This window comes from Bubalus kerabau, chromosome 2 (genome assembly GCF_029407905.1).
Source record: "Bubalus kerabau isolate K-KA32 ecotype Philippines breed swamp buffalo chromosome 2, PCC_UOA_SB_1v2, whole genome shotgun sequence".
Taxonomy (NCBI): Eukaryota; Metazoa; Chordata; class Mammalia; order Artiodactyla; family Bovidae; genus Bubalus; species Bubalus kerabau.
The window spans coordinates 156,260,878-156,794,241 of NC_073625.1; the positions used below are offsets into that span (position 1 = coordinate 156,260,878).

Here is a 533,364-nt window from a genome sequence, read left to right on the forward strand (position 1 = left end):
GTCTTCTCCAACACCACAGTTCAAAAGCATCAATTCTTTGATGTTCAGGTTTCTTTATTGGAGAAGGAAATGGCAACCCACTCTAGTATTCTTGCCTGGAGAACCCTGTGAATGGAGGAACCTGGGTGGGCTGCTGTCCATGGGGTTGCACAGAGTCGGACACAATTGAAATGACTTAGCATGCATGTATGCATTGGAGAAGGAAATAGCAACCCACCCAAGTATTCTTGCCTGGAGAATCCCAGGGACAGAGGAGCCTGGTGGGCTGCCGTCTATAGGGTCGCACAGAGTTGGACACTACTGAGGCGATTTAGCAGCAGCAGCAGGTTTCTTTATAGTCCAACTCTCACATCCATACATGACTACTAGAAAAACCATAGCTTTGACTAGATGGACTTTTGTTGGTAAAGTAATGTCTGTACTTTTTAATATGCTGCCTAGGTTGTTCATAGTTTTTCTTCCAAGGAGCAAGCATCTTTTAATTTCATGGCTGCAGTCACTATCTGCAGTGATTTTGGAGCCCAAGAAAATAAAGTCAGTCACTGTTTCCATTGTTTCCCCATCTATTTGCCATGAAGTGATGGGACCAGATGCCATGATCTTAGTTTTCTGAATGTTGAGTTTTAAGCCAACTTTTTCACTCTCTTCTTTCATTATCATCAAGAGGCTCTTTAGTTCTTCACTTTCTGCCGTAAGGGTCGTGTCATCTGTGTATCTGAGGTTATTGATATTTTTCCCAGCAATCTTGATTCCAGCTTGTGCTTCATTCAGCCCACAAGCATAAGGATTAAAATTCTTTGGTATCAAGTTTAACCTTGCTCTTAAAGCTGTTTCAAAGTTTGAAAAGTTGAATGTAATCAGTGATTTTTCAACCCTAGCTCTATGTCACAGTCATCTTCAGAATTTTTTATAAATAACCACACCCCAGACTTATCCCAGACCTACAGAATCAGAACCATTCCTGCTGGGGTCTGGTACTTCACAGCCTTTCTGGGTAATCACTTATTAAATAGTCACAAGGCCCTCGAATGGCTAATGTGGATGGAAACCTGAGAAACCTGTTTTACTGCAGCAGACTACAAGTACTTTCAAAAGTCATGGGCATGGTAATTACTGCCTTTATTCACAAACAGTAACCACCAATGGTTTGCTAGGCTCTCCAGGGGTTACTATATACAGGTAAATAGGCTTTTAAGACTCATAAACAATATAAAATGCTGTTTCAGCTTCAACACTTCAATGTGAGAAGCATCACATAAACCCAAAGATGAACTCAAGTCTATGCATTGGGCAGTATGTGAGCGGTATTGCCAGCCATGCCTAGGAACTGGTCATGCTCACACAGCTGACAGTCAGGGGGCTTCAGTGGGTACCAAGCAGCCTGCTCTGACAATTCCATATTAGATAATGTCTCCAAGATGCTATTGGACCATGGCATTGCTCCAAAGCCTTCAGAGGTTCCCTACTGCCCACGGATGACCCTAAAGACCCTGAAGCTCTGACCCACCTTTCCTAGCCTATTCTACTATTGCCCTACAGTAACCCTCCTCAGTCAAACTGTTTTCTAACTAAATCTAAAATACCTAGCCACCTCTAAGCCTTGCTTTTCCATTTGCCTGGAAGTTCCTTCCTCTAAACTTGATCTACTGCCAACTTACTCACTCTTTCAAGTCCACATCATTTATTCCCTTCTCAATAGACCTTTCTGTATTCCTTTGCTAGGGCTACCATACAAAGTTCCACAGACTGGGCAGCTCAAATAATGGATATTTATTTTCTCAGAACTCTGGAGTTTAGAAATCTGAGAACAAGGTGTCAACAGAGTTGGCTCCTTTTGGAGGCTGTGAGGGAAGCATCCACACCAGGCTTTGCTCCTTGGCTTGTAGATGCCATTTTCTCCCCATCTTCACATTGTCCTCTCTCTGTCCATGTCTGTGTCCAAATTTCCTCTTCTTAAAAAGAGGCCAGTCATACTGGATTAGAGCCCACTCATTTTAATTTAATTACCTATCTCCAAATACAGTTGCAGTCTGAGGCACTAGGGGTTAGGACTTCAATATATGAACTTTGGGGGGACACAATTCATCCCAAAACAACTGCCTTCTGGTTGCTCATTTCAGCCAGAAGTGATCTTTATTCCTCTGCTGACTGTCTCCACTGCACGTAACGCTTAGAAACAACAGGACTTCTACCTTCTTTTCCCAACTGGGGACTGTCACTCTGCACGATAAAGATGTATTACTTAACGACCCCACCTGCAAATTCTGCAGGTGAGCGGTCATTCTCGTCCTCCGCAAGTCTCTCTGCTCCCTGCCACCAGCACCAAAGGCCAACAGGGAGCAGGCCTCCTTCTGTTCTGACTGGCTGAGTTTTAAGTTCACCAAGAATCAGTTTTGGTTTTTTTTATGGTGGTGTAGCTGATTTACAATATTGTGTTAGTTTCATATATACAGCATAGTGATTCAGAATTTTGTATTCCATTATAGATTATTACAAGATAATGAGTATAATTCCCTGTATATCCCTTGGCTTATCTATTTTATATATAGTAGTTTGTATCTCTTAATCCCATAATCCTGATTTATCCCTCCCTCTTACCTCTCCCATTTGAATAACTATAAGTTTGTCTTCTATGTCTTTATTTCTGTTTTGCATACACATTCATTTGTATCATTTTTTAGATTCCACATATAAGTGATATCTTACAGTATTTGTCTTTCCCTATCTGACTTATTTCATTAGGTGTAATATTCTCTAGGTCCACCCACACTGCTGCAAATGGTGTTATTTCATTATCTTTTATGGTTGAGTAGTACTCCATCGTGTATCTATAGCCATATGTCTTTCTCTATATATATAGCTATATATACCACATCTTTTTAATCCAATCATCTATTAATGGGCAATTGTGTTCCTTCTGTTAGGTAGTTAGAATAGGGAAAAGGAGTCCAGAATGGCGGTGGCTAAAAGATAAGGAAGGGAAAAGCCCGCGAAAGTAGAACAAAGGAAGGTCCGAGGACCAGAGTGAGGACCTCAGGTAGAACAAACAACACTCCTGGGTAGCCCAATTTACATAGGGCAGGCCCGGAGGGAGAAAAAAAAAACATATAAAAAGAGGACCCAAAGGGCCGGGGCTCTCTCTCTCTCCAACCCCCCACCCTTCCCCCTCCCTGCACTGGGCCTCGAGGATGGATTTTCCTGCTATTTTCTAAATAAAATAGAGCTGTCACATGGAGCTGTAACACTGATTTGTCTAAGAGCTATAACACAGTCTGTTTGAGACCTGAGAGCTATAACACGGTCTGTCCAAGAACCGAGAGCTGTGACATGCGGAGGGCTTTAATGTCCGTCACTCCAAATCTTTGTTGTGACGAGACAGAACCGAGGCGTATACACTCGGCTGACATTTCCATATCTAGTCTATTATAAATAGTGCTGCTATGAATATTGGAGTGCATGGGTCTTTTAAGAATCAGTTGTTTTTGATTCAACACCTGTGTATGCATTGTTGGACTTAATATATTAACACAGTTTAGCTAACTATTGTGAATCCATGAAAGGTGAGGGCAAAAGGAAGGGATGTTTTTATGAAAAAAAAGATGACTGCTTTGGAAAAGCTTATCGAAAGGGAGCTTCTAAAATATTGTTATATTGGGACTTCCCTGGTGGCACAGTGGATAAGAATCCACCTGCCAATGCAGGGGACATGGGTTTGGTCCCTGGTCTGGGAAGATTCCATATGCTGTGGAGCAACTAAGCCCATGCACCATTGCTAAGGAGCCTGTGATCGAGAGCCTGTGAGCCACAAGTACTGAGCCTGTGTGCTGCAGCTACTGAAGCCCAAAAGCCTAGATTCCATGCTCCAAAAGAGAAGCCACTGCAGTGAGAAACCCTGCATAACACAACTAAGAGTAGCCCCTGCTCACTGCAACTAGAGAAATCCCACACACAAAAAAGAAAAAAATTAAGACCCAGTATAGCCAAAAAAATTTTTTTAATTGTTATATTATGCATTAGTGGGACAATTATAAGACTTAAAGGAAAAAATGACAGTTACAGCCTGGAGGCCTCTGCTCTCAGAGTATTCTACGAGCGTCTTTAAGTTCTTACACTAATGTAGCTGTAAGTTTCAAGGAACCCCAACCTGGGAATTGTATAAATATGGTTTGTGAAAGACAACTCCAATCTCAAACCCAGATATTAAGAAGACTTTTCTTCTCCTGCATCAAATGCTTCCTGAATAAATACACAGCTTTAATTTCAAAGAAAATGTTTATAGTAGGTATATAAGTATTATTTTTTTAATGACTTCATTTTTTTTTTAAATGACTCTTCATTTTCTTTACCATTTCCAGTCAATGATCCAGTCCCCCAACCCTCTTGCAGAAACTAAGAGGGACCTCCCTGAATGAACTCCCATTCAGTACAGTGAAGGATTGTACCGAGATGTGTTTTTCATAAACAAAGAAGATACCAGAGCTGCCTGCAGGATTTGCTAAGCTCTGAGCAGCAGCTGACAGACCTAAGGTTTGAGGAATAATAAAGTTTCTTTCCAAACAAAGAACTCCAGGCAATTGCTGCTGCCAATATTTCTGAGCAGAGACCCACTGGAGAGTGGCTGCCTTTGTTATCACAACCTATCACCTCTCTGGCCAGAAGAGGAAGGCCTCTACTGGGGTCCCTCCCAAGCATACCCACACCCACAAGTCAGTCTACTTCTCAATGTTTGAGCCAGTATTTATGGAATGCCTGCTCATACCAGCCAATTCTACCCTGAGAACCATTGGAGTCTTTTCCAGAACCAGTTCCCTCTACAGTTGTATCAATATGTTACCACAGCCCCTTCTCTCAGGAAACAAAACATTTTACAGTTACCTACAACAGAAAGGATGCCTAATCTTCACTTAACTCCTGTCTGCTTTAAGAGAACAAGGAGCACACAGAACCCATCGGTATTTTTTGTTATTCTGAACATAAGAAAATAAGAATTACTGCTGACCACTGAAAAAAATTAAAACTAGAGACAGTAATTCCTGCAGATTTTTAGATCAACTAAAATGTAGCCAGCTGCAGAAAACCTTGATGGGAAACCCACTCTTTATTTTGTGATTTATGGACCTCATTGGGGCAGAAGGTTCTAGAATGAACACACAACAGGGAGGAAGAGGCATGGAAGCATCCCAGCACCCAAAGATCATCAACAAAATGAAGTTCCTCAACCCAGCATGGAGGAGGCTGCAGTTTGCCCTTGGGGATTCCTCATTAAACAGTAAGGGCTCTGCTTCAGCACCACTCAGCTGGGCCACTTTCATCTGTGCCTGCAGTACAGAATGAACTGCTCTGTCACCTGGTATGTTTTTCTTAAGGAAAAAGTTAAACAGATTATTAACTCTGTCACTACATACAGAATTACACTGCAAATCACCAGCTATTTCCCCCTCATATTAAATCCGAGATACAGGAAATTAATCTGCCTCCCACAGTTCTCTCACTCCATTATTTATCTATCAGCCTATTTCCTTTCATTCTTCTCCAAGTTCATTCTCACTCTCCTTTCCCTTCCCTGATCTTTACCTTCCGTGTCCCCTCCCCAGCTTTATTGCTAGCCTTTATGTCCTATACCCAAATGAATGAAAACAAACAAATAGAATTCTGGGGTTGAACATAGAGAATAGCCCAAGAATCCCAAAGCTGGAAAGACTGTTAAAGATGTAATTCAGTTCCATCCACTATTGACAAGCAAATTAAAGTGCTAGGAGGTAGAAGTTTGTTATGACAGAATTTTTTGGCTCTAGCAGTTACCGTTTGCAGCTATCCAGGTGGTACAACTACAGAGACTGACTAAAACAAAGACCATGTTGCACTCTTGTGATTCACTGAGGACCTTTCCTCTGAGAAGAGCAAATGTGAGATGGCTCTGTCACCTGGAAAATGTTTTATAACCATCAGTTGACTGCAATGACATTCGTGTCTCCTCAATTCTGTAATCACATGTAAGCATAGTGAGAATTTATGTGAAAGCTGCATCTAATAAGATGTATGTTGTATATCCATGTTAAGAGTTAAATAAACACCTCCATGGGATGCACACTTTTTACATTCTCACATTTAAAACAGCCCCAGAACTCTCAGTTCAGTTCAGTTCAGTCACTCAGTTGTGTCCGACTCTTTGGGACCCCATGAATTGCAGCACGCCAGGCCTCCCTGTCCATCACCAACTCCCGGAGTTCACTCAGACTCATGTCCATCGAGTCAGTGATGCCATCCAGCCATCTCATCCTCTGTCGTCCCCTTCTCCTCCTGCCCCCAATCCCTCCCAGTATCAGAGTCTTTTCCAATGAGTCAACTCTTCGCATGAGGTGGCCAAAGTACTGGAGTTTCAGCTTTAGCATCAGTCCTTCTAAAGAAATCCCAGGGCTGATCTCCTTCAGAATGGACTGGTTGGATCTCCTTGCTGTCCAAGGGACTCTCCAGAGTCTTCTCCAACACCACAGTTCAAAAGCATCAATTCTTCGGCACTCAGCCTTCTTCACAGTCCAACTCTCACATCCATACATGGCCACTGGAAAAACCATAGCCTTGATTAGATGGACACTTGTTGGCAAAGTAATGTCTCTGCTTTTGAATATGCTATCTAGGTTGGTCATAACTTTCCTTCCAAGGAGTAAGCATCTTTTAATTTCATGGCTACAGTCACCATCTTCAGTGATTTTGGAGCCCCAAAAAATAAAGTCTGACACTGTTTCCCCATCTATTTCCCATGAAGTGATGGGACCAGATGCCATGATCTTCATTTTCTGAATGTTGAACTTTAAGCCAACTTTTTCACTCTCAGGAGAGTACTAATTAAAGATTAAGAGTACCACACGCTAAGACTATGTGTTATTCTTGTCAGCACCCTGAGTCATGAGCAAATGCATTCTCTTTGGGGAATGGACATTTTTCTCAGTTTAAACAAGAATAAAATTCATCTTTTGAATACTCTGGTATTCCCATCTCTTTCAGAATTTTCCACAGTTTATTGTGATCCACACAGTCAAAGGCTTTGGCATAGTCAATCAAGCAGAAATAGATGCTTTTCTGGAACTCTCTTGCTTTTTCTATGATCCAGCGGATGTTGGCAATTTGATCTCTGGTTCCTCTGCCTTTTCTAAAACCAGCTTGAACATCTGGAAGTTCATGGTTCACATATTGCTGAAGCCTGGCTTGGAGAATTTTGAGCATTACTTTACTAGCGTGTGAGATGAGTGCAATTGTGCGGTAGTTTGAGCATTCTTTGGCATTGCCTTTCTTTGAGATTGGAATGAAAACTGACCTTTTCCAGTCCTGGGGCCACTGCTGAGTTTTCCAAATTTGCTGTAATATTGAGTGCAGCACTTTCACAGCATCATCTTTCAGGATTTGGAATAGCTCACCTGGAATTCCATCACCTCCACTAGCTTTGTTTGTAGTGATGCTTTCTGAGCATCACTTTTTATTTTTCACAATAAACTGTGGAAAATTCTGAAAGAGATGGGAATAACAGACCACCTGATCTGCCTCTTGAGAAATTTGTATGCAGGTCAGGAAGAACAGTTAGAACTGGGCATGGAACAACAGACTGGTTCCAAATAGGAAAAGGAGTTCGTCAAGGCTGTATATTGTCACCCTGTTTATTTAACTTCTATACAGAGTACATCATGAGAAACGCTGGGCTGGAAGAAACACAAGCTGGAATCAAGATTGCCAGGAGAAATATCAATAACCTCAGATATGCAGATGACACCACCCTTATGGCAGAAAGTGAAGAGGAACTCAAAAGCCTCTTGATGAAAGTGAAAGTGGAGAGTGAAAAAGTTGGCTTAAAGCTCAACATTCAGAAAACTAAGATTATGGCATCCGGTCCCACCACTTCATGGGAAATAGATGGGGAAACAGTGTCAGACTTTATTTTTCTGGGCTCCAAAATCACTGCAGATGGTGACTGCAGCCATGAAATTAAAAGACGCTTACTCCTTGGAAGGAAAGTTATGACCAACCTAGATAGCATATTCAAAAGCAAAGACATTACTTTGCCAACAAAGGTCCATCTAATCAAGGCTATGGTTTTTCCAGTGGCCATGTATGGATGTGAGAGTTGGACTGTGAAGAAGGCTGAGTGCCGAAGAATTGATGCTTTTGAACTGTGGTGTTGGAGAAGACTCTGGAGAGTCCCTTGGACAGCAAGGAGATCCAACCAGTCCATTCTGAAGGAGATCAGCCCTGGAATTTCTTTGGAAAGAATGATGTTAAAGCTGAAACTCTAGTACTTTGGCCACCTCATGCGAAGAGTTGACTCATTGGAAAAGACTCTGATGCTGGGAGGAATTGGGGGGCAAGAGGAGAAGGGGACGACAGAGGATGAGATTGCTGAATGGCATCACTGACTCGATGGACATGAGTCTGAGTGAACTCCGGGAGTTGGTGATGGACAGGGAGGCCTGGCGTGCTGCGATTCATGGGGTCACAAAGAGTTGGACAGGACTCAGTGACTGATCTGATCTGATCTTTGAAGACTCTGAAAATTCCCCCTCCTCTATGTATCTTATTTATTTGTTCATTTGTTTGTTTGTTTTTGCTACATATTTAGACATAGCCCTTCTTACCTTTGTCCTTGAACTTCTTATCTACGAGATACTCTACCTTTGGCCCAGGAATTTTTAGAATTAAGTCATAGAGAAAAGTGTTTTCCAAATACAAATTTCTATATTATGGTACAAGTAATGAAAATTACTAGAGAGAGCTCCTCATTCTTTTTCATCTGGTAGTCATCCCCAGGAGATAACATATTCATTGATTTTATTTCTTTTGAAAAAGGGGTAAGTTTTTCAATTAAGAAGTGAAATGAGATTGTACTAACTTCTATCTCTCTCTCATCTAGGGTCAAATAGACATGGAGGTGTTCTGCCACTGGCATCCAACATTAGTTCAGGTCAAGATGACTCATCGAGAGGAAGAAGTGAGAGGAGAGACAAGGCTAGTCACTGTTTCAAGCCAGCTGAGCTCAACTTGGCACCTCCAGGGCCTGAACTCACCCTGCCATTCCTCAGCAGAGGGACAACATCCAGGTATGACATGGATGTAACATGGGCTGAGATTCCATCCAACACTAGGGTTTGCTGCCAACAGAAGGCTAGGGAGGCACTAAATGCAGAGATATGACCTAAGATGAGGGAGGAATAGAGCAAACACCCTTAATCTCAGTCACAGAATCAGAAATCAAAGCAGAAAGCTGGGGGGTGAGGGGGGAGATGAATCCAGATCTCATTCCCTCTCAATGTAAAAGAATTTTAAAAGAGTTTTCTAAGAGCAGAAACTGCCACCAAGGGTGTAGGAGTCAGGCTAACTATGGTCTGTGACTGGTCTGACAAAGGCTAACTCTTACCCAGATGTCCAATAAAAACACTTAGCAAGTATCATTTCCATAAGGCTTTGTCTACTCGAAACACAAGCCAATTGTTTGGGTCCAATTTATGAAGCAAGGTCTTACGAAGGTTATGGGGTGAGGAGGCCTGATGACAACTAAATTGCCTTAAATGGAGCTCAAAATACCACCTTAAACATTCTCCTCTCCCAAGAACGCTTAATCATAAATCAAGTGACTCAAAATGTATTAAAAATGACAAATAGAGCAAGCACTTACATCTCATTTTTTTCTTTTAATTCACCAATGCATCAAAGATTTTTGAAGGATATTATTCCACACACAAAAAGATGAAGTGTACCAGGAATGCAAGATTCCAGGGATAAAAGAAGAGATTAAAAATCAAATGGTGGACCAGGCTTCATGCTGAAAATTATTCTGAAAATAGACATACTCATTTTAAGACAAGGAGATGAGGATTGTCTGCTCTGAACTTGTAAGGAGTGGTGAATCTCACAGTAATTGGACACATGTTTTTCATCTTAGAAGAACTTATGAATCCATTTTAATGCATTAAAGTTCATGGGTACTATTTGTCCACAAGTAAGCTTTCTCCCCTTTTCCCCACTATGCATACTTTAATGGGGTTTTGATTCACCGGGGGGAAAAACCTTCCAAAACTCACTAATGTTTCCTGAATTGCCATTAGGCTAGCTTTAGAAGGAATTTTAAAGTATGTGCTAAATGAAACTTTCTGTCTAAGAATTTTTAATATTCTAGTACTTTTGAGTAACAAGTTATTTTTATGTGTCCCTACTTTTATTGGTAGAAATTCATTCTCAGCAATAAGAATTATGAAGTGTCTAACTCACAATGCAAATTTTTCTTGACCTGGAATAGATTAGAAAGTGGATCAGGCAGGAAAGCTCAGCCTGGCAAATCATAACACACCTCTTCAAAAGGTACTGATGCCGAGCCTTTGGAGGGCTCATTGTGGAAGGAAAGGAGAGTGAACTCTGTGGAAGCAACTCATTTCTCCTCCCTTCATATTGATTACAAATACCTAGAATAGTCAACTGATTCTAAAGGCAGTGAACCTGATTTTTTTTCTTTTTCACAGCCTTTTTCAGTCTGCTTGGAAACATCTGTTTTTAATTGCATTTGGATTTGAAAACTAATTTCGGGTGAGATTGGGTTCAGGCTCCAATCAAGTTGGAACTGAGAGATTATTGCTTATCCACGCATCCTTAAACTCACGCAGGGTTGAGGCCAAGGATACCACACTTTCCGAATGTGTGCATGAGGCACATGCGTTTAGAAATGAAAAAGGAATGGCCTAATTCTCTCAGGGAAACTTCTTTAAGGCCAATGATTTTGGGTTTTAGGTTACAGCTTTTAGACTTGGGATTCGATTTTGGAAAAGGTCAGCTGGAGGACAACACCCTCCCATGCATTCCAATACATGGAGCAGGAGATGAAGCAGTCATATGATCAAATCAAAATAAAAATAGTATTTTGGGTTGTTCGTTGACAATATCATAAATCCAGCCTATGCTCCAAATTTGAAAGAAATGGAAACAAATACGCTGTCTCCTAACACAATGGCATGGAGTTCTCCGCCCTTCATCTTACTAGAAGGTGAAGAAAGGAGAATGACTCAAGAATTCCCCTTTGTGCAGGTTCCGGGATTGCCTTTCTCACTCCAGGACCTGCTGAGGACACAGGTTCTGGAGTCAGTCCCAAGCTTGTTGCTCACTCACAATATATTTCTAGTATCCACTCTCTGCCTCAAGGCATCCAATTTTAAATGAGGCTTTTATTTTTCTGCTTCACAAGAAAATATTTTGGGAGTATTTGTTCGTGATCTATAGCAAAGTACTAAAAATCATAAAGGGTGGCTAAAGTGCAAAGAGCTATTTTGATTTTCTTTAATGGCCAAGTCCAAAAAATAACTGTGAAACTCATGCCAAGAATTCTTAAGTGATTATTTGATATTTTAACAGCCCAGAATATGAGCCCTAGGTCTTTAACTTTGCAATTCTGAGCTACAACCAGTGCCAATTTTATCAGACTGATCAACTTCCCTGGTGGCTCAGTAGGTAAATAATCCACCTGCAATGCAGGAGACCTGGGTTTGATCCCTGGGTTGGGAAGATCCCCTGGAGGGGTGCATGACAACCCACTCCAGCATTCTTGTATGGAGAATCCCATGGACAGAGGAGCCTGGTGGGCTGCAGTCCATGGGGTAGCAAAGAGTCAGACATGACTGAGAACCTAAGTATGCACATGCATGTTTTGTGAAACCCAAACAACAACGAGTAAAAGAACATAAATATGATATGCCAGTTTGATTACATAGCTATTATACATTTTAATAAACCAAGATATTGAAAATGAAGAATACCCTCATATTTGTTCCCTACCTTCAAAGGATGTAGGTTTAAACACTATGGTTAATTTTAATTAAATTCACTACCCAATTAATCCAAAAGTTTTACTACCATAAACTATTCATTCCTAAGAATCACTTTCATTGACACAAGGAAGAGCACTGGTTGCCACTTACGAATTCTAAATGTTCTCTGGAGGGGTTTTCAGAGCTGAAAAGACTCTTTTTCTTGATACCTGCCATTAAATTCTAACAAAAAATTTGTATCTAAAATATATCACTTTCAATGCTTAATCATGGCTCAACTTCTTTATCTGATGAACTGAAGAAAACCAAGGAACTTGCATTTGAATTTGATCCCCTACTAAAATGCTAATAACCTAGAACATGTTGGGGGAAAAGAGAGTTGTCTTTATAAATGAATATCCCAAATATAATAACGAAATGCCTATGCCATTAGCTATTTACATTTCTTAAAAGAGACCATATAAAGTACATGTTTATGCCCAAATGGCACTCTGATGGCAAAGGGTCCAAGAGAGGCAGGAAATGAGACTCTGAATCTCCCAAAAAGCCAAGGACACTAATGCACAATGCAGATGCTCCTGTGACCCTGGGCAGTGGGTGCCTTTCAACCCACATTAAGTCCCTATGTGCAGTTCCCAATCACAGCCCATGCAAACAGCAAAATGAGTCCCTTCAACAGACCTTCTTTGGGATTAATAGGAGTGAAGATGTTATTGGTTGTTTTTTCTTTTCACTTCACAATCCATCATGTAACAAAAGTTTTAAATTGTATTTCTTTAGAATTTATGGCATCTTTAAAAACTTAAATTTATTTATTATTGAAGCATAGTTGATTTACAATGTTGTGTTAATTCTGGTGTACAGCAAAGTGATTCAGTTATACACACACAATACACACATATATATGTATATATGTATTCTTTTTCATTATGGTTTATTACAGGATATTGAATATAGTTCCTTGTGCTATACTGTAGGTCCTTGTTGTTTACTTATTTTATGTATAATAGTTTGTACCTGCTAGTCCCAAACTCCTAATTTATCCCTCTCCTCCCTTTTCCCTTTGGTAACCATAAGTTTGTCTTCTATGTCTGTGATTCTGTTCCTGGTTTGTAAAGTTAATTTGGATCATATTTTAGATTCCACATATAAGTGATATCATATGGTATTTGTCTTTTTCTGATTTACTTCACTTAGTATGAAAATCTCTAGGCCCATCCATGTTGCTGCAGATGGTATTATTTCATTCTTTTTTATGGCTGAGTACTATTTCATTATGTATACATAGGTATACACAATGGAACACACACACACACATTCACACACTCACATATACCACGTCTTCTTTATCCATTCATGTCAGTGGACATTTAGGTTGCTTCCAAGTCTTGGCTGTTGTAAATAGTGCTGCTATGAACACTGAGATACATGCACCTTTTCAACTTAGAGTTTTTATCTTTTCTGGATATATGCCTAGAAGTGGGATTGCTGGATCATATGTAACCCTATTTTTACTTTTTAAAGAAATCTCCATACAAACTGCTCTTGATATAAATTGCTAAAATGTCTTCCAGAAAGGCTATAACAGTTTATAAATTTACTCAGCAGAGTATGAGTGTGCCAACAAGTCCTGCCCTTATCAACTTTGATCCCTAAAGTTTCTTTATATTTGCTAATTTGATAGATTAAAAAGGTGTATTACTTTGACATTTTGCATGTATTCAATTCCTAGAGAGATTAAAGTGTTTTTCACGCATGTTCTAATTATTTCTATTTCTTCTTATTTAATTATATCTGTTTTAAAATCCTTTGTAAATTTTATTTGACTTTTTTTCTTCTCAACTATGGAAATTCTTATTAACATTCTGTTATTCACCATGTGTATTTCCTAATGTGTCCTTTATGTTTTGGTTTTATATCTATATTTGATGTTCAGACATGTCAAATATTTATAGTTAACTCTATAAATCTTTTCTTTTCTCATCCATTTCCTTCAAGATTAGAAAGTACTAAGTTTTAATATTTAAAATGTCTTCTATGTGTGATATTGGTGTCAGTTAATGCCCTTTTAAGTGTCATTTAGCACCTATCTCATTGCTCCAATACTGGATCAGGAGTTAGCAAATGCTTACCTACTGTGAAACTGCTTCTTGGGCTCCTTTTCAAGACAATTTTGAGGTAGAGACTATAGTAATCTCTTCTTTTTTTTCATTTTAGTTTTTAACTTTACAATATTGTATTGGTTTTGCCATATATCAACATGAATCCGCCACAGGCATACATGTGTTCCCCATCCTGAACCCTCCTCCCTTCTCCCTCCCCGTACCATCCCTCTGGGTCGTCCCAGTACACCAGCCCCAAGCATTCAGTATCGTGCATCGAACCTGGACTGGCGACTCATTTCATATATGATATTATACATGTTTCAATACCATTCTCCCAAATCACCCCACCCTCTCCCTCTCCCACAGAGTCCAAAAGACTATTCTATACATTGGAGAGGTTATAGTAATCTCTTCTGAAGAAAGTGTTGTTTCACAAAGCTTCTTTATTCAGAGTCTGCACTGTGCTTCCCTGTTGCTAATTATTGGGTTATTTATTCCTCTTGATAGATAGATATCATATATATTGCCTTTGCAATACTTCATTTCAAAATATTGACAAATATATAGGAATATTTGGACTGTGTGGAAATTCAAATATATTACTTAGAGGAAAAATATTTTATTTCCACCAAGCATTCAAAAATTTAAAGTGCTCAATTTCTAGGACCTGACCGAATGACAGAATATATTTAAATGGAAATTCAAATAATCCTTGAATGGCTAAAAAATCAGGAAGATAAAGTGTGTATCCCCAAATTGAGTCCTTTCTAGGTTGCCACAATGAAGTATATTAGCTGCAAAACCGGAGAAGGCAATGGCAACCCATTCCAGGACTCTTGCCTGGAAAATCCCATGGGTGGAGGAGCCTAGTAGGCTGCAGTCCATGGGGTCGCAAAGAGTCGGACACGACTGAGCAACTTCACTTTCACTTTTTACTTTCATGCATTGGAGAAGGAAATGGCAACCCACTTCAGTGTTCTTGCCTGGAGAATCCCAGGGACGGGGGAGCCTGGTGGGCTGCAGTCCATGGGGTCGCAAAGAGTCGGACACGACTGAGCAACTTCACTTTCACTTTTCACTTTCATGCATTGGAGAAGGAAATGGCAACCCACTCCAGTGTTCTTGCCTGGAGAATCCCAGGGACGGGGGAGCCTGGTGGGCTGCCGTCTATGGGGTCGCACAGAGTCGGACACAACTGAAGTGACTTAGCAGCAGCAGCAGCAGCTGCAAAACACAAGGGAATAGTGAGTTTTTCACAAGTTGAAACAACCACCATATCCATTCCAAATGCTTTGTATAATTTATTGTGACTTCATTATATTGGTGTTAATATGCAAGCCCAGCAAAACAGATTTAGACTAAAATTCTGGCTGATCTCTGTTCTCTGCTGCCTAAGCCAGAAGGAACTTAACAAGCAAAACAATCTGAGCAAGAATCAATTCAACACTGTGACTTCCATATTGTTGGTCACAAATGCACACCTCAGAATTCCAAGTCATCTTCCAAATGTAGAGAAAGAGATAAGAAGCACTTTTGATTAGCAAATAATGTACTTACTTTTCTATACTGTTAGGAAAATTGAGATCATAAGTAGAAAGTATAAGATACATAGCCACAAATAAAGCCTGCCGTTTCTATTATGCCAAGCGTATCCTAATGCACAAAGAATGATAACATTAAGGGGCAGTCAAAACATACATTAGGATCTATGTATTTTAAAGGAAATTGGGAGCTATTAAACAGAACTGGTATGAATTTTTTTTTTCTGTGTCTTTGTTATTTTGGAGACCAATAAATATTAAATATGTTTTTCTAGAGTAGGTAGTATTCCCTAGACAGGTAGCAAAATCACTTACCTATCCACTTGGATATACTGAGTGGTTTTGAATAATGGCAACAAAATTTTTTTTCTTAAATAACTTCAATATAGGTTTATTTACCTGGTTTCCATGTGAATTCCTGGGTCAGCCCCATGGAACCTCTTCTTTGACCACTATAAAATCATCTGCCTGGAAGAGGGTCTATGTGGGCAGGTTTACAGGCAGGATGCATGGGTCTTCTCACTTTGGGTCAGGCCTTTTTGCCCACCAGGCTATGTTCCATGAAGAGAGAAGGTGCCCTCTGTGTTTTCCTTTATTGAGATTTCACCAAGCCCTGATCAATTCTGGCATACCAAAGTTCACTAGTTGCGAAATCCCGAAGGCCTGAAGTTTCTTAGCTGTAATACAAAAAGTTAATAAAAATTCTTTCATGAAATTTTATTGGGAGAACATGGAGGGGATGGGTATTGAGTCCCAGCACACTCTCATTTCTTCTTTGAAATAAAATATTTCCGAGACTAACTTTAGCACATCCACAATATCTTTGCAGAATTTATAAGATTAACAAGGAAAACTCTTCAGGGACCTTCCCTGGTGGTCCAGGGGTTAAGACTCTGCACTCCCAATGCACAGGGCCCACGCTTGTTCCCTGGTCAGGGAATTACATTTCACATGCCACAACTAAGTGTTCGCATGGCACAACTAAAGATCTGGCACGCCGCAACTGAGACCCAGCACAGACAAATAAATAAATAATTTTTTTAATAAAAAGAAAAACTCGGAGCTTCCCTATTGGCTCAGTGATAAAGAATCCATCTGCCAATGCAGAAGACATGGGTTCGATCCCTGGTCTGAGAAGAGCCCACATGCCACGGAGCAACTAAACCAGTGAGCCACAGCTACTGGGTCCACGCTCTACAGCTCAGGAACTGGAACTACTGAGCCAACATGCCTAGAGCCCATACTCAGCAGTGAGAAGCCTCCGCAGTGAGAAACCTGAACAGCACAATTAGAGAGTAGCCCCCCATTACCACAACTAGAGAAAAGCCCACGCAGCAACAAAGACCCAGAGCAACCAAAAATAAATAAATAAAATTAAGTTTTAAAAATGAAAAACTCTGCAGAAATATTTCCAAAGTGACTCAAAACCTGGGTCTAAAAGAAAGAGCTTATGGTTCTCAGATGAAGACTCCCTTTTTCACTCCTATTGAAGTCCCATGTCAATTCTTCATCAATAACACCGAGTATTGCCACTGACAGCACAATGAGCGCCAGCGCCCTGATCACACTTAATTCTGTGGGCGTCTACTCCCTGGTGCTTAGAAACAAATAAACAAGTCAATGGTGAACACACACCACAAGCTGATATGCAGTAGTACCCAAAAGGAATTACTGCTCCTGAATAGCACTTATTCGGTATTTAATCTCCCGAATACTTGCATTTTTGGAATGGCTCCACAATAAAGGGTATCCAGGGGAAAAAAGAAAAGTATGTCCTTTTCTTAGAACTCAGTGTCACCAAGTACATCTGAGACGACAGAAGCCACAGGTAGCACCTGACGAACTGTGGTAATTGGCTGGATCAATTATAGGAAAGGAAAGTGCTGTTTAATTGCCCAGCTGCGCATTTAGAAGTTCAGTGCCCCCATACTCGTGCTGGCAGACCTTGTAAGGGGACAGCAGACAGGAAGGAGAATGCTGCAGAGACGGAGTGGGAAGACTGCAGGATAGGAGAGAGGAGATGAAAGTGGTGTGAGTGGCAGCAACAGTCAATGGAAACTACAAGCAGTAACAGAGAGTGTGATCCAGGCCACTGAGAAAGAGAGAGGTAGCCAAAAGTCTTGCCCTTGAGATGGAGAAAAAGCAGTGGCCAAGAGAGACCCAGGCACCACTGGAACATGCCAAGCAAGGGTCCTGTGATGGAGAAAGAGGGGTCATTTAATCCATGAATTCTTAATAAACACCTGCATTTCTAGGGACCTGGAATACAAAACTGAATGCTTCATGCTGGTGCTCCAAAATGCTATAAAACAAGCCACTGCCTCCTGAAGACCACATGTCTTATGTGTATGTGTGTGCTAAGTCACTTCAGTCATGTCTGACTCACTATGACCCTGTGGACTGTAACCTGTCAGGCTCCTCTGTCCATGGGATTTTCCAGGTAAGAATTCTAGAGTGGGTTGCCATTGCCTCTTCCAGAGGATCTTCCTGACCCAGGGATCAAACCCACTTCTTTTATGTCTCCTGCCTTGGCAGGCAGGTTCTTTACCACTAGCTCCACCTGGGAAACCCAGCCACCTATATATCTGCATCTAGATCATTCAACTTTGCTGACAAAGGTGTGTCTAGTCAAAGCTATGGTTTTTCCAGTAGTCATGAAAGGATGTGAGAGTTGGACCATAAAGAAAGGTGAGCGCTGAAGAATTGATGCTTTTGAACTGTGGTGTCGGAGAAGACTCTTGAGTGTCCCTTGGACTACAAGGAGATCAAACCATTTAATCCTAAAGGAAATCAATTCTGAATATTCATTGGAAGGACTGATGCTGAAGCTCCAAACTTTGGCCACCTGATGCGAAGAGCTGACTCATTTGAAAGGACCCTGATGCTGGGAAAGATTGGAGGCAGGAGGAGAAGGGGATGACAGAGGATGAGATGGCTGGATGGCATCACCGACTCAATGAACATGAGTTTGAGCAAGCTCCAGGAGCTGGTGAAGAACAGGGAAGCCTGGCATGCTGCAGTCCAAGGGGTCTCAAAGAGTTGGACACAACTGAGCGACAGAACTGAACTGAGATCATTCAACATCCAAACAGCAGTGCCAGCCAAGGTATGGTTTGGGAATCTCTCCAAGAAAAAACAAAAAGTCCATAAACCATATGGAACAGAACAGCTCCTTCCCTTTTGGTGCTGGCTGGCTCTGGTCTTTCTCCACCAGGTAATAATAAAAGCATGATAATTTCCAGGAACGAGAATCAAATGGGATATTATTCTTTAGGAAACTAGGAAATACTGTAATGTAGAGCCTTAGTAAATGTGAAAGGCAAAACCAAAAATAAAAACAAGCATACAAAAATCTTTGTTGAAGTAGAAAAGCCTGGTGCCTTACAAATTAGACTGTCCACCAGGGTTAGGGGCAGAGTTAAGTCCTTACGGTATTACCTTTTGGATGTGATTTTTAATTTTGTAGTTATGTTACATCTGTATTAGGGTTGTTAATGTCATGAGACACCAGATACACAGATGTCTGATTGCCAGATTCTGTGTAAACCATTCCCAATTTTACATCAAGCTGATGAAGCATTTATTTAAAAACATTTGTGGAGCTATAACTGCAAAGGTAGAACTCACAGCTTTTTTTTTTTTTTACATATTACAACCACATGTTAAGACAAGAGACTTCAATAAAAAATTACCTTCAAACGCATTTTGTATTGGGGGGATTTGCTTTATCCCTTAACACTCCAGGTTAGAGGAGCAATCGAGCCCATGTTCCTTTGCAAAACTTCATTTTCTTTTGAACCCTGCACTGACCCTAAATTTAACATCATTCAAAATTCAGTCTATTTTGCTCACACAAGATATTGCAGCCAAGCAAAACTCTGTCCTGGAAGCCTCATAAATTGTATGAGCTGCTCAATTTAGGCCTGAGGGAGTAAATTGAAGAGAGCTTAGTCTGTCATACTGTTTTAGAATGTTTGCTGCAGAAATTCAGGATTAGTTCTAGATTGATTGAACTAGTTATGGTTCACCAAACTAGTTATGGTGGTGACTATGTGTGTGTGTATGTCCATACATATGGGCATACACACACACACACACACACACACACACACACACATATTTATATATAATTGTTGTTGTTTAGTCCCTAAGTAGCATCCAACTCTTGGGATCCCATGGACTGGAGCCCATCAGGCTCCTCTGTCTGTGGGACTTTCCAGACAAGACTGCTGGAGTGGGTTGACTTTTCCTTATCCAGGGGATCTTACTAACCCAGGGATCAAACCTGAGTCTCCTGCATTGGCAGGTAGATTCTTTACCACTGAGCCATCAGGGAATATATATGTATGTGTGCATGCATGCTAAGTTGCTTCAGTTGTGTCTGTCTCTTTGTGACCCTATGGACTGTAGGTAACCTGCCAGGCTCCTCTGTCCATGGGATTCTCCAGGCAAGAATACTGGAGTGAGTTCCCATGCCCTCCTCCAGGGGATCTTCCCAACCCAGGAATGGAACCCATGTCTCTTAGGTCTCTTGCCTTGGCAGGCAGGTTCCTTACCACTAGCACCACCTATACACACACCTATATCCCATTATTTTAGTTTTTTTTTTTTTTTTTTTAACCAAGAAGTCCTTTATTTTAGCTATTGATGTTCTGCTTATTTAATATACTTAAAGTGGGCTTGGTACTGGGGGAAGGGGGACCAGTGAGGAACCCGAGTGAGCACCCTCTGAATACTGACTTTACTGGAAACATCCACGTATTTTATAATTCATTTCATTCCACCACTATTCACCAAATGCCTGCTATATACTATGTCCCAGGAACTCAATACTGAACAGAGGTAGACCTTCTTCTTATGAAGGTATGATTCATGTAACACCATTTAAACTGTGAATCAGTCAGATAAATTCCTAATGTCACTTTATTTTGAAATCCAATGCCTCTACTCACCAGCTGTGTGACCTTCATCCAGTTTACTCATGCCTCAGTTTCCTCATGTCTATAACAGAGGTTGCTGTGAAGAGTAAGTGAGAGCAGAGAGTAGAGCCTGGTTCACCCCTGGATGATGTCCTTTGCCTTTCTCACAATATTACCCAGTGGACTTTGAAACTGATTTTGTAGATATCAGTTATGAGTAACTGCTCATAGTTATGGGTAACTGCTCCTGCCTTGTAATAGTTGCAGCCACCAGGGGGCAGTAGAAGATGGGTCCCCAAGCACTAAGGAGAGAATAGTGCTATTTTGATTGATAGATAGCTAAAAACTAATTTCATGTTTGTGCTGGCTCATAAATGAACAAATGAAAAAAGAAATACATTAAACAGTCATTAAAAGAAACAGTGATCAAAGCAAAAGTAAATGATGATACTCAGTTGTTTGAGGGTCTATTCTGTGCCAGTCTCTGAAGATAAAAATGGCACCTGTTCTACCAAGGGGTGGGAAGGTTACCTGAATTACAGCAGTACAGACAAGCAGTAAGCACTTAGGAGACTTTTGCAGTTATGATTTTGGGGAGGATATGTTTTCAGAGTAGTCAAGAGAGAAAATGTACTGCTTACCACCTACAGAAATCTTTCTAACAGTGTTTGACTTTTCCTACCAATCTCTCTCCTACCTAGAGGAACCATTTCAATCACACCAACCAATTGATATAAAAGATAAAATAGCATGGAATCTAAATGTGTCATATCCCCAAATTCTCAAAGAGAATTATCACTGGGATAATTAAGAGGAATGTTCAGTTCAGTTCAGTTCAGTCGCTCAGTCGTGTCCGACTCTTTGTGACTCCATGAATTGCAGCACTCCAGGCCTCCCTGTCCATCACCAACTCCCGGAGTTCACTCAGACTCACGTCCATTGAGTCGGTGATGCCATCCAGCCATCTCATCCTCTGTCGTCCCTTTTCCTCCTGCCCCCAATCCCTCCCAGCATCAGAGTCTTAGGTCATATCAAATTCTGCCTCATCGCATTGAAAATAACTCTAAAATGTTCTATTGATTTTTAAATGAGAAAAATGTCAATTACAAATAGAAATATTAGAATGAATTGTTACTGATCTTATATTTTTCCTTTATTCTTTACATATGCAATATGTGTAAATTTATATATGCAAATTTTGCTTGCTGCTACTGCTGCTAAGTCACTTCAGTCATGTCCGACTCTGTGCGACCCCATAGACGGCAACCCACCAGGCTCCCCCGTCCCTGGGATTCTCCAGGCAAGAACACTGGAGTGGGTTGCCATTTCCTTCTCCAATGCATGAAAGTGAAAAGTGAAAGTGAAGTCGCTCAGTCATGTCCGACCCTCAGCGACCCCATGGATTGCAGCCTACCAGGCTCCTCCATCCATGGGATTTTCCAGGCAAGAGTACTGGAGTGGGTTGTCATTGCCTTCTCTGGCAAATTGTGCTTATAATATGCAAATTGTGAAGGCATGATTATATCCATGTTCATGTAGTAGAGAGCTATAAAAATCTAGAGTGGTAAATAAGGGGGGAAAAGAAAGAAGAAAGTATTAGTTGTTCATTCATGTCTGACTCAGTGATTCCATAGACTATAAGCCGCCAGGCTCCTCTGTCCATGGAATTCTCCAGGTAAGAATACTGGGGTAGGTAGCCATTCTCTTCTCCAGGGGATCTTCCTGACCCAGGGATTGAACCCAGGTCTCCTGCATTGCAGACAGAATGTCAAATCCAAAGCCATCATTGTCCAACATTTATAATATGGTGTATGAAGGTGACAAAGTTACTTACATGATTAAATACATTGACAAGACATTTTAAAAACTCACAAATCTTTCACTTTATTTTTTTATGTTTGAATACTACCACAGTGGGGTTCCCAGGCGGCTCAGTGGTAAAGAATCCACCTGCTAATGCAGGAGATGATGCAGGCAACATGGATTTGATCCTTGGGTTGGGAAGATCCCCTGGAGGAGGGACTGGCAACCCACTCCAGTGTTCTTGCTGGGAAAATCCCATGGACAGAGGAGCCTGGAGGGCTACAGTCCGTGGGGTTGCAAAGAGTCAGACATGGCTGAGCACTGTTACAAAGATGTTTGTCTGTCGTCTCGAACTATTTTTAATGATTACTCTTATTGTGGACCATCTGTCAGCATCTGTGGATCATTCTTAGACTTAGTATAGAAAAGAATAAGATATCCCTTAATGGCAGCATATCACATTCAGCTACTTTGAGGCAAGAAAATATTAAAACTGGATGAAGACAAGAAATTAAAACTGTATATAGATTTTAGAAAAAAGAATGTCTGAAAACAGACTGACCTCTATTTTAGCCTAAACAAGTGCAACATTAGGAATATTGTGAGGTAAAATACATGATTTTTATATAATATTTAAGGCATGCTTGAAAGAAGGTTAATCATTGTTTTTCTGAGAGTCACATGTAACTGTATCCTGTATTTTTATTTGCTAAAGCTGGTAAGCCTACTCACGAAGACGTCTTTGCATATATAACACAAAACTTTCACTCTCTGAAGGTTAACCCTGAGAAAGGTTTACCTGAACAGGCTGGTGGTTAGTCAGGTAGCAGCCTATGAAAATTTGTCAGATCACCACATTTTCAGCATAGCAGAAGGCTCAGAGAGCTTCACCCACTTTTCCATTTCTGTAGACTATGCAGAGCTGGCTGCAAGGTAATAATTGGCAAATAAATACTCTTACTCAGAGCATAGAGCTTAATGAGACAACTCAGTTCCAAGTACAAACAAAACTGATGAAGTACAGCATAAAACATCCTATTCACTCCCAGTCAAGGTATTCTTATCAAGAAATCAATTGGTTGTAAATGTATGGCTTTGCTTATGGATTTTCAGTCCTATTTCATTAGTCTATATATCTATCCTTATGCCAGTACCAAACTGTTTCAATTACTGTAGCTTTGTCATAAGTTTTAAAATCAGAAAGTGAATCCTTCAGCTTTGTTCTTCTTTTTTTGACATTGTCTTGGTTATCCAGAGTCTCTTGCAAGTCCGTATGAATTTGAGGATCATCTTTTCCACTTATGAAAAAAGGCTGTTGGAATTTTCATAGAGACTCCATGCACTCCATAGAGCACTTTGGGTCATATTATCATCTTAACACTATTAGGTCTTCCAATCCATGAACAGCTATGTATTATCATTTATTTAAGTCTAATTTCTCTTACAAATATTTTATAATGTTTAGTGTACAAGTCTTTTATCTCCTTGGTTAAATTTACTAACTAGGTATATTATTCTTTGGATGTTGTTATAAATGTAATTATTTTAAAATTTTTCTTTTTGATAGTACAGTGCTAGAGATGAGAAACACTATATTGATTTTTGTTACTCTTGTACCATTCAACTTTGATGAATTCATTTATTAGCTCAAGTACTTTGTGTTATGTGTGTATGTGTATTTTTTGGAATTTTATACATATAGGACCATGTAACCTATAAATAGAGATAGTTTTTCTTCTTCCTTTCCATTTGGATGTCTTCTATTTCTTTTTCTTGCCTAACTGAGCTGGCTACAACTTCCAGCACAATGTTGAACTAACTGCACTGCTGGACGTAGGCACCATTACATTGTTCCTCATCTTGGGGAGAGTGCTTAGTCTTTCAACATTGAGTACAGTGTTAGCTATGAGTTTTTCATGAATGCCCTTTACCACGTTGAGGAAGTTTCCTTCAGTTTATACTTTGCTATGTTTTTTTAATCAGGCAAGGGTGCTGGATTTTATCAAACATGTTTTCTGTGTCAGGAGAGAGGATCGTGTGGTTTTTTCTTCTCTTCACTCAATTAATGTGGTGCATTACAATGATTGTTTTACAGTTTTAGTTTAAATCCCACTTTGCTGTGTATAATCCTTTTGAATCTGCTAGTTAGATTCAGTTTGCTAATTTCGTTGGTGATTTTTGCATCTATATTCATAACAACTATTATCTATAAATTTTTTCCTGGTAAAATGTCTATCTGACCTTGATTTTAAAGTGACATTGGCCTCATAGAATGAATTTGAAAGTGTTCTGTCCTATTCAATTTTTTGGAAGAGTTTAAGTAGGATTGATATTAATTCTTTTTTAAATATTTGAAAGAATTTACCAGTGAAGCTGTTGTCCTTAGACTTTTCTTTGTTGGAAGCTTTGATTACTGGTTCAGTCTCTTATTCTCGATCTATTCAAATTTTTATTTCTTCTGCATCAGTTTTGGTTATTTGTGTCTTTCTAGGGACTTATCTATTTCATCTGGATGATTTAATTTGTTGGCCTACAATTAATTGTTCATGGTGTTATTTTAATCCACTTTGTTTTCTGAAAGGTGGGTAGTAATGACCTACTTTCATTTTTTATTTTAGTTGTGTCTTCTCTTTTTTCTTGGTTAGTCTAACTAAAGTCTTGTCAGTCTCATTGATCTTTTTAAGGACATAACTTTTGGTTTATTAAATCCCTCTTTTTTTTCTGTCCTCTAAAAGATTTTTTAATAGCATGAAGGACACAGAGAACAGAGAAATCAATTCTAATTAAGGACTCTTGGGAGTGTTTCTTTGAAGGATTAGAATATAACCTAATTTAGGGTCATTAAATTCCTAAAAAGCAAAGTTTTATTTCACAACTCCTTCCCAAATTAAGAAAAACGTCTAAAACAACTTGCCACTTTTGAAGAACTGCTGGTTTAGGAAAATTAATGCATTTTGAGCATCCTGGGTATTTGTTTTACTTCTTAGTGGCTTTTTGACAATAGTAAACTTCTAAAATGCAATACTGGAAAACAAAGTCATACAAGTAAATCAGCTTACTTTTCTTTTCACCGCTTTCAACTTCCTGATTTTTGACAACATGGAACATAATTGTTGGTTTGGAATCTGAAATGATACAATAGCCTATCAGGTCCTAAAGAATGTGTTTTGAAAATGTGCGATCAAAAGTGTGTGCTTGCTGTCTATTCAGTCACGTCTGACTCTTTGCAACCCTATGGACTGTAGCCCACTAGGCTCCTCTATCCATGTAATCCTCTAGGCAAGAATACTGGAGAGGGTTGCCATTTCCTCCTCAAGAGGATCTTCCCAGGGATTGAACCCCTTCTGTTATGTCTCCTGCATTGGCAGGTGAGTTCTTTACCACTAGCACCACCTGGGATGGCCAAAGAAATGTATTCAAAACAGAGCTTACTCATAGAGCCTCCCCACATTTCAGACTAAGGGAGGAAAAACAATTCATTCAAAAGAGTCTTAGAAGTTTGTCTTAGAATTTGAATATTGAAACTTCTTCTTTTTGACCATTACTTTAACTTCTTTTAACACATATGTTAAAGAATAGAGTAGAGCAAGGAGGAAAAAAGTTTTAGGTCACATTTCATCATTGTATTCTTCACAAAATTCACTCTCACACACACAAAGTGCAGCAGTAAGTTATTAATCACACTAAAAGATGGTATCAATTTTATTAGTAAGAAAATTCTGATCCTATCCATAAAACCACATAGGATTTTGTTTAAAACTAATAAACAAGATTTATACTTTTTTTTTTGAAATCGCATTTAGCTTTGAAATACATACAAATACATACACGTAGCACACATATGTCACTCTCAATTTTCAAATTCTCAGTAATCTTTTATTGCAAAACCAAAACTATTTGAAAATGGAGTCATCACTGATCTCTTGTAAACTCTTATGATTGTTCTCTAAATAGGGTAAAATGAGAAAGCTCACACATATCACACAACCCGCAATCAATGTCCGTCCATCACAGCCAGTGAATGCCAGTCAAGTAGGACAAATAGCATCCAGTATGTCATTAGTAAAACATTAGAAGTAAATGTTTACTTCTAAAAAATAAGAAGTAAAACAAATACTCTTACAAATATTTCAAATGTGTGGACCTAACACCAGTCTGTTGTGCTTAGAAATAAATCCAAGATATAAAATATGCGTCAAACATTATACTTGTCTTTGACTCAGTTCAGCTCTCTGACTAACCAGCACCCACCTACAAACTACACAGCTGCCAGGTGAGGTGGCCCAACAGGTCTTTACTGTTGTTGATACTTCATATAATCTTTAAGAAAATGGCTGGCAGTTAAAGTATAAACATATTTCTGTAGAGATCCCCACAGCACTTCTTCCACAGTGATGTGAAGCCATGACAGCAGGATTTTTCCAGAGATTCTAAGCACAACTTATTCTCAACAGATTACAATCATACACATGATCAAGCTATTTTGTTGTTCAATCATTATGTCTGACTCTTTGTGACCCTGTGGACTGCAGCACGCCAGGCTCCTCTGTCTTCCACTACCTCCAAGAGTTTGCTCAATTTCATATCCGTTGAGTCCATTGGCCATCCAACCATGTCATCCTCTGTCATCCCCTTCTCCTGCCCTCAATCTTTCCAAGCATCAGGATCTTTTCCAGTGAGTCGGCTCTTTGCATTATGTGGTCAAGTATTGGAGCTTCAATTTCAGCAACAGTCCTTCCAATGAATATTCAGGGTTGATTTCCCTTAGGATTAACTGGTTTGATCTGGCAATCCAAGAGACTCTCAAGAGTCTTCTCCAGTACCACAATTCTAAAGCATCAATTCTTTGGCACTCAGCCTTCTTTATGGTCCAACTCTCACATCCGTACACGACTACTGGAAAAATTATAGCTTTGACTATACAGACCTTTGTTGGCAGTGATGTCTCGGCTTTTTAACATGCTGCCTAGGTTTGTCATAGCTTTCCTTCCAAGGAGCAAGCATCTTTTAATTTTGTGGCTGCAGTCACATCAAAAAGGGAAATATTACTCACTGGAAATCCTGTACTGATCTCACTTGCTTGAAGAACACACTTTTGCAGCTTCCTCAGACCACATAAAAAGAGTGAACTACAGTCGACTGAATGCAAGACATCAATTAAGACAAACTTAGAAGTACCTATCAGGAAAAGAATTTCCATAGCAAAAAATATTTCATACCTTGTTCTTCATCTGAGCTGTGCTGGTCAAATACTTTGCAGCCCACTATGTCCCCTTTTCTCTCAGAGAGCCTGAAATTCATAATAGGGTACAAGTTTGAGACCTGGTGTCTCAAGTGTCTGGTCACCACATACAAATTGCTAAATGCAGTTCTCAATACCAAACAATGTAGGACAGGCATAGTAAACATTTCTACCTCAGCAGTCAGTGATGCCAGGTCTTGGGTCACAGTCTAGTATAAGGGACTCATCCAGGCAGATTTCTGCTTTTCCTTATTTCAAGGCACTGCTTTATCAGACTCATCACCACTACACAAGGTTTTGGGCTAAAGATTCCAATTCTTAAAAGAGATGTAAAGATACAACATGTGCCTGGGAGGGTTGTCAGGTAGCTTTATCTACAGGGCTTTATCTAAAGTCATACAAGTGGGTTGGCTTCCCCAGGACTCATCTTGGGGATAAGAGGTACTCAGGGACCAGGATCTGGGGCAGAATGCCCTTGGCATCCCAGAAATAGGCACTGATGGGACCAGGAATCCCAGGCCACATCACCAAGCCAGGACTTCAGCTCATACCCTCCTCCTTGAACCTCTGCTGCTCCCAGCTTCAGTGTTTTATCCTGCTTTCCTAAGGTCTGTTTTGAAGGCATAGTACCAGAGTGCTGTGGTCAAATGTAGCCTGTAGCTGGATGATGTTGTGATCTCTAGTTGTAAAAATCTTAAATTTGTTGCCAACATTTAAAACCAAAAATATTTCATATAAAAGTAGAGAATTTGAGCTTCTCTTAGAAATGGGAAAATCTGGCATCTGGAGCAGCTTTTTGCTTGACAGTGGGCTGGAACTGAGGAACAGCTTCACCTTCCAAGACAGGACAAGCACCCTCTGGACCTGTTGGCATTAGAGCTAGCAGCTCTGGCTCAATAGTTAACCACAGCTTTTAAAACACAATCACAGATTCTAGACTGGGAATAAGATCAGATGTTAAAAATGTATTACTTTCTGAATGGGAGGCATGGTTTTGTGTGAGTCTTGGTAGAACTGGTCCATTATGAATCTCTGGTCTCCTGTTCATCTTGTTTGCTCACTAAAAAAAAAAAAAGAAGCAAAACTTTGCTACTTCTGGAGAAGCCTTAAAACAAAACAAAACAAAAAAAAAACAAAACCTTTTTGCTCCTCAGTTCATTAAAGTCATTTGTTAAAAGGCTGAAGACGCCTTTCTTGCACTGCTAATTTCTCTCTTCCCTAGAAGCTTTAGAAATCTCACTTTCCTCGAACACTAATCCCCACCAATGGGCAGGTTGTCCTGAGGACTCATACAAGCATTCATGCTTTCAACCCCGATTAGTGTATCTCCTGCCTTGTTCCAGGCACCGTGCCAGGGGCTGGGTTAAATGAGACACCTGTATGCAGGCACAAAGCATAAGAAAAACTTTTAGAACCAGGCTGCAATCATCACTGGAGTCTAGACACTGAACTTCACTTTAGCGGGAATTGACACCAGCACTTTATGGAAAGAGAATCTAAAAGGAACAGTAAAGCAAAAAGTTGAAAGGGGCTTCTTTCCCCCTTCCTGGAAAACAGCAATGTTCGATGTGTGTAGCTTTCTGTTAATGTAGTTTGGAAACAGGTACTCCTTCTGCACCTTTTCCCTCATTTGCCAGCTAGATGTCAGTGTCCAGAACATCCTAGGAAGTCATACACTGGAAATGACAGAGCAACAATGTGGAAAGAGCCTGGACTCTCTGGATCTCCATTTGGAGAACTGCCTGCCAATCAGGCAGTTGTCCAGGAATATTAATCCTGGACTTGGATGAATAAGGAAGCTTCTATGGTGTTTAAGCCACTATACATTTTGGAGTTTGTTTAAGCAGGTAGCATTGCTTTACCTAACACAGATACTTCCTTCTCATGATAGATTAAATAATGTAGAGTGCTAAGGAAAGCCTCTGGTATGTAGTAAACATTCAATAAATGCTAGAAATAGTTATCATAATAATTGTTATCATCTCTCTATATTATTTAGTGGGGCCAAATGCACTAAAGTCTTTTGTTTGGGGGAAATTAGGTGTGTAGGATGCTTTTAGGTGCAACAGATAAATCAATCCAAGAATGGCTTAAATGATAACAGTCACAATATCTCACTTGGTAAGTTCAGGGCCAGTGTTTTCAGGATTGGCTAGACCATGCTGTCACAGACCCTAGGGCTATCCATCTTTTTGCCCCATTATTCTGGTGTGTGATGATGTCTCTCCTCATGGGTGTATGACGGCTGCCATAGCTTCAGAGACCACTTGCAAACAGGACAATGCCCAGTGATAGGCTTTCTCTCTAATAGGTAAAGAAGCCCTCTTTTTCCAGAAGACCCCAAACTCCTTCTGCAGGACTGGTTTACATGCCCATGACAAAACTAGTCAGTCATTGGTAAGGAGAATGAAGCTATCCTTGTTGGCCACCTTTCCTGAGTATAGGGGAGGGTAAGCAACAAGATAAATAGATGCTCTGTAACAGGTACTATGGATGCTGTTATTTCCCTGAAGGAATGCTTTATACTTCCAGTGCAAGGCTGTTCTACTAATCTTACAAGCATCCTTTATTCACATCTGCCTCTGTATTTTTTACTTTATTCGTGTCCCCTGGAGTGCCATCTGTTCTTCTCTTGCAACCAGTATTCAAATGACTTCTCAAGTTCTATATTTTCTATGAAGGATTCTCAGTGTGTCCTGTGTCCTTCTTCTTCTTGGCTTTTATTATCAGTATTATATTTTGGTAGATATTATAACATATTATTTTATGTATTGTTAGTTTATGGTATATTACTCATTGCTTATTTGTTTGATATATATAGATTTATTCTTCAAAAATTGTTTTGGAGCAACCACTATATTCCGGCATTGGGGGAACAAAAGGTAAATAAGGCATGGCCCTTGTCCTCAAGTTCTTTATAGCAGAAGAAAACGCCATACCTAAAATGCCCCCTGTTTTCCATGTTGACCAACCCAGAGCCAAGCATAAGGTTAACACTTCTTTACCTACAATAATATACTCAGGAAGAGCTATATTTGGAAAACAAAGGGTCATCACCATACAAACCCAATTTGTAAAGTGATCACCCATTATTGTACCTCAATCCTCACTTTTAATCACCAGAACCACCCAGGTGGAAACCTCATCACCACAGTTACACCATGAACTTAAAAGCGGCAGCTTCCCAGCAGGTCCAGAACTCCCAGACATTGTGGATATCATGTGTAATTATGTTTCCTTCCCCAGAAGACCGTGTCCCCGTTTGTCTCTTCTCTGCAAAGAGATTCAGGGCAGTAAATCACAAGGAGAGAAAAGACAGGAAGAAGAGTGGATTTAGGAAATCATTTACTAGTTGCCTTAGGACTGGCGCATAGAATATACAAGATGAAAGAAAGTGAAGACACAATCGCTTTTAATAGTTCTTTGGAAAACCTCCATCCCCAAATGTCCTTCATTCTTGTTGCTATTTGTTGAAGGTTTGCAAAGCTGACTAAGAGTGTTTTATGCTAATTGGCTTTATCTGACATCCCTTTATCATTTGAAATTAATAGACAGCCTCGTAGATACAAGGTTAATGGAATATCTTCTCCTCCTCAGATTTGCAACTTGGCGTTTTCCCCAAAACACCACTTTCATCTTTATATAAGTGATCGTGTCTATAAAGTCTTCTAAAAAAGGCATGCTGTCTAATCCCATCAACCCATTTGTGAAACGTTCCAGAGGGAAATTGTAACACTGTCATTGTAGAAGCTGCTCTGCTCTTGGCATGCTCCTAAATGCCCTGCAGATTTGACATCCTCTTAGCATGGTAGGGAGATAGCAGCCTGATTTGCTAAGCACTAAGCAACAGCTGGCCCCATAGCAAAGCCCCTTCTTTGGCTCTTTGGGATGATGCCATGTGAGAAAAGGAACACTTCATGTGCAATAGGACCAAACTCCATCCCAAAGTTCAGAGATGATAGAGGCCCTCCCTCCTTTCTTCCTGCTTCTCCCTTTCTAGGAATGCAGGCTTAGGTGCCACTTGGAAAGAAAGTATGAAAATGTTTCAATATTGGAAAGACTTTTGGCTGAGGGAAGGTTTCTCTGTGTATCTGTGAGGGACAGTGGAGAGGGGAGGAGAGGAAGTAGAGAGGGTAACTCAGTGGGGCTCTGGAGGAAAAGTTAAGGGAATCAGCAAGCTTATTTCTATCTGTCCAACTCAGGTCACTAAAGGGAAAGGAGAATTGAGGGAGGCAGACTGCATGCAGAGCTCATAAGGATATTTATATGCTTTATACTCCCAGAGCTCCAAGGGTTCCAGAGTCTTAAATAGCATTATGCCAGCATTTAAGACATGCAGAAAGGTATAAAAAATAAAATGAAAACCAGTACGTATTGTGTATACATGTCCCATCTCCTCCCCCTGCATCCTACCCCAAAAGTAATCACTATCCTAAATTTATTGTTTACCATTGCATGCTTTCCAGGGTTTTGCTACATACTAATCACTTTGCATCTTCTGAAACCTTATTTACATCTGTAGAAATAAACAGAAGTAACAGAAAAACAAAATGAAAGCAGCTTAAACAGGATACATATTTATTCTTCTATCACATACAAGAAAGTTGGAAGTAAGCCAGCACCATTGATATATTAGTACCTAGGAATCTGTTTCCGGAGAAGGAAATAGCAACCCACTGCAGTATTCTTGCGTAGAGAATCCCCTGGACAGAGGAGCTTGGTGGGCTGCTGTCCATGGGGTCAAGCGACTTAGCATGCATGCATGCATTAGAGAAGGAAATGGCAACCCACTCCAGTATTCTTGCCTGGAGAATCCCAGGGACAGAGGAGCCTGGTAGGCTGCCCTCTAGGGGGTCGCACAGAGTCAGACATGATTGAAGCTACTTAACAGCAGTAGCAACAGCAGCAGCAGGAATCCATTTCATCTAGCTCATGGCTTCCATTTTCTGCATCATCTTATAGTCTAAAGTTAGCTGCTAGAGTGTTTCAGCCATTATGGTCACCTTGCTGGCTAGAAGAAGGGGAAAAGGAAGAAGGACCAAAAAAAAAAAAAAGACGGAGTGGGTGATTAGCAGCTGAGCATAACTCCTTTAAGAGGTCCTGGAAATTCTAGTCATCATTTACACTTACAGCTCATTGGTCAGAACTAAATCACATGACCTTATCAAGTTGCAAGGTCCCCTTTATTCTGGGAAGCAGTTTGCCAAGTAATGTTGGTGTTCTATTACTAAGAGGGAAGCAAGAGTGGCTTAAGCAATTGTATTCTCTGCAAAGATTCATGATCTATGCTAGTTTTTATTTAATTGCATTTGTGAGATTCATCTTGTTATAGCTCCAGTTCATTAATTTTCACTGTAATATACTATTTCATTTGTGAATATTCTCCAACTTATTTACCCAGTCTCCTGTTTATGTTTTTTTTTTTTAATTCCCTTTTGAGATTGGTGAAAACAAAGGTTTACAGAAATGATGCTATGAGCATCCTCATATGTCTTCTGGTTCATACACATGAATGTTTCTTTAGGGCTCCTAATGGGGAGTGGAATTGCAAGGTCATAGGTGTGTACTTCTCCAACTCTCCAAGATATTACTGAATTTTCTCAAAGGTGATAGCACCATTTTATTGACCCCAGTCAACAGTGTCCCTCAAACTCTACTTTCTCAACAACTCTTGGTATTCCAAGACCTTTTAGATCTTTGCCTTTGATGTATGTAAAATAGCTTCCCACTGTGGCTGCCTTTTGCATTTCCTTGGATATTAATGTAAATGAATATCATTCATGGGTTTTGTTTGGTTTTTTTTGACCACCCACATTTCATCTTTTGTAAACTGTCCATCTTTTTTGTTAATTTTTCAAACATCAGGTTGTTTGCTTTCTTCTTTTTGGATCTTTATGTCTCCTGGTTACCAATCCTTTGCCAATTATGTGTGTTGAAGATATTTTTCTCCCAGCTGGGATTTGCCCTCTAACTTATTCTATAGTAACTTTTGATTAATAGAAGTTTTAAATTGTAGTGTAGATGAATTCACCCTATTTATAGTTTTTATCTTAAATATTTTCTACCCCAAATTCAAAATGTTTTTCTTTCACATTTTAATCTTCAGTTTGCTTATACATAAAATTTATTTTCTGAGATAAAGCTCCAATTTCCCTTTTTACTATTTAACTAATTAATTATTAATCCTAATACCACTTATTAAGTTGTCCTTATTTTCCTCATATAGTCTGCAATGCCAGGAATGAAATATATTCTTTTCAGATATTGATAGATGGACTTATTTTTGGCCTTTCATATTTTTCACTAGTTCACTTGTCCATCATTCTGTCAATAAGGCACTGTCCTGAAGCTAGTGTGCGATTAAAAGCATGAAGGACAAGTAAACTCATGAAACAATGAAAGAGCCAGTGTTTTCTTGTGTTCTGTGTCCTTTTATGTGATGGTCAGTCAGGTGCAGTCACAAAGGAGACACAGAAGACCCAGGAAAACAAAGTCTATTATGCTCACAGGTTCTACAGAGGAGGTCACAAGAGCTCTCTCCTCTCTGGTATTTAAGGTGCACAGTCTAGCCACCTTGGTCCCTCTGGACTATAACTAACTCTGTCTTCTGAAGTCAGAGAGTCTACCTAACTCTCCTTGGGTGTGCATCTCTGTAACCTGGTGTGGAAACTCTCTCAAGGAATAGTCTGGGGCAAGCACAGGGCTCATCTCATTTGTTTCTCATAATTCAGGAATCACTGTCCTTCATTGCCTGATGTCCAATGTCACATAAAAAAACCATTTTTTTCATATATATTGTCCTTTTTCTTTGTTTTTTCAGGCATAGGATAAATCTGGTCCTTGTTACTCCAAACTGCCTGAAAAAAATAATCTAGTCAATTCCCTTTTATTTTTCAATATCCATACAAACTCCAGTAAAGACAATGATTGAAATAACAACTAATTCATACAAATGGGAATATTATGATATCAGGTCTTCCTATTAGTGACATGCATGTGTGGTGTGCATGTTTTTGTGTTTAGTTGTGTCTGACTCTTTGTGAAGCCGTGGACTCCAGCCTGCCAGACTCCTCTGTCCATGGGATTTTCCTTGCAAAAATACTGGAGTGGGTTAACATTTTCTTCTCACGGGAATCTACCTGACTTAGGGATTGAACCTGTATCTCCTGTGGCTCCTGCATTGACAGGCAGATTCTTTACCACTGAGCCACCAGTGAAGCCCATTAGTGATATGAAACACATGCAAATAACTTCAATACAAACATGGTATATCTCTCAATTTTTAAAGATTTATAAACAAAGTTTTATAATTTTATCCATTAAAAGTGAAGTTGCTCAGTTGTGTCCAGCTCTTTGCGACCCCATGGGCTGTAGCCTAGCAGCCTCCTCCATCCATGGAATTTTCCAGGCAAGCATACTGGAGAGGGTTGCCATTTCCTTCTCCAGGAGCTCTTCCCTACCCAGGGATTGAACCCAGGTCTCCCACATTGTAGGCAGAAGCTTTACCCTCTGAGCCACCAGGGAAGATCTAAAGGGAAGATCACCAGGGAAGATATTTTATCCATTAAAGTATTGTATATTTTTGTTAGATTTATTCTTAATACTGTTATCTATCCCTACAGTTATAAAAGCTATCTTTTAAAAATTAATTTAAAAAATATATTTCTATATTTTTTAGTTAGTGTTTTGGAATGTAGTTGACATATATGTCGATTTTAAATCTAGGAACCTTCCTAAACTCTCTTATGAATTAGAATATCTTAATTCTTTTGGATTTTGTATATAGACAATTGTCAGATCTGTGTACAATATACTTTTTTCCTTCTTTCTAATATTCATACTTTTTCTTTCCTTTTCTCTTCTCTCTTCTTTCCTTTCTTCTTTGTTTCTCCCTCTCTTTCTTTCCATATCATTGCACCAACCTGAATCTCCAGCTCAGTGATCAATACTGAATACAAGTGGTGGTAACAGGACTTCCTGTCTCATTCCTAATTTCAAAGAGAATTTTCTGACATTTTGAGGTTTGCTATAGGTTTTCATAAGGTCCTATGTTGGTCCTTATTTCCCTCTCAGCTTAAATATTCATTGAACATTTGCAACATGAAAGGAACTGTGCTAGGTCAATGAAGTAGACAAGGATACACAAGACATGATTCCTACCTCAAGAAACTGACAGGATCATCAGTGATATAAAATATATACAAATGTAACTTTAATACAGAGCAGACTGGAAAGTAAAAAGTGAAAGATAAAAACCAAGAGTTTAGATGTTTCAACAATTCCTTGCAAGATTCAACTGAATAAATAAATTTTGAATATCTACTCTGTGCAAGGATTAAGGAAGGCTCTATAAAGAGGCTACTTAAATCTTAAATATTTCTAAAAACTAAATGACTCAACTCTTCGGTTAGTAGTAAGGTTAATTTTATGTTCAGTGTTTTAATTATTTAAATATTTAGATCTCAAAACCCCAAGATTTTAAGAAAAGGAAAAGGCCAACTTTATCAGCAGGATAGTGCTAAAGTCTGAAGTGTACTGTAGCCAAAAAAGAGATATATATTTTATGTGATTGTTACGGGAAGTATTTTTTTAGGAATGAAAGATCAGCTAAAAAGATACATTTTAGACATAAATTTTTAAAATAGAGATGTGAAAGTGCAAAGCTATCTTCAGAGAAATAAGGACAAAAATTACTGCCCATGGATAATTGCTTTTAGTGCCTTTAGAATTTGAGTCTTTGTAATTTTGTACTTAAATTCAATCCAGTAATTTGCAAGGGGAAAAAAGTCATCTTCAAGGGCTTTGGATAAAGCCACTTGGTATGTTATTTTCATTGTTATGAAATTAGATATAAAACATGATTGTACCCACTTCTTACTATTATAAAAAGAAGTGAATATTCATATTCCTAAATCATTTATCCTTGGTAATATTACATATGGAGAAGGAAATGGCAACTCACTCCAGTACTCTTGCCTGGAAAATTCCATGGATGGAGGACCCTGGTGGGCTATAGTCCATGGGGCTGCAAAGAGTCGGACACGAGTGAGGGACTTCACTTTCTTTCTTTCAATGTTACATATATCCTACGACAAAATAAATAAATAAAAGACTTCTTCCAACATTTTCCTGTGTAAAACATGCATTTACCTTATTATTGTTAGTATTTTATAGCAAAAATCTTGCCTGGCTTAGTTACATGAAAAGTCAGAAAAAGTGGAACTTAAATCTCTGGGGTTCAAGTGTAAGAATGCTAGAGAAAAATTAAAGAAAGATGAAAATGATCAAGAATTTTCCATACCAGTGAGATGAAGAATTATGCCTGAGAAGTACCAATCCAATTGAGTCAGTAGGAAGTCACTGGTGACCTTATGGAGACCATTTCTGATGAAATGACAGGAAAGCCCTTAGGTGTGAAAGATGAAGAGAAAATGAGGGAGAGGAGACAGGAATATAGGCAATTCTTCCCAGACATGAGTCAATTGCTGTGTCTCAAATTCCCTCGGGAGAGTTGACCCCATACAGATGCATAACAAAATTTTCACTGGTTCAAATCAAAGTGAAAAGGTACAGATTATGTAGGAAGTTGTTTATAAAACTACATTAATTCATATATGACTATTAAAAAGCAGAGACGTCTAGTCAAAGCTATCATTTTTCCAGTAGTCATGTATGGATGTGAGAGTTTGACTATTAAGAAAGCCGAGCACAGAAGAATTGACGCTGTAGAACTGTGGTGTTGGAGAAGACTTTTGAGAGTCCCTTGGACTACAAGGATACCAGTCAATTCTAAAGGAAATCAGTCCTGAATATTCATTGGAAGGACTGATGCTGAACTGAAGCTCCAGTACTTTGGCCAACTGATGTGAAGAACTGACTCATTGGAAAAGACCCTGATGCTGGGAAAGATTGAAGGCAGGAGGAGAAGGGGACAACAGAGGACCAGATGGTTTGATGGCATCACCAACTGGATGGACATGAGTCTGAGCAAGCTCCAGGAGTTGGTGATGTAGAGGGAAGCCTGGCATGCTACAGTCCATGGGGTCGCAAAGAGTTGTACACAACTGAGTGACTGAACTCAACTGAACTGAATATTCATTTAGTTTAAAAAATCACCTCTTGCTCTGAGATATTGACCTTCCAAAGTATCTGTCTTCTCTTGGTGGAGGTGGGGAGAGTGAGGAAAAACATTCTTTCTACTCGGAAATCAGTTCAGTTCAGTTCAGTTCAGTCGCTGTCGTGTCCAACTCTTTGTGACCCCATGAATCAGCGCGCCAGGCCTCCCTATCCATCACCAACTCCCGGAGTTCACCCAAACTCATGTCCATCGAGTCAGTGATGCCATTCAGCAGTCTCATCCTCTGTCATCCCCTTCTCCTGCCCCCAATCCCTCCCAGCATCAGGGTCTTTTCCAATGAGTCAACTCTTTGCATGAGGTGGCCAAGTACTGGTGTTTCAGCCTTAGCATCAGTCCTTCCAATGAACACCCAGGACTGATCTCCTTTAGGATGGACTGGTTGGATCTCCTTGCAGTCCAAGGGACTCTCAAGAGTCTTCTCCAACACCACAGTTCAAAACCATCAATTCTTCGGCACTCAGCTTTCTTCACAGTCCAACTCTCACATCCATACATGACCACTGGAAAAACCATAGCCTTGACTAGATGGACCTTTGTTGGCAAAGTAATGTCTCTGCTTTTGAATATGCTATCTAGGTTGGTCATAACTTTCCTTCCAAGGAGTAAATATCTTTTAATTTCATGGCTGAAGTCACCATCTGCAGTGATTTTGGAGCCCAGAAAAATAAAGTCTGACACTGTTTCCACTGTTTCCCCATCTATTTCCCATGAAGCGATGGGACCAGATGCCATGATCTTTGTTTTCTCAATGTTGAGCTTTAAGCCAACTTTTTCACTCTCCTCTTTCACTTTCATCAAGAGGCTTTTTTGTTCCTCTTCACTTTCTACCATAAAGGTGGTGTCATCTGCATATCTGAGGTTATTGATATTTCTCCCAGCAATCTTGATTCCAGGTTGTGCTTCTTCCAGCCCAGCGTTTCTCATGATGTACTCTGCATATAATTTAAATAAGCAGTGTGACAGTATACAGCCTTGATATACTTCTTTTCCTCTTTGGAACCATTCTGTTGTTCCATGTCCAGTTCTAACTGTTGCTTCCTGACCTGCATACAGGTTTCTCAAGAGGCAGGTCAGGTGGTCTGGTATTCCCATCTCTTTCAGAGTTTTTCACAGTTTATTGTGATCCACACAGTCAAAGGTTTTGGCATAGTCAGTAAAGCAGAAATAGATGTTTTTCTGGAACTTTCTTGCTTTTTCCATGATCCAGCGAATGTTGGCAATTTGATCTCTGGTTCCTCTGCCTTTTCTAAAACCAGTTTGAACATCTGGAAGTTCACAGCTCAAGTATTGCTGAAGCCTGGCTTGGAGAATTTTGAGCATTACTTTACTAGCATGTGAGATGAGTGCAATTGTGCGGTAGTTTGAGCATTCTTTGGCATTGCCTTTCTTTGGGATTGGAATGAAAACTGACCTTTTCCAGTCCTGTGACCACTGCTGAGTTTTCCAAATTTGCTGACATATTGAGGGCAGCATTTTCACAGCATCATCTTTCAGGATTTGAAATAGCTCCACTGGAATTCCATCACCTCCACTAGTTTTGTTTGTAGTGATGCTTTCTAAGGCCCATTTGACTTCACATTCCAGGATGTCTGGCTCTAGGTGAGAGATCACACCATTGTGATTATCTGGGTTGTGAAGATCTTTTTGTACAGTTAGTAGTTATAAATGTTTTATTTATGACTTTTAAAAAAAATGGACTTAATACAATTTTTTAAGTTGATAGCTGTACATTTTTCTTTCATTTTTGTTTTTGCTTTGTTTGGAGGTGGGGCAAGGGGGAGGCGCCCAGGATTCCAAGTCTTGGAATCAGATTTCTTTATGTGGAAGAGAAACTCCCCTAGATAGATAATCTATTGCCACAGCCAATCTACCTTGGATACTCAGGCTTCCTCTCAGGTGCCTGTCTTCTTTCTCCTGGAATATGATTCCTCAGCTGCCCTGCCCTATGGAACATACAGGGTCCCACATGGAGGCCCACTTCATTTTCTTCTCAGCCCAACAGCGGGCAGAAATGAGACAAAAGAGAGCATAAATGAACCTCTTTAGTTGTAGGATAGCTGACCATCAGCTTTGGGCAGCTCAGAGCCCTGCACACTCTTGATTAGAGCATCTGTCCATTTGGCTATGCCAGGTGTGGTAGTTCTCTTACAGTTCTATGTTATGGCAGTGAGCTCATATAGAGTTCATGCTACCATCAGTTTGCAAGAGCTTATAGATTCTTTTACTCTTGCTGTCCTGACAGAAAAAGATGATGATATGGTTGGAGTTTCATTGACAGAAAGTCCTTTTAACCCTATAAATCAGCCCTATTAAATTACTCCTCATTTACCAAAACATGATTTGTTCACAAATGACAAATAGCAAGAATAATGTGAACGTGTCCCAGGATATGTCTGTTTGGAAGTTGTGACAGAATGTATTTTCCAAGGGGGCCACACAAGATCTACTTTTTTACGTGATTTTCTTATGATGTGATGTTGATACTTTTCCAATTAAGAGGGGATGTCTATGTTATTATCCCTTGAATCTTGGTGTCCTGGGACTGTGGCTGAATGATATTATGTGACTTCCAAGGCTAGATCATAAAAGATACAGCTTCCGTTTGCTTCTCTTGAGATGCTTTCTCCTAGAATCCAGCCATTGTACCATGAGGAAGTGAAAGGGCTGCATGTGGGAGATCTGGCCCATAGCTTCAGCTGAGACCCCAGCAGACTACCAGTTTTGACTGCCTGACATTTGGGTGAACAAGCATTCAGATAATTGTAGCCCCCAGCTGTTATCACAGTCTTCCCAGGTGAAGCTTCAGGCATTATGGGGCAGAAACAAGCTGTGACCAGTGTGCCTTGTCTGTGTTCCTGACACACAAAATCTCTGAGCATAGTATAACTTTTGTTGTTTTAAGCCACCAAGATCAGATGGCTTCTTATGCAGTGATAGATAAATGACAAAGATGCTTGTTTCTTGGTTATGAGATAATAATAAAACCTAATGTTTATTGGTTCTGGCAACAGATGAGAAACTTACAGTACTTTCTCATTTAACCCTTAAAATGAGCCCTTAAAGTAGGTATTACTTATGAATCTCATTTTGTTGATGAACAAACCAATGAATAAATGCATGGGGACAACTTCATGGAATACAGATATGTTTTATATTTTCATAATTAGTGCCATGTTATCTCTCTTAAATATTTCTCTCCTCTTTTTTTCTATACACCAATGATATGGGATGATTCAATGCAGAATAACTTTATTTAGTTTGAACTACTTTTGGAAAATTCAGAGTAAATGAAGTAAACCTATGAATGCAAACTCATAGTTTGCATTTCTTATTAGAGACATTACAAAACAAGTTAATGGGCAAATCCTGGCAAATACTTGGCTCATGGAGAAGAGTATAATAAAATGATTTCTATAAAGAATATAAACCACAACATTCTATTCTAAATGATGCATAGCTGACCTCCACCATTGTATTAGTATCAGGTTCCTAGTACAGTGATTCCGTGTTTCTTTACATTACAAAATGATCACCACAAGTCTAGTTACCGTGTTTCACCACACAGAGATTTACCGATATTATAGACTATATCCCTGTGCTGGACATTTCATTCCTGTGACTCACTTATTCTGTAACTGGAGGTTTCTATCTCTTAATCTCCTTCACTTATTCTCTTATCTCCCCACCTCCTCTCCTCTGGCAACATTTGTTTTCTGTAACTCTGAGTCTATTTCTGTTTTGATTGTTCACTTTTTCTTTTTCAGACCTCACACGTGCGTGAAATCATACGGTGTCTGTCTTTCTCTATCTGACTTATTTTACTTAGTGTAACACTCTCTGAATCTATCCATGTTGTTGAAAATGGCAAAATTTCATTCTTTTTTATGCCTGAGTAATATCTCACAGTCTAAATATGTCATATCTTCTTTATCCATTCCTCTACTGATACACATTTGAGTTTCTTATAACTTAACTATTGTAAATAATGTTGCAATGAATATCAGTTCAGTTCAGTTCCGATCAGTGGCTCAGTCATGTCCTAATTTTTGCAACCCCATGGACTGCAGCATGCCCAGCCTCCCTGTCCGTCACCAACTCCTGCAGTTACTCAAACTCATGTCCATTGAGTCGGTGATGCCATACAACCATCTCATCCTCTGTCATCCCCTTCTCCCGCCTTCAATCTTTCCCAATATCAGGGTCTTTTCAGTGAATATAGGGGTGCATATATCTTTTCAATTTAGTATTTTTGTATTTTTTGGAAAAATACCCAGAAGCAGAATTGATATATCATGGTAGTTCTATTTGTAATATTTTCAGAAACCTCCATGGTGCCTTCTGTAATGGGCATACCCAAAAAAGATGTCCTTTTCATCATAGGGGACTAGAATGCAAAAACAGGAGTCAAAAGATACCTGGAGTAACAGGCAAATTTGGCCTTGGAGTACAAAATGAAGCAGGGCAAAGGCTAACAGAGTTTTCCTGAGACAATGCACTGGTCATAGGAAACATCCTCTTCCAACACACAAGAGAAGATTCTACACACGGACATCACCAGATGGTCAACACCGAAATCAGACTGATTATATTCTGTGCAGCCAAAGATGGAGAAGCTCTACACAATCAGCAAAAACAAGACTGGGAGCTGACTGTGGCTCAGATCATGAACTCTTTATTGCAAAATTCAAACTTAAATTGAATAAAGTAGGGAAAATCATCAGACCATTCAGGTATGACATAAATTAAATCCCTTATGATTCTACCATGGAAATGACAAATAGATTCAAAAGATTAGATCAGATAGACAGAGTGTCTGAAGAACTATAAATGGAGGTTCATGACATTGTACAGGAGGCAGGGATCAAGACCATCTCCAAGAAAAAAATGCAAAAAGGCAAAATGGTTGTCTGAGGAGGCCTTACAAACAGCTGAGAAAAGAAGAGAAGCTAAAGGCAATGGGGCAAAGGAAAGATATACCCTTTTGAATGCAAAGTTCCAAAGATTAGCAAGGAGAGATAAAAAAGCCTTCCTCAGTGATCAGTGCAAAGAAATAGAGGAAAACAATAGAATGGGAAAGACTAGAGATCTCAAGAAAATTAGAGATACCAAGGGAACATTTCAGGCAAAGATGGGCACAATAAAGGACAGAAATGGTATAGACCTAACAGAAGCAGAAGATATTAAGAAGAGGTGGCAAGAATCCACAGAGGAACTATACAAAAAAGACCTTCATGACCCAGATAACCAGGATGGTGTGATCACTCACCTAGAGCCAGACATCCTGGAATGTGAAGTCAAGTGGGCCTTAGAAAGCATCACTACAAACAAAGCTAGTGGAGGTGATGGAATTCCAGGTGAGCTATTTCAAATCCTGAAAGATGATGCTGTGAAAGTGCTTCCCTCGATATGCCAGCAGTTTGAAAACTCAGCAGTGGTCACAGGACTGGAAAAGGTCAGTTTTCATTCCAATCCCAAAGAAAGGCAATGCCAAAGAATGCTCAGACTACCACACAATTGCACTCATCTCACACACTAGTAAAGTAATGCTCAAAATTCTCCAAGCCAGGCTTCAACAGTACATGAACTGTGAACTTCCAGATGTTCAAGCTGGATTTAGAAAGGCAGAGGAACCAGAGACCAAAAGGCAGAGGAACCAGCCAACATCTGCTGGATCATTGAAAAAGCAAGAGAGTTCCAGAAAAACATCTATTTCTGCTTTATTGACTATGCCAAAGCTTTGACTGTGTGGATTATGACAAACTGTGGAAAATTCTTCAAGAGATGGGGATATCAGACCACCTGACCTGCTTCCTGAGAAATCTGTATGCAGGTCAAGAAGCAATAGTTAGAACTGGACATGGAACAACAGACTGGTTCCAAATTGGGAAAGCAGTATGTCAAGGCTGTATATTGTCACCCTGCTTATTTAACTTGTATGCAGAGTACACCATGTGAAATGCTGGGCTGGATGAACCACAAGCTGGAGTTAAGATTGCCAAGAGAAATATCAATAACCATCAATAATCGTCAGATATGCAGATGATACCACATACCACCCTATGATAGAAAGTCGAGAAGAGCTAAAGAACCTCTTGATGAAAGTGAAAGAAGAGAGTGTAAAAGTTGGCTTAAAACTCAACATTCAGAAAACTAAGATCATGGCATCTGGTCCCATCACCTCATGGCAAATAGATGGGGAAACATTGGAAACAGTGACTGACTTTATTTTTTGAGGTTCCAAAATCACTGCAGATGGTGACTGTAGCCATAAAATTAAAAGATGCTTGCTCCTTGGAAGAAAAGCTATGACCGACCTAGATAGCATATTAAAAAGCAGAGACATTACTGTGCCGACAAAGGTCCATCTAGTCTAAGCTATGGTTTTTCCAGTAGTCGTGTATGGATGTGAGAGCTGAACTATAAAGAAAGCTGAACACTGAAAAATTGATGCTTTTGAAATGTGGTGTTGGAGCAGACTCTTGAGAGTCCTTTGTACTGCAAGGAGATCAAATTAATCAATCCTGAAGGAAATCAGTCCTGAATACTCATTAGAAGGACTGATGCTGAAGCTGAAACTCCAGTACTTTGACCACTTGATATGAGGAATTTACTCATTGGAAGAGACCCTGATGCTGGGAAAGATTGAAGGCAGGAGGAGAAGGGGACGACAGAGGATGAAATGGTTGGATGACATCACCCACTGGATGGACATGAGTTTGAGCAAGCTCTGGGAGTTGGTGATGGACAGGGAAGCCTGGCATGCTGCAGTCCATGGGGTCGCAAATAGTTGGACGTGACTGAACAACTGAACTGATACCAATTTACATTCCTATCAACTGTGTAGGAGGGTTCCCTTTTCTTTACATCCTCACCAACACTTCTTATTTGTTGTCTTTTTATAATAGGCATTTTGACAGGGAAGGAGGTGATATTTCATTGTGATTTAGATTTACCTTGCTTTGACAATGAGTGATATTTGGCCTCTTTCCATATGTCTATTGGCCATATGCATGACTTGATTTTGAAAAAATGACATCTATTCAGGTCCTCTGCCCACATTTAATCAGATTGTTGTTAAGTTCTTTGTATAGTTTGGATGTTAATCTCTTATCAGGTATATCATTTTCAAATATCTTCTCCCATTCAGTAAGCTTCCTGTTGGTTTTGTTGATAGTTTTCTTAGCTGTACAAAAGTTATTTTAGTTTAATGTAGTCCTATTTTGTTGTTTGCTTTTTTGTCTAAGATGACATATAAAAAAATATTGCTAAGACATGTCAAAGTGCATACCACTTGTGTTTTTTTACTAGGAGTTTTATGGTCAGGCCTTACATTTGTCTTTTATTCACATTGAGTCTATTTTTGTGTATGGTGTGAGAAAGTACTCCAATCTGATTCTTGTGCATGTAGCTGTTCAGTTTTTCCAACACCATCTATTGATGAAGCTGTCTTTTCCACATAGTATATTCTTGCCTCCTTTGCCGTAGATGAATTAACCATATAACCATGCATTTACTGGGCTCTTTTCTCTGCCCCATTGATCTATGTGTCTGTTTTTGTGCCAGTACCATGTTGTTTTGATTACTGTAGCTTTGTAGTATGGTTTGAAATCAGGGAGCATGATCCTCCAAGCTTGTCCTACTTTTTTCACAATTGTTTTCTTTGTTTAGGGTCTTTTGTGTTTCCATACAAATTTTAAAATTATTTGTTCTAGTTCTATTAAAAATGTCACTGGTATTTTGATAGGGATTTAATTGAATCTGTAAATTGCCTCAAGTAGTATGGACATCTTTCCAATATTAATTCTTCTAATCCATGAGCATTGGTGTATCTCTCCATTTCTTTGCATTGTCTTCAGTTTCTTTCATATTCAGTGTCTTATTGTTTTCCCAGTACAGGTCTTTTACCTCCTTGGTTAGATTTATTCTTAGATATTTTATTCTTTTTGATGCAGTTATAAATGGGATTTTTTTTCTAAATTTTATCTTTCTGTTAGTTATTGTTACTGTATAGAAACAACAGATTTCTGTATATTAATTCCATATTCTTCAAATTTACTGTATTCATTTATTAATTCTAATAGTTTTTGGTGACATCTTTCAGATTTTCTACATATGTCATCTGGAAAAAAGTGACAATTTTACTTCTTCCTTTCTACTTTGGGTTCCTTTTTTTTTCCTTATACATTTTCTGTGGCTAGGACTTGCCATACTATGTTGTATAAAAGTAGAGTAGGCATCCTTGTCTTGTTCCTGATCATAGAGGAAATGCTTTCAGCTTTTCACCATTGAGTGTGATGCTAGGTGTGGTGGGCTTATTATATATGAACTTTATTATGTTGAGGTATACTCCAATATTCTTGCCTGGAGAATCCCAGGGACAGAGGGGCCTAGTGGGCTGCCGTCTATGGGGTCACACAGAGTCAGACACGACTGAAGCTACTTAGCAGCAGCAGCAGCATATTCCCTTTATACCCACTTTGTTGAGTTTTTATCATGGATATTGAATTCCTCTGTATCAACTACTCTTGATCCCTTATAGTGTATTCTTCATTTCAATTATTGCATTATTCAGCTTTGTTTGGTTCTTCTTTATATTTTCTAACTTTTGTTAACCTTCTCACTGCATTCATCCATTCTTTTCACAGGTTCATTACTTTTTAATCATTACTTTTATCTCTTTTTTGGGGTAGATCACTTATGTCCACTTTAATTCCTCTTCTGAAGTTTTAGCTTGTTCCTTCTTTCAGAATTTATTCCTTTGTTGCCTCATTTTGCCTAATTCTCTGTTTTTATTTCTATGTATTAGATAGGTTAGTTACATTTCCCAATCTTGGAGAAGAGGTCTTATATAGGTCCAGTGTGGCCCAGCAACACACTCTCCTCTGGTCCCCAGACCTATATGCTCTAGGGGACCCCCTATCGGCCCTTCTGTTGTAGCAAAGCCAACTACAGTGGGCATGCTGGTAGTCAGGGCTGGCCCCTCGCCTGGTTGGATGGGGTGAGGAGCACTGGCCCACTGGTGGGCAGGGCTGTGTCTCAGTTCTGCTGGCTGCAGTGCCTGGCATCACACTCTTCTGTTTTGTTATAACGAGTTCACAGAGCTCTTCTAAGTAACTATCATCACTTGTTAACCATAATTCTGTCTCTATTTTGAAGGTTTAGAGTGGTGTATTTGAGTTGTATAGAATCAGACACTCAACAGGAGGGTAAGGAATAGTACTACTTGTACTTCCTAATCCGTGTTCTGGCCTCTCTATTTATCTAACTGCAGTTATTTAACTCATTTATTATTAATTTTCTAAGCTAAAAATACCTATTATACACCAACACTGTGTCAGGCACAAATCCCAAAATGATGAAGAAGTATTTTTGAAGGATTAGTTTATTTATTTTTAAATTTTGCTGTCTCTTTTTTTTAGCTCTTTCTTCCAGTTCAGGTAGTTAAGTTTTTCTAGATTCATAGATGAATGGAAATTGTATGAAACACAAAATAGAGAAAATAGTGTCCATTTGCTTTTGAGTTTCAGAAGATTAGGCCCTCAGGGGAAGAGAGAGAGAAACTCAAAAATAAGAGTGAGGCTTCTATTTATCTCTTCTCCTACTCCTTCTAAGAAAAGGTTCTCTGAACTGAGAGAAGAGTTGGAGGAAGGTAACAGGAGTGCAGACGCCTGTGGGTCCTGCCTGGAACAGGGCCCAGTGCCTGTCCCCAGGGACACTCATGTAATGGCCCTACAACTTGGATGCAACCCCAGGGAAGTGCATCAGGGACTGCCTTGAATTAGATTCTGTTTGCCTGCCTTGGGAGAGTGGGAATTTGTGAACAAAAATGAATTTTTAAAATAGCCATATTTTGCACACTAGTGTTAAGGACAGTAATTTTTCTTAACCAAACTAGGTTTGGAGATTACATCTTTGGAGAGAAACATAATAAATAAGCAAGCAAGTAAATAAATAAAATAACTATAGGCTGTGAAAAGCATTAGGAAGGAAGTGAATATGATGATACAGAATAATCAGGAGCTCTACCTATCTAGGATGATCAGGAAAAGCCCGAAAGAACAGCCAGCACAAGGCCCTGAGATGTAAAAAAAGTTTGGCTTGTTCTGTACTCCAAAGAAATCCAGCTGTGTGGAGTGAGGATTGGGATAAAATTGGACAGGTGGGCAAGGATCAGAATAGAGGGCCTTGTGGGCCATGATATGGAGTTGGGGTTCAATTTTATGTGCAATAAGATGCCGTTGAAGGGTTTTAAGCAGGAAAAATCAGAGTCAAATCTATAATTGAGATTTAGGAATATGAATCAGGCTGTTGTGTGGGGACTGGACTGTTGGGGAGAGGGACAAGAATGGGAATGCGGCACCAATGAGAGGCTCCTACAGTGGTCCAGATCAGAGATGATGAAATCTTGAACTAAAGGGGAACATGAAATGGAAGGAAAACAGTAAGAAAAATATAATATACATTTTAGATATGGGATCAGGAGATCTGGCTGGGGCATCTGACTTTGGGAAGAAGCATGAGTGGGTATCAGGATGACATCTAGGTATCTGGCTTTAATAACCAGGGATATGTTAGGGGCATTTCCTAAAATGGGGAGTAGGTGATGCTGGAGGATGGGGATACCTTTTCTGGGTTATGGTGCAAAATCCGTTGTTCCATTTAAATTTGTTCACTTAATAGAACAGGAAATCACCCACATGGAGTTGTCAGGAAGGTATTTAGGTATGCGATTCAGAGGAGAGGTCTGAGGAGATGAAATTTTGAGAATCATCACTGTATAGAAAGTGAAATTGTTAGTCACTCAGTCGTGTCTGACTCTCTGCGATCCCATAGACTGTAGCCCACCAGGCTCCATCCATGGAATTCTCCAGGCAAGAATACTGAAGTAGTAGCTGTTTCCTTCTCCAGGGGTCTTCCTGACCCAGGCATCAAATGCGGGTCTCCCGCATTTCAGGCAGATTCTTTCCTGTTTGAGCCAGCAGGGAAGCCCTCATCCACTCTGTAAATGCTCTTCAAAATCATTGACATGTAGAGATTGATTAGGGATTAAGTGTGATAGAGAAGAAAAGAGGGCGTAGAACTGAGCTGAATTCCCACATTTAGAGGTCTGGCAGGTAAGGAGGAGGAAGTAAGCTGGCCTTTAAACTAAAACATGTATTCACAGTTCTTTACTCTTCGCGATAGCTCTGCTTGATGAATAGCGCAGCTGACAGGGAACCAGCGCAAAGCAGCCTGTTCCTCACATATGACTCCCTCCTCCTAAGGCTCTGACAAGTCTCCTCCACTATTAGTTTCCTCAGCTGCACAAAAAGACCCCTGTGGTAGCAGCCACCACCTTCCTTACAAGGTTTGGCGAGAAGTGTCAAGATGGAATTAAGCTCAGGCACAAAGATTTACATCCAAATGCCAGCCATTTTCTCAGCCCTTATGAATAGCCCAGACTTTGTATTTTAGGCCTCTAGAAATACTAATAATGCACACGAAATCAAAATCATCATTCATATTATTAACAAGCATTTTTGAGTAATGTTTTGAGTAAGTGCCTAATAAAGTTTAAAGAAATAAAAGTAACTCATGTTTATTAAAGAGGAATTACTAGGTCTCCATTCATAAGCTTCAATATCCTGCTTAATGGATTCCATACAACATAACATAGAAACTCAGTGAATGAATTATGGAGAAACAGTCCACAAAAATTATACGGTTTCCTTTTTTTTTTTTTTACTGTTGTCCCCCCTCCATGAAATAACAATGAGGAGTGTAGCTTGAATAAAGCCATTTCTTACAACAGAATGAAAGCATTAAGGTGACTCTGGTTGTATTTTATAGCCGCTTGGCAAAAACTTCAAAAGCTTTATGGTCAGAATGTGCCCCCTAGTGGAAGATGTAAGTAATAAAAAGCGGAGAGGAAACAGAACTGCGCTCAAGATCTTGTGAGACTTGAGGGTAAGAAGAGGCCTGAGGTCCCAGTGAATAAAATGCTTGTTGACCACCATTGGTAAAGAGTTGTGTAAGGAAGAAGGCACTTCATCAAATACAGAAATGAATGTAGCCGAGTGGAAAGGAGAGCCTGGGGCAATTAAGCCTGCAGCCTTAGGTTCTAGAACATTTGAATCATTTATGATGAATTATAAACGAAGAAGCCACTAAATGAGGCCCTGAAAAGTGGTGGAGAAGTGTGTTGTCCCAGAGCTCAGCCTGCCCCAGTGCAGATCTTGGCTCTGTGCATAGCCTTGTGACTCTAGGGAGTCACTTGCTGTCCTCTAAGCTTCAATTAGCACATCTTTAAAGCAGAGTAATCACTGTGCCATCTTAGGTGATGGCTGTTGTGTAGGTGAGGGTTGCTTTAAGGGGCAAATGAGACGATGTTTAGAAAGTGCTTTAGTGTAGGGACTGCTGAACTGCAATAGCTGTGGCTGTTACCTACCAGGGGTGCATTTAAAATCAGGGACAGACATTTGCATTTCTATTTTTAAAAATGCCTTCCAGATACAGACATTCATCAACTACAGAGGGAAGCTCTGGGGCTCTGTGAAAGCTGTCAGACCTGAGACCTTTGAATCATTCTGTAAGATACCTGGATTCAGTAAACCAGGTTGCACTTGCTCCTCTGCCATGTGTCTCAGAACATTATCCAGACACATTTGGATTTGTATGAGCAATTTGATTTTACAGTTCTACAGTTGAGGTGCAGTCAGTCAGGGCTGGATAGTTGATTGAGCAGGGCTGCTGGGATGGGTGAGGTGGGACAGAGGTCAGCTGGCAGGGAGTGACAGCTGAAGGGGGAAATGGAACACCAGCCAGGGCCATGGGAAGGGCACAGGTTTACCCAAACCCAGCTGTACTCCAGGGGAACACACGAGAACATTCTCAGGGCAGTAACCATTTCCATTCAAGTGGTGACATGGGGCCAGCGGGCAAATAAAAGAATAGCAGGTTATTACAGGAAGTTTTCTGGGTTTTTGGAAACTTGCTTTAAACAAACATAAAAAGTGTTTGTTTTTTAATTCCCTCAAATGTGCTGCCAAAAATCCAGGTATTTGAAAAGGTCAAGAAACACTGGTGCAACTAAGAATCCCTCCCTTCGAAGCAGGCTTCAAGGAGCCATGCTCATGGACGGATATGCCCACCTTGCTTATCCAGTTAGGGGGTCCACAAGCTGGGTTTTAAATACGAATTGGTTCAGTAGTCATCAGATGGGAAAGTCCATTTGAATTAACTAACATTCGGAAATTACCAGCCCTTTTCCTCACTTTAAATCAGTATAAAGGGTAAGTTTCTCTTGTTTTCTCAAATTACAAAATGACGACTCAATAAGCTTTGGAAATTAATTCACTCTAGTGAATGTTATGAAATGAAACAAAACCATCTTAATGTTTCTAATCATTGATATTGGACTTCCGAGACTTTCCCTGCATCTGTGCCATCCTTTGACTTCACTTGGCTGGCCCTCTTCTTGGCTGGCTTCACTCACAGGCCTCTCTGTTGCACCTATAATCCCTGTCCTCATTGGCTATCTTCAGTGCCCACCTAACCAATTCATTCCTCTGGGTTGCTCACACTTTTTATCCTGTCTTTTTTTTTATTTTTTTAAAAAATTGAACTATAGTTGATTTACAATACTTCAGGTGTACAGCAAAGTGATTTGGTTATATGTATTATATACATATATTCTTTTTCAGACTCTTTTCTATTATAGGTTATTACAAGATATTGATAGTCCTGGAGAAGGAAATGGCAGCCCACTCCAGTATCTTGCCTGGAGAATTCCATGGACAGAGGAGCCTGGTGGGCTACAGTCTATAGGGTCGCAAAGAGTCAGACACGACTGAACGACTAACACACACACACACACACACACACGATATTGACTATAGTTCCCTGTCCTGTATAGTAGGTCCTTGTTTTTTACCTACTTTATATATAGTAGTGTATATATATTAATCCCCAATCCCTAATCTATCCCTCCCCCTTTCCCCTTTGATAACCATAAATTTGTTCTCGATGCCTGTGAGTCTATTTCTGTTTTATAAATTAGTTCTTTTGTATTTTTTTCAGATTCTGCATATAAATGATATCATATGATATTTGTCTCTGTCTATCTTACTTCACTTAGTATGATAATCTCCAGGTCCATCCATGTTGCTGCAAATAGCATTATTTCATTTTTTATGGCTCATATCCCATTGTATACAGGCACCACATCTTCTTTATCCATTCTTCTGTTGATGGATATTTAGTTTGCTTCTGTGTCTTGGCTATTGTAAATACTGCTCCTATGAACATTGGGAGCATGTATCTTTTTGAATTAGAGTTTTCATCTTTTCCAGATATATTCCAAAGAGTAGGATTGCTGGATCATATGGGAACTGCTTGTTTTTAAAGGAACCTCTATGTGTGTGTTAGTCACTTAGTCATGTCCGACTCTTTGTGACCCCATGGAGTGTAGCCCACCAGGCCCCTCTGTCCATGGGATTCTCCAGGCAGGAATACTGGAGTGGATTGCCATTTCCTTATCCAGGGGATCTTCCCGACCCAGAGATGGAACCCAGATCTCTCCTGCATTGCAGGCAGATTCTTTACCATATGAGCTATGGGGAAGTCCACAAAGGAACCTCCATGCTCTTGCCTATTCTTCATCTGGGCTGACAAGCATTATTGGGAGGGGTGGAGGGAACTCACCAATTGTACTATTTGAGTCCATCATGTATTTATGCTCTCAGAATCTGATCTGGGACCTCAAGGCTTCTTTCAAGTATTTCATTAATCTCTCATTGTTTCCTCATGTTCCCCGTGATGTCTGAGTCAGACCTGCTCCTCAGCCCTCGGATCCCCAGCCCCAATGCCCCTGCTTCTCACTTGTAGTAAATCATATTCCATATTTTACTTTTGAAGAAGATCTAGGGTAATTTTTCTTGGTTCATCTTTGACTAAAACTAATTTTTACTGTCATGGTAGACATTTTCTGTGTGTCTCAGTGGGGTGTGGCCCTACCCTTCTGCCAAGGCTGGTCTTGAGCTCGGCTCCCGGTTCTGCCCCCAGAGACATCTATGGTGCTCTGTTCTATCACTTCCCCCCTTTGCTGTTCCTTCATCAACTGCTTCCTTTATGCTCTTTCCTCCTCTATTTACAACTATACTTCCACTCACTTTCTACTCTCTTTCAAACTTCTTGAAATAGGTCTCTATGCCCATTCCTGGTGACTGTGGTCCTTACTATCTAGGCTAACCCTTATCACTATCCTGGTGCTCTCTCGAGGGCCATTGATGATCTATTTTCAGAACTTGTCTTTCTTAACCTCTCTAGAAAGTACCAAATGGCTGACCATCCTCTTTTTTGTTATTCTCTCCTACCTCTGTTCACATGATTCTGCCTTCTCTGAGTGTTTTATTTCAGTATTTCTCAGTGCTAATTTTACATCTCCAATCCATTTTCTATAAGCTGCCTGAGTACTCTATCCCAAGTACAGATGTGATCATGTCATCCTTCTGTTTAAACCACTCAAGTCTCCAGTTTTAGGATAAACTCCAAATCTTAAACTGGCTCCTGAGGCTCTGTGTACCTCTTTAGCCTCACTCCTCACCACTTCCCATCCACTCCCTATTCCACTTGTCCAAAACTCAGGCTGCTGCTCATGATGGAGTACTCAAACTCTGCCTTTCCCACTTTGCCTGCCCACATCTCGTATTACCCTCTTTGACTGTCTTTGCTGATTTTTCATATTTAAGTTTACTGTCACTTCCTCCTAGAAGGCTTGTCTGATGTCCCATGTCTTGGTTGGCTTTCTCTATTATGTTCTCCTGAGCTTGCCTTTCTATAAAGTTATCATGATACATAAGCATCTCTGACCCCTATTATCTGGGAGCTCCATAACAAAAAGCCCTGGTTGGTTAGGTCACTAATGAATTTCCAGACCTAGCACAGGAAGTGACAAATACTAGAGGCTTAATAAATATTAATTGAATGATCAAGATAATGAATTAAATGAGTTATGCAATCCAAATAATAACTAATAGTAACAAAAGTAGCTAACATTTTCATAGTGCTTACTATGTGTGAGCCATAGTTCCAAGTATTTGAGTACCAAGTACTATTTCAGTCACTTAATTGTTCTAACATTTTCATAATTAGGTAATAACATGTTTTGTTTTCATTTTACAAAAGAATAAGCCAAAATGTGACGAAATAGTGATTTAAACCAGTGGTTAACAATCTACTGCCTTTGAGCGAAATCTGGCCAACTGCCTGGTTTTGTAAATAAAGTTTTATTGGTACACAGCCATGCCTATTTGTTTATGCATCGTCTATGGCTGCTTTTCCTCTGCGATCAAAGAGTTATGTAATTATGACCAAAACTTGGAGACTACATGGCCTGAAAAGATAAAACTACTTACTATCTGGTCTTGCATGGGTTCATATAAACCATCTACCCATCTATGCCATGTGAGGTATGCTGAAAATTATGTTTATTTATGGTATCTTATTGTTTATGTACTGAGAACACAACCTCGCTATTCCCAAACATCGTTTTAATTTTTTATTATAGTTATATTTTGGAAGTATTTTACAGCAAAATCTGTCATTAACATAAAATACTTTCCTTTGGTGCAGATGCTTTTCAAAACCTGTAACCTGTCTCTTTCTACTTCATAGAATTTAGAAGTTAAAGGTGCCCATGGCTTCTCTCATCTCTAAAAAATGGATTGACAAATGATATCTAGAGACCCTGATTTATTTCTGAAGAGTCACCTGAGCATTCAAGTATACCATCTAGGCTAAAACTCAGATCCCCGACCTCTGACAAATGCCCTAGTGGTCCTGATCTCAGCCTCCCCATTGGCAGGGCACCTTGAGCAACTACTCTGCCTAAAGGAATCGTTTGGAGTCAGTGATGTACAGTCGGAGATAGCAAGGTCACATTATTTATTTTCCAAATGTATAGAGCCAATTCTAAGCCTTCAACATCAATAGGATCCAGAGTGGTAGCTAGGACTACTGTTATCTTTCTGCCTGAGCTTGTCTAGAATTACTCCCTGGTTTCTGACTACTTTGTTTATCTCATTTATGTGTGTGTGTGTGCGTGTGTGTGTGTGTGTAGTCCCCAGTTTTCATGACCAAACCTTAAGCAAACGAGGAAAGTACCTTAAGGTCTTAACTAGGACAAATGATACTGTACTAAATATTGGTTTTGATAATATCTGTGCCCTGGGGTCTGTAATATGAAAATTCCAAGTGGTTATTATTCAGATCAATCAGTAGAGAGCACACCAGTGCCTCAGTGGAGCTGCACAGTTCAATTAGCACACAGGGCATCTACTCCATGCAGCTCACATCACCCAGAACCCTGTGCAGGCAGCACTGTGGGTAAGAATATGTCACAGCAAATCAACAAAATATGCAGTTTGATCAGCACATTCTGAGACATCATTAAAATATGAAACCAGATCCCCCAAGTGCATGAAATATTAACTAACAAGTTTTGTATCTTGATCAGTTTAATGAGTGAGAAGTCACTGAACAACAGTGTCAAGTTGTACAGTCTGGCAAGGGGGCAGATGACTGTCTGAGAGGATCTGGGAGGGCCAGAGCCAATACTGTTGATTTTCAAAATACCAATCCTTAGAATTCAATGTCAGAGATAGCTGATTTGTAGGAAAATGTTATCCACCTTGTGTCCAGCAGGATGCGATGACAGTGAGAGCCTTCTGATGTAAATGAAGCATTGATTCTCCCTTTCAGGCTTCACTAAGTTTTAATGGACTCAGCCATGTGCCGGGAAGATCCTGCCCATGACATCATATACACATGTGTACAACTAACAGGCAACCCCAGCCTCTTGAAATATATAAACTACTTGACCTTGAAGAGCAACTAAATAGAAGGGGATAAAAAAAACTCTGTAATCAAACTGTATCAGAGATACCCTATGCCATCAAGAAAGAAGCAGGGCTTAATAAACTAGGAATGCCCTGGCTAGAAAGTTAGTGGAGAATCTGAGTAAATTAACCCAAGTGGTTGATGATCACTGAGGAGACATGTGAATTGGATTGTCAATGAAGACTATGAGGTTGGCTGTCACGCTGATATTGGTAGGATGCTAATGAGGAGGTTCACAATCCATTTTCAACACAGCCACACATGCCTCCAGTGACTTGGCCCATGTATAAACAGGGACTTGGGCACCAGTCTATTAATTCTGCTCTGCTACTTTACCTCGGCTAACCGGCTGGCATTGCATCTGCAAGAGTGTTGGTTTCCCAGGGCATGAATTTACCTTCTTCTAAAGAAATGGGAATACCAGACAACCTGACCTGCCTCTTGAGAAACCTATATACAGGTGAGGAAGTAATAGTTAGAACTGGACATGGAACAACAGACTGGTTCCAAATAGGAAAAGAAGTACATCAAGGCTGTATATTGTCACCCTGCTAATTTAACTTCTATGCAGAGTACATTATGAGAAACGCTGGGCTGGAAGAAGTACAAGCTGGAATCAAGATTACCAGGAGAAATATCAATAACCTCAGATATGCAGATGACACCACCCTTATGGCAGAAAGTGAAGAGGAACTCAAAAGCCTCTTGATGAAGGTAAAAGAGGAGAGTGAAAAGTTGGCTTAAAGCTCAACATTCAGAAAACGAAGATCATGACATCTGGTCCCATCACTTCATGGGAAATAGATGGGGAAACAGTGGAAACGGTGTCAGACTTTATTTTTCTGGGCTCCAAAATCACTGAAGATGGTGACTGCAACCATGAAATTAAAAGACACTTACTCCTTGGAAGGAAAGTTATGACCAACCTAGATAGCATATTCAAAAGCAGAGACATTACTTTGCCAACAAAGGTCAGTCTAGTCAAGGCTATGGTTTTTCCAGTGGTCATGTGTGGATGCAAGAGTTGGACTGTGAAGAAAGCTGAGTGCTAAAGAATTGATGCTTTAGAAGTGTGGTGTTGGAGAAGACTCTTGAGAGTCCCTTGGACTGCAAGGAGATCCAAACAGTCCATTCTAAAGGAGATCAGCCCTGGGTGTTCTGTGGAAGGAATGTTGCTAAGGCTGAAACTCCAGTACTTTGGCCACCTCATGCGAAGAGTTGACTCATTGGAAAAGACTCTGATGCTGGGAGTGATTGGGGGCAGGAGGAAAAGGGGATGATGGAGGATGAGATGGCTGGATGGCATCACTGACTTGATGGACGTGAGTTTGAGTGAACTCCGGGAGTTGGTGATGGACAGGGAGGTCTGGCGTGCTGCAATTCATGGGGTCGCAAAGAGTCGGACACAACTGAGCGACTGAACTGAACTGAACTGAACTGATAATGAGTTAGGCAACAGGGAGGTGACAATCCCAAATAAAAGACATAAAGCACACCCAAATGGGGAACATTCTGCAGACAAAGGAGAAAATTGGCAGTTTGGCAAATGCTGACTTTACGGCTGACTGCTGGTTGGGACAGAGGAGGTCGGAGAGATACATTTTTTTTTTTTTTGTCTTCCTAAATTTGATTAGATTTTCTCAAAGAACAGCATGTGGACATACCCAGAATGATTTGAGGTCAAATGTAGTATATGGACAAACAATTTAAAATGGCAATAGTTATGATTTTATCTTCATGAATATTAGATAAAATAGATATAGCGTATCAAACTCATGATTTGCCTAGTATTATTTCTTACAGTGAGGTAAAGATACCAAAAGTGAGTCAAATTAAAGCAAATTTTAAGTATCCTACATATACAACAAGACGTGAAAATACCACATATACAACAAGACGTGATAAATGGATATGTCAAAAATCATAAAGGGCTTTTCAAATGGTTGAAATTTAGGAAAATTGGGCCTAGCATTTTTTTTTTTTGGTAAGACAGTTTCATGTAATTCAGCTTAAAAAACAGTTCTATGTATTTTTTGAAAAGATGTATATTTCTGTTTAAAATGGTTTTAAGTAGAAAAGGATGACCAGAGGGCAGGAATAAACAAATCACAGAAATTAAAAAAGGATTTCAAAATGTGTCACTTATCCCATTTTCATTTTTTCATTTGTTAAATGGGCCAATGGAAGTTCTCCAGCCATAAGCCAGGAAAAGAAAAAGATTAAGGGTTAACAGGTATTTTTTCTACAATGTGTTTCAGTGGCGCACAGTATACATGGCTCAGTGCTGACATAGGAGCCAGACCCAGGTCTGCACAAGGGCCCTGGGAACCTCTATGAATCTCTCTTAGATCAATCAGAAAATGTAACTTTAAAAAATTTATAATACACAAATGAAAGTGAAGTCACTCAGTCGTGTCCGATTCTTTGCGACCCCATGGACTGTAGCCTACCAGGCTCCTTTGTCTGTGGGATTTTCCAGGCAAGAATACTGGAGTGGGTTGCCATTTACTTCTCCAGGAGATCTTCCTGACACAGGGATTAAACCTGGGCTTCCCTCATTGTAGGCAGATGCTTTACCATCTGAGGCACCAGGGAAGTTCAACACAATCCATGGAGTCACAAAGAGGCAGACATGACTAAGCAGCTGACATTTCACTTTCATAGCATGTATCAAAAGTATGTTTCTTATGTATACATGTATGACAAGGATACACATGCAAACATATGTATATTTTTAAAATAATGGTACACCTGTACCCTCCAGCCAATTTCAGTTCAGTTCACTTTAGTCGCTCAGTCGTGTGCAACTCTTTGTGACCCCATGAACCGCAGCACTCCAGGCCTCCCTGTCCATCACCAGCTCCCGGAGTTTACCCAAACTCATGTCCATCGAGTCGGTGATGCCATCTAACCATCTAATCCTCTGTCGCCCCCTTCTCCTCCTGTCCTCAATCTTTCCCAGCATCAGGTCTTTACCAATGAGTCAGCTCTTCGCATCAGGTAGCCAAAGTATTGGAGTTTCAGCTTCAACATCAGTCCTTCCGATGAACACCCAGGACTGATTTCCTTTAGGATGGACTGGTTGGATCTCCTTGCAGTCCAAGGGACTCTCAAGAGTCTTCTCCAACACCCCAGTTAAAAAACATCAATTCTTCAGTGCTCAGCTCTCTTTATAGTCCAACTTTCACATCCATATATGACTACTGGAAAAACCATAGCCTTGACTAGATGGACCTTTGTTGACAAAGTAATGTCTCTGCTTTTTAATATGCTGTCTAGGTTGATCATAATTTTCCTTCCAAGGAGTAAGTGTCTTTTAATTTTGTGGCTGCAATCACCATCTGCAGTGATTTTGGAGCCTAAAAAAATAAAGTCTGACACTGTTTCCACTGTTTCCCCATCTATTTGCCATGAAGTGACAGGACCGGATGCCATGATCTTAGTTTTCTGAATGTTGAGCTTTAAGCCAACTTTTTCACTCTCCTCTTTCACTTTCATTAAGAGGCTCTTTAGTTCTTCTTCACTTTCTGCCATAAGGGTGGTGTCATCTGAGGTTATTGATATTTCTCCCAGCAATCTTGATTCCAGCTTGTGCTTCTTCCAGCCCAGGGTTTCTCATCGTGTACTCTGCATAGAAGTTAAATAAGCAGGGTGACAATATATAACCAGTTTAAGAAGTAGAAAATGACTAGTATTTCAGTGTTTCCAGTGTGCCCTGCCAACAGCAACCCCTTCTCCTCCTATCCCCAGGTACCAACTTGACTGTTTCACATTGATCATTCCCTTGCCTTTCTTTATAATCTTACTATGTAAGCATGTACCCCAAGCCGTATTTTATCTAACATTTCCTGTCCTTCATTTTATGTTAAAGAAATCACACTGTATGGATTACTCACAACTTGCTTTTCTTATTCAATATTATGATTCTAATATTGACACGTGTTAATATGCATTCAATCCAGTTCAGTCCTCAGTTGTGTCTGACTCTTGCAACCCCATGGACTGCAGCACACCAGGCTTTCCTATCCATCACCAACTCCTGGAGCTTTCTCAAACTCATGTCCATAGATTTGGTTTATTCACTTTCACTTCTGTGTACTTTTCCAGTGAATATACCACAATAATCTATTCATAATACTGTACATGGATATTTCAATTGATTTCATTTTTTGTTATTATGAACAATGCAGTTTTTACAGGTCCCCTGGTATTCATGGTCAAGAACTTCCCTTGGATGTACCTTTAGGACTGAAATTGCTAGATCCTGAATATATGTTTTCTTACTTCATAAGACAGTCTCACATTGTTTTCCCAAAAATAGTTTTGATCCTTGTTGGTTGCACCATTTGCAAAAAATTTCTCCCACTCTATGGGTTTTCTTTTCATTTCGTTTATGGTTTCCTTTGTTGTGTAAAAGCTTTTGAGTTTAATTAGGCTCCATTTGTTTGTTTTTGTTTTTATTTTCACTATTCTAGAAGACATTGAAAAAGATATTGCTGCAATTTACGTTAAAGAGTGTTCTGCCTATGTTTTCCTCTAAGAGTTTTATAGTATCCAGTCTTATATTTAGGTCTTTAATCCACTTTGAGTTCATTTTTGTGTATGGTGTTAAGGTGTCTTCTAATTTCATTATTTTACATATGGCTGTCCAGTTTTCTTAGGACAATTTGTTGTAGATTAATTGACCAGGTGCAAGGGTTTATTTATGGTATTTCTATACTGTCCCATTGATCTATATCTCTGTTTTTGTACAAATACGATACTATTTTGATGACTATTTCTTTACAGTATAGCCTGAGATCAGGGAGCCTGATTCCTCCAGTGTCTATTTTTCTTTCTCAGGATTGCTTTGGTTATTCAGGGTCTTTTCTGTCTCTAAACAAGATTTTTTTTTGTTCTAGTTCTGTGAAAAATGCCATTGTAATTTGAAAGGGATTGCAGCATATACGTACTATCTTGGGTAGTAGAATAGTCATTTTACATTATTGATTCTTCCAATCCAAGGACATGGTATATCTTTCCATCTGTTTGTGTCATCTTTGGTTTCTCTCATCAAGTAAATGTTTTTCTGGAACTCTCTGCTTTTTCAATTTTATCTCTGGTTCCTCTGCCTTTTCCAAATCCAGCTTGAATTTCTGGAAGTTCATGGTTCACATACTGTTGAAGCCTGGCTTGGAGAATTTTGAGCATTACTTTCCTAGTGTGTGAGATGAGTGCAATTGTGCCATAGTGCAAGATGTAAGATGAGTGCAATTGTGTGAATGCCATTGACAGGAGAATGTTGGATCCCACCAAGAAAAAGAATACCTATAGATGGCCAAAAAGCAAATGACAAGATGCTCAACATTGCTTATTATTAGAGAAATGCAAATCAAAACTATGAGATAGCACCTTACTCCAGTCAGAATGGCCATCATTAAAAAGTCTACAAGCAACAAATGCTGGAGAGGGTGTGGAGAAAAGGGAACCCCCTACATTGTTGCTGGAAATATAAATTCGTACAGTCACTATGGAGAACAGTATGGAGGTTCCTTAAGAAACTAAAAATAGAGCTACCATATGATCCGGTAATCCCACTTCTGGGCATATATCTGGAGAAAAAGATAGTTCAAAAGGGTCCTTGCACCCCGTTGTTCACTGCAGCACTGTTTATAATAGCCAAGACATGGAAACAACCCAAACGCCCATTGACAGATGAATAGATAAAGAACATGTGGTGCATATATACAATGGAATATTCCTCCACCATTAAAAATGAAATAATGCCATTTGCTGTAACATGGATGACCCTAGAGATTATCATACTAAGTAAGTCAGACAGAGGAAAGACAAATATATGATATTATATGTGCCTCTAAAAAAATGATACAAATGAATTTATTCATAAAAGCAGACTCACTGACTTAGAGAACAAACTTATGGCTACCAGGGGAAGGAAGGAGAGGGAGGGATAGATTTGGAGTTTGGGATTGACATGTACATACATCTATATTTAAAATAGATAGTCAACAAGAACCTACGGTATAGCACAGGGAATTCTGCTCAATACTCTGTAATAACCTAAATGGGAAAAAATATTGAAAAAGAATAGATACATATATACATATATGTATAAGTGAATCACTTTGCTATATACCTAAAATTAATACAACATTGTTAATCAACTATACTCCAATATAAAATAATTTTTTTAAAAAAACAGTTTTATCCACTTAAACTTCCACTATTTACAGTAGCAACAAAAATAAAATGACTGGATCTTTATATTATACTGTATACAAAAACCAACTCAAAATAGATTAAAGAATGAAATGTAAGACCTGAAACTATAAAACTTCTAGAAGAAAACACAGGGGAGACTCTTCCTGACATTTGTCTCGGCAATGACTTCTTGGGTATAATACCAAAAGCACAGGCAATAAAAGCAAAAATTAATAAATGAGACTATATCAAACTAAAACATTTTGCACAGCAAAGGAGACAATCAGTGGAAATAAGAGGCAACATATGAAATGAGAGAAATATTTGCAAACCATATATTTGATAAGGAGTTAGTATCCAAAATACACAAGTAATTCCAACAACTCAGTAGCAAACCCCACCCCCAAAGGAAAAAGCAGGGAACTTGAATAGACATTTCTTCAAAAAAGAAATACAAAGGGCCACCAGGAATATGTAAAGATGCTCAGCATCACTAACCTTCAGGAAAATGCAAATCAAAACTACCATGAAAATTTTCGCTACCTGTAAGGATTGCTACTTGATTACCTGTGGGGATCTAAATTGGTGCAGCCACTATGGAAAACAACATGGAGTTTCCTCCAGAAATTAAAAATAGAACATATGACCCAACAATTCCATTGAAATCAGAATCACAAAGAGATATCTGCACTTCCATTCTCACTGCAGCATTATTCACAATAGCCAAGATATGGAAACAATCTAAATGTCATTGAAAAATAAAGAAAATGCAGTGTATACATAGAATGAAATAACATTTAGCCTTAAAAAAAATAAGAAAATTCTGCCATACATGACACCATAAATGACCTGAAGGACACTATACTAAGTGAAATAAGCCAGTCACAGAAGGACCAATATTACATAATTCCTTTTTTGTGCAGTATCTATAATAGTCAAACTCATAGAAGCAGAGAATAGAATGGTGGTTACCAGGGCCAGGAGCAGGGGGAGTGGGGTTGTTGTTCAATGGATGGAAAATCTATTCAAGAGATGTGCTGTACAATATGGTTCCTATAGTTAACAATACTGTGTTGTGCACTTAAAATTTTTTATTAAGAGAGGAAATCTCATGATAAGTATTCTTACCCAAAACAGCAAAACCAAAGTGAAACAAGGAACCTTTGGAGGGTGATGGATGTGTCTATTACCTTGACCTTGACTATGCTGATAGTTTCAAAACTTAGGTGGAATTTTACATGTAAGTTACCATCTAATTCTGAAGTTTACATGGAAATTCAAAGGACTGAGAATAGCTAAAATAATTTTGCAAAAGAAGAAGATGGGGCAACTTACTCTACCAAATGTGGTAATTAAGACAATGTGTTATTAGTGCAAACATAGGCTATATATTAAAAGAAGAAAACACAGAATTCAGAAACAGGGCATTCCCTAGAAGGATATGGTACAGGTGGAGATGGCAGTGCTGGTCACTGAAGAGGGGATAAACCCCTAAGTAAATGGCACCAGGTTATTGGTTGACTATATGAGGAAAAATAAAACAGATCCCTACATACCACCACACACAACTATCAATTCCTTGTGGATTAAAAACTTAAATGTGAAATTGAAATTTTAAAACCTTTCAGGAAACAGTAAAAGAGAATGTATTTAGATCTCAGTGTACAAAAGAATTTCTTTAATAAGATACAAAAAGCATAATGCATAAAGAAAAAGATTTGTAACTTTTTCTTTAATTTATTTTGGCTGCACCGGATCTTCTTTGCTTCCCGAGAGCTTTCTCTAGTTGTGGTGAGTGGGAATTACTCTCTGTTGTGGTGCATGGGCTTCTCGATACCGTGACTTCTCCTGTTGTGGAGCATGGGCTCTAGGCACGTGGGCTTTAGTAGTTGTGGCTCATGAGCTTAGTTGCTCCATAGCATATGGTATCTTTTCTGATCAGGGATCAAACCCATGTCCCCTGCGTTGGCAGGTAGATTCTTAATCACTGCACTGCCACAGAAGTCCAAGATTTATAATTTTGACCACATGAAAATCAAGATATCAAAACCCATTTTAAAATGCCATGAAAGAGTGATTCAAACCACCAACTGGGAGGACATATTTGTACTACATATATCAGGAAAAGAACTCATCAATAAAGCATAAAAAAATTTCCTATGAATCATTAAGAGAAAAAGAACCAAACAGAAAAAAAGACATGAACAGCATTTCACAAAAGAAAACTATAAATGGCAAATAAATATTAAGAGATGCTCAAACTCGTTGGTGACCAAGGAATTGTAATTTCAAGCTTGAGTGAGGCATAATTTCACACTCACCTGATTGGCAACAATTAAAAAGTCAAGCAATATTATCTGTTGGTGATGATGTGGTGCTAAGAACTTGCATCCACTGCAGATGAGAATGTAAATCAAGACAACTATTTGTAAAAATAAGTAAGCATTTTTCTCAAGAGGCAGGTCAGGTGGTCTGGTATTCTCATCTCTTTCAAAATTTTCCACAGTTTATTGTGATCCACACAGTCAAAGGCTTTGGCATAGTCAATAAAGCAGAAATAGATGTTTTTCTGGAACTCTCTTGCTTTTTCAATGATCCAGCAGATGTTGGCAACTTGATCTCTGGTTCCTCTGCCTTTTCTAAAACCAGCTTGAACATCTGGAAGTTCATGGTTCATGTATTACTGAAGCCTGGCTTGGAGAATTTTGAGCATTACTTTACTAGCGTGTGAGATGAGTGCAATTGTGCAGTAGTTTGAGCATTCTTTGGCATTGCCTTTTTGGGGGGCTGGAATGAAAACTGACTTTTTCCAGTCCTGTGGCCACTGCTGAGTTTTCCAAATGCGCTGGCATATTGAGGGCAGCATTTTCACAGCATTATCTTTCAGGATCTGAAATAGCTCAACTGGAATTCCATCACCTCGACTAGCTTTGTTCGTAGTGATGCTTTCTAAGGTTCACTTGACTTCACATTCCAGGATGTCTGGCTCTAGGTCAGTGATCACACCATCGTGATTATCTGGGTCATGAAGATCTTTTTTGTACAGTTCTTCTGTGTATTCCTGCCACCTCTTCTTAATATCTTCTGCTTCTGTTAGGTCCATACCATTTCTGACCTTTATCAAGCCCATCTTTGCATGAAATGTCCCCTTGGTATCTCTAATTTTCTTGAAGAGATCTCTAGTCTTTCCCATTCTGTTGTTTTCTTCTATTTCTTTGCATTGATTGCTGAGGAAGTCTTTCTTATCTCTTCTTGCTATTCTTTGGAACTCTGCATTCAGATGCTCTTGAGAAACCTATATGCAGGTCAGGAAGAAACAGTTAGAACTGGAAATGGAACAACAGACTGGTTCCAAATAGGAAAAGGAGTACGTCAAGGCTGTATATTGTCACCTTGCTTATTTAACTTACATGCAGAATACATCATGAGAAACGCTGGGCTGGAAGAAACACAAGCTGGAATCAAGATTGCCAGGAGAAATATCAATAACCTCAGATATGCAGATGCCACCACCTTTATGGAAGAAAGTGAAGAGGAACTAAAAAGCCTATTGATGAAAGTGAAAGAGGAGAGTGAAAAAGTTGGCTTAAAGCTCAACATTCAGAAAACAAAGATCATGACATCCGGTCCCATCACTTGATGGGAATTAGATGGGGAAACAGTGGAAACAGTGTCAGACTTTATTTTTTTAGGCTCCCAAATCACTGCAGATGGCGATTACAGCCATGAAATTAAAAGACGCTTACTCCTTGGAAGGAAAGTTATGACCAACCTAGATAGCATATTCAAAAGCAGAGACATTACTTTGCCAACAAAGGTCAGTCTAGTCAAGGCTATGGTTTTTCCAGTGGTCATGTATGGATGTGAGAGTTGGACTGTGAAGAAAGCCAGGTGCCGAAGAATTGATGCTTTTGAACTTTGTTGTTGGAGAAGACTCTTGAGAGTCCCTTGGACTGCAAGGAGATCCAACCAGTCCATTCTGAAGGAGATCAGCCCTGGGATTTCTTTGGAAGAAATAACACTAAAGCTGAAACTCCAGTACTTTGGCCACCTCATGCGAAGAGTTGACTCATTGGAAAAGACTCTGATGCTGGGAGGGGTTGGGGGCAGGAGGAGAAGGGGACGACAGAGGATGAGATTGCTGAATGGCATCACTGACTCGATGGACGTGAGTCTGAGTGAACTCTTGGAGTTGGTGATGGACAGGGAGGTCTGGCGTGCTGCTATTCATAGGGTAGCAAAGAGTCAGACACAACTGAGCGACTGAACGGAACTGAAGCATTTTTCAGTACAGTGGGAAGTTCACATGGTCCTACAACCTAAAAATTCCAAGCTAAGTGTACACCCAAGAGAAATGCTTGCGCTTTTGTACCAAGAGATATCTATAAGAATGTCCAGAGCAGACTCTCCATAACAGCAATAATGAAACATGCCAGAAGCCCATGGGAAAATTAAAAATAAAGTGAGACAAAGGCATAGAGTTTTGGAATAACATGCAACTGCTAATAGTAAATCAGCCATGTTTCCATGGAAGAATCACAAGAACAGAATGTTAAGTGAAAAACATTGTCATACCAAAATATAAACTTCATTATTCAATTATTATTCAAAAATGTGAAATATTTAGATAAAACATGAGTTTTAAAACTATTTCTAAAAAGCAAGAGGATGATGATATTCAATTCAAATAGTGCATTATTTCTGGATGGAGAAAAGGAGGGAAAATTGAGGAGGGGGCACTCATTCTAATTGCAGTTTATTTTTTAAACTGGGTGGTGAGTACATGAATGTTTAGTTTATTATCATTCCTTACATTGTATATATAAACATAATACATTTATTTGCATATATTACAGAGTTTATAAAAGGAATTACATAACATAACAAAAGACAAAAGGAATTACATAACTAACAAATATGGGAAAAATTGTGAAAGTATCACTGGATTATCAAAGTAGGTGTCAGTCTGTGCCAGAGAGAAAAAGAAGGTGTGACTTCAGTATGTGCACTGCCAAAGGTCCTGTTAATTCCTTGGGGACACCAGTGTATACATGAATATTTGGCACCTTGCACATGATACTTTATACTGTTGGTGAAAGAAAGGAAAGAAAGGAAGGAAGAAAAGGAGGAAAAAAAGTAAAGAAAGGAGTGGGGAAGGAAGGAGGCGGGCTGGTCTGGGCTTGTGAATAATTGATTCTACATAATAAAGAGATTCCCTGTTGTCTGGAAAGAATTCACTCTTGTCTTGATGAGGGAAAGCTCTATTCTCTAGCAGAATTTAGCCCATTGTGTCTTCCTGTTACTAACGGCTATACTGACAGCTAAAGTACACCACAGAGACTTGCTGTCAAATGTTAACTGTTACGCTATGTTATTATAGATTTTTTTTCCTGATAGAGTAATCATTACTACTTATGCAGAATGACAGAAGCTGCCTGATAGTATTTAATCTAATCCTAAAATATAAGAAATAACCCAGCTATGTAAGACTTAGAATGAACCCAAAGGGATTTTTCTTGAAAAGTTAGGACAGGAAGGGAAGCATTAAGCACATAACTAAACTCTGACAAACCGTACCTTTTGCTTTAGTTTTGTGAAAACTGGAGTAGTAGGCAAATAACCCAGTATGTTGATTGCATGCTTAAATCTTTATTTTTTACATTAATTTTTAAAAGTTGAATACATGCAAAATAATATTCACAAGATATTTGAAGTATAAAAATAATAATAAAAACTTGTATACACATACCATGCAGCTTAAAAAAACACTAAAAAAAAATACTTAGAAGCTTTTCCTGTATCTAATCCCCTCAACTTTCCATCACCCCATGCTTAGTAATGACTATCCTGAATTTTTATACCATTCCATGATTTTTGTTTACAGTCTTACATATTTGTATATATTCCTAAACACTAAATTCTTTGTTTGTACACATTCAAACTTTATATAAATACAATACCACTCCATTTTTTCTGTCTTTTTTCCCATTCAGCACCCTGCTTTTGAGATTCACACGTTAACAATATATGTGCCTAGAATTCATTCATTTCCAATTGCTCATTGTATGAAAAGCACAACTGAACATATCCATTTTGTCTACTGATCAATACTTTAGCTGTTTCCAGTTTTTTGTTATTATGACACTGTGATCGCTCTTGTTCACATCTCCTGGTTCACATGTGCAAGTTTCTCTGAGACTACACACAGGAGTGGAATTGTTGGGTTAAGGACATGAACATGCAACTTTGCTAGAGAACAATTGTTTTCTACAGCAGTTTACAAGCTTGCACACTCACCAGCATTGACTGAAAGTTCCCATTGTCTCATATCTTCACCATTTTTGCCACTCTTCAGAGTTAGTATTCATCAAATTCTCTGATGTGCCCACTTATATCATACTATTAAGTAACCACAGATGTGATTCAGTCAGTATCCTAACCATACACTTAGATCTGTGCCCACAATTTGAAGTTAGTGCCCCATGTTGAAATGAGACACAGCCTCATTTAGGCATTTATCAAAAAATCAGGGCTTAAAATGGAGAATAACTCTGTTGTTTTCTCAATAAAGTGCCGATTAACAAATATGAGGAAAAAATCATGATGCTAGCAGTAGAAATGAAATATTATATTTGGCACTGTTAGGAAATCACCCAAGTTTTGTGGGTTCCTGACTCCACACTACAAGATATTTGGATCAAAGTATACTTACTTTAGGTGACATATGAATTCATAATCCAAGGGAAAGGCCTCATAAAAATAACTTAACATTAAATATATCTTGCAAAAGAACCATTTAGCTTGGCAAAATATTAATGAAATAAAACACATGGGTTAGATTTCCCTTATAATACACATAGGAATAAAATGTGCTCAACAAAATATGCTTTGGCTTTTTCCAAACTAGAAACATCTGAAAATAACCTAAGAGATTTCCCTAAACCATAGCATGATTCTGGCTTCATCCACCACTTAATTAAGTGTTGTTTTAATGAAGCACATTACAATGGGGGTTGTATCCAGCCTACAAACCATTCTTTATGAGGTAGTAAAGATAAAGACAGTGGTACCAACATAAAAAATACTTAATTTCATGGTCTTACCTTCTTAGCATATGTTTCATATCAGCTGTACTAGTTCTTTTCTGAAATCCCCTTTAGTTAAGAAAGTTAACCATTGTTTTGTCCTTGAAATTTTAGGTAGATATTTATTATGAAGGTTAGCTTCCCTGGTGGCTCAGATGGTAAAAAATCTGTATGCAATGCAGGAGACCTGAGTTTGATCCCTGGGTTGGGAAGATCTCCTGGTGGAGGACATCGCTACCCACTCCAGTATCCTTGCCTGGAGAATCCCCATGGACAGAGGACCCTGGCAGGCTACTGTCCATGGGGTTGCAAAGAGTTGGACACGATTGAGCAACTAAGCACACAAAGAACAGATAAAGGAGCTAGGTAATATGTTTCCCTTGCAATTGTAATTCCATTGTTTATAAAGAACCAAGTTATCTATGTTGATAAAGCATAACTGGAGTTCAGACATTTTTCAAAGCAAGTTACTGCTTTATTCAGCATCCACACAATGTAATTTCTAAAACCATTAAAACTAAGGTTGTGAAAATAATAAAAGTACCCATAAGTGCAATTTTAGAATAATCTCAGTGAATGTGTAGGATATATGAAAATATAACACATTTTAGTGATAAAAACTTAACTATTTTAGACTTCCACTTTCAATACAGACTAGACAAATTTGACCAATTCATCTGATGAGAGCAATAAAATCTGGGCAGAATAATTTTTTTAGGTTTTTGGAAACAAATATGTTTCAAGGCACTGAAAAGACAAAAAAATAATGAAGCATCAGTGAGCCAAGATGTGGAGGAGGATTGATGATCAGGGAAGTGAGCCTGGCTTTGGGGGCCGCTTTTCCCTGGAGGGCTTTGCTGACTCACAAAAGGAACCTGGAAGTCTAAGAGGCAGAGAAACTGAGCATTATTTTTCACAGTTTTGAAGAAAAAGAAGAATAAACATTAAAGTCTAGGATCTAACAAGAAGGGAAGAAGATTTGTAGAAACTCCTGTAGAAATTCCAAAGGGCTGGACCTTGGGGCCAAGGTAAACCAGAAATAGATGAAATAAAATTTCTACTTATCTCAATATGTAAAATTGAATTGAAGCAATACCAGTGCTAATTCATGAGCAAATGTGAATCCTCTTCTCATGCAAAAGACATCTTTAGTTTTAAATTACCTTTGCAATCAATTTTGCAAATACATGTCCATTCATTCACACACACACATACACGTAAATATTGAAGTATACAGTGAGACTGCATATATGAATAAAAAACAAGAGGGAAAAAAGAGGCAGCAGAAATGAATGCACTGGGTCTCTAGATATTGGATTTATTAGGCACAGATTTTCAGATAATTTTGCTTACTATATTCAAGGAGGCAAAAACAGCATAACTAAAAAATCATCAGGGAATTGGAATCTATGTGTGAAAACAGGCAAATTAAAATGCTAGAAACAAAAAAAATGATTAAAATGAAAGATTCAGTAGATGGGATAGTATATTAGATACTGGTGGAGAGAGAATTAATAAGCTGAAAGATCAGAAAAAAATATCCAGAATGTAGAGCAGCAAATCAAAAGATGGAAATAAGTGAAATTAAGAAAAAATGTACTATGAAGAGTCTATCATATATGTAATTAAAGACCCAGAAGAAAAAGGAGAAAAAAATGAGACAGAGACAATGGCTGAAAAATTCCAAAATGATCTCTAACTACAAATTCAAGAAACCCTATGAATCCCAAATGCAGGATAAATTTAAAGAAATCCACACCTAAGCACATCGTAATGTCATTACTAAAATTATAAAGTCATGTGGAGATACATACATTATATAGACACATATTACATACTGTACACCTGTACATATCATATTCTCTAAAAAAGTACTAAAAAATAGTAAATGAGTATGTAATTTCAAAGCTTATTGAGAAGTAAAAAGGAATAAACAATGCTCAATCAAAACAAAAGTAAGAAAGAAGAGAAAAAGAATCACTAAAAAAATAGATCAAATAGAAAACAAATACTACAATGATAAACTTAAACCCGAATATATAAGTATTAGGTTACATGAAAACAATTTAAATATTCTAATTAAAACATAAAAGTAATCAGATTGAGGGGGGAACATATGATGTAAAAAAAAAAAAGATATATCTAAAGCATAAGAGGTTTAAATTAGAATCTAGAGCATGCAAATATTAACCAAAAGGTATACTGCTTAACTATATTATTGTCAAACAATGCTGACTTTAGAAGAAAAATCACTATCATTTGTAAGGAACACTTCATAATAATGAAAGTTTTCATTCACCAGAGATGATAATAATTCTAATTTTCTATCTAAGTATAAAAGAGTCTCATGCATGCGTGCCAAGTCCTTTCAGTCTTGTCTGACTCTTTGTGACCCTATTGACTGTAGCACACCAGGCTCCTCCATCCATGGGATTTTCCAGGCAAGAATACTGGAGTGGTTTGCTATGCCCTCCTCCAGGGAATCTTCCCAAACCAGGGATCAAACTCATGTCTCTTACGTCTACCTGCATTGACAGGCAGATTCTTTACCACAAGCACCACTTGGGAAGCCTAATGGAGCCTCACAATAGTATAATTACAAAATAGAACTTCAAAAGAGGCAAAATGAGAAATGGAAAATTCCAAAATATACCAGAAAGCTGTAGCACATCTAACATAATAACATTTGGAAAACTAATTTGTAAATTTGATCTAATGTACATAAATAGAAAACTGAATCCAACATGCAGGCATTTTTTTAAAGGACTATATGCTTAGACATAAAGCAAGATTCAAAACATTTTAAAGGGTTGAATAGAGTGGATTATCTGCTTAAAGTGAGGAAATAAAAAGGCACCTATGAAAAATCAGAAAGAGAAATTCCCATTCACCATTGCAACAAAAAGAATTAAATATCTAGGAATAAGCTTACCTAAGGAGACAAAAGAACTGTACACAGAAAATTATAAGACACGTATGAAAGAAATCAAAGATGACATAAACAGATGGAGAGATATTCCATGTTCCTGGGTAGGAAGAATCAATATTGTGAAAATGACTACTACCAAATGCAATCTGCAAATTCAGTGTGATCCCTATCAAATTACCAATGGCATTTTTCACAGAACTAGAACAAAAAAATTCACAATTCATATGGAAACACAAAAGACCCTGAATAACCAAAGCAGTCTTGAGAAAGAATAGAGGTGGAGGATTCAAGCTTCCTGACTTTAGATTATGCTACAAAGCTACCGTCATCAAGACAGTATGGTACTGGCACAAAAACAGAAATATAGACCAATAGAGCAAGATAGAAAACCCAGAAATAAACCCATGCACATATGGGTACCTTATTTTTGACAAAGGAGGCAAAAATATACAATGGGGCAAAGACAGCCTCTTCAATTAATGGTGCTGGGAAAACTGGACAGCTACATGTAAAAGAATGAAATTAGAACACTTCCTAACACCATACACAAAGATAAACTCAAAATGGATTAAAGACCTAAATGTAAGACCAGAAACTATAAAACTCTTAGAGGAAAACATAGGCAGAATACTTGATGACATAAATCAAAGCAAGATCCTCTATGACCCACCTTCTAGAGTAACAGAAATAAGTGGAAATAATAAAAGTAAACAAGTGGGACCAGATTAAACTTAAAAGTTTTTGCACAGCAAAGGAAACTATAAGCAAGGTGAAAAGACAACCCTCTAATGGTAGAAAATAATAGCAAATGAAACACTTGACAAAGGATTAATTTCCAAAATATACAAACAGCTCATACAACTCAATACCAGAAAAACAAACAACCCAATCAAAAAGTGGGAAAAAGACCTAAACAGACCTTTCTCCAAAGACATACAGATGGCTAACAAACACATGAAAAGATGCTCAACATTGCTCATTATTAGAGAAATGCAAATCAAAACTACAATGAGATATCACCTCACACCATCAGAATGGTCATCATCAAAAAGTCTACAAACAACAAATGCTGGAGAGAGGGTGGAGAAAAGGGAACAGTCTTGCACTTTTTTTGGGAATAAATTGAAACAGCCACTACAGAAGACAGTATGGAGATTTCTTAAAAAACTAGGAATAAAACCATATGAACCAGCAATCCCACTCCTAGGCATATACCCTGAGGAAACCAAAATTGAAAGAGACACATGTATCCCATTGTTCTTTGCAGCATTATTTACAATAGCTAGACATGGAAGCAACCTAGATGTCCACCGACAGATGAATGGATAAAGAAGTTGTAGTACATATACATAGTAAAGGAATATTACTCAGTCCTAAAATGGCACACATTTGAGTCAGTTCTAATGAGGTAGATGAACCTAGAACCTATTATACAGAGTGAAGTAAGGCAGAAAGAAAGAGAAAGGTAAATACCGTATTCTAACGCATAAATACAGAATCTAGAAAAATGGTACTGAAGAATTCATTTACAGGGCAACAGTGGAGAAACAGACATAGAGAATAGACTTATGGACATGGGGAGAAGGGAGGAGAGGGTGAGATGTATGGAAAGGGTAACATGTAAACTTACATTACCATATGTAAAGTAGACAACCAATGGGAATTTGCTGTATGGCCCAGGAAACTCAAACAGGGGCTCTATATCAACCTAGAGGGGTCCTTTTCCTATTTAGAACCAGTCTGTTGTTCCATGTCCAGTTCTAACTGTTGCTTTCTGACCTGCATACAGGTTTCTCAAGAGGCAGGTCAGGTGGTCTGGTATTCCCATCTCTTTCAGAATTTCCCACAGTTTATAGTGACCCACACAGTCAAAGGCTTTGGCATGAAAAAATATTAACTGAGTCTAAAATTTATGTGGTCAAAGAATTTTAAAGGTCAAAAAATTGCTAAGACAATTTCAAAAAAAGAACAAAGAAGGGGTATTCTCTCTGTACAATATTAAAGACATATGCAAGACATATTAAAGGCATATGGAAGACATACTGAAAAGCTAAGATCATCAAAACCGTGTAGTATTGGTACAGAGGAAAACAAATAGGCCAATGGAACATAATAGGTACTCCTGAAATAGACCCAAACATATACGTAAATATGGACTATAACAGAGCTGGTATCATGAATCAATGGGTGAAAAGCAGACTATTTACAAAAATGCGTGCTAGAAGATTATATATCTGTGTGTGTGTGTGTGTGTGTGTGTATACATATACATACTAATAAAACCAGGTTCCTACCTCACATAAACAAAAAATTTTGCACTAGATCCTATATATAGATAATCTCTACATATTTTAGAAAAGATATATAGAAAAACTATATTTCTTTATGAACTCAGGTAGGGGAGGATTTCTTAAATAAGACATAGAAAGTATGAACCATAAAAGGAAAAATGAATTTTTAAAAAGCTAAATACTTCTATTCTAATTTACTACCTTATTTTTAGAAATAAAGATTGAAATTACCTACATTCCTATTTTAAATAAATTATGGCATATACATACAGTAGAATGCAGCTTTGAAAAGAATGAATAAGTTCTCTACATGCTGCTATGAAAATAGCACCAAGATTTATCCTGTTAAGTGATTGAAGTAATAGCAGAATTAAGTGTATATAGCAAACCACTATTTATGTAAAATTGGGGAAATAAAATATAAATTTATATTTATATTTGAATTAAATTTTGGAAGGATGTATGTTTCTGGTAGCAGAAAGTTGAGCAAGAACTAAAAAGGTGGAGGACAGGAGTGTGAAGGTATCTCTTCAATATGTACCTTTTAATACATATTTAAATTTTTTGAACTATGAGAATGTATTGCATTTTTGAATTTTAAAATAAAACAAAAATTTTTTGTAGCAGACTCCCCCCTCAAAACAAAGGTAAATCAAAAAATTAAATATAATTGCAACATATATAGCAAAGCCTTAGTATCTACAAAATGTAAAATATTTATCCAAGTCAATAAGAAAAAGACACTCCATACAAATCCGTGAAAAACATACATACCTGAACAAGCATTTAAGGAAGAGGAATTATAAATACATTCAGAATTTAAAGTTTGTTTAGTATTACTGATCAAGAGAAAGCAGATTAATACCAAAAAAAATACCATTTTCATCCAACACATCAAATTGAAAAGTCTTTGTGGAGAATGTGATAAAAACTATATAACAAAGAGCCTCCATGTTTATGGAAGTATCGGTTGGTACCTGCCATTTCAGAAGTGTAATTTGGAAATATTTAGTAAAGTTAAAAATATGCATTCCCAACAACCTAGAAATTTCACTCCTGTGTGTAGACTAGTCAAATTTCTGCACCAGGACACACTTACAAGGATATTTCTTTCAAACACCTGTGCATGTGTGCTAAGTCGCTTTTGTCAGGTTTGACCCTTTGCCACCCTATGGACCATAGCCCGCCAGGCTCCTCTGTCCAGGCAAGAATACTGGAGTGAGTTGCCATGCCCTTCTCCAGGGGATCTTCCTGACCCAGGGATTGCACCCTTGTCTCTTGCGTCTACTTTCATTGGCAGGTGGGTTCTTTACCACCAGCACCCGGGAAACACTTTAAGCAGTCATGTAGCACTTACTACATTCCATATATGGTTCAAAGAACTTTAACCTCAGGTAGTCCACATAACAACTCTAGCAGATAGGTACATTAATATTCTTGCCTCCTGTTCTGTGCTGTGCTATGTTGCTTCAATCGTGTTTGACTCTGTGCAACCCTATGGACTGTAGCCTGCCAAGCTCCTTTGTCCATGGAATTCTCCAGGCAAGAGTACTGTGGTGGGATGCCATCCCCTCCTCCAGGAGATCTTCCCAATCCAGGGATTTAACCCATGTCTCCTAAGTCTCCGGCATTGGCAGATGGGTTCTTTACCACTAGCGCCACCTGGGAAGCCCTCCTTGCCTCAAATAAGTTCAGTTCGGTTCAGTCGCTCAGTTGTGTCCGACTCTTTGCGACCCCATGAATAGCAGCACACCAGGCCTCCCTGTCCATCACCAACTCCCAGAGTTCAATGAGGCCTGACATTCAAAAAAAAAAAAAGGTTAAGATTGTTGTCCAGAGTAGTGAGGCTAGTAAATGAGACCTCTGGCAGCCTGGCCCAACTTTATTCTTTCAATCCCAACTCCACATTGTCTTTCAGAAAAATCCTGCCCACCACTTACAACCTCACCAATAGAGGAATGGGTAAATAGAATGTGCTATGTTTGTAGAATGGGATAGTATCAGCCACTAAAAAGTATAGTTATATATTTACATATTTATGAAAGTGACAGTGTTAGTTTCCTAGTTGTGTCAGACTCTGTAACCCCATGGACTGTAGCCCGCCAGGCTCCTCTGTCCATGGAATTCTCCAGGCAAGAATACCGGAGAGTGTAGCCATTCCCTTTTCCAGGGGAGCTTCCTGACCCCTCTTCAGCACTGCAGACAGATTCTTTACCCTCTGAGCCACCATTTATAGTTTATATGTGAATAGCTCTCAAGGCATCTTATTGTGAAAGAATCTGTATATAGTTGATATTATTTATTTCTTAAGTTGTATTGTAGAATGTACTGAGGATATTATCACTGTCTCAAGTTTTCCTCACATAAATGCTTTTAACTATAACTCCAGTTTTTAAACAAATAAATATAGGGCTTTATGGTTATCATTATCTTTTTTTTTTTGAATGAGCTTTGACAGTTTTGTTCTTCAAGGCATTTGTCCTTTTCATCTAAGTTGGCAAATTTGTTGACATAAAACTTCCCTATATCCTTATTTCCCTTTTAATAGGATTTATAGTGATGTCAACTCTTTTATTCCTGATACTGGTAAATTTGTATCTTCTCTCTGTTTTTCCAGTAGGCCTGGTCAGAATTTTTTCAGTAAAAGTATGTGCCTCTTTACCAGTATTCGGAAAATTAAAACAATTTTTTTCAACCATTTTAACAAGAAAATTATATCTTAGCCAAATGGATATAGTGGACTTCCCTAGTAACTCAGTTGGTAAAGAATCTGCCTGCAGTGCAGAAGACCCCAGTTCAATTCCTGGATCAGGAAGGCACACTGGAGAAGGGATAGGCTACCCACTCCACTATTCTTGGGCCTCTCTTGTGGCTTAGCTGGTAAAGAATCTGCCTACAGTGTGGGAGGCCTGGGTTTGATCCCTGGGTTGGAAAGATCCCCTGGAGAAGGTAAAGGTTACCCACTCCAGTATTCTGGCCAGGAGAATTCCATGGACTATCAGGTCGCAAAGAGTTGGACACGACTGAGCAACTTTAAGAAGAAACAGATATATTTGCTATCTACCTTTTTGTTTCTGCATCAGAATTCTTTTCAGTTATAGAATTATTGTTTTATTGATGCCTTTTATAAAGGAAGAAATTGTTCTTGAAATTTTTATTGAATTCCTCCTCTGTGCTAGATACTAGGCTAGAGCTAGAGTTCCTCAGATGAATTAAAACATGGTGAGGGTTTGTTGGCTAGTGGGAGATAATAAGAATAATATCGTAGCCTCTGTATAAGTGCCCTGTGGAAACAAAAGAAGATGAGGTCAGCTCTACTTGGCACAGGTATCTTTACAAAGAGGAAGAGGTAAGAATCGTGCTGAAAGAATGAGCTTTATAAGCAGACCAGGCGTTCCAGGTAGAGGGGCTACCAGGTGCAAGGCACAGAAGCAAAAGGAAGAATGATGGCTGTATCATGGTTCGTTTTTTCAGCTGCAAGCAACAGAAGCAGTAGTGGGTTGATTAAATGGAAATGAATTTTTTATTAAAAAATCCATTTCAGGAGTTCCCAGAATGCTGGGAGGAGTAAAGGGTCAAAACTACATTGGGGAACAGGTGAGGAAGCCCCTGGAGTCCTGCACTGGGAGCTGTGGGAACCACCACCATCCTGGCCCCACAGTGCCTGTGTTGAGCAAGGACCATGACCTTACCACTACTCCTGCCCCTGAAGATGGATGTTTCTGCTCCCTAACTCAGTGACAGAGTAGGTTCTATACAATTATCCTTCGTCAGGTTATTCACTTCTAAATTACCCTTTTGCATGGAGAATCTGATTGAGTTTAAATTGCCTTCCTTTATTTTTTCAATGTTTATTCAACAACTCAAGCCCATACTATATGCCAGATACTGTGCTGAACTCAACAAACTGAATCAACTGAACAAACCAATTCCTACCTTCTTGAGGTTTATAGTTTGGGAGGGGTACTGAGGAAGATGGTTAATTTTTTTTAGGTATATGTTGGAGACAAACATGTATAACATGTCAAGTGACAGTAAGTGCTATGGAAAAAATTTTAAAATGAAGCAGGGACTGAGACATGCAGGGGAGGCTGGGAGTGTTACTGTTTTATAGAAGGTGGTCAGGGAAAGCATGCTAAGGTGAGGTGTGGGTAGACATGAAGGAAGTGAGGAGCCAGCCATATGGACTTCTGGAATAAGGACCTTCCAGGCAGAGGAAACACAAATCCACATGCCCTCTGGTGGAAATATATCTACTGTGTCTAAGGGACAGCAAGAAAATTATGTGTAGCCCCAGTGTAGCTGGAGTGATTGGAGATGAAGTTGAAGACAAGGAGGAAGAAGGGGGAAGCTATTTCATATGAGGCTTTGCTGATCATTGGAAGGACTTTGGTTCTAATTCAGGGTTAGAAGGAGAGCTATTCCATTTCAGAGTATTGAACAGAAGGGAGACAGTGTTGACTTGCATTTTCATAGTATCATCTAGGTGTTCTGTTACGACTATATTTTAACAAGGCAAGAACAGGAGCCCAGGAGTTATTGCAATAATCCAAGTGAGAAACAGAATAATGGTGTTTTAATCAGAGTAGCAGTGGTAGTAAAGATAGTGAAAGGCGATAGGCATCTGGATATATTCTGAAGGTACTGACCTCACTACACAGGCTTGTATGTGCATGAGTGGTAGTAACAAGCCTGAGAGGTGGTGGGGCCAGATTACAAAGTCCTTTTTATGGCAAGTAAAGGAGTTTGAATTTCATCCTCAGGCTATGAGTTGTCACTTATTCAGTTTAACTAGAAGAGTCACATATCACATTTTCTTTGAGAAAGCTGATCTGGTGGCAGGGTTGAGAATGGAATTGAAGGGGCCGTGTTGGAGGCAGTGAAATCTAGTAGGAGACTCCTATCACCATCCAGATAAGAGAGGATGAAGAATTTAGCAGAAACAAAGTTATCTAGCTATCGCAGTGGAGAGTGGGGAATAGTCATATAATAGTTTTCTATCTCTGTATAACAAATTATCATGAACCTAATTGTTTAAAATTATACATGTCTGTTGTTTCTCATTTTCTATGGGTGAAGAATCCAAGCATGGTTTAGGTACGTTCTCTGCTCAGGGCTTCAGAAGGCTGCAATCCAGGTGATGACTGGGCTGTGTTCTATGGAAATTTGACTGGCGAAATCTTCCTCCAAGTCCACTCAGGTTGTTGGAAGGATTCATTTCTTTGTGTCTGTAGGATTGAAGGCCCTGGCTTCTTATTGGCCCTTGGCTGGAGATTGCTCTCAGCCCCTAGAGGCCTCCCACAGTTCTCATCATGGAAGACTGATTACTTCTTCAAGCCAGCATGGAGAATCTGAGTGTGAGTCTGTCAGCAAGAAGGAGTCCTATATGACATCAGGTAATCATGGGAGTAACATTCCACCATCTTTGCCATATTCTATCTCTTAGAAGCAAGTCACACTCAAGGAGAAAAAATTACACAGGGCATGAACATCAGAAAATGGATCATTGAAGGTCACCTTTTGATCTATCTCTCCACCATATATTACAAAGAATGTTAAGAACACAGAATGGATACGACCTAAGATGCAGCAGCATCACTGTATATGAGCTGGAAAAGGACAGATAGAAATATAGAATGATACCCAGCTTTACAGTTTATGTGCTTTGTGGGTGATGAGGGTCCTTCATTAAGATAAGAAGCAGAGGAAGAACAGCTAGTTTGGGAGCATACTGAGTCTTCTTTAATTTGGAAGTAAGAGATATTACAAAAGTATTATATTTACAAAATTACAAAAATATTACTACCATATTTTACAAATAACAGTGTTTTTTATAATGAAACAGACAATAGTTCTTCTGAACAACCTAGTTCTTATTTCTTATTTCTATAAGAAACCCAAGTTCTTATTCTCCTATTCCTAAAACAAGCAAACAAAACCCAACTCTTGCAGTTCAAGCCATGTGTTATTTTGCTGAACTAAAAGGAAGTTTCCAGATCTGTGTGAATTTCTGTGTCTCTAATGGACTCTTGCAAGCAGGGAGGCTGAACACAGAAATGGCCTACCTAAAGCAGTGTCAGTGGTTTCAGGTAAGAAAAATTATTTCTAGAAAGTTAATCATCCAGGAATTCTCAGTGTTTATATGTAACTTACACATTTAAAGTTATTTTAGAAATTATCTATCATCTATAAAGGAAGCATCTTAGTTTGACTTTGTGGTTAGAGAGAATATTCTTTATTTCAAGTTTGCTAAGGGGAAATAGTGGCAACAGTGTCAGACTTTATTTTTGGGGGGCTCCAAAATCACTGCAGATGGTGATTGCAGCCATGAAATTAAAAGACGCTTACTCCTTGGAAGGAAAGTTATGACCAACCTAGATAGCATTAGAGACATTCCTTTGCCAACAAAGGTCCGTCTAGTCAAGGCTATGGTTTTTCCAGTAGTCATGTACAGATGTGAGAGTTGGACTGCGAAGAAAGCTGAGCAACAGAGAATTGATGCTTTTGAACTGTGGTGTTGGAGAAGACTCTTGAGAGCCCCTTGGACTGCAAGGAGATCCAACCAGTCCATCCTAAAGAAGATCAGTCCTGGGTGTTCATTGGAAAGATTGATGCTGAAGCTGAAACTCCAATGCTTTGGCCAACTCATGCGAAGGGTTGACTCACTGGAAAAGACCCTGATACTGGGAGGGATTGGGGACAAGAGCAGAAGGGAACGACAGAAGATGAGATGGCTGGATGGCATCACTGACTCAATGGACATGAGTTTGAGTAAACTCCAGGAGTTGGTGACGGACAGAGAAGCCTGGCGTGCTGTGATTCATGGGGTCGAAAAGAGTCAGAGATGACTGAGCGACTGAACTGAATTGAACTGAAGGAGGGAGGGGATGGAAGTTGTGCAAGAATAGAAAGAGGAGCGAAATACAGAGCAACACTCTGTGAAACTAATTATCCAAAGGAATTTATGAAAACTGCATGGATGGATGGATTCCATGATTAGGTTTATTGAGGTCAAACAGTACTGACTAGGAACCACCAAACAAGCCTAGGTAGTTAAAGTGGAAATATTTAGGGGAGTGAACATATAACTGCTTTAAAAGAATTAATGTGGAATGTTGCAGTTTCAAGTACACTGAATGACTACATTCCTTGTAGGCCTTTCCCATCTCTGCCTGTTGTCCTGTGGTTGTCATTAAAGGGGTGGTTTGTTAGAGGTGGTTCCTGATGGGTCTTCTAGACTACTTCCTTTGCACGGAGCTGCTCTGTGAGAGGGCTTCCTAGGTGGTACTAGTGTTGAAGAACCTGCCTGCCAGTGAAGGAGACATAAGAGATACAGGTTTGATCCCTGGGTCTGGAAGATCCTTTGGAGGAGGACAGGGCAACCCCCTCCAGTATTCTTGCCTGGAGAATCCCATGGACAGAGCAGCCTGGCGGGCTACAGTCCATGGGGTCTCAAAGAGTCAGACACAACTGAAGCGGCTTCACACACACACCCTGTGAGAGCCCAGAAGAGTCATCCACAAATCTGGTTTCAGGTGATTCTGTCCTGTAAAACTTTTTCAGAGGCAAGGGCAGAAAACCCAACCTAAAATCACTTGCACTGTAAAGGAATTGGCTTACAGTAAAGGATGGGTCTTGCCAATATCAGAAGCAGCTGGTTTAAGTGGCTTGAACAAAGTCACTAAGATTCAGTTTCCCAGTGACAAGATGGCAGGACCAACCAGACCTTGTATCTCATCATCAAGTACAGCAGTAAAGACTCTGTCCCCCAGAGCCAAACATTCATCCTTATCCTGACTCTCACTGGGCTGGAAGGGATCCATACCTCTGCTAAATTAATCACTATGGTCATGGGAATGCAATTTTTCTGATTGGCTAAGATACAACCTATTTATGTAAGCCAACTCTATCCAAAGGACATCATTTCCAGGGGAAATATGCATACAATTTTTACCAGAAATAGGATAAGTGGATGTTGGGCAATCAACACAAGAGAAAGTCCTCTTCACCCTATGAGAATGACTTTTAACTGAGCCGGCAATTTATTTACATGATACTGTGATTGCCAGTGACATGAAAATATTGATATTTCCAATTGTACACCTTACATCTCATTCTTCCCACCACACTACTCCACCACACTTACATACTTCACTTAACTGAAAGCTCTAGTTAGAAGAGACTCAGAAATATTCTATTGCTTTGTGTGTAGGCAAAACCTCAGATCAATAAAGGTGGAAAGCCCATGTTATGCACACAAGGGGAGAGAAGTGCCTCTAGATATGACAATCCACTGGGTACCATCAATTAATTTCTGCAGTGTTGGCTTGGAAAAACCCCTAGTGCTGCTGGATCCTTCATTCAGTTGTTCAGGATTTCACTAGCAATATTAATAGCACAGCCAGATTGTGTGTTCACTCAGGCTAGTTATTTTCCTTCTCTTATGGTATTTTTCTTTTATCATATTTGGCTTAAATACTATCTTATTCTGCTACATTCCTTCCTCCATCCCTCCCCAAACCTTTTCACTGATGCCTGCCTGATAAAAGGCTCCACATCTGATATTGACCTAAAACTTCCTTGATTCCTTAAAGTGAGTTATTCATTAACTGAACCTAAATTACTGGTTGTTGGGCAAATCTTCTAGTTCTTTCAAACTATGAATCTGCTCAGAGAGGCTTCTGTAAATCTACTGTAGAAATAAGTGAAACTTTGTGCCAGTTGTTAGCAGTAAGCAGAAGTCTGAGAGAGGGAGGAGAAGTTACTCATTTGCTCAATTCAGCATGGTGAGTCCAGGGGAGGGAATCAAGTGTACCTTGGGCTTGACAAGCAGAGCAGGCAAGCGCCGCTGCTACCGACATACAGAGCCGGGCAGGGGCGACTGGCTGCTTCTGAGCATGACTGTGGGTTCCCCGAGAATTGCTCTTGGGATCAAGCATTTTGCCCTCTATTTCCTATGATGGCCAGAATTTCCTGTGCTAAGAGGTATGGCTGTCTTTTTTCCTGTCCTTTTGTTCAGCAAAAACAAAAGCTAATTAAAGTAAATGTCAGAAGCTGCAGTGAGGCAAAGGGTGGGCTGCGGGATTGGGGCAGAGAAACTTCCAGGGGCTGGCTGATTATGCAGATAAAGCGCATTTGGGAGTTGTGTGTCTAGCCATGTATGCATACTTTTTAGTTCTTATGGGGGGAAAAAAAGCCACCTCTCTGTGGATTATTAAAACGTGTCTCTAGGCCTCTAGAGCAGAAAACTGTGCTTCTAGACTCACAGAAGGTGCATTTTGTTTTACTCCATAAGAGTTTGGGCTTATTTCTATTTCATATTTTTATTTACCTCAAGAAACATTTTGCAACCAGCAAAGAAACAGATCCTGCCTATGCTTTGCAAAGAAAAGTCGGTAGTATCATTACAGTCACTGGTTTGGACAGTCACCATTATTGTTTGCTGTTGCTGTAATTTTTTTCCCTTGATAATTCAGGCACCTTACAAATCATAACTAAATCTGGCCACTTTTTTCTTTTTCAAATACATACTTAAATTGCTGTAATACTCAACAGCTGAATTCCATGATATTTATGTATGTTTTCAATTTAAAAACTAGAAAAAAACATACTTAGGGCATTATTTGAATTGGTCATGCAGTTGTTTAATGTATGACATTTAAATGTAAATAGAGATACATTTAACATTGAATTTTCCTTGTAATTTGCAACTCTGGGTATGTTTTCTTGTAAAACAAACCCAGAAAATTGGAATTACAATTTTTTGGTGAGATTTGTATCAATTCCAGAGCACATATGTCTTACGAAGTCAGAATTTATAAATGAAAATTGATACCCCATGAAACCATTATGACAGATTACAAATTCTTGGTCTAGAAAGTTCATTAGATCTTTCCCTCACTCCTGATGAAGAGAAATCTTTCCTATCTATTAATATGTGTGTTCTCATAAGTTGCAATACATGTTCAAAATTAAGTAAATTTTTTTGAGCTCTTGCCTAAACAGGCCATCAAACTTATTTGTTGTGTATGCGTATGATAACAAGCCTGCTACACACTTAGACTGTATGAGTTCTAGCAAAAACACCAAGGGCTGAGTCTTTTAGTATCATGTAGAATAACCCAGCCGCAGAGGCTTTCAGTAGAAGTGAAGTATAGCAACATGTCGCAGCATTGGGAGCCCAGAGACGTCCAGGGAACAATAGACATCTTGTGGGAAGGGCTGAAATGTATGCGGCCCATTCCCATGGGAACGCCTGCAGCGCTTTCACACTGTGTGAAAAAGATGCTCCTTGAAAAGAATCTCTAATCCTTTCTTTCAAGGGCAAATCTGAGAACTTTATTGAAAGTTTCTAGAACCCAAATGGGTCTAGGTTAGTCAGTGGGCATTTTAAACACAAGTAAATAAAATGATAATTTTTTGATCCCCGAAGCATAATGTAAATAAATATTGCTATTATAGAATTTTCTGAGGTGACAAAACTGGAGAACATCCTAACCTGGAGTTGGAAGCTAGAAACTAATTTCTTCAGAATAAACGGGCTTCCTGAGATAGTTATGTTTATTGAAATCCTCCCAAAGTGGTATTCCAATAGTCAGGCCATTGTCTTCTGGTTCAGGTGTGTCATTAGTAGATTCTGCTAAATGAAATCACACTTGAACCAGAAGACTTAATAGCCCAACTATTGGGATACCACTCCATGGAGTCAGAAAGAGTGTCTACAACTGAGCAACTGAGTGTGCCTGCATGCACACGTGTGCATGCACACACACACATGCATAATAGAGTAAACCAGCAATGTCTTATTAATGCCCATTCGGTGTAGGTCACCTTGAAAAGTCATAAAGAACTTTTCCCTATAGTGCCCTGGAGGGAATAATACACTCCCTCCTCCCTAATAAACATGGGAGTGAGCACTGTGCTTAAGTAGAAAGTGCAGGTATTTGGATTACCTGGCCAAAGAAATGTCTGAGAGACATTGTATTTCAGTCCCTTTTCACCCTGTGAAAAAATTTACTCTCACTGTTTGGCCGTGGTGGGGGTAGGGTCACAGTAAGGCTGTTTCTCCAGAGAGAAATTGTTTCTGAAGAAATCAACAAGGACATTTGTAAGACAGTGCATGAACTACCCCGATTTAATACTATGAGAGACTACAACTAGGATATAAATAAAACACAAATGGAAAAGACCTAGGCATCTCTAATGCTGTGAATTTAATCTTAGGTAGCAGCAGAGTCATTGTTAGTATTCAAAAGGTATGACATGGGGATGCATTAACAGGAGAATGACCTACAAGAATAATTATATTATTAAAGATATGATTGCTGTCACTATTTGTATGGTTGCTATATGCCAGGTCTGTGTTAAATGCTTTATATAATCTCTTTAAACTCTCAACAACCCACGTCACCATCCTCAGGTGTAAATAAGGAACCTGAGGCTCAGGGAGAGTGAGTAGTGTGACCAGGTTTATACTGCAGGTAACGGCATAGCTGAACCCAGGTGTGTCCAGGTTCCCCCAACACTCCTCTCTGCTCTTCTTACTGGATTCTCACACTGTGTCCAACTCTGTACCCTAAGCTCATTTAAAACTAAAAGAAAATTGAATAAAAACTAGTGATAAGTACCATGAATAATGAATAGAGGATAAAGAAGAGGATAAAGAAATATAATCTATTCCATTAAAAGAGAATAGAATAGAGATACTTCATCAGTATCTATAAGCCAGAAAGCCATCAATGAGAAAATACATCTATTCATGGATGTTTGGGTTCTCTATTTTTATAAACTCTTCAAGGGGACAGTCCTCCATGTATGGATGGTATAAAAATATGATTGATCACCAAGTGTTTAGGAAGATTTTTGAGGCCACCCTCCTGAAGCATAGGATCTGGTTCAGTGGCAGGTGTGTGGCCACCCTGAGTGCACACCTTTGTGGGGTAGTTCTCCTGGGGAGATACCCACAGTGTCCACATCTTGGTGATCATGCAGGTCACAACTTTTTGTGTACTTTGCCAGCAGATAGATGACTTGATGGGATGAACAAACCTACTATAGGAAGCTAGGGGAAGAGAATAATATAGCTTGAAACATGTTTTTTAAGTAAATCATTAACTTTTGAAAAAGTAAGAAAGGGTTTCAGTACCTTTTTCTCTTCTGGAGTATCAATAGATGAAGCAGGATAAGCATGTTCTGAGAGTTGGACTATAAAGAAAGCACCAAAGAATTGATGCTTTTGAATTGTGTTGTTGGAGAAGACTCTTGAGAGTCCCTTGGATGCAAGATCAAACCAGTCAATCCAAAGGAAATCAATCCTGAATATTCGTTGGAAGGACTGATGCTGAAGCTGAAGCTCCAATAATTTGGCCACCTGATTGGAAGAACTGACTCATTGGAAAAGACCCGGATGCTGGGAAAGATAGAAGGCAGGAGAAGGGGACGACAGAGGATGAGATGGTTGGATGGCATCACTGACTGGATGGACATGAGTTTCAGCAAGCTGCGGGAGTCAGTGATGGACAGGGAAGCCTGGCGTGCTGCAGTCCATGGGGTCGCAAAGTCTGACACTACTGAGTGACTGAACTGAACTGAACTGGAGTATTGCCGTAGTGTTTAAAGCATTAACACCAGTCTAATATGTCTGGTCCAAGAACCGTCCAGCAAATAAAATGGGAGAAAAGGGAGTGAGGGTATAGTATACATCTTTGTTGAGTAAGTCTGTTCTGTTTATTAGCAACTTCCTGCATTCTGAAAGTTTCAACAAAGTTAATCTAGAGCCAGAACAAGAGATGACTTCTTTACGAGCTGTGGCTTATCCTGGACAAACACTCAGCTTTTCAAACTCTGTATGGGACATCTCAAGGGGAAGGGAAGTGTTAATTAAACTGCCAATTCTTCCCCCTTCCGGAGGTTGAGAAAGGGCCCCCCAGTGGGCACACCATTCACCTGAGTTCCTACTGAAGCCATGTTCTCTGCATAGCTTTTCTTTCCCTCCATTCTTCTCAGGCAAAGTATAGATTTCCATGAACACAGGCAGTTTTGTTTTCGCTGTTAAAAACAACTCCGCTTTACTGGAGCGGGCTGTTTCACCCCAGGAAACAGAGCCTTTCACTCAGAGGTAACTCTCTACTGGGTGAGGCGCAGCCTGTCACCTGACCACTCCGGAGCTGCCGGTGGCATATCGGGCTGCATTCCTAGAATTCTTCCGCCCGGGCGCCACAATGAACAACTTCAGGTTCACCGAGCTGAGTGGATTCCACTCGCGGTGCCCTCGGACTCCGATGCCCACCCAGCCTCAAAATAGATCGCTGAGTACCCGCAAGCGCCCCTTTGAGGAGTAGCACGCAGGTAAAGCGCGTGGCGGGGGACAGCTGGGATTCCCGGAAATGTGTCCCCCATGGTGCAGAAACATTTCTCTTTGGGGAGTTCTATTTCTCCATACAGAAACCCGATTTGTCAACCAACACCTGCTTAAGAAATGTAGACCGAATAATGAGAACTCGGGTTTCAGATTAGGGTCTCTTATTAAAGATTAGGGAAAGAATTTAGGAGAGCCAAAGCCGGGGATAAAAAGGAATTTTGTAAGCCAGTTTTTGTAATACAGAAAGTACCAGATTTGGAGCCTGACCTACTTGGATGTGAATCTTGGCTCTGTCACCTGGGGCATGATATTTAACCTCACCAGTCCTGTTTCCTCTTTGGTAATAATATCTACCTGCAGGGTTGATAGGAGATCTGAGAAGAAAGTGTCCAGCAAAGAACTTGGTACAGAGGAAGTGTCCTAGTGTGTGTATATACACATGCTTCTGTGTGTGTACGGCAGGTGCATACATCCACATACAGAGAGGTCACAGGACTATGACATTCATAAGAGTAGGAAGTTTCCCAAAAGATGAGGTAAATTTTGATTTGGCTCTAACCCTCTGGGGTGTTGCAAAGAGAGCAGTTAGAAAAGCTACACACCTGAGCAAAACATTGACCAGAGCTGCTGAAAGATAAATAACATGCCTTGTTGATTCTTGTCCAGAAAAGGGCAGACTAGATGCAGGCCACTCTTTAGATGAGGATGGATGGGAAGGGAGGCAGCTCAGTAATTATCATATACAGTCATGTATGCACCTGTACTCAGTCCTGAGAGGGCTTTGTCCTGGGAGATCAACTGCTTTCAATCCTGGCTCTGCAACTTACTCAGCAGATCCCCCTGGACTGCTTGTTTTCATCTCTGAACATCAGTTTCTCGTCACATGGAATTGTCCTGAGAATTCAGTGACTCATTATTTGGGAAGCTCTTAGAGTAGTGCCTGACTCATGGTAAACACCCGCTGAACACCAGCTGGTGGTGTCATTATTTTACAAGGTGCTTTTTTGTGTGTTGTCTGTTTTGATCTTTAAAAAGATAAGATAGATTCGGTGTGCCTTGGACCCATTTTGCAAATGAGAAAACTGAGGCTTGGGAAAGGAAGAGCATGAAGCCAAGGCCCAACAACTACTGAGTAGCTGAGCTAGAACTTCAGTCTGGGTCCCCAGACAAGTAGGTGACCCAGTGTGCACTGGGCACACATGCATTGAAGGAAGCCTCTCCTAAAAGTTTTGGCTGAACACCACTTCCTGCACATAGCCATTTCCTTATTATTTTCCCCTAGGAGATATCGTTCTCCCTCATACTTACCCAAACTTCCTTTGTAGTCTTAGGGGACTTTTTTCTCGGTCATCCTTATAATGTAGAATGTTTGGTACAAGTCTCCTCTCTTACTCCCTCACCCCTGGATGTGTGAATGTCTTCATGTACAGCTGTGTGTTGAACAATGATGTTGGACATGGCAGACACACAATTGGAAGCATGAGTGTGGGGCTCCACACCAGGTGTCACTGCAGGTGTGAAAAAAAAAGAAGGAACCCAGATGAACCCTGTGGTTCTCCAGCACGTATTTCTGCTGCTTCTCAGAGCTTCAGCTCTGCTATGTCTGGGGCAGCTGAATCTGCTGCTGGAAGTGCCTGATATTGACCAATGAGCTGACTGGTCAAGATGAAGTAATTTCCATCCAGTGTCTTACTTTCCTGAATATTATTTCACGGAGACACTGTCATTGCACATGTCTGAGGCTGGGGGATAGGGAGAGCAGGGGCAAATCCAGGAAAACATCACCTTAATTTTTCTTGTAGATACTGTAATTCACCCTTTCACATTTACCAGGGTGCAAAGTACTTTGTGGGCTTCCCAGGTGGTGTTAGAGGTAAAGAACCCACCCACCAACGTAGGTGATGTGAGAGACACTGGTTTGATCCCTGGGTCGGGAAAAGCCCCTGGAGGAGAGCATGGCAACCCACTCCAGTACCGTTGCCTGGAGAATCCTGTGAACAGAAGAGCATGGTGGGCTATGGGCCATAGAATCGCAAAGAGTGAGACATGACCAAAGCGACTTAGCACAGCCCAGCACAAAATACTTTGTAGGAGCCTCATTCTCTGCTCACCCCAGCCCCTGAAATCTTCCCACTGCTCTTGTTCTTTTCTCATCCTCGAAGCCCCTCTTCCTTGTCACATTTCTGCTCTTTGATTGCCCTAAATCCCAGGGTATATATGGACAAGGATGCAGGGTCAGTGTAGGAGGGAAGAGGAATTCATTTTCTTGCTTTATGACTCTACCCATATCTTTATCCTTAAATGTTAACAATGCTCTCTATTCCTAAGAGTTGCCTCACATGGAGCCTTATGTGTCATCATCAGTTCAGGGTGGTTATAAACTGGAAGCCTAGCTCTGGAGTCTGGGTCCAAATCCCAACTCTCCAGTCTCCTAGCTCTGTATCTTGGACAAGTTATTTAATGCCTTGGGTTCCTCATCTATGGGCTTCCCTTGTGGCTCAGCTGGTAAAGAATCTGCCTACAATGCTGGAGACCTGGGTTTGATCCCTGGATTGGGAAGATTCCTTAGAGAAGGGAAAGGCTACCCACTCCAGTATTCTGGTCTGGAGAATTCAGACCATGGGGTCACAAAGAGTCAGACACGACTGAGCGACTTTCATATACATTCATACATACCTCATCTATAAAATAGGAATGACATATCCTCGTAGCATTGTTATGAGGATTAAATGAGTTAGTGTTTACAAAGTATCCAGGGCCTGGCATATAGACAAACATATCTAAATATTGGGCCTCATTTTAGAAAAGTGACACTCTATACTTTCTATGGAGAAGGGAAGAGCAACCCACTCCAGTATTCTTGCCTGGTAAATCCCATGGACAGCGAAGCCTGGTGGCTTACAGTCCATGGGGTTGCAAAAGAGTCAGACACAACTTAGCAGCTAAACAACAACAATACTTTCTAAATTTTTCTGAAGCTGGTAGATAGTGCACAATTTGCATGTACACAATAGTATCCTTGAAATCTCTTCAGTGGCCTATGAATTGCACCATTTGGAATACTACTGATAGTTTCTTTGTTAAGTGCCCAAAGGATTTGGCTTGCATTTAGAGATATGGAAATTATGTATCTTTAAACTTGAAAACTGCATTCAGCACCAAGAAATGCTGTCTCAGTGATAGCTCAGGGGAAGGTCTGAGACACCCAAGGGAGCAGCAGACTCTCCTTTTCACGCTTGTTCTGGGGACCACATTCAGCCTGAAATGCTGGGCAGAACTGCCTGCAGCATATGTTACATAAGTCACTCTCAGCTCTCACTCTCTGAACACGTGGTGGCATTTTTAAGTTACCTGTATGTATGAGGTGGCTCCATTCTCATCTAAACTGCAGGAGAGCCCACTGACCTGAGATCAGAACAGGACTGCCACAGCTACCAGGGGTCTTGAAGAAGTCTTAAACCTCCCCGGCTCTGAAATGATTGCTCAGGTCTCTGCTAGTGCAAATGATCTGAGGTTTTATGAAGCCCAGAAGGAAGCTGATGAGAATAATCAGTTTTTTAATTGGTACCATTACCTTAACCTCTGTGGGCTGTTAACTGAGTAGAGACTACAGTGGGACTTTATTATTTCAACTGTGGGGACAGAGGGAGGGTTGGCAGAGCCTCAGACCCTTCCTTTTCAGCCTTCATTGCAATATTCTCATCTTCAAGCTCTGTGTTCAAGTTCATGCTCATGTTCTGTAGGGATTTATCTCGTGTCACACTCCCAGGCAGAATTCTTTATTTCACTGCCATTCGTTTAGAGAGTACATAAGAACTGAGGATTGAGATCACCTTCTGGGTTGAAGTTCAGGAAGTTTCTGTTGTCAGTATAGCACAGAAGCCCAGCCAATAAAGGTAAGTTAGGCATCAGTTTCCACATCCAGGAAACAGGTATTGGGTCTAAAAGGTGTTTCCTGTGTTCTCTTTTCCTTTCATTGCCCTTTTCTGTTTGGTTTCCATCAGAATCTATTTGAGGAAATCTGGCAAGTATTGGGCATATTTGTTGCTGGTCCACCTGTTTCCTTGTGGCAGGAAGAGAAGGAAAAGGATATAGAAAGGAGAAAAGTGGGTTCTTAAAAAGCTGCTTTTAAAGGATCAAATTAAATTCTGGAAAAATAGAATCATCTTTGACACAGCTTTTTGAGACAAAATAAGAAGAGTTCTTTTGAAGGTCATCAAGCCAAAATCTGTTGTTCCGTGCACATTTCCAAATGTTTTTTTCTTTTCCTCTCTCTCTTCTGGGCACCAAGCTCACATTCTGAGCTCATGACATTCAACTAATGGCTGTCTTGTGTCATTTGTTTCTCTTGCAGAGAGTGTCAGAAAAAACCCTCAAGTCTGGAGAAGAATGACCTTTCGAGGTATATGAAGTCTATGGCCTGCCACATGTTTTGGTCTCACTAACCTCTGCTGACTGAGATGCATGGCCCTGGGCCTGCAGGCAGTCCACTGATCATCAAACCTCTCAGGATGCATCAACTCTTCAGACTGGTCTTGGGACAAAAAGACCTTTCGCGAGCCGGAGACCTCTTCTCCTTAGAGGACTCTGAGATTGAAGACAGCCTGACAGAAGCTTTGGAGCAAATCAAAATCATTAGCTCATCTTTAGTAAGTAAACTAGCTTGTAGACTAGATCCCTGAAACAATCTATTCTGGAGCTAAATGATTGTACATATTCTTGGGGAAAAGATCTTTGCAGAGGAAAGAGGAAGGACCACTCAGGTTGGTCTCTCTTAACTCTGCCCTGTGGTTTAGTTGGCATATAAGAAATAACACGAAGGAAGTCTTTGACTTGAGTGAGGCGGGGGTGGGCAGTCAGACTACCTTTTTTCCATCCATGGAGACCAGAACTCTGGAAATTGCAGGCCAGAGTGGAATTTTCAAAAGAAAAAAAAAAGGATTGTCTAAAGCTTGTTTCTGTATCCTTGAGATGACACGGAGATGAGAGAGAGCAAATCTGAGGAAAAGCAGACCCACAAAGCTGCACAAGAGCATCAGTAAACAAAGCAGGGTGTTGGGTGGGAGCTGAATAATGAAAGAAGGCAAGATGACACCTCCTGCCATGCAGGCAACACGAGACAAGGATAACCATCACTCTACTACCAGAAGTGACAGTTGCCCAGGGCTTAATAATGCTGATTCTGTTTGCTTTCATATAATCTCCACTTTTTTAAACCTTCTCCTTTCTCTTTTTTCTCTACTCCCCCCATTTAATTCAACCATTATTAGACCCCAGTTGTGATCAGACAAATTTAAAATCTCCATCAACCCTCCCATTCTTTCACTTCTCCTCAATTTCAGGATTATGTATCCTGAAAGCATGTTTCAAAGAGACTGGATGCAGAGTGCCCAAGGTGGCTTGATGTTGACCTTCTTGGTTGTGCTTAGAGATTGGTCCCATTTCAAAGGCCAGACCACCTAGTGTCCCCTCCCATCCTCTCAGCTTAACAGCTTTTCCCAACACTTGGCACAAACATGTGCCAGGCAAAGGAAAGAGACTGGACTTGAGCCATAAAATACTGAATAGCAAATATGTACATATTTCAGAGATAACAGCTTTCTTCCATGTCATAATGAAAAGATGTTTAAAAAGGCATAACAGCAACCAGTGCAGCTTCCTCCTCAAATCTGTCAGCGTGTTCTCTTTAACATGCCAAGTCCCCCCAGGGACCAGTGAAGTCATTGCCTAAACAGTCTTCTTTTCTCAGGTAACGTCTTTGACAGCAATTATGTGTCCAGAAAATAATCAACTTGGTCTGACTCAAAAAATAACAAAGCATTTCTCTGGTACATTTCCACTTTCTGAGTAGGATGTGCATGCTATTTCCAGCAACCCCTTCCCTCACATTCCTCTGGAAATAAATTGGCTGAATATACTACCGATCTCATCTAATAGAAAATATGTATATGCATGTGTATACACATACCTATCTGTATCTGTATTTCCCTGAAGCCTATTTCCACTAGAGGTCACTAGTGTCAGCGATTTCTTTTGTTTCTTCATGAGTTGCTTTGTCTCACAGATGACAAATTCAGAATTTTAGGACTGGTGAGTTCTATTATGTGTCCCCACTTTTAACCATTAAGGCTGGTACCTCCTTTGTCTTCAAGAGCATTGTTCATCCTTTAAGCCCTCCATTCAGCATCCCAACCAGACTAGTAGGTCTGGAGAGCTAGCAGTTCTCCTGCGATCCTCATTTACTAACTTCTGTCACACCCTGTTTCTTCCTTTCTCTGTCTGTACCAGGTGGCACTGTTGGTAAAGAATCCACCTGCCAATGCAGGAGACACAGGTTTGATCCTGAATTGGATCTCCTAGAGTAGGAAATGGCAACCCAGTCCAGTATTATTGCCTGAAAAATCCCATGGACAGAGAAGTCTCGTGGGCTATAGTCCGTGTAGTTGCAAAGAGTCAGACACAAACTGAGCACACACAGACACACACACACAATAGTAGCAAAGAGTAGATAAGTGGCAGGAAGAAAAGAATCAATTTTTTTAAGAGAGTTTTGATCATTCAGATCAATCCAGTTTTTAAATGCAGGGATCATGTTGATCAATTCAGTTTTTAAGTTGCTCATCGATTCTACTTATAAATATGTCACTGTTAGCATTCCTTCCCTCCTCCCTTCCTTTAAAAGCCAGTTCAAGTTTCATTGTTCCTGAAACAATTTCTAGTGTGTCTAGTTCTTAGTGATTGCTTCTTTCCAAAAAGACTTAATTACCCTTTTGCATTATAGTCTGTTCTTATAGAAAGTCATCCATTCATACATCCTGAAGTGCGATCTCTACATGGGGGAATCCCAGATCTATGTTTTCAGCCTTCAGATCTCTTGCTAAACTTCAAGCTCATACTAATTGATATCCATCATGTCAAATTCAATATATCTAAATTAGAAGTTATCACCTTTCTTGCATTTATACTACCTTTTTACTAGATCTCCAGGTTTGAAACGTGGAGTCATTCTTGACTTCTTTCTCTCACTCTCTCCTTTCCCTGCCTTTGGCCTTGCCTTTCTCTAGTTCAATCTACTAACAATTACCAGTTTAAATTTCCCAAGCCAGATTTTGTTACATGTCTTTCCATTGTTCATGCCCTTTCCATGATGTCTCAGTGACTGTGACGTTCAATGACTAATACCAGCAACTAGAGCCTTGAACCACAGTGCTTACTCTGTGGTTTCTTCCCTGTAGCTGCATCGCATCCTTCCCTTATAACCAAGATCCACTAAATATTCCTTCTTAGACCTTTCCTAATGACCTTGCATCTCAGTAATTAATTCCATCTCTCAGTTCAGTTGCTCTGCTGTGTCTGACTCTTTGTGACCACATGGACTGCAGCACGCCAAGCCTCCCTGTCCATCATCAACTCCCAGAGTTTACTCAAACTCATGTCCATTGAATCAGTGATGCCATCCAACCATCTCATCCTCTGTCGTCCCCTTCTCCTCCCACCTTCACTCTTTCCCAGCAATAGGGTCTTTTCAAATGAATCAATTCTTCGTATCAGTTCCTCTTTATAAACATGAAACTGAAAGGGACCTTCTAAACTGTCTTTTCCAACTTCCTTCCAGCACAGAAATCCCTTCTTTAGGATTCTTGACAACCAGGTGGCCTCTCCTTCTATTTTTGCAACGATGAGAACATGCTAGGTTTCTGACTTTTTTTTCCTGCTCCTCCATTTTCCTTCAGTAAATTGTCCCTTTCCATTGCATGAACCCTTCCTTGATGGGGTCTTGAATCAAGGTTCTCTACCTTGCCCTTTGCCAGGGAAGGGGGAAAGCAGGAGTGAGGGACACCTGACCCAAGATATGCCAATCAGATTTTCTTTCCCAGTGATTCTAGGAAAGAAATTAGCAAAGGGTGACTTATCATGATGATGGTATTCCAAAGAGACAGTCCTCACTTTCTACCCTTCTGTGACTATAGCTGCCTCAGTCATTGCCTTTATAAGGCTAAGTACTACAAATTCCCTTGAAATCTGTCAGCCACTTCTTATCTTTTAATTATTTTATTTATTTTGCTTCAATTATCCAGATTTTTTCTGCTGTTTATGATCAAAGAATCCTAACAAAGAGATAGCTTGTTCTACTGTTGGAAGGTGAAATTGTTAGTGTGTTCTTCCTTTTAGTCTAATAAAATCTCTCTCTTTATAAATATTTTCTGTCCATTATCCTTTAGTCTGGTCTCTGCCCTTAACAATCAAGAGAATTAAACCTCTGTTGCTACAAGAAGAACTTTAAACATATGCAGGTAGGTATCAAGTCTCACCTTTGGCTTCTATATTCCCAGTTGACTATCCTTACTGTCCTTATATTTTCCCCTGACAAAGGAAGGCTCTGTAGCAGAGAAAAGTTATACCAGTCTCTGGTCTGAAAACACAATTTTGTCAGTACATGAGAAATGTTATTTAAATTATGCTGTCAGAAATATAAAATAGAATGCTGACTTAGTGATTTATAATGAAAAGTATAACTCACGTCCATCAGAATTCTTGTGTGTTCCATGCTGTTCTCGCTAAGCCTGTTTACTCAGTCTGTCTCTGTTACTGACTAGGCTTCTTCCTCCTGTATTTTAACCCATATATTAGCCCTACATCCCTGAGATTGTATTTAACTCAACTGTAAAGTCACCCATGTACAGGTTGTGCCTTGGGTTAGTCTTCAGGGTTGTTTGTCTAATCCTCACAGGGCAACCTCTTTTCCAAATTCTTGGAGACTGCCTCATTGTAGCTCACAAAGATTATCTACATTCTCAGCATTCTGAGTACCCTCCCCTGGAATCTTTTATATTTATTATTGTAATTTATCATTGCCTACTACTTGAACCAATTGTTTGAAATAGTTGCTCATACCAGTCAGATACTTCGTTTCTAAAGCTTCTTTTCAATAGTAACATGGTGCAGTTGGCCATATTTATCCTGCAATATGCCAAGAACCTCAGGTTGAATCAAGACTTGAAATTAGATAACTTGAAAAAATGTTAAGTATATTATGTCACATTTTAAACCATTGAAATAATATTCTTATCTCATTTTAGAATAGCTATACCTTTGAAAAAAACTATGATTCTGGGAGTTTCCTGGTTGTCCAGTGGTTAGGACTCTACTTTCACTGTCAAGGGTCTAGGTTTGATCCCTACTCAGGGAACTAGGATCCAACATGGAGAGTAATGTGGCCAAATTAAAGAAAAAAAAACAAACATGATTCTGTCCAGTACATTAGTTATCATCCCCAGCTTTGTATAATCTAGACATTTAGCAAGCAAGCAAGCCTTTAGTCCTTCCCCCAAAGTCATTCACAAAAGAATCGAAATCACTAGATTCTGATCTGCAGTCCTTGCATCAGTTACTCCAAAACAGAGCTGGAAAATATTTTATCTTTAGGCTTGCTTTGAGAAAATGACTTATTCAGAATTCTAAGTTCCAAAATATGCCTTTAAGTTTTATCTTTTCATTTCAAGTCCTTTCTGGAATCAGTTCAGTTCAGTCGCTCAGTCGTGTCCGACTCTTTGCCACCCCATGAATCGCAGCACGAAAGGCCTCCCTGGCCATCACCAACTCCCAGAGTTCACTCAGACTCACGTCCATCGAGTCAGCGATGCCATCCAGCCATCTCATCCTCTGTCGTCCCCTTGTGCTCCTGCCCCCAATCCCTCCCAGCATCAGAGTCTTTTCCAGTCAGTCAGCTCTTTGCATGAGGTGGCCAAAGTACTGGAGTTTCAGCTTTAGCATCAGTCCTTCCAATGAACACCCAGGACTGGTCTCCTTTAGAATGGACTGGTTGGATCTCCTTGCAGTACAAGGGACTCTCAAGAGTCTTCTCCAACACCACAGTTCAAAAGCATCAATTCTTCAGCACTCAGCTTTCTTCACAGTCCAACTCTCACATCCATACATGACCACTGGAAAAACCATAGCCTTGACTAGATGGACCTTTGTTGGCAAAGTAATATCTCTGCTTTTGAATATACTATCTAGGTTGGTCATAACTTTCCTTCCAAGGAGTAAGTGTCTTTTAATTTCATGGCTGCAGTCACCATCTGCAGTGATTTGGGAGCCCAAGAAAATAAAGCCTGACACTGTTTCCACTATTTCACCATCTATTTCCCATGAAGTGATGGGACCAGATGCCATGATCTTCGTTTTCTGAATGTTGAGCTTTAAGCCAACTTTTTCACTCTCCTCTTTCACTTTTATCAAGAGGCTTTTGAGTTCCTCTTCACTTTCTGCCATAAGGGTGGTGTCATCTGCATATCTGAGGTTATTGAGATTTCTCCCGGCAATCTTGATTTCAGCTTGTGCTTCTTCCAGTCCAGCATTTCTCATGATGTACTCTGCATATAAGTTAAATAATCAGGGTGACAATATACAGCCTTGACGTACTCCTTTTCCTATTTGGAATCAGTCTGTTTTTCCATGTTCAGTTCTAACTGTTTCTTCCTGACTTTCATATAGGTTTCTCAAGAAGCTCGTCAGGTGGTCTGGTATTCCCATCTCTTTCATAATTTTCCACAGTTTACTGTGATCTACACAGTCAAAGGCTTTGGCATAGTCAATAAAGCAGAAATAGATGTTTTTCTGGAACTCTCTTGCTTTTTCTATGATGCAGCGGATGTTGGCAATTTGAGCTCTGGTTCCTCTGCCTTTCCTAAAACCAGCTTGAACATCTGGAAGTTCACGGTTCACATATTGCTGAAGCCTGGCTTGGAGAATTTTGAGCATTACTTTACTAGCATGTGAGATGAGTGCAATTGTGTGGTAGTTTGAGCATTCTCTGGCATTGCCTTTCTTTGGGATTGGAATGAAAACTGACTTTTTCCAGTCCTGTGGCCACTGCTGAGTTTTCCAAATGTGCTGGCATATTGAGTGCAGCACTTTCACAGCATCATCTCTTCAAGATTTGAAATAGCTCAACTGGAATTTCATCACCTCCACTAGCTTTGTTCATAGTGATGCTTTCTAAGGCCCACTTGACTTCACATTCCAGGATGTCTGGCTCTATGTGAGTGATCACACCATCATGATTATCTGGGTCATGAAGATCTTTTTTGTACAGTTCTTCCGTGTATTCTTGCCACCTCTTCTTAATATCTCCTGCTTCTGTTAGATCCACACCATTTCTGTCCCTTATCGAGCCCATCTTTGCATGAAATGTTCCCTTGGTATCTCTAATTTTCTTGAAGAGATCCCTAGTCTTTCCCATTCTGTTGTTTTCCTCAGTTTCTTTGCATTGATCGCTGAGGAAGGCTTTCTTATGTCTCCTTGCTATTCTTTGGAACTCTGCATTCAAATGGGAATATATTTCCTTTTCTCCTTTGCTTTTCATGTCTCTTCTTTTGTGTCAAGGCCTCCCCAGACAGCCATTTTGCTTTTTTGCATTTCTTTTTCATGGGGATGGTCTTGATCGCTGTCTCCTGTACAATGTCACAAACCTCTGTCCATAGTTCATCAGGCACTCTGTCTATCAGGTCTAGTCCCTTAAATCTATTTCTCACTTCCACTGTATAATCATAAGGGATTTGATTTAGGTCCTACCTGAATGGTCTAGTGGTTTTCCCTACTTTCTTCAAGTTAAGTCTGAATTTGGCAATAAGGAGTGCATGATCTGAGCCACAGTTAGCTCCCGGTCTTGTTTTTGCTAACGTATAGAGCTTCTCCATCTTTGGCTGCAAAGAATACAATCAATCTGATTTCAGTGTTGACCATCTGGTGATGTTCATGTGTAGAGTCTTGTCTTGTGTTGTTGGAAGAGGGTGTTTGCTATGACCAGTGTGTTTTCTTGGCAAAACTCTATTAGCCTTTGCCCTGCTTCATTCCATACTCCAAGGCCAAATTTGCCTGTTACTCCAGGTGTTTCTTGACTTCCTACTTTTGCATTCCAGTCCCCTATAATGAAAAGGACATCTTTTTTGGGTGTTAGTTCTAAAAGATCTTGTAGGTCTTCATAGAACTATTCAACATCGTCTTCTTCAGTGTTACTGGTTGGGGCATAAGCTTGGATCACGGTAATATTGAATGGTTTGCCTTGGAAACAAACAGAGATCATTCTGTCGTTTTTGAGATTGCATCCAAGTACTGCATTTCAGATTCTTTTGTTGACCATGATGGCTACTCCATTTCTTCTAAGGGATTCCTGCCCACAGTAGTAGATATAATGGTCATCTGAGTTAAATTCACCCATTCCGGTCCATTTTAGTTCGCTGATTCCTAGAATGTCGACATTCACTCTTGCCATCTCCTGTTTGACCACTTCCAATTTCCCTTGATTCATGGACCTAACATTCCAGGTTCCTATGCAATATTGCTCTTTGCAGCATCAGACCTTGCTTCTATCACCAGTCACATCCACAGATGTGTATTGTTTTTGCTTTGGCTCCATCCCTTCATTCTTTCTGGAGTGATTTTCTCCACTGATCTCCTGTAGCATATTGGGCACCTACTGACCTGGGGAGTTCCTCTTTCAGTATCCTATCATTTTGCCTTTTCATACTGTTCATGGGATTCTCAAGGCAAGAATACTGAAGTGGTTTGCCATTCCCTTCTCCAGTGGACCACATTCTTTCAGACCTCTCCACCATGACCCGTCTGTCTTGAGTGGCCCCACACAGCATGGCTTAGTTTCATTGAGTTAGACAAGGCTGTGGTCCATGTGATCAGACTGGCTAATTTTCTGTGATTATGGTTTCAGTGTGTCTGCCCTCTGATGCCCTCTCGCAACACCTACCATCCTACTTGGGTTTCTCTTATCTTGGACCTGGGGTATCTCTTCACAGCTGCTCCAGCAAAGCGCAGCCGCTGCTCTTTACCTTGGACGAGGTCGCCCCTCCTGACCTTGAATGTGGAGTAGCTCCTCCCAGCCCTCCTGCACCTGCACAGCCTCTGCTTCTGGAATACCCTTACCTAATAATTCATTTCTTCTACTACTAGGCTCTTCTTCTACTACTAGACTCCTCAGGTCAGACTGTCTCCCTGTCCACTTAGCCTCTTCTCACACTCTCAACACCACCTTTCCTTTGATGCTCACTCATACCTAATCGATCTACCTACCTTCCAATTCTCTTCCATTTTTTTAACCATAAAAACTGTTAAGTACACAAAAATCACCCAATTTAAGAAATTAAACAAAACTGTTGTCACCTGCATGTTTCTCTCTTCCCCTTCAATACTCCTCCCTTTCCTCTCTTAAGGTAACAAATATCCTGTTGTGGTATTTATCCATATGTGTTTTTATTTCTTTGTTACATATGCATGGCTCAAAAATGACTTATAGCATTGTAGTTCATGTTTTTAAACTTTATATAAATGATGTAATAAGGCTCAATATTATGTCCTTGGGGTTTATCTATGTCAGTATGTGTAGTCCCAATTCATTTGTTTTCAGTGCAATAGAGTGTTCCATCACATGACCATGCCACAGTTTACTTACCCAGGCTTCTTTTGATGGATATTCACTATTCTAACAGTGTCACAGTGAACATTCTTATAATTAACACTTTTGGCAGCTGTGCTTAATAACTATTGTACACAATCAGTAGTGAAACAACTAAATTTAGGGTTTCATATACTTTCAATTTTCTGATAAACCACCAAATTGCTCTCCAATATGGTTTCACCAATTTACACTCTCATCAGTCATATTAAGAGTCTCAGTGGCTTTATTTCCTGATCAATACTTGCTTTTATCAGATTTTAAAAATTTCTGTCCATTTAAGTGTAGCAGTGTCTGATTTATATTTAAACCTGCAGTACTTTCATTATTGATGAGTCTGACCACTTTTTCATGTATTTATTTGCTATTTGCATTTAAATTTCCTTTTCAGTAAAGTACTTCCTTAAGGTTTGGGCTTTTTTTTTTTCTTTTTTTTTTTTTCATTTTTCTCTTGAGGTTTAAGAAGAATCTGTTCTTATTAATTTAAAGGGGGTTTTCTGTATATCTTTCTATGAATCTTTGTCACTTTGTGCATGTCGCACACCTCTTACTCAAGTATAGCTTGCCTTTTACTGTAACCTCTTGATATCCAATAGGACAAGTACCCTCAAACTCTTTCTTTAAAACTTCTTTGATTCATTTCTGTTCTTTAATAATTTTGCATAAGCTTCTCAAGTTTTGTGAATAATTCTATCAGTATCTTGATTGGAATTTCATTATATCTATAGATTAATTTGAAGTAAATTAACAACTTTATGGTACTATCTTTTTTATCTGTAGATACTGTGTATCTGTCCATTTATTTAGATCTTCTACAATATCTTTTAATAAGGTTTTATGATTTTTTACTCAAGGATCTTGAGTCTTATATATCTTTTAAAAAATTTATAAACATTTTATATTTTTAGCTGAAGTTATAAATGATACCCTTTTAATAATTATATTTTCCAACTATTTTTGAGAAGATTATAGCATAAATGACACTGTATAGTAATATTATGTCCAATAAACTCCCTCAACTCTCTTTTTTTTTTGGCTCATATTTTCTAAAATAATTTGAGTAACTATTTACACTGTTGCATATTTTTTATTGAAATTAGAATGTTTTCATCACAAGTTTAATGACTGACTTCTGAATGTTGTAATTCCCAGCATACTGTGAGTACAGATATTTTAAAATAAATTGTTTCATCCATCTTTTAAATGTATTAAGTTGCATTTAACTGCTGTGGAAAGTTGATGCCCATTATATATTCATTATTTTTCTTTTTTTTATTTTTTAAATGTATTTTATTTTATTTTTAACTTTACAATATTGTAGTGGTTTTGCCATATATCAACATGAATCCACCACAGGTATACACGTGTTCCCCATCTAGAACCCTCCTCCCTCCTCCCTCCCCATACCATCCCTCTGGGTTGTCCCAGTGCACCAGCCCCAGGCATCCAGTATCGTGCATCAAACCTAGACTGGCAACTCATTTCATATATGATATTATACATGTTTCAATGCCATTCTCCCAAATCATCCCCCCCACTCCCGCAGAGTCCAAAAGACTGCTGTATACATCAGTGTCTCTTTTGCTGTCTCGTACACAGGGTTATTGTTACCATCTTTCTAAATTCCATATATATGCATTAGTGTACTGTATTGGTGTTTTTCTTTCTGGCTTACTTCACTCTGTATAATAGGCTCCAGTTTCATCCATCTCATTAGAACTGATTCAAATGTATTCTTTTTAATGGCTGAGTAATACTCCATTGTGTATATGTACCACAGCTTCCTTATTCATTCGTCTGCTGATGGACATCTAGGTTGCTCCCATGTCCTGGCTATTATAAACAGTGCTGAGATGAACATTGGGGTACACGTGTCTCTTTCCCTTCTGGTTTCCTCAGTGTGTATGCCCAGCAGTGGGATTGCTGGATCATAAAGCAGTTCTATTTCCAGTTTTTTAAGGAATCTCCACACTGTTCTCCATAGTGGCTGTACTAGTTTGCATTCCCACCAACAGTGTAAGAGGATTCCCTTTTCTCCACACCCTCTCCAGCATTTATTGCTTGTAGGCTTTTGGATCGCAGCCACTCTGACTGGCGTGAAATGGTACCTCATAGTGGTTTTGATTTGCATTTCTCTGATAATGAGTGATGTTGAGCATCTTTTCATGTGTTTGTTAGCCATCTGTATGTCTTCTTTGGAGAAATGTCTATTTAGTTCTTTGGCCCATTTTTTGATTGGGTCATTTATTTTTCTGGAATTGAGCTGTAGGAGTTGCTTGTATATTTTTGAGATTAGTTGTTTGTCAGTTGCTTCATTTGCTATTATTTTCTTCCATTATGAAGGCTGTCTTTTCACCTTGCTAATAGTTTCCTTTGTTGTGCAGAAGCTTTTAAGTTTAATTAGGTCCCATTTGTTTATTTTTGCTTTCATTTCCAATATTCTGGGAGGTGGGTCATAGAGGATCCTGCTGTGATGTATGTCGGAGAGTGTTTTGCCTATGTTCTCCTCTAGGAGTTTTATAGTTTCTGGTCTTACGTTTAGATCTTTAATCCATTTTGAGTTTATTTTTGTATATGGTGTTAGAAAGTGTTCTAGTTTCATTCTTTTACAAGTGGTTGACCAGTTTTCCCAGCACCACTTGTTAAAGAGATTGTCTTTAATCCATTGTATATTCTTGCCTTCTTTGTGAAAGATAAGGTGTCCATATGTGCGTGGATTTATCTCTGGGCTTTCTATTTTGTTCCATTGATCTATATTTCTGTTTTTGTGCCAGTACCATACGGTCTTGATGACTGTGGCTTTGTAGTAGAGCCTGAAGTCAGGCAGGTTGATTCCTCCAGTTCAGTTTTTCTTTCTCAAGATTGCTTTGGCTATTCGAGGTTTTTTTTGTACTTCCATACAAATTGTGAAATTATTTGTTCTAGCTGTGAAGAATACCGTTGGTAGCTTGATAGGGATTGCATTGAATCTATGAATTGCTTTGGGTAGTATACTCATTTTCACTATATTGATTCTTCCAATCCATGAACATGGTATATTTCTCCATGTATTAGTGTCCTCTTTGATTTCTTTCACCAGTGTTTTATAGTTTTCTATATATAGGTTTTTAGTTTCTTTAGGTAGATATATTTCTAAGTATTTTATTCTTTCTGTTGCAATGGTGAATGCAATTGTTTCCTTAATTTCTCTATTTTCTCATTATTAGTGTATAGGAATGCAAGGGATTTCTGGGTGTTGATTTTATATCCTGCAACTTTACTATAGTCATTGATTAGTTCTAGTAATTTTCTGGTGGAGTCTTTAGGGTTTTCTATGTAGAGGATCATGTCATCTGCAAACAGTGAGAGCTTTACTTCTTCTTTTCCAATTTGGATTCCTTTTATTTCTTTTTCTGCTCTGATTGCTGTGGCCAAAACTTCCAAAACTATGTTGAATAGTAGTGGTGAGAGTGGGCACCCTTGTCTTGTTCCTGACTTTAGAGGAAATGCTTTCAATGTTTCATCATTGAGGATAATGTTTGCTGTGGGTTTGTCATATATAGCTTTTATTATGTTGAGGTATGTTCCTTCTATTCCTGCTTTCTGGAGAGTTTTGATCATAAATGGATGTTGAATTTTGTCAAAGGCTTTCTCTGCATCTATTGAGATAATCATATGGTTTTTATTTTTCAATTTGTTAATGTGGTGTATTACATTGATTGATTTGCGGATATTGAAGAATCCTTGCATCCCTGGGATAAAGCCCACTTGGTCATGGTGTATGATCTTTTTAATGTGTTGTTGGATTCTGATTGCTAGAATTTTGTTAAGGATTTTTGCATCTATGTTCATCAGTGATATTGGCCTGTAGTTTTCCTTTTTTGTGGGATCTTTGTCAGGTTTTGGTATTAGGGTGATGGTGGCCTCATAGAATGAGTTTGGAAGTTTACCTTCCTCTGCAATTTTCTGGAAGAGTTTGAGTAGGATAGGTGTTAGCTCTTCTCTAAATTTTTGGTAGAATTCAGCTGTGAAGCCGTCTGGACCTGGGCTTTTGTTTGCTGGAAGATTTCTGATTATAGTTTCAATTTCCGTGCTTGTGATGGGTCTGTTAAGATTTTCTATTTCTTCCTGGTCCAGTTTTGGAAAGTTGTACTTTTCTAAGAATTTGTCCATTCCTTCCACATTGTCCAATTTGTTGGCATATGATTGCTGATAGTAGTCTCTTATGATCCTTTGTATTTCTGTGTTGTCTGTTGTGATCTCTCCATTTTCATTTCTAATTTTATTGATTTGATTTTTCTCCCATTGTTTCTTGATGAGTCTGGCTAATGGCTTGTCAATTTTGTTTATCCTTTCAAAGAACCAGCTTTTGGCTTTGTTGATTTTTGCTATGGTCTCTTTTGTTTCTTTTGCATTTATATCTGCCCTAATTTTTAAGATTTCTTTCCTTCTACTAACCCTGGGGTTCTTCATTTGTTCCTTTTTTAGTTGCTTTAGGTGTAGAGTTAGGTTATTTATTTGACTTTTTTCTTGTTTCTTGAGGTGTGCCTGTATTGCTATGAACTTTCCCCTTAGGACTGCTTTTACCATGTCCCACAGGTTTTGGGTTGTTGTGTTTTCATTTTCATTCATTTCTATGCAAATTTTGATTTCTTTTTTGATTTCTTCTGTGATTTGTTGGTTATTCAACAGCGTGTTGTTCAGCCTCCATATGTTGGAATTTTTAATAGTTTTTCTCTTGTAATTGAGATCTAATCTTACTGCATTGTGGTCAGAAAAGATGCTTGGAATGATTTCAATTTTTTGAATTTACCAAGGCTAGATTTATGGCCCAGGATGTGATCTATCCTGGAGAAGGTTCCGTGGGTGCTTGAGCAAAAGGTGAAATTCATTGTTTTGGGAGGAAATGTCCTATAGATATCAGTTAGTTCTAACTGGTCTATTGCATCATTTAAAGTTTGTGTTTCCTTGTTAATTTTCTGTTTAGTTGATCTATCCATAGGTGTGAGTGGGGCATTAAAGTCTCCCACTATTATTGTGTTATTGTTAATTTCTCCTTTCATACTTGTTAGCATTTGTCTTACATATTGTGGTGGTCCTATGTTGGGTGCATATATATTTATAATTGTTATATCTTCTTCTTGGATTGATCCTTTGATCATTATGTAGTGTCCTTCTTTGTCTCTTTTCACAGCCTTTGTTTTAAAGTCTATTTTATCTGCTATGAGTATTGCTACTCCTGCTTTCTTTTGGTCTCTATTTGCATGGAAAATCTTTTTCCAGCCCTTCACTTTCAGTCTGTATGTGTCCTCTGTTTTGAGATGGGTCTCTTGTAGACAACATATGTAGGGGTCTTGTTTTTGTATCCATTCAGCCAGTCTTTGTCTTTTGGTTGGGGCATTTAACCCATTTATGTTTAAGATAATTATTGATAAGTATGATCCCATTGCCATTTACTTTATTGTTTTGGGTTTGAATTTATACACCCTTTTTGTGTTTCCTGTCTAGAGAATATCCTTTAGCACTTGTTGGAGAGCTGGTTTGGTGGTGCTGAATTCTCTCAGCTTTTGCTTGTCTGTAAAGCTTTTGATTTCTCCTTCATATTTGAATGAGATCCTTGCTGGGTACAGTAATCTGGGCTGTAGGTTATTTTCTTTCATCACTTTAAGTATGTCCTGGCTTGAAGAGTTTCTATTGAAAGATCAGCTGTTATCCTTATGGGAATTCCCTCGTGTGATATTTGTTGTTTTTCCCTTGCTGCTTTTAATATTTGTTCTTTGTGTTTGATCTTTGTTAAGTTGATTAATATGTGTCTTGCGGTGTTTTGCCTTGGGTTTATCCTGTTTGGGACTCTCTGGGTTTCTTGGACTTGGGTGATTATTTCCTTCCCCATTTTAGGGAAGTTTTCAACTATTATCTCCTCAAGTATTTTCTCATGGTCTTTCTTTTTGTGTTCTTCATCTGGGACCCCTATGATTCGAATGTTGTAGCGTTTAATATTGTCCTGGAGGTCTCTGAGATTGTCCTCATTTCTTTTAATTCGTTTTTCTTTTATCCTCTCTGATTCATTTATTTCTACCATTCTATCTTCTATTTCACTAATCCTATCTTCTGCCCCTGTTATTCTACTATTTGTTGCCTCCAGAGTGTTTTTGATCTCATTTATTACATTATTCATTATATATTGACTCTTTTTTATTTTTTCTAGGTCCTTGTTAAACCTTTCTTGCATCTTCTCAATCCTTGTCTCCAGGCTATTTATCTGTGATTCCATTTTGATTTCAAGATTTTGGATCAATTTCACTATCATTATTTGGAATTCTTTATCAGGTAGATTCCCTATCTCTTCCTCTTTTGTTTGGTTTGGTGGGCATTTATCCTGTTCCTTTACTTGCTGGGTATTCCTCTGTCTCTTCATCTTGTTTATATTGCTGAGTTTGGGGTGTCCTTTCTGTATTCTGGCAGTTTGTGGAGTTCTCTTTATTGTGGAGTTTCCTTGCTGTGTGTGGGTTTGCACAGGTGGCTTGTCAAGTTTTCTTGGTTAGGGAAGCTTGTGTCGGTGTTCTGGTGAGTGGAGCTGGATTTCTTCTCTCTGGAGTGCAATGAAGTGTCCAGTAATGAGTTATGAGATGTCTGTGGTTTTGTAGTAACTTTGGGCAGCCTGTATATTGGAGCTCAGGGTTGTGTTCCTGTGTTACTAGAGAATTTTCTTGGTATGCCTTGCCCTTGACCTTGTTGGCCCTTGTGTGGTGCTTGGTTTCAGTGTAGGTATGGAGGTGTTTGATGAGCTCCTGTCAATTAATGTTCCCTGGAGTCAGGAGTTCCCTGGAGTCAGGGTTTGGACTTAAGCCTTCTGCTTCCAGTTTTCGGTCTTATTTTTACAGTAGTCTCAAAACTTCTCCTTCTATACAGCACCATTGATAAAACATCTAGGTTAAAGATGAAAAGTTTCTCCACTGTTAGGGACACCCAGAGAGGTTCACAGAGTTACATGGAGAAGAGAAGAGGGAGGAGGGAGTTAGAGGTGACCCGAATGAGATGAGGTGGAATCAGTAGAGGAGAGAGCGGGCTAGCCAGTAATCACTTCCTTATGTGCACTCCACAACTGGACAGCTCAGAGATGTTCACGGAGTTATACAGAGAAGAGAAGAGGGAGGAAGGAGACAGAGGTGGCCAGGAGGATAAAAGGGGGGAATGAAAAGGAGTGAGACAGATCCAGCCAGTAATCAGTTCTCTAAGTGTTCTCCACCATCTGGAATATACAGAAATTCACAGAGTTGGGTAGAGTAGAGAGGGGTTAGGGAGGAGACACAGGCGACCTGGTGGAGAAAAAGGAGAGTCCAAGGGGGTAGAGAGCAGTCAAGCCAGTAATCTCGCTTCCAAGTAAAAAATGGGTACTGAAGATTGAGTTCTTAAAGGTACAAAATTGATACCAAATACCAAAAAGCAAAAATTAAAAACCTAGAGTAGAGTTTGGAATTTCAAAAATACAATGTTAAAGAAAAGAAGAAGAAAAAGAGAAAAAAAAACAAAGTCACAAAAATTATAAAGAAAATATAGATACAAAATTGATACCAAATACCAAAAAGCAAAAATTAAAAACCTACAGTAGAGTTTGGCATTTCAGAAATACAATGTTAAAGAAAAGAAGAGAAAGAAAGAGAGGGGGAAAAAATCACAAAAATTATTAAAAAAAAAATAGGTACAAAATTGATAACAAACACCAAAAAGCTAAAATTAAAAATCTAGAGTTTGGAATTTCAAAAATACAATGTTAAAGAAAAGAAGAAAAAAAGAAAGAGAAAAATAAAGAAAGAAAAAAAAAAAGGTCACAAAAATTATAAAATATATATGAATTTTGCTTTAAAAAAATAGGGTCTTTTTTTTGTGAAGTAATAGTAAGTTATAAAAGTGAAAATTAAAGGAGTAATAGAGGACTTAAAATTTTTTTAATTAAAAAAAAAGAAATAATGATCATAAAAATAGTAAAAATATATCTAGGACTTTCTGTTGTGTTGTTGTGGGTATTGTGGGGTCAGTTCATTTTTGGCTAGTTCCTTGGTCCGGCTTATATTTCTCAAGATCTATAGGCCCCTTCCTATGTAGTTGGTACTAATGACAGGGTTTTAATCTATTGCCTATCGCTTCCAAGTCAGTTCCCTCTGTTATAGCTTCTTCTGTTTGCTGGTCTCTTCAGTGTCTGATTTCCGCCCTGACACAAAGGGGGCGGTGGTGGACACTTTTTTTTTTTTTTAGGCTCACTTGTTCAGTCGTGCTGTGGGGAGGGAGGGAGGCTGCAAACAGATAACACTGGCGTGTGCTCGCAGTGCTTCAGCCACACTGGGCCTGCCCCCGCTCACAGCACGTGTACCCTCCCTGCCCACACTGCTCAGGCTCTAGGTTGCTCCAATGGGAACCATCCGAGGCTGGCCCTGGGCTGCATGCACCTCCCAGGTCTAAGCCGCTCAGGTTCAGGCACTCGGGTAGTCCTCAGAGGCGCAGTTTTGTGCCCTGTGTTTTGTGCCCTTCCCAGGTCCGAGCAGCTCAGGTGATGAGGTGTTTGGCGAGTGCGGTTGCTGCGACTTATTGCCTCCCTGCCACTCGGTTTTCTGGGTATACAACCGGCGCACCTTCTCAGGCGGATGTTGACCATCCAGAACCCCAAGAAGTCTTAGTTAGCAAAGAAGCCTGCTTACAGTTTTATAGATAGTGTCTCTCTGGGGCTGCGATTGCCCCCTTCCGGCTCTGGCTGCCTGTCACCGGAGGGGGATGGTCTGCAGCCGGCTATCTCTGTTCAGTCCTTTGTTTTGTGTGTGGGCATGGCGGTGTCTTAGGGCTGGCTTTTCGCGTGGTAGTTATCCCACAGTCTGGCTTGCTAGCCCAAATTAGTTTGCTCAGATAGCATTCGGGGCATTCAGGCCAGATCCTTACTCTAAGCGATGCAGCCCGCGCCTCCCTGCCCGGCCCCCGCTTGCTAGTGGCAGGTGCAGGCGTCTGCGCTGCTTCTCCGCTGGGGGAGTTACCGTTGGGCTGGTAATCTGTGGGTTTTAATTGTTTATTTATTTTTCCTCCCTGTTATGTTGCCCTCTGTGCTTCCAAGGCTTGGCACAGACTGGGCAGTGAGAGTGTTTCCTGGTGTTTGGAAACTTCTCTCTTTTTAAGACTCCCTTCCCGGGACGGAGCTCTGTCCCTCCCTCTTTTGTCTCTTTTTTTGTCTTTTATATTTTTTCCTACCTCTTTTCAAAGACAATGGGCTGCTTTTCTGGGTGCCTGATGTCCTCTGCCAGCATTCAGAAGTTGTTTTGTGGAATTTACTCGGCTTTTAAATGTTCTTTTGATGAATTTGTGGGGGAGAAAGTGGTCTCCCTGTCCTATTCCTCCACCATCTTAACTCCTCCCTCCCTCAACTGTCATTGCCTGTAATTTTTTCCATTTATTCAACAAGTATTTATTAGGCACCTACTATGTACTAGAGACTTCTATGCTGGGGACATAGGAGTAAACAAAACAGACAAAAATAAACCTGCCATCATAATATATTTAATTGGGTGAGACAGAAATAAAATAAATAAGGAAAATATAGAGTATATAAGAAGAGGATAAGAAAATTATGCAGAAAAATAAAACAAAGAATGGGAACATAAGATTAGAGTTTTGCAAATTATTAAGTTCAGCAGACAAGACAGGCCATACTAAGAAGCTAACATTTAAGCAAAACTTGAAGGAGATGAAGGAGCATTACCTGTGGATACCTTCAGGAAATCATTTTGGGTAAAGAAACCATCAGGTCAAAGGTCCTTAAGTTGAGGGCAGCCTAGAGTTTTTGAGGAACAGAAAAGAGGTCAGTGTGCTATTAGCAGAGGGAGCGAAGTGGGAAAATCATAGATGAGGTCAGAAGGGAAAGGCAGCTAATCATTTAGAAACTTGGGCAGAGAGCTGGAGAATTCTGACACCAGAGAAGTAATACAACCTACCTTCACTTTTCCTGTTTTGAGAAGAGTCTGCAAAAAAGGCAAAAGTGGATCAGGGAGGCCAATTAACATGCTTCACAATAATCTGGATGTAAGAAACAATAGAGACTCTTGGAGTCATAGAGGTGATAAGAAGTGTTCTGATTCTGGATATGTTTTGAAAGTAGAGCAAACAAGATTCACTGATATGGGTATGACATGTAAAAAGAGAGAGAAAGAGACAGGTGGGGAGGGTTCCAAGATTTGGGGCCTGAAAAACTACAATGACACAATTGTTGTTAAGCAAAATAGAGAGGACTGGGAGGAGCAGATTTGGGGGAGGGGTAGAAAGGATCAAGGGTTCTTCAGACACATAAAGTCTGAGCTGTCAGACATCCAAGTGGTAGTAAAGTGTAGACAGTTGGATGTATGCATCTGGAGGTGAGGAGAGAAGTCTGGGCTGGACATTTTAATTTTGGAATTCATCAGCCTTGAGACTAGATAGGATCACCAAGGGAGTCAGTGTAAACAGAAAAGAAGCAAGTCCAAAGACTTGAAAAGAAGTCCTGGTGCTCAAACATCAAGAAGATGATGAAGCAGGACAAATAAAGTTGACTGGGAGAAAGGCTCAGAGAAGGAGGAAGAAAGTCAGGAGAGCTTGATGTCCTGAGAGCCAAATGGAGACACTTTCAAGGACAGAGTGATGCCAAACCCTGCCAATAGGTCTCATGAGGTGGGGACTGAAAACTGACCATTAATGCAGCACATGAAGGTCACTGCGATTTGATAAACGCATTATCATTGGATAGAGAGGAGTGAAAGCTGGGTTGGAGTTAAAGACAGAATGGGAGGGGATTTGAAGAAAACGAACTGTGGACACTGCATTTTCCTCCTGAAAGGAGTAGGGAAATGGAGTGGTAATTAAAAAGAATAGGGAGTACAATAAAGGATTTTTTAAAGAAGAGAGAAACACATTCTTTGGAACTTTTTATATATACAATCATTATCTTAAAATGATGACGGCTTTATTTCTTCCTTTTCAATTCTTATGTCTTTTATTTGACTTCTCTGTCTCAACCTGACTAGCTCTCGAGAACAATGCTGAATAGAATGAGGATAGTGGATATGCTTTTTTCCTTCTTTAAAAGGAGCTTTCTAAATTTTCAGTGTAAGTATAATGTTTGCTCCAGGCTTTTGGTTAATGCCTTTTGTCAGATTAAAAAGGTTTCCTTTTATTCCTATTTTTCTAAGAATTGTTAAAGTTTATCTTCTGCTCTTTTAAGATAATCCTATTTTCCCTTTTAATTTCTTAATGTGGTGAACTGCAGTAATAGATTTTTAAATATAAAACCATTGTTGCACTCCTAGGATAAACTCCTAGGAGTTTTGTCCCTGGTGGCTCAGATGGTTAAGAATCTGCCTGCATTGCAGGAGACCTGGGTTCGATTCCTAGGTTGGGAAGATTCCCTGGAGAAAAGAATGGCAACCCACTCCAGTATTCTTGCCTGGGAAATCCCATGGACAGAGGAGCCTGCAGATTCCTACAGTCCATGGGTTCACAAAGTTAGACATGACTGAGGGACTAAAACTTTTTTGGAACAGTAAGGTTGGCCTATAATTACCCTCTCTTCTACTAATTTTACTTGGCTTTGATATCAAGGTATAAATACTAGTCTCATCAAATGAGTTGGGAAATGTCTCACATTTCTATGATTTACAACAATTTTATCAGATGGTAATGATCTATTTCTTGATCCCATCAGTTTAGTTCAGTCACTCAGTCATGTCCAACACTTTCCAACCCCATGGACTGCAGCATGCCAGGCTTCCCTGTCCATCACCAATTCCTGGAGCTTGCTCAAACTCATGTCCATCAAGTTGGTGATGCCATTCAACCATCTCATCCTCCGTCATCCCCTTCTCCTGCCTTCAATCTTTTCCAGGATCAGGGTCTTTTCCAATGTCAGTTCTTCGGATCAGGTGGCCAAAGTATTGAAGTTTCAGCTTCAGTATCAGTCCTTCCAATGAGTATTCAGGACTGATTTCCTTTAGAAAGCGATAAAATCCTCTGGGCACCATGAAGCTTTTTGTTTGGTTGGTTGGTTTTTATTTTTTTGGTAGATTTTTAAGGTACTTATTCAATTTCTTTGAAGAAAATTAAAGAATTTGTGCTTCAGTCACTTTTGGTAAAATATAATTTCTAGAAAATAGTACATCTTCTCTGAGTTTTCAGATTTATTGGCATAAAAATTTTGTGTTATTCTTATTTTTTGTATTTGCATCTGTATTTGCTCTTTTTCATTATTGTCTTTCATCAAAATTTTCAGTTTTTTTTAATAGATTTTAGTTTATTAATCATCTGTTGGATCTTTTTTCTGACTAAATTCTTTTTTAGTGCTTATGATTTTCCTTTTTGTTCTTTCTCGGATTGTATTCTGCTTTTTTCTCCCAACCCCTTCAGGATTTTTTTTTTTACTGTCTTATTTTTTTAATATAAGCATTTAAGACCACAAATTTCTTGTTAAGTACTACTTAGCTTCATCCTACAAGTTTTTGAGACATAATATTTTCATTATGAATTCTAAATTTTTATTTTGATTGTGATTTCCTCTTTGTCACATAAATTAGAAGTTTGTGCTTTAATTCCTCAGAGAATATTCATAATCTTCTATTGTTGAGTTAAAATTTAACTGCACTGTAGTCAAAGAATGTGAACTGCATGATACCAACTGTTTGGAAATGGTTGACTTGCTTTGTAGCATAGTTTATGGCTTATTTGTGTACATAATAATAGTTAATGCTTAAGTAGCACTTGCTTTGTTCCAGGAACCCTTCTAATAGCTTGTTGTTTTAGTCGCTGCTCAGTCATGTCTGACTCTGTAGCCCGCCAGGCTCCTCTGTCCATGGGATTTCCCAGGCAAGAATACTGCAATGGGTCGTCATTTCCTCCTCCAGGGCATCTTCCTGAGCCAGTCTCCTGTGTCTCCTGCATCGCAGGTGGATTCTTTACCCACTGAGCCATGGGGGAAGCCCAAAAGTGTGAAAATGCTAGTCTGAAAGAAACTGCAAAGAAATGAATTCATGTCATGCATAAGATTTTCTTTAAGGCATGATATAATTCAAAACTAAATGGCAAATTTTTCTCTTTCTTCATAATGGTAGGTCTTATAATTGACACTTTTTTTACATTTGATAAATTACAATGAATTTCTCTAAAGTTATGCAATAGCTCTATTTTCCTATTATCACAAGGAACTTGGAACACTTTCATGTCCATCTGACATATTCTTAAGCAGCACTTTTATGCTACCTTGTTTAATGCCCTCAAAACTATTCTTTAAAATTACTGATTTTTTAAAAATTCAGCCAAAGCTTATTTTGAGTACCTAATGTTCTTTGGAAGGAATGATGCTAAAGCTGAAACTCCAGTACTTTGGCCACCTCATGCGAAGAGTTGACTCATTGGAAACGACTCTGATGCTGGGAGGGAATTGGGGGCAGGAGGAGAAGGGGATGACAGAGGATGAGATGGCTGGATGGCATCAGTGACTCGATGGACGTGAGTCTGAGTGAACTCTGGGAGTTGGTGATGGCCAGGGAGGCCTTTTGTGCTGCGATTCATGGGGTCGCAAAGAGTCGGACACGACTGAGTGACTGAACTGAACTGATTCCAGAAAGGACTTGAAATGAAAAGACTATGATGCTGGGAGGGATTGGGGGCAGGAGGAGAAGGGGACGACAGAGGATGAGATGACTGGATGGCATCACCGACTCGATGGATGTGAGTCTGAGTGAACTCTGGGAGTTGGTGATGGCCAGGGAGGCCTTTTGTGCTGCGATTCATGGGGTCGCAAAGAGTCAGATACGACTGAGTGATTGAACTGAACTGAACTGAATGTTTCCTTGTTTCTTTTCTTACCATTCTTTTTTAAAAAATTATTTTCTTCTTTTTGACTTCTGAATCCAAATTCCTACTTTCTGAAGTATACATTTTGAAGTCCCCTCAGTGAAGGTCTGTTAGTAACAAATTTTCTCAATGTTTTTCTGTTTTCTAGACTTTTTGTCTTCATTTTGCCTTTAATTTTGAATAATTTTCTGTATATACATTTCTAGATGGGCAGCCTTTTATTCCTTGGTAATCCCTACTATTGCTGTTGGGAAATCTGCTGTCAATTTAATTGTCATTCCTTTATGCATAGTCTACTTTTTTCTATTTTAATATTTTCCTTGTGTTTTTGATGTTATAGGTTTTTACTATTATGAGTCTAAATGTGGTTTTATTTGTATATTTCTACTTAATCATTTCGTGACTTTGAGTTTTATGCCTTTTATCAAATTTTGAAAGTTATTAAATATTATATCAACTATTACCTTTTCCATTTAATCTCTCCTTCTGGAAATCCCATTTAATTACCTATTTATGCATCCCACAAATATATTTTGAGTACCTATTATCTTCCAGCAATATTTTAGATGTTGGGAATCTAATGGCAAATAAAGCAGACAACAAGCATTGCCCTCATAGCCTTTATACACTATTCTATCCTCCATCTCTCTCTTGCTTTTTAATTGTGGTATAGTTGACACGTGGTGGTGGTAGTAGTTTAGTCGCTAAGTCGTGTTCGACTCTTGTGATCCCATGGACTGTAGTCTGCCGGGCTCCTCTGTCCATGGGATTCTCCAGGCAAGAATGCTGGAGTGGGTTGCCATGAACATTATGTTATTTTCAGGTGTAGAACATGATGATTTGATATTTGTATATACTTCAAAATGGTCACCACAATAGGTCAACATCCATCACCATCAAAGTTACAAATTTTTTCCCTTATGATGATAGTTAATAATACTATGTTGCATATTTGAAAGTTGCCAAGAGAGTGGGTCTTAAAGGTTCTCATCACAGGAAAAAAAATTTTTATTTTGTAATTCTATGTCTCTTGATCTTTTGTATTTTCCATTTCTACAGAATATACATTGTTTGTTTGTTTGGTTTGTTTCCTTGGTACTAAATTCCAATCCATTCAGTCTCTTTGAGTTGGAATTTAGCTTACATCCAAGTTTCATTTGGTTTCAAGTCTAAGTTTTGTTTGGTTCTTTTTTGCCATCTTTCAGGCCTTTTTTAAAGTGACTTGGTCTTCTTCCATAAAAATAATTTTTCTTTATACATTGAATCATTCTGAACATATAATTGCATAACGAGATCAATAATTTTATTACCTGAAATTTTTGAATTTTTGCTCTGAATTTCATCTGTTGATATGCTTATAATGGCTTATTTCCTTGAGTGTTTTATTATTTGGGGTTTTTCACTTGTGTTTAAATAAAGATTTTACTTGTGTGAATACTCAGTGGCTTGAGGGTTGAGTGTTTCATCCCTCAAAGTAATTTTATGTTTGCTTCTGCTGGGAGCCCCAGTGGTATTATATCTGGGGCAGCATTTGGTTTTGTTATTGTTGTTATTGTTAGTGTATTGACTTTGGAGATTCTTGGAATGATAAAACAAATAAGGTTGTGTATAGGTGTGGTTTTTTAAAGTGGAAGGAGTGATGCAAATATAAAGGATTATTAGTATGGATGCCTATGTAGATTGTGACTATGACAGGGGAGTAACTATGTGGTCTTTTTTTGTTTGTTTGTTTGCTATTATTTAGTGGTTGTAGAAACATGTATAAATATTGTAACCATAGAAGGAAACATTTATAACTCTCTGTAAGTTATAAACCCAAGACTGTCTGTTATATATATAAACCCAAAGTTCTGGTATCCTTAAGAGAAGTAATAAAAATAGTAATAGCTAACCTTTATCTACTCTTAGTATGTGCCAGGTATTATTGTAAATCCTTTTCTTGTATGTTACCTAATTTAATCCCCACAATAGTCATAGGAGGTAAATATTAATAATATTCCAATTTTAAGGATTAGGCAACTGAGTTACACAGAGATAAGTGATTGCCCAAGACTGAGCATGCACATATGCAGAGCTGATAAAAGCAGAACATAGCTTTGAACTGGGCAGTCTGACCCAAGAGCCCATGCTCTTACCCACTATTTATACTTCTCTAAAGGAGGGCCCATCTTCTGCCATAAGATGATTTCCTTCTTCTCACTCAAACCTCTCCTTCCACGCCAAATCCACTCTTCCCATCACTGACCATTTTATTTCCAAGGTTCCACCTTCCCTTTTGCCAGTGGGCCATTCCTTGAAGACTGCTTACAGCACAGAGAAGGGTGACTAGAAGGTTAACGCATGCTGATGCGGGGGTGTAGTGTCTGTGCCGAATTGGAGTGATCCATTCTGATAAGCAAACCTGGAGCAGCGCACTGCGTGGCTTTTTCATTGTCTTTCTCCTCCATTTGACATACCTACCACTTTAGGATAAATTACTTTAAAATTGACAATGACCAGGTCACTGGGAGAATGAATCTCTAAACTCAGCTTGATGAGTTTGTTATTAAATAGATATGGCCCTTGAAAGATATTCATTTTAATATGCATGGGTACTCACTGAATGTTGAACTCAAACATAAACACATACATATGTACACATATATATTTCGTAGGAAAAGGGTGTTTCCTGGAATGTGAATCAGGAAAACCTAATTTCAAAGCCAATTCATCACCAAAAAATTTAAACTATTCAGTTACATCATTAAAAGAATTAAAAAGGGTTTCTCTTAAAAAATTTTTTTTTGTCTTTTTTAGTATCTGCTGAAGGAAGCAGTTAACCACTAATTCAGGGGGAATAAATTTTTCTTCATGTCAGACATAGGAATTTGAATATATAAAGTTTCCAGCTGAAAAATCTCTTTACTTTTTTAGTTAAGGGTATGGAATAAGAAATTATTAGTTTTAAGATGTTCACAACAATAAGAAGTTTCCTAACTGGTTCACCTATGCATAATATATTAACATATTAGCTGAATTTACAACCACTGTGAAGCAATTTATCCTTATAATGGCTGCTTAACTTTGCTTGTTAGAAATGTTAGAATATATGCCTTCGGCTCAACAATCTCACTGACAGTATTCTGCACATCCCAGCCTCATTCCAAGGCACCTTTTTCAGAATTCCTTAATAATCCAGCACTCTCTTAGCATGGAAATGATTAGATCTTTGTGTTCATGAACCCAGACACATACATATGCCATATACTTTCAGTAAATTGCACCTTTAACTTTTACTGAGGCTTGTTTCTTCCAAGTGAAATTCTCTTTGCTATTTATTGTTAAGTGATTGTTTCGGCATGGTTTGCTGTGTTTCTCAATGTCATCTATATAAATTCTGTTGTAACTGAGTCCCAGGGACCTGATTTAAAATGACTATTCCAAGGGAGAAACAAAATCTTGGGTGAGCCCATTTCCTTTGTCCAAGGACAGTTTTGGCAAACAGACTTGGCTATGAGCCAGCAGCTGGGAAAATGAGCGTCTTTGTCCTAGCAGGAGATTTGGATAATGTAGCATAATCTTCAGTACAGTCTACCCTGGCACCATCTGAATTCATTTGCTTTATGTAATAGTTTCATCCCATGTGGATACTGCTTTTCGGAGATGCTGACTGATCTCTACCACTCCAGTGTGTATCAAGGCTGCAGTTGGTACTCATCATCTCAGTACTGGCTGAATAATGGTTTTTCTGGGCTTTCCAGATGGTGCCTATGGTAAAGAATCCACCTGCCAATGCAGAAGACTCGGGTTCGATCCCTGAGTCAGGAAGATCTCCTAGAGGAGGAAATGGCAACCCACTCCAGTATTCTTGCCTGGAGAATTTCACTGGACAGAGGAGTCCGGCAGGCTACAGTCCAAGGGGCCATAAAGAAACAGACATGACTGAGCACAGCAGAGCACAAAGATGTCCATGTTCTAAACCCCAGAACCTGTGAATTTTATCTTATATGGCAAAAGGGATTTTTCAGATGTAATACATTTTAGGGAAGATACATTCTGGGATGTAACACATTCTAGGATGTAATACATATAGGGAAGCAAGAAAGAGACAGAAGAAGGAAATAGAATCATGCAAGCAGAGTTTGGAGTGACGTTCTTTGAAGACAGAGGCTCATGAAGGCCATGAGTCAAGGAATTCAGATAACCTGTAGAAGAAAGAAAAGGGGATTTTCTCCTCAGAGCCTCCAAGGGAACTATCACTGCTTTAGCCCAGTGAGACTCATTTGCAACTTTTTTACCTCCAGAACTGTAAGAAAATTAATTTGTCAACACAAATTCTTGAGCTTCTAAGTATGTGATAATTTATTACAGCAGCAACGGGAAAATTAATATGGTCTTCCTCCTCTATCGCCTAGTCTAGATTTTCCTCATCTTCAGCTAGCACCTCTGCTGATTTAAGCTGCTTCTTAGTTGGGTGGCTCAGATGCTTTTTCCTGAGGGATCTGAGACCCTGGTGTCCATGCCCTTCTCAGGTTGTGACTGCTCCATTGTCCATTTACATCAAAATTGGTCAAGGCAGTGCCTATAGATGCCCTCATCGTGTAGCAGCCACCCAACTTCCTCCTAATGCAGTAGTCAGTTACCTTTGCCAGGATGGTGACTCCTTTTGTTTTCTGCTGGTCTCTTGTCATGGAAGCCTGGAGTGACTGGGTTCCCAGGCTTGTGTATTCTGCACGTGTGTGTGCATGCTATGTCACTCTAGTTGTGTCCAACTCTGCGACCCCAGGGGCTGGGGCTGGTGAGGCGCCTCTGTCCATGGGGTTCTCTAGCCAAGAATACTTGAGTGGGTTGCCATCTTCTCCTCCAGGGGATCTTCTCAACCAAGGAATTGGATCCACACCTCTTATGTATCCTACATTGGCAGATGGGTTCTTTACCACTAGTGCCACCTGGGAAGCCCTGTGTCTTCTGCCTATAGTGAATTCATCACCATGCCACACAGTCATCATTTTAGTATGTATATATATATATATTACTTGTTGGGGAATTGTGGCCCATCCTTATAGAGTATTTGGCCGAGTTGCTCCTTCAAAAGCTTGTTCTATAGATCTATCAATCCAGCAGTTTCAGAGTAGAGGAGGAGAGGTTATGATATGCAAAAGAACAAGTGAATTCCATGATCATGTGCCTACAGCTGGAGCTCCTTGCTGTAAAGTGATTCTTTGGTCAGACATAATGTTCATGGGCTCCTGTGTCAGCAGATCACATACTCTGTGATCCCTTAAACAGTGACTGAAGCTTAAGATCTGTGGGCAGGAAAGACGAACTCAAACCCTGATTACATGTAAATTCTACATGATACAAATTGACATCTTCTAAAATTTATTTTTAGTTGGAGGATAATTGCTTTATTGTGTTGGCTTCTACTATACATCAGCATGAATCAGTCATAGGTATATGTATGTCTGATCCCCCTTGAACCTCCCTCTTCCCTCCCACTGCATCCTACCCCAAATTGATGTCTTTTTCAGAGTGGAAAGATCTGAGGTAAAAAAAAAATTGCCACCAAATCACTGATTGGCTTCCTCGAGGGATAGTGCCATTTTGGGCACTAAGCATTGACCTATGTTGCTAGCAGATTGCACACTTAGGCAATGACAATAATAACAAGACCAACCTTAGGGAAGACCAACCTTGGGGAATAGGATCTTATGCTTTTGGGTGGTGGTAGCTTATATCCCTCACAGCAAAGCAACTCCATTCATGCAGCCATTGAAGCACACTGTGCTGCTGCTAAGTCTCTTCAGTCATGTCCAACTCTGTGCGACCCCCGAGACGGCAGCCCACCAGGCTCCCCCGTCCCTGGGATTCTCCAGGCAAGAACACTGGAGTGGGTTGCCATTTCCTTCTCCAATGCGTGAAAGTGAAGTAGCTCAGTCGTGTCCGACTCCTAGCGACCTCATGGACTGCAGCCTACCAAGCTCCTCCGTCCATGGGATTTGCCAGGCAAGAGTACTAGAGTGGGTTGCCATTGCCTTCTCCGGGAGCACACTGTAGTGGCTATGATAAAACTGATATCGTCTGGTTAAACCATTCTATATGCTTGTTTTTAGTGCCTCTTTGGTGGTTAATGCTCTCATGGGCATTAACATGGGATAAAAAAGATATCTATACTTTGTGCCAAAGCCTATGTATCAAACTACATGTTTCTAACTCAGTGTTCCTTATCTCTGATCTCCCAATCTTCCTTCTTCCAGGTCCTCGGCCATTCAGCCAAGACATCTCCCACCACTTATGATTCTTAGCTCTTACATATACATTCCTTTTCCCATATAAAGTTAATGACCAAGTATACAGCCTGAAACTGTGTCCATTGGGAGAATTTTCTCTTACTGTTTTCTTTCAAGAGCCACCTCTAAGTAGGTCTATACTCTTAACAGCAGTCAAATTTTGACTTGTATCCACATACTGAGCCAATCCATCAGTAATCCAAGTTCAGATATTTTCCTACTCTTCTGGCAAATCATAAGGGAACCTCCCATAGGACTGTTGGTGTGTCCTGGGGTTAAGGTCATTTCTATAGTATTAGATGACATACGAGTCTGGGCCACCTGTTCACACAGCTTATTTGTGCCTTCTGGCCTTGTTTGTAGCTAATCCAAGATGTGCCAGTTTCTGGCAAAATAACTGAACTCCAAAAGTTAAGAAAAAACAAAATCATACTATAAAATAATATATGACATATTCAAACCAAATATATCTATCCTACCATTTCATCTAAATGGTCAAACTTGTCTGTTATAAGAAAAAGATTTTTAGATGGGATCACATGGCAAAATCTAGCAAATGAGAAACATATATGTAATAAAATGATAGAAAATATGAAACTAAAAAGTTGATAAACAATAACTTACTTGGTTAAGTAAAATATATGTTAGTAATTCAAATTAAAGCAAATCCTTTTGATGTTTACAGCAAAACCATACCACATATTCAAATCTAATGTGAGGTTATTATTATCTTTTTGTACCATGACAAATTACCAAATAAAGCACATAAAATGGCATTTTCAGATTTTCTATCAACACCTAGTCAAAATTAATCCTCTTTGCTGAAAATTCTGAGAAGCAGTTTGTCCACATATTTGCTAAAGCAAGGCCCTCTCTTCTCAAATGAGTATATCTGAACTCTACATGTATCCCCCCCATGGTTAAATTGTTGTTTATGATAGAATGATTTGGAATCATATGATGATCAAGTACTACCTTCTTATTTTTGTATAACCTATATGCCAGGCATATATTCAGCTATTAAGAAGCACTGAATAATGACTACTAAATTGTTTTACACAAAGTTAACAGCTGTTCAGTTGATATAAATCAATGTGAAAGTCTGTAAAAAAATTTTTTAAATAAAATAAGCACATGATGCTAAGCAAATGCAAATCAAAAGAAACAGAAAGCATGATATTTATATCAGCCAAGGAAACATGTATTCCAAAAACATTAAATGAGATAAGAAAGGCAATTTTACTACAAAGGATTTGATTCACAAGTTATAAAGATTAAGAATATCTACATATCTAATTATGTAGCAACAATATTTATAAAACAAAAACTTTAGGAGACACCAGCAAAAAAAACAGATAAGATACATTAGTTGTAGGGAATTTTAATTCATTTCTCTTGGGCCATAATACATGAAAGTAAAAGCAAATTAAGCAAGGTTATAAATAAGCAAAATCTTTTTACAAAATTGTCATAAAGTTGTTATGAAACTTCACAAAGATAAAGACCAATCCCTCAAATATTGATGTGAAATTTTTCATAAAACATTAATAAATCAAACCCAGTAGCACATTAAAAAATTAATTTCTCAGAATCCAATGGGATATATTCCAGGAATGTGAAGATAACTGACATTAAGATATTTGTTTCTATAATCTGTCATATTAACAGATCTAAGGGCAAAAATAATTTGATATATCTATAAATTCTAAAAAGGTACTTAATGACATTCATAATTCATTCTGATTAAAAGATAAATTCAATAAAATAGGAATAGATTGATAATTTCTTAACATTATAAAATGTACCTATCTTACCCCCCAAAAAAATATCCAATAAAATGCTTACTAGAGAAATTCTAGGAGCATTTTCATTAAAGTCAGGAATTATACAAGACATTCTAGTGTAATATAATTATTTTAAATTTTTATAGAGATTATAGACAAAGCAATTAATAAAAAGGTAAAATTAGCAACAAAGTTTAAAAAGAAGGAAGTAAGATTACCATATTGTGCAAATAACACAATAACATACCTGGAAATCCAAGAGAATCAACTAAAACACTCTTAACAATTAAAAGAATTCAGTGTATTGGTAGGGTATCAAATTCGTGTTCAGAAATTGGTAGATTTTATATAATAATAATCAGTGGAAATACTGGTCAAGAGAAACCAATTTAGAGTGCCAAAAAATAGATAAAGTATCTACATATATAAACAATCTGCATTAAGAAATTTGCATGCCCTTGACTAAGAAATCTTTAAAATCTTATTGAGGAACACAAAAATGGACTTGAAAAGTAGAGAGGCATGCTTTGTTCTTTTTTCTTTAACTTTTTATTTTGTATTGGGGTATAGTCAATTACCAATGTTGTGATAGTTTCAGGTGAGAGGCATGCTATGTTGTTACATAGGAAACTCAGTATCATAAATATGTGTTATCCTTTAGTCAAAATATTTTAATAAAAACACCATCAGAAGTTTTCTTTCAGAACTATACAAACTGATTATATATCTCCTGTGTAGTAGTAGCAGCAGCAACAGCAGCAGAAGTAATAGTAATGGTAATGATATAGCAACCAGAGGAAAAAATAAAACAGAAGTGTAATGAAAAGACACAAATCTACTTCCACTTAAAGGAATTTGTCCTATACAATTGCTCCTGTAAGTGGGAAGTAACTTGCATATGAGGTTAGTCAATGCAACATTTTTCATAATTCCAAAGACTGGAAACTGCCTAAATGGTCATCAATAGGAGACAAATTAAATACACTATGGTACAACCTTGGGCTTCCCTGATGGCTCAGTAATAAAGAATCTGCCTGCCAATGCAGAAGACTCAGATGTGGGTTCGATCCCTGGGACGGGAAGATCCCTTAGAGAAAGAAATGGCAACCTACTCCAGTATTCTTGCCTGGGAAGTTCCATGGACAGAAGAGCCTGGCAGGCTACAGTCCATGGGGTCTCAAAGAGTTGGACATGACTTAGCAACTGAACAATAAAAACAAATGGTACAACCTTACATTGGAATACTGTCTTACCATAAAACTGAATGGGGAAACTATATGACAGTTTGAAAAGATTTCCAAGATTCAGTATGAGGTGAAAGAGCAAGAGGCAGATGTGTATGTCCATTATGCTGCCATTTGTCTATAAAATAAGGAGTGGGGGAGTGTATATGTGTATGAATATATGTGTATCATGTATTTCTACACATACATACCTACATTTACTCAAATATATGCATATAAAATCTTTGGAAGGATATACAAGAAAGTAATAACTCAGCACTTTGTTGAAGAATAATGAGCAGGGGAAATGGGAGACTTTTTTCTTATTTCCTATTTTTTTAAATTAAATTTTAAATTAAGATCCAAAAATTTGTTCAAACAATTAAATTTTGAAAATTAGTGCCAACAAAATCTTCTTTCCTATTCAATTAAAACCAATGAGAATATTATGCTTAGTGAAACAAGTCACACAGAGAAATACAAATAATACGTGTGCTTAGTTGCCCAGTCATGTCCAACTCTTTTGTGACCCCAGAAGCATGCCAGCCTTCTCTGTCCATGGGGATTCTCCAGGCAAGAATACTGGAGTGGGTTGCCATGCCCTTCTCCAGGGGATCTTAGGGACTGAACCCGTGTTTCTTATATATCCTGCAGACGGATTCTTTACCCAGGTCTCCCACATTTAGAACAGATTCTTTACCATCTGAGCCACCAGGGAAGCCCTACAAATGCTATATAATATCACTTATATGTGGAATATAAAAAAAAAATACAAATGAACATATATATAAGACAGAGGGCTTCCCTGATAGCAATAAAGAATTCACCTGCAATGAAGGAGACGCAGGAGATACATGTTTGATCCCTAGGTCGAGAAGATCCCCTGGAGGAGGAAATGAGAACCCACTCCAGTATTCTTACCTGAAAAATCCCATGGACAGAGGAGCCTGGAGGGTACAGTCCAAAGAGTTGCAAAGAGTTGGACATAACTGAGAGACTGAACACACACACAAGACAGAAACAAACTCACAGACATAGAAAATAAACTTGGGGTTACCAAAGTGGAGAGGGAAGAGGGGAGGAACAAATCAAGGGTATGGGATTAATAGATATAAATTACTGGCCTCAGCAGTGCCTTCTCAGACCTCCTGGAGCCCCTGGGTGCCAGGAAGATGAAGCGGGCTGCAGCCGAGCAGGGGCCACACCAGCACCCATTCCCTCTGGAACTCACCCTCTTGGCCTGTACGCCACCATCTGCCAGAGCCTACATCCAGTACAAGCTGCCAGCTGTGCAGTGCCCTGCTCTGGAAGCAGTGAGCTAAGGCTGCACTTGACCTCCGGGACAAGGCCCAGCACCAGCTGCAGGCCTGCAAGCAGCGGGAGCCACAGGCCTGCGAGCGGCGGGAGCCGCAGACCCAGCTGCAGCAAGAGCGGCGCTGGAGAAATGGACACAGGAAGACACCTGCTGGACTCTGAAGGACAGTGTGCAAGACTTCGCCGTGCACTGAGCAGCAGCATGGCCTGAGTGAGGGGCCACCTGTCAGGGGTCCAGCATCTTCCAACCTCAAAATCCAGCTGGAGAGGACTTGACCTGAGCTGTGTCCGCCAGACCTTCCAGATGCCATAAGGAAGTGGATTCTGGAAGGAAACCCTGCTCTCTGGCTCAGCCCCACACCAGGCCTGTCACTTCTGAAAAACAGACAAGAATGATGGTTACTGATCTGAGCCGGATGCTTGGCAGGCAGGTAGTGAGGGTTCCACAGTGACCTTTCTGGGTCCTGGTGGTCTGGGATGAGATGGTGGGGAACAGAGGGGCAGGCAGTGGACAGCAGTGCTGGCCTGAACCTGTGTACCCGTTTTCCTTCAGTTCAACTGGGATGTGGAAGGCCTCCCAGCATCTGTGGTCTTCAGGTAAGTGTGCAAGACAACTTACTGCTCACGGGACTTCCCCTTACCTAAACTCGGCCACCGTGGTCCCAGGATCAGAGCCTCATTCTTTCTAGTTCTGGAAATAGCCACGCGGTGTTGTAATATTTGCTTTTGAGGATCCTTGGAGTGTAACTTCATTTATTCAAATTATGCCTGAGAGAGCAGATATTCATTACAGGAGGTGAACACAGAGCAGTGTCTTCAGGTGGTTCTGGAGCCCGCGGGCCAAGGCACATCTTGCACAGTTTCCTAGCTTGCTGGTGGCTACACGTGAACTCACTCTCCTCAGGGTGTCCACCTGTATGTGGCACCCGGCCTCTTCAGCAAGACCTGAGGTGTGGCAGGTGCTACATTTACATGGGCCACTGCCAGAGGCAGGAAATGAGCTTTTAGGCCCAGAAGAGAGACCATTTTCCCCCAAAATGGCTTCCTGGCAGCTGGAGCAGGATTCTTATTCCGAGAAGGGAGGCAGAATGGTGCCTTCTGCATTAGGGTGGACTCACAGTGCCTTCTGTCGGGACAGAGGAGGACTTGGTGGCCTGCCTCAGTTTCCCAGCTCAGACAGGAGCCTACAGTGTAGCCCAGCAGCAGGGCAGCCACAGAAGAGCCAGGACAGCGTGGAGAGAGGCCAGAGCCTGACCTGCTTTCCTCCTTCCAGTCCTTCCCCTTCCCTTCCCCACTGGCGCAATCCAAGTCGGGTGGGGAGCTGCTGGCAGGATTAGAGAACCAGGCCAGACTGACGGATCCTGAGCCATCCAGCAGCATGGCCAGGCCTCAGCTCCCCAAGGACCCAGGGCTGGAGCCCCTCAGTGGGGGCTGTACAGCAAGGTTTGTGTGTAGGTAACACTGCTGTGGCTTTAATGGAGGCAAGCCTATGAACAATAAGTACTTAGTGAGGAGCAAAAGCAACAAAAAATAAATACAAAAATGATGTAGGCTGACATAATGAGCAATAATTCATTAAAAGTTCTAATGAGGAAAACAAAGATTTTGTTTACAGCAACAATAGAGACATAAAATATACTAGGAAGCACCTTTTAAAAATATGTGGAACTTACATGAAGAAAATAACAAAATTAGTATTGTAGAATTGAAAAATTGAACAAACAGAAAAGACAGCCCTGAAATAGAACCTGATATGTACATAAGACAGTTACTAGGAAATGAATTATTCAGTAAATAATGATGGAAAAATTAGATTAGCTACTTTGTAGAAAATGTACATCTTACTTCCATTAATGCCAGATAGACTCAAGGGCTAAGTGAATGGTTAAAAGATTAATTTCTGAAATATTAAACATTAAGTGTTTTGTTAAGTTTTCTTTTAGTGTAGAAAAAGTTCAGGTAAATTTTTATTAAATATATGAATAAAGAAAATGTGAAATTTAAAAAGCTATTAAAGGAATCACAAAGAAAGAAAGGAGTGAGTGTAGATGGATATTTATTATGAACTTGGACTTTTCTTGTCAAATATGAGAAATGGTGAGCATGGTTTCCCCAGGAAAGGGAACTGAGATGGAGACAGAGTTTTCACTGAAAATCTTTTCTTTGTATCTCTTTTATTTTTGTATCATGTTCATGTATTATCTTTTAAAAACATAATTTAACGAACTTAAATTTCCAGTTAAAAAATAAAAAAAAGTCCCAAAGATTGACAGATTTGGCTATTTAAAACCTTAGCATGTCAATAAATAGCAGAAAAAAAGCCTAAAAATAATGTAACATGGAAACATAGTCACAACCAGTATGTCAAAAGCTGACTTAATATCCTTGATAGAAAAAATATTATTTCACCAAAGAAAAGCCAAAAAAAAAAATGAATTCATCTAAGGAAAAATAGACATGGGGTACAGTGGGCAATTCCCAAAGAAGGAAATACAAATGTCAAATAAAGATGTTGAAAACATTCGACCTTACTTCTGATCAAGAAATTCCAAGGAAAATAGCAATGAGATACTGTTTTTCAGGTATAAAATTACCAAAAATTAAAAATACTCTGTTCTTGCAAAGGTACAATGGGCAAAGCTTGCTTTCACCCAGCTGATGGAAGTATAAATTAGTAAGACCTTTCTGGAAAATAGTTTGGCAGTGTGTATCACAAGCCTTAAAATGTTCCTGAGTTTTGTCTCAGAAATTTCCGCTTCTGAAGAATCTAGCCTATACATAATCTACATCATGGAGACGGTTTCATGCCTAAGATGTTTACTGCAACATTAGTTGTAATAGAAAAAAGATCAAGCTGGAACTTACAGTTGGACAGAAGAGCCCCATCAGTGTCTGGCTCTAATGGTACATGACAGTGTAAGAGTTAATCCACCACACAGAGTTCACAGTCAGGCCAATTTTCCAAATTAAAGTGATGGGACAACCCAGAGGGATGGTATGGGGAGGGAGGAGGGAGGAGGGTTCAGGATGGGGAACACATGTATACCTGTGGCGGATTCATTTCGATATATGGCAAAACCAATACAATATTGTAAAGTTAAAAAATAAAATAAAATATTTTCATTCCAAAAAAATAAATAAATAAAGTGATGGGCCTCGTTTTCATATTTAGGTGTTTTATAAGATCATATTTTTGCTCAGTAAAGATGATTAGGTATTTAATGAAGAATTAAAACAGGGGAACAGAGGGAAATTTGGTTGGGGAATACTTTAAAGGATTTGGTGGTTATTTTAATTGAAAAGGGAGAGCTGAAAAGATTTCTGTTGTGTACAGAAAGAGAAAGCTTGTGAGGAGAAATTGTAGGGTAATTGAAACATTTCACAAAAGTTGCTGAAGTATCAGAGCCAAAAGTAAACCCTCACCTCTAATGAACTTTAAAATAGCATGAAATTTGAACCTGCTTGCAAGTGAATAATTAAGCTCCCTGTCTGTGTATCTGTGATAGTACAAACCTGCTCCATTTTAGCAGGTTTGCAAATCTACCTCGTCCACAAGGTTCTTATCTCCAAGGAAGAAGGTCTTTTATTGGGTTTTACAACCTTATGCCTTAGCCACAATGTGGCAAACCCATTTGCTATATGATTGAACTCATATTTTGTAGGTTCTTTGAAGGGTAATTTTCCAGAGTGGTATTTAACATGAAGCTGTTCTTTCAAACAGGATTACCAAACCAATAACAATGACCAAGCAGTGGTTGAAATCTGTATCACACGAATTACAACAGCCATCAGAGAGACAGAGTCGATTGAAAAGCATGCAAAGGCCCTTGTGGGGCTCTGGGACTCCTGCTTGGAACACAACCTGAGGCCCTCTGGGAAAGATGAAGACACTCCCCATGCAAAAATCGCATCTGATATCATGAGTTGCATTTTACAGGTATGTCTGTGTTCAGCATCATGCTATTTGATACTGGCTTGGCAGCTTAGTTGAACACGTGGTGTCTCTGAACCAAGAGCCAGTGTTTCTGTAGTGTTCAGATACTGTAAAAAGACACCACAAACCATCAATAGCTAAGCCGAGCAGACTGGTAATTAATAATCTAAGAAGGTTCTACTGAGCCCCCACTCAGCAAGACACGCTGTGGGGAATTCGAAGTAAGCAAGCTCTAGTCTATTTGGAGAGACAAGACATGTACGTATAAAAAGCTAACAATAAAGCACTGTGTGTCCAGATCTGAATGAGGAATATTGGAAAATTAAGAAAAGGAGAGCTCTTTTTCATCCAAGGAGACCCAAAGAGGGGGTAACCTCTGAATTGAGGGATAATGAGCTTGGAATATGTGGGGAGAAGTGGCTAAGTCATTGTAAAGTGCATTTCTATATATACTGTGAATTTTCCATGATGATATCTGCCTCTTCCAACTGTATTCAAATTCTTCCTACTGGCATAAACATGACTTTGGAATTTTGGCTCAATCACAAACTAATTATGTAAAATTGAAATGTTGGTCAAGTCACATGATTTCTAAGCCACAGTTTCCTCCTTATAAAATTTTACAAATTTTACCAACCAGTAATATTGATGGGCATTTCTTTTTTTTTTTCTGGCCACATTTCAGTTTACTTTCCATGATTAATGTTTTAAAGTGAGCTTCTCTGGTAGCTCAGCTGGTAAAGAATCCACCTGCAATGCAGAAGAGCCTGGTTCAATTCCTGAGTCGGGAAGATCCTCTGGAGATGGTATAGGCTACCCATTCCAGTATTCTTGTGCTTCCCTGGTGGCTCAGATGGTAAAGAATCTGCCTGCAATGCTGGAGACCTGGGTTTGACCCTGGGTTGGGAAGATTCCTGGAGGAGGACTTGGCAACCACTCCAGTATTCTTGCCTGGAGAATCCTCATGGACAGAGGAGCCTGGAGAGCTACAGTCCATGAGGTTGCAAAGAGTTGGACACAACTGAGTGACTGAACACAATGTTTTAAAGTAGAGATTATCCCTTCTTTTTACGCAGAATTAATTAGCATGCTGGAGTAGTGGTTCCACTGATTCTATTTTACTGAAAGGCTATATTAATAATAAACAATTAATTAGCACTGTCTACTAGGTTCAACAAAGACATGGTCTTAGAATGTAATGGTTTATTTAAAATTTGTTTATTTTTGGTTGAAGGATAATTGCTTTACACTGTTGGTTTCATTTCTGCCATACATCAACATGAATCAGATATACATATGTCCCCTCCATCTTGAACCTCCCTCCCACTTCCCAGCCTTTCCCACCCTTCTAGGTTATTACAGAGCCCTGGTTTGAGTTCCCTGAGTCATATAGCAAATTTGGGTATCTATTTTACATATGGTAGTATTTATGCTTCAATGCTACTCTCTCCATTCATCTCACCCTCTCCTTCCTCCCAGCAATCCCACCTGGGTTCATAAGTCTGTTCTTTATGTCTGCATCTCCATTGCTGCCTTGCAAATAGGTTCATCAGTACCATCTTTCTAGATTCCATGTATGTGTGTTAATATATATTTGTTTTTCTCTTTCTGACTTACTTCACTCTGTATAAGAGTCTCTAGGTTCATCCACCTCATTAGAACTAACTCAGATGTGTTCCTTTTTTATGGCAGAATAGTATTCCATAGTATATATATACCACAGCTTGTTTACCCATTTGTCTGTCGATGGACCTCTAGTTTGCCTCCATGTCCTCGCTACTGTAAATAGTTCTGCAGTGAACGTTGGGGTGCATGTGTCTTTTTCAGTTTTGGTTTCCTCAGGGTCTATGCCTAGAAGTGGTATTTCTGGGTCATATGGTAGTTTTGGGCTTCGCTGGTGGCTCAGATGGTAGAGAATCTGCCTGCAATGCAGAAGATCTGGGTTTGATCCCTGGGTCAAGAAGATTCCCTAAAAAAGAGAATGGCTTCCCACTCCAGTATTCTTGCCTGGAGACTTCCATGGGCAGAAGAGCCTGGTGAGCTACAGTCCAAAGGGTTACAAAGAGTCAGACATGACTGAGTGATTAACACACACATGGTAGTTTTATTCCTAGTTTTTTAAGGAATCTCCATACTGTCTTCATAGTGGCTTTATCAATTTATGTTCCCACCTGCTGTGCCAGAGGGTTCCCTTTTCTCCACACCTTTTCCAGCCTTGTGGTTTGTGGTTTTTTGATGATGGCCAGTGTGAGGTGATATCCCTTTTAGTTTTGATTTGCATTTCTCTAATAATAAACAATGTTGAACATCTTTTCATGTGTTTATTAAGTATATGTGTGTATTCTTTGGAGAAATGTCTGTTTATGTCTTTTGCCTGCTTTTTGATTAGGTTGTTTGTTTTTCTGGTATTGAGTTATATGAGCTACTTATATATTTTGGAAATTAATCCTTTGTCAGTTGTTTCATTTGCTATTATTTTCTCTCATTCTGAGGGCTTTCTTTTCACTTTATAGTTTCCTTTGCTGTGAAAAAGCTTTTAAATGTAATTAGATCCCACTTGTTTATTTTTGTTTTTATTTCGATTATTCTAGGAGGTGGGTCTAGAGGAGCTTGCTATGATTTATGTCATAGAGGGTTCTGTCTATATTTTCTTCTAAGAGTTTTTATAGTTTCTGGTCTTATATTTAGGTCTTTAATCCGTTTTGAGTTTATTTTTGTGTATGGTGTTAGGAAGTGTTCTAATTTCATTCTTTTACATGTAGTTGGATATGTGTAAAGGTTCACGTATCCAGTTCTCCAACACCACTTTTTGAAGAGACTATCATTGCCCCACTGTATATTCTTGTCTCCATTGTCAAAGATAAGGTGTCCATAGGTGCATGGTTTATCTCTGGGCTTTCTATCTTGTTCCATTGATCTATGTTTCTGTTTTTATTGGCATGTAATGGTTTTAAAACCCAAATAGTCTTCTCTGATTTGGTGTGGCATTGTGGATTGCAAAGAGACTTTCACCTTCCACTTTCACTGAGGCTTATGTTGCTGGAGGAGTCAGGCTAGCAGCCTAACATCCATCTCAGTGCACTTTCCCAGTACATCTTGGTATACTATTATCTATGGTCCTCCTGGCCACAGAGAGAAGGTTGTTTCATATAGGAACATTACTTTTATTTATTTATTATTGGGATATAGTTGCTTTACAATGCTGTGTCCGTTTTGGTTGTACAGCAAAGTGAATCAGCCATATATTCCCTCTTTTTTGGATTTCCTTCCCATTTAGGTCACCATAGAGCACTGAGTTCCCTGAGCTATATAGTAGGTTCTCATTCATTGTCTGTTTTATACATAGTAATATATATATATGTTAATCACAATCTCCAAATTCATCCCATTCACCATTTCCCCCACTTAGTGTCCATACATTTGTTCCCTACGTCTGTGTCTCTATTTCTCTTTTGCAAATAAGATCGTTTATGCCATTTTCCAGATTTCACATACATGCATTAATATACAATATGTGTTTTTCTGACTTCACTCTGTATGACAGTCTCTTGGTCCAGCCACATCTTCAAATTATATAATTTTGTTCATTTTTATGGCTGAGTAATTGTCCATTGTGTATATGTACCACATCTTCTTTATCCATTCTCTAGTAATGGGCATTTAGGTTGATTCTATGTTCTGGCTATTATATATAAGCCAGAATTATATATATAAGTGCTGCAATGAACACTGAGGTGCATATATCCTTTTGAATCATGATTTTCTTTGCTCAGTGGTGGGATTGCTGGGTCATATGGAAGTTCTATTTTTAGTTTCTTAAGGTACCTCCATACTGTTTCCATAGTGACTGTAGCAATTTACATTCCCACCTTCAGTGCAAGAGGGTTCCTTTTTCTCCACATCCTCTCCAGCATTTATTGTTTATAGATTCTTTGATAAAAGCCATTCTGACTTGTGTGAGGTGATACTTCATTGTAGTTTTTATTTGCATTTCTCTAATAAGTAGTGATGTTGAACATCTTTTCATGTGTTTGTTGGCCATCTATTTGTTTTCTTTGGAGAAAATTGGGATTTTTTTTTTTTTTTGAGCTAAATGAGCTGTTCATATATTTTGGAGCTTAATTCCTTGTCAGTTGCTTCATTTGCAAACATTTTTTCCCATTCTGAGAGTTGTTTTTTGGCCTTGTTCCTGGTTTCTTTTGCTATGCAAAAGCTTTTAAGTTTAATTAGGTGCCATTTATTTACTTTCATTTTTATTTTCATTACTGTAGGAGGTAGGTCAAAAGAGATCTTGCTGTGATGTATGTTAAAGAATGTTCTGCCTATGTTTTCATTCTAAGAGTTTTATAGTGTCTGCCCTTACATTTAGGTCTTTAATCCATTTTGAGTTTATTTTTGTGTATTGTATTATAGAGTATTCTAATTTCATTCTTTTACATATAGCTGAACAATTTTCCCAGCACCACTTATTGAAGAGACTGTTTTTTTTTCCATTGTATATTCCAGCCTCCTTTGTCGTAGATTAGATGACCTTAGGAGTATGTTTTTTTTCCTCTGGACTTTCTATCCTATTCCATTGATCTATATTTCTGTTTTTGTGCCAATACCATACTGTCTTAATCAATGTAGCTTTGTAGTACTGTCTGAAGTAAAGAGCCTTATTCCTCTAGCTCCATTTTTCTTTCTCAAGATTGCTTTGGCTATACATGGTCTTCTGTGTTTCCATACAAATTATAAAATTTTTTGTTTTAATTCTGTGAAAAATGCCATTGGAAATTTGATAGGGATTACATTGAACCTATAGATTGCTTTGGGTAGTACAGACACTTTCACAATATTGATTGTTCCAGTCCAAGAACATGGTTTCTCTCTCTATCTGTTTGTGTTGTCTTTGATTTCTTTTATCAGTATCTTACAGATTTCTGAGTACAGGTCTTTTGCCTCCTTAGGTAAATTTATTCCTAGGTATTTTATTCTTTTTGTTGTAATGATAAAAGATGTTGTTTACTTAATTTCTATTTCTTATCTTTCATTGTAAGTATATAGGAATGCAAGAGATTTCTGTGCATTAATTTTGTATCCTACAATTTTACTAAATTCATTGATTAAATCTTGTAGTTTTCTGATGGTGTCTTTAGGGTTTTTCTATGCATAATATCATGTAATCTGCAAACAGTGACAGTTCTACTTCTTCTTTTCCAATTTGGATTTGTTTATTTCTTTATTTCTCTGATTGCCCTAGCTAGGACTTTCAAAACTGTGTTGAATAATAGTGGCAGGAGTGGACAACCTTGAAGTGTTCCTGATCTTAAAGGAAATGCTTTCAGTTTTTCACCATTGAGAATGTTAGCTGTGCATTTGTCATATAAGGCCTTTATTATGTTAGTTTTTTTTTTTTAATCACAATGGGTGTTGAATTTTGTCAAAAGCTTTTTATGCATCTATTGAGATGATCAAATGGTTTTTATTCTTCAGTTTATTAGTGTGTTCTAGCCTACTGATTGATTCACATATATTAAAGAACTCATACATGCCTGGGATAAATTCCACTTGATCATAGTGTATGATTCTTTTAGTATGTTGTTGGATTTGGATTCCTAGTATTTTGTTGAGGATTTTTACATCTATGGTCATCATATATATTGGCCTGTTATTTTCTTTTCTTTGTGAAATCTCTTGTCAAAGAGATAAAGACATCAGGGTGATGGTGACCTCATAGAATGTGCTTGGAAGTATTCCTCCCTTTGCAGTTTTTAAAAAGAGTTTGAGAAGGATAGGTGTTAGCTCTTCTCTAAATGTTTGCTAGAATTTGCCTGTGAAACCACCTGGTCCTGGACTTTTATTTGTTGGAAGATTTTGAATCACAGTTTCAATTTCATTACTTGTAAACAGTCTTTTCATATTTTCTGTTTCTTCCTGGTTTAGTCCTCAAAGGCTGTGTTTTTCTAAGAATTTGTCCATTTCTTCCAGGTTGTCCATTTTGTTGGCATATAGTTGCTTGTAGTAGTCCCTTATGATCCTTTGTATTTCTTCAGTGTCAGTTGTGACTTCTTTTTCATTTCTAATTTTGACTTGAGTCCTCTCCTTACTTTTTGATGAGTCTGGCCAAAGGTTTATTGATTTTGTTTATCTTCTCAAAGAACCAGCATTTAGTTTCATTGATTTTTGCTCTTGCTTTCTTCATTTTTATTTCATTTATTTCTGCTCTGATCTTTATGATTTCTTTCCTTCTACTAACTTTGGGTTTTGTATGTTCTTTTTCTAGTTGGTTTAGGTGTAAGGTTAGTTTATGTGAGATTTTCTTTGTTTCTTGAAGTAGGATTGTATTGCTATATACGTCCCTCTTAGAACTTCTTTTGCTACATCCCATGGTTGTGGGGTCATCATATGTTCATTGTCTTTTGTTTCTAGGATTTTTTTTATTTCCTCTTTGATTTCTTCAGTGATCTCTTGGTTGTTTAGTAACATATCATTTAGCCTACATGTGTTTGTGTTTTTTACAGTTTTTTTCACTGCAATTGATTTCTGATCTCAGAGCAGTCAGAAAAGATGCTTGAGGGAGAGGGTGGGAAGATTTGGGAGAATGGCATTGAAACATGTAAAATATCATGTATGAAATGAGTTGCCAGTCCAGGTTCGATGCACGATACTGGATGCTTGGGGCTGGTGCACTGGGACGACCCAGAGGGATGGAATGGGGAGGGAGGAGGGAAGAGGGTTCAGGATGGGGAACACATGTATACCTGTGGTGGATTCATTTTGATATTTGGCAAATCTAATACAGTTATGTAAAGTTTAAAAATAAAATAAAATTAAAAAAAAAAAAAAGATGCTTGACATGATTTCCGTTTTCTTAAACTTACCAAGGCTGATTTGTGACCCAAGGTATGATCTATCCTGGAGAGTGTTCTGTGTGCACTTGAGAAGAAAGTGTATTTTGCTGCTTTCAAATGGAATGTCCTATAAATATCAGCTAACTCTATCTGGTCTAATGTGTCATTTAAGGCTTATGTTTCCTCATTAATTTTTTGGTTTGAATGATCTATCCATTGGTGTAAGCGGAGTGTTAAAATCGCCTACTATTATTTTATTGCTGTCAATGTCCACTTTTATGGCTGTTAGCATTTGCCTTGTATTAAGGTGCTCCTTTGTTGAGTGCATAAATATATACGTTTGTTATGTCTTCTTTGATTGATCCCTTGATCATTATGTAGTGTCCTTTCATATCTCGTATAATAGTCTTTATTTTAAAGTCTATTTTGTCTGATATGAGTATTACTTCTACAGCTTTCTTTTGATTTTCATTTGCGTGGAATTTCTTATTCTACCCACCTCACTTTCAGTCTGCTTATGTCTCTGGATCTGAAGTGGGTCTTTTGTAGATAGTGTATATGCTGTGCTGTGCTTAGTTGCTCATGCATGAAGTCGCTCAGTCATGTCCAACTCTTTGCAACCCCATGGACTGTAGCCTACCAGGCTCCTCCATCCATAGAATTTTCCAGGCAAGAGAATTGGAGTGGGTTGCCATTTCCTTCTCCAGGGGATCTTCCCAACCCAGGTATCGAACTCAAGTCTCCCATATTGCAGGCAGACGCTTTACCATCTGAGCCACCAGGGAAGCTTAGTTGCTCAGTCCTGTCCAAATCTTTGTGACCCCATGGACTGTACCCACCAGGCTCCTCTGTCCATGCAATTCTCCAGGCAAGGATACTGGAGTGGTTGCCATGCCCTCTTCCAGGGTATCTTCCCAACCCAGGGATTGAACCCAGGTCTCCTGCATTGCAAGCAGATTCTTTACATTTGAGCCACCAGGGAAGCCCAAGAATACTGGAGTGGGTAGCCTATCCCTTCTCTAGGGTATCTTCCCAACTCAAGAATTGAACTACAGACTTCGGCATTGCAGGCAGATTCTTTACCAGCTGAGCTACCAGGGAAGCCCCAGACAGCATATATACAGGTCTTATTTTTGTGTCTATTCAGTCTGTGTCTTTTGGCTAGAGCATTTAATCCATTTACATTAATTATCTATACGTCTGTTCCTATTACCATTTTCTTAACTGTTTTGGGTTTTTCTTGTAGGTCTTTTTCTTCTGTTTTGTTTCCTGCCTAGAGAAGTTTCTTTTGCATTTGTTGTAAAGCTGGTTTGGTGATGCTGAATTCTCTTAGCTTGCTTGTCTGTAAAGCTTTCGATTTCTGTATTCAATCTGAATGAGACCTTTGCTGGGTAGACCTTTGTTAGGTTTTTCCCTTCCATCACTTTAAATATATCCTGCTACTCCCTTGTGGCCTGCAAAAATCTGAATAAAAATCAGCTGATAACCTTACGGGGATTCCCTTGTGTGTTATTTGTTGCTTTTCCCTTGAAGATTTTTAATATTTTTCTTTGTATTTAATTTTTGTTAGTTTAATTAATACATGTTTTCATGTGTTGGGTTTATCATGTGTGGGACTCTTTGTGCTTCCTTGATGTGGGTAGCTATTTCCTTTCCCATGGTAGGGAAGTTTTCAACTATAATCCTTCAAATATCTTCCCAGACTCTTTCTCTTTCTCTTCTTTTTCTGGGCCCCTATAATTCAAATATTGTCCCAGAGGTCTCAGAGACTGTCCTCATTTCTTTTCAATGTTTTTTCTTTATTCTGCTCTGAGCATATTACATTTTGTTTGCTCAGTCCAGGGGCTAGTCAACTGAAAAAATAAGACTCTACACATACTGTCCTCAGGTGACTCTTAATGATAAAGAACCCACCTGCAAATGCAGGAGACATATGTGGGTTCAATTGCTGGGTTGGGAAGATCCCCTGGAGAAGGGCCTGGCAACCCACTCCAGTATTCTTGCCAGAAGAATCCCAGGGACAGAAGAACCTGGGGGGCTGCAGTCCGTAGGGTCACACAGAGTCAGACACGACTGAGGTGACTTAGCACATGTGCATACACACTGTCACACTGTTTTCCTTTGTCCCCAGGGTTAGAGATGAAAAGGGAAGAAATGGATATTTCAGCAAAATTAATGGAAGATTAATGCTGTTGTATGTAACAACAAAGACCTAATACATTCATTCTTCATTGATTATTCTTTTATTTTTATCTTGCTTATTTATTACTTTTTTATTTTATTTTTCATACAGTTTTAAAGGTTGGACTCAATTTATATTACTACAAAATATTGGCTATATTCCGCATGTTGCACAGTACATCATTGAGCCTATCTTACACCTGATAGTTTTTACGTCCCACTCCCCTATATTGCCCCTCCACCCCTCTACTGGTGACTGCTAGTAACCACTTGTTTGTTGATTATTCTTGACTAGGTTATTGACACATCAGAAACCTAAATTACTTCACTCCAAATTACCATTCACAAATTTTCAGACAGAAACTCAAAGATTAGCGGCATTCTCCAGCTCCTCCTGTGATTTCAAAACCAGTGGTCTAGACTCTGGCAGCACTATCCAATAGAAATAAAATGTAAGCTGCAAACATGAGCCATATACGGGACTTAACATTTTTTAATAGCCACATCAAAAAGAAGTGAAAAGAAACAAATGAAATTAATTCAATACTATGTTTTCCTTCATCCAGTATATCCAAAATGTAAACATGTAATTGGTGTGAAAATCAATGAACCATTTTACTTGTTTTTTGTATACTAAGTCACATAAATCTACTGTGTGCGTTAGCACAGATTACCTTGCACTAGTCACTTTCCAGAGGCTCAGGGTCTTCACATGACTGTGTGTTAACACAGTTCTAGAGTCTGGAAGGCTTTCTGGATGGAGATCAAATTTGAAAGAGTTATGAGCAACTACTGGTAGTTTTGCCAGGTAGGAAAAGTTCAGTGAGAAAGCATTCCAGGCAGAAAAAACAGATTGTCTCATAGTCCAGATTTGTGAAATGAGACCAAGATCAGAGAACTGAGCAGGCTGTCATTCCAAAATACCCCACATTCTAACATAAAGAGATGTTCCATTCTGGGAAGGCATTATGTCTCCTACTTAAAAAGGAGGTGGTGGGGAACAAATAAAAACATGAAACTCTTCCGAGCTGCCATTTCATTTAGTTTATGTTTTCCAATTTCTCCATCTTCTCTAGCAAGCCTTTATCAAACATTGTAGAAAAGCTCTTGTATACATATATATAAATAATATGTATAATATATATATTTTAGAAACCTTACAAATTTTTGCCTAACTAAAAATAATTACATTTTGATTCTACTTGTTTGACTTAGTATGAACAGAATGCTAGATTTCTAATTTTATACAATAGATATGCAGCAAGCAACAAAGGTTTACTGTATAGCACAGGGTTTACTGTATAGCACTATTCAATATCTTGTAATAACCTATAATAGAAAATAATTTCAAAAATAGTGTATGTATAACTAATCACAAAGAATTCTACTTTTTGAAATTAAAAAAAGTCACAACAAAACAAATTAATAATTAGATTTAATTTACTTGCTGCCTTTATAAGAACAATGTATGGGAATCATCAGTTAATTCAATAGAGACTCCAGAATGGGCTAAGGACTATAAAAAGAAAAAAACCCAAACATGAAACTCACTGCTGATCAATGATTCAGTGTCAGAGAGTTTGTAAGATTGTTGAGAGCAGGCCCCTGAGGACAAGCACTGCTATTTTGGAAAGGGACAGAGAACAGGGCTAAAAGTTAGCTATATTGGTTCAGAGAGACAAGTGAGTCACAGAGTGGATGATTCCAGCCTGTAGGGCCAGTGTGGGCACAGGGTGTCTATTGTGCACGCTCTAAGCAGCAGAAGGTGTAATAATGCAAGGCGGAAAGCCCTGAAGCAAACTCGCTTTTCTCAGAGCATAGTGCAGCAATTTGTCGAGGCTACCCCTGGGGATGTGATCCCAGAAAGTCAGCTACCCCCCACCCCCTGCCATGAACCAAAGGCAAGGCTGTGGTCTTAGCCTTGGCATTTGGCTTTCATCAGACTTCAAGGAGAACTTTTTGTTGTGCAATAAACATTGAAAAGAAGATTTTGTCCTACTTGTAAAATAGGTTCTTGTGGGAAACATGGGCAAATCCAGATGACTCATTCTCTTGTGTGTGTGTGTGTGTGTTAGTAAAATAAAACAGTAGATCAACTTTAAAGTCAACCACTTAGCATTTTTAGCTATACAAGCACAGATTCCCTCCACCCAACTCCCAAGATAAGCAATCCCAATATCATGCTATCTAAATCAAGCAAGGGCCCACCAATTCTTCTCCCTATGTCCTTTGCCATTTTTTCCCCTGGGCATTTCACTGTCACTTCAAGCTAAATATGTTCCCTCACACACACAAACTTTCTGCCTTTTTTTCCCCCTAAATTTTCTTTTTCAACCTACGTTCAAACCTACATCAAGTGTCCATTTCTATTCTACTCTTAGTAGAATTATTTTAAATTGTTTCTTTTCTTGGTCCTTAACTATATGAACTTACCTCATTTCAGTTCAGTTCAATCACTCAGTCATGTCCGACTCTTTGTAACCCCATGAATCGCAGCACGCCAGGCCTCCCTGTCCATCACCAACTCCTGGAGTTCACTCAAACTCACGTCCATCAAGTCGGTGATGCCATCTAGCCATGTCATCCTCTGTTGTCCCCTTCTCCTCCTGCCCCCAATCCCTCCCAGCATCAGAGTTTTTTCCAGTGAGTCAACTCATCGCATGAGGTGGCCAAAGTACTGAAGTTTCAGCTTCAGCATCATTCCTTCCAAAGAACACCCACAGCTGATCTCCTCTAGAATGGACTGGTTGGATCTCCTTGCACTCCAAGGGACTCTCAAGAGTCTTCTCCCACACCACAGTTCAAAAGCATCAATTCTTCGGTGCTCAGCCTTCTTCACAGTCCAACTCTCATTTACCTTAAAATAATTTTTAAAATTCTAGAATTCAACTACTATACCTTCCTTAATACAGAATCCATACATGTGTGAAGCATCTTTTCTGAGTTCTGGTTTCTTTTGTCTTGGGTGATACTCTCTTGGCAATCCACTCCATGCCTTTAGACATCTGTAAGGTGATCTCAGATCATCTCCTAGTGTGAAATTCTGACTTCCTTAGGAGATGCCGAGAGCTAAGAACAAAGAGTTTGGAACTTGAAGGCCTTAGGGTCAGGTGTTCTTTATGTCATATCAATGAGTGATTGACAAGCTATTTTAATCTCTCTAAGCCTCTGTTTTGCCATCTATAAAATGGGCTTAACAATACAAGCAACCTCCATTTGTAGTCCTGCCTCTATTGGGAAGTACCTATTTCAAACCACAGCTTCCTCTGACCAGGGTTCTATATGGAGTTGGCCAATGCTTATTTCTTTGTCTCTGGAAAAATCATGAAAGAGAATATACTCCCTACACACACCCAACAAGGCACATTATATTCTAGGATAAATGCACATATGAAGATGATTGAAGAAAATAAAAATGCACCTAGTTCAGTTCAGTTCAGCCGCTCATTCGTGTCTGACTCTTTGAGACCTGATCAATCACAGCACACCAGGCCACTCTGTACATCATCAACTCCTGGAGTTTACTCAAACTCATGTCCATCAAGATGGTGATGCCATCCAGCCATCTCATGCTCTGTCATCCCCTTCTCCTCCTGCCCCCAGTCCCTCCCAGCATCAGAGTCTTTTTGAATGAGTCTACTCTTCACATGAGGTGGCCAAAGTACTGGAGTTTCAGCTTTAGCATCAGTCCTTCCAATGAACGCCCAGGTCTGATCTCCTTTAGAACCGACTGGTTGGATCTCCTTGCAGTCCAAGGGAGTCTCAAGAGTCTTCTCCAGCACCACAGTTCAAAAGCATCAATTCTTCGGTGCTCAGCTTTCTTCACAGGCCAACTCTCACATCCATGCATGACCACTGGAAAAACCATAGCCTTGACTAGATGGACCTTTGTTGGCAAAGTAATGTCTCTGCTTTTGAATATGCTATCTAGGTTGGTCATAACTTTCCTTCCAAGGAGTAAGCATCTTTTAATTTCATGGCTGCAATCACCATCTGCAGTGATTTTGGAGGCCCAAAAAATAAAGCCTGACACTGTTTCCACTGTTTCCGCATCTATTTCCCATGAAGTGATGGGACCAGATGCCATGATCTTCGTTTTCTGAATGTTGAGCTTTAAGCCAACTTTTTCACTCTCCTCTTTCACTTTCATCAAGAGGCTTTTTAGTTCCTCTTCACTTTCTGCCATAAGGGTGGTGTCATCTGCATATCTGAGGTTATTGAGATTTCTCCTGGCAATCTTGATTCCAGCTTGTGCTTCTTCCAGCCCAGCGTTTCTCATGATGTACTCTGCATAGAAGTTAAATAAGCAGGGTGACAATATAAAGCCTTGACGTACTCCTTTTCCTATTTGGAACCAGTCTGTTGTTCCATGTCCAGTTCCAACTGTTGCTTCCTGACCTGCATATAGGTTTCTCAAGAGGCAGGTCAGGTGGTCTGGTATTCCCATCTCTTTCAGAATTTTCCACAGTTTATTGTGATCCACACAGTCAAAGGCTTTGGCATAGTCAATAAAGCAGAAATAGATGTTTTTCTGGAACTCTCTTGCTTTCTTCATGATCCAGCAGATGTTGGCAATTTGATCTCTGGTTCCTCTACCTTTTCTAAAACCAGCTTGAACATCAGGAAGTTCACGGTTCATGTATTGCTGAAGCCTGGCTTGGAGAACTTTGAGCATTACTAGTGTGTGAGATGAGGGCAACTGTGCGGTAGTTTGCGCATTCTTTGGCATTGCCTTTCTTCGGGTTTGGAATGAAAACTGACCTTTTCCAGTCCTGTGGCCACTGCTGGGTTTTCTAAATTTGCTGGCATATTGAGTGCAGCACTTTTATAGCATCATCTTTCAGGATTTGAAGTAGCTCAACTGGAATTCCATCACCTCCACTAGCTTTGTTCGTAGTGGTGCTTTCTAAGGCCCACTTGACTTCACATTCCAGGATGTCTGGCTCTAGGTGAGTGATCACACCATCGTGATTATCTGGGTTGTGAAGATCTTTTTTGTACAGTTCTTCTGTGTAAACTTGCCACCTCTTCTTAATATCTTCTGCTTCTGTTAGGTCCATACCATTTCTGTCCTTTATCGAGCCCATCTTTGCATGAAATATTGCCTTGGTATCCCTAATTTTCTTGAAGAGATCTCTAGTCTTTCCCATTCTGTTGTTTTCCTCTATTTTTTTGCATTGATCTCTGAGGAAGGCTCTCGTATCTCTTCTTGCTATTCTTTGTAACTCTGCATTCAGATGCTTATCTCTTTCCTTTTCTCCTTTGTTTTTCACTTTTCTTCTTTTCACAGCTATTTGTAAGGCCTCTGCAGACAGCCATTTTGCTTTTTTGCATTTCTTTTCCATGGGGATGGTCTTGATCCCTGTCTCCTGTACAATGTCACAAACCTCTGTCCATAGTTGATCAGGCACTCTGTCTATCAGATCTAGTCCCTTAAATCTATATCTCACTTCCACTGTATAATCATAAGGGATTTGATTTAGGTCATACCTGAATGGTCTAGTGGTTTTCCCTACTTTTTTCAATTTCAGTCTGAATTTGGCAATAAGGAGTTCATGATCTGAGCCACAGTCAGCTCCCGGTCTTGTTTTTGCTGACTGTATAGAGCTTCTCCATCTTTGGCTGCAAAGAATATAATCAGTCTGATTTTGGTGTTGACCATCTGGTGATGTCCATGTGTAGAGTCTTCTCTTGTGTTGTTGGAAGAGAGTGTTTGCTATGACCAGTGCGTTCTCTTGGCAAAACTCTATTAGCCTTTGCCCTGCTTCATTCCATATTCCAAGGCCAAATTTGCCTGTTACTCCAGGTGTTTCTTGACTTCCTACTTTTGCATTCCAGTCCTCTGTAATGAAAAGGACTTCTTTTTTGGGTGTTAGTTCTAAAAGGTCTTGTAGGTCTTCATAGAACTGTTCAACTTCAGCTTCTTCAGTGTTACTGGTTGGGGCATAGACTTGGATTACTGGTGATATTGAATGGTTTGCCTTGGAAACGAACAGAGATCATTCTGTCGTTTTTGAGACTGCATCCAAGTACTGCATTTCGGACTCTTTTGTTGACCATGATGGCCACTCCATTTCTTCTAAGGGATTCCTGCCCACAGTAGTAGATATAATGGTCATCTGAGTTAAATTCACCCATTCCAGTCCATTTCAGTTCACTGATTCCTAGAATGTCGACATTCACTCTTGCCATCTCCTGTTTGACCACTTCCAATTTCTCTTGATTCATGGACCTAACATTCCAGGTTCCTATGCAATATTTCTCTTTACAGCATCGGACCTTGCTTCTATCACCAGTCACATCCACAGCTGGGTATTCTTTTTGCTTTGGCTCCATCCCTTCATTCTTTCTGGAGTTATTTCTCCACTGATCTCCTGTAGCATATTGGGCACCTACCGGCCTGGGGAGTTCCTCTTTCAGTATCCTATCATTTTGCCTTTTCATACTGTTCATGGGGTTCTCAAGGCAAGAATACTGAAGTGGTTTGCCATTCCCTTCTCCAGTGGACCACATTCTGTCAGACCTCTCCATCATGACCTGTCCGTCTTGGGTGGCCCTACAGGGCATGGGTTAGGTTCATTGAGTTAGACAAGGCTGTGGTCCGTGTGATTAGATTGACTAGTTTTCTGTGATTATGGTTTCAGTGTGTCTGCCCTCTGATGCCCTCTTGTAACACCTACCATCTTAGTTGGGTTTCTGTTACCTTAGACGTGGGGTATCCCTTCCTGTCTTACTTGGGTTTCTGTTACCTTGGACGTGGGATATCTCTTTACAGCTGCTCCAGCAAAGCACAACCACTGCTCCTTACCTTGGATGAGGGGTATCTCCTCACCACCGCCACTCCTGATCTTGAACATGGAGTAGCTCCTCTCAGCCCTCCTCAGCCCTCTCAGCCCTCCCGCACAGCCACCGCTCACGGGACGTGGGGTTGCTCCTCTCGGCGGCTGCCCCTGACCTCGGGCGTGGGGTAGCTACTCTTGGCCTATTTTTCCTTCTTTATAGAAGGACCTCCACTGTCCATTTACTTTGATTCCATACCTCAATTTTCGTATTTCCTCCTGTCCAGTTAACACTGCATGAATATTCAAAATCTATCCCTGGCTGACATTCCATGCAAAATGCCTTGGGTAGTTTTGAGAGCATTTCATTTTCATCTCTTAGAGGCAGGACTGCTCATGTTCATCTAGGAATATATTCAATAGGCAATCCCAACTCTACCATTTACTGGCAGTTTGATCTTGGGCATTTCATCTTTTGGGGCCCTAATTTCCTCAGGTATAAAATACAGATGATATGAGTAGCTGCCTCATGAGTTTGTTGTGAGGATTAGATGGATAGACATAAAAAATTTAAGACACAGGAAGTGCTCCATGAGTATTAGCTTTGGCTGGTATTGTCATCATTATCATTAGCTGCATGCTAATGTTGATGCTAAAACAGCATTGACTCTGTCATTTAATTATTTCTTTTACCATTGTTTATTGCCTGTCTCCCCCTGCCCAAAATAGAAACTTAGTTGTATTCACTGATGTGGGCCCAGCACCTGGAACTTGGAATGGCACATAGTAGGTGCTCAAAATACTTACTGAATGAATGAATAGACAGATGAACACATAAGTAGCTCAGGAGACTTGACTGCCCTCTTGCTTTTGCACCAGCTGTGCTTCTCCTCGGAGTGGCCCTAGTACCAGGTCATCATTTAATGCCACACACGACAGCAGCATGAAATGAGAGGAGACTGGGACCCCTGGCCTCAGGTTCCTGAGACCCACTTCCTTATTGCTTGTCAGAAAATACACTAGGAAAACTTAGGTGGATGCAATTTAGATTTTATATATAGCCATACTGCTCAGAACCAAGCATATTATATGTAAATCCAAATTTTGATTATCTAATCCACAATGGGGGATGAAAAACCATAAAATAGCCATTTTAACATATGGTATATAATATTTCTTGAGATTAATATTTTATGGTTCTTAGTTGAATTCAAAGCCTAAGAGCCAAAGAGACTTTTAGTGGCTATCACCTCAGAGAGAGAGAGAGAGATACATATATATATATATATATATATATCTTTTACTTAGCTTTATTCTTTTCAATTTTAAAACACTGGGAAACCTTCCCAAAGTGCATTTTCCAAAGGAAAATCTCCACCAAGAGCTCAAATTGGTGCTGATCTAGTTAAGAAATACAACTCTTGGCAATTGTAGAATGAAGTCCTCTTGTTTAGCTTCTATTGCTGGATATAACTGTTCCCATGAGTAAGTCTTTATTTCTACCCTGTACTTAACTGAATTGTTCCCTGAGTACTGAGTACTGAACTGTCTGTAAGATGATACAGATGCCATTTGTGCTTACATCTGCATAGAAAGGCAAGATCTAGCATAAGCTCTGCCATTAACAGTTGGTGTTAAAGTAGTTTGATTGTATGAGCAATCATGGGGGCTTTCTTTGAATGCATACCGTTAGCATTCCTGGAATCCAGATAATCCTGGAGATAAAGTTATTTCAGGGACCTGAGATCTACTGCGTTAGCAAATCCTTTTGCTTAACTTGAGAGCAAAGCTCAAGCATTGGAAGGAGGGTGTGTGTACTTGCCCAGCCTCATCTTGGCCTCCTAGCCCTTTACTCATACCCTGTTGCTGTCAGTAGTGCCCATGACCTCTTGAAACACTAGGAACTATCTAGATGCTGTTCAGAGATTGAGAGCCATTGGTGGCAATTCTTTGGTGTATATACGAACTACTTGTTCTTTGCTTAATGTTTCACTTCTCTTGTCATTTGAGAGATTTCCAGATGACATATGGGGGAGGAAAACAGAAAAATTGAGTGTGTTAGAGTTTTATTTTTTTAATAATGACATTATACATTTTAAAATTTTTTAACAATTTTCACTTGGAACCACACTTCAAAGACTTTAATAGCTGCCCACTATTTTTCTCTAGGACATCTAGAATTGTTGTAAAAAAAAAAAAATATGATCAAAATGGTTAAGACAGACTTTTCTTTCATTGTTGCTGGAAAGTGTTAGCTCATTCCCAAGGTTTAAAAGCATTAGTTATTAGTTATGAATATAATTTTACAGTGATCTTTTAGTATGCTTATCTCTGTTCACAATTAGTAGGAAACACTTGAGTTCTACTTCCAATACCTCCATCATGGATTCTCAGAAAGTTACAGGTAAATATGCTTGGAGATATTTTCCTCTCATGGAAGGCATACACTTCTCTAGCTGCAAGTTGTTCTTGGCTAAAGACTCAGAGAAGATAAAATAACCTTGAGCAAGATATTCTTTGTTGGAAAACTTTGCGAATTGTGTGATTGTGTTCCACTCTCAAAACTGGGGCTTTGGTAGCCTTGACAGGGACAAAGATATGTCAGAGGTCAATTTTCAAAAACCTACACACCATGGAGAGATTGGGGCAACCCAAGAAATTGATAGGTGAAACAGAGAGGTTTGGGACATACTCAAGGTTCCAACTTATTGAATAAATGTAACCTCTGGGGAGCAGGTCAGTGGTAAAGAATCCACCGCCAATGCAGGAGACACAGGTTTGATCCTTGAGTTGGGAAGGTCCCCTGGAGGAGAAAATAGCAACCCACTCCATTATTCTTGCTTGGAGAATTCCGTGGGCAAAGGAGCCGGAGCCTGGCGGGCGACAGTCCATAGGGTTGCAAAGAGTCAAACATGACTGAACATACTTGCACACAAGGGAGCAGGCATAGAATATGATTATAATGGAGGAAATAGACAAATTAATTGACTCTCCTAACACCACATGTCTGAAGAGTGTGTCAACAAAAAGAGGACGCTCAGTATAGGGTTGTTATTTTGGCACATTTACCTAGCACTGTCAAAGGGGTGGCGCTAGTAGAAACTGAATCTGATAGACAAGAAAGTTCCAGTCACCAGAGATGGGGATTTGGCTATAGAGTAGGACCTGGCCTAGATGAAATGGCCCGTAAGGTATTCCTTTGTTCTGATCGGCTCTTCTGCCCATGAGTGAACATTCTGGTTAGTAATCTGGCTCCTGAGGTCTTGGTGATGTGAAAGGGCCTGACCTGGAAAGATTCACTGTAAGAGAGTAAATTGGCATACCTGATCACGCACCAGCCTTTTGGAAATCCCTCAGTGTGAGTCTCCCTCAGTGGATGCAAACAGTTCTGTAAGACCTAGCCAAGCACACATGCAGACTTGTAATGCTGAAGGGCATGGAGCAGCCAGCCTCCCAGGGATCCCTCACAGCTCATCACACCAGGAATGGCCCAGTCTAATCAGGCCTAATCAAATTACCAGGAGGGGAGACACTCTTGATAAAGCCTGGTCCGAGAGAAGTCTGACTGCAGTCCCTGGTTCTGATAGTTAGATGATGTTAGGAACCCTCAGAAGAATAGGACAGAGACCTATGGAGTGGATATGCTATATAAACACGTGATTTGTCACCAAGGAATTGGGTCAGAGATTCCATCATGGCTCACTTCACAGTGGGACATCAGCTTAGGTTGTTGAATACCTGTTTTTTCTGCTCAAGAGTCAGACTGATTCTTGAATCTAAAAAATGGGTAGAACTACAAGAATGGATTAAGGATTTATCAAGTCTATTATATTTTTGTTTCCAGGAACTGGGAAGAAAAAAAAACTTATGCACAAGAGACTTATTAGCTCATTTAGAAACATTTAGGGCTAGAACTGGCCTCAGGCACAGACTGACACTTGGGCTTAAATGGTGTCACCAGATTTCTCTTGTCTCAGATCTGTGTTGCCTCATATCTCATACAGATTCTCTCCTACTGAGGTCAATCTCTTTCACAGGCCCTTGAATAGCTCCTCCATTATAGTTGGGTAACTTGTCCATCCCTGAACTTACCACTTGGAAATATGATTCTCTGGTTGGTCAGTGCCTGAGTCATTTGACCACCCATAGAACTAAGGGTGTAATTGCCTTCATTAGAGAAGTACCTGGGAGGTGTCTGAGGAAGTCCTGTCTGCTAAGGAGTATGTAACAGCTCACCTGCCCAATCAGCTAGCCCTGAAGATGGACGTCACTGGGAGGCCATCGCTGGCCTTGGTGACCCAAGCGAGAGGATGGGGGCCAGCAGGCCCTTTCCCACCCCTTCACCTTCCTTCCTCCCACCACATTGCGTTCCCCATCACAACGATCACTATAGTTTTGCATTTTCTTCATTAGTTATTCAACTTCACAAATGTTGATTGAACACCTATCACAAACCTAGAATTGTAGGAGGTATTAGAAGGGGATAATCGATGGGTAGAAAGGTAGAAGCACTTTCCACATCAACAGTTAGAGAAAAACTACATTTTTATTTCTAATATAATAATGTAAAGTCAAACACATTGTGCACTTGTGCAACTTTTGCTTTAGACTTAGCCTAAGGAGTGGGGTTGATTGTCAGAATAATTAATGGTAAGGAAGGCATACCACTCATTCGCAAGAAAACAATTTGTATTTTCCAAATATTATTCCCTGATTAGGTAATTGAGTGCTGATAGCACTATTTTATATGTAAAGATATCAATATTCTGTTACAAAGTACATAAAAAAGAGAATTATTTCAGGATCCAGAATACCTTTAGTTTTTAGTCTTATGTTCAGTTTAGTCTTATGTTCATTCATCTTTTTTCTTTTTAATTTCATTAGCTGAAACTTTAGATTTTAAGATGCAGTCAGGTAGCAACTTATTCAACATTCCTTGGACTTTTCTCAAGTATAAATCTGAGTTATTCCTCTCATCAGTGATTTCTGATTATCCTAAGGATCAGTTCCAAACTCCTTAGCATGGTGCCAGACCTTTCATAATCATACCCCCGTTTACCTTTCCAGTCCCCTCTTTCATCTTCTATCCCAGTTTTCTCAGCTGTACCCCATATCATCCATTCTGAACTATTTACAGTTCCCCAGATGCACAGGAGAAGGCAATGGCACCCCACTCCAGTACTCTTGCTTGGCAAATCCCATGGACAGAAGAGCTTGGAAGGCTGCAGTCCATGGGGTTGCTGAGGGTCGGACATGACTGAGCGACTTTACTTTCACTTTTCATTTTCATGCATTGGAGAAGGAAATGGCAACCCACTCCAGTGTTCTTGCCTGGAGAATCCCAGGGACGGGGGTGCCTGGTGGGCTGCCGTCTATGGGGTCGCACAGAGTCGGACACGACTGAAGCAACTTAGCAGCAGCAGCAGATGCACAAGTTCTCCCATCTCTCTGCCTTCTCACACGCTTTTCCTATTGTCTACTCTTTTCTTTTGTCTACTTTTTTCTACTCTTTTGTCTTGCTATTCCCCAAGCATCTGTTACTCATCCAGCAGGTCTCAGTGAAGATATCACCTCCTCCAGGAAGTCTTCCTTGACAATCTCTTGAGACTGGGCTAAGCTCCTTTTTTGCTTCCTTATCTCCCTCCACTTTCCTTATCATGACCTTCATCAGCCTATGCTATTAAGTACCTATTTGCCTCTAAGTCTCTCTAACTAGAGCAAGAACAATTATGTAAAGTTTAAAAATAAAATAAAATTAAAAAAAAAAATAAATAAAATACCCACAAAAAAAAAAAAAGAACAAGAGTTGCATGAATTCCCAAATACAAGGAAGATAAAGTGGGCCCTGTATTTTCACAGCTGTTCTCTGGGAGCTTAGTTCAATAAATATTTTTTGAATGAATGAATAAATGAATGAAGAATGAGCCACTTATTATTTGTTGATTTCTTATATTTCCTCAGAATTACAACCGACCCCCTGTGATGGCATTAGCCATCCCCATTGCAGTGAAATTCCTCCACAGAGGCAACAAGGAACTGTGCCGGAATATGTCCAACTACCTGTCCCTGGCTGCAATTACCAAGGCGGACCTCCTGGCTGATCACACAGAGGTTATAGTAAAGAGCATACTCCAAGGTATGGTGTAAAGGCTGAGCCTGGGAATGTGTTTTAGGAGTCGTTTTAAAGTATTTTCATAAAGCAGCTATGGTTTGTGGGAAGAGAGACTTAAGTATTGAGAGGTACATTGCATTCTCTGCTTTGCCGCTAGGTGTCTGGAGGTAAGGTTACTTGAATTGGGTGAGTCTGGGTCTCTTCACCAGGCAGGTGAATTCTTTATTCTTTAAACTCCTTAGATGAGTTATATGCCATTCCATTCTCCAGGGGATCTTCCTGACACAGGGATTGAACCTGGGTCTCCTGCATTGCAGGCAGATTCTTTACCAGCTGAGCAACCAGGGAGGCCCTTCTTTGTGCTTCTTTCCAACTCTATGGGTCTCATTTGGAGATTGTGTTTTCTGTGCCTCTGGTCATCTTGTCCAACTACCAACTGTGCAGAACCTGTCTGTACTGAGTGGACTGTGTTCCACTGCTCTCAGTGGAAGATGGAAAAGCTCATCATCTGAAGTTTTCCAAAAGTATGAAATGCCAAATGAAATATACCAGAGAATGTGTCAAGACTTCTTAAATGTGAACATGATTTGGAACTGATTTGTAATTGTATTAAATACTATCATGGAGCATCAGATCAGGACATCTCTGTTAATGCTTTCATATTTGAATGAAAGAGATCAAGTTAGTCCAGTCAGAATATTCTCTTCTCTTGTGGTTTTTCCTTTGGTTTTAGATCTCTCAGAAACTTCTTTCTTTTGTGTGGTTTGGGATCAAAGAACAATATTTGGTATTATTTGATATGGACTCAAATATCCCCAGCCTCAAATGTCTGAAGTCCTTGAGTATCTTGGCCCAGCTTTGATTGCCACATGCCCCACATGCTCAAGTGGAGCATCAACTTTTTGGAAAGTGCTCTCACAGCAAGTATTTCTGAAAGTCCCCAATATTCTCTTCTTGGTACAGCAGAGTGTGGTGATGCCCATGTGTACCACCCTGAGCCCACCAAACTCTGTGGCTATTACCATGAAGATCCCAGGAATGGACATGACCCCATTCTGCACTGCCTGGGATGGAAACCTCTGTCTCTTTGTGCTGCTACTACCCCTGAAATTTCAGAAGCCACTAGTCCTCAGTCCACTGTAGTAGCATGGGCCAGGATACAGGATGGGAAGAACACCTGTCTTTCTCCTTGGTGTTACATTTTGGTAGAGAGCCAGAGACAGGTTGCTTGGCTCCCAGCGTCAAAGTATGATACTGAGTTTTCAGTAAAATATGTTGTTCCATTTTATCTAAAATTCTTTCTCTCTCCCCTAAGCTCAACTATTCGCCCAAGAGTCAGGCTCAGTTCAGTTCAGTCGCTCAGTCGTGTCCGACTCTTTGCGACCCCATGAATCGCAGCACACCATGCCTCTCTATCTATCACCAACTCTCGGACTTTACCCAACTCATGTCCATTGAGTTGGTGAAGCCATCCAGCCATCATATCCTCTCTCATCCCCTTCTCCTCCTGCCCCCAATGCCTCCAGGCATCAGAGTCTTTTTCAGTGAGTCAACTCTTCACATGAGGTGGCCAAAGTATTGAAGTTTCAGCCTCAGCATCAGTCCTTCCAATGAACACCCAGAACTGGTCTCCTTTAGAATAGACTGGTTGGATCTCCTTGCAGACCAAGGGATTCTCAAGAGTCTTCTCTAACACCACAGTTCAAAAGCATCAATTCTTCGGTGCTTAGCTTTCTTCACAGTCCAACTCTCATATCCATATATGACCACTGGAAAAACCATAGCCTTGACTAGTCGGACCTTTGTTGGCAAAGTAATGTCTCTGCTTTTCAATAGGCTATCTAGGTTGGTCATAACTTTCCTTCCAAGGAGTAAGCGTCTTTTAATTTCATGGCTGCAGTCACCATCTGCAGTGATTTTGGAGCTCCCAAAAATAAAGTCTGATACTGTTTCCCCATCTATTTCCCATGAAGTGATGGGACCAGATGCCATGATCTTCGTTTTCTGAATGTTGAGCTTTAAGCCAACTCTTTCACTCTCCTCTTTCACTTTCATCAAGAGGCTTTTTAGTTCCTCTTCACTTTCTGCCATAAGGGTGGTGTCATCTGCATATCTGAGGTTATTGAGATTTCTCCCGGCAATCTTGATTCCAGCTTGTGCTTCTTCCAGCCCAGCGTTTCTCATGATGTACTCTGCATAGAAGTTAAATAAGCAGGGTGACAATATACAGCCTTGACGAACTCCTTTTCCTATTTGGAACCAGTCTGTTGTTCCATGTCCAGTTCTAACTGTTGCTTCCTGACCTGCATATAGGTTTCTCAAGAGGCAGGTCAGGTGGTCTGGTATTCCCATCTCTTTCAGAATTTTCCACAGTTTACTGTGATCCACACAGTCAAAGGCTTTGGCATAGTCAATAAAGCAGAAATAGATGTTTTTCTGGAACTCTCTTGCTTTTTCCATGATCCAGCAGATGTTAGCAATTTGATCTCTGGTTCCTCTACCTTTTCTAAAACCAGCTTGAACATCTGGAAGTTCACGGTTCACATATTGCTGAAGCCTGGCTTGGAGAATTTTGAGCATTACTTTACTAGCGTGTGAGATGAGTGCAATCGTGTGGTAGTTTGAGCATTCTCTGGCATTGCCTTTCTTTGGGATTGGAATGAAAACGGACCTTTTCCAGTCCTGTGGCCACTGCTGAGTTTTAAAATTTGCTGGCATATTGAGTGCAGCACTTTCACAGCATCATCTTTCAAGATTTGAAATAGCTCAACTGGAATTCCATCACCTCCACTAGCTTTGTTCGTAGTGATGCTTTCTAAGGCCCACTTGACTTCACATTCCAGGATGTCTGGCTCTAGGTGATTGATCACACCATTGTGCTTATCTGGGTCACAAAGATCTTTTTTGTACAGTCAGGCTAGTAACACATTAATCCTCCAGTTCTCAAAATACCTATGGCCCACCATGGACTAATGTACCAGACATTCCCAAGAAGAATTCTTAGTATCCACCCCTAGCCCCAGACATCTGACCAGCCAGCCTAGTGGTCTGCCAGATGCGTCTGTCTAAACCCCAGCCATGACAGTGGAAATTTATCACTCTACCTGTACTCCCTTCTGAAGACTTATTGATATCACTAGTACATATTATTCACTGCTCATTTTCTTCAGCTACAAGAATGAATTGCTAATTTCTCTTTATACATGATCTTAAATTTGCTAGAAGTCCAGGAAGGCAATTATGCTTTTTTTATCACCTTGGCTACATATTTGGTACAGATTTTATAGGAATTACAAACACTTACACATGCCACACATTTTAAAATCATGGTAGTTAGACTTGCAAGTAACTGATTTATGAGGGAAAAACATTAAATTGTCTCTCTGTAGCAGCCAAGAACTTAGCTCATGTATTTGTTTTTTTTTAACTTTTTTGAAATGCACTTTCAATGACAAAGAAATCTTTTGAAACACAAAATACACTTTCTGAGTTCACTGCAAGTATTTGAAATAAATGATTTAGTTGATTTGATCTGGCACTATGCAAACCATCATAAAATAAATGATAATTTAACCTATGAAAGGTTGGGACTGAATATTTCAGGGTTAGTTTTTTAGGACTGATGTGTCTGTAAGATACTGCAGTCACTCACACAAGCCTATCAGACTTTGAGTTGCGAAACAGAAGGGATCTTGGTGTCTCTGAATAGTAAGTTTCCTGCTTTGCAAATCTGTGTATGTATACCCTGCTAAACATTGGCATTTCTTAGTTTTCTCCCCTTTAGATCTTCCTCCTTGATTTATATTATCCTAATCCTTATTCTCCCATTTTTATACTTATGCAGAAAATGCTAAAGTGTTAGTTGTTTGATTTGATCTGAGTTTTCATAAGACTGGAATTATAAAATTCAGTTACCCGGGAAGTGCCTGAATTCCTACCAATTGTCATCCATTCAGTGATAACAATAATAATTGTAATAGCAGTAATAACTACAGTGGCTAGAATTTATTTCATGCTCCCTTTATGCCAAATGCTGAACTAAGCATTTTATACCAATTAAATCATTTAATTCCCACAAGAATTCTTTAACCAAAGTCCTATTATTATCCCACTTACCAATTAGTTATATTTTAAGTAACAGAAGCCCAAGTATAAATAGTTTGATGATGAAAAAGAGGAAGAGAAGGAGGAGGAGGAATCCCTTTTTGGCATGCATGACTAAAAAAATGCATCAGTATATCAGACTTCCCATATGGCTTGATTCAGGACTCAAATGTGATTCCCAAAGTCATTACTCAGTTCTGCTTCCTGTGGATTGGTTTCACTTTCATGTTTCATGTAATGGACCTCTCTATCTTCCACTCACATTATCATGAATACCAGTTAAGAAAAAAAATTCCATATCTCTGTTTGACCTGACATGGGCCACATGCCCGTTTCTGAACCAATCCATCTTTGTTGCAGGGGCATATCATACTTCAACTGGCCGGACTTGGGTCATGAGCCACCCTCAGAGCAGGAGTTCATAATAAACTGCAGCAGAACCACATGGATGGGGAGTAGATAACCCCCAAGTCCATACCTGTTGCTAACAGTGTTGTAAATTAATGCTGGGCAAGCGACTGAACTAAACTTAACTGAAGCCTTATATTCCTGGATTGGGAGGATCCCTGGAGAGGGGCATGGCAACCCACTCCAATATTCTTGCCTAGAGAATCCCATGACAGAGGAGCCTGGTGGGCTACAGTCCATAGTATCACAAAGCATCAGACACAACTGAAGTGACTTAGCAGCAGCAAGCCTTATATAAATGTTTATTTTTATTCCTTTATACATCTTAAGAGATTCAGTTCATTGCTTTGGCATGCCAAGATCTAACTGATAATGATCCTTCCATTTCAATATATCTGCAATTCTTCCAAAGTTCTTGCTGTCTGTAAATTTTATGAACAGAACGATTCTACCTTCTTTTTAAAACACTATTGAAAAGGTACATCCAATGCAGCCAGTATTCTTGCCTGGAGAATTCCATGGACAGAAGAGCCTGGAGGTCCATGAGGTCTCAAAGAGTTGGACATGACTGTTAGTTGCCTAGTTGTGTCAAACTCTTTGTGACCCCATGGACTGTAGCCCACCAGGCTCCTCTGTCCATGGAATTCTCCAGGCAAGAATACTGGAGTGGGTAGGCATTCCCTTCTCCAGGGCATCTTTCCAACCCAGGGATCGAACCAGGGTCTCCTGCTTTGCAGGCAATTCTTTACCATCTGAGCCACAAGGGAAGCCCAAATCAATCATAAGAGACTGTCAGATGGGCTTAAATATTTATCCCTGAAGGCTAGTTCCAAGCTAGTTTTTTGCTATTTCCCATTATTAATGATTGTATATAAGTTATACTGTTTACTTTTACATTAAATATAACTACAAATTCCTTTATTTAGATTTCTTAGATCTGTTTGTCTGTTTTGCGTTCTTTGAATTCTCCCAGTGAAAAAGAAATTGTAAAAGTCCTTCTTGGAGAGAGGATTAAAAGCATGACCAGAATGTTGTCTTTATTTGTGCTTGAGAGCTAAGGAGATAGAAAACCTGAATGTCCCTGTATCAAATAATTCTATCAGCATTTTTAAGTCAGCCCATCAAAAAAAAAAAAAAAAAAGAAGAAGAAGGCTACTACATTTAGTACTATATGCAAATTAGAACAAATTTGAAAGGAGTGATTACAGTCTTATCTAAATTTTTTCATATAATTGAAAAAGAAGTACATGCTCCAACTAATTTTATAAGGCAGGCATGAAAGTGAAAGTCGCTCAGTTGGGTTCGACTTTTTTCGACCCAATGGACTGTACAGTCTATGGAATTCTCCAGGCCAGGATACTGGAGTGGGTAGCCTTTCCCTTCTTCAGGGGATTTTCCCAACCCAGAGATCATACCCAGGTCTCCCGTATTGCAAGTAGATTATTTACAAGCCACAAGGAAATAAGGCAGGTTTAGCAGTGATATAAATACCAAAAGACAATATAGGAAAGAAAAATATAGACTCATCTTAATTATGAACATAGATGCACATATCATAAATAAAAATTTTAGGAAAATAGTTCCAGCAATGCATAAAGAATTCTTAACATTCGTTGAGTTCTTGCTCTGTACCTGGTTCGGTTCAGTTCAGTCACTCAGTCGTGTCCGACTCTGCAACCCCGTGGACTGCAGCACATCAGCCCTCCCTGTCCACCACCAACTCCCGGAGTTTACTCAAACTCATGTCCATTGAGTCGGTGATGCCATCCAACTGTCTCATCTTCTTTCGCCCCCTTCTCCTCCTGCCTTCAATCTTTCCCAGCATCAGGGTCTTTCAAATGAGTCAGTTCTTTGCATCAGGTGGCCAAAGAATTGGAGCTTCAGCTTCAGCATCAGTCCTTCCAATGAATATTCAGGACTTATTTCCTTATTTCCTCTCACATCCATACATGACTACTGGAAAAACCATAGCCTTGACTAGATGGACCTTTGTTGGCAAAGTAATGTCTCTGGTTTTTAATATGCTGTCTAGATTGGTCATAGCATTACTTCCAAGGAGTAAGCATCTTTTAATTTCGTGGCTGCAGTCACCATCTGCAGTGATTTTTAAATAAAAAAAAAATAAAGTCTGTCATTGTTTCCACTGTTTCCCTACTTATTTGCCATGGAGTGATAGGACCGGATGCCGTGATCTTAGTTCTCTGAATGTTGAGTTTTAAGCCATCTTTTTCACTCTCTTCTTTTTCTTTCATCAAGAGGCTCTTCAGTTCTTCTTTGCTTTCTGCCATAAGAGTGATGTCATCTGTGTATCTGAGGTTATTGATATTTTTCCCAGCAATCTTGGTTGCAGCTTGTGCTTCATCTAGTCCAGCATTTCTCATGATGTACTCTGCATATAAGTTAAATAAGCAGGGTGACAATATACAGCCTTGATGTACTCCTTTCCCGATTTGAAACCAGTCTGTTGTCCATTGTTCCATGTCCAGTTCTAACTGTTGCTTCTTGACCTGCATACAGATTTCTCAGGAGGCAGATCAGGTGGTCTGGTATTCCCATCTCTTGAATTTTCCACAGTTTGTTGTGATCCATACAGGCAAAGGCTGTAGAATAGTCAATAAAGCAGAAGTAGATGTTTTTCTGGAACTCTCTTGCTTTTTCATGATCCAACGGATGTTGGCAATTTGGTCTCTGGTTTCTCTGCCTTTTCTAAATCCAGCTTGAACATATGGAATTTCATGGTTTACATATTGTTGAAGCCTGGCTTGGAGAATTTTGAACATTACTTTGCTAGTGTGTGAGATGAGTGCAATTATGCGGTAGTTTGAGCATTCTTTGGTATTGCCTTTCTTTGGGATTGGAATGAAAACTGACCTTTTCCAGTCCTGTGACCACTGCTGAGTTTTCCAAATTTGCTGGCATGTTGAGTGCAGCACTTTCACAGCATCATCTTTTAGAATTTGAAATAGCTCAACTGGAATTCCATCACCTCCACTAGCTTTGTTCGTAGTGGTGCTTTCTAAGGCCCACTTGACTTCACATTCCAGGATGTCTGGCTCTAGGTGAGTGATCACACCATCGTGATTATCTGGGTCATGAAGATCTTTTTTGTACAGTTCTTCTGTGTATTCCTGCCACCTCTTCTTAATATCTTCTGCTTCTGTTAGGTCCATGCCATTTCTCTCCTTATTGTGCCCATCTTTGCATGAAGTGTTCCCTTGGTAGCTCTAATTCTCTTGAAGAGGTCTCTATCCTTTCCCATTCAATTGTTTTCCTCTATTTCTTTGCATTGATCACTGAGGAAGGCTTTCTTATCTCTCCTTGCTATTCTTTGGAACTCTGCATTCAAATGGGTATATCTTTCCTTTTCTCCTTTGCTTTTTGCTTCTCTTCTTTTCACAGCTATTTGTAAGGCCTCCTCAGACAACTGTTTTGCCTTTTTGCACTTCTTTTTCTTGGGAATGGTCTTGATCCCTGCCTCCTGTACAATGTCACGAACCTCCATCTATAGTTCTGTACATGGTATTAGTCTTTTAACATAATTCTCCTAACAGCTTATGAGGGAGGAACTATTGTGATCTTCACTTTATAAAAGTTAAGTTATCCCAGGAAGAATGCAACCTAAGCATTTTGGAGAGCTTTCTGACACTGATTAAGAGGATATAATATGGATATAATTATTATTATATATAATTAAGGTTATAGTTAAGAAATATATATATATATATAGGCTTCCCAGGTGGTGCTAAGGTGAAGAACCCACCTGCCAATGCAGGAGACATAAGGGACTCGGGTTCCATTCCTGGATTGGAAAGATCCCCTGGAGGAGAGCATGACAACCCACTCCAATATTCTTGACTGGAGAATCCCATGGTCAGAGGAACCTGATGGGCTATAGTCCATAGGGTCACAAAGAGTCAGAGATGACTGAAGTGACTTAACACACACACATATACACACACTCTCCTTTTGTAAAATTCCAAGTCTGTTTATGATTAAAAAAAAAAATACCTTTCAGCAAACTAGCAATAGAAGGAAATATCCTTAATCTAATAAAGGATATCTACAAAAACCTACAACCGAAATCATACTTAATGGGGAAATGTTGAATGCTTCCCCCATTGAATTAATAATAAGATAAGGATATCCCTTGGGTGATTATTAAAAACATGTTTTCTGCTTAAATCGTATAAGGTAATTTAATATTTTATAACATTAGAACCTTTTCAGAGTGGAAGATTTGTTTTTCAGAAGTCATGAATAATTCTTAAAACTTGTTCTTTGCCATGTGAAGATGCTTTGTTAAACCTGTCCAGTATTGGAATATAAAAGCACAATGAATGCTTAGTGCAGCATGAATTAGCATATCTTTCACCTAGGAAGCTGACAATATAATTGGTGATCCCTGAAATAAGGGTATCTCAACTGTAACAGATTATTTGAGAGCCTAGAGGGAAACCCTTCCCAAATTTTGATTTGGAACTCTGTAAGGCAATGCGTACCACTACTATCAAAACTAAAAGTGGGCAGTGGCATCCTTACCTCTGCATTTCTGAATCAGAGGTTAGAATAAGGAAATATGGCTCTCTGTCCATATGTGTTTTACATAGTCCTCTGGCACTAATCACAAGATGACCTCAAATGATTTGAAACTTAAGTCGAAAGTCTTTGGAAAGAAATATACTCTTGTCTCAGCAAGAGTCCAAATTCCTTTCCAACTTCTTGGCAATAGCTTGGAAAAGACTGTCCAGTTAATTATGATAAATTCACCTTATTTCTTTCTCAATGTGAGACCAGATTCAAACCACTGATTGGTAAGCTGTCTCAGAAAAATGGAGATAGAAAATTGACCTCCCATTTACTGTAGCAGTAATAATATGTACCAGATAGGGTGGGTATGAGCCTTACATAGATAGAGCCATTATGCTTTGCCCAGTGCCTGGCACACAGTTCATCAGTGGTTACCAAGATTCTTCTTTTTATTCCCATCATCATAATCATCATCATTGTTATTGTCATCACTGTCTGTCATATACCAGGCCCATATTAAAAAATTAAAGGCAAATCCATAATCATTTGTGGAGTTCTGTAATCTCTGGGGAGACACTTAGCCATTAAAAATTCATGATAGTTATTTTTCAAGGAAAAGGTTTTAAGTTCACTGCATTACAGCTTGTTGAGGAAAAAACTGTATTAATCAAATATTGTAGAAAACAGGCTACTAAAGTAATTCTCATTAAGAATATTCAACCTGAACATTAATACATATAAAGAAATACTAATTTTATGCTATAAACATCAGTACAAATGAAGATCAAGAAGTAGAGAAACATCTTGAATCAGAAAAGAATGTTTTCTGAATTGTTAACCAGGTCTTGGACCTGATGCTTGTCAGAGTTTGCACCTTCCTGACTTCACCAGCAGATGTTGCTGTAAAGTAGAATAAAGCCTACACAGTTATGAACATCCATGGGCCAAGCTCTGAGAGTAACTTACCCACAGTGGAAAGGAATCTTTGTATTTGTTTGCTTGTATTTTTGTTCACTTATTTTCTGTTAAATCCACTGGGAACAACTCGGAAAAACATTTTTATGGTAACTATTTCATTCCAAAAATTATTTCAGGGTTTATAAAACATTTTTAGATACATTATCTCTCATTATTTTATTTTTATTATACCCCTTCAGCAAGTTAGGCAAGTGCTGTTATCCCCAATTTCTTGGCTGACTTGAGACTCATAAAGATCAATTGGCAGGCCTAAGTCATCTAGTTAGTGAATAATAATGCTAGGATCTGAATGCTGTGTTCTTGACCCCAAGCCCAGGAAGCTTTCTTCTGTACTCTGGATTTATAAAACAGAATACAAGGATCATCAATCTGAGTTTTCAAGTTCACTGAATCAAGGAATATATAAGTGAACACACACAATTACTTTGACCAAGATTTTTAACTTTTTGAGTGCTATTTCTTATGGCTACAATACAGCTCTAGAAACATTTGGCCTTAGTTAGCTTCTCAAAGAGCTCTCTAATATAAAATTTAACAAGAGATGAAATAAAAATCAATTATAATTTCTTCTTTGTTTGATAATCTGTTTATTTAGGTGAAGTTAATTGAGTATAATAAATACCTAGCTCTAAGATTCTGTAATGTATACTTAATAGTCAACTGTTCTGGATATATTTTAAGGAATTAATACTTGATTAAAAGCCAACTCATGCATATCAAAGGAAACTGTAAACAAGGTAAAAAGACAACCCTCAGAATGGAAGAAAATAATTTCAAATGAAGCAACTGACAAAGGAGTAATCTCCAAAATATACAAGCAGCTCATGCAACTCAATATCAGAAAACAAGCCAGTCAAAAAATGGGCAGAGGACCTGAACAGACATTGCTTCAGAGAAGACATACAGATGGCCAACAAACACATGAAAAGATGCTCACCATCACTACTTATTAAAGAAATGCAAATCAAAACCACAATGAGGTATCACCACACACCGGTCAGAATGGCCAACATCAAAAAATCTACAAACGATAAATGCTAAAGAGGATATGGAGAAAAGGGAACCCTCTTGTACTGTTGGTGGGAATATAAACTGATACAGTCACTATGGAGAACAGTATGAAGATTCCTTTAAAAACTACGAATAAAACTATCATATGACCAGGCAGTTCCACTACTGGGCATCTACCTGAGAAAACCGTAATTCAAAAAGACACATGTACCCTAATGCTCATTGCAGCACAATTTACAATAACCAGGACTTGGAAGCAACCTAGATGTCCACTGAGAGATGAATGGATAAAGAAGTTGTGGTACAAATTGTCCACAATACACAATATATGCAGTATATGTTGTATAAAATGTTACCAAGCCATAAAAAGGAATGAATTTGAGTCAGTTCAAATGAGGTGGATGAACCTAGGGCATGTTATACAAAGTGAAGTAAGTCAGAGAAAAACAAAAATAGTATATTAATGCATATACTACTACTACTAAGTCACTTCAGTTGTGTCCAGACTCTGTGCGACCCCATAGATGGCAGCCCACCAGGGTCCCCCGTCCCTGGAACTCTCCAGGCAAGAACACTGGAGTGGGTTGCCATTTCCTTCTCCAATGCATGAAAGTGAAAAGTGAAAGTGAAGTCACTCAGTCGTGTCCAACCCTCAACAACCCCATGGACTGCAGCCTTCCAGGCTCCTCCATCCATGGGATTTTCCAGGCAATAGTACTGGAGTGGGGTGCCTTCTCCTATTAATGTATGTGTGTGTGTGTATATATATATATATATATATATATGAAATCTAAAAGAATGGCATGGATCATCTTATTTGCAGAGCAGGAATAGAGATGCAGATGTGGAGGACCGTCTTGTGGTCACAGAGGGGAAGGAGAGGGTGGGACAAACCTAGAGAGTAGCACTGATGTTCATACACTACTGTGTGTAAAATAAACAGCTAATGGGAGGCTGCTGGACAACACAGGGAGCCCAGTCTGCTGCTCTGTGATGACCTAGAGGGACAGGATGGGGGCTGGGATGGGAGGGAAGAGGTATATATACACTTATACCTGATTCTTATTGTTGTACAGCAGAAACCAATGCAACATTGTAAAGCAATTATCCTCCAGTTAAAAAAAATGTTTAAGCCGACTCATATTGCAACAGACAAGGAAAATATATCAACTCTATCTTGTAAGTTACCATCTTTGCAAAAATGTTGCTCTACTGCTGTACATATATATGTACTAGAGTGGCAGAATAGCAAACTGTGACAGTTTGCCTGGAACTGAAAGATTTCCTGGGACTCTCAGTACTAAAACTGGGTTGCTCCTAGGCAAACCAGGACAGTTGGTCACTCTAGCATACATACACAATGTTTTATATTTTGTAAGTGTAATGTTCAGTTCAGTTCAGTAGCTCAGTCATGTCCGGCTCTTTTAATATATTATGTATTAATTATACACATATTTTTCTTTGAATGACGTGCATGATTCTTTTACTGTGCTATAATAAGATGCCCTCAGTAACCATCCTGGTGAGTGACTCTTTGCCAATGTGCTAGACTAAGCCAGCATGCTGATATTTCTTTTTAGATATTTTATCTCAGTTTCATGCATTTCTTACTTCCTCCTTTTCTTGACACTGTGTATTCTAAAATTCATTAAATACTATTAGTGTAAAGAAAAAGTTAGCCAGCTTCCTGAAATTTGTAAAATGTATTTTGTACAGGTAGTCTATCAGTATTTTGAAGGAATAAAGTGCTTGGTCTTCTTTATTAAAAAGAAAAATTGCTCCACTGGATCAGGATTAGATTAAGTGGTCAACCAATAGTGGACTGAAGAAGATAAAAGTATATGTGTATTTTTTTTTTTTTTGTAAAAGAAGTACAGGGACAGGCAGCCTAGGGCTGTCAAGACAGGATCATAATATTAAAGACCTAAGCTTATTCTATATTGTTGTGCTAAATCTAAGATGTTTACTGAAATTCTAGCCATTTCTACCATATTCCAATCAATCAATTCCCTTTGATAGAGGAAGAGATAGGGAATCACATTCAGTATTTCACCATCAGCCAGAATTTAGTCATTTGACCACATCTAGTTTTGCACTTGATACTGGAAAATAGAAACTTTACTCCAAGTGGCCATACATACCATTAAAAAATCAGAATTCTGTTTCTTAGGTAAAAGAGGGAAAATAGATAGAGGGAACAATTGGAAGTCTTTAAAATACTTATTCAGATTGAGTGTAGATGAAATTTCTACTTTTGTAACCCAGTGGTTGCTTTTTTTCCAGTTTGTTTCTTCTCTGCCTTCAACATGTTATTCCTGTTAAAAATTTAAAAGTTCCCTTACTTTTAACTTTATCAGCATATGAGTTTGCATACCTCTTGGCCGGCATAATTTAGGGTCTCTTTCCAATATGGAAAGGAATTGAAAGCATGCTTAACTCTCTGCTGAAGGCTTGGTCAAGTATTTCCTCCTCTAGCATTTGGAATCATATAGACAGTGGCTAATCAGGGACTTCCATATGACATTGAGCCTGAAATCTTGAAATATGTAATCTCCAAGGGTCTAAGACTGACTTGTGACCACAAACTTGGGAATGATTTTCTTTGAAACATTTCAGCCTGGTTTTGAGAGTCTCACAAGAAGGGTGAAGCTATGCAAATACCTTGAATATCTTCAAAGATTCCTAGATTTATAGAATTTCACTGCTGAAAGATACTACATGTTCAACCCCCTCCTTTTACTGAGAAACTCCAGAGTTAAGTAACCTAAGGTCTAGGCTGTTGTTTACTTTCTAAGTCATGTCCAACTCTTTTGCGACCCCATAGACTATATAGCCCACCACACTGTTCTGTCCATGGGATTTCCCAGGCATGAATACTGGAGTGGGTTGCCATTCTGCAGGGGATCGTCTTCTGCATTGACAGGCAGATTCCTTACCACTGAGCCCCCAGAGAAGCCCAAGGACCAGGCTAGTTCATTACAAAATGTGGTTTGCTAATTACTATTGGTTCTCTTATCCAAACCTCATGAACAGGAGATGACTTGTGGCTGTTCAGGCCCTATCTTTAGGCAGACACATCATCACCATGGTTCTACTACGTTTCCTACTGATATTCAGAAGTGGCTTTGAGATGTTGCACTATCAGCCCTTGCATGGCCTCCACAGGAGGAGAACATTAGTGTGGTAGGGAGTTACATCCCCAGCTACAGGATGACGGCCTTGACTGTCCCCTCCTTTATGCATAAGTAAGAGAATGGGATATGTGTTAAGGGCAGAAGTCATTGTTTCTTTTCCACATTTTTAGATCTCCCTTATAATAGTCCTGTGCATCCCAGGTGGCTCAGTGGTAAAGAATCCACCTGCCAATGCAGGAAACTCTGGTTCAGTCCCTGAGTGGGGAAGATCCCTTGGAGAAGGAAGTAGCAGTCTACTCCAGTATTCTTGCCTGGGAAATCTCATGGACAGAGGAGCCTGGTGGGCTACAGTCACTGGGGTCACAAAAGAGTCAGTCAAGCTTAGTGACTAAATAACAACCACAATAAGAATCCTCAGTCATCTCTTGCAGGCATCATGTGAATCTGAGAACTTTGATAATTCATACTTTCTTTCCATGTATACATGGGACAGAAAGTTGTGTATGTTCACAGCATTATCAAGTTGGAAGGGATCATTTCTTCAATTCCTTGATTTCTCAGTTGAGAAAACTAAAACCCAGAGAGATGAATTGACTTAGCTAAGATCATCTGTTTTGCTTATGACTTATAGAAAGCCAATGCTTAAAACAATTCTATAGTTTGTTTCTAACAATATTGTTGTTGTTTAGTCACTAAGTTGTGTCCAACTCTTTTGTGACCCCATGAACTGTAGCCCGCCAGGCTCCTCAGTCTATGGGATTTCCCAGGCAAGAGTATTGGAGTGGGCTGCCATTTCCTTCCCCAGGGGATCTTCCAACCCAGGAATCAAACCCAAGTCTCCTGCACTGCAAGCATATTCTTTACCACTGAGCCGGGGAAGCACCCCTAACAATACTAACCATTACTATTTACATAGTAGGTTAGCATCTGAAAACTAGTGTTTGCTTTAGATAAAAAAATGAGAAGTGTGGATTTGCTTCCAGACATTTTAAATATATACTTAGATGACATGGACTAGTTTTATAAAATATTTTATTTACAGTAGAGCTTTACAAAAATAGTCTTAATAAAATTAATACAAAACCATTTTACAATATAACTTATATAACTATCTCCTCAAAAAAATGACATTTGATTATAACACATAAACTACATTTGTATTTGTTAAGTCACATTGTAGTATAAATATGTTTTATCATCATTTTTTCATAATAAGGCCTATACCAATGAACAATGGACAACAAATTTTATTATTCTTCCAATGTAAAATTCATCTCTGGCCAAAATGAAATTAACCAAAGAAAAGTAAAACAATTGTCCTTCTGTTCATTCATACAGTCCTTTTTAATTATTGGAGAGTTTATCTGACAAAGACATAGCATTAATCTGAAAGCACCATGGCATAAAATCTAGTAACAATATCCCCAAAAGCCTTCTCCAGTCTCCCTTTCAACTATTTACTCAGTATTTTGCCAAGATAAATAAAGATTGATCTCAACTCTCTCCTTCATTAATCTCAAGTGTTCTTAATATGCATTCAGGTTTTTAGACCTTCCCAACTGGCGTATGTTTAAGATGCAAGTTTATTTCTTTGGCTTCAAGTAGAGTTTCACAGCCCTTAAGAAACATACTGTGCTCCTCCGTGGGGCTGAATCTCTGTGACTCCCCACCCAACCACATTGCCCCGGATGTGACAGGACTCTGCTCCTCCGGCCTCTCTTATCTCTTCCTTACTGAGAACACCATCCCAGATATTGAAGCCTGTGAGTCTGCCAGAGAAGGCTAATGTTTCATCAAAGCCACCACCCACGCAGCAGCCGTTCTTTTCTTGCCCAATCTGCAGGATTCCCCCCTCAGGAACAACGTGACCTGTGGCCATATCAACAGCAGAGCCCACCAAGTCACCATTTACCCACAAGGCCATGTGCCCTTTCTTTGAATTCCAGGTGCTGCACAGATGGGTCCACGTTCCTAGGGAAATCACAGCATCAGCGACCAGTCTGTTTTCCTCTCCACCCACCACAAGCATTATGGACCGATAGCTGAGGTACAGCTGGATCTCATATGGATTCCTCTTTGTGCCATAAGAAAACAGGACTGTTTTGTTTAATACTTCTGTGGCTTTGACCCAAATGCAGGCGCTGAAAGTCTCGAGTTTCATTGGTGTCGCCGGATGCACGCTTGCAAAAATCTTCTTGGAACGCATGGGGAATAAAATGGCTGTTTCACAACCTAGAGTGGCAAGAAAGTAAGAATATGAGAGAAAATACAAATTCATTTTGAAATGATTCTGGCAGTTAGGTATTTTAGGATGGGCCTTTTAATGACTACAACTGAAAACTACATGCAGCAATATGTTATGACTCGAGGGGCCCAAGTGTAATCTCCATAGTGCAAAGAAAACAGGAATAAGGAAATCCAACTGTCTCATTAAGGGAAGCATTTAAATGGAAAAGAAGGCACACAGAGAAATAGTGAAACTGGGTTCGAACTTGGGTACTTGGCCACCTGATGTTAAGCCCTGACTCACTGGAAAAGACCCTGATGCTGGGAAAGGTTGAGGACAGAGGGTGAAGGGAGTGACAGTGGATGAGATGGTTGGATGGCATCATTGACTCAATGGACATGAGTTTGAGCAACCTCTGGGAGATAATGAAGGACAGGGAAGTCCAGTGTGCTGCAGTCCATGGGGTCGCAAAGAGATGGACATGACTTAGCAGCTGAACAACAACAACAATTCTGGCTGCAGGAGCCATAACCCTAACCAGCACACTGCACTGCCTCTTAGTGGTAGAAGAACCTCTGGATTTGGCTAAAAGAACTGGAATTCAGTTTGTTTTACTACCAGCAAGCTATATAGCTTTTGATGAGCCCCACAATCTCTCCAGGCTTAACAGTTATCTGTCAAAGGCTCTTCCCTTCTCCTTCTAAATTCTGCAAGTCTGTAAGCAGCAAGTATGTAACATTTGAGAAGAACTTTGAAGACCAAGAGTGAGAGAGTGAAGTTGGTCAGTCACGTCCACTCTCTGTGATCCCATGGACTGTAGCCTACCAGGCTCCTCCATCCATGGAATTTTCCAGGCAAGAGTAGTGGAGTGGGTTGTCATTTCCTTCTCCAGGAGATCTTCCCGACCCAGGGATCGAACCCAGGTCTCCCACATTGCAAGCAAACACTTTACCCTCTGAGCCACCAGGGAATACTTTGTAGACCAAAGATATGCTTAAAAATTCTCTTTGTCCAAATGCTTACAAGTACTATGTAAGCCCTAACAGAAAATCTTTAAGGAAGAGTGAATTCTTCCAAGGGGCCGGATGGAGGATGTATTTCCACTAATACACACTTAGAAGGAGACTTTCAAACTTGAGGGGTGGGAGCTCCCACCTCTGTCCATCTCCAGGTCACATGGCCAGTAAGGGAGCTGAAGATGCTGAAGTGAAGACCTTTCAAGTGTCTCTGGGAAATAATATGCTAAAAGCTTTAATAAGTGAGCTCTGCCTTGTGCTGAACTCAAATATATACATATAAAAGACCAATTAAAGATTTTTTTAAAAATCTAAGTTAGGGCTTGGAGAAGGAAATGGCAACCCAGTCCAGTATATTCTTGCCCGGAAAATCTCATGGACAGAGAAGCCTGGTGGTCTACATCCATGGGGTCACAAAAGAGTTGGACATGACTTAGCGACTAAACAACAACAAAAATTAGGGCTAAGTATTCACTTTATAACAACCTTTTAAGGAAGATTTACCATAAGATAGCTTTAAAAAGCAAATTCCCAGAGCATTTGAAGACTAAGGGGTAAATAAGACTTGCAGGAACCAAATGTCCATTTGAAGTGTGGTAAACTAAGTTAACTGTCTAAAGTGGCTGAAGAAAGGTGGGCTCCAACCCATAAAAATTAAGCAGATGGACCTTATCCTTTTGAAATAGTCAAAGAAGATATTGAGGTTCAGAAAATCCTATAAAAGTAATCATCACACTAAAGCACAAAATTGGTCCTGCCATACTTTGGTATTAGCTTTTTCCCTGAATAATTTGAATTTCTAAAGATTTTTTAAAATCAATTTTTAATGAGGCATTGATTCTTTTTGAAAATGAGATTGGTAGATGCATACTTTTCTAGCTGTTATTTAAATCCAGCAAAGATCATGGAACAAAAGATCACCATATGCTTGGGCATTTTAGATATTGTCTAATGTTTCAGTAAAACAGTGTTCAGAGAGAGCGCCTACTGCAATCTAATTAACTGATTTCCTGTTTAAATAAGACCAGTCAGTCAGGATTGCATTCCAAAGCCTTCCTTGATTGCCTCTCAGAGACCCAGCTTCCCCTCTAGGCTGCACTGGTTATGTAAGTTCAATGAGTAGAACTGCATGTTGGCAAGTTTTTTCTGTGGCTTCTTTTGGGGGTCGGTGATTGAGACCCTTGATATGTCTTTAAAATGTCAGAAACTCTCTCACGAAATGGCTTTTAACTAATAGGTTTTTTCTGATTATATTATCAAAGACCAAACAAAATTAAAACCAGGTTCTTAAGAGGCTGACAACTGAATGATTAGGAATCCCTTAGGAGCCAAGCTGGCAGGAAACCAAGAGAGGAAAAAATCAAAGCATGTGGGTAGATGTATGAATGGATGTAATAAGAATTAACACTTTTGAATTCAGAAATGCATCCTTCTTCTGCTCTAACTGGTATGCAGAGGTGGAGGTGAAAGTTAGCATAACTCTTCAGTTTTCCCAGTACATGATATGTACAGTGATTTTACATGGTTTGCAAAAGACAAGAAATTTCATCCATTAAAACTGCCAGAGAATTATAGTTTGTCCTGTCACTTATACTAAGGATCTATTGTATTTTATATTTTATGATTTTTTTATTTTTATGATTTCCCTATTATTTTATGATTTCCCCCCCTCTAAAGCCCTACTTTAAAAAACATGCTCTGTACTGATAAACAGTCCTCAATTATTTAGGAAAGACTGGTATTTTGGTATAATATCTGCAATTTTAAATGAAAAATGCTCTCACATATGCTTGATTCTGCCTCCTACCCCATATAGTAAGAGTTGCTTTATTGGACATAAAAGGTGTAATTGTTTTCTGTTCATAAGTTGCTTATGAACAGGGAAAAGTGTATATTTTCTTACCTAGAACATGGGTTTTCTAATATAACCCACAAATGATTGTTATAGCACCATTTCTTAGAAATTCTGACTTTTTATAAAGGAGTGTTATTCGCTCCAAATCTTCTCTATATTTCCTTGAGGCATCTTTAAAATGTATTATTTCGGGCCCACATATGTTTGGAAGTTCACTAGTATCACATGGGACTTTGGTAGGTTGCATTTGGTTTGAACTGCCTCTCTTCTGTTTCACCCTGATCCTCCACATCCCCGGAGGTACTGCCTGGATGCCAACTAGCTCCTACATCTGACTGTTCCACTGTGGATCCCTCAGCTGCTGGTTTATTCCAAACTTCACACCCTTGGAGCTCACTCTGGAGCTCATTTCACAGACCCTGGGGGCTCGGGGCAGGCGACCTTGGGAGACCAGATTCAACCTCGAGTCTCTTGTTTGGAACTGGTAGGGAGAAGGGGCCAACCCAGGGACTGGAAAAAGTTCCTTAAAATTAGGCTGGGTCCTGAAATAGCGCAGGGAACCAGAGCTCCCTTAAAGACAGAGGCAGGCTAAAATTAGAAGAAGTGGAAATCCCTAACGGAGGGAAGCTGGACATTGAGAGCAGTCACTCATAACTGGCCAATAGAGTTTCTCTAACGCCTGCTCCGATCAAGTGTCAATCTGGAGGCCCTTGAGGTCTATTTCAAGACTGTGATGGTTACCTACACAGCTATCTTCTGGGTTCCTCAGAACTGAAGACTGACTACTTTTGAAAGCAATATTCCCGCCTTTTATGATGTATCTGAGCTATGTGACCCGCGCACGCTGAAACAGAAGGGTGTGAGCCTGTGTGTTCCTCACACTAAAGCCTCCCCTTAGAGGCTTGGTTGGCTTACTCGGTTTCCCGCAACTCGCGCTTTGAGAACGAAGCAGCGCAGGGATCCCCACCAGTCCCCGCGTCCTTACCTGCCGGCAGCCAGCGGCTGGCTGCCCAGCCCTGCACAGCTCGGAGATCGGTCCGCGTCCGCCGCAGCTCCTCCAGCATCGCGCCCAGGGCCCGCCCCGCCTCCTCCTGAGGTCGCAGCGCCGCAGCCTCTTCCAGGCGCGCCAACCGGCGGCCAGCATTGCGGCTCGCCTGCAGCAGCTCGTCCAGCGCCTGGGTCAGCCTGGCCTCGGCGGGGGCCTCCGGCGCGCACAGCTTCTGCAGGCTTCCCGCCAGCCGGCCCAGCTCGGCCCGCAGCTTCTGCAGCTCGTCCCGGAGCATGGCGTCGGTGGCCTGCAGCATCATGCCCTCCCGCATCTGCGAGTTCTCCAGCATGATGAAGAGCTTGTCCCACTCGGAGTTCTCACGACTGCAGTCGCACGGCGTGGCTAGAGCGGGGAACATACACGCATTACAGACCTGAACCTCCCTCGGGTGTTCTTTGTAAAATGCCGACCTCCCTCGATGGTCGCCAAGTGACAGCCCGTCCCCAGTACCCCCTTCCCTTTAAGGAAACCTGCAAAAATCTTGCAAGTTTATAAGCTGAACTCGATGAAATTGCCGTTCATGGAGCTCAAAACAGGCGAATACCGGTGATTTCATAGAATTCGACCCATTACGTATCTGAGAGAAGTAACTTTATGAAACCTCCTTTCCTGACATGCTTTTCTCTTTTGCAAAACTCTTTTTTAGTTGTTGTTGTTTATTGCATTGGCAACAAAATATATGTATAATACTTAGACCTAAGGAGGTAGATATGTAGTTAAGGATTAGCAGAGAAACAGTTAAAATGAACTTACGGTCCTCAGTGGGATGGAGTCCATTGTCTATTTCGTTGTCCAAATTCACATACATGAGCTCATAATCATCCGAGTTCTCCGCCGACACTGCAGACCAGAGCGCACAAAACAGAATCACAGAGATATGCATTGCTGGAGAGACGAGGTTCTTCCCACCGCTGTCGGGAGGGAACGAGGCAAGAGGCTCTCAGAGTGCAGAAGGAGCGGAGGAGAGTGCGAGTGAGAGGCAGGAGCTGAGAGCCCTTAATAAATGCTGGGGAAAGTCTGAATGGGGATGAATGAGTAATGCCAGTGGCACTGCCTTAACGGGAGTTCCCCAGATTTGGGGGGGAGGGCTGGGGGAAAGGAGGGTGACGGAGATGTGGGGGACGTTGCACAATAGTAAACCACAAAGGTTTACAGTACAGTCAGATTAACTGGAGGAGGGTCAGAGGGGAAAGAAGGGGGAAGACAGGGCTAGGACTGTCTCCCCCTGGGGATTAGCTGTTGTAACTTGAATTGGTAGTACTGAAGGATGAGAGGGAGAGGAGAGGGATTAGGGGAATAGAGATTTAGGGGAATAGATTCAGCAGACATAGAGGTGTGAAAGCAAGAGCATCATCCCAGCATTTTGTGTGCGCTCTCATTATTTCACAACCCTTTACGCATAGAAAACATTTTTTCACTTTTTCTTTGTGCAGTTTTACAGGTCTAAGATGTGAAAGTTACTTTCTGATTTCAAGATAAACCAACACAGTAAGAATTTGTATGCTTCTAGAAGCCACATCCATTCCAAGTCATTCCATCTTTAATCCTTCTGGAGTTACAACTATACTTTTATAAACATACTTTTTAATGAGAAGCACAACAAAACTAGTAAACCTAAAATAAGGAGGAGTTGGGGGAAAGGAATAAACTGATTTTTTACGTGTGTTTCTTTTCATAATCTATTATGTGGGTATCTTATTTCACTAGGCTCAGAGTCAAAGATCATGTTTTTAAAGTAAATTTAGGGATTCCTGCTTCTGCCAGTATATGGAGATCTATATAAGCTGAAAACTCTGCTGAAAAAAAAACCTAGAAATGTGTTTACATTCGAATAATAATTAAAAACTTTAAATGTACAAATAAGTTCCCCATAAAGTCAGGACAATATCCAGAGGCCAAGTGTTCTAAGTTGCTTCAGTCATGTCCAACTCTTTGTGACCTTATGGACTGCAGCCCCGCTAGTCTCCTCTGTCCATGGAATTTCCCAGGCAAGAATACTGGAGTAAGTTGCCATGCCCTTCTCCAGGAGATCTTCCTGACCCAGGGATTGAACCTACATCTCTTATGTCTCTTTCATTGGCAGGCGGGTTCTTTACCACCAATGCCACCTACCCAAAGAGAGGGAACCAAAAACTGAGCAGTGAGCCCATGAGCTGAATCTAGAGCCCCCCTACACACACACACACACATCAGGGGAGGTGAACGGGGAAGAGATGCTTCAGTTCTTTATTAACCAAGTGTTAAGGGCCACAAGGCTTAGGTCAGGGTGGGGAGTTAACTGACTAGATTTCAATAGATATAGCTCCAGTCCTTACCCTAGCACAGAAGTGAGAAGTAAGCCTGTCTCTCTTTGACTGAACTCTACAAGGTCCCTAAGAGTTTGTGGCTTTGGGCCTGCTCTTATACATGTTCAACAAGTAAATGTGTACTATTTGCCACAGTAAAAATAAAGTCATAATAAAAAATATTTAAACATAGGAGGAAACAATCTACCATAAATGAGAACCAGCAGAAACCAAAAGGGATTGGACACCCCTCCCTCAAGAATTTCATTTATTTAAAATATCAGTGAGAAACTGGAAAATAAGTGTGTTTAAAATGATTTAAGATCTGCAAGAAATAACTGGAAACCTGAAAAATGAAAAAGACACTGTCAGAAGAAGAAGAATAGGCCTATTATTTAAAGAAATATAACCTTGAGTTAAAAAATTAATTGAAATTTTTAAGAAATTAAAGGAATGGCAAAGCTGAAGAGAATATTAAGGAACTGCAAGAAAGATCTAAGAAAAAAAATTCTAAAGTCCTTTCATTGTTCAGGATAGCAAAATTAATTTTTTTTTGTTGGTTCAAGTATGTTTATCTTTCAAATGACAGCCACCAAAACCAAGAGGAAATAAAATGACCAAATAGAAGGAATAGAGTGAATTAAAAAAAAAAAAAACTTTAGCTGTTCAATAGGAAGTAGTAAAGAAGGGAAGAAAAGCATAGACAAAGCAAGATAAATAAAAAGCACATACGGCAGTGGTTTAGTTGCTAAGTCACGTCAGACTCTTGCAACCCCACAGACGAGCGCACCAGGCTTCTCTGCCCATGGGATTCTCCAGGCAGGAATACTGGAGTAGGTTGCTATTTCTTTCTCCAAAAAGCACCTGTAATGTAAAAATAAATCCAAATATACCTAATACTATAAATACTAATCACTAAATATTAATGAAACAAACATTCCAGTTAAGAGACAAAAGTTGTCAGGAATATTTTTTAAGTCCAATTCTACGTCACTTATAAGATCACACATAAAACACAAGAATCTAGAAACCTTGAAAGCAAAAAATTTAAAGGTGGTGAGAGAATATACCAAACAAGGGCTATTCAGAAAAGCTAGCATCGCTGTATTAATATTAGTCAAAAATAGACTTTAAGGCAAAGAGAGTAATGGAATTATGATGAAATAAATAATTTGCCAGGAAGATACCTCAGAACTATCTAGTAACATCGTTCCCACCTGTGGTGGATTCATTTTGATATTTGGCAAAACTAATACAATTATGTAAAGTTTCAAAATAAAATAAAATTTAAAAAAAAAAAACAAAAAAATATGCCAATATTGACAGACTTATAAGGAAAAATTGGTAAATCCATAGTCACAGAGGCAGATTTTCACATACTTCTTGTAACTGATAAGTCCATTTCTGTCAAAACTGATGATTAAAATGCTAAAAACTTCAAAAGGATATAGAAATGTATATAATTTAAAATTTGATATAATAAAATGTATAGAACATTGCCCAGAAAGTTCGATAAGCAAGTTCTACCATGCAAGGAACACATAATTCCCATTTTATATTAACTGCCTCTGAGAATGTAGTGTGCAGGAGTGCACTAAATTCTTTTTATATGTCTAGGAAGGCTGATACTAAAAAAAAAGACAAGGTCAATACAAGAAAGGAAAACTGCAAGTCAGTCTCATTTAAGAATATAGATGCAGAAGCTCTAAATGAAGTATTAGCCAAAGAAATCCAGTAATACTTGCTTTCAGTACATCATACCAAGTTGAGTGTATTCCAAGAGTGCAAGATTGATTAAACATTAGAATACTCATTCATTTACTACAGTAACAATTTAAAAGAGAAATCATATGGTCATATGGACAGATGTAGAAAAGTCAATTAATAAAATTTAACATTCATTCATGTTCAAACTAGGAAAAAGACAGGAACTTAAACTGATAAAATATAAATACCAAGAATATGTAGAAACATATACAAACATTATGATGAATCCTTAGAAGCATACTCTTTAAAAACAGGAATTAGAAAGTGATGTCAGGACCTGGTTCTACTCATCAAAGTGTTGGAGGTCCCAGCTGGTAAAGTAGGGCAATAAAAGAAACTTAAGGAATAATACAAAGTTGTTACTTATTATCATTTGATTATTTTTCTACAGAAAATCTTGAGACTCCATTAATAAAAAAAAGAACTAAACAAGTTTTGCTGGATGAAAGATCAGTGTACAAAAATTTATTGATTTCTTAATATAGCAGATAAATAGAAAACATCTTTAAAAAACCAAAAACTTCCATTTCAATAGCAACAACAACTATGGAATACCTAGGAATCAATTTAATAAAAGATAGACAAGGCACAGCTAATATCACAAAACTTTAGAGATATAAAAAAAGTTACATAGAAGAATATATCATGTTCTTGAATGAGAAGACTTAGTTTCACAGAGATGTCAGTTATCCCAAATTAGTCTATATATTCAATGTGAAAAATAATCCTAACCTAGCTTTACAAGGAAGTTGACAAAGTAATGGTAAAATTTATATAAAGTAGCCAAGAGGAATTTGAAGCAGAAAATGAAGAATTAAGAGGAATCGGAAGCAGAAGATGAAGAAACTTGCCTTGTGAGGTAAAATGACTTATTATAAATTGCAATTAAGAAAATGTATAAAGGGCTTCCTAGGTGACTCTAGTGGTAAAGAATCTACCTGCCAATGCAGGAGACATAAGAGACGTGGGTTTGATCCCTGGGTCAGGAAGATTCCCTAGAGGAGGAAATGGCAATCCATTCTGGTATTCTTGCCTGGAGAATCCCATGGACCAGAGGAGCCTGGCGGGCTGCAGTCTATACGGTCAAAATGAGTCAGACACGACTGAAGTGACTTAGCAGACATAATTGGTGAAGGTATGATAAATAACCAGACCCATATACACGGGAAACTTTATATATGAAAGAAGTATCGCAAATCAGAAGGGAAACAGTTGGTCACTGAATAAATTGATCTGAGATGATTGTTTATATACACACACATATATAAATTTATAATTAGATCCCTTCCTTATATACACAAAAATAAAATCCAGATGATTAAGACATAAAACAAAATCATAATACTTTTAGGAGAAAATATAGTAGAATATTTTTATGAACATGGATAGGGAAAGAATTCTCAATTAAAAAATTTATAAACCATAAAATAAATTTAAAAACCAACTCCATTAGGATTACAACTTTAAAACTGACAGACCAAAAATTAGTGTCCAGAATAAATAAGGAACTTCTACAAATCAGTGCTTCCCTGATAGCTCAGTTGGTAAAGAATCCACCTGCAATGCGGGAGACCCCAGTTCAATTCCTGGGCTGGGAAGATCCACTGGAAAAGGGATAGGCTACTCACGCCAGTATTCTTGCATGGAGAGTTCCATAGACTGTACAGCCCATGGGGTTACAAAGAGTCGGACACAACTGAGTGACTTTCACAAATCAGTGAGAAAACACAGACATCTTGATTGAAAATAAGCAAAGGATATGAAAGGCTAAATCATGGAAGAGCAACATAAAAAGGTTGCTCAGCCTCAGAAGTAAAGACATGAAAATTAGAACAAAAAATAAGGTAACATTTTTATACCCCGTCAGATTGGCGAAAACTGGTGTCTGCCAAGACTAAATGTTGGCAACAGAAACATTCATGCTTCTGTTGATAGGTATGTAAGTTGTTATAATCATGGTGGTAGGCAGAATAATGACCTCCCCCCCAAAGTTGTTCACATCTTAATTCCCACAACCTGTGAACACAATGTGTTTCATTGCACTGAAGATAAAATTAGGTTACCATATAAGGAGAAATTCTAGATTATCCAAATGAACCTAATGTTATCACAAGGGTGCTTAAGTCAAAGAAAGGCAGAAGAGATAATCAGAGGAAGAGGTGTAGTGATGGAAGCAGGGTCAGAGAATGCTGTGTAGCTAACTTTGAAGATGAAGGAAGGAGACCCCAAAGCAAAGAATGCTGGTGGTCTCTAGAAGCCAGAAAAGCCAAGAAACAGATTCCTTCCTACAACCTCCAAGAAGGAACCCAGCCTTTCCAAGACCTGGATTTTTACCCAGTAAGACTCATGCTATACTTCTGTATTACAGAAATATAAGATAATAAATTTCTATTATTTTGGGCCACACGTTTATGTCAGTTTCTTATGGCAGCTATAGAAAACTACTACAACCATTTTGAGAAGAAATTTTGGAACATCTAGAAACTTAACTCCCAGGGACAAACCCACTGCTTTACTACTTAATTATGTGGTCCAGTGACCATCAACATCACCTGAGAACTTGTTAGAAATTCAAATTCTCAAACTCTACTGTGGTATTGGAGAAGACTCTTGAGAGTCCCTTGGACTGCAAGGAGATCCAACCAGTCCATCCTAAAGGAGACCAGTCCTGGGTGTTCATTGAAAGGTCTGATGCTGAGGCTGAAACTCCAATACTTTGGGCACCTCATGTGAAGAGTTGAGTCATTGGAAAAGACCCTGATGCTGGGAGGGATTGGGGGCAGGAGGAGAAGGGGACAACAGAGGATGAGATGGCTGGATGGCATCACCGATTCAATGGACATGAGTTTGGGTGAACTCCGGGAGTTGGTGATGGACAGGGAGGCCTGGCCTGCTTCGATTCATGGGGTCGCAAAGAGTCGGACACAACTGAGCAACTGAACTGAGTTTTGATAAAGTTAGTTGGTAGGCACACCAGTGGTCCTTGTATTTTTGCCTATGTTTGTCTAATGACTTGAAATATTTCATAATGAAGAAGAATATAGTAATTTATTAATGAAATTAATAAAATTTCTATACCAAAGTGTTTTCATCAGTTTAAAAAAAACACCCTTATTTAATTTTGTATTATTTGAACAAATTCAAGTCCACTAAAAATGACTAATCTAGGTTTTCCCCTCCAGGAGTCTGAGGACCTTTAATGAATATTGTATCCTGTCTTCAATTCCAGTGACAGTCCCATTTACTGTAACTTTTTCCAGCAGTTAATCAGTATGTCTACATAGCTAAGTTCTATGAGTAATGTACCTTGTATAGATTGGAAATAACATTGGCAATTCCTGATATCTTAAGAAAAAGTTCTTAGTAAAATAACAGGAAAACAAAATAAAACAATGTTTTTCACATTTAAAAAAATCTGAATATTTCCAATATTTTGGGCTCTGTGGTTATATGATTGAAATCTGTTTGAGACCATTCTATAAGCCATATGTGGAAAAAGCAATTCTAATTATTTACCATCACCCTGATACATTCACTTTGATCCAGAATCACCCTTTCATTAAATTTTGCCATAGATATTCAGAAAATTCTGGCCTTCTTTTCTTAATCCTCATATCCAAATGTCCCCACCATTTAATAAGGGTTTACAAACGTGTAATCACTGCTTACTTGATTCTTTCTGTGTATAACTTCTATATAGAGAGCCACATTTAAAATAAATAGAGGCAAGAAAATTCTTGTTCAAGAAATCCCTAGAAATAAATTCTGAGACATTTAAGTACTTGAGGGGATTTTTCGAAAAACTCCATACCATAAGCAATAGGCAGATGTTTCCCATATGTTGTTTGCAAACGAGTCCCATAGCTTAAGTCATTTTCTTCTTCTTTAGGTTCTGCCATTTTAAACCCAGTTGTCTATATAAGTCTTTGAGGCAAATCACGTGACAAACAAGCTCAGTCTAAACTTCCCTTGATATAGTGCAGAAATTGAGGATCTAAATTTGCATTGCTACTTTCCTAACTATTCATAAAAATAAGGCATAGCCTCCATATGTCAGTTGTCTAAATCAGGCCTCCATATCTCTCAGGAACATGAATACATTCCTCTGCACTATTTTTATTTTTATTTTTTTGGTTCAGTTTCATTTAGATCCATGCTTACAGCACTGCTTAGTTTTTATTTAAACAGCATCCAAATACTGTTTCTCAACAGGAATTCTTTATCAGAACTGTTTCTTCCACAAGGGTTCGGTCTGGTTACTGTCAAATTCTCTTTTCCCCAGGGCGCATTACTCAGGAAAATTTTTCATTAGATAATAATGCTGATCATATCATAAAATATTCCCTTTTACAGAAACTGTTTAATGCTTTAGTGATTTTTCAGAATAAAAATAAATACCATGTTATTTTAAGCAGAGGATTTGGTCATCAGCCTGTGCTGCTTAATATGTGAGGAAGTGGAAAATTTATTACATTAATAATATTATTTCTATGGCTCATGGACTGATAAAGTCATCATTCTCGTTATTGTTCCTTCAACAGGTAATGCCATGTTGTTGAGAGTTTTACCTGCTGTGTATGAAAAGCAGCCTCAACCAATTAACAGACACCTCACAGAACTCCTAGGCTTGATGTCTCAACTGGAACAACCAGAACAGTACCATCTTCTACGGCTTTTGCATGTAGCTGCAAAGAGGAAGCAACTGGAGGTAAAAATTATATTATATACAACATGATCCACACAGAAAGGTTGCTGCTGCAAGCCATGTGTTATACCAGGATTCATGACCTCCAGAGGAGGGGATTTTGATCTGGGGTCAGAGATGAGACTTGACTACTTGGAGCTTTTTCTGCAGCAAAGTTTTATTAAAGTGTAACAGAGATAGGGAAAGCTTCTGACACAGACATCAGAAGGGGACAGAAAGAGTGACCCCTTGCTAGTTTTTAGCAAGGTGTTTTATGTCTGTTAGAAAGCTATTAATCAGATAAGAGAGACACCTCAAGGCTGAGAGAGTTTCACCAGGCCCCTCTCCCACAGTATGCGTTTTTGAGATAGGATGGCAGGAGGTGCATCATAAAACAATTGACATGAATACTGGTTTGTTGAGCCCGTTCTCAGCCCAAGGTTTGAGAAAAGAAAAAAAGTTAGTCTTAGGGGGAACCATTGTAAAGAAAGGCAGATTCCAAAGCAAATACATAGTTTCATTAACATAGCTTAAGAAAAACATTTCTAGAAGAGAAATGGATTGGTTAGCTCAAGGCAGAACCAGGTGTCCTCAACACAGAATTAAAAGAAGCCTCTTTTAATTTTGTGTCGAGAAGGAAAAAAACGTCTGCCACTTGAAGTTTGTTTCCTCCTGCCTGTTACCCTCTCATCACAGCTGAGCCTGTTTAGATGCCAGTGTCATCTGGAAACACCCTCACAGAGACGCTGAGAATAATGTTTCATCAAATATCCGGGTGCCCTCTGACCCAGTGAAGCTGGCACACAAAATTAACCACTACAGGTACAGTAATACAAACACATCAAGTGTGCAAATCTGTAGTCACTGCAGAACATCTTTGATGAAAGTTCAGTGTGGTTGTGCAGTCCTTGGGATCTACAGTTTCTCAGATGGGGCCCTGGGGAAGACCTGCACACGTCTTCACTTATGGGGAAATCAGCCTGTAATGAGAGCAAAGGCTCACCTTCTAGATGGCAAATTAGTTATTCTTTGAGTGTGTGCCAAGCTTCTTCTGACTCTTTGTGACCCTATGGACTGCAGCCTGCCAGGCTCCTCTGTCCATGGGATTCTCCAGGCAAAAATACAAAAAGAATACTTTGCCATTGGGAAGGTAGTGGGTTGCTGTTCCCTTCTTCAGGAGATCTTCCTGTCCCAGGGATCAAACCTAGATCTTCTGCACTGCAGGCAAATTCTTTACCATCTGAGCCACCTGGGAAGCCCACTAGCGCCATAATAATTAGGTTGCATGTGACTATCAGCAACCAAAGACCCAACCCGTACTGGTTTAAACAATAAAAGGAATGCATTAGTGCATACAATGGGGAAAAACCTTCAGATAAGACTTGATTAGGGGCTCAAGTATGTGAGCAGAACAGCTTCTCCATCTCCATTTCTCAGATTTTTGATTTCTCAATGTTGGCTTCCATTTTCTGTAGGCTTTCTCCTTGTGGGATCTGGATGGGAGTCGGGGTTCTATAAGCAGTATGCTTCTCCCCCATGACTCCTGAAACATCCAAATCAAAGTCCTGAGAGTCTTTGTTTCAGACCCCTGCTCTATCCCTGGAGCTTCTCCTGAACCCTGAAGACACTCAGAAACAAGAGGCTGCTAGGAAGAGGGGCGGAGAAGGCAATGGCAACCCACTCCAGTACTCTTGCCTGGCAAATCCCATGGACGGAGGAACCTAGTAGGCTGCAGTCCATGGGGTCCCTAGGAGTCGGACCCAACTGAGCGACTTCACTTTCACTTTTCACTTTCATGCATTGGAGAAGGAAACGACAACCCACTCCAGTGTTCTTGCCTGAAGAATCCCAGGGACAGGAGAGCCTGGTGGGCTGCTCTCTCTGGGGCTACACAGAGTCAGGCACGACTGACATGACTTAGCAGCGTCAGCAGCTTCAGGAAGGGGGAAGTAGAAGTGGATTCTAGAGGGCACAAGCACATGTGCATATACAGATTAATGCTAAGACCAAGGTTATATCAGTTATGGCTGCATCTTTGCTCCATTATCATGTTAATATCAATATCCACCACTTGAAAAACAACACCAAGGTGAAAACTGGAACATTTGAATTCAATGTCAAAATTCAAAGAAAGGCAGACAAGGTTGATTATATGTATAATTAACCACAATAGACTGTAAGCTCCTCGTGGCAAGGCATGATTTCTTCTTTTCCTCTGTATCCCACATCTTGTTACAGTATCTGATAGTACTCAATAAATATTCATAAAACTAAGCTTAATTAAAGAGGCTGATAAGTGCTCTACAAAAGATAGAAACAGATTTTTAAGAAAAGGAGGGTGGGAGAAAAAAAAAAAGAGGTTGGGAGGACTTCACTAGCAGTCCAGTGGTTAAGACTTGGCACTCCTAATAAGGTGGCATGAGTTTGATCCCTAGTCTAGGAACTAAGATCCCACATGCCTCAGGCCCAGCCTCTCAAAGAAAGGTATAAACAGAGATGGGATGGCAGTGAGTTCTGCCTTAGGGGAAAACAGGTGCCATGAAGATGCACAGAGGGAGTGGCATCAGGCCAGACCTTGAGGTTTTGTGTCAGGTTGAGAAGAGAGGCAGATGGCCTTTAAGAAGTGGGGACCGGGCTGGGAGACCTGGACATGAGAGAGCAGGCTTGAGCCCCACCCCCGGAGGTTTCAGGTCAGTAGTTCTAGAATGGGGTCCCCAATTCTACTCTTTTTCAAGTTCCCTGGCGTTGCTGCCCCTGCTGCTTCAGTGACCACACTTAGAGCAGCAAGGCTAGAGGTCAGACAGAGGACTGGGCGCCTCTCTGTTACCTGGTATACAGTTTTGCTTTTGCCCTTAGAACAATATATTGCAGTTATTTTTTCCATGTCTTTCTCTCCCAGTGTGCCTTAAACTCCTTGAGGAGCACAGCACCTGTGTCTGCATATTTGTATGAATGCCCTACCACAGTGCTGGGCACATAGTAGGGCTTCAATAAAGTGTTGTTGAATTTGGAAATGAAAAAATGAACAAAAGAGGTCAAAGAAAGTAAAGACCATGAAAATAAGTAAAACAATGCGTGTGGTCTTCAAAGAGGGAAAGTGACTCAACAGGGTCAAGATATAGGGACTTAAAGGAGATTGGAGATAGGAATCAACCTTGGCTTTGGTAGCTGGAGACCCACTAGTGACTCATGAGAGGCAGTGGTCTGTAGGGGTGAAGTGGGGAGTGGAAGACATCTATTATGGATTGTGTGTGGAAGGGAAGTGTAGGAAATGCCTGCATGGCTGTTGGAGTTTAGAGGAAATAAGGAGGGTTTAAAAATATCCAGTAAGAATAAAGTGATTGAAGATGTGGCAGAAAATATTAGATAGAACAAGCTAGAGGTAGTCTGGGAGTGAATTCCAAGCACAGATTGAAAAATGAATTTCAGAAAGGATTAAGGACATAAAGGATGGGCAAAGCTACAGCAGAGTTTGGGCAGGGAGTGGAGTTAAGGGATCACTAGACCAGGTAAAAGAAAGCTCAGAGTGAGGGGGACACAGACAGGGTGGTGTATTATTTTCCTGTGCTGCTCTAACATTACCACAAATGTAGTGATTTAAAACAACACAAATTTATTACTTTACAGTTTTGTAAGTCAGAAGTCTAAAATGGGTCAGCAGGCTTGCATTCCTTCCGGAGAATCTAGAGAAGAATGTTTCCTTGCCCTTTCCAGCTGCAATAGCCTGGCTCACGGCCTGCATCACTCTCACCTCTGCTTTTCCATCATGTTTTCCCTGACTCTGACTCTTCTTCTTCCCTTTGCCAAGGTCCTGTGATTACATTGGGACCACCCAGATGATCCAAGAGTATCTTGCCATCGCAAGACCCTTAACTTAATCGCATTTACAAAGTCCCTGTTTCACAGGTTCCATGGATTCGAATGTGGACATCTTGGGGAAGTTGTTATTCTGCCTACCACAGATAGAGACTGGGGACCAGGTGATGTGGGGAATAGAGAGAGGTGACTAATAGGCAGGACCTGGTTTCAGAAAAGAGACAGCTGGGCATGCCATTTTATCTGCAGCCTGAGAGCGAAAGCTAAACACAATGTTTAGAAGGGCAGGTTCAATACAAGTTCAAGGAGGATCTGGAGAGAATAAGCAAATTCAACTTATTTCCCATGGAATAAAGACAGTAAATGAAACCAGGAGGACGCTCACTTATAGGAAGGGGCTTGGTGTGACCTGACCCAAAAAGGTAAGGTCCAAGAGTGATAGATAGTGGCACCTTGTGTGGCATTCAGAGAGGTCCCAGCAGACCGCTGGTTACAGTCTTTCTGTGGCTGTCCAGAGACTTGGGAAAGGGCTTATGAAGCTATTTAAAACCAGGCCCCTGTCTGTTGCTTGGCCTCCTTTGTTGCTGTTGTTCAGTCACTCTTGTTGTTGTTGCTGTTGTTCAGTCACTCTTGTTGTTGTTGTGTCCGACTCTTTGCTACCTCACAGACTGCAGCACGCCAGGCTTCCCTGTCCTTCACCATCTCCCTGAGTTTGCTCAGACTCATGTCTGTTGAGTCAGTGATGTCATCCAACCATCTCATCCTCTGTCACCCCCTTCTCCTCTTGCCCTCAATCTTTGCCAGCATCCGGGTCTCTTTAACCCTTAGACCTTGAACAAGTATCTGGTCTCAGGGATCACAAGCGGGCATTCTCTATCAGGCACTGAGTTTTTATGTACATGTCATGTTCTCCACCTAGAATGATCTTCCCTCACCAGCACCACCCTTTGTGAGCTGACAATTGCTTAGATGTGGCTTTCTTGCCTGCAAAACTTTCTGACTCTTTTCTTACCCCTAATCCCTGACACAGCACATTTCACACTGCCATGAATTTGTCTCTGCTGTTCTCTTTCCCTCCGGACCACCTTGAAAGTGAAAGTGAAAGTCACTCATTTGTGTCCAGCTCTTTGCCATGGAATTCTGCAGGCCAGAATACTAGAATACTGGAGCAGGTAGCCATTCCCTTCTCCAGGGGATCTTCCCAACCCAGGGATCTAACCCAGGTCTCCTGCATTGCAGGTGGATTCTTTACCAGATGAGCCACCAGGGAAGCCCAAGAATACTGGAGTGGGTCGCCTATCACTTCTCCAGCAGGTCTTCCCAACCCAGGAATTGAACCAGAGTCTCCTGCACTGCAGGTGGATTCTTTACCAGCTGAACTACCAGGGAACCACCTTGGCTGTGATACAAATGCTTGAGACACGAGGACTCCCTTGTCCATTACTGTGTCCCCAATGCCTGGCATAGTATCTGGCACAGAGAAGTCACTCTGTGAATATTTCTTAACACAGATGAAATAGTATTAGTGCCTAAATTTGCAGAGGATTTATCATTCACAAAGGATTTTTGTTTTAACATCTAATATCTCACTTAATGCTACCAATAACTCTATAATGTGTAATTTTTTTCCATTTTACACTAGTCAGAATGGATGCTTTGATGTCAATGGAGTATACCCTTTAAAATTATATACACATTAAAATGAATTAATCCGTTAAAGGTAGGGGGAAAAACTGGATGCTTTGAGAGGTTATCCTGCCCCCATCACCCAGTAGTGAGCAGTAAGGGACACTGCTGGACAGGTCCAGCACTCTGACTCCCAGCCCCCTCCTCTCTTCTTCTGGGGGAGTCACTGAGCAGCCTCCACTTCCGAAGGCCCCAGGGGAGTGTTCCCAGGTTACAGGAGGCAGGGGAGGGTGGACAAGGGGGCACCAGTAGTGGTCGAGCTCATGTTAAGTACCAGGCACTTACATAGGTGTTTTACAGGAATCATCTCACTTGTTCCCCACAACAGCCTTTTCATTTTGTAAACGGAGAAGCTGAAGTTTGGAGAGGTTAAGAACAGGGTGGGTACCAGGGAGTGGCTTGGTGAGGTGGCTTGTCATGTGCCTCCCTCATCTTTATCCGGCCTCCCATTTTCAGACGGTCAATGTCCGTGTCTTCCACAGGCCATTACAGTCACACTGCCCTGCCCCGAAGGCTGCCATTTACAGAATATCTGGGGCTGACACTGGTTAGGGAGCTTTCACAAAGGCATACAGGTCAGGATGAACTACATCATCAATCCAGTCTAATTCCAGCCAATGAGATCTATCATGGGTGCTGAGTGTGGATCCTGGAATGAAGAAGCAAAGGGTTAGGAAGCACTCATAGTGAAGTGAAGGGACAACCCCAGGACCAGGATCCTAACTGGTGGGAGGGAGGGTTGACAGGGCACTGACCAACCCTTTGCTTTCCATCAGCACTTCTCTTCATGTTAAAGTGGTCCTGCCCCTCCCCACCCCACCCCCTTGCCTCCTTCAGCTCTTTGTCAGCTAGCACTTGATTACTGAGATACACAGGTAGTGAGCTAGAGAAATCCCAGGTAAACCCTCCTCTCTCTCATGTTCATTAATTAGACAGCAGGCAAAGGGAACAGGAGGGATACAGAAAAAGGTCGACTGAGAGGAAAACGAAATCAGGGCAACAGTCACATCTACAGACTGAGGCTTTCCATGTACATCTAGTTCATCCAATCTCAAGTGAAATGAGAGGCTAAACGAGGATTTTCACCTTGTGAAATGAGGATTAAAAGAAGGCTTTTCTCTCTGCATGAACACTGTGCCAGCGTTCTGTAACTTGGAGATCCCTGAGCAGGTTCTCCAATGAAGGCAGTGTGCAGGAATGTTTCATGTTTTCTTGAATGCGCTCTTCACTACCTACCTTCTGTGACTAGTGATAACCTGGTTTTTCAGGATTGGAGGGTCAACAGTTGGCCCTTAAAACAAAAAATCTCTTTGTGTAGCTGAGATTGTCTGTGACTTTCTGATGTTGCTTCCCAAGCTGGTGGGGTCCCTTCCTCCATCACTGTCTACAGAGTATCCCTCTCTTACGAAAATGTCCTTCCTAGGTGGAGGGAGGCAATTCCTGGCTAGTGACTCATGGCTGGAAGCTCCAGAGAATTCTCCGAGTCCATTTACAGGAAAAGGCTGGGTGGTCAATTTTCCAAGTGGCCTTCTGGGCCTAAGACTGTATTCTTGGCTGCCAAAAACCATGCTGTAGTCTAGCCAACAAAAGGAGCAGAATTTAGTAACACACATGAGCATGTCTGTAATTATCCTTAGGACATAGACTTCTAACCCTAACTATACAGAGATAAGTGGCAGGAATTGGCAAGTTCAGCCCTCTATTGATTAATGTCCAGACCCAGAGGAACTGCTTTTGTGGTCTGGTCCCTAGAAAAGAGTCATTTTCTAGGATTTTCTCTCAGCAGTGTAGAACATTCCAGTTCACATACCTAATCCTCCTCACCTAACACAGCATCTTCTGGCTGACAAGACTCAAAGGTCACTTAGTATTTGTTTAAAATGAGAATAGTTGCAAAACATTAAGAAGATGGAGTGATGGACTGTATTCAGTTCAGTTCAGTTCAGTTCAGTTGCTCATTCGTGTCCAACTCTTTGTGACCCCATGAATCGCAGCATGCCAGGCTTCCCTCTCCATCACCAACTCCCAGAGTTCACTCAGACTCACGTCCATCGAGTCAGTGATGCCATCCAGCCATCTCATCCTCTGTCGTCCCCTTCTCCTCTTGCCCCCAATCCTTCCCAGCATCAGAGTCTTTTCCAATGAGTCAACTCTTTGCATTAGGTGGCCAAAGTACTGGAGCTTCAGCCTCAGCATCATTCCTTCCAAAGAAATCCCAGGGCTGATCTCCTTCAGAATGGACTGGTTGGATCTCCTTGCAGTCCAAGGGACTCTCAAGAGTCTTCTCCAACACGATAGTTCAAAAGCATCAATTCTTCGGTGCTCAGCCTTCTTCACAGTCCAACTCTCACATCCATACATGACCACAGGAAAAACCATAGCCTTGACTAGATGAACCTTTGTTGGCAAAGTATGTCTCTGCTTTTGAATATGCTATCTAGGTTGGTCATAACTTTCCTTCCAAGGAGTAAGCGTCTTTTAATTTTATGGCTGCAGTCACCATCTGCAGTGATTTTGGAGCCCAGAAAAATAAAGTCTGACACTGTTTCCACTGTTTCCCCATCTATTTCCCATGAAGTGATGGGACTGGATGCCATGATCTGCGTTTTCTGAATGTTGAGCTTTAAGCCAACTTTTTCACTCTCCACTTTCACCTTCATCAAGAGGCTTTTGAGTTCCTCTTCACTTTCTGCCATAAGGGTGGTGTCATCTGCATATCTGAGGTTATTGAGATTTCTCCTGGCAATCTTGATTCCAGCTTGTGCTTCTTCCATCCAGTCCAGCGTTTCTCATGATGTACTCTGCATAGAAGTTAAATAAGCAGGGTGACAATATACAGCCTTGACGTACTCCTTTTCCTATTTGGAACCAGTCTGTTGTTCCATGTCCAGTTCTAACTGTTGCTTCCTGACCTGCATACAGATTTCTCAAGAGGCAGGTCAGGTGGTCTGGTATTGCCATCTCTTTCAGAATTTTCCACAGTTGATTGTGATCCACACAGTCAAAGGCTTTGGCATAGTCAATAAAGCAGAAATAGATGCTTTTCTGAAACTCTCTTGCTTTTTCCATGATCCAGCAGATGTTGGCAATTTGATCTCTGGTTCCTCTGCCTTTTCTAAAACCAGCTTGAACATCAGGAAGTTCATGGACTGTATGCTGTTGCTGCTGCTGCTAAGTCGCTTCAGTCATGTCCGCTCTGTGAGACCCCACAGACAGCAGCCCACCAGGCTCCCCGTCCCTGGGATTCTCCAGGCAATAACACTGGAGTGGGTTGCCATTTCCTTCTCCAATGCATGCAAGTGAAAAGTGAAAGTGAAGTCGCTCAGTCATGTCCGACTGTGGCGACCCCAGGGACTGCAGCCTACCAGGCTCCTCCGTCCATGGCATTTTCTAGGCAAGAGTACTGGAGTGGGGTGCCATTGCCTTCTCTGCATGGACTGTATAATCGGTTTTAAAACAGTCTTTGGAGCAGAACCATGGTTTTCAGAATATATATTTTGTTAGTATGGTAGCTGTAAGTAGTAAATGAAAAGAGTGGCAGTTATTTTTAGAGATTTCTGGAGATTAATAGACATTGTTGCTGCTGCTGCTGCTGCTGCTAAGTCACGTCAGTCGTGTCCGACTCTGTGTGACCCCATAGACGGCAGCCCACCAGGCTTCCCCATCTGGGATTCTCCACGCAAGAACACTGGAGTTCCTTCTCCAATGCATGAAAGTGAAAAGTGAAAGTGAAGTCCCTCAGTCGTGTCCGACTCTAGCGACCCCATGGACTGCAGCCTACCAGGCTCCTCCGTCCATGGGATTTTCTAGGCAAAATTACTGGAGTGGGGTGCCATTGCCTTCTCCGAATAGACATTGTTAGTGCTAATCAAATTAACTGAAAGAGAACATTGAATCTAGGTGTAATTTGAGAGGGAGTGTGGAAACATACATGTATACACACACAGTAGCTCGACTTTTTATTCTTTAACAAGAATTTACATGTCCTTGCTGCCAGTTAAGTTATTTTTGATGGCCCTCTGTTCAAGGTGACCACAGCCTAGAGTAATGAGATGTGTCCACAGAATTTCAGTTCAGTGACAAGATGCTAAACTCGTTGGCAGACTTTCCTAGGAGACAGTAAAGGCAGTGATTGATTCTGCTCAAGAAGGAACAGGAAAGCCAGGGACGGGCCCTCACCTGGGCTACTGGATTTGTACAGTTCTGACTGGCGCTCCTCTGCCTGTGCCCCCAGCTCCCGTCCACCGCCCTGCCTACTAAACACAGTCCAGATAACCGGGACCTTGGAATCCCTTTCCAGTAAACCTCCATCCTGCTTCCAGGGCTGTGGAAGTCCTGGCCTCAGTCTGTTTCCCCGAGGACAGGCCATGCCAACAGTGTCACCCCCATAGGTCTGAGGCCAGCCTATATGAGCTTGCATATGTGGGCTGGAGTATCCACAAATATGCATAGGAAACTCCTTGAGGGCAAAGGGAGGGGTAGGAAGAGAAGGGAGGGGCAAGGGATGGAGGCTAGGGGTCATTTCTTCCTGTTTCCTTGACAGGGACCAAAAATTCTAAATTCATAGCAAGCCTCCCAGATTGTTATAAAGGTGTATGTGTCGGGTCAGAAGACAGAACGCTGTATAAGGCTGCAGAATATTTCCGTGTGTGGTTCAGTGGCCTCCCTGTGCTCTGGCTCCAGGTTGTGTGTATGTGAGAGTGGGCTGGAGGGAAGGCTTCCCAGAAGTAGAACTATTTGAGATCAGCTTTGAAAGTATGAGTTTTCTCATACTTTCATGTGTGTTCAAGCCACTGTGGGTGGTCAGTGGCATGTTGCTGGGTCGGGAGGTTCGTGGAGGAAGAGGCAGCAGATAAACCCGTCAGTGAATGCCAGTAAATGACCCTGGAATGCCATGGCACTGGGATTCTGACCATGCATTGTGGGAAATCTTTGGCATGAGCAGATGGGGTTTTAGGCAGTGAGGAGGCTGAAGAGAGGGCAAAAGGCTTGAGATGAGGAGGCCAGTTTGGAAGCTCTTTCAGAGTCCATGGTGTGGGACTTATGGCCTGAACAAAGGCCATGTCAGCTTCCTCTCTGCAAGCTATATATGTTATCTTAGGGGCTTCTCTGCTCTCAGCAAAAGAAGGCTTTCTCTGAGATGTGAAACAGCTCCAATGAGGCAGCATAAAGAGACCAACCTAAGGAAATACTGACTGTCAGGAAAATATAATTTCTCCTTATCCAAAAATATCTGAAGGCCAAAGCACCACTTCCCTTAAATGTGAGTGATAAGCTTCAAGAACGGAGAAGGCAATGGCACCCCACTCTAGTACTCTTGCCTGGAAAATCCCATGGATGGAGGAGCCGGTAGGCTGCAGTCCATGGGGTCGCTAAGAGTTGGACATGATTGAGCGACTTCACTTTCACGCATTGGAGAAGGAAATGGCAACCCACTCCAGTGTTCTTGCCTGGAGAATCCCAGGGACGGGGGAGCCTGGTGGGCTGCTGTCTATGGGGTCGCACAGAGTCGGACACGACTGAAACGACTTAGCAGCAGTAGCAGCAACCTTCAAGAAATATCTGTCTTTATTCATTCACATTATTCACATTTTATTGCTAGTCACATTATTTAGTACTTCTTCTCATTTTGCTCCTTCTATGGATTCAGCTTTGCCTAGTACTCTGTATTTGCCTGAGCCTGCCTGCCTGTCTTGTTTTTCCTTTCTTCCTTTACCCTTTTCTCTCTTCTCCATTTAAAATTTTCTTTATAGTCTTGGGATGTATGACTGGAGTTTAAATAAAATTGTCACGACTAGAAACATGCATCATAGAGACCCTGGTGTTCCAGGACTAGGACATAAAGAATAAGGACTGGGAAATGGAATTTTGTAGAATGGGGCAGGAAATGTGTAAGCATTTTCCATTTCTAAAAGCCTCAGGTTAAGGGTGCTGTCCTGACCCAGAGCAGCTGGCTGACACTTCTGCCATAGGTGCCAAGGACCTCACATAGTTTCTCCTGAAGGACATACAATCACCCCCAATGCACTGGCAGCCTTTATTGAACTGTTCATTCATACGCGCCATTTATCAGAGAGTAGCTCTAACCTTTCTTCCATGATTACTGGATATGAATATCAAGTTTAAATTTACATATAGGGTAATTTATATTTATAAATTTATGTATATATTTATATATAAGATAATATATATGGGCTTCCCAGGTGGCTCAGTGGTAAAGAATCTGCCTGCCAATGCAGGAGCCACAGGAGACGAATGTTCAATCCCTGGGTTGGGAAGATCCCCTGGAGGAGGAAATGACAACCTGTTAGACTTGTTAACAACATTAACTGTAGCACCTAGAATAGCACCTTGCAAATGGAAAGGACTCCATAAATAATTTGTGAATGAGTGAATGGATGGATGAATGGACATGAAGAGAAGTGGACTCATATGTGGGATACTTGAGGGGTGGGAATCAATAGGACTTGGTGACTGCTCAGATAAAGCTGCTGACAAGGGGAAAATAGTAGTCAAGAATGATTCCTCCCTCCCCAAAACCCCCCACCCCCAAGCCCCCCCACCCTCACCTTGTAAAAAAAGAATGATTCTCAGACTTCTGGCTTGAGCAGGTAGATGGTGGTGTCATTTATACGAAGGGAGACACTTGAGGCTAGAGAGGTGGGAAAAGCAGGTTTTTGGCAGGGGGTCAGTTTATGAGTTAGCAGGTTGAGCTGTTTATCAGATTTTTTAATCCTAATACTGGAAGTCACATTTCGAGTCTCCCTTACCAAAACAGCAAACGAACAACAAACAAAAGAAATAACCATGGGAGAAGTATGAATGGACTAATACTTTGTACTTTTATTGTTCAGTTTTCCCCAGGTTGTTCTTTGTAATCCTTTTATTTTAGCAGACAAACAATTCATTAAATTGTCAGTATGCAATGTATCTGTGTGTTAACATAGAGACATCATTCCACAAAGAAATCACATTCTCCTTAATGCAAATTATTGCATCCTTATATTGATAAAGACTTTAAAAACTAAGAAAGGTTAGGATATTGAGAATATGGTAGATATTATTTTACTTTAGTAGTTTTTTATCTTATAACGTTTTTGTGGTCCAAATGGAAAACTGAGAAAAAGGATGAACTCTTTCCTGCTTTATTTTTATTTTAAATATTTCCATACCATATTTCTCTAATTTGAAGGCTCTAATCAAAGTCATTGTCAAGGATCTCTTACATACTTATATTCTCTTTTAAATTGAAACCCTCTGATATTCTATGGATAACTAGGAATTAACTGGTGAAATGAGGTAGTAAAGAAGACCTTATTACAGAGAAGGAATGATATGTGCAAAGGTCTTATGGTGAGAGGAATTTGAGAGAGAGACAAATGACATTGTTACTAAAATTGAGAGAACAAGGTGTGCATGTCTAAGATGATGTCTAAGGAGTATGTAAGCAGGGACTGAGCATGTTTTAGACCATGTTTTAAAATTCTGGCCTTTATCCTACCTTCTAGGAATCTCTAGACACTCTGGGTACATAGTAGGTATTCAATAAATAGTTGCCCTACTCTTTTTTTTAATGCCATCTATGCTTTTCAATTCAATGTAATTACTGATCAAATTCATTCTTCTGAATATTTGCAGCACAGTTGATAATGGACAGCACAACCAATTTCTGAGAATGCTACTTGATAATGTTCTCCTTGAGTCTTTCAGTTCAGTTCAGTTCAGTTGCTCAGTCGTATCTGACTCTTTGCGACCTCATGAACCACAGGACGCCAGGCCTCCCTGTCCATCACCAACTCCCAGAGTTCACTCAGACTCACGTCCATCGAGTCAGTGATGCCATCCAGCCATCTCATCCTCTGTCGTCCCCTTCTCCTCCTGCCCCCAATCCCTCCCAGTATCAGAGTCTTTTCCAATGAGTCAACTCTTCGCATGAGGTGGCCAAAGTACTGCAGTTTCAGCTTTAGCATCATTCCTTCCAAAGAACACCCAGGGATGATCTCTTTCAGAATGGACTGGTTGGCTCTCCTTGCAGTCCAAGGGACTCTCAAGAGTCTTCTCCAACACCACAGTTCAAAAGCATCAATTTTTCGGCGCTCAGCCTTCTTCACAGTCCAACTCTCACATCCATACATGACCACAGGAAAAACCATAGCCTTGACTAGACGGACATTTGTTGGCAAAGTAATGTCTCTGCTTTTGAATATGCTATCTAGGTTGGTCATAACTTTCTTTCCAAGGAGTAAGCGTCTTTTATTTTCATGGCTGCAGTCACCATCTGCAGTGATTTTGGAGGAAAATGCTATCATATAAGGGCACCCCCTCCAAAAAAAGCTGAAGCTCTCAGGGTGGTTTGGAGGAAATGTAACACTACTGATAAGGACATAACACAGGAGACCTTGATTTATGAGTGAGTAGCAGCGTTTAAGCATTTTGTAGCCTTAACTCTTCAATTGCAGAGCACAGATTTAAAGAAAAAGCAAAGGAAACAGAAGGCTCTGAAATTTTACTGTAAATTTTAAATTTCAGACTTGGGAGATTTGCTTGCGTTCCAACAAGAGTAATAATCTCAGAATGTGTTGAGTTCAGATTGAATACAAAAAATATTAGATTGATTCTGACTTAATTAACTTTCTTCTGTTTCTTTTTCTCCCTTCTTCTTCTCTTTTCTTCCTGTAGGTGGTTCAGAAGTGTATTCCTTTCCTAATTGGGCAATTGAAGGATTCCACCCATAACGACATCATCCTAAGCATTCTCATAGAGATTGCAGGCTACAAGCCAATGGCTTTGAACAGTTTTCTTCCAATGCTGAAAGAGATTGCTGAGAGATCCCCCTACCTCATTGGACAAATGGCAAGAATCTATGGGGCTGTTGGACACGTGGATGAAGTAAGTATGGCTTTTTTCTCTTCATTTCCCTAATTTCCATTGGCACTTAATCCATTGGAGTTCTATGATATACAGATATGTCCTGAGACTTCTGAAAGTTCCCCTTTCTCTCTCTCTCTCTCTTTTTTTTTGGCATGGACAGTGGCCTCTGGATCAAGGGCATGTTGTAGCAGGGTTATATGGATTGCTCAGGAAGTGAGGATTTTATTGCTGACATGTCACTGAGGAAGGGGAAGGGTTACAATGGAGAAAGCCCAATGATAGATGGAGACCACTTTGTAATAACAATAACCAGCAAGATTTTCATCTCATTTCTGGTTGCCATTCTGCTTAACCCAAGAGACTGTCAGTAAACATGGAGTTAGATCTCAGAGACTGCCTATTAATGAGGACCCATAGCTATCCTGTCAATAAGTACCTGGATTCAGTATGTTTTGAACCCTCTCCATGATGTTCCATGGGAGAGTGCAATAAACGTTCATGGGTGTTTGAAAGTCCTAGTCTAAATATTTGCATAATAAAATCTTTCAGCAGCAGCAACAGGATGCCATCAGAGCTTGTAGGGATTAGGCAACTAAGAAAGAATTTCCAGAAATTAAAGTTCTGAAGGGTGTGTGCATGCATGTGTATACACATATGCATGTCTGTCTGGTGATTTTATGTTGAAATTGAGGATTTTTATCTTTTAAAAATAGAAGCAAATGTGTAATTGATAGAGGAAGGCTTTTACTTCATGCACTTACCTATACTACATATTTCCTATTAGATAAATATAAAATTGTTTAACTCTTAAAAAGGATTTCATAGTTCACCAAGTGTAACCTCTTGAGTCCACAGAGAAGAAAGTTAAAAACTGGAAAGGTTAAGTGACTCATCCAGACTCAGCTTGGGTTAGTTGGTGACCCAGTTGGAATTAGATCTTTGGTATCATTGGCACTGTTTTCAAATTTTGTCTCAAAATGGTTCTTTGGTTCTGTTTTGTTTGATTTCTGCTGAGATTTGTAGAGAGCTTGTGAGTGCCAGGCTTCTTCCTGATGGAGAGTCTGTCTCCTTTAATTTCTCCGAAGAAGGTGGGAGAACTGGGCCCCAAGCAGCCTGTGCTTGTGAGTGTGACGTGGCTCTTGTAAAAGGATTACTCAGTCCTGACACTGCTGAGCACAATCCCTTTCTGCTCACTGCTGTTTGGAATGTCTCATGCTTGCCACGATCTGCCTTCTGGTAACACGTTCTGTGCCCCGTCACCTTTGCTGCCCGGAGAACCTGTGGTATGCCTGAGTGCTTTTAGGCCAACTGTGACCGATAGCTGTTTGACTGGGTCTGCTGACCTTGCAGGTTTTTGCATGGACCAAAAAATTCAACCTCTGATGGGCAAGGCCTTGGAATCTTTAAGTTATCATTCTTTTTGTCACAAATACATTTATGAATCATTAATGTGTAGTAAGAGCTTCCCTGGTGGCTCAGTGGTAAAGAATCTACCTGCCAACGTGGGAGATGAGGGTTTGGTCCTTAGATGGGGAAGATATCCTGGAGTAGGAAATGGCGAAAAAATAAATAAATAAATAAATAAAATTCAATTAAAAAAAAAAAAAAAGAATATTAGGTGATATTTGTGTGGCTCCAGGTGAGTATAGAGAGAAAGGGGGGCCAAAGAGCCTGAGGAATCACTGATTTCAAAATTAAGACTACCAGAATATTTTCTCTTCTGTCTCTGTCTCTCTCTGTCTCTTTCTCTCTCTCTCTCTCTCTCTTGCTCTTGCTCTATCTCTATATCTCATTCTCACATACCCATGGAGGCATCTGTGTTTGAGAGAGAAAAAAATTTTTTCTGATGCTTCTGATTCAGTTCATCAGCAGAGAACAATTCTAAATCAAACACTTTCCAAACGTATTGGGATATCAGGATTATTTTAGGAGCTCTTTCCACAATATAAGTTCTTGGGCCCTAGAGAATACTTATTGAATCAAAGTTTCCAGGAAAGGGGCCTCCCCGACCTCTTCCAGTGTAATTCTTATTTCGGTTGTGCAGCACGTGGGATCTTAGTTCCAATCCTATATACCTGTATCTATATATCTATATTTTTGGCCTGCCAAGGTAATTCTGATACACCTTTTCTTGGATCAGTATTTGAGATCCCTTGGCATAATATATTTAAAGCAAGAGTCAATCAGGCTTTGTCCATCACCCATCCTGCCTTCCTCCATAAAGTCATGATAATTAATTAAAACTTTTCCAGACTATTGACACAGCAGTTTAGATTAGATATGGTCAAGGGTAACACAAAAATTTGAAACAAAAATTGTTGAAACAAAGATACACATCTATTTCTCTTGCACATAAAGAAGTCTAGAAGGCAGTCAGTATAGAATCCCATGTTTCAGAAACTTAGGCCCCCCTTCTCCTTTGTTGCTCTCCCATCCTGGAGCATACCAAAGAGCGCAGGGCTTCCATCTCCTGGTCCAAGATGGTTATTCATCTCCACCCATCAAGTGAGCATTTCAGCCAATGGGGGAAAGGGGAGAAGGACTCTTCCAGACAAATACAGCCTACAGTTTATATCCTATTGGCTAAATAAAACAAAGCTGCAGATGACCATAGCTGCAATGGAGGCTGGAATGTGTAGTCTGGATTTGGTGGCCACATGCCCAGTTAATCAAAAGAGAAGGACATAAAGAATGACTGAGGACAAGGAATGTCTTTTTGCAACTCATCAAGTGATTCTTTTCTCTGGGTCTCTTTTCTGTCCTCCAAAACAAACAATATCCATATGCTAAGGAAACAATGTTCAAGAAAATCCCACAGATTTAAGCATAAATACATTCACTGCCAACAGCAAGAAGCTAGAAACTTATTGTTAAACTATTATGCAGACATGAAACATGTTTATGAAGTCTCATGAAGGACTGATACAAGGAGACTTTGTTGCTGTTTGTGGTTTAGTTGCTCAGTCATGTTCAACTCTTTGCAACCATGGTCTGTAGGCTCACCAGGCTCCTTTGTCCATGGGATTTCCCAGGCAGGAATACTGGAGTGGGTTGCCATTTCCTTTTCCAACAAGGAGTCTTAAATAACTATTAAATTCACACACACACACACACACATATAAAATATATATAATATCTTTGTATTGGATTATCTCCCTTCCGGCACTGATATTCTTGAATTCCATTATTCCATTTCTTTCAAGATCAGCCTGACAAAACTACCTTAAATGTTAGTCAGAATCCTTTATTCAGAAATAATGCCTAAAATATCACCCTTTAGTTTTAAAGAATGATAAAACTCAGTTGTCCCAAGAATTAGCAACCTAAGCAGCTATTAACTGCTTAATCAGAGTAAACCTGTTCAATATTCTAAAACTTTTGTGGCACCATATTCTAAAGACCAAAACCAATAGGCAAGATATATGTGTATGGTTATTTCTACCCAGCCTCTTTTTAGAAGGAAACCGAAAGTTACTGAAGTGCATTGCCAGGTGGGTTTGAGGACAGAAGTCAAGTACAGGCTCCTGACGATCCATGGAGGAGGAAATTGCAATTAAAAGAGAACAGCAGGAACTTTGCCCTGAAAAGACCCCACTGTTTTTTGCATGGAGAGCTTGGTATACGTGAGGTAAAGGGACATGGGGATATATGAGACATGGAGATGTTTAGGTGTTTATGATGGAATAGCTGCAATAACCTAGTGACCTCAGGCCCTAGGATCCTCTCTCTCAATCATACTCTGGTCTTATCTAAAAATTGACTTAATTAAATTTTTTTTCTCTTTGATACCATGTAAAATTTTCAGATGTACTCAGGGGTGCCAAGTATTAGATGATATTTGTTGCTAGGATTTAAAAGATTTTAGAAATGCAGAAAAGCCAATGCAACTTGGAATATCTTGCTATGACTTTTGAGATGCACAGTTGGTGATTGATTGGAGCCTACTGTTGATCCCTCTCTTGTTGCCTGCCTTCCATCAAACTACAGTGTTTGATCCTTAAGGGGAACCGGAGTGGGCGGCGGGGCTCTCCAGGGGTGTGTGACCCTCAGGACTGGCATAACCTCAAGGGTGGAGTCGGCCTGGAATCAGTCTCACACATTATTAATTGACTTCTGCTTTATGTTCTGTGCCTGCATGAAGACAGGTGTAGGAACTGCAGGGCTGGCTATGGGGAAGCATACCAGATGCACCTGTCTTTCATATCAGCACCCATCTGGGTAGGCAAACTGTTTAAAACAGCTGATAGCAGTCACAATCTTCCCATCTGCTGGTGTAAACCCAGCAGAGGGAAGCTGTTCTATAAAACAAAAATTAATATCCTATAGTTTCTTATTTTTTTCTCTCTTCCAAATTACCTCAGGGATATTTTTGCCCAAATTTAAAATGAAACCGTGCTTAATAGCCGTATAGTGTTTGTGTCCCTATAGGAAACTGTATAGTGACTCAGGCAATTTTCAGGTGTGTTCTGGCACCTAACGTGCATCTGTTGGATGGAGGGTAACACTAGGAGGACCAAAGGGCAGAGAAATCCATCCTCTTCTGGGATAATTGATGAGTGGTTGCCTCTGAGGTGCACCTTCCTTGGCCTGTCCAGTAAAGGACACAGCTGGCTCCTCATCATGCCAGGATTCACCCCACTTTTGTGGTATGCTCAGATGAAGCAGATGCATAAATAAGAAATACTATTTTATTAATATCAGATACATCCTCAGCATGGCAAAAACACACAGGTCCTTCTGTCTTTCTCAAATGAGGAAACTGTAGTGGAGAGTGCCAGACAATAGAAGGATGACATAGTAGCTTCTGAGGGTCCATCCCCAGACTTACATCCAGAGAATTCATACAAAACCCTTAGCACAGTGCCTGGCATACAGCCAGTGCTTGATACAGTTCATCTAACAGCAGTAATAATAACAACAACAGCAACAGAAATATAATAAAATTCTACCCAGCTGGAGAGGGTTAATGAGACAGATGTCTTCTTCCCACTCCAATGTATCTTTTGTTAAATTACCAGTTTTCTTCCTAAAAGTGCAAGTGTGGTCTTTCTCCCTTGCACAAAGTCTTCCGTTGGCTCCTTCACTGCCTATCAGATGCCATCATCTTGGCTTGGCCCTACCCTCCCTCTAGTTTTAGCTCTTACCTGTCCAGGCTATTCCATGCCCCCTGTGTTCTGTTACCATTTTACATCCTTCCCTGAGCGTACCTTGCCCTGACATATGTCATCATCTTCACAGCCTATTCTTCTGGCTGGATAGTTTCCATCCCCTGCTCTTGTTTATCTTTCCTGACCCAGATCAAATGTTACCTCCCCCTGTGTAAGCTCTTCTCGGTTCTCTTAGGCAGTTACCCCTTCTACGTTCCCATGGCACTTTGGCTGTATCTCAAAGGTCATACGGAAAAGGCAATGGCAACCCACTCCAGTAATTTTGCCTGGAAAATCCCATGGACGGAGGAGCCTGGTAGACTGCAGTCTATGGGGTCGCTAAGAGTCAGGCATGACTGAGCGACTTCACTTTCACTTTTCACTTTCATGCATTGGAGAAGGAAATGGCAACCCACTCCAGTATTCTTGCCTGGAGAATCCCGGGGACAGAGGAGCCTAGTGGGCTGCCGTCTATGGGGTCCAACAGAGTTAGACACGACTGAGGTGACTTAGCAGCAGCAGCAAAGGTCATACTGACTGTGTCACTTCATAATTTGCCTGTCCATGTCTATTTATTCTCCATGAGTCTCTGAGCCCTCATAGGAAGGAATCTTACCTTATCCATCTGAATTCACTTGTGGCCAAAAGAATTCGTGATTATTTGGGAGCACTCTTATTAATCGTTAAGAATTTGAAGGTTGAATTCTCACTAGCCACTTTGATTCAATCAAGCATCTAGTTCTTCTAGGTGACATAACTATAAGTTAAGAGGAAAGAGATGAAACTATTAAGATGGAAAATGTTGTTGATACTTCAGAGCCTGTACAATTTATCTAGTAAGTGAAATATGAAGATGAGTTTGACAGGGGACCTGGTGTTATTAACTAGAAAGCATATGATGAGGCAAGTCTGTCTATGATTCCAAAAGATCCTGGCTCCTTGGTAGGTGACATCAGAAAAAAATGATGTTGAATGGATCATGAAAAGAGGTTTTCATATGCAAGGACTTCACAGGCAACAAGCTGGTTGAAGTGTAGTGCCCAGGAGGAACATTCACCTCTGTAGACTAAGCAGTGTTCACCACCTGGGATCTGTCTGTGTAAGAATCCATTGCCCGAATGTGGGGACATCCATACGCTGTAACATGGTGGCTAAGAGGGTGTCTCAAGAGTCAGACTGCCTTCGTTTGAATCCTGACTCAGCTGTGTGGCCTTTAGCAAGTTACATCACCTCTCTTGATTCATTTTCCTCATCTGTTAAATTGGAATAGCAATATTATTTACCTCCTAATTTTGTTGTGAGAATTAATCAGCTGAAGCATGGAAAACAGTGTCTGGCAATTGCTAAACATTCAATAAATATCAGCAATGTATTACCTCCTAAGTGGTGCCCAGGGCTTTCTCATTGCATTTATTTGGATACAGATTGGAACTTAAGTCCAACAGACTGAAATCAGGGAAGACAGCAATAAGTAAATGATGTGCCTCTTCCCTGCTCCCCCCGGGAAAGAGGCTGAATGGATGGGTATGTGGGGTCAAAATAAGGACAGATATACAAGGAATGGGTACTATATGTTCCATTAAAGATATAAAGTAGGACTGGCTGTATCTTCTTTCTTTGTTAAGAAATAACTAGTATATATAATTTTTTTTTCTCAGTGTGGAACATATATCTGCTTTAAATTTATATTATAGACCACCATTCCTGAGGGGAATAAAAATAACAAAAACAATAATAAAGCCACATTTTATAAAAAATTTTTATAATTTAAAATAGGCCTTGTTTTCTTGGGGGCACTGGAAGTGCATTGCTTTCCATAAAGGGCAGGTGGTCCCCAGCTCCCCACCTATAAAAACAACTCAAATAAGTTTGCATCAATTTTTTTTAAAAAACCTGTCATTAACTAAATCTGAAGTGGTCTAAATCAAATCCAGACTAGGTTGACTTTTCTTGCCCAGGAAGAACTGAAGTAGAATGCTTCAGTTTCAGAGGCTTTATTCTTTTTCATTGTTTTCTTTACCCATTAGACTCTCTGAGCCATACAAGTGGTCCCAGCCCCCTTGGTTAGATATTGCAGTTATTACAACCCTCTCTTCTAATGTGGGTCCACGTGAAAAAGAGACCCCTTTAGGAATGGCTTTCATTTCTTGAGAGGACAAATTGAATTCATGTGTTCTGTCCATCTACTTAAGTCTCAGATAAATGAACTGAAGCAATTTTAGTTTAATAGCCCCATCCTCACCAGGACTTCATCTCATTAGAAGGCACACACTGGTACCCTCCATAGCTGTGTTTTGCCCATCCCATGCCAGACCCACAAGGCAACCAACCCATGTGGCGGAAACAGAGATGCCCTAAGCTGCTCTTTACACATGATCTCATAGCACGTGGAAGGATGCTACAGCCAGTTGTTTTCCTTAGCTGGAAACCAGCAGTCTGCACCTGTGAAGAATCGGATGGCTTGCCCTCCCAGCCTGGCCTCTGCCAGGGTGGGCGTGAAATCCTGTGCCCTCTGCCTTGTTTTCCTAACTGGCTGGAATATGCTGGCCAAGCACCAGAGCGTGTTTATTACATCCTCTCTGGGCTCAGAGTCATGGACACTTTTCAAGTAGAGAAGTGACACACATCTTGCCCAGGTCGAGTTTCTGTGACATCCGGCAGGCCTTCCACAAAAACACTTTCAGGAGGAAAAGGAAAAGAATGACAAAGGCAACAAGAACCACGTTACTGTCCTCATCCTGGCTGTGGAAAAACATCCTGCGACACAGGACCTGGATGGATGCTGTGCACCTTTAACTTCAGGTCAAGACTAAAGACTCTGGGTGCCATTCCACAAAAGGAAGGACCTGTGACTTAAGTACCCCAGTTTCCCCTAGGGTGGGGAATCTAGTTATAATTCGGTCTGCTCAGAGTCTTTAGGAAGCCTTGGTCAGTGCCAGCTGGTAGCTATTTACTACTACAGAATTGTCATCGATTGGGGAGGTTCTATTTCTTTTTTCCAAAATGCAAATAGCTTTATTGTTTTTTATATTATAAAAAGGTTACATGCTAATTGTAAATGATATTAATAATATCTTACAAAGTGTAAAGAAAAAAAAAACTTCAAGTATGTACAGAATATTCTTTCACATAATAGAACTGATTTTCCTTAACCTGTCTCTGTGATGCAGGAATGAGTCACTGATTCTTTCTAGATGCAAGCCCGAGTACTGGTAGTGATAGACACAGAGAGAAGAAAGACAGGGTCTCTGCTCTAGGGAGGCTCACAGTGAATGCGGGCTGGTGGGGGAGAGAGATATACTAATAGATGATTAAAGTTTAATTTGGTGCCCGTTACTACCAATTTCTGATCTGTATCAAGAAGGAAACAAGTCATCCTGTGTAGCGGAATTTGGGAGCATGTTCTAAATGAGGCCTGTTGGATGGTAGCATGATGTCGGGAGAGGAGGAGGAGAGTATCCATGGGGGACACAGCAGGTACAATGGCCTGCTGTAGCGGGGGTAAGGCCCTCAGCCTTCTGGAAACTGTGCCTGGGGCGTGGAATGGATAATGGAAGAAGGGAGAGGGCTGAAGCTGGTGCAGACTCGCTCCAGATTACAATATTCCTCATCAATCCGCAGACAGGTCCTGTTTTCTACCCTCTCTCTCCACACATATTTATCACTGGTGTCCAGGTCACCAGTGTTTTGTTTCCCTTTATTGTGTGGACAAGCAAATGAATACTATGTACCTCAGCATTCCCAAGAAACTAAAGAGCCTGGTAAAAGGACAAACAGTCCCCACAAATAGTTGCAAATGTAGGATAGTAAATAATGGTTACAAAAGTTACATGTTGCGGCAATTTTCAACAATGTCTTGTAATTATCAACTGTAATTTAGGCCAACTGACCAAACCACCGAGAGCTCTCAGTGCCTCTTTGAGGGGAGAGCTTGGCAAGTCCTTGAGGGGGCCTCTGCCTGACCAGTCTCTCCTCAGGATTGAACCCCAAGGACAGTCAGCCTGATCCCCACAGATCTCATCTCCTCTTTTCAGAGGGGACTTCTGACTTTCTTATGCCAGTATCTGTGAGGAAGTAGACCTGTGATTTGGAGAAGGCAATGGCACCCCACTCCAGTACTCTTGCCTGGAAAATCCCATGGATGGAGGAGCCTGGTAAGCTGCAGTCCATGGGGTTGCGAACGACTAAGCTACTTCACTTTCACTTTTCACTTTCATGCATTGGAGAAGGAAATGGCAAGCCACTCCAGTGTTCTTGCCTGGAGAATTCCAGGGAGAGGGGTGCCTGGTGGGCTGCCCGTCTATGGGATCACACAGAGTCGGACACGATTGAAGTGACTTAGCAGCAGCAGCAGCAGGCCTGTGATTGCTGCAGCAAAAGCAGGAAGTTTCTACTTAGTAATTTACCCTTCTAGGCTTGAGCTTAAGATGTAAATGAATATCAGATTCATCAGAAACAACAGCTGGGCATTGACAGCAGGTGAGTTGAGAGGATAGCGTAGTTGCTAATTCCAGCTCAAATCCTGCTGCTCTTCAAAGTCTATAGCACAGACCTGGCTCTGCCCATAGCCCTCAGACAAATCTCTTCAGCATAAGCCAGCTTCTTCATCTGCCAGCACCTGCATTTCTGAGCCTGTGGGTTTCCTCAGCTTCACAAAGCCACCCTGCTAACATGCATGGCAGGATAGATATATGAGGAATATCCCCCCAGCCTCCTCAGCAGCCTTCAACCAATGATGGGGGTATTTACACCTCAACTCTGTCAACTCTCTAATGAGATAACCCTTTCCCAGAATTCCCAGGCACCCTTTCCCAGCTATTTCCCTTTTCTCTCATTCTTCAACTCCCATCCTCATCTCCTGAATTTCCAAATAGATGCTTTGCACATAAATCATCTCAGGGTCTGTTTCTGGGGAGCCCAATCCCAGAAAAGTTCATTTCCATACCTTCCCCAGCCATCATCATCTCCCCTGCTCTAAGCATGGGAGAGTGCACATCTGTAACATCGAGTCTACACCTGACTTCTCGTTGCATTTGCCTTCCGTTCACTTGGTATATGAATCCACACACCAATCCTAACCTGCTTTAAGCACTGCAAAAGAGGGCACTGTACCTTATACTTCTTTGTCCCCCTGCACTGCCCACCCCTGAAATGGGTTCCTAGCATATGAACCACAAATATTTGCTGACCAGCTGTTAGATCGAGATTGGAACTTGACACTAGTATAGGTCTTATGCTAGTAGACAGCTGCCGATGACATGGCAGGTCATAAGGAAGACCAGGAACACTACAGACATTGGGTTCCAGTCATGGGTTGTAGCTATTGGTTTTCAGGTTCCATTGGTCTTCTTTCTATGTGGTGGCCAAAGTGTAGTCTCTGGCACTGGGCATCACTGGGAACTACATTCAGAATCTACAAGTTAACAAGATCCCCAGGAGATCTGTGTGCACATGAACGTGTAAGATGCACGGGTCGCAAGGATCCAGCTCCCACAGGGTTTATCTACTAGAGGATTCCCCCGAAGTCTGGACATACCCACATGTGTACTTGCATGCATGATTCATGTATGGTTTATAAACACACAGAGCCATGTCCCCACAGGTTTCTTTGTAAGACTCATTTTGTTACAAAGTAATAAGTATGCAGAGTACATCATGAGAAATGTTGGCCTGGAAGAAACACAAACTGGAATCAAGATTGCCGGGAGAAATATAAATAACCTCAGATATGCAGATGACACCACCCTGATGGCAGAAAGTGAAGAGGAACTCAAAAGCCTCTTGATGAAAGTGAAAGTGGAGAGTGAAAAAGTTGGCTTAAAGCTCAACATTCAGAAAACGAAGATCATGGCATCCGGTCCCATCACTTCATGGGAAATAGATGGGGAAACGGTGGAAACAGTGTCAGACTTTATTTTTTGGGGCTCCAAAATCACTGCAGATGGTGACTGCAGCCATGAAATTAAAAGACACTTACTCCTTGGAAGGAAAGTTATGACCAACCTAGATAGCATATTCAAAAGCAAAGACATTACTTTGCCAACAAAGGTTCGTCTAGTCAAGGCTATGGTTTTTCCTGTGGTCACGTATGGATGTGAGAGTTGGACTGTGAAGAAGGCTGAGCACCGAAGAATTGATGCTTTTGAACTGTGGTGTTGGAGAAGACTCTTGAGAGTCCCTTGGACTGCAAGGAGATCCAACCAGTCCATTCTGAAGGAGATCAGCCCTGGGATTTCTTTGGAAGGAATGATGCTAAAGCTGAAACTCCAGTACTTTGGCCACCTCATGCGAAGAGTTGACTCATTGGAAAAGACTCTGATGCTGGGAGGGATTGGGGGCAAGAGGAGAAGGGGACGACAGAGGATGAGATGGCTGGATGGCATCACTGACTTGATGGACGTGAGTCTCAGTAAACTCCGGGAGTTGGTGATGGACAGGGAGGCCTGGCGTGCTGCAGTTCATGGGGTCGCAAGGAGTCAGACACAACTGAGTGACTGATCTGATCTGATCTGAATAAGTCAATAGCCTTTAAAAATTATCATCTTGGGCAATGTTAGAGTAAACAGAAACCAAGGGAACGTCGAGCATTGTTTGTTATACAGTTTCTGAGCATTTGTCACACATCTGATGAGGGCAAGGCACTGGAGAGAGTGCAAAGTTAAATATTTAATAAAAATCAACCCTTTTGTTGTTGGAAGGGGCTCTGGTTTTTCTTCTCTTAGAAAGGATCCTTCACTGGGCTCTGATACTTCCTATGTAACATTCCTAGAATTTCTCACCCATCCCCACTCCTGTGGAAAAGGGGGTGGTGATGGGGGAAGGATGAGGAGAGTGTTCCTAATTAGCACTTTTATACATAATAACATAGGGGGTGTTATACAAGATTTTCCTTTGCTTAAATTTCCAATTTTTTTTCTTGTTATTTGACTCATCATATTTCAACCAGGATCTGGATACATCCCCAAAACTCCCAGCACAATTTGACACAGAGATAGTGTCATCATGATGTTAAGGGTTTTGTTTTTGTTTTTTTTTTTTTTAATAATTTTACTCTCAAAAATTATAAGAACACTTGAAAGTAGATGAGTTTTATTGCATAGCCATAACTGTACTATTTGAGCTGATATTTACATTTCAGCTCTCTTCCTTATTTATCAAAAACAGTAAGTCTGGTTTTATTTAGTAGTGAATAGGAGTGGGGAGCTTAGTGCTAGTTCACAGCCTCTGAGAAAAGATGTATCTGACAGTCAGCAGTCAGCAATGGACTGTCACACTGAAATGTTCGTGCTAGAGTTCTTAGCATTAACCAGAATGAGTCTTGTTATTTACATGTAGATAACAGAAAAGAAATTACACTGAGAAGGGTATCTTGGCATCAGTTTATTCCTTGTTAAGTAATAAATAAATCTAGAGTGGGTAAAGAAATAGTTGCTATTTACGATTAATAAATGTAAGATGCCTGGAAAGTGAATGTTTTCAGAACTGTAGATTTCCCAACTTCAGTGCTGTGTCAATTCCACAGAGTTTCAAATATCTGGCAATTCACCCAGAAAAGTGGAAAACAAACCCTTTCCTATCTCCTGTTACTGAAGTCTTTATTTACTTAGTATGGTTGGTTTTAGAGATCCCTGGATTGTACTAAACTCCTATTGCTGTCTGTTTTCTCTGGTTCTTCCTTCTACTATGTTCTTCTTAGGAAACAATCTTCCTTCAGCTGTGACAATGGCCCCTGTCTCAGTCAAATGTTTCTTCCTCCTTTGAAACACTTCCCAGAGCCCACCTTCTCTGTGATAGCTCTGCATTCCCAAAACATGATTTGGTGATCAACTCTTTCTCTTCAAGACTGGTAGGCACAGATTAAATTGGCAGAGAAGGTGGGCAATGGGAAGAAATGGGAAGTTACAGAGATTTCCTGAAGGAAATATTCTACCATCCTCCACTTTAGAAAGTGAGAATTACCTTGAAGGCTAAATGCATGGGTTTTAGTATCCCACACAGTAGATAAAATGAAAACAATGAATACAATGAGGTGACGCTTCTATTATTCTGCTGAGAAATGGCAAAATTAAATCATGCTCTAGTCTAAATGTGCACAGCCATCCCCACAATTCCTGTGTTGAAGACTAATCATAAAGTGATGGTATTAAAAGGTGGAGTTTTGGGAGGTGATTAGGTCTTGAGGGTGGAGACCTCATGTATGGGATTAGTGCCCTTATCAAAGAGTTTTCAGGGAGCTCTGTTGTCCCCTTCCTCTATGGAACCAAAAACCAAATCTACCAACACTATGATCTTGGACTTAGCAGTCTTCAAAACTGTGAGAAGCCCAAATAGACTAAGACAAAAATGGACTATGAGTCCATTCAAGATCTCAACACAGCCTTATCTAAAAATCCTAAACAGGCTGTTCTGCTTTATTTCCACTGTTTACATAAAGGTGAGCTCACAAGTGAGTAGAAAGCACTTTGGAAAGTAATTTTTTCCTCCAAGCTAGTACATTTCAGACCTTCTCTTTCAAGCACACCCTGGCCAGCCTTACCTTCAAACCCCATCCTATTAGCTGCAATTTGTTTGCATATTTTGATTTACTTATTTATTTATGTCCTGCTTACCTCCATCAAGTAGTTCAGGAGGTTCACAGTGAAAACATTGCTATGAGAAAACACTGCTATGAGACCAGAAATAATTAACCCAAGGCAAAATGCAGGAACAGAAAAGGGGACCATTGGCAGAATAAAGGGCACACATGTAGCAGAAAAACTTAATCTATCCTAGCTAAGGAAATTGCCAATCTCAAGCAAGGTCACATTTGCAAACTGCATTTTTCCACTTCATTCTCCTCTGTACATAATGAGGTAATACTTATCCAAGTACTTCTGTCTAACTTGTATTTTGGGAGTTATATGTCAGCTACCATGAATAAAACATCCTGGCTTTCTTTTTTTTTTAATAAGTAGGTGCCAAGAAAGATAGGCATCTTGTTTTTAATTGTATAATGAGTAAATTATGTAATGTAATGAGTAAAGTATGGAAAGTTCAATTGTAGCTGATGTATAGTTCAATTGAGTTAAATCATACCATATTGTGTTCCTTTTCTAATGACCACAAAGCACTTTTTCTTTTTTTCCTGGCAAAAAGTTCAAACGCAATTTCTTTTTCTTTCTCCCTATTTCTTTCCTTTCTTTTTGGGCCCATAATAAGCAACTTTCTTCAAAGTGGTTTCCATGATTAGGCCAGAAGATCTGTGGTTACTTTTTCTATCATTCTGTGATTACACCACATTTGCTAAATAGATATTGTGTAGTTAAAGATGGGCTGCTTCTTTGAGTTCTGCAAAAATGTTTCAATGCTAAAATCCTCAATGCTCTTTCAAAAAGTTTGCTTAATTGAAGCAAAAGAAATAGTGGAACCATTGTTGGGGATAATCAATGAGAGGTAATTTACATGAGGGGACCATGGTGTGGTGGGAGAAGAAATTCTGGCTCTGTATAATTCATTCTGAGTGGCTTGAGCCCACACAAAAGATTTACCTTTAAAAGGCTAAGTTCCCAAGCCCCCAGTTTTTAACGAGTAAATCCAACCTCTAAATCCTTTATCAACCCACAAAACAACATTATGCTTGAAGCTCAAATTAGATAGATTTCTACAAGCTTTAAAATCTATAAATATTTGGGGGTCAATGCAAAGAAAAGATGCTGAAAGATAAACTCTCAGTACAAACGAAGAGAGACTCAGTTCAATTCCATGCACTTGGCACAGAATGCTAAAGTAAACCATGCCCTTGTTAAAAGAAAAATACAAACAAAAACCACAAGGTATAATTTTTGCGTTTTCAGACATAAATATGGCCACACCAAATGCTATTTAGGGGAAAATACTCTTAAATTAGAAACACTTACTGACAGGAGACCATGTTCAGTTTTCTACCCTTTAAAAAAAGCAATCATATTAAAACCAGAATTTATTTGGTTACATTATTGTCTCAAATAGCAAGACATAAAAATAAGCTACATTTACATTCTATGATTTCTACTTTAAATCCTAAGTCAACTTCATTAAAACACCTCTTTGAGGAAGACATAGTAAGTTCCACGTTTAAATATTAAATAAAAGCCATAATTGCTTTATAAGTGCAAAAATTGTACCTTGTGGTTTTTGTTTGTATTTTTCTTTTAACAAGGGCATGGTTTACTTTAGCATTCTGTGCCAAGTGCATGGAATTGAACTGAGTCCAGCTGATCTCTAATTTTTGCCATGTTAGAAAATTTGAGGTTCATTCAAAACAAAGGATACATCTGTTTTCATCAGCTGTTTCTTGAAATTTATTACTAGGACTTATTTTTTTAATTGTTTTGCCTAGACAGTATTGTTTTACTAGGCATGATTTATTACTCTATGTGTGCCCATGGAAACTGTGTTCCTAAAATCATAGAAACTGAATCAAAAATAATAAGGAAAGGATAGGAACTCATTCCCTTTACATTGGATTAAATGATTATTTAGAATATATAAATCTGTTTAAATTATAATATAGCTGTGTTTATCAATGGGAAGAAAAATATGTTCAATTAACTCAAGTTTATATACAGAAACTTGAGGCATGACCAGAGGATAAAAGAAAGAATTGAGGAATGTGACATTTCGGAATGCTATTTTAAAAATCAGCTCAAAATTGGAGGATTATCTGCCTAAGAGAGACATCAACAATGTTTTTATTTACTCTCTACTTTGTTCCACAAAAATGGATTTCAAGCAGCTTGCTCTCTTAATGTTCTATATTTAAAATTGTTGAATCTTAGCTTTTGAATATGATAAACTGACAGCACTTGATGCCTACTTACTTTGCAAGCATTTTACATATATTTTTGTGCTAGTATTTTCAGGCTAGAAGAGTGTATCCTTGTCTGGGCACCATTTTAAAAAATAATCTTATTTATTTATTTATTTATTTATTGACTGTGCTGGGTCTTCATAGCTGTACAGGCTTTCCTCCAGTTGCTATGAGTGGGGGCTCCTATATAGTTGGGGTGCTTGGGCTTCTCGTTGCAGTAGCTTCTCTTGTTGCAGAGCACGGGCTCTAGGGTGCTTGAGCTTAAGAGGCTGTGCCTCCCGGAGCTCTAGAGCACAGGCTCAATAGTTGTGGTGCAGGGCTTAGTGGCCCTGAGTATGTGGGATCTTCCTAGATCTGGGATGGAATCCATGTCTCCTGAATTGCCAGGTGGATTCTTTACCATTGAGCCACCAGGAAAGCCCTCATGTAACATTTTTAAAAAGAGAAATAGGCTATCTTGGTAAAATGTTGAACAAATTTCATCTCTAGGTAAGTTTTTCACAGGTTACCAAAACAGTGGCCTATATTTGCTTACTGAGCTGGTATTGAGGTTTTGGACATTTTTAGAACGTCCAAACCTTTATTAAATCACAAAATAAGTTATCTGGAAAAATTAAGGGGATATATGGCTTTTGAGACAGCTTGTTTTAGTTTTGGTGATAATTTAGATACATCTGCATTTACATTTAAGATTTTCAACACTGAAACAATAATCGCTAACATTTTATTTAGCACTTTTCTGTGCCAAGCATTGTTGTGAATGCTTTGTTTTTAACTCACTGAATCCTCACAACCTCTCTATGAGGTGGGTACATTAATCTGTTTCATAAACTGAGCCATGCAGAGTTAAGTGACTTGCTCAAATCATGACTGGCTGGTGGTAGTGCCAGGATTCAAACACAGGAAAGAGCTTCTGATCCCCTCTATGACCACCACACCACCCCTGTGCCTGCTCTGTTGGGAGGGCTTTCCATGGAATGCCACCTTTCCTGTTCTCCCAGGGTGGGACTTCCTCTGGAAATACAAAGAGCTCAGGCTGTTCTAACTGTCGATACACACGTGTGTATCTCTCTCGTGTGTATCGACAGTTAGAACAGCCTGAGCTCTTTGTTTGTCTGACTAGTGTCTAACCAATTCTACTTTCCAGGCAGTAAAGGAAGCCTCTAGAAAGCTAAACACTTAACTGCTGCTTGTTTCAAGGGGAAATTTTGAGGCAGTGGAACAGTTTGGGCTGCTGCTAGAAAGTGTCTCAGAAAGAGCTATAAATCTTCAGGTGGGTGTGATTCAGGGAGGCCCTGAGCAGGCGCTGGCATGGAGAAGCTTCGCACATCGCACAGATAGACCAGCTGACTCCAGCAGAAACAGGTCTGTAATGACCTGGACTCAGTCATCTGGAATTTCTAAAAAGAGGGACTATAAACTCATCTGTCAATAGGATCTTTAAAATTTTATTTTAAAGGTTAGTATCCCAAACTTTGAACACACCACAGAATAGGAGAGCCTAAAAGCCTTCCAGTAAAACAGGACCAGGATTCATGCACCACCAGTAAGTAAAATTTTTATGTTCCAAGGTGGACTCTCACTGATTAAAAATGACTTTTAAAACCTGATATTGGTTTCTCTGCAAAGGAGTGTTCAGAGAGAGGAAGAAGGAAGCACAAGGGAGGGGCACATTGGTGCCTTCAATGGTATTGCCAATGTTCTGTTTCATTACTTAAATATGTTTATATCTGTTCTTTCATATACAGCATGTATTCCATAATGTCAAAAAGCTATTAATATTAAACATTTACTGTGTGCTAATAGTATGCCTGGCATTGAAAACAATAATATTTATAATAAAACACTAGGCCTCTACTGAATGGCTTATTTTTAAATTCATTGATATTTCCAGTATTATCACATTAAAATTAAAAAGTTTACTTAAAATTTTTACTTACTAAAAATTTTACTTACACACATTAAAAATACTACTTATAATAATGATTAATTGCTGCCATTGAAAAAAAATCATTTGCTCTATGCCAGGTCCTTCTTAGGTATTATTTCATTATTCCTTCTACCAAAGTCTTGAAGAGTTTGTGTCAGCTAAGATGAGTTTGGTAATAGCACATCAAACTAAAGCCAGTTTCAATAATAAGAATATTTATTATCTCATTTAAGAAGTCTGCAAGACTTGATGGGTCCAGGATCCCTCCAAAAGTTCCACAAGGTCATCAGGAACCCTTGATGATAAGGCTCTTTCTCTCCACCTCCTTGGGATATTAACATGGCCCTGTAATCATGTCCCCTTTTGCTTGCCAAATGGCTGCCACAGATCTGGGCAGCATATGTTGTAGACCCAGCAACATCTGGTTAAAGAAAAGGCATGTGTCCCTCCATGTGTCTTTCTTATTTGGGGAAGAAAACCTTTTCCATCAATCTCCCATCTTAGAAAATTTCATCTCAAGTCCAAATGCCCAGGATAAAGTCATATACCCGCCCCCTAGTTACAAAGGAGGATGATGTATTTAGTGCCACGTTTTTCTCATCTTTGTTCTCTTTGTTGGTAATTTCATGTTTAAAATGTCCCAAGTTTGGTGCTGAAGTGCTCTCTGGTGCTCCCAAATATGAGATGGCTGTGAGGCACCTCATGGATAAAATTACATAGATTGCATTTGGCCATGAATTATAGCGCTCTTCAGTTCAGTTCAGTTCAGTTCAGTCACTCAGTCGTGTCCGACTCTTTGCAACCCCATGAATCACAGCACGCCAGGCCTCCCTGTCCATCAACAACTCCCGGAATTCACTCAGACTCATGTCCATCGAGTCAGTGATGCCATCCAGCCATCTCATCCTCTGTCATCCCCTTCTCCTCCTGCCCCCAATCCCTCCCAGCATCAGAGTCTTTTCCAATGAGTCAACTCTTCGCATGAGGTGGCCAAAGTACTGCAGTTTCAGCTTTAGCATCATTCCTTCCAAAGAACTCCCAGGGCTGATCTCCTTCAGAATGGACTGGTTGGATCTCCTTGCAGTCCAAGGGACTCTCAAGAGTCTTCTCCAACACCACAGTTCAAAAGCATCAATTCTTCAGCGCTCAGCCTTCTTCACAGTCCAACTCTCACATCCATACATGACCATAGGAAAAACCATAGCCTTGACTAGACAGGCCTTTGTTGGCAAAGTAATGTCTCTGCTTTTGAAAATGCTATCTAGGTTGGTCATAACTTTCCTTCCAAGGAGTAAGCGTCTTTTAATTTCATGGCTGCAGTCACCATCTGCAGTGATTTTGGAGCTCCCAAAAATAAAGTCTGATACTGTTTCCCCATCTATTTCCCATGAAGTGATGGGACCGGATGCCATGATCTGCGTTTTCTGAATGTTGAACTTTAAGCCAACTTTTTCACTCTCCACTTTCACTTTCATCAAGAGGCTTTTTAGTTCCTCTTCACTTTCTGCCATAAGGGTGGTGTCATCTGCATATCTGAGGTGATTGATATTTCTCCCAGCAATCTTGATTCCAGCTTGTGCTTCTTCCAGCCCAGCATTTCTCATGATGTACTCTGCATATAAGTTAAATAAGCAGGGTGACAATATAAAGCCTTGACGTACTCCTTTTCCTATTTGGAACTAGTCTGTTGTTCCATGTTCAGTTCTAACTGTTGCTTCCTGACCTGCATACAGATTTCTCAAGAGGCAGGTCAGGTGGTCTGGTATTGCCATCTCTTTCAGAATTTTCCACAGTTGATTGTGATCCACACAGTCAAAGGCTTTGGCATAGTCAACAAAGCAGAAATAGATGTTTTTCTGGAACTCTCTTGCTTTTTCCATGATCCAGCGGATGTTGGCAATTTGAGCTCTGGTTCCTCTGCCTTTTCTAAAACCAGCTTGAACTTCAGGAAGTTCATGGTTCATGTATTGCTGAAGCCTGGCTTGGAGAATTTTGAGCATTACTTTACTAGCATGTGAGATGAGTGCTTGGCTGAGCTCAATTTTAATAAATTAATGATCTCTATCACTTATGACATCTTTAAATAGAAACACACATTAAAAAAAAGGTTATGTATTGATTAGTTGATGAAAATATGTGGCTGGAGGCTTTTGGGAACCTACTCCTGTATTTCCTTTAGAAGCAGTGCTTCCATGTTTGCTAATCCAGTGTCTGACGTGACTTCGTAGAACACAGCTACTATGAATAGTAATAGTTGACTCTGTGTGCACAAACACACACATTCACGCAACACACACACACACACACACATACACACACCCAGACAGTGATATAGCATCACATTCACCAGCAGCATGACGCTGTCTAGCAGAGTTCTCCGAACTGAAATAATTTCACACTTTCTCACTCCAGAGTGGGGTGCCCAAATGTCCCAGTTTGCCCTTGATTGAAGGGTTTCCCAGGATGAGGGACCTTCAGTGTTGAAACAAGGAAAATCCCAGGACCAATCAGAAAGAGTTGACTCCCCTACTCCAGAGTTTCTTGAAGCCAGGGAATTGAGGTTGAGGGGGAGTGTCCATCCTCACCCTTCAACTCTTGCTCTGAAGCTAGTAGCTGCACCATCTTTAAGAAGGAGACTCATGGAATGAATGTAAACGCAAGCAGTTAAACACTGCTGTCCCCACTCAGGCTTCTGAGGGTTCCTAAGCAAAAGCTGGATTTTCCCTGGCAAAGCTTCACTGAGAAAGCATTAACAGTAAGCTCATTTGATTTACATTCCAAATGCACCTTGCAAGTGTCTCTTTGGTGTGTGGAAACGTCTAAAAGATGAATTATGAAGAAATACAATATATGGCACAATAAAAAAAAAAGAATAACACGTGTCCAGGAATTAAAATATTTTCATTCAGGCTGCAAAATATATTATTTTCTTTAATTCGCTTGTAAATTGATAAAGGATAGAGAGAAAAATGTAGATTTCGGGACCAAATCCATATTTCCTATATCAGCAAATTCTCAAATTTTCACAGATTTGGAACTATGTCGACTAGTGATTCTCAACCCTGGTATTATATTAGAATTATCTGGGAGGATTTAAAAATTCCTATGCCTGGATGCCACACATTACAATGAAATTAAATAGAAATGGAGTGGGGGAGAGGAATTATTGGGCACTTAAATTGTTCTAACAGCTTCCCAGGTGATTCTAATAACATACAGCCAGGGTTGAGACCCTCTCACAGGGAGGGTGATGCTGAGAAAGGGTCTTGGAAAGTTTCGGCAGCGAATGCTATAATCAGCTGGTGATGCCTGCTGTGGGTGGGAGAGGGAGAAAGGTGGTAGCTCACAAGGCTGCACTAAGCCATCTTTTTCAGCCTAGCCAAAGCGGGAATATTCAAGCTCTGAATCTTGATCAAATGATTAGCACTCTTACCAGTATCTTCATCCTGTTACCATTTTGCAATGTTGTCATGAGGGTTAGGTGAGGAAGCAGATGCCAAGTGGCATCTGGCACATAGTGGATGCTTAATAGAGGGAAGCTATCATTAACATAACCAGGCTCCCATGTTTTCATTTTTGGCCACATTCTGACTTACATTCTATTATCCTAACAAAAGGACTTCCCAGGTGGCTCAGTGTAAAGAACCTGCCTGCCAATCCAGGAGAGGCAGGAGATGCAAGTTCGAACCCTGGGTCCAGAAGATCCCCTGGAGGAGGAAATGGCAACCCACTCCAGTATTCTTGCCTTGAGAATCTCATGGACAGAGGAGCCTGGTGGGCTACAGTCCATAGGGTTGTTAAGAGTCAGACATAACTGAGTGACTGAGCACATATGCATGCAGCCTAACAAAGAGTAACAGAAGAGTTTTTATGAGATAGCAGTAACAGTATTTTACAAACAAAATGAATAATACAAAAAATGAATGGTATGGCCAAGGCAATTTTGCAAGCATATAATCTAGTTCAGGGGTCAGCAAATCACTGCCTGTGAGCCAGATCCAGCCACACCTACTCGTTTACTTATTGTCTGTAGCTGTTTTCCCATAACGGATACCACATGGCCCATAAAGCCAAAAATATTTGCTATCTGGTTCTTTACAGAAAGTTTGCTGACCCTTGATTCTAGTTCATCAATTCTCAGTCCAGTCCATGGACCTCTGAAACCCCTTCTGGGGATCTTAGAGGTCAAAGCTATTTTCACACTAACACACATCATTGACCTTTTCACCGGGTTGACATTTGTACTGAAAGGATAGAAGCAACGTTGGGTAAAGCTGCCGGTGCTCTCTTCATTGTTTTCTTTACCACTACATGTTGTAGGGAAGAAACCAAACAAACAAAAAGCCAGTTTCACTTAGCTCAGGTTGACTACTGGTATTTTGAGCCAGATTAACTGTTGGTTTCGAGGGGGCTGTGGGTTGTTTAGCAGCATCTCCAGCCTTTGCCCAGTAGACACTACCAACTCATCCCCTCCCATCCCCCATTGTAACAGTCAAAAACCTCTCCAGACATTTTTTGAAATTTCTTTTATTTAACTAAACGATGGTAAATGTCAATAGATACAACTCAGATAAACAAAAAATCTTTGGTATCTTCTGTAATTTTTAAAACAGTAAAAAGTTCCCAAGACCAAAAAGTTTAAGACTTGCTGTTCCATTCTGTATTTATAGGGTATTTATGATATTTATACTGCTAAATCAATATAAAGTGAAAAGGATCACATGTATAAGATATAGGAAAAAGAAGAGGGGAGCTTAGGGTTTGGGGTGGGAGGGGTGGAGGCGTAGCCAGTGAAGACACAGCTTTAGAGACCCAGGCGGCAGTGTGACCTGAACTGATTAGTCCTTCATCTGTGCCTCAGTTTCCCTCTTATAAAATGGAAGTGATTGCAGTACTTACCTCACAGTGTTGTTGGGAGGATTACATGAATAAATACCTAAGAAGCATATAGAATAGGTTTGGTGCTTAGATTAAGTGCTCTCTGTGAGTCAGCTATTATTGTTTTAATATTAAATGATCAGTTTATGTCAGAAGGGATGAGGTCAGGCCTGCCATTAAAGCACACAGGTGCTGTCGACCCTGTCCCTATGGCAGGATGACTGAAAGCATAAAAAATGCAGTCACTGGCCCCCAGAGACGAAATATCGTGGTGCCAAGAAAGAAATCAGAATCCCCTAGCCCACTTCTTACCCTAACCTCACACTTTCTAATCCAAAGTCACATCTGTTACCCCTGTGAGGTACGTGGACATGCTCCAAGGTTTCAGAACAAACGACGTGAGGTTGGCTTGGTTTCATGTGTGAGTTCCAGAGCAGTTATAACTTTTCTTGTTCCCGCACTGTGATTAATTTTCCCTTCAGCTCAGTTTGGCTGCCAGAAAGTCATCCAGAATTGTGTTGATTTCGGCCATCCTCACCTTTAGGAAGACATGTGCTTTCAAAAAAGGTCTCTTAATGAAACCGTAAGGACACCTCTTAGATAAGAAAGTGAAATGTTTGTAGACTGACTTTTAAAACGTTGCTGAAGAAGAATCTGAAGCTGAAGCAGAGGACGTTACCTGAAATTTGAAATTGCACTCTCTGTTGTAAAGCGTCACATCTCCTATGCCCCAGTTCTTATCTCTCCTGACCTCCCTGGGTCAATCAAGATATGTTTTACTGTAATTGTTTTCTGTGGCTATTGAGAATGTTGCATTAAGATCCTAAAACCTGTTGAACTCACACGTCATATTCTCTGTGAGATCTGACCTGACTCTACTGTTTGACATTAACTCCCCTGCCTGGGTCTCCCCGTTCTGTTCTTTTTTCCTTTGAGGCACATTTCTGCATCCAACACACGCTGTATTTTACACATGTATTTTGTTTATTATCTGCCTCATTATTGTGGCAAAATTTTTACTGTTTTTTCTTCAGTGCTGTATTCCTAGTTTCTAAAACAGTGTCTGGTACATGGTATGGACCCTGACATCCAGCTTTTGCCTTTAAATGAGGAAGGGAAAACATCCCTGTGATGAATCACACACTGTGAATTCACATACAGAATCCTTGCGTGAATGAAAGCATCTATTTCATGCTTTCATTGAAAAAAATATTAGACTCAAAAAGAGTACTTAAGTTTCCCTTCTGTTACCTAGCAATTTCATGAGCCAAAGTATAAAATAGGCTATCAGGAACTTGTCCCAATGGTATTTATTTTTCATTCATCTAATATTGTTATCCTTCAGTGAATAAATCTCTCTTCAGTTAGCTATCCAGCTCACAGAAGTGTGTCTCAGTCCCACAGAGCACTGTGCCCTAGGGCTTCCCTGGTGGCTCAAACACTAAAGAATCTGCCTGCAGGACTTCCTGGTGGTCCAGTGAATAAGGCTGTGCACTCCCAATGCAGGGTTTGATCCCTGATCAGGGAACTAGATCACACATGCCGCAACTAAGACCCAGAGCAGCAAAATAAATAAATATTAAAAAAAAAAAAAAAAAGAATCTGCCTTCAGTGCAGGAGAACTGGGTTCAATCCCTGGGTTGGGAAGATCCCCTGGAGAAGGGAATGGCAACCCACTCCAGTATTCTTGCCTGTGAAATCCATAGACAGAGCAGCCTGGTGAGCCACAGTCTGTGGGGTTACAGAGTCAGACATGACTGATCGACCAACAGAGGTTCTTAACAAACAGTTATTAAGGAGTTGATTGGCAAGTACCTCTACCCCAAGAGATGTGTTCCAATGCAATTATACATGGAATCTTTGAAAACCAAGTTAAGTACTAAAAATTAGGGATATTCACTACTGAAATCTGTTCTGTACTAAGTATTTCTTGTAAAGCACAGAATGCCTTTGCAAATACATACTTTATTTGTAAAGTCATATCTTGGCATTTAGAGCTTCCCTGGTGGCCCAGACAGTAAAGAATCTGCCTGCAATGCAGGAGACCTGGGTTCAATCCCTGGATCAGGAAGATCCCCTGGAGAAGGGAATGTCTATCCACTCCAGTATTCTTGACTGGAGAATTCCACGGACAGAGGAGCCTGGTTGGCTACAGTCCATGGGGTCGCAAAGAGTCAAACACAACTGAGTGACTAACACGCACACATACATGTCTTGGAATACAAGGTTTACTTAAATCAGTGAATTGAGACATACACAGAGTATAGATGCTACAGGCTCAGTTCTGTGCCAGGTTGATTGATGTATGAGAAGTAGCACCTTTAGGAGACTTGAGTGGTACACTTAACCGTTAGGAAATTATACATGGAAGGGGGGATTGCGGGTCTCCTTAAAGGCAGAGACTGCTTCTCATTCACCTTTGCCGCCTAGTGTCTGCATGCATGCTCAGTTGCTTCAGTCATGTCCGGCTGTTTGCGACCACAGGGACTGTAGCCGGCTAGGCTCCTCTGTCCATGGAATTCTCCAGGCAAGAATACTGGAGTGGGTTGTTGCCATGCCTTCCTCCAGGCAATCTTCCTGACCCAGGAATTGAACCTGCATCTCTTAGATCTCGTGCATTGGCAGGTGAGTTCTTTACCACTCGCATGACCTAGGGTAATGCTGCTGCTGCTGCTGCTGCTGCTAAGTCACTTCAGTCATGTCTGACTCTGTGTGACCCCATAGACAGCAGTCCACCAGGCTCCCCTGTCCCTGGGATTCTCCAGAACACTGGAGTGGGCTGCCATTTCCTTCTCCAATGCATGCATGCATGCAAAGTCGCTTCAGTCATGTCCTTGGGTAATGGTAAAAATTAAATCTGTGCCTGTTAACAGAGCACAAGGCTTGGACAGACTCAAGTCTAGCACAGGCATATTATAGACTTGCAGTACTGATCTGGTGATGAAAAAAAAATCATGAGTAAACAAAAATATCAAATGAAACCAAGTATTACAGTGAAAGTGAAAGTCGCTCAGTCATGTCCAACTCTTTGCAACCTCATGTACTATACAGCCCATGGCATTCTCTAGGCCAGAATACTGAAGTGGGTAGCCTTTCCCTTCTCCAGGGGGTCTCCCCAACCCAGGGATTGAACCCAAATCTCCCGAATTGCAGGCGGATTCTTTACCAACTGAGCTATCAGGGAAGCCCATCAAGATGTTTAAAAAAGAATTTGTAATACAAAGAAAATTCACACAGAAGAGGTCACTAGGGATGGCTTCATGAAGGAGACAGGAGTTACATCTTGAAAGAAATGAAGGCTCAAAATGCTGTAACAAAGGAGACAGGGAAACTCCTACCTGGAAGAGTTAATTTAGACTTGTACACCTATCATTTAAAAGGATTTTGAGCATCAATCTCTGCCATATATTTGTTTATAATTATACATATATTCTATTATACTACCATTATAAAAATTTTTAAATATATAAGAGATGGGATGGGGAGAGAGATGGGAGGGAGGTTCAAGAGGGAGGGGACATATGTATACCTATGGCTGATTCATGTTGCTGTTTGACAGAAAACAGCAAAATTCTATAAAGCAATTATCCTTCAATTAAAAAATAAATTAATTTTTTTAAGTAAAAAATAAAGATTTTAAAAGAGCAGTTAAAGATGAAATAAGCATATTTTAAATTATTAATGGTATATCATTATTTATGTTGGCCACAAATCTACATTTCAAATAACCTTCTAGATAATTTTGAATTTTTATGGCTCTCTTCCAGTCATGTTGGATTCAAACTTGTCAGCCCATAATATGCCTGATGAGTTCTCCTAGGTATAGGAGACCTGTCAGCTAAGCCATTTTCTTATTCATTCATACCTAAGTTATTCATATTATCTTTCATTATCAGTTTCTTTGAAGGAATCTATTTAAGTCAATTGTGAGAGTTAACTTGATTAAAGCTAACTAATAGAATCTACTCGTTCAACCAGGCACATAAATCTGTAACATGCTGCCAGATGCTTAAAGTGAATAGATGAGTGAAGATACCCTGTGGAGAAGAGGTAGTATGGTGCCTGCCATCATCCGACAGGTGGATGGCTGGAGGGTGCCGCTGATCAGGCCTCCCGTGTCCGTGTGGAGTTAGTGAGTCACTGGCATGGAACCTTGGCCCCAGGAAGAACTATAGTCTAGAAGGGTAGATGTGTGAGGTCAGATCATTAGCGGTGGTTGAGAGCTTTGGACATGGCAAGATAGGCTCATGAGACTACATATTCTTAAGAAGGGAGTAACAGGAAAATTTTAAAAAATTGTCCTGGGAATCAGGAAAGAAATTAAAACCTCAAAGAAGCCAATTCAGAGGCATCATGAATGAAACATTGTTAGCTTCAGCTAGCTCTGTAAGTATACTCCCCATAAAGCTGTCATCTGCAGGTCATGGGACTCTGACTTTCTTTTAAAATACAGGCCTTAGTTCTTCATTATTCTCCACTCCCTTCTACCCCCTGCCAGCTTTATTAAGGTATGATTAACAAGTAAAGTTATAAGATATTTAAGGTGTACAGCATGATGATTTGATATACATATATGTATATCAAAGGATTCCTCTCATCAATTTAACTAACCCATCCATTATCCAATATATTTTAGCAAATTTCAGTTCCATGATACTGTGTTAGCAACTGTGGTCACCATGTTATGCATTAGCCTCTCAAACCCCTGTTCATCTTATAACTGAAAGTTTGTACCCCTTACTAACTTTTACTTATTTCCCCCACCCTCTAGCCATTGGCAACCACTTTTCTGGTCTCTGTTTCTATGAGTTGACTTTTTTTTTTTAAGATTCTATATATATGAGATATCAGTAAGTAATTGTGTTTTCTCTGACTTGTTTCACTTGGCATAATGCCCTCCAGATTTATCTATGTTGTCACAGATGGTGGGAGTTCCTTCTTTTTTGTGGCTGAATAACTTTTCATTCCATGCATGTATGCCATATTGTCTTTACCCATTCATCTGTCAGTGGACACTTAGGTTGCTTCTATGTCTTGGCTGTTGCAAGTGATGCTTCTGCAAACATGGCTGTGCAGGTATCTCTTTGAGATAATGATTTTGTTTCCTTTGAATAGATTCCCAGAAATGGGATTAATGGATCATAGGGTAGTTCTGTTTTTGGAGAAACAGCCATATTGTTTTCATTAGTGGCCGCACCCGTTTTCATCCCTACCAGCAATTGTATGCATTCTCCATTGTTCTTGCAGGAGAGAGCCAGGAGCTGCCTGCCATTCCTGGTGAGTCAGCTGGCCAGCATGGAGCACTCATTTCATCATATTCTCCTGCTGGAGATCAAGAGCATCACGGACACCTTCTCCTCCATCCTGGGCCCACAGAGCAGAGACATCTTCCGCATGAGCAACAGCTTCACTGCCATTTCCAAGCTCCTTACCCGACAACTGGAAACCACCAAGGCCAGAAATGACAGGTGAGTAGGAATTCCTCGGGACCTCAGGATCTGCTGCAAACCCATGAAGGCATAGAACCAAAGGCTATGCTTTCTTTTGTAGGCATCAAAGTTTCCAAAGAAAGCCAAACTCACTATCTCAACATAGAGTAACTTCTGGATAAATTATGACATTTGCCAGAATTTTTCTAAATCTGTAAAAACCAGAATGTAACCAAAACAATTTTTTAAGTGCAGAAAATACAGTAAAGAAATAAGAATGTAGTACAAATAATAATGTTTATAGAATTTGTTTATTTATTCAACAAACATTTAAATCATTACTTACTCTATGCCAGAAATCCTGCCAACAGCTAGACATACAGAGAGATAAAACATATTCCTTTATCCAAAGAGCTCATTGTCCAGAGAGTAGGTAAATAATAAGTGGATAATTATAGAATAGTGGGAAGATTATGCCAATTATGATTGTGTCAGGGAGTTTGGGGAACACAGATTGGGGTACCTACTTCTGCATGGAATGGAGAGGAATGGGAAGCTGAAATCAGGAAATGCTTCCCAGAAGAGGTGACATTTGGAACCAAGTCTTGAAAGATTACCAGATTATACCAGGCTGGCTTTGGGGCAGTATGTGGAAGAGCACAGCACTTTCTGGAAACAGAAGTCATTCTGTCTGGCTAGCATCAATATTAGGTAATACTGATGAAATAATAGGCAAGGACCAGATGGTGCAGGATATGACAGACCTTCTTCAATTCAGTTCAGTTCAGTCAGTCATGTCCTACTCTTTGTGACCCCATGAATCGCAGCACGCCAGGCCTCCCTGTCCATCACCAGCTCCCGGAGTTCACTCAGACTCACGTCCACCAAGTCAGTGATGCCATCCAGCCATCTCATCCTCTGTCGTCCCCTTCTCCTCTTGCCCCCAGTCCCTCCCAGCATCAGAGTCTTTTCCAATGAGTCAACTCTTCGCATGAGGTGGCCAAAGTACTGGAGTTTTAGCTTTAGCATCATTCCTTCCAAAGAAATCCCAGGGCTGATCTCCTTCAGAATGGACTGGTTGCATCTTCTTGCAGTCCAAGGGACTCTCAAGAGTCTTCTCCAACACCACAGTTCAAAAGCATCCATTCTTCGGTGCTCAGCTTTCTTCACAGGCCAACTCTCACATCCATACATGACCACAGGAAAAACCATAGCCTTGACTAGACGAACCTTTGTTGGCAAAGTAATGTCTCTGCTTTTGAATATGCTATCTAGGTTGGTCATAACTTTCCTTCCAAGGAGTAAGCGTCTTTTAATTTCATGGCTTCAGTCACCATCTGCAGTGATTTTGGAGCCCCAAAAAATAAAGTCTGACACTGTTTCCAGTGTTTCCCCATCTATTTCCCATGAAGTGATGGGACCAGATGCCATGATCTTCGTTTTCTGAATGTTGAGCTTTAAGCCAACTTTTTCACTTTCCATTTTCACTTTCATCAAGACCTTCTTAAGGAGTTTAAATTTTATCCTGGAGGCTGTGAGAAGTCATGGTAGGATTTTTATGTATTAGGATATGATCAGAATCCATGTTTCAGGAGGCTTACTCTGGCCCCAGTGCAGAGAACATCTCAGGCAGAGGCAGACTGGGGTCAGGTCAAATGAAGGAAGAATAGATAAATGTCCACAGGTATTGGCAATTTAAAAATTACTGATGATTGTAGTGAGTGATCTGCCAGTGGTATGGATGGGCATAAAATAGGATGCCTGGGGTTGAAGGGAGAGAGTGGATATGATAAATCTGGTCCTTTCAAGAAGTCTAGACCATGCAAGATTGAGGGGGGTGTTTTATTGTATTTGTCACATTTTGAATAGAGAGACACTTGGAAAGTTTTATGACCATAGAAGTTACAAAATACTTTCGAATTCATCATCTCATTTGATCCTCATGATCACTCTATAAGTTGAGAAGGGCAATTATCATTATTCCTATTTTATAGAGGAAGAAACAAAGGCTCAGAGACTGGTTAAATCTCTTCCCAAAGTTACACAGTAACTAAATGATAAAAGATGGACTAAAATTTCAGAAGGGGCAGGACACATTTAAGACTAGCATCAGATTTTGTGAGTTGGGGGGGTTAACAAATGATGCATATCATTTTCAGTCTGAAATAGCATTCCAGAAACACAGAAGCCAACCTCACAAAATAGCGAAGATTTTGTCACAAGGATCCACTTTATGTCTAGCATGGCACAGAGCCTGAAGGTCCCAAGAGACACAGAACAAGACATAAGACATTCCTCAAAGCGTTCACAGTCAGTGCATGTGAGGCGTTAGTGGAAGTGGGTATAGCAGGCTGTGGCTCAAGAGAGACATACAGCCAGGGAAATGAAGAATGTTTACAAAGAAGATGAAATTTAAATTCATTCCATATTTGTTGAGTAGCTTCCATGAGCTAGGCATCTGCGTAGGTACCAGATCATGTTGCACAGGATGAATGAAAGTTCCCAAATAAGGGTTTAAAGGGCACTCCAAATACAAAGGACACTCCTCACGTGCAAAGATAAAAGAGCTTAAGAATGTGTGACCCAGACTGAGGAAAAGCAATTGGTTCAATGTGACCGGAGTGAATACATCAGTAGAGCGCAGGAGAGTAAACTGAAAAGTTAGGTCAGAGGCACATTCACAGAGAAGCAAGGAGTTTGTTCTGTAAGCAACCTGGTGACTTGGAAAGATTTTTACCCAGAGAATGAACACTGCTTCTAACACAGTAATTAGCAGATAGTGGGCATTCAATATTTCTTCACTAAAGGACTAGAGGTGTGAGGAAGTGGCTGACATGGTGGAGCCCTGAATGGATTTAGCTGGCAAGAGAGAGGGTGACCAGGATGCTATTGTTGGAGCCTTAGCAGTCGGCTCCCTCCATGGTGAGACAGCTTGGACTTAGAAAGAATCAGTTACTGGTGAGAGGTGGGCTGAGGAGAAGGGGAGAAGAGTGAATGAAAATCCAGAGGTGTCTAGCTCGAGTGACCACATGCACATGGAAAAGCATGCTGGTAACCAAGAAGGGGGAGCCCATATGAAGCACCTCTTTGCTCATTCCACACAGAGAATATTTTCTGGCCAAGACGGTCATCTCAACAATAGCTGTTCATTCAAGGAAGACAGGTAGCAAGTGCCCTTTTCTCTCAACACCATACTTTTGATTTAGCATATTAAAATCTATTGTTCCCTGGTTTAACATCTAGTACAGATTTCTACAATACCGGGATTTCTAATTTTGGTGTTATTGACATTTGGTTAAGTCTTGGTTGTGGAGCTATCCCGTGCACTCTAGAAATACTTACCATTTCCCCGGCCTGTATGCACCAGGTGCTAGGGGCAACGCTCCCCCTCAGCTGTTCTAAGAATGTCTCCAGACATTGCTAAATGTCCCCTTAGAGACAGAAATATCCCCCAATTGAAAACCACTGCTATCTACATATTCCACTTTAAAAACAGCATTTACACCTAGCAACAGCCTACACATGGCAACATCCAAGAAACCCAAAGCCAGCATCGTGAAGGGAGGATTTGTCATCTGTGTGCAAGCAGAGTCACTGCTAGCTCATTTTCATGGTGTGCTTTCAGAATTCAGTTTAGAGCTTCTACAGCTGGGGTTTGGGGGAGCCACTTTATATTCTCTGCACAGCTAGCCTGCTCGTTTCTTCCAATGGTGACTGGCGTGTGCATCAGATGTAAAAGCTCAGACATGTATTCTGGCCAACAGTCTGTCCATTCTTTCTTGCCTCTACACATGCAAAGTTACAAGAGGCCAATTGACTCTCTGTGAGATTATATGTGTGAAAAGGGTTTGTATAAAGGAAAAACTTGTTATACAGGGTGTTACATTAAGGCATTCCAACAGAAAAAATGGTTCTTAATAAAGTAGGCCCAATCCAATTAGCAATAGACAACCTCCTCATGAAAAGAAGAATTTAAGAGATATGTAGATAGGAGGGAAAAAAAGGGGGTCTCACTATCCAAATATGGGTCTGCATTAGAAAAATTCATTTCTCCTCCCTTTATTATTTTTCTAGGGACAAAAAGAGAAAAAAATGTTAAAAGATAAAAGGTCACCATGCTCTTCAAATACTGCCACCACCATCACCACCTCAGCCTCTCCCTCAATTCAGAATACTTCATCCATTTCAACCCTCTCCATCAGCCTCCTTCTAATCGATTATAAGTATTCAGTGGGAACCTCAAAAAGACTGGTGTGGACTGCCCCCTTTTTGTATTAGCTGCTCATCCTCTCTGGGATGGTTGCTAAGGCTTCTCTCCCAACATCTCTTCTCTGAATAGCCTTCATTGTGACCATTTAGCTTCAGTAATTTTAATCTGTGCCCCACAAAGCAGAGAGATCCACACTTTTGTCTGAAGCATCTAGCAAAGTCTGACCCTTACAACTGAAGGGGAAATGAATAAGGGAAGAGAGAGCTTGAAAGAAAATTAAAGATGGTTAAAATTCAAAACAGATGTCATCTAATTTACAAATCTGACACATAGCCCAGCAGGCCAGATTTTAGACTTCAGGCCAAGATTATAAGACTATCAAAAGAAAAACAATTAGCATCCTAGAGAGACTAAAAAACTGGAGGAGACAGGAGCCTCCTTTGTGCCAAATGACTGAATTAACTGGGTGAGTTTTATTTGATACACCAGGTAAGCACACTTGCACTTTTCTTATTCCTATATTTCAGGATGAATGTTTTTATCTAAATAATAAACCAACAGGGCTAAATAACAGGATAGCCAAGCAAAACATTTAGATTTTGAAGTTAATTCTGGAGAAGTAAAAGAAAAAATAACAGCAATTGTGGATTAAAAAAGACAGGGTGGTGCTCGCTTCAGCAGCACATATACTAAAATTGGAACCATACAGAGAAGATTAGTATGGCCCCTGCTCAAGGATGATATGCAAATTTGTGAAGCACTCCATATTTTTCTCGTGGTTACTAAAGGGGAAGCAGGGAGGGATAAATTGGGAGTTTGAGATTTACATATACATACTGCTACATATAAAAATAGGGCTTCCCAGGTGGCACTAGTGGGAAAGAACTTGCCTGCCAATCCAGGAGACGTAAGAGACATGGGTTCGATCTCTTGGCTGGAAAGATACCCTGGAAACAGGCATGGCAACCCACTCTAGTGTTCTTGCCTGGAGAATCCCATGGACAGAGGAGCCTGGCAGGCTACAGTCCATGGGGTTGCAAAGAGTCAGACATAAATGAAGTGACTTAGCACATAGTAAGAACCTGCTGTGTAGCACAGAGAACTCTACTCAATACTCTATATTGACCTATATGGGAAAAGAAACTATAAGAGTGGAGTTATATATATATATATATATATATAAAACTGATTCACTTTACCGTATACCTGAAACTAACACAACATTGTAAATCAACCGTACTCCAAGAAGAATTAATTTTAAAGATTTTAAAAAATAAAAAAGAGAGGGCGTCAAGATAGGAAAAAAGGTCTGTACCTTTCAAAACTGTATGAGCCCTAAGTAGCCTGCTGGGTGGCCACTAACCATTGAACTGTTTGCTTGCTAAGACCCAGGAGAAGCTGGAGAAAGAGAGGGTGGCTCCTGGCAACTGTGTGCTGGCTGAGCAGTCAGCGATCCTTGGACTAGAAGATGCCTTTGCTAAGTGCATGTGGTGCCAGGGAGGCTGCTCTGATCAGACACCATCAGAACCGGGGACAGTTCGTCACAGGTGGTCTTAGTAGGAGGTTAGACTCAGGCCCCAACCAGGGATAGAAGCTTTGAGGGCTAGAAATTGTGTGGGGAGGTAAATAGGAGAAATGAGAAAAGGTAGGGAAAAGGGAGGGTCAGGAGGAAGGCACAAGGGGGAAGCAGAGGGAAAGGACAAAGGACATCTGACTCAGCCCTAAGCCCCGGGCATGGGGTCACTATTCCCTCACACCCACCTTTCCAACAGGCCAAAGTCATGGGGGAGAAAGTTACGTTTAAGAAGTTTTAACTCAAAGGATTAACCTCTGGCTTGGTTGAATGGGTGGTATGTTCTTTGGTTGTTTTGATGGTGATGGTGAGAGTAGTGGTGAAACTGTGTTTATTTTTTGTTTTTAAGAATCAGGTGGCAGGTGAAGTGAAAGGCAAAGTATAGCAAAGGTGCCTGCCAGGCTCCTCTGTCCATGGATTTCTCCAGATAAGAATACTAGAGTGGATACCCATTTCCTTCTCCAGGGGATCTTCCCAACCCAGAGATTGAATGCAGGTGTCCTAAATTGTAGGCAGATTGCTTACTCTCTGAGCCACTGCAGAAGCCCAAAGGTAAAATCAGGTAGGTGTAAAAACGTGGTCCAATGGAGAAAGGAATGGCAAACCTCTTCAGTATTCTTGCCTTGAGAACCCCATGAACAGTATGAAAAGGCAAAAGATGGGACACTGAAAGATGAACTTCCCAGGTCAATAGGTGCTCAATATTCTATTGGAGAAGAGTGGAGAATAGCTTCAGAAAGAATGAAGAGGCTGAGCCAAAGCAAAAACAATGCCCAGTTGTGGATGTGACTATGATGGAAATAAAGTCTGATCCTATAAAGAACAATATTGCGTAAGAACCTGAAATGTTAGGTCCATGAATCAAGGTAAATTGAAAGTGGTCAAACAGGAGATGGCAAGTGTGAACATCGACATTTTAGTAATCAGTGAACTAAAATAGATCTGAATGGACAGATTTAATTCAGATGACCACTATATCTATGACTGTGGGCAAGAATCCCTTAGAAGAAATGGAATAGGCCTCATAGTCAACAAGAGTCCAAAATGCAGTATTTGGGTGCAGTCTAAAAAAACAGAATGACCTCTGTTCATTTCCAAGGCAAACCATTCAATATCACAGTAACACAAGTCTATGCCCCAACCACCTATGCCAAAGAAGCTGAGGTGGAATGCTTCTATGAAGAACTACAAGACCTTCTAGAACTAGCAACACACAAAGATGTCCTTTCCATCACAGGGGACTGGAATGCAAAAGTAGGAAGTCAAGAGATACCTGGAGTAACAGGCAAGTTTGGCTTTGGAGCACAAAATGAAGCAGGTCAAAGGCTAACAGAATTTTGCCAAGAGAAGACACTGGTCATATCAAACACCTTCTTCCAATAACACAAGAGATGACTCTACACATGGAAATCACCAGATGATCAATACCAAAATCAGGTTGATTATATTATTTACAGCTGAAGATGGAGACGCTCTACACAGTCAGCAAAATCAGGACCAGGAGCTGACTGTGGTTCAGATCGTGAACTTCTTATTGTAAAATTCAGACATAAATTGAAGAAAGTAGGGAAAGCAACCAGACCATTCAGGTATGACCTAAATCAAATCCCTTGTGATTATACAGTGAATGTGATAAATAGATTCAAGGGATTAGACCTAATAGACAACCAATACAGTATACTAACACATATATATGGAATTTAGAAAGATGGTAATGATAACCCTGTATGCGAGACAGCAAAAGAGACACAGATGTATAGAACAGTCTTTTGGACTCTGTGGGAGAGGGCGAGGGTGGGATGATTTGGGAGAATGGTATTGAAACATGTAAATTATCATATGTGAAACGAATCACCAGTCCAGGTTCAGTACATGATACAGGGTGCTCGGGGCTGGTGCACTGGGATGACCCAGAGGGATGGGATAGGGAGAGAGGTGGGAGGGGGGTTCAGGATGGGGAACACAGGTACACCCATGGCGGATTTATGTCAATGCATGGCAAAGCCAATACAATATTGTAAAGTGAAAAATAAATAAATAAAATAATAATAATAATAAAAGACCTGATAGAGTGCCTGAAGAACTATGGACAGAGGTTCGTAACATTGTACAGGAGGCGGTGATCAAAACTATCCCCAAGAAGAAGAAATGCAAAAAAGGCAAAATGGTTGTCTGAGGAGGCCTTACAAATAGCTGAGAAAAGAAGAGAAGTGAAAGGTAAAAGAGAAAATAAAAGATATACCCATCTGAATGTAGAGTTCCGAAGAACAGCAAGAAGAGATAAGAAAGCCTTCCTCAGCGACCAATGCAAAGAAATAGAGGAAAACAATAGAATGGGAAAAACTAGAGATCTCTTCACAGAGAAGGCAATTGGCACCCCACTCCAGTACTCTTGCCTGGAAAATCCCATGGATGGAGGAGCCTGGTGGGCTGCAGTCCATGGGATCGCTAAGAGTCGGACACGACTTAGTGACTTCACTTTCACTTTTCACTTTCATGCATTGGAGAAGGAAATGGCAACCCACTCCAGTGTTCTTGCCTGGAGAATCCCAGGGATGGCGGAGCCTGGTGGGCTGCCGTCTACAGGATCACACAGAGTCGGACACGACTGAAGTGACTTAGCAGCAGTAGCAGCAGAGATCTCTTCCAGAAAATTAGAGATACCAAGGGAGTATTTTATGCAAAGATGGGCACAATAAAGGGCAGAAATGGTATGGACCTAACAGAAGCAGAAGGTATTAAAAAGAGGTGGCAAGAATACACAGAAGAACTATCCAAAAAACATATTAATGACCCAGACAACCACAACAGTGTGATCACTCACCTAGAGCCAGACATATGGGAGTTCAAAGTCAAGTGGGCCTTAGGAAGCATCATTACAAACAAAGCTAGTAGAGGTGATGGAATTCCAGCTGAGCTATTTCAAATCCTGAAAGATGATGCTGTGAAAGTGTTGCACTCAATATGCCAGCAAATTTGGAAAACTCAGCAGTGGCCACAGGACTGGAAAAGGTCAGTTTTCATTCCAATTCCAAAGAAAGGCAATGCCAAAGAATGTTCAAACTACCACACATTTGTACTCATCTCACACACTAGCAGAGTGATGCTCAAAATTCTCCAAGCTAGGCTTCAATAGTACGTGAACTGAGAACTTCCAGATGTTCAAGCTGGATTTCGTAAAGGCAGAGGAACCAGAGATTAAGTTACCAACATCTGTTGGATCATAGAAAAAGAAAGAGAATTCCAGAAAAACATCTACTTTTGTTTCATTGACTATGCTAAAGCCTTTGACCGTGTACTGCTACTGCTAAGTCGCTTCAGTCGTGTCCGACTCTGTGCGACCCCATAGATGGCAGCCCACCAGGCTCCCCTGTCCCTGGGATTCTCCAGGCAAGGACACTGGAGTGGGTTGCCATTTCCTTCACCAATGCATGAAAGTGAAAAGTGAAAGTGAAGTCGCTCAGTCGTGTCCGACTCCTAGTGACTCCATGGACTGCAGCCTATCAGGCTCCTCCATCCATGGGATTTTCCAGGCAAGAGTACTGGAGTGGGGTGCCAATATGGATCACAACAAACTGTGGAAAATTCTTCAAGAGATGGGAATACCAGACCACCTGACCTGCCTCCTGAGAAATCTATGTACAGTTCAAGAAGCAACATTTAGAACCGGACATACAACAATGGACTGGTTCCAAATTGGGAAAGGAGTACATTAAGGCTGTATATCATCACCCTGCTTATTTAACTTACATGCAGAGTACATCATGCGAAATGCAGGGCTGGATGAAGCACAAGCTGGAATCAAGATTTCCAGGAGAATTATCAATAACCTCAGATACGCAGATGACACCACCCTTATGGCAGAAAGCAAAGAACTAAAGAACCTCCTGATGAAAGTGAAAAAGGAGAGTGACAAAGTTGGCTTAAAATTCAACATTCAAAAAACAAAGATCATTGCATCCGGTCCCATCACTTCATAGCAAATAGGTGAGAAAACAATGGAAACAGTGACAGACTTTATATTCTTGGGCTCCAAAATCACTGCAGATGGTGACTGCAGCCATGAAATTAAACAACACTTACTCCTTGGAAGACAAACTATGACAAACCTCAGTTCAGTTCAGTTCAGTCGCTCAGTCGTGTCCGACTCTTGGCAACCCCATGAATCGCAGCATGCCAGGCCTCCCTGTCCATCACCATCTCCTGGAGTTCACTCAAACCCATGACAAACCTAGACAACATATTAAAAAGCAGAGACATAACCTTGCTGACAAAGATCTATATAGTCAAAGCTATGGTTTTTCCAGTTGTCATATATGGATGTGAGAGTTGGACCATAAAGAAAGTTAAGTGCTGAAGAATTGATGCTTTTGAACTGTGGTGTTGGAGAAGACTCTTGAGAATCCCTTGGACAGCAAGGAAATCAAACCAGTCGATCCTAAAGGAAATCAATCCTGAATATTCTTTGGAAGGACAACCTAGACAGCATATTAAAAAGCAGAGACATTACTTTGCCAACGAAGTTCCGTCTAGTCAAGGCTATGGTTTTTCCAATGGTCATGTATGGATGTGAGAGTTGGACTATAAAGAAAGCTGAGTGACAAAGAATTGATGCTTTTGAACTGTGGTGTTGGAGAAGACTCTTGAGAGTCCCTTGGACTGCAAGGAGATCCAACCAGTCCATCCTAAAGGAGATCAGTCCTGGGTGTTCATTGGAAGGACTGATGCTGAAGCTGAAACTCCAATACTTTGGCCACCTGATGCAAAGAGCTGACTCATTTGAAAAGACCCTGATGCTGGGAAAGATTGAGGGCAGGAGGAGAAGGGGACAACCGAGGATGAGATGGTTGGATGGCATCACCGACTCAATGGACATGGGTTTGGGTGGACTCCAGGGGTTGGTGATGGACAGGGAGGCCTGGCGTGCTGTGGTTCATGGGGTCGCAAAGAGTTGGACACAACTGAGCGACTGAACTGAACTGAACTGATGATGAAGCTCCAATATTTTGGCTGCCTGATGTGAAGAGCTAGCTCATTAGAAAAGACCCTGATGCTGGGAAAGATTTCAGGCAGAAGGAGAAAGGGTGGAAGAGGATGAGACGATTAGATGGCGTCACTGACTCAATGGACATGAGTGTGAGCAAAGTCCAGGAGTTGGTGATAAACGGGAAAGCCTGGCGTGCTTCAGCCCATGGGGTCACAAAGAATCAGACATGACTGAGCATCTGAACTGAACTGAAATTTGATTTCAGGATAGAGGTATCCCTCACTTTACAAACGTTGACTTTACACTTCTTTACTTTGAGGAAAGATCTACTTTATTACAGTCATCTTGATTCTAGGATCCAGGACACCAAAAGCCCTCAAGTCCCTCTTATAAAATGGGGTAGTTCTGTTGGCCCCTTATAGACTAGTTGCAGATTGTTAATTTCAATTAATTGCAGATGGAAATTCAAACTTCATTCTATATTGGTTGAACCTGAGAATGTGGAAAGGGGGTTATGGAGCTCCAATTTGATTTGTTTTCACTAACAAAAAGAAACCTGAAGAGAATTTTTGCTTTTATTTTAAAAAAGTAATTGCTTCTTTGCCCTATACCCATTTCAATTTAGACAAGTTTTCATAAGAACACTCTTCTTTCAGGTAGCAGGGGAAACCTGAAAATGGAAAGCAGTGACACAGTGCGGGGAAGGACATGAAGCAGCAGTATGTGGGGGAGGATGGAGGGAAGAGAGAATTAAGGAGATTATGTTCACAAGAGAATGACTCCAGGATATCTGCCCTCCTTGGAGTCACCCCAGAGTTTTGGTTTATCCTAAATTTCATGCACGGAACATCAAAGAAATGGATGACAGAGGAGAACAGGGACTTTGAGTCAATGTATGTCTGGAATGTATAGCAAAGCAATATGGCCTGCAGAGACACTTTTCCAACTGTGAGACCCTTTGCAACCTGTTATTCCAGAGTTTCCATCTTAACATCTGTGAGTCTCATCAGAACCCAACTCTAGTGTGATCCACTATCCCTGAAAGCCCAGCTCAGGGATAGTTCAGGAGCGGTGGCTCTTTACCAAGTCCACAGCTGAAACTGCAGAGAGCAGGACGCCAGGTTCTTCTCTCCAAGTTTGCAGAGAAGCCTGCATTTCCAAGTCTGATCAAGCTTTTACCAGCTCCTCCCATGTGATAGGTTCAGTGCTGGGAGATTTCACTGTTATATTGTTATATCCTCACAACAACAAAGTTTTTAAATATGTATTAGGGTTACAAAGGCTTCATACTAAAGGGTATTGGAGGAAACCTTGTGGATGGGCAACAAAGAAAAATTCTCTACCCAATCCCTACTCATCTCTAGATTTCGTGGTAGTTCTTGGAGGGGCAGTTGTGTAAATGCCCAGCCATTATCTCATAGAGTTTTCTTTCATTTCTTCCTTTGTCTAACTCACTGTATGTCAAATTTTAGTTTGGGCAAGGTTTACAGTGTTCACAGTACTTCATTAATAAAGGAATTGTAAAGGAATATCAACGGTGACTTGCCTGCTGCTACTGCTGCTGCTAAGTCACTTCAGTCGTGTCCAACTCTGTGTGACCCCATAGACGGCAGCCCACCAGGCTCCCCTGTCCCTGGGATTCTCCAGTCAAGAACACTGGAGTGGGTTGCCATTTCCTTCTCCAATGCATGAAAGTGGAAAGTGAAAGGGAAGTTGCTCAGTCATGTCCGACTCTTAGCGACCCCATGGACTGCAGCCCACCAGGCTCCTCCGTCCATTGGATTTTCTAGGCAAGAGTACTGGAGTGGGGTGCCATTGCCTTCTCCGGGTGACCTGCCTGTTCCTCTCCAAAATGATACCCTACTAACCATCTAGAATGCCTTCTTTGTGCCTCTCTTCCACCAAAGGCTGCTTTTCTCCAGGACTCCAGTTTAATACCCATTACCCAGAAAGTCTTCCCTGCCTACCCATGCCCATAGTTACCTTCTCTCTTTTGGCTTATGACAACTCGCGTTGCCTCTCAATTCCTTCACATGTGCAGTCCTGCCCTGAAGTGCTTGGTGTCTTTCCGTGTGCACTTCCAGTCTCCCTCAAACTTAAGAAAGCTAATAATCAGAGCCTATGCCCTATGTAAGGAGAACAGAGTCTTTTTTTAAAAAACATTATTCTTCACAAGCATTAGTTTAATGATTTCATAGTGTCCCATTGTATAAATGTATAAGTAATTTACAGAACTAGTCACATTTTGTTGTAAATTTAACCAATGTCCTTTTTTTTTCTTTTTTAAATGATCAAAGTATGATGGCAAATTTACAGTAGACTTGGAAAATATAGAACAAAGTTACATATAGTTCCCCTATATATTACAATTATGTTTTCAAGTAGATAAATTAAGATTTTTGGAAAATAGAATCTTAAAAGTGCCTATAAAAACTCCCACTTTTTTAGGCAAGCCATGTTTATACAAAGAGAAATTGATTTTTTCAGAGTGACTGTTGGCTTGAAAAATGTACATAAGGAGGTTCAGGACCATAATTAAAAACATGTGATGTTCTGGTCAGTGTTGCCCCCTGCTTAGGAAAAGCTGAATGCAATTTCACCCCACCAAGGGGACTAGAGTTTTCATAAAAAACATGTAGATGTTTTCAGTCTCAGGAGGTCTATGGTGGTCACTTGTATAAAAAGAAAATTGGAACAACCATTTGTGGCAGTAGCTGTGGTTCTTGTTATTCCTCCATGCATAGGGACGGAAGGACCTTGGTTTTTTGCCTCTCTTCTTACTGAAGAAGTTAAATTTGACATGTGGGACCATTTATGTTCCATCTGCTGTTCATTTACTTCCACCATTTGTCCTTCCTTAAAGCAGCATTTATGATGATGTGAAGGTCTGTAAAGGTATTTCAGGAATTCGTTTATCAGCAAGAGAGGTAGGTGGGAGACAGCATTATCAGTTCTGGAGCCAATGAAGCAGGCCCAGGGAGCGTGAGGCCCCAGGGGGCCGGCTCTGCCTGTATGGCAAAGATGGAGGTGGGGGTGGGGTGGGGAGAGGGGAGAGACCCAGGTGGAGACCCTGCCAGGAGTGTGAGCAATGCAATTACACTTTCACCAGGGGGGCCAGGCCCCTTTCCTGTAACAAAGAAGTGTTCAAAACACAAGACACACAAAAGAGAAGATTGCTTTTCATCAAGCTCCTTCGGCTTGGCTTCCTCTTTCAAACAAGACAGGGAATAGCAAAGATTTAGCCTGTATTGTGGAAGGAGTGGTACGAGGAGCTATACCCTGCACAGCTCTTGTGGGAAGGGTAACAGCTGAGGGTAAAAGTTCTACTTGACCCTGATGACCCAACTATTTGCTATTTTTGTTCCCCCCAAACTCCCCATTCCTTTGTTCCTTTTTGGTATCTATCATGATTGAACTCTGCAGTCACTACCACGCGTGTGTGCTAAGCCTCTTCAGTCGTGTCCAACTCTTTGTGACCCTATGGACAACAGCCCACGAGGCTCCTCTGTGTATATGATTCTCCAGGCAGGAACTCTGGAGTGGGTAGACAGCAAATACATCCATTTCTTCTTAAAGTTGCTCAGTCATGTCCGACTCTTTGCAACCCCATGGACTATACAGTCCATGGAATTCTCCTGGCCAGAATACTGGAGTGGGTAGCCTTTGTCTTCTCCAGGGCATCTTCCCAACCCAGGGATCAAACCCAGGTCTCCCGCATTGCAGGCAGATTCTTTACCAGCTTAGCCACAAGGGAAGCCCAAGAATACTGGAGTGGGTAGCCTATCCCTTCTCCAGTGAATCTTCCCAACCCAGGAATCAAACCAGGGTCTCCTGCACTGCAAGTGGATTCTTTGGCAACCCACTCCAGTATTCTTGCCTGGAGAATCCCATGGACAGAGGAGCCTGGTAGGCTATAGTACTTGGAGTCGAGTTAGACATGTCTGAGTGACTAACAGTCTTTACCAACTGAACCATCAGGGAAGCCCATTTTGTTAAAGGGAACACCAACATTTACTTTTCAGTTACCTGTAAAGGGTTGCTCAGCAATTATATGTCAGCTCTGTCTGGTGTGTTCCCATAGGATGTTACTCAGAGATATTAGCATACAATAATTCTTATTGATTACAATGTTATCACCAATCCCCAAACGTGTTACTTCTTTCTAGGGCAGAGTCAGAGGCAACCTGTAGGAAACTTCTACTGAGAGGCAATGGGAGAGGGTGTGAAGTGGGTGAGCTCTGGAGGTAGACACTTGTGTTTAATGCTGGGCTTACTAGTTGTTCAGTAAACTACTTGACATCTCTGTTCCTTAGCTCCTCTATCTGTGAAATGGAGATGGCAGAGGGTCTGCTTAATAGTAAAATGGGCAGACAGGATAAGGGGATGTACCAAAAAGATAATTAACCATGGCCCTGCTCTTCCAGTATCAAATGATCGTGAATGACAATGTCTTACCTCTTCCCTCTGCAGGCCCAGTGCTTGCAGACATCCTCTCTTTAATCCTCACCACCAGCCCCCATTACCTGCTCAAGTTCCCAGAAAATCAAGTTGGCCCAGAAAAGGAGGAGCGTGTGTCTCTCCAGTTCTCACACTTGATTCAGAGTGTTCTAATGACATTACTATTTTACATTTTTGGACTCTTTTGTAATTTACCGAGTGCTTTTGTAACTTGTGCCACATTCAGCTGATGATTTGGTAGGATCTGGTAGCCTTCTACCAAGGCTGCTGCTTGCCTGGTCTGCCCATTCTAGGCTTGGGAGTCTTGACTACAAATCTGGGGTCCATCTGAAGCAGTATCTATCAAGGGCAAAAAGTGAAAAGGTACATTTACCTGGGAATCGATAAAAACCCTGGAAAGCTTGAGGAGAATAAAGCTATGGGATGCGAGGGAGCTGCATACAGCTTACCACACTCCAACTCCAAATAATACACAGCTTATTGTTTTAAGTTTTATGTCACTGCAGACTTGGCGAAACCCTCGGCAACTTTGCTTAAGAGAAAATGCCTCTACCCTGGTCTAATTCCAATTCTGTTCTTTCAGTGCCTGGGCCAGTGCTTCTCAACCTTGAATGTGCACTGGAACACCTGGGGATTGGGTTAAGGGCACTCTGATTCAGCAGGTCTGAGATGGAGCCTGAGATACTGCCTTTCCAGCAACCTCTAAGGAGATGCTGATTCTGCTGGTCCAGAAACATCGCTCTGAACAGCAAAGGCAGGGGTCTGCACTGTTTGCTGATCTTTTTCTGTGTTCCATTCCTTCTCGTGTTGGTTACATGAAAAGTGAGCAAATGACCGAGCATCTGTATGAGTGGTCACTTCCTCGTATCAGGACTTTTAAACTTTTGTTCTTTTAGCAGAATATTCTTTCTGTCTGTAATTGCTCAGAATTCATACTTGAAGTTCAGGGAATTTTTAAAATCAGCCATTTCGATATTCCAGCACTTGTATGCTCACACAGTAGGAAGCATTGCTGTCCTGTAGTCCACAGCCTTTAGGATGCTGCAGGGGTAGTCCTTCCTGGCCTAGAAAAGGAGAAGCTCATCTTCCAGGCTTGGCATTACCTGTACAAGCTGCCTTCTTGTGGTATCAAAGGTCTGCGTTGGGCAATAGCCTCCTAGGTTTTTACTGCTTTACATGTTTATGCCCGTTCTATATGGGTACACTGTCAAACTCATCTCCTATAATGCTTTCAGCAATCTAGTGATGCAGTAACATTGATCCCATTTTTAGATGACAGAAAAGACATAAAGAGATTTGCCTGTCACTAATAAACAGGAGATTGGAGTCATAAACCTCGGTCTTTTCCCTGGAAGGCCATATTCAGTCTATTTCCCCACCATCCCTTCTGTGAAGCCCCTAAAGAACCTTGTTGTGAATGAAATAAACCATGGAGTCACTGTTTCAGCAAAGTTCTTCATTCTGGTTCCCATATAACTGGGCACCTTCTAATCTCTGCTCTTGCCCACCAAGGTAGTCTGAGGCAGAAGAGAGTACCAAGAATTTAGATTCAACATTGTCCTTTCCCTTAGTATTCAAGTATAGCTTTTCCAGAGGCTTTGCTCATTTCAGTCCCCAAACATATGACCGTGCTGTGGAACTGAGAGATCATCTCTGTCATTCTTATGATGATTGATGACTCAAGAAATTGCTGAAGAGTAGGAAACATAACATCCTAAGAATTTAGGACTCCTATGTGGATTTGATCCATTATGTTCTCCCACTTCTCTAACAAGCTCAACTCTGCAAAATACATATCCTGGATATGGAATCATAAGCCAAGCTCATCAAACATTAACTAATATATTTTTCTTTGATTTAAGACACCAGGAAAAAGAGGCTGCCAATTTCTCCATCACTGCCAGCTTTACAGTCTCATCTCCTAGCTTAGTGAGAGCAGTGAGCTGCTCATGGACCAATACATTCCTAAGGGGGAGTCTTGTTCACATAAGAGGGAGATAATTAGGCTTTCCCTGCCCCTCCTGGGTATCCCTAGAGCTGCTTTTAAAAACTTTAACTTGGCAACAGACACCAAAAACTGCTCAGACTGGAAATCATCTGAGCCTCTTGTAATGTGGTGTGTTGAGTTAAAGCCAAGTTAATATTTAGGGGATTATAGAACTCTGACAAAGATTTCTGTAAAATTACCTCTGGAGTTAAAAGTGACAAATGGAAAAGAAATAACAATCCCCCTGCATGAGCCCAACTCCCTGCCCCCACCTCCAGCCCCCACAAATAAATGCACACAGAACCAGTGGCTCTGTTCTCCACCCATTCTCTCACATTCGTAATGCATTTCTTTGCTCTAAGAGGAATGCAGAATTTCTGTCTCTAAAAGATCTCTGTTTTTGAACAATTCTCTCCTATCTATTTATAATAAATATAAAAACCAAGAGGGGAAGTAAAGGACAGTGAATGTTTACTATAAACTCAAACTTCTATCTACCATTTTCCAACCTTTCAAACTGTTGGAACCAAATCTTGTCCTAATTCCCTGCTGGCAAAACTCTGTGACAAACCCAGGTGGATTGATAGCTAGAAATGGAACGTCCTCTCTGGTCCATCTTGTGGCTTTGGCTGCCTTGGAGACTCTTCATCACCACCCCATCTCATGACTCCTGTGTTATGTTGTTGTTCTTCAGTCGCTAAGTCATGGTGGACCCTTTGTGACCCCATGGACTGCAGCATGCCAGGCTTCCCTGTCCTTCACCATCTCCCGGAGCTTGCTCAAACTTATGTCCATTGAGTCAGTGGTGCCATCCAACCGCCTCATCCTCTGTTGCCTCCTTTTCCTCCTGCCTTCAATCTTTCCTACCATCAGGGTCTTTTCTAATGAGTCAACTCTTTGTATCAGGTGACCCAAGTATTGGAGCTTCAGCTTTAGCATCAGTTCTTCTAATGAATATTCAGGGTTGATTTCCTTTAAGATTGCCTGGTTTGATCTCCTTGCTGGCCAAGGAATTCTCAAGAGTCTTCTCCAATACCACAGTTTGAAAGTATCAATTCTTCAGCACTCAGCTTTCTTTATGGTCCAACTCGTACATCCATACATGACTACTAGAAAAACCATAGCTTTGACTAGGTGAACCTTTGTCAGCAAAGTAATGTCTTTGCTTTTTAATATGCTGTCTAATTTTGTCATAGTTTTGCTTCCAAGGAGCAAGCATCTTTTAATTTCATGGCTGCAGTCGCCATCTGCAGTGATTTTGGAGCCCAAGAAAATAAAATCTGCCACTGTTCCCATTTTTCCCCCATCTATTTGCCTTGAAGTGATGGGACAGAATGCCATGATCTTAGCGTTTTTAATGTTGAATTTTAGGCCAGTTTTTCCACTCTACTCTTTTACTTTCATCAAGAGGCTCTTTAGTTCCTCTTCGCTCTCTGCCATAAGGGTGGTATCATCTGCCCATCTGAGGTTATTGATATTTCTCCCAGAAATCATGATTCCAGCTTGTGATTCATCCAGCCCAGCATTTTGCATGATGTACTCTGCATAGAAGTTGAATAATCAGGGTGACAATATACAGCCTTGACGTACTCCTTTCCCAATTTTGAACCAGTCCATTGTTCCATGTCTGGTTCTAACTGTTGCTTCTTGACCTGCATATAGGTTTCTCAGGAGACAGATAAGGTAGTCTGGTATTCACATCTCTTTAATCTCCAAATCTTAAAAACAAGGAAGATTGTGTATAAGAGAGAGTCCTTGTGGTAAGAAGCCTACTCATCAGCAACATTCATCAGCCTCATATCTAGAGAATACTTTTCTGGCCCAAATATTTTATTGTTGCTTCTTTACTTATTTGGCCCTTTGCAAATCCCTTTTTTTCACTCCTACTCTTGCTCCTGGCTTCTCTCCATATCTGATATTTACCAAATGACATTGCCCCGTCCCCTACTCCTCATGGACCAGAGTCATGGGGAGAAGCAGCCAGGGCTTCATAGACATCTGGTAGACCTCCAGAGGGTTTTTTGTGGCTGCAAGGAGCAGGCTGGCTGCAAAGATGTAGGTGGTTTCAGTTCATCTATTCTGCAAATACTTTAGGTACCTGTGAGTGAGTGTTAAGCACTGTCCCAGCCATAGGGGAACAAGGATGAGCATTATAGTTCCCAGCCCACAGGGCAGCAGAGATTTACCCAGGAATGGGGTCACCAGATGAAACAAATAGAAATACAGGATATCCAGTTAAATTTCAGGTAAAGTACAAATGATTTTTTAGTGTAAGTATAATCATTTTAATATAGGACAATACATTTTTTACTATGTCCCATTAGAGACGTAACTCTACTAAGGGAAATTGTTGTTTATCTGAAATTCAAGTTTGGCTGAATGCTCTATATTTTACCTGGCAACCCTGCAACCAGAGGCACTTGACCTAACCTTGGGTCAGTGGATGTCTGAGGATAGCCCATAACTTCTTTCATGTCTGGAGGCCCCTCAGAGGGATGCTGTAAGGCAGCCTGAAGGTGCAAGAAGACATGCTGTCAGGTACAAGAGCTCTGACTCACACAATTCATGGTGCTTAACAGCCAACACCTGGTGATTGGAGACAGGGGCTAGGAAGGGGGCTGAGTGACTGTCCTCTCCTAAAATCTGATGCCATAGCATTCTCCAGGGGACATCAATGCCTCCCGTGATATGGGATATTGATCTATCTGTGTCTAGGTCACTGGTATTTTCTTACTACCTTAACACAATGCCTAGACAAGGAAAGATAAAACTACCATAATAATAATAACAGCAATTGATGGTAATAATAAAATTTAACATCTCCTGACTTCCTCTTTTGTGCTAGGAGCAGTGCTTCATATTGATTCCATCATTTCAGCTTCCCAACAACCCTATGAGTTAAGTATAGTTATTATCTCCATTTTATAGATGAGGAACTTGATATGAAGAGGACAAGAAATAAAAGATCTCCATAAGTAAGAAAATTTTATTTTAAAAAAATCAGAAACTGATCCAATAAATTATTGAGGGAGATTTACTATAATCATGAAATTTGAAAAAATTTTGGATGAGAATGCTAGTAACTACTGTTATAACCCAGAGCTTTATGTAGAAAGAAAAAACTAGCAAATCCTTGAGAAACTATACCTCTAACAACTTGTATGTTTCAAGATTTAAAAATTTGTTTAATGCTCAATATCTGATGTTTGTATATTGGGGTATACTTTGTGCCTTAAAATGTTTTAAGTTTTAATAATCCCAGCTATATAAATTTCTAAAAGAAAGTGCAAAAATGAAAGTGTCTTTCACTTTTTATCTGTGATTATGAACCAAGAACCAGAGAAATACTTTAGTTTGATAACTATACAGGGACTAACTAACACAGAAAATAAATATTGCCCCCAAATTTCTCATCTTGAGAAGGTTCATTGGATCTATTAAAATTAACCTTCATAGTCATCACAGTTTTAAAAATACCATCCAATAATAGCACCTTCTTGGCTTTATTTGTAATAGGAGTAAAAATTCGGTTTTTAGAACTTTCTGGCTGGAAGATGTCAGTACCTCCCATCTACTTGTAGGCAGGCCGCCGCCGCCGCCAAGTCGCTTCAGTCGTGTCCGACTCTGTGCGACCCCACGGACTGCAGCCTACCAGGCTTCTCCGTCCATGGGATTCTCCAGGCAAGAACACTGGAGTGGGTTGCCATTTCCTTCTCCAATGCATTAAAGTGGAAAGTGAAACTGAAGTCACTCAGTCATGCCTGACTCTTAGAGACCCCATGGACTGCAGCCTACCAGGCTCCTCCGTCCATGGAATTTGCCAAGCAAGAGTACTGGAGTGGGGTGCCATTGCCTTCTCCTATAGGCAGGCAGTATCTTGTATATGTCAGAAAGAGAAACATGGTCAAGGTGAGCATTTATTCCCATGAACTGGTTCTTAAAATCAACTCATGTATATTTCAGTCAAGCATGGGATTGAAAGTAAGTTTTTTATTATATATGCAAAACCATAGGAACCCTATAAAAGTTATATTAAAAATGATTTAATTTTCTGAGCAGTAGCTTATTACACAATAAGTGAAGTGAAGTGAAAGTTGCTCAGTCATGTTGACTCTTTGTGACCCTGGCTAGAATACTGGAGTGGGTAGCCTTTCCCTTCTCCAGGGTATCTTCCCAACCCAGGGATCTAACCCAGCCCTCCCACATTGCGGGAGGATTCTTTACCAGCTGAGCCACAAGGGAAACCCAAGAATACTGGAATGGGTAGCCAATCCCTTCTCCAGCAGATCTTCCCAACCTAGGAATCAAACCAGGCTTTCCTGCATTGCAGGAAGATTCTTTACCAACCGGCTATCAGGGAAGCCCTATTACACAATGAACAGTGTCTTGTTAATGGATGATCTACTCCCCTTCCCAGTTTTCACCATCAGCATCTCTCACTAGGCTGGACTAACAGGGGGTTTCCAACCTCTGAGGACCCAAAACTGTGAACCCTTCCTCGTGGCCAAGCCCCTTCTCTGAGCCAACAAGAAAAGTTGCTGGATCAAACCCTTTGCCCACTGCAGACATGGCTCTAGAATGAGTGGAATGTAACTGGAAAAAAAAAAAAAAACACCAGCCCCTCTGTGTTGGTTTTCCCTAGAAAAGCAGTGCCTTAAGAAAACCAAACCTGTATTTTCTCACCCTAACTTAAGAAATAATGCCAGGTTTACTTTGGAAAAATAGTCATACATTTGAAAAACATCAGGATTTTTCTGTAAATTTGAGGTCCCCTTCCTCAACCTCTAGAAAAAATACTTATGAAAACCAAGTAAATACACACAGATAACCAACAGAATTATTAAGCCATCTTGGCAAATGGATTTCTAGAGTTTATTAACCCTTGTGTTTATAAGGAAAGAATTAATCCTAACCCCATATTGTATGGTTGATAGTCCTTGTTAAATTGAAATTAAATTAGCTCTAGACTGGCTCAATATTATAAAGCAAGTAAGGGAAAATAGGGCTTTCCTGGGAGCTCAGTAAGTAAAGAGTCTGCTGCAGTGCAGGAGACCTGAGTTCAATCCCTGGGTTGGGAAGATCCCCCGGAGAAGGGAATGGCAACCCATTCAAGTATTCTTGCCTGAAAATTCCCATGGACAGAGTAGCCTGGCAGGCTACAGTCCATGGGGTCGCAAGAGTTGGAGAACACTTAGTGGCTAAACCTAGCTTCCTGAGGTGAGACAAATGCATACTACTTTAATCATTCAGCATCTCGGTGAGCGTCAGTGAGCTATTTCTGCAGCTTGTCTGTGGGGTCATACTCTATCTAAGGCACTGTGTTAACCCTCAGAGGGATAACAAAGATAGCTTATTCCTTAAAGCAGGTAATTTTAATGACCTACAGAGTGTTTTATAAATTCTACTGAAAAAGATATTTGGCACTATTAATGTCATTTGTAGAAAAACCTCTTTCCTCCAACATAATAAAATTCAGATAGATTTTTCTTTCTTCATAGAATGGAAGAGTCCCACTGATTTCCGTAAAATTAACAAAACCATGAGTTTATACAGTCCATCTGAAACGTTCTTATTCTGATAATTTCAATACAAACAGACCAGCATATATAAGTTTTCTAGAAAATTCCTGGCATGAATTTCATACGAAAGGCATGCTTTGGAGAGCTAGATAAGAATATGGTTGCTGCTAAGTCACTTCAGTCATGTCCGACTCTGTGCGACCCCATAGATGGCAGCCCACCAGGCTCCCCTGTCCCTGGGATTCTCCAGGCAAGAACACTGGAGTGGGTTGCCATTTCCTTCTCCGATGCATGAAAGTGAAAAGTGAAAGTGAAGTCGCTCAGTCATGTCCGACTCTTCACAACCCAATAGACTGTAGCCCACCAAGCTCCTCTGTCCATGGGATTTTCCAGGGAAGAGTACTGGAGTGGGGTGCCATTGCCTTCTCCAAGAATATGGTAGATGACCATAAAAGCTGCTTTTGGGGACTTCCTTGGCGGTTCAGTGGTTAAGATTCCTTGCTTCCACAGCAGGGGGCATGGGTTTGATCCCTGGTGGAGGAACTCAGATCCCACATGCTGCATGGTGCACCAAAAATGCTTTTTAAAAACCCTGCTTCTCATCCTCTGAATCCTTCAAAAACTATTTCTAACATAAACACTAGAAACACCAGTGTTTCTAAACTTATGGTAGAATATGCTGTGCAAGCAATTTCAAAGACCTATGTCCATAATAGTTACTCAATTCATATCTATTAAGTGATAAATTAAAAAATGGAGCAGATAGAGTTTTCAATTTTGAGCAGTTAAATAGAGAGAAGCACTGTTCCAAAGTATATGTGACAAGCATCTAATGCAATGGTTTTCATTCTTTTAGGAGAAAACCCAGCACTGAAATTGAATTTCTTGAGAAGCTGGAAGAAACCAAGCTCACTGTAGATGAAAATGAGGACCATGAAGAGCTCCAAGTTAAAATACAAGCTTTTGAAGACAAAATAAATGCTGAGGGCAACACCCCTGGCTCTCTCAGAAGATATAGTTTGGATCAAGTTTCTAAGGAAGAAAGAAAAGGCATTAGATTTAATAGGTATAAATTTTTTTGGCTGATTTTTAGGATATATACTTCATGTTTGCTATTAGTTTTGCTGTCACACTTTTATGAAGTAGTTTTTAAATACCTTTTACCTACAGCAAAATTCATCCACAGTGCTTTCATTATCCAAAGTAGTTTGCTATATTAAAAGGAGAGTGCAAATAAAAATCACAAGTTGTGTGGCTTATTAAAAAAAAAACCTCTTCTTAAATATAAATATGCTAACATCAAGAATGACTGGCAAAAGCTTTCCTTGATTTCTGATGAAAAAGCATGAGCAAAAAAAAAAGAGATGAGCAAAAAAAAAAAGAGAAAAAAAAAGAATATAAATATATAACTCCACCATTTCCCAGCCAGTTTGCTGTGAAACTGATTTTTACATCTTTGTTTTGGGAAGTAGCCTAGATCTACAAAGATTTGGCTTATTTTACAATGTGTATGTTTTATCAAATCTATTAATAGCACCAATTTTCAGTTTCACACTCTGGAGGAACTTTTGCCTCAGTGTTATTATTCTTTCTTTTCCTTGTCAGTGAACAGTAGCTCAGCTTCTTTACCTGCCTCAACCTTCCCTTTGTTTGTATTGCAGGTCAAAGAGTTTGGCTTTGCACACTGTGCTAACAAACTCCTTGAGTGCAGAGGATGGGGAAGCTATAGAGAGCAAAGATACGCCAGCCAGCATCTCTCTTTCAGAACTAGATCCACTTGGCCAAGGACATGAGAGGTCACCCTTTAAGGTAGACGCTGATGGATCACAGCTAGCAAATTCTTCAGTTTCACACCAAAGTATTATACATGTAGCATCTGAGAATTTGCCAGAAGCCGTTAAAAAGAACTATCAGGAAGAAACTCCAGAGACAACCACGAGTCCTGTAGAATACCGTGATAAACTCTACTTGCACTTAAAGGAGAACTTCAGTAAAGTGAAAGCATATGCTGTAGAAATGGTAAAGAAGATTCCAGTCCCTGACCAGTGTACCATTGAAGGTAAGTGACCTGAACTCCCCAAACTTAAGAAATTTCAGGCATCACTAGAAAAAAAACAAATAAAACTCCAGTAGAATAAATTGCCATACCCTTCTGAATCTTTTGTAAAATAGATAATTTGAAAACACCCTTATATTATTTTGATTGCTCTTTTCTCCCAAAAAATTCAGTCATCTTTTTTTATTCCATTTCAATCTACCTAAGTCCACCAACTCTGATTTTTTCAAACCTCAGAATAAATTGTTTCTGGTTTCCCATTACTAGTGTTTAAGAAAATTCTGGAAAGGGATCCATGGCCCCAAAACAGGCTCTGGGATAGGCATCCAACCAAAGGCATTTTCCATCCTCGTGCAAGAAATCTATGGGGCTCCAGGAGATTCTTCTTCTGTTTATTCAACAAGCACTTATAAAGCAGCTACTGTATGCCAGGTACTGTGCTAAAGGTTCAGTTATGAGTCAAACAAATGTACTCCGTCACCTCTTGGAGGTTAAACTGTAGAAAGAAAAGATGGAAACCATGGTCAGGAGGTAATATAGGTCAGGAGCCAGTAAGAGTGTGAACTAGTCAGAAAAAATCAAACAAAGTAAGAAAAGAACATCAGGGCCAGAACTTCCCTGAGGTGCACAATTTAAGGAGATACCAAAAAAGCTCAGTAAAATTTTAAGTAAAGTCAGAATTAGGAACAATGTCTTGCCAAGCCATATTTGAGCTGAAACAAAAGGAGTTTAGTAGTATTGATCATGTCTTTATTTGCACTTTTGATATTATTTATTCTTTTTGTGGGGCTTCCCCAGTAGCTCAGCTGGTAAAGAATCCTCCTGCAATGCAGGAGACCTGGGTTTGATCCCTGGATTGGGAAGATCCCCTAGAGGAAGGCATGGCAAGCCACTCCAGTATTCTTGCCTGGAGAATCTCCATGTACAAAGGTGTCTGATGGGCTGCAGTCCATGGGGTCACAAAGAGTTGGACATGACCAAGCACAGCACAACATCCTTTTTGTATTAATTTTGATTTTTAAAAATATTATTGACCTTGACTGCTAAATTTTCTGATGCTCTGTTAAGTTCTGTGCCCTAGTCCTGGCCCCAGGAAAGATGACAGGTTGGAAACACAAGTACTAAAATGGTAGCGTGCCCAAGGCAGGCTTACCCTTCTGGTAGTGGGTTGAGCAGGTGTGGGTGGCTGAAGGCACTTGGCAGCTAATTAGATCTTTCCTACAATCACTCTTATGCAGCATCCACGTTCTTCCCTTAAGATTTAGATGACAGTCCTTGCCCACTTGTAGGTCATGACATCTTTTCACAGGTTACAGCTCTCGTAGAAAAAAGCCAGGCAGCACCTCATCTAAAAAGTAGCACAGCTGTGGGATAATGAATTTAACTCATATTTACCCACCTACTGACTATCATCCCCTTTCATGTTTAGGGACTAGAAGGGTTTTTCAATTCTCTACTTCCTACTCCCATCTCCCACTCCAGATCAGATCAAAGAGTGGATTCTCATGCTAACAAAACAAAAGGGGGATTCAAGCATTTGATAATGACAATTATTACTATTTAGCACATTTGTATAGAATCTTGACATTTTCTTTTTTTAATTGAAGTATAGTAGATTTACAGTGTTGTATTAGTTTCAGATGTACAGCAAACCGATTCAGTTATATATACATATGTATATTCTTTTTCAGATTCTTCTCTCTTATCAATTATTACAAAATGATCTTACTGAGTTTATCTCCCTTTGCTATATAGTAGGTCCTGTTGGTTATCTATTTTATATATAGTAGTGTACATATGTTAACCCCAAACTCCTAATTTATCCCTTCCCACCTTTCCCCTTGGGTAACCATAAGTTTGTTATCTATTGTTTATGGATCTACTTTTGTCTTGTATATAAGTTCATTTTGTATCATTTTTTTCTAGATTCCACATATAAGCAATATCATATGATATTTGTCTTTCTCTGTCCAGCTTACTTCACTTAGTGTGGTGATCTCTAGGGAATCTGACATATTCAAAAGCGTTTACATTAATTTATTGATTAGCTTTCTTAAACTTCTTTTATAAAATGGTAACAATAAAAGTGACATTGCTCATATTCAGTGTAAGTTTCAGATAATTAAGTATACCAGGACTTGAAAGTAGCTGAAATCAGTAAGATTGAATTAACACAAACTCTTGAAACGGCATGTTTGGCTAATAAGTTAACACAAATGTTGGAGAATTTAATATAAGAAAGGTTAAGTGAATTTTCCAGTTTGACAGAGGATGTCAGTAGCAAAAATGTTAGATACATTTTCATCTACTAGAATAGTTGGGGTTTTTTTTTAAGTTTAATTTAAATCATTTAAGATGTGCTGTACAGTGAGGTTTAATCTTGTGAAAATGTGAAAGAAAACTGGCAGAGTTACTTCAAGTATCTGGTTGTCAAAAATGTATTTCTCATGGCTTTGAATTATTTTGGGAGTTTTACAGTTAACGAGGTGACTTTGGGTTTTCTCATAAAATATTGAAAGAATCCATCATTTTTATTAAAATTTTTTTTTCTTTTCATATTTTCTACCAGAAATGACTGGGAACTGAGAATGTACTTTTTAAGTTGGCATTTTGGATTCATTCATGCTTTTGTAATTTCCTAGAAGTTGCTGATAAATTCCTCGCACTGGGATGTGTGTGAGGGATTGGGGATTTATATGACTCACGGTAAACACACCCACCAAGAAAGGACTCGTGCTAACTGCAGGGGACACATTGTTATTATTTCAGGGATTGCGAAAACCACTCAGCAGAACGCCAGCAGTCATCTGGCCAACACAGTTTTGCTTATGTCATGAGATCGCTCAGCTCAACAATACTGTGTTTCTTTTCTTAAAAATTTACTGAAGAAAGATTTAGGCTTAGAATCTGTGTTCTGTTTTATGTGTCGTCGGTATAGAAGAGGAATATTTGGTCTTTCTTTATAAATTATGCAAAGTAATCAAGAAACAAAGAGGAAAACCATAAACACCACTTTCACAACATTAAAAGTTAAAAAGACAAATAAGCCAGCAGGAAATAAGAACAAGAACAACAACAAAGTATCAGGATTAATTTTAGACTGATTTTACCAAGTCCATGCTAAAAGGACATAACAAAACAATCTCTTAAAAAAGTTCTTTTGGTATTGGTTTGACTCATATGAAAGCAAAAAACAAGAAACTGTTCAGCTTCCTTATTTTGCCAACAAAAACATCACTTTCATATGGTTCAGCCTAATACTTCAGTAATAAAACATACTGAAAGAATAGGAGCCTCACTAGTCGCTGTACAGCAGAATTCAATATGTGGTGAATCAAGTCACAAATAGAATCTTTATCCTCAGTCAGCCATCTTATTACTGCATGATATTGATCACAGTGGGGACAGGCAATGGTGCAAATAGGTCAGCACGAATCCACCATCGTGTCTAGAAACCCCTGGGTCTTATTTAAGAATTTGGGTCAGCAGTTCACTTTGAGTATGCAAGAGCCTGTTATTCCTAAGTCAGTTATTCTCTCCTGGGCACCACTGGCCTCTGGCATAGGGGCAGATTTGCCAGCCACTGAAAGTGGTGTATTCATATGAGAGTGCTAGTCTAATATCTGCCCAATTATATTTACATAAAAGACCAAAGGAATTTAGTTCAAGGATGTATTTTAAAAATCTGAATCACTGGTATTCATTTACGTGAACAAAAATGATTTAGAGTTTAAAAAAAAGCACGTGATATGGAAATAAATCCTTGAAAGTCTGGCCCATCACTGGAGTTCTATAAAGGAAGATATAAAATCTTACAAGAACCCATCAATGCTGCTTTGGTTCACTTTGAAGTATTTCCTGATTGAGTGAAAATACATCCCATCTGTAGAGCACGTCAGCACAGCTGACTTGCAGAAAGCTAATTTTAAAGCTTGTAATGTAGTCCTTTCTTGAAAGACCCACATGAGTTGATTTTTCCTGATAAACAGATATAAGAATATACAAAAAATTTTTTAAAGTTCATTGTAAATATCAAAAAGCAGGTGCTATTTTCATAATTAATTACAAGTAAGACTTCCTTATTGAAATTTTGTATGCAGTCAAGTTCAACCTCATATTGGGATGACTGAGGAGGCAAAGCCCACACCAGTCCTTACCTCTTTCTCCTCAGTTGGTCCAAAAAGGATAATGGTAACACTGATCCACTTAATGGTTCTGGAGATGCCTTTCTTTTTTAGAGCAGATTGGTTTAATCCTAGGATTAGAATCGTTTACCCACGGACAAAGTTGTAATATTTGTAGGAAGAGAAAAATCCTAAAGTTTTTCCATACAATTTAAGAGGGGAAAACAACAAATAGGAAGATGTTACAAATTCCCTGGAGCCTCATTTCATTGAAGTGGTCCACTGAACCCTTGTTTGGAGGGCACATGTTAGGGGAAAAAAAATTTCTAGAGAATTTTTCTTGGTGCTTTGGAATTTATCTTGGATTACCTACTCACCAGTTGCCATTTCTCCAGAGTGAGTTTTCATCAAAAGAAGACAGGTAGGGACCTCCCTGGTGATCCAGTGGCTAAGACTCCACACTCCCAATGCAGGGAGCCCAGTTTCAATCCCTGGTCAGGGAACTAGCTCCCACATGTTACAACTAAGAGCTCGCATGCCATAACTAACGAGCCTGCAAACTGTACTAAAACCTGGTGCAGCCAAATAAAAGAAAAAAAAGAGAAGACAGGTAAAATGGTGGCTGAGTTCTCCCTTTCACTTTCTCCTGCCACACATATCCTGGTTTCTGTCATCTACATTGGCCCATGAGAAACATCCAGATAATACGGCTAAAGGAAGATCTACAAGTCCTTTTGAAAATATCCCTTCTGAACCCCTCCTTTGAGTTAATATCAAATCACTGCCCTTGTTTGTCCCAAGCCAAGAACAACTGCAAGACTTAGACAATTACAATGTCACTGGTAAGGATATTCCACACTTAAATCTACAACCTAACTTGTCCTAGAGTTCCACTAGAGGACATCAGATAACTTTCTTATTATTTATATTTTCAAAAGCTCCTTCTTGGTACAAAAAATAAAAAGTTTGATTTTCTTTACACATTCAAATAAATGACTAAATAAAATTCCCTAACTGTGCTGTTGGACAAAGAGGTGTGCTGCTTAATTGCACCTTATTTTACCTGCTATTATCTGTGGATGAAGAGGTTTATTCATCCAACTAGAAAACAGTGCAAAGTGAAATTGGTATGTACATTGGATAAATTATCTGCCTGTAAATTAAATGAGTCAAAACTAAACCCTTGAAATTGTCAGTTCCTCTAATATAATGTCTACCTTGTGTATGTGTCTAGCAGATTTAAAGGGATCTCGCTAATAAATAAACAGAAGCAAAAGTAAGTATGTAAATTGAGCAAAAAATGCATAGGGGAGTATCTTTCAGTATATCTTGTCCTGAAAGTAGCCATGTTAAAAGAAGAAAGAGGAGGAAAAAAGGAGGAGATAGCTAGGAGCAGAAGTAGTCTGCTGTGAAATATTTCGTATTCCTAAATATATTCTTCTAAATGTGTTATTTATAAAATAGAAGGCTATGTGGCATTCTACTTTTATGTCTGTAATGAGGATTTTAATCTTTTTTTAAGGGAAGTTCATACTCAGGGGGTATTATCAGTCTTTTATTATTGCTGTTCGGGGACTGTCTTTACTCCCAAGCATACAGTGGTGGACCAAATGGTCCTGAGCCACTGATGGTCCCCAGCAGAAAAGTACATTTTGATCCAATTTGCCACAAACCAAATTTCAGAAAAGTGAATGTTATTTTTTTTTATTTACTTTCATTATTAAACTGGCAGTCTATGCCCTGTAGGGAAACAAAATGGTCCCTTGATATCATCAAATCTCATTTAAAAACTGAGCAAATCTATATTTCTAAGCTCTGCTGGTGTTGATGAAGAGCTGGTAGCCAGGAAACTGGAAAGAGATTATATGGCTGAGTAAAGGGTTTTGATCTGACAGAGGAAAGGGGAGGGGTCAAGGAGATGGTTTCCTCTTGTTTGCTCCACATGAACTGCCAAACTTCAGATAATGGAGGATTTTTAAATGTTTTTCCAAAAACATAGGCAATCACACAGTCGGCAGTCAGGAGTTCAGGTGTTTGACAATTTGGCAGCCATTTATTTCTGTTATAGTCCATTTCCATAGAGGTGCACGTTTACAAGGAGCAGATGAGTCTGTCTAAAGCAGACAGAGCTTCATGTCATGGATTAGCAGGCCCACTCAGGGTCAGGCAAAAAGAGCTAATTAAAGGACACCAAGTCCCTGGGTTTCCTTTGTCAACATGTATGCCCTGTCCATATTAGAGACCAGAAAGAAATTATAAAAGGCTAATTTTTTCTTTTCATAATAAAATATTCAGTGGACTTTTAAAAAATAAATTATTTTATGGAGAACAATCATTTTTCCGATGAAATATGCACACCAATTATCCAACAGTCATTAAAACATTATGCCATCATTAAAATAGGCCACAAATTCAGAAGATGTCATTGCAGGAGCTCTGATTCTGCTTCTCATATCAAACCCCCTAATTTCCAAGTAGCCTTTTCAGACTGGCTTTTTTCACTTAGGTATATGAATTTAAGCTTCCTTATGCCTTTTAAAAAAATTAATAAATTCATGGCTGCTGTGAGTCTTCACTGCTGGGCAGGGGATTTTTCTAATTGTGGCAAGCAGGGGCTACGTTCTAGTTGCGGTATATGGGCTTCTCATTGTGGTGACTTCTCTCATAGCAGTGTAGGCTTCGGTAGCTGTGGTGCACAGGCTTAGTTGCCCCGAAGCATGTTGAATTTTCCTAGACTAGGGATCAAGCCCATGTGCCCTGTGTTGGCAGGCAGATTCTCAACCACTGGACCACCAGGAAAGTTCCCTTTATGCCTTTTTGTGGCTTGATAGCTCATTTCTTTTTAGCAGTAAATAATATTCCATTGTCTGGAATATCTACCTTTGCAGTATCATGCAGAATTGTTGTACTGCCCTAAAAATCTTCTATGCTCTGCACATTAATCCCGACTATTCATTCTTCATTCATTCATTAATTCTACAAATATTTCTGGGTGCCTACCACAAGCCAGCATCATTCTAAGAACTGGGAGCACATCAGTGAACAAAACAAGCAGATACCCTTGCCTTCACAGAGACTGTCCTAGTGGGAAAAGACATACAATAAATAATAGAAATGATAAATAAATGAAGTACCTAGAGTGTTGAGAAGTGTTAAGTGCTGTGATAAAAGTAGAAATAGAGCTTGCAAAGCACAGGACAAAGAAAAGGATTTGCATTATATGTATATTATATATACATACAAAGTGGGCTAGTTCTAGAAAGATACCCATCATCTCTCACCACTGGTTTTCTTTGAAGAACCAGATTGGCTATGGGAGTGTAGGAAAATAGGAGAAAGTGGGAGGAACTTGCACATTTTAAAGTATACATTTCTGCAAGGTTTAAACTTTTTTAACAGTTTTAGAAGAACTATTTTGTAACTCCTTTCAGTAACAGAGAGGCTGAGAACTTGGCCCCAGGTGAGAAGTCCAGACTCCTCAGAATTCTGTCTAACCAGAGTCTGTAGAATTGAACTGAGGTCCCAGCTCTGACATTGGGCAGCTCCAATTCCTGCAACAGATTGCTTGGTCTCCTGTGACACCAGTTCCTCACACATAACCCAAGAGTATATCACAAGGTCATGAGTTTTCAGCCTGTGCTCCCAAAAGACCATCAGGGGCCCCTTCAGAAGGCCCCAGACACTCCATCCTTCTTTATTTTCCTGCTGTACGAATCGAGCAGCTCTCAGGTAGCTGGTGTTACATATTGGTCTTCCTGAGATGTGTTTAAACCAAGAATTCCACAACCTAAAGAAATTTGAAAAGCACTCAGCTTCATCATTTTTAAGATCTTGTTATAAGATGCCTTATTCTCTAAATTAATTCTAAATGTCTTATGTCAGAGCTGGCAAAATGTAAAATGTTCATTATTTGGCAACTTCTTTTCATTGATATATAGTTGATTGACAGTGTTGTGTTAGTTTCAGGTATACAGCAAAGTGATTCTGTTATATAGTTCTGAAAAGGATATATTATTTTCCATGTAGGTTATTCTTTTCCATATAGCTCCTAGTGCTATACAGTCAGATCAGATCAGATCAGTCGCTCAGTCGTGTCTGACTCTTTGCCACCCCATGAATCGCAGCACACCAGGCCTCCCTCTCCATCACCAACTCCCGGAGTTCACTCAGACTCACGTCCATCGAGTCAGTGATGCCATCCAGCCATCTCATCCTCTAGGTCCTTGTTATTTATCTATTTTATATCCAGTAGTATATATCTGTTAATCTAAAACTCCTAATTTGTCCTTCTCCCCCACTTTCCCCTTGGTAACCATAAGTTTGTTTTCTGTCTCTGAGTCTATTACTGTTTTGTAAATAAGTCATTTGTATAATTTTTTAGAGTCTACATATAAGTGATATCATATGATATTTGTATTTTGGCCACATTTTTAATCAGCCTCAACTTTATTGATGATTTTATATTTCTAAAGTAAGGTTTAAAATGTTAATTTTCTGCACTTGTCCAAAATAACTGTATCCATCAATTTATAATAGTTTATTGGGATAAAATAGGCCAGATTGTTCAATAATTTATTTACCTTTTTTAAAATTGAAGTATAGTTGATTGTTCAATACTTTTGACAATTGCCTCACTATCTGCTGAGATTTATCAATATCTATCAAATAGTAAATGACCAATCATGATCAATAAATTAATGTACTATATCTGTCCTAGCTGATCTATTTCTATTTAAATTGTTTGGCTTACCTTACTTAAAGGAAACTCATCTCATTTCAAATTATTGTTATAAAGGAGCCTACAAAAATATATAATAAAAAAGACATAATTTGCTTGATTTGAGGAGAACAAAACAAACATATAAAAATAAAATAAATCTGGTAATTGAGTTATTTTCCAGAATTGTATCCCTGGAAATTTTCAGTTTTTAAATGTGGTTTGCAAATTTAATTTTGAGCATTCTAGTGATCATAGTAAGGAGGGAAATAAGATTAGCTTAAGAAAACCTAGAGTGTCCATAAATAAATAAGATAATTGCTTGGGGGCAGGGGAGAAGACAACTGTTTATTTGGTTGATAAGGCTGTATTCAGTGAATCTAGTTCATCAAAAAAGTATTTACATTATGCAGCAAGCGTATAACCCCTAAACATAACAATAGAGTAGGGGTTCTCCACTGGAGGCAATCTTATGGCCAGACTGGGGACTCCTAGTAATGTCTGGGGATGTTTTCGCTTGTCTGGGGGAGAGGCAGGTGCTACTGTCATCTGGTGGGTAGAGGCCAGGGATGCTGCTAAACTTCTTACAGTGAATGGACTGTGCCCTCCCCCGACCCCCTTCTACTAAAACAAAGAATTATCCAACCCAAAATATCAGGAGTGACTCAGAAACGGCAACAGAGCTTTGCTTCTCAAAGTCTAGTCCATGGACCAGCAACATTGACCTCACCTGGGGACTTGTTATATACTCAGATTCTCAGGCCTATCTTAGACCTACTGTATCAAGCATCTACAATTTAACAAGATCCCCCATGTGATTTATATGTACCCACTACTGCAACAATGAGAAATTCCAATGTGTCCTATTAGTAGAGAAAATAATTTTCTTCCTTACAGTGATTCACTCACTCTTCATTTAATTGTTGTTGTTGTTGTTTTTTAGTTGGTAAGTCATGTCTGACTTTTTGCAACCCCATGGACTATAGCCTGCCAGGCTCCTCTGTCTATGGGATTTCCCAGGCAAGGCTACTGGAGCGGGTTACCATTTCTTTCTCCAGGGGATCTTCCTATCCCAGAGATCAAACCCAAGTGCCCTGGTTGGCAGGCAGATTCTTTACCACTGAGCCACCTGGGAAGCCCCTTTCATTTAATGTTTACCTCTTAATTGAGAAGATTAGTTTTCTTCTCAAGGACTTGGGGCTCAGTTATTTGGACTGTTCATGGCACTGAATTTGTGGTTGCAGTCGTTCCTTAATTCTTCTCACAGGATATGAGTTTTCAAAAGGAAGGATTGGCTTGGAAGCCAGAAAGTTCTACTCCTTGGTATATGTGAATTTGTACTGTGACCTTCTGACTTTTTAGGAACATGGCATTTAGTTCCTCATGGAGGGTAGTTTCAATAACCTCAGAATACCTTGGATATCAAATACATCTTCAATGATGCTTAGTCAAGTTGTGTAAATGAGTTAGAAATATTTGGATTACATTTCCCTTAAAATATGCATAGAATTAAAATTAAGCAAAAATATGCTGGAGGCAATGCATGTTTTCCTAATCCCAAAACCTTGAAAAATGGGTTGAGACAAGTATCTATATGTGAATACACATATCATTGGTATTTACAGGTTAATCCAATTGTACTTCATTTGTTTTACTAAGAACTGATGTCATTGTACTTTGGACCATCTTTTCTCTACTAAATCTACATCAGATTTTCTAAGTTCTTCTAAAAATAACCTTGAAAATATTTGAATAAAAGTTATCTTTTCCAGTAAATGTAGACAGTTACAACTATTCCTATATCCCCTATCATATCCTTCTACTGAATTTTTATTTTACAGTCATACTAGTTCATAAATACAACTATACCCTGGGGTTTTATGTTTGTTTGATTTTTTAACAAAACCTTTGAATTCTTAAAAATAATGTAATCTATATTAAGAGAATCAAGACAAGCATAGACATTTATTCTTATACAGCACTAACACTGTACAGCTTCTCCATAATTCCAATATCAAATGTACATTGAACACTTGAGATGTTTTTTAATGTTTCCAGAAATTTTGTCATGATTAGCTTTGAATTCTCTGGACTATTGTGGATTTTTAATTTATGTGTGATAGCAAAAAGAATTATTCTGTCTTCCTGAAGTAATTCATTAGGTATATAAATTAAAGGATTTATTTGAGAATTTAAAGCACTAAAACAAGAAGCAGTTTCCAAAGCAAAGAATAAAATATAACATATTGCCATCCTTGGTATGTTCAACTGTTACCTGTGAATACCTTTCACGTAAATTATAGTCCCCTAATGGATAAGGGTACCTATTTAAGTTCAGCTTAGAAACTAGTTTTTTAAACTCTTCGGGCTTAAGAAATTCCCAAATGTTTTTTAGTCAAGCATTATTATTGTTATTAATAACTTTTAAGCCCATGCACATATTAAGGAAATGTAATCCATGTGTTTCAAATTCATCCTCACTTTATCCATCAAGATATGGTTTGGTAAACTGGCAAACTCTTCTGATACATATGAAATATTTTACTGATAATAGAAATTTTATCAAGTAATGATTTTTGCTGATAGTAAGAGATGTGCCCAGATTGCTGAAATTTTAACCCTATTGACTTTTGAAGACAAAAGTCTTTTTCTGGTTTTGGTCATACTCCGTTTCTTCCATCTCAGTTACCATTAAAAAACAATGCCAACAACAAAAAGAACAAAACATAATGCATAACGTGACATGGAATCATAGAATCAGACAGGGAGATATGGATTGGTTATTCTACTCAAGATAAGCTTGGAACCACCCCTATGATAAAGTAATGATTCAGATCAGATCAGATCAGTCGCTCAGTCGTGTCCGACTCTTTGTGACCCCATGAATCGCAGCACTCCAGGCCTCCCTGTCCATCACCAGCTCCCGGAGTTCACCCAGACTCACGTCCATCGAGTCAGTGATGCCATCCAGCCATCTCATCCTCTGCCGTCCCCTTCTCCTCCTGCCCCCAATCCCTCCCAGCATCAGAGTCTTCTCCAGTGAGTCAACTCTTCACATGAGGTGGCCAAAGTACTGGAGTTTCAGCTTTAGCATCATTCCTTCCAAAGAAATCCCAGGGCTGATCTCCTTCAGAATGGACTGGTTGGATTTCCTTGCAGTCCAAGGGATTCTCAAGAGTCTTCTCCAACACTACAGTTCAAAAGCATCAATTCTTTGGTGCTCAGCCTTCTTCACAGTCCAACTCTCACATCCATACATGACCACAGGAAAAACCATAGCCTTGACTAGACAAACCTTTGTTGGCAAAGTAATGTCTCTGCTTTTGAATATGCTATCTAGGTTGGTCATAACTTTCCTTCCAAGGAGTAAGTGTCTTTTAATTTCATGGCTGCAGTCACCATCTGTAGTGATGACTAGGAACTATAAGTCAGTTAAAGAATCTAAGAAAAATTCCCCTTATTTTTTCTGTTCCAAAGCCTATACCCCCTTCAACACCACCTTTTGGGGAGGAGCCTCAAACAATTTCTATTAGCAAGTCATTCATTTGTGTTCTCATTGTTTGTCCCTTTCCACCCGAACCAAAGGGTCTAGCATTGTCCAGAAAGATGAGGATCTGGACTGCGGGGGTGGAGTGTCCCCAGTGAACATCCCCAGTGTCCCCAGAGCAAGTGAAGCCCTCAGTGCCTTCATTCCTGCTCAGCCAGTGCAGGGCCCTGTGTGACAGCACCAGCCCAGAGGACAGGTAAGCTTGACATCTCTCGTGGGCAGCTGACCAGGGAAAGAAATCCATTGCAGCAGGGAGTCCAGCTGGAGTCAGCCAGCTTAGGCCTTCTCAGGTCACTGTCTTCGTCAGATGAATGACCTTCCAAAAAATACTTCTGTGGGCCCCAAAAAGGGGATTCCTGGAGCCGTTCCCTATCCTTGCATGAAGTTCCCACATGGGCAAGCAGCTATGGTCTTTTCAGCATGGGGAGCTTCAACCCGGTCCAAGGAGAGACAGAGTAGCACTTGGAGCCTGAAGAGATTTCCTTGGATCCTAGAGCAGGACTCAGGATACCTTTCTTTACATTTCCAATACCTTGGCTTTTAGGGCTCTAGCTTCAATAACTGTTATCTAACATCCCCCACTCGCACACACTCTGTGAGATATGTGCTGAGAGTATCGCAGTTTGGAGTCCCAGACACAAAGCTGGAGCGGGGCGTCCGTCACTCCAGCCCCTGCAACTGAGATGAGAAGCAGGCCACACGGGGCTCTGAATCAGTATTGGTTACATCCCAGCAGGCTCTGGACCCTCTCTATTCCCAATGCCCAACACAGTGCCAGACACAGAGCAGGTGCTCAACGCACACAGCTGAATGAATGAACGAATGAACAGGCAAATGAACCAACAAAGAGCAGGAGCAGGCCTGCCCAGAACCTGACCTTCGATGTGCGACTGAATTTCACCTTTTTTCAAGTGGGCTTTCACATTGCATGTAACATTTCACTTACAGTTAAGTTGGCGGCCTTTATTTCAATAGGAAAAGAAAAGTTTAGGATGTTACTATGCAACATAAAAGATTGAGAATACGCAGAGATGGCCATAAAGAAAGAAATTAGATCTCAAACTCAGCATTAAAAAAGAGGCAAAATGGTTAATCATTTGCTTGCAATACGTGCATGCTATTTTTCAAAACATTTGCTAGATTGAAGAAAACACTGAATCAGTGAAAACTGATAATTGTTAGTTCTATTTAGATAAACGAGCTTCTTTATAGTTATTCATACAATTAGAGGAGAAAGTGCAGGAGTAAGGCTGTGGGATAAAGTGGTTAGACGCATGGGTTCAGGCAGCCAGAGTGGGGGCCAAGAGTCACTATTCTATAGTAATGGCCACTGTGTATTGAGAATTAAGTGAGCTATGTACCAAAAAAAAAAAAAAAAAAAAATTATTCCTGAAAGTTTTGGTATTCTAAACTCAAAATTCAATCAATATTCATGTTGTAGGCTCCAGCTATCATTGACATTAATTACATGTGGATTTTCGTCTGTAGGAAAAAATGGGGTGGGAAAGGCAAGGGACAGTGTAACTCCCCACAGCCTCCACTGCCTCTGCTTGTATATAGGAAAGGCGTGAGCTGAGCAATGGATGGATAGCTCTGTCTCCTGTGGGGAGAATGATCTTATTCTTCAAACTAAAAATGGCACATGTGAGCTGGAAGAAACTGTCAAATTATTTATATCCAGTGGATGTTTTTCAGACACAGTTCTTAGTTGCTGAGTATTTTGCATCTCTGAGACTGTGATTGCCTGAAATTTTTTGTGTACACAACAAAAAACTCATCACTTATCCTTCAGAAGGCTAGTCCACTGTGATAATTTTGTGACAGCTGATTAATTGAATTTATCAACCAATAGCACAACCCAACTAATCCATTTACTAGTGGAAAAAATTCCAACTGAAGTTAATTTTTTATCATTATCAAAGTATAATGTTTACTGTAAAAATTTGGAAAATAGAGAAAGGATTAAAGAAAATTATCCTTAATCTTACCAGTTTACCACTGTTAGAAGTTTTATGTTTTTCCTTCCAAGACTGCATTGGAAAGCATTTTGGCCTTTTCAGGAAGGGCTATTTTTCAAAGATGATGAAAAATACTTTTTAATAAGATGGTGAAAATGTGGATTTCAAAAACATAGACTAATTTAAAAGTTCAATTGAAAAATCTAAGCCAGCAATGTATAATTATAATTACCTTTTACTACAAAATTTAAGCAGGATAATCTTTTAAATGAAATACTTTTCTTAAAGCACCAGGGACAACATACCTGCTAGTAAGTTAGCGTTAATTAGTATGTGAAGAATTCTCAGATTTCAGATAAAAATTATCAGATTTTTTATGAATAACATCTCACAGCTATATTGAATCTAAATCAGTATCTTTCTTTCAAAGGATATTCTTTTGCCATACCTTAGTAAAATGTGTTTCTTTCCTAGCTGTGGCATCCTCTTTGATACTAAGATTAAATGTAATAATTCAAAAATTTTTAACATCTTTCAAACGTTTGAAACGTAGAGAAATATTTACATCAAGCCTTGCAATATTAATCATTGTTACCAGCTTGCATTCTAGACTGGAGATTGGCAAATTTTTTATGCAAAAGGTCAAGTAGTAAATATTTTGGGCAGAGACATTCCAGAGGTTTCTGTTGCAGCTACCCAACTCTGTCACTGTAGTGTAAATGCATGGGTGGGCTTGACTGAGTTCCAATAAAACTTTATTTATACAAATAAGCAGTGAATCAGACTTGACCAACAGCTGTAGCTTATCAAGCCTTATTCTAGACAGTCAGTTTTTACTGGGTGTCACATTCATCTAGTACACACAAGACTTCCAGTAAACATGGCTGGTTGAACCCATGTTTATCTCCACTACCACTAAAATGCCACATAAATAATAATGAGGAATTAAAAAGTATAAACTTAAGAGAATAGAGAAAACAGCAGACAAAGGATGTCAACAGAATGTTTGGCAGAGTAAATAGGAGATGCAACCTTGAGAGTAAACAGTGCCTAGGTAATATCGTTTGTGGTCCTTGGGAGGTACACAGGAGAGGGCTTTTGTAAGTTCTGCTGAGCTCTAGTGATCCAGTTAGGGTTGGAGGCAGCAAACTGCTTCTCAGGAAAATTGGGCCTAACCTGATGCAGTCACTGCCAGGGCTGCCATACTTAGCTTATTTGCAAAACTCAAAGTAATTGAATGAGGGTAGGGGTGGTCTTGACTCCAGCTGTAAATGTGTTAATATTCAGTGGGCTTTTTAAATGAGAAGAGTAGTGCCAACAAGTACTAGCAGTTTAACTGTTAGTGCTTTTTTTAGAGCTATTAAGCTACTTTGAAATTCCCTCCAACCTCCTTTCTGAGACCCAAGGTAACAATTTGCTCCTATTTGTACAGTCACTTCTAGTCCTCAATGATGAATTTCCTCACCTGAGGAAGGAAGGAGCAGGAAGTTGGAAGACAAGAAATGGCAGAAAGCATGTTTCTGGGTACTGATTTGCATGTCTGGGTCTCTGTCCACAGAAGAAAGCTCAGACCAAGGAAGGCTGGTAGCTACGGTGCCAGATGGGCTATTCGGGTGTCTAATTTCACAGCCCTCTGTTGGCCAAGCAAACAAAGCCATGTGCTCTGTTGTGACCGATATAAACTTCAAGGGTCACTGGGGTCATATATAACAAACTTCCCTAACTCTGAGCCAGTAACTCCCATCTCCTTTTCCCAGCAGAATGTTTAGAGAATTGAAAAGAAAAAAGATATGCAAACTTGATTTAGTTTTTTTTTTTTTGAGATAGACCCTTTTTGTGCTCCTTTCTGCCTTTTGTCTCAAAACAGACACTAGCTATATTCAGGTTCTGCTTGCTCTATTCAGAGGGAAAAACATTGGACTTCTTGAGTTATTGCGAACACTATCCCATTATTGTGTTTCCTTTGATTTGACTTGAATGAATCTTCCTATCTTCTCCCTCTCTGTGATGTTCTCATCTCCTGTCTCAGTTCATTGTATTTGCATTTCTTTCTCCCATGCACATTCCTTTCATTCTTTAGTATTTGTCTACTTTGTTTGAGAATGTCAAAGTAAAAACACCCCCAAGACCCCATACACACAAACTTTGGACTTTTCCTGAGCAGCTTCTCAGAGAGCATTTCACTGAGTCTAAGGCATCCTAATATTGATGGAGGTGATTAGAGGAAGGGGCTGTTCACTGATCTTCCATTTTGGCAAAAAGTAAAATTAAAATCAAATTCAGCAGTCTTTTCTTCCCTCTGGGTATAGGAAAGGCGTGGAATACAAGGAACCATGAACCCTTCCTGGTGGTAGAGCTTTAGCTCTGCCTACTCTGCCCATCTGATGCTGCCTGCTCCTGGTGCCTCTGGTTCTCCACCTACTGGACTTTACATTAATGTGGGTACTGAAGGCACCCTCTGTAAGCACATGTGCAGACAGCCTGCAGCTTTTACCCTTGGATTTAAGTGATAATTAATTGTATTGGGGGAAAGCATGACCCAGTAAGATGAGGGAGCTGTGAGAGTGGGCATTTGCCACATTGGACCTGCAGGAAGAACTCTGGCCACCTCACTCAGAGCCAAGTGCAAGTGATTCAAACAGAGAGGAGTTATAAACTTAATAAGGAAATAAATTAACTCTACTACCTTTTATTATGCTCTTTATTACCATTTTATTCTTGGAGCACAGTATAGTCAACATGGTTTCCTATAAATTCACTGGGTCTGATTTGAGTTGCTTTTTGTGAATATGGTCTTTCTTTATATAGAATTTTATTTATTTATTTATTTTTGGCTGTGCTGGGTCTTTGCTGCTGCTCGGGGTTTTCTCTAGTTGCGGTTCTTGGCCTTCTCACTGCGTTGGCTTCTTTTGTGGTAGAGCACAGACTCTAGGGCTCGGCCTTCAGTAGTTCAAGCACGTGAGCTCAGTAGTTGTGGCTCCAGGGCTCTAGAGCACAGGCTCAACAGATGTGGTGCACGATCTTAGCTGCTCTGCAGCAGCATGTGGAATTTTCCCGAGTCAGGGATCTAACCCCTGTATTCTCTGCCAATGAATCCCCACCAGGAATTCAAGCCTGAATGTGGTCTCTTGAAGCTGGAAGGTCTTTTGTAAGCCATCCTTCTATATAGGCTTAGGAATTAGACTCCTCTTGGCAGCCAAAAATACGGAATTTTCAAAGTTGTATTCCAAGAGTTGCCAGAGGATCTTAGATGTAATCCAGGCCAAGTTAGCTTTGAAGTCACCTATCGTGGATGAGATTTATACACATTTAAAAAGAAAAAAAAACTAGGCTACCAGATCTACCACAGCCTTTGATGGCAGTGTACATCAGCCCCACAGCCCAGGTTCTTTCCCATCATGGAGCCCAAACCTGGGCCTGTCTGCCTTCATCCTTCACTTTGCTCACCCTTGCCAGTCCTAGAAGTCTTGACACAAATGTTGCTTCCTCAGAGCAGACCTCTCTGACCACCACCCCAGTGTAAATTAGCTGTTCTCATACCATTCTTTGGGAGTCTTTTTTCCTTCTTCTTTTTCCTTCATAGTACTTATCACAGTTGTATTTTTGTGCATTATTCTTTTTTGCTTGCATCCTACTAGATAAAATGAGCAACACATCTTTTATTTACTGTATATTCTATGTCTGTACTGTAGGATCTCAGTAAACACATGTTGAATGAATGACCTTTTAAAAATTCCTATGAGTCTATATCTATACTGTATTAAATGCCTTTTGATATGTTTTTTTACTGCTTAGGAAAACCAAAATTCAAGGTGCTTTTTTAAAAAAAAAAATTACTTATTTATTTGGCTGCATTGAGTTTTAGTTGTGGCATGCGGGATCTTTTTATTTTTTAAGTTGCCTATGCCAAAGCCTTTGACTGTGTGGATCACAACAAACTGTGGAAAATTCTGAAAGAGATGGGAATACCAGACCACTGGATCTGCCTCTTGAGAAACCTGTATGCAGGTCAGGAAGCAACAGTTAGAACTGGACATGGAACAACAAACTAGTTCTAAATAGGGAAAGGAGTACGTCAAGGCTGTATATTGTCACCCTGCTTATTTAGCTTCTATGCAGAGTACATCATGAGAAATGCTGGGCTGGATGAAGCACAAGCTGGAATCAAGATTGCTGGGAGAAATCTCAATAACCTCAGATATGCAGATGACACCACCCTTATGGCAGAAAGTGAAGAGGAACTAAAGAGCCTCTTGATGAGAGTGAAAGAGGAAAGTGAAAAAATTGACTTAAAGCTCAACATTCAGAAAACTAAGATCATGGCATCTGGTCCCATCACTTCATGGCAGATAGCTGGGGAAACAGTGGAAACAGTTTCAGACTTTATTTTTTGGGGCTCCAAAATCACTGCAGATGGCAATTTCAGCAATGAAATTAAAAGATGCTTACTCCTTGGAAGGAAAGTTATTACTAACCTAGACAGCATATTCAAAAGCAGAGACATTACTTTCCCAACAAAGGTCTTTCTAGTCAAGGCTATGGTTTTTCCAGTGGTCATGTATGGATGTGAGAGTTGGACTATAAAGAAAGCTGAGCGCCGAAGAATTGATGCTTTTGAACTGTGGTGTTAGAGAAGACTCTTGAGAGTCCCTTGGACTGCGAGGAAATCCAACCAGTCCATCCTAAAGGAGATCAGTCCTGGGTGTTCATCGGAAGGACTGATGTTGAGGCTGAAACTCCAATACTTTGACCACCTGATGCAAAGAGCTGACTCATTGGAAAAGACCCTGATGCTGGGAAAGATTGAGGGCAGGAGGAGAAGGAGACGACAGAGGATGAGATGGTTGGATGGCATCATCAACTCAATGGACATGGGTTTGGGTGGACTCTGGGAGTTGGTGATGGACAGGGAGGCCTGGCGTGCTGCAGTTCATGGGGTCACAAAGAGTCGGACACGACTGAGTGACTGAACTGAACTGAACTGATGCAGGATCTTTAGTTACAGCATACAAACTCTTAGTTGTAGCATGCAGGATCTAGATCTAGTTCCCTGACTAGGGATCAAACCTGGGCTCCAAGCATTGGGAGCATGGAGTCTTGGCCGCCAGACCACCAGAACAGTCCCCCAAAACCAATCTTTTAGAAGGAGCTCTATTAGTGCAATCTAATCTTTGTATGTCTGGATATTTTAGATTCTGTTTTTTAAAACTTCTATTTTGACTACTTTCTTTCTAGCTAGCTATTCCCTTTCCCCCTTAAACAAGAAAAGAGAGAATTACTACAAACTATTGAACAAAGAAATATATGTATATCATAAATATTAGAAATAGACCACCATTTGTTTTCTGTAATTGTTTGTATCCGTGTTAGTATCAAGGGGCTATATATTCATCACCACGAATTTCAGTTTCAGTTTTAGTTTAGTCTCTCAGTCATGTCCAACTCTTTGAGACCCCATGGATTGTAACATGCCAGGCTTTCCTGTCCATAGTCAACTCCCGGAGCTCGCTCAGACTCATGTCCATAGAGTCGGTGCTGCCATCCAACCATCTCGTCCTCCCATGTCCCCTTCTCCTCCCACCTTCAATCTTTTCCAGCATCAGGGTCTTTTCTAATGAGTCAGTTCTTCACATCAGGTGGCCAAAGTATTGGAGCTTCAGCCTCAGTCCTTCCAATGAATATTCAGAACTGATTTCCTTTGGGATTGACTGACTGGTCTGATCTCCTTGTTGTCCAAGGGAATCTCAAGAGTCTTCTCCAATACCACAGTTCAAAAGCATCAGTTCTTCGGCTCTCAGTTTTCTTTATGGGATTATTCCTCTAGTTTCTAGCTCCAGTAGTTTCCCACATGGACTTGCTCTTTCCACATGGGTTGTCTCATCATGAGTAAGAATAGCTAACTTTACTGAGCATCTTTCTCAGTAAATGAATATTTATTGAATAAAAGGATAACTGAATAATTGTTTTTAATTAATCTTGATGAAAAGCATGTACCATCTAGTGATCATTATCCTCATTTTATAGATGAAAAAAGAGAAAGTCAAATAGCCAAAGTAATATGGCCAGTAGATGGCAAAATCAGGACTCAACCCTAAATATATGACCTTGTTGCTGTCTGTCCATCCCACGCTGCCTTTTTGGAAGTTCTGTTTTCATCCACATCCATACATTTGCCCACATCATTGCTCCTCTGGGTTCCCTCTATTCCACTTCTCTAGGCCCACCAATCCATCACCTCTAGATCAGTCTTACATTCTCTGTCCTCAGTGACAGCAGGTACTGTTCATCTTGTACTTTGCCTTGGATTGCTTTTTAAAATATGTATGTATATGTATTCATATACTACTAATAGCTCTTATATTGTGAGACTCTTCAATGAGTCTTTTTCTAGTTTCAATATCCAGCCCAATGCACCACACTTGATAAATCTCCAAAGTGTCTGTTGATAATAATGATATTAGATATTTCCCTGGTGCCAGATGTCAAATGAAATCAACCTTCTTCAAGCTTACTAGCTGTTCATATTGTTATGGCAACTGCATCAATGGCAGGTTATCTCTAACATCTTTCAGAATTTATGCTCTAAGATTACAGCTCATATACATTCTTCAGAAGCTTTCAGTTATACTGTGGCCTGCAGTATTGAGTTTCCCTTAAGTCTAGAATTATGTTCTAAAATTAGCTTCCATATTCATAGTGTAACTCAGAACTGGCTGCACAAAATTAGTTGCTTTCTATTCAGTGAAACTTCTTTGAGCAGTAGCAAATGAAACAAGATGCTCCCTAGTTTTCCCATGTCAGACACATGATTGTGAAATCAACTTCCTAGTGGACATCTTAGGAAAGCCAGGCTCAGTTAGGAGTTGCTAAAAGCCACTTCAAAGGACTTGAGACAATAGACATGTATGTTTGGGGTGCAACTTGCAACAACCTATTTGACATCATCGAACCTCTTGGTCAATACATATCACTGTCTTAGGAGTGTTTTGTTGAGGTTGTCAAGGGGCAGTGAGGCCAGAATGCCTTAGTTCAGAACCACCAACCAGAGAGAAGAATGAAGTGGATGACTCACATGTAGACAATCTTAGGATCATCTTCTTTTCCTCAGGGGGGAGAAATGTAAACAGACCCATTTTAGTAGAGTTTAGTACTAAAATTTCCTGTGCCCTAAATCTGGTGTCTGTTACACATTTTGCAGAATCATGAAGTAATTGGTAGCATGTGGCGTGGTACCTGCAGGGGATCAGGGTTTGCCTGACTAACCTCCCTACAACTATTTATATATCTCTGCTTGGTGGAGCCAAATGTTTATTTATAACACATGGGCTTCCACTGACTCCATATGACCACAGAGTGACTCTGTATCATTGCCAGAAATCAACCATATTTGCATCATGCAAAAAATACAGATATAAACTTATTTATATACAGACACATCCATATATATGTGTATTTAATTTAAAACTCGTATAAGTTCCAAAATTACTTTCATGTCTGCAAATTGTGCTAGCTTCTGTGAAAATATCCCAGATTTGTTTCCAATCATATCACTATTGACTACTTTGTATCCTTACTATTTGGACATCTAACTTGTATTTGGTGACCATCAAGAATACATGGTAGTTTTGATTTGTGTGTCTCTTATAATGAGTAGTGTTGAGCATCTTTTCATGTGTTTGTTGGCCATATGTATATCTTCTTTGGAGAAATGTCTGTTTAGGTCTTCTGCTCATTTTTTGATTGAACTGTTTATTTGACTGATATTGAGCAGTATGAGCTGCTTATGTATTCTGGAGATTAATCCTTTTTCAGTTGTTTCATTTGCAATTATTTTCTGTCATTCTGAGGGCTGTCTTTTAATCTAATTTATTGTTTCATTTGCTGTGCAAAAGCTGTTAAGTTTAATTAGGTTCCATTTATTACCACTTCACATCAGTTATAATGGCTATCATCAAAAAATGTACAAATAATAAATGCTGGAGAGGATATGGAGAAAAGGGAACTCTCTTACATTGTTGGTGGGAATGTAAACTGATGCAGCCACTATGGAGAACAGCATGGAGATTCCTTAAACATCTAGGAATAAATCTACTATATGACCCAGCAAGCCCACTACCAGGCATATACTCTGAGAAAACCATAATTCTAAAAAACACATGTATCCCAGTGTTCATTGCAGCACTATTTACATAACCAGGTTGCAACATGGAAGCAACCTAGATGTTCATCAACAGAAGAATGGATACAGAAGATGTACATGTATGCAATGAAATATTACTCAGCCATTAAAAAAAAAAAGCAAATTTGAGTCAGTTCTAGTGAGGTGGATGAACCTCGAGCCTGTTAGACAGGTGAAGTAAGTCAGAAAGAGAAAAACAAGTATGGTATATTAATACATATATATGAAATCTAGAAAAATAGTATTGACAAATCTATTTGCAGGGAAAGAATGGAGATGCAGATGCAGAGAATGGGAGGGAGTGTGGGAGGGAGAAAGTGGGACGATGGAGAGAATAGCATCAACATATACATGCTATCGTGTGTAAGGTGGATAGTTGGTGAGGAGTTTCTGTGCAGCACAGGGAGCCCAGTCTGGCACTCTGTGAAGACTTGGAGGGATGGCATGAGGGAAGGGAGGGAGGCTCTGGAGGGAGGGGATACATGTATAATTATGGCTATTTCTGCTTTATTGACTATGCCAAAGCCTTTGACTGTGTGGATCACAACAAACTGTGGAAAATCCTGAAAGAGATGGGAATAACAGACCAACTGACCTGCCTCTTGAGAAACCTATATGCAGGTCAGAAAGCAACAGTTAGAACTGGACATATAACAACAGACTGGTTCCAAATAGGAAAAGGAGTATGTCAAGGCTGTATATTGTCACCCTGCTTATTTAACTTCTATGCAGAGTACATCATGAGAAACACTGGGCTGGAAGAAGCACAAGCTGGAATCAAGATTGCCAGGAGAAATATCAATAACCTCAGATATGCAGATGACACCACCCTTATGGAAGAAAGTGAAGAGGAACTCAAAAGCCTCTTGATGAAAGTGAAAGAGGAGAGTGAAAAAGTTGGCTTAAAACTCAACATTCAGAAAACTAAGATCATGGCATCTGGTCCCATCACTTCATGGGAAATAGATGGGGAAACAGTGGAAACAGTGTGAGAGTTTATTTTTTTGGGCTCCAAAATCACTGCAGATGACGATTGCAGCAATGAAATTAAAAGATGCTTACTCCTTGGAAGGAAAGTTATGACCAACTTAGATAGCATATTCAAAAGCAGAGACATTACTTTGCCAACAAAGGTCAGTCTAGTCAAGGCTATGGTTTTTCCAGTGGTCATGTATGGATGTGAGAGTTGGACTGTGAAGAAAGCTGAGCGCCCCGAAGAATAGATGCTTTTGAACTGTGGTGTTGGAGAAGACTCTTGAGAGTCCCTTGGACTGCAAGGAGATCCAATCAGTCCATTCTGAAGGAGATCAGCCCTGGGATTTCTTTGGAAGGACTGATGCTAAAGCTGAAACTCCAGTACTTTGGCCACCTCATGCGAAGAGTTGACTCATTGGAGAAGACTCTGATGCTGGGAGGGATTGGGGGCAGGAGGAGAAGGGGACGACAGAGGATGAGATGGCTGGATGGCATCACTGACTCGATGGACGTGAGTCTGAGTGAACTCCGGGAGTTGGTGATGTACAGGGAGGCCTGGCATGCTGCCATTCATGGGGTCGCAAAGAGTCGGACACGACTAAGCGACTGAACGGAACTGAACTGAACTGAACTGAATGGCTATTACATGCTATATGAAGCCAACACAGAAGCCAACACAACACTGTAAAAATTAAAAATAATTACAATTTGAAAAAAAAATTTAAAGTACATGGTAGCAGAACTTCCCTGGTGGCTCAGAGGTTAAGACTTCACCTTTCCACTGCAGAAGGCATAGGTTTGATCCCTGGCCCAGGAACTAAGATCCCTCATGCCACAGAGTGTGGCCATAAATAAACAAACAGGTTTATATTTCATGTATTAAAAAAAATCAAGAGTACATGGTAGGAAACAGTTGAATTCTTCCAAATGAACTTCCACTGGGGATTTTATAATTGGATAGGTAAGTGCTCAAGTTCCTCTTCCTAGAGCTGAGTCAGACTCATTATTGTGGTTGGAAGGTGCACTCTTTCTAATGCTTACCAGAAATTGACTGAAGTAATAATCAGTGCAGTCACTTAAAGATAAGTTAATTTTTCAGTTTCCTTTCATAAGTTATATTTCATTATTCTTATCTTGGGAGAAGTATTGTCTGGAAATATTAGAAATTATATTAAAACTAAGCCACAAATGTGAATGATGTTGCCACAATAACCTTTTTCTATAATTATGAGAAGTCAGTCCTTCAATTAGAAATGACTCCTATTTGATTACAGTTTCTAAGGGCAGGTATTCATCTGTCTGCACAATTAGGGAATAAGGAAAGTGATTGCAGAAGTCACTGTTTAGGTACATCTCTTTCACAGTTAATATGACAGTTTGTTTTTATATTTGGACCTTATAAGAACAAAAAAATAATTGTTTAAAAATATATGACCATTCCTCAAGAAATTAAATGTAGAATTACCTTATGACTCAGCAGTTCCATTCCAAGGTATATACCCAAAAGAATTGAAAACTGGTATTCAAACATATACATCCACTGCATAAATGTTCATTGCAGTTCTAGTCACAGAAACCAAAAGCTCGAAACAACCAGAGTGTCCATCAATGATTGACATTGAATAGGTAACAAAGTGTAGCATATCCAGCAGAGGGTAGGTAGCCATTAAAAGAATGAATTCTGGTACATGTTATCTCTTGGATTAACATGCTAAATGAAAGAAGTCAGACACAAAAGGCCACATATATATGACTCCATTTATATGAAATATCCAGAATAGGCAAATCCATAGGAACAAAATGTAAATTTGTTGTTGCCAAGGGCTAAGGGGAAGGGAAATGACTGCTTAATGGGTACAGGGTTTCCATTTGGAGTAATGAAAAGTGCTGGAACTAGACAGAGGTGATGTGCCTACTTTTTGATAAAGACCCTGTTGCTGGGAAAGATTGAAGGCAGGAGGAAAAGTGGGCATCAGAGGATGAGGTGGTTGAATGGCATCATCAACTCAATGGACATGAGTTTGAGCAAACTCTGGGAGATGGTGAAGGACAGGGAAGCCTGGTGTGCTGCAGTCCATGGGGTGAGTGGACATGACTGAGTGACTGGACAACACCAACTGATAGAGAAAATGTTTTCACATCATAAATGTACTTAATGCTGCTGAATTATATACTTTAAAATGGTAAATTTTACATTGTGTGTTTTACAGTTAAAATTAAAATATATATATATATATATATATATGACTGTGCATTCTGTGATGAACTCCATACTTAATAAGCAGCAGGTATGCCCTAATTAAAGCATGCTGCTGCTGCTGCTAAGTTGCTTCAGTCGTGTCCGACTCTGTGCGACCCCATAGACGGCAGCCCACCAGGCTCCTCTGTCCCTGGGATAGTTCTGAGTTAATCTCTCTGTGCTACCAGTAGCAGCAAGCACGATGTGCTAGGCACCATTTTAAATGCTTTACCCCAAGCAAGTATCATTCCTAAATTACAAAGGCAGAAGCTAAAATATGGAAGAGAAAACACAAATTGCCCCAAACCACATAACTTGCAGGTGATAAACCTGAGCTTTGATCCCAGCTTGTCTAGCCTGTGCCGTTAGCTGCTGTGCTGTAGGGTGCGCTCAGGTTGTCCTGTGACAATAAAGATGTGCTTAAGGCAGCATATTCTCAGACTCCCAGAAGAATGTTAAAGAATGATAAAGTTTCAGTTTTTAAGAACAGACTATTTTTACTCAAATCTGCAAAGTACAGGCATATTTCTATTGCCCTTGTTATTTATTCAATTACCATGTAATCAATTAAATCAGTGGTTTAATTACCACTGAACATATGCATACCATGCAACAAGTACAAGACGTACAGTTCTCTTTTGGTGCAAATTCACTGTGCTATGCAAGGCTGTTGTCTGTGGTCAGAGGTATCCTGTGGCCCTTTGCAGTCTTCTGTTGCAACAAGAGTTACAAGCAGTTTCTCAAATAGCTCTCTCTCTCTCCCCATCTTTCATTCCAGGGGCTGGACTTAGAAAGCTAAATCAGGTTTCGTTGAGTCACAAAGCAGGGACTTGGCCATGAGGCATGCAGGGGGCTGAGAGAAGTAAAGAAATATTATAAGCACAGAGAAGGGGGTAAGAAGTGATGGGTGAGAAGAAACTGATTTAGAATAAAATGTCAGCCTCTGCCAGGGATCTCCACACAATCCCAGATCACATTGAGGAGTACAGCTCCTTTGTGTTGCACTGCAGGGCCTCTGGAAGGGCACCATTCACACTGCGGCCTTTGAGAATGACACCCTCTGGACTGGTGCAGAGGAGAACTTGTGTGGCTATAAGCAGGGGCCCTGCATTTGAGGCCTGAAGTCATTTCTAAAAGGGCAAAATCTGCACAGCAACCAGAGTTCTTGGACAGATGCAGTGGTTAGCAGCAACGGATGCCAAGGTCATGTTTCCAGCTTGGTCCATCCAAGTGGACACAGGGAAATCCACAACATGGGCTCGTCTCCAGATGGGAGGGTGTTGACAGCACTTAGGTAGGATTCAGAAGTAGCTCCCGTTCCAATAAAGAGACAGGGTGGGTCCCATCAGTGGGGAGGAAGTAAGGACGCATGGCTTACTGTTCACCTATCTCCACCTCTGTTCATTCCAACCCAGACTGCATCTAGCCCAGTAATGCTAGCATTGACAGAACCCCAGTTAACCACAAGATTTGCCTCCCTTGGTTCTGTAAGTGGCTCAGGTAGGGCCCACCGTGGGAAATAGTTGCTCTTGATAGGCAGCTAAGGCAGAGGCGTACTCCATGATATTCATACCTAGAGCACTACGTGGTCATTTTGGGATCCTCATCAGTCAGTGCTTGTGGAAACGTGGCTCTATACCTACTTCATGCCTTTTTGCCAACCAAATCCTAGAAATTTATCCCTTGTCATTTATCCACTCTCTCCTTTTCCTGACACTTCTCTCAATTCAGGAGTCCAGCCCAGGACTCAGTAATAGTCAAGTATTTCCTTACAGAGTTTTTTCATACAGAATATTACCAGATGCTGTGTGTTTGTTCAATGATTTGGTATGCATGAATGTAGAAAGTCCTCTCCTGGGGGCACCAGCCCATTGGTTTTCTGTTAAATTTCCTTTCAACAAGACACTATCACACAATATCAGTTTGGTTCAGTCGCTCAGTCATGTCCAACTCTTTGCGACCCCGTGGACCACAGCATGCCAGACCTCCCTGTCCATCACCAACTCCCAGAGTTTACTCAAACTCATGTCCATTGAGTCGGTGATGCCATCCAACCATCTCATCCTCTGTCATCCCCTTCTCCTCCTGCCTTCAATCCTTCCCAGCATCAGGGTCTTTTCAAATGAGTCAGTTCTTCGCATCAGGTGGCCAAAGTATTGGAATTTCAGCTTCAACATCAGTCCTTCCAATGAACACTCAGAACTGATCTCCTTTAGGATGGACTGGTTGGATCTCCTTGCAGTCCAAGGGACTCTCAACAGTCTTCTCCAATACCACAGTTCAAAAGCATCAATTCTTGGGCGCAGAATAGATGGGTTTTAAATATCTCAGCCATTTTCAAGCTGACTTTGGGTCATGAATACCTCCCATCTTGACTTTCTGATTCTCAGATTCCCCTTCAGAAGAGGGGGCCCTCAGTGAAATAGAAAAATTGACAGTAAGGCCTTACCAGTGTAGAAATGCTTCATTTAATTTCAAAAGGAAGCCTCCATAATCTAGATACAGGGGAGAAAATTGAACTGTGTACTTTGCCATGCTGCTAAGCGTTTTGAATCTCAAGATATTAAGGAAAACAATAGTTTTCTGAGCTAGTTCCTTTGCAGTTCTGTCTTATAAGAAACAAACTACCTTTCAAAGATCCTTCTAGCTCTGGGACTTCAGGATTTTTTAACTGGCACCTAGCATCAGCTTTCCCACATAAGGTAAATTTTTGAGATGACTGAGTTTTGAGGGCAGGCCAAGAGGCCACTCCTGTAGCCTTTGTTGAATGAATGTTGACTATCTTCTCATGCCAAAGTTTATGCTACCTTCTGTACCATTAGGAAATAACCAAATTGAGGCAGGAAAAATTCAACTATTAACCCTCACTTTGGTTCTACAATAGATCTTTCTGTCTTCCTCTATAGGACAAAATATATCACCAGCTGTTTCAAATTTAAAACTAGAAAGTTGAGTTACTGGAAGCTAAATGACATTGCTACTCTTTTTTATGATATAGCTTCTTTGGGCAGCAATAAGAAAAAGAAAGAAATAATTAACCAGAAACAATAAAAATGTTGACTCTATTTAATGTTAACTATGTTGACTATGATGATTAATGTCATCATCATGCATTTTAGATCACATAAAAATGAAACAAATTATACTTAAATACAACTTAAAAGAAGCAATGGATGAAACTAAGGCTTTCAAAGATATAGTGAACTTGTTATATGCAACATTGATTTATAGAAAAATAATTTTATGATTATGACATTTGCTTCTATTATAGACTTTCTGGTTTTCAAGGCTAATTTGACAGAGGCAATTTATTTCCTTGACTTATTTCCTTGACTGCTGTGCTTTCAGTTCGGGTGGTTCCCATTGGGGAAAACCAGTAGTACCCTGAGCTGGGATTTGATGGGTCAATCACATGGACTTCCCCCAAGAGAGGTTTGGGCAGGAACAAGAATGTACTACATAACTCATCTAATTATACTATACAGATAAAAACTGCAGTCAAAGCAAACAAACAAACAAACAAAAACAAAATTACAAGTATAAATACTGTGTAAATGAAAGTGATAACACAATTTATAATAGGATTTATGTAACTTAAAATACCTAAGCATAAATTAAATCCTCTTTGACTTCAGCTATTATTAATTGCTGCTTAAATCAAACGTAGTAAATCATTAAACATCTTCAAGACTCAGGTTCTTCTTCTAAACTGGAAGAATCTACATCAAAAGATTGTTGTGATCATAAAGGAGCAATACACACATAAAGTTCTTAAAACAGTACCCAATGTGTAATAACCAATCAATCAATGTTACCTATTTCTTTCCTTTTTTTGCTGCAAGAATGTTGTCTTCTTAGGATGCCTTAAATGCAGCAAAGTCAGACTTTTCCATAGAGGTTCCTGGTGCTGTTCTTGCTAAATGTTTGTGCTTCTGAGCCTCAGAATAGTGTCAACTTCAAAAGGATTTCAGAGAAACCAAGGGGATGGCTCCAAGCACTGTTATGGGATCTTCTTTCTTGCTAGATCTTCTTTTGTCATGTCCTCAGAGAAATTTATTTCAGCTGTCTAGAATTTTAGTTCAGCCTGCAAGTCAGAATTCACTCTGTATTAAGTTCTTCTTAAAATAAGTAATAAGGTGAAAAGTTCAGGACACAAAGAGATCCACAGATTCTAAGGGTCATTAAGATCCCCTTTTTTCTAATCAAGACAGCATTACAGCAGCCCACCTGACTGAGGACCAGAGTTCTTTCTCCATATGCAATAGTCATGGTTGCAATAGCTATTGCAATGGTATTGCAATAGCTATTGCAATACCATTGCAATACCATTGCAATAGCTATTGCAATACCATTGCAATAGCATGGTAATGATAAGAAACATCACTAAGCATTTTCTCTGTGCCGAGAGCACCCTTCTGTCTAAAACCTTATGTGAATCAATCCATTTTATGTTCACATTAACCAGAGTGACCAACTCCTTTTGGTTTGTCCAGGTCTTTCCCAGTTTTAGCACCCAAAATTTTAAGTCTCAGGAGCCATTTCAGTTCTAGGCATTTAGAGATGGTTGATCACCCTAAACATCTCTTAAAACAGGTGCTTTTATTATTGTTTCCAATTAAGTCACAGAGGGACTTCCCAGATGGCACAGTGGTAAAGAATCTGCCTACCAATGCAGGAGACACAGAGATGCAGGTTCAATCCTTGGGTTGGGAAAATCCCCTGGAGTAGGAAATAACAACCCATTCCAGTATTCTTGCCTGGGAAATTCCGTGGACAGAGGAGCCTGGTGGGCTACAGTCCATGGGGTTGCAAAGAGTCGAACATGACTGAGCATGCATGCTAGATAGCTACTAGATAGAAGTCACAGAGAGGTTATGTAATGTGCCCAAGGACATAAAGCGAATAAGGAGAAGAGACTGGTTCCAGTGTCGGGACTCTTCACAACCACCATGGAGCAGAATGAGACTTCTGTTGAGGAGTTGGAGCAACTGGGCCCTAGAAGTGACTCCTGAGGGGACAGGCTTTTCAGTCTTTGTCTCAGGGCAGAGACACTGGTTGTGAGAGTATTGCAGAGTCTCCATCCCCTGAAGGTTAGTGGACATGTCTCACTATTCTCTAATGGCTACACAAAACAGCAAGCTGGGACAATATCTGAACAGTTTTCAGATAAGAACTTTACAAGCACGTATACACCAAGAGACACTGCAGTCAACTGAGTGTGATTAGATTTCAGCCTTCATGTACAAAATGTCCAGATACCGTTCCTCAGTCAGCTCCCCACCCTCTACCCTTTGCCATGTGAATCTTAATAAAATTCTCTTTTTATTAGGACAAGACTTCTTTCTCTACCCAGGTCTTCTTGTTCAGGATAGCTTTATTCTCTATCATTATTTTTCACTTATTGTAAGATTACAAAATTTCACAGCTCAGCTTTACAGAAAAAAATGCACCATCATTTTGTCAGGAATTCCTCAAGAACAACTAACCACTGGTTAGTAAGGGGGAAATTAACTGAGTCCTTATTTAAATTTGGTTCCATTTGATCACTTGAGTAGTGTATTTAGGAAACAAGCTCTTATTTGGATAAAATGTTCTTTTTCCTACCCCCTGCCACGCTTCTCTCTTTAAGGTGGCATCTGGGGGCATGAGGAAGTGGGTCCTGTTTCCTTGTGGTGGTGGAGAAGAATTGTGCCTGGTGGGTAGCGGGCAGAGAGGAAGTGTTTTCTTGCCTAATGTCCTTTGCTTTGATTTTCCTCTCTGCAAAAGTCTAACATCATGTTGCTTATTTTCCAGGCACTGTGTGCATAGCTTTTCCTGGCAATGTGACTCCAGCTCAGCACCCACTGGTGCTGTGACCCCTCTGAGGGCTGCCTGAGACAGTTTTCTCTGCCCTATACTGGACAGAGCTCCTCCCCACTACAGTAATTTCTCAGAAAAGCTGTCCAGAAAGAACCTCAGCTTCTACTTCCTCTTATCCACTCAGTTACAGAGGCAAGTGTGGCCCAAGAGAGCTGAACTTTGTACCTCCTCTGCTTTCCTCCGAGCTGTGCATTTAACTAAATTGGCTGCCCCATACTGGTTCAGAAAGTCATCTAGGGGTGGATCTCTTTCCTAAGTGTCACCATTGCCCTCCATGTTACCATACTTAATCTAATATACTGCCCCTTCCCCAAGCTGAAGTCTAAATATAGGGAAATCAGGACCCACTTCTGATGACTTAACACTATCTCTCTCCTTCTCTCCACAGTCACCCCTGCCAGAACTGAAAAGTCTTCTCTTTGACTTTGTCTATGTTATGTTCTCCCTACCATCCATAGAGCTGACCTAGCTGCCCTGACCCCACACACAGGTCTCTAATGGGAGTTCTCCATGTTCGAGGGCTGATAGACTAAAGGGAGATAAAGAAATTTAGAAAATCCCTCTTCAAGACAAAAGCTTTGCTTGCAAGGCTATCGTTGTGCTGTATAATACAATTTTGGCAGTTAAAAAAGATGAATTCTTTCTTAGTCTTTCTCTTTGTATTCTTATAACTATCTAATGTCTACCCCACTACCATTCCATGCCCACCCTGCTAGGTAGGTGGAGGCTCAAGTGCACTACAGTGAAGTTTATGAACTCAGGAAGGCAAAAGAGAAAAGTGTGTTAAAAACTATAAAATATTAGCCTCATTGCATGGTAATTTTGTGAGACATCATTTAAATTACCTCCTTTAACTAATACCAACCTCTTAATTGTGTATGATTTTTTTTTCTTTTTAAACTATTAATACATGAATATAAACCCAAAGGATGGGAATTCCCTGGCAGTACAGTGGTTGGGACTTGGTGCTCTGACTGTCAGGGGATCCGGTTCAATATGTGGTGGGGGAACTAAGATCCCACAAGCTGCCCAGTGCAGCCAAAAAAAATAAAAGTAAAGCAATAGTATTCTTTAAAAATACATAAACAAACCCAAAATAAAAGAATTAAAATAATAGAGAATTTGTTGTTGTTGTTCAGTTGCTCAGTCGTGTCCGACTCTTTGCGACCCCAAGGAATGCAGCATGCCAGGCTTCCCTGTCCTTCACCATCTCCTGGAACTTGCTCAAACTCATGTCCATTGAGTCAGTGATGCCATCCAACTATCTCATCCTCTCTCACTCCCTTCTTCTCCTGCCTTCAATTCTTTCCAGCATCAGGGTCTTTGCCAGTGAGTCAGTTCTTCGCATCAGGTGACCAAAGTATTAGAGCTTCGGCTTCAGCATCAGTCCTTCCAATGAATATTCAGGGTTGATTTCATTTAGGATTGACTGGTTTGATCTTGCAGTCCAAGAGACTCTTCAAGCGTCTTCTCCAATACCACAGCTCAAAAGCATCAATTCTTCAGCGTTCAACCTTCTTTATTGTCCATCTCTCACATCCATACATGGCTACTGGAAAAACCATAGCTTTGACTATACAGATCTTTGTTGGCAAAGTAATGTCTCTGCTTTTTAATATGCTGTCTAGATTGGTCATAGCTTTTCTTCCAAGGAGCATCTTTTAATTTCATGGTTGCAGTCACCATCTGCAGTGATTTTGGAGCCCCCAAAAATAAAGTCTCTCACTGTTTCCACTGTTTCCCCATCTATTTGCCATGAAGTGATGGGACCGGATGCCATGATCTTAGTTTTTTGAATGTTGAGTTTTAGGCCAGCTTTTTCTCTCTCCTCTTTCACCTTCATCAAGAGGTTCTTTAGTTTCTCTTCACTTTCTGCCATAAGGGTGGTGGCATCTGCAAATCTGAGGTTATTGATATTTCTCCTGGAAATCTTGATTGCAGCTTGTGCTTCATCTAGCCCAGCGTTTTGCATGATGTATTCTGCATATAAGTTAACTAAGCAGGGTGACAATATACGGAGTAAAAAGTATATGCTCCCACCCTAACCCGACTTCTCAACCCAGAAATAATCAGTGTCAATGGTTGATGTATAGTTTTGCAGAGCTTTCTCCCATACATTTATATAAATATTTGGGTTTATATACTAGTACATAATTTTGACTCTTTTTTTCCAAAATAGAACTTTGTACACCTATGTTTTGACTCTTTTTTTCCAAAATAGAACTTTGTACACCTATATTTTACATATTTCTGAATATAAAATTACCAAATTTCCCTTGTGTCTCTGAATTTAAAATGCATTATTAAGGCAATCACTTGCAAAAGAATTTTATTCCATTCTGATGATTCAGAACAAAAGTATGTGCCATGCTTGTTTGACCACTGGCTGGAATTTTTGCCATGAGTGGGAAAACATGGGTGGGGATGTTGCACACACATGCATGTGATATGGCCAGTGGCCAACCACCTTCTGAGAAGGGATCATATATTTCTCAGTCAATAATGTCATAAATAGAACTTAGTAAAAATGAGACAGTCCTCTTTCCTGTCACCTTCCTGCCCTAGATTCTTATCAAATGAGAAATTTGGTAGTCTTTCCTTAGCACACATTAGTGTGCTAACAAATCACATTTCTATACCTATAGAACCCAGCCCTGGAAATACCAAGGTGATTAAACCAATGTCTTTTGACATTGAGGAATTACTCATTATTTCAAACTCATGTCAGAAATTCATCGTCACTTTTGAGAATCTATTTTTTTTTTTTACCTTGGAACATTTTTCTTCATTTCCTGCATCAAAATTGTGAAATAATTATTATTCTGTTCAAAACAGCTAAACTTGAATAGGGTAGTGGCAGGAAAGTGTAATTCCAGCCTAAGATAAAAATTAACTTTGCAAATCATATGGGATTAAAGTTTGATAAGTGGTCCACACTGGCTTGTGATGTCTTGTTCCATTTTTTTATTTCCAGGCAAAAGCAAGAGTATTTTTAAGTGATGAATTTGTTCTGCTTTTTTCCCCCAAAATTATAATTTATGTTTGACTTCAAAAACATGATTTTTAAAATACTTTGAAAATGTTCTCATCAGACAAATTACCAGTTTCATTTCCTCCCATTTTTTTTTCTGTCCAGTTTAGAATATTTATATAGTTAAATGACAGTATTATTCATTCATTCAGCATCAGTATTTTGAATTCCATGTATTTGAAATGTATCATAGGAGAATTAAATGGAGACTGGAAGAAATAGTTTCAGTGGGTCCTCTCTGACTAGTGTCAAACAGAAGAGGGAAATCTACTCCAGCAGACCCTGTTGCTGTCTGTCCTGCGCTGAGCACTTGATAGTAAGTTCTGGCAGCCTTGGCAGATGTGCAACCCTGCTTTGCGCAATCATCAAAAACACATTTCTTCATGGGCCTCTATAGGCCCTCATTGAATCATAGAATTTCTAGGCTAAAAAGTACATCCTAGCATTGCAGTTTCTAAAAAATTAAACATAGATTCACCATGTGACCTGACAATCTTACTTCCAGCTATATATCCAAAAGAATTGAGATCAGGATCTAAAAGAGATATTTGTACACCCATGTTTAGCTGAAAGGTGGAAAGGTCCATTGACAGGTGAATGATGGATAGATAAACAAAATGTGCTCTATGCCTACAATGGAAAATTACTCAGCCTTAAAGAGGAATAAAATTCTGATACATTCTACAACATATATGAAACATGAAGACATTATACTGAGTGAAATAAGCTAGACACAAGAAGATAAATATGATCCTTTATATATGATCCCACTTATATGAAGCACTTAGAATAGTCAAATTCATAAGTGCAGAAAACAGGATAGTGGTTTGCAGGGTTTGGGGAGAGAGGAAAATGGAGAGTTAGAGTTTTACAGATTTTCAGTTGGGGCAGATGAAATGTTCTGCAGATGGATGGCAGTGGTGATTGCACAGCAATGTAAATGTACTTAAATTCCACTAAACTGACGTTGAAAAATGGTTAAAATGGGAAATTTGTGTTATATTTATTTTACCATAATAAAATATCCCTACCCTCATGGAGCTTACAATATATGAGAAAAAGAAAGATAATAAGCAATTAGAAACATAAAATTTTCAAAAGTCCACTTTAGATCAGCTTTGGCCTGTCATCATTTTTACAGATAAGTCAGAAGATAAGAGAAGATAACATGAGTCTACCCACTAAGATCCTGGTTGTCTGACTCCTGGGCCAGTGATTTTTTCCATTGAACAATATTTCCTTTTTTAGATACCTCTATTACCTCTATTTTATCTGAGCTGTTCAATAATATACTAGAAAGAGCACAGACTTTCAAATTCAGCTCAACTGCTTCCTAGAAGTTTGATGTTGAGATTTCCTTCTCTATAAAGTGAGGATAGGGCTTCCCTGGTGGCTCAGCAGAAAAGAATCCATCTGCCAGTATAGAGATGTGGATTTGATCCCTGGGTCAGGAAGATCCCCTAGAGAAGGAAATGGCAACCCACTCCAGTATTCTTGCCTGGGAAATTCCAGGGACAGAGGAGCCTGGTGGGCTACAGTCCATGGGGTTGCAAAAGAGTCAGACATGACTTAGTGACCAAACAACAGCAAAAGTGGAGATAACTAAACCTACTTTACAAGGATTTGTTGTAATCTGTTACACTTCTCAGAGAAGGCAATGGCACCCCACTCCAGTACTCTTGCCTGGAAAATCCCATGGACGGAGGATCCTGGTAGGCTGCAGTCCATGGGGTTGCGAAGAGTCAGACACGACTGAGCGACTTCCCTTTCACTTCTCACTTTTCACTTTCATGCATTGGAGAAGGAAATGGCAACCCACTCCAGTGTTTTTGTCTGGAGAATCCCAGGGACGGGGGAGCCTGATGGGCTGCAGACTATGGGGTCGCACAGAGTCGGACACGACTGAAGCAACTTAGCAGCAGCAGCAGCAGTTATACTTAAACCTAGGTATGAAGCAAGTCAAAGTGTTAGTCATTCAGTCATGTCTAACTCTTTGCGACCCAATGGACTATAGCCTGCCAGGCTCCTCTGTCCTTAGGGATTCACCAAGGAAGGATACTGGAATGGGTTGCCATGCCCTCCTCCAAGTGATCTTCCTAACCCAGGGATCAAACCCAGGTCTCTCACATTGCAGGTGAATTCTTTACCGTCTGAGCCACTAGGGAAGCCCTCAAAGCAAGTTGTAAATGAAAATTAGCTAGCAAGCTCTTCAAATGCCTTCTCTGAATTTGTTGCTTATCTATGATATGTTCAATGTGTGAATACTTTCAATCCAGCAATTTCTTCAGAGATATTCCTGTGTTTGAGTTTTTATAAATCATTCTAGAAATATAGTTTAGATATGGAGAAGAATATTTCAGTTTAAAATCTGGGAAATAAGCCAAACACATTCATTTGGCCCTTATTTAGCTGGGAGAGAGCTTTCAAATTATAAGTTTGGTAAAGAATTCAAAAGAGTTAAGATTTCTTTTTCCAAGAAATAAAGCCAACTCTTTCATATTTCTACTTACTATAAAAAAATCGAAGTCATACTCTATTTTTATTCATAAAAGGCACTTATTGCTAAATAAAAAGTATATAATGGCATGGATTAGATATAAGGACCACCCTGGGAGATGCATTATTAAGTGTCTCATCTCCCAAAAAGAATGGTGTGTTTCTCAGATCCAGTATATTTAGAAAAATAGTCAAAGTTATCAACTGTTTGCAGAGAATCTCAGGGCATCACAGTTACCACCACAGTACTCCTTCACTTTTTTCTACAGCTTTCTCTACCTCCAAGAGCTCTAAGCCCAGTTATCTTGTTTATTCCCTCTGAGTTTAGAATCCTCTTTACTTCCTCCTACCACATTTGAGGATAAAAGAGACCAGTTATTCCCAATTCACACAGGCCTATAAAGAGCTTCTCTTTATTGATTTTCCACAGCTTTTTAGGTTTATGAAAAGGTTTGTCTTACCCTCATGTTAGAGAATTATGTTGACTATATAATAATTGCATAGAAATTAATACCTTAGGTTATATTTCTAAGCCAGAACAACTTATGTTGTCTTGTTAAAGGTACTGGCAGTTTATTTTGGATTCTCCATCCTCTCCCTGCAGAAGCTACAGATAGCTCAACCAGGGATGTTCAAGACCATTAAACAATATGACTTTGCAGGAGGTCATATCACTTTGTGAACTTAACATTTTAAGTTCACATGGGACTTAACATTTTAAGGAACTTGGGTCTAAAACCTGGCTCTGTCTCACTTGATTAAGTCATTTAACTCTAACTCTTTAACCCCTTAAGTGAAAAGAGATACTAATAGATAATTATGAGGATTAAGTGATAATTATATAAAACATTTAATGGAATGATTGGTACAAAAGTGAATACTGATATTTGTTATTCCACACATCAACTTACTCTAATATTTTAAGTAGTACACACACACACACAATAAAATCTTATTTTTATTTTTGATTATGATTTTCTTGATTTCAAATTTCCACTAGACTTTTAAAATATTGTCATAAATTATAACTCCTTTTTGACAAGATTAGGTGCATTCAGAGGTGGTATGGTGGTAGACTATAATTCTTTTCCAAAATGTTATGATATCATTTAGTACTATTTCTAATTTCTAATATTTCTAATTCTAATAAAGGCTTTCTAAAATGTTAATTGGTAGATTTATAGTTCTAGTTTTTCTTACATTAATGTTTTACAACCATAAAATGAATAAAGAATTATTTCTTTACTGGGATAATAACAAGATTATTATAGCATATTTAATATTTATATTTAATATTTAATATTATATTAATATTTAATATTATAGCATATAATAACAATATTATAGCATTTAGAATATAGCTAAAATACAAATGGTTAAACTAAGGACATTGTACAGGAGGCAGTGATCAGGACCATTCCCAGGAAAAAGAAACACAAAAAGGCAAAATGGTTGTCTGACAAGGCCTTACAAATAGTTGAGAAAAGAAGCGAAGCGAAAAGCAAAGGAGAAAAGGAAAGATACACCCATCCGAATGCAGAGTTCCAAAGAATAGCAAGGAGAGATAAGAAAGCCTTCCTCAGTGATCAATGCAAAGAAATAGAGGAAAACAATAGCTTGGGAAAGACTAGAGATCTCTTCAAGAAAATTAGAGATACCAAGGGAACATTTCATGCAAAGATAAGGACAATAAAGGACAGAAATGATATGGACCTAACAGAAGTAGAAGATATTAAAAAGAGGTAGCAAGAATATACAGAACTGTACAAAAAAGATGTTCATGACCCAGATAACCATGATGGTGTGATCACTCACCTAGAGCCAGACATCCTGGAATGCACAGTCAAATGGGCCTTAGGAAGCATCACTATGAGCAAAGCTAGTGGAGGTGATGGAATTCCAGTTGAGCTATTTCAAATCCTAAAAGATGATGCTGTGAAAGTGCTACACTCAATATGCCAGCAAATGTGAAAAACTCAGCAGTGGCCACAGGACTGGAAAAGGTCAGTTTTCATTCCAGCCCCCCCCCAAAAGGCAATGCAGAAGAATGCTCAAACTACCGTACAACTGCACTCATCTCACACGCTAGCAAAGTAATCCTCAAAATTCTCCAAGCCAGGCTTTAACAGTATGTGAACTGTGAACTTCCAGATGTTCAAGCTGGATTTAGAAAAGGCAGAGGAACCAGAGACTAAATGCCACCATCCGTTGGATCATCGAAAAAGCAAGAGAGTTCCAGAAAAATATCTACTTTTGCTTTATTGACTACGCCAAAACCTTTGACTGTGTGGATCACAACAAACTGGAAAATTCTGAAAGAGATGGGACTACCAGACCACTTTACCTGCATCCTGAGAAATCTGTATGCAGGTCAGGAAGCAGCAGTTAGAACTGGTCATGGAACAACAGACTGGTTCCAAATCGGAAAAGGAGTACATCAGGGCTGTATGTTGTCATCTTGCTTATTTAACTTCTATGCAGAGTACATCATGCAAAATGCAGTGTTGGATGAAGCACAAGGTGCAATCAAGATTGCCTGGATAAATATCCATAACCTCAGATATGCAGATGACACCACCCTTATGGCAGAAAGGGAAGAGGAACTAAAAAGCCTCTTGATGAAAGTGAAAGAGGAACATGAAAAAAACGAAGATCATGGCATCTGGTCCCATCACTTCATGGCAAATAGATGGGGAAACAATGGAAACAGTGACAGACTTTATTTTTTCTGGCTCCCAAATCCTGCACATGGTGACTGCAGCCATGAAATTAAAAGACGCTTGCTCCTTGGAAGAAAAGTTAGGACCAGCCTAGATAGCATATTACAAAGCAGAGACATTACTTTGTCAGCAAAGGTCTATCTAGTCAAAGCTATGGAGAAGGCAATGGCACCCCACTCCAGTACTCTTGCTTGGAAAATCCCATGGACGGAGGAGCCTGGAGGGCTGCAGTCCATGGGGTCGCTAAGAGTCGGACACGACTGAGCGACTTCACATTCACTTTTCACTTTCATGCATTGGAGAAGGCAATGGACCCCATTCCAGTACTCTTGCCTGGAAAATCCCATGGACGGGGGAGCCTGGTGGGCTGCCGTCTATGGGGTCACACAGAGTCGGACACGACTGAAGTGACTTAGCAGCAGTAGCAGCAGCAGCAGTCAAAGCTATAGTTTTTCCAGTAGTCATGTATGGATGTGAGAGCTGGACTATAAAGAAAGCTGAGTGCTGAAGAATTGATGCTTTTGAACTGTGGTGTTGGAAAGGACTCTGAGAGTCCCTTGGACTGCTAGGAGATCCAACCAGTCAATCCTAATGGAAGTCAGTCCTGAATGTTCACTGGAAGGACTGATGCTGAAGCTGAAACTCCAATACTTTGGCCACCTGATGCGAAGAATCAACTCATTGGAAAAGACCCTAATTCTGGGAAAGATTTAAGGTGGGAGTAGAAAGGGACAACAGAGGATGAGATCGCGGGTGGCATCACTGATGCTATGGACATGAGTTTGAGTAGGGTCCAGGAGTTGGTAATGGACAGGGAAGCCTGGTGTACTGTAGTCCGTGGGGTTGTAAAGAGTTGGACACAACTGAGCGACTGAACTGAAACTAATGAAGAATGTTCAGATTAACAAATAGCTACATCTTTCATGCCAGATATGATGATGTGGAATGCTTAGTTAAAATTAAGATAAAATTTTAACATGAAAATTAATATTGTATTATTACTATTTTTATTTCTTATTATTTTCATGGGAATATTGCTCCAGAAAGAAGCAGAAAGAATATAATAAAATATCATTATTATGTTTTGAGGTAGGCTTCTCAATGCCAGATACTTTCAGTTCAGTTCAGTTCAGTCGCTCAGTCGTGTCCGACTCTTTGCGACCCCATGAATCCCAGCACGCCAGGCCTCCCTGTCCATCACCAACTCCTGGAGTTAACTCAGACTCACGTCCATCGAGTCAGTGATGCCACCCAGCCATCTCATCCTCTGTCATCCCCTTCTCCTCTTGCCCCCAATCCCTCCCAGCATCAGGGAGTCATGCCAATGAGTCAACTCTTCACATGAGGTGGCCAAAGTATTGGAGTTTCAGCTTCAGCATCAGTACTTCCAATGAACACCCAGCACTGGACTGGTTGGATCTCCTTGCAGTCCAAGGGACTCTCAAGAGTCTTCTCCAACACCACAGTTCAAAAGCATCAATTCTTCAGTGCTCAGCCTTCTTCACAGTCCAACTCTTACATCCATACGTGACCACAGGAAAAACCATAGCCTTGACTAGATGGACCTTTGTTGGCAAAGTAATGTCTCTGCTTTTGAATACGCTATCTAGGTTGGTCATAACTTTCCTTCCAAGGAGTAAGTGTCTTTTAATTTCATGGCTTCAGTCACCATCTGCAGTGATTTTGGAGCCCAGAAAAATAAAGTCTGACACTGTTTCCGCTGTTTCCCCATCTATTTCCCATGAAGTGATGGAACTGGATGCCATGATCTTTGTTTTCTGAATGTTGAGCTTTAAGCCAACTTTTTCACTCTCCACTTACACTTTCATCAAGAGGCTTTTTAGTTCCTCTTCCCTTTCTGCCTTAAGGGTGGTGTCATCTGCATATCTGAGGTTATTGATATTTCTCCTGGCAATCTTGATTCCAGCTTGTGCTTCTTCCAGACCAGCGTTTCTCATAATGTACTCTGCATATAAGTTAAATAAGCAGGGTGACAATATACAGCCTTGACATACTCCTTTTCCTATTTAGAACCAGTCTTTTGTTCCATGTCCAGTTCTAAACTGTTGCTTTCTGACCTGCATACAGATTTCTCAAGAGGCAGGTCAGGTAGACTGGTATTCCCATCTCTTTCAGAATTTTCCACAGCTTATTGTGATCCACACAGTCAAAGGCTTTGGCATAGTCAATAAAGCAGAAATGGATGTTTTTCTGGAACTCTCTTGCTTTTTCCATGATCCAGCGGATGTTGGCAATTTGATCTCTGGTTCCTCTGCCTTTTCTAAAACCAGCTTGAACATCAGGAAGTTCACGGTTCACGTAATGCTGAAGCCTGGCTTAGAGAATTTTGACAGATACTTTGGTGGATACTAAATACACAACTATTTGTAAGAGAGAAAGGAGGGAGAAAGGAAAGAAGGGAGGGAAAGATAGGGAAAGGGAGAGGAAAAGAACTGTGCTTCCTACAGTTGACAGAGATAAAAATACTAACAGTGGGACTCAGGCTTCTCGCTGTTGAAGCGAGAGTTAACAGGTAAGCAAGGCATGGAGTCTAAAATGATACATGTGGTAATGAATTATAACTGAAACCACAATATGAACTCATATTTTCATGCACGCATGCTAAGTCACTTCAGTCATGTCTGACTCTTTGTGACCCTATGAACTGTAGCCCTCCAAGCTCCTCAGTCTATGGGATTCTCCAGGCAAGAATACTCGAGTGGGTTTCCATGCCCTCCTCCAGTGGATTGTCCCAACCCAGGGATCGAACCTGCATCTCTTATGTCTCCTGCATTGGCAGGTGGGTTCTTTACCACTACTGCTAGCTGAGAAGCCCAAACTCATGTCTACCTTAATATAAATACAGATGGTTGCATATAGAAATACTTATAAACAGATACATGCCTATATACACACATAATTTCCCTGCTCTATCACCTGAAGGGACTAAAGAACAATGATACCCCAGTAGCAACAAACATACCCAATACCTAGATCTTAGTTTCTAACACAATTCTTCAGTGAAAAAACCAAAACTCCTTAGAGAAACAGCTAATTCTAAGACAGGGAAGAAAACATGCAAAATGAGCCTGGAGCATCTTGTATGTAAGATGTAAGTAAGGAAGTGATTTTAAAAAACAAACAAAAATCCACACACATAATGATGGCAGAGTATCCAATGGACACAGGGCTTCCCAGGTGGCACTAGTAATACAGAACCTGCTTGCCTATGCAGGCAATGTAAGAGGCACGGGTTTGATTCCTGGATCAGGAAGGTCCCCTGGAGGAGGAAATGGCAACTCATTCCAGTATTCTTGCCTGGGAAATTCCATGGACAGAGGAGACTAGTGGGCTACAGTTCATTGGGTTGCAAAGAGTCAGACATGACTGAAGTGAGTTAGCACGCAGTGGACACAGGAGCCAACTGAAAGAGCTCCCTGTGGCCAAATCTGGAACAATCAGAGCAACGGAATAAGTAAAATAATGTTGAATTATAAAATAAATATCCATGAGTACATACTGATAGAAAAAAATGACTAAATAATTTGAATGTAATAACCAGAAGAGGAAGAGACAAATTTGTGCAGAATTCCACATGATTTATGTAGCTATTCTGCCCTCAGGAGGTGAAGCTACCCCCAACTCTTTAAGTATGGGTTACGCATTGTGACTTCTTTTCAGAGAGGGCAATGTGGAAAGTAGGGGTTGGGGGAAGAGAACTTTATAGTGGAGAAACCTGGTAAACACTACCTCAACCAGATGTTCAAGGTCAACGTCCCTAGTCATCAGTCATGTAGATAAATGTACTCTCCATCTGATACGAGCAAAATGGCAATTTACCTCTCTGGTTTCCCTCCCCTAAATTGGAAATCTCAGTCTACTCATGAGAAAAACAGACAAATCCCAGCTAAGAAACATTTTAAAAAATATCTAGCAAAAGTACTCTGCAAAACTCTCAAGGTCAAAAAAATTCTCAAGATCATCAAACACATGGAAAGTCTGAGAAATTGTCACAGCCCAGAGGAGCCAAAGGAGACATAATGAATAATGTTGTGAGGGATCCTGGAATAGAAAAAAAGACACTAAGTATAAACTAAGGAAATCTGAATAAAAATAATGTGTCAATATTGGTTTATTAGGGCTTCCCTGGTGGCTCAGCGGTAAAGAATCCCCCTGCAATGCAGAAGATGCAGGAGATATGGGTTTGACCCCTGGGTTGGGAAGATCCCCTGGAGCCGGGCATGGCAACCCACTCCAGTATTCTTGCCTGGGAAATTCCATGGACAAAGGAGACTGGTAGGCTACAGTCCATAGGGTCACAAAGAGGGACACGACAGAAGTGACTGAGCATGCATGCACTCATGCACCTTGGTTTATTAATTATAACAAACAATATCATACCAACTTAAGATACTAATAACAGGATAAATCAAATATAAAGTATATAGAGAACTCTATATATTGTAATTTAATACAATATGTAAATATATAATAATCACATATTCATATACTGTAAATAATGGCTTCCCTGGTGGCTCAGACAGTAAAGAATCTGCCTGCAGTGCAGGAGATACAGGTTTGATCCCTGGATCAGCAAGATCCCCTGGAGAAGGGAAAGGCTCCCTACTCCAGTATTCTTGCCTGGAGAATTTCATGAACAGAGGAGCCTTGTGGGCTGCAGTCCATGAGGTTGCAAAGAATCAGAAACAACTGAGCAACTTTCATTTCATTATAATTGTAATTATATACAATATGTATAATAATTATACATGTAATTTTTCTATAAATCTAAAAGTATTGTAAAATGAAACCTTATTTAAAAATATCATTAATAAAACTGTAACAGTACAGTGAATGCAGTGCAAGAATAAAAGCATATGAACTGTAGGAGAAAAGTGGGGGGAAAAAGAAAAAAAAGTCCTTTTTTTGTTGTTATTCCTTTACTTTTGGTAGACTATAGCTTATTTTTGTAAAAAAAAAAAAAAATCAAAGGATTTGGTTTGGTCCTTAAAAATACTGACATTAACCTTTTTCAAGATCATCTCAAATGTTTCCTCCTCCATGAAGCTTCCCCTGGCTCCCCAAAATAACAGCTGCTCATTGCTCTGAGTGGCTGGCATTGCATGTCCCTCAATGAACTTAATTTACAATCATTGTTATAGGTGTTTCTCCCATTCGGCTGTAAACTTCTTAAGAGTAATGTCAACATCATGCCTTCTCTTGATCTCTACACAGTGTCTGATACCCGTTCATTATCCAACACCACTTATTGCATGCCCACTGTTCAGTACCATGGATTGAACAGGAGGGAGAAAATTACAGAGAGAAATTAGCAACTGAATGTTATTGTTGAGAGAACTTTTTACTTCAGCAAAGCTCAGTAAAAAAGAATTCCAAAATGATTCTTAAAATACTTTGACTCAAAAAGAAGAACAAATGCTCTTATATTTTCATTCATGTATTTAAAGCTATCCATGTGTAATGTGTATATATTTTGGGTATTTCAGCTTACAACACATTGTATTATAATTATTGCTGCTCATGTTAACTTCAATATTTTTAAAGACCAAACCAAATCTTTGATTTTTTTTAATAAAAATAAGCCACAGTATACCAAAAGTAAAGAAATAACAATCAGATCTGGTGTGTGTTTATCAAAGCATGACCTCCTCTCTCTTCAACATTTCTAGAAAAATAAATAACAGTTTGAGCATCAGTTGCATAAGTAAAAAATACCATAATAACCCAGATACACTAACCTTACTACCTGGAATTACCTTGAACATTCATGCTTTATGTGATTTTTTTTTTTTCAGGGTATTCCCTACACTTAAAATGCTTGTCTCTCTCATACTTTTTCTAAGTTCAAAATCTTGGTTAGCTTTCAAGGTCATCTCAAATATTTCCTCCTCCATGAAGCCTCCCCTGGCTCCCCAAGGATAATAGCTGCTTACTTTGAGTGGTCTGCACTGCTTGTCCCTCCATGGATTTAATTTACAACCATCATTTATAGGTGTTTCTCTCATTTTACTGTAAACTTCTTAAGAGCAACATCAACATCATGGCTTCTCTTGGTCTCTGCACAGTGTCTGACATCCATTCATTCATCCAACACCATTTATTGCATGTTCAGCATTCAATACCATGGAATGAACAGGAGGGAGAAAATTACAGAGAAAAATTAGCAACTAAGTGTTAGTATTGAGAAAACTTTCTAATCCAGCAAAGCTCAGGGAAAAAAAAAAAAAGAGGAAAATATTGAAACAGATCCAGTTTACTAAAAGTATTAACAAACCCTTACATCACAGATGGAGAAGGAAATGGCAACCCCCTGCAGTATTCTTGCCTGGAGAATCCCATGGACAGAGGAGCCTGGCGGGCTACAGTCCATGGGGTTGCAAAGAGTCAAACACAACTGAGCAACTAATGCTTACATCACAGCACTAATGTGTTTTCATAGTCACTGTATATACTCCTAGGTGAAGGTCTCTCTCTTCTACCACTTTGTCCATTTTCTGTGATCTGGGACCCCTACCATTGGTGTATAGAAAGCTGATAGGTCAAGACAAGTAAAATAAATTGAATCAATGTTCATTTTCAAAAGAAAACATGAATGAGGAGTAATTTAGGAGAAGGAAAAAAATAAAAACATTTTTTTTCATGGCACAGTCCTGAAGTCCAGCTTACACTGTCAAGCTACTGCACAGATTCATACAAATGAACTTGCCCTTTTGAATCTTTCGATTAAAGCAGGTGTTTTTTTCCTCCCTTGCAACGTGCTTGGAGACTTCTTATGCATTGTTAATCAAAAGAGAAAGAGGGATTTAATACACTTGCTTAAAGCAACTTCATTTTAATCTACATTCCATAAGATGGATCTGCTCCCAAATCGACAGTTGTTGAAGTTATTAACAGAGTGATGTCTCAATATATCCATTATGGCTAGATTGATTTCTAGTAGAACCATTTGTGTGTGTGTGCTCTTATGGAATACTTGATTTCTGCCTTCTCTAGTATTGATTAAATTCAATTTTTCAGAGCATCAGTGCCAAAAAAGTATTTTTAATTGCCATTGTCAAACAATTTCCGATAGGGCAAATAATAAGTGTATATTGTGCTCTATTCTATTCTAACAAGTCTTTTATTTTCAGTGACAGGCCTCCTGGTCTTTTCTACTGAATTTGTAAGCCGTTCATCCAGAGAATGCAGAAATGATTTCTGATTTCATACAAGGCTTTTGAATGATCAAATTTCCCCAAACAATAAACTTCATGAAAGCTAGTCCTCTTTCATACCAATGGAGAGAATCACACAGAAAGCTGTTACTTACTAAGATTTCTAAATATATTTCTAAATTGCCCTGTGGCTTTATTGTTCGGTTTCCAGTGTCTTCTTCTTTGATCTGTCATTGGCCACCCTCCTTTAAATCTTCCAAACTCTTCCCCAAAAGCCTGTTATTCCTTCAGGCCTGAGCCCTGACTGTGCATAGTTAAGCTGCCCACCTCCCCACAATTCTCTAGGGAACTCCATATACTCTCATGGATGGGACTGACTCTACCTTCTAATTAGGGTTCCCATCAACTTTTAATAAACTCTAGTCCATTTCTGTTTTTGCTAGTAGGGCATGATGAATCTACTTTCAAAATATCTCTTTAAAATGTCAGATTAATTCTGAAACAATAACTACCCCATGAACTATCAATATTACTCTGCAGATTTTAAAATTCCTAGTATGATAGGGCCTAAAGCATCTCAATGTGGCAAAAGTTTGTCTGAGTTCAAATCCTGGTTCTGCCACAGACTGGGCAGAATTGAGTGATTTTTTCTGGATCCTTGAGCCTCATTCATCTCTGCAGATACTCTCTTTAGAGCACCTATTGTACGCCACATGCCAGAGCTAGAGAGCTGAACAAGGCAGTCACGATGGCTTAATAAGCTGACCCTTTAATGGGCTGCTGCTGCTAAGTGACTTCAGTCGTGTCCAACTCTGTGTGACCCCATGGACGACAGCCCACTAGGCTCCCCCGTCCCTGGGATTCTCCAGGCAAGAACACTGGAGTGGGTTGCCATTTCCTTCTCCAATGCATGAAAGTGAAAAGTGAAAGTGAAGTCGCTCAGTCATGTCCAACTCCCAGCGACCCCATGGACTGCAGCCCATCAGGCTCCTCCATCCATGGGGTTTTCCAGGCAGGAGTTAATGGGCTAGGTTTCCTCATATTTACAACAGAAAGAGTTAACACCTGGGGAGTTCTCTGGTGGTCCAGTGGCCAAACCTCTGTGCTCCCAAATCCCTGGGTTTGATCCCTGGTCAGGGAACTAGATCCCATGTGTGGCAACTGAAAAAAAAAAAAAATTAATACCTATCTTGTAGGGTTGTAAATATCAAATGATTCCTCAACACAGTTCTTCACTACCTCTGCTCTATGCTACCACCACCATGTTCCCCCACTTTCTTGCCCCTAAAGATGATTGCTTTAAGTTTTCCTGCTGAAACTCTTCAAGATGAAATGACCTTCTCAAACCAGACCCGTTCACAGGAAGCCACATTCCTGACTAGAGTTATTCTGGAGGTTGTCTCTGCGGCCTCTGTGTAACCAAGATAACAGTGCTCTGGCCATGGCACACCATCTCTGCCCAGACAAATGCCTGGATTTCCTTCATTCATTTGCTTATACTTCCCAGGTTATCATTTCAAAGTGCCCACTCAGATGGAAATGACACCTGTCTCCCTTTTCATTGGTATGAGTTTTTTTTCCTCCATTGTGACTTGCTTTGAGACTTCTCATGCATTGTTAATAAAAAAGAAAGAGGGATTGAATACACTTGCTTGAAGCAACTTCATATTAATCTACATTCCATAAGATGGATCTACTCCCAAATCGACAGTTGTTGAAACTATTAACTCACAGACTGAAAACTAAAGAATGTATTTCTAAAGGTGTTTGTATGTTGCAGTATAAGGTGTAACTCTGGGAAGAATCTAATGTTTAATGCTATGTTTATTTGTTTCCAGATTCTGTTAGAAGTTGTGTAGCAAAGCTGTTCTTCACTTGTTCCCTGAAGGGTCATTACTGCCTCTACAGTAAATCCAGTTTTATTCTCATCAGTCAAGAACCTCAGCCATGGATCCAAATCATGTTCCTGTTTCAGCAGGTATGTATAATTCAAGTTCAACATGGCTCCTTAATGAGCCAGGTATGAGTTTATAATCATTTTTACTGAATTACTCTTTGACCAGAGTAATATGCAAATAATAACAATGCATACACATTTCATTAGTAATTTTTAACATGGATTTTTTTCTATATTTTAGGATAGTTTCCTTATAAAAGGCCCTAGATTAGTAATCAGGAAGACAAGCCTATTATTATCTTGAATATCTTTTCACTCTAAAAAAAAAAAAAAGAATAAATGGGAAAATATTTTTTGTTCAATGATAACAACAAAAAATCACTTACTGGGGGTGGACAGCTTTCCTTATGGAGAGCTAGCCATTATTTCCCAGTCTCCAAATAACTCTGGAGTCAGCATATCTTTTTTGACATTGTTAAAACACTGGAATGCCACTTTTCTATATAGAATTTACATATAGAGGTAAAGTTACATAAAGAGGAGTTTAAACAACAAAGAATTTGATACAAAGATTTTTAGCACCAAAAAAAGATTCTTGTTTGGAAATGCTTATCTTGAATGCATTAAACTTTCAATAAAATTTGAATATGGATTACAAAATGTTAGTAATAGGAGGAATCTTAGACATCATTTTTCCAAATAAGCAAATTGAAGGACAGAACTCAGACTGCCTGACTCCTGACCCAGTGGTCTTCACTTGTGTTTAAAACGAAATGGGGATTGCTGGCAGGAACAGAGAGGGTAGAGGCAGAAAAAGGAGAATGCAAATGTTACAAAATGGTTAAAAATTAGGCCAAGTAATAATAAGTTTCTTTACTTCTATCAATAAAATATTTCTGTAATAGTCCCAATGAAAGTCACTAATCAGACAGTTATATTTCTTTATAAAATGGGGCAGGTTTATTAAGAAAAAAATGAATTTTAATGCTGAATGTATCATAGTTGTAAAGTGGAACTATAACAATTAAGAAAGAAAAGAGACAATTTAGACATGGCTCAGGGATACCATCTTTTTCTATATGAAGTCTCAAGAACACGTAATCATATCTTGTAGAGAACAACTCATATTTTGACATGAATCAAATTGTATATGAATATAGGGACTTCCCTGGTGGTACAATGGTCAAGAATCCACCTGCCAATGCAGGGGACACAGGTTTGACCCCTGGTCTGACAAGATTCCACATGCCTCAGAGCAACTAAGCCCATGGCCACAACTACTGAGCCCACCTGCAGCAACTAGGAAAGCCCACACGCCCTAGAGCCTGTGCTCCGCACCTAGAGATGAGAAACCACAGAACAAGAAGCGCGTGCGCTGCGGCAAAGGCAGCCCCAGCTCCCCGCAACTAGAGAAAGCCTGAGCGCAGCAACCAAGACCCAGCACAAAAGAAAGTGTATATGAATGTAAAAAACAGCATTGATTTTCTTCCTTTTCTTGAAATAAAAACCTTCTTCTCCTACTTTACTAATGTTTTTCAAGTAGTTTTCATCAGTGATTTTGTACTTGGTTTCATCTTTGGCTTTATTCTTCACAGTTGTCAGTTTTCTGAAAACAGACCAAGAAAGCTTGATTTTATCTTTGCCCTTTCTGTCTTATTTTATTGACTTAGTCTGATTCTTTGTTTTTTCTTTTTGAGCAAAATCACCAACAAACATCTAGGTTTTTTTTCTTTGTTCTTTTTACCATAATGTTTCCTTTCTTTTTCTACACCTTTGATACTGTGTGATCTGGATGAAACCTGACTTTGGGATAACTAAAAATATCATATCTTTGATTTGACAGTTACAAACCCATATGAGCCTAGTATGCTGGGCTAGACTTTTTCCTTTCTCTGTCAATTTACAGACTCATGATGGAGTTCTCAAATTAAGAAATTCCAGTCTAAATGGACCTCTTTGGAATGATGATTAATTTCATCAGGTCCTGCTCTTTTTTAAGTGAATGGTCATATGCTGTATACATTTCTGATAATAATCAAGAAATTCCCAGATGTATAAACATTTTGGGTTTCACATTAATCTGTTACTGGCTCTTAACCTTTTTAAACCTGTCAGCAACTTACTCAGAGTATACAATCCTCCACCTTTTCCCACTAAGTACCAAAAATAGTTCATGTTGAGGAGGATAATAATGAAATTTTTCTGGAAAAGAATTGTTATACACTTACTAAATAGAAACCATGTACACAGAGACTATCTAGAGAGTCTCGTAAGTCAATATTTGGACACTCATTGACATTGAAAATGGGATTTTATAAGCCAATATCATTATTTTTTTACACCTCACACATGAAGGATAATATATATTATATATATTATATTTTGTGTGTGTGTGCATGTGCGCATGTGTGTGTAATTGTGTGCCTTTATGTTCTGTATGTTTGTATAAAATTATTTCCTTGAATTGAGACACCTCTCACATTCTTAGGTATAACATCACATGTAAATGACTGTTAAACACATAATTTATTAAACATACAATCTAAATTTTCCTTTGAAATTTTTATTTTCATTGACTTGAATGAAATATATGTAAATGTAATTTTTTCTTATGTTAACAATCTTATTGTCCAAAACTTAAAATATCTTAAAGCTCTAAGAATATTCAGCCATTATACACTTTAGGACTGAAAATGTTTTTCTTTTCCCAACCCTCCTTTACACTGTTCATATCTGAGCAATTGAATAATGGACTGTTGGTTATTTAATGTCTATTATTCATGATTTACTCTGTATAAATAAACTTGATGTATGCATGCTGCATGCTAAGTTGTGTCCAGCTCTGCAACTCTGTGGACTGTAGCCCCCAGGCTTCTCTGTCCATGGGGATTCTCCAGGCAAGAATACTGGAGTGGGTTGCCATGCCCTCCTCCAGGGGATCTTCCTGACCCAGGGAGCAAACCCACGTCTCTTATGTCTCCTGCATTGGCTAGTGAGTTCTTTACCATTAGCGCCACCTGGGAAGCCCTGAAAAAACTTGATATTTGTACTCTAATTTTATACCTTAATTCTCAGATCTTTGAAAAATAAATATGAATATTTATATTAGCCATTTTCCAATTAAGTAACATCCTTGAGAAGTAATTGATATAAACACTAGTTTACAAAAGGTTGCTGCTGCTGCTAAGTCACTTCAGTCATGTCCGACTCTGTGCGACCCCATAGACGGCAGCCCACCAGGCTCCCCCATCCCTGGGATTCTCCTCCAGGCAAGAACACTGGAGTGGGTTGCCATTTCCTTCTCCAATGCATGAAAGTGAAAAGTGAAAGTGAAGTCGCTCAGTCGTGTCCAACTCTTAGCTACCCCATGGACTGCAGCCTACCAGGCTCCTCCGTCCATGGGATTTTCCAGGCAAGAGTACTGGAGAGGGGTGCCATTGCCTTCTCCTTACAAAGGTTAGGCATATTTATAGAAATCAATATCAACTGTCTTGAAAACGCTATTTAATAAGTTAAATTTTCTATTAAAAAAGTAGAAAGCATGAAATGTACTGTACATTTGATCTGCAAAATAGATTTCTCTGTAGCTTTATTTAAACCATTTTTAAGTTCAGACCAAGACTAGTGCTTTGCAGCCATCACACAATATTGTTGGGACAAGAGATAACATGTCATGTTTCTCTCATGAATGCCCTTTCAGAGCCTGTTTCCTGAGCCGCTGTCCATTCAGAGTCATTCTGTACAATTCCTCAGAGCTCTATGGGAGAAGACTCAGGCAGGGGGTGCTCACAGCTTTGAAACAGCCATGATAGAGTCCACATTCCCACAGCAGAAGGTAAATGCTTCTTTCTTTGCACATGTTATTTTTAGCCAAGATTCAAGATGAAAGAGTTTGCTTTTTCTTAATGGTTCAATTTTTCCTATTCTTTCCTTTCCTTTCTTTTATTATTATCAGAAGACACTAAGTAATGATTTACATGTCATGCTATAGTGGATTCAGGACCTAGTGATATCAGTAGACAGAGTCACTGCCTTTTGAGGCTCCCAGACTGACATAATACAGCCCACTCAGAGCCACACAGAAACGGAAAACATTTTACAGATAGACAACTCTAGAATTGAAGAGGAAAGAGCAATTGGACTTTAGGTTCTTTGGGGCTTTTCATTTCTTCCCTGCATACTTCCTCTCATCACTTGACCCTCTGCTGTCACCACAGAGTTAAGAGAAGGACGACAAGATGAACAGGAAGGAAGAGAGCATGGTCAGGGTGAGAAAGAGCTCTGTTACGACAGGCATGGATGATGTGAGCTAGAGCATTTTAGGAGTGTGGAAATAGGGACATCTCTCTCAGGAAACAGTTGACCAAGACCTCCTGAACAGGCCATCAAACTGGGAAAGACCGGAAAGTGCAACCATGCCCACCCAGTCAATAGAGTGAAACTGGAAGTGGATGCTCACTGCTGTGATCACATTGAAAAGGGTCACAGGCCTAGGTATGGAGAATAATTGGAGGAAGCCTGACTGGAGACAGGAAGACTATGAAGGAAGTGATCACTGTAGTCAGGTAGGAAATGAAAGCCTGAACCGAAGTTGGAAGTTATAGGAAGAGGATGGATTCAAGAGGCAGTAAAGAAGCAGAATCAACAGGACTTGGTCCCTGATAAGGAAGATGGAAGAACCAAAAATGACTCCAGGTGTATCTATGGCCAATGGATAATGGCACCATCTTTAAAAAGTTGACCACAAAGGAAGCTGATGTGGAGGAAGAAGATAAATCATTCTGGTTTACACATTTTGACCACGAGTTGTTTGTGTAGATAACCAAGTGGTGATGGTCTTTGAATTACCAGTGTGGAACTTAGGAAGAAAGCCAGAACTGGAGATATTGGACTCGGGTGTCAAAGATAGCACTTGATGTCATGACAGTAAGTTGAATCACTCAGGGAGAACATGGCTAATGAGAATAGAAAATGGTTATTGATCTCTCCCTTCTCATATTCAGAGAACCTAATTATCCTTATTTTGCTTTCAAGAAAGCCCGGTAATAAGCATTGGATGCTTACTGATGAAACCAGAGATTCTAGGAGTGTATGATCTTGGTCTTTGTCCTTGTTTTACTATTAATAAGGGGAGCAAACATACTAATATTAAATAAACTCAAAGTATAAGTAACTAGCAAATTAATTTAAAAAAAACTGTTATATTGTGAAACAAACTCAATACCTCTTAAGTGCTAAAGGGTTGTGAAAAAAAGGGAAATGGTAGTAATTAGTCAAAAGTTTAGTTAGTATGGTATGTAAGACACTGAAACTACATTCTATTATTGCATCACTATTTTTGACTTTGGTTTAAGAATTAGATATGTAGTATGAAAAATAAAGGAAATCCCATAATTGCATCAATGCAAAGTAGAATGGAATTCTTTCCTTATTTCATGCAAATTTTAAACTATTGTATCATGTTTAAAGACAATGCCTCAAATTCTTAGCAATGTTTCTCTGTGAGCTGTATTTTAACTAGAGGGAACTAGTAAATTAAAACTTGGCAGGCAGCATCAAGTCCTAAGAGATTGGGAAAAAAAACTTGCCAAACAAGTTTTGTACATGCTCACAAGTATGCTTATTCATATTTCTTCTAGTTCATACCAATAAATATTCCTCTAGGGAACAATTAATTGTAGAACAAAATGTTTTAGAAATTTCAGAAGTTTTATAATTTGGTTTACTCATAAGTATTAGAAAAAAGCTTTGACATCTGGAATGTACATTATGTGGCAAGGTTATCAGCCCAGGTATTTCCCAATCAAATTGATTAGGAAATGGCAACCCACTCCAGTGTTCTTGCCTGGAGAATCCCAGGGACGTAGGAGCCTGGTGGGCTGCAGCCTATGGGGTCGCACAGAGTCAGACATGACTGAAGCGACTTAGCAGCAGTTATCTTTATTTTATGAAGTAGTCTTCTCATTAAATTCAAAACAGCTGTGAGAATGGTCCAACGTCTGCTTTCTTGGCACCACCTGTGCCAGTCTGTACTCATGCTAGTGATTTGAAAATTATGGGCAGGTGTTTATCTGTTGCTGTGATAGAATTACATTGCGGCCAACTAAATTCAGGTATACAAAGAAGGAAGAAACTTCTGAGAAAATACCTAAGTCTCTGGAATATTTGGCAAAACTAATACAGTTATGTAAAGTTTAAAAATAAAATAAAATTTAAAAAAAAAAGAAAAGAAAAAAGAAAAAAAAATTCTCTGGAGAGTTTGTTATTGAGAATTTTTAAAATAAAATCTTGGAATTTTAGAACTGAACATCAACAGTAAGATATCTATTAAATTGCAAACTTCTTGAAGGCAAGGATCGCACTGTTTTTACCATTATATTTCCAGAGTTACACAGTGCCTGACACATGGTTGCTGCTGCAGCTGCTAAGTCAGGCTCCCAATAAATAATAAGGACCAATTGAATAAGGCTTCCTAGGTGGTGCTAGCAGTAAAGAACCCACGTGCCAAGGCAGGAGATGCAGGAGACTGGCGAGTTACAGTCAATAGGATCACAAAGAGCCAGACATGACTGAAGTGACTTAGCACACATGCATGCACCAATTGGATAAATAAATAAATCCTATCACTTTCCAGATGTTGCAGTTGGAAGCATAGGGACTTGTTACAGATGACACAACTCGTCAGTGGCAGAGCAGGAGCACAAGCGTACACCATGGTGGCATGAGGGCCAACACCAATACTCTGGGTTTTCTCTACTCTGTGCTTGTAAGATTACAATTCCCTGCCTCTTGCAATAAGCCTTGGACATGTGACTTGCTTCAGCAAATGATATATAAAAAGGGATATGTATCACTCCAGGCTCCTCCATCCATGGAATTTTCCAGGCAAGAGTACTGGACTGGGTTGCCATTTCCTTCTCCAGGGAATCTTCCCAACCCAGGGATCGAACCCAGGTCTCCCACATTGCAGGCAGACGCTTTACCATCTGGGCCACCAGGGAAGCCCTGTATCACTCCAGTCAGAAGCTTTTAAGAACCACTTTGAAGAACCAGTGCTTGTCTCTTCATCTTGCCTCTCTTCCCCTACCATGGAGATTGCAGAAGCAAATGTTGATATTGACTGGTCAGAACGATGGCCACAGCCTGCAACTCCAAACTCCCACACAGAAGATGGCTTCTCTGGAGAGTTACCCAGAACCCCCTACACACGTGCGCACGCGCGCACACACACACACACACACACACACACTTTACATGAGCAAGGAACAACCTTCTGTTCTGTTAAAAACTATAGTTTTTATGTTTGTTATGGGTGTATAACGTACCTATCTTTACTAGTTATCTTGATTTTAAATAGTAATAAAAACATTTTTTTAAACCTGGATTAATGGAAAGATATGCTCTTCCCCTGGCTAGGAACACTGATTATGCAAATGGAAATTACTCTCAGATTATAAATATAATTTATTTCCAACCATAATAGCAACAGAATTTCTTCATGGAATTAGACAAACTGATCCTAAATTTGAGAATAAACAAAACAGTTCTGAAAAAGAACAGAGAGGAGAAAATTTTTTCTACTAGGAAATGAAAACTTATTGTAAAAGCACAATAAGATGAGGGGATGATTATTGCTACAGGGATAAATTAATAGTAAGGAATATAGAGTCCAGAGCTAGTTCCAAGAATATATGCATACTTGATAGATGATAGAAGGGAGATTTCCAATCAGTGAGGAGAAAATAAAGTATTTAAAAAGCAGTATAGGGATATGTCGGAGAAGGCAATGGCACCCCACTCCAGTACTCTTGCCTGGAAAATCCCATGGATGGAGGAGCCTGGAAGGCTGCAGTCCATGGGGTCGCTAAGAGTCGGACACGACTGAGCAACTTCACTTTCACTTTTCACTTTCATGCATTGGAGAAGGAAATGGCAACCCACTCCAGTGTTCTTGCCTGGAGAATCCCAGGGATGGGGGAGCCTGGTGGGCTGCCTTCTATGGGGTCGCACAGAGTCGGACACAATCGAAGTGACTTAGCAGCATAGGGATATGCGATTTTTCCAGATTGAAAAGATAAAATTCAATGCTGTCTCGACACTATCATGAATAAATTAACTCCAAATACAGCTCTAAATGGAATCAGTGAAACTTTACAACAATTAGACAAAAATAACAATGGTTGTCTTTATGACCTCAGGATAAAAGTTTAAGACCTAAGTAAACAGAGATCATAAAGGAAAAATGAATAGATTTGACTACATAAAAAGTTTAAATTTCTGTATGACAAATTATACCATAACAAAGTTAAAAGGCAAGCATAACAGCATAACCTGGGTGGGAGCAGTTATTTTAAAGACGTTTAACTGACACAAGCTCCCCTACACCTCAGCAAGGAAGAGACAACCAACCCAAGAGAAAACTGGGCAAGACACATGAACAGAAAGTTCAGTGAACAAAAACTCAAGTGGCCAAAACACCTAAGAAAAGATGTTTAGACTCACTGAAAGTCGTTGAAATAATTGATTTAAAATATTAAAAATGAAGTACCATTTTACAATGATCAGACTATCAAGAATAAAAAATTGTGGCAATAAGGTTTTGGCAAAGATATAAAAAGATAAGAATGTTCATACATGACATATGAGATTATGTACTTAAGTAAATATCAGGTAGATCTACTTAAAAAAGAAAAAGTAATTAAAAATACATAGCAATAATTAGATTCATAAATGACAGCTAGCTAACAAGGGGAATGAGTAACAAGGGGCGGTGTACACTTTCCAGAAGTGTTCATTGCATTTATAACTAATCAGAAAAAAATGCTATAGGCATTTCCCCCACAAAGGATTTCCCTTATCTAGTTAATTGACAAATCTGTTTCCTCACATATTTTTATGTCTTCTTTCTTCCCTTCTTTCTTCTTCCTTCCCTCTCACCTGCCCTCCCTCCCTCCTTCTCTCTTTCTCCCTCTCCTTCCTTCCTTTCTCTCTTTTTCTTTCTTTCAATGAGAGCATTTAAGTAAGAAATGCTCATTTCTTTCAACCAAACATGTAAAAATGTTATGTCCTAAGAGGGCTTAAGACAAATTTACCTTTACAATGTTTTTTAAAGGACAATCTGGCAGTAGCTGGTTATATTTTAAATTCATGTACCCTATTATCTTGAAATTCCATTTCTAGGTGCAACTCTCACATACTTGCACCAAGAGAACATGTCAATTAACAGAAGTAAACTGAACATTGCATCAAAAAATCAGGAACAATGCAAATGTTATCACTAGAAAGATGGAGAAAAATGTCATGGTATAGTCATGCTATACAGGAAGTGAAAGTGAATTCGATAGACATGAGCAGTAAAATGGAATAAATATTAAAAACATAATATTGATTTTTAATAAGCAAGTTGCAAAAGTATGACATGAATAGTATAATAGCTTGTGTAAATTTTTAAAACACACTAAGCAGTATTAGGCATTATTTATGGGTGCATATACTTGTGATAAAACTATAACAGCATATTTATAATCTCACAAAATTTGTGCTGGTGTTGTCTCTGGATAACGAGGAAGGGATGGGAAGGAGGGAAATGTTACTGGGAAGGAAATTAAGATCTCATGTAATTTTGTTTTTAAAAACTCAAAAGCAAAATATTAGCATTTGTTAAATTTGGCCTACAAGGTCATGGGTATTTGTTACATTATTCTTTGTACATGCCTTTCTTTCTTTCTTTCTTTCTCTCTTCCTTTGGATTAAACCTGTAAATAATGTCTAACAGTAGAGGATTGACAGATTTGACTGTAAAAATATGAGGTTTGTTAAAAAAATCTGTCTAGTAACTTGAAAATATGTGTAATAAATATGAAAGACAAGTTTAATATCCTTAAGATGCTATGAATTCATACAAATCAATAATCACTGAACCTAAGACGTGAGCAAATAACTCAAAGGAGACTCTAAGTGCGGAAAAAGTATTCAGCCTCATTAGTAGTCAGGATTTAAAAACTGAAGTTAAGATAACAGTACTCTTTTTAATCCATTTTTTAAAAGACAGTAATCAGTGCTGGCTAGAGTTAAGGGAGTTTAGATACTTTCACACATTTCTAGTCAGTGTATAAATTATTTCAACATTTCTAAATAGGCAATTTAGCAATGCAGGTCAAGAGTCTTAAAAATATTCATATCCTTTAACACAGTGATTCTACTTCTAGGAATCTGTTCTAAAAAATAATCTGAAATGTGTACAGAACTTAAGATACACACATCAAAAAAGTACTAGGGACTCATCTGTAGTAGCCTAAATGTCTACAAGTGTGCAAATGAAAGTGTTATATATGTATGCTATTAATATGTTTAATAGTACAATTAAGTATATTTTCTAATGTATAGCTTATATGATTAACATATAATTTACAATGTGTGACATAATAATATGTATGTCTAAAGATGGGACAAAGTAACATATAGACATCCATCTATATGGAAGAATATTAAGAAACCATGAAAAATCATGTTTACAAGAAACATTTAATGACATGAAACAATACTTTGTCGGATACCACATTGCAGGGTATAAAACTGTTTATATGAAGAAGATTATTTGGAGATTTACCCGTTAAGACAGCCAAAAGAAAACACCAGGCTCCTCTGTCCATGGGATTTTCCAGGCAAAAGTACTGGAATGGGTTGCCATTTCCTTCTCCAAAAGAAAACATAACAAGATGTATTAGAAGTGGTTATCTCTGGTGAATAGAATTAGCTATCTTCTATATTTTCTCTAACTGTCTATTTCTTTTACCAGCAAGGAAAAAATATTATTACAGAAGTATCCCCTTTTACTTATATTGCTTTATGTAAGGAAATGTAAATGAGCAGTTTATTTAAGAAATAAAGAAAATTCTATTTCACTAGGCAGGAACCAGCGATGCAGCATCATTGTATAGGTTGTGTCAAAGGTATTGGTCCTTAACTTTATAAGAAAGGAGGAAACGTTCATTTATGTTTTCAGTAAATAGAGTGCTTACAATTGCCACATAGACTGCTAGGTGCTGAAGAAAGATCAATGAATTTAAAAATACATAATCAAAGACAAGAAAATTCCATTTTAAGATAACCAACTCTCATTGTAAAATAAAGATTTTAGAGAAAGGGCAGAATTTATTTAAGAAATGAAGAGAATGGCCTCTGTGGAGGAACTAGAGATTCTATTAATAATTTCATTCCAGGGCACGTTTGCCTGGCTCTTCAGAGGGAGCGTTGCTCTGATTATCAGAGGACCAGACAGTTGACAAAGCTGATGGGGGGATTGTTGAAGGGCTGGAGTGTGAGAGAGGGGTCACTTTTATTGACACATATGTTCGAGTTCCCAAAGTATGGAGAAATTCCATATGCCATAACAATGAGGTCTCAAAACTATGCCCATTAAGGAAACAAAATAAAAAATAATAAAAAATTAAATGTACTGCTGAAATAAAATGTGCCCCATGCAGCTAACATTTGGAGATTTGTTTTCAGTCCACATTGCCACAAACACACTTGACAGTTCCCAGGGTGTCAAAGTATAAATAAAACCAAAGCTTCAATTCTGAGTGGCACAAAAAGAGACCTTCTGAAGCTCCCAAAGGCTTAGAGTTAGTGTTTTGAGTTACTGTGTTAACATAGTGCTTGAATAAATAAATACATAAGTAAGTAAATAAATAAGGAATGGACTTATTATATATAGACTGTAACTTCAAAATCTTACCAGAAATTCAGGTCTACATGGGTGATATAAGTGACATGTTCTCTAAGGAGAACAGTGTGAACCCAGATCTCTGAGAGAGGTTAGCTGTGTTGAACCTCCCTTTGGGAGAAAGCTAGATAATAATAGGGTAGATAGGAATTAGGTTTGAGATTTCAGAAGTCCAGATGGGGTTGGGGCCTCTTGGGCTTTTAGGCTATGAGTTCAGAACCAGAAAAACTTAAGCAGTATCTAAGAAGCAAAGGAACTTTATTTGGGGGAGGGTAGAGGGCTCCAAAATCACTGCAGATGGTGATTGCAGCCATGAAATTAAAAGATGCTTACTCCTTGGAAGGAAAGTTATGACCAACCTAGATAGCATATTCAAAAGCAGAGACATTACTTTGCCAACAAAGGTCCGTCTAGTCAAGGCTATGGTTTTTCCAGTGGTCATGTATGGATGTGAGAGTTGGACTGTGAAGAAAGCTGAGCGCCGAAGAATTGATGCTTTTGAACTGTGGTGTTGGAGAAGACTCTTGAGAGTCCCTTGGACTGCAAGGAGATCCAACCAGTCCATCCTAAAGGAGATCAGTCCTGGGTGTTCATTGGAAGAAATGATGCTAAAGCTGAAACTCCAGTACTTTGGCCACCCCATGCGAAGAGTTGACTCATTGGAAAAGACTCTGATGCTGGGAGGGATTGGGGGCAGGAGGAGAAGAGGATGACAGAGGATGAGATGGCTGGGTGACATCACTGACTCGATGGACATGAGTTTGAGTAAACTTCGGAAGTTGGTGATGGACAGGGAGGCCTGGCGTGCTGCGATTCATGGGGTCGCAAAGAGTCGGACACGACTGAGCGACTGAACTGAAGAAGCAAAGGGGAGGTAAAAAGATATAAAGAAAGTATGAATAGGTATCTATACAAAGAAGCCAGTGCATGCTCAGTCACTCAGTCTCATGCAACTCTTTGTAACCCTATGGACTGCAGCCTGCCAGGCTCTCTTGTCCATGGTATTCTCCAGGCAAGAACACTGGAGTGAGTTGCCATGCCCTCCTCCAGGGGAACTTCCTGACCCAGGTATTGAACCAGGGTCTCCTGCCTTGGCAGGTGGGTTCTTTATCACTTTGCCACCTGCGAAGCCAGAGCTAGTGGTAAATCCAGTGATTATCAAGTAAACTCCATGAGAATGCAAGTCCTGATAGGAAACCACAGGCCAGGGGACCAGGAAGGCAGATTGAGGGTGGAATGTGGATGCAGATGCAAAGTTGGGGAGATGGTGGGCTTTAAAACATAAGGTCTGGGATTTTAAAAGAAAGGGGAAAGTGGTTCCATGTAGGAAATGACATGAACAATAACATGGAAGAGACAAAAGATCACAGTCATATCATGGTAAATATGACTTAGGCTCATCCATTCAGTTAAAAATATTTTTTTGCAAATACCTGTTCTATGCCAAGCACTGTACAGAGACCGAAACTAAACAACCATGCACTGCCACATGGAGACAGGCAAAGCACAAGTAAACAAATACACAATTTCCACACTGGTAGGTACTACACAAACATAAATGCCTGAAGGAAGACATGAAGGACAAGGGCATTGGATGGATGATCAGGGAAGTCTTCTCTGAGCTGGTGACAGAGATGTCCTTGTAAAGAGAGCCTATTTGCACAAAGACTTTAAGATTTAAAAAAAAAAGAAAAAAATCACAAACCAACACACACAAAAAAGAGGAAGAATTTAAAAAGAAAGCCAAAACCTTGGCATATTAGAGCATTCTCCTCCAAGTTTAAATCACATTCCATCAGAAAAATATATTTGAGAGACTTCCCTCATGGTCCAGTGGTTAAGAATCCACCTTGCAATGCAGTGGATGCAGGTTCAATCCATCCCTGGTCAGGGAACTAAGATCCCACATGCTTCAGAGAGACTAAGCCCACTCACTGCAAACAAGAGAGTCTGTGCGACCACACGAAAGATTCCACATAACATAATGAAGATCCCATATGCCACAACTGAGACCCGACACAGCTAAAGAAAGAAAGAAAAAAATTTTTGAGCAAGCACCCTCCATGCTTATTTTTATTTACTTAAAAATTATATTCATGTATTCATTGGGCTTCCCAGGTGGCTCAGTGGTAAGGAACTGGCCTGCCAACAGGAGATGGGTTTCATCCCTGGGTCGGAAAGATCCCCTGGAGAGAAGGAAATGGTAACCCACTCCCTGTATTCTTGCCTGGGAAATCCAATGGACAGAGGAGCCTGGTGGGCTACAGCTTATGGGGTCACAAAAGAGTTAGGCACAACTTAGCAACTAAACAACAACAAATTACACTCATTATTTCCATTAGAAAGTATACTCAAAAGTAGAAATTGTAAAAGGAAGAAATGAAAAAGAAAATGGAAATTCTGTTTTCTCCTTCCCACATAGCAGGAAAGGTCGTGCACATGTGGGAGTCAATTTCCTCCCATTCCACAGCGTTGGAAGAAGTGTAAGGGTCGGGGGGAGCCAAGTAAATAAAAAGAGAGTGAAGATTAATGGGTTGAGAGTTGGTCTGGGGGCTTTACCACTGGCCTTCTAAGCTATGGCAAGGAGTTTAGATTTTATTGCAGTCTGTGGGAAGTCACCCAAGAGCTTTGAGCAGCAGATATTACCCAGCTTTTCTTCGAAAGATCACTCAGTGTGCTGTGTGGAGACTAGATCAGATCAGAAAAGGGCAAAAGTAAAATCATGGCGATCATGAGGGAAACTATTACTAATCCAGATGAGAGAAAAAGAGTAGTTAAAACTGAGATGGTCTTGGGAGGGATAGAAATAAATGACACATTTAATATAAATTTTGAAGGTAAATGAGTCAGGTATAAAGGCTGGGGAGACTTTTGAAACCTTACATTTCAAATGCCTGTGAGACGTTCCAGTGGAATTGTTTAGTGGGCAAATGGGAAAGTGGTTTAGGCCAGAAATATAAATGAAGGTATGGTTGGCACAGAGATGATGAAAGCCATGAGAAGAGTAAAACCATCTGGGATGAGAACACAGAAAGGAAAAGGATCCTATTCAGGACGAAGTCCAGAGAACAGCCAAGAAACAAAAGAAACACAGAAAACTTAGAGGTCACTGCTCTCAAGAGAGAGTCCAAGAAAGAGAGAAAAGGGAATTGGGTGGAATTTGGCAACCAGATCAAGGAAGGTAAGTACAGATAAGCATCCATCCAAATTGGCAACTTAGAGCAGTTTTAATGGAGTTTTAAGAATAGGGTTCAAACGGGAGTCGGTTGAAAATTGAGAAGTGAAGAATGAGGAAGGAGGCATATTAATAGAACATGTAGGGAGCTGTTTTAAAAGTAAGGTGCTGCATGGGTTGGTGATGGAGCAAGTCTGGAAATGGAATGGAAGATTCAAATGGAAACTTCCAGAGCACACTTGTAAGTTGTTGGGATGAAGCAACAGAGAGGGAGAGAAAGATGAGTAGGAGAGGGAACGAAGCTGCACACAGACCCAGGCCCGTCAGTGGATTTGGTGCCAGGATGATGAGTGAGTTCTTTCTTACGGCCTTTCATCTTTTTCAAGGAAATAAGAGGTGAGGCCATCAACTGAGAGTGGAGTTGGGGAAGAAAGAGTGGAATGTAGGAGATGTGGGGAAAGAAAAATCTCAAATGAAATTCTCACAGAAAGGAGACAAGATCTTAACTACAGAAAAATGGCTGGACTGTCTGGCAACAAAGAAAATCCATTTGGCTTCAGAGATGATAGATTTAAGTTAAAACAGACAGATGATTTCCCCAACAGTGATCAGCTGTTCAGGGGCTAAATTCATCCACCCTTGGACGTTTGTCTTTTGGTTGAGTGTTAATGAGATGGTGAAAAATTTCAAGGTAGGGTGGATCTGTATTTGAGAAGATGGGGGGTAAACATGCAGACCCAAAGAAAAGATTTAAAATGCTAAGAGGAAGGGTCTACACCTAGGAGACTCCATTTGAGAGATAGAAAGATTGTCTTTAGAGCCCAGAAAAAAAGCAGTTATTTTCTTCATGCATGCATGCTTGCTAAGTCACTTTAGTTGTGTCTCTTTGCAACTCTTGGACTGCAGCCCGCCAGGCTCCTCTGTCCATGGGATTTTCCATGCAAGAATACTGGAGTGGGTTGCCATACCCTCCTCCAGGGGATCTTCCTGACCCAGGGATCAAACGCCTATCTCTTATGTCTTCTGCCTTATCAGGTGTGTTCTTTACAGCTGGCTCCATCTGGGAAGCCCAGTGTTCTATTCTTCCCCTTGGGAACAAGGGCATAAGCTCATCCATGAGCTCCTTGCCAAGGTGAAGGCAGGCAAACAGTGGCTGAGAGGCCAGATGAGGCCGATTGTGACCCTGTCCATGTTTACACCATGCTCTGTGCATAAGGCTTGTGACACTAGGAAGCACTGGGAGAGTATTAGCTTAAACATGAGATAAATTTTTATTGCAGTTTATCTAGTATCAGTGGACTCACATTCTTCCACTATAGCCATGTAATAGTTCACCTGGGATTAATGCGATGAATTATAAGAGGAGAGGCTTAAAGGCAAACAGACCCCTTAAGCACTGACACGTCCTCTCGAACTTTTACAAGTAGGACTTTTATTGATGCCTTAGGACCACTGAGTTTGGAAATCCAGCCAAATTCTAAACTTTGCCCTCTTAAATACTGTCTCTACCTTCATTTGGATTCATTTTTTCCCCTTAACAGCTGTACGTTATAACAATCTAGTTGAGCCCCAATTCCATACATACCAACTCATTATATTAAGCGATTGTACCATTTTGTAAACACATTAAACCTAAGTGACAGTTCCATTCACTATTTAAAAACTAGAAAATCATTACCCTTACACTTGGCTAGTTAATACACACTATCACTATCTCCCTAACCACCATCCACATATACTGTGCTTATGTCGTACTTAAGCTTTTTTTAAAGAAATTAAAATCAGCGTAAATATTTCCTGGGTTTAGTTTGAATCCTGGCTGATCACATGTATTGTGTTTCCTTCGTGTTTCACAAGCCAGACTATCCTGTAATGAAGCATGTCAACTTTACTACTGTTGTGAGCATTCCTTCACAGCCAGCCAGATGTTCTGCATCAGTCAAGGAAATTAAAAAAATAAAAGAAACCTTCAGAAAATAGTTAACAAAATAACTCTATTCCTAGGGGGACAGAGGTATGCAGTCCCTCCAAATTGTCTGTTCTAATGCAATAGTGGTTTAGTTTCTTTTCTTAAATAACCAGTGCACGAGTACAGTCTTTGTCTTTTCTGTTCCATGCTGTCATGGATATTGTGCCTACAGACACTGGGCGCTGAGCTAGCAGGAAAAACAGCACCAAGCAAAGTGGAAGCATGGTCATTTGAAGCTCAGGATCTGGGTTTGAATCCTGGCTCCAGCACTTGTCAGTTATTTTATCTAAGTCCTCTCCGCCTTATCTTCTTTACCTGCAAAGTGCAGGAAACACCAGTACTCAGTTCACTGGGGTTTTGTAAGTTTTGGGAGACATAATACAAGTAAAATCCTTGAACAGTGATTGAGACATAGTGAGAGGTCAATAAACAGAAACTAGTATTATCTTACTGTACTTCCTCTGCAAGACCTCTCTCAGCAAAATGAATAACAAAGCTTTCATCTTTTGAAAATGAGCTTTAATTTTGCAAAAGTCAAAAATGTATCCAGGCCTCGGTCTGTTGTAAAAGGAGACTTGTTTTTGTTCAGTCACTAAGTCGTGTCTGATGACACCGTGGACTGCAGCACACTAGGCTTCTCTGTCTTTCACTATCTCCTGGAGTCAAACTTATGTCCATTGAGTTGGTGATGCCATCCAACCATCTCCTCCTGTATCGCCCTCTCCTCCTGGCCTCAATCTTTCCCAGCATCAAGGTCTTTTCCAATGAGTCAGCTCTTTGCATCAGGTGGCCAAAGTATTGGAGCTTCAGCTTCATCAGTCCTTCCAATGAATATTCAGGGTTGATTTCCTTTAAGATTGACTGGTTTCATCTCCATGGAGTCCGAGGGACTTTCAAGAGTCTTCTTCAGCACCACAGTTCGAAAGCATCAATTGTTTGGCACTCAGCCTTTTTTATAATCCAGCTCTCACATCCATAGATTTGGGGCTTCTCCAGTGGCTCCGTGGTAAAGAATCTGCCTACAATGCAGGAGTTGCAGGAGATGCAAGCTGGACCAGCTTTCTTATGGTCTAGCTCTCATATCCGTACATGACTACTGGAAAAACCATGGCTTTCACTATACGAAACTTTGTCAGCAAAGTGATGTCTCTGCTTTATAATATGCTGTCTAGGTTGGTCATAGCTTTTCTTCCAAGGAGCAAGTGTCTTTTAATTTCATGGCTGAAGTCACCATCTGCAGTGATTTTGGAGCCCAAGAAAATAAAATCTGCCACTTTTTCCACTCTTTCCCCATCTATTTGCCATGAAGTGATGGGACCAGATGCCATGATCTTAGTTTTTCAAATGTTGAGTTTTTAGCCAATTTAAAAAGGAGACTACTCAAACTTAATAATAGTTTCCAAGTTAAAAGCTGGGAAATTACTAAAGTAATGAAACCTTTTTTTGTGAGGTTCATGAATACACTCTAAAAACAGTTCCAAAACATACTCTAAAAATGTTTAGAGCAGTGGCTGTGTCACTAAGATGTGAGTTGTCATCCAAGTTTGAGATTCATTTCTAGATTAAATTCTGGGACTTTTTAATGTAAAAAAATCATAGCAATTTAGATACCTTAACACTAGACATATCAAGAAAGAAGAATCAGTGGCCCTATTGGCTTTTTTTGTTTTTTAAGTAAAGTTGCATGTAGATTGGCAAACTTTTAAGTCTAACACATTACTCTCTTCTCCTTAGAGATCACAGACTGGAGTAATCTTCGTTTTGTGCTCTTAATGGATACCAGTCTGAGGGGAAGGAGCCTTTTTTTAAGTCCTCTGCTAAATACAATCCAAAGTATCATTTGATGCTTCATTCCAGGATCTAGTAAAAATCCTTGTACAAGGTAAATCCTTGGTTAATACCCCTTGTAGCCAACCCAACTGCTCACATTTCCCATGAGCCCCTTTCTTCATGGTTTTTCCCCAGAGCTAAACACCCTGATTCCAAGGCTGGTTTCACTAATTCTCAGACCTCAGTGCCTCAGACTTGGGAGCTTGGGAGCTTGCAGGTTCCTGGGGCCTCCACAGGTCTTGCAAGGGATACTTGCTGAGTGGGCCTGGGACTCTGCATTTTAGACACATGATCCAGGAGATTCAGAGGCAGGACACCCCACCATGTACTCTTACAGCAACACCAGAAAAGAGGCAAAGGCAACTGGAATCCAGTTGCCTTGGCTTGAATCACATCTCTACCACCAACATGCTCTGGGAATCTGTGCAAATTGGTTAACCGCCCTAAAATTCACTCGCCTCATAGGATTGCTGCTGCTGCTACTGCTGCTGCTGCTCCTAAGTCGCCTCAGTCGTGTCCGACTCTGTGCAACCCATAGACAGCAGCTAGGAAGGGAAAATGAGATGATGCGTTTAGTTAGTTAAGCACCCAGCAGAGCAGTGGCACAGAGTAAGTGCTCCATAAACAGCACCTATGAAACCATGACTTCATTCACTTCCAGACGGTGGTTAAATCACCTGTTTAGTTTCCTCTTTTTGGATTTGTAACAATTTAGATATATATATGGCTCTGCTTTACATTTTTTCCGTTTTCACCCCTTTCATAAGAACTGAGTGCTATGGTCTATGTCTGAGCAGGGCTCAGATACCTCATTATAAACCTGTGTGTGTCTAATTACTCCCTAAATGGGCACACCTCACTGCACCCTTTAATCTCAGCGTCTCATTAGAGTGCTCCATTTGCCACCTTGTTATTTTGCATCTCTTCACCCAGGTCCTCTTTTTTTTTTTTCTGTTTCTCCTTTCATTCCTCACGTCTTCTTACACCCATTTCTTTATTCATAGTATTAAATCCCTCCTTTTATGCTTGTCATTATTACCTCCTTTCTGCACAGCTCATTACATCCCTCCATCTGTGAACCTCATTATGCCATTTCATTTTTATCTCATTACTCCCTCATCATGCACATACTATTAGTTCCTCCATTCATGCATGGCACTGCATTCTTTCTCTCTGCTTCTTATCACAACCTGCCCTTTCTACCCTCCCCCATTTAATGCTTCCATTTATAAATCACATTACATCCCCCCAAATGCCTTTATCTTTACACCCAATCATTTATGCATCTCATTACACCACTGCCCAGGCACATTTCTATGTGCATTTCTATTTGTACATCTCATTATGGCTCCATCAGACACGCACATGTCATTACCTGCCTCCCCTTTCAGATGTTCACATTGCATTGCATCTTTTTATGTTTGCATCTCATTACACCCTATACTCCTAGGTTTGACAACAAGCTAACAAAAACAGACAGATAAATATGTTACTTGCTTTTAGAAAATGAAATATGTTTTTCAGGCACCTAACATCAATGTTCTTTTAAAAGCCATTCATTTCAAAAAGATTTACATATATTTATCTAGCTAAGAGGCAAAAAACACTGTTTTATATCCATAAAAAGGAGCTTATCTTACTTTGTTCATATCATCATCATTATCACTACTTTGTATTATTTCTCTACAGTTTACAAAGTAGCGGAATTACCCTGAATTGATTTGTGGCAACAGCTCGCTGAAGGAAGCAGCTTAAGGATCACAGTCATTGTACAGACTGAGAAGTACATAGAAAGAGCCTAGAAATTAACATATTTCCCAAGAATTGCCAGTGAATGACAGTAGTAGGGCTCAAACTCAGATCTTCTGACTCCAAAACCTGCATTCTTTATACCATCCCGCTGTGCAGAAAAGAACCTTATTTCTAAGTTTCACTTCTGTCATTTAATCCATTCGGTGATTTAGATTTGGTTTGTTTTCTAAAACAAAAGAGTAGAACCTGTTTCAAGCACTTTGCATTTCATGTCTTTGTCTCTGAGTTTGAAGAGCTAGATTAAAAGAAGTCTTCATGTGGAGCCCCCCCAACAAGAATGGATGCAAAATATCAGGAGAAATAGATGGTCCTTTAACAACCTTCACCACCAAGGCCAGCCTCACACATGCTAGATGAGGAGATCCCTCTATGAGGAATTTGAGGGGTACCAAGGAATCTCCCCCACACATGCAGAACCTTTCTTCCTCACAGATTCTAATCCCTACCAGTCTCTTTGATTCACTGAACTGTGTTCTCTGCCTCACTTTTATTTGTTATTAAGTTATGAAATAATTGACATTCAGGGAAACACAGAAAGATGATATCCATTCCCACCACAAGATAGAAGAGATGTTTGCATTTCCTTCCATATTTACTTTAAATATTTTCCTTTATGAAAAGGAAATACTGCAAATACTCTCCTGAGGTTTGTGTGTATTAATTCCATGGTGCCTCAGATGGTAAAGAAGACACCTGCAGTGCAGGAGACCAGGGTTCGATCCACACGTTAGGAAGATCCTCTGGAGAAGGGAATGGCAATCCACTCCAGTATTCTTGCTGGAAGAATCCCACGGACAGAGGAGCCTGGCAGGCTACAGTCCATAGAGTTGCAAAGAGTTGGATACAACTAAGCACATTGTTTTTTAATTTTACCATATGCATTTATCTTTTGCAATATGTTATTTATGTCTTGAAACTATATCTGTTCATACATGTAGATCTAGCTCATTCCTTTTAACATCTGTGGAATTTTTCATTGTGTAAAGAGACCAGAGTTTGCTTTATCCCTTTCTCTACTGAGGGATAATTCAACTGGGTAGTTCAACTTATCATGGCTGCCTTGATCTCTACTACTTCACCAATGCTTAGCACTGTGCTGTATCTGTTGAAAGACAAACGGAGACATCTAAAGTTTCCATATCATGGGAAGCAATGCCTTCTCATTAAGTCCATGATAGAGTCAGTTTTATCTCTTTCATCACTGCTCCAAGTAGTAAAGTGAAAATAAAAGTGAAAGTCACTCAATCGTGTCCGACTCTTTGTGACTCCATGGACTGTCCATGGAATTCTCTAGGCCAGAATACTGGAGTGGGTAGCCTTTCCCTTCTCCAAGGGATCTTCCCAACCCAGGGATTGAACCCAGGTCTCTTGCATTGCAGGCAGATTCTCTACCAGCTGAGCCACAAGGGAAGCCCCCAAGTAGTAAACATATCAACAAAATGATCATTCTTAAAGTAAAACTAGACCCTGGTCAAATGTCGATATGCATTGTTGTTGTTCCGTTGCTAAGTTGTGTCTGACTCTGCGACTCCATGGACTACAGCACACCAGGCTTCCCTGTCCTTCACCATCTCCCAGAGCTTGGTCAGACTCATGTCCACTGAGTCGGTGATGCCATCCAACCATCTCATTCTCTGATATGCATTTAGCCTATTAAAATAATTGTACCTAGAAAGGGTGATCTGATCCCCAGAAAGTGGAATGCCTTCGATGACAGCAGCATGTAAAGATAGAGAAAAATACAGTGTTTTCTGCAGAAGTGTGGTTGATTTTCCCTATGGTTTAAGAAGCAGTGGTTTAAGAAGTTACTGGAGACTATGCCAGCCCCTTTTGCAATCAAACCATGATGACTGTGGTCACCACAAGCATGGCCTATTTCATGCATGAGAAAGGGCTGTTGGATGGTAATTTCTCAAAAAACTTCAGAGTGTAGAAAGACCTTCCATTGTGATGTGGAAAAGGAATTCTTCATACTGTGCTGGTGGGAATGTAAACGGGACAGCCAACCTGAAGAGCAGTTTATCAGAACCTAGTGAAATTAAAGATATGTATAACGTTAACTTTTTAATATCTCGTGAAAACAAGGTTTGTGGAGCAGAGATTATTATTTATAGCAAATAACCTCACAGGTTCTCCTTTGCCTCCGTTTTTTACCCTCATGCAACATGATGAAAACCAAAAGTCATCCTACACATAGCAGGGTCTGTATTATAGGTAAAAGGAAAGGAAAATATTAGTCACTGAGTCATGTCCAACTCTTTGCGACTCCATGGACTGTAGCTCACCAGGCTCCTCTGTCTATGGGATTCTCCAGGCAAGAATACTGCAGTGGGTTGCCATTTCCTTTTCCAGGGGATCTTCCCAAACCAAGGATCAAACTCAAGCCTCCTGCATTGCAGGCAGATTCTTTACTGTCTGAGCTACCAGGGTATTGTAGGTAAAGAACCTGAAAATATTAATCTGGATATTTGTATAAGAGAGGAACAGCACCTCCACTCTTCTGAAAGAAAGAGAGAAAAATCTTTGCTCCTTGGAAAGGATTCTGGGTTCTTACTCTTACCTTTTGGAATGAAGATAAATTGTTCCAGTAGAGTGAGACTTGTGTCTCCAGCTTGATAAACCGGGAATGTCTCCAAATCCTGGGTCTTATCCCCACCTTGAAATGTGAACATACACATATGTCTGGGAAGATAAGTCTCTCTGGATAGTCTTTCACTTTCTGATTAGTTATGAATTAACTTCTGAAGCTTGTCCTTTTAGCCCAGGTCCTAAGTTTCAGTAAAAATTTTCTCAGAAAGCCCAAACTGTGCAGAACCATAAAAATGTTTTCTCTGTATTCTTACATATGCCCTATAATCCAGCAATTTCACTCCTAAACGATTACCTCATAAAAATTCTTGCTCATGTCCACAAGGAGGCAGGTATGATGAGAATATTCATTACTGCATGGTCTGTCTAGGTGCAGAGATAGAGGCACCCTTGATGCCCATTCCTAGGAGAATGGTGAGATAAAATGTGGAGGATGGTGAAGATGTACTAGGAAATCACATTGCAGCAGTAGAGGCAACAAACTAAATACACATACAAACCATGTAGAGATCTTGAGTGAAGCAAATGAAAAATAGAATGTAGTCTACAGCATAATGTGTTTGTGAAAATGTCAAATACCTTAAACATCGCTACCTATTTTTCAGGAATACATATCTATTTAAAGACATATATCAAACTCCCAAGAGTGAGAACTTCTATAAAGTGGAGGAGGGAGTAGCAGTCTAAGAATGAGAGAGTATCAGGGATAAAGGAGGAAATTTTTTTTTAATGTATTTGTTTATTTGATTGCACTGGGTCTTAGCTGTGTCATGTAGAATCTAGTTTCCTGACCAGGGATCAAACTCAGGTCCCTTGCATTGGAAACACAGTCTTAGCCACTGGACCACCAAGGAAGTCCTTGAAGGAGGAAAATTAAGACGACAGAAGGACCTCGTGCCCCAACAAAATAACATACAGAGCTGAGGAGTATGGTTATCTCACTGCTGCTGCTAAGTCACTTCAGTCGTGTCCGACTCTGTGTGACCCCACAGACGGCAGCCCACCAGGCTCCCCCATCCCTGGGATTCTCCAGGCAAGAACACTGGAGTAGGTTGCCATTTCCTCCTCCAATGCATGAAAGTGAAAAGTGGAAGTGAAGTCACTCAGTTGTGTCCGACCCTTAGCAAACCCATGGACTGCAGCCTACCAGGCTCCTCCACCCATTTGATTTTCCAGGCAAGAGTACTGGCATGGGTTGCCATTACCTTCTCCAGTTATCTCACTAACGGATTCCAAATGAGGAAAAAGAAAGCCTGCCCAATGAGTTTTTCCACATCAGCACCCTCTGTGGTCTGGTACCACATAGTAATACATAGTAGTCCTAGATGCTCAGTAAGTAGTCGTTAAATACAGGTGGCAACCATTGATTAGGAAAAAAAAGTAAATAACTGTAATTTTTTGCTTTCCAGTATGAAAGGAGATTCCGTGGGAAAGTGGGCTGTCATTGATAATAGTTCTAGTGATTACGTTCGCTCTGACACTCTAGATATGCCAACGTTTTCTTGACACTTGAACAGTCGTAGTCTTTTGCCCTTGCTTTCACTCTGGTAACAGATACTTTGCCTTTAATGGACTAAAGTTTAAAAGAAATTGGATCCTTAAATAAATTAATTATGGGTTTATCAAACATTTATGAAGCCTCTTCACCCAGTTTGCCACCTTTATTTTGACTCAGTCCATATGCTTATATTTACTTTTCTATAAAAGTTTACTTTATTTAAACTCTTGTCATGTTTACTGCCATCTTTCTGTAGTTTAAAAAAAAATCACTTTTTACAGTCATTAGATGAGTGTGAAAATTTGACTTTTTGAATCAAAACAAATATCCTATCATATTTATTGGTTCTTGAATGAAAGAATTCTTTAAAAAAAAAAAAAAAAAAAAAAACTCTCTTAAATAAATCAAACATGAATGCTTTCTTCCAGCCACTTTAAGCCAGAACCATACAACTGTCACTACTTGCTAGGAAACAGTTCAGTTCTTCCCAACACTCTGGGATTCAAAAAATAAGAAGAAAGTCAAGTCTGTTTCATGATCTATAGTAATAGGAAAAAGCTTGCCACTTTGACCTCAAATACTCATGTGTACTTAGAGTTCTTTTCCTAATCGGGGGTGAAAAAAGGAGAGACGATGGGACATAGCACATATGGGACATCCATGTGGAATACTGGAACACACTATGAGCTCTTCAAGGTCAGCACCCTTGCTGCCTCTGCTCAGTCTGTGTTCCAGACATTGCACACCTCCCTCCCCATGCATGCAACCTCCTGCCAAGTCTCAAATGAGTCCCAACAAGTTCAGCATTCATGCCTCAACTCTTCCTTCCATATTGCAAAATTTGGAATAAAAAAGTCTCTGATTATCAGGAATGAAATTTTTACTCTTGCAACCAGATTGTGTATTTTGTCATATGAAACCAAAGTATTGTGGAAAAGTATGAACATATGCATATGAGGATTGACAAATTCCTCAAATACCAATTAATGGAGATGAATCAGCCATCCTTGCATCTATTCCCAGGGGTGTAGGATTAATTTCCCAGTCAGTGCACGTCAGAATAACTTGCGGAGCTTGTTTAGAAATGCACGTTACCAGGCCCAAACTCAGACTTATAAGGTTAAGTTTCAGAGGCAGACCTGTATCTGATGTTTGTAACAGTTTTCCCAGGGATTCCTGATGCCAATACCTCCTGAGAACTGGAGATCCAGAAAAGCTGAAGGTCTTGAAAACAAGCAGTCAACATGCAATATTGATGGATTCAGGCATTCTCCTTCAGTTACTACATTTTATTCTAAAAGCTTGTTTTATAATATTAGATAAAATGAATTCCTATAATATGCATAGTTGTTGTTCAGTCACTCAGTCATCTCCCACTCTTTGAGACCCATTGTACTACAGCATGCCAGGCTTCCATGTCCTTCACTATCTCCCAGAGTTTGCTCAAACTCATGTCCATTGAGTTGGTGATGCCATCCAACCACCTCCTCCTCCTGTCACTCCCTTCTCCTCCTGCCCTCAATCTTTCCCAGCAAGAGAGTCTTCCAATGAGTTGGCTCTTTGCATCAGCTGGCCAAAGTATTGGAGCTTTAGCTTCAGCATCAGTCCTTCCAATCAATACTCAGGGTTGATTTCATTTAGGATTGACTGGTTTGATCTCCTTGCTGTCCAGGTGATTCTCAAGAGTTTTCTCCAACACCACAGTTTGAAAGCATCAGTTCTTCCACACTCAGCCTTGTTTATGGTCCAACTCTCATCCATACATGACTGGAAAAACCACATTTTTGACTAGACAGACCTTTGTTGGCAAATTGATGTCTCTTTTTATAAATACACAGTCTAGGTTTGTCATAGCTTTTCTTCAAGGACCAAGTGTCTTTTAATATGCATAGAGATAATAAAAATAATACTTATTTTTAAAATAAGTATTTCTAAAAGGGCTTAATGGTCATGCTGAATAGACATGAAAATTGAAAATCTAAATGCTACTGTTGATATGTTTCTTAACTAACAAAAATTTAGAAAAATTCATTGAATAGCTCCTATAGGCAAAGTGCTATACTAATTAATTTCAGAAACTACAAAACAATGTAGAAATCAGTCTTCTTGTTAAGGTGCTTTAATCCAGTTGAGAGCCAAAAAAGTCACATCAGAAGATTAATAATAACCTCATCCAAACACGAATAAAGGTGCGTTCCAGTTTCCCTCTGTGAGAGGTACTGTGAACCCAATGGATTACCTTATGTCCTTGGCATACAGGGCTATGTCTCTTACATCTATATATCCTTGGTTCCTGACAACAGGTGCTCTTAATACTAAGGGATTTGACTTGAATTCAACAGAGATGTTTCTCAGAAATTGAAATAAATTTTTAAAATTAGAGCATAAATATTCTTTAGTGTCTCTTTTGCTAGTTTGTTCATTCAACATACGGTGTTTCTTACAAGACAGTTTGCCTACAGAATGTAGGACAACATAAGTAACAAAAAGATGAACAATATAGAGGTGAATCATTCATTTTCTTCCCTCAATAAGTTTATTTCACACCCCAAACTCCATATAGTTAGAACATGTACAATAGAAATAACCATAAAGACAAAAAGCATTACTATCATGTGAAAATATTGAAGTTTGTTTTAAAAATAACTCTTTACATTTCTTAAAACATGCTTAAAGTATGTGCCAAGAGTTGATCCTATTAACCATAAGCACACGGAGCACATGAGGCAATCCTATGTTTTGTATCTGTGCAAAAATACTGTTAGAACAGAATTTAAATGTGCCAGAACCCAAAGTTCTTCCAGATGTATGCTTTCACTGATTTCTGGAAAATTGTTTCCCAATCCCCTCTCACAGTACATAGACCACATTCTAAGATGGAGAGGCCACTTTGCACTTTTACAGAATCCATGGCATTAACTCATGCTGTCACTGTCATCAAAACGATGTTGTAAATATCCACTCATCTTTTCAAACTGGCTGGTGTAGTTTTCCTCTAGGGAGCTTCACAAAAGACTTTTTATATAGTTTTCCAAATTCCTACTCCCATTAAGTTTTTCTTTCCCTAAACCTGGAGAAATATTTGCTTAATCAGCTGTTCAGAAACATCATTTTTCCCTTCATAGGCTTTTATCCCTCTTGAATTAGACAATGATTATCAAGAAAATCCTTCTTCGTGCATGTTTACTATGATTATGTATCTTTTTATTTAAGTAAACAGAAATAATACAGACTTCAATATTCTTTGAGTTTTATTGAGGCCTGATCTGGGGTGTACTTGAAAGAATGTGACCACTCTAAGTAGAAGCATCATTTTCATTGAATATTGGCCAAGAGTGTCACCTTCTCCTCTTCTTCACAATGTAGTCTAGGTATTGATGCCCAAAACTGCATAACAAATTACCACAAACCTAGCAGCTTAAAACAACATCAGGAGTCTGCTTGTGGCGTTGCTGGGTCCTCCACTCATGGTCTCACAAGGCTGCAATCAAGGTATTGACCAGGCTGTGTTCTCACTCGGGGAGCTGTGTTTCTCATCTAATGGAAAGGGTCAGCTTTCAGGCTTGCTCAGGGTTCTGGGAGAAATTTGGTGGAGGGTCATAGGACTAAAGGACTGGCTCTGTTACTGGCTGTTGCCTGAAGGCTGCCACTAGGTCCTAGCAGCCACCCACAATTCCCAGCCACATGGCCCTCTCCATAGACAGTTCACAACGTGACAGCTTTCATCTTCAAGGCCAGCAGGGAGTTTCTCTATGCATTTGCTGGCAAGATTGGTTTTGTGTGTGTGTGTGTGTGTTGAGGGAGAAGGTGAGCAGGGATACATAATAATATAATCACGAGATTAATATCCTATCACCGTTGCCATATTCTTGGTTAAAAACAAGTTACAGGTCTTTCCCACACTTAAGAGAAAGGGGTTATACAAAGAGATGAACACCAGGAGATGGGAATTATTAAAAGGTCACCCTAGGGTGTGTCCAATGCCATTGAATGGAAATATTCAAGGAGTGACCCTATCTTGATATAAAATTACTCTTCTAGAGGCTAGTTGCTTAAATGAAGGTTGCAATTCTTTAAACAAATCAATTTTGGATCTCTTGTCTTTAAAAAAAAAAAAAGAAGAAGAAGAAGCCATATAGCAAATCCTGGGCTTCCCAGGCGGCACCAGCGGTAAAGAACTCACCTACCAATGCAGGAGACATAAGAGATGCGGGTTCAATCCCTTGGTTGGGAAGATCCCCTGGAGAAGGAAATGGCAACCCACTCCTGTATTGCCTGGAAAATCCCATGGACAGAGCAGCTTGGCAGGCTATAGTCCACAGGATCTCAAAGAGTTGGTCGGACACAACTGAAGCACCTTGCTGTGCTGTGCTTAGCCACTCAGTCGTGTCCGATTCTTTGCAACCCCATGGACTGTAGCCCACCAGGCTCCTCTATCCATGAGGTTCTCCCGGCAAAAGTACTGGAATGGGTTGCCATGCCCTCCTCCAGGGGAATCTTCCAAACTCAGGGATTGAACCTAGGTCTTCCACATTGCAGGTGGATTCTTTAGGGTCTTAACTACCAGAGAAGCCCACTTAGCACATCATAAATCCTAGGCAAGGCCTGGGGAAGCTATAGGACACAGGAGGATAAAGAAAATAAGTAGGAGAGAGAAATAATGACCTTGATCACACTTAAGAAATCAAAATTCCAAAAATTTAGGTATCTCTAGTTGAATGGCTTGTGTTTGCTTGTTTTGTGATTTATTTTGCTTTGATTTTCCACCAATATTTGGAATTACCTGTGTTTCATTTGTCTGTCTATTCAAAGTTGACTGTTACTACCAACTTCAGCAGTTCATAGAATTACCATCTACCTTCTTCACTCAGTCTCCTTTGCACAACACTTAAATCCTCTGAAAAAATTTGCTTTTGACTTGAGAACTTGAACACTGGGATGTTACTTGCCATCTGTCTTAAACTTTGAAAGTAACTTTTTGCCAAGACAAATGTGAATTATGAGCAACAACCTGGGATATTTCTGGTCTCACAACAGGACAAATAAAGGAACCCTGAAGTATTATTTTAAGTACTTTGTTTGCTAGAAGTGCTTGTGGTGAATGAAAAATTGATCCTTAATTGTGTGGGAAAGAGAGAAACGATATGCATACCAATGGCCAAGTATAGACTTCAGAGACTTCGCAGTTTTGAAACTGATATTTATGAACATCTGCTTTTTCCCCATAAATTTTAATATGCATTTCATCCTTTGAAACCTGTAAGACTCCCAGGTGCTTCTTCAGTCTTTATCTTGGAAATACACTTTTTAAGAAAACCACCTTTTTTTCTATTGAACACATTCAAAATCATTCTTTAAAAACATGGCTTTATAAACAGTGCCTGTTGGAATACCTAAAATATGATATTAAAGGTTAACAACTCAAAAAGCTGTATTCAGCATTGTGAGCCAGCAACATGTCCAGTTCCAGAGCACAAACCATAGCAGTCTTAATAAAGGGTGCTGAGAGGCACTCATTTCTAGTCCCAGTTTATGCTTTTCATTATCCCACAAATATTTACTTAATGCTTGCATGTCTTTAGTGCTAACATTATAGCAGCCAATAAAACAAAGTCCCTGCCTTCATTGGGTTTTGTCCCAGTGAATGTAAATGTTCTACAGAACAAATCCCCTTTAAATTTTCATAATACTGTTTATATAGCTCATTGAGAAACTTTGCACAAGGCCTGCAAACCAGTGATGTTCATCCATTCTTGATGTTGGACTACATGCTGGGGATACAACTTGTGAACACAGTAGACGTGTTTCTGCTCTCAAGGAGCTGAGTTCAGCATACCTCTTTCCTGTGTCAAGAAAAGCAGACCTGAGAGCTACAGGGTCTTCCCTATTTTAGATCTACCATAAGCAGTGCTACCAGTGCCTCCATCCCCTAGCTCTTGGGCATGCTGAGAGCTGTTACTATGGGTACAAGATGAGAGTGTGGACCAGAGGAAAGGAAATACAATCACAGCTCAATAGAAGTCAAACAGATAAGTCAACTGGGCATGTGCGAGGCCAGCAAAGACAATAAATCCCACTTAGGAAAGCAACTTTGTAAGAGTGCAGTTCTGGCCACCCTATAGCAGAGGCTACAAGGCATTTACATAATAGGAGAGCCTCGGGAGGACAGTAGAGCTATTTAATTTGGTTAGGCTAATAGTTTTCCATCCATTTACAGTGTAATGGAACCTCTCTCCTGTGCCTCTTAAATAGGAACACTTTGGCAGGATGCCACAGGGCACATAAAACAGGGTGGTCTTCTCAATGTGTCAGTTCTACTCAACCATTTAGAGGGGAAAAGTTAATTAATTTACAGATAAGGGCATTATTTTCCATTAAAACCAATGCAGCCATATTATGGACTAGAAAATGCAAAGTTTACATCCAATTTTAAGATAAAGTATGAAACTAAAACAGGACTGGAGCCAAGGGCTAAGGGATTAAACACCCCTGCACATTTCCATCAGCCCCCTGTGAAGCCAACCTAATAAAAATAATTTTTTTGATATGGATAATTGATTCTCAATTCCATGTAAAGTGTAAATAAAAGACAAAGCCCCAGAAGCATTCATTTCGACAGCATTGCCACTCGAATATCCCAGCTTTTTAGAAATTCTTGAGCTGTGGTTAGATGCATGAAAATTCTGGGCCACTTCAGGCTCTGACTTGGCACTCCCTCAAAGAGCAGCCCTGGGGCCCATGCTGGCCACCCTCTGTGTTTAAGAGTAAGAACTCTCTTAGAAGAGTTTGAACTAGCTGCTCTTTTCTAAGATGGGCCATGAGAGGTTTTCTCCATGCTCCCTTCTTGTCATAATCACTGAATCTGAGCCCTGGCTGTCCTGTGTCCACATCCCATTTGCCCAGTCTCAGGGTGCTGTGTGGCAGGCAGACACACTCCTGTTCTTTGTGCTTTGTGTTCCTGAAACAGGATCTGGACCAGGTTCAGCTCCATCTGGAAGAAGTGAGGTTCTTCGACGTGTTTGGCTTCAGTGAAGCAGCAGGAGCGTGGCAGTGCTTCATGTGCAACAACCCTGAGAGAGCAACCGGTGAGAGACCCCTCCCTCCCCCGGCTGCTGAGAACCACGTGTGCCCCTGGGGTTGCCAGGGTTGCAGGAACCCCACCCTGGTTGGCTTTCTTCTTTCATAAGCATCCTAAGTTGGAATAATGCGTAGATGTGTGCCTGACTGCCTCTGCTTTGTGCTGACAAAGGTATCTCACCAAAGTGGGAGTGAGGAAAAGGGAAGATGTTGGAACAGAGAGAAACATAAACCAAAAATGAACAAGAAAACAATGCCCACATCTATATGGCTGTCAAGAAAGTGATACTGGCCATCTTACCCCAATAACATTCTTCATTTCAACTGCAGTGACCCTGAGGGTTAGAGAAAAACAAACATCCTGTCAAGAACCCCAAAGAAATGAGACCATACTTAAAAGAGTGAGTGGTTTCACAGACCTCCTCATCTCCCTTAATATTTTTGCTTGATGATTGAGCTGGGTGAAAAATGAGACACTTAAAGAGTAAGGAATTATTTGAGAAATAATTTCATATCTGGTTATTTACCCTTCACCTTCCTTTATGCTGCACAAGGAACTTGGTCTACTGACTTACCTAAAAATAATTATTGTTAGTCAATATGTGCCAAGCCCTACACTAAACATGTCAAGTATCTCATTTAACCTTCACAATAATCTCATAAGGCTAGTACTAATATTATCTCCATTTTACTGATGGCACCCCACTCCAGTACTCTCACCTGGAAAATCCCATGGACGGAGGAGCCTGGTAGGCTACAGTCCATGGGGTTGCTAAGAGTTGGACACAACTGAGCGACTTCACTTTCACTTTTCACTTTCATGCATTGGAGAAGGAAATGGCAACCCACTCCAGTGTTCATGCCTGGAGAATCCCAGGGACAGGGGAGCCTGATGGGCTGCCGTCTATGGGGTCGCACAGAGTTGGACACGACTAAAGCACTTATCTATCTTACTGATGGGGCAACTGAGGCACAGAGGGATCTGGGAACTGCCTGAGGTCACACAGGTAATAAGTTAACAGTGACTGGATTGAACCCAGTCTGACCCCAGAGCCCATGCACTTAACCATTTCTCCATGCTCTCTCCTGGTTACACTTGCCCCAATTTAACCAGTGGACATAGGTTGATAAAAAGTCTAATCTTCACAGAGTTATGCTGCCCTTGGGAATGGAATATTTTACCATCAATGTGATAGAGTTCTCAACATTGACATGGCTCAGGAACTGAAGTGTAGACCAAGAGAATGGTGTTGAAACACTGCTGGACACAAACCACTTTGTAGAAGAGCCATCCTCTAGAGAGCCGTTGGTCATACCATCTGTACCCATTCCTTGAATTGGGATTTTGTGCATCTTAAAGATCATCCATTGTGGCAAGTCTGTCCTGTTGCTGAGCCAAGAAGTTGAGACTGAACTGAAAAAGAAGTGTTTATTTTGGCCAGATGGAAATTTGAGGACCTCATGCAGAGGCACCAGATAGAATGTATTATCCCACAGAGACAGTATGGGTGGAAGAAACTGGCAGTTAAGATGGCAGCCTTCATGAGGCACAGATTGTTGGCTGATTACAGACTGAGATTGAGTTGATGCCAGAGTGAACACACTGATTTTTAAAAACTTAATTTGAGCAAAGAAAGAATTGATGAATTGAATGTCCCCATTATGAAACTTTCTAATTAGACCTTATTTCACCTGTGAAAAAGAGAGCATAAAAGAAACCTTATTTGAGATCATGGTGAAGTAAGGGACTTATCTGAGGTGGTTCTGAGGGGCCCTTAAGAATTTCATTCCAAGTAAGCTGAGTCCTTAGTTCAATAAACATTAAATCATATCTGACCAAGGGAGGCTCAGGAAAGGGGCTGCAAGTTAAAACCACAAAGTGTTCCTTTAATATATGTTTTCTCAAATTCACTGCCATGACTTAAAAAGAACATTTTTCACATTCACTCGTTCTTATTTGTGTTTCTCACAGTTAAATATAGACTGAGAACATATAGCAATAAAAATTCAAACAAGGCCAAATATTTCACAGCAGAACATATTGAATCAAAATGTTCGGCGCCTAAAACTTTTAGATTTCTTTGCTTATTTCTTTTCGCTTTATGAAAAGGGATTTTGGTCAGAGAAATCCTATTTTAAATTACTATTTTCACCAAAAACTCCCTGAAAAGTTTTTATAAGTTGATCTAGTTTTCTTATTTTTATGTAGCATATAAATTATATGTTTAATCCAAGTGAAAGGTCTGACATAATACTGCTGACATATATTAATCATAGGAAGTATATTTGCATTTGTATTCTGCTTAAATTATAAGTTTAAAGATGATCAAGACATAGGAATAAATATTTTGTTATTTGTTTATGCACAGGCAGCATAGAACTTGCATCCCATTTTTCATTTATGAAGTGCGTGTTTGCTGTGTTGGTTGAATGTCTTCGACAGGCTAAACCTTGAGATAAAACAGGAAAAAGGTACAATGTCTCTGCTCTAAAAGGGTTCATAATCCATTTAGGGCCAGACATATATAGAAAAATCTAGCATACTTCCTTGTTTTTAGCATGCAATAAATACCTGTTGAGTGAGTCAATGCATGAATAATATTTAGAAATAGAAAAGTCAAATACAACTTGAATATTAAAATGTTCCAGGTCTATTGTGATTATGTGTTAATAATATCAAATATATCACTATATCATACCCAGTGCATTTTGAGTCTGGTAAATGGAGATTGGTGCTTTTTTGCTCATTGAGAGAAGTCATTGTGTGCACATCAGAGTCTACTTCCCTGACTGTCTGAGCTCCTAAGTCCTATTCCTGTTCTGGTTTGATTAGCACTCCTGCAGGGCCCAGGTGCCCTATCAGGCTCAAGGAGGAAGAGGTCTAAAGAGAGAGAATTGGAGTCTAAGACAAAATGCTGAAGAAATTGCATTTGGGTTTTTCTTTTAAGGTATTGGCAAAAGGTACCTTGTTCTCAAATATTCATTGTTCCCATATTTTTTTTTAATGTGTCTCCATAAATGGGGAACAAAAACATGAGACAACTAGAAAATTTCAGACTTCTGAGAAGGACATCCTGAAATAGAAATCCTTCTTAATAATGTATAGACTAAACTATGGGACTTCAGAAACTGACAACAAATCAGCTGGCTTCCATGGTCACTTTAAGGACATTCCCCTCCTTGAGTAGAGGTCACATCACCCCATCAACTCCCAGTCATCTTCCCATCAGCTCCACCATCAGCACACAGAAATTCACACAAGTTTACTGTTTTGGTATTCAACAAAATATATATTTTATCCAGTTGGGTGTGAAGTCAGAGGAAACTAAATACTAGAATAGTATAAAGGTCCTAAAATTATAATTGCTAGCATTTATCATGCTAACTATGTGCTCCATCTTACATGCGTTTTTCTCACCATTATTGAGTCCATTTTTCAGATTAAGATACTGAAACAGAGAAAGGTCAAGTGCTTTTTCTAAGGTCACACAGCTACTAATAAGTACAACTAGCATTTTAATCCAGGTCAATTCTTGAGCCTGAAATTTCAATCTCTAGGGCAAATCCAAGTTAAAGGCATGGCATATTGAAAACCGCAAGAACAATTATTTCATAATATTATAATATATTGGAAAGATCAAGGAGTGAGCCACCTCTCTGATGACTTAATCCTCTCAAACACAAGCAGGGGTTTTGGTATGGGAATGTGCGGGAATCATGTCCTGATTACACGTAGGACACGATTACATAGAAGCTATTTCCAATTCCTCCAATTGCTGATTCAGTTTCTGATCATTGTTTTATACAAGCACAGAGTAGAAAGTTAGAAAGTTCCTGAAATAACTCAAAAATCCTCAGAGACTTGCCTGTCAGTGTGTATTGTCAATCCCATCAACCCCACGTGAATGAGAAAATAGCGATTGAGCAAACAGATCGAACAGAACAGGATCTATTTCTGGAAAACCAAACAAATCCCTCTATCAGTAGTCCTTGTGTCCTGGAACTGCTCGTGCCTGTTAACAGTAAGAGTTAGTCAGCTGGACTGTCCTAGAACACATCTGGCTGCCTATTCAGTCACATTCTTTTAAAGGAAGAGAAGGAACTAAATCATCACTTCCACTCTTGTTTCTTGAGACACATGGGATGCCTTTGTTCTTACACCCTACAGAAAGCAACTCAGGGACGTCCTGGTTTTGGCACTTGCATCTTTGGCACTTGTAGATCTGAGCGCTTGCCTGGGTCTTAGTCACTGGATAGTCACTGGATATTGAGACACTGAATGTGATTGTCCGTAGGAGTTCTCCTTAGGCTATAAAAGAGAATGAAAGAATTTTTTTCAGATAGACCTCAACCATCCATCATGATTCCTCTTCAGAACTTGATTTCAAATGTTTGTGTTACAAGAACATCCTGTCCATTATATCACATGGGGGCAAATAGAGATGATTTCAAAATGCTATTAGGGTGAGAAGGGCCTCTATCAACAGATTTTCTCCAAACACTATCAGCTGGTACCAGCAGGGTGGCTCTCCTTTGCAGAACACCTTCAGCCTAGGCTAGATGGCTTTCCACTCCAGACACCAACATAAAAATGGGCTAAATGAGATCATCTCTGAGGCCTCAGCTAGTAGGACGTAAATAGCCTTGTGGGCCCATTAACATGAAAGTTTTCCATTTAATTTTGGTGCCAACTTTCACAGAACTTTATGGGTGACATAAGAAAACCCACTTTGGATTTATACAGTGGCTGGGTTTGTCTTATGATGCCTTCCCTCCTACAACATGTGGGCATGTTGTCTTCCATGTTAAACGTAGTTGGAGAGCCAAAACCACTGCAGTGGTTGGGCAGGATAACTTCACATCTTCACACATATATACTGTTAATGACCCAGTAGGTAAAATTGAACCCCAGCCTATTTTTCAAAGATACTTTGAATTACATAATGACAAAACAAATACCTGCTCAGCACCTCAAATAAGTTATTATCCTTATCCTGAAATCTTTTCCCTTTCCACTCTTCCCATGTGCCTGTTCTATGACTCTCTGTTAAGCTTTTCCCATGCTCACATTCTCCCTCTCTCTTTCACACATAGACGCACACATACGCACATATGTGTATATACATTGGCAAACGTGGACAAATCACCCCGACAGAATAAACTCCCTCCTCTCTGTCCTTTTGTTCTCTACACCATCTATAGTATACACAGTGTGTTGCCATCAATCTCCTCCACTAGACAGTAAACTAGAGGAGGAAGAACCATACATTATTATTCTCTGTACGCCCTACCCAGTATCTGGCACACGGTAGTGTTTAACAAGTACTTGGCATATAGATGGATGATGGAATAATTCATGGATCGTGTAATGAATGCCAATAGGAGAAATAAGATTTGTTTTGAAACATAACTTTAAAATCTAATTCTTTCTCAAAAATAAAAAAAATAAAACAGCTTACTAAACTGAAACCTTGAAATAGCAACTTTTGCAAAGTAAGTGTTTATGAGAAGAAAGGTTGCTCTGTACAAAACTTCAACACCATGTGGATACCCAATTTTAATATTTGACCAAAAGGTTTCAATACACATGTATACACAGACTTCATAGTAAACTTGCTAATAACCTGTGAGCCTCTATGGGACATAAGCTAAGCAGCCTAATACCCTTCAGGGGTTAATTTCTATTTTTCAACCAGCATCACTATCAATCCTTCTGCCTTTCCAAATTGGGTCAACAACAATCTTGTCTTGATAGAGTGAAAGTATACTTGCAGCAAAGCATGAGTCACCCTGTGGTTTTCCAGAAACAAATCATCAGGCATTGAAATGTGTCTTTTTACACCAAGAGACTAAGCTGAGTCAGACCAAAATACCAAGGAGAAGAAGCATGCTTTAGAAAGGCAGACCAGAGTGAATATATCAGTCCCTATCACTGTACAGATTTACAGTGACATTGATTTAAAGAATTTTTACATAGTTTTTTTTAAATTAAAGTACTTAAGATCTCTTTAAAGAGCTCTTCTTCTTCTTCCAACTTAAACTGCCATGGGCTCTTAAACACCTTCAACTGGCTTAACATCTCCTTTCTCTTCACCTGTTGCCTCTCTCTCGCCTCCTCTTTAAAGCCAGAAGAGTCGTCACTGTTCACCCTGTGTTTCCTTGCCTCCTGCCCCTCTTGACTCGACCCTTTCTAATCTGGCCTCTCAGCCCATTATCTCTATGGTCATTCAGGTCATGCAGGCTCCAGGACTGGATATGTTTCAGTCCTTGTGTCACTCGCCTTTAGCAGCGTTCAATTCCGTTGGCCAGTTCCTCCTTCCTCAAGCATTTCTCCCTATACCTTCTGTGACACAGCATCCTTCAGTGACGCTCCTACTCTAGACACTCCTTCTCAACCTCCTTTCTGGGCCCACCTTCCTCTATCCAGCTATTCATTATCAGTGCGCATTTTTTCCCATCAACATAACTCTCTCCCTAGTCAGTCTCCACGGGTCTGTGGCTTTAGTAACTGCTTCTGTGACAAAACTCTCAAATGGGTATCTGCCCTTCTCTGCTTGACTCTTCCTGCTTGATAATTCAAAGACACCTCAAACTCAGTTCATTTAAATTAAAACTCATAAATGTCCCACCCTTCCCCCTAAAAAAAAAAAAACCCACCTGACTTTCTTTCAGCATTCCCCACTTCAGTAATTATAATATCACTCGCTCTGAGGCATCAGCCAAACACCCAATTCCCTCTCCCCACCCATATCCAGCCTGTCACCCAGTATTTGGATTTCCCTTCTCAGGTGCTTTTAACTCTGTCCACCTCTCTTCATTGCACTACCATCACCTCTTGCCTAAAATAATGGCAGTAACCTCCTGACTGAACTACTTGGACCTTCCAACCCCCTTGCCACACTATGGCCAGAATGACCTCTTCAAAGCCCAAATCCTGGCACCACTCTCTGTATAAAACCTTACAACGGCTTCCCACAGCTCTTAAAAACCAAACTCCACATCCAGCGCCTGACAGCCTCAGATGCATTGCCCTCTCCTAGCCTCTCCAGCCTCATCTTGTCCCCAGTGCCTCTCCATTCTGGCCAGAAAGACCTCCTTTCAGTTTCTTATACTTACCACACGTCTTCCTGCCCTGGGCTTTTGGATCTCTTGTTCTCCTGCTAGCATCACCCTTTCTCCCCTCATCACCTAATTAATGTAGATATTAACTTTCCCATTACAACTCAGATTCACTGCCTTAGGGAAGCTTTCTGTAACCTCCTGACTAATGCTAAGGTCCTCAAAGTATTTCAGATCTCTCCTTATAATACTTGTTATACCTGTCATCTTGTTTTTTGTCGTTGTTACTTTGTTTGGTTGATTTTTGCCTTGATTGTCTGACTAGTGTCTGTTTCCTCTAATAAACAAGTTCTATGGAGGGAGCCCCCCTCCTCAGCCCCTAGCACACAATAGTGAAAGTGAAAGTCACTCAGTCATATCCAACTCTCTGTGACCCCATGGGCTGTCCATGGAATTCTCTAGGCCACAATACTGGAGTGGGTAGCCTTTCCTTTCTCCAGGACATCTTCCCAACCCAGGAATCCAACCCAGGTCTCCCGCGTTGCAGGCAGGTTCTTTACCATATGAGCCACAAGGGAAGCCCAAAAATACTGGAGTGGGTAGCCTATGCTATAGATAGTCAGTAAATATTTGCCAAATAAGCAAATGACCAATTTTGTATCTCCATAGAAAATTTTTAGTAAAATTTTTCTTAGGCAAGTGGTGACAAAAGCCAAATTAATGAATTCACAATAATTCATTTTAAGAGAAAAAGGGATTCATATGATGGCATTTTCAGTGTATCTTTGTGCCAAGTATATTCTTTGTTTAAGCAGTATTTTCTTAAATAAGTTCTTCCCAAAAGTACTATGAGAGATCATTTTATTTAACAGAGAGTGAGATATTCTGTGTGTATGTACATATATATCAGATACAGTGTTATTGTGGATATGTTACAGGTAAAACTTCCAATGCAGACATTGTAAAACTATTTATTGCCAAAAGGTTTGAGGCCAAGTGTTCAACCACAACAGATGGAGTTTTTATTAAATAATTCTACAAAAACAGTATAGACACTCCTTAGAATGCTTTTAAACAACCAAGAATGTACATGCATACAGGTGGGACAATGGCTAACACATATGTAACTTATGGCAGGCTTCCCTGGTGGCTCAGTGGTAAAGAATCTGCTTGCAGTGCAAGAGACACAGGAGACACGGGTTTGACCCCTGGGTTGGGAAGATTCCCTGGAGAAAGGAATGGCAACCCACTCCAGTATTCTTGCCTAGAGAATCCCATGGACAGAGGAACCTGGTGGGGCTACAGTCCATGGGGTCGCAGAATTAGACACAACTGAAGCGACTGAGCATGCATGCATGCAACTTGTACAGCTCAAACAAGATGACTCTCCTTATCACAGAGCTGATACAGGTATGAAAATGAAAGTGAAAGTGTTAGTTACTCAATCATATCCGACTGAGCGACCCTATAGACTGTAGCCCGACAGGCTGCTCTATCCATGGGGTTCTCCGGGCAAGAAAACTGGAGTGGGTAGCCATCCCCTTCTCCAGGGGATCTTCCTGACCCAGAGATCAAACCCAGGTCTCCTGGATTGCAGGCAAATTCTTTACTGCCTGAGCCACCAGGGAAGCCCCAAAACAAGTATGTCACATCTATTTTCCCCCAGCTTTCCTCACAGCTCTACAAAGTCCAGGCAGTGCAGAAAAGCACTCAACTTTTAAAATCATCTAACATCCTACAGTCAGATGTCAGTAACACGTATCCATGAGATCATAGAAATGAGTTGACAGCATGGGACCAACATGGGAAGAGTGTATGGAACCCTTTTTTATTCAATGTTCAAGAATAAGATTGAGCAGTTCTCTCCATTCATTTCTACCACGCTTGATCTTTTCCCATTGGTCCCTGTCAGTCATTACTGGGCAAGTGTGGGCCAGTATTATTTGGTAGGTTCCCATAAGGGACCCAAAGGTGACCATACTTAACTTCTCAGAACTATTGAACAGGTTACCCTCTTAGCAGGTGGCCTTAGAATTTTTGTTTCACTGATGAACAATAAATAAGCCAAATTCCACAAACATTGATTCTGAGCATTTTTTCCCCGTAGCTCTATTAACCCAAATCAAGGACATGCATATGATCTTTTTTTTAAACTTAAAAAAATTTATTAATTTTTAATTGAAGGATAATTGTTTTACAGTATTGTGTTGGTGTCTAGCAAACATTAACATGAATCAGCCATAAGTTTACCTATGTCCCTCCCACTTGAATATTCCTCCCCTCTCCCTTTACTTCCCATCCCTCTAGGTTGTTACAGAGCCCCAGTTTGAGTTCCCTGAGTCATATAGCAAATTCCCATTGGCTACTTATTTTGCATATGGGAATGTATGTTTCCATGTTGCTCCCTCCATAGGTTCCACCTTCTCCTTGCCCCTCCTCCCTAGCCATGTCCATAAGTCTATTATTCTCTGTGTCTGTGTCCCCTTTGCTGCCCTGCAAGTAGGTTCATCAGTGCCATCTTTCTAGATTCCATATATATGTGTTAGTTTACGATATCTGTTTTTCTCTTTCTGACTTACTTCACCACATGATCTTATACTGCTGTCCTATTCTTTAATTTTATGGAAAGTTCATAACAACTTTTTTCCCACTATTGGTTTTGCCACTTTACTATTTTGGATATTGTATGGCCTATTACTGTCATCTACCAGGAAGCTACTATCATTTCTTAGAAGTTCTTGAGCCATGTTAGAATCAGCTGGGGATGCTGCTAAAATGCAGGGTCCCTCACCCTACCCTAAGATTATGTAAACAATAGGTTCAGGGTGGTGCCTTGGAATCTGCATTTTAATAAGCCAGCACGTAATTCTGATATAGGTGCTCCTCAGAACACAGGTTGGGAAACACTGCTCTACAAGTTTATAAAATAGTAGTTCTAAAAGCCTTTTTTTTTTAAGAACAATATTTCAGCAGTTCATAGAGAAGCCTAGAAAGCAAGCTACATTTTGATGGGTATGAGATTACTGAGAAAGGAAGTCATTTGGCACATGTGAAAGTGCTCTCAAAGGGCTACTGTCAAATTGAGTTTGCCTGTCTTTTTTTGGACCACACACATCTTGTAGGATGTTACAAAATCAATGCTGGATTATGCCTCCTTGTTTATTCACTACTGGTAAGGAAATATGGGCCTCTAAACACTGCCTGGGTAGTCATATGAAATATGCCATTCGTTAACGATCCTTAGTGATTTCAGAAACCACAGACACTCAGTCTACTGAATGTGGCTCCTAGAGCCTCCTCACTAAGTGCTTCTACCCCTTTTTAAGTGTACCCTCTATAATCAGAGTTGGGTTTATTAGACCTGGCACACACACAAGAAAATCAGTAAAACCATAAAAGGGAATTGGAGTAAACTTGAGACTCTCAATACATGGAAAGAAATTCCCCACAGACTGTATAGGAGTTGTAATTCTCAGAAGCAGTCATTTCAAGGGAAATTTTTTTTAAAAAAGACATACTTTTTCTCAGTTCTTATTTTAAAACTAAATATTTGAGATTTACTTATTTCTTCAAGATTATACCTTCTTTTGAAGGTATTTGTCTTTAATAATCAGGAAAAATATCTAAGAATTCAAATATCACAAATTAAATTTATGACAATCTTAATTATTTGTGCATAATGCAATACTTTTTTAAGACAAAAGTTGCATGAGCCAGAAGCACACAGCATAAGGAACTTCTGGGTGTGGATAGTAGTCAGTACAATGTGAATAATAGTTAATGGCGGTGGGGGTGTCAGCATCTACTGTCATAAGAATAAGCAGGAAGCCTGGGACAAAAGGGAGCAACCACTAATGATGTGGAAAAGATTCCCAATGCAGCCCAATCCATTATTGGATTAGCTTGAAAATGGCCGTTGTGATGAACAAACGGATCTGTTACTCAAAATCAGAAGAGTTCACCTCTTTTTGGGACTCTTTGAATTGCTTGTCACACCTCAAGTTCAAAGCCTGCAGTCCTTGAACTTTAAAAGGGTTTATTGTCTTACTCTGAATTCTCTCACCATTCCTAATGCTTTAATATAGTATAGGTTCATTACATCCTTAATTGGAGGGAAGGAGATAGGTTTTATCCTCAGGCCATTAGGATATGGTATTTATAAAAACCAACTGTGCATCGTTATAGTCAGAGAAGTTGACCATGATCATGATGATAATAACTACTATTTGTTGACATCTTATTAGATAGCAGGACTTAGTTAAACAAGGCTACTGTTAACTTTTACAGCATTTTGTGTGCCTTTATTTATGGTGGTTGATGTCCACTTGGGGGGCTGTATGACTTAAATAGCAAAATTCCGGCTGACTTTCAACCCCTACACCCCCCTTAGCTGAGTGCTCTTAGGCAGGGAACAACCTGCTCGGTGGCCCTGTTGTTAAGCATGACATCTCCAGAGAAGAGGAAACTGAAGCTCAGTGAGGCTAAATAACTTGCACAAGACCAGTCAGCCATTAAGTTTCAATTTCTGGACTTCAGCTAAGATCTGATTCCAAAGTCATTGCCCTTACCCCATCAACTCTCAGCCTAGACCAAAGAAAATCTTTGGTACAGCCCTATATGATTTATTATAGTAAGGAGAAAACATGGCATCCAATACACTATGTGTAACTAAATTATAATTGGCTAAGGTCTGTACCAGGTGAAGCAGGTGGTAAAGAATGTGCCTGCCAGTGCAGCAGACACAAGAGACATGCTTCAATCTCTGAGTTGGGAAGATGCCCTGGAGTAGGAAATAGCAACCCACTCCAGTATTCTTGGCTGAAAAATCCCATGGACAGAGGAGCTTGGCAGGCTACAGTCCATGGAGTTGCAAAGAGTCAGACACAACTGAGCATACACACACACACACACACACTCAAGGATATAGTCACAATTGCAATAAACCTTAATACAAGGTGGAGACCTTAAATTACTAAACTCTTGTGCTCTTGAGTTGTATGACTACAGAAATTCTTATTTTTCATCATGTTCATTACAAAGCATTAGCTTTCACTTTGCATGATGTCCAGGGATTTTTAGGATTGGTCTCTCCTTGAATCTCACACCTCATTTCTTGATTGCCGATCCTACCAGGTTCCCATCACTAAGAATAAGTGATAGTTTCTAGAATGCATTGCATGCCCACTCTGTCAGCCTCAGCCCTTTGCAGGTTATTTTCCTTCTTTTTTCAGAATATCCCTCTTCACTTCACCTGCATCACTGCCATTTGTCCTTCAGAATTCAGCTCAGACACATATACTCCAGGCAGCTTTCCTGCTTCCTACCCCCAGTGTAGAATAGGTACCTCTCCAGAGTATTCCAGTCTCCTTTTTTTTTTTTTAATTTTATTTTATTTTTAAACCTGAAACACTGTATTAGTTTTGCCAAACATCAAAATGAATCCGCCACAGGTATACATACACTCCCCATCCTGAATCCCCCTCCCTCCTCCCTCCCCACACCATCCCTCTGGGTCATCCCAGTGCACCAGCCCCAAGCATCCAGTATCCTTACCTCTGGCTTTCAGTTACATTCTGGCAGGAGATCAGAGGGAGGGAGCAGAGTGAGGTCTGCTTATTTATTCCCGAATCCCTCCCTGCTTGGTCCCTGCAGGTTGACCCTGTCCTCCATCCACAGCCACAGACAGGCAGTGCTTTGCATACAGCCTCTAACTGTTCTCTTCAACTTCCTATTCAGCCAGAGGGGTGTTGAGCCTCCTCCTGGCTCCTGGCCCCAGAGCACTACGGTGCCTTTCCTACACCGTGCCCACATCTGTGTAAATAGTCCCTTTATTAAGTCCCTTCAGTCACAACAGCTTGAGGTGCCCCTGTTTCCTGCTATGACCATGCCTGATCCACAGCTGATCCCATCTGGTATCCAGGAAGCTTCATGCCTGTGCCGGCTGGACCTTCACAGGCTCTAGGCCCCTGATTAGGCCTTAAGAAAAGCAAGATCTTTTCTAATGGGGATTCAGAAGAGCTTTCAAATAAAGTCCAATATGACCTCCCCTATGATTATCTAATACCCAATCTCTTTCCTGGATCTTACACCAAAAAAATCTTCAATTGCCTACGGGCACCCCTCCCCCCAGCCCCCATCTTGAGCTCATGACTTTGACCAAAGTGATTGCTTTACAAACTTGCTTTTGAGTTCATTGATTCTTCCAGCTTCTTTAGGTTTTTTACTTTCATACATTTCCCCTGACATGTCATTCTTCTTACCCCAGTCCTTCTCTGCACTCCTCCCACAAGTTCCTCTCTCCCTTCTTCAGCAGGGACCCAGCCCTCATGTCACTCTCTCCCAGCTAGAAGTAGAATTTTCTTTCTTTGAGTTCTGTAATGCTTGGCTTCTATATCCCAAACTCTACACTGAGTTGTCAAATTTGTAAAATGCTTTATCTCACCACAAGATGATAAACTCAAGCTCTCTCTGAGCTGGGCTTCGTGATCCCCTCAGATCCAAACGCAGTGCTTTACAGCTTACATGTGCTCAAAATTATGTGTGAGATGACTGGATATGGCTGATAGATCAATAGAGGAATATTCTTTATCGCTCTAAGGTATCTGTGCCTGATATGATTCACCAACTTCTCATTGAGTAAGACTAACATTTTCAAATTTCATCTTTTATCAACATAAATGTTGTCAAGTTTTGGTCCACAAAAGGAATACAATGAATATATAACCATTTGTATTAGCAGTCTCAGATTTTTAAGTTGATAAACATGGAATGGGTTCCAATTACACTAGAGAATTCAGTTTAATATTTCATAAACTGAATTATTTTCAGTTTATTTCATAAATAAATATTCCATAAACTGAATTATTTTTAACCAACTGATAATTTTAAAAAGGAACAGTTGCTGGTTGGTAGAGAATGTCTTAGCCAAACTGATGCTTTGAATGAAATAATGTGTTAATTGGCACGTGAGAAAATATTTCAATATCTTGTATGCATTACATGCAAGCAAGATAGTTTTAGGCACATGATCATTTCCTCATAGTCTCATTTGACATGTTATTTTTCAAGTGGAATATGATCATCCTTAGAAAGAATTAGTTCCCCATTTTGACCATGAAGAGACAGCAATATCATGTGAGAATTATTGCTCACCAGGACGTGTAATGGGCAATAGACCTATTAAAAGAACGCATGGCCAGTAATGCACTTATGCCAGACATAATTGTTTTAAAAACCTTTTTTTAGAACCTAGGATAGCCACGGGGTGGCGGTGGGAGGGGAGGGGGTGCGGAAATAGTTTTTCTCTTTTTTTGCCTTTTGAAACTGTTTTGAAATTAATCCTATAGGTACAAATAGCCTGACTTTTAAGAATTACCTGAAGTTGACTCTGATTCCTAAATTAAGGTCCTAACATGCAGCTAGTTTAAAATGCTGCTGAAATTTCCTTCCTAAAATCTTTTCCATGGACTTTTTCCTGGGATCCACTTTCACTGGAAGTGAGAATCTACAATGAAGTCCTCTTTGCTCAGCAGCATTTCTCTATCAGTCTTCATCCTTTCATTTTCCAGTAAGCCTTTCATTTTCTCTGGAGTCTCTCACAATCATTGTGGGCATGTGGGTCTGTGGGTATGTTATCCCAGCCACTTCATGTCTCAAACAGTTCCTTCAACTATTTTGGTCACATACACTTCAAGGGAAGCATTTGCACCTGCCTTGAGATTTTAATCTACATTGAGAAGTTCTTGTAGCTAATTCCCAGTGTCAGATTCAGAAGGAGCCATGTGCTTAAATATTATCTAAATCCCAGTCCTCTAGGACCTCTAGACCTTCCCCAAGACCTCTAGCACTTGGGGAAGACGCGGTGTCCCAAGTGCTTTACCTGCTGCATAAAGGAAGCAAGGACTGTGTTTATGGAAAATTTAAATTTGCAAAGAGCATACTCCCTTTAAGAAAGCTCTTAATAGATTATTGCTAGCAGAACACAGATCATTTTGTTAACATTGATTGTCGATGATTCTTAAGCAAGTGCTTTGCATACTCTCCTCTATGCCCAGTCTAGCCACCATGGGGCATGCTAGAAAATGGGAGGTATTTCTCATCATTGACACCTCAGATCAAATGCCACCTCGAATGTGCAAGCTCTTTCCTGACCACTTACATGCATCTGCATCAACCCCAAGTCACTCACTCTCTTCATCATAAACTATCACTATCTAACAATATATTTCAGATATTGTTTCTGTTGCTGCTGCTGCTGCTAAGTCGCTTCAGTCGTGTCCAACTCTGTGCGACCCCATAGACGGCAGCCCACGAGGCTCCCCCAACCCTGGGATTCTCCAGACAAGAACACTGCAGTGGGTTGCCATTTCCTTCTCCAATGCATGAAAGTGAAAGTGAAGTCGCTGAGTCTTGTCCGACTCTTAGCGACCCCATGGACTGCAGTCTACCAGGCTCCTCTGTCCATGGGATTTTCCAGGCAAGAGTGCTGGAGTGGGGTGCCATTGCCTTCTCTGATTGTTTCTGTTACTAGCCTTAATTTGGGATTGACAATGGAAGATGATGACAATGACTAGTCATCAGACAAGAAGGGAAAAAAGCCAGATTAACTTTAATAGAATTTGTTTATAAAAACTATATATTTTATTATTTCTTACCCTGACAGTGCTGTCATGATGGACAAATACCCCATCTGAGCTAGTTATTTAACCTATATTAGAAAAGAAAAATGATGGATGGGAAGGACAGGTTGTGCTCATAAGTTCAAAGAGCTACTGTCCAAATTTAACAGTGATTAACAAATTTCATTACTTTCAAGGTGCTATGAATATCAAACATTAATGTAAATAAATAAATATTGTCATACACCTCAGAAATCTGATTCTTTTACATGAATTGGAAGAGTGAATCTTACATAGTTTGTAAAACAAATGAAATTATTCAGTTCAACATATAAACTTCTAACATCATAATTGATCTTCTAACTCTGTGGTTCTGTGTTATCATACGTACTCTACTTCAGTGTGAAATGAATCCATTAATTCAACAAAAATTTACACACTTCATAATAGATAGGCCTGATGTAACAATAGTGAACAAAGCAAAGACCCTGACCTCACTGAGCTTTCAGCTGAATGGTAAAGAAAGACATTAATCAGGTAAATGCCAATAATCATCTTTGAATGATGATATCTGAGAAAAGAAACATGCCAGATACTCTGAGAATATATGGCAGACAAAGTCAGTTGGGTCTGGGTTTGGGAGAAGTCTCCCAGAGGAAGCAATGTTTTGAGTTGAAATATGAAATAATTAGTTTTTAACTAGGTGAAGATTTAACTGTGAGGAGTGGAGGTAGAGTGTGTGTTCCAGAGAGTGGAAAAATCATGTTCAAAAGAGTGGGGTAAGTTTGTTTTTGCAGCTGTTAAGGATTCATGAAAACACATATTTGCACTACATTGACTTTTGCTGGCAAATAGCTAAATATACTTGGTTTGTGATTGTTTATAAAACTATATTTCTAAAAGTTTGTGTGAACAAAATACCATGAAACAAAGGAGTTAGGAAGAACAATGCTGAGTATCTGGATGAACCTTAAGAAACTGCTAACCAAATGCTCTTTTCGTGAACTATATTCCTTTTGCAAATCTCAGTGAGGGCTTTCAACACTTTCCCATTATCATATCTAAACTGTGCATTCTTTTAGGGACAAAGGGGGAAAGCTTAACCAAATTCATAATTTTTTAGCCACTTTCCAAGTATACTTTTATACTTGGTTCACTGTACAATTCTGACTTTTGATCACTTGCCAAATGAATAATGAAAAATAAATGGCTTGATTGTTATATTACCTTTAACAGTTATAAATCAAGATGGCCAGCCCCTCATAGAAGGAAAACTTAAAGAGAAGCAAGTCAGATGGAAGTTCATCAAAAGGTGGAAAACCCGTTATTTTACACTGGCTGGAAATCAACTTCTGTTTCAAAAAGGAAAATCTGTAAGTCCCTCTGCCATCTTTAAACTTGTGTTTTTAAAGCCTTGATCTTTGCCAACCTGATAGGCATTTTGTCTGGAGTAAAATGGCCAATAATTTTTCCTTCTCCATTTTACAGTTTTACGGTGTCTTTTTATTATACATACCTTTTTGACTGTTCTGTTCATTCCTACATAAGTTGGTTTACTGTCCTTCTCAGTTTATTATGGAAGGGTTTTTTTTGTTAACATAAGTTTTAGAAGATGAACCACAGAAGGCCTACCCAGGAATCTTGACTTGAACACCATGCATTCTGTTTCCTTGTGGATCACCTACATAAATATGTGGCTTTGACTCTGACTTCTTTTATGATTGAAGGCTATATTTGGACGTGGGGACCTAAGGAAGGGGAATAGTAGGCAGGGAAGAAGGAAAAAAGGTTGATTTATTTTAAGTACTTTTTATGTAGTCAACCAAACTCAGTTTTGTTTGGGGAAAATATTACTATCTTTCATTTAATATTCAGTTAATGGATAGAACAGAATTCTGAAAGAATTAATAAATATTCATTTAATATAATTTTCAATCTGAAGTAGGATACTCAGTAAATATCTGTATTCTGAATTTTCAGTGAGAAACTTGTGAAATAATATTATATTGCAATCAATAATGCAAAGCTATACCTTTCTTTCCAAATCACATTTATTTATCATTAAACTCGTCTCACTCAAGATCAAGGAGCATGAAATCTTGATGTACTTCTTGCCTATTTTGAGATATAATAATATTAACTTCTCAGTGCTTATCATGTGCCACAGAGGATTACCTCTCACAATCTTCAGAACAATTCTTTGAGATCAGCACCATTGTTATTGCCATTTAATAGATGGGGAAACTGAGGCACAAAGAGACTGATGGGCTTGTCTGAGGATAGAGCCAGTAAGGTGAGAAAGGGTAAAACTGGCGTTAGATTCAGGCAATGTGACACCAAAGCATGTTCTTAAATGAGTACACTGTCAAGCTTCCCATGTACATCTCAAATACAGGGTCAGTAGCAAATCAAAGTGTGTCTGGATTAATTGATGAGAGTGTTAAATTACTAAAAAATTACATTTCACTAAGAGCACATGCATTGCATCTTTAGGACGCTCATTACCAAATTTGTTTGAACTTCTCAACAGAAATCAAATATGGTGTATCTGTATTATGATGAATTCTGATCAGTGTTCTTTTAGTTAATAAAGCTTCACGTTAACTTTTTAAATGAAAAAGAACATTTTGATGGCACCTGTTTTGAACTCATGTTACTTTCTTCATCTGTGTGTTTTATAAAATATACAGATGGACTTTCCTGTGGCTAAAGATCTTTTTGAATGAGAAATGTAATGGTGTGTTCAATTTGGAAAGTTATTGGAGGTGTAAGGAAACTTTTTTTTAGCATAGGTTCACATTGAAGCATTTTTAAAGTGTTTAAAATGACCATTTGAACTTCCTATCTTTGTTAAAGAAATCAGAATAGAAGTTAAGATGTAGTGATTTTTCCGATCCCTTGGGACAGAGTAGAGTTAATGCATAAGAGTGTTTTTCCTGAACTCGAATACTGACCTTTATACTTCTTGATTCAGAGCTCTTTAATAAAATTTAGAGAATAAGCTATTTTATGATTGGCTAACTTATTTGACATCTTTATCAGGAGATAATGATTTGACATTCCAGAAGTCTGACAGACCATTTGGCTCAAATATTAGGAAATACTATAATATAGCATAGAGACCACACCAAAACCCCTCTCATCCTTAGGGACACTGTAACCTTGCTGTGGTCAGCAATCTAGCTGCAGCTTCAGCCGCATCATAGAGGGCCTTTCTTGTAAATGAGGAAAATGTGCATTTTAAAGTAAGAACTAAAAGCTTATAGTGTTATTTTTCACTTTTGCCTTCTAAGGTCTTCATCTCCACCAAACAGCTAGGTAATGGTTTCCTTTGATTTCTTGTCTGTTTCTATCTTAGTTGATTTACTGTCCACTGGTAACCTTTTTTTTTTTTTCTTGTTCACCTCCTACATGTATCAATTTTCTACTATAATCTAATTTAAAATACATAATTTTATTACTGTCAGATACTTACTATAAACCAAATTAAACTAACAAAGTATTGCTATTATCTTATAGAAATATCTTCACTTTTTATTCTGTATATCCCCTAAAAAATTTTGAAAAATCTGCCTAACACCTTGTAGCATTTTAATTTATGTAAATACTTTTATCATAAGTTTAAACAGTTGCACAATAGTATTCAATAGAAAAAATACTTTCTATTGAATTGTAAATATTGTCACTTTAAAATTTAAAAAAACACATCTCTCCTTTAAATGCAACCAATAGAATAAAAAATACCATTGCAATTTGACACCTAACACCATCCATTTAAAAAAATATACAAATTAGCTCTTTAATTGAGGCATTCAGGTTGTTTCTTTGAAATCATAGTTTTGTTCTACCATTCCCATAGCATTTTATCCTGATCACCCTATCGTTTTCGACTGCAGTAAAACTATGTATATATATTTAAATTTAGTGATTTTAATTTCTTGTGGCCATCAGTCTCAAAGTGTTAAGATCTTTTATTAACTTTCAAAAATATGTTACTTATGAAAAGCTATAAGTATAATATTAAATGTAATAAATAGTTATTAAACATTAAAAGTTAAATGCTTTTTAATGCTTGGTTGAAGGATACTTCCCTTACATCAGTATTTTTTTTAATTGAAGTATAGTTGATATACAATGTTGTGTTAATTTCTGCTGTACAGCAAAGTGATTCAGTTATACATTTATTATATATATGTATATATATATATATACCTTCTTTTTAAATATTCTTTTTCTACAATGTTTTATCATAGGATATTGAAGATAGTCCTCTGTGCTATACAGTAGGACCTTGTGATTTATCTGTTCTACATATAATAGCTTACATCTGTTAATCCCAACCTCCCACTCCATCCCTCCTCTAACCCCTCTGCTTTGGCAACCACAGATCTGTTCTCTATGTCTATAAGACTGCTTCTGTTTTGTAGATATTAGATTCCATATATAAGTGATATCATATGGTATATATCTTTATATTTCAGACTTACTTCCCTTAGTATGATAATCTCTAGTTGCATCCATTTTGCAGCAAATGGCATTATTTTGTTCTTTTTTATGGCTGAGTAGTATTCCATTGTATATATGTAACATATCTTCTTTACCCATTCATCTGTTGATGGGCATTTACATTGTTTCCTTGGCTATCTTGGCTACTGTGAATAGTGCTGCTATGAACAAAGGAGTGCATGTATGTTTTTGTTATAGTTTCTACCCCCAAGAGTGAGATTGCTGAGTCATATGATAATTCTGTTTTTTGTTTTCTGAGGCACATCCATACTGTTTTCCACAGTGGCTGCACCAAATTACATTCCCACCTACAGGGCAGGAGGTCTCCCTTTACTCCACACCCTCTCCAGCTTTTCTTTTAGACTTTTTTCTTCTAGACTTTTTAAGGATGGCCATTCTGACTGGTGTGAGATGGTACCTTATTGTAGCTTTGATTTGCTGTTTTTTAATAATTAGCAATGTCAAGCATCTTTTCATGTGCCTAGTGGCCATCTGTATGTCTTCTTTGGAGAAATGTCTATTTAGGTTTTTTGTCCATTTTTCACTTGGATTGTTTGTTTTGTTGTTGACTTGTATGAGCTATACGTACATTTTGGAAATTAAGCCCTTGTCAGTTGCATCATTTGCAAATATTTTCTCCCATCCTGTAACTTGTCTTCTCATTTTGTTCATGATTTGCTTTGCAAAAGCTTGTAAGTTTAATTAGGTCATATTTGTTTATTTTTGTTTTAATTTCTATTGCCTTGGGAGATTGACCTAAGAAAATATTGGTACAACTTATGTCAAAGAATGCTTTGCCTATGATCTCTTCTAGAAGTTTAGTGGTGTCATGTCTTATGTTCAAGTCTTTAATCCATTTTATTTTTATGCATAGTGATAGGGTGTGTTCTAACTTCATTGATTTACATGCAGCTGTCCAACTTTCCTAACACCACTTGCTGAAGAGACTATCTGTTTCCCATTGTATATTCTTGCCTCCTTTGTTGAAGATTAATTGACTGAAGTGTGTGGGTTTATTTCTGGGCTCTGTTCTTCTGACATCAGTATTTTGAATTGCTCTTTTTGTTTGATGCTCCTGAGATTTTTCCAAGGTGGACAATACACCATAGAAAGTTTGGGATAAGTGAAAAAGATGTTTTTCCATTGCAAAGTGAAAAAAGGGTGATTATGAATGGGCAGGTAGGGAAAGGAGGGTTGGCAAGATTCTCAACCACAGCTACATTCTCCAGCAGACAAAATGGACTCAGGGATGTTAAAGATTTGAAATTGCTTTAAAAAAGTATCTGATTTAAAAAAAAAAAAATTCATGCTAGCCCAGCCTGACAACTCTGGTGTTAGATTCTTAAGTACCTGCTTTAATGCAAAGAAAACGTAACATCATTAAATATTCCTTCCCTTAATGTTTGTGGACAAATCATGCTTTCAAAGATTGAGAAAGTTTCAAAAACAGCTTAATCTACTTAAACATTGGAGCCCTGTTTATTCAATTAACACCTCTTTCTCAGAGGTAACACAAAGAAAAATTCAATTTCAGGCCTCTAAAATTATCTCAAATTCTTAGTTAATAGTACCCCAAATTGTACACTTCATTTTGCTCTATTAATACAGTGTTAATATCAATAGAAAATGGCATTAAGTCAAAGAAATATGAATCAAACATTTTCTCCAGTCCCACCATATAATACTTTTCTATAAATTGGCTATTTTGTTCTAGCTTAAGATACTACAACAAAAAACCAGCTGCTCACTTCTTCAGTTGTTTTCATGACTATTCAAGGCCTTAGCACCCAAAATAACAAAGGTCTCAAGTCACATGAAGTGAACAGATTCTGATCCTCTTGGAAAATTCTCCAGGAGCCAGAGATCTTTCTATATTCTGGAAGCCAGCTCATGTTCTTTCCTTCCCATGCATTTCAGAAAGATGATCCTGACGACGCCCCAATAGAACTCAGCAAAGTACAGAGTGTGAAAGTTGTGGCCAAGAAACGCAGGGATCGCTCTCTCCCCCGGGCTTTCGAAATTTTCACAGACAATAAAACCTATGTTTTCAAGGCCAAGAATGAGAAGAATGCAGAAGAGTGGCTCCAGTGCATCAATGTGGCAGTTGCCCAAGCAAAAGAGAGGGAAAGTAGAGAAGTAACCACGTATCTCTAGGGATTTGCAAGCCAATCTCATACCAGTTGTATATAACGGGCATGGCACTATCATTGCCAATGTCAAGAAAAGGAAATAAATTCACCAAGTCATGCTGTCTTTTACTAAACACCAATGGAAAAGTTTTCTCCGGGAAGCAAGACTAAAAGTGGCAGGATCCTGGTACATTTCAGATCCATATGGCATTGGCATTAACTCCAGCTTTGTGAGGCATATAAGAAAAGGAGTTATGGATGATATGGAGCCAGAAAGGGGAGAGAAGGGATCTAGAAACTTCTGTACCTATGGCATTGTACATTATAAGAAAACAACTTTAAAAGATACCTGAACTGCCTGTCCTAAGGAAATATTAGGCAATTCTGATGATAAGTAGTCAATAGTATTAAAAGGAAAAAACCTACAAGGAAAAGTCAAATTGAAGAACACTGAAGAAACCATACAACTTACTTACAGACATATAATTACATTTATCCTATCCTAATGCAAAGGAGGCTACACTTGGTAAAATGGTTCTCAAATTAAGCCAATTATGTAATTAAATATCTGTCCTTGATAACTCCTTATCTGATTATTCCTTTTAGGTTCATATAATATGATCTAAAGTTTAGTTACTTGGCTATATCTCCTGCCAAGGCAGTAAGTGTAAGCTAGGATTAAACACAGAAGACCATTTTCCCCATCTTCAAAACTTATGCCATTTCTGTTAAAATTTGAGATTTTAAAGTTCTATACTTTCTTTCTTTTCATTCAATATTTTAATACCTCAAAATTATAAACATGTATTTGTTTTTGCCATTACCCATAATTTAAAGAATTAAATCATGGTAGGCAGAATTCTAGAATGCCTTTCATGACCCAAACCCGGGTAAAATCTCTTCCCCTGAGTGTGGTGGGACCTACAGCTTCTAACTAATAGAATATGGCAAACAGGACAGGATAGTCTCTCCCATGATTATGTTACATTACATGGCAAAGGAAGGAAATGTTTCAGATGTAATGAAGGTCCTTAATCAGCTGACTGAGTTAACTGAGAGGATGTGGTCTTGGGTAGGCCTGGCCTAATCAGATGAGCCCTTTGAAATGGTGAACAAGTCAGAGACTCTCTCTCTCCCGCTGATCTCGAATAAGCTGCCATGAGTTCTACAGCTTCATGGACATGAATTTTGCCACAAGCAGTGTAAGCAGCTTGGAAAAGGATCCTGAGCCTCAGATAAGAGCCCATTCTCCACCAACACCTTGATTGCAATTATGCGAAACCTTAAGCAGAAAACCCAGCTATACCATGCTTGGACTCCTGATCCATGGAAGCTTTTTGATAATAAATATGTGTTGTTTTAAGCTATTAAGTGTGTGTGGTAATTTGTCATATAGCAATAGATAACTAATACAAAAGCTAACTTGTAATACACATACAGGTTTTTTCCTTGAAATTTATTAAACACAGCCTAATATAGAAACGTGGAGAAAGGATGTTAAGTACTTAATACTCTGAATTCTACCCTGACTCTATTGCTAACTCACTAGGATAGGAAATACAAAGGGGCCAAGTTTAAGGAAGGGAACCATTCAATTTTAAGTTTAAATGTAAAATTTGAGACTATTGTGAGTCATGGAAGTTCTTACAAGTTGGGAATAAGAGTTTGGGAGGTCAAAATTTGGGCTCATCATGTAGAGATGGTCACTGAAGATGTGGAATTAGATGAAATTACTCATGGAGAGTTAGACAACAGAATTAATAAAAGCTTCCTTGGGACACCCAGCATTTAAGCAAAGGGAGGCTGATTAGTATTCAGAGATATTATAAACCAGAGGAAATAATGTCACAAGAGCCAAGGTTTTCAAGGGAAAGAAAGAGATCAGTCATATGAAATCCTGGAGAGTAATTGCTTAAGATGAAGAATGACTTTTGCAACTAAGAAATAACTTGTGTCACTGGCAAGAACAATTTCATTGGAGTGATGATGTGAAAGTCAAATTTCAGTGAATTGAAGAATCAACAAGAGGCTAAGAGTTTAAAACAACAACTGAACTCCCCTTTCAAAAACATGGGGCTAAGATGGAGAAAGTGGTTTTGTTGTTTTAAGGATGCATTAGACCTAAGGGAAAGAAGTTTAAAACACAGAAAGAAAGAGGAAAAATAACTTTGCTAGAAGTGAAGAAGGATGAAATCTCCTGTATTCCACAGCAATTTATGAGAACTGCTACCAAGCAGCAGGTACCATGGTGAGCCTAGAAATATGAAAATAAAAGATCCAGCTCCTCCTTTCAAGGAGTTTACAGTGTAGTGAAGGAAACAAACATGTACAACAAAAATTGAAATGCTGTGTGGCCAAGTGCCTTGAAGGAGGTATGCACGGGGTCCTGAGGAAACACAGGAGAAGATACCACTGTAAGTGACTTGGAATTCAGCTTGGCCTCCTATAACTGTTCCCCAGAATTGTTAGAAAATGAACTTGTCTTAAAGGACTAGCAGGAGTGTTGTGGGCAGACAAGAAGCAAATGACCAGTAGAGGGAACCATCTTGCAAAGGCCAAGGAGGAAGAGGGAACATGGTTCATTTGTAAAACAGCAAGTCCTCAGCTGGGATTGGAACATAAGGGACCTGTTGGGAGTGGTACAGAATACTCCTGTAGGCCTGCAGGGTCGTAGCATGTAGGGCTTGGGTCCATGCTAGATATTTTGAACTTTTTCCTTAAGATGGTGAAATGTACTGAAAGGTTTTAAGAAGATTTGTATTTAGAGAAAAAATCTTGATCACGGTATAGAGAATGGATTGTAGCAGGGAAATGATTTGGGAGGTTCTTGGAAGGTTGGTGGGGCTTCCCTGATTGCTCAGTTGGTAAAGAATCTGCATGCAATACAGGAGACCCCGGTTTGATTCCTGGGTTGGGAAGATCCCCTGGAGAACGGAACAACTACCCACTCCAGTATTCTGGCCTGGAGAATTCCATGGACTGTATAGTCCATGGGGTCTCAAAGAGTTGGACACAACTGAGCGACTTTCACTTCACTAGAAGGTGGTGAGGACTTAAACTGATATAGTAGCAGAGGGGTTGGAGGGGAATGAAAATGCAGGAAGAATATTGAATTTGTAAACTGGACAGGACACTAGTGGATTGGATGGAGCTGGAGTATAGAAATGGGAAGGAAAGAGTCTCTGATGACTCCAAGGTGCTTTGGAGAAGCCTGATGCTTGATGATAGCATTCATTGAGATAGAAAATTCCAAAGCAACAGTTTAAGAGGTGGGGCAGTTGGTAAATTTAACTTTAATGTATACATTCAGATGGTAAATTTAATTTTAACATTCTCACGTGGCACTAGTGGTAAAGAACCCACCTACCAATGCAGGAGACGTGGGTTTGATTCCTGGGCCAGGAAGATCCACTGGAGGAGGGCATGGCAACCCACTGCAGTATTCTTGCCTGGAGAATCCCATGGACAGAGGAGGCTGGCAGGCTACAGTCCATAGGGTCGCAAAGAGTCAGACACTACTGAAGTGACTTCATGCATATATTCAGAGTCTAGCCAAGTGATTCACCTTGGACTAGAGGGACATCTCCTTCTATGAAGTTGTGCAGGGAAAGGGTGAGAAAAAGCATAATTGTAAATAATTCTGTAAATAGTATTTTAAAATCTACTAGCTCATTTATATGAGTCACCTTCATAACCTACCTGGTTAGTAACCCTACTTAGTTTAATCAATTAAGAAAAATTGAAATAGACAAGTAGAAATAGAGTAGAATTATTTGTGAGACTTAATTAACTAGCAGTGTCTAGTTTGGAGCACAACTCTCAGAGCCTTTGAGCCAGTTTGATCAGAGACCAGAGTTTGATCCCTGAGTCAGGAAGATCCCCTGGAGGAGGGCATAGCAACCCACTCCAGTGTTCTTACCTGGAGAATTCCATGGACAGAGAAGCCTGGCGGGCTACAGTCCACTGGGTCACAAAAAGTCGGACACAACTGAAGCAACTGAGCACACACACACAAAGATATTTCTGATTTCAATTGATGATGCAATAATTCCAAATGCAGGCAAATTTTCCTGGGTTCAGAACCACACTGGGCATTCTAGAATTGTTGTCTTCTCACTGATGTTTGTGGCATACCCATCCCTGTTGCCAGCTGGCTTACCACCGACTGGCCTTTCCCAAGAAGGCTGCTTTTCCTAATCCCAGTCTATGAAGACAACACTTTCTAAACATATTTAAACCTTTATATATGTTGGTATGAATACAATTATAATCATAGTCAGAAATTCAAGTGGTTTTCATTTTTACTTCATTTTGACTTTTTTCATCCCAGATAGCTGTGGAAACATAAATGTTTATGTGTGAGGCTCTCATCTTGTTATTTCTTAAAAACTTGGAGTTTGGTAAAAATAAAGGTTCAATATTTTTCTAACACTAGGTTTTCTAGAAAATCCTTGGCTGGTGATGTTGAGGGACATTTCTAGGTCATCTTCCATTTGCTTACTTTGGGGCTTATTTATTATGATTATGCTCAAACATAAATATAGATTACTTAGTTGAAGAAACATTCCCTACTTTAGCAAACTGTTCTGAGATGAGGTAAGAGAATATGTGAGATGAATTCAAGGTGTGTTGCAAAGAAGTAAAAATCACAAATGCCCTACTCAGAATTTCTAGTTCCCCAAAGCTAAGTTTTTAGATGAAAAACCCCAGATGTTGTCTTGTTCCAGAATAGTGCCAGGGTGTAGACCTCATGGGGCTCTTCCTCCCCAGCGATGCTTCTGAAAGAAAAATGGGTTGGAAAATCAGGGAGATTCCTCCTGAGGCAACAGAGTCTGGAGAAAGTAGCACAGGATCTGCACACGGACACATGAGGATTCAAGTTCTAGTTCTTGCCCAGACTAAACTACCAACCTGAGAAAAATCACTCCTCTCTCATTTCTGGGTTGGGGGTAATTTATCTACGGAGTACAATTGCCATGAGGCTTAAATGTCATGTAAAAGCCTCCAGCAGAAAACCTTTGGGGCTTCCCAGTCTCTCAGTGGTAAAGAATCTGCCTACCAGTGCAGGAGACTTTGGTTTGATCCCTGGGTTGGGAAGATCCCCTGGAGAAGAAAATGGCAACCCACTCCAGTATTCTTGCCTGGAGAACCCCATGGACAGAAAAGCCTGGTGGGCTATAGACCATGAGGTCACAAAGTGTTGGACACGACTTAGTGACTAAACAAGAACAACAGAGAACCTTTATCTTAATAGGTGCTTGACAGTGCTCAGCTGGTAAAGAATCCAGCTGCAATGCAGGAAACCCCAGTTTGATTCCTGGGTCAGGAAGATCCACTGGAGAAAGGATAGGCTACCCACTCCAGTATTTTGGGGCTTCCCTGGTGACTCAGTTGGTAAAGAATCCACCTGCAATGCAGGAGACCTGGGTTCAATCCCTGGGTGGGAAGATTCCCTGGAGAAGGGAACAGCTACCCATTCCAGCATTCTAGCCAGGAGAATTCCATGGACTGTGTAGTCCATGAGGTTGCAAAGATTTGGACACGACTGAGTGACTTTCATTTTCATTTCACAAGGAAAAAAGAAAACCTACCAATGAAATTATAATGCAGTGCCTTAATAATAATCTAATGAGTAGTATTTTACTTCAAAAAGTCTTTTATTGATTCTGAGGGATTTAGCAATTTTTTTCTGACTTTAGGTACTTTGCATGGTGTGTGATATGTAATCCTATAGATTGGTATCTATTTCAGTAACAGAGTGAAACATGGCTTTATGACATGTTGATGTCTTCCTTTCTTAGATAAAACATTTGTTGGTTGCTTTGCTAGCAACCAAATACAAGGCTATAGGGCCTTGTGTAACCTGGTAATGGAAGGATGCACAGGAGAAGGTGGAAACCTGTCTCATATGGAACTGTGGTCATTCCTCCACGGATGGCTCTTTGGCTAAGTAATGTCACGATTCATTTCAGTCCCTTTCTGTGCTTTTCTATGTACCCAATAAATTTTTGTTTCAAAGTTTTAGATCGTGGTATGATTTGTTAAGACATACTAACCAGCAGTTTATACACTAAACATGTAGTGTTGACCATGTACATAATTCAATTGAGGTTACAACACAAAGAGCTGGGGTCAAGTTCAAGTGACACCTGATCAGAGTCATTCCCGATATATGATGATCGCAAACCACCACTGACTGTAAGACACATCCCAATTTCAGAACTGAGTAAAAATGGGAGGAAAAAACAGTGAATAAATGATCAAAAGTAAGTGTTAATTTAAAGGTTCAACAGTATTCAAAACTGTATGTAAAAGTTTATGAACAATACATCATAGAGCAAATGCAAGAATTTTAAAAATCTTGTGACATGCTTTAAAAGGCCCCACACCAATACAGTATACTAACGCATATATATGGAATTTAGAAAGATGGTAACAATAACCCTGTATACGAGATAGCAAAAGAGACACTGATGTATAGAACAGTCTTTTGAACTCTGTGGGAGAGGGAGAGGGTGGGATGATTTGGGAGAATGGCATTGAAATATGTATAATATCATATATGAAACGAGTCGCCAGTCCAGGTTTGATGCACGATACTGGATGCTTGGGGCTGGTGCACTGGGACGACCCAGAGGGATGGTATGGGGAGGGAGGAGGGAGGAGGGTTCAGGATGGGGAACACATGTATACCTGTGGCAGATTCATTTTGATATATGGCAAAACCAATACAATATTGTGAAGTTAAAAAACAAAAACTAATACAGTTATGTAAAGTTTAAAAATAAAATAAAATTAAAAAAAAAAAAAGAAAAAAAAAATTTTTTAAAGGCCCCAATAAATTAATTCTCAAAGGTATGAGATCAGCCACTCTTGTGCATGCTTACCCTCCCTATTAGTCATGGTTCTCCTTGTTCTATTCAGGTCCCCAAGGGATTGGGTTGGTTAAAGTGAATCTCTATTCAGTCTGCTGACTCAAAATGCTAATCTCTTCCAGGTACACCTTCACAGACACACCCAGAAAACATTTTGCCAGCTATCTGGGCATCTCTTACGCCAGTCAGGTTGACATATAAAATTAATCATTTGATGGAAATAAAGATCACTAATGTCCACACACAAGCCATGTTTCTGGTGCCCTGGTATCCCCTCCCTGTATGCTCCTTTATCCAAGTCCCCTTCCCTGGCAGGGATGCTACATAGGGTATGGACCAAGATGCCAGGAGTGAGCATAGGGGTACATGGTGTCTTTTACCCACTGTCACAGATTGGGAGCATGGGGGTAAACTTGGGATGATGTCTGAAGAGGAATCCAGACCAGGAAGGAGGAATATATCCAGAAGCACCCTAGCAATCAGTCATGCCAGAGACGAGAGTAGGGAGGCAAGGCCTGGAGCTGAGTTGGAAGCTGGGGACCCAGGGAGGAGCAGAGGGAGGCATAGAGCAGAATGGGGAGAATGGACAGTGGGCTGTGTGAACTGCAGAGCATCAGGACGAGCCCCAGGGCTGGGCTTTTCCAGGCACCTGTCTGGGTGAGGAGGGCTGTGTGCAGTGTGCTTTGTAAGACAGGTTTCCACCTGCCCCTGTCCATCCTCCTTTCACCAGGGGACACAAGGCCCTACAGCCTTGTACCTGGTGGAACAGGCCACCAACTCTGGCAGAGGCATCAGCTCCTGGGCACTGCCATGAGAACCCTGGCCTCACCAAGCAGTTTCCATATTGACATTCCTCTCATTCTATATCCTCAGCCTAGCACATATTGAACTTGTCTACTTCAAAGGAAAAACTTTCTGGGTGTATGGGGGAGGGGAGCCAGAAATCCTAGAACTTTCTTGTGCGTTATTCTGTAAGATGATAATCAGACACATTGTGTTTACATAATTCTTGGTGCCTTTTTCAACCTTTTTAAAGCTTTAGTCCAATAGAAGGAAGATACATATCCTTTGTCTTTCGATCAATAAAAATGATTAAAATTCACTTTAGTACTGAGAAGGAAAGGGCAACCCACTCCAGTGTTCTTGCCTGGAGAATTCCATGGACAGGGGAGTCTGCTGGGCTACAGTTCATGGGGTCACAAAGAGTCAGACACAACTAAGCAACTATAAAATATGCAAATAACGTAAAAATGGAAAATACTCAAACAAATGACAAACGTATTTGTTAATAGGAGTTACAGAATCCCATAAGACCTCACCAGAAACTTGGGAGGGGGCAGATAATAATAATAATTCTAATTTTTACTTTCCGAATTTTTTTAGAATCTTTCTTTGCCTTGTTTTGTTTTTTAACCACCAGTCCACTTACATCAGGATAATACACATTTGTCAGTATAGTACACATTTATACACATATACATCCACATATTCTTTTACACAGGAGTAGTGACAGCAAAACAATTCTCACATGTAGCTTGTAGAAATCAGTCTTGTTATGTCATTGTCCCTATTGCTCTAACTATCTAATTAGGCTGGGACTTCATGTAATCAGAAGAACTTAGTGTGTCTTGCACTGTTCTTAATGGAAATTCACTCATACACACTTGATAACCTCTGGGAATATTCTGTTCCTCCTTATTCAAAGCTATTGTAATATGGAGAAAATGTTCTAAACGTCTTTTCTGTTGAGAGAGAAAAGCAATGTCTGAGTAAGTCAATCTTTTTTTTTTTAATTTAACCAAAAGCACAGTCTGGAAACGTCTATCTTAAAAGGTTAACCATGAAATATAATACTTAGGGTATGTGTGTTTAAGTGCTATTTTGAAACCGTTTTAATCAGGACTCACTAAAACATTTCACAGAGGGATACCTTAAGCTTTTCCATGCAAACATCCCTTACCTATGTATTCATGTTCCTGACACCACTATACTATCCAGAAATCCTCCTTTTATATCAGCCTCAGGTGAATATAAATCAAATTCCACTGCAGTGGATACTGTCATTGTGAGCTTCCTTGTAAGGAAGTCATTCACTGACAGAGTGTAAGACAGGTAAACTAGGCTGCTGCTGCTAAGTCACTTCAGTCGTGTCCGACCTTGTGCGACCCCATAGACGGCAGCCCACCAGGCTCCCCCGTCCCTGGGATTCTCCAGGCAAGAACACTGGAGTGGGTTGCCATTTCCTTCTCCAATGCATGAAAGTGAAAAGTGAAAGTGAAGTCGCTCAGTCGTGTCCGACTCTTAGCGACCCCATGGACTGCAGCCCACCAGGCTCCTCCATCCATGGGATTCTCCAGGCAAGAGTACTGGAGTGGGGTGCCATTGCCTTCTCTGAAACTAGGCTAAGTTCTTCCAAGAAAGGGGGCTCGGCACTTATCATTCAGTTAACAGTATAATGGGGTGTTGGAGTTAAAAGAACCTTAGAGTACATGGGGTCCAACCTTGTCATCATTGGCAGGTGTCTTTCCAGCTGCTCAAGCACTCCTAGGGACAGAAAATGTATTACTTTACCACTAGTCCACATGCTTTTTAAATAGATATTTTCTGATCATGAAAATAATATTTATTGTAGAAAATTCAGAAAACACAGAAAAAGACTATTAAAATACAACAAAAATTACCCATCATCCCCAAACCCAAAAACATCCAATAGAAATGTTTGGATGTGATTCCTGTTAAGTTACTCATCCTTTGTATTGGTTTTTTTTTTTTTTTTTTTTTTTGGAAAATTCTACCTTTTGGTAATTTCTAACTTTTGGTCTTAATCTCTCACACTCAGCCACACAAAATTTCTACTCCCTCTTCCCCAAGACAACCAAGTAGTTGATTCAAAGTATTCATCCAAAACCATGTATTTCTCATCCAATATATGCCAGATACTATGCCAAGGCATTGACTGATAAATTGTCGATGCTTTTAAGAGACTCAGTAAATAAGTACATATTTATCTATTAAGTAAAGCAAAGCAGAAAGCCCCACTTTTAAAAAAAAATTTTATTGGCATATAGTTGCTTTCCAATGTTGTGTTAGTTTCCACTATATAGAAAAGTGAATCAGTTATATACATACATACATACATATATACATGTGTGTGTGTGAAGTCGCTCAGTCGTGTCCGATTCTTTGCGACCCCGTGGACTGTAGCCCGCCAGGCTCCTCTGTCCATGGGATTCTCTAGGCAAGAATACTGGAGTGGGTTGCCATTTCCTTCTCCAGGGGATCTTCCCAACCCAGGGATCGAACCTGGGTCTCCTGCATTGCAGGCAGACGCTTTATCCTCTGAGCCACCAGGGAAGCTACATATATACATATATATATATGCTTTTTTAGACTTCCTTCCCATTTTGGTCACCACCAGAGCATACTCCCACCACTGAGTAGTTCCCTGTGAGAACTCTGAATATTCATTGGAAGGACTGATGCTGAAACTAAAGCTACAATACTTTGGGCACCTGATGTGAACAGCCAACTCACTGGAAAAGATCCTGATGCTGGAAACTATTGAAGGCAAAAGGAGAAGGGGTGGCAGAGGATGAGGTGGTTGGATCGCATCACTGACTCAATGGACTTGAATTTGAGCACACTCCAGGTGATTATGAAGGACAGAGAAGCCTGATGTGCTTCAGTTCATGGGGTCACAAAGAGTCGGACCTGACCTAGCAGCTGAACAACAGCAACAATGTTCAGATCCTGTGCTAGGCATTGGGAATGCTGTGGTCATCAAGATATCCCAACCTTTGTGGAATTTATATTCTAGTAGAAGAGAAAGATGGTAAAGTCTTTCCTTAATTAATTATGAAATTGCTATATGACTAGTACTTCAAGGAAGCACAATGGATAGAGATCATGAAATGAAAGGACTGACCTTGTCAGGAAGGTAAGGACAGCTTATCTTCTTTATCTGACCTGAGATCTGAAGGACCAACAGGAGTTATTAGTCTGCAGGAAAGGTGAAGGAAAAGCAGAAGAGAAGAGAGATCACAATCAGAGAAGATCACAGGGAGGAGAAAGGCACAGTCCATTGGCCTATCAAAGCAGGCCAGCATGTCCAGAAAACAGCCGAGAGGAGAGGAACACTGATAAGGATGGTGAGACAGGGAGATGGGCAAGTCATGCAGCCCAGAGGGAGAGCTATTGGCAGGCTTTATCTAGGGTGACATGATTAGAGCAGCAGTTTTATAAGCCTCCCAGCTGCTGTGTGGAGAATGGGTTGTTGGGAAAGCAAGAATAGAGACTGGGAGAAAGATAGGAGGCTACTAATATAGTACAGGCAAGAGACTGTAAGGAGCGGGTGGCACTGGAAATAGAAATGAAGGGTTGGTGAGGTATTTTTGAAATAAAAATTACAGGACTTGGATAGGAATCCACTCTCTGGATTCTGACACCACTCGATTAGGTGGTAGCACTATTCTGTAAAGAGAACACTCAGAGGACGTCACGTTGAGGGAAGGTCTTGTCTGCAGAGGAGGGATAATGAGAGTGCGATGTCACAGGCTTGGCAGAGACAGAGAAGGAGGCAGCAGACAGTGCGGAGGGGTTGCAAACCCTCCTCCAGAGAAGAGGTGATAATATCCTGGGCCTTGAAGAAGGAATCCAGTTTTCTTCTCTAGTAGACCTGTCTTTTCACACTCTCCAGTCAAAGAGGAGAGAGCCCATTCTAGTTTTAGGGGACCAAGTTGCAAAGGCTCAGGATCAAAGATAAAGTAAGAGACAACATAAGTAAGCAAGAATGAGGACAGGATCACTTATTTTTAATGACTTATTTGTGCCCTTGTTCCAAAAGTTATTTATGATTTTTTTTAACAACAACAACAAAAATGTGTTGTAGATTTTAAAAATAACTGTGGTGGACACTGATGGTGCTAGTCCATTCAGACTGCTATCACAAATCACCCTGGACTGGGTGACATATAATGACAGCCATTTATTTCTCAGTTCTGGAGGCTGAAATACCAAGCAAGAACAAGGGGCCAGAAGATTCAGTGTCTGGTGAGGTCCTGCTTCTGGTTCACATATGGCCATCTTCTTGTTGTGTCCTCATGTGGCAGATGAGTGAGGGAGCTCTCTGGGTTTCTTTTATGAGGGCACTCATTCCATTCATGAGGGCTGTGCTCTCATCTCCTGATTACTTCCCAAAGGTACCACCTCCAAACACCATCACATCAGAGACTAGATTTCAACACATGAATTTCAAGGGACACAAACATTCAGTCTATAGCACTAATGCATTACCAAGACCCTTCTCCAGTGAAGAACTTGGTGCTGCAGCACAAATTTGAACTAAGGGTCAGACACGACAACAAAAGAAGGGTCATTCTACCTCCAGAGCCCTCCCTGGGGTCAGGTGAGGCTATCACTGGGGCTACATCAAAGCTCAACTTTTCCCCCTCCCCAATCTTGATTTTTCTCCACTTCCTCCCATAGATGTTGATTCTAAGGGTACACCTTAATAAATATTCTGAACCTTAAATTCGGTCTCAGGGTCCACTTCCCAGAAAGTCCAGCCAGACTGAGAGTAAATAAAGGCATAGCGCAGAAGGAAGCAGGCAGGAGGAACAGTCACCAGGCTGACAGTAGCAGATTAAATGGGTGCTGTGAGGCTCTCCCCACTGCAAAAGGCAGATGGGGCTCAGAGCTGACTCCATGCTTCCATGCAGCCAGAATTAGGAGAGGCATTCACTCAGATCCATGAGTCACAGTTTCCCAGACTAAAAATAAGCCAGCTGCCCAGAGGAAGAAAATACTCCCAATATTGAGACCTAATATTTTCCCTGTGGGGCCTCCCCAAGAGAACTCTGATATAGAAACAACCTTCCATATCTCCCGCTCAGGGCAAGAGTATGTTTCACAAGGATGTGTAAGGGTACAAACACCCTCATGACTTCAAATAGGCAAAGAATGTGATTTTCTTTATTACGTTGTGCATGCTAAATTGCTTCAGTTGTGTCCGACTCTGAGACCATATGGACTGTAGCCCACCAGGCTCCTCTGTCCATGAGATTCTCCAAGGCAAAAATACTGTAGTAGGTTGCTATGCCCTCCTCCAAGGGATCTTCCCGACCCAGGGATTGAACCCTGGGTCTCTTATGTTTTCTGCATTGGCAAGTGTGTTCTTTACCATTAGTGCCACCCAGGAAGCCTGGTTTTATTACTTTGTATTTTACTTAATTTATGCCTTGAACCCTGGGTCCCAAATCACCTGATGAAAAAAATGTCATCTTAGTCTAGTTGGGGGAAATTCAGTCAACTAGGAGTAGTCTCACCCACTCCAGTGTTCTTGCCTGGAGAATCCCAGGGACCGGGGAGCCTGGTGGGCAGCCATTTCTGGGGTCGCACAGAGTCGGACGCGATTGAAGTGACTTAGCAGCAGCAGCAGGAGTGGTCTCCATCTATTCAGGTTTTTCCTAGCCCCCCTTCCCCACAACATCCCCAAATGTATTATTTATGCAACAAGGTTCATATCCTAGTTCCTCACGGTCATGAGATTTTTTAACCTCAAAATTGCTACTTGAGAGACTTAAAATCCTATTTTCTGAAAGTATTATCTCTGCTGTGAGGCTCACAAGTTCATTCTGAAATTCAGAGGCTGACAATTCACTGTTATTTCTCTCTAACTTCTTTTCGCATCCCTTTTCTAAGGCAGTGAATGTTTCCTGAAGCCTGAATGAGGAGGTGGGGTGGTGGGGGAGGGCAAAAACCAGTCTCAAGGATTTTTAAAAAGCCTATCGGTTAATAGATTGATTGTTATTGATTTTCAAAAATAACGTTCTGCATTGAAAACCAATAGTGCAACACTAGTATACAAAAAAAGTAAAAGTAATTTGGGTGAGGGGCTCAAACTATGTGGTCCAGACAGACAGCGTGTGGTAAGAAGTAATTAAGTCAAAGATGCATTGATTGAAGTGTAGTTGATTTACAATGTTGTATTAATTTCTGCTGGACTGCAAAGTGATTCTTTATACATACATGTACATTTTATTTTCTATTTTCTATTTTTTTCCATTTTTCCATTATGGTTTATCACAGGATATTGAATCTAGTTTCCTGTGTTATATGGTAGGATCTTATTGCTTATCCATTCTATTAATATATGTAATAGTTTGCATCGGCCAACCCCAAACTACCAATCTGTCCTCTGCTACCGTCCTTCCCCCTTGGTAACCACAAATCTGCTCTCTATGTCTGAGTCTGTTTCCGTTTCACAGATAGGTTTATTTGTGTCATATTTTAGATTCCACATACAAGTGGCATACAACTGACATACAATATTTGTCTTCCTCTGTCTGACTTATTTCACTTAGCATAATACCCTCCAAGTCCATCTATGTTTCTGCAAATGGCATTATTTTGTTCTTTTTTATAGTTGAATACTATTCCGTTGTATACAGGTACCTTCTTTAAGGGATGTACTTTAGCATGGAGGAATAGATAGACTGTACAACTTTCAAGCAACTTTTCACAAGGGTCCTCCAATGGGAATTAGGATTCTCTAAGATTTATTTATATAATATTAGGGAAGAACTTTTTATATTCTTTTACAAATTAATCACTAAAGGGATGTTGCCAATAAGCTTAATACATAATGGTCTATTTCTAGGAACCCTGCCTTCCAGGTATTGAGTATTATGCCAAAAGAATTTTGTTTAGCTCACAGAAAGCATCCTGACCAGGCCCACCAGTGAACGACTGCAGAGAGGGAGAAATTAACACACCCCTCCTCCAGAGGCTGACGGGAACCAGGAAGTGTTTGACTACTCCCTCCCTTCTACAGAACCCTGAATTCTAACTCAGGCAAGATCGTTCTTTGAGGGCACAAGTCCAGTATCTTCTCAGTTTGCTAACTTTCTGAATAAAGCGTTAGTCCTTGCTTGCTAGACCTTGCCGCAGCAACTTATCTCTCGATTTACTGGCCTGCTGTGTGGCAAACAGTAAGAGCTTATTTGGTAACAAGTTTTGGTGAGCCGTCCAGGGACCTTTCTGCTCGTAGCGAACTGACCTCAGTTGGAGAATTCTGGGGTAAGTTCCTAGCAGTTTCAGGGACCACTTGTCTTGAGGATCTTCCCTTCAGAGTTCACCAAAGTGACACTGGCTGCCCCAGGACTTCGCAGTTGGAGCAAAGAATCCTTTGGGCTCCGACGGGTTCCATCCAGTAGGGTAAGTCACTCTGCTGCACACAGCTAGAAACTATTTTCCCTCTGTTTGGGGCTTTTTCTCCAGAACAAACCTATTTGTTTTGTATTTAAGTTTAGTACCCTGTTGAAGAGAGGAAAGAGTTGTTGGACTTTTACCTGACTGGTGAACCAGTTCGTTTCTTTGGATGCTAGTATTTCTGTGTGCCGTTTGTGTTTTGTCTTGAATTTCTATCTTTAAAAATGGGGAATGTTTAAACTATCCTTAAAGAAAGTCCTCCAAGGCACATTTTAAGGGGTCTGAGGACAGCTATGAACCCATGGGTGAGAGGAAGATGATATTTATTGTAACAATGTGTGGCCACAATACCTATTAGGATCTCCACAGAGGGGTAGGGCAGGTTATCTTGGGACCCTGTGCACCATGTGCCGCTACCCTTGCTGTGTTAATTATGTCATTTATGGTCTCCTGTGTCATGGGTACATGTAAAACTCCAAGACCAAGCTTGAGGGTTTATTTAGGATTTTCTATTTGTTCTTTAGGTTTTTAAGTTTCATTTTATTTGGTACTATTTCTTCATTGATAGCCAAATCAGTTTTGTGATACTTAAAACTTTTACTGATGTCAGATGGAGGAAAGGAACAAGAAAAAAACCTGTCTGTTCTTGTCCAAGAGTGGGACATTCCAAGGAAGAAGAGAAAGTTTCCATTTGGCTCTTAAAATCACCAAAAGCTATAAATAGAAATAGAATTGTCTTTTCCATAAATATATTAAAGGCTCTAGCCATCTAAACAGATGACTTACTTGCCAGAAACCCAATTTGAATCCAGTATCTTTTGTAACTGGTGGGTTTTACATTGTTGTACCCAGTTCATGGCTAAAATTTTGGAATGGGAACTATGAGGTCCCTGTGTCTGTACATGTGTTATGGTGGCATTCCCAATAATAATTTGTCAACTCTATCTATCTAATTAGCTTAAAGAAAATTAAGTGCTTATATAAATACTCAAGCATAAAAGAAACTGGCCACAATGAGTTTGAGGTTCATGTGATCTAGGAAATATTCAGTATTAATATCTAGTGTTAGCATAGGCTTGTTGGTTTGATACAGATGTGCATTTAGTCATCAACATTAACTAAAATACTTTTAATGTACCTAGGCTTACTAGAAAGCAAACACAACCTTATTATTCCTGTTACAAAAGCTTTTAATTAAAATAGAGGTAAATGAAGAGTTTTGGATAAACTCCGTGGGAATAATGGTTTGGGAATATCTATCAAAAAGAGTCTCTCCAGATTTTCATAACTTGAAACTAAACTAAGTTCTAAAATAAGATTAAACATAATTGAAAAAATAAATCTTAAAAGTGGCACAAAACCTTAATTTGTTCACTTAAGAGGACAGAGTTTTCTTAAAATATTGAACTGCTTTTGGTGATAGATTGTGAGTTTCTTTAAGTGATCTGTATTTGCCGTTGAGATATTTTATCACTGGTTAAAGCTTTTTAATATTTTTGACAAGCTTCCCAAAGATCAAGTTCTAAGTGGAGTTCATTTGACCTCTGGCTAACTTTGGGAGTTCCTGGAGGGTCCCTGGAACATCTCAAATTGCTTTCTCTCTCAGAGAGAGGAATATTAAACTAAGTGAGCTTCTTTGGTTGAGTTGTTGAATTGCATAAGAGGCATTGTCAAATGAGTGGTGATAAAACTTCTCAGATTGTATTACATGGATAATTTTTTTTTTTTTTTCTCTTTGGCTGTGCTGGGTCTTCATTGCTGTGCGCGGGCTTTCTCTAGTTGCGTCAAGTGGGGGCTGTTCTTTGTGGTGCATGGGCTTCTCATTGTGGTGGCTTGTCTTATTGCAGGCTCTAGACCATGCAGGTTCTGTTGTGACTCGCACTCAGTACTTGCAGCTCGAAGTTGTGGCACACAGGTTTAGTTGCCCCCCGGCATGTGAAATCTTCCCGAAAGGGATCCAGCCCACATCCCCTGCATTGGCAGGCAGATTCTTAACCACTGAACCACCAGGGAAGTCTGGGTAAAAGTTATTAATGCACGCATTCTAGAAATTTATATGGAACTTCTAAAATTCTGGTATATCCTGGAAATGGTATAAGTCATTAATTATCTTAAATTGTTTGTCATGGCAGTAATCAAGTTTCTGTTCAATTACATTGTAATCTCCATTGGTTGGTGCCAAAGCAAAAAGGGCATCCTTTTAATAGATCAATTGCTAGCTTTGGTTTTACAGTGGCTTTCAAATGACTGTAGCTATTTTGTGAAGAAACAGGAAAGAATGGTGAAATCCTTTATGTGCAAGCATTTATACAATTATCAGAGAAAAGAAGGGAATGAAAATGATGATCTGTTGCTTCAGACCTTAACTTCTCTGGCTGTTAAGCCAATATATCTACCCCTTCTCTCACTTCTGCTCCTATCCAGTTCCAGTTCCTGACACAGAGGCCTAGGACTTCCCCTCCTTATAGAGGTCAATTAGAAAATTCTATGTTACTTTCTGAGCCACTGGGACTTGGTCTGATATCGCCACCTAAGACCCGACAGGGCACCCAATTTGGGCCAAGAGTCACTTTCCAGACCTGGCAATTTCCCTTGCACCAATATCTCTTATGGGGCCTAAAAGCAAACAACTAGCCAGCTGGGTTTATCTTTAGTTGGAAATACTGCAACACCTGAAGCCCACTTGGCAGAACCCACAGCTGACCCAAATTAGAACCCCAGTGAGGGAAGAATGCCCTTATTCAAGCATTGCTTATTAGTGCATCTTGGCAGGGCTCTGAAAATGAAAACCAAAGCAAGAGTTTGAACAAAATTCAAGAAATTCTGCAAAACAAATGAAGACCTTTCTGAATTTTTGGAAGGGACTTATCAGGGCTACAGATGTCATACTGACACAGGTCCCAAGGCCCCTGAAAATGTTAGAGTGGGAAATTTGACCTTTTGGGGCAAAATGCCTCAGATATCAAGAACAAGTTGCAGAAATTAGATGATACCTTTAGAATGAACCCTTCTCAATTGGTAGATGTTGCTTTTAAAAGTATTCAACAGGAAACAACAGAAGAAAGAAGATGCAAGATGAAACGCCAAGTTTTTGGCAGCGGCTTTGGATTCCCAGAGGCAAGGAACTGAAGAGGTAAGACACTATTGGGGAAGGAACAATGTCTTACTGTAAGGAGGAGGAACAGAGGAAAACAGATTGCCCTCAGCTAAAGCAGAAGACAACAATAAAAGACTTGAGCATCTTATGCAGGAGAAAGTGAGGAACCCTCTGAATGAAGAGGCCCAGGGCCTCCTTTGGACTTGAGGTGCCTAATTCCCCACAGGAGCTCAGGATAAAATGGACAGTGGGGAACAAGCTGATTAATGGATAGACCTCACCCTGAAGTTTTTCACTGGAATACCTTGACATCAGAGTTCCACCAGAACACCTTAAGCCTATAGCTGGAGCTCATGAAAATCCCCAAAAAGGAGACAAGGGCCCTCTCCCCCCAGGGTCTTAAAAATAACCTAAAGACTGCTGTCAGACCTCCCCAGACACAACACAGAGGAACCTGTCCCACCAAGGACTGAAAACTGGACTTTACTAAGATGCCTTGGATTGCAGGAAACTTCAGACAACCCGTTAGTGTTTGTGTGGGCACATTTTTAGAATGAGTGAAAGCATACCCCCCTGGACAAAAAAAATCTCTGAGGTGGTTAAAGCCCTCTTAGGGAAACTGTCCACTGATTTAGATTAAGGCGTTAAAGCTACATTCAACCTGAAAAGCACAATCAACAGAAAAAGAAACTAAGAAAATGAGCCATACATTAAAAAGAGATGTCTCTAAATAGATCAAGAGACTGATTTAACTTGGGATAAGGCCTTGCCAGTTGCTCTGCTATGAATCAATGGCTACCAGAAGCAGGCTTAAATTAAGGCCTATTAAAATATTGTATGGTAGGAAATTCCCTGGTGGTCCAGTGGTTAGGACTCTTGTGTTTCTACTATAGCGGGGCCTAGGCTCTATTCCTGTGTTGGGGAACTAAGACCCTGCAAGCCACATGGCATGGCTAAAATAAGATAAATAATAGAATAATTAATAAAGTAATAAAGTAAAATAAAATAATAAAATAAAATATTGTATGGTAGGCCATTCAAGGTGTCTGCCCAGGCAGGAGAATCTATAAATGCTAAAAAACCTAGCAGTTGCCAGCTAAAAGTTTGAACACTACACTCAGCTCTGTTCATGGGTAAGCTAAAATAACTTTGTTTAGTTCATAGGAACAGCCTGCCGAAGCCCACCTGAGAACGACTGCAGGGAGGAAGAAATTAGCACATCCCTTCAGAGGCTAATGGGAAGCAGGAAGTGTTTGACTTTACTCTCTCCCCTTTTAGTGTAAAAGAAGCATGAATTCCAACTTGGGCAAGATTATTCTCTAGGGGCATGAGTCCACCATCTCCTTGGTTTGCTGACTTTTCTAATGAAGTCACTGTTTCTTCCCCCACAGCTTTCCTCTCAATTTATTAGCCTGTAGTGCAGAGAGCAGTAAAAGCTTGGGCTCGTTAACTGTACTTCCATATTTCAGATATCTGCTTCCAAAAAGCATAAAAGTTCTGAAGGTTTTATCTTTAAGTGGAAGCCCTTTGAGAAACATGAGGTGGTCTGCCAAAATGAAAAAGCCATTATGGAAGTTATGATCATTTTGGTGTCTGTCACCACTAACTAGGGCTTCCTAGGTGGCTCAGTGGTAAAGAATCTGCCTGCCGATGCAGGAGATGCACGAGACATGGGTTCTATCCCTGGGTCAGAAAGAGCCCCTGGAGAAGGAAATGGCAACTCACTCCAGTATTCTTCCCTCGGAAATTCCATGGACTAAGGAGCCTGGTGGGCTACAGTCCAGGTGGTCTCAGTCAGGCACAGCTGAGTGACTGACCGGTAATGCACACCACTAAGCCCAGGCATTTGTTTTACATTTCAGATCCCTGGAAAGGACAGGCTTGGAGTGGTGGTGAGGGTGTAGGTTGAAAGTTCAAAGGCTACTGAGGTTACGGTGAGTAGCAAAGCAGAGTACCTCCACTTCAATTACAAAGTTCAAGAAGGCAAGAAGCCCCCTGAAGATGGAATTAAAATAGCAGATGCCTCAGAGCTCTGACTGCTGACAATGCTGAAAACATGAAAAGACTCCGTTTTCCGTCTGGATTGCTGTGGAGCAGACACTTTCGGTTTATACCCTCAAGGGGAGATGGAGAGATGCTTTCTGTAAATAAGAATGAGTGACTTGAAGGTGATCTATTTAAATAGTCAGCTTGGGTTGTCCTTAACTCTAAGGAAAACAAGCAGCCCGTACAGCTGAATGTCTTTTGGTGTTATTAAGCCCTTCACACCAGGGCTGTGAAGTTAGTCACTGACTTTACATCTGTATGTTCCTGTTTTATCTTGTTTTGCAAATACTGTTTGGCTTTTTGTTTGTTTGTTTGTTTTTTAATAAATCGAAGATCTGTGGCAACCCTGCATCAAGCCAGTAATTTTTCTAGCAGCATTTGCTTCCTTCCTGACTTTGTCACATTTTGGTAATTCTTGTACTATTTCAAACCTTTTCATTATTTGTTATGGTGATCTGCAATGTTACTGTTGTAATACCTATCCACTGATGTTACTAGTGTAATTGTTTAGGGTCATCACAAACTGTACCCATGTCAGATGACAAACTTAATCAATAAATATTTGTGTTCTGACTGCTCCACCAACAAGCCTTTCTCCATCTCTCTCCCTCTACTAGGGCCTTCCTATTCCCTGAGGCACAATAATACTGAGATCAAGCCAATTGTAGCCCTTTAGTGGCATCCAGGTGTTCAAGTGAAAGTCACACATCTCTCACTTTAAGTCAAAAACTAAAAATGATTAGCTTAATGAGGAAGGCATGTCAAACGCTGAGACAGGTCAAAAGCTGGGCCTCTTGCACCAAACAGTGAACCAAATTGTAAATGCAAAGGCAAAGTTCTTGAAGGGAATTAAAAGTGCTACTCCAGTGAACACATGAATGATTAGAAAGCAAAACAGCCTTATTGCTTAGATGGAGAAAGTAATAGTGGTTTGGACAGAAGATCAAGCCAGCCACAAAATTGCCTTAAACCAAAGCCTAATCCAGAGCAAGTCTGTGCTGCTGCTGCTAAGTCGCTTCAGTCGTGTGCGACTCTGTGTGACCCCACAGACGGCAGCCCACCAGGCTCCACCATCTGTGGGATTCTCCAGGCAAGAACACTGGAGTGGGTTGCCATTTCCTTCTCCAATGCATGAAAGTGAAAAGTGAAAGTGAAGTTGCTAAGTGTCTGACTCTTCATGACCCCATGGACTACAGCCTACCAGGCTCCTCCGTCCACGGGATTTTCCAGGCAAGAGTACTGGAGTGGGTTGCCATTGCCTTTTCTGAGAGCAAGGCTGTAGCTGTCTTCAATTCTTTGAAGGCTGAGCGATCAGGAAGCTGTAGAAGAAAATCTAACAGAGGTTGGTTAATTAGGTTTAAGGAAAGAAGCCATTTCCACATCATGAAAGTTCAGGATGAAGCAACAAGTGCTGAATGGAGGTGGCTACACTAAGCAACAGCCTTGTATAGAAAAGCGATGTCATCTAAGACTTTCATAGCTTGAGAGGAGAAGTCAATGCCTGGCTTCAAAGCTTCAAAGGACAGGCTGATTCTTCTTGTTAGGGACTTATGCAGGTGGTGATTTTAAATTGAATCCAGCACTCCTTACCATTCTGAAAATCCTAGGCCTTTAAGAATTGTGCTAAATTTACTCTGCCTCTGCCCATAAATGGAACAGTAAAGCCTAGATGACAGCACATTTGTTAACAACATGATTTACTGAATATTTTAAGCCTGCTGTTGAGACTTACTGCTCAGAAAAAAAAGACCCCTTTCAAAATGTTACTGCTCACTGACACTACGCCTGGTCATCCATGAGCTCTGGTGGAGATGTTGTTGCTTAGTTGCTAAGTTGTGTCTCTTTGCAACCCCATGGACTGTAGTACGCCAGGCTCCTCTGTCCTCTGCTGTGTCCCAGAGTTTGGTCAAATCCATGTCCATTGAGTCAGTGATACTATCTGACCACCTCATCCTCTTCTGTCCCCTATTGAGACTAATCGATGCCTGCAAACAGAACATCCATTCTGCAGCCCGTGAATCAAGGAGTAATTTTGACTCTCAAGTCTTATTATTAATAGTTAAAAATACATTTTATAATGCTATAGCTGTTGTAGATAGTGATTGCTCTGATGGATCTGATGAAAGCTAATTGAAAACCTTCTAGAAAGGATTCATCATTTTAAATGCCATTAAGAACTATTCATGATTCATGGGAAGAGGTCAAAATATCAACATTAGCAGGAGTTTGGAAAAAGTTTATTCCAACCTTCATGGATGACTTTTATGGGTTCAAGACTTCAGGGGAGGAAGTAATGCAGATGTGGAAATAGCAAGAGAACTAAAATTGGAAGTGGAGCGTGAAGATGTGACCGAATTGCTGCAAGCTCATGATAAAACTATTTGTTTTGTATTTTGGCTGCACTAGGTCTTTGTGCTTGGGGACGTCTCTAGTTGAGGTGCACAGGCTTAGTTGCCCCATGGTATGTGGAATCTCTTAGTTCCCCGACCAGGAATGGAACCCACAACCCCTGCATTGGAAGGTGGATTCTTAACCACTGGAGCACCAGGGAAGTCCCTGACAAAATTTTAATGGATGAGGAGTTGCTTTTTAGGGATGAGCAAAGAAAGTGATTTCTTGATATGGAATATACTCCTGGTGAGCATACTATGAAGATTATAGAAATGACAACAAAGGTTTTAGAATATTACATAAACTAAGTTAATAAAGAGGCAGCAGGGTGTGAGAGGATTGACTAATTTTGAAAGGTCTACTGTGGGTAAAGGTTACTGAACAGCATTGCATGTAACAGAGAAATGATTCATGACAGGAAGAGTCAATTAATGCGTCAAACTTCATTGTCTCTTATTTTAAGAAATTGCCAGACACCACCCCAGCCTTCCCTGGTGGCTCAGGCAGTAAAGAATCTGCCTGTAATGTGGGAGGCCTGTGTTCAATCCCTGGGTTGGGAAGATCCCCTGGAGGAGGAAATGGCAACCCACTCCAGTATTCTTGCCTGGAGAATCCCACGGACAGAGGAGCCTGGTGGGCTACAGTCCATGGGATCACAAAGAGTCAGACACAACTGAGTGACTAACACATAGCCGTGCCTTTAGCAACCACCACCCAGATCAGTCAACAGCCATCAACATCAAGGCAAGACGCTTCACCAGCAAAAAGATTAAAACTTGCAGAAGGCTCAGATGAAGGTTAGCACTTTTTTAGCAATAAAGTATTTTTTTAATGAATTGTTTGTACATTGTTTTTTTTAGACATAATGCTATTGCACACTCAATATACTGCAGTATAGTGTAAACATAGCTGTTTATATGTATTGGGAAACCAAAAATTCTTGAGACTCACGTTATTGCAATATTTTGTTTTGGTGCAGTGGTCTGGAATCAAACATGCAATATCTCTGAGCTATGCCTGTATATCTGCAGGCCAAAGTTTCAATATTAATATTTCACCTATACAACTCCTTAACTCCACAACAAGTACTAATATTTTAAAGGATTTGTGAGTAGGTGGGCTAGGTGGAGGTAATGAAGATAATGGCAACGTCCTTCAAAAGGTCCTTGCACACAATGTGCCCTGGACCCTGCAGCAGGCCACCGCCAACCCACGCCTCCACCGGAGACTCCTAGACACTCACAGTTTGTGGGTCATCTGCTTGGCAGCTTATGCCACACCCAGGATTGCAGCACCCAGAGCCCCTGTCCCTGCGGGTCATAGTGGAGAGTTCTGACAAAACACAGTCCACTAGAGAAGGCAATGGCAAACTACTTCAGTATTCTTACCTTGAGAACCCCATGAACAGTATGAAAAGGGAAAAAGATAGAACACTGAAAGATGAACTCCCCAGGTCAGTAGGTGCCCAATATGCTACTGGAGAAAGATGGAGAAATAACACCAGAAAGAATGAAGAGACGGAGCCAAAGCCAAAACAACGCCCAGCTGTGGATGTGACTGGTGATGGAAGTAAAGTCTGATGCTGTAAAGAACAATATTGCACAGGAACCTGGAATGTTATATCCATGAATCAAGGTAGATTGGAGGTGGTCAAACATGAGATAGCAGGCGTGAACATCGTCCTTTTAGGAATCAGTGAACTAATATGGACTGGAATGGGTGAATTTAACGCAGATGACCATTATATCTACTACTGTGGGCAAGAATCCCTTAGAAGAAATGGAGTAGCCCTTGTAGTCAACAAAAGAGTCCAAAATGCAGTACTTGGATGCAGTCTCAAAAATGACAGAATGATCTGTTTGTTTCCAAGGCAAACCATTCAATATCACAGTATTTCAAGTCTATGCCCCAACCACTAATGCTGAAAAGCTAAAGTTGAATGGTTCTGTGAAGACCTACAAGACTTTCTAGAAGTAACACCCAAAAAAGATGTCCTTTTCATTATAGGGGACTAGAATGCAAAAGTAGGAAGTCAAGAGACATCTGGAGTAACAGGTAAATTTGGCCTTAGTGTACAAAATGAAGCAGGGCAAAAGCTAACAGAGTTTTTCCAAGAGAACACACTGGTCATAGCAAACACCCTCTTCCAACAACACAAGAGAAGACTCTACACATAGACATCACCAGATGGTCAATACCGAAATCACGTTGATTATATTCTTTGCAGCCAAAGATAGAGAAGCTCTATACAGTCAGCAAAAACAAGACCGGGAGCTGACTGTGGCTCAGATCATGAACTCCTTATTGCCAAATTCAGACTGAAATTGAAGAAAGTAGGGAAAACCACTAGACCATTTAGGTAGGACCTAAACCAAGTCCCTTATGATTATACAGTGGAAGTAACAAATAGATTCAAGGGATTATATCTGATAAACAGTGCCTGAAGAACTATGGACAGAGGTTCATGACATTGTACAGGAAGCAGTGATCAAGACAATCCCAAGAAAAGAAATGCAAAAAGGCAAAATGATTGTCTGAGGAGGGCTTACAGATAACTGAGAAAAGAAGAGAAGTGAAAGGCAAAGGAGAAAAGGAAAGATACACCCATTTGAATAGAGTTCCAAAGAATAGCAAGGAGAGATAAGAAAGCCTTCCTCAGTGATCAATGCAAAGAAATAGAGGAAAACAATAGAATGGGAAAAACTGGAGATCTCTTCAAGAAAATTAGAGATACCAAGGGAATATTTCATGCAAAGATGGGCACAATAAAGGACAGAAATGGTATGGACCTAACAGAAGCAGAAGATATTAAGAAGAGGTGGCAAGAATACACAGAAGAGCTATACGAAAAAAATCTCCATGACCCAGATAACCACAATGGTGTGATCACTCACCTAGAGCCAGACATCCTGTAATGTGAAGTCAAGAGGACCTTAGGAAGCATCACTACAAGCAAAGCTAGTGGAGGTGATGGAATTCCAGTTCAGCTATTTCAAATCCTAAAAGATAATGCTGTGAAAGTGCTGCACTCAATATGCCAGCAAATTTGGAAAACTCAGCAGTGGCCACAGGGCTAGAAAAGGTCAGTTTTCATTCCAATGCCAAAGAAATGCAATGCCAAAGAATGTTCAAACTAACACACAGTTGCACTCATCTCACACACTAGCAAAGTAATTCTCAAAAGTCTCCAAGCCAGGGTTCAACAGTATGTGAACCATGAACTTCCAGATATTCAAGCTGGATTTAGAAAAGGCAGAGAAACCAGAGATCAAATTGCCAACATCCATTGGATCATCAAAAAAGCAAGAGAGTCCTAGAAAACATCTACTTCTGTTTTATTGATTATGCCAAAGCCTTTGACTGTGTAGATCACAACAAACTATGGATAATTCTTAAAGAGATGGGAATATCAGACCACGTTACCTGCCTCCTGAGAAATCTGTATGCAGGTGAAGAAGCAGCAGTTAGAACTGGACATGGAACAAGAGACTGGTTCCAAATAGGAAAAGGAGTATGTCAAGACTATATATTGTCACCCTGTTTAATGAGTATATTATGTGAAATGCTGGGCTGGATGAAGCACAAACTGGATCAAGATTGCCAGAAGAAATATCAATAACCTTAGATATGCAAATGACACCACCCTTATGGCAGAAAGTGAAGACAAACTAAAGAGCCTCTTGATTAAAGGAAAAGAGAGTGAAAAAGTTAGCTTAAAACTCAACATTCAGAAAACAAAGGTCATGGCATCTGGTCCCATCACTTCATGGGAAATAGATGGGGAAACAGTAGAAACAGTGTCAGACTTTATATTTTGGGGCTCCAAAATCACTGCAGATGGTGACTGCAGCCATGAAATTAAAAGACGCTTACTCCTTGGAAGAAAAGCTGTGACCAACCTAGACAGCATATTAAAAAACAGAGACATCACTTTGCCAACAAAAGTTCATCGAGTCAAAGCTATGGTTTTTCCATTGGTCATGTATAGATGTGAGAGCTGAACTATAAAGAAAGCTGAGCACCGAAGAATTGATGCTTTTGAACTGTGGTGTTGGAGAAGACTCTTGAGAGTCCCTTGGACTGCAAGGAGATCCAACCAGTCCATTCTGAAGGAGATCAGCCCTGGGATTTGTTTGGAAGGAATGATGCTGAAGCTGAAACTCCAGTACTTTGGCCACCTCATGTGAAGAGTTGACTCATTGGAAAAGACTCTGATGCTGGGAGGGATTGGGGGCAGGAGGAGAAGGGGACGACAGAGGATGAGATGGCTGGATGGCATCACTGACTCGATGGACGTGAGTCTGAGTGAACTCCGGGAGTTGGTGATGGACAGGGAGGCCTGGCGTGCTGCGATTCATGGGGTCGCAAAGAGTCGGACACAACTGAGCGACTGATCTGATCTGATCTGAAATGTCAACTGTTCCATCCTCATGTATTCAAAGCTCTGTGTGTCACAATGGAAAGTAAGCACAAAGTACTGCGTCGTGTGCCTGAGTGCAATAGTGTCTCAAGGAGAAGCGCTTGTGCAGTTGTTCGAGTTGCTGAACAAGAAGTTTTCTTCGTGGAATATTTTTATTTGAAAGAATAACTGGCAGACAAACCATGATTATTTCAGTCTTGGTTGTTTGACAGACATTTTATCAAAAATTGATGATGTGACTTTTGAGTCAAATATTCAGATTTTTGAAAACTTGAATCCAGTTGTAACCTTAGCAACTTCTCAGTATTTCAAGATTTCTCTGATGAAATGGGTGGTGATTTTTTTATACTGTATAATGTAATTAAATATATCAACACTTGAAAAATCTGTGTAACTTGGTGATCCAATATTTTCTAAATGACCAATACAAAATGTTACAAAATAACCCATGGGTTTAAAAAAAAAAGTCCCTCCAAAGTGCAAGATAGACCATAAGATTTTTTTTAATTACTTATTGATTTATTTTTGGCTGCACTGGTTCTTGCTTTGTGTGGGCTTTCTCTAGTTGCAACGAGGAGGGGCCACTCTCTAGTTGTACTGTGCCAACTTCTCACTGCAGTGGCTTCTCTTGTTTTGGGGTGTGGGCTCAGCAGTTGTGGCACATGGGCTTAGTTGCCCCGAAGCATGTGGGATCTTTCCAGACCAGGGATCAAGCTCATGTCCCCTGCATTGGCAGGCAGATTGTTAACCACTGGACCACCAGGGAAGTCCTAGGCCATAGATTTTTTAATGGAGTACAAGTTTGTTGATAAAGTTTCAAATTCCTAATTTCAACTGACCTTTAAAATACTACCATTTGTTTAGTTTGGAGTATAGTATCAAAGAAGGAAAGCCACAGTTATCTGAAAATACTCCTCCCTTTTCTGATTCCATCTCTGTGTGTCTATTTTCTTCATATACTTCAATGAAAACAATATACCACTATAGACTGAATACAGAAACAAACCCCAGCTGTCTTCTATTAAGCTCGACCTAGAGATATTTCCAGAAATATAAAACAATGCCATCTTATCACTAAAATTTTTGGAAAATATAATCATTTTGTAAAAATATGTTATTCATGTTAATGTAATGGGCTTATTACTGCTTTTTAAATAACAATGTATTTTTTTAATTCCTCATCTTTATTTTCTAATACAGTAAATACTAATAGGCAATACTCACATAAACAAATGGTCTTTGGTATCCTCGATGATTTTTCAAGATTTTAAAAGGTCCTGGGGCCAACCGCTATCCTGGGTCAAGGATATAAACAAGGGTAGAATTGCTAGATCGTGTTTTATCTTTGCTAAATAGATATTTCCAAATTATTCTCTGAAATCATTGCATCAATTTAAACTCTCACTTGCAGCATATCAGATTGTCCATTGCTCACATTCTTCTCAGCATTTTGGAATTATTTCAAACTTAAATATTTACTATTTCTAATAGAAAGAAATGGCAACCCACTCCAGTATTCTTATCTGAAAAATTCCATGGACAAAGGACCCTGGTGGGTTACTGTCCATGGGGTCACAAAAGAGTCAGAAGTGACTCAGCGACTAAAAAACAACAACAATAGGTGCTAAAGTAGTGATGGGGAGTTTATGCACTTTCCATGTATTTATTGGCTCTATGGGCTTTCTCTTCTTCGAAATTTCTGTTTACACTATTTGCCCATTCCTCTACTAAGTTGTCTTTTCACAAGAAATTTTAGGGGCTCTTTACATTTTCCAGGCATGTATCCTAGTTGGTTTCTTTTTTTGCTTTTCAATATTTCTTATTTTATATAATGGATTAAAATCCATTTGTTAGAGATTATATAAAATGCATAATAGTTATGGGTAACATTGATGCAAAAACCCCTTCTATAATTACTTTCCCAGAGTACCAGTTGACTTATTACAAAAAAATCTTTTCATGAACTTCCCTGTTTTAAAACCTTTTACTAATTTTCATTGTATGACATCTAGGCCACCCACTGTTGGATACCACTTATCTTTTCAGACTCATTTCCTAGAATGCTCTTTCAGAAAGCATGTGATTTAGTCCAGAATTTTCCAAACATTTTTGGTCACATGACACTTTGTTTTTAACTATTATATTGACAAAACACTAGTACAGGCACAGAATAAAAGGCTGTTTTTAATTAAGGAGAGAAATATAACTGGTTTAATTATATTAAAAATATATTTGAAATTTGATGTATGATTCTATTTTTTTAACTTTTATATTGGAGTATAATAATTTACAATGTTGCATTAATTTCAGGTATACAGCTAAATGATTCAGTTACTCATATACATATGAAAGTGAAAGAGTTAGTTGCTCAGTCGTGTCCAGCTCTTCATGACCCCATGAACTGTAGCTCACCAAGCTCCTCTATCCATGGAATTCTCCAGGCAAGAATACTGGAATGGGTTGCCATTCCCTTCTCTAGAGAATCTTCCCGACCCAGGGATCCAACCTGGGTCTCCTGTATTGCAGGCAGATTCTTTACCACCTGAGCTACCGGGGAAGCTCATATACATATATCCAGGAGCCTGCTGGGCTGCAGTCCATAGGGTCACTAAGAGTCGGACACAACTGAGCAACTTCACTTTCACTTTTCACTTTCACGCATTGGAGAAGGAAATGGCAACCCACTCCAGTGTTCTTGCCTGGAGAATCCCAGGGACGGGGGAGCCTGGTGGGCTGTCGTCTATGGGGTCGCACAGAGTCGGACACGACTGAAGCGACTCAGCAGCAGCATTCTTTTTCATTATTTTCCCATATAGGTTATTACAAAATATTGAGTAGGGTTCCCTGTTCTATATAGTAGGTCCTTATTAATTATCTATTTCATATATAGTAATGTATAAATTATGTTACTTATATGTTAATATAATGTTATATGTTAATCCTAAACTAATTTATCTCTCCCTCCCACCAACATTTCCCCTTTGGTAATCATAAGTTTGTTTTTGAGTCTGTGAGTCGTTTCTGTTTTGTTAAAAAGTTTGTATAAATTTTTTTCAGATTCCACTTACAAGTGATGTCATATGATATTTGTCTGTGTGTAATTTACTTAGTATAATAGTCTCCAGGTCCATCCATGTTGTTGCAGATGGCAATATTTCATTCTTTTTATGGCTGAGTAATATTCATTTTAATATATGTTTCACATCTTCTTTATCCACTCCTCTGTCAATGCGCATTGAAGTTGCGTCCATGTCTTGACTATTGTAAATAGTGCTGCAATGAACATTGGGGTACATGTATCTTTTCAAGTTATGGTCTTCTCTGGATGTATGCCCAGGAGTGGGATTGCTGGATCATATGCTTGTTCTACTTTTAGTTTTTTAAGGAACCTCCATACTGTTATCCACAGTGATTGTGCAAATTTGCATTCCCACCAACAGTGTAGAAGGTTTTCCTTTTCTCCACACGCTCCCCAGCATTTATTGTTTGTAGACTTTTTGATGATGGCCATTCTGACCAGTGTGAGGTGATACCTCATTGTGGTTGCTTTGGGTTTTTTGTTGCTGTTTTTTGTTCTGTTTTGGTTTTTGCCATGCAGCTTATGGGCTCTTCCCTGGTGGCTCAGAGGTTAAAGCGTCTGCCTTCAATGCAGGATACCTGGGTTCGATCCCTGGGTCAGGAAGATCTCCTGGAAAAGGAAATGGCAACCCACTCCAGTATTCTTGCCTGGAGAATCCCATAGACGGAGGAGCCTGGTGGGCTGCAGTCCACGGGGTCGCAAAGAGTCGGACACGACTGAGCAGCTACACTTCACTTATGGGATCTTAGTTCCCTCATCAGGGATTGAACCCAGGCCACAGCAGTGAAAGCATTGAGTCCCAACCACTGGACCACCAGGGAATCCCAACCTCATAGTAATTTTGATTTGCCTTTCTCTGATAATCAGTGATGTTGAGTATCACTGCATGTGCTTTTTGGTCATCTGTATTTCTTCTTTGAAGGAATGTCTATTTAGATCTTCTGCCTATTTTTTTATTTGGTTTTTTGCTTTTGTGATATAGAGATACATAAGCTGTTTGTGTGTTTTGGAGATTAATCCCTGTTGGTTGCTTTGTTTACAAATATTTTGTCTCATTCTGTGGATTTTCTTTTCATTTTGTTTATGGTTTCCTTTACTCTGCAAAATCTTTTAAGTTTTATTAGGTCCCATTTGTTTATTTTCATTTTTATTTTCATTGCTCTAGGAGACAGATCAAAAAAGATACTGTTGCTACATATGTTTGATATGTTGTTACATATCAAAAAATATATGTCAAAGAGTGTTCTGCCTATGTTTTCCTCTAAGAGTTTTATAGTATCCACTCTTACATTTATGTCTTTAACCCATTTTGAATTTATTTTTGTGAATGGTGTTAGTGTTGTTTTTTAAATTTATTTATTTTTTAGTTGGAGGGGAATTGCTTTACAATGTTGTATTGATTTCTTCTAAGCAATGTTCTAATTTCATTCTTTTACAGGTAGCTGTCTAGTTTTCCCAGCACTACTTATTGAAGAGACTGTCTTTTCTCCATTGTATATTCTTGCCTCCTATTTTGTAGATTAACTGACTATAGATATACAGGTTTATTTCTGTTCCATTGATCTATATTTCTGTTTTTGAGCCAGTACCATACTATTTTGATGACTGTAATTTTGTAGTATAGCATGAAGTCAGGGAATCTGATTCCTCTAGCTCCATTTTTCTTTCTTTGGATTGCTTTGGCTATTCTGATTCTTTTATACAAATTTTAAAACTTTTTGCTCTAGTTCTGTGCAAATGCCATTCATAATTTGATAGGTATTGCACTGAATCTGTAAATTGCCATGGATAGAAATAGTCATTTCGGCAATATTTATTCTTCAATCCAAGTTCACGGTATATCTTTCCATCTGATTGTGTCATCTTCAGTTTCTTTCATTAACATCTTAGTTTTCAGAGTACAGGTCTTTTGCCTCCTTAGGTAGGATTATTCCTAGGTATTTTATTCTTCTTGATGAGATAGTAAATGGGATTGTTCCTTAATTTCTCTCATCTTTCATTGTTAACGGAATGCAAGAGATGTCTCTATTAATTTTGTGTTCTGAAACTTTACCAAATCCATTGAGCTCTAATAGTTTCCTGTTAGCATTCTATCTATAGTTATCATGTCATCTGCAAAACAGTGAGTTTTTCTTCTTCTTTTCCAACTTGGATTCATGTTATTTCTTTTTCTCCTCTGATTTCCATGGCTAGGACTTCCAAAACTATGTTGAATAAAAGTAGTAAGAGTAGGCATCCTTGTCTCATTTTTGATCTTAGAGGAAAATGCTTTCAGCTTTTCACCATTGAGAATGAGTTTGCTGTGGATTTGTCATATATGGCCTTTATTATGTTGAGGTAAGTTCCTCTATGCCCACATTCTGCAGGGGTTTTATCATAAATGAGTGTTGAATTTTGTCAAAAGCTTTTTCTGCATCTATTGAGATGATCATATGATTTTTACTCAATTTGTTAATGTGGTGTATCACACTGATTGATTTGTGAATATTGAAGAATGCTTGTATCCCTGGGATAAATCCTACTTGATCATAGTATATGATCCTTTTCGTGTATTGTTGGTTTCTTTTTGTTAGTATTTTATTGAGTATTTTTGCATCTATGTTCACCAGTGATATTGGCCTGTAATTTTCTTTTTTTGTTATTTCTTTGTTTGGTTTTGGTGTCAGAGTGATGGTGTAGAATGAGTTCGGGAGTGTTCCTTCCTCTGCAGTTTTTTGGAAGAGTTTCAGGATAAGTATTAACTGTTCTCTAAATGTTTGATAGAATTCACCTATTAAGGACCTTTGTTTGTTGGGAGTAGTTTTAATCATAGTTTCAATTTTGGTATTTTTGATTGGTCTGTTCATATGTTCTATTTCTTCCTAGTTCAGTGTTGGAAGTTTGTACCTTGCTAAGAATTTGTCCATTTCTTCTAGGTTGTCCATTTATTGGCATACAGTTGTTTTTACTATGATCCTCTCTATTTCTGTGGTGTTAGTTGTAACTTCTCATTTCTAATTTTATTGATTTGAGCTCTCTCCCTTTTTTTCTTGATGAATCTGGCTAAAGATTTATCAGTTTTGTTTTATCTTTTCAAAGAACCAGCTTTTAGTTTCACTGATCCTTTCTATTGTTTTCTTTATCTTTAAATTTTTAATTTTTTATTGAAATATAATTTACATACAATAAAACCTACACATCATAAGTCTCATTTATGAGTTTTGACAATTGTATAAGCCCATTTTATCAATACCCAAAACAAGCTGTAAAATACTACTGCCACCCCAGAAAGTTCCTCATGCTCCTCCATAGCAGAAACCACCATATATTAAATTACTCTATTTAAAAACTTCACATGAATGAGATCATACAGTCTGTATTCCTTTGTGTCTAGCTTCTTCTCCCAACATATTTTTTAAGATACATTCATCTGATTATGCAGAGAAGGCAATGGCACCCCACTCCAGTACTCTTGCCTGGAAAATCCCATGGGTGGAGGAGCCTGGAAGGCTGCAGTCCATGTGGTCGCTGAGGGTTGGACATGACTGAGCGACTTCACTTTCATTTTTCACTTTCATGCATTGGAGAAGGAAATGGCAACCCACTCCAGTGTTCTTGCCTGGAGAATCCCAGGGATGGGGGAGCCTGGTGGGCTGCCATCTATGGGGTCGCACAGAGTCAGACATGACTGAAGCGACTTAGCAGCAGCAGCAGCAGCATGTGATTATGTGTATCATCGTAAGTAGTCCATTCTTTTTTATTGCTGAGTACAATTTCACTGTATAAATACGGCAACATTTGTTTATCTATTCTCCAGCAGGTGGACATTGGAGTTGTTTCCAGTTTTGTGCTCTTGCAAGTGAAGATGCTATGAACATTCTTGTCACTTCGTGTGTGTGTGACATATGTTTTCCTGTGCTTTGGGTAAAACATCTAGGAAAAGAATGAAACACCTTCTAAATGTATATTTGATCTACACATTTTATCTTCCACATGTTTTATCTCTCACATTTTTTGTCTCTTTGCACTATGGAAGTGAAGTGAAAGTGTTAGTTGCTCAGTCATGTCCGACTCTTTGTGACCCCATGGACTGTAGCCTACCAGACTCCTCTGTCCATTGGATTATCCAGGCAAGGAAACTGGAGTGGTTGCCATGCCCTCCTCCAGGGGATCTTCCCAACCCAGGGATTGAACCTGGGTCTCCTGCATTGCAGGCAAATTCTTTACTCTCTGAGCCATTATACATCACCTCTTTAGATTTACCTCGTGGTTCACTCATTCTCTGACTATTTCTACCCAGCTGCTTATCCTGTACACTGGATTTTCATTTCAATCATTTTATTTTCATCTCTAGGATTTTTATTTTATTCATTTTTTAAACTTCTAAGTATTTGTAAGTAGTATCTTATTCCTTTTCTTTATTGTTTAGTCCATATTTTACTGCCTTAATTATTTTAAATAAAATACCTTGTATGTGACATTTTTATTATCTTTTGGGGGATTCTAATCACATTGCTTCTTGGTTTTTTAGCTCTCACCTTCAGTAACGTATTTCTTCATGTGTTTATAATTTTGGTTCGAGTTTATGTTGGTGAGGTTTATCTGTGGGATTTATGCTGTGGGAGTTATTTTGGTCATATGTACATACATATATATGTATGTTTGTATGCATATATATATATATATAATGATATATAATATAGACAGATCTGAATTCTTTTTCTTTTTTTTAATAGATTTATTTATTTTAATTGGAGGCTAATTACTTTACAATATTGTATTGGTTTTGCCATACATCAACATGAATCCACCACAGGTATACACGTGTTCCCCATCCTGAACCCCCCTCCCACTTTCCTCCCTGTACCATCTCTCTGGGTCATCCCAGTGCACCAGCCCCAAGCATCCTGTATCATGCATCGAACCGGGACTGGCAGTTCATTTCATATATGATATTATGCATGTTTCAATGCCATCCTCCCAAATCATCCCACCCTCTCCCTCTCCCACAGAGCCCAAAAGACTGTTCTATACATCTGTGTCTCTTGCTGTCTCACATACAGGGTTATTATTACCATCTTTCTAAATTCCATATATGTGCATTAGTATACTGTATTGGTGTTTTTCTTTCTGGCTTACTTCACTGTATAATAGGCTCCAGTTTCATCCACCTCATTAGAACTGATTCAAATGTATTCTTTTTAATGGCTGAGTAATAGTCCATTGTGTACATATACCACAACTTTCTTATCCATTCGCCTGCTGATGGACATCTAGGTTGCTCCCATGTCCTGGCTATTATAAACAGTGCTGTGATGAACATTGGGGTACATGTGTCTCTTTCCCTTCTGGTTTCCTCAGTGTGTATGCCCAGTAGTGGGATTGCTGGGTCATAAGGCAGTTCTATTTCCGGTTTTTTAAGGAATCTCCACACTGTTCTCCATAGTGGCTGTACTAGTTTGCATTCCCACCAACAGTGTAAAAGGGTTCCCTTTTCTGTACACCCTCTCTAGCATTTATTGCTTGTAGACTTTTGGATAGCAGTCATTCTGACTGGGGTGAAATGTTACCTCATTGTGGTTTTGATTTGCATTTCTCTGATAATGAGTGATGTTGAGCATCTTTTCATGTCTTTGTTAGCCATCTGTATGTTTTCTTTGGAGAAATGTCTATTTAGTTCTTTGGCCCATTTTTTGATTGGGTCGTTTATTTTTCTGGAATTGAGCTGCAGGAATTGCTTGTATATTTTTGAGATTAGTTGTTTGTCAGTTGCTTCATTTGCTATTATTTTCTCCCATCCTGAAAGCTGTCTTTTCACCTTGCTTATAGTTTCCTTTGTTGTGCAGAAGCTTTTAATTTTAATTAGTTCCCATTTGCTTATTTTTGCTTTTATTTCCAATATTCTGGGAGGTGGGTCATAGAGGCTCCTGCTGTGATTTATGTCAGAGAGTGTTTTGCCTATGTTCTCCTCTAGGAGTTTTATAGTTTCTGGTCTTACATTTAGATCTTTAATCCATTTTGAGTTTATCTTTGTGTATGGTGTTAGAAAGTGTTCTAGTTTCACTCTTTTACAAGTAGTTGACCAGTTTTCCCAGCACCACTTGTTAAAGAGATTGTCTTTTCTCCATTGTATATTCTTGCCTCCTTTGTCAAAGATAAGGTGTCCATAGGTGCATGGATTTATCTCTGAGCTTTCTATTTTGTTCCATTGATCTATGTTTCTGTCTTTGTGCCAGTACTGTACTGTCTTGATGACTCTGGCTTTGTAGTAGAGCCTGAAGTCAGGCACGTTGATTCCTCTGGTTCCATTCTTCTTTCTCAAGATTGCTTTGGCTATTCGAGGTTTTTTGTATTTCCATACAAATTGTGAAATTATTTGTTCTAGCTCTGTGAAAAATACCATTGGTAGCTTGATAGGGATTGCATTGAATCTATAGATTGCTTTGGGCAGTATACTCATTTTCACTATATTGATTCTTCTGATCCATGAACATGGGATATTTCTCCATCTATTAGTGTCCTCTTTGATTTATTTCACCCGTGTTTTATAGTTTTCTATATATGCTATGCTAAGTCACTTCAGTCGTGTCCGACTCTGTGACCCCATAGACTGCAGCCCACCAGGCTCCCCCGTCCCTGGGATTCTCCAGGGAAGAACACGGGAGTGGGTTGCCATTTCCTTCTCCATTTCTATATATAGGTCTTTAGTTTCTTTAGGTAGATATATTCCTAAGTATTTTATTCTTTCCGTTGCAATGGTGAATGCAATTGTTTCCTTAATTTCTCTTTCTGTTTTCTCATTATTAGTGTATAGGAATGCAAGGGATTGCTGTGTGTTGATTTTATATCCTTCAACTTTACTATATTCATTGATTAGTCTAGTAATTTTCTGGTGGAGTCTTTAGGGTTTTCTATGTAGAGGATCATGTCATCTGCAAACAGTGAGAGCTTTACTTCTTCTTTTCCAATTTGGATTCCTTTTATTTCTTTTTCTGCTCTGATTGCTGTGGCCAAAACTTCCAAAACTATGTTGAATAGTAATGGTGAAAGTGGGCACCCTTGTCTTGTTCCTGACTTTAGGGGAAATGCTTTCAATTTTTCACCATTGAGGATAATGTTTGCTGTGGGTTTGTCATATATAGCTTTTATTATGTTGAGGTATGTTCCTTTTATTCCTGCTTTCTGGAGAGTTTTGATCATAAATGGATGTTGAATTTTGTCAAAGGCTTTCTTTGCATCTATTGAAATAATCATATGGCTTTTATTTTTCAATTTGTTAATATGATGTATTACATTGATTGATTTGCGGATATTGAAGAATACTTGCATCCCTGGGATAAAGCCCACTTGGTCATGGTGTATGATCTTTTTAATGTGTTGTTGGATTCTGATTGATAGAATTTTGTTAAGGATTTTTGCATCTACGTTCATCGGTAATATTGGCCTGTAGTTTTCTTTTTTTGTGGCATCTTTGTCAGGTTTTGGTATTAGGGTGATGGTGGCCTCATAGAATGAGTTTGGAAGTTTACCTTCCTCTGCAATTTTCTGGAAGAGTTTGAGTAGGATAGGTGTTAGCTCTTCTCTAAATTTTTGGTAGAATTCAGCTGTGAAGCCATCTGGACCTGGGCTTTTGTTTGCTGGAAGATTTTTGATTACAGTTTCAATTTCTGTGCTTATGATGGGTCTGTTAAGATTTTCTATTTCTTCCTGGTTCAGTTTTGGAAAGTTGTACTTTTCTAAGAATTTGTCCATTTCTTCCAAGTTGTCCATTTCATTGGCATATAATTGCTGATAGTAGTCTCATGATCCTTTGTATTTCTGTGTTGTCTGTTGTGATCTCTCCATTTTCATTTCTAATTTTATTGATTTGATTTTTCTCCCTTTGTTTCTTGATGAGTCTGGCTAATGGTTTGTCAATTTTATTTATCCTTTCAAAAAACCAGCTTTTGGCTTTCTTTATTTTTGCTATGGTCTCTTTTGTTTCTTTTGCATTTATTTCTGCCATAATTTTAAGATTTCTTTCCTTCTACTAACCCTGGGGTTCTTCATTTCTTCCTTGTCTAGTTGCTTTAGGTGTAGAGTTAGGTTATTTATTTGACTTTTTTCTTGTTTCTTGAGGTATGCCTGTATTGCTATGAACTTTCCCCTTAGCACTGCTTTTACAGTGTCCCACAGGTTTTGGGTTGTTGTGTTTTCATTTTCATTCATTTCTATGCATATTTTGATTTCTTTTTTTATTTCTTCTGTGATTTGTTGGTTATTCAGCAGCGTGTTGTTCAGCCTCCATATGTTGGAATTTTTAATAGTTTTTCTCCTGTAATTGAGATCTAATTTTACTGCATTGTGGTTAGAAAAGATGCTTGGAATGATTTCAATTTTTTTAAATTTACCAAGGCTAGATTTATGGCCTAGGATGTGATCTATCCTGGAGAAGGTTCCATGTGCACTTGAGAAAAAGTTGAAATTCACTGTGTTGGGGTGAAATGTCCTGTAGATATCAATTAGGTCTAATTGGTCTATTGTATCATTTAAAGTTTGTGTTTCCTTGTTAATTTTCTGTTTAGTTGATCTATCCATAGGTGTGAGTGGGGTATTAAAGTCTCCCACTATTATGGTGTTATCGTTAATTTCCCTTTTCCTACTTGTTAGCATTTGTCTTACATATTGTGGTGTTCCTATGTTGGGTGCATATATATTTATAATTGTTATATCTTCTTCTTGGATTGATCCTTTGATCATTATGTAGTGTCCATCTTTGTCTCTTTTCACAGCCTTTGTTTTAAAGTCTATTTTATCTGCTATGAGTATTGCTACTCCTGCTTTCTTTTGGTCTCTATTTGAGTGGAATATCTTTTTCCAGCCCTTCACTTTCAGTCTGTATGTGTCCCTTGTTTTGAGGTGGGTCTCTTGTAGACAACATATATAGGGCTCTTGTTTTTGTATCCATTAAGCCAGTCTTTGTCTTTTGGTTGGGGCATTCAACACATTTATGTTTAAGGTAATTATTGATAAGTATGATCCCATTGCCATTTACTTTATTGTTTTGGGTTCGAGTTTACACCCTTTTTGTGTTTCTTGTCTAGAGAAGATCCTTTAGCATTTGTTGGAGAGCTGGTTTGGTGGTGCTGAATTCTCTCAGCTTTTGCTTGTCTGTAAAGCTTTTGATTTCTCCTTCATATTTGAATGAGATCCTTGCTGGGTCAATAATCTGGGCTGTAGGTTATTTTCTTTCATCACTTTAAGTATGTCCTGCCATTCCCTCCTGGCCTGAAAAGTTTCTATTGAAAGATCAGCTGTTATCCTTATGGGAATCCCCTTGTGTGTTATTTGTTGTTTTTCCCTTGCTGCTTTTAATATTTGTTCTTTGTGTTTGATCTTTGTTAATTTGATTAATATGTGTCTTGCAGTGTTTCGCCTTGGGTTTATCCTGTTTGGGACTCTCTGGGTTTCTTGGACTTGGGTGATTATTTCCTTCCCCATTTTAGGGAAGTTTTCAACTATTATCTCCTCAAGTATTTTCTCATGGTCTTTCTTTTTGTCTTCTTCTTCTGGGACTCCTATGATTCGAATGTTGGGGTGTTTAACATTGTCCTGGAGGTCTCTGAGATTGTCCTCATTTCTTTTAATTTGTTTTTCTTTTTTCCTCTCTGATTCATTTATTTCTACCATTCTATCTTCTACTTCACTAATCCTATCTTCTGCCTCCATTATTTTACTATTTGTTCCCTCCAGAGTGTTTTTTATCTCATTTATTGCATTATTCATTATATATTGACTCTTTTTATTTCTTCTAGGTCCTTGTTAAACCTTTCTTGCATCTTCTCAATCCTTGTCTCCAGGCTATTTATCTGTGATTCCATTTTAATTTCAAGATTTTGGATCAATTTCACTATCATTATTCGGAATACTTTATCAGGTAAATTCCCTATCTCTTCCTCTTTTGTTTGGTTTGGTGGGCATTTATCCTGTTCATTTACCTTCTGGGTATGCCTCTGTCTCTTCATCCTGTTTATATTGCTGTGTTTGGGGTGGCCTTCCTGTATTCTGGCAGTTTGTGGAGTTCTCTTTATTGTGGAATTTCCTCTCTGTGGGTGGGGTTGTACAGGTGGCTTGTCAAGGTTTCCTGGTTAGGGAAGCTTGTGTCGGTGTTCTGGTGGGTGGAGCTGGATTTCTTCTCTCTGGAGTGCAATGAAGTGTCCAGTAATAAGTTATGAGATGTCAATGGGTTTGGAGTTACTTTGGGGAGCCCATATATTGAAGCTCAGGGCTGTGTTTCTGTGTTGCTGGAGAATTTGTGTGGTATGTCTTGCTCTGGAACTTGTTGGCCTTTGGGTGGTGCTTGGTTTCAGTGTAGGTATGGAGGCGTTTGATGAGCTCCTGTCAATTAATGTTCCCTGGAGTCAGGAGTTCTCTGGTGTTCTCAGGATTTGGACTTAAGCATCCTGCTTCTGGTTTTCAGTCTTATTTTTACAGTAGCCTCAAGACTTCTCCATCTATACAGCACCATTGATAAAACATCTAGGTTAAAGATGAAAGTTTCTCCACAGTGAGGGACACCCAGAGAGGTTCACAAAGTTGCATGGAGAAGAGAAGAGGGAGGAGGGAGTTAGAGGTGACCCGAATGAGATAAGGTGGAATCAAAAGAGGAGAGAGCAAGCTAACCAGTAATCACACTTCCTTATGTGTGCTCCACAGTCTGGACCACTCAGAGATGTTCACGGAGTTATACAGAGAAGAGAAGAGGGAGGAAGGAGACAGAGGTGGCCAGGAGGATAAAGGGGGGAATCAAAAGGAGCGAGACAGATCCAGCCAGTAATCAGTTCCCTAAGTGTTCTCCACCCTCTGGAACACTCAAAGAGATTCACAGAGTTGGGTAGAGAAGAGAAGGGGGAGGGAGGAGATAGAGGAGACCTGGTGGAGAAAAAGGAGAGTCCAAAGGGGGAGAGAGCAGTCAAGCCAGTAATCTTGCTCCCAAGTAAAAATGGGTACTGAAGATTGGGTACAAAATTGATAACAAATACCAAAAAGCAAAGATTAAAAATCTAGAGTAGAGGTTGGATTTTCAAAAATACAATATTAAAGAAAAGAAAAAAAGTCACAGAAATTATAAAATATATATATTATATATGAAGTTTGCTTTAAAAAATAGTCTTTCATTTTATTTTATTTTTTTTCAAAATAATAGTAGGTTATAAAAATGAAAATTAAAGGAGTAATAGAGGACTTAAAATGGAGAAGGCAATGGCAACCCACTCCAGTGTTCTTGCCTGGAGAATCCCATGGGTGGGGGAGCCTGGTGGGCTGCTGTCTATGGAGTCACACAGAGTCAGACACGACTGAAGTGACTTAGCAGCAGCAGCAGCAGAGGACTTAAAAAAATTTTTTTTAATTTTTTTAATGATAGTAAAAATAGTAAAAATATATCTAGGACTTTCTCTGGTGTTGTTGTGGGCAGTGTGGGGTCAGTTCATTTTCGGATAGTTCCTTGGTCCAGCTTATATTTCTCAAGATCTATAGGCTCCTTCCTATGTAGTCGGTACTAACTACAGGGTTTTAATCTATTGCACTTGTCACTTCTAAGGCAGTTCCCTCTGTTTTAGCTTCTTCTGTTTGCTGGTCTCTTCAGTGTCTAATTTCCACCCTGACACAATGGGACGGTGGTGGACACTTTTTTAAGGTTCACTTGTTCAGTTGCACTGTGGGGAGGGAGGGACGCTGCAAACAACTAACACTGGCCTGTGCTTGCAGTGTCGCAGCCACACTGGGCCTGCCCCTGCTCACGGTGCCTGTGCCCTCCCTGCCCACACTGCTCAGGCTCTAGGTTGCTCCACCGGGAACCCTCCGAGGCCGGCCCTGGGCTGCATGCACCTCCCAGTACTAAGCCGCTCAGGTTCAGGCACTCAGGAAGTCCTCAGAGGCGCAGACTCGGTTGGGCCTGTGTTTTGTGCCCTTCCCAGGTCTGAGCAGCTCAGGTGATGAGGTGTTTGGCAAGCTCAGTGGCTGCGACTTATCACCTCCCCCATCTCTACCGCTCCGTTTTGTGGGTATACAACTGGCGCACCTTCTCAGGCGGATGTTGACTGTCCAGAACCCCAAGAAGTTTTAGTTAGCAAAGAAGCCTGCTTGCAGTTTGGTAGATAATGCCTCTCTGGGTCTGCGATTGCCCTCTTCCAGCTCTGGCTGCCTGTCACCAGAGGGGGATGGTCTGCAGCCAGCTAGCTCTGCTCAGTCCTTTGTTCTGTGAGTGGGCCTGACTGTGTCTTAGGTTAGGGCTTTTCACGTGGTAGCTATCCCACAGTCTGGTTTGCTAGCCCAAGTTAGTTCCCTCAGATTGCCCTCGGGGCATTCAGGCCTGGTCCTTACTCTAAGCAATGCAGCCTATGCCTCCCTGCCCAACCCCGGCTTGCTAGTGGCGGGTGCAGGCGTCTGCGCTGCTTCTCCGCTGGGGGAGTTACCGTTGGGCACCTAATCTGTGGGTTTTCATTATTTATTTATTTTTCCTCCCAGTTATGTTACCCTCTGTTGTTCCAAGGCTCAACAGAGACTCGGCAGTAAGAGTGTTTCCTGGTGTTTGGGAACTTCTCTCTTTTTAAGACTCCCTTCCTGGGACGGAGCTCCGTCCCTACTTCTTTGTCTCTCTTTTTGTCTTTTATATTTTTTCCTCCCTCCTTTTGAAGACAATGGGCTGCTTTTCTGGGTGCCTAATGTCCTCTGCCAGCATTCAGAGGTTGTTTTGTGGAATTTACTCAGCGTTTAAATGTTATTTTGATGAATTTGTGGGGGAGAAAGTGGTCTCCCCGTCCTATTCCTCCATCATCTTAGGACCTCCCTGAATTCTTTTTTTCTACTCAGAGTCCAGAAGCAGACACTATCTCTTGTCATTTCTCTTTGCCTGAACATCTTTTTTCTAGTGGCTAGCCTTTTGAGAGTCCTAGCAGTTATGCAGAGCCTCAGTTCTGTGTCCCCACCATGCATAGTTCAAGGACTTACCTCTGTCTCCATGTGTCAGAAACCCAAACCTCCTGACTACCAAGCTCACCAAATGTTCCAGAGCAGGGCTGGGCCTGGTAACAGCACTACCTCCCCACTGTTGGTGTCTGGAAGTTTCTCCTGTGTTCTCAAGATTTCAAATATCCTAAAGACTATCTGTTATATTCAATCCCTCATTTCTAGGTGTTTTGTACTGAGACTTTCAGGGGGTCTAATCTGTTAAGATGACAGAAACAGAAGTCCGCAGGCTGTTGTTTTCCTCCCACTAAAGTCATCAGTGAGTAACAGCCACTATTCTGTTTTTCTCCAAGTCAGAGATCAACTGCTTAATGCTTAGAAAAGAGATATTATCCAGTTAACAGACAGGCAGAAACATCTTCCTTCCATCTAAAGTTTCTATCTAATACCTTTTTCAGGCCCTAAGAGTTCCTGGATTACTCAAAAAGTTGATGAATATGAAGAGCTTCCTGTAGAAACATTCCAGGAAATTTAATTGGAAACAGGAAATATGAAGTGATCCAGGGCTCTCAAGCAAGCTCCATGTTCTTACAGTGTAAGAACACACTCACCTAAAGACTCTACTCCATGTTTGTTTTCTTTTGCTTTGTTTTCAATCAAAGAAGCAGCTGGGCCAAAAATAATTAAAACCTATACTTATCAAAAAAAACAAAATTTTCCCAGTGAATCTCATGAGGCTGGATTTGGGAAAGAGTACTACTAATTTAGAGGAATTGCAGCTTGTTGAACTTTCTTGTTTAGCAACTGCACTTTAGGTCTGAGGAAGACTGCCATTTCCCTGTAATCTCCAGGCCCCACATGGAGTGTTTTCTTTCCTAATTACTGTTTCAAAATCAGAACTTCTGTGTTAAAGGCCTTTTGCTGAAAGGCAAATAAGAGAATAAAATAAGTCAGTGGTCATAGAGGAATGATAAGTTGTGATTCACAATATTAGTTTTAGGTATACAACATAGTGATTCCAAATTATTTTAGATAATACTCCACTTAAAGTTATTGTAAGATATTGGCATATTCCCTGTGATGTACAATATATCCTTATAGCTTATTTATTTTATACACAGTACTTTGTACCTCTCAATCTCCTGCCCCTATCTTTCCCCTCCTTCCTTCCCTCTCCCTGCTTGTTGTCACAAGTTTGTTCTCTATGAGACTATTTCTGTTTTCTTTTTAAATATTTGTTCACTTATTTTTTATATTTCACATTTAAGTGATAACATACACTTTCTCTGACTCCTTTTACTAAGCGTAATTCCCTCTAAGTCCCTCCATGTTGCTGCAAATAGCAAAATTTTCATTCTTTTCATGGCTGAGTATTATTCCATTGTATACATGTACATCTTCTTTATACATTCACCTGTTGATGGACACTTCAGTTGCTTCCATATCTTGACTATTGTAAATAATTCTGCTATGAACATTGTGGTGCAAGTCTTTTTGAGTTAATGTTTCCTTCTATCATATACCCAGGAGTGGAATTTCTGGATCATATGGCAGTTCCATTTTTAGTTTTCTGAGGCAACTCCATACTGTTTTCCATAGCAGCTGCACCAATTTACATTCCACCAATGGTGTGCCAGGGTTCCCTTTAGAGAAGAATGATTTTTTAAAACCCCAGTCATTTAGAGTCCCAAAGAATAAGATCAAGCTACTGACGGCACAAAACAAACAAAAAACCTGTGACAGTGGCTACCTCCTGATATGAAGGAAGTAAAATCCCTGTGATGACTAACTATTTAGAGTTAGACCTGAAAAATATTCAGGGATAGGAGATTAAATGGGAGGGAAGAGGGTCATGGCATGAAAGAAAGTCATTAACTACAGAAATATACCAAAGCACTAGTCCGTGAGGACTCACAGACCAGACCTTATAAGTAACATTATGATGCTTTGTTCTTGACAATCCACCTTCTGTCCGTGCAACCTTTTTGCAGTAATTCTCCTTGGTGCTCTCCTCACACACTGCCTCCTGAGCCCATCTCACACCCCCCCACCCCTGACTCCCACATTAGATGCTCTACCACCATCCTGTCAAGCTGAGGGTCTGGGTGATGCAAGGAGGTGATCTGGGAAGATCCAGCAGTTGCAACAGGAGGCAGATGGAAAATTACATCAGGAGGTTCCTGAGCACAGAGTAGGTGAAAATCTGGAAGGTAGACAGCTCTATAATCAAAATAATGGCCCAGTCAAAGAAGGTAGATTCTGAGTCTCTAGTCCCTGGGAGGACTGGCAGTGAGGGAAGCAAGGCAAGACTCTAGTTCAAAAGGCAGTGAGGTCTAAGAAAGAGCAGAGGAAAGGAACTGGGAGGACCATGGAGCTGTTAGTTGAAATAGATCGGATAACCAAAGGAGTGATCACAGGGATGGAGACAGGAGTCCACAGACCAGATCAAGGACTGGGTGTTGCAGATAATTTTCTGAGATATTAACAAAGACTTTTCCCGTGCATCCTTCCCCCAGGCTTTGTGCCCAGTAATCTTCCCAATTCAGCAAGAACAAAGAATCATATTCTTAGCCACTAGCTCCAAAACAGGCTCTTAAAATTCATAACAGAAGTGAGCTTATTAAAAGCCAAAGTATTTTGATTTGTATGAATTGGGCTTTTGAGAGACAAAACATTGTTTTGGTTCCAAAAGTTTGGCTTTGAGTATCAGAATCCAATGAACTGAACAAAAAGTTTATAGTATAGTCAAACTTTGTATTATAAACAAGGGAGTTGGAAAAGTGCAGGGTGATGATTAAGCTGTTTTTTCCCTCCTACCACCCCCACAGAGCCACTGCCCCTCCCCTAAACCACAGGAAAATCTCAGAGATTGAAGGAAAGAAGATAGTTAGGAAAGGAGAGTAGGACAGTGAGTAATTGATATGAATACCTGAGAAAGGCACCTCTATATACTGCATGTCCCAGCTTCACACCTATGGTGCTAGAGTGAGAACCTCTAAGAAAAATCCCATATGGGTTTTTAGAGGGACCTGAGAGCACAAGCTACTTCTACCTCTCATCTCAGGGTACAACCCAGAGACACTGAAAGCCCCTTGGAGAAGCCCATGTCCAACAGGAGGCTAGAAATGCAATGTGACAAAGGCTAAGAGATGCCCATATGGATGGGCATGAGCACAGTTTCATAGAGACTCAGCACCTGGAAGTGACGCAGGAAAAGCATTCGGGGTTCCCAGACCTCCAGTCCTGAAAAGGGCTCAGATGAGCTAAGAGAGGTCCCAGAATGGGGAAGGAGGACACAGAGCTCTGGAACTAGCAAATTGAGGCCCATGGCTGGGACATGAGCAGATGCCAGTGTATAGTAATGTGAACCAGGCAGGTTCTTATTACATCTTATAGATGCCAGAAAAAGATAAGAGGGTGACTATTAAATATTCATCCCTGTCACAAAAGCCTGGATAAAAGTGAAGCTGTCATCATCCCCAATCCCCAGAGCTTAGGTCATCTGTGGAAGACAGATACCTTGTATTGGCTGAATTAAGTGTTCTGCCACAGAACGGACATGGGGGCTCAAGGGCTCAATTAGGTTCAGTCATAGAGAAATAAAGATACATCTTTGACGTGTGTGAGTTTTGCAATGGTGAAATTTATACCCATTAGCAGATCTAGATCCAGAATAACACTGGTTTAATACTGGAGCCCCTAAACTAGTGGTTTAGGGCACCATAAATTTTCTCTAATTAAATTTTATGGAGTTGAGTTATACCCTAACTGTATGCCAGAACTTAGTATAAAAGCTACATTTCAGACCAGTGAGGAAAAGTTTATTCAATAAGTGAAATTGGCATAACTAGGAACCACTTGGGAAAATTAAGACAAATCCTTATCCTACCTCTTATATGAAAGTAAATTTCATACAGATCAAATATTTAAACTCTAAAAAAGAAGCCATAATAACACTTGAAGAAGACTGGTTTTATTTACAATCTTAGAATGGAGAAGACTTTCCTAAGAATAATACAAAACTGAAGAATAAAGCAGATTGCTAAATTTGACTAAAAAAAATGGTAACTTATGTATAATTTAAAAATAATAATGAAAAAAATTTTTAAATGGTTAATTTGGAATACTATTTATAACCCATACTGTAAACAAATTTACAAGGAGGAAGTATAATCAATAAAGAAAAAGATGACCAACCAACTAGAATATTGAACAAAAGAGAAAAACAGGGAAAGCAAGAAAGGAGATACAAATGACCAATACATGTATGAGAAGATGTTAAACCTTGTTAATTAAGGGAAGCATAAACAAAAATAACATTTTTAATATTTAAACCTGGCAAAAATCTAAGTTTTATAATACTGCTGATGAGGACATAGAAACTAGGCATCTTCATACACCTTTGTATAAAGGTAGTTGCTGCACTATGGCAACACATATCAAGTGTTTTATATCATGTTCCTTCTGTTCAGCAATTTCATTCTTAAGTTCTTACAGATGCCCTTGAAAAAGTAGTCCATGAAATATGTTCATTGCAATGTTTTTAATAAGAAAATATGGAAATTCTCTTTAAGTAGGAATATAAGGAAAGATCGTCAAGGCAAGTCACACCAATGACAGGAGTCTCGGAGGAACAGAGGATTCACAGACAATATGTTCGACTCACATTGACGTTCCATTATATTTCTCAGCTAATGAAATAAAGCCTCATCCTGTGTTCATACTGTGACATTTTGATATCTTCTTTTTCACTTAATTCAACCCCTTGGGGCTGAATATCAAATATTTTGCTATTTGATCCTTCTGTGTTGTGAACATATTTTATTGTCTTTCTAATGGAGCTGGACCTTGAGAGACCAGTATAATTTGACCAGGTGGAAAAGGCAGGCAGGACATTACAGGAGGACAAACAGACATGGGACTGTGGACGTTTATGGTGGCTTGATAAGCAGAAAACAGCACACGTGAATTACAGTATGTAGGTGGGAGAAGTAGTGAAGCCAGAAAATGAGGCTAAAGCCAGACCATGATGCAGCAGCCAATGCTTTTTCACAGAGGATCATTATTATTAGGTTTGTGTTTTAGGAAACAACTCTGGCAGCCAGGTGAAGGATGAAATGAAGAAGGAAGGAGGCAGGGAGGCCCGTTAGTTGGCTGATGCACTAGGTGATGAGGTCAAAATAAGGGCAATGGAAGCTAGGCTGGAGAAGGGAGATAGGAATTAGCAACATTGTAGGTAGTATAGATGGAATATGGCTACTTATCAGAAATGAAGGAGAAGAAGTCATCTGAGATAGCCTTAACAGAAGCAGGGTATTGATTGGAAGTGGGAGTCAAAGGACGTGAAAGCATTTCCAGTTTCATAGACTATGAAAAGATGACCCTTTATCAACAGGAGTTTGGGAAGGAAGACACTTTAATGGAAGGCTGGAAGACCTGCTAAATTTGGGAGGTGTTGTGTGAGATACCTAGGGGGTGCCCAGACACAGATTCCTGATTGATATTTGGAAATATGATTGGAACCTCTAGAGTGATAGACTGCTCCAGCACAGAGGGAATGCACGATGAGAAAAGGATGGAGGTGGAACTTTGGAGAATCCCTGCATTTCACAGCTGGGTCAGAGAAGGGGAGTCAGCAAAGGAACTGGAGGAAGAACAGTGAGAGAGGATGGAGGAAAAGTCATGCTCTGGAAGCCACACATGGGGCCAGCCCTGAATTCAGCACTGCAAGGCAAGCCCTACAGAGCCCATAGTCAGCAGAGCAATCTGCCCCCTCCGCCCCATTCTGATTTTCTCCAGCTGCTATATAGAGTTCAATGTATTATTCAACTTTTCATATAAAAACTCTCAAACACTTTCTAAAAAGTAAGTAGTATAATCCCCTTTGTCCCAGGATTCATAAATATGAAAAGACGCAATATCCCTATGCCATTTGGCAAGTCAAGGGCACTGGAGCTCAGGGTTCTTCAAGCCTTAGTCCAAGAATCCAACAGCCAAAACCTTCCAAACAAACAAACAAAAGCAACAGAATAAACCAGAGTTGGCAAAAGTTCATGCAGATCAAATTACATTTCTTTTTCCATTTTTATGAGGAAACCTCGTACTCACAAAATATTGAGTTCCTTTCCTACATTTTACAGCATGGTGTTCTTGTTTCTTTTAAAATCTTTTAAGAATTTCCCAACAATCTTCATGTTCCTTAAATCCTGACAATGCCAAGACATTTCTCCAGGCTGGCTTTAGTTAGAATACTAAAGAGATTTCTGGACATTTTACTTCACTGACTATTTTTAGTCAGTGCTTAAACTTAAATGTTTAAGCATGTAATTAATCCTAAAGCCCTTCTGATTATCTATTTGCTCAGAAAAATATTGATACAGATTGCAGTGACAGACTCTGAGACATGCCTTGGAATCTACATGAGAAACCAATGAGTTATTTAGAAAAAATAATTCAGATCTGGATATTGTGATTTAAAACTGCCAAAACAAATAAACTTCAGATGCAAAGATGTTTTTAATCAAGAATGTTTAAAAAAAAAACTACATAAGATATATCCAAAATGAGAGTGTTTTATTAAGTAGTATTTTTTTAGAGTCAGAATACAAACAAGACACTGGAAGTATTCCTAAAATAGAGTACTAAAGACTCAGGAGAGTAACTTGGAATTTTGTTTTATAAATCCAATTTTATACATTTAAAGAACTGTTCTTGCATTTCTTCAGACTGTCAGATATTTTAATAACTGCATATTTTAATTCTGAATCTAAATGAAAATTGGCTTTATTTGGTATCAGTGTAGTAAAATTGTTGGTGCCAAGGCAACTGAATCTGCCCTGTAGTGGAGGGATGACTTTTTCTACTTTGACCCCAAAATTAGGCTTTTTTTCATGTAGGCTTTCAGCAGTCCTACTTGCTGCTTACTTCTCTTACAAATGCAAACTATACATTCATGTAGAAAGCAGAAAACCAAATCCTATCGTCCACTTCCCAGGAAGTAACCATTATTAATTTGATGTATATATGTATATGCATCCAGATGTTTCTTTTTAGTACTCAATCCAAAGAGGTAGATTTTTTTAATAGGAATATGCCAAAATATTCTTCTTTAATTCATGCTTTTTTTGTTAAGAATATGTCAGGAGCATATTATCTTTGTTATGTGTTAGTTGCTCAGTCGTGTCCAACGCTTTGTGACCCCATGGACTGGGGCTCACCAGGCTCTTCTGTTCATAGGATTCTCCAGGGAAGAATACTGGACTGGGTTGCCATTTCCTTCTCCAGGAGATCTTCCCAACCTAGGGATCGAACCCAGGTTTCCAGCATTGCAGGCTGACTCTTTACTGTCTGAGCCACCAGGGAAGCTCTTATCTTTACTGCTGCTGCTGCTGCTAAGTCGCTTCAGTCGTGTCCAACTCTGTGTGACCCCATAGATGGCAGTCCACCAGGCTCCCCCGTCCCTGGGATTCTCCAGGCAAGAACACTGGAGTGGGTTACCATTTCCTTCTCCAATGCATGAAAGTGAAAAGTGAAAGTGAAGTCGCTCAGTCGTGTCCGACCGTCAGCGACCCCATGGACTGCAGCCTTCCAGGCTCCTCCATCCATGGGACCCTCCAGGCAAGAGTACTGGAGTGGGGTGCCATTGCCTTCTCTGCTTATCTTTACTAGCAACATATTTACATGAAACTCTATACCAGGCATTCTTCTAGAAGCTAGGGATACAAAAGTAAAACTAAAAAGAAAATTTAATTTTTAGAAAAGGGAGGAGGGGCAGAAGATAATAAATGTCAGTGAATAATATGTATTTTTTTAAAAGTTAAAGATAAAAAGTGGAGATAAATTATATTTTACATAGGGTAGTGTGTTGATCAGTGTGCCAGCTGGCAAAGAACTTCACTCTCAAATGGTTCAAATGAAGAGATTGATGAAGGAACTACTTGCAGAAGCATGGAGAGGGATGCAAGGCAAAAGAGGCAAGGCGATATTATCCCAAGGGCTGAAGTGGCAAAGAAAGGAATGAACAGGGTCAAAGGAGAGCCCAGAAGCCATGGGGCCATGGAAGAGGGGCCTCTGGAATGTGGGGATAGAACTACTGCTAGAGATGCAAGCCTGAAGCAAAGAGAGAGTGGGGAAGAAATACCCTGGCCCTTTCTCTGGTCCCTTTCTCTGCTGTCCTGCTGATCTACTCACTACTAGAACCCAGAAGGAAGTCAAGGGCATGTAAAGTGGTGAGAAGTATTCCGATTTCAGATAATGTGAAGGTAGAGCCAGTCGGCTTTGCTGATTGGTTTAGGGAGTGAAGGAAAGCAAAGTACCAGGGATGACAGCTATGTTTTTAACCTAGACTACAGATTGACAGAGGATAAGATGGTCAGATAGCATCCTGACTCAATGGACATGAACTTGAGCAAACTCTGGGAGTTAGCAAAGGACAGGGAAGCCTGGCATGCTATAGTCTCCGGGGTTGCAAAGAGCCACATGTGACTCAGGGACTCAATAACAATGACTGATTAATTTGAGTTACCATTATTGAAACAGAGATGGCTGGGGAAGAAACAGTTTATGGGAGTTAAGGGTTTGGGTTTTGTACATGTCTGGTTTGCGATGCCTATTAAAGATACAAGTGGAATGACTAGTAGTCAGGTGTATGAGTTTGGAGTTATAGGAGATATAAATTTGGGATTAATCCACTATTAAATGGCCAATGGAGCTGATTAAGATAACCTCTAAATGGTAAGCAAAGCAAACCAAGGACACTGCCAATAGGGTCCTCCAACACTTAGAGGTCCATAGGATCAGATGAAGCCAGCAGAGATGGGGAAGCGTCCAGCAAAGTAGGAAGAAACTGGGAAAGGCTAGTGAACTTACAACACAAGTGAAGAGAGTATTTCACAGAAAAAGGAGTAATCAGCAGAATTAGATGCTATCGACCAGGGGATCTGGCAGCACAGAAGACTCCAACAACCCTGGTGAGAATAGTTGTGTTGAAGCAGAGAAGATGAAAGCCTGATATTGCAGTGAGTTATAGAGAGAATGAGGAAGTGAAGACAACAAATCCAAACAACAGTTTTAGAAGTTTGGCAATGAAGAGCAGCTATAATGGAGGAGAATTTGGATGAATAGAGGGTGGTTTCATATGAGATACATCACACATTTGTATGCCGATGCAAATGATTTCTGAAGGAAGTGGAAAGTGACAATTGCAGGAAGGACAGGGCATGATTGCAAAAGCAAAATTCTTGAGGAAGCAAGACAATATGAGTTTCTGTGATGCCGTACACAGTGGAGAAGTTGTCCCATATGGGCACAGAGACTGTTGGAATGATGTAACCAGTGGGAAGATAGAGCCAGATAGAACTAGACGTAGGAAGATAAGGCAGACCTCTGCTAATTGCTTCTATATTCTCAGTGAATTTATTAACAGAACCAAAGTCATCAGCTGAGAGTGAAGCTAGGGAAGATGCTGGAGGGCTGAGAAGAGACTCTAAAATGATCCTTCTGGTGGAGAGAGGAAGCTTACCACAGAAGTGTGGTGTGACTGTGTGACAGCAGAAACAATAAATTTCAATAAGCCTAGCCAGCAGAGCAGAATTCCTCCACCTGCTTCCTTTCTCCACAGACAGCAGCTCAGGTGCAGATATGGTGCAGGTAGAGAATTGAGTTGTTCCAGGGTTTTGGGTTTCCCTTTATAATGGCTATGTGCATACATGCTAAGTCACTTCAGTTGTGTCCAACTCTTTGCAACCTTATGGACTGTAGCCCACCAGGCTCCTCTGTCCATAAGATTCTCCAGGCAAGAATACTGGAGTGGATTGCCATGCCCTCTTCCCAAACCAGGGATAGAAACTGAGTTTCTTAACGTCTCCTACATTGGCAGGCAGATTCTTTACCACTGCACCACCTATAATGGTTGCAAGGTAGTTTACTTTTTGTGACTAAAACAAGTTTGTTTGAAATTCAGGAATCCAGCTATGGTTTATTTATCCAGTAAATGAAACAAGATGTTTAAGCAATACTACACATAATTTAATCTAGGATTGAATTATATTTTTGTATTTGGAGAATTTGAAGCAATTTATTTTGAAAGAATCTTAGAAATATGTAGGGATGATGAGGCTGCTTGTAATGTCATTTGATCTTTAGGATTTATACTAAGAAGTAGAGTTTGAAAGCCAGCTTGTGAAGGAACTTGTTAGTCAGTGGCTTACTGGCACACCTGTATATATGCCCACATGGGTGTGCAGTCAAGGAGGCCAGGTTGAATTTAAGGCTCTCAACTGGGCTCAGGTCTGCTCCTCAGGGCTTCCTTCAAAGGCCCAGGCTGAAATGGCTGTGTGTTTCCTCATGGTGGTAGCAGACTACAAGAGCTGGGTGCAGAAACACGCACCGGCCCTTAAGATCCTGGCTAAGAACTGGCGCTGTCGCCTGTGCCCACAGTCCGTCGGCCAAAGCAGTTACATAGCCAGACGCAACGTCAATGGGGTATGAAAATATGATCTGCTTACTGTGGGATGCACTTCAAATTTCCACAGCAAAGAACATAGATGTGTCATTTTATTATTGGAGAGAACTGGGAACCATAATCCTGATCTGCTGGTAGGATAAGACTTCTTAACGTCATTGAGAACTTCAAAGACAGATGACTGAGGTTTCATATACACAAGTATTTGATATTATACATGATACAATCTGAAATGTCAGAAGCTCTATGGACTTCTGACTTCGGCGGTCTGAATCCCCATCTATCCCTTTCCTAATCTCCTAAACTGGTATTGTCGTCACGTGGGTCCCAGTGATCTTATATTTATGAACTGAACACAAGTTCAGCTTCAGAAAAACAGCCCTTCCTTCCCTCCTAATCTGGTTTTGTGCTTGGAAAAGTTCCCACTTTAAGAACCTTAAGCTCTATAAATTTAAAAGAACTGTTTCCTCAGGCAAGCATTTTTTTAATTCAGATAAAGTTTCAGAATGGCGTCTGTCTGGAAATGATGGGGGAAGGGAGACTTATAAGGGCTATTGCAAATAACTCACTTAAAATGCTGGGCATGAAACAGTAGTTACCAAAGCCATTATCAGATACAGTTTTATCACTGGGTTCTTAAAGATTTAAATAAAAAGAAATTTTTAAAAGGGCAGGAAAAAAGTTTTCTTTGAAGTCTCAGAGTTGTTTGCCTTTGCAAGCAGAAGCAATGTTCTTGCCTCTTAGCAAAGTATTTTTCCTATTGATTCAACACTTCATTGCTTTTCTGTCTTCTTAGGACTTGCATGGGGGTCTCTTTCAGTGCTCAGGAGTCTTTTTACTAGATGATTTCCAGATTCTTAGAGCCTTTCATCTTTGTCCACAGTTTCCTTCAGTTTGTTTCTTTTGATTCTGTTATGTGATGCTCTTCAGGGATTGTTGAATCCTTGAAGCTGTATTCCAACTCTGTTTAATGTTTTTAAACACACACACACATTCTTTTAAAGAAAAGTGAATGTAGTTTGAAAATCATGGTGAATCACTAAACATATTGTTGGGTATTTTGGTCATCTTTCTTCTTCAGTGAGAAATTTTAGCTTCCTAGAATTCTGTGTATTCTGCAGAGGCACTTAACTTACTTGCAATAAGCCCTTGAAACCCCTCAGTGCATTATCAAGTGCAAAACATCACACTTATTTTTTTGGTCTGAATTTACGAGACAACAGTTCCAGAATCATGGCTTGCATTAAGGCCCTGAAATTCTTCCATGTTATAGTTAGTACAAATCCTGAGCCAGAATCATGGAACAATGCAAGGTAAAGCTATTCAGGGACAGAAAACCTGTATTTTATGCTCCACTTTTATTTAAGAAAGTTGTTTGGCTTCTTGAATATTTTTTAAAAAAGAAAAGGTTAGTCTTATGGCCATGATTAGGTCTTTTACCTTTAGGTTATTTACCTTAATTTGACCTTGTTACTACTTTTTATGTAAGAAAATAATCAACTGACTATACTGACATTTTTAAATCCAGCTTATTAACTAGATATTAAAATTCTCAAAGCACTGAATTGTCCAACTTTGTTGATTAATTTGAGATGTTTGCCATATTAATAATTTGATAAATAAAAATTGTTTTTTGCTACCCTAAGCCACCCCAGCCCCCAAATATTAGGAAAATATTTCATTTAATGAGCATTTATTAAGTGTCTTTAAGTGAAAAAGATTGTTCCTTCTCTATAATCTCCCTCAGGAAATAGTTTCATGAAAGTAGATAGATACATTATATTCAATTAATTTCCAATATAATATCCTAAGACAGTTTTATTAACTCAGTGGTTATCCAATTAATAATAATTAAAAGCGTTTTTTTTTTTTTTCAGACTAAATCACTGATCTCTTGGTAGTAATTGCCTCAATAGAATAGCAAAATGGAGTCAGAAATAAATATTTGATTCCATCTGGATTAAATTAATAGTGTTTACAATGCCTTTCGACGGACAAAGACAAGAATAAATGCCTTTAGGGTGAAATTGCATGAAGTGATTTAAGGGAGCAGTGCTCACCCTTATTTTAAACTATAATAGCTTTACAATCTAGTCTCTTCACCAATAATTGTTAATTCTCACTATGTTCCAATCCTTATGGGCATATTTCAAAAAAGGAAAGATTGTGTATTAAAAGAGACTTCCCTTCTAGCCTCAAACAAGAATATAAATAAGGAATCTGAGTCTAATTATCCAGCAGTATGTTAGTCCCCATTGGAGAAGGAAATGGCAAGCCACTCCAGTGTTCTTGCCTTGAGAATCCCAGGGATGGGGGAGCCTGGTGGGCTGCCGTCTATGGGGTCGCACAGAGTCGGACACGACTGAAGCAACTTAGCAGCGGCAGCAGCATGTTAGTCCCCAGAAGAAAGAACATGTTTAATCTTTTCAACTTTTTAGAAGACTCAAGAGAAAACCTCACTTCTCATCCTTGGAGAAACAAATATATAGTTTACATTGTTTCTTTTCTTTTAAATTTTAGAATTTCAAATAGAAATTACTTACTTACTCTTCTTTCCCATTTCCTTTCTCCCCTTTTCCCTCCCCCAGAACACAGTCCCAAAACATGCAGTGTGGCAGATTAAGGCAGGCATCTGCCCTTGAAGGAGAGGACCACAGTGGCCCAGAGCAAGGTGTCAGAGCTCAAATCCAGCAAGAGAGTGGCCACCCAGGATGGCTGCCCCATGTGGGGGTCAGAGTCAGAGCTGGGTAAAGAGGGTGTCCACAAAGGGCAACCTGGTGTAGGCTGTCAGAGCCCAGAAAGAGTGAGGAAAGCATCCAGGCATGAGGCTACCCAGCACAGAATGCTGAAGCCCAAATAGGGTAAGCAGGTGTCCACAAGGTGAGGACAGGGCATCTCAACCCGAGTGAGATGAATGTCTATGTGGGTAAAAGGGTGGCAGCAGAGATGGGTCACATACTAGGAGATTGATGAAATAAGGAAATAAATTAAGGATATTAAGAGTAAGGTTCCTAATGGTCAGAGTAGGAAGATACAGATATGGGAAGGAAGAAAACTGAAATGAACACCATGGTATTGGATCGAAATTGGAGGTATCAGTATAAACTCATGATTTTCAATATAAATGAGTATAAAGACATAGAATAGCTAATATGTAAGTAAATAAAAGTATTGTTTTAAAGATATTTGCATCTATGTTTTAGATACAGATATACATAGCTAGCTGTGTCCACTGAGAGGGCTTGGGAATAGCCAAACTCTTAAGAGTAATGAACACACCCAACACCCAGAGCTTGAGTCATAAATATGATTTTCCATTAAAAGCAGCCTAGATTTCTTGGGGAATTATCCTAGATCTGGATCAGGGAGAGTATAAAATGAGCATGTAACATCTTATATCAAAAAGCAAGGAAGTGCTCCAAGAATGATGAAAGTGATATATGAAAGTGTTAGTCACTCGGTCATGTCCGACTCTTTGTGACCCCATGGACTGTAGCCCACCAGGCTCCTCTGTCTATGGGATTCTCCAGGCAAGAATACTGGAATGGGTTGCCATTCCCTTCTCCAGGGGATCTTCCTGACCCAGGGATCAAACCCAGGTCTCCTGCATTGCAGCCAGATTCTTTACCATCTGAGCCACCAGAGAAGCCCCTAAGAATGGGGAAATCTCAAAAGTATAGAGAAGCCAGCTTGAGGGGGCTGCCCTTGACCAAATCAGGGATAGTTTGAGAATTAAAATAATCTATTGAATAAAACAGGAATGAATCTAAATCCAAACAAATTTAAATCATAAATGAATTGAAAATTTAGTGAGAAACAGTTTCAAAGTACTAAAGAAAGTAAGAGTAACTTTCAATGAAAAAGCAGATGCCACGTTAACTAAGTGATCAAAGTGAACGTCAACAGCGATGGGTCAAATGTAAATTGTACATCACTTGAGTTGTGGCAAAGAGAACATTGTGGTAGTCCTACCGAAGATAAATGACCTGAATATAATCAAAGAAACGTCAAATGAGCCCAAATTAAGTGTTATTGTGCAAAACAACTACCATGTGATCCTTAAAATGGTCAAGGTTGTAAAAGCCAAAGGAAGACCAACTTCTTCAAGACTGAAGAAAACTAATGTGACCACTAAGGACCCTGTGTGGTTCTGAACCAGATCCTTTTGCTAAAGTATGTCATTAGGATGATTGGCAAAGCGTAAATGGGGGCTGAGGATTAGAAGTTAGCAATGGTTCAGTGTTAATCTCCTGATTTTGATGGCTGTTCTGTGGTCATGTAGGAGAATGTAATTGTTGGAAAATGCACAGTGAAGTAGTCAGGAACGATAACACATCAGCTTAGCAGCATGCTCTCCAGTTGTTCAGGAAAACAAGTTTCTGTCCTGCACTGTGCTTGCAACGTTTAAAAACCTTTACCACTGTTCCAAGTTTTAAAATAAAATGCATTTATAAAATATAATAAATTTTTGTGTGTATAGTGAAATCAATCTCATTATTTAATTTTGATTGTTTCCACTTTTTACTTGTGTACTCTCAGTATTACACAAATTACATCTGGAGCTCAAGGGTAAAGACTGCATCTCACTCATCTTTGTACCCCACAAAGTACCCAGAACATGATAGTCACTTCCCTTATTTATAGTCCCAGTTTTTACTTTTTGCTGTCAACTTTAATAATGCTTCAAGAAAAACATATTAAAATGGCAATGTCTCTGAGAAATGTTTCTCACTTTTCTCTAAATGCCTCAACACACATCTCGTTAAACCCCATCCCATCCCCCAAATAAAATAAAGTTAAATAATAGAAATGCATATCTTAAACAATCAAAGTCTTTATTATGCTTACTACTTAGTCATTTCATTGTTGTTAATGATGATGCCGCTGTTGTTCTTTAGATTTTACCATTAGGCTACTTTTTTTCCTACCTTATCCACCTTTTAATATACAGCTCCCATATTTCCTTTAGTAGAAATGCCACATGACCCATCTTTTTTTTTTTTTTTTTTTTAACACACAGCATGCATTAGAGACCTTGTTGGCCACATTCTGATTTTTTCTTGGCTAGACAATTTGAGCCCTGATATGGGGAACTGCCTAAGGCCAGTCAGCCACTCACTTTGTCCAGCACAGCCATCTTTATCAGAGGGCGGTGCTGTGGAAAGAATTTGACTGTTTTACTATATTTTGTCATTAGCATTTTATAAAATGTAGTGTGTGCTAAGTAGCTTCAGTCATGTCCAACTCTATGCAACCCTATGGATCATAGCCCACCAGGCTCCTCTGTCCAAGGGATTCTCCAAGCAAAAATACTGGAGTGGGTTGCCATTTCCCCCTCCAGGGGATCCTCCCAGTCTAGGGATAGAACCCGCATCTCTTATGTCTCCTGCACTGGCAAGCGAGTTCTTTACCACTAGCGCTACCTGGGAAGCCCTTATAAAATGTAGAGGAAGTAGGAAAATGGAATAGTTGATATGAGTGAAAAATACGGATTTCATAGAAGTAATACTATTGAGATAAAGATAGAAATCAGTGGACAGGCCAAATTCTGTAGATTGCATTCCTATTCAGATGTTCATTGAACCTTAAGTTCATTCAACACTAAGCCAGGTGACAGTGTTTTATTATGGGGGTGGAAATCCAAGTTTACAGCATGTATATTATATATTAGAAATAGATATTTGAAGACTGTGTTTAAGTTGGTATAGTTAGATTTACTTTATAATATATGTTTGATAGTCTGTTTTCATTTATGCTTTCAGAAAGGCTTTATATATGAAAGTAGCAGACTGCCTATAGAGTTCATGAGAGAAAAAGTCTGCTTCTCTCCTAAAATTCAGATAACTTTTCCAGAGTTGTAATTTCTAGCAGCTGTGACCTGGGGATGGAGGGACGGTTGCGAACAATCACATAGGTGGCCAAAATGATCACCTCCACCCTTAGCAGTGCCACTGGAATTATAGATCTCCCACCTACCCATAAATCTCATATATGAGTATCCAGGAGAAATGATCATCTTTTCTCTTTTTTAGCTGTAGTCTTGGTTAAAGCCAAGATTGTCATAGATTTTATATAAGGTTTTCACTGAGATTCAAAATTCAAATTCAATTCTAAGGGCTGTGTCCTACCATTCTTTTCCTGTTTTAACATAAAATGTCTGGAATGCAGGTCAATTAAAGATAGAGAAGGGAGAGAATAAAAGTAGAAAGAGATGAGGAAGAGAAAGAAAAGACAGAAAGACAAAAGGAAAATAGAAATAAAGCTAGGAAGAGGGGAATGCTGATAAAAAAGACAATGAAGAAAAGTAATTCAGAGGGATTCAAATTTGACTTCATGACTCTAGATCTGGACACCAGATCCAGAGTGTTCCATCTAACTTCTCCTCTTTTTCCTCAACATTAAAGGGTCAAGAGCACCCTATTATGGCCCCCGTCATGGGGTCCAACTTCCAAGTCACCATGTTACTTAGTAAGGACAATAACATTTGCATTTGCACAGTGCTCTGTATTTTTTATTGAAGTATAGTTAATTTACAGTGTTGTGTTAATGCGGCTGTAAAGCGAAGTGAACTCAGTTATATCTATATATAGATATATCATTTTTCATATTCTTTTCCATTACGGTTTATCCTAAGAGATTAGATATAGCTCCCTGTAATATACAGTAGGGCCCTGTTGTTTATCCATTCTAAATGTAATAGTTTGCATCTACTAACCTCAAACTCCCAGTCCCTCCCTCTTCCCTCCTCCCTCCCCCACTGCCTTGGCAACCACAAATCTGTTCTCTATGTCTGTGAGCCTGTTTCTGTTTTGTAGATAGGTTCGTTTGTGCCATATTTGAGATTCTACATGTGTGATATCATATGGTATTTGTCTCTTTCTGACTTATTCCACTTAGTATGATAATCTCTAGTTGCATCCATGTTACTGTAAATGACATTGTTTCATTCTTTCTTATGGTTGAGTAGTATTCCATTGTATATATATACTATATCTTCTTTATCCATTCATCTGTTGCTCGACATTTAGGTTGTTTCCATGTCTTGGCTATTGTGAATGGTGCTGTTATGAACATAGGGGTGCATGTATGTTTTTGAATTATGGTTTTGTCCAGCCATATGCTGAATCATATGGTAATTCTAGTTTTAGTTTCCTGAGGAGTCTCCTACTGTTTTCCATAGTGGCTGCACCAACTTACATTCCCACCAACATTGTAGGAGGGCTCCCTTTTCTCCAAACCATTTCCAGCATTTGTTATTTGTAGAATTTTTAATCATGGCCATTCTAACTGGTGTGAGATGATATCTCATTGTAGTTTTGATTTGCATTTGGCTTCCCTAGTGGCTCAGCAGTAAAAAAAAAATCCTCCTGCAGTGCAAGAGCCTCAGGAGACGTGGGTTCAATCCAGGGGTCAGAAAGATCCTCTGGAGAAGTCAATGGCAACCCATACCAGTATTCTTGCCTAGAGAATCTCATGGACAGAGGAGCCTGGTGGGCTACAGTCCATAGGGTCACAAAGAGTTGGACACAACTGAAGCAACTTACCAATAATTAGTGATGTTGAGAATCTTTTCATGTACTTATTGACCATCTGTATGCCTTCTTTGGAGAAATATCTATTTAGATCTTCCCACTTTTTGATTGGGTTGTTTGTTTTCTTTGTTGTTGAATTATAAGAGCTGTTTGTATATTTTGGAGATTAAGCCCTTATGGGTCACATCATTTGCAAATATTTTCTCTAATTCCATAGGTTATCTTTTTGTTTGTGGTTTCCTTTGCTATGCAAAAGCTTTGATTAGGTGCCATGTGCTCTTTTTTTTTTTTTTTTTTTTTTGGTATTGCCTTGGGAGATTGGTATGCCTTGGGAAATACTGGTACAATTTATGTCAGATAATATTTTCCAGTGCCCTCTTCTGGGAGTTTTATGGTGTTGTATCTTATGTCTTTAAGCCATTTTGAGTTTATTTTTGTGCATGGTGTGAGGATGTGTTCTAACTTCATTGATTTATGTGTGGAGAGTCGGTGATGGACAGGGAAGCCTGATGTGCTGCAGTCCATGGGGTTGCAAAAAGTCCAACACGACTGAGCAACTGAACTGAACTGTCCAACTTTCCCAACACCACTTGCTGAAGAAACTATCTTTTTCCCGTTGAATATTTGTGCTTCCTTTGCCAAAGCTTAATTGACCATGGCTGTGTGGGTTTATCTCTCTACTCTATTCTGTTCCATTAACCTATATGTCTGTTTTTGCACCAATACCATACTGTTTTGATAAGTGTAGCTTTGTAATATTGCTTGAAGTCTGGGATGGTTATGCCTCCTACTTTGTTGCTGATTTTTTTTTCTTCCCCCATGATATTGCTTTGGAAATTCTGGATCTTCTAATGGTTCCATATAAATTTTTGTATTATTTGTCCTAGTTCTGTGAAAAATGTCATGGGTTGTTTGATAGGGATCATATTAAATCTGTAGATTGCTTTGGGTAGTATTGCCATTTTAGCAATGTTAATTCTTCCAGTTCCAGAGCATGGGATAGCTTTCCATTTCTTTGAATACTCTTTAATTTCCTTTATTAATATTTCTAGTTCTCAGTATATAAGTCTTTCATCTCGTTCAGTTTTATTACCAGGTATCTCTCTCTCTTTTTTTTTTTTTTTTGGTATTTTTTTAAAAGGTATTTTTTTACATTCCCTTTTTGGTATTTCATTGTCAGTGTAAAGAAATGCAACTGGTTTCTGAATGTTAATCTTGTATCCTGCTACTTTGTTGAATTCATTTATCAATTCTAGGAGTTTTTGTGTGGAATCCTTAGGATTTCTATATATAGTATCATGTTATATGCATATAGTGACAATTTTATCTAGTCCCTTCCAATTTGGATACTTTTGTTTCATTTTCTTATCTGATTGCTGTGACCAGGACTTCTAATACTGTGTTGATTAGAAGTAGTGAGAGTATGCATCCCACTTTCTGAAGAACTTTGGTGACATTTTTACTATGTAGAAACTGAGACCTAAAAGGATTTAATTTTTTTTAAAAATGGGGTAGGTGTTGTTTGTGAATGTCAGACTTTATCTCAAATTTTGACCTGATACTCAAAGCTCTGTTTTTGTGCTTTTCTTCCAATTCCACATTACTTATGTGTTTAAAGTAAACAGGAAATGAATAGTTATACTCAACTGTAAGTAGAGAAAGTATGGTGTTAGTGTTTAGGGCGGTAATTAGATAACCCTTATAAAATTAGAAAACTAAGCCAATGCATGTACTGCTTATTGGGTTGGCCAAAAAGTTCATTCAGATTTTTCCATAAGATATTACAGAAAAACCCAAATGAAGTTTTTGGCCAACCCAATACATAAACACATATACTATATAACATCTCAAAGTTATTTTTAGATGGTAAGATTTTAAACCACTTGTCTGTTTTGTGTTTTCTAAATCTTCTACAATGAACATATATCACTTTCATAAAAAAATATAAGAATCTAAGGCAAATAGAGAAAATATATAAGAAATTTTATTTAAATATTTTAACCTCTGCCCTCTTTCCTCTATACAGATGCTAAAAGGTACAGGAGGGATATTCAAATAAATAGCATTGAATGACAATAAGCAATAATAATAACTACTTAGTGAAATTAAGAAAAATTGTATTTACTTCTGGGATTAAAAATATATATACAATTTTTTGATTCTACATTGGCTATATATTTGCTGCCAAAGTATTGTTGCCTATTTTAATCTAGAAAAACAATAGCATTTTGCCATTCTCTCTCCCTCAAAGATTTCTAAGCCATAATAAATTATAGGCAACTCGCAAATGAAGAACAGCTATTTCTGGAGGAGTGAATATCTGCCAGCCACAAGGCACTCTGGATCATGGAGCAACCAAATATAACTCATCACTATACTTACTTGAAGAATAATGCTGAGGACTTCATTATTTTACTATATGCCCTATGAGAAGTTCCTCCTGTTATTTTTAGTATCAAAAGTGGGTTTACTCCTGCTAAGTCAGATTTGGGCCTATGTCTTTTATATTAGTGGCTGAGCAAATATAGCCCAACACATAGCAGAGACATGTAGCAAAGAGCCCGTGTAGCCCAAAACAAGCAGAGACTCATCCTTACAGCACACACTGCAGGTACGAAGATCACTTCCAGATTCATCTGCATCCTTCCTACCCTCTCGGGGCCTGGTGCCCTCATCCACTTGTTTTATATTTTATTTCTCTCTTTATATCATGTGTATTTTGGTAAATAATATTAAATCCTTTGGGAAATTTTAAAAAAGCCATAAATAAGTATGTGTATTCATTTACATATACATATATACATACACATTCTAATTGTGAATATGTGAAACCTTGATCTTTGGCTATGTCAGTTATGTTTTTCACACTCTATCTACCACAAGTAATACTCAACAAGTAACTTAAAACATACTACCCTAAATCCTTGTTATTTACAATCTTTGTAACTCATAGCCCTTAATATGTCATGAACAATTAGTGGCAAAGCCATTTCTATCCAAAGAAACTGGTTCCGGGTCTGAATTCAACCATATGATCCCTTTGGCCTTGCTCTACTGAGTCACACCTCTTCAGGTGGTAGCAGAATTTGCTAGATTGCCCTCAAGAGGAAATAGAACTATTTCCTCCCTCAAGGTACTCTGACTGTAAAAACATCCATGACTTGTTTCTAAAGTCAGAGATGGGAGAAGAGTGGCAAGACTAGGAGGGAAACAGGGAGAGAGAATAGTTTTTGACATAATTCACTACCTGATCATAGAAAGACATGGATAACTATTTCCAGTTTTGGGAAAAGAAAATCAGATGCACATTAGATAATGGTAAAGTTATATAGCGATTTACCATAGTAGTGGATGTTGACATGGGGGATTATGGTAGGGAGACCACTTTTTCACATAATATTCCAAATAGGAACGAACAAAAAAAGTGTGTGTGTGTGTGTGTGGACGCGCACGCACGCAAGAGAGAGAGATAAGATGGGGCCAACCAGGGAAAACCAGAACTACAAAGAGAAAGCGTGCTGCAATGCAAGACCCTCCTTTTTATTGTAAACAAAGTAAGGAAGATCCCCAGCTTGATCCTTATGAAAAACATATTTTCTATGTTTTGCTTTCTTAAGCTCTGATAATTACTTCTCTGTGGAACTAATACTCAGTGAATTTATTTCTAACCAGTCATCACTTGCAACAAGTATGTTTTCAAAATGCTTCTCAGGAAATATAAAATTGTGATTTCCAAACACCTTCTTGAGATGTGGCTTAGGAAAGATTTCAAAGGGAAACTGCAAGCTGTGGCATTTGCTTCCCCTTCCACATCCTTTAAAGCTGTCGGGTTTTTTGTTGCTGTTTTTTTTGTTTTTTTTGTTTGTTTTTTTTTTGGTGGAGTTTGCCCTTAACTGACATGAGGGCTCTGGGGCAGGTGAAATGCAGATTGAAATCTCAAAGCATGGCATGCAGATTCCTGAACTCCCACAGACCTTGAACAGACACAACTAAGCCAAACTTCCTAGAATCATAAACAACAGGGTGCAGAGGGAAATTGCAATTGTACAATTCCCAGTCATTCAAAGAAATCGTTAAAATATTCTAGAAAAATGTCAAAAGTTATTTTACACAAAAATTTCACAACTTGTTCCACTAAGCACAGGATGAGTTTAAAATTCCTCTGGCAATTAGAGGCCATGGGCTATTTATTTAGAGAAGGTGACGGGGTGACTAAGTGGGTAAAACTTGCCCCAGGCACACAGTCCTACCAACCTCCATCCTCTCTGAAAGAGGGTTAGCCAACATTTGCTGCACTGTTATTGTGTGCCTGGCCCCATTCTAGCCTAGAGGGACACAGAGATCAATAAAACTCTGTCCTCAAGGCTCTTATAGTCTAGAGAAGAATAGAAGTTACCCACCAACTCATGCAACAGGCAGTAAACACAAGAACTTAGATATCTGAATTCAAATTCTGGCTCTGTCTTATAGCCTATAGTGTGTGACTATGTGACTTTGGGAAAGTTATTTGACTTTTGTGTTTCATACATGCACGCACGCGCGTGCATGCGCACACACACACACACACACACATCTACAGAAGACCCTTGAACAACACAGGTTGTAACAGTAAGTTCCGCTTAAACAGGGATTTTTTTTTTTCACTAGTAAATATTACGGTAGTACACAATCTGTGATTGACTAATGTCCTCAGATACAGATAAACTGGGGATATGGATGGCAGAGTATAAATTATACGTGGATTTTTAACTATGTGAAAGTTCAGTGCAACTGTGTTGTTCAAAGGTCAACTGTGCATTCACCTACACACACACATACACACACAAGATCCTCTCTTATGTGGTGGCTGTGAGAATTAACATGTATTCATCACTTAGAAGACTGCCTTGCCCTTAATAAGTACTGTGCATGTGTGCTCAATCACTTCAGTTGTGCCCGACTCTTTGCAACCCTATGAACTGTAGCTGGCCAGGCTTCACTGTCCATGGGGATTCTGCAGGCAAGAATACTGGACTGGGTTGCCATGCCCTCCTCCACGGGATCTTCTCCACCCAGGCAGGGATCAAAACCGCATCTCCTGCATTGCAGGTGGATTCTTTACCCACTGAGGCACCTGGGAAGCCCATAGTAAGTGCTATATGTGTTTATTAAATAACTAAATATTTAGGTTGGTGCAAAAATTGCATTTTTACATTGTTGAACTTTGTTTTATATTGAAATACATTCTTAAATGTGGTTATATGTACATCATTTTAATGTGCATTTCTTGCTTTATGTTTTTTGCTAATGACTTATTGCTGTTTATATTTATTTTAGACCAGGGAAATGATGTTAGACCAAAAAAAAAAAAAAAATTCAAGCGATTTTCGTATCCAAGTTCAAAATGGGTCGTAAAGCAGTGGAGACCACTTGCAACGTCAGCAATGCATTTGGCCCAGGAACTGCTAATGAATGTATAGTACAGTGGTGGTTCAAGAAGTTTTGCAAAGGAGATGAGAGCCTTGAAGATGAGCACAACGGCTGACCATCGGAAGTGACGACAAACAACGGAAAGGATCATCGAAGCTGATCCTCTTACAGCTACATTTAGAAGTTGTCCAAGAACTCAGAGTGTTGATCATTCTTCAGTCGTTTAGCATTTGAAGCAAATTGGAAAGGTGAAAAAGCTCAATAAGTGGGTGCTTCATGAGCTGACTGCAAATCAAAAAAATCATCATTTTGAAGTGTCGTCTTCTCTTACTCTATGCAGTAACAACGAACATTTTCCCAATTGGATTGTGACGTGTGACAAAAAGTGGATTTTATACAACAACCAGCAATGATCAGCTCAGTAGTTGGACCAAGAAGAAGCTTCACAGCATTTCCCAAAGCTAAACCTGCACCAAAAGAAGATCATAGTCACTGTTTGGTGGTCTGTCATCTGATGCACAAGTTTTGTGAATCCAGGCAAAACCATTACATCTGAGAAGTATGCTCATCAAATCAATGAAATGCACTGAAAACTCCAGTGCCTGCAGCTGGCATTGGTCAACAGAAAGGGCCCAATTCTTCTCTGCAACAATGCCCAACCATGTGTCACACAACCAACACTTCAAAAGTTGAACAAATTGGGCTACGAAGTTTTGCCTCACCCACCAAATTCACCTGACCTCTCGCTAACTGACTACCACTTCTTCAGGCATTTCAAAAACTTTTTGTGGGGACAATTCTTCCACAACCAGCAGGAGGCAGAAAATACTTTCCAAGGATTTGTTGAATCCTGAAGCACAGGTTTTTATGCTACAGGAATAAAGAAACTTATTTCTCATTGGCAAAACTATGTTGATAGTAAATGGTTCCTATTTTGATTAATAAAGATGTGTTTGAGCCTAGTTATAATGATTTAAATTTCATGATCCAAAACCACAATTACTTCTTTTTTTCCCACAATTACTTTTTTGCCAACCTAATAATAACATAAACAAGGTCCTTAAGAGAATCTTCCACAACTCTGAGATGAAAAAGAGGTATCTCTACCAGCCAGAGAACATCAAGAATGACCTCTCAGAGATGCCATGCTGGAACAGTGTCCGTGGGAGACTCAGCTAAAACAAGTCCAAGTTCACCAGGTGGGCAGTTGAGAGAATCTGTGCTCCTTACCTCCTCCCCCAATGTATCCACACAGCAAAGGGAATCAAACTAGAAGTAGAGCCAGAGTTCTGCCCCATTTATAGGGAAATTTTCTTGAGTTCTAGATTCAAAATTCAGAAGAATTTACATTCTATTCCCTAATATATTTATGTTTATCCCAAAATAAGAAAAATAGTTTTTATTTCTCACCATTGAGTAAAATTGATATTGGGGCAGATGATCCATGCCTACTCTTGGGGTAGATGTGACCTCATCTGGGCAGCAAGTGGCAGAAGCATTAGAGGATATAAAGGTAATGAATTACTAGGATGGCATATGAAGGGTCAGGACTAGAGGGTAAGTCAGCCAGAGTATTGGTGGTTATGGAGTGAGTGACAAGACCTCCAGGCAAACCCATACCAGGCAATGCCAGGATACTCCATAGCAGACATCCTACAAAACCCTCAGGAGCTGCTGTGAGGAATAGGACAAGGTAGCCTGCTAGTGATAACTAAGGGCAGACCCTAAAATTCAGATAGATAGATACATATATACTGTGTCCTGTGGCTCTTAATATTGAAAGCCCAGCTAAGATCAGAAGGAAATATGTGCTGGAGCAATCTGACCTCAAAGCTGACTGCCCCCAAGATGTGACTTCACATGATGGTGTTTCTAGGTGGTTTCTAGGTAGTTTTTGTATTTGTAGACCCAGAAATGTGGTTTTATCAACACTCTGGGTATGAAGCAACCTCTCTGACTTTGGCTTGCATTAACCAAACTCACAGAAATATATAAATATAGAGTGGAATGCTAATTCATTCACTTACAATGAGAAAAACAACTTTCATCAAACTGAAAAATACCAGATAGCTATTGAGAAAACTATCTACCAAACACTGAGGAAATACTTTACAAATGTTATTGTATGTAATTCTCAAAACAATCTTACAAGGTGGATGTCAGAGAAACTATTACTCCTTGTGGATATCTCTGTGTACATCTACATTTCCCTGCTTCCTTGCAACTCTACTGGACAATATAATGAGAGAAGAAGCAATCAGTGTGGTCACTTCTGAGCAGAAGTGGCTACATGTATGATGTGCCTTCCCCACACTCTTTCTCAGACATACAGCTGGGAACAAAGGGTACAATGGGTCTACAGACTAGAAGGAGGAGGGAAGTGTTAAGAGGAAGGCCGTCACTATGAAATCAAGGCTGTTCTCTTTCCTAAATATACATTCTCAGGAACCATGTCTGTTCCAGATGAGATTCTAGGACCCAAGTGAACACAGAGAAAAGAGGTTAGAATGGGCCTGTCACAGGCTACATGGGGGAGTGCCAGGGCTGGGATAGAGAGAAGAACCATTGCAGAGGGATCAAGAAATGGGCAAGTTGAAAGTCGTGGCCAAAAGGGAAAAAATTCAGAAGTAAGTACTTTCAGGTGATGACAAGGTCTAGGCTGTGAATGTTCCAAGGGTTGGCAGAGGTAGAGAAGTAGAGGCTTAAGGGTAGTCAAAGAATGATGGTGAAAGGGTCCAGATGAGTCATCAAAATCTTAAAACTAAGTCAAGGCCTTAGGTTTATGAGATCACAAATCCATTATTTAATATATAATGTAAACAAACATAGGCATCTGATATCCTTGGAATCCTGCCTTATTTTCATTAGTGATTTTCTGCATCATACCCATGTGTCATCCAGACAGGATTACTTCAAGTCCTCTAAGACAGAAGTTTGATAGAAAACTTTAATTCAGTGTATGTGCCCTTGTTAACAAGAATAAATCATATGAAAACTGACAGATCCTTGGAATGAGCTTAATGAATTTATATTTTGATTTTGAGACATGGTAACATGAAGACATGAACTCTGTTATTGTCTTCAACCCAATATTTTCTTTTTTATTTTTCTAAACAGAATATGGGTGATGCTTTACAGATATAATGGAGTCATTCTTTTAAAACAATGAGCTTAAAGAGTCCACATCTTTAGTATATTCTATTTTGTTGTTGTTGTTCAGTCGTTCAGTCATGTCCAATTCTGTGACCCCATGGACTGCAGGGCTCCAGGCTTCCCTGTCCTTCATTATCTCCTGGAGCTTGCTCAAACTCACATCTGTTGAGTTGATGATGCCATCCAACCATCTCATTCTCTGTCACCCCCTTCTCTTCCTGCCCTCAATCTTTCCCAGCATCAGGGTCTTTGCCAATGAGTCAGTTCTTTTCATCAGGTGGCCAAAGTATTGGAGTTTCAGCTCCAGCATCAGTCCTTCCAATGAATATTCAGGATTGATTTCCTTTAGAATTGCTGTCCAAGGGACTCTCAAGAGTCTTCTCCAACACCAGTTTGAAAGCATCAATTCTTCAGTGCTCAGCCTACTTTATGGTCCAACTCTCACATCCGTACATGACTGCTAGACCGATTTGCTATTTTATCTTTAATTAAGAGTCTCAAAAAAAAAAAAAACCTCTCCCTATACTCTTGGGGCAGATATATTGGAGAATAAATGTTACTAACTTGGTGACATGTGCCATTGCAATATTACAAGAAAACAAACCAGTGAAGCCTTCTTGACTTATGTCAGGGAATGGCCAGAAAATTCTATCAATAGTATGACCATCTTAAAGTTAACTGATACCACAATGCAGTAAGATCAGATCTCAATTACAAGATAAAAACTATTAAAAAATCCAACATATGGAGGCTGAACAACACGCTGCTGAATAACCAACAAATCACAGAAGAAATCAAAAAAGAAATCAAAATTTGCATAGAAACGAATGCAAATGAAAACACAACAACCCAAAACCTGTGGGACACGGTAAAAGCAGTCCTAAGGGGAAAGTTCATAGCAATACAGGCACACCTCAAGAAACAAGAAAAAAGTCAAATAAATAACCTAACTCTACACCTAAAGCAACTAGAAAAGGAAGAAATGAAGAACCCCAGGGTTAGTAGAAGGAAAGAAATCTTAAAACTTAGAGCAGAAATAAATGCAAAAGAAACAAAAGAGATCATAGCAAAAATCAACAAAACCAAAAGCTGGTTTTTTGAAAGGATAAATAAAATTGACAAACTATTAGCCAGACTCATCAAGAAACAAAGGGAGAAAAATCAAATCAATAAAATTAGAAATGAAAATGGAGAGATCACAACAGACAACACAGAAATACAAAGGATCATAAGAGAGTACTATCAACAATTATATGCCAATAAAATGGACAACGTGGAAGAAATGGACAAATTCTTAGAAAAGTACAACTTTCCAAAACTCAACCAGGAAGAAATAGAAAATCTTAACAGACCCATCACAAGCACGGAAATTGAAACTGTAATAAAAAATCTTCCAGCAAATAAAAGCCCAGGTCCAGACGGCTTCACAGCTGAATTCTACCAAAAATTTAGAGAAGAGCTAACACCTATCCTGCTCAAACTCTTCCAGAAAATTGCAGAGGATGGTAAACTTCCAAACTCATTCTATGAGGCCACCATCACCCTAATACCAAAACCTGACAAAGATCCCACAAAAAAAGAAAACTACAGGCCAATATCACTGATGAACATAGATGCAAAAATCCTTAACAAAATTCTAGCAATCAGAATCCAACAACACATTAAAAAGATCATACACCATGACCAAGTGGGCTTTATCCCAGGGATGCAAGGATTCTTCAATATCCACAAATCAATGTAATACACCACATTAACAAATTGAAAAATAAAAACCATATGATTATCTCAATAGATGCAGAGAAAGCCTTTGACAAAATTCAACATCCATTTATGACCAAAACTCTCCAGAAAGCAGGAATAGAAGGAACATACCTCAACATAATAAAAGCTATATATGACAAACCCACAGCAAACATTATCCTCAATGGTGAAAAATTGAAAGCATTTCCTCTTAAGTCAGGAACAAGACAAGGGTGCCCACTTTCACCATTACTATTCAACATAGTTTTGGAAGTTTTGGCCACAGCAATCAGAGCAGAAAAAGAAATAAAAGGAATCCAAATTGGAAAAGAAGAAGTAAAGCTCTCACTGTTTGCAGATGACATGATCCTCTACATAGAAAACCCTAAAGACTCCACCAGAAAATTATTAGAACTAATCAATGACTATAGTAAAGTTGCAGGATATAAAATCAACACACAGAAATCCCTTGCATTCCTATACACTAATAATGAGAAAACAGAAAGAGAAATTAAGGAAACAATTGCATTCACCATTGCAACGGAAAGAATAAAATACTTAGGAATATATCTACCTAAAGAAACTAAAGACCTATATATAGAAAACTATAAAACACTGGTGAAAGAAATCAAAGAGGACACTAACAGATGGAGAAATATACCATGTTCATGGATTGGAAGAATCAATATAGTGAAAATGAGTATACTACCCAAAGCAATCTATAGATTCAATGCAATCCCTATCAAGCTACCAACGGCATTCTTCACAGAGCTAGAACAAATAATTTCACAATTTGTATGGAAATACAAAAAACCTCGAATAGCCAAAGCGATCTTGAGAAAGAAAAATGGAACTGGAGGAATCAACCTACCTGACTTCAGGCTCTACTACAAAGCCACAGTTATCAAAACAGTATGGTACTGGCACAAAGACAGAAATATAGATCAATGGAACAAAATAGAAAGCCCAGAGATAAATCCACGCACATATGGACACCTTATCTTTGACAAAGGAGGCAAGAATATACAGTGGATTAAAGACAATCTCTTTAACAAGTGGTGCTGGGAAATCTGGTCAACCACTTGTAAAAGAATGAAACTAGAACACTTTCTAACACCATACACAAAAATAAACTCAAAATGGATTAAAGATCTAAACGTAAGACCAGAAACTATAAAACTCCTAGAGGAGAACATAGGCAAAACACTCTCTGACATACATCACAGCAGGATCCTCTATGACCCACCTCCCAGAATATTGGAAATAAAAGCAAAAATAAACAAATGGGAACTAATTAACCTTAAAAGCTTCTGCACATCAAAGGAAACTATTAGCAAGGTGAAAAGACAGCCTTCAGAATGGGAGAAGATAATAGCAAATGAAGCAACTGACAAACAACTAATCTCGAGAATATACAAGCAACTCCTACAGCTCAACTCCAGAAAAATAAATGACCCAATCAAAAAATGGGCCAAAGAACTAAATAGACATTTCTCCAAAGAAGACATCCAAATGGCTAACAAAGACATGAAAAGATGCTCAACATCACTCATTATCAGAGAAATGCAAATCAAAACCACTATGAGGTACCATTTCACACCAGTCAGAATGGCTGCGATCCAAAAGTCTACAAGTAATAAATGCTGGAGAGGGTGTGGAGAAAAGGGAACCCTCTTACACTGTTAGTGGGAATGCAAACTAGTACAGCCACTATGGAGAACAGTGTGGAGATTCCTTAAAAAACTGGAAATAGAACTGCCTTATGATCCAGCAATCCCACTGCTGGGCATACACACTGAGGAAACCAGAAGGGAAAGAGACACGTGTACCCCAATGTCCATCGCAGCACTGTTTATAATAGCCAGGACATGGAAGCAACCTAGATGTCCATCAGCAGATGAATGGATAAGAAAGCTAGGGTACATATACACGGTGGAGTATTACTCAGCCATTAAAAAGAATACATTTGAATCAGTTCTAATGAGGTGGATGAAACTGGAGCCTATTATACAGAGTGAAGTAAGCCAGAAAGAAAAACACCAATACAGTATACTAACGCATATATATGGAATTTAGAAAGATGATAACAATAACCCTGTGTACAAGACAGCAAAAGAGACACTGATGTAGAGAACAGTCTTATGGACTCTGTGGGAGAGGAAGAGGGTGGGAAGATTTGGGAGAATGGCATTGAAACATGTAAAATATCATGTATGAAACGAGTTGCCAGTCCAGGTTCGATGCACGATACTGGATGCTTGGGGCTGGTGCACTGGGATGACCCAGAGGGATGGAATGGGGAGGGAGGAGGGAGGAGGGAGGAGGGTTCAGGGTGGGGAACACATGTATACCTGTGGCGGATTCATTTTGATATTTGGCAAAACTAATACAATTATGTAAAGTTTAAAAATAAAATAAAATTTAAAAAAAAAAGTTAACTGATAAGTTTCCACTTGATCAAATGGAACTCTGACTTTTGTACATTAATTATAAGAAGAAATATTTACAAAAGCCATTAGTACTTATAGGTGAGGCAAGCAGAGCTGTATTAGAAAGGACTCTCTGCTTCCAAAAGACCTTTTTTTGCCACTTTCTGTTGATTTTGAAATTCCTTTTACTGAGGACAAAACTCATCTTTCAGAAAGAAAGAAAAGACTTAAAATATAAATATATAATGTATCTCTAAAAGAGATAATATACTGGCTGAAATTCACAAACTGGATTCTAGTACATTCTTAACAGCAGGTTTAATTAAATATCAGAATTTTGAGCTATTGGAAAGGAAGGAGGCAAAAAATGAATTAAGGTAAAGACTTGTTGGAATTACATTTCCAGATTTTTTGGCTAATATAGTTATATACATTTCTCCTTAATTTTTACACTTCTTACCCACTCGGAGAAGGCAATGGCACCCCACTCCAATACTCTTGCCTGGAAAATCCCATGGACAGAGGAGCCTGGAAGGCTGCAGTCCGTGGGGTCGCTGAGGGTCGGACACGACTGAGCGACTTCACTTTCACTTTTCACTTTCATGCATTGGAGAAGGAAATGGCAACCCACTCCAGTGTTCTTGCCTGGAGAATCCCAGGGACGGGGGAGCCTGGTGGGCTGCCGTCTATGGGGTTGCACAGAGTCAGACACGACTGAAGTGACTTAGCAGCACCCACTCCTGTACTCACCTAGTACTAAACAATACCTTTAAAAGTTACTTTAATTCCCACAATCCACTATTCCCACCTGCATAAAAACAGAACTGTGTTAGCACTGTTTTCTTTTTAAAAATTTTTATGTATTACTTGTTTATTGTTGCCTGTGCTGAGTCTTCATTGCTGTGTGGGCTTTTCTCTAATTGCAGCAAGCAAGAGCTACTCGCTAGTTACTGTGCACCAGCTTCTCATTGTGGTGGCTTCTCTTGTTGCGGATCACGTGCTTTAGGGCACAAGGGCTTCAGTAGCTGTGGCATATGGGTTCAATAGTTGTGGCTCCCGGGCTCTACAGCACAGGCTCAAAAGTTGTGGTGCATGAGCTTAGCTACTTTGTGGCATGTGGAATCATCCTGGATCAGGAATCAAACCTGTGTCTCCTGCATTGGTAGGTGGATTCTTTAACACTGAGCAACCAGGGAAGCCTGATAGCAATGCTTTCTTTAAAAATCTCCAAGATATTTAGACCAAAATTGTTATACAAATGTAAAATATTATAGTGGTGGGTGTGCTATGATGTGATTTATTAGAAAATCAAGGTCCTGAAAATATGTGCACTGTTTAATAGTCCTTTCTTCTGAGCTTACAAGACTGCCCTCCCCTGACCTCAGGTACAACTCTCCAGAACTGTGTCCTGCCTTGTTGATAAACAATCACGTTGCTTATACCTCAAATGTGATGTCACCTCTGATCTGCTACAGTGATAGAAAACACACAGAGACAGGAGGACTCAGGGTAGGTGAACTGCGCCTGTGTCACACTTTTCTTTTTAAACAAAATTACTTATTTGTGTTTATTTATTTGGTTGCAGTGGGTCTTAGTTATAGCATACGGAATCTTTAGTTGCGGCATATAACATCTAGTTCCCTGACCAGGGATCAATCCTGGGCCCCCTGCACTGAAAACTCATAGTCTCGGCCACTGGAACAAAAGGCAAGTCCCCGTGTCACACTTTTGAAGACATAATGCATCCTTCATGTGATTTAGTGATTTTTGTGGGGTTTGGGGTTGGTAAGTGGATGCCACTAGCTGTGTGTGATCAGGACGCAGACCCAGTAATTTTGCTTCCTGAGTCTAGCATAACCACAGGACACTGGAAACTGAGCCTGCCCTATCTTCCCTCTGTGCCCTCACCTTTTCATTTTCTTTCACAATGCATCTCTGGTCCTCTCTCACCAAGGATTGCATTATGATTAATGAGTTCATTGACACCAAGAAAATAAATGGGCAGACTTAAGAACTAAAGCACATCCCTGACCATTCTTTTTCCATTTTGAACAAAAGAATTAATGGAAACAAATAAAGGAAGAGTCAAAGAAATTAAAATAATCAAAATGGGTACTTAGAGAAAATATGCCCTCATGGCTGGGTACCCTTCAACTAAGACTCAAATAATCTACCTCCAAAATGATGCAAAAAACAACAACAACAACAACTACAACAACAACAAAAACCTGTCTAATCTTATCTCTTCCTAGTTTTGATGCTGATTTTCCATTTCCAGAAAAATATCCATTTCTGCTTTATTGACTATGCCAAAGCCTTTGACTGTGTGGATCACAATAAATTGTGGAAAATTCTGAAAGAGATGGGAATACCAGACCACCTGACCTGCCTCTTGAGAAACCTGTATGCAGGTCAGGAAGCAACAGTTAGAACTGGACATGGAACAACAGACTGGTTCCAAATAGGAAAAGGAGTACGTCAAGGCTGTATATTGTCACCCTGCTTATTTAACTTATATGCAGAGTACATCATGAGAAACGCTGGGCTGGATGAAGCACAAGTTGGAATCAAGATTATTGGGAGAAATATCAATAACCTCAGATATGCAGATGACACCACCCTTATGGCAAAAAATGAAGAACTAAAGAGCCTCTTGATGAAAGTGAAAGTGGAGAGTGAAAAAGTTGGCTTAAAGCTCAACATTCAGAAAATGAAGATCATGGCATCCAGTCCCATCACTTCATGGCAGGTAGATGGGGAAACAGTGGAAACAGTGGCTGACTTTCCTTTTCCGGGCTCAAAAATCACTGCAGATGGCAATTGCAGCAATGAAATTAAAAGACTTTTACTCCTTGGAAGGAAAGTTACGACCAACCTAGATAGCATATTCAAAAGCAGAGACATTACTTTGTCAACAAAGGCCCATCTAGTCAAGGCTATGGTATGGATGTGAGAGTTGAGCACAGAATAATTGATGCTTTAAACTGTGGTGTTAGAGAAGACTCTTGAGAGTCCCCTGGACTGCAAGGAGATCCAACCAGTCCATCCCAAACGAGATCAGTCCTGGGTGTTCATTGGAAGGACTGATGTTGAAGCTGAAACTGCAATACTTTGGCCACCTGATGCGAAGAGCTGACTCATTTGAAAAGACCCTGATGTTGGGAAAGATAGAGGGCAGGAGGAAAAGGGGATGACAGAGGATGAGATGGTTAGATGGCATCACCGACTCAATGGACACTAGTTTGGGTAAACTCCAGGAGTTGGTGATGGACAGGGAGGCCTGGCATGCTGCGATTCATGGGGTTGCAAAGAGTCGGACACGACTGATCAACTGAACTGAACTCCATAAAGAGAAAGTTAATTCAATAAAGGATTCAATTTGAACACATTTTTGCCTTTAAATGAATATTTCAGACTTTCTTATTTGAATTACCTAGAAAGTAAACTCAAATTTTCACTTTGTACATATAACACTTTCTTAAGCATGGCTGTATTTTTCTATCCTTTTGGTCAAAAACAAAACAAAGTACTTGATATTTCAAAATACCTTGACCTTATCCAAAATATGTCAACATAGCCTACAGAAAGCCTTTAAAACCACATCTGTTACTTCATGCCTGGGATCATGTGGACTGAAGTATTTGATAATATTCTTAAACATCACAGGACTTATCTCCAGATACTCTTTGACTGTGAAAGATGCTCTTATTGTAACTAATCCGGTCAGCTATTATAAACACTATTTTCAAGCCTCAAAGTGAACCACAAAATCTACTTTAAGACATAAAGGCAGTAAAATCCTGTAACCCTTTCCCCTACTTTTCTGCACAGAAAAAAATTATTTAATTTGTTTCCCAGAAAATTATAATCTTACCATTTCCTTCTTCCTGTCTCCTCTTAATTGTATGGAATGTTCCCATTTTCTGGGGCTGAAATTTAATCCTGGAGAATTCCCAGTTGGTCCTTCATGGCTGAATGGAATGTTCAGCATTTTTTAAGTACTGTGCCTCATTAGACAAGTAATCAACCAAAACAGACATTTATGATAGACTTAAAATTATCTCATTTTAGGTAAACATGTTCTCTAAATGCTTTAATAAATCATTCTTCTAAATATCCACTGAGTTTTCCATTGAAAATAGTCTACCAGGGGGGAAAAAATCATATAACACCAGTGTCCTCCAGCCAATGCTATTGCCAAAGGCAGTGAGATCTAAGTCTGAAGGAGAGAGAATAACTCAGCAGGTTGTTGGAATCACTGGGACCACTATAACTAAAATTTGACCTTTTATTTAATTAGGCAAATAATCTGAAAAAATAATTATGAAGTCATTGAAAGAGACAGAGCAAGGCTCAGAAAATACACAAGCCAAGCATTGTTTGTGGTGTTTGCTAATCCTGCTCCAGGCTAATTCGGTGAAGAAGCCCACAGCAAATCCAGAGAAGGCTAAAGATGATTAAAGGACTTAGAAGGAAAGCCTACAGCAGCCTCGGAGGAAAGAATAAAGAAATAGAGGTTATTCCAGTGAGGAAAGGAAAGCTGGGAGGCTGATTTCTGATCAGACTAGTTTAAAATGGCTGTTAAGTCAGGGGCAGACTGTCCTCCAATAGGACGAAACAGGAAGGCATGTCATGAGTGTCAACACAAGGAAGTGGACATAAGACAGACTTCACCAGAAGGGGGCCTATTAAGCTTTAGCCCAGGTCACCACTGTGTGAGAAGTGTATGACGCTGAATCCTCCGACATACTGAAGTGTCAGAAGGAAACAGGAAAGCAACTGGAAAAGAGAGGAAGGGGAATGTGTTTCCTGACAGAAGGTCTTGCAGCGATCAGGAGGGTGTCACACCCACATTACAGAGCAGAACTGCCTGAGGATCCTCTTTTCCCCCAGATCCCAGTCCTTCTGGTGAACTCCACTACTCCCATCATCCCTGAGTCCCTATCCACCTCTTTCTTTCCTTCCTCCTTCCCACTCCCTCTGCCCCGCTTCCTCAGGTCACTCCCTCTTGGTCTCTTTCTAAGTTTCTCTTTTTCTCCTTCCCAGCCTCTCTGTACTTCCTCTCCCCACTTCTCTCCATCCCTGTCTCTTTCTCTACCCACAGTGGGGAGGTGGGGGGCTGAAAGTACTCGTGGTATAATTTTTCTTTTTTTCACTTTTAATCAGAAATCTCTAGCTTTATTGAATTTCTTCAATAGTTAAATGCAAAGAAAACTGTTATTTATTTACTTCTTTAATGAATAGTTATTCATTCATAGTTATTCAACTATTTATTCAATAGTTATTCAAGCTCTAGGAATACAGCAGTGAGCTAAATCACGTCTCTGCCCTCATGAGGCTTACAGAGAACTTGTTTTTTAGTGACATACTATAATTTAGGCACAACAAAAGATGATGGTGTCATGCTTTTTCTATAAATGATATAAACTTCCTCGCAAGCCCGCTGTTATGGACTGAATTGCATCTCTCCCCCCACAATCAGATGTTGAACCCTAACTCCCAGGGAGATGGTGTCTGGAGATGGAGCCTTTGGGAAATGGGTGAGTTTAGTTGAGGTTGTGAGAGTAGGGCTCCCATGATGGGATTCGTGCCCTTGTAAGAAAAGGGAAAGACACGAGAGCCTGCTTTTCTCTGCCATGTGAGAACAGTGAGAAGGTGGCCATCTGAAAGCCAGGAAGAGGATTCTCACCAGGAACCAGATCTTCTAGCACCCTGGTCTTGGGTTTCCAGCCTCCAAACTTGTGTTGTTTAAGCTTCTCAATCTGTAGTGTTTTGTTATGGCAGACCCAAAATTCCCACTTTTTGAGGTGATGGGATGGGATAGTAGGAGATGCAAACTTACCAGTTAAGAATGAATCAGGTACTTTGGGGACTTCCCTGGTGATTCAGTGATTAAGACTCCACACTTGCATTGTAGGAGGCATGGGTTCAATCCCTGGTCAGGGATCTAAGATCCCATGTGCTGCTTGATGCAGCCAAAAAATAGAGAAAGGAAGAAAGAAAGAAAGAAGGAATCAGTTGCTTTGGCTTAAACAGTCACAGATAAATATGTAGTCAGTTGAAGTTCAAACTCCCTCTAAGACTTTTCTCTCCTCTCTTGTTCTTCCCTCCTCCAAAGATGGGGACTTACAGATAGGGCAGGAATTGCATATCCTTGGGAGCAGCTGAAGGGGGGGTTGACCCCAGAACTGACCTCCTCAGATATGTCCCCTGCACCACCTGATCACATCCTGATGGAGACATTTGTGGTCAGTTCTTCTGGCAAAGCTGGAGGTCTCATGGACTTTTTCCTCTGTTACCTGGCTCCACCTTAGCCCAGGCTAGCCCTGTAAATCCTGAGTCTATCTCCACTTTATCTTCCAGCAGTGCCTGAGAGAAGCCTGCACTGGGTTCCCTCCCATTGCTACCACAGCACAGCAGCAGGCTTCTGGTTTCAATCCTTTCATCAAGACAAGTAAGAAGCTCTGGATCCTTCCACATCACACAGAAGCCAAGGGATTCTTGGAACTCTGTATTTGACCCTGTCTGTGCTTAAATGCCCAACTCCAGTACTCTTGCCTGGAAAATCCCATGGATGGAGGAGCCTGGAAGGCTGCAGTCCATGGGGTTGCTAAGAGTCGGACACGACTGAGCGACTTCACTTTCACTTTTCACTTTCATGAATTGGAGAGGGAAATGGCAACCCACCCCAGTGTTCTTGCCTGGAGAATCCCAGGAACAGGGGAGCCTGGTGGGCTGCCGTCTATGGGATCACACAGAGTCGGACACAACCGAAGCAACTTAGCTGCAGCAGCAGCAGTGCTTAAATGCTGGCTTCCCTGGTGGCTCAGTGGTAGAGTCTACCTTGCAGATTCTCCTCTAGCGAAGTAAATGGCAACCCACTCCAGTATTCTTGCCTGGAAAATCCCATGGACAGAGGAGCCTGGTGGGCTACAGTCTATGGTGTTGCGAAGAGTTGGATACAGCTGAGTGACTAAACGATAACAATGCTTAAATACTGCCTTCAGACATTTCTACTTTGCTGCTTGGGTGGCTCCATATTATTGCAGTTCTCTTAGACGTCTTGAAGTTTTCCCTGTCTGTTTCTAGGGAAACTAGACCCACAGAAATTGCTGATGAGAATTGTACCTGCCTTTAGCTATACTCCACATTTCCTTTTCCTATCATTCCGTGACATCCTGGACAGATTGCATCATTTCTATCAATTTTGGTTATTCAAAAAATGTATAAAACTTTAATTTCAAACTCTTTGTAAATTCCACCTCCTTTCTGTCTCCTCCAGAGAAGGCTTTAGTTGGAATCTTGGCTGTTTGGAGTGACCTGGGGTTGGAGGGAGTCCTGGCTGTGAAATAGCCTCCCTCCCTCTCCCAGACATGGCTCTTTCTCTGAAGTGTTGGAATCAGGAAGAAGGGAAGGAAAGGGGCACTGGTGTCCTCTCTCTATTGGCTGCTCTGCATCTCCAGTGAGCCCTGAGTGTGCAGCCAGCACTCTAAGTCCACCTCCCCTCAACTTTCTCAGTAATAGAACCCAGGCCATGGTGCCTAGTCCTGGGGTGCACAGCTTGTACATGAAGCAGCTGAAGAATATATGTCTTCTTATGTTCCTTGTTCAGGAAATTTCTCACACCCTGGCCATGCCACATAAGGGTGGGCAAGATCACGGTTCCACTGCCATTCCTCTGCCATGTGGCCAGTCAGCCGTCCCTGGCTTCCATCTTCTCTAGTAGGAATGGGCAGCTCTTTTAGGAATGGGTAGCCCAGCAACTCTGCTATCCAATCACAGGTCACCAGCAGTAGATCCTAAAAGCCATTGTCTTGGAACCTCTTTCTTCACTTGGCAATGGGAGTCAGGAGAAATCCCTCCCCCAAAGGAAGGGAAGAATCCCCACCTCCCCAGGCTCTTTTATAAACCGCAGACTCCATATTAGGGGAGGGGGGTGTAGGTGGGGACTGATGCTCAGTTGTTCAGCCACTTAGTAAGACTTTGGAAGAAGTGGCAGATCCCAGTTACTGTTTTTAGCTCTGGATCCTTTTTGTCAACACAGGACAACAGGAAAAGTCCCCCTTGATGTCCCGTCATTCTTACATCTGAGCTTCCCCTATCATGTTGGAATTGCTTTCTTCCTAATTTTCTGAAAACAGACTCATTTCCCCAGATGGATGAAATGAGTTCTTACCAGCAAACACTGAAATGTGTCACGTGAAATTTCATGGTCCCTTCTAAAGATCCTGTGATTCCATGAAAACAAAGTGGGGAAAGAAAGCAAGTTGCATGTATGAAATTAGGTAGATGGTTAAAACTAATTCATTACCCTTATTATTTCTGAATGAATTGAAGGGGCTTTTTCCTCTAAAGTTTGTCTCATTGATCAAATACATATTTGCTGCAAGTTTCTATCATAATCAAATCATTCATTTTTCCCATTCTTCTACTCTATTTTCTGTTCAATTCTATATTTTGATTGGTATCTTTACTGAAAAACAGTTCCTACAAATACATTTGCTGTTTGTAATTTTAGTTGTGTTTAATCTGAGCAGGATTTGGATGTTTTAACAGTTCAATATGCAAAACTCAGGTGATATCCAAGAATCTTTGCCCTGAAAGATTTTTGGATCTGTGTGATTAGGTAGTCAGACTCATTGCAGAAGCATCAATTTAATAGTAAAATGCTGCCTCCTTCTGGATAAATTGTTTTAGGCATGATAAGCTTGTAAAACTGCTATAGAGGTATGTTATTTTATGAGTAAAACATTTTTATAATCTTACTTTTTTCATTAAAAAAATTAGAGGACTAGAGCAAGCTTTGAAAGATTATCTAGATTCTGCCTTTGAGCATGTAAAGAATCTTAAATTATCTAACCTATGGCACTGATTTGATTGTCTTTCTTTCAAAGGTCTTTAACTGAAAATATCAGATAAAATTGAAATTAGCATGGTTTCACTTTCATGTGAGGCTACCTTACTTAGCATTCAGTTAGTATTATCATATATGCATGCACACAGATTCATCTGCATGCCTAGAAAAGTGTGTGTGTGTTTTTAAAAAATGCAGTGAAATGCCTAGGTGTTCTAGTCTTAATTCTGTGCCAGCAGTCATGTGTATTTTGGCAAACCACTTAATCTCTCTGGGTCCCAGTTTCCTTATCTGTACACTGAGGATAATAAAACCATTGTTATTGACCTCAAAAAATACTTTGTGAGGCTCACTGAAATCAACAAAGCACTGTGTGAGGTATTATTTATTATCTTTAAGGTTTTAACTGGTCACAGTCCTGAAGTGAAAGAACAGAATCAGATCTGTGATCAACAAGAAGAAAAATGCTTAATGATGCTTCACGGCATAAATGCTTAAAAATGCTTTATTGCATAACCACAGACAACTAGTTTGGTTATACTCAAATAAATCAAGTCTCTACTATCTGAAGTAAAAAGCTGGAGAAGAGGTTATAAATAACCTCAGACCACAATTATACAAAAGTCAAATCTACTCTCAGTTCTCCCGGGGGCAGTTTATCCTGACAGAACCAAAAGAGTAGGAGGTCTAACCAAGGTAGGTCAGGGACCCACAGCAAAGCTTGTTTGCTCTACCTCATCCCCAAGCCAACATCTCCAACCCTACCTGGAGCCCAGCCAGGATGCTCAAGGCTGACTGTGCCCTGGTTCTGTTGAAGGGATTTTTATGATTCTCCAAAAATCCTTCAGCCAAAGTAGTACTAACCAAAATCCAACCAGCTAAGAGGCCAAAGGTCACTCCAAATTTTCTGGTCCCTACTCAGCCTTTGACTAGTGGCTATTTTGTTTGTATTTTGTCATTTTGTCTATAAAATGGGTGTAGCAAAAAAAAAAGGGGGGGTTGTAATAGTACCTACTTAATTAGATTGTTGTGCATTAATACAAGCAGAGCATTCAGAATAGCATCTGGCGTTCAAGCATTCAGTATATGTTAGCTTCTACTACTACCACCATTATTTTATCACACTAATCTGCTTGCCCACGGCATTCATTTATGGACAAATGAAACTGTCTCTCTCACAGCTCTTCAGTTTTCTGAGACTGAAGATTGTTGCTCCTTTAAACCCTCTGGCCATCAATATTTTGGCCATCAATATTTTGAATTTTGTTCCTGGTGATGGACAGGGAGGCCTGGCATGCTGTGATTCATGGGGTCGCAAAGAGTCAGACACAATTGAATGACTGAACTGAACGGACCTAGTGAGTCAGACACAACTGAACAACTGAACTGAACTGAACTAGTTACCTCACATTACATATAATACTTCTTTTTACTTTTCAATTACAAAGTAATAAATTATAACTACTGGTGCTGTTATGTGACCTAGTAGGCAAACCAAACAGCAACTCTTTATTTTGTAGCCATAATAGCAGATGCACCTGGAATAAGAGCTAAGGTTTAGGCACATTCCAAGCTGTCAAACATTTTTTATGATCAGGAAATATTCCAGTTCTGTTTCACTCCAAGAGCATTAGCAGCTAATAATAACCCTAATTCAAAACTATCTGGTAAATCACTCTAAGAAAGACATTTGTTGTTGTTTTTGTTGTTTAGTCGCTATGTCGCGTCCGACTCTTTTGCGACCCCATGGATTCTAGCCCAGCAGGCTTCTCTGTCCCTGGGAGTCTCCAGGCAAGAATACTGAAGTGGGTTGCCATTTCCTTTTCCAAGGGGTCTTTCTGACCCAGGGATTGACCCTGCATCTCCTGCATTGGCAGGCGGATTCTTTACTACTGAGCCAGGGAAGCCTGGACGGCACTGAAACTGTTTTGAGAACTAAAAATGACACGTGGCCACTAGAGGGCATTTAAATGATGTAGTAGGTTTCAGCTTCACACTTGATCTGTTTAAAATCCCAGCTGGTTTGCACTTGGCTCAAGCACTGTGAGTCACATATTTTGACCCTGTGGGAACTCTCATGATTTGGCTGAATGGACGCTTAAGAATATCTACAATAGATCCTATAGCTATGGATGTAAAACAATAAAATCCTTTCGGACTTATGAAAAGAGAGAGGTAATTTTAAATTTCAGCCTGAAATCTCCAGAACAATTTTTTTTTAAGTAAATTATTGAGGGCAAGATTGAGAGACTGGATAACTTATGTCTTTTCAATTCACGTGTAACGTGAAGTCTTAATAACCACAGAGCAGTATAATTCACTGACAGCTTGTCCCAGCTGACCACAGGTACCGCCAAGCCTGGCCTCTACCCGGGTCCAACAGCCTAATCCTATCTGCCGTTTCCTCCTCAATTAATTCCTAGGAAAGGCCAGCTGTAGACTAGTGAAATACCCCAGAGGAGAGAGAAACAGAAGCGAATCCTCATGGAATAAAAAGGCTGTTATAAAGAAAGAAGAATAGTCAGTTATTTTTTCACCTTCCACAAGAATATTAGTAGAGAAACATTTTAAATTTCGACAACCAAGACTTTAAAATAGCCATAAAGATGAAATGAAATAAGTACTAAAATAACCTATGAAATAAATGGAGAGGAAACCCTTCTATTTTGGGAAATTTTGCACAGAGACACTGAGATGAGTAGTGAAGCTTTCTAGCTCTTTTCCTAGTTTTCAGAAGGTGCTCTTTAAAGCCCATAGTGCTTAATTCAAACTGTCCACTAAATGGCCCTAATACATCTGAGTTCCTTTAACTGGTGGAGCATTAAATCCCCTGTTAAAGTAAAGTACTGGCATATTTAATTATATTTGTGATTGAAGAAGTCATCTTCTAAGGGGAAATCATGCAGTGATCATCTACAAGGTTTAATAATAAATTATTAATTACCTGAAAAGATAAAGAATTGAACATATGCTTTTTATCTCCTCTCTCAATGCCCTCCCCACCAAAAGACAGGAAGGGAAAGTAAAAGTTATGAATCCAAAAGAAAATAAAGAATAAGAGAGATCAAAATGAGTGGGACTAACCTAAGAAAAAGCTGAAAACAAGCACCCGCAGAGAGGGGAACAGTGATTAGCAAACTCATCCCATCCCAGGACTTTGGGGACTCAGAGATCAAAAGCACTCCTACCCTTTCCCAGAGGAAAGGCAGGGGCTACAAATGAACTGAAAGTAGAATCACTTTAAGGGAAGTCTACATTCTAGTCTGCAAGACCTTCCAAACCATTTGCCCACTCATTTCCCAGAAAGCTGGAAGACCAGCCCGATGGGCCCCCTCCAACACTAGAGAGCGAGTAGACCCTTCTGCGCAACATTGGGCAAGCCCTCTAGAGATCGGCTCACTCCACCTTGTTAGTCCTCCACACATCAGGCTCCCACCTTTGCACGAAAATCAGCCTTCTCCATCCTCACTCTTACGACAGATAGCCAAGGCTCACCAAACAATCTAGGAAAATCTCCAACATAAGAGACACAGAACAAGACAAAAAGGAAAAAAAAAATAACAAAATTAAAGAAATAAAGACAATGCAGACAACAGAAGAAAATTTCAAAAAATTGAACCAGTATCCTCTGAAAAAGAAGGAAACCTGTTGGACCCATGACACAGGAATAAGGTGCTATTTTAAAGGTTTTTCAAAAAGAAAGAAGTAATCAGAGAAAAAGGAAGGGCTTTTGAAAACTAACAGTATAAAAACCAGAATGAAAACTATTTCAAAAGAATCATCAGAAGAGCATTTTGAGGCAACGTCCCGTAAAATAAAAGGAAAAAAGGCAAAAATGATAGTAACATTAGCAGGCAAATACAGGCTCCCCAATGTTAGACTAACAGAAGTTCTACAAAGAAATGAGAATAAAGCAAAAGGAGACAATTATTGAATAAATAATAAAAGAATAGTCCCTCAAACTTAAAGAAATGAGTTTCCAAATTGAAAGCATCTACTTAATACCTGGGGCTTCCCTAGTGGCTCAGACAGTAAAGCCTCTGCCTGCAATGCTGGAGACTGGGGTTCCATCCCTGGGTCAGGAAGATCCCCTGGAGAAGAAAACAGCAACCCACTCTGGTACCCTTGCCTGGAAAATCCCATGGATGGAGCTACAGTCCATGGGGTCACAAAGAGTTAGACACGGCTGCGTGACTTCACTTTCTTTCTTTATTACTTAATACCCAGCTTATTGAATTAAAAAAAAAAAAAAAACTAAATTACCTCACTGTACAATTTCAGAACATTTGGAATGAAGAAATGATTCAAAACGCATGGGGCAGGGGTGAGGGGGAGCCAGTATAATTATATGCATAGGCTAGGCTAAGTCACTTCAGTCGTGTCCGACTCTGTGTGACCCCATAGACGGCAGCTCGCCAGGCTCCCCCGTCCCTGGGATTCTCCAGGCAAGAACACTGGAGTGGGTTGCCATTTCCTTCTCCAATGCATGAAAGTAAAAAGTGAAAGTGAAGTCGCTTAGTTGTGGCCGACTCTTAGCGACCCCATGGACTGCAGCCCACCAGGCTCCTCTGTCCATGGATTTTCCAGGCAAGAGTTCTGGAGTGGGGTGCCATTGCCTTCTCCGAGTTATATGCATAGAACAGGTAATCAGAACTTATTGGAAATCAGACATCTGGAGAGTAGTAAGGCTGGAGAGATAGATTTCAGAGTCATCACACGGGAATGTAGAAGCTGAGGCAGGTCAGTAGGTGAAAGTTCCCAGGAAGAACATGCACAGTGGCCTCCTAAGTCTTCCGTCTCAAAGCTGACGTAATAGCAGCTCACCAGGCAGTGGCCAGCCTACGCTCACTACTAAAATAGGGGAGGCCACACCAAGCCATCGGAGAAGGCAATGCAACCCATTCCAGTACTCTTGCCTAGAAAATCACATGGACGGAGGAGCCTGGTAGGCTGCAGTCCATGGGGTCTCTAAGAGTCGGACACGACTGAGCAACTTCACTTTCACTTTTCACTTTAATGCATTGGAGAAGGAAATGGCAACCCACTCCAGTGTTCTTGCCTGGAGAATCTCAGGGACGGGGGAGCCTGGTGGGTTGCCGTCTGTGGGGTCACACAGAGTCGGACACGACTGAAGTGACTTAGCATAGCATAGCATAGCGTACACCAAGCCATGTTGAATCCTAAGGCAAAAGGGAAAATCAGTTATATTAATCCTGTCTACAGTGTTGAATAACGTCTCCCAAAAATATACATCCACTAGAGCCACAGAACATGACCTTATTTGGAAATAGGGTCTTTGTAAATATAATCCGATTAGATGAGATCATATTGGATTAGAGTGGGCCCTAAATCCAGTGGCTGGTGTCCTTATGAGAAGAGGAAAGACACAGAGACACACCTGGAAGAAGGTCATGGGAGATGGAGGCACAGTTTGGAGTGGTGCAGCTACAAACCAAGGAGTAAGATTTCAGCAACCACCAGAAGCTAGGGGAGAGGCATGAGGTTTCTCCTGATGTGTCTAACCACCAGAACTGGGAGACAATACAGTTCTGTTAAGCCATCCAGTTTATGGTATATTGTTACAGCAGCCCTAGGAAACTGATCTGGCTTTATTTAAAATTTTGACATTTTGTTTTGGATTGCTTGGCATAAATTTTGATTTTTCAAAATACTACATTAGAATATCTTGACTAAAGAGTTTTTGGCATCTCCTTAAATTTTGCCCCCAAAAGCAATTAATCCAAGCCCTAGGGCATGTTTTAACTACTTTTACTGAATTACTAACAACCAATCTTCTCAGTCCATCTTTTTGCAGAGACATATTCTATATATCCAAAGAACAAAGAGTAAAAGCAAGCAAGCATGATTTCTAAATAAAATAGTTGATTTCTTCAACAAAGACAATTACATTTTCTCCCCCTCATTGTAGAAATGCAGCCCATCTCTTGGGAGGGACATCAGACATTGGCAGCCTTGTTTAAAAGCAGTAGGCACCGTCTGATCATTCCATCTGCTTCCCCTGGGAAAGAAAAATCATTACATGGCAATTTCAGTGGCCTTGAATCCCACGTAGTGAATTTTATTAACACGTTGTATTCACTCTGAAAAAATATTTAAGCTGAATGTGAGTATGAGAGAGTTGGGTATAGAGTAAGTGGCAGTCTTAGAACAGGGCCCCAAGTCTTTTGACACTCCTTTCATGGAGCAGTGGTGGTGTGCAGGTTTCCTATGGGCCCACTTTCTCTTCCCTTTTTTTTCTTTTAATTGACATATAGTTGATTTATGGGCTTCCCTGATAGCTCAGTTGGTAAAGAATCCACTTGCAATGCAGGAGACACCATTTCAATTTTCTGGGTCAGGGAGATCCACTGGAGAAGAGATAGGCTACCCACTCCAGTATTCTTGGGCTTCCCTTGTGGCTCAGCTGGCAAAGAATCCACCTGCAGTGTGGGAAACCTGGGTTCAATCCCTAGATTGGGAAGATCTCCTGGAAAAGGGAACAGCTACCCACTCCAGTATTCTGGCCTGGAGAATTCCATGGACTGTATGGCCCATGAGATCCCAAAGAGTGGGACATGAACTGAGCAACTTTCATTTTCAGTTTTATAGTTGATTTACAATGCTGTATTATTTCTGCTGCATAGCAAAATGACTCAGTTATACATATATATGCATTTGTTTTTATGTTCTTTTCCATTACGGTTTATCCTAGGAGATTAAATATATTAATAGTTCCTTGTCCTATACAGTATTGTCTATCCATTCTAATAGATTGCATAATAAACCATTGTAATAGTTTGAATCTACTAGCTCCAGTCAGTTATCATTCCAATCCCAAAGAAAGGCAATGCCTAAGAATGATCAAACTACTGCACAATTGCACTCATCTCACACGCTAGTAAAGTAATGCTCAAAATTCTCCAAGCCAGGCTTCAGCAATACATGAACCGTGAACTTCCAGGTGTTCAAGCTGGTTTTAGAAAAGGCAGAGGAACCAGAGATCAAATTGCCAACATCCGCTGGATCATTGAAAAACCAAGAGAGTTCCAGAAAAACATCTATTTCTGCTTTATTGACTATGCCAAAGCCTTTGACTGTGTGGATCACAATAAACTGTGGAAAATTCTGAAGGGATGGGAATATCAGACCACCTGACCTGCCTCTTCAGAAACCTGAATGCAGGTCAGGAAGCAACTTAGAACTGGACATGGAACAACAGACCGGTTCCAAATAGGAAAAGGAGTACATCAAGGCTGTATATTGTCACCCTGCTTATTTAACTTCTATGCAGAGTACATCATGAGAAACGCTGGACTGGAAGAAGCACAAGCTGGAATCAAGATTGCCAGGAGAAATATCAATAACCTCAGATATGCAGATGACACCACCCTTATGGCAGAAAGTGAAGAGGAATTCAAAAGCCTCTTGATGAAAGTGAAAGAAGAGAGTGAAAAAGTGGGCTTAAAGCTCAACATTCAGAAAACGAAAATCATGGCATCCGGTCCCATCACTTCATGGCAAATAGATGGGGAAACCATGGAAACAGTGTCAGACTTTATTTTTCTGGGCTCCAAAATTACTGCAGATGGTGATTGCAGCCATGAAATTAAAAGACGCTTACTCCTTGGAAGGAAAGTTATGACCAACCTAGATAGCATATTCAAAAGCAGAGACATTACTTTGCCAACAAAGGTCCATCTAGTCAAAGCTATGGTTTTTCCAGTAGCCATGTATGGATGTGACAGTTGGACTATAAGGAAAGCTTAGTGCTGAAGAATTGATGCTTTTGAACTGTGGTGTTGGAGAAGACTCTTGAGAGTCCCTTGGACTGCAAGGAGATCCAACCAGTCCATTCTTAAGGAGATCAGTCCTGGATGTTCATTGGTAGGAACCGATGTTGAAGCTGAAACTCCAATACTTTGGCCACCTGATGCGAAGAGCTGACTCATTTGAAAAGACCCTGATGCTGGGAAAGATTGAGGGCAGGAGGAGAAGGGGACGACAGAGGATGAGATGGTTGGATGGCATCACCGACTCAATGGACATGGGTTTGGGTGGACTCCAGGAGTTGGTGATGGACAGGGAGGCCTGGCATGCTTCGGTTCATGGGATCACAAAGAGTCAGACACAACTGAGCAACTGAACTGATTTAACTCCAGACTCTGAGTCCATCCCTTCGTCTCCCCATCCCCCTTGACAATCACAAGCCTGTTTTTTATGTCTATAATTCTGTTTCTCTTTCATGTTGTTGTTTAGTTGCTAAGTCATGTCAGACTCTTTTGCGACCCCATGGACTATATAGCCCACTAGCCTCCTCTGTCCATGAGATCTCCCAGCAAGAATATTAGAGTGGGTTGCCATTTCCTTCTCCAGGGGCTCTTTCAGACCCAGGGATTGAACCCATACCTCCGGCATTGCAGGTGGATTCTTTACCGTCAGAGCCACCAGGGAAGCCCCATAGATAGGTTCATTTGTGTCATATTTTAGATTCCACATATATATGATATCATATGATATTCATCTTTCTCTTTCTGACTTATTTCACTTAGTATGATAATCTCTAGTTGCAAAAAAATAGAATACTTGACAAATTTGCATGTCTTCCTTGTGTGGGGGCCATGATTACTTCTCTGAATCATTCTGATTTTAGTGTGTGTGCTGCCAAAGAAAGCACTGGGCACACTTCTTGAATCTGGGCAGGCTTATGACTCCTTCAACCAAGAGACTACTGTGGGCTCAGTCTGGAGGCTGGGTCCTAAAAGGCAACGCAGCACAGGCATTAAACACTAGAACACTTGATCTTGAAGTCCTGAGCTGCCATGTACAAGTCTAACTACCCTGAGAGAGCAATAGCTGTAAGGAAGCCAAGCTGCAGAAAGAAGACAAATGTAGTTACTCCAGCTGACAGCCCCAGGCCCTGAGGCAGCCCAGCCCAAAGGATGAGACCTGAAATCTCAAGGAGAGGTCCACCACCTCTACAGAGCCCAGTCTAACTCCTGACCCACAAAACCTGTGACCCTAGTCAAGTGGTTATTTCAAGATGCTAAAATTGGGTCAGTTTTCTATGCAGCAAAAGTAACTGCAACAGAGTATGGGGGTCAAAGACATATCAATACGAATAGATAGATTTATTATCCAAAAATATCCCAATCATCAGCAGAGTGGAAGTTTACAATACTTTGGAGTAAAAGTTTTCCCAGAATCATCTGGAATGATCTTTGAACTTGTTTTCTGCTCTAGCTTCAGAGCAATGAAACATGTAAAGCCCATCCCTTGCTCATGCTTTTCTGTTCAAATTCCCTGTTAACTGTGAAAGCCTCTATCTTAGAGGTGCTTCCTAAGGCCGCTCAGATGGTAAAGCATCTGCCTGCAATGTGGGAGATCCAGGTTCGATCCCCGGGTTGCGAAGATCCCCTGGAGAAGAGAATGACAACCCACTCCAATATTCTTGCCTGGAGAATCCCATGGACAGAGGAGCCTGGCAGGCTACAGTCTATGAGGTCTTAAAGGAGTCAGACACAACTGAGCGTGCACACACCTACACCACCCATGGGAAAAAAAAAAAGACATGCCTAACTTCTCAGCTCAGGCAAGTGCAGCAAAAACCTACCATGCAGTCAGTCCCCAATCTTAGAAGACAGAAGGATTAAAGTTAGTAAGCCTTTCTGTTTGAGCCTCCATCTCAAATTCCAACCCATGAATGCAAATATGAGTACACTGCATCCTCAGCCTTCCCAATTAGACAGTCAATTAGCGTAACTTCTCAGGTGAGGATGTTATCTCCTGTCTATATGTTTCACAGTTCTAGCAGTAAAAATGTCAATACCATTGCTGACATTTTAAAAACTAATATGGTCGTTACTTTTGTTTGTTTTATTTATTTATTTATAACAAATGTTTTATACTTATCTATTTATTTAGCTGCTCTGTGTCTGAGGTTTGGCAGGATCTTGGATCTTCATTGCTTCATGAGGCAGCTTTAGTTGTGGCATGAGGGAGATTTTTTATTTTTCAGTTGTACCATGTGGGATGTAGTCCCCTGACCAAGGATGGAACCCAGGCCCCCTGCATTGGGTGCTTGGGATCTTAGCCACTGGACCACCAGGAAGTCCCTTGTTTACATTTTAAAGTCACACACACACACACAATATTAACTGCCAACAATGCTCCTGCTTTTTTATTTCATCCTTAAAACACAATATATGGTAAGGATAATAATAAAGTTCTATAAATATATAACATGCTAGTTAGAATAAGCAAGCTTTGTGTTGCTATCATCCTGGGATCCAGTTCTACTTTATGATAATATATACAAGTTAATCACCCCCTTGGAATGTAGAATTGGGGTGGGGGATGGGGAGGGGGAATGTAGAACTGTGTTTCTGTAAAGTGTAGACTTCACAGTAGACATATAGTATTACACAGATATGAGAATAATAGAATTTATAATTTTTTATGTTTTCACTATGCAGTTACCAAATGTCACTAAAATGAACAATTATTTATATTTTTTCTCTAATTTTATTGAGATATGATTGGCATATAATATTATGTAAGTTTAAGGTGCACACTGTGATAATTTGATACATGGCTATATGGCTAAATGTTTACCATAAGAAGAGCAGTTAACACATCCTTCACCTCACATAGTTAGCACTTGTTGTTACGCTGAGAACATTTAAGATCCATTCTCTTACTGAGAAAACTGGATAAGTACATGCAGGAAAATGCAATTTGACCCTTCTCTTCAGTCAATTCAGTTCAGTTGCTCAGTCATGTCTGACTCTTTGCAACCCCATGAATCGCAGCACGCCAGGCCTCCCTGTCCATCACCAACTCCTGGAGTCCACCCAAACCCATGTCCATTGAGTCGGTGATGCCATCCAACCATCTCATCCTCTGTCGTCCCCTTCTCCTCCTGCCCCCAGTCCCTCCCAGCATCAGAGTCTTTTCCAATGAGTCAACTCTCGCGTGAGGTGGCCAAAGTACTGGAGTTTCAGCTTTATCATCATTCCTTCCAAAGAAATCCCAGGGCTGATCCCTTTCAGAATGGACTGGTTGGATCTCCTTGTAGTCCAAGGGACTCTCAAGAGTCTTCTCCAACACCACAGTTCAAAAGCATCAATTCTTCGGCGCTCAGCCTTCTTCACAGTCCAACTCTCACATCTATACATGACCACAGGAAAAACCATAGCCTTGACTAGATGGACCTTTGTTGGCAAAGTAATGTCTCTGCTTTTGAATATGCTATCTAGGTTGGTCATAACTTTCCTTCCAAGGAGTAAGCGTCTTTTAATTTCATGGCTGCAGTCACCATCTGCAGTGATTTTGGAGCCCAGAAAAATAAAGTCTGACACTGTTTCCACTGTTTTCCCATCTATTTGCCATGAAGTGATGGGACCGGATGCCATGATCTTCATTTTCTGAATGTTGAACTTTAAGCCAACTTTCTCACTCTCCTCTTTCACTTTCATCAAGAGGCTTTTGAGTTCCTCTTCACTTTCTGCCATAAGGGTGGTGTCATCTGCATATCTGAGGTTACTGGTATTTCTCCCAGCAATCTTGATTCCAGCTTGTGCTTCTTCCAATCTAGCATTTCTCATGATGTACTCTGCATAGAAGTTAAATAAGCAGGGTGACAATATACAGCCTTGATGTACTCCTTTTCCTATTTGGAACCAGTCTGTTGTTCCATGTCCACTGCTAACTGTTGCTTCCTGACCTGCATACAGATTTCTCAAGAGGCAGGTCAAGTGGTCTGTTATTTCCATCTCTTCAGAATTTTCCACAGTTTATTGTGATCCACACAGACAAAGGCTTTGGCATAGTCAATAAAGCAGAAATAGATGTTTTTCTGGAACTCTCTTGGTTTTTCAATGATCCAGCGGATGTTGGCAATTTGATCTCTGGTTCCTCTGCCTTTTCTAAAACCAGCTTGAACATCTGGAAGTTCATGGTTCACATATTGCTGAAGCCTGGCTTGGAGAATTTTGAGCATTACTTTACTAGCGTGTGAGATGAGTGCAATTGTGCGGTAGTTTGAGCATTCTTAGGCATTGCCTTTCTTTGGGATTGGAATGAAAACTGACCTTTTCCAGTCCTGTGGCCACTGCTGAGTTTTCCAAATTTGCTGGCAATTTGAGTGCAGCACTCACAGCATCGTCTTCCAGGATTTGAAACTCTTACACCACTCAAAGAAATGAACTCAACATGGATTAAAGACATAAACATAAGACCTGAAACCATAAAACTCCTAGAAGAAAACACAGCTGAAAAGCTCCTTGACACTGGTCTTGGCAGCAGTTTCCCAGACCTAACACCAAAGACACAAGCAAGAAAAACAAAAACCAACTGGTGGGGCTACATCAGATTAAAAAGTGTTCACAGCAAAGAAGCAACCAACACAATGAGAAAGCAGCCTACAGGATGGAAGAAAATATTTGCAAATCATATATCTGATAAGGGGTTTATTTCCAAAATATAGAAAGAACTCATAAACTTAGCAAAAACAACAAAAAACCCTTCTAAAAAGTACGCTGTAGAATTGAATAGTTTTCCAAAGACAACACATAAAAAAAGCACATAAAAAACATGCTCCACACCACTAATCACCAGGGAAATGCAAATCAAAACCACATATCACCTCATTCCTATTTAAATGGTGGTGGTTTAGGTGATTTAGTCACTAAGTTGTGTCTGACTCTCATGACCCCACCGACTGTAGCCCACTAGGCTCCTCTGTCCATGGGATTCTCCAGGCAATAATACTGGAGTTGGTGGCCATTTCCTTCTCCAGGGAATCTTCCCAACCTGGAGATCAAACCCAGGATCTCCTGCATTGCAAGCAGATTCTTTACCCACTGAGAAGCCTTTCAAAAAGATAAGAGACAAGAAGTGTTATCAAAGGGTGTGAAGGAAAGGGAATCCTTTTGCACTGTTGGGAATGCAAACTGGTGCAGCCACTATGGAAAACAGTATGGAGGTTCCTCAGAAACTTAAAACTAGCACTACCCATGATCTAACAACCCCGCTACTGAATCTATATCCAAAGGAACTGAAATCAGGATCACATGAAGATATCCACACTCCCTTGTTCAGTGCCGCAGTGTTCACAACAGCCAACCTGAGATCCATGAATTGATGAATGGATAAAGAAAATGTGGTGTATACATAATGGATACTATTCATACATGAGAAAAAGAAGGAAATTCTGCTGTTTGAGACAACTTAGATGAAACTTGAGGGCATTGTGCTAAGTGAAATAAGTCAGACAGGGGAAAACAAATATTGCATTATCACTCCTATGTGGAACATAAAAACCCAAAGTCATACAGTGGAGTCACCAGGATCTAGGGAATGGGGGAGATGAGAAAGTATTGGTCAAACAATTGGACAAACTTTCAGTTATAAGATTAACAAGTTCTGAGGATCGAATATACAGCATGGTGATTAAAACTAATAATACTGTATTATATGTGCTTATTTAGGGCTGTGCTGGGTCTTCGTTGCTGCACCGAGTTTCTCAAGTTGCAGTGACCTGGGGGTATACTTCATTGCAGTGCACGGGCTTCTCATTGTGTTGGCTTCTCTTGGTGCGAAGCACATGTTCCAGTTGCATGGGCTTCAGTGGTTGCAGCATGTGAGCTTGGTGTTTATGGCTCTTGGGCTCTAGAGTGTGGGCTTGGTAGTTGCAGCTCACAGGCTTAGTTGCTGTGCAGTATGTGGAGTCTTCCTGGACAGGGGGTCAAACTGGTGTCCCCTGCATTGGCAGGCGGATTCTCAACCACTGCACCACCAGGGAAGTCCCAGTACTGTATTATATTTGAATGTTGCTAAGAGAGTAGATCTTAAATATTCTCACCACAAAAGAGAAATGGTAATTATGTAACAGGATGGAGGTGTTAGCTAACTATGGTGGTAATAATTTTGAAATAAATGAATGTATCAAATTAGCACATTGTACACCTTAAACTCATACAGTGTTGTCAATTACATCTCAGTAAAGCCAGAGGAATAAAAAGATTACTCTCTAAGCAACTTCCAAGTATACAATACAGTATTGTCAACTGTAGTCACGATTCTGTAGATTACATTCCCAGAATTTATTCCTCACATCACTGTAGTTTGTACCCTATGGCTAACATCTCATTTCCTCTACCCCTCAACCCCTGGTTCCCACCATTCTACTGTTTCTGAATCTTTCTTAACATTCCACATGTAAGTGAGATCATACTATATTTGTCTCTATTTCACTTAGCATAATGCCCTCAAGATTCCAGTTATTTTTAAATCATGGAATACAGAGGTGTGCATTTTCTTTCATATAGGGAACTAAAACATAAACCAAACTTCAGGAGTAACCTTGATTGTTTTAGCAAAATGCAAAATATGTTTCCCACCAATTTCTGCAAGTTATTGTTAACCAAGCAGAATAAGACAGATAACAGAGAAATCTGTAATGAGAGCATGATTCAGTCAATTGGCAACACTATATCCTAGTGAATTCTATCAATCATCTTCAATTAGATATTAATTCCTTACTACTAGACATGCTCACTCAGAGACTATGGAATTGGAAACAGCAGAGGCTCTGCCTTCTGTAACATTAGGCGAGGGATTCTCTGGGCTTTAGGTTCCCCAAGAGTAGAACAAGGATAACAAACACGCCTGCAGAACTGGGCACAGGGGCCAACATGTTGAGAAGCCTACAGGGGGACACGTAGTCTGGAATCGCTGTATATTATTATTTCACAGGCAGAAGCCCTGTGATTATTTCTCCTGGGGCAGCTAAAGCTACAGGTTTATTCTGGCAAAGACACAACTCGTCTGAGGAAATACATCTCAGAGGTATAGGCATGGATGAATTGAAAGTGGTGTGTTTCTTCAGTTGTATAGAATTTACAGCTATGTTGTTATCTCAGGTTGAGTTTTATATCATTTACTGCATGATTATTTTTTCTTGTTTCTGATTCTAAACAGCTCACCACACACTCCCTCCACTCTCCTATCTCTCGCTCTCTTTCCTTAATTATTCTCTTTCTCATACACACACCTACTTTCACTGGACATCTATGGGAAGAAGTAGGAGGCAGCTTTTAGAAGAGGAGATTTTACATCTAACTATATACATACTACATATCTAACCATTCCCCCCCCCTCAAAAAAAAACCTTAAGAAAAATTCTTCTATTTCCTTTTTTGGTCATTTAAGGTAGAAGCATTTAAAGGAGGAAGGAAAGGCTGGCTTAACAATCAAAAAAATAAAGGAAGTTAAAGAAATCGTGAAAGCAAAAGGGGAGTGGGAGGGAGACAAGAGAACTCAGGGAAAAAAACAAAATCACGGAAAGGGGAAAAAAACAAAATCACGGAAAGGGGAAAAAGACAAGTGAAGCAGGAAGACAAGAAAAGAGGCTATAATAGCTCAGGCTCAGAGGGTTCCAAAGGCAGCCTTAGTCACGCTGGCCAGAGTATTGGCATGGTGAAAGCAGTGGCCTGAATTCCAGGCAAATCATAGAAATTACAGAATCTCGGGCAAAGGATATAAATCTGAGTCTTTTTCATTGCCTGTAAAAGGAAGATGAAATCTTTGCCCCTTATAAGTTAAAATTCTCATTTTATTTCTGTACCCCTGGCGTGGGCTCAAGTTGCTTACAAAACGATTAACCACGGCGTTAAGTTCTTCAACAGCTTTTTATACCCATCCTTTCAAGATGCCACCTGGATAATTCAAATGGAAAATAAAATCACATTAATCCGATCAAGCCAACTAGGTACCGCTTATCCCAGCTTCCATATGCTAAGTTGTCATTTTATGAATGTCACTCTCCCACTTTACACACTAAGGGAACACATTAAAACGACAAGCAAGTCTTCAAATAAACCTAAATTACAACACATTTTGCAGTTTCCTTTTAATAGAACTTCTAGCTTGGAAGATCAACTAGGGTGAGGGGCCGTTTTCACCCTTATTAGGAAACGAACACAGTTTACAGGCTTAATTCGAAGTTTTAGGAAATTACAAAAGAGGTTTCCTTTCCAAGAGAGGTTCAGGCCTGAGGAGAAGCCGGTGACCTCCATACCCGGCACGCCCTGCACTTGGCATCAGATTAGGACTAAGAAGGCGGGGTCTGCCGCTGACGTCACAAGAGGCCGGCGCTGCGGAGGGAGGGGCGAAGGGAGTGGCGGGCGACGACGCGACTGCGCAGGGACAGAAAGCGGGCAGACGGAAAGGACCGGCGAGCTAGATCCGGCAGCCGGCGGAGGAAGCCGCTCGGCCACAGCCACGCAAGGGAAGAGTGTGCCGCGCGTGCGCGGGGCGTGGCCGAAGCCTTCCGTCTTTCGGGTTTCTAGGCGTCTCTTCCCGCTTCCCCTCGCGACCCTGGCTGGCCTGGGCCTTCTTAGAAGTGACGAGGTTGGGGCGCTCCTCCCTCTCGACCGTTGTGAAATCTTTCTGCCCCCGGAGTCCGAGGCAGCCCAACCAGGTCTTGCACGTGTTCATTGTCCCCAGGCCGAGCGCGATCAGGCTTCGCGGGCACTGCGGGACCTGGGGCGGGGTTGGGGGAGAAAACTCCGAGCACTTGTCTCACGGACTGTGGGCACGAGACTGACGCCTGGTTGGTTGAAGATCTTTCCAACTGACCACCCCCTTCGTTCAGTTCCGCCACGGAAGAGCCCTCGGAGAAACCCGGCTCTAGATCGGAAATGGCCCTTTAGCTGGTGGAGGAGGGAGTTACCGCCAGAGTCCTGTAAAAATTGTAAATGCTGTAATGATTGTCTAAATTCACTTCCCCGAAGCAGGCAGAACGTTATGAGGTTCCTTATTGAGAAGGACAAGCAGAGTGAAGTGATTCTTGGCCTTCACGTTTTAAAATAGTTCCTGTAACTATGAGGGGATACAATGGAGCTTTTCCTGCTTGTGTCTTCCCTGCTGCCACCTGTTTCTCCCAGGGAAGAGACCGGGTTGGGATTTCCGAGTCTACAGATCCAAAGCAGCCTCAAAGGAATCACATCAGAACAATACCTAAACAGCCCACCTCGATCCTTTTTTAAGTTGGGATTGAATGAATAAATATAAACTAGTGGTTAAATGTATGAAGGGCAGGGAAGCCTGGCGTGCTGCAGTCCGTGGGGCTGCAAAGAGTCCCACAAGGACAAGACTGAGCAACTGAACAAGTCTATTTCTCTTATTTTTCTATTCTGAAAATTAGGTATACACTAGATATTGTTAAACCTACAGGCAAAACAGTTGATAACTCAGCAGCCATCTCCCACTGATTGATACTTCCCACCTTAAGCACTACCTGGATTGCTATTGAGATACTGGTGATTTGTATGAAAACAATACACTATAAAGCAATTATGAGTCAACTGTAAGTAGTTGCTTTCAAGATGTAGGGATGCTTTTAGATAACCTCTAAATTGTTTCCTGATTTGTGAATAGAAAAATCTGTGGTAGTTTCAAGGTGTGGCAGATGAGCAATATCCGGTTCTGTGTGCGTGTGTCACTGTTATACTACAAGGAAACATTTTCCTAAAACAAAACTAGACTGGGTCTCCAGTTTAATGTCACAATGTAAGTATTAAATCAATCCAAATAATAGTTTCTCTAAAGCATCCTATGGTGGGCCTGGAGCAAGCTTGTTTTCAGTTCAATTCAGTTCAGTCCAGTTGCTCAGTCCTGTCTCTCTTTGGGACCCCATGAACTGCAGCGGCCAGTTTTAGTTACATAGTCAAGTGATTTATTTCATTGTAACAACCAGTGTTACACTGAACCAGGGAAAAGCAGTATGATGATAAAGCCTTTGAATGTTGTCTTCGAAAGAACACTGGATTGGTCATCATAAGAGTCAGAATTCTAACCTAACCCTGCCACTCAATATACATTCTTCACCTAAAATCTTTCGTTTCTCTGGATTCCCGTTTGCTCATGTTTAGTGTGGTCCTTGTCACTCTTGAATTTTCCTGTTGGCTGGTCTGTCTTCCACTCTTTGGTCTGAGCACTTAGCATAACATAGTTCAGTGGGTACTCACTAGAGATTTGTTGAAATAACTGCTTCCAAATCTACAAAGTTTCACATTGAGGCATTTTTCTTTCTTGAAACTATATACGTAAGATCTGTTATTAAACTGTGTATGTTATTTACTGTCAAAGAATCATCCCATAGATGACCTATTACAGAGGTGTAGGGGTACCTTTACAGAGGATATATCTTGTGGACAGCACCTTAACTAAATCAAAATTAACCAAGATTTGGACATCACGTGCCCTTTGCTATGAAGCTTAGAGAAAGATTCAACAACATCTATGGATTATTCCTAGGAAAATATGAATCTAATAATAAATCACTGACCACTCCAAATTAAGGAACATGCTGTGAAAGTTGACCTGGAGTCATGAAAAATACCATAAAAGACAAAAATCATAGGGAATTTTTCTAAAAGAGTTGTGACAAGGAAGGGAACAATATGAGACTCGCTTATTTTTATTTTACAATGTTCTAAATGTCTGATGTGGTCCTCAGATTCCCAGAAGTTACCTCCTATTCCCACTAAGAAGACAAATATGTAGGGTGCTTCAGAAAAGCTGATTTCTTATTATTCCTAAAAGATTCTTCAAAGACTGGTATTTCACTGAAAGAAAGCATGCTGAATGCTTATTGGAAATACAAAGCACTACTAAATGAAGTCAGCTACTAAATTGTTCAAAATTGTAGCTGTCAACCTTAAGAAAAAAATGGAATTTTTTAAATGTCATTTTTAAGGATTTGCTGGGCCCTTTCTATCGGAGAAGGCAATGGCACCCCACTCCAGTCCTCTTGCCTGGAAAATCCCATGGATGGACGGAGGAGCCTGGTGGGCTGCAGTCCATGGGGTCACTAAGAGTCAGACACGACTGAGCGACTTCACTTTCACTTTTCACTTTCATGCATTGGAGAAGGAAATGGCAACCCACTCCAGTGTTCTTACCTGGAGAATCCCAGGGACGGGGGAGCCTGGTGGGCTGCCGTCTATGGGGTCACAGAGTTGGACACGACTGAAGCGACTTAGCAGCAGCAGCAGTAGCAGCAGCAGGCCCAGTTAGAGGGAAACAGTAACAACAAAACTACTGGAAAGGTTTGAGGAAATAAAGGTTCTTAATATTATTCTGATTATAGCTCTTGATTTTTTTGAGGCAGTCCAATCACTGGTTCTCTTCTGTAGTGCCAGGCTTACATCCTCCTCTCAGCAATCTTAGCAGGAACAGCACCTTTCTCTCTTCCCCTGGCCAGGATTAGAGAGTCCTGGACTGGCTTTTGTCCTGAACCAATCACCAGGAGGAAGTAGGGGTTGGGGTGGGAGGTGCTGGGGAAGAGGTCAGACCCACCCTAACCACCTGCACTGAGAATGGAGAAGCTATGGGTTCCTGCTGCTGCTGCTGCTAAGTAGCTTTAGTCGTGTCCAGCTGTGTGTGACCCCATAGACGGCAGCCCACCAAGGCTCCCCCATCCCTGGGATTCTCCAGGCAAGAACACTGGAGTGGGTTGCCATTTTCTTTTCCAATGCATGAAAGTGAAGTCGCTCAGTCGTGTCCAACTCTCAGCGACCCCATGGACTGCAGCCTACCAGGCTCCTCCGTCCATGGGATTTTCCAAGCAAGAGTACTGGAGTGGGTTGCCATTGCCTTCTCCGAGTGGGTCCCTAGGGAAAAGGAAAGAAGGGAGACAATGCCAGGCAGGCTAAAACACAGATGTCCACTGTTCTTCACTCTCAGTCTCATATGTCTCTGTCCTGGACCTGTCTCCCTCTGCCTAAAATGCTCTTCCACACTCACCCTTCAGACAAATACCTAATTTTTAAAACCTAGATCTCACATCACCTTGTTACCACCTTCTTTGTCCATAAGATTACTCTTCTCTCAGAACCATTTCTGTCCTTTGTCCCTAATTCTATTATTAGACTGAATTAGATTTGTTTTCAAAGCAATTAACTGCAATTATATAAGTAATATCTATTCACTATCAAAAAATTTAAAGAGTAATATCACTCAGAGAGTGGCCCATGGGCAGGCACCAATCTGAACTGTTTGTTACAGTCATCAATCAGTACAGAAATTGAGAGCAAGTGTCTAAAACTTGTTATGGCAATTTGACAGAACTGTGTCTGTATGTGTGTTGAATCTAATAATTAACAATTCAGTCTTGTGTTTTAATTTCATTTTACTGGTAATTCATTTATATGTGGTTAATGTGCATGTCGGAGAAAGCAATGGCACCCCACTCCAGTACTCTTGCCTGGAAAATCCCACGGGCGGAGTATCCTGGTAGGCTGCAGTCCATGGGGTCACAAAGAGTCAGACAGGACTGAGCGACTTCACTTTCACTTTTCACTTTCATGCTTTGGAGAAGGAAATGGCAACCCACTCCAGTGTTCTTGCCTGGAGAACCCCAGGGATGGGGGAGCCTGGTGGGCTGCCGTCTATGGGGTCACACAGAGTCGGACACGACTGAAGTGACTTAGCAGCAGCAATGTGCATGTGCTAAGTTGCTTCAGTCCTGTCTCACTCTGTGAGACCCCATGGACGGTAGCCCACTAGGCTCCTCTGTCCATGGGATTTTCTGGGCAAGAATACTGGAGTGGGTTGCCATTTCTTTCTCCAGGGGATCTTCTGACCCAGGGATTGAAGTCATGTCTCCCTCAGCTCCTGCATTGGCAAGAAGATTCTTTATCACTTGAGCTACCTGGGAAGCCATTAGTGGTGAGAAAACAGTTTAAATTATTGTTTAACTAATTAAAGCAGTCAGTAATTTGCCTCAAGTCGCACGGCTACTGAGTGACAGGAATTTCTTTTTCCCTAGTAAGTTAACTCCAGAATCTCTAGTACTTTCTGCTGTTGGGTTCCACTTCCTCCATACTGAGATGATCAAAAGATGTAAAATCACCCAATGTGCTCTAAAGCCTTAATCCTCAGAATAGCTCTTAGACTGGCAGTATCAGCATCACTTGGGAGGATTTTTTAAGAAATGGGGCTTTCAGGCTCCACCCAGGTAATCTGTATACATCTTAAAGTTTGAGAAGCATTTCTTAAAGAATACCAGGAAATGGCAGATCTCATTGCATTAGCTTTCTATAACTGCTATTTAAAATTACAACAGATTTAGTGGCTTAAAGCAACAAAAATTTATACTATTTTACAGTTTTTCAAGTTAGAAGTCCTAAATCAGTTTCAGTGGGTCAAAATCCAGGGGTTGATGGGGTCACACTTCTTGATGTGGTCTGTTTGGAAATCATGCCAATAAGCTCTTTAAGACTGGCTGACCAGTTTCTGACATTAAATATTATGAATAAATCCATCCAAAGACTGGCTTGATTGGATTATTTGCAATCAGTAGATATTTACTGAGTAGCTATTTGAAGCCTCATCTTTGGACCTTAGTTTCCTTTTTTGAATAAAAGAGATGAGACTAGATACTAACTTCAAAAGCAAACCTGTGGTTTCGTTAGCTTTACAGTTTATCAAATTGGCACTGGCCTTTTAACTCTCAATCACACATGCCGTTTCTGGACACACCTCCAAATACTGTCTCAGAGCCTCTGTCCACACTCAGTCACCAAACGACATCACCGTATAGTTTCTTTGAGTTCCTGTCCCCTTACTGCTACTCTCTGGGTGTAGCAGTTCCAACAGGCCTTCTGGTCCCCAGCCCGGGCCTATGTGGAACAGAGGTTGTGGGCTATTAAGCGCCCTGTGAGGACATAGAATAGAGCAAAGTGGAAACGTGACTGATCTAACAAGTGTTGCAAAAATAACAGGATAAATTGGGACCTGTAGCTTCCACTAGGGAGAGAGGGCTGTGGTGGTAGAACAGACACTCGAGGATAGACTGACCTCTAGATGGAAAGAAGGCAGGACCAGGCAGCCTATGGAAGGCCCTGGGAGAAAAGCACGCAGGTCAGCCTGCAAGCTCTGAGTAAGTATCTGCCATATACACAGTGTCTTATAGGTTTCTGTGGAGAATGTCAATAAATGCAAAAACGGTCCTATTTTTAAGGAGTCAATAAATTCACCCATGAAGTAATGAGGTAACTGCATGATAGTACGGAATCATGTGCCAGAACGTATACTAGGAGGGAGTCCAAAGAAGGAGAAAATTAATAAAAGGTAGATCAGGTGGAGGAGGCTCCTGGCAAAAGGTAGGGAATTTCATCAGTATCTCCAAAAAAAAAAAAAAAAAATCGTTTAACATAAAGGAGGAGTTAGAATATTGTAGACATGAGAATGGAAGCAGGGTTAAATGCAAAATCAGGAAGGTAAACAACATATTGGTGAGGAGACAGGTCCAGCTGATCTTGGTTCAGGTTGAGACGGGAATAAGGGGAGATGGTAATGCGATGAGGAAATGAGTGACAGGGCAAGTTTAGATTGTGGAAAGCCTCAATTGCCAAAAAGTATTGATTTCTATTATCTCCAGCTTTTTTTTTTTTTTTTTTTTTTGAGGAAGTGGAAAAATAAGCTGGTATTTCAAGAGCAATTTAGAGATGTCCCAGGATGAATTAAGGATGGGAGAGACTGGAGGCAAGAAGACCATTTAGAAAGCTACCGTGGTGGTCCAGGCATGAGAACAGTAGATATAGTAGAACAGACAGGCAGATTCAAGGAAGGAACAAGACTTAGTGACTAAAATACAATGAAGAAGAAATAACCAAAGGATAGTCTGCGGTTCAAGATGCCTGAATAACCAGAGTCAAAGAATTTTAGACCTGCAAGGGCTCCAGTTGGATCACTTTATGAGAAAATGGGTGGTTGTTTAAGTGTCAGAACTAGTTCTCCACAGAGCCAGCAGTGGGATCATTAGGCCAGTGTTACAAGATTTACCAAGCAGTACATGCCCAAGTGTTAATTACATATAAATCATTTTCAGTCCCAATCACTGGACTGCCAGGGAATTCCCCAGAATGACTCTTTTTAATGTTGAAAAAATGTGATCAGAATGTGTTATATGACAACCTGATCAGAATGTGTTGTCATATAACTGCCACAGGACTAAGTGAAAAATAGACATGTAACTACATGAGTCATTCCTGTGTGAAGTCAGATTCTTTCTGATTTCTGCTGTGAATAGAAACTTCATTAGCAATTTCTTAAGGTTTTAAGTGCTCCCTGTTGACATGAACCATAACGACTTATCCCTTCTCTGACTGCTTTTTGCATTTACTGGTCACCTTGATATTTGTCTCTGAGTGTACCATTCCCTTTATTAAGAGTGTACCTCCTTCTTGGTAGGGGACTTACACTTCATTTGCTCTTAGCCTAAATTAGTGTTGTGTTTTGTAACTCTGCTAGTCCACTTATGGTTAGCCAATTGCTGAAGAAATTAATGAAATTTTTAGGATTAAAGAACCTGAAAGTTTAAATAATATTGAAAAATACACTCCCCTGAAGAGACTGCAGAGACTAATGGAATAAGAACTGATTTAAGCATCAGGAATATGCTTCTTCAATAGCCTCAGGGAGGCCACAGATAATTCCATTTGTCTCTTCAGTCATCATCTGATGGTATTGGTAAGTTAAAATGCAACTTTAATTATCATTGATTTTCTTTTAGACATGGGTAAACTCAGGGTCTGGAGAAGGCAATGGCACCCCACTTCAGTACTCTTGGCTGGAAAATCCCATGGATGGAGGAGCCTGGTAGGCTGCAGCCCATGGGGTCGCTGAGAGTCAGACACAACTGAGCGACTTCACTTTCACTTTTCACTTCTGTGCACTGGAGAAGGAAATGGCAACCCACTCCAGTGTTCTTGCCTAGAGAACCCCAGGGACAGGGGAGCCTGGTGGGCTGCCGTCTGTGGGGTCGCACAGAGTCGGACACGACTGAAGCGACTTAGCAGCAGCAGCAGCAGCAAACTCAGGGTCAACTAGGAGGACTGCTGTTAAGAAAGAATATACAAAATATTTGGAGAAGGGAATGGCAATCCACTCCAGTATTCTTGCCTGGAGAATCCCATGGACAGAGGAGCCCTGGCAGGCTGTAATCCCTAGGATCACAGAGTCTGACATGGCTGAGCATCTAGCACTTCAAACTTCAACTGGATGCAATAAGTCAGAAAAGAATGGGAAGTGGGCACAAAGTTGTAGAATAGTTTGAGTGGTTATGCACTTCTGGAAGTTACTGCCAGACACAGGAGGAGGTCAACAGGGAAGTCCACTGGGAAAAGATACCAGGAGTAGAGCAAGCCACTCCTCCTTCTCCCAGAACTCCTCAATCCTATGCTTGTGAACTTTTTTAGATTAATCATGGACCTAGAGGTTAAAAATGTATTATAAAATAATGGGTTGGCCAAAAAGTTCGTTTGGGCTTTTCCATACAAACTTTTTGGCCAACCCAATACATCAAGACATCACCAAGTCAGCTTACTTGAGAAGCATGGTGGGAGATTCTCTAAATATTAGAAAAATGTTACATTAAGAAATAGTTTTACATTACTCTCAAGTCATTACAAATACAGGTGATGATTTCACTGAAGCTTAGTGTTTTGATGAAGCATATTACCAATTAGGTTTTTTTTTCTGTTTTTACTTTGAAATAATTGAAGCATTCCCCACTTGATACTATCTGACACAACTGCATACTAGATGATCAGAACCAGGAAACATGCATACCATCAATTAATTTTTAAAGATTTCAAAGTTGGTTACAGCATTTTAGATCCCTGCTGAATATTGAAGAGGGACATTTCCCTGGAAGCAGCCTAGTCACAAAGGTGAAGGTGAGGAGCAGAGAGGTCAGGTATCTCGATTTGAGCAATGTTTCTCAATCCTGGTGAACATTCCGGTCACCTTCACTATGGGCAAAATTCAACCACTGGCTGGGGCTATTGCAAATCAATAAGACTACAAGTAAGACTCAGGCATCAGTATGTTTCCTCTGGGTAATTCTCTAGTGGTTCAGTGTTAGGACTCAGTTTTTTCCACTGCTAAGGGTCTAGATTCAATCACTGGTCAGGGAACTAAGATCCCCACAAGCTGCTGTGATGTGGCCAAAAATAAATAAAAGCACCTCTGAAGATCCTTAAGTGCAGCCAGAGTTCAGATATACTGGTGTAAGGTTGATTTAATGCTTTTTCTAAAATGAGGATTTTGAATATGTTTTGCTTTTGCGATGTCACTGACAAATATTTCAATGTATTCAAACTCTCTTTGCTCTATTTATATAAGTTTCAATTCGCTTTCTATAATTAATCCAAGTCAGCCTTAAAACTGAGCTGTATAATAGGCGATGGGGCGTCTCATCTCCAGACCATGTCTCCTAGAGTCAGGCGTGGGATAAAAAATGGAGTAAACCCGGACATAGTCCTTTTCCTCCAGCTCTAGCTTCTAGTAGTTTGGATCAGTATCACTGTTTTTATTTCAAACTTCAGGAAATTGGGAGAACTACTAATATCACAGAGAGAATATATCTATCTACATATAGATAGATAGATATCTGTGAAAATATAATATATATATATATATATATATATATATATCTATCTATCTCCTTTACGGAGAAGGCAATGGCACCCCACTCCAGTACTCTTGCCTGGAAAATCCCATGGATGGAGGAGCCTGGAAGGCTGCAGTCCATGGGGTCGCTGAGGGTCGGACACGACTGAGCGACTTCACTTTCCCTTTTCACTTTCATGCACTGGAGAAGGAAATGGCAACCCACTCCAGTGTTCTTGCCTGGAGAATCCCAGGGACTGGGGAGCCTGGTGGGCTGCCATCTATGGGGTCACACAGAGTCGGACACGACTGAAGTGACTTAGCAATAGCAATAGCAATATCTCCTTTATATATATATATATATATATAAAGGAGATGGTGATTTCTCCCATATTACTAATTGCAATAACCACGCAGGAATACAGACTCCCTTCTGGGCATAATCAAATTACCTCTGTAAGGGTTCGCCCTAAAACTATTTTTGGAAACTAGGGATTTTCCAGATTAACAAAAGCTGTGGCGCTGTCACTGGCTCAGGCCTGTGTTTCATAATCTAAGCCGCTAAAGCAGCCGCCCTCGCAGTCAATACGAAGCCTTCGCCCTACTTCGATACCTCTGGGAATCAAGGGCTCATCGGGGAGCTTTTTTTTTTCTCCCTTGGAACCGAAGTAGTTCACATTCCTGTTTACTAAAAATACCGTAAAGCAACCGTCTCCAGATTCCTCGCGGGTCACTTTAAATTACAAGTTCGTCCGTACACGACACTGGAGAAACCACTTACACCCACCAATGCGGGCGAAGGTCGATCCGACGCCTCCCTTTGTACTCGCTGAACCCGCACCACCCAAATGCGGAAAGTTAGGAGAGGTAGAGAGACGGGAGCACACAGACGCACGTTCTAGAGAAATTATCAAAGCTGTGCAGGAGTCACAGTAAATTTGCGGACCCGAAGTTGGAAATAAGGTATCTCGTAAAGCTCCCTTATTACTCTTTTGATTAAAAATATTACATACGAGGCGAGGCGGTTTGAGGTTGGGTTAGTAAGTAGACCACGTCCCCAGCCACTCTAGGGAACCAACGGGGAGGTCACCCAGGTCACCGACGGTCCCACCCAGAGGACTCCGCTCAGCGGCCCGCGCGGGCGTAGGCTCCGCGGGCGGAGACAACGCCTGAAGGGACTAGTTGGCACGCCGGCCGGGCGTGGTGACGTCAGGGCGGAAGCGCACGCTGCGTGAAGCGGCCAGAACCCGGCGGTCACGGGAATATCCGTCGCGCCGAGAACGCTGGTTAGTCTCACTCCGGGTTCCGGCTGCGTTGGGCGTGCGTGCAGCTCGCTGAGACTATGGCGTCCGGGCCTCACCCGACCGCGACCGCTGCCACCGCCGTCTCGTCTGCTGCCCCTAGCGCGGGCGGCTCAAGCTCCGGCACGACGACCACGACGACGACCACGACGGGAGGGATCCTGATCGGCGACCGTCTCTACTCGGAAGTTTCGCTCACCATCGATCACTCGCTGATTCCGGAGGAGCGGCTCTCGCCCACTCCTTCCATGCAGGACGGGCTCGACCTGCCCAGCGAGACGGACTTGCGCATCCTGGGCTGCGAGCTCATCCAGGCCGCCGGCATTCTCCTCCGGCTTCCGCAGGTCAGTGCTCCGGGCCCTGGCCGACAGGCGCGCCTCCCCTCCCCACCTTCCCCTTCGCTGCCTCCCAGTACTACCAGGGCCCGGCCGCGTGGGAGGTCACCCCCTGGGGCTCTCCAGCCGCGGGTCGCAGCCAGAGCGAGGGAGGGCGCGTGCGATGGGAGGATGGCCCAGGAGCTGTTCGCGGTGGGGAGGGGGAGGGGAGTGAGCGGAGGCACAAAATGGCGGCGGCGCCTGGTGCGGGCCCGCCTGACCCCTGCGCTTCCGTTCTCTTCTCTTGTCTGCAGGTGGCGATGGCAACGGGTCAGGTGTTGTTTCATCGTTTTTTCTACTCCAAGTCTTTCGTCAAACACAGTTTCGAGGTAAGCAGGGCGGGGGCGGGTGACGGGGGATTTCTCCATCCGGAAATGGGAAGGGAGGAGGGGGTAGTGTCAGTGGCCAGCCTTTTCAGAAAGGGAGTGGTTAGTTTTAGGCCTTTGTACCTAGCTTTCACCCATAGGGGAATAGAGACTTTTGGAGAGGGTTTGAGAACCAGAAGATGGAGCCTGAGCCCAGGTGCCTTATTATCAAGAATTTGCGTTTTCAATCAAATGGAGAGTTCCTGTGAGATTGAGTTTGGCTCCGGTTTTAAAATTAAGGGGAATAAGGACTTCCCTGGTGGCTCAGACGGTAAAGCCTACAATGTGGTAGGCCCGGGTTACATCCCTGGGTCGGGAAGATCCTTTGGAGAAGGAAATGGCAACCCCCACGCCATACTCTTGCCTGGAAAATCCCATGGACAGAGGAGCCTGGTAGGCTACAGTCCATGGGGTCGCAAAGAGTCAGACACGACTGAGCGGCTCAAGTTTGTTTCAGGCAATAAATAAAAAGAAACGTCACACTAGCATAAATCTATGTCCTAGAAATGTCAACTGCAATTTCATTTCACCAAAGGTCCCAGTTTTTTCATTAGAATAAGTTCTATAGACTTTGAGAGGGGCACTTGTTTCTAACTTTACACCTGCAGTGCCATAATCTAACAGCTTTTTATTGGCTCTTTTTTTTTTCCAGATTGTTGCCATGGCATGTATTAATCTTGCATCAAAAATCGAAGAAGCACCTAGAAGAATAAGAGATGTGATTAATGTATTTCACCACCTCCGCCAGTTAAGAGGAAAAAGGTAAGATTGGCATTATTGAATGCAGCATCTCTTGCTACTACTGAACTGTGCACCAATCATATCAAAACATTCTTTCCTCTCAAAACCGATGTAAGGGAAAACTGACTTTAATTTAGGTGTTAAAATTCACATAGGAACACACTGATACTTCATAATTTGAAAAACCACAGTTAACCAGTTATCTGAAGTTTGTAGAGGCAGTTGCGTTTATGGACAATCCTAACAGTGCTGTGAAGCCAGTCCTGTGGTTTTAAGATTAAACAAGAAAGGGAATATGTTTGTCTCAAGTGTGAGTGTGTTCTGTAAGTTATTTTTCTCCTCCCTTCTCTGTAAGAAAGGCTGGAAGTTTAAACACTGCAGTTGAAGTTAATATTGTGGTGAAGTTTTGTGTAGATTGTCTTACCACTGGAAGTTCCAGTTAATTCTTTACCAATTGAGGTTGGCTTTTGTTAGAATACTTCTCAACACTGAACTACGATATCCCCCATTATACCGGATCTGAAAGGACTGCAGGATGATAAAGTTTGGAGTCAAAGGGATTAAACAGGTATTTTGTTTTGGCCAGATAACAGTCTCAGTGAGTGGGCTGCATTTAGATAGGGCATTTATCTGATCTAGTAAGAAAAGAGAAACCAAAATAGTGTTGTTTTATAGGTGGACACCTGCTAACATTTTATGAGTTCCTGTGGGTACCAAAAAGTTGTAGTTGCAGTGCTGCTTGTGTCTACAGATGGCTTCTCGTACTAGATGCTTCTAGTACATACGGTGTAGATTAGTTCTTCTGTTCACTTTTTGAGGAAGCTGTTGTGATATTAGATAAACTTGTATTGAGTATGAAAGGAAGTCAGTTATAAAAAGATTTTAAGTCATTTTGGGGTTGGGCATTGGTTAGTACCAAATTAATAGCTTCCGTGAGTGGTCCTTGTTAGTTGAAATCTGTAAATTGTTGGTAATGGAACTATTGAGAGACAAGTGAATAGTAGCCTTGAAATGATTAGTGCATCTACTTAGATTGAAATGTTGTTACTCAGATAGTTTTCACAGCGGTTTTCAGTTTTCTTACATTCTTTATTCTGTTCTTTTGTCATTCACCATATTTCCAGGGGTAGACTGACTTTTTAATTGCATTTAAAATGTCTTCTAGCTTCTTAGTGAGGAATCCCTGAAACTTGGGAAGTTTTCAAATTGATAATTTAGTATGGTCTGAGCTAAAATTTATATTTAGATCTAGTTGATTGTTAAGGGTGTTTAAACAATGACACTAATAAAAAGATTCTTTAGTCAAAGGATTGTTTGCTTAAAGGAAATAGTTTTCTGTTAGTATTCTTTGAACCATTTTGCTATTATCATTATCTACTTTGAAATTTTTCTTTGAGATGGAATATTCTTCCTTGATGTTAGAGTAGGTTCTCTTAACTGAAAACCTTGGAATTTAAAACATCTCACCTGATTTGACTGTTGTGTCGGGTTTTTTTTCCCCCCTTTTGGTCATTATCAGAGAAATCGATTGTGTTTCAATCTTAGAAGTCTGATTACAGCATGAAATTTAAAGGGAGTTGTTAATTGCATGGAAGCCTTTTTTTAGAAAGCAGGATGTAAAAGTGTTTCTATGCATATTACAAGTTTACTCAGACAGGTAGCTTGTATATGTTATTAACTTCAACTCTTTTTTCCCTTGCAACCGACTATACAGCGACCAGCTACATTTACCAAAGCCTGGGTGATGTGGAGTGGTACATAGCGATGAAGCTGTCGTCATGGCAACAGTGAGTGAAGTATCGAAAATCCCCAAGGAGAAGCCAGTGCTCTGAGAATAGGTCACTGGAATCGGGGACTAACAGGTTGGCCACTGGTGAACCATTTAGAAAAACTCCTGTTTCTTGTTATAAGCGTTTGTCTTTGCTGTCCAAGTTATTAGAACGATAGCTTAGTAATTTTTTTAGATTAATGTCATTAGAAGAGTACCATTAATATCACTTTAGCTAGGTAAAGTGTTTCAGTTTGTTTTAATGGTATTATTTAATTTAGTTCATGCATAGCTTTAACTTGTAGTATGACCTTGCTAATAACAAGCATCAGTTTTGTAGCCTTTAAAAAAAGTTACTGTATTTCAGTGCTGACTATATATTAGAATTACTGGAGGAACTTTTAGGAAAAACTGATGCCCAAGCCCCATTCTGAATTATGTGATTTTTTTTTTTTTCTCTTCATTTTTTTGTAGTTTGAGAATGTTTTTTTAACCTCAGAAAGATGTTTTTTTCATTTCAATAGTTCCCAATTATAGTTTGCTTTTGAGATGCAGCATATTCCCAGCAAATTAAGGGTTTTCTGTGGTTTTAAGGCACCTAGCTTCATACTGTAAGGCTTGTCTAAAAGAAGACAAATTCTCAAAGACTGCAGTAACCCACTTATTGGTGAATATGGTGTGTTATTTTCAACATGCATATACATCATAGGTTAGAGTTAGAACGGTCTTAAGTGATCTTGTCATTTAGTCCAGTCTTCATCCAGTTTATTTCGGTGGCTCTAAAGATGGCCTTCAGTTTGTTTAAACACTGCCGAAGAAAGAAAGATTCTTTGAAGGAGGAATTACAAATTTCTGTATGTTGAAGAACAGTCTGCCTTTTTGTACTACTGATCTCCTTTAAGTATAGTCTCAAAGAATTTGTTCCACATTTTCTTGGTCCTTTGTACCATATGAGTAAGAGAAACCATGTTTGAATCTCCTAAATTTGTTGTTGTGGTTGTATTTTTGAGATCATGCTAAAGGAAATATAGCTGATCTTAGACCCCATAATAAAATTCAAATGATCAAAACCCAAAATTTTGCGCTAAGATTAAACTTGGAGAATTGTTCTTCTCATATAAATTAATCTGAAAAGGTCTGACAAAAGCAGAGGAGGAGTTAGGTTTAGGTGGTTTTTTATCATGAGAATTTTTTCTGAACAGATGAAAGTTTCTTTTAAGCAGGTTTTTTTTTAAGATTTTAAAATGTTACCCTCTTCCAACTTTTATTGGAAAGAAAGTTTACCTAATTGATGAAGAAATTCTAGCAAACCTTAATTAAATTTGATGTGCTTGTTGCCAGGTAAAGTACTTTGTTAATACAAAGAAATAATTTGCTTAGGCAGTTTGAACCTTTTCTTACTGCTCCTATTTGGGGATACAATTGTGATACAAAGTAATCTTTGTAAGTAGTATAAGTTACATGTTCATTGAGCCTCCTTTCATTGTGAGGTAAAACCACTTCTGAACAGTGAAGGTATCAGATTATGTACATCTACAAAATTGACTTCGAAGATTGCAAGCAGTTACTATTGCCTAAGCAAGAAGTTGAGTAGGTAGTTGAATTGAGTAGGTAGTGGGTTTGGTTTCCCTAATTAAATATTGGGATTTTGACACCAAAAAATGTGAAAGTAAAGATTATACCGAATAGATAGAAAATAACTAATTTACTTAAGCAGAATTAGTGATTAAACCTGATTAAGGACCACATAATAGCCATAATACAAATGTTGAGTTGGTTGATTGTAAGAAAATGAATTTCTAACAGAATTTGAAATAAACCCTTAAAGCAAGTTTGATAAGAGATACAATAAATTTGTTCAACATAAATAGGAAAAAATGAAACAATTTTTCCTAATAATTTTATAAGGATTCTAATGGAGCAGTTTACTGTTTGAGTTGCACCTTAAGTGTTAAGTTGGTGTGTAACTATACCACCAGAGGTATTCTGTCTCCTAATGAATATCTGATGAAAGGGTCATCAGATAACTGGTCCATTGGTTAAAGAGTTGGTTAAGTAGATTTCACTTTTCCCCAGATTTCCTGTTATAACATTTGAAAAATCATAAACCTTAAGATCTTTGGAACACATTTTTGTGTACACATTTGTTTCTCAGTCACTAAGTCGTTTCCAACTCTCTGCGACTCCATGAACTGCAGCACAACAGGCTTCCCTGTCCTCATTTGAATTAAATTTGATTTTTTCCAAAGAACAGTGAACTTGTAGCCTGTTTGTCCTGATAAAATGGGTTCATTATTTATATTTTTATGTTAGAAATCAGTCCCCTTCCCAACTGAAAGGTATGGCTTCATTTCTCACCTTTCAAAGCTGTAAAGAACTGAATTGAGTGAAGGCCACTTTCAGCATTAACAGGCTGTTTTCCATCTTGTCAGCTTTTCCAACTTTTGTCTTATAGCCAACTTGATAGTATAGCAAAGCTAGAAATAGTTTAGTTAAGCATTCCAGTTTTATAGTTTGAAACAGGAGAAAGGAAAATAAATATGACTGCTGATTTTTTTACTCTAGTAACATACATTACAGGATAATATAGCTGATTTCAGTTTCTTTTCTGATTTTCAAGTGGATCTGTAGTGTAAAATTATGAAATTAAATTTTTTTGTATTTGGTATCCACAGTAAAAGGAGAAGGGGGGACAATGTTCAGAAGGACTATCTTTAAAATGTTGTGTTCTGCCTAGAGCAAAAACTTGAATTTTTTAGCTGAAAATAAGTATGGGGGAAAATATTTACATATTCTACCCATGTTAAAATCAGCTTCTAAATAAAAATGTGTTTTTTTGTTGGTTGGATCTAAGAATGTAACAAACGAAGGACATTGGTACATTTCATACACTTTAAGAAGAGAAATTCTAAGTCCTGACTGACTTCTCATTAAGAAACTAGTTTTCAATTTTAAGACTTAAATTTAAGACAGTTTTTTAATTGAAAGAACTTTTCCCCCAAGCACCGAACCACAGATAAATCGCCTCTCATAACTTTTAAGCTGTCAAAATTTTGGTCTGACACAGAGACCTTATGTGCTGTTTTAGTTTCTTCATTATGGTTGGCCCTCCCTTCTCTTTTGCATTGTGTACTAAAGATGCTGCCTGATAACTGAACAAATTTAGGCCTGGTTTTATTGATCACTTTGAGTGTTAAATTGGATTCTTAAAAACATTTCTTTGGTAATTGAGCTGAATCTTTAGTTTCCAGATTATTAACAGAGACTCTTAGATCAGTTTATTTAAATGAACTGCCCATTTAGGGGAATCTGAATTAGCTACCCACCCTATTTTCCCCTAATTTTAGTTTTGGTCTTAAACTAATCATGAGTTGATATTCTGTAAAATCACTCTAATCTTATGAAGTCTTTGTAATACATATCTTCAAGAGCTATGAAGTCTTTGTAATATATATCTTCAAGAGCTATGAAGTCTTTGTAATACATATTTTCAAGAGCGCATTAATTTTGTTTCTAGTCTGTGTAGACTAATGAGATTATGAAAATAAATCAGGCTATCTGTTATGTAATATAATACATCTGGATGAAAAAAATCATAAGGATACAAGTAAGAGCATTAGACTGAAATTTTTTTCATTTCAGCGTTTTGTTAGTAAACTAGGAAGTGAGTCTAGAAAGTATATATTTAATTAGCATAACTTGGACAGCACAAGATCAATGCTTTTAACTTGTTTGCAGGAGTTTAAAAAGCTGGTTTCTGTTGCCAATAGTTGGTTGGAAGGGAAAATGGAGATACCACAAATAAAATTTTTGGGATGTGCAAAACAGTTTTGATTTTATTTCTTACAAACTATAGGACTCCAAGCCCCCTGATCCTTGATCAGAACTACATTAACACCAAAAATCAAGTTATCAAGGCAGAGAGAAGGGTGCTAAAGGAATTGGGATTTTGTGTTCATGTCAAGCATCCCCATAAGGTGAGTTGTAGAGTACAGAAATTACATTCGTAAGTATTAGGGTTTTGTTATTTTTAAAATTTTATTTCCTGCAAATTTATCTTGGAGCACTAACCATTGGTTTTAAAAAGCAACTTTTTGGACATTGAAATGATCAGTAAAATGAGAATCAAAGTCCTGGGTTCGGGTCTTAACTTTTTATTGTGTGGGTGTAGATAAGTTCTTTTTGCTTCTGAGGTAACCCAATGTTCATACTAGAGAATGGAGATTTTTACATATTAGCCATGGAATGAATAAACACATGTGTCTGCAGAAGTACCTGGTGGTATGTTACCCTGTTGCATAGTGAAATGGCTTAGAGTGTGTGGCTGCTCACTTTCAGCATCATTAAGTGTTCTTAGGTTTCTCCAGTGTCTCTTGGCTTCCATAAGCTCAACATAAGCCAGAGCACAATGATATGAGCTCTGGGGACAGGACCATCTGCACATAGAAATGTGTTTCTGCCATTAGCTGTGTGACCTTGGCAGAAAACTCCATGCCTCAGATTCCACATCTCTAAAATTGTGAAATGAGAATGATGATGATAATGGTCCAGAAAGATCTGAGCTCAGGTAAACTCAATTGAGTTTTTAAAATTTATCACACTTTAGTATGGTAAGCTTCACTGTAGAAAGGTTTGGTTACTTAACTATAATACCCACTCTGAGTTGTGCATAGTATGCACCATACACATTGTGTAACTTTAAAACAGTCTCTAGGGTGTTTGTACCTTTGGAAATTAAGTGAAATAATCAGTTCCTGTCACATGAAAAATTAGATACTGTTCTTAGATGATTTAACTTCTTTTTTCCTGTACAATTTTGGAACATTTCATGTCCATGTGAACTTTAGTAACATAAAAATCTACATTGACTATCAGGTACATTTTAGGTTGGTCTGTATTATTCATGCAGTTTTTATGAATTAAAACTTGCTCCTAACATTTTCAGTTACTTATGTTCATTGAACTCTGTACTTTGAAAGAACTTCCAATATGCTAAACTAAGTTTTTTTCCCTTGTTCTTCAGATCATTGTTATGTATTTACAAGTCTTAGAATGTGAACGTAATCAAACCCTGGTTCAAACTGCCTGGTAAGTTGCTTTTTTACATTTCTTTCCTAGCCAGGAAAACAGAAGCAGAAATAAAGTAAGTTTCATTTTCCCTTTCCAAAATAATGAGATAAGTTTGTTTTGGTGCTTTTTGTTTTTTTGTTTTTTAATCAAAAGGTAAATAATGCTTATTTCTGCTTCCTGTTTTCTTGGCTTGACTAATTACTTTTAATGGAGAACTCAATTTAACTTTGTTCTTTTTTCTACTCTTTAATTAAAGGGTAGTCCATGATGGTAAGTCATAGAACTCTGCCCTCTGCACTTCAGCCCATGACCTCAGGATGGCCTGATTGGCTGCCCTGCTCTCCAGCCAATCCAGTGCAAGCTCTCATCCGAGATTCACTGAAGTGGTCCATATCCATCTGGCAGCATCTTCTAGTTCTGTCGGGTTGTCAAAAAGGATTTGTATATTTGTTTCTAGAAGTAACTATTCAACATGCCTATGTATTTAATGTATACCTGTAACTATCAAAATGAATAGTTCATTTTTGATAGATTTGTTGTCCAGCCATTATGACTTTTGTTAGGAGTTTGACTAGATTTCTATTTTTAGTATGTATAGCATGAATTCTACCAGTGGAAAGAGCAGCTTAAAATGGGCACCATCCCCATTCTTGATGAATGTATAGCTGCTGGGATATTGGAGGCAATGGTATTAGAAGTAAGAAGTACTGCATTTTAAAGAGCTGTTAATTTTAACATAGAACTCTAAAACTTAGATTTTAGAGATGTGTGATTTGTAGTGCTGACTTACTTAAAGTTAAAATAAGGAGTTTGTGGTTCAGCCACAACTACTGTCTTAAGACTGTTGATGTGCAGTACTTAAGTGATGTAATTCTTATGTTCTGGACTTAACGACTGCCATGCTGCTTTATTAGTAATATTAGAAAAGTCTCATTGCTTTTATAAAATGCATGACTTTGATATATGTTCTATAGATTTTTAGCAGTTTTCATGGGTTACGGACTTTTAAGAAAACAGTCTTTTAGTTTAACCTTTTGAACAATTTGTAAAATTTATTCAATACTTCAGGAATATTGTGGGGAGGGTTCACTATTATAAAAGTCCAGTGATTTATTAACTGAAGTAGTTACTGCTTTTATTTATATTTAGTCACACTTGTATATAAACAAGGCTGTTATATATATTACTTGCTCTTCACTTCCCAACCTAGGTTTTCTGAATTAGCTTAGTTTTCTTAATCTGGTGCTTGCTTACTGAAAATGCCTTTTTATCCCTATCACAGTATTGAATTTTTGAAAGAACTTGATTGACACTGCTTTTCATTGTGGATAAAGGAGAGAGATGGTCAATAATTAATGGCTTGAAGTATTGTTGGAGTGGTTTATCATTTCTGAAACTAATCATGTCAGAACTTTCAGAGCATTGCTTTTCATAGAAATATGTTTTTTTAAAAAACTGTTCTATGTGGAGTAATAGTATGGAATTATTTTAAAGGACTTCTGTCCTATATAGGAGACATGAAGAATGATTCTAGTGTTAAATTCTTATCTCTTACTGCTTTTGAGTTAAGAATTGTTATATGCTAGAATACTGAAAATACAAACATGAGAAGAAAAAAGAATAAAGTAGATTGAGTCTCCAATTTTATGTAAGGTTCAGAGGAACTGATTTGTTTACATACAAAGCTTATGGTTGAAATATTTTTCAGGAATTATATGAATGACAGTCTTCGAACCAATGTATTTGTTCGATTTCAACCAGAGACTATTGCATGTGCTTGCATCTACCTTGCAGCTAGAGCTCTTCAGGTAGGTGCATATGTATAGCGAGAGAGAGACGTAAATCTTGTATAGTCCAATAGGATAAATCACAGGAATTAGCAGTTGTAATAAAAACAGTGAAAATTTCATCTAATCTTGTTTTTATGGTTTAGATTCCATTGCCAACTCGTCCCCATTGGTTTCTTCTTTTTGGTACTACGGAAGAGGAGATCCAAGAAATCTGCATAGAAACACTTAGGCTTTATACCAGAAAAAAGGTAATTCTGTTTACCAGCACTTGTGTTAATATTTTGTCAGTGCTAAGAGTGTAAACTTATGTAAAAGAGAAATACTAATTTCATTTTCTTCCAACAGCCAAACTATGAATTGCTGGAAAAAGAAGTAGAGAAAAGAAAAGTTGCCTTACAAGAAGCCAAATTAAAAGCAAAGGGATTGAATCCTGATGGAACTCCAGCCCTTTCAACTCTTGGTGGATTTTCTCCAGCCTCTAAACCATGTAAGGTTAATAACTTAAGCACTGTGAATGTGTGGTTATTAGAAAGTTTAGCATTTCACAGTTGCATAGAAACAGTGATGTTAAGCTATTCATATTTTCTCTCTTGACAGACAACTAAGGACTGATAATTGAATGGTACTTGGTTACATTTAGAAACTTATTTGGCCTTCTGTATAATCTAATAATTAACATGACTTAATGTTCTTTTAAAAGCATCACCAAGAGAAGTAAAAACTGAAGAGAAGTCACCTATTTCTGTTAATGTGAAGACAATAAAAAAAGAACCCGAGGATAGACAACAGGCTTCTAAAAGCCCTTACAATGGGTGAGTATACTTGAGTTAAAAAAATGGCCTGAGGAATCTTTTTATGTATGTAATTTCTAACACTATGTACATAACTAAAAAATTGTGTGTTTTTTTAAGTGTAAGAAAAGACAGCAAGAGAAGTAGAAATAGCAGAAGTGCAAGTCGATCAAGGTCAAGAACACGATCACGTTCTAGATCACATACTCCAAGAAGACAGTAAGTAAACACTTTGTTGGGGAAAGCAGTCTTATTTGGAGTCTTAAAAGGTTATGGCTTAAAAAAAAAAAATTGCACATGGACTGTTTTCAAAGTTAGGCTAGATTTAATTCAGGGTAAATTGTCAGAAATGAGTTTGGAGATATGCTGTGTAGGCATGTGGCTTTTTTGTTTCGTGGTGGTATATGGCATTCTGTTGTAGTTTTGCTTTTGTTTTCTGTAGAGGTGTACAGCCTGGCCAACCACTTACTACTAATGAAGAAGCAGGTTAACTATGGTTAAAGAATTTTCCCTAGTTAACTTTATAATTAGATGGCCAGCTACTTGTGGCTCTTCAGTGGTTCTTTTGAGCATATGGGAGATAATTCAATAAATAGCTAGGACACTCTGTAAAAACGAATTACTCCCTTCCTTAGAATATAGACGTAGTATATTTAAGGTTTGTTTAATATGTTAACAGGCTGAAGGAGAGGTAGTGAGGGGTGGGGAAGTTTATTAAACATCTTAAGTCTGGTCTGTCACTGATACATTGGTTTTGTTTTGAACCTGCTATGAGCACCACCAAAAATATTTGCTCCCAGTAGAAACTGACTCGCAACCTCAAATTTTTATTATCTAAGTTATAATAATAGGCGGAGTCGATCTGGAACATACAGCTCGAGATCAAGAAGCAGGTCCCGCAGTCACAGTGAAAGCCCAAGAAGACATCATAATCATGGCTCTCCTCACCTTAAAGCCAAGCATACCAGAGATGATTTAAAAAGTTCAAATAGACATGGTCATAAAAGGAAAAAGTCTCGTTCTCGATCTCAGAGCAAGTCTCGGGATCACTCAGATGCTGTCAAGAAACACAGGCATGAAAGGGGACATCATAGGGACAGGCGTGAAAGATCTCGCTCCTTTGAGAGGTCCCACAAAGGCAAGCACCATGGTGGCAGTCGCTCAGGACATGGCAGGCACAGACGCTGACTTTCTTCCTTTGAGCCTGCATCAGCTCCTGATTTTGCCCATCTACAGTGTGATGTATGGACTCATAATCAAAATATTAAAAGCAAACTGATTAGGATTTGATTTCTTAAACCCTCTAGGTCTCTAGAAACACTGAGGACATTTTCTTTTGAAAAGAACTATGTTTTTTGGGGGTTTTTTTTTTTGCACATAAAATGCCCTAGCAGTATCTAATTGAAAACCATGGTCAGGTTCAATTGTAATTATTATAGTTGTGTATTGTTTATTGCTATAAGAACTGGAGCGTGAATTCTGTAAAAATGTATCTTATTTTTATACAGATGAAATTGCAGACACTGTTCTATTTAAGTGGTTATTTGTTTAAATGATGGTGAATACTTTCTTAACACTGGTTTGTCTGCATGTGTAAAGATTTTTACAAGAAAATAAAATACAAATCTTGTTTTTCTAAATTGCTTCAATCTTATTTAAATAAATTATTAAAAAGAAAAATTTTTGATAGTAAAATGCCTGTACTGATTTTCTGACAGACCTGTTTCTTTCCTTGTTATATAAAGTTTGAGATTAAAATGTAATTCTTACCTGCACTGGGAGCTTTCTTAGAAATCTTCCTTATATAGGTGGAAAAAGCAAATGGGTTTGGTCCAACAGTGTAACATTACATGTTTTATTGTAGCATGAAACTTAAGTCAAAATTTGATTTGCACATAAATGGGTACCATAAGGTTATTTAAGTCAGGTTTTAAGTACTATTTTGAAGGTGAGCAAGTCAGAATTTTCAACAGGATGGCAAATTAAGACCAGTTATTCAGCTTTTAAGTTTTTCTTTAGGTATTTAGGCTAGAAAGTGAGCCCATCCCCCAGTTCCTCCCCCTGCGGCCCCCATCCTGCCTGGCTGTTCAAAGGAATATGTGATCACAAAAAAATCCAGAAGTCGTATAGCCAAGGGTATTTTTAAAATTATTTACTTGAGAGGTCCCTAATATTTTGGAAGTCAATTTAGAGACCTTAAAAAAGCCATAATAAAATATTGCTTTATAGTTAAGTTTTCCATTAATTTTCACCCATCTTGACTACTTACCTTGTCCACTAGACTTGGCTCCAAATGATTTGTTGCTGTTTCAAAAAATCAAACACACCCACAAAGAGATGAAGATTTACTGCCATAAGGATGTTTAAAGTAGTTACAACTTCTGAAGAGGACTCCAAAGAAGATTTCCAAATACGTTCTGCTATGGTGGGCAGTGGGGCTGGAAAAAGTAGCCTCACAGGGAGACGAGATTCACTTGGAAATAAAAATGTCAGTATGGTGCTTAAGTCATTTACATTCCTAACTAAAAACTAACATGGCCTAGCATGATCTCAGAGAAGTCAATGGCAACCCACTCCAGTGTTCTTGGCTGGGGGATACCAGGGACGGGGGAGCCTGGTGGGCTGCTGTCTATGGGGTCGCACAGAATCGGACACGACTGAAGCAACTTAGCAGCAGCATGACCTAGTGTAAATGAGCAACTTCTGGAAAGGTAATAGTTCATTGTTGTTTCTACATGTGCTTTTATGACACATATTGCTGATCTGTAACAGTATTTCTAAAGAGCTTAAACTGCCTCTAAATAAATACTGACATTTCTAAGACCAACATTGAAGAAAGGCAAATGACCTTTTGAACAAAGACCCTGTTGAAAAATCCTGAGTTCTTAATAGTGTAGCAATTCTTACTGTATCCTTGTTTGTAAATAGCATGTGGGTGAAGGGCATTTGTGAAGATGGAAGATGCAGAAGATAGACCTGCATGTGAGGTAAGAGCTGTATGTTACAGGTTGCTTTGGAATGATTACTTTTTTCCTTCTGCCCTAATTTTTGTGCTATTTCTTTTTTTCTGGAAGTGAATGAATTTTTTTTAACTTTATATGTTAGAGTATAGCAGATTAACAGTATTGTGATAGTATCAGTGTCTTGTGCTGTTACTGAATTTTCTAGGTTCTTGTCGAGAGTTTAGGCTCTTACCAAGAGTTTAATAATCTTATGCTGCTGAACCCACATTTAAAAACTTACAATTATGGGGAAGGTCAAGTGAGTACCCATCTCTCAGCTCCAAAAACAATGATCAATTCTAGGTCAGGCAACCTTTTTACTCTAACATCTAACTTAGTATTCAGGTTTCCTGTTTGTTTATAATTGGTTTGTTCAAACAAGGTCTGTATTTGGTTTTAATCACAAGTTGTCCATCTTTTTTCCCCCTGAAAATTTGGGTCCTTTGTCTTGTAATTTTCATATTCTGGGTTGGCTCACTGTAACCCTGTGGTGTCCCTAAACACTTCTTTGTTCCTCATAGATCCCAAGGTTTGTTATTTTGAAACACACTGAATTGCTGCCTCGTTCACCAGGTATCTCACCTAAGTTCCTGATCCTAAAACGTTACTGCTTGTATGTACATCAGCAATCTCGTATGTATGTGCCCCATTTGTATCTGTTCTCTCAACCTTTGTTTCCCACTACAGCTGTACTTCTGCAAATAAGATGTTATTTGTCTTAATTCTTAATACAAGTCCTATTATGTTATAGAATATTACATTTGTCATTTACAATTGGCATCTTAACCCTAAAGACAGACCAGTGGAATTCTTAATCTCCTTTCCATTTTAAAATAATCATAAAAGTCATGACCTCTTTCCTGAATTTAAGTCGCAGCCACCTCAGGCGAAGAGTTGACTCACTGGAAAAGACGCTGACGCTGGGAGGGATTGGGGGCAGGAGGAGAAGGGGACGACAGAGGATGAGATAGCTGGATGGCATCACCGACTCCATGGACATGAGTTTGGGTGAACTCCGGGAGTTGGTGATGGACAGGGAGGCCTGGCATGCTGCGATTCATGGGGCCACAAAGAGTTGCACACGACTGAGTGACTGAACTGAACTGATGGCTTTAAATATTGTCACTGTTAACATTAGTTGTTAAACACATATTTATGCCTGCTATCTGCATCAAAAGCCTCCTTTAAAAATTTGAAGTTTTTTTTTTTTTTTTCATGAAAGTATCCAAAAACAAGATAATTTCATAGTAACAAATAATATTTGTTTGTCCCAAGAGCCAACTCCTAGCTCACCATGTGGAAGTGTCCAACCTTTTGAGACACCATGGACTGTAGGGTCCTCCAGGCTCCTCTGTCCATGGAATTCTCCGGGTGAGAATACTAGAGTCGGTTGCCATGTCCTCCAGGGGATCTTCCCAACTCAGGGATTGAACCTGGGTCTCCTGCATTGCAGGCAGATTCTTTACCCTCTGAGCCACCAGGGGAAGTAAAGATTAGATTTTTAAAAAATCATGTTAAAAGAAGGCACACATTGGGAGCTCTGGTTAGTGCTGAGATAGAGAATGTCAGGCAGATTGATAAGGAAAATCATCTCCCCTACTGGGAACACTGGAAGGGGAGCAGCTTTCACCATGCGCCTCGATTCCCTGTATCCCCTGGAGTTAGTCACTCCTGTAGCTGGAAGTCACAGCTCACTGTCTGTAGCCATGGGAACTTGGCCCATTTCTGGGCTTTCATGTCATTTCTGCATTCAAGTCATTCCTCTACTAAGGTAACCCGGCAAGTCATTTAAACTCTTGTCTGCAAACTGGCCCTCATAGCATTGTGTATAGTATATGTGTTAGACATAATGGGGTTCTAGTTTTTACCTCTGCAGCCCAAACAATTCATGTTAGAAAGCACCCAACTACTTCGACGAGTTTGAAGTCTACGTTTCCTTGAACACAATTCAAAAAACATAGCTGTTTCAGAATACTACCTCACTGAGATTAACAGTACAAGCTTTTCATAATTAAAGTGTGAAGTCAGCAGCTGTCCTCTTGACCCTTCTGCTTTTTGCCACCTCTGCTCAGAATAATTCCAACCCAGTTCTAAGAACAGAGGAAGTTCCTCCCCTGCCTTCTTATGTCATCAAATTCCTTTCCCCTGTATCAACTGTCATCTCTGTAGTATCTGTAGGTCTTTGCCACAGCCCTTCAAACTGTAGCTTAATGATTTATTTAAAATGTTAATCATATGTTGCTCTAATACATAGTTTCCAAGCGTTTCTCATTTCACTCTACAAACCCTTGACTTGGGCTGTATAAGATCTGACCTTTGCCAGCTTCCTCCATCCATCAACAGTGTTTCCTCTTCCTCAGGTGTGCCCCTCTATTCCAAAGTCTTCCCACTTCCTGTCCTCCCTGCCTGGGATGCCTTTCCTCCAGATCATCGTTCAGGTCCCCTCTCCAGAATCCTCTCTCCAGAAGGGCCTTCTTTCACACCCTATCTAAAAACAAGCCCCTCTGACAGCCCCCCATCATGTTCTGTTCCTTAGCTAGCCCTAACTTTTTCATAATGCCTGCCACTATCTGGACTTTGCTTATTTTATTTTGTCACTGACTCTCATTATTATTAATAGAGTATAAACTTTGAGAGAGCAGCAGAACTGTGGTTCATTCATTATTGTAATGCCCCTTATCTAATCCTACAGCAGTGCCTGACTTGTATTAGGATATGCAATAAAAATAATGAGGAATGAATTTTACAAACACTAATTCACTGAGTGGCACTTTTCAGCCCTCATCTTTCAAGTTTGAGCATGTGTTCTTTTTCCAACTGCCCTTCTAGGAACATGTCTATTCCTTTTACAAGGTTCTAGGGCTCCAGAGCTCACAGACTAAAGCAGGCAGATAAACAACAGCCCAGGGGTAGCAAATTGGTGGGCGCTGGGCCACATCTTAGCTCACACACCAGTATTTGGTTTGAACAATGTTTGTTTTAGGTGAACTAGTTGCTAACATTTTTAAATTTGGAAATACATAAAAACCTAGGCCTCCAACTTTTCTAAAAATTAGAATACATGAGATCTACAATCCCTCAAGACAACAAATGACCCGAGCCCAGCAGCCTTCTGGTTGGGGTGTGCACACCAGTGTGGTATATTTCTGCCAACTCCCTCTTAATTGCAACAGCAAAGCAGGTGTCAACTGACATTCATCACTGTTGATGGGGGTGTCTTTCTGGGATCCTGCTCCTTTTACTCACAGATGTTACCTGCCTGAACCTGACATCTCAAAGATAATCCAAGACCTATATGAACCCCCACATCTGTGAACATGGTACTGTGTACCTAGGCTCCTGGGTCAGTTGAAAATCAGATTACTTATTGTGCCCAACATCTCTGCTAGTTAACTGCAATGCAATGTGTTTACCTTTGCAAACTGGAATTCCTCACTCAAGCAGTTCTTGCATTGCTGCAGCACTTGCAGAAAAATTCCATAAATGGATTCTTCTGTTTTTACACGGAACGTGCGACACGTCAGGTCTTTGTACAGAGCACAAGGCACGTCGTAAATCTAAGCCACCGTGAGGTAAAATAATCCACCCTTAATTAGGAAACTAATTTTCTACTCAAAATATATTCTTTCTAGGGCTTTTTCAAACAGACCAAGTTTCATTCATTTGACAAATACTGCAACCTAGACTAGTGTTGACATTGTTTAGTCATGCTCTCAGCCATTAGCAGACTGTGTTTTTTGAGCTGTGTTGCCAATATCTTAAAAATATACATACACATTCAGGGGTGTGGTATAGTTGATTTACAATATTAGTTTCAGGTATACAAGAGTAATCCACCATTTTTAAAGGTTATGCTCCCATTTATAGTTGTTATAAAATAATTGGCTATATTCCTCATGCTGTACAATAGCTTATTTATTTTATACATAATAGTTTGTACTTCTTAATCCCCTGCCCCTGTCTTGCCACTGCCCCCTGCCCTCTTCCCGTTGGTAACCACTAGCTTGTTCTCTACTGTCTGTAAGTCTTTTTTGTTATACTTATTAGTTTTATTTTTTATATTCCACGTATAAATGATATACAGTATCTGTTTTTCTCTTATTTCACTAAACATAATGCCTTCCAGGTTTACCCATGTTGTTGCAAATGGCAAGATTTCACTCTTTTTATGGTTAAGTAGTATTCTATTATGTATATATATGCCACATCTTTATCCATTCAGGCGTTGATGAACACGTAGGTTGCGTCCATGTTTTGGCTGTTGTAAATAATGCTGCTGTGAACGTTGGGGTACATGTATCTTTTTAAATTAGTGTCTTCATTTTTTTCAGATCATGTGATAGTTCTATTTTCAGGTTTTGAGGAACTTCTATAATGTTTTCTACAGTGGCTGTACCAATTTATATTCCTGTCAATAGTGTACAAGGGTTCCCTTTTCTCGTCATCCTCTTCAACATTGGTTGGTTGTGGTCTTTTTGATGTAGCAGACTATATCTTATACACAACTGAAATTACGTCAACAAGCTTCAAAACAGTCAAATTGCAAATGTCAAGTTTGTACTGTGATTACATATATGCCTGATGAAAGCTTTTCTGAGAGGTTCCTAACTACAGAAAGAAGGGCAAGGAGAGAGGGGCTTCCTGGTAGCTCAGTGGTAAAGAACCTGCCTCCAATACAGGAGATGCAGGTTTGATCCCTGGTCCAAGAAGATTCCACCTGCTGTGGGGCAGCTAAGCTCGTGCACCACAACTACTGAGCCTGTGCTCTAGAGCTGGGGAATCACAACTGCTGAAGCCTGAGCTCCCTAAAGCCCACGCTCCACAATAAGAAAAGCCACCGCAATGAGAAGCCTGTGCAGTCCAACTGGGCAGTAGCCCCTGCTCACCGCAACTAGAGAAAAGTCCCTGCAGCAAGATCAACACAAACCAAAATAAATAAAAAAGTAAAGAAGGGCAAGGAAAGTTGATGTCTAGAGATGTGGCAGATACCTACATACAATTACCACCTACTTGCAGGGTACTTGCTATCCGGGTGGAGACAATTTTTTTTTTTTAAGGTAAATAATGTCCAAAATAATCCTGAGTATATTTTGGGACCAAGCAAGCAGTACACAGAGCTGAGCTAAAGAAGGAGGGACTGCTGTGGCCTCGTGGCTTGGAAATTTCAGAGGACAGGAAGTGCGGCTGGGCCTGGGATGGACAGGATTTAAAAGGATAAGGAGGAAGATGTGGTGTAATCTCAAGGCAAGGCTCGATGTCTGGACTTGGATAGCTGGGCGTGGGGGACAGACATGAGGCTTGTTTGCTCTGACAGGAAGGGCTTGTGCAGCAAAGAGTGAACAATGTTGGAGCAGAAATGGTGAGGCTTATGGATTCAGATTGCCTGGGGTCAAGGCTCAGCCTCTCTACTCACTAGCTGTCTACCTTTGCACACTACTTAACCACTCTAAGCAGTCACTTCCCAGCCATAGAATTAGTCATGAACCTGCTCTATTCAGGTGTTAGGAGGATTAAAAGAAATAATGCATATAATCTTGTAGTAAATGTTAAATAAATAATATTATCATTATTAATATCATCAGAGGCTTGTGGATGACAGACTGAGATAGACTAGAGAGCCATTTTAAGCATGTGGGTGACTATTATTTTCCTAAGGTAGACTAACAAATTACCACAAACTTGATGACTTAAATGTCTTCCCTCACAGTTCTGGGGGTTAGAAGTCTGGAATCAAGGTGTCGGCAGGACCGTGCTCCCTCTGAAGGTTCTAAGGAAGCATCCTTTCTCAATTATTTGTAGCTTCTCCCAGCAGTCCTTGACATTCTAATCCTACCTGCATTCTCTGCCTCCGTCTTCATGGGGCCTTTTTCTCTGTACGTGTCCTCTCTTCCTCCTCTTCTTTTGTTAATTTAGCTGTTTTATTTTTAATTAACTTTTTTTGTTTTTTGGCCATGACACAAGGCATGCAGGGTCTTAGTTCCCTGATGAGGGATTGAACCTGTGCCCCCTGCAGTGGAAGTGCAGAGTTTTAACCACTGGACTGCCAGGGAAGTTCCCCTTTTCTCTTATAAGGACACGAGTCATTGGATTTAGGGCCCAGTCTAATCCAGCATGACCTCATTGTAACTAATTACATCCACAGAGACTATGTCCAAATAAGATCACATTCTAAGGGTCTATGTGGATATGAATTTGGGGGGGGGGACATTATTCAACTCACTATGGGGACATAAAAATAACATTGAAATTGAAAACATTTTAAAAAACATTTTGAAATTAGATATAAAAAAGCAAAAAAACTACAAAGAATTCCTGTATATCCTTCACCCAGCGTTTCCAAATAGTAACATTTTACCATGCTTGTTCTATCACTCTGTCCCTCTACGTGTGTATGTAATGGATTCTCTCATGTGTCTGAGGTGAAGTTGTTGCAGTACCATGTCCTTTTACCTATCAGTATTTCACTGTATATATATATGTATATAATAATACAGCATTAAAGAAGGTGGAGTAGAAAGACATGCCCTAGTCTTCTGAGAAATTGCAACTCGTTGCTGAACAACCATTGACAGGAGAAGGTTGGAATCCATCAAAAAAGATACCCCATATCCAAGGGCAAAGGAGAAGCTGCAGCAAGACAGCAGGAGGGGTGCCGTCACATTTAAAATCAAACCCATGCCCACCAGAGATGCTTGGAGGGTACAAACACAACTTTGTGTGCACCAGGACCCAGAGGAAGGAGCAGTGACCCCACAAGAGACTGAGCCAGACCTGCCTGTGAGTGTTTGAGTGTCTCCAAGGAGGCACAGGGCAGCAGCAGTCCTGGAGGTGGGGTGGGCGGCATAAGTCCCCTTGGAGGAGGTCTCCATTAGCACTACCACAGAGCTGCCAGGTGGGGGATATACAAACTGGAGAACAATTACTCCAAAGAAATTCTAGCACTGTTGCAAAAATTCTAGGGCCCACAACAGACTTCCCAACCTGGGAATCCAGCAAAGGGACTGAGAATCCCCAGGGAATCTGACTTTGCAGGTCAGCGGGATTTGATTACAGAACTTCCACAGGACTGGGGAAACAGAGACTCTTGGAGGGCACAAACAAAACCTTGTGCACACCAGGACCCAGGAGAGGGGAGCAGTGACCCCACAAGAGACCCAGCCAAACTGCCTCTGAGTATTTGGGAGTCTCTGATGGAGGTGTGGGTCGACAGTGGCCTGCTGCGGGGTCAGGGACACTGACAGAAGCAGTCCTGGGAGGTATGGCATGCTCACATAAATCCTTTGGAAGGAGGTCTCCATTACCCCTACCGTAGTTTGGCCAAACTACAGGGAGGGAACACAGCCCCACTCATCAGAAAATGAAAGATTTACTGAGCATGGCCTTGCCCGTCAGAGAAAGACATAGTTTTCCCCACATCCAGTCCCTCCCATCAGGAAGTTTGTACAAGCTTCTTATTCTCATCTACCAGAGGGCAGATAGAATGAAAACCAGTCACATAAAACTAACCAAAATGATCACATGGATCACAGTTTTGTGTAACAAACTATGAGCCATGCCGTGTAGGGCCACCCAGACAGATGGGTCATGATGGAAAGTTCTGACAAAACATGGTCCACTGGAGAAGGGAATGGTAAACCACTTCAGTATTCTTGGCTTTGAGAATCCCAGTAACAGTATGAAAAGGCAAAAGATATGACACTGAAAATGGACCCCCCCCTCTCCCGGGTTGGTAGCTGTCCATTATTCTACTGGAGAAGAGCAGAGAAATAGCTCCAGAAGGAATGAAAGTGCTGAGCCAAAGCTGAAATGATGCCTACCTGTGGATGTGTCTGGTGGTGAAAGTAAAGTCCAATGCTGTACAGAACAATATTGCATAGGAACCTGGAACGTTAGGTCCATGAATCAAGGTAAATTGGAAGTGATCAAACAGGAGATGGCAAGAGTGAACACTGACATTTTAAGAATCAGTGAAATAAAATGGACAAGAAGGGTGAATTTAACTCAGATGATCATTATATCTAATACTGTGGCAAGAATCCTTTAGAAGGAATGGAGTAGCTGTCATAGTCAACAAAAGAGTCTGAAATGCAATACTTGGGTGGAATCTCAAAAATGACAGAATGATCTTTGTTATTTCCAAGGCAAACTGTTCAACATCACAGTAATCCAAGTCTATGTCCCAACCAGTAATGCTGAAGATGATGAAGCTGAATGGTTCTATGAAGACCTACAACACCTCCTAGAACTAACACCAAAACAAGATGTCCTTTCCATCATAGGGGGCTGGAATGCAAAAGTAGGAAGTCAAGAGATATCTGGAGTAACAGGCAAATTTGGCCTTGGATTGCAAAATGAAGCAGGGCAAAGGCTAACAGAGTTTTGCCAAGAGAATGCACTGGTCATAGCAAACACCCTCTTCCAACAACACAAGAGATGACTGTACATATGGACATCACCAAATAGTCAATACCAAAATCAGACTGATTATAATCTTGCAGCCAAAGATGGAGAATTTTTATACAGTCAACAAAAACAAGACCAGGACCTGACTGTGGCTCAGATCATGAACTCCTTATTGCAAAAATCAAACTAAAATTGAAGAAAGGGAAAACCACTAGGCCATTCAGGTCAGTTCAGTTCAGTTGCTCAGTCGTGTCCGACTCTTTGTGACCCCATGAATCGCAGTACGCCAGGCCTCCCTGTCCATCACCAACTCCCGGAGTTCACCCAGACTCATGTCCATTGAGTCAGTGATGCCATTCAGCCATCTCATCCTCTGTTGTCCCCTTCTCCTCCTGCCCCCAATCCCTCCCAGCATCAGAGTCTTTTACAATGAGTCAACTCTTCGCATGAGGTGGCCAAAGGACTGGAGTTTCAGCTTTAGCATCATTCCTTCCAAAGAAATCCCAGGGCTGATCTCCTTCAGAATGGACTGGTTGGATCTCCTTGCAGTCCAAGGGACTCTCAAGAGTCTTCTCCAACACCACAGTTCAAAAGCATCAATTCTTCAGTGCTCAGCCTTCTTCACAGTCCAACTCTCACATCCATACATGACCACAGGAAAAACCATAGCCTTGACTAGACAAACCTTTGTTGGCAAAGTAATGTCTCTGCTTTTCAATATGCTATCTAGGTTGGTCATAATTTTCCTTCAAAGGAGTAAGCGTCTTTTAATTTCATGGCTGCAGTCACCATCTGCAGTGATTTTGGAGCCCAAAAAAATAAAGTCTGACACTGTTTCCACTGTCTCCCCATCTATTACTAGGCCATTCAGGTATGACCTAAATCAAATCCTTATGCTTAGACAATGGAAGTGACAAATAGATTCAAAGGATTAGATCTGATAGAGTGCTTGAAGAACTATCGACAGAGGTCTGTAACACTGTATAGGAGCCAGTGACCAAAACCATCCCCAAGAAAAAGAAATACAAAAAGGCAAAATGGTTGTCTGAGAAGGCTTTACAAATGGCCAAGAAAAGAGAAGTGAGAGGCAAAGGAGAAAAAGAAAGATATATCCATCTGAATGCAGACTTCCAAAGAATAGCAAAGAGAGATTTAAAAAAAAAAAAAGTCTTCCTAAGTGAACAATGCAAAGAAATAGAGGAAAACAATAGAATGGGAAAGACTAGATTTTTTCAAGAAAATTTAGAGATACCAAAGTAACAGTACATGCAAAGATGAACACAATAAAGGACAGAAATGGTATGGACCTAATAGAAGCAGAAGAAATTAAGAAGAGGTGGCAAGAATACACAGAGCTGTACAAAAAAGGTTTTAATGCCCTGGATAACCATGATGGTATGATCACTCATCTAGAGCCAGACACGATGGAGTGTGAAGCCAAATTGACCTTAGGAAGCATCACTATGAACAAACATAGTGGAGGTGATGGAATTCCAGCTGAGCTATTTCAAATCCTAAAAGATGATGCTTGAAAATGCTGCACTCAATATGCCAGCAAATGTGGAAAAGTCAGCAGTGGCCACAGGACTGGAAAATGACAGTTTTCACTCCAATCCCAAAGAAGGGCAATGACAAAGAATGTTCACACAGTTGCACTCATTTCACCTGCTAGCAAGGTAATGCTCAAAATCCTTCAAACCAGGCTTTAGTAGTACATTAACTGAGAACTTCAGATGTTCAAGCTGGATTTAGAAAAGGCAGAGGATCCAGAGATCAAATTGCCAACATCCATTGGATCTTAGAAAAAGCAAGGGAATTCCACTAAAACGTCTACTTCTGCTTCACTGACTGTGGTAAATCCTTTGTGTGGATCACAACAAACTGTGGAAAATTCTTACAGATGGGAATACCAGACCACCTTACTTGTCTTCTGAGAAACCTGAATGCAGGTCAAGAAGCAACAGTTAGAACCGGACATGGAGTAACGGACTGGTTCCAAATTGGGAAAGGAGTACGTCAAAGCTGTATATTGTCATTCTGCTTATTCAACTTATATGCAGAGTATATCATGCAAAATGCTAGGCTGGATGAAGCACAAGCTGGAATCAAGACTGCCAGGAGAAATATCAATAACCTCAGATATGCAGATGACACCACCCTAATGGCAGAAAGTGAGGAGGAACTAAAGAGCCACTTCATGAAGGTGAGAGAGTGAAAAAGCTGGCTTAATTTTCGACATTCAAAAAAACTAAGCTCATAGCATACAGTCCCATCACTTCATGGCAAATAGATGGGGAAACAATGGAAACAGTGAGATACTTTATTTTCTTGGGCTCCAAAGTCATTGCAGACAGTCATGAAATTAAAAGATGCCTGTTCCTTGGAAGAAAAGCTATGACAAACCTAGACAGCATCTTAAAAAGCAAAGACATCACTTTGCTGACTAAGGTCTGTCTGGTCAAAGCTATGGTTTTTCTAGTAGACATGTATGGATGTGAGAGTTAGACCATAAAGAAAGCTGAAGTCTGAAGAATTGATGCTTTTGAACTGTGGTGTTGGACAAGACTCTTGAGAGTCCCATGGACAGCAAGGAGGTCAAACCAGTCAATCCTAAAGAAAACCAACCCTGAATATTCATTGGAAGGACTGATGCTGAAGCTGACGCTCCAATACTTGGGACACCGATGTGAAAGGCTGACTCACTGGAAAAAATTCTGATGCTGGGAAAGATTGAGGGCAGGAGGAAAAGGGAGAATGAGATGATTGGAGTACATCATCGACTCAACGGATACGAGTTTGAACAAACTTCAGGAGCCAGTGAAAGAGGAGCCTGGTGTGCTGTAGTCCGTGGGGTCTCAGAGTCACAGGCCTGAGCGACTGAACATCAACAAAGTGACTTTTTAAGGTCCAAATAACGACACTGCCAGTTCTCAGGGCTCTCCATGGCTGTAATTTCCAGAACAACTGTCCGGGCCAGGACAACCTCTCTTCCTCGTGATTCCCATCCTCTGACAAGCTATCCTTTCCTGACAGGAGCCCTTTAGTTTGCAGTACAACTACGGCCGCCACTAGAAGTCACTGTTTGGCTGGACGCGATAGAAGATCTCACTCTGCTCAGCTGACTCACAAGCCTTCTTGTAAACACAATAAGGACATCTGTTTTCCCAAGCAGCAGCGACAGTATCTTTAGACGGGTCCACTTAAGCCTCCTCTGGGTCCTTCATCAGACTTGAAGCCTTGACAACAACTCTCAGAGGATATATGCCTTTGCTAAGTTCTGCCCGCAGAAGAATAAAGACAGTAATCCCAATTCACATAAGCACTGCGCTCCAGATGCTGCTCTGTTTCACGTTTATTAATTCATTTAAAACTTTAAAAAGCCCTATGGTGGTGGTGGGTGGGAACCCATGCGGAGGTGGTTTCACCCAGCTAGTAAGTGGTTGGGCCAGGCTTCAAATCGAAACAGTTTGTCCATGTACTTAACCAGCATCCACCTGCACAGCTTTGCTCGAGTCCCATTTTAATCATACTTTCCCACATCAAGCCTGGAATCGCTGGCCTCTTTATAAGTACTCACACAGTGAAGTTTGAAACTGTCCAGTCTCTCAGCAGTGGAGGCAGCTCACCCGCTGTGCCCTGGGAATGCATCCAACAGCCGCGCTGACGCCCACACCTCAGCTCCGCCTGCCCTGGTGGCTGCAAGCTGGCCAGTCCTGGAATGGTGGCTCCCAGCGACCCTGTGGCCCCACTGCCACCCTGGCAGTGTCATGCCCAGAGAACCTGAGGCTGCCAGCTTCCTCCCTCTTGGCCCTTGCTTCCCAGAAGCAGTAGCTGCTTGCTTTGGAAGCTGCTTCAGATTAAGCCCCCCCAAAAAGGTACCTGAAAAGGTCTGCGATCCACTTTTACTTTTTTGTAGTGCATGGTGGGAAGGGTATGGGTTCTCTATTTGAAGCCTGTTGGTCTTGCTCTGGGCTGAGTGGCCTTGGATAGCATTGCTTAACTCTTCTGAGCTGTGAGTTTCCTCATCTGTGGGTAGACAGAACATTTCCTTGGATGTTGTAAGTGTTAATGATATACACAAAAGGCACTGGTAGGGGCTAGGAGGTGCCTGACAGATCTGGCTACTATCATTTCCTTAAATGCACAGCCCACCTCCCATGCATCAGAAAAGCTGACCCTGATATCATGGCCTCAGTCGAGTTCTCCTTTATCCCCAAACACTGGCGCCTCTTATTCCCTGTGTTATTTGTTGAGCAATGAAAACACTGGCAAGTGTCATTTCTTGTGCCTGGCCTAGTTCTCCAACTCGACTCCAATCAGAGTGGGGGCTGTCCTTTGTATACGCTGTAGATGCCTTGTCTTAACCAGGGACCCAAAACAGTGTCAGCACATGACTGTTGATGACAGAAACTACCTGAAGTCAGTTCATAAGTATTTATGGACTGTTTGCCAAGTGTCAAGCAATGTTCCAGACTCTGGGAACAGAAAGTGAAAGTCACTCAGTTGTGTCTGACTCTGCGACCCCATGGACTGCAGCCTGCCAGGCTCCTCTGTCCATGGAAATCTCCAGGGTAGAATATTGGAGTGGGTAGCCATTCCCTTCTCCAGGGGATCTTTCCAACCCAGGGATTGAATCCAGGTCTCCCACATTGCAGGTGGATTCTTTACCAGCTGAACCACCAGGGAAGCTCCAGAGAGGGGATTAAAACCCAAACCTTCAACTGTAAATTGATACAGCCACTATGGAAGATAGTATGGAGATTCCTTAAAAAACTAGGAATAACAGTACCATATCACCCAACAATCCCTCTACTGGACATACATCCTGAGAAAACCATAATTGAAAAAGACACATGTACTCCAGTGTTCACTGCAGCACTATTTACAATAGCTAGGACATGGAAGCAACCTAGATGTCCATCGACAGATGAATGTGGTACATATGTAAAATGGAATATTACTCAGCCATAAAAAGGAACACATCTGAGTCAGTGCTATGAGGTGGATTAACCTAGAGCCTATTATTCAGTGTGAAGTAAGTCAGAAAAACAAATATCATATATTAACACATATACATGGAATCTAGAAAGATGGTACTGATGAACCTATTTGCAGGGCAGCCATGGAGATGCAGACATAGAGAACAGACTTATGGACACTGGGGCAGGGGAGAAAGAGTGAGGTGAATTGAGAGTAGCATGGAAACATATACATTACCATTTGGGATAACCGATGGGAATTTGCTGCATAACTCAGGGAACTCAAACCGGGGTTCTGTAACAACCTGGAGGGGTGGGATGGGAAGGGAGGTGGGGAGGAGGTCCAAGAGGAAGGGGACACATGTATACCTATGGCTGATCCATGCTGATGTATGGCAGAAACCAACACAATATTGTAAAGCAGTTATCCTTCAATTAAAAATAAAAGAGAATATCCCCTCCAAAGTAAACAATAAAAAAAGAAATTAAAAAACCCAGCCCATGCACTAAAGGAGCTCCTGCTATGGCTAAACTTCTGCAAAGGCCTGGAGCATCTTATATACGTTTCCAAGCATTCAGCTCCCAGGGAAGGACTTTCTTGGTCGAGGCAGTCTGGTTCACTGCATCTCAAACAGAGGTAAAAGTCACATCTACAGCCCAGAGCCCTTCACCCTGGAGAACACACAACAAGGCCTTTTGTGCCCCAGGACCTTGGGGGCCACTCTGGGCCTCACAAGAGTCAAGAGTTTCCTTAAAATCAGCCAGCAGCCCCTGGTCTCACGGGGGGTGGGGGTGGGGGGCGGGGGGAGGGCGGGACGCAGGCCGGGGGCGGGGGCGGGGGGAAGAGATGGTAAAATCAGAGATCGTCGTGCTCTCCTTACCACGAGGGGGCAGTGTTGGACCGTGGACAGCAAAGAACTCAGTCAGAGATGGGTTCCCTGGTGACTCACTCCAGCAATGCATGATTTGTTCTTGGGTGGAGTGGAAAAAAAGGGAGAGAATGGATTGGAAAAAATGAAACCATCTGTTGAATGCACAAGTTGCCACAGTCATGAGTTCAACCAATGTTCAACTGACTAAGTATTTTTAGTGCAAAGAAATAAGGTAATTTGAGGGTTTCAGAAAACAAGCACTGTCCAGGAACCAAAATGATAACTGAAGAAATACTATGTATTAGCAAACGCTTTACTCTTTCCTTTGCAAAATGACAGTCTTTTTTTTCCAGGAAAAGAAAGGCTTTCAGAAGTTAAACAGTTAACCAAATAACACTCCCCTCCCCCCACAATTGAATAAAAAATATCTGGGTTCAGAACTGGCAAGCAACCTCATTGTGGGCACTTCATAAATATTCATCAACGATGAAAATGTCGAGAGAGTGCAAAGGAACCGTTTTGTCATTTCGAGAACCCTTCTGAAATGCCAGCAATTGAAGCAAGACCTCCACTATCCTTGGCAAACCTTGAACAAGAAGAGCCCAGTTCAGCTGGTCACATGGGAAGGAACCAAATAAGGACAGTGGATGAATCTCCCTCCTGAAGTCTGGGGCTGTGACTGTCCTTACAAACAGCAGAGCAAACTGAAGTACTGGGTGGGATTTTTTAAACAACCACTCCCAAAACATCCAAGTCACTAGGATTCAGTGAACCCACTTTGTGGGGAAAAAAACCACCCGGTGTCCCCCTTCCCAGAACACGCAGGCAGCGCCTGTGAGCACACAGCTAAGGTCAGCGCAGGTCGTGATGGCGTGTCTATCACTTTACACTGTCCTGATCACGCTGTATCAACTGAGCTGAGGGACACGCAGAAAGAACAGGGTGAAACCAACACATTGGTATGCCGTCCAGTCAAGGTCTGTTTGTTTTGGCCCGGGAAACACCTGGCCTTGGCCCGTGTGATCTCGATAAACAGAGAGGACTACACCTCAGTAACCATCGCCTGGACTGCCTGAGATGGAGAAGCTGGGCTCTGGCGGAACTGTGGCAGTCAGGCTTGGAGACCTTCCATCAGAAAGCGGCCCCTAACACAGACCTCTTTCTGGTTCTGAGGAACACTCTCCATCTGCCGGCGGCTGACTCAGGCCAGAGTCGGGGTGGGGCAGCCGCAGCTTGGGTGTGGGCCTGGGCTATCTTAGGCCTGCAACAGAGCAGCCCTATTTCCTCACACCAGCCCTAGAGGGGGTCGGGGTGGCCGGGAGCTCCCTCCTCCCTGTCCCCCGAGGCTTTCCGGTTGTTCCAGGCTCCTCGGCACTGGGTGGAACGGAGTGGTGGTTGCTGTTCAGCTGCTCAGTTGTGTCCAACTCTTTGTGACCCCATGGACTGCAACACGCCAGGCTTCCCTGTCCTCCACTATCTGCCGGAGTATACTCAAACTCACGTCCATTGAGTCATCCAACCATCTCATCCTCTGTCTTCCCCTTCTCCTGCCTTCAATCTTTCCCAGCATCAGGGTCTTTTCTAATGGGGGTGGGGGTGGGGTCTGAGGCTAAAGCCATGATATGAGGGGCAGTAGGAGCCGAAGCCTCTCTCTTGGACTCAAACCCGCAGCCAACATAGTGGCGTCTTGGTGTGCAGGCTGGGCCCCAGAGAACCAAGGCACCAGCCACGCTTGCAGCCCTCTGACCCCTGCCTTGCAGACACAGCTCTATTTCTAGCACTCCTCTCCCCTCCCTATTGCCACCCACCTTGTCAAAACCCTCCCTTTCATTCATCCCTGTAGACACTGTGCAAAGCAGACCTTGGCTGAGAGAGGTGGGCTGTGGCCCCCTCCTCACAAACCCGGAAGGCCAGGAAGGAAAAGAGCATTAACCAAGTTCGTGCTTTATTCCAGAAGCTTAGGACACAGGATCTCTCTCAGTCCTGGCCTCTCACCTCGGCGGAAGCCCGCATCATTCCCATAACAACCAGCTGAGAGCACGGCAGCCCCCACCTGTGCTCAAAGTCCAGCTCTGTCGTGACCCCAGGCAGTGATGTAACCTCTGGGCCGCCTCACCGAGAAGCATGAATTGGGCCACTGTGAGCAGGGGAGGAGTGAACTTATGTGAAAAGCGCTGAGAGCATTAGCTTTACGTATTATTAGCTCTACATGTTAAAGACGAGGAAACAGAGGCCAGGGAGCAGGTGTCAAGTGCAGAGTCCGGTGGGCTCCACGCAAATGCTCCCCCTAATTTCATGCGGTTTCTCTTAAACACTGTGAATTGTGGTCCCCTCCCAGAGATGGTTACACTGAGCCTGACCAGCGTGTGTGGAGGAGAACAGGGACAGCCAGGGTGCATCCCCTGCTCGGGGCATGAAGGCCCCGCCTGCTGTCGAGGGGCTGGCCCCGGATGCTCCTTTTCCTCTTCTTGGACAGAATTATGACTCTAACCACCTCACCTCCATCGCTACCCTAAAATCTGAATCGTTTTCCCTGAAAATATGGCAGAGGTGGAATTTAAACCCAAGCCTGCCCAGTCTCTCCATTCTTATCTTGGTCAGCTGCCCACTGTGGCCCGGATGTCTGTGGCAGACAAACGAGGCCACAGGGTTTGACACAAGGGCGATGTGGCCTCCACATGCGCAGTGGAGGAAGGGAACAGGAAACCGGGATGAAAGCCAAGGCTGGGGGGTGGGGGCGCATGGATGCACAGCTAAGTCATCTAATTGCTCAGTTTATAGATCCAGTCAACTGGGAGATGGTCCGCACTCACCTAACATGCCATAGGGGGCTCCCTTCAGCCCCAAAGCAGAAAGGCATCCAGAGGTGTCTTGCGTCAGGCACACTGTGGTCTCAAGGGTAGGCAGCATTTTTCGGGAGCTTATCTCATGCTCTGAGTCGATACTCTCCCAATTAGTTTTGTGATCCTTGCCAAATCTCTCAGCCTCTCTGAACCTCAGTTTATTAATGCATAAAGCCTGCCATATAATCCCTATCTCACAGGGATTTCCGATGGTTATGTAATTTGACATATGCAAAAATGGCTAGGAGCTGGCATGTAAGAGATAGTTTATGAAATGTGTTTTCCTAGCCTGTAGGAGAACCCACATACAATCTGAGTTTTACTCCAGAGATGAAAGACCTGGAAGAAGGCTTCCTGCATACCTGCTGGAATGTTCATGCCTCATATGGGTAAGAAAGCAAGTCTTTGTGTCACTCCACTTGCCATACCACTGTGGGTATCGCAAGCCCTTCTCAGCAAACCAGGCACCTATGATGGGGTGTCCACTGCCCTCCTGGGTCCCCAAGGCCTCTGTGACGAAGCTGCCCACCTGCCTCTCCACGCTTTTCAGCGTTGTGCTCACCGTACTGACAACATTCATCTCAGTTCTGCCCATCATCCTGCCTGTTTAGGATGGGGAGAGAACATGGGGCCAGAGGGGACCGTGGAGGGAAGCCTCCAGAAGGCCCATGGCCTTTCATTCCTGTCCCAAGGCTGGGAGGCCAAGTCTAAAAAGCTCCTCAGAGAGGCCTGGGAAGGGGCCAGGGAGGGGCATGCAGAGCTCTCTGGAATGTCCAAGGCTCTCAAGGAATCTGTCAGATGAGAAGGGAAAAGGAAAGTGGTAACCAGGTCAAAGGACATGAGTTTTCAGATGATTATTCATCACAACTAGAGGATGACCAACCGTTGACTAGATTACTAATCCCACAGGTGTGGAGGGAAAAGGCTTGTTGGGTTTTTTGCAGTTTCCCTCCCCACCATGCAAGGGTGGGGGCCAGCACTCAAAGGTGGGGGGTGTCAGGGGGTGGGGGAGTTGGGGGGATTGTAGCCAGAATCTTCCGGCTCAAGCTATGGTTCCCCTCTCACCAGCATGTGACCCTTTAGGCCCCAAATTCCTCATCTGAAAATAGGGGCAGTTGCCACCTGGGGCTGCACTGTGAGAACATTTCTCATAAAGAGGGAACGCAGCCGTTATTGTTAATATGCAGGAGGCCTAATTTCTCTCCAAGCCAACTAGTGCTGTCTCAGTATCAGCAAAGAGAAAGGTAGCTATTTATCAAGGCATTTTGTAATCTTTGGGGATTTTAAAAGGCTTTTTAAAGGCTGAAGAAAAGCAGCCAAATTGCTTCAGTTTCTCCATCTGTTCCTCCATGTTATCCCTATCATCTTGGGGGAAAACATGGGCCCTTTGGGGTAAGGCCTTGGCAGGTGGCCACCATCACGCCCCCAGGCAGGCCTCCCCACAGGCTTGGAGGGGTAGCCAGCTAGCGGGTAGCCGCCCAAGGAAGGGTGAGCTCAAACAGGCCACCTGAGACCTTGGGTCCAGGGCTGCCTTGTACTCTTTTGCCCTCATGGGCCACTGCCTCCATTAAAACAATATTTTAAAATATATTTTATGACTGCACTGGTATAAAAGTAGCTCAGATCCACCGCTGGGTTATTACATATTCATCCTTAATTTCTCTGATGGTTTTGAGAAAATCAAAATATAATTGGAAATAGGTGAATTACGAGGAGCGGTTTGGCCTCTAGGGGGCAGCACGAGCTCACCAGATGCTTACGTGACCCGGGGTGGCGGGTAAACCGTGGGTGAGCACTCAGTAGCGACTCCCACCGCTGACTCACAAAGACCTTTTGCTTCTCCCAGCGCCTTCTCGGAGAGGGCTGTGTTAGCGCCTCTCATCCTCAGCCCAGGAAGCTGACGGGCGGAGCGGGAGTTACTGCCCCACTCAGGGCAGAGAGGCTCACCCTGGGAGGCGCAGGGCCGTGCGGGGTCACACGGTGGCAGAGGCGGGGTCCGACCAGAATTTCCTGGCTCCTCCTGCTGTAGTCTCCCTCGGAGCCTCAGCAGGCAGGATGCTCCGAAGCCCCGAGAAGTTGGTGATGTCGGCTCAACCCTGCCGCGTCTCCCATCCCAACACTGGCAGGCAGGGAGCAGCCGCCCCCGTCCCTTCTCGGCACCCCTCCCCCCACATGCCTTTGTTCACTCTGCCTACCCACCTCCCGCCCCAACACCCCACTACCCCGAGTCTGGCAGGTGGGAGAAGTTCCCTCTGCTCCCCGAGAACTGAGCCGGACATCAAAGGCGCGCAAAGGGGACAGGACGAACCCGGTGCGGCACAGGGGTGGGGGGTGTGGCTGGCGGGCCTGGGCCAGGAGGCACAGCAAAAAAGACCAGAAACAAAATCAACAGAACAGCAGGCGGGAGATGATCTGATCTCTAGGCAGGCTTTTCTACCTCCCAGGGGGAACACCGGGCACATGGCTGGTGGGAACAATAGGCCTTCCTTTCTTCCCTCCCCAGCTGAGCATGTAAGCTCTGGGGAAGAGAAGAGGGGGGAGAGGGAGACCTCTCTCCCTGAGGGTCCCCCTGCGTAGGGCCTGGACCCCTGAGGAAGCTAGTTTACAACACACATAATTGATGTTCTTTCCTTCTGTAGAGGTGAGGGGGGTGCCTAAACCCATGACAGAAATAAACTGCTTTGCCTTGCTGGATGAGCAAAAAAAGTTGCTCATTTTTTAAAGGGGAAACATGAGATGCCAGCTGACTGAAATGGATATGGCAAAAGGGCAACCCTGTTCTCTTTCAGAGAGCACCTGTTTGGTTCAAAGGGGCCAAGAAGATTCTGGAACCTTGGCAAAGTGTGGCCGGACTTTAGGCAGGGGGACAAGGCCTTCCGCAGAGACCCTGGGGGGTGTACGGGGGGTGGGGGTGGGGGTAGGGGCCCTGGATGTCCCTCTGCAGGTCAGAGGTGACATCTGCCACAGAACAGCCCGCCCTCAGCATCACCTCACAGGCAGGAGTCTGTCTCATCTCTCACACACAGTGACCCCAGCGCCCGTCTGGTTAGGCAGGTCCAGTTAGAAAGCAGGAATGACAGGCTTGTCATGTGGATGGAGAATAAGCCACAGCTCAGTTTCTGGTCTCCATTGTCACCCCTCTGACCCCCCAGGAGATTGGCATGACGAGGGGACAGTCTAGTCAAGGTTGGGAGAGCAGGACTGATGACAGGAAAGGAACAGGACCCTCGGCAGAATGCCTGGTTGTGGAGGCTGTGGCTAGGGACCTTCCTGGTAGGGGGACAGACAGGAGATCAAGAGCCACAGGGAGAACTCATCTAAGGAAGGTCTGCACTTGGGGGTAGCCGCGGCTTTGCCCAGGCCAAGCCGGACTCACCATATTCAGGAATTCTGTGACACAGGATGACTCACTTCCACAACCAAAGGGGACTTTCAGGAGATCTATTCTTTTTTTTTTTTTAGCTTTTTATTTTGTATTAGGGTATAGCCGATAAACAATGCTGTGACAGTTTCAGGTGAACAGCGAAGGGACTCAGCCATAGATATACATGTTATCCATTCTTCCCCTCGCATCCAGGCTGCCATGTAACGTTAGGCAGAGTTCCCTGTGCTATACAGTAGGTGCTTGGTGGTCTGAATGCTCTAGTTTGATCCCCGTGAATTGCTGCTGAAAGGGGCTTTGGAGGAAATATCCTTAAACCCCTGTGTGGCCCAAAGGGACAGTGTGACTTGCTGAATGCCCCACAGCTGCTCAGAGGACAGGAATGGGAAGCCCTGGTTCCCTGATCTATGGTCTAGAGCTCCTGCTGGTAGATGACCTTGACAATGGAAAACGTAGGTGGTCTCGAGGAGTCCTGAGGACCTGGGGTGACTGAAGCCCAGGGCTGAGGATACAAAGTGGACTTTGATTTTAAGGTCAGACCAGAAAGGGAGGTAAGCCACCAAAATGGGGTAATTTATCAGAGTAGCTAGAAAGCCAAAACATGGCCAGCTGGAGGTCACCTGACAGGGAAGGACATCTGTGAAATGATGTCTAAGGTCCCATCCATCTCCGGTGTTTGGAGACCTGCTCTTCTAGGAGCCTGAGGCTCCAGGGAGATCAGAGGTAGTCAGTGTGCAAGGAGCAGACCCGGGAGGGCCATGACTCATCCCTAGTCATCCCTGGACCCCTGGGGCAGCCCTGAGTCAGCAGCCATTTCTGAGATGGTCACCATCTCCGGAGGCCTTTGATGGTGACTCAGCAGAAAGGGACAGGCTGAGGCACCACCTTCCCCTGGGGTGGCCTGTCAGCTGGAACCTCCCATCTGGGCCTGCTGGGTCCCTCCTCTGTCTCTGGGAGAGCAGAGTGCTGGCTTCCTCCCAGGATCCCACCCCACGGCCTCTGAGAGTCTCTGGGGCCCCAGGCAGGGGTGCAGTACCACGGGACCCCCCCTCCCTGCCCCCGTGCACTAGGACCACATCATTTTGGCTTCTTTGAGTTAAGCAGCTAGATTTCTTCAAAAGCTTATTTTGCCAAAGAAAAGAGGAGCATAGGGTTTAGATTTGGAAGACGCTTTAGAGAACAGTCACCTCTGTAATCTCACAGATAAAGAAACTGAAGTGTGGATTGATGGTGTGATTTTCCCGAGAATACCCAGAGCTTATTTTCTTGAGGCCATCATTTCGCCTGGTTAACCAGTAGGGCAGGCTGAGAGGTCTTCTGAGAAAGGAACACAGCGCCAGCTCACGTGCCTGGGCTTGTCCTATGGACAGCAGAATCACACCCCTGCCCCTGTTCCCCGGATGTCCAGCCTTCGGTCCCTGGAACCTGTTAATAGATCACCTTATACAGCAAATGGAACTTTGCAGACATGATAACATTCAGGGTCTTGAGGTGAAGGCACATTCTGGATTATCTGGGTTGGTAAACCTATCGACCCAGGAATCCTTGTAAGTGAAAGACAGAGGAAGGAGAGGCAGAGAGTCAGGGGGGAAAGGTTGAGGTCCAAGGAGCTCAGGTTCTAGGAGCTAGGAAAGGAAGGAAACAGATTCCTCCCTGGAGCACCCAGAAGGAATCAGTCTGCCTGCTCCTTGATTTTAGCCCAGTGAAACCCATTTCAGACTTCTGACCTCCAGAACGCCACGATAATAAACCTGTGCTGCTATAACAAGTTTGCTGTAATTCGTTACAGCAGCAGTGGGTAAGTGACACATATCTCCTTCCTGCTGCATCCCACCGCAATTCAGTTGGTGGTTTTAAAGAATATGTTTGAAAACTAATTTGCCACCCCTTGATTTCCACTTAATGAGATACAAACATAAGCTACTTAGGAAGATGATGGTAAAAATACTGAGGTATTTTACCAAGGTAAAAAATACCTTTCTTCAATAATGAGAGTTGTACATACTTGAACAAGTTGGACTCAGTTGGATATAAAAAATAATAAAAGGTAATAGTAGCTGCTGCTATGGACAGGTGTGCTGTGCTTAGTCGCTCAGTAGTGTCCTACTCTTTGCAGCCCCATGGACTGTAGCCCGCCAGGCTCTTCTGTCCATGGGGATTCTCCAGGCAAGAATACTGCAGTGGGTAGCCATTTTCTTCTCCAGAGGATCTTCCCAACCCAGGAATCGAACCCCGGTCTCCCACATTGCAGGCAGATTCTTTACTGTCTGAGCCACCAGGGAAGCCCAGGTGATATGTACAGGTAGGTGAGAGCTGATTATTCCTTCACAATCTGCTATTAGGTTATCATGAAATCTCTATCTCTGCACAAAAGACTAACTTAAGGGAAACATCATGGTGTTGCAGAGGTAAGATTCAAATAAACTATAGGTTTGGCCATGAGACAACCAGATTGCTCTGAGCCAACTGCTAGCCACAGGACCATGTAGGGATCAAGCCTCAGGTGTGAGACTTCCCTGGTGGTCCAGTGGTTAAGAATCCGCCCGCCAATGCAGGGGACGTGAGGTCAATTCCTGGTCTGGGAAGATGCCACATGCCTCAGAGCAACTAAGCCCACACGTCACAAATAGAGAAGCCTACGTACCACAACTACTGAAGTCTGCACACCACAGAGCCTGCATGCCGCAACTACTGAGCCCACAAGCCTAGAGCCTGTGCTCCACGACAAAAGAAGCCAGTGCGAGGAGAAGCCCATACCCCTGAGGGAAGAGTAGCCCCTGCTCCCCTCGATCAGAGAAAGCCTGAGTGCAGCAATGAAGACCCAGCACAGCCTAAAATTAACAAATGATTAAAAAAAAGAAATCTCTGGTGCATATTAGGCTAGAAGCTGTAGGCCCCTAGCTCCACACTAAGTTCATCCTAGTGTGAGGAGAGTTGCAAATATTTGGCCAACCCACGTAACTCGAATCCTATGAACTTCACAAAATTAAATCCATTTTACGTACTTCTTATGCGGCCGACTCATTAGAAAAGACCCTGATGCTGGGAAAGACTGAAGGCAGGAAGAGAAGGGGATGACAGAGGATGAGATGGTTGGATAGCATCACAGACTCGATGGACATGAGTTTGAGCAAACTCTGGGAGATGGTGAAGGACAAGGAAGCCTGGCGTGCTGTAGTTTGTGGTGTTGCAGAGTTGGACATTACTTAGCGACTGAACAACAACAATGCTAATGAGCAGAGCCTCTGATACTGTTCAAAGATAGGGATAACTGTATATCCTGTGGTAGCTGCCTCTGGAATGTGGGCAAGGGTACATCTTCACACACACAGTGTCACCCCATCTGGGTTGAAGCATTTCAGTGTATATCACAGACACTGTGACAGGCTCCGGCCCTCAACACCTGGGGACACAGGTCAGGCTCCGCTGAGAAGCCTCTCCCCCATTCTGTCCCAGTCCCATCATGGTGCGGGGCCGAACAGCTTCCACCGCTCTGCTTGGATCAGCCAGGAGACAGGATGTCTGTCTCTCCTCCTGGGAGGTGCCCCACCTGGTCCCAGTGGTTCTCTGGCAACTCTCTCCACTTGGCTTGAGGTTGACAGTTACGTTCTCAGCATACTAACAACTCACCTCTCCGTCTTCCTCATCAACCCACCTCTCCTCCCCACACCCCGAGGTGATGGGCTCAGGGTCACTGGGCTCCCTTTTCTGGGTTGCTGCATAGCATGTTCTGTGTGGATGGTCTCCTGCCCTCCATAGCCTGTGGAGTGGCTGATAGTACCCCATGTCCTTAGCTTTAAGGGATCATCTGAGATTCTGCAGCAAGAGAAAAAGCCCCCCTTAACATCCTGCTACAGAGCAACAGAAGTTGTCACGTTTTCCTTTTCACCTCGATTGCCAAGGCTGTGTTTCATACCTGCCTGTTCTAACTTCTCCTGGATCTAGATCTCAGAAACCCCTGGACCCATCTATCCCCCTGCCTTCTTCCCCCTCCCTCCCTGCTAACTCATTCATGCCTTCTCTCTTCTGCTCCCCTGCCTTGTTCTTCTGCCCTTCCTTTAATGATTCTGTTGCTCATTCACCTGTGAAACTGAGGCAGCATTATCTAGAATGAATGAGTTGTTTAAAAAAAGTATAAAGTTTTACTACAACTTTCCCAGTGGATGGCTCCATGAAGCATGAGGAAACATGAGTGTTGTCCCCATGAGAAATTACACCAAAGACGCACAGATGGCATCTGTTTCTCTAGAAGTGACAGTGGCCTTTCTCTTTCAATCAGATGATGAAAGATATATTGTACGACATTGGAGAGACATCTTCTGATCACAAGTTCCACAGAATCTGGATAAACACTGAAGGCAAATGTTTAATGCAAACATTTCTCATTTTCAAGAGAGACTAATGATGACTGAAGGAGCAGGAACAAGACACGGGTGCCAAGGGATGATGCTCTGGGAGTTGCTCTATAAGGAAAAGAGGGAAATAGACATCCATGCCTCTGAGAGTGTCAGAGCATCATGTCAGGCATCAGAACAGAGTCATACAGAGTCACTGGAAGGGACAGAGTAGCTCTATCCTGCAATATCCACCTAAAACCTTCAGAAGTGTGTTAATACCAGACTGCACTGATTATGGGAGAAGGAGCAGGAGGATGGGAGCACGCCTCAGTGCCCAGGAGAGGGGAGGCAGTCTTAGTGTCCACAGGCTTAGGGCAGGGCTACTCTGATAGGAAGTGAGGGGCTATAGCCAAAGGACTCCGGGTTATGTGGGTTTAGAGGAATTTAGTATTTTTGGTTCATGGTTTCATGACCCACATCATGAAATGTACAAATGGGGCTATTTTAGCTTGATGTCCTTTGACATTTAACCAGACTTCTGGTGGGGGGCTGGCTTTCCCTGGAGCTGGGAGAGGATGGGCCAATGGAGTCACAGCTTAGGAATCCTTAGTACATAAGGATTCTCATGTACTAGGGGTTCATTCAGTGTAAACAAGCATATAGATCCTCTAGGTCAGCCTACGTCTCCAGGCCTTGTACTTAGGACAGTGAGGTGGTCTCAAGCATTGCCTTCCCTTGGAGCAATGGCTCTCAGACCTTCATGGATGTCAGATCACCTAGAGGACCTGTTTTGCTGAGCTCTAGTCTCCAAGAATCTGGTTCAGTAGGTCTGGGGTGGGGGCCCGGGAATCTGTGTTTTCAACAAGCAAGCTCCAAGGTTATACTGAGCTGTGGGTCCAGGAACCATACTTTGAGAACCACTAAGAATCTTCCCCCTACTCAGGTTACTCCCTAGATCAACTGAATCAGAATTTCTAGGGGTGGGAGACAGGCATCAATACTTTAAAACCTCCCTGGGCTGTTCCAAAGATGACCCCGCTATCAAGAGCTACCATTCCAAGTGAATGATTTCGTAATAGAGACAGACAGAAAAACACCATCATGACCTTCTCTAGTGGCACAGTTGGATAGGAATCCACCTGCCAATGCAGGGGACACGGGTTTGATCCCTGGTTGGGGAAGATCCCACTTGTTTCAGAGCAACTGAGTCCATGTGCCACAACTATTAAGCCAGTGCCATAGAGCGCACGAGCCACAACTACTGAAACCCACGTGCCTGTGACCCGCACAGAGAGAGAGAAGCCACCGCAATGAGAAGCCTGTGCATCACAACGAAGAGCAGCCCCTGCTCACCACAACTGGAGAAAGATCACGAAAAGCAACACAGACCCAGTGTAGCCAAAACAAACAAACAAACAAAAAAAAACCACCACCATCATTTGGGCAAAAAAGCAGCAATAAAACAACACTGGGGTATATATAACTGGAGAGTGATAATTAACACCTGTGGAAGACTGACACTGTGCCAGGGTTAACGTGCTTCTCACAACAACTCTCCCCATTTTGTAGATGTATGAAACAGGCGGGGGTGAGGTTAAGTCATCTGCCCAGGGTCATGCCCCTGGTGACACTCCTGGGTTTTGAACCCAGCCACCCTGGTCTCAGAGTCCCTGCCTGAGGCCTGTGTCCTCAGTCCATGATGGTTTATTCACAGCCTTGTTCTCTGTGAGCAGAATTTACAGTGAATGTGGAATGAGCCCCAGCATCTATCAAACTGGGTTGGACTCCACAACTCAGCCCTTAATAGCAATGTAACTTGAGGAAGTCCTTTAGCCCCTCTGAGTCTGCTTTCTCATCTGGAAGATGGGTATAAACGTGCCTCCCTCAGAGGCCTGCTGCTGCTAAGTTGCTTCAGTCCGACTCTATGTGACCCTATAGACGGCAGCCCACCAGGCTCCGCCGTCCCTGGGATTCTCCAGGCAAGAACATTGGAGTGGGTTGCCATTTCCTTCTCCAGTGCATGAAAGTGAAAAGTGAACGTGAAGTCGCTCAGTCGTGTCCGACTCTTCGAGACCCCACGGACTGCAGCCCACCAGGCTCCTGCATCCATGGGATTTTCCAGGCAAGAGTACTGGAGTGGGGTGCCATCGCCTTCTCCGCAGAGGCCTGCAGGGAAGGTTAAAAAAAAACCCAAACTGCTCAGTACTCAGCATACACTGCACCTGGCACACAGCTGAGCTTCAAGAGACATTACTCTCTTCCCCTTCTCCAGCAGCCCTTCCTCTAAGGGTCCTCAGAATCCTGAACAAGTTTTTCCCTGTGGCTTCCTGAGTGCCTTTGCTAATACTCCTCTCCTCACAACTGGCAGATACCTCTGGACTGAACAAATACATTCTAGGGAAATGAGAAAGTTTTCCTGCAGTATGGAAGGAAGCACAGATGTCAGGCTTTCTTGAACAATGAGTTGAGCACTCGAGACCCTTAAATGAAGGAAATCTGTGCTAACACTTGAGGGGAAATAAGAAATGACTCATGAGCTGTGGTGTCCCAGCACAGCCCAGACAGCTGCATGCACCCAGGGCCCCGGTGTCGGGTGGGGCCCCCACAGCTGCAAGGTGTGCTGCGTGTCAGTCGCTACTAATAAAAAATAGGGAAGCTTGTGAGTGACTCAATAAACAATAATCCAGCAGAGAATGACGCTCTGAGATTCCTGGCAGTGAAGGCAAAAAGAACTGTAGGTTGCATTCTGTGGCTTTCATTAATTGATAAAAGAAAGCACAACCAAACTTTCTTTAGGACTCAAGTTCAGGTGGAAATTATTTACAAGGGTTTTATATATTAAGCAACATAACGAATGTCTATGGCAGTCTATGGGGTCACAGAGTCGAACACAGCAGTGACTGAACAACAATGGCAGATTCACAGAGAATTTTAAGTTGTTCTTCACCTGACCATTTCTTAAAATGGCACTGGATAAAATCTTAGGGGTCTGATATTAAACAAGCTGAGAACATCTCTGTTGAGGAATAGAGGTAATCTAATCCAGGAAGAGAACTTTTTGATTCCAGAGAATGAAACATTTAGAGAATTGCCAAGCATCTTACATATTACTGTTATTGACTGTCTTGGCAACATCTAGCTCCCTTTTTAAATGCAAAGATAAACATTATTGGAGAGCAGCATTACAATAGCTCTTTAATAAGAGTATGTTTAATATGTTTAATGATGAACAATCTGACATGTTTGCAAGATATCCAAAATGCAGTGTGTGGAAGGAAAGAGAAGTACAGATTCATGCTTCTATCTGGACAAGAGGTGTTGAGGTGAAAGGCATTTGTGTAAATTCCAAATAGATTTTCAAATCTAGAAAATCAAAACCTGTTAAGTGTGGAGTAAGTCCTATTTTGAACAAAAGCTTGCCTTGGTTTGAACAAAGGCAGCAGAAAGGGGACCTGTTTTGAATTCAAAAGAATAGGAAGAAACAGAAAAACAAGAATCACCATAGTCTTCCTAAAAGTATTCAGTCAGTCAGTCAGTTCAGTCGCTCAGTCGTGTCCGACTCTTTGCGACCCCATGAATCACAGCACGCCAGGCCTCCCTGTCTATCACCAACTACTGGAGTTCACTCAGACTCATGTCCATCGAGTCAGTGATGCCATCCAGCCATCTCATCCTCTGTCGTCCCCTTCTCCTGCCCCCAATCCCTCCCAGCATCAGAGTCTTTTCCAATGAGTCAACTCTTCCAATGAGGTGGCCAAAATATTGGAGTTTCAGCTTTAGCATGAGTCCTTCCAAAGAAATCCCAGGGCTGATCTCCTTCAGAATGGACTGGTTAGATCTCCTTGCAATCCAAGGGACTCTCAAGAGTCTTCTCCAAGACCACAGTTCAAAAGCATCAATTCTTTGGTGCTCAGCTTTCTTCACAGTCCAACTCTCACATCCATACATAACCACTGGAAAAACCATAGCTTTGACTAGACAGATCTTTGTTGGCAAAGTAATGTCTCTGCTCTTCAATATGCTATCTAGGTTGGTCATAACTTTTCTTCCCTAAAAGTATTACTACTATCATTAATACATCATAGCATTAAATGTATTATTAGCTTCTTAAACATAAAGAGGGCTTTCCTCTTGTTAAAATACACTAGATGGTGGCTGAATTGTGGCCCAGGACATCTTTCATCTTACAAAATTTAGCCTAAGGGAGCTGTAGGAACCTTCAGAGTCTACAGCAAGATCCTGGGGCTCAGCCCAAGTCACAGCATCCCCGGACCGCCCACCCCCACCCCCCGCAAGGGACCCCTTGGAACTTGGACTGACTGGTCGCATGCTCGGCCACCACCTGCAGTCTTGCAGCTGCTGGTCGATTGCTGAGCAAACACAGGCGATTTGCAAAAAAGTACAAGGTTCAGTTTGTCAGAGAGGGAAAACCAGACACCTAAACATAGACGCACAGGCACGAGGGGCCCACGACGAGCTAGCCAAGGTCAAGGCCCGCCGGGGCCGTGGGGGCGAGGCATGAACGCACCCTCGGGCCCCAGCTCACCACCCACATGCCCCAGCCTGTGGCGGGCTCCTGCCCTCGGGGCCTACCTTGCTGCTGTCGAGCTGATAAAGTCGAAAGTCCCAGCCGGCAGGGGGAACCTGGTACAAAGCCGCGGTCCTCCCGGCAGGCTGGGAGGTGTTGGTGGCAGCGGAGGACCGGGCTTGGGGTTTCAGCCGCGCCCTCCTGCTGCCGCGGAGACACCCAGCGAGTCCCCTCCTCTGTGAAATGGGGCCAAGCTCAGCACTACGCGTCCTACCCGTGTCAGGGGCTATGAGAATACTTAGAAAATAGCGCCTTGATTGTTCTAAATTAACTCACCTGTGAATCCCACATCCTTCTTGACAGCCTTCCTGGATTAGAGCTGATTTTGGCCAATGGGTTTTCTGTTTTCTCTTCCTTCATATTGACTCAAATTTTAAATGTATCTTTTTTTTCCCTACACCTAAAGAACTATCTGACCTGTGATTTCCTGTTTCTACCCTGCTGTTTATAAATCTTATGTCCACATCAGCCTATGGGCCAAGGGCCAACTATAACACTTTTCAGAACCACTATTTTATTCTTTTCTCCAAACATTTAGAATTGGGTTGAATGGTGAAAACAATTTCAGGTACTTCAGTCTTTGCCTGAGGAGTTGTTGTTTAGTCACTAAGCGGTGTCGGACTCTTTTGCGACCCATGGACTGTAGTCCACCAGGCTCCGTTCTCCATGGAATTTCCCAGGCAAGAATACTGGAGTGGGTTGCCATTTCCTTCTCCAGGGGATCTTCCTGACCCAGGGATTGAACCCGCATCTCCTGCATTGCAGGCAGATTCTTTATCATCTGAGCCACAGGGGCTTCCCTTTGTCTGAGTATTTTCCTTTTTCCTATGTATAATAATAAGTACATGGAAGTGAGCAGGACCCTATGGGGCCTTTTCAGGACAGACCCCCACCCCCCCATACCCTCTGCTGTAGCTCCTCTCTGAAGTATCTAGGTAATCGTATCTGGTTGACCTTTCCTACCTTGTTTCACAGATACTAAAACCACCATTAAATGAAAGAAATTATCTACCTGATGACCATGAGCATGTAGCCCCGAGACCTACTGGTACCTAAGGACTGATAATATTAACTTCTGCGACTCTGACCTTTTACTTCCCCGTCAGCCGATTAGAGAACTGTGCACAACCTGATCCTACCCTGGGCTGCCCCTCCCTCACTTTGTCTTTAAAAATGCTTCCCTGAAGCCCATCTAGGAGTTTGGGCTTTTTGAGCACTTGCTGTCCTGAACACCTTGCTTGGCACCCTGCAGTAAGCGCTGCACTGTCCTTCACCGCAACCTGGTGTCAGTACATTGCCTCTCACGGGCAAGCAGACCCAAGTTTGGTTCCGTAACATGTATAGTTAAAATTACTCAACTCCATGTAATTTAACTCACAGACCCATGCTATAGAATTTGGTATACCCTACGTTTAAAAATTTTTATTTATTTTAATTGGAGGATAATTACTTTACAATATTGTGGTAGTTTTTGCCATACGCCAACATGAATTAGCCATGGGTTCACGTGTGTCCCCTCATCCTGAACTCCTCTCCCACCTCCCTCCCCACCTCACCCCACCCCTTTGGGTTGTCCCAGAGCAGAGCACCGGCTTTGAGTGCCCTGCTTCATGCATTGAACTTAAACTGGTCATCTATTTTACATGTGGTAATGTACATGTTTCAATGCTATTCTCTCGAATCATCCCACCCTCACCTTCTACCACATAGTCCAAACGTCTGTTCTTTTACATGTGTGTCTTTTGTTGCCTTGCATATAGGATCGTCATTACTGTCTTTCTAAACTCCATATATATGCATTAATATCCTACATTTTTTATTCAGCATCGCGTTAGTATTTTCCCACATCATTTAAAAGTCTCTGTATGTAAAGTTCACCTATGATCACCATTTCACCATTTAGTAAGCCATACTATATTTTACTCATTTCCCTACTATTGGACATATAAGTGGTTTCCAATTTTCTGCTGTAGTAAATAATAGTGAAATGAACATCTTCATAAAGCTATTTCTGATTATCTCCTTAGAATAGATTTCCACAAGGTGAATTCTGGATCAAAATATATGAACATTTTCAAGAGACTTTTGAATGTAATGATGTACAGATGTAACACTGAAATAGTTTGGAGCAATATGGATCTCATTGAAGAATTATGATTGATACCTCAAAAGAAGACATAAAGGGAAAGGTGGCATGGGGAATCTTTTTAGAGCTTTAGGCCCTTGTTCTGAATAATATAAATAATTGAACAGATAAAACTTCAAAAATACATGAAATAATTGTATGCTTTAATGTCTTTTCCCTGGATATTTACCCAGCTTTGCTCATAGCCTACACTGAAGTACAAATTTGGGAGAGTGTATGGCAGGGTGGGTGCCGCTGCTGCTAAGTCGCTTCAGTCGTTTCCGACTCTGTGCGACCCCATAGACGGCAGCCCACCAGGCTCCACCGTCCCTGGGATTCTCCAGGCAAGAACACTGGAGTGGGTTGCCATTTCCTTCTCCAATGCATGAAAGTGAAAAGTGAAAGGGAAGTCACTCAGTCGCGACCCCATGGACTGCAGCCCACCAGGTTCCTCCATCCATGGGATTTTCCAGGCAAGAGTCCTGGAGTGGGGTGCCATAATAACTGCTTATTCCCAGTTCCTTTGGCTTCTCAAGGAGCAGTGGGCCCCACACAACTCTCACCACAGTTCTGGTGACTGCAGAAGTAGACGTGATCTTAGAGCTGTCCATCTAAACGCCTTCTTTTATAGTTGAAGAATCTGAAGCGCAGTGTACCTCACACAATGGTTCTTAACCCTAGTTTCATATTATAATCACCTGGCGATTTTTAGAAATCCAGATTCTACCCCAGATACTCTCATGCCATTGGTCTGTAGTGGGACCCAGGCATCCATATTATTGAAGAGTTCCTTAGGTGATACTGTTAATAATAAGCCCTAAGATTGAGACGGGCTTTCCTGGTGGCTTTGTGAGTAAAGAATCCCTGCAGTGCGGGAGACCTGGGTTAGATCCCTGGGTCATCAGGAAGATCCCCTGGAGAAGGAAATGGCAACACACTGTGGTATTCTTGCCCGGAAAATCCAGAGGAGCCTGGTAGAATACAGTCCATGGGGTCGCAAGAGTCGGCTATGACTTAGTGACTAAACCACAACCACCACCACACATTTGAGAAGCTCTGGTATAGCAGGGACACTGTGAGTTTTCAGTTCAGTTGCTCAGTCATGTCCAACTGTTTGCGACCCCATGGACTGCAGCACATCAGACCTCCCTGTCCATCACCAACTCTCGGAGCTAGCTCAAACTCATGTCTATCGAGTCTGTGATGCCATCCAACATATCATCCTCTGTTGTCCCCTTCTCCTCCTGCCTTCAGTCTTTCCCGGCATCAGGGTCTTTCCCAATGAGTCAGTTCTTTGCATGAGGGGGCCAAAGTATTGGAGTTTCAGCTTCAGCATCAGTCCTTCCAATGAATATTCAGGACTGATTTCCTTTAGGACGGACTGGTTGGATCTCCTTGTGGTCCAAGGGACTCTCAAGAGTCTTCTCCAATGCCACAGTTCAAAAGAATCAATTCTTTGGCGCTTGGCTTTCATTATAGGCCAACGCTCATACCCATACATGACCACTGGAAAAACCACAGCTTTGACTAGACAGACCTTGGCTAGCAAAGGAATGTCTCTGCTTTTTAATATGCTATCTAGGTTTGTCATAGCTTTTCTTCCAAGGAGCAAGCATCTTTTAATTTCATGGCTGCATTCACCATCTGCAGTGATTTTGGAGCCCAAAAAATAAAGTCTTTCACTCTTTTTTTTGGTTCACCATCTATTATTTACCATGAAGTGATGGGACCAGATGCCATGAACTTTGTTTTCTGAATGTTGAGTTTTAAGCCAACTTTTTAACTCTCCTCTGTCATTTTCATCAAGAGACTCTTCAGTTCTTCGCTGTCTGCCATAAGGGTAGTGTCATCTGCATATCTGAAGTTATTGATATTTCTCCCTGCAGTCTTGATTCCAGTTTGTGCTTCATCCAGCCCAGCATTTCACATGATATACTCTGCATGTAAGTTAAATAAGCAGGGTGACAATATATAGCCTTGACGTACTCCTTTCCCTTTTTGGAACCAGTCTGTTGTTCCATGTCCAGTTCTAACTGTTGCTTCTTGACCTGCATACAGATTTCTTACGAGGCAGGTCAGGTGGCCTGGTATTCCCATCTCCTTAAGAATTTTCCAGTTTGTTGTGACCCACACAGTCAAAGGCTTTGACATAGTCAATAATGCAGAAGTAGATGTTTTAGAGTCAATGTTCATGAGCAGATGTTTTAGATGTTCATGGGTAGATATTTTAGATGTTTTAAAGTGCGAATTTTAGAGTCACTCAAATCTGGGTCATATCTCAGCTTTGTCATTTATCAGCTGTGTGATTCTGAGTAGGTTAATGACCTTTCTCCTCCTTGGAATCTTCATTTGTAAATCATAAGACTATCATGAAGATTTAATGAACTAACATGTGTAAATTGTATTTCAAGGTTCCTGGCCCATAGTTGGCATTTAAAAATGGTGGGTCCTTTAGTATGTACCTAAATTCTCAAAGTCAGTTATTTAATGGCCAACCAGAACCATGCAGTGCAACCAGTAAGCACCCACTGATACTTGTTGATGCTTGTTTGATAGGATAATCTTTGAACATGAATATGCATGATACTGAGAAGTTCAAAATCCATGCTGGGTTGATATTAGAACAGTAAGGCCTTACCTCATTTAGTGAGATTAATCTCACTTACAGGCATTAATTTGCATCCAAGTTTTAGATCTTCAGCTAAAAAGGAAACATTTTTATTTTGATAATGCAATTGATTATGATTGAACTGATAGAAAAAAACACTTTTATAATTACATGATTGTATGAGAATGTTTATGTAACTCGTATAATAAGCTAGGGATCTATTAATTAAAATGTCCTTTTAAAAAATGTTGACATGAAAAGTGTAAGACCCCTCAAGCAATAAGCTAATACTATTCCATTTTTCACTGACTTTAGCCTAAAGGTCTTAAGCATAATATTTTCTGTCTCCATCCTATGATAAATGATAGACGGAAAGGGCTGGATTTTGTTTCAAAGGACCTAAGGCTTAAAACCTGGATCTGCCATTCACTGTGCGTAAACCTTGGACGATTGTTTTTCTATGCCCTTTGCCTTCTCATGAGTAAAATGCAGGCCTCCACGGTGTGATCTGACTTTGGCACAAAGTGAGTCTAGAACTGTGATGCTGACCCAGTAGGATATAGTTATTAAGTACTTATTAAGCACCTGTGTGTGCTCAACAGGGCTTCCCTGATGCCTCAGGGGTAAAAAACTCCACCTGTTAAAGCAGGAGACATGGGATTGATCCCTGATCTGGGAAGATCCCCTGAAATAGGGAGTGGCAACCCACTCCAGTATTCTTGTCTGGGAAATCCCATGAACAGAGGAGCCTGGTGGGCTACAGTCCAACAAGCTGCTAAGAGTCAAATACAACTTAGTGACTAAACAACAACAAATGTGCCCAGCACTATAGTGAGTGGGAAACCCTAAAGGAATTACAAAGCCTTGGACCTTATGGGGAGTAGAAGAGTTGGAGTCTAGGTAGAAGAAAAATATCCCACATATGAGGAACAGCTAGGGACCAGTTTCTACCTCAGAGCTGTGATAAGTCCAGCCAAGTGACTCATGCAAGAAATAATTAGGAACATTTAAGAGATGATGATCATGGAGAAATGGAAGGGAGCTGCAATTCAATTTCTCTTCAGTCTCCGACACAAAATCCTGGATGGTAATAACCTGTAACAAAACTGCATAAAGCTAGATGGAGCAGAGCATCTCCTAACCACACACTCCAGCCCTTTGTCCACATTCTGCATCCCATTACTTTGTCCAGTTTCCAGCAGCCTTTGCAAGCCCCAGGCTTGGCCCCATTCCTGTTTAGACCTTGTGTGCCTCCTACAGCGCTCGACAGAGCCCAGAGTGTGTAGAGGATACACAAAGGGATGCACTATGCAAGTAGGAAGCCGGGCAGCAGGAATGTCTGAGCTGTGCCATCTCACAGATGCCCCCTGGGAGAGCAGGTCCCAAGCTGTGAGTCATAACCCTTGGCAGGCGTGAGCCGTTGATGAGACTGGGGGGAATCTTTGTCTGACCCCATTCTAAGCAATTCCCTGAGGGCTTCAATTACCCATTTGTAACTTTCTCTTCCAGCAGCCGGGTACGGGGAGTTGGGGGGAGGGTGGTGGGGGACCAACTGTGGCAGCCCATATATAGAACCTCAAAAGTAAAGCTGTCTGGATTATGAAGATAGAAGAGGAAGTTTGAGAGACTCACAATAGAAGAGTTTAACAAGAGCTGCCTGTGAGAGTGTTGATTTGGAAGCTCTCGGAGCATTGAAAATGATTTCCTTAACAACGGAAGGAAAAATGACCAGGGGCATGAGTGTTTCATTCATTTCTCAGATGAGCACAGCAGCATTGCCAGGAGAAAAAGAATGTCTGCTCTAGTTCCGGGTTTTCGCCTTTAGTCCAGTCACGGACTCCCTGTGTTTCCTCCTAGTGCGAACCATTTCATTTTCCTGGGTCTCAGTTTATCCATCTGTAAAATGACTAGTTGATCCAGATAAATTGTAAGGTCCTTCCAGACAGGAACATCCTGATTTTTTAGGCAAGCCATTTTGAAGGCTGCTAAATTATGCATTGCTTCACCCAGAGAGCTCTAACTTGTGTAAGACATGAATCAAGCACACTCATTGACTTTCTGACTAAGTGGGCTGGGACACCTCCACGCTGCCGAGCAGTGCAGTGCAGAGATGACGGGTCTCTGCCCCAGGGAAGAGAGAGCTATTTTGAGGCAGGGCTGATTAGAGATAAGGTGTCTCCTTTCTTCATCTGTCTCTGGCCCTGACTCACCCAAAGTTCTTGAAGGGCTTGGAGCTTAACCCTTAATGGAGGATGTAAGCTGACCCCTCAGCTTGCCTAGGACACTGGCGCCCAGTACTAGCAAGCCCCCGCTTATCAGTGTCCTTTAAAACATTCTTTGACCTCTCCTTGCTTAGAGAGCTTCTTTGAAGGATCACCCTTGCTTGTAACCTTTCTCCTTGACATCTCTTGTTTGCTCTTTCCTATTATTCCTAGAGTCTTCTGGGTTCTATAAAGAAGAACGTCTCAGTAATCCTCTTAACAGCAAAGAAATCTGGCCACCCCTGTTAGGCTGGGGCATGGAAGTGCCACAAGATTCTTGAAAGAGGCACTGGGCAAAGGTGCAAAATACTTTGGCACTTTTGCATGGAAAAGCCCAGAACATGAATGACACAAGAGACCACTAGAGTTATGGGGCTTTTTTTTTTTAATGTTGCTTTTAGTGCCAACAAAATTAAGCTATACGGCAAAATTATCCTAATATTTTAATTTAAAGAGTTTTTTAAATCAATATATGTTATGAACATATGTTATGAAGAGATTTTTCCTTCTGTGTCTTTTTTTTTTTTTCATTTATTTCTTCTCTTGGTGTGTTATCTCTGATTGATTTGTTTATTTTTTGACTTGGGAATGTTGAAAGCTCCCTCGTGACACTTGACATGACAGGACTGTGGGGCTGTGGCTTGGGCTGTGCCTGATTTTATTCAGTTGCTTCATTCCTAACAAGCTGGATACAGATGGAATTGTTAAAAACTGACTCATATTTCAAAGACACTTGAGAGAGTTCACCTCTTTAAAAGGAAATGTGCACTAAAATCCTTTCGAATGAGAATAATCACCCTTCTGTTTGTTTTGAAAATTAAGGTTTTTGAATTTAATGTTTTCTTGAAGGAAGAGAGAAAATCCTATGTGGAGAACACTGTTCTGGAGAATGTTATGGAGTCACAATGACCCAAGACTATGAGTAAAAGATATTCATTTCCTTTACGATCTTGGTCTTCTTCACCTGTGAAAATAGAATTGTGGGTATGTGTCGAATTCACAGCGGTGAAACTGGATGATAGAACAGAAAGAGGCCAGTCTCTGTCCCTACCAGCTGTGTGAACTTGAAAAGATCACTTTATTCTTTGCACTTTTGTTTACTCATCTATCACGTGAAAAGTTGGTACAAAGTGGTCTCTTAAGTCCCTCTCAATTCTGTAATGTTAGGGTTTGAACAATTTACTGTTTGGCTGTTTAGTCACTAAGTAGTGTCTGACTCTGTGACCCCATGGACTGTAGCCCACCAGGCTCCTCTGTCCATGGAATTTCCCAGGTAAGAATACTGGAGTGGGTTATCATTTCTTTCTGCAGGGGGTTTTCCTAACCCAGAGATCGAACCTGCATCTGCCTTCAGCCTGCATCTACTCCACTGGCAGGCGGATTCTTTACCATTGAGCCACCTGAAGCATCTATGAAAAAGAAAAAGATCCCCTGGTTGCAATGGTTCAAGTTATGAAGCAGTTTGTGCACCTGTGCCATCCTGTGACCATGCTAGGCCTTGTGGAGGATATGAATTCAAGCTTTCACTTGCTACAAACACTTATGAGCACCTGTTGTATGCAAGGCACTGTGCTGAGGATCAGGGATACAGACATGAATAAAACCCAGCATGGGTAAGGGGCTCTCAGTTACACAGAGGGGATAGGCACATGGAACTCATTTAAGAAATAATAATTTACTTATTAAATCCATTGTGTGTATGTGTGAAAATCACTCAGTCGTGTCCAACTCTGCAACCCCATTGACTATACAGTCCATGGAATTCTCCATGCCAGAATACTAGAGTGGGTAGCTATTCTCTTCTCCATGGGATCATTAAATCCACTAGACTCTCAGATTCTTTGATTACCAAGTAATATACCAAAGAGATATTTTCAACCCCACCTGCTCAGCTTTTTTGTCATGACTCAGAGTCACTGGATAGAGATGAAGCCAGGGCTCTCCAGTGATTGTTTTTAAAATTCAATCATGGAAATTTTAAGTGTGTGTGTGTGTGTGTGTGTGTGTGTGTGTGTGTATGAGAAACAGAAAGAACCCTTATGTAACTATTGGTTGATGATGGTTTAGTTGTTAAACCATGTCTGACTCTTACAATCCCATGGACTGTAGCCTACCAGGCTCCTGTGTCCATGGGATTTCCCAGACAAGAATATTGGAGTGTGTTGCCATTTCCTTCTCCAGGGGATCTATCTGACCCAGGGATCCAACTTGGGTCTCCTGCATTGCAGACTGTCTTCTGAACAGCAGGCAGATTCTTTACTGACTGAGCAACCAAGGAAGCCCATGTAAACATTACCCAGCTTCAATAATTATAAACCTTGTTTAATATGTACCTTTGCTCAAATCCACTACCGCACAATTGCACTCATCTCACATGCTAGTAAAGTAATGCTCAAAATTCTCCAAGCCAGGCTTCAGCAATACGTGAACCATGAACTTCCAGATGTTCAAGCTGGTTTTAGAAAAGGCAGAGGAACCAGAGATCAAATTGCCAACATCCGCTGGATCATCAAAAAAGCAAGAGAGTTCCAGAAAAACATCTATTTCTGCTTTATTGACTATGCCAAAGCCTTTGACTGTGTGGATAACAAGAAACTGTGGAAAATTCTGAAAGAGATGGGAATACAAGACCACCTGACCTTCCTCTTGAGAAACCTATATGCAGGTCAGGAAGCAACAGTTAGAACTGGACATGGAACAACAGACTGGTTCCAAATAGGAAAAGGAGTACATCAAGGCTGTATATTGTCACCCTGCTTATTTAACTTATATGCAGAGTACATCATGAGAAACACTGGGCTGGAAGAAGCACAAGCTGGAATCAAGATTGCTGGGAGAAATATCAATAACCTCAGATATACAGATGACACCACCCTTATGGCAGAAAGTGAAGAGGAACTCAAAAGCCTCTTGATGAAAGTGAAAGAGGAGAGTGAAAAAGTTGGCTTAAAGCTCAACATTCAGAAAACGAAGATCATGGCATCTGGTCCCATCACTTCATGGGAAATAGATGGGCAAACAGTGGAAACAGTGTCAGACTTTATTTTTTGGGGCGCCAAAATCACTGCAGATGGTGATTGCAGCCATGAAATTCAAAGATCCTTACTCCTTGGAAGGAAAGTTATGACCAACCTAGCATATTGATAAGCTATGTGCTATTCAAGATAGCATTTGAAAAGCAGAGAAATTACTTTGCCAACAAAGGTCCATCTAGTCAAGGCAATGGTTTTTCCAGTGGTCATGTATGGATGTGAGAGTTGGACTGTGAAGAAAGCTAAGTGCCAAAGAATTGATGCTTTTGATCTGTGGTGTTGGAGAAGACTCTTGAGAGTCCCTTGGACTGCAAGGAGATCCAACCAGTCCATCCTAAAGGAGATCAGTCTTGGGTGTTCATTGGAAGGCCTGATGCTGAAGCTGAAACTCCAATATTTTGGCCACCTCATGTGAAGAGTTGACTCATTGGAAAAGACTCTGATGCTGGGAGGGATTGGGGGCAGGAGGAGAAGGGGACGACAGAGGATGAGATGGCTGGATGGCATCACTGACTCGATGGACATGAGTTTGAGTGAACTCCAGGAGTTGTTGATAGACAGGGAGGCCTGGCGTGCTGTGATTCATGGGGTCGCAAAGAGTCGGATACAACTGAGTGACTGAACTGAACTTGCTCAAATCCAGATTATTTTGAAGCAATCCAAATGTATCATTTCATCTGTAGATATTTAAGAATATTTATTAAAAACAGTGTTTCTCCTTTGAAGAACATCCTCTAATGCTTGCCGTGGTCTGGCTCTTGATCTGCAGACTGGTGATATGAGCTGTCGCTCAGTCATGTCCAGCTCTTTGCGACCCTATGGACTCCAGCTCCACTGTCCATGAAATTCTCCAGGCAAAAACACTGGAGTGGGTTGCCATTCCCTTCTCTAGGAGTGATATGAATGTTTTCCCTTAAAAAAAATTGTACACATACATTTTCTTTCAGTGTGTACATTATACTTCAATAAAAGGCAAAACAAAACATAATCACAACAACATTACCATACCTCAGAATGTAACAGTAATTCTGTAATACTGAGTTTCTAACTAGTGAGGAACAAGTTTAGCAATGTGGGAGCTCAGCAGTAAAGGCAGGTGTAGGGCATGATGACTGGAGGGTCACCTCACTTGGTCTGGGGCACAGTTGGATGGTAGAAATGTCATGGTCACTTCCCTCACCTCCCTGTCCTGTCGTGGCCACAGGAGGTGCACATGCAGGCATTCACAGGCACCCACATGAAAGGAAGCAAGCACACTTCTGGTAACTTCCTCTTAGTAGACACTTGGAACAAGGGAGAAAGTTTTCAGGGCTAGCTAGAGGTCCCACAGGACTAGGTAGAGATCGTGAAAGATTTCCTTAGCTTACAAATGGCCAACAGGCACATGAAAAGATGTTCAACATTGCTAGTTACTGAATGCAAATCAAAGCGACTTGAGCGACTGGCTGAGTGACTAAACAACAATAAGGTATCACTTCACACAGGTCAGAATGGCCATCATCAAAAATTCCACAAACAACAAATGCTGGAGAGGATGTGGAGAGAAGGGAACCCTCCTGCACTGTTGGTGGGAATGTAAATTGGTACAGCCACTATGGAGAACAGTATGGAGGTTCTTTAAAAAACTAGAGCTAGAGCTACCATATGACCCTGCAATCCCACTCCTAGGCATATATCCAGAGAAAAATATGATCCAAAAGGATACATGCATCCCAGTGTTCATTGCAGCACTGTTTAAAATGGCCAAGACATGGAAGCAACACGACTGAGCGACTTCACTTTCACTTTTCACTTTCATGCATTGGAGAAGGAAATGGCAACCCACTCCAGTGTTCTTGCCTGGAAAATCCCAGGGACGGGGGAGCCTGGTGGGCTGCCATCTATGGGGTCGCACAGAGTCGGACATGACTGAAGCGACTTAGCAGCAGCATATACATATATATATATATATATATATATATATATATATATATATATATATAATGGAATATTACTTATCCATTAAAAGAATGGAATAATGGGAATAATGTCATTTGCAGCAACATGGATGGATCCAGAGACTGTCATACTTAGTGAAGTAAGTCAGACAGAGAAGGAGAAATACTGTATGACATCCCTTTATATGTGGAATCTAAAACGAAATGATACAAATGAACTTAACTTACAAAACAGACTCACAGAACTTAAAACATGAACTTATGGCTGCTGGGGGAAAGAGATAGGGAGTTTGGGAAGGTCATGTAAACACTGCTATATTCAAAATGATACCTAACAAGGACCTATTGTATAGCACATGGAATTCTACTCAGTTACGTGCCAGCCTGGGTGGAAGGTTTGGGAGATAATGGATACATGTACATGTATGGCTAAGTCCCTTAAAGCTTCAGCTGAAACTATCACAACATTGTTAATCACCTATACCTCAATACAAAATAAAAAGTTTAAAGTCTGAAAAAAAAAAGATTTCCTTGTCTGCCCACAGAAGGGAAGCCTGCAGTGCTCAGCATTCTCAGAGATGTTCTAAGCTGGGGCCCCTAGAAGCCAGACTCAGGCCACGTGGGTGGCTTGGGGCTCACCCTGGGCACGCAGCCAGTGCCCACAGTGGGCTGGCTGGCCATCCTGAGTGATGAAGAAGAGGCAAGAAAACGTATCTTTATTTCTCACCGAGCTACTTTTCTTCAGATGTGCTCATACACTCTATACTTTTTGTCTGGAATCCTTGGAAAGGATCTCTTCTTGTCCCCCACCCTCAGAAGCTCTCTATGTGGTTCTGAAACAGTTAAGTATTTTTCACCTCCCCTGTCACCACCAATACCACCCCAGTCCCTTGGATTTTTCAGCCTCTAGTCCTGCCCATGCTGTGGAGGCAGCTCCCTGAAGGCTCCTTTCTTCCTTGTTCTCCAGCAATTCCTCAAGGCCCAGCGTCTCCGCTGGGGGCTGCCCTGGGGGCCACTCTGCAGGTGACCTCTGCAGTCATCACCCTCTAGAAGGCTGGGTCAGGGCCCAAATAGCCCCAGCCCCCAGAGTGGCTGGGAAGGCCGGAGAGGGCAATGTAGCCCACGCTCTCACCATGGAAGTAAACCTCAATAAGCTTGAGGTTTTGGTGTCAGCCCTTTTTAAATTTCTATTTAAAAACTTTATGTTGCAGGAAATTTTCACATTCACAAAGTATAAGAGCACTGTGAGTCTCATGCATTCATTCCCTGGCTTCAGTTGTTCTCAACTCACCACCCATCTGGTTTCACCTGTATCTCCACCTCGTCTCTCCTTCCCACGTGTCCTTCAACAACTGGATTCTTTCAAAGCTAATCTCAGGGAATCTATTTAAATTTTCAGTTTTTTTGAGCAGAGTGCATTGACATGACTCAAATTCATAAAGCACGAAAGGCTACAAAGAGTTGCTCCTGCCTCCCACCTGCCTCACCTCATGGTGGATTCTGCTGTCTTTTTATAGCTCCTCTCATTAACACGCAGGGTCAGGAATTCCCTGGTGGACCAGTGATTAGAACTCTGTGCTTTCATTGCCGAGGCCCTGGGTTCAATCCATGGTCAGGGAACTAAAATCCTGCAAGACACAGTGTGGCCAAAAAAAAAAAAAAGACCAAAACAACAGCAACAAAAACAAAGGCAGAAAAAAAACATGGAATCTATTTTTCTACCTTTAATTTGGGCTTAGTTGTGTGAATTGCTTTGGCCAAAGAGAATTTAGCAAACGTCATGCAGATAAAGGCTTCAAAGTGTTTGTGCGCTGGCTAGCTCTCTTGCTTCTAGGCGCTCTCTTGTCACGTGCAGAAGCTCCAGCCAACTTATAAAAATGTGAGCTGGTAAAATAGCGGTGGTTTTCAGCTACTAAGTTTGGGCTGGGCTGGTGTACAGCACAAGTCAACGGCTGCCTTCCCCGCTCCCACACCCACCGGACACATTCCTTCCCGGGGGATACAATATTAGCAGCTCCTGCAGTCTTCCAAGACAGACTGTGCATAAACAAGCGTATAAACACATAGTCTCCCTTCCCACTCCCCTCTTTTTTTTTTAAACAAACAATAATGTACAGTTCCTAACCTAGTTGTATTTGCTGGACATACCAGTGTATTTTGGAGCTCATCCCCTACCCATGAATGAGGGGCTCCTCTACAGTGGACCATCATACACACACACCGTGCATTTCTCAATCAGGCTTTTGCTGATGGCATTTAGATTGTCTCCGGTCCTCTATTATGAACTCCATCGTCTGCACACACATGGGTATTCCTGCAGGACAAACTCCTGGCTGTGGCTCGCAGGGTACAAGCGGCTGCTCATCCCCTCTGTCTCTATCCCCATCTCGTCCCTACCTGTCTCTTCCGCTGAGAAGAGTGGAGCGGCCAGGAATGAGCCCTCTTGAGTTTGCCCAGCTCACCCAGCCTCCTCCCGCCCAGGACACCATCGTGAGGGGTGGTCTACCCCCTACCTCCTCCCTTCCGAGCATTAGAATGTGAAAACACCAACGTGAGAAGCTCCTGAGGAGTGCACGACTGTGATTCTGGGCACAGTTCAAATAAGTCATCGTGTACTGACAGACATGGTCAGTAAGGCCAATAAAGCAAGAGTCGGGTACAGACCAACAAGGGTCTGGAGCTGGGGACAAAGGGGCCTGTGTGGAGTGAATTCTCATTAAACACCCGCCCCTACCTCACCCCCAGGCCATGAACCCCAAGGACTGCTCCAGCCACAAGCCTAAACAAACCAGAGTAGCTTGGATAGGAAGTGTCCTTGCCACATTTCGTAGGGGTCAACATGGAGCCGTGGCACTGGTGCAGGGACCCAGGAGCACAGGCTCCCCCCACCCCCACCTGCTGGGGTCCCAGCGGGGTCCTCATTTCCTGTTCCAGTCCCCAAGACCCACTTCTCAAGACATGGGGCTCGGCTGCATCTCCTGGCTGCCTGGGAGGAAATGAGTTCCCAGAGGAGACTAAATCCCCACCCTGACCCACTGCTGTCTGCCTCGGCCCCGAGGGGAGCCGGTGGGAATTGCTGGCTTTCTCTGCCACCCTTGCCCCCTCCCTCTCTCCTGCTTGGTTGAGCTCAGCATCTGCTCTGTTCCTTGTCAACACTTCCATAAAGCTCCCCCTGCCTCCCCAACTCTGGCCTCATGGCTTTGCTCGAAGACCCCTGGGGTTGCTCCTGACTTGGCAGGTGTCAGCAGCGTTCAGTCCCAGAGGTGGCTGGCCCTCCTCCGCCTGGGTGTGTGGAGAATCCTGGGCTCGGAGCTCCCAGAGGAGCGGGGAGACGATTCCGTCCACACCTGATAAGACTGACGCCGAGATGAGGTCAGAGCCAGGCAAGGAGCCGGCGGGCCGGGGTGATAACCTGAGGATGCTCTGGGCCCTCGGTAGGAGTGGGGGGTGCGGCCGGTCTCCGAAGGAAAATACCTGCATGAGCTGAACAGCAAACTCCAGGGAGCAGGGAGAAGGGAACAGGGAATGAAGAGGAAACCTGTGAGGGGTACCTGTGACATGGCCTTGGGGGTCCTGGGGGCCTCCGTCTGCCCACACTCTGGTCTTTATCTGCTAAGCTGCAGACACTCCGGAGAATTTTCTCTCACTTCCTGTATCTCAGATGCTGGAGTCAGCTGCACATTGCTATGGGTTTTATTTACTTCCTGCCCAGGTCCCTCACTCCTGGAGAGGGTGAGCAAGATTTCTCTCCATCTTCCTGCTTTAAAAAATAGATCTTTAATAAATACTTGATGGTTCATGGCTTAAAAAATCACAACTCTGCTTCTTAGGTGGAATTTAGTTTGGACAATACTAAGTGGCTACTACTGATTGAACAACAGCGGGTAGACATAACCCCATTGAACCTCTCAGCAGGATCGGTACTGCCCCCATTTAGCAGGAGAGGATGAAACTGCAGAAAGGCTGAGAGACTGGCTCAAGCTCACAGACTTGCAAGAGGTTGGGCTGGGGTTTGAACTCCAGAATCCAGGCTCCTTTCCCTCAGCACCCAATGCTGCTCTGAGGTTGAGAGGGTAAAAGACGCAAATCGGGAGCAAGACTTCCTCTCCTCCTGCTCCTTGCTGCTGATTTTGGACCCAAGAGCATCCCCTGCAACCCAAGAGCATCCCCTGCACTGGGGCCATTTCTGGGCACCAGGTGGAGAGCAGGCATGAGCAGATCGCTGTGAATGAGCACAGAGCAGGGCCGGTTGACATCTGCACACACCAGTAGGAGAGTGGATGAGGGCGGACCTCCTTCCCACTCCCCTGGCACGAACTGTGGCTTGTTCTGGGCCCATGAGAGGGAGGCGCACACAAATGTTGGCTGAGCATTTCTAAGGCTACTTAAATGGCACGAAAATGATACTAAAAATAACAAAATGTTGGATTCTTTCCTTTTATTCTAACCCCAAGTCTTTTGCAAACTGGGGCTGCGGAAAGTTTGCGGAAGTTGTATAACCTCCCCAAGGCTCACCTCTCCACTTTTAAATCTGGATCGTCACTGTATGTGCTATAAGACCCACGCCGCGCTCAGCGTTTGGCACACAGAAGGAGTGTGCCGAGTAAATACTTGATGTTCATGGGACTGAAATATAGAGACTGTCGGACTTGTTTTGCTTCTCCTGTAGCACCTAGTGTGCTCCGGACTCGTGCGTGATTAATGGATATTTGTGACTTTGAAGTTGTCTTTATAGTTAAGAATGAGGACAAGCCCCATTTAGGAAAAAACAAAACAAAACATTAGCTCCACTTAAACACAGAGAAACTTCTGTTAAGAGAGCCTGTGATTTGCTGCAGAACCCATGGGGAGTTGTGGTATTGGAATTAATAATAAAGGTCTGTTAATTCTCTGTCTTTGCCCCGGCCGCCTTCCAAGATGTAATGTGGAATCCTGCTGTTTCTGCTCCAGATAAATCAATGATAATCTCCAGCCCAGTGAGGGGCAAGTCATGGGGACATACCCCCGTGTCCATGGCGCTGCTGAAATCAGATTTCTTGGAACCCATTTACGAGTGGCTTTGAATTTGCCAGATTGCTTGCTGAGCCTAAAATACTGCACACATGTGGCAACCTTGACTTGGCTGTTTCCATGAATCCTCTTTTCCCTCAAGCCGTGGCTGACGTTTCCAAGCCACAAGGCAGGGACCGGGCTTCATCTTTATCTTTCCACTAATAATTATTGTCTGGATCTGGCCCATTCTCTGTGCACGTTAACTTCCTGGCCTTGACTCTGCTCTGATGGGAGCAGAGGGGCTGGGGAGGCGGTCAGGGGCATGAGGCTCAGGTGTCTTCTAGGGGCTGATACCCTCTCTTCCCTTCTTGCTTCCTTCTTGGGGCTACTTCTGGGTAAGAGAACTTTTTCTTCCACTTTCTGTCCACTTATCCATCTATCTGTTACTTGTTTATTCATCCATTCATTTAAAATGCATGAACCAGTCCCTGCAGAAGGGAAGCACTGTGGTAGCTGTGAGGGAACACAGAGGGGAGGTGAGGTTTGGACTTGGTCGCTGAAGAGCTGAGTGTTGGCAGAGAAGAGAGACCTGAACCTAAATTAGGCTACACCCCCAAATGCTGACAGTGATCACCTCCATGGGGTACATATGAGTGGTTTTTAGTCTCTTCCTTGTGGGTGTCTGTGTTTCCTTCAATGGGCATATATTAGTATTTGTGTAACCTGGCGTGCTGCGATTCATGGGGTCGCAAAGAGTCGGACACGACTGAGCGAGTGAACTGAACTGAACTGAACAAAAGTTATTCAAAAGGCGAATGTAAGGTAAACAAGTTATAAGTGCACAGGGAGGTGCAGATGAAAACACTGGGTGAGTAGAAAGGAGGAAAGTGGTATTTCCAGCCCAAGTGGATTTGAAAAGGCGTTTGGAGAAGGCCACCACTGAGTTGGGCCTTGGAGCTGGAGGGAGACCTTGCAGTGGTCGTCTGTGTGGTCAGCCTAGCACCTCCCCTCCCCTCCCCTCTCCTCTCCTCTCCTCCAGTCTCCAATCCTCTCCTCTCCTTGCCTCCCTTCTCCCCTCCCCTCTCCTCTCTCCTGAGCAGCTCCCCACTTCTGTGGCCTACAAGTAGCTCCCTCTTTCCTAGCCGACCTTGCCCTCCTCCCCACGGTACCATGTTGATCCTTAAGAAGGGCTCTCATCTGAAAGCTTGGGGTCGGGGGTCCATCTTGGGGGCAAATGGAAAAGCTAGAGACACAGATTCCAGAGGTGAGGGTTAGAGGCTGTGCCCTCTGCCCTCTTGGTCTATAGATTCCCTGAGTAAACCAAGGATAGGCAGCTGGCACCCAGGCCTTGGACAATTCCAACCATATCACGTATTGACAACCGCACACTAGAAACATTTCGATCCCTCAACCTCTACCCCTCACCCCCCCACAGCTGCAACACCTCGTCTGCCCAGGAAGAGTATTCAGAGAGTATAGGCTGCCACCCAGCTCAGGCATTTCTCCTTGGGGGGTGGTCCCTGACCCCAAAACACATGCTCAGCCATTGGCCTGACTGTGAATCTCTGGCTGAAATGGGGGCTGTTTGGACACATGGGTGGAGGCAGCAAGATCACAGGCTTGTTTCTGTTTCATCTCACTTGGTTACCTTAGCAACAGGAGACAGAGGAGGCAAAGCATCACCTACCGTGGCCTCATCCATTGATCCCTCGAGAGGCGCGTAGGGAGTAGAGTAAGCGCTTGGAAGACAGGAGGTGGGGGTCCCGCCCAATCTCTGCTGGCCCCTGGCTGGCTGTTCCTGATGAACTGTCTCCTCCCTGTGCTGCTCTGTCTTGCGCAGGCCCAGGGCCCTCTGGACAGCTCAAGGATGCCATAGAGAAGCATGGCCCTCCGGGGAGAAGGCTGTACTGTTTCTGTTCTTGATGGCTTTGGCAACTATTCGTCAGCCAGTCTTCTGTGACTTAACTTGTCCCTCGCCACATCTGACCAAACAGATGACTGAGCTTCAAGGAGACCAGCATTTGACAGTGCCTGGATTAAAAGGATGGATATTTCTTTAGCTGGGGAAGGAGGTAAACCTGGTTTTGGTTGCCAAGTGTGCACTTGTAGAAGAAAAGAGATAAAGGGTCAAAAATAATTATGAGGGACTTCCCTGGTGGTCCAGTGGTTAAGAATCCACCCACCAATGCAGGGGACATGGGTTTGATCCCTGGTCCGGGAAGATCACACATACTGTGGAGCAACTAAGCCCATGCACCACAGCTACTAAGCCTGCGCACCTGGAGCCCATGCACTGCAACGAAGACTAGCCCCCACTCGCTGCAACTAGAGAAAGCCCGCGCACAGCAATGATGACCCACCGCCACCAAAATAATAAGTAAATAAGTAAAATTCTAAAAAATAATTATGAGTAGCCCAGCTCTACAATATCTGTGACAACAAAAACAATAAAAATAATACCTCTGGCATGGTCTTTGAAGTTTTCAGAGAATTGTCACATCCGTTCTTGTGTCATGTTCTCATAACCCTGGGGAGGCAGGCAGAGAAGACAGGGTAACTTCCATGCTGCAGTGGAGGACCCTGAGGCCCAGGGAGGCTGAAGACCCCAGGGTTTCCTGGATAATGGCTAAGCCAGACCGGGACCTCTGTCTCCTGGCCACAGGACCTCTTCCTTGGACACGATCCACGAGAGCTACTACACAGCAGAAGCATCCTCCAACCCTGTCTGCTGTCATGATTCTAGATTTAACACATGTCAGACACTTTTCTGAAGAAGAAAGAAAACAAAGGTGCAGTCATCCAACAAACGACTTTATTGAGCATCTACTATGTGCCAAGCTCTGGGCTTGAACAGGATGTGGTTTGTACTCCCAAGCAGCTCCATCTATTAGGCACTTGCTCTTGCTTAATTAAACCTCCAATGTTGGGACGAGATGGAATCACCAACCATGAGAGCCTCAAAGTAAAACCTGTCACTCTGCAACCATTTTGAATTCCAGCAGGCTTCAGCTGTAATAAAAAAAAAGGCACATGTGTGTGCACATGCTCAGTCACTTAGTCGTGCCCAATTCTTTGAGATCCTATGGACTGTAGCCCACCAGGTTCCTCTGTGCATGGGATTCTCAGGCAAGAATACTGGGGTGGGTTTCCATTTCCTCCTCCAGGAGATCTTCCCAACACAGGGATGGAACTTGTGTCTCCTGAAATGGCACGCAGATTCTTTACCAGCTACCTGGGAAGCCCAAGAAAAGGCACACTTCCCCTAAAATTCCTGAGAGGAAAACCAGAAACAGGGAGCAAAAAGAAAAGTCTTAAGCAGAGGTTTTAGCAGAGGATAGGGCCTGGGTTTCAGGGAGGTGAGAGAGGCCCTGTGGCTTGGGGAGGAAGCTCTTCCAGGAAACCAGTGGAGAGCAGCCCACTGGACCAAGTCTGAGGAGTTGACAGGACATCAGAGAAGCAGCCTTGAGAACAGGTGCAAAGGAATGTTGAAGGAACCTGAAGTCCTTTCTCTGAACACACACAGCCATTAAAGTCCTGTTGCCACAGATGGGGAGCTGGGGGCCACACCCCACCTATAGGAAAGCACCTTCTGACTTGATGTGTAGAATCTAAAAGGCAGAGGCCAAACGAGTTGACTCAGCTTGGCAATGGGAGACCCATCTCTGCAGCCTGAGGAAAACTGTTCAGCATTTTACCTGTTTCCCTACACTGGGGCCACCGGGCCTCATCCTGAGAACAGGAAAAGTGTTCAACAGCCTTTCAGACTCTCTGAAAGCAGCTCTTACTTGCTGAGTGACATGGCAGTGCAGGAACATGTTTCCAAATGAAGAACCCACCACTCCAGGTCTAAACAGGGTTCCAATGATACACTCTTAGCCCACAGGAAACAACCTCTAACTGAGATTTCTGCTTTCCTCTGCGGAATTGGCAGCCCAACAATCATGTGGGTTAACCTCAGCAGACCTGAAGACACAAGGGAAAGGGGTTCAGAAAACCCCATGGCTGATTGAGCTGCTGATACAAGCAGGAGCATCAGAGGGCAAACCAGGGCCCACGTGGTGTCGGTTTTAATGTACAGTGATGTAACCCATAAAACAGGGAAAGAAATTTCTTGCTTTGCTTTGTTTTGTTTTGATTATTAGGACCACCTCTCCATTAGCCCATTTTCAAAACAGCTAAGGAAATTTTCAAAACAGCTGTAGGAGCTGGACCACTGGTGCAAGTCACAAGTGGAGCTGAATTACCCTCATGTTACAATCATGGAAAATTAAACATGAAAAGTGGAAGAGGCCTCAGAGATCACTTAATTGACTGATGATTTTTCCACGAAGAATCTGAAGCTTTTTCCACTTTATCATAAAGATAATAAATGAGATTACCTAGCATCTATTGGTCTCTCACTCAGAACTTGACTTACAGCGCTTGTGTAAAAAGTTTGCACTAGTTTATTAGGGTGGCTGTAACAAGGCACCACCAACTGGGGCCTTGAACAACAGCAATTTGTCTCACAGTCCTGGGGGCTATGAGTTCGAGATGAAGGTGTTGGCAGAGTTGGTTCCTTCAGAGGGCCAGTGAGAGAAGCCAATCCATGCCCCTCTGCCCTAGCTTCCAGTGCTTTGCTGGCAATCTTGGGCTCTCCTTGGCTTGCGGAAGCTTCGCCCTGATCTCTGCCTTCATAGTCATGTGCATTCTCCCTGAGAACATGTCTGTCTCTGTCCAAACTGCTTTGCTTATTTTTTATTTTTATTAGTATTATTTTTTAGCCATGCTGTGTGGCATTGTGGGATCTTAATTCCCCGACCAGGGATTGAACCCATGCCCCCTGCATTGAAGGTGAAGTCAACTACTGGATTGCCAGGGAAATCCCAAATAGCTTTTCTTTAAATAAAGACACCAGTCAGATTGAATTAGGGATCCACCTTAAATGACCTTCATTTAGCTAACTGTTATCTGCAATGACCCTATTTCCATATAAGATTATATTCAGAGGTATTGGAGTTAAAGTTTCAACATATGAATTTGGTGGGGGGACATAATTCAGCCCACAACATGACTCTATCTACATTGCAGCTGGTCTTCAGAGCAAGGCTGCAAGCTGGACATGATCTGTATTCTTCAGATGTGTCGGACCCTGAGAAGTAGGCAGCTCCGAGGGCACAGCCAGATAGTCAGGAAAAGCATGGACTCTGGAGCCAGCCTGCCCCATTGGTAGACCAGTCGCACCTCCCAGGAGGTAATGAATGTGGACATGATTTCACCAACCTGTGCCTCAGTGTCTTCATCTGAAGAAACAGGGAGAATATAACTTCAAAACCTTAAAAGCTCTAAAGACCAAAAATTATATTTATAACTCACTTGGCAGCAAAACCTGATCTGGAATAAACTCCTCTGATAGAAAACCCTGTCTTGAGTTACACAAGCTACTTTGTTTACACACCATATACATCTCACTATAGAAATACTGGTGGCTCAGTCGGTAAAGAATCCGCCTACAATGCAGGAGACTGCCTGCAATCCAGGAGACACAGCCTCCATCACTGGGTCGGGAAGATCCCATTGAGAAGGAAATGGTAATCCATTCCAGTATTCTTGCCTGGAAAATCCCGTGGACAGAGGAGCCTGGTCTATGGGGGCTCCAGTCTAGAGGCCTACAGTCTATGGGGTCACAAAAGAGTAAGACACAGCTTAGCGACTAAACAGCAATAAACATTAAGTACATATATTCTTTTTTTAAAAAAATAATGACTGTCTTTTTAAAATCACTCAGATGGTAACCAGAAGAGAAGCATTTGGCCTTTGAGTGCTGGCACGTCTGACATCGGAAAGCTGTGTGCGTAGCCTGAGTTACCGCTGATGCACCAGGGCTGGGACTCATGTCCTTAGGTCCTTAAGCTAGCCTTGTTCATACAGTAAGTTGAAGCACTCTCTACCTTCTGCGAGGATTATTCAGTGAAACCAGGTCTCCTGTTTGTACTGGTTTGGTGGGGCTGCCATAATAAAGTACCACAGACTGAGTAGCTTAAACAACAGAGATCTATTTTCCCACCATTCTGGAGACAGGAAGTCTGAGATCAAGGTGTCTGCAGATTTTTTCAGAGGCCCATCTCTGGCTTGCGGCCTCCCCTGTCCTCACATGGTCTTACCTCTGTGCGTGCCTGGGTCCTAATCTCCTTTTCTTACCAGTCACATTGGATTAGGGCTCATTTAAAGACCTTATCTTCACTTAATTACCTCTTTTAAGTCTCTGTCTCCAAATACATTCACATTCTGAGTGAGGTCTGGGGGGTTAGGACTTAAATACATGAATTTGGAGGGTGGATCACAATCCAGCCCCTGACACAGTTTTAAGACACTGGATGAATTACCTCTCACACTAGCTGTAACCCATCCACTTGCTGGCTCATTTCCGCCCTCAGTGTTTCTCCAAATGTGATCCAGGATCACCTGCAGCCCAATCACCTGGGCGCTTAATCAAAGTAGGGCTGCTCCCCAGACTTTGACTGAGAGTCTGGGGGAGGAGATTGCAGAGCACAGGTATGGTGCTTGCTTGTTTACTGCATTTATATAAAGGCTGAGATTAATTAAAGTGATTCAGGAAAATCCAAGTAGCCTGGTGGCTCCTGCCCCATCCCCACCCCCACCCCACTACAGTGTCCTTCTCCACCTCTGGCCCCTCCCCCTAAAAGAGTGGGTGCAAGAGGAGGCAGAGAGAGAGGGGCCACCCTGTGGGACATTGGGAGGGGGAGCACAGTGCAGGGTACCCTACTTTCCTGCTCAGAGCCTCCGGGCCCCCTTCAGTGCAGCCAGGCAGAGCTTTGCAAGGTAGGTGCCAGGAGGGCAGGCTGTACCCCAGGCAGTGCCTAGGTGAGCCTGACCATGGGCTCCAGTCATTTCCCGTGGGCAGCACCTCTGCCCCTCTCCCCAGCTCCCGGAGACCTTGACGCTCTCCTTTGCTCTTGGATTAAAGGACACCTGAGCCTTGAATCATATTTAAGAGACAGTGATGGGGTATTTTCCAGAGCCACACGTTGAACCAAGGAGCAGCAGGTGAGGTGGTTCCTGCAGCTGCTGACTCTGTTCCAAAACATCCAGTGATGTCTCAGGGGTTAGGGATGGGGTAACAGGGGGAGTCATGCTGGCTCCCTGCGAGCTGATGTCAGGGAGTGGGTTTACCATCCACACGAGCATAGCCCATGAACCACGGACCAACTGACATGAGCCTCTAGAGTGGGTGTCTGATGCAGATGTGTGCGTGCATGCACCCTGTCCCACGCTGGTGTCGGGGTGGCCACCAGAAAAACAACAGTGAGCCAGACTCCAGCTGGAAATGGTTTTTCCAGCACCACGAAAACCATCCAAGTGAATGGCGATAATCCATCCCTCACCTTTCTTTGCCAGTTCTGGCTTAGATTCCTCGTGTCTTAAAATACTTGCCTGACTGAAAATGAGGTGACTCACCTGGACTCAGATTGAACCGAACAGGCAGAAGGCACTTTCTTCTGAAGAACTGTCAGAAACCCGTTCAGCGTCGGAGATCTTTCCCATCTCATGTTGTTCCTGTCAAGCAGAAACGAGTTTCCTACTCTCTTCCTCAGGTTTGGAGTTGGTGTTGGAGTCGCCAAAGAAGGTAAAGTGGTTAGAATGTGTCAAACTTTGACACTTGTATTCAACAGAGTTTGAAGGAATCAGGCAGGTTCATCTGAGAATCTCTACCACTTCCTCTGCTCAGTGCAAGAGGGGCCCCATTTTCAAAAAGGCGCTCTCACAAATGCAAGTTCATAGGTGGAAGCCATCACCTCCTTTTAGGGTCCTCTGGTGGCACCTCAGTCACGTCAAGTTCTAACTGTTGGGATTCCATGAATCCCGCACAATTCACTATTTAAAAACTCTCTCCAAGCTGGTAATTTTGAAACGGCGATGTTTATACACTGAATTAATAAAAAGCAGGGTCAAGAGTTTTATTGTCCATTAAACTGTGTTTATTGGTCCTGTTAATTCCACCTGAATTCCACAGGCTGTAAAGTGTGGTTTATTGGAAGTCAGACCTGGATTCAAACAATAGGTTCGCCACTTGTTAGCTGTGCGACTTTGGCCAAGTTACTTTACTTCTTTCAACGATTGTTTCCTCAACTGCCAAGGTGGAACTGATACGATCGTCCACCTAACACGGTAGTGTACATGAACAGAGATCACAAATGTGAAAGTTGCCAGCACAAAGTCTGACCCATAGGGATGCGTTTCTTTCTGTGATGCTTCCTTTTCCTCCTGCAATTTGAAATGAGCATCATTCCTGGCTTGCTGCTGCTGCTGCTGCTAACTCGCTTCAGTGTCCAACTCTGTGTGACCCCACAGATGGCAGCCCACCAGGCTCCCCCGTCCCTGGGATTCTCCAGGCAAGAACACTGGAGTGGGTTGCCATTTCCTTCTCCAATGCATGAATGTGAAAAGTGAAAGGGAAGTCGCTCAGTCGTGTCCGACTCTTCGCGACCCCATGGACTGCATGCAGCCTACCAGACTCCTCCGTCCATGGCTTACTAATGTCCTAATATTGACACATTTCAGTATGTGGCTTTCCTTTCGGAATATCATAAATAATCGTCCAGCAGGATTGAGAAATGAGCAGGATACAGAGCCTGAGACCAGCAGCCGCTAAAGTAAGGAGAGGTGGTTTAGATGCTCAGACAGAACATTTGCTCATTTCATCAGGAGCAAAGTGCTCATGGTCACTTGCAGAGAGGCAGGAGTGAGTTGCAGTTTCCTCTTGGAAAGTCTGTAAAAATTCTCTGTGAAGTGTGACAAACCAGAGGGCAGCTCCAAGCAATGCCCCCGGAGCCCAGCTCTCCCCACACGTGGCCTCCATCCTACACCCACCCGCTGCTGTCCACCCTGGTCTAGCCCAGCTCCAGTTTCCACTGATTTCTCTAGCTCTCCCTGTCAGAACCTTAGGTTTTAGCATTTGCTTGGTTTTCCCCTCCTTATTTCATCACTTTGATCTCAGCTTCACACCAAAGAAAAGATGAGTTTGATCCCCACTGCACCCTGTATTAATCGGGTCATTATGGATAAATTACTTAGCCTATTTGAAACTCAGTCTTCTCACCTGTAAATGGGGATCCTACATTGTTAGGTTGTTGTAAAGACTATGAATAAATGCATATCAAAGTATTTTGTAAAGTGCTGAAAAAAAAAAAAAAGAATTCAAATCCCTCTTAGCATAAATACCTCCCCGGCACATAGTAGGTGTTCAAAGATACACGTTAGGTTACTTTCTGATTGCAAATCTTTTGCCCTCGACACACCACGGGTCCTGAACAGTCTTCCAAGGGGCCCATAGGCACCCGGGTGGTTTCTGGGGTAAATCTGACATTTGCTGTGCATTAGCCATGTCCAGGCTCTGGCCTGCGGATGATTCAAGGGATCCCCAAGAGGTAGGTTTTACCCAAGATGCCCTCACCATGTAGGGCAAATGAAGTCACATTAAAACTAATAATCTAGATATTAGTTGGTTATCACCAACTACACAGAACTTACTCCCAGCAAAGCACCCTGCACTCTATACTTTGGGGGAGACCCTGAGGTGAGATGTCCTACCCTTTCTCACCAACAGGTCGGTGGCTGGGAGCCAGGCCCACCCCTTTCCCTGCTCTGCCTTTTTGCTCTGGCAAGCCTGTACTGGGGAGAAGATGACTTTCTCTGCCCATTATGCTCCTTTCCAGGGTTCCTATGACCATGGGCCTGTATTACTACCTCTGTAGGCAATCTATTCGCTTTTAGAGATGGCTTTGCCTAGGAATCAGACTTGGCTCCAACCGGGGATAGGGCCCAGAATAGATCAGCTGCTGTGAGCACAACGTACTGAAACCTACTCCATTCTTGGACCTGGATGCTCTGCCCTTTTGGTGAGCTCACCACACTGGGCTCCTGGCAGCTCCCTACAAGCCCCAGGGTTTCCCCACTAACTGGGCAGATAGGGCCGAGTCCGGGTGGTGCAGGCTCCAACATGCAGGCTTCTGCTACATCAGTGAAGAAAGAAAGGCTTGGAGGGGAAAGGAACTCACCCGAGGTCACGCAGCCAGCATGGGCGGGCAGCCAAACCCAGAGCATAAGTCCAAATCCCATGTTCTCTCTGATCCAGATCCCACGATCAAAGTGGCAACCTGACACGCTGTTCCGACCCTGGCGTCCGCACAGCGGGGCACGGTGTGCCGGTCACTCTTTACTGTATGTACTTTTCTCCTCCCCAGAGGCTCCAGTCTCCTTCTGCTTGGTTTCTGTTAGGATTTATGCTTTCGGCATACAAAACTGGGGATTCCTTGCCATTTCACCCTCCTTAGTTCCCTCCCATTAGATTTGAGATTTATTTCCGTATTATTTGGCTCGTGGTTAAAAGCACTGCAGTACTTGACAGATGAGAGAACAAGCAGGTCTTGGCTACAGCAAAGAGACACCTTATCCAGGGTTAGCAGATCTGAGAGAAACACAAATCCCTCGGTTCCCACAGCCCCCACAACGTGGCCACCCTACCCCAACTCTCTTCATGCCATGTGTGCTAAGTCGCTTCAACCGTGTCTGACTCTTTGTGACCCCACGCACTGTAGCCTGCCTAGCTCCTCTGTCCATGGGAGTCTCCAGGCAAGAATACTGGTGTCGGCTGCATTTCCTCCTCCAAGGGATCTTTCCGACCCAGGGGTCCAACCTGTGTCTCTTATGTCTCCTGCATTGGCAGGCAGATTCTTTACCACTAGTGCCACCCGGGAAGGCCATGCCAACCCCTTGCTCCAGCCTATTTGACCCTGAGTTCTTCTCATTCTGCCCCCCAGAGTAGCCAGGCTCTCAGAGGGCCGGGGCATGTGACCCCCGTGTTACCCTAACACAGCTGTCCCTCCCAGCCTATTCCAGTGACCTGGTCTTGTGACCCTTCCTCACTGACACTCCAGTTCCCAGGAGGGACCCACATCCAGTCCTGGCCCAGGCCTCCTGTCCAGGACCTTGTCTTTCTATCTTAGCCTTTTGCCAAAGCTTTTCTTGGGAGCTGGATGCCCTTTGCCCCAAGATGCTGCCAGGAGGCCTGCCTCCATCTTAACAAACCTTCTCCTGACCACAGAAAAGATGACCCTATTTCCTCCCCAGGCATGAGCTCTCTTGACTGTCCCCAAATTGGGCTGTATCAGTTCCACTGATCAGATCTTTGGGGAGGGAGGGCATGCACAGCCTGTCTTCCTGAGCTGGCCACTTCCTGGGGTCAGGTGACTTGTCACTTTTCTTGGCGGGCTCTTATTTTACCAGCAGCCATCATTCTTGGGTGCTCAGGTAACACAGGGGCAGGATGAGGGGAGGGGACTGAGTTTTCTGTTGTACTTCTCAGAGACCCTATTCTATACCACACAGCCCCCTCCCCGTACTTCCTGTCCTCCACTCTTTCTTGTTCTCCATGGCCTTATCACCAGTTTGATGTCCTACGTGTCCCCCGCTCTCCCGGAGAAGTGAGCTCCCTGAGCTCTGAGTCTGCTTTGCTTGAATGCCTGACCCACGGTGGGTGCCCCATAACCCTGTCGGGTGGATGACTGGAATGCTCAAGGCCTTGGCAGGCAGCACCAGAACGCACACCCCGAGGTGTTGGGAAGACCAGGAGCTCTCGTTTCTCAGCTGTCACAGAGCGCAGCTGCTTCAGGGCTGCCAAAGAGAATTTCCACACCATCTCCATCTTAGTTGGGGCAATAAACCATCTTACAAGGGCTTCCCAGCACTGCACTGGGCACCATGGGAGATGCAATGCTTTCAGGCAGCTTCTTATCCTGACGAGCCTCTGAGCCATCCACCTGGCTGAAAAAGGAGTGTTCCCTTCCGCAAGCCCTCATCTGTCACACCCCCTCCCCCACCATCTCTCTCCTTCCCAGACATGAGCCTACCTTGCTCATCTTCACAGCCCAGTGCCCTGCACGGTGCATAGAAGTGACGAAGGGTAAGATAAATATTTGATGAATAAATGAATACCTGCGTTTCACTTGAGAAAGGCAGCCCCTTCTGAATTAATTATGTGACTCAAATGCCAAGGCATGATGAGTTTATTTTTCCTTATTGTGATTAATGATTTTTTTCCTGAAGAGTTTTTCAATTCTGAGATTTAAGTTTTATATGTAATAAATTTTGAGATATCCTTTATGGACTAATACTCCTTCCCAAAAAGACACAGCATAAATTTTAGAGTAAAATTGATGACTATGTTTTCTCTCCCTAGACCTTAAATATCTCCTTTTACCGAGGGCTGATTTTTTTTAAAATAACGTGGAGTGTTTTATGATATTGAAAATAAAAGTTTGTGAAGAAAAGCTGACACTGTCTTTACTATCTTTCCTGGGATAATTAAACTTTGTATTTATTACAAAAAGCCTTTTTCTTTTTTTTAATAAATACGCTACAACTAATTATCTAGTTCCCTTGGATTTAGGAGATGGGTAATTTACTTTTAAAAGAGGAAATAATACACAGAGAAAAAGTAAGACAGTTGTCACATTCAAAAGAGGAGAGACCAAACAATTTCTAAATGGAACTATTTATGGATTGTATTGGAGAAGGAAATGGCAACCCACTCCAGTTCTTGCCTGAGAAATCCCATGGACACAGGAACCTGGAAGGCTACAGTCTATGGGGTCACAGAGTCGGACACAACTTAGCAACTCAACAATAACAACAATGGATTGTATAAGCTTTAAACCATACTAGACATTCTGTTGATTCAGTTCAGTTCAGTTCAGTCACTCAGTCGTGTCCAACTCTTTGCGACCCCATGAACTGCAGCACGCCAGGCCTCCCTGTCCATCACCAACACCCGGAGTCCACCTAAACCAATGTCCACTGAGTCGGTGATGCCATCCAACCGTCTCATCCTCTGTCATCCCCTTCTCCTCCTGCCCTCAATCTTTCCCAGCATCAGGGTCTTTTCAAATGATCATCAGGTGACCAAAGTATTGGAGTTTCAGCTTCAGCATCAGTCCTTCCAATGAACACCCAGGACTGATCTCCTTCAGGATGGACTGGTTGGATCTCCTTGCAGTCCAAGGGACTCTCAAGAGTTCTCTCCAACACCACAGTTCAAAAGCATCAATTCTTCGGCACTCAGCTTTCTTCACAGTCCAACTCTGGCATCCATACATGACCACTGGAAAAACCATACCTTGACTAGACGGACCTTTGTTGACAAAGTAATGTCTCTGCTTTTTAATATGCTGTCTAGGTTGGTCATAACTTTCCTTCCAAGGAGTAAGCATCTTTTAATTTCATGGCTGCAATCACCATCTGCAGTGATTTTGGAGCATATAAGCTTTAAACCATACTAGGCATTCTGTTGATTATGTTCCTCAAATTCAAT

General features: G+C 40.6%; 3 protein-coding genes, 3 long non-coding RNA genes and 3 other non-coding genes across 12 annotated transcripts; 4 read left to right on the forward strand and 5 right to left on the reverse strand.

Annotated features, from left to right (window-relative positions):
- The first annotated feature begins 91,800 nt into the window (after positions 1–91,800).
- Positions 91,801–350,523, forward strand: VEPH1 (ventricular zone expressed PH domain containing 1). Its single transcript, XM_055569246.1, has 13 exons — positions 91,801–91,938; positions 128,908–129,123; positions 150,875–151,049; positions 179,927–180,093; positions 194,251–194,460; positions 222,473–222,693; positions 246,245–246,454; positions 247,050–247,447; positions 296,303–296,442; positions 300,062–300,196; positions 327,930–328,047; positions 344,953–345,089; positions 350,140–350,523. Exons 1-13 carry the CDS (start codon positions 91,801–91,803, stop codon positions 350,374–350,376), a joined length of 2,502 nt encoding a protein of 833 aa, XP_055425221.1. The 3' UTR covers positions 350,377–350,523.
- Positions 166,233–172,289, reverse strand: PTX3 (pentraxin 3). The gene is made up of 3 exons (XM_055569245.1): positions 172,087–172,289; positions 171,271–171,675; positions 166,233–167,419 (listed from the first exon to the last, which is right to left on the reverse strand). Exons 1-3 carry the CDS (start codon positions 172,214–172,216, stop codon positions 166,806–166,808), a joined length of 1,149 nt encoding a protein of 382 aa, XP_055425220.1. The 5' UTR covers positions 172,217–172,289; the 3' UTR covers positions 166,233–166,805.
- LOC129645087 (U6 spliceosomal RNA) lies at positions 227,530–227,636 on the forward strand. Its single transcript, XR_008711178.1, has one exon. It is a non-coding gene; the product is annotated as a U6 spliceosomal RNA (small nuclear RNA).
- LOC129643978 (uncharacterized) lies at positions 247,534–252,215 on the reverse strand. Its single transcript, XR_008710634.1, has 3 exons — positions 251,946–252,215; positions 248,598–248,792; positions 247,534–247,940 (listed from the first exon to the last, which is right to left on the reverse strand). It is a non-coding gene; the product is annotated as an uncharacterized LOC129643978 (long non-coding RNA).
- A 9,985-nt stretch (positions 350,524–360,508) lies between the features above and the next one.
- Positions 360,509–360,580, reverse strand: TRNAC-GCA (transfer RNA cysteine (anticodon GCA)). Its single transcript has one exon. It is a non-coding gene; the product is annotated as a tRNA-Cys (tRNA).
- Positions 360,581–366,783: 6,203 nt separating this feature from the next.
- LOC129643979 (uncharacterized) lies at positions 366,784–370,925 on the forward strand. The gene is made up of 2 exons (XR_008710636.1): positions 366,784–368,567; positions 370,394–370,925. It is a non-coding gene; the product is annotated as an uncharacterized LOC129643979 (long non-coding RNA).
- A 70,616-nt stretch (positions 370,926–441,541) lies between these two features.
- LOC129645123 (U6 spliceosomal RNA) lies at positions 441,542–441,647 on the reverse strand. The gene has a single exon (XR_008711215.1). It is a non-coding gene; the product is annotated as a U6 spliceosomal RNA (small nuclear RNA).
- A 17,216-nt stretch (positions 441,648–458,863) lies between these two features.
- On the forward strand, positions 458,864–473,133 carry CCNL1 (cyclin L1). Of its 3 annotated transcripts, none has more exons than XM_055569248.1 (11): positions 458,869–460,079; positions 460,364–460,438; positions 461,127–461,236; positions 466,840–466,960; positions 468,007–468,071; positions 469,762–469,861; positions 469,987–470,091; positions 470,189–470,330; positions 470,544–470,655; positions 470,755–470,853; positions 472,916–473,133. In XM_055569248.1, exons 1-11 carry the CDS (start codon positions 459,777–459,779, stop codon positions 472,929–472,931), a joined length of 1,248 nt encoding a protein of 415 aa, XP_055425223.1. In that variant the 5' UTR covers positions 458,869–459,776; the 3' UTR covers positions 472,932–473,133. The 3 variants fall into 3 exon arrangements, 2 of the variants coding, with proteins under 2 accessions (XP_055425223.1, XP_055425222.1); XM_055569247.1 differs by lacking the exon at positions 472,916–473,133 and adding an exon at positions 471,474–472,274 and having other exon boundaries at positions 458,874–460,079; XR_008710637.1 differs by lacking the exons at positions 470,189–470,330; positions 470,544–470,655; positions 470,755–470,853; positions 472,916–473,133 and having other exon boundaries at positions 458,864–460,079; positions 468,310–469,861; positions 469,987–470,035.
- A 12,234-nt stretch (positions 473,134–485,367) lies between these two features.
- On the reverse strand, positions 485,368–504,128 carry LOC129644952 (uncharacterized). 2 transcript variants are annotated; one of them, XR_008711078.1, is made up of 5 exons: positions 503,046–504,128; positions 487,900–487,989; positions 487,257–487,323; positions 485,919–486,065; positions 485,368–485,675 (listed from the first exon to the last, which is right to left on the reverse strand). It is a non-coding gene; the product is annotated as an uncharacterized LOC129644952 (long non-coding RNA). The 2 variants fall into 2 exon arrangements; XR_008711077.1 differs by lacking the exon at positions 487,257–487,323 and having other exon boundaries at positions 503,046–504,105.
- Positions 504,129–533,364: the final 29,236 nt, after the last annotated feature.

What these genes read in the sequence shown, in the direction of transcription:
- CCNL1 (XM_055569247.1), top strand. Translation starts at nt 459,777, where the DNA reads ATGGCGTCCGGGCCTCACCCGACCGCGACCGCTGCCACCGCCGTCTCG. An exon ending in CGCCAGTTAAGAGGAAAAAG is followed by an intron (nt 461,237 to 466,839) that starts GTAAGATTGGCA and finishes TACAAACTATAG; the next exon opens with GACTCCAAGCCCCCTGATCC. An exon ending in TCACATACTCCAAGAAGACA is followed by an intron (nt 470,854 to 471,473) that starts GTAAGTAAACAC and finishes TTATTATCTAAG; the next exon opens with TTATAATAATAGGCGGAGTC.
- VEPH1 (XM_055569246.1), top strand. Translation starts at nt 91,801, where the DNA reads ATGCATCAACTCTTCAGACTGGTCTTGGGACAAAAAGACCTTTCGCGA. An exon ending in TCATGAGTTGCATTTTACAG is followed by an intron (nt 129,124 to 150,874) that starts GTATGTCTGTGT and finishes ATATTTCCTCAG; the next exon opens with AATTACAACCGACCCCCTGT. An exon ending in TCATGTTCCTGTTTCAGCAG is followed by an intron (nt 296,443 to 300,061) that starts GTATGTATAATT and finishes ATGCCCTTTCAG; the next exon opens with AGCCTGTTTCCTGAGCCGCT.
- PTX3 (XM_055569245.1), bottom strand. Translation starts at nt 172,216, where the DNA reads ATGCATATCTCTGTGATTCTGTTTTGTGCGCTCTGGTCTGCAGTGTCG. An exon ending in ACTCCATCCCACTGAGGACC is followed by an intron (nt 171,676 to 172,086) that starts GTAAGTTCATTT and finishes TCCCCGCTCTAG; the next exon opens with CCACGCCGTGCGACTGCAGT. An exon ending in CAGCCGCTGGCTGCCGGCAG is followed by an intron (nt 167,420 to 171,270) that starts GTAAGGACGCGG and finishes TTGCCACTCTAG; the next exon opens with GTTGTGAAACAGCCATTTTA.